The sequence below is a fragment of the Hylobates moloch genome, unplaced genomic scaffold, assembly GCF_009828535.3.
Source record: "Hylobates moloch isolate HMO894 unplaced genomic scaffold, HMol_V3 SCAFFOLD_17, whole genome shotgun sequence".
NCBI classification, from domain to species: domain Eukaryota; kingdom Metazoa; phylum Chordata; class Mammalia; order Primates; family Hylobatidae; genus Hylobates; species Hylobates moloch.
In genome coordinates this window covers 17,729,529-18,256,459 of record NW_026652292.1, presented here as the reverse complement: position 1 = coordinate 18,256,459, position 526,931 = coordinate 17,729,529, and the positions used below count along the sequence as shown (strand labels likewise).

General features: G+C 35.2%; 1 protein-coding gene across 4 annotated transcripts; it reads left to right on the top strand.

Moving 5' to 3' along the window:
- The first annotated feature begins 54,903 nt into the window (after nucleotides 1-54,903).
- Nucleotides 54,904-411,274, top strand: CDH18 (cadherin 18). 4 transcript variants are annotated; one of them, XM_032136147.2, is made up of 11 exons: nucleotides 54,904-55,192; nucleotides 141,018-141,312; nucleotides 167,217-167,336; nucleotides 274,129-274,296; nucleotides 295,468-295,655; nucleotides 314,840-315,093; nucleotides 337,729-337,865; nucleotides 359,314-359,435; nucleotides 376,992-377,109; nucleotides 396,946-397,197; nucleotides 404,569-411,274. In XM_032136147.2, the coding sequence occupies exons 1-11, from the start codon at nucleotides 54,965-54,967 to the stop codon at nucleotides 405,057-405,059; spliced, it is 2,373 nt and encodes a 790-aa protein (XP_031992038.1). In that variant the 5' UTR covers nucleotides 54,904-54,964; the 3' UTR covers nucleotides 405,060-411,274. The 4 variants fall into 4 exon arrangements, with proteins under 4 accessions (XP_031992038.1, XP_031992044.1, XP_031992043.1 ...); XM_032136153.2 differs by having other exon boundaries at nucleotides 397,055-397,197; nucleotides 404,569-404,670; XM_032136152.2 differs by having other exon boundaries at nucleotides 397,052-397,197; nucleotides 404,569-404,670.
- Nucleotides 411,275-526,931: the final 115,657 nt, after the last annotated feature.

Here is a 526,931-nt window from a genome sequence, read left to right as displayed (position 1 = left end):
GCCTCCCGGGTTCACGCCATTCTCCTGCCTCAGCCTCTCTGAGTAGCTGGGACTACAGGCGCCCACCACCACGCCCGGCTAATTTTTTTTGTATTTTTAGTAGAGACGGGGTTTCACCGTGGTCTCGATCTCCTGACCTCGTGATCCGCCCGCCTCGGCCTCCCAAAGTGCTGGGATTACAAGCGTGAGCCACCGCGCCCGGCCGCCAACACCTATTTTTTTAAATAATTATCATAATAGATGTGAGACAATATGTTTTTTTTTTTTTTTTTTTGAAATAGAGTCTCGCTCTGTCACCCAGGCTGGAGTGCAGTGGCACAGTCTCGGCTCACTGCAACCTCCACCTCATGGGTTCAAGTCATTCTCCTGCCTCAGCCTCCTGAGTAGCTGGGACTACAGGCACCTGCCACTATGCCTGGCTAATTTTTCTATTTTTAGTAGAGACGGGGTTTCTCCATGTTGGTCAGCCTGGTCTCGAACTCCTGACCTCAGGTGATCCACCTGCCTTGGCCTCCCAAAGTGCTGGGATTACAGGCGAGAGCCACCGTGCCTGGCCTGAGACGATATCTTATTTTGGTTTTGATTTGCATTTTGCTGATTATTAGCAATGCTGAGCAAATTTTCTTACACCTTTCAGACACATATGTGTGTCTTTTTTGAAGAAATTACCATTCTAGTATTTTGCTCACTTTTTAATTGGGTTATTTGGTTATTTGCTCTTGAGTTGTAGGAGTTCCTAATATATTTTGTAATGAGCCTTTTAACAGATATATGATTTTCAAATATTTCTCCTGTTTCATAAGCAGTCTTTTAATTTTGTTGATTGTGTCCTTTGCTGTGCCAAAGCTTTTAAGTTTAGTGTATCCCCAGTTGTACACAATTTTATTTTTTTTGCTTATATTTTTGGTGTCATATCCAAGAAATCACTGCCAGGCCCAATGTCATGAAACGTTTCCCCTGTGATTTCTTGTAAAAATTTAATTTGTAACCTGCTGTTTCACTTAGTAATGATTTCTTCTTATTTTCCACATAATTAAGAATTCATATACTGAATGATTTTTACTCACTCCATATTATTCCTTTACATGGACATACCCTTTTTTTAAAAAAACTAACCCTTTATTAGTAATCCCTTCTGCTAAATTTTCAATAAGTAGAGCTGGATGAATCCTTCTAAATGTATTCATGAAGAACATCCTTGATTAATTTTATAAAAGGCACTCTGAAATTTGGAAAATATTGCCTGTATATCACTATTAACCAATTAGAAGACATGATAAATTAAAAAGTTTTTTTTTAACTATAGGAACAATGATTGAACTACATGTAAAATAGGAAAATCATGTGACTACCAATTTTGTATGACCTACATTAAATAAATACTGAAAAGCTGTTCTTAAAGGAGTAAATATTACATAATGTAAAGATATGGCATACTCTTGGATATTAAAATACTATTGAGAAATAAATAACAGAGAAAATAATACAGAGATAAATAAAATAATATAGAGAAAAATAACTCCCAAGTCTATAAATGCATTGCAATCTCTTTAGTATGGTTTCTGGAACTAAAGAACATTCAGAATAGGTACAGAAAGAAACACATTTTTAAAAATTGAAGCATCACATGCATATAGAAAAGCATACATATCATAAGTATGGCTCAATGACTTTTCATGGAGTAAACTCACCCATGTTCCTTTCATCCAGATAAAGAAACAGAATTGCATCAAAATACAAAACTATCCTTTGCTAATTACTGCTCACCCCCTACAAGGTTCCTGACTTCTACTTTCATAGATTAATTTACCAGATTTTGAATTTCAAATAAATAGTCTTGTTCACTATGGACTCTCTTTTTTTCTTTCATTTAGCACCATTCATAATGGTGCATACAGTTGTAATTATTTCATTATTATTGCTGTATAATATTGATATGTATGAATACAGGGGTATTTATTCAAATGATGAACATTTGGCTTTTTTTCAGTTTAGTATTATTGTAAAAATTGTTGCTGTAGGTATACGTGTATGTGCCTTTGGAAAAATATATGTACTTATTTCTGTTGGCTTCATCAGTAGAATTATTGAATCATAGGGTATATGTATATTCAGTTTTATTAGATATTGCAGAGTAGTTTTTCATATTGCATACACCAACTTAAATGTGTGGGCAATGTAAGAAAATTATAGTTTGTCCACAACCTGACTAATATGTAGTATTATGTGACTTTTAAATTTCACCTGTTCTGCTGAGTATATAGTAGTATCACCTTGTGGTCTTCATTCACATATCCTTGATAATTAATCAATTTCATCATTGTTTTATATGTTTAGCAACAATTTGGGATATCACTCTAGTGAAGATATTTGGTTTAAACTTTTTGCCCATTTCTTTTTTCATTGTGACTTTTTAATTGTTTTGCAGAAACTCTTTATATGAGCAATTTGTCATATAAATTGTATGGCAAATATATTATTTCACCCTTAGATTGTTTTTTCATTCTATTAATGGGTGTTTCTTTTAAGGAATTATATTTCTTAGTTTAATATATTTTACCTTAACATATTTCCTTATGATTAATATGCTTTTCTGCATTGCTTTTAAGATATCTTTGCCAACACTAAAGTCATGAAGACATTCTACTGTTTGTTTCTAACAGTGAAACAGCTCTATCATCTTTTAAATTAAATTTTAATTTTGAGATAAGTATAGATTAACATGCAAATCTAAGGTAACACAGAGAAATCCCAAGTACCATTTAACCCATTTTATCTAATTTCCTAACCTTCTATCTTGTAAAGTTATAGTGCAATATGAAAACCAGAAAACTGGTAGTAATATAGTCCACCAGTCTAACTCAGATGTCCTTAATTTTACATGTACTCATTTACGTATGTATTTATTTGTGTTTCTATGCAATTTTATCACATATATAGTAAGTTAGTAACAGATTTCCATGAATTCAGTGGCTTAAAACGCTAGAAACTGATTTTCACTGTTCTGGATGCCAGAAGTCCAAAGTCAGTATCACTAAGCCAAATTCAAGGTGTTTGCAAGGCTGTGCTCGCTTTGGAGGCTCTAGGGAAGAATCTGTTCTTTGGCCTTCCAGCTCCTGGTGGCTGGTGTCATTGCACGCCAATCTCTACCTCTGAGATCACACAGCCTCATCTTTATGTGCGTACCTAGCCCCTTGCCTCTCTCTTAGAAGGATGTTTATGATGATATTTAGGTCTCACCCAAGTAATCTAGGATAAGCTTTTTATTTTATTTATTTATTTATTTATTTATTTATTTATTTGAGATGGAGTTTTACTCTTGTCGCCCATGCTAGAGTGCAATGGTGTGTTCTCGGCTCGTTGCAACCTCAGCTTCTTGGGTTCAAGCGATTCTCCTGCAGAGTAGCTGGGATTACAGGCTCCCACCACCATGCCCTGCTAATTTTTTTGTACTTTTAGTACACAGGGGGTTTCACCATGTTGGCCAGGCTGGTCTCAAACTCCTGACATCAGGTGATCTGCCCGCCTCGACCTCCCAAAGTGCTGGGATTACAGGTGTGAACCACTGCATCTGGCCAAGCTCTTTATTTTAAAATTTTTAATTTAACCACATCTTCAAGGACCTTTTTTTTTTTTTTTCCCAAATAATGCAACACAGGTTACAGGGATTGAAGCATGGATGTTTTCTGGGGACCTTTTTTTGGTCTTCCATGTTTAGATTTGTGTAGCTACCATCACAGTCAAAATACAGAACAGCCCCTTTTACCATGTCTACCTCAGTCTCAACTGCTTTTCACCAGTCCCCTAACCCCTGGAAATTACTTACCTGTTTTCCAACTCTGTATCTTTGTCATTTCAATCATGCTATATAAGTAAAGTCATCTAATATGTAACCATTGGGGTTTGGCTTATTTCATTTAGCATAATTCTCTGGAGATTCATCCTAGTGTTGTGTTTATAAATAGTCTATTTTCTTATTGCTGAGCCATTTTGTTGTGGTATGGCTGTATGGTTTATTTAGTGATTCACCTGTGGAAGGACATTTCAGTTATTTTCAGATCCAGGTTATAACAAATAACTCTGCTATCAACATTTGTGTAGAGGTCTCTGTGTGAACATAAGTTTTCATTTCTCTGGGATCAATGCCCAGGAGTGAAATTGCTGGGTCATTTGGAACTGCTGGGAGGTTTAGAACTTGATCATTTTTAACTCTCAGGCCCTTTGCTCTTTTAAGACTCACAGTCTTACAGCTAAGACAAATTCAAGTAAGCCCAATGCTTTCATCAGAAAAACTACTCCTTTATAAAAATTATGACCTTAAACAAGATCAAGCTCAGCATTTGTGGCTTCTTCTTATACTCCCTGGCAACACAGACTTTTGTTGAAAGCCTTACCAGTTTGCAAGACATTCCATGAAAAATCTACCTATGTCAGCTCAAGTTTCTTCTCAGGGAGAATCTCAGTTCTGTTCTCTGATTGACACTATAATAATAACTTCAGCTGGATTTTTCCCATAAATTCAGCCAACATGCCTCTATCCCAGCAGTGAACATAATCCAGATTTAGGCCAAAATATCTACTACATAGAGCAGTGTTCAAGTGAGCATTTAGATCCAAGGTTCCATTAAAACGGAAATATTAAATAGGCAACCTAAAACCTAGACATTTGCAATGAGAACAAAGACACAGGAGCAAATCTTCAGCAAAGACGGAATTATCTGTGTACATCAGAGAGAAAAATTCACCTTCAGGAAGTCTCAGGACTTAAAGACTAACCTCATCATTCTTCTTGAGACCCTAAGAAATTCTTCAGGCAAGTGTGACATAGAGATAAATTACTCTTTGATGGTCACTAATATTGAACAAGTCTGAGAAAAGATAGAAATGTTCAGAGGTCAAATGTTACTGACTTTCTAGCCCCAAATGCTTGTACAAACAGCTACGAAGATAAATGGGAACTCATTTGTAAAATGCTGTATGACAACCAAAACAAATGCAATTTTATTCAGCTCACAATGCACATATGGTTTCTTAATTTTCTATAATAATAGAAAACATCTTCACAAAAATATAAAGAATAAGTTGCTATTACAGGAAGTTCAGTATATGTTTATTTTAATAATTTAAATAATCCAATTTATAAACTTAGAAATCTTTTTTTTTAGGTAGCCAGACATCTACTTAATCCTAGTGACTTACTATCTTGTCATTTTCTTAATATGTCATTTGTTTACTATGTCCATTTCTCATATTAAATATGTATTAGAATACTCAGTAGACATGTGAAATGTATCTATTTAACTGGTTAAAGTATCCTGAATTTTGTAGAAAAATCTGTATTCATATGAACGTATCACTTCTATTAACAATGGCATTCAAATATTCAAGTGGTTATTAACATTTTTATATGTTTACATTGAAATACTGTAGTCTTTCACCTATAAGAGGAAGTTTAAAAACTAAAATAGATCCAATTTTAAAATATCAGTGGATTTTTTCTAGTGATTCTTGATTCTTTAATGTGTTTGAGGGTTATTAGAAATTATGGAGCCCTTGCGTCTCTCTAAAAAAGAAATAAATATAAAATCTCTTACTTTTCAATCAGTACACTCAGTCTATTTTAAGATAAATAATTTTTAAAATGCAAGAAAAGCAAAAAGATAGCGGGTATGCAAGGTACTAATGATAGGTTTGACAATGCAAATTACTTCTGTAAAATCATAGAATGTGCTTGTTTATTTTCCCACCTCTGATCTTTAATATAGGAGTTTTTCAATATGAGATAATGAGTTAAAAATAACAGAAGGCTAAATATATGTTTTCACTGCAAATCAATTTCCACCAAATTTTAGCAACAATAGCTTCCTAAAGGAGAATTTAGGTGAGCAAAAATAACAAACAAGTACTGAAAAGTCACATTAACTTCCATAAATCTTCCTTAAATAGTCTCTACCACTCAGTACAAATAAGCAAGACTGAAGTTCCCCTACGGTTGTGCCCTCCCTCGTATTCTCCCTGAATCTGTTGTAATATGAGGCTCAAACAATCTTGTAGGAGAGAGAGAGAAAGAGAGAGAAAATGAATGTATGTACATGTGTGCAAATAACCTCTGCTTACAAACTAGGAATGCTTTTTAAAGTCATTATCAAGCTGTGTCGGTCTATGTGGTCCTAAACATACAATTTGTTCCTTTCTTTTTAAAGTCCCTCTGTGTGATTCAGCAATTTCTTCTGTCTAGAAATAATGTGGATATATGCAAATGCTGTTTGGGGAAAACTTTTCTCACTATGGTACTAATTCTAGTGTACTTATTAAAACAATTTTTATCAATATTAACATACACAAATATATTTTATATTGTATCAGTTTCTTTTTGCTGCATAGCTTAGTACAATCAGGCTGCTATAGCAAAATGCCCTGAATTAGCTAGCTTACAAACAATAGTAATTTACAGTTTTGGAAGCTGGGGTATCCGTAACTCACCTCCTGGTACCTTCTCCTGTGTCCTCAGAGGCAGAAGGGCAGAGGGAGCTGTTTGGGAGGCCTCTTGTATAAAAGCACTAATGCCTTCACTCTCATGACCTAATCACCTCCCAAATTTCCCATCTCTCACTGCTATCACATTGGGAATTAGGTTTTAACATATTACTTTTGGGGAGACAAAAGCATTTAGGCCATGACACTGCATAACAAATTACTGCAAAACTTGACAGCTTAAATAACAACCAATGTTTAATATGTTGCATCACTTTTGTGGGTCAAGAAATTAGAAGTCACATAGCTGGGTGGTTTTGGTTCAGGGTCTCCTATGAGGTCACTTTCAGGAAGTGTTGGCAGGGAAGTCATTTTCTGAAATCTTGACTGGGCCTAGAAAATGAGCTCGCCCATATGTTCTGGGAGTTGGTACCTTTCTATCTGGTCCTCTGCTTGAATGTCCGTGTGATTTGATAGCTGGCTTTCCACAGAGTGAACAATCCAAGAGAACACAAGGTGAAGACTTTTTGGAAGTCACACTCTATGATTTCTACAATATTCTTCTTGGTCACAGGTTGACCCTACTCTATGTCAAAGAGGACTATACAGGTACATCAATACCAGGAGGAAATGCACATGAGGGTTACAAATCGTTGGAGACTGTCTCTTAGCTAAATAAGTCATTCCAGTGTTAAGAATTTTAGACAATATAATTGATGATTATAAGGGTAATAACATTACAAAGTGGATGCCCTATGCAAATTCTTGTTTCCAACCCTTTCTCAATATGAAAAAGTAAAATTGAATTTCCTTATTTATTATTTTAACATATCAAAAAGTAATGAGTATCATATATCACAGCATTATTTTTCCTCCCAAAGGTAAGCTAACATTAGCTAGAGCACTTTAAAGATATACTTGTCCTTTACTAACCAAGCAAGTAGAATTTTAGCTCTGTGGATACTTTAGCTACGTCAGACAGTGTCTTCTAACTTTTATTTTCAATAGTGTTAAACCTTAATTATTTCTATTGTTTCCTATTGCATTGAATTTTCAAATTAAATCTAGTTTTTATTTTGCATTTTTATCATCCCTGACACCTACCAGATTGCACATTTACTACTCATCCTCATTTCCCATAAAGTGCTAGGACTAAGAGAACAGAAAAGTAAGCTTGAAACACAGCCAAATAAAAAGTCAGCAAGACAATGCCCTTAAAGACATCTCATCTGTGGCAACTCTTCATTCGATCTTTGTTTCTCGAAGTGTCCTTCTCTCCTGCTTTGCTCCTAGGAAACGCTTTTAAACATGAAATGTGTAATTACATTCCATTCTCTTAGTAAATGTGTGAGTCAGTTAGAAAGCAAATGTATATAATAGGAAGATGGGATCTGCCCAGGCTGGAGGTTTGTATCATTTCCAAAGCTGATGTTTCTATTCCGAAAACGGAGTAGCTCAGCCTGGGGAGAAATTCAAAGGTTACATGGATCTCACCCCAATCTGAGGCTAGAATCTTCTCCTAAATATAATCCAGTTAATGTTGTTTGAGGCACTTATAACAGGGAATTCATTATCTCCTGAGGGAGATAATGTGGGAATCTTGACCAATTTGGGGCTGTTATAAGTTGTTTTGTGAGTTATTACTTAAACTGAGTAAAAGAATTATAAATTATCTTTTACGTGATTATCTTTCATTTTGTGCATAACATAATCGCTGAAGCAACACTAATTCAAGTTGAAGGGTTCTAGTTTCCACAAAATATTTTTTGTAAGGATTCAGGGTTATGCTCTTAGCCATGAATCTTTGATTCAGGAAAGGTTTCTACTCACACGTTAGCCCTATCCCCATTCCTCTGCCATCCAGACAAGAATTCTGAAATAAATAAAATTATACCGATATTAGAAAGTGAAACTATAAAATCAGCACATTTTATTTTGGAGATGCACTGTCACTTTAACGAGATAGGAAGATTCTTAGATCCACAGATAAAGGCATATTGAAGACTATATCATTTAGAACAGGGATAGGTAAAATGGAATGACACAGAGAGCAGACCAGGCCAAAGGATGCCAGTGCCAAGGGTAGAAATTCACAAGGAAGAAAGAATTACAGAATGAATTTTGGATATTATAATCTTACTAAGGATGTTATCCACTGTTGTGGAAATAGATAGTTCACCCATTAATAGTAAAGTTTTCTATTATGTAACTAAATCTTCTTTTTCTGATTCCACATTCACTCAGAAACTGGTTTTAAATTGGTTTTCTACACAGATCTATCTATAAGAAGTGACCATTGTGGTTATTCTGGAAAAAGTATTGCAACCTATACAACATTTAAAATACATTGATGTTCAGTCTGGCCGACATGGTGAAACCCTGTCTCTAATAAAAATACAAAAATTAGCCAGGCATAGTGGTGGGCGCCTGTAATCCCAACTACTCGGGAAGCTAAGGGAGGAGAATCACTTGAACCCAGGATGTGGAGGTTGCAGTGAGCCAAGAATGTGCCACTGCACTCCTGCCTGGGCAACAGAGAGAGACTTCATCTCGAAGTTCATACCCCAGAAGTTCAATATACATTGGTGTTCTGGGCTAATGCTGTTCTGAGTTTGATTAATGTGAAACGTCTGCATTTTCTGTGCAGTGTCAAAATTGTGTTGTTTCTCAGCAAGCTGAGTATCTTTGAATGGAGCTTAGCCATTGGACATTTATGTATTCAACGAGACCATTGTAGCAGGCAGAATTATACTCCCCCAAAGATTTCCACATCCGAATCCTCAGAACCTCTAAATGCACTACATGGAAAAAAAGTACCTTACAGACGTGATTAAGGGTCTTGAGATGGGAGATTCTCCTGGTTTATCTGGGTGGGCCAGAAGTAATCACAAGTGTTGGTAAAACAGAGAGAGGAGATGTGACAGTCCAAGAAGGTGGAGTGATGTGCTCTGATATGGCAGAAGGGGCCACAAGCTGAGAAATGCAGGCAGCATCCAGAAGCTTGTAACAGCACAGGAAACAGGTGACCCCCAGAACCTCCAGGAGCATGAATCTGCCAAGACTATTTAGCCTGTTAGACTCATTTTGGACTTCTGAACTCCAGTGAACTCCAGAACTGTAAACAAATTAATTTGTTTTGTGGTAAGCTACCAAGTTTGTGGTAATTTGATTATACTAGAGATTGGAAACAAATACAGTAATTCATCTTCAGAAGATTCTTAGATGGTAACCATTTGGCCTTTTCCTGTTAATAGCCTCATCTTGCATTGCAGGATTTTTCTCATGTGTACATATTTATATGATATCACATGTAATTCTCTTCTGGAGACAACAGTATTTTGGACACAATCTGATATCTCTCATTTATTGTTATTAGATAATGCATTTTATGAGTCCATTTTGAAATCATGACTTTTTTTGGCTGTGACCATATATGTCTTTAGGCCTTTTAAAAATTAATATAAATTGCTAGATCTCATTTTTCTAATCAGAGATCCTTTGATTTTAAAAGTCAAGTACTATAAAAACCTTCCCCTAAGGAAAACCCTAGGGCTGGTGGCATCAGATGTAAATTCTTTACAATATTTTAATTTAAAATAACAGCGTTTTAAGATAGATTCTTCTGCAGAATAGGACAATAATGGTTTATGGGATCAACTGATGATATTGTAACAAAAGAAAAACAAAAGCCAGAGTCTTCCCTAAATATAAATTCAAAAATCATAAAAATATTAACACAAAAACACAAGAGCTATAAAAAATAGCTAGGCTGAACTTATTTCTGAAACACATGGTCATTTAAGTTTGAAACTCAATAAATTTCAAAAATTTTATAGGACATAGGAGAAAAATTACACATTTCTCTCAAGAGGTACAGAAAAAAATTGGCTAACATTTAATGTCAATTTATTATAAAATTATTAGCAAACTAGGTATACAAATGGCCTTCCATATCCATGAGTAGTACATTCTTGGATTCAACTACCTATAGATAGAAAATACTCAAAAAAACCTGATGGTTGGCTTGGTACAGAAAATGTACAGACTGTTTTGCTGTCATTATTCCCTAAAAAATACAGTAGAACAACCATTTACATAGTATTTATATTTATTAGGTTATAAGCAATTTAATGATGATTTGAAGTATACGGGAGGATATTCATATATTATGTGCAAATACTATGTCATTTTATATCACTGAGCATGCACAGATTATGGTACCCCTGGTGGGTCCTGGAATGAATCCCTCACAGATACCAAGGGAAGCTGTAAAACAGCATTTCCTTTTCCAGGTAAAAATGTATTGAAAGCAAACTTATTTATTGGCAAAAATAACTAAAACATTCTTCTAGAAATCAAGAACAAGTAAAAAAAAAAGTCTGTTACCAGGACTTCTATTTAAAATTGTACAGGAGGCCTCTGCTAATGCAAAGAAAATGAAATATGAGTGTAACATCTAACGAAGAAGAAATTTTTAAACGTGATATTTAAAGGAGGATGACTATGTACATAATCAATTCCACAGATTCTACAGATTAATAATTGAAATTAGTAAATAATTTTAGCAGATTTTCTGTTAGAAAGCCACAATGCAAACACTAATTTTATTTCTATAGACCAGCCCCAAATTAGAAATGTAAAATTTAAAATACCACATATATATAAATTTATATACATTTATAAATTTAACACACCATATATATGTGTGTGTGTATCAGGAAACATTAAATACTTAGAAATAAATCTAATGAAAGATATCTAAGACTTACACACATACAAAATTCCTAAAACCATTACTGAAAAAAACAAAGAAGACATAAACAAAAGGAAATATATACCATGTTAAGGATTTAAGTGTTCTGAAGATGTGAATTCTTTCAAAATAGTTCTGTAGCATCCATTTAAAAAAAAAATAAACTGTCAGTGTGTGTGCACATGTATGTTTTTGTGTGCAAGCTAATTGTAAGATGTATGTGAAAATGTAAATGGCCAAAGATAGCAAAAATAATCTTGAAGAAGAAAAGGTTAGAGGGCTAGCACTATTTTACATCAAAGCTAATTATAATGCAACATGGTAAAACAGTGTGATAGAAATCTCGGAAGAGACAAATAGAATAATGGAATAGAATGGAGAGATTAGAACCTACCTATATAAATACTGCCAGATAATTTGTGATATAGGTGGTGGCCACACCATGCAATTGTGTATGCATGGCCTTTTTAACATACGTTTCTGAATCAACTGAGTATTCGATTCACAAAAAAATTGAACCATGACCTTTGTCTCATACCATATACAAAAGTAAGACCCTGGGTGTGGTGGTTCACATCTGTAAATCTCAACCCTTTGGGTGGCTGAGGCAGGAGGCTTGCTTGAGTCCAGGAGTTCAAGACTAGTCTGGGGAGCAAGGTGAGACCCAGTCTTTACAAAAAAAAATTAAAAAAAAAAAAAGACATGGTGGTGTGCACCTGTAGTCACAGCTACATTGTGAGGCTGAGGCAAGAAGATCACTTGACCCCAGGGGGTTAAGGCTACAGAGAAATATGATCATGCCACTGCACTCCAGGCTGAAGACAGAGTTAGACACTGTCTCTAGAGGAAAAAAAAAAAAAAAAAGTCCCAGATGGACTGTAGAGCTAAAGGTGAATATTAAAAGAATACAACTTTTGGGGAAAAAGACACATGAGAATAACATCATGATTTTGTTTCTTAAATAGAACATAAATCACTATTAAAGAAAAGTTAATAAATCTATTTTAATAATCTATTCATCAAAACAGATCATGAGGAGAGGGATAAAGCACAGGAGATATATCATACACACACATATATATAAAATATTATATATATTAGGCAATGCGGTTATCTCAGAATATAACTCAGAGAAACCAATGAGATAAGGAGAAATAGCTACATTGGAAAGCTGTTTGGGAATAAACTGGTAGTGAGTGTGCACTGTTATGTTTTTGGTATAAGCTAATTACACGTTGTATGTGAAAATGTAAATGGCCAAGGATAGCAAAAAATAAAAAAATTCTTAGCCATTCTTCTCTTAGCTCTGTGTATGTATCACATAAATAATGCATATACATGTGGGCACCCAAAGCCAAGTATATGTGTATTTATGGTGACCTTATTTATTGTGGTCCCCAACTAAATCAACCCAACATGCATCAATAACAGTATGCATAAATAAATATTGGTAATTCGTCATATGCAATCATATATAGCAATGTAAAGATCAATCTACTGCTATGTTTTATGAAATGGATACATCCCACACACATAATGATGAATGAACAAATCCACACAAAAAGAATAGTATATCATATGACATAATTATTTCCAGTTAATTGACAGTAGAGGTAGGTTACCTTTGTTGAAAACCAGTGACCGAAGTGGACACGGGTAGACATCTGGATACTGGTGATGTAATTTTTGAGCTGGATGCGATTACACAGATGTTCTCACTTTATAAACATCACTGAAGTGTATATTTAAACAGGTGTGGCCACCCTGCTATATATGTGGTATATTTCTATGAAAGTTTATTGCAATAAAAGATACATTACTGGAGTAACACACATACTCAAAAGAGAAAGATTGATTGCGAGGAAACACAGCAAATCTCAGGAACATCCTAAGTCAGAAAATAAAGATTTAACTGGCTTGTGGAGACTCGGACTGGATGTCAGAAATTAGGGTTGCTTCTTCATATTTGGCAACTGAAATGATTGCCTCTTGTCTCTGTTTCTGTCCTCTCTGTGATTTTGATTCTTTTTGCCAGCTAGCTTTCTTTGCTTACTCATGCAATCTCTTCTACTGCATAGCTTTTAGCTTGCATGTGGCTTTGACTCACCATGTCACCAAAGCTAAATCAGGTACTGGGTGCGTTTTCATTTTAAGTACTGCAGTCATCTAATGTACTTCACCAAGCAGAGTCTAAATTCTAGATCCAAGAAAGATTATTGTCAGCTGGCTTTATTCAGGGTCCAATTCTGAGCCCAGTGTCAAGTAATAAAGATTGAGTGGTGTGATAATTAGAGATGCCTCAACCAAAGTATGTGAGTTAATCAGTTTTATTGTTGTTTTACTTTTTTGCTTTAAGAAGAAACATGTGGTTGTGAAAAATTCATTGAAATTCTTTGCTACCTCTGTGGTCATGGAAATAAAATGGCATGATACAGAAGTTCTCAAACTTTTTGATCTCACACACTCTCAAATTTATTGAGGACCATAAAGAGATTTTGTTTCTGTAGATTAGATCTATCAACACTCACCATATAAGAAACTAAAACTAAGAAATTATAAACACATTCCATTTAATTTTCTAAAATAACAATAACAACTCATTGCATATTAGCATGTCACCTGTTGTTATGAAAAATAGCTGTATATTAAAATAATAGTAAGAAGAGCTGCATTGTTTTACGTTTTTGCAAATAAAAATTAGCTGAGTGTCATGGTGCATGCCTGTAGTCCTAACTTGCTCAGGAGGCTGAAATGGGAGGATCACTTGAGCCCAGAAGCTCTAGGCTGCAGTGAGCTATGATTGCACCACTGTACTCCAGGCTGAGCAAACAGATCAAAGACCCTGTAGAACTCTGTTTTCTAAAGCCAGATCTCTTGCTCTTAACTACAGTTTGTTATCTTTGTTTGGCAATTTAAGAGGTAAACAACAAATGTTAATGCATTTTTTAACCGACATATTTTACACTAATATAAAACCTAACGAGTTATTCTTAGATGTACGAAATCACATTACAGATTTACTGTCCCTTTTTAGACATCATGCCAAATGCTGTATGCAAATCTGATTTGCTTGATAACAGCTAGTACTCTTGACAGCATTTAAAATAAACTGGATGTCATTATAACTTAACGGTCACACCAACCTTCCAAAGTACATGCTGTTTTAATATACATTGTACAAGTTAAGATGAAGGATTTAGAGATTAAGTCACTTGGCCTCAGCCAGAGAGATAGTCAAAGATAGAGCTAGATTTTGAACTTTGATATGTTGGCACCAGAGTTCATTCCCTTAACCACAAAGTTATCTAACTTTGAAATCATTTTTCACCTATACTATGGAAGGCAGTGGAAAAAGGAAGCAGGAGGTGGGATAAATGTATGTTCTTTAGTGATAAATTATTATTTTTTTGAACTGCTGTAACATCTCAAACTACCAATATCACTTTGCAAAAATGCATAATGTCCTGAAAGTGTGAAATATTAATTATAATCAATTAATTATAATGTCCCTAGTTTGCTTTTGTTCTGTTATTTGTAAATGCTATTATTTAATAACCTCGCTGTACTACATATCATACTAGTTCAGTGGAAAGAGAAAGAGAGATTGTTTAAAAAATTTTTTTAAAGATTGAAATTTCTTACTTAAAGTTGCTAGAAATAATCCTGTCCTTTCAAGCAACAATAAAATGATAACATAAAAGATGATTCACACCAATACTTTTTTTAAAACACAGAGTTGTTACAATTATTTAAAACGTTTATATTATTTTAAAACATAGAGTTGTTATAAGTATGTAAAACATTTATAGTATTTATTTCCCATATTTCTTTTAATGTATGTATCTGTTATAATTTAAATAATAATATTGTACAATATACTTATATACTATTTTGGATGATTTATGTATTTTTTATAATTTTAATATTTTGTATAGGAACTCTTTGCGGTAAGAAATGAAATGATAGATGTCAACTTAAAATAGAAATTAGCCTCAGGGGTAAAATAATGCTGTGTTAGGCAGTATTTAATAATTTTCCATATTTCTAATTTATTTCAGGACTGTTTAGTTCTCCTTTTATTGTTCTCATTCTGTTCCATTAAGAGGTCTTAAGTTTACCTCAGAGACTCAACTGCCAAAATCATCAAAGTTTTAGTGAAAACAATTTTGTTAACAGTCTTTTATAGCAAGAAATGAGCTGAAGCAGGCGACCTTGCTGCAAAATTTGTTTTCAGACTTTTTAGTAGAATATGGGGCTCTAACTGTAGCTATAATTTTAACTTCCCATTGACTGTCAGTTGAAAATATATAGAAAAAGATGTGCTATTCAAAGAAATCTCCATAAAAGGCTTAAAGATTATACATTTCAACATATCCAACTGACAACCCATGCTTTACTGCACATAAAAATAATCACACATTAAAAAGATTAAAAACACTTTATGGCCTGTAAAACACATATCAAATTGTATTCTTTAAGTCATGTTTCAGAAAGTAAAATGTAATTTAAACGAAGATGATATAATAGTTTAATATTATAGATTATATATTAGCATTATACTAAGAAAAAGTATTTTAATATTGAAAAGAGTAAGCACATTGCTTCAGTAAACTCTCATCTATCCTTGTATATTTACAAGTTGAGATTTAGTTCTGCATTTAAAAGTAAAAATACAAGTAGAATACACATTTTGCCTTAAAAACAGAATGTCAAACCCCTTTTTATTTCAGATCCAATTCACCTGGCATTTTCAAATTCTAGCTAATATTCAGAATATAATCTTTACATTTAAGACATGATACTGAACAAATAAAATGTAATATTTAAACTGTATAAACAAATATAAAAGAGAAACAATCACTTTGAAAATGTAATACTGGACAAAACAATTACGGTTCTTTTTCTAAATCTTTGGAAATGAAAGGGCAAAACTCATGCTTAGAAGTCAAATATATCACAAAGCCCTACCAAAATAAAAAAAAAATGTTGATGTAGTAAACCATCAATGGATAGTCATTGTGTGAAAACCTGTATGACCAAGAGTAGGTTTCAGTGTATAAACTGCTTGTGATTTCGTCAAAGTGACTTGAGTGTTTTACTCTAATGGTATCACAGAGTCTAACACAATTTGAACTCAATCTTCGTTTCAAAGAACTGTTTATATCATTTCTCAAGACCAATGATGCTAAGCATTAGCTTCCTAACATTAGATTCCAAACTGTCATAAGAATCATCTGAAAAGCTTATTTAAAATGTAGTTTTCAGCCAATGCCCACAGATTTTGTTTCTGTAAGTCAAGGTCAGTGGTCTCGAGGCAGCATTTGGGGCTGTCTGAAGCATGTGGCAAGCAGAGTATCTTGCACAGATTATTTCTTCTGTTTCAGGGTTAAACTACCTTGAAAAGCCCAAGCATACCTTTCCTTTAAAGGGCTAAATATATTTAATAGCATATATTATTCTTGTTATTAATTTGAAAGTCATCTAGTCATATAAATATAATAATTTTATAAAGTTAATAAAAATGCATCCAAAGATATCTTGATACCTGATAACTTACAGTTAAATTTCATATTTCTTTCTTGTTTCATTTATAAGTGAGGATGTAAATATAGTAATATCTATTCCATAATCATACATATGTATTTTTTCTGGCATTCTCTTAGGGCATTAATTCTAAGATGACAGTGATTACATATTAATGAAAAATTTTCTGAGACTTCTTTCTAAGGTTTGGTATATTCATTCACATCACAATTAGCACATATTGATGCCATGCCTTCACTGCAGTAATACTTCGGAGAGTTTGGATACAAAACTATTTTGAAACTAAACTAAAACAGTGAAATGAATCTTTGTCCTTAGTATTTTTAATATGTAATAATCCAAACTATTATTTTAATTTAGAAAATACTCAGAATATTTCCAATTTTTAAACAATGTGTATGAAATTCTTTATCTCTTAAGATTCATGTGACTTAATGATCCTAAGAAAATTAAACTTTCTGACATAACTTTAAAAATAAAACAGCCACAAGATAATGGGGCTTGTACGTTATGCTTGCATTTTATAATAAAAATGAATTTATTACTGAATGTACATCCACCTAAATGTTATATACAATGAATTACGAAAAATAATAAACTATTCCTATACTCAGAATATTTTCTATGTGAAGTAATGAGACAGAGTCAAAGAATCGCAAGGAAAGAATTGTAAATTGTGAACATTGCTTTTGAGTTGGCAATTTTCTTCCCAAAAATGAATAAAATAATACTGTAAGACATGTATTATGAGTTGCGCAGATGACTTTTGAACATAGAATACTAATGGAAGGAGATCAAACCTGGCAATAATTCACAAAGATAATATGTTGTTGAAAATTTTAATAGTCACATTTGTATATGACATCATCTAAGTTGAGATATTCAAAATACATTACCATTAGTAGAGGTACACCATGAAGTTCCATGTAAAAAAATACCAAAAAATTGTTCCCCTGTTGAACTACAGGATAGTTCAACATGGTTTTAATAGAATACAGAATGAACATGTATAAGATGTAATTAAGCCCATCAGGTAGGGAACCAGCAGAATAATAAAGGTAATTCAAAAGGCATTTGAGGCCAGGTGCGGTAGTTCATGCCTGTAACCCCAGCACTTTGGGAGGTCGAGGCAGGTGGATCACCTGAGGTCAAGAGTTCGAGACCAGTCTGGCCAACATGGTGAAACCCTGTTTCTACTCAAAGTATGAAAATTAGCTGGGCGTGGTGGTGCATGCCTGTAATCAGGTACTCGGGAGGCTGAGGCAGGAGAATCACTTGAACCCAGGAGGTGGAGGTTGCAGTGAGCCAGGATCATGCCATTGCACTCCAGCCTGGGTAACAAGAGTGAAACTCCATCTCAAAAAAAAAAAAAAAAAAAAAAGGCACTTGAAGACCTGGGTATTTATCAGCATTTGAATAATGAACATTAGACTGGAGTAAGTCTGTTTGGCCAGATACAAAACTGATGTTCTGCATGAAAATGAAACCACGACCTTTGATGTTATAGTTTCTACTAGGCTGAACCATTTGCATTTGTCTTGACAAAAAAAATCTATTTATTATGTAACTCAACAGAGTATTGACCTTTAATCAATAGTGGGTAGCACATAAGACAAAGAACTATTTGTCTAGATATTTACATAACTTTTGGACCCTCTATTAAAATAAGGCATTGAAAGGGCTTACTCTCTTCCCTTTTCCTCATTTCCAAATGTTAGTAATTTTTCTTTTTAATATTGTATCTGCCCTCTGCCTTCATACGTATCCCTTCATAATATGATTGTCTAGTTTATGGCACCATTTAATAAACTCTCTCACCTCTCCTTTTGCCAGAATAACACTTCCCTGGAGAGCAGGAAGTAATTAATGTGTGAATTCAAAGGGGCTCCCTGCAGGGCTATAGGCTTCACGCTAAGTAAGAGTAAATAGAAATTGTTTGCAGTGTCAACAATTCCAGCCAACAGAGTCAATAAGAATTTAGAGATAAGATTAACAATAGATAAGTGACTAAATGGGAAACATTCCTTTGGAGAGTTAATGGCATCTTTATTTGGAAAGTTTCTGAGATTTTTAGTGTTTCTCTATGAGCATACAAGTGTTTCAAACAGATTTTTCAAACTAATTTTAGATTTTGGATGTTGCATTAAAAATCCCTTCATGCTTTGAACAGACATAATTAAATGCTATTTAATGTGCCCTTCAAAATGAGATACTTGAATAATTTACTGTAGTTCATTCCACAATGCTGAAGTCCAGAGCAATGATTACACCAAATGGATCTCTTGACATTTTTCACAGCACTTCATTTTCAAAGTAGTTAGTCTTGTACACACGCGTATCAACCAAAAATATTGCAATTCAGAGGAGCTCTTCAACTGTCAGATAAATCTATCCTTCTTCAATGCTTAATTCACTTGAAAGCTAAATCCTATAGATTTGATGGTTATCTAAATGAGTGTAATTACTCTTCATTTTAGGGTTTCTAAAAATGCTTCTTCTTGTTTAAAATTACTCGATTTGCATTCACCTCTGTATATGTAAATGGTATTTGTTGTTTGGAAGCCGAATTTAAATAAAATTTAATTTAATATATTTAAGTTTCTAATATAGCTAGGCCTCTGCTTGTGGACTTTTTTTGGTAACTTTTGAATGACTTCATGTCTTATATCCATCTAAGGGAGTTTCAGTGTGTGGTTTGCGGGTCAGTTAGATAGTTGAAAAGATAAGAGATAGAAGTACATATAGGGGTTTACCTGAACGTGATGATTTGTTTGAGCATTTTCCCAAAATAGAAGCCTGGTTCATACTACACTCTGGGTACATATTATTTCTACAATGTCAAATGTATGTTTACATGGTATATATAATGCCCCTAAATAGAAATACATTAGTATTTGGCTTTGTTTACATAGTTTTCTATAATTTGCCTGGTAGGACAGAACAGGATTTCAAGCAAACAATTCATTAAGTCACCTTTAAAAGATATAAATAAGTATTTTCTTAACATGTATATAGACATGACATCAAATGAAACCCTGAGAGGAGGCCACGACAGAATAATTCAAGCATGTTAGGCCCAAACTAGGAGACTCCAACTATGTCTTTGAAAGAAACAACTAATCAAACAAATCAAATATATTTAATTAAATATCTATGATCTCTCTCTGATGCACACATATCTCATTTCCTATATAAGCCGTTCGTATTTTGTTATTTCTAAATACTTCAACTGAAACTCACCAAATGCTTGCTACAATCACAGTGTTGTTCCAATTATTTTAATGAATGCTTTATATCTACTGCTGTAGGCATGCTTATACCAGTCCGTGTTTTTAAGTTCTATTTAATTCACACCCAAGGAAATAATAAAGCAGATATTTCAATGAATTTATCCAGTATCATACAAGTAATAGATATCAGAACTTAGATTTAAACAGTGAACTAGAACATTTAGGTCTTTATTTTTCTCTTTTCATCATTTCCTTATAAATATGGGAATTTCTGTAAAGTCAGTATTTAATGTATTAATACGTACTCCCCCATACTAGAGTTAAGAAAAACAAGTAGTTATTTGGCAAACTTCTTTTTAAAGGCTTACAAATCTTGTTATTTACTTTAAGAATTGACACAACCTTTTGATCACTTAGGGCATTCTTACCACCCCATAAAAATCTCTCTTTGCAACATTACACTTGCTTTTTTAAAAAAATTGATTCTGCTTAGATTAAAGCACTAAGTGTAATGAGCCAGTTAAGATAACTTTAGCTGAAGAAAGCTTAGAAAGCTTAGATTAGAGTATCATTCATTGGACTTGAAAGAGGCTTTAAATTATGTAATTTATATTTTGTTTATAAAAATGAGAGTGTATAATGGTAGACATTTCAATGCATGAATAAATGAAAAATTCTTAGTAATAAGCTAGAGACATTTTTTAGCCTCTATTTGATCTCCTTGAATAGTATTTACTGTTTCAAAGTTTGAAACATTCGAAAACTAGTTCTAAAAATTAAGTCTTTAAAAATTGAAATTTTAATTTTTACTTTGTGCCACACAAAAAGATTTTTTTTATAAAATGACTTTCCGGTATGAGAGTACATTTATCATAGACTCATGTAATATAAGTTACTATTTTATTACATTTTTGTACTACTTACAAATTATGTAGTTGTAGTTAAGTTGCTTAATGTTTATGAGCCTCGATTTTTTTCATGGATAAGATGAGCCTCTGTGATACCTCTCTATTTGAATAATTGTAAGGCTTAAATGAGAGAATGAGAGAATGGATATAAACTGTCTAGTACTGTGCCTGCCACACTGTAGGAACTTTGTTTCTTTTAGGTAGATAAATTATCTCCTTTCCATCAGCCACAGAAATAACTCAGGAAGCAGACAACATTCATGGACTTTTCTTCTCTAGATGGAACCATTGTACCACGGCAGCATGAAAAGATCTATTGCCTAAGTTCCTAATAATTGTTTGTGTGCCGTATTTTTGTATTCTGACATTGTAACAAAGAATGATATAAATATGTTCTAGTAGTAACTCCAATTCGTATATTTTAGAATTATAGTTGAAGGTCTGCCATGTCATGTGTTTTAAGCGTGTAAGTTTTATAAAGTTAGCAATCTAATCACAATAGGATAACATCTGGCTGTCTCAAAAATATTGGCAATCATAGAAAATTAAAACAATTAAACTTATAAAGAATAAGTTGGAATTCCCCTCAAATTCCCATACTTAAAGGGAAAAGTATTTTGGAAAACTTTTTTTCTCCTTTTTATCCACCTAGGTTTTCAAAAATGGGAACATGTTGAACCCTTTGTTCTACAACTACCTTCTTACAACGAAGTTAGTATGCTGTGCTCTCCAAGTCAATAATGAAAGTGGTAATGAATCATCATAATAACATTATTAACAATAGCTAGTTTTACTGAGCACCTAATATATGTCAGATATTATATGAAATGCTTTCTTTACATGTATTATGATATATGAGATGCAAAATGATTTTATGAATAGCTATCATTTTGATTCCTAAACAACAACTCCCAGATCTTAAGTGAAGTAGGTAGCACAGCTTGTCCTCAAACATCTGTCTTTTAAGGCTGAAGAACATGCTTCTATTTTCCTACATTGGTGCCTTTGTATGACGCTGAAATTCTCTTTGCTGTAATCTCAGTTACATAATTCCATTTACTTGTTTTAGGCCCTACTTCCAAGCTGTAATGTTCCAAGAGGAAAGGACCAGTTCTATTTTTTCAATCTATGTTACTATAAACATAAATGTCTCACACATAGCCAGCTTTGAATAAGTCAATAAAAAAATTACATGACACCCTTTTAATAGCTACACTGAATTCTTTCATGTGCACATGCTGTGAAGTATGTAACTAGCTCCTTTTCATCTATACTTTTAGGTGCTTATAATCTCTACCTTTATGACTATCCTCGTATTTACATTCTTGTGCAATTGTTCACATTTTTCTTGTTAGGAAAAAAATCCCCAAATTAGAATTGCTCAATCAAAACATACCCCCATTTAAAATTCAAAGCATACTGTAAAGTACGGTTACTTAGGAAGATTTTTCCAGTATTGCCTTCACAATGTTGAATAAAAGTAACGATTTGCCCCACTTTTACCAACATTTAATATAGTGTTTTTTTTACAGTTTGAAAGTTTTTAGCCAAAATGAACTCTTACCAAAACTGTAGCACACTTGCTTCGTGGTACAGTAATACTGCTAAAAGGCAAATCTCCACGTCTCCATGGCTTAACATAGGTGATCTGAAGTCTGTTGCACATGGTGAGGGTCTTTGTTTTCATAGTCGTTGGGGGATTCACTCTTCTACTGTGTCTCAGCCTTCTTCAAAGGCCTCAATTTTTTCTGTGTGTTCATCCACCAGATGGGTAGAGCAAATGGAGGATTGATCACAAGGGAAGATTTTATGAGCCATGCCAAGAAGTGAGTTAATCATTTCCACACGGATTTCATTGGCCAGAATTGAGTTGTATAGCCACTTTTAACTTCAAGCAAGGTTAGGAAGTTAGCAAGCTCTGTGCCCAGGAAAACCAGAGCATTGGTTGAGCAAGTAATGAACCAATCCCTACCTGAGTTTTCCCTTCTGGTCACTAAATAACTGAATCTTCATGCTTTACATAACACCTACTCATGCCACCCCCAAAAAGACAAACATATATCCCATATGTAAAAGTTAAAGATTCTTGAATAATAGTCTTCTCCAAATGGTCAGGATCTAAAAGGCAATCCCACTCCAGCCCTACAGATATCCCAAATCAAGGGCAGAACTGAGACAGGGTAACCACAACAAAAATTCCCTCCTGGGAAAAGGAGAAATAAGAAACAAACAGATGTTTCCAGTTCATAACAATATTTAAATACTCCTGGGGATGAGACACTGATTTTTCCAGATAACAGGAACTCACTGGCCCATTATTGTTTATAAACCGTCTAGTTGTACCTTATAGTTGATATTTCTTGCACTTTTTTCTTCCATAACTACATCTGGAGTAGGCAGTGGAAAATAAGCTGTTCTTTGGGACTGACTACTAGAACCTTCCAACTGTATGTTCAAGCCTCAGGATCCAAAGGTTTATCTGAGACTCAAGTTATCGAAATGTTATCGTCCAGGATCATTATTTCTTTGTCAATAAGATTTCTTCACAAATGGGTAGGCTTTTGATTGATTTTTTTAAAAAATCAGTCCCATATGATAGTAAATGCTCCTGTGGGAGGGTTTTATGGACCACGCCTGAATGTAGTTTTTACTACTTTTAGCCATGTTCCTTTGGCAAGGACTCAGCGATTATAGCCAAACCTGGATGGCCAGGAGCAGACAATTTTGGTAAACATCAGCCTATTGTTGCCTTAATTATTGGGGAATAAAAAAAATCTCTATATTAGGGAATTACTTTGATTCATTTTAGTTGCCCTGTTGAAATTTGGATGTAGTCTGTATATAAAAAAAAAAAAGTTACAATTAAAAAAAATTACCAAGGAATAAAACTTAAAAATATAAAAAACTTGTATCTTCCAGAATTCTTTATTTTTCAATGACAATTAAGAAACTATAATTTGGCTACAATATTTTAAAAATAGAAAGAATTGAAATGTAATTATGAATAAAACACTGATAAAAATTAAGGAAAAAGTAAACAAATTCTTTCTAGATTCAACAATTTAAAAGATTCAATTCTATTTCGATTACTTGTGTTTAAAAATAGGCAAAATTATGATTTTATGTGTATGTATATGTATATATGTATATATATAAATTATTTCTGCTTTATGTATCAAAAATTATATCTTATGTTTTGAAGGTACAAAACATAAAAATGATAATGCATCATTTTAACTTGGGTTTCCAATGGCTTCAAATCTTTATAATCTATGTCTATATCTATCTATCCATCTATCTATAGACCTATCTATCTATCTATGTATACACATGGAAGAAATAGAAGAATATTTTCAAGTACAAAGCCTGGGATTCCCCAGTTACATAGGTAAAAGGCAAAAGTGAAAGCTAAGTTTAGTCACTTCTCTCTCAGTTGCTGACTTTTCTATTAGTTGGGGCCCATCAAATCCTATTAGTCAAATATTATTAGGTCAAAATATCAAACCCTTAATTACTTTAACACTTATGTAGTAAGCATCTCCCATATGTGAGACAAAGTGTGATTTAACAGAGATTCAAGAATAAAAAAGTCAGGCACCTACTATTAAGAGGATTATGGTTGGATGCAGTGTCTACCAAATGGTGTTTCCAAGATGGGAAGAATTATCACCTGTGAACTCATTAGACCAGCATCCTCTCAGACTCCACTAGCCGTCTGTTTTTAACAAGCCTTCTGGGTGATGCAATCTAAAGATTGACTATGGCTGGTCTAGTGCTGTCCTTTTTTTTTTTTTTTTTTTTTTGAAACAGAGTCTCGCTTTGTTGCTCAGGCTGGAGTGCAGTGGCACGATCTCGGCTCATGGCAAGCTCTGCCTCCCAGGTTCACGCCATTCTCCTGCCTCAGCCTCCCGAGTAGCTGGGTCTACAGGCGCCCGCCACCAGCCCGGCTAATTTTTTGTGTTTTTAGTAGAGACGGGGTTTCACCGTGTTAGCCAGGATGGTCTTGATTTCCTGACTTTGTGATCCACCCACCTCGGCCTCCCAAAGTGCTGGGATTACAGGCGTGAGCCACTGCTCCTGGCCTAGTGCTGTCCTTTAAGGGCACTTATGGTGTGTGACAGAATATGCTCCCCACTACCTCTTCTGCTCCATCCTAAGCATTTTTCTAAATTACAACCAGAAACTTAAAATGTGTAAAAACTGAGCTGCAGCACTTCATGTTCCATTTACTAGTGTTATGTCCTCTACACATTACAAAAATAAGTATTCCTATAAATGAGTTGCGGCAGAGAAGGTCTTGCGAGCATTCAGTAAGCAGACACATAAAAATAAAATGATATAGTAAAATTCAATTCAATTTACCTCTCTTTAAATAGGTTCTTTATTTTTCTAAAATGTATTAAAGACATTTTCTACTAATAAAGAACAAATCTAAATTCAAGGTCAAGACCGTAAGAAAGCAAGTCTATTATAAACTTTGATGTTAAATGTAGACTATAGGATTGAGAAGGAGATTTCACTGTTATCTTTGAACAAAGATTAAAAACAAAGTATGATTAGTTATGTTAGGATGGTTACTATAGAAACATATAAAAGGCTTTGTTACAGTTTCATGAAGTTGTTGTCGAAGATATTATTAAAGACCTTAGAAATCCTAAACTTAATAGCTTAAAGGAGTCAGGCAGATAACTTAAATGAGCAATTAGAATCAGATGTAATAAAATGAGGACTGCCTTATGTAGTCTGCGGTGAAGTGGAGAACAGGCCATTCTGAATTGATAATGCATTTCCCAGGTCAGAGAGGTCAATGCCAAACAGAATATAGATCACATTTCACCAGATCTTAACATTTCTCAAGAGAAGATAGAAACTTGGACATTTAGGTAAAATCTACACATGCTTTAATATTTTAAAATAATTTATATTCTATAACATTGTGTTGGAGAAATGACATACTTCTGAGTGAATACATGCCCTTGGGCACCTGCCAGTGTACAAATTACGTATTGCAACACGTTCTTTGTGGAAACTGAAGAGAAAATTGTTTCTGCTTTGTGTATCAAAAATGATTTTTTTGGCCGGGCATGGTGGCTCACTCCTGTAATCCCAGCACTTTGGGAGGCCAAGGTGGGCAGATTCCCTGAGCTCAGGAATTCACAACCAGCCTGGGCAACATGGTGAAACCCCATCTCTACTAAAATACAAAAAATTAGCCGGGCATGGCAGCATGTTCCTGTAGTCCCAGCTACTCGGGAGGGTGAGGCAGGAGAATTGCTTGAACCCGGGAGGCAGAGGTTGCAGTGAGCCAAGATCGTGCCACTGCACTCCAGCCTGGGCGACAAAGCAAGACTCTGTCTCGAAAGAAAAAAAAAGGTTTTTTTGATATTTTGAAGATACAAAACGTAAAGTTGATAATGCATCATTTTTAACTTAGGTTTCCAAAGGCTTCAAATCTTTAGCTTCCGTTTTTTATCAACTACTAGGGAATGTATACGTCATTAAGGGTTTCATTCTATGTGCCTTTTCATTTTCAACTTCTTACCTTTCCCATGCCTCTTCTCTTCCATCATGCGTTGTTTTTATATTATGTTTTATGGTGTGGTTAACACAACCAGAGTTTCCCTCACTGACTATGTTTTTCTTCAGATGATAGTGCCTTCATTCCCTTTGCTGTAGCCACCACTGATGAGTTGTTACTATTACAGGCCCATTTTAGATTTTCAATGAGATATGAGATCAGGACAAAGATGGTACTTTAAGCTGAGCCGTGCCTTCTCTTGTTCTTGAGCCATGCTTATTCAGGCTTTTTTTTTTTATTCTCACAAGATAATTACCTGAATTTCAAAGTCCTCTGCATCCATATACATGATCTTTTCCCCAAGTTTCCCATAAGGTACCATGGTACCTAGGTTGACAAAACTAGCCATGACATGTAACCAGAATAAACACTTCCCTGTGGCAACATAAAAGTTAGTACTTACTTTGAGTCCCAGACCAGATTCCCCTTCACTATTTATATACTTCTCTCTAGAACCTCTGTCCTTTGATAAGATTATCCTTCATTGCACTTATCCAATTATCTTAGATAGACTCTTAAATCTTTGGAACTCAGAAGATCAATACCATTGGGAAAGATTAAATACAAACATCGGGATTCTCATCTCCAGAGAGGTCCTCTAGGCCTGTATACTTGAGGGATTGGGCATATATTAATTTTCTATTTTGTGTAACAAATCACCATGGCTTTATGCTCCTGAAACATATTTATTATATCTCAGTTTTTATTCATTAAGAGTCAGGCTTAACTGACTTAACTGACTTAACTGAAGCTCTGCTCAGGATCTCACAAGGCTGCAATCAAGTTGCCAGCTGGGCTGTGTTCTCATCTGGAAGCTTGACTGGGGAAGAATCTCCTTTCAAGCTCATTTAGGTTATTGATAGAATTCTTTTTTTGTGGCTGCAGAACTCATGGCAGCTTGCATCTTCAAGGCCAGTAGGACGCTTGTCTGACCTCATGGAGGGCCCAATCCTTCTTTGAATGGCTTTTATATGATTAAGCCAGGCCAATGAATGAGAATCTCCCTTTTGATTGCCTCAGTCAACTGATTTGAAACCTCAATTAAATTTGTAAAATTTTAAACATTTACTATATAAATAAACCGTTTTCATCACTTATTGACTAGAAACCAGCTACAGGTTCTGCCCTTAGAGGAAGGAGAATATACAAGTATGTAGCTCACATACCCTAAGGTCACGTTAGGGTATTTCTTCCAAGGGAGCTTCTGATCTCTACCTGAATACATTTCAATACCTGTGATGACTAATCTCACTTGCCAATAGAATCTTAGCAGCAGGCTGTTTACCAAATGTAACATAGTTTTTTATCTTCATTTGAATAAGACTTTGAACACATTATGGTATAGGATTATAATTAAATGATGACATAATAGTGTAAACTCTAAGGAAATATCTATAAAACAAAGAGTTTCCACTAAGTGAAAGGATTTGGTTCACCAGTTTCCAGTGGGAGACAAGATTTCTCTAACACCAGATTGAAAAAGAAACTCACATGTCATTTTGTTGATATGCATAAAGTATAGTGTTATTAACATTAATCCTAACTAAAGTGTATTGATACTTACTGGACCTCTTAGTAAGATTCACACAAGCTTCGTGGCTATAATTGCTGTGTTCTTGCCAAAGGAACATGGCTGAAAGTGCAAAAACTACATTCAGGCCTGGTCTATAAAAACTTCCCACAGGATCTTGCATCCTCTCTTTTCCCATCTGTTGGCTGAATGCAGAAGTCATTCATGCCTCAGAGCAGGGGAGACATACAAGATGGAAGGAATCTGGTCTCTAATTGACAGTATGAAGCAGACTTATCCTTATCTCATTTTATTTTTTATAAAAACCCAAAATAGCTTTTCATATTAGGAAATATTAATAGGTTAGAAAACATGCACACATTTAGGAACATGCTATATCCTAAAAAAGTTTGGAATCAAAGTTTCTTTTCTCTGGAGTCTACATTCAAACACTATGTGCTACTTCATTTTGCTTTGCTTTGCTGTCATTGTGACAAAGAAATCAAAGGGGTCTTGAATAGAAGTTTATAGAAATAAAAAAAGATCTGATAAGCTTATGAATAGATAAAAATAGACTTTAGAATAGTGTATGAATTGAGCTACATAATTGTAAAACAAAGTAGAAACAGGCTCAGCTTTTTATTTGCTATTTTAATATTTGGTGAGTGCTGGTTCTATGACAGGTAGTGCCTTAAATTCTGAAGATACAAAAAGCATGCTATCATTCTCACTATTAGTGAATTAAAAAAAAAGCTTAGAAATTTGGATTTTGGAGGTACTTAATTCTGAGATACAACAACAGCTCTTCCACTCACAAATTTTAGAACTTTTGATGAGTTATATGACCTCTGCACATCCATGGAGAAAATATTAGTACTCATCTCATAGAAATATTATAAAGCTTAGATGAGATAATACAGGTTAAGTGTTTAGTGTCCTGCATCTGATATAGTGATCAAATGATGTCAGCTAAAGATGATGATAATAATAATAAATGGAAAATCTAAAATGTATGCTATGTTGTAGAAGCGCACAAAGAAAAGATGACTGAATTCACAGTGAAGGCCACAAACTGGTGGTCCACATGGGTAAATATCTGGCCCAAAGGTGTGTATTATTGAGCTAACATAATTTCTACATTTATGCAGAGTAACAATACACTGAACCCTTGGACCACGTAGCATGTAATCTCCACCATCTACATTCACACTGCTTGTTTTTCTATATTTGCCTAGACCTTTAAGCATTTTGAGTTATAACTCTTGAAATAGAAGTCATTAATGGTTTTTAATGGTGCCTAGACCTCTAGCACAAGAAAACATAAACTTATTCAAGGGAGGTGTGGCTCCAGTTGAAGAAATCTTATTCTCTGTAAGCATTTGGGGAAGTCTCAGCATCTTATAACACAAGGATACTCTATAGATAAGCAAGAGAATATCATACAGATATCAAAATTAGTCATAGCTAAACATCAAAGGTGACATTAAGTGCACTCATAAAAATATATAATGGTGAAAAAATTAATATAACCTTCTGATTTTGCAATATCTACAGACAACTATCTTTTCTCCCCAAACTGTATTAGGATAGCACAAAGTAGAAGAAGTTTAGAGCAACAAAATATATCCTCCCATGTGTAACTACTGACATGTATTTAGACAGTGAGAATCCACTGTCTTTTCTTGACAAGAATTGCATGACCTGTAACGGGCTAAAATGATGTTGACATTCCTCACAGTGTTACGTAACTGACTCAAAGTAAGGACATGGAATATAATGGTTGTCAAAAAGAGCTGTGAATCAACTAATCTCTCTTACTTATTTAAGATCTCACACATATTTGTCTAAAGCGTATTTTTGTACTACTAGTAATAATATGTTCATTTGGTTTATAAAATGGCAAAGCTACAGTCCTTTAAAATACTGGAGCTTAATGGTAGAACATTTTATATGATGTTTACAACTTGAATTTCCCACATGAAAAATTAGAAATAAATAACATTAAAAATTGTATAACTTTGAAATTGCAATGTTGATATGTTAGTTGTTCTAGTAAGACTTACAATAACTGTGAACTGGTATGAAAAGTAGGCAGAGATTTGCCTTACTAGAATTTTGGGAGTTGGTATAACAGAATTATCTAGAAATGTGAATTGAAACAGAACTACTCATTAGCTGTCCCAAATACTTTAGCCCCAATAATGTAAATACAGCATCGTCTAATAACAGATTGAGCAAAGCTACTAATGCCTTATATAAAGTAACTTTGTAGTTGAAAAAATGGATGATCTCATTTAATCCTCACAGTTTCTTCCAAGAACAAGAAGTCATAAAGTGACATTGGAAGTTTTTTTGAGGTATTTCTGTGTAGAATTATTATTATTCAAATCAGTACAAATAAGTATGTTACAAAAGAAGATTTTTATTTTCTTGATAGAGAAAATAAAAACGAACTCATTGTATATAATGCTTATACTTAAAATATGCCTATTATGTTCATTTTAGTGGATCGTTTTATCTGGTCAAATTATACGATGCTCAAAATTAGCCATTGGTTCTCAGGGTGGGTACAATGAAATTAACACCAAGTTGTCTTGAAAACTGCATACCAAATCTGTTTTGGGTAAATTATTACATGGTAGGGAAAAGTACCTGAGATACATTATATTATTTGAAACTCAGATTATTTTTTTGAAAACAGGCATGATGATTAATGTGTTTACCCCTTAAACATGGGATGATAATGCCGAGTTTTAATGCACGTGCTTAATTAATAAATTAATTAATGTCCTGCATATCTTCAGAAACTAAGAAGGCATTCTAGTGTGCATATGGCACAGTACAATAAATTAAACCAAAATTATTTTATTTTATTTAATTTTCTCCATACATTGCCTTCATAATGGCTCTGTCACGTCTAACTATTTTGCCCCTTAATGATGTTACAGTCATATTTCATAACTGTCCGTCTGCTTTCAGTTATACAATCTTTTATTTTAAAGTCCAATAGAAAATATCAAGCTCAAAAATGAAATGAAGTCTATTTTTCCTTAGCCCATACTTGCTCCTCTGGTTTCTTCTTCTCTTTTCTCTCTCACATTCCCCACACTTGTAGTGCAGACATGAGCTGGGACCCTCATTCCTTGGCTGAATGGGGAGTTGTATGGTCTTTTATGCTATTTTCTGAACTCCGTACACTCCAGGATTGAGCACTGGGGAGGAATGCGCATGAACATAGGGTTCATTTTATAGAAATGAGTTCCTTCTTATATTGAGGGATATCCCTAAGGTTTTTATGGTTCAGTCTCTTTCCATGTGAGGAATCTGAGGAGTTGGTGGTCTCAACTCATATGTCATGCATATTTTCCACAAAGGGGTAAGTTTCAGTCTGACGTCAAACCATAATTTGTTTTTAAATCAATGCACTATAGGTAAGTGATAAAGCCCTATAATAAAATACAATAAATTCAATTTTAAGCATATGTTTCATAGTGTATTCTAGTATGCATCTCTCTGAGGACCTGGAGAATGACAGATTTTTATAGTATATCTCTTGATAGTGATTTTCTGAGTTTAAGGTTATTAATTATAATGGCTTCTGTAGTTTGTTCCACTTGGATCAGTACCCACTCCATCTGAAATAAAGCTGAAGAGCTGGATCCCCACAGAGATAGGAGGTGGTGGTGAAATTGGGAGAGGGATGGAGGAAACTTTGCAGATAATCATTCATTGTTATATTTATTCCTCTAACACATACTAATATTATTCCATTTCACTTGAAATGTAGTAATTTATATATAGGTCTATTACTCCATTCACACCCTGGTGTAAAGAACTGCCTGAAACTGGGTAATTTATAAAAGAAAGAGGTTTAATTGACTCACAGTTCCACATTCTTTTTAGATGGAGTCTCGCTCTGTCGCCCAGGCTGGAGTGCAGTGGCGTGATCTCAGCTCACTGCAAGCTCCGCCTCCCGGGTTCACGCCATTCTCCTGCCTCAGGCTAATTTTTTGTATTTTTAGTAGAGACGGGGTTTCACCGTGGTCTCGATCTCCTGACCTCGTGATGCGCCCACCTCGGCCTCCCAACATTCTTACAGTCATGGCAGAGGGGGAAGCAAACACGTCCTTCTTCATATGATGGCAGGAAGGAGAAGTGCTGAGCAAAGCGGACAAGGCCCCTTATAAAACCATCAGATCTCGTGAGAACTCACTCACTATCACAAGAACAGAAGCATGGGGGTAACCACCTCCATGATTCAATTACCTCCCACAGGGTCCCTCCCACAACATGTGGGGATTATGGGAACTACAATTCAAGATGAGATTTGGGTGGGCAAACAGCCAAACCATGTCAATAGGTAACATAATTATAATAAAATGGAACACCAAAATGTGTATTTAGAAACACTGATTTTTTGCAATCAGTAAATTTGTGTTGGTTGTATCATTATATGTATATCTTATTATGCATTTAGATTCTGATATTCTAAAATAAGACCCTTTCCAATAAAATTGCATCAATCAAGCAATATACCATTCATAAAATCAGCAAGTAAGTCATCATTGAATAGCCTATATTCCAAGTTTTTGCTTTACATAAAAGCTTTGAGGTATGTAGCAAATGTCACTTATTCTGTGATGCTTATAAGATGTAAAAATATAGATGGATAAGTAGATATTGATATAAATATTAAATATTTCCCTTTTGCTTTATTGTGTGTTCTTTAGCTTCTATTTATTTTATATCTGTATATCTAATTCCATTTGATTCAATATAAACTTTATGTCAGTCATATTCCTGCCAGGGTCAGATTATGAAGGTAAGATTTAGTTCCTCCTAACGTCAAATAAGTGATAAGAAGTATCACTTATTTTTAATTGTCAAATAAGTGATAAGAAGTAAAATAAAATCTAATATTTTTCTGATATCAATTCAATAGTCTGTAGAGTTATTAAATGTCTATTATATTACAGAAATGTTTTCTTTGCAGGCGATGAGTGGGTGTTGGCTAAGAGTGCATTATTTATTCATTTATTTTTGAGACGGAGTCTTGCTCTGTCACCCAGGCTGGAGTGCAGTGGTGCGATCTCAGCTCACTGCAACCTCCACCTCCTGGGTTCAAGCAATTCTCTGCCTCATCCTCCTGAGTAGCTGGGATTACAGGTGCCCACCACCACGCCCAGTTAATTTTTGTATTTTTAGTAGAGACCGGGTTTCAGCATCTTGGCCAGTCTGGTCTTGATCTCCTGACCTTGTGATCCGCCTGCTTCGGCCTCCCAAAGTGCTGGGATTACAGGTGTGAGCCACCACGCCCAGCCAAGAGTGCATTTTTTTAATGCCCTAACTGCATGCTTGAATTGCCTATTGAGTGGAATGACTATATTGCCCAAATCCAGTTACTTTCAAGAATGGAAAGGGGGGATATTAATCATTGTGCCAGGATGGTAGAGACAAAATGAGACTGTTCTGGACGAACTGAGATGTGAGTGCTCTACTGAGAAATCTTGCCCCAGAATAGGGATTTCTTTTTCTGCATCTTTCCCTGGCACTTTAATTAAGCTGCCCTCCTTACTTTGTGCCAGATAGGTTCGCCACGCCTTCTTGCTTTCTTCATCTTGTCTTTGCACCTGCAGTGTTCTCTTCCTTCTTTATCTGACAAATCCCAGTTGCATGTAAAGTTGTAAAAACTTCTTCAGAATTCTTTCCTTGATGCTTCACTTTCTTGTGCCCCTGAGCAAAAGACTGCCTTTCTTCTGCATTGAGGCTGAATGGAAAAGTCACTAAAAGCCTGCTGAGTTTTCCTAGATGCTGGGTTCTGTAAGGACACATTTTCTTCTTGACGGGATAATAATTTGATTATACTGATTATGTGTTCTTCATGCACAATCCCCATTCCAGGCTGATTGCTCTCAGAGTTTTATTATAGAAACGCCTCAAGGCATACTTCATTTTGTAGCGAGAAAATGCTTTATGTGTTTTAAGAGACTTGGTTTCTGTTTTCAGGAGCGATATTGGTGACCTCTAATCCACAAGTTTATGCCTTAAACAATGAGCAGGGCTTTTTTTGTTGTTTTTCTTTCCCTACATATCCAGATTTGACAAAATTATTGCTGGCCGAGGATGGGAGGCGAATATAAGTGGAGGCATCATGTTAGACATTGGTGGGAATTTGAAAAATGCTCCTGATCCCTGGATCAGGTCTAGACAATACAGCTAAGGAATCAAATACATTTAATGGTCAAAAGCAGAGAGAACTTAATGTACTCCCTAGTTAGAACCTGGAGAAACAAGTTCTGTCCATGAAACATCACCACACCCTAGCAGCAAGAGAAAATAAATGGCAGTATTGCATAAACAACAAAGAGGGTTGGAGGGAACCGCCCTCTTCCCCAGTCTCCTGCAGCTCAAGAGAGCTGGTAGAGATTAACTGAATTTCCCAAACCCCTGAAAGGGGCAAAGAAGTAGCCCAGAGATGCTGATGAGCATTAAGCACCTGGGTGGTCCTGGGTGCTGGGACTGAATCGCCATGTGGGATTCTCAGTGGGAACGAGCAGGGATGGTTTTCTCTGTAGGGGAGAGATGACTTCCTGGGTACTGACACTCTTGGTACTCCTCCACCGCCCCCACCTGTCACATCTAGAAGAGTAAAATACTGAAATGACTATTTAAATTTGCCCGGATAGAATTTACCAGCATTTGAATTATTCAATATTGAAATAGAGATTGAGGTTTTTTTAAAGTAGCAAAACTATAATTTTTGTGCATCTTGTTGTAAAATGTACATCAAGCAGCTTTTCAAGTTGAAAGAGAAAGGAAGGATCAAGCACTCACAAAATCGAGGTACTTACAATTTGCCAGGTCCCATGCTTGGTATTTGACATCTATTATCTCATTTATTCTTCCAGATAACTCATTTATTTACAGTCTTATTCAGAGTTCCCACAGAAAGTGTGGCTTTATTTAAGGGCTTGCATGCAGTTGGTTTATTCTGGAAAGTGAAATCATCCTCAGGAACTTGGGAGGGCCCTGAGAAGAATGACCTAGGGCAGAAAGAAAGACAAGTAAAAAGGTATCTGTGCATCTGGTCATTGTGGGCAGCAGAGGTTTCACCCATTGAGGAGCTAGGAGATTGTGGAGGAAATTCTTCAGACTTGTCTGTCCAGGGACCCAAAGAAGGGAGTATTTTCCATCAGTTAATGTTTCCTCATTGGTCGTTGGTTATGCAGTCCCTTGCACATCCAAATTTGTGCATGTACTGAGCTGGTTCCCATAGGGTCACACGTAAGAGTGGCAAAAAAATCGTTAGCTAGAAAATGAGATATATGCTGGGCATTGAAAGAAAGATGCTGCTTGGGTTACATTTGAGCACAGCTGGTTGCCATACAGGAGCCAGAATAAAATTAGGCCTAGAGGATGTGAGGTGTGGCATAAAAGTCCCAAGATCCAGGCCAAGATTTGCACGTGTGTGACCAGGATGATCGCATGGGATTCTATGATCAGAAGGGTCCTGCAATTGAGGTTTAATGCTCTGTGCAAAGTCTTATGAATGTTGTCTTTGAGTTTGTGTTTTATAAGTGCAGTCAGACGGGATAATGGAGCCCGCACTGGGATTTGGATCATCTCCTCATACTGAGTCTCACTTCTCACAGCCTCCCCATGTTGTTCTTGCCTGGGTTGGTGGCTGCCCAGTCTCTTTCCTCTGGTGACCTGATTATTAGGCTTTATGCCTCCCTTCTGCATCCTGGGGCCACTGCCACCTGCTGCCAGGGGCAATAACCAGGTTGCATTGGTGGGTAGAGAAGGGAGGATCATGTTCTATTATTGCAGTTTCTCTTAGTGGGGGCTGAGCATGGGCACAAGAAAAGTTCAGGGTCAAGCCCAATTAACGGTGTCGTGGGGAGGAGGATGAGGCCATGACTGTCCTCTCCCCTGTGTCAGTGCCATGGGGAATTTGACAGGAGGCTTAATGAGATCCTCAGAATACTGACAATCTAGATACCAAGTACAGCTTAGTGTGGAAGAGATTGCCAGTATTTGGGATTCACTCACCTGTAGTGTGTTGGGTCAATAGGAAAGGGACACTGACTTCCCCACTGTATTAACCTTGTTTTCTAGTTTGCGTATCTGATATTTTGACATCACAGACATTGTTGACTAGAAAGGGACGGCCCCTCCCAGGGTAGCAGATTCTAGAGATAGCAAAATAGTCTCTGCCTTTTATACTTAAACTAACCAGTCCCCCAACCCACATGCTTTATCCCGCTCTCACACTGGGTAACACCAGTTTCTCTTTCCATACCTTAATTATCTCAGGGCCAGGCATAAGACCACCAGGGACAACCCCTATTCCCTGGAGCCCACTGAGCTTATTCAAATTAGTCAATCCTAAATCTGTTTTGCCTGCTTACCCTGTTCTCCCATTTTTTCCCCCATTAGAAAAACCACAGTGCAATCTTTCCTACAATTTTTCTTGCTTTCTCTCTGCCTGTGACCAACCAACCCTGGGGCTCTCTCATGTGACCCTGCCAGGGATGGCCTGGCATACCCCCCTTCTCCTGGCAACTATGCATAATAAACTGTCTTTTCAGGGTCAGGTGTCTCCTCATCTGTTGATCTCACCATACCTGATTTAAAAAATAAAATCCCACTGGCTGGAGCCAGTTTGTGTTTTTATTTTGGACTAGGACCTGCGGTTAGTAGCAAATTCTTCATTCAGGAAACATGAATATAGATAGGCTTAAGTCTCATGCTTAAAGTCACCTCTATTAAGTGACAGGACTCAGACTCTGTCTAACCCTGAGGTTTTGTTGTGCTTATACCATTTTGCCTGCAGTACTGAGGTATGTTTACCCAAGAAGAAGTTAAATAATGTAAGCTGTTCACCATTAGGTGAGAATCCTCCTATTTCATAAATGACCTTCAGTAAAATGTAACATTATGATTTTACCTCTGGTGGGATAGTATATTACCTTGTTTTGGTGGCTTTGAATCGTATGTTTGTATTAACAGATGACCGCTGCTCAACTTGGCATACATCACAGCTTTTGAGGGATTGAATGAACAGGAACAGTTGATACAGTTCCCCTATCTTATGGACACAAAGGTGTGTTTTTGAGATAATAAAATATAGTGCAAAAGAATTGTGAGATACCTGACAGAACACTTTCCTCAGTGCGACAAACATATATAAACATTTCAAACAAAGAAATTGATCATTAATTAGATTATTTTGAATGTTTCTGTAATGTATTTGTCTCATTTCAAATGTATAGTAATAATTTACTCTCAACTTATTAGATTAATACCAACATTTGAAATAGTGACTGCTGTCTCCCATGGGCATGTTCTTCATTGCTCTATTGGGCTACCCTGATATACATGTTTCTACTGATCTCACGGGCTTCTCTTCATTTTCCACCTATGTCTAATTCATTGATAATGTATTATCCAGCTTCAAAGATTCAAATATCATCTTCCTTCTGGTAATGCAACAATGTATCATTACAGCCAGAACTGTTTCTGAACCCTTAGTTCTAAATGTGATTTCTGCTTACTCATCATTTTCAATGCCTAGTCAAATAGCACAATTTTTGCATGTAGAATATTGAACTCTTCATGTTTCCTCCCACCCACTATAAAGAAAACCTTCACTTTCAGAAATTTTCCACAACTTAATAATTGGAAGCACAGTTTTTTCAGTTGTCCACCTCACAATTATTGGAGCCGTCTTTGAATCATCTCCTTTTTTCACTCCACATATTGGATTTACTAATAAGCTCTCTTAGTTTGGCCTTTAGAATATATATATGGAATCTTTCCCTTCTCACTATCTCAAGTCCAAGGTACCACTGTCTCTACTCTGTCAATTGTTTTCCACATTTCTGCCTTTGTCCCTCTTTATTCTCAACAAAAATCCAAAGACTTCCTGAGGAAAAGTAAATGATGTCACCTCCCTGCTTCAGATCCATTCCACACAAAACCAGAGCAAAGTTCACACGGGGATCCTTCTCTGTTTGCCCTTTCTTACCTCTGGACTTTGTCTCCTTACACAGCCCCCTCTGGTCTACCCAGCCCAGCCTCCTCCCGGCTCCTGGGTACACCACTTGGGGCCTTTGCCTATTCCTGTCCTCAGCCTGGTTCTCTGTCCCCAGATATACAAAAAAAACCCATCTGTACCTCTTACAGCACCTAAATTGATGCCAAAGGAAAAATTAAAGTCCAATAGTTAATTTATATAAATATTTTCTCGTCCAATGGGAGGCAGTTACTACTACTGAATTTGCAAGTTTGTACAGAAATGCATGAGGCGCTGAGACCTTCACTTTCTAAGAATCTAGATCCCCAATGGGAACACTTAATAACGTTCTGTAAGCTAGTATACTTTGTTTCTGTTAAAAATGATGAAATAGTGATTTTCTTTACTATTTTAGTTATCTCAACTCATGCATTCATGAGATATAGAATAAAATCTTAGTCCTACATTCAGATGGAATGAACTTTTGGTTTTCATCAAGATTTACTAGACAAACTTAGAGGTATTTAGAGAGAAAATTATGAGTGAAAAAGAGAAACAGGTAATTTAGGAAACAATTTCTTTTAAATTGTATGCTAAGTATAATAAAAGATGTTCAGAAGAATATTTTCAGTTATATGTATTTAGGTTCACTTTTTTTTCAGTATCTCTTTCCACAAGAATCATGTTTAATGGTAATTATCTTTATTAAGAAGCTAATTTATTTATAAATTACAGTGGGCTGTTTACGTAACTTAAGCTAATATGAAACTAATACTGAAAAATATTGGTCTAAGTCTTTGAAAATCCTTCAACTTAAAAATTCATGTGCAGAGCCTTGAAGCATAAATATACTATGTACCTTAAAGTATATTATATATTTGATGGACAAGTCAGACCAATATAAAAATGATATATTTTTTTAAAAAACTAAATGATATGAACTAAAATAAAACTATCCGCAAGTATATGGAAATTCCCAAAAAGTGCCATAATAGTAAAAAAAAAAAAAAAAGAAGAAGAAGAAGAAGGCAATGAGAAAGAATAAGGGACGACTATTTAGAAGTGATGGGTTTGAGATAAACTTGGAAGGATTTGGAGATGTAGAATGAAAATAAGATAAGGATAAAACATAAGCAAGTAAGTGATCATCAAAGTGATCACAGCTCATATTAGCAACACTGGATGCAATGGACAGAGCAGAGCAAAGGGTCTGGTTGAGGAATATTAAAAAATAAGGCTATTCACTGTCCAGTCATATTCTGAAGGTTCTCAATTCCAGGCAAAAATGAATTTAAATTGCCAATGGTTTGAATCACTTAAAATTATTCAGTGGATGATAATAAACAGATTGCTATAAAGTTCCAGTTAGGACTAAAATGTGAGAAATGCCTAATGGGATACATTTATTCTTAAGAATACTCTTAAACACACACACACACACACACACACACACACACACACACATACACACCCAAAGCAAACAAATAAATTAATAAGACAGAAAGAAACCTTAGGAGGTGATGGATATGTTTATGGTGTGACAAAGAGTCAAACACTGTAAAGTATCTGAAGAGGTTTATTCTGGACCAAATGTGAATGACCAGTGGCCCAAGATACAGTCTCAGGACATCCTGAGAACATGTGCCCAAGGTGGTTGGGCTACAGCATGGTTTTATACATTTTAGGGAAACGTGGACATTTATCAATACATTTAAGATGTATGTTGGTTTGGTCCAGAAAGGCAGGACAAGTGGAAATGGGGACTCCCAGGTCCCAAGCAGATTTAAAGATTTTGATTGGCAATTGGTTGAAAAAGTTATTATGTAAAGACCTGGAATCAACAGAAAGAAATGTCTGGGTTAAGATAATGAGTTGTGGAGACAGGTTTCACAGGCTTCAGAGCTCTTATCAGACCTAAAAAGTTGCTGGACCCAGTTATTCTCTCCTAGATCAGGAAAAAGACTTGGAAAGGGAAGGAGATTCTCTACAGAATTTAAATTTTCCCCACAAGAGACAGCTTTGCAGGGTTGTTTCAGAATATGTCATAGAAATACATTTGGGGGTGAAATACTTTGATTCCTTTCAGGGCCTGGTATTTGTCGTCTGATGCTATACTAGGGTCAGCTGGAATTTGGTGTTTTATTGCTACAAAAAGTCTATTTTGTCAGTCTTAAGATCTGTATTTTAATGTTAATGCTACCCAACTGTGCCTGAATTCCAAAGGGAGGAGAGTATGAGGCACATCCCACCCCCCCACTTCCCATCATGGCCTGAACTAGTTTTTCAGGTTAACTTTGGAATGCCCTTGGCCGAGGTGAGCATCCATCAGTCAGTTGTGGGGCTTAAAATTTTATTTGTGGTTTACAATGGCATTGATTTTGGTGATGGTTTTTTTGGGTATATACTTTTCTGTAAACTCATCAAATTGTATGCATTAAATACAAGCCACTTTTTATACATAATTAATATCTCAATAAAATAGTCTTTTTCATTTTTCATGCTCAGTTTAAATTTAGCTGTGCACCTTATATTTTATCAGGCAACCCTAGTTGTATGCTCATTGTGCTTTAATAGGTCTAATATATTGTATACTTTCTGAAGTAGCAATTAATAGAAAAAAGTAGTATCTAACAAATGAGTTTTTCTGCATTTTGTGACATTGCAATAATCTTTTGCTTTAATATTTGCACTGTTTGTCTTTAATAATTTCATTTTAGATCAAATAAATGACTTCTATTGCAAGAACATTTTACAGTTTGATAAGAATCATGGATTGATATAGTATAACTTAAAACAGGACCAATTAATTTTGAAATGTTCATCAAACTTTATCTTCACTTTCTCACAGCATAGACTTTACTAATTGTATAAATCTACTTATTTCTGATAACCAGAGATTCCTAATACAATACCCATGAGGAAAAACATTAAAACATAATTTCCGAGTTTGTTTATATGCTCCTGATCTGTAATGATATTGGTGCTATCTAGCCACCACTTGATTTATTATTTAATTTATCAAAAAGTCCCTAAAATAGTTTATGACAAACCTAAACATCTCTTTGCAGGTCTTTTTCCTGATCTGGGAGAGAATAACTGGGTCCAGCAACTTTTTAGGTCTGATAAGAGATCTGAAGCCTATGAAACCTGTCTCCACAACTCATTATCTTAACCCAGACATTTCTTTCTATTGATTCCAGGTCTTTACATAATAACTCTTTCAAACAATTGCCAATCAAAATCTTTAAATCTGCTTAGGACCTAGAAGCCCCCATTTCCAGTTGTCCTGCCTTTCTGGACCAAACCAATATATATCTTAAATGTACTGATAAATGTCCATGTTTCCCTAAAATGTACTTTGCTTTGAGTTAACATTATCATGTATCGGAAATGAATAAGCCAGGAGAATTATGCAGTGATAATGTGAACTTGCTGCAGATTTTGAATTCTCACAAACAAGGAAATCAAATGACTATTAATATTATACTAACCTAAATATCATACCACTTAATATTAGATAGATTTTTAGGTATTTGTCTATTTATGCTCTTTAAATAAATTGGTCAAGATTTTAAAAGTAATCTCCGACTTGAAAGTGGTTTTCTTTAACAGAGAAAATAACATTTTTCATGTAGAATTTTTATTTCCCTAATCGAACTGAGGTATAAAATATAGCATTGAGTCTGAATTTCTGAAGTTTGCTTAAGAGACACAGGAATTTGGAAATTGCCTTATTAACATATATTCTGTTGTTGATACTTAAGCTGGTCAGATATTCAATTTATATACTTATTTATCATAAAGAAAGTCATGATTCACAATGCAGTGTCATTTAAAAACCTGATCCTGAATGCTACTTCCCTAGTAGTCTGACTTATATTTTTTTGTTAACATTCTACCAAGCAGACATATATATGACTGTTTCTGAGTATGTCTGTGTCTCAACTACTGTACTATGTGTGTTAAAGGCATTATTTTTTTAATGATTATAACATCCAGTCTATGTCAACTATATATCATCATTTATACTGAAGAAGTTGAGATGCAAATAAGTCAGTTTACTAGCCTATGGTCACATCTCTCATAAGTGGTAAATTGGCCTCACACACACAAAATCACACTGTTTAAATTTTATGCTTTCCAGTTGTGACTAGTGACAGAAATACTTGCTTCAACTTTTTTTTTTTTTGGTATTCGTTTATTATTTTAGAGACAGGGTCTCTCTCTGATGCCCAGGCTGGAGTGCAATGGTGCAATCATGGCTCACTGCAGCCTCAAAGTTCTGGGCTCAAGTGATCCTCCTGCCTCAGCCTTGGTCCCAAGTGGCTGGATTGTAGGCATGCGCCACCACACCTCGCTAATTTTCTTTTCAAGTTTTTGTGGAGATGGGGTCTCACTGTGTTGCCCTGGCTGGTCTCAAAATCCTGGCCTCAAGTGATCCTTCTGCCTCAGCCTCCCAAAGTGTTGGGATTACAACCGTGAGCGACCTTGCCCAACCTGCCTCAAGTTTCTAATTTGGAACTATTTTACTACTTTTAGAAAGAAAAAAATAATTGAGTTGGTGAGTGTATTCATTTGCTAGGGCTGCCATAACAAATACCAAAGAGTGGGTGGCCGAAACAACAGAAATTTATTTTCTCACAGTGCTTGAAGCTGGAAGTCCAAGATCAAAGTCCCGACGAAGTTGTCTCCCGAAGTTTCTCTACTTAGCTTGCAGATTTTTTTTTTTGCTGCCTCTTTACATAGAAAAACAAATTCCTTCTTTTTATAACACTCGTCAGATTCAAGTAGGGCTCATGCTAGCAACCTCATTTTAACTTGATAACCCCTTTGAAGGCTTTATTTTTAAACCCATTCACATTCGGAGGTACTGGAGATTGAGACTTCAACATATAACAGTGATACTTTAAAAATCTTTTTATCCATTACCCCAAAATTGAAGTCAGAGTAATTCAAAGATATCTAATATTGGAAAGATGTGTAATCCATCACCATTAGAAATTAGAATTCAAATTTGTACTTGTGCCCAGTCTTTTATATTTTCTTGATGGAATATTGCTCATAATTTTTCATCAAAACAGTTAGGGTACACTGTCATCTTGGGTGTATAAAATTTTAGGGCAGTACTTTGTAAACATTAGTACCATAATCAACTGTAGAACTTGGAAAAACACAGACACCTAGCCCTATCTTCAGAGTTTTAGTAGGTCTTGAAGTGAGCCTGGGAATTTGCATTTCCAATCAGCTCTCGGCTGAAGCTGATGCTGCTTGCCAAAATGTAAGTAGCACAGTTCCAAAGCATGCACGCTGACTCAAGTTACTTTTTATTGCTCTTTCTTCTGAGAAATGTGATGATTTCACTTAACATGTTTATTGAAACAAAGTAGAAGCTCTAGATAATTATTAGGAAAAGTCTTTTGCTGTGAGCATTCCCTTGGCTTTAACTAAGCACATGGAATGTCTCTCAATAGAGAAAATAACTGCCTTTTCTGCCATTTTCTTCTAAATCTTTCCCTTTTTCTAAAAACCATCTTGAAAATATCTTAAATGAGTTATTTTGAAAAAGATAAAGTTTTTTCCCTTTGTTTCAAGTCTGACTTTCCAAATATAGTAACTTCTTAATCTACATAATAGTTGATAAGCTCTTATTTGTTGTAGTGGCATTAAATCAACATGCAATTTTATCTGTTGTAGCTAAAAAGGATAATAATTATTAAACCATTACTACTGGAAAACATATTGCATTTTGAGGATCAAGCACAGCTGGGAGCTTCTCACCACCTCAAGCACCAGCTGCTCCATTTTCTGTCATTTGTTCAGAATTATTTACACACATGGATGAGTGAGCAGAGGGATGGGGAGGTGCCAAACAGTCTTTTTATTTCAAATTTGTTGATTTTTTATAGATAATAAAAATGTATTACTTAAAACAAGGAAAAAAAATAAAAATAAAATGTACACGGAGAAAAGGCTCCTTCCTATCCAATGCACTCTCCCTGATTCTCATCCACCCCCAAATCGAAGATACTATAAATTTATCATATATTCTTTTGAAAATGGTTATGCATAAAGAAGGAGATATAAATGGCTATTTTATCTCATTTTAAAAATAGTAGCCCACTAGATGGGCCTTGCAGTCTTTCCCAGCTCTGAAAGTCTATGAATCATTGGTACCCAAAAGGTGATTCATTTTAAATCATCTTCTTATAAACACATAGGAAACAGAAGAGCAGAGGAACAAGATGAAACAGAGGTATGAAATAAAGTTCGGGGAACAATGCAGAGACTCAGTGAATGCTACGTTCAGTCCTGGGACACACCTAGTCAATATCGGTTATTACTTAGCCATAAAAAAGAATGAAATCTTGTCTTTGCAACAGCATGAGTGGGACTGGAGGACATTATGTTAGTCATAATAGCCAGGCATAGACAGACAAATATCTCATGTTCTCATTTATTTAGGGAATCAAAAAAAAAAAAAAAACTGAACTCATGGAGATAGGAAGTAGCATGATTTTTATCAGAGGCTGGAAATGATAGTCGGGAGAGGGGGATAAAGGGGGAATGGTTAATGGATACAAAAATACAGTTAGATAGAGTGAATATGATCTAGTATTAAGTGGCACATTAGGGTGCTAAAAAAATTAAAAAGCTAAAATAAATAAATAAAAATAGTAGCCCACTATACACTTTTATGAAACTTGTTATCTTTAAACAATGTCTTGGAGCTCATTACGTATTCATGAGGAGCTGCCTAGTATTCTATTAATAGACCCACCGTAATCCTTTTTACTAGTCATCTGTAAATGTTAACAGGTGAATTTTATGGTACCATAACATTTCCATTTTACATAGTGCTAACTATTACATAAATAGCTACATATGTCATTTTCCATGAATATGATTAAATATTATAAACATTGTTCTTCATGAGACATGAAAAGAACATGCTGACCACCTTTTATTCTTGTTTTCTACTGAAATTATATATTTTAGCAATCTGTAGATCAGATTCCTAGAAGTAGAATTTATTAGCCATCAAATATAAAGTTTGAAATTTTGATAGAAATAGATTTCCCTCAAAATGATTGGCCTGTTGTATATAACTATAAGCACCGGGTAAGGGTTCACATCTCCAGTCACAGTCTTGCCAAATCAGATATCAGACCTTTAGATTTTTTTATAATCTGTTGAATGAGAAATGGAATGCCAAAATTATCCTAACGTCCATGTCTTATGAGTAAGGTTGATGGTAGTCGTAATATGTTTAAAAGCCCTTCCACAATTATCCTAATGTCCATGTCTCATGAGTAAAGTTGATGGTATTTGTAATATGTTTAAAAGCCCTGCGTGTCTTCTCTGTGAGTTGTTGGGTGGACACTGCCAGATTTTGTAGGGTGGCATTATTAGGCGCTTTGCCTACTTTGCTTATCATATTTGTGCCACATAGACATTTTCCGTTTTTATGAAGTGGTTTTTAACAATCTTTTCTTTTATGATTTCATAGGCTAAAAAAGGAGTTCTCCCACGATCCACCCTCATATATTTATAGTTGTCCAGATCAGTTGGTTTACACAATGTAAGCATTTTCTGTCTTGTCAGAGAGAGATTGCTTTCAGTGAAGCTGCTGTGTTTGTGTTATTGTGGGTGCAATCTTGCCTCCTCTGGTGAATGATACTAGGTCCAGAAAGGTTTGCAGCCAAACTTGTATCTCCTCCACTCACCTAATTTCCAAGTGCACACAAGATTTCAGACCTGAGCATGCACTCTCACCTTTAGAAAGTGTATTTTTGCTGTGATTTACTCCTAATAACTTCAGTTGCTTCTGAAGTCTCTTTCAGTGGCTTCTTGCCCTCGTTTTGTTCCGTGTGGCACAATAAAAACTACTGTGGTTCATTTCTGTAGTTTTTGGAAGCCCTTCCATGTAACTTAGATTGTAAGAATAAGTCTCATTATGGACTCAGTGTTTGTGTTTTCCACAAATGTATATGCTGAAGGCTGAACCCCCAGGGTGGCTGTACTTGGAATGGGGCCTCTAAGCAAGTAATTATGGTTAAATGAAGTCATAAGATCAGTCTGCTCTAATAGAATTGGTGTCCTTAATAGAGATACAGCAGAGAGCTTCCTCTCTCTCTGCCTGAGAACATACATGGAGGAAAGGCCATGTGGGGCATAGGGAACAAGTGGCCATCTGCAAGCAAGGAAGAGAGACCTTATCAGAAATCAAGTCAGCCAGAACCTTGATATGGGACTTTCAGTCTCCAGAACAGTGAGAAAAAACATTTCTGTTATTTAAGCCACCTACTCTATTGTGTTTTGTTATGGCATCCCCAAAAGACTAATACACATGCCTCTCACAGTTTTACTGGGGGAGGCATTGCAAGTATTTTTTTTTATTCTTTATTTTTCACAATCTTGTTGTACTCATTGATTTTTAGTAAAATTCAATGGGATATGGAAGTAATGCTGATGTACACATCCAATTTCATATCAGATGTTTCTGGGATAATTCCATTTATAAGTGCAGTTTTCAATACTCCTGAAGGCCACTGGTTGCTCTGGATTATACAGGAAGAATACATGTGTTCTGTTTGGCCAAATGGATTCCTAGAAAACAGTGTTCGAATTCTCACTTGTAAAAATCAGTTATTGGAGAATGAGTAGGTAGAGTATGGTTTTTCATAAGTGTGAACAGGACAACTCAGTAAGTTTTTCAGTGAGAAAATAAAAAGGGAATATTTGCAAACTCCCTAATTTATCACCAAAACAGTGGCATCATGATATGTCATGGCTTATACTATCTAGATAATGAAAAGTAGATAATATTTGGTAAGAGTTTCAATAAAGCTATTCAGTGGATGTGAAACAGAAGGACTTTAGAAACCTCATGACTTTCTATTTGGATGTATGTGCACACATATACATCCTCATGGCCCAGACCTACAAGCAAATGCTTCACAAATGTCTGGGTGCCCTCCCCAAAAGTAAACAATGAGAATGGTTACTGTTTTACTGTTGATGCTAATAATAATATTATTTCTAAGTACACTTCAGAGGCTGATGCAGGCTAGGCTCTTGGAGATATCTCATATAACAATTTATTCATACTGAGCAGTTGTCATTATGCTCTTTTCTAACATGAGAACTCAAGAGTCTAGCAGAAGTTTGACTTGCTTAGGTAACACCAGTCAACTAATAATGAGTGGTGAATCAAAACTGAAATGGAAATCAGCTTGACCCCAAAGTCCTGGTTACTAACTGGGTAATCTACCACCTGGTCAATCCAGATAGTCTCTCCAGGAAGGACAAATTGTGTAATGAATAATTTTTCTATTTTGGTAATTTATGAAGTTGACATGATACAGGGGAGATATTGCAAATAATCCATTTTATTTCTATTTGACCTTTTCTGAGATGCATTTAATTATCCACGTACACAAAACAATGCTGTTAGAAACACATTCTATACATACATTTCCTTTGTTTCTTGTGTACATAGAAAACTCTATTTTATCAGCTAACGAACTAAAAGCCTGGCTTTCTCTGGAGTTTAAACATGCAGATTTTAAGTTAATCTTTTGAACCAAAAGAGATTATTGTCTACTTGACACTATATATGCTTTTCAAGGGGAATATATACACACACACACACACACACACACACACACATATATATTCCCCAGTAAGATATTGAATATTAAATTATTTTACATTCATACAATATGTGGTATGTGGTAGTAAAAAATAAGTTAAGTATACAAGAGACATAAAATACATTTATAACTGTAGCAAAAAACAATTAGATAATATTAATATGACTCAGTGTAAATAATGATCAATTTAGCTTTCTTCTTTCATTTATTCTGCTTGTTGATACAACTGTTAATTATTTTATTTATTTATCTCCAGGACTATATATGCATATTCATTTGGAAGGTAGAAGGGAAGAAGGGAGTTTTGGGTTTTTTAGGTTGTTTTTTTTTTTTGGCTTTTCTTTTTATATTCAATTTTATTGTTATTTATTTTTTATTTTATTACATAAACTAGTAAAACTTTTATAATAAGAGCAAGTAATAGAAACATAATAATAAATATTTTAAGAACAAAAATATAGACCTAGAGAATATACTTTTAATTCTCTGGAAAAGCGGATATAAAAACCTTCTAAATATTCCCAACAAAGTTATATCCGCTGAAAAGCCTTTATTTTTGTAGGACCACAGTGCAGCAGTTATATTAACAACATGGCAAATTCCCCATGTAAATGGATCTTCAAATTATCTAATAATACTCTCGAGGACATTATACTGTTTTGTTGTTTTTGTGAGTCTTATTATTATTACTTTTCACTAATATTCAACAAAGTTTTACCTTAATACCCAATAAAAGTTCATTGGAATATCCACCAAGACCTTTTTGCAACCAGGAGATATATTCAGTCTTTTGAATGACTATGTTATGCAAATATGTTGCCTTATTTTTTCCCTAATTGTTAAAAGCTATAAAGTAGCATGAACAGGATGATGTAAGAACTGGATATATGTACAGCACATTGCAAATAAAATCTCAATGAGTTCTCAGATAGGAAAAGTAAAAACCTGTTACTTTTCTAAGCCACCTCAGAAAATTAGATAGTTTATGTATGTCATTCTATTAATATCTCAAAATTTAGTAACACCTTAAAAAATTAGGGTTAATTTTCCTTTCATAGGTCTGGGAAACTGAAAGCAAAATAGATGACTAAGGTCCTCTACAATCTCCCTACTTTCTTTCTGTTTGCCACATATCAATTTATCAAAATACAATTGATCGGTCATATAAGAAACTTCACTATACGGAGGTTGTTCCTAGAGTTTATCCTAGTTTGCAAGGACAGAAGAATCCGACTCATTTAAACTGTAAGCTTCTTATCTCATTGAGGCTATTAGAAGACATTTGAATATGCATGACTTTGATTTTTCTAAGCTGGTGGAAAGATAATGATAATGTGGTAGAAATAAAAATCACGTCTACCCTAAACATTATTTGTAGTTGATTATAATCATGCATACATTTACTTTATAATTTTAAGATTGTATACTAGTTATAATAAAAGGTATTAAATTTCATGCCTCATTTTTATCTTTACATTTTATGAATGGGACAGAAAGTACCATGTAATAAAAATAAATATGAGTCAAATGCTGAAATGGTGTATCTACATAGCACAAATATTACATACATTTTAAGGGCTTATTATTAATCAGGAAGATTTATCAATCTTTTATCTTCTTTCACTTCATATAATTCTAGCTATGAGTTAAATACTGTTGTCATATTCATTCAGCACTCAGGGAACTGAAACTTTTTGATATTAACTTATGTCTCAAAGGCCATGACACAAGGTTACAAAAGCATCATGATTCAAAATCATGTCAATTTAAATCCTGTGTTAGAAAAAGATGCTAGACTAAAACAGAACTGTACTCAAATTTCATCTGAGACAAATGACTTCAATGCTATATCTTAGTATCTTCAACTCGAAAATGATCATAAAACAACTTTAATAAGATAATGATTTTAAGCATCTAGTGGAGTATATGGAATATAGAGTGCCTCTGTGTGTGTGTGTGCATGTGTGTGTGTATGTATATATATATATGTTTGAAATGCTAATTTGTATACTTCATTCGTACATAAATATTAACAGATTGGAATTCAAGATGAGATTTGGGTGAGGACACAGAGCCAGACCATATTTTTCCACTCCTGACCCCTCACAAATCTTGTCTTTTTCACATTTCAAAGCATGATTGTACCTTCCCTACAGTCCCTCAAAAATCTTAATTCTTCCCAGAATTAACTCAAAAGTCCAAGTCCAAAGTCTCATCTGAGACAACGCAAGTCACTTCCACCTAGGAGCCTATAAAATCAAAAGCAAGTTAGTTCTTTCATAGATACAATGGAGATAGAGTCATTGGATAAATGCTCCCTGAAATGGGAATAGTTTTGAATAAGAATCAATCTTAGAATTTTTCTCCAATGGGAGAAATTGGCCAAAACAAAGGGGCTACAGGCCCCATGCAGGTCTGAAATCTAGCGGGACAGTCATTAAATCTTAAAGCTCCAAAATAATCTCCTTTGACTCCATGTCTCACATGCAGGGCACGCTGATGCAAAGGGTGGGCTCCCATGGCCTAGGGCAGCTCCACCCCTGTGGCTTTTTAGGATACAATCACCTACTCTGGCTGCTTTCACAGCTGGCATTGAGTGTCTTCAGCTTTTTTGATGCACAGTGCAAACTGTTGGTGGATCTACCATTCTGGTTTCTGGAAGACAGTGGCTGTCATCTCACAGCTTCACTAGGCAGTGCCCCAGTGGGAATTCTATGTCGGGGGTCCAACCTCGCATTTCCCTTCTGCACTGCTCTAACAGAGTTTCTCCATGAGGGCTCCACCCCTGCAATAAACTGCTGCTAGCCATCCAGGTGTTTCTATACATCCTCTGAAATCTAGGTGGAGATTCCCAAACCTCAATTCTTCACTTCTGTGCACCTGCAAGCCCAACGCCATGTAGAAGCCACTTGGTGCTTCCAAGCACTCGATGGAAGGTTTGGTGCTTGCACCCTCTGAAGCAACAAGCTGAGCTGTACTGTTGTATCTTTTATCCATGGCTGGGACGCAGGGCACCAAGTCTCAAGACTGCACAAAGCAGCAAGGCACTGGGCCTGGCCCAGGAAACCATTTTTTCCCTCCTAGGACTCTGGGCCTTTGATGGGAGGGGCTTCCATGAAGGTCTCTGACATGCCCTGGAGACATTTTCCCCATTGTCTTGGTGAATTATATTTGGCTCCTTGTTACTTATGCAAATTTCTGCAGCTGGCTTGAATTTCTCTCCATAAAGTGAGTTTTTCTTTTCTATCACATTATCAGGCTGCAAATTTTCCAAAGTTTTATGATCTGCTTCTCTTTTAAACATAAGTTCCAAAGTCAGACCATCTCTCTCAAGTTCAGAGATCCACAGATCTCTAGTACACAGACCAAATGGCACCAGTCTCTTTGCTAAAACATAGCAAGAGTGATCTTTTCTCCAGTTCCCAAAAAATTCCTGATGTCTATCTGAGACCACCTCAGCCTGGACTTCATTGTCCACATCATTATCCATTATCAGTATTTGGGTCACAACCATTCAACAAGTGTCTAAGAAGTTCCAAACTTTCCCACATCTTCCTATTTTCTTCTGAGCCCTCCAAACTGTTCCTACTTCTTCCTGTTATCCAGTTCCAAAGTCACTTCCACATTTTTGAGTATCTTTATAGCAGCACCCCACTCTACTGGTAAAAATGTATTGTATTAGTTCATTTTCATGCTGCTATAAAGAAATACCCAAGACTGGGTAATTTATAAAGCAAAGAGGTTTAATTGACTCACAGTTCCACTTGGCTGGGGAGGCCTCAGGAAACTTACAATCAGGGCAAAAGGGGAAGCAAACATGTTCTTCTTCACAAGGCAACAGGAGAGAGAAGTGCAGAGTGAAGGGGGAAGAGCCCCTTATAAAACCATCAGATCTCGTGATAACTTACTCACTATCAAGAGAACAGCATGGGGGAACAGCCTCCATGATCCAATCACCTCCCATGAGGTCCCTTTCCCAAAATGGGGATTACAATTCAGATTACAATTCAAGATGAGAGTTAGGTGGGGACACAGAGCCAGACCATATCAGTGCCTAAGTGATTAGTGGTGAAAGTTAGGGCTCAATTTATCAGAATTCACATATTGGAATGGTCCATGAAAGCAGAAGGGTCTTTGAACACTGCTCAGTCATAAAATGGAAAATGTCTACCATATATTTCTATTGTATTGGTCTCAATCAGTGGTTTATTTTATTATTATTTGCATTTCAATTTTTTCTAATCTATGCAGAGATGAATTTCTTGCAGTAATGCAGAAAAATTTTATATTTGGACTTTTGTCCTCTTATTATGTAGCAAATAAAATTATCTCCATAAGTACTGTAGTGATGTTTACATTTGTTCTTTTATTCTATAGCACAGTATGTATCTCTTTTTATAATTGTCATAATAGAGATTCATAAACATATGAAACATGTAGATCAAAATGCATTTATATATTTTTGGAGTAACTCACAATCAGTACTGTAAAGAAAACACTCGTTTTACATATCTGTAATGCATTACAAAAGCCACTATCTTCACCTTGTACTCATAAATTATGCTTTGTTAAACAACTTAGCATGAAGGGCAATGATGTTAATTTTATTTGAAAATCACACCAAATGGTGTGAAAGTATTAAAATAACAACACCTTCTATGTCTTCAACAACTTGGCTTCTAAGAAGAAAAGCTAGATAAAGTTTCCTTTTTTTTTTGAAATTCATGATTTGAAAATAAGAATCTCTTGGGAAATAAAAAGTTTAACATAAATTTATTCAAATACTTTACTACAAATGTTGGAAAGAATATTAAATACAGTTATTCCAGTCACAAATTTTAATAAATGAGGGCAGTGAGACTGAAAAAAAGAGATGGTTCACATAAATTCATATAGTAAGTAAACTATCAAAAAATAAAACCTGTGATTTCTGACTGCCTTTCCAATGCTCTTGCCATTTTGGAGCTAGAATAGTATTGCTCTCTCATATTTTAGGAGAGTTTTGAAGTTGTTTTGATTTAAACCAGAGGGAAGGATACCTTTGCTTTCAGAAAACATTTGAAAACATAAATTTTATATTTGTCAAATGATAAAAATGAAATTCCAATTATTCTAATCCCACACAATTGTTGCACAATGGTGAAGTAAGCACTATTATTAACCCTCATTTAAGGAGAGAAATACTCAGAGAAAAATGCCCTGCTGTTGAGTCTCATGTGACTTTTTTCCTTTGTGACCAAATCTGTGTAGCATCTTTCCTCAACTGTGTAAGAGAATCATGCTGTAACCAATTATTTGTATTCAGTATTATAAATTAATTATACTGTCATGTCAATTTGTTATTTATTCAGATCTACATTTCAGCTTGTGCTGATTTGCAAGGATGAATTGCATGCAATGAGAAAGTGGTTTATAATATTTTTTACTAAATGAAATATCCATATTCTTGAATCAATGTAATCTTCCTAAACATATATTCAAGCATATATATATAATACTACAGCAAAACTTGATGCAAAATTTATATTCTTTAAATAAGCTTATAATTTCAGTCATTCTTTTTATTTTATTGTATTTTTTGAGATGGAGTTTCATTCTTGTTGCCCAGGCTGGAGTACGATGGCATGATCTCTGCTCACTGCTCACTGCAACGCCCACCTCCTGGGTTCAAGAGATTCTCCTGCCTCAGCATCTCGAATAGCTGAGATTACAGGCGTGCACCACCACGCCCACCTAGTTTTGTATTTTTAGTAGTCACAGGATTTCACCATGTTGGCCAGGCTGGCCTCAAACTCCTGACCTCAAGTGATCTGCCTGCCTCAACCTTCCCAAGTGCTTGGATTACAGTCGTGAGCTACCACACCCAGCCCAAATTTCAGTCATTCTTGTCTCTCCCGTATCCTGTCATTAGTTTTTCAGAAATATTTTTCATGTTTTACTTTGTTGCCCAATCATAGTATAACCTACACCCACGTCTTCAACGTGTTTTTTTTTTTTCTTCTCTTTTTTTTTGAGACAGAGTCCCACTCTGTCTCCCAGGCTGGAGTGCAGTGGCGTGATCTCAGATCTCGGCTCACTGCAAGCTCCACCTCCCAGGTTCATGCCATTCTCCTGCCTCAGCCTCCTGAGTAGCTGGGACTACAGGTGACCGCCACCACACCCAGCTAATTTTTTTTTTTTTGCATTTTTACTAGAGACTGGTTTCACTGTACTAGCCAGGATGGTCTTGATCTCCTGGCCCCGTGATCTGCCCACCTCGACCTCCCAAAGTGCTGGGATTACAGGCGTGAGCCACCCCACCTGGCCTTCAACTTTTTTTATTTTAAAAATCGAAACATTTTTCCTCTGTTTATTTACCGCTAATTTTTTTTCTTTCTTTAATCCTGTCTTTAGATAATTGCTAGAATTATGTGTACTAGAAATCAAGCCTAGTAATGTAATTCCCAAACTTGAAAATCTGCCTTGTCTGTGTGTGAAGTCCGTACCCCAGGTAGATATGCAGGACCTATCAAAATTTACACAATCTATAATTCAGCCAATTGACATTGTCACTCACACTCAACTCTGCCAATCTGTTCCCCAAACCTGGAGTAATTTTAAGTTGCATTCATTTTTTTTTAGCCACCTTTTTCTTTGATCTTTTATTTTCTTCCATTTTACTTATTGAGCACTTTAAATACCTATTTGATTGCTTTTATGGTCTGTGACAATTTTTCAGCCCTTGGGATATTTTGCCAAAATTTGATGAGTCTTATACAGTAGGTAATTAATGTGTAGTATATATAACAAATTTGTATTATGTCTAACAAATACAAGAATTATACATATATTTGTAATTGAAAATTAATGGTATAGACAGGAAGGTTTATGTAAAAATGCATGTAGACATATAGGTGTATAGGTTTGTGGATGTGTCCTAAAGATTTTGCATATGTTCTTTGCCTATCAGTATCACATTGCAAAATAGTATCATTTGTATTCAGAGCAAATAGTTAAAAAAAACATGTTTTGTAACACATATAATTTTCTCTTTCCATTAGGTTGAAAATGGTTGCTTGTGTTCAACTACTGTGAAGAGTTGGAATCAGACAACTACAGCTTTGATTTTCCAAGTGGTTCAGAATGTAAATATGATCTGACCTTTCCCTGATGGGCAGTTAAATCATGGACATGCTAAACAATTTACTTTGGACTGTCCTTCCTAAAGATGCTCTGGCTTCTCTCTTGAATGCTCACTAAGCATTTACAGCTGACAAGGAAAGGAAGGAAAACTGTGAACTGGAAAGTTATCTTACAATGAAAGTTACGAGCACATCTTGCATCTGTCCAGTCCTAGTGTGTCTCTGTTTTGTGCAGAGGTGTTATGGAACTGCTCACCACAGCTCCATCAAGGTGATGAGAAACCAAACCAAACACATTGAAGGTGAAACCGAAGTCCACCATCGTCCCAAAAGGGGATGGGTATGGAATCAGTTCTTTGTTTTAGAAGAACATATGGGACCAGATCCTCAGTATGTTGGAAAGGTAAGTTTTTGTTTATTTTGCTGTTTTTTCTATCCTAGAAACTGTGGGGTAAGATGAGCTGATGTTGGAGAAATATTTGAAGAGATAGACAAATGAAGAAAATTATGTTATAGAGTGAATTATGCTATAGAAACTACTACTTATACTAGAGAGCTCAAAATAATAATTGTAAAAAGAAAACATTATTCATCATATTATACCTCTCTAAACATTGGCCCGTACATACAAGACTGCATATTCATAACAAGCGTATTACTTTTTCTGTTCTGTCTTGTAAATTGGAAAGACTTAATGGAACACACAATTAAGTAAGTAATTTTTTCTTTATTACCTTGAAGGTATATTGAAATTCACATGTCACTTATTGGCACACTGATATTTACTGCTATTTTCATATATTGCTCCTGCACATGTGGCTAAAAAGAAGACACGAAAACATCACACATATTTTCTAATATCATAATTAAATATTAGAAAATATCTAATATTCTCTATTAATTTTTAGAGATATACTCTTAAGTTAGCGTTTAAAATCATATGAATATTTTTCCAACCCCAAAGTTAATTTTCATAAAAACATTGAAATCTTTTAATATAGATTAAGTGTGCACTGGATATATGGGCTTTGAAAAAATATCACCATAGAATGAAGTTAACAAAATGATCAGTAATTTCAGGTCAAGTTCCCTTTCTCTCAAAAATGCAGACAAGAAAATTTAATGGCTGATCAAACTGTTCAGGAAATTGTGTGGTCAGTAACATGGGAGAGTTTAAGCATGTGTCATCTAGGCTCTAGGATTGAGAACGAAGTGGGTATTGGAGAGGCCTTCTTCTGATTAATTACTGGTCTTTGGAAGTAGCCACACTTCAGTTTGCTCAGAACCTATGGGAGAAACAGCAAGCACAGCAGTAGAATATCCATGACTGCCGGCTCAGTGGCTTCTATCTCCCGATTGATGATTTATTCTCACTTTAGCACTGTTAGTACTAAAAAAAATAGTATTCCATCTAAGCTGTGGTGCTTCCCTAATGTGTAGGCAGTACTGGATCACAAGCCATCTGTTCCACCCCTTGTCCAACAGGGACTGGGTTACAGCTGCATTTTCTATACAAGGCAGGAGCTGTGGAGTCAGAATATAGAACATAAAAAAAGATCTAAAACAATTGTATCATATTCGAATATGCATATTAAAATGAGACAGAAGAACTGTCTTCATTGTATGCTTTTTTTCCCTACCAAGTATTTCATAAAATAAATTTTTTAAAATGTAATAACATCAAAGCATAATAGATTAGTAGAAATTTGTCTGGGTTATGAACCTCAAAATCCTTTTTTTAAAAAAAAAAATTTACGTTCTGGGATACATGTGCAGAACATGCAGGTTTGTTACATAGGTATACACGTGCCATGGTGGTTTGCTGCACCCATCAACCCGTCATCTACATTAGGTATTTCTCTTAATGCTATTCCTCCCCTAGCCCCTGACCCCAGACAGGCCCTGGTGTGTGTTTTTTCCCACTCTGTGTCCATGCGTTCTCATTGTTCAACCCCACTTATGAGTGAGAACATGTGGTGTTTGGTTTTCTGTTTCTGTGTTAGTTTGCTGCAAATGATGGTTTCCAGCTTCATCCATGTCCTTGCAAAGGACATGAACCCATCCTTTTTTATGGCTGCATAGTATTCCATGGTATAAATGGGTCACATTTTATTTATCCAGTTTATCATTGTGGGCATTTGGGATGGTTCCAAATCTTTGCTATTGTGAACAGTGCTACAATAAACATAGGTGTGCAAGTGTCTTTATAGTAGAATGATTTATAATCCTTTGGGTATATACCCAGTAATGGGATTGCTGGGTCAAATGGTATTTCTGGTTCTAGATCCTTGAGGAATCGCCTTACACCTTATACAAAAATTAACTCAAGATGGATTAAAGACTTAAACGTAAGACCTATAACCATAAAAACCCTGGAAGAAAACCTATGCAATAACATTCAGGATGTAGGCATGGGCAAAGACTTCATGACTAAAACACCAAAAGCAATGGCAATAAAAGCCAAAATTGACAAATGAAATCTAATTAAATTAACGAGCCTCTGCACAGCAAAAGAATCTATCATCAGAGTGAACAGGCAACCTACAGAATGGGAGAAAATGTTTGCCATCTATCCATCTGACAAAGGGTTAATATCCAGAATCTACAAAGAACTTAAACAAATTTGCCAGAAAAAAACAAACACTTCCTTCAAAAAGTAGGTAAAGGATATGAACAGACACTGCTCAAAAGAAGAAATTTATGCAGCCAACAAACACATGAAGAAAAGCACATCATCACTGGACATTAGAGAAATGCAAATAAAAAACACAGTGAAATACCATCTAACGCCAGGTAGAATGGTGGTCATTAAAAAGTTAGGAAACAACAGATGCTGGAGAGGATGTGGAGAAATAGGAACACTTTTCCACTGTTTTTGGGAGTGTAAATTAGTTCAGTCAAAATCCTTTTTCTATATCCTTTCCATCCTTGAAATTAGCACAAGAAAAGAATCATTAAAATTGCCCTTTTTGGAATAAACCAAGAGGAAAACTATTTTATTATTTAAAATATTTTACGATGGATATTTCTTAAAATTTTAATCTAACTAAGAAACAAAAAAAAAACTTTCTGGAAAAGGGAGGGAAATTCAGACAACTTGTTTTTCAGGCTCACCTAGTTTTAGTAAAAGATGAAGCCTCAACAGGAAGATCAGTTCTAAACAATCTTTCTGGAATCGAATGAACATATGGTGCCAATGAACATATGGTTGAGAGCTCCTCACGTATCAGGAGGTGATGGAGGTTTGTGATACTATTCAGGTTTGTGGAGGTTCTGTGAAACTGTTGTCTATTCTGTTGTCTGTAGTATGGATGGACAAATGCACAGGTACAAAAGGTCAAACATGAAAGTGTGTCCTCTTATTCTTCATCTGACCCAGGGACACCTCACTCATAGTCTTTCTACTTTATTCTAATTTGCCTTTATGGGCAATTCTAACTTAATTGTACAGATTTTTTTTCTCCTACACACCCCCTGTAACATAAATGCTTAACTAAAAATTAAAAACTAAAAACTGCAAAGCTCAGCAATTACTATATGCTTAAAATAATTCCCTTCTGTGCCATTATTTTAACTTGCTTAGAAAATTAATTTAACCTCACATTTATAAATACATTCATAGTGAACCAATTATTTTCATAGTACTCTTTTTTATTTCTTCTAAAAAAACAAAAACAAAGAAACAAAGAAACAAACAAAAACGGGATACATGTGCAGAACATGCAGGGTTGTGCCATGGTGGTTTGCTGCACCTATTGACCTGTCTTCTAAGTTCCCTCCCCTCACCCTCACCCCCAACAGGCCCTGGTGTGTGTTTTTTCCCTCTCTGTGTCCATGTGTTCTCAATGTTCAACTCCCACTTGCGAGTGAGAACATGTGGTGTTTGGTTTTCTGTTCCTGTGTTAGTTTGCTGAGGATGATGGCTTTCAGCTTCATCCATGTCCCTGCAAAGGACATGATCTCATTCCTTTTTATGGCTGCATACTCTTCCATGGTGTACATGTACCACATTTTCTTAATTTAGTCTATTATTGATAGGCATTTGGGTTGGTTCCATGTCTTTGCTATTGTAAATAGTGCTGCAATTAACATATATGTGCATGTGTCTTTATAGTAGAATGATTTATAGTCCTTTGGGTATATATCCAGTAATGAGATTGCTGGGTCAACTGGTATTTCTAATTGTAGATCCTTGAGGAATTCCCACACTGTTTTCCACAATGGTTGAACCAATTTATATTCCCATCAACGATGTAAACGTGTTCCTGTTTCTCTAAGGCCTTGCCAGCATCTACTGCAATCAAATTAGAACACAGAATTAAAAAACTCACTCAAAATCATGCAATTTCAATTTCATGCAACCTGCTCCTGAATGACTCCTGGGTAAGTAACGAAATTAAGGCAGAAATCAAGAAGTTATTTGAAACCAATGAGAACCATGAGACAACACACCAGAATCTCTGGGACACAGCTAAAGCAGTGTTAAGAGGGAAATTTATAGCACTAAATGCACATATCAGAAAGCTAGAAAGATCTCAAATCGACCCTCTAACATCACAATTTAAAGAACTAAAGAGGCAAGAACAAACTAATCCAGAAGCTAGCAGAAGACAAGAAATAACTAAGATCAAAGAAGAACTGAAGGAGATAGGGGCATAAAAACCCTCCAAAAAAAAAGCAATGAATCCAGGAGCTGTTTTTTTTTTGAAAAAATTAACAAAATAAATAGACTGTTAGATAGACTAATAAAGAAGAAGAGAGAGAAGAATCAAATGGATATAATAAAAAATGATAAAGGAGATATCACCACTGTCCCCGCAGAAATACAAACTACCATCAGAGAATACTATAAACACCTCCATGCTAGTAAACTAGAAAATCTAAAAGAAATGGATAAATTCCTGGATGTATACACCCTACTAAGACTAAGCCAGGAATAAGTTAAGTCCCTGAATAGACCAAAAACAAGCTCTGAAATTGAGTCAGTAACTAATAGCCTACAAATAATAATAAAAAAAAAAATCCCAAGACCAGATAGATTCACAGCTGAATTCTACCAGAAATATAAAAAGGAGCTGGTACCATTCCTTCTGAAACTATTCCAAGCAATTGAAAAGGAGGGACTCCTCCCTAACTCATTTTATGAAGCCAGCATCATCCTGATACCAAAACCAGGAAGAGACACAACAACAACAACAAAATCTTCAGGCCAATATTCCGATGGACATCAATGAGAAAATCCTCAGTAAAATGCTGACAAACTGAATCCAGCAGCACATCAAAAAACTTACTCACCCAGATCAAGTTAGCTTCATCTCTGGGATGCAAGGCTGGTTCAACATATGCAAATCAATAAATGTAATCCATCACATAAACAGAACCAAAGACAAACACCACATAATTATCTCAATAGATGGAGAAAAGGCCTTTGATAAAATTTAACATCCGTTCATGTTAAAAACTCTCAATAAACTAGGTATTGATGGAACATATATCAAAATAATAAGAGCTATTCATGACAAACCCACATCCAATATCATACAGAATGAGCAAAAGCTGGAAATATTTCCTTTGAAAACTAATACAAGACAATGATGACCTCTCTCACCACTCCTATTCAAAATAGTATTGGAAGTTCTGGCCAGGGCAATCACGCAAGAGAAAGAAATAAAGGGTATTCAAATAGGAAGAGTGGAATTGAAGTTGTCTCTGTTTGCAGATGACGTGATCTTACATTTAGAAAACCCCATCATCTAAGCCCAAAATTTCCTTAAGCTGGTAAGCAACTTCAGCAAACTCTCAGGATACAAAATCAATGTGCAAAAATCACAAGCATTCCTTTACACCAACAATAGGCAAGGAGAGAGCCATGAATGAACTCCCATTCACGATTGCTACAAAGGGAATAAAATACCTAGGAATACAGCTAACAAGGCATGTGAAGGACCTCCTCAAGGAGAACTACAAACCACTGCTCAAGAAAATAAGAGAGGACACAAACAAATGAAAAAACATTCCATCCTCATGGATAGGAAGAATCAATATCATGAAAATCGCCATATTGCGCAAAGTAATTTATAGATTCAATGCTATTCCCATCAAACTACCATTGACATTCTTCACAAAATTAGAAAAAAACTATTTTAAATTGCATATGGAATCAAAGAAGACCCTGTATAGCCAAGAGAATCCTAAGCAAAAAGAACAAAGCTAGAGGCATCACATTACCTGACTTCAAAGTATACTACAAGCCTACAGTAACCAAAACAGCAGGGTGCTGGTACCAAAATATATAGAGCAATGGAGCAGAACAGAGACCTCAGAAATAACACCACACATCTGCAACCATCTGATCTTCCACAAACCTGACAAAAACAAGCAATAGTGAAAAGATCTCCTATTCAGTAAATGATGCTGGGAAAACTGGCCAGACATATGCAGGAAACTGAAACCGGACCCCTTCCTTACACCTTATACAAACATTAACTCAAGATGGACTAAAGACTTAAATATAAAACCCTAAACCATAAAAACCTTAGAAGAAAACCTAAGCAATACCATACAGGACATAGGCATGTGTTAAGACTTCATGACAAAAACGCCAAAAGAAATTTCATAGCACTCTTGTATAAAAAATAGAATTATTGTGATTACTGTGAACATGAGAAGGGATAACTCCAAAAAGCTGAAAAGTATCTTTTCTATTCCTCCCTGTCACAGAAATGCCAGCAAACATTTTGTCAACAGACATAAAATAATACTCATAAAATGCAGTTCTGGTATTAAAAGAATGTTTTTTAATTGATGAATTAGGTAAGATTGTTCCAAATTATCTTTGAACTTGATTGAAATTTTTGTATCTATAGTTATATATTTTACATTATAAAATAATATTAAGTAGACTTGAAAAAATTTCTACCTTTATTTTAGATTCAAAGGGCACATGTGCATTTTTGTTACATGTGTATATTGTGTGATGCTGAGGTTTGGGGTGTGATCAAACCCATTACCCAGGTAGTAAGCACAGTAATCAATAGGGAGTTTTTCAACCCTTCCTCGCCTTTCTACTTCACCCCCTCTTGTAGTCCTCTGTCTAATGTTTGTATCTTTATATCCATGAATACCTTGTGTTCGGCTTCCACTTACAAGTCAGAATACATATTTGAATTTCTGTTTCTGTGTTAGCTCACTTGGGATAATGGCTTCCAGTTGTATCCACATTGCTGCAAAGGACATGATTTTGTTCTTTTTTATGGCTGTGTAGTATTTCATGATGCATATTTATCACATTTTCTTTATTTAATCCACCATTGAGGGACACCTAAGTTGTTGAATCCGTATCTTTGCTACTGTGAATAGTGCTGCAATGAACATACGGGTGTATTTGTCTTTTTGTTAGAACAATTTATTTTGGGGGAGGGGGTATATATCCATTAGTGGGTTGGATAGTTGGAACAGTAGTTCTATTTCTAGTTCTTTGAGAAATCTCTAACCTGCTTTCCATGGTGGATGAACTAATTTACATTCCCACCAAGAGTGTATGTGTTCCCTTTTCTCCACAGTCCTGCTAGCATCTATTATTTTTTAACTTTTTAATGATAGCCATTCTGACTAGTGTGAGATGGTATCTTATTGTGGTTTTGATTTGCATTTCTCTGATAATTAGTGGTGATAAATATTTTTAACATGCTTGTTGGCTATTTATATGTCTTCTTTTGAGAAGTGTCTGTTTATGTCCCATTTTTAATGGGATTGTTTTTGGTTTTTCTTTTATGTTCCTTACAGACTCTAGATATTATACTTTTGTGGGATGCAGTTTGCAAAAATTTTCTTCCATTCTATAGTTTGTCTCTTTACTCTGTTGATAGTTTCTTTTGTTTTGCAGAAGCTCTTTATTATGACCAGATGTTACTTGCCAATTTTTGTTTTGTTTTGTGATTGCTTTTCAGTACTTAGCCATAAATCATTTGCCAAGGCTTATGTCAAGAAAGACATGTCTATGGTTTTCTTCTAGGATTTGTGTAGTTTGAAGTCTTGCATTTAATTCTTTACTTCATCTTGAGGTAGTTTTCATATATGAGAAGAGATAGGGGTTCAATTTTCTTCTTGTGCATGTAGATTGCAAAGTATCCCAGCACCATTTATTAAATAGGGAATCCTTTCCCCATCGATTGTTTTTGTTGACTTTGTCAAAGATCAGGTGGTTATGAGTGTGTGGCTCTATTTTTGTGTTTTGCATTCTGTTCCATTAGCCTATGTTTCTGTTGTTGTACCATTACCATGCTGTTTTAGTTACTGTAGCTTTGTAGTATAGCATAGAATGAAGTTGAGTAATGTGATGCCTTGGGTGTTGCTCTTTTTGCTAAGAATTGCTTTGGCTATTTGGGCCTTTTTTGTTATTGTTGTTCCACATACATTGTCTAGTAGTTTTTTTCTAATTCTGTGAAAAATAACATTGGTGACTTTAAACAATTTATGTTAAATCTGTAGCTTGCTTGGGAGTAGTATGGCCACTTTAATGATAATAATTCTTTAAATCCATGAACATGAAATGTTTTCCCATTTATTTTGCATCATATCTGATTTCCTTCAGCAGTGTTTTGTAGTTACCCTTGTAGAGGTCATTCACTCATTCATTAGATGTTTCTCTGTGCTTTTCATTATTTTTATTGCAGCCATTGCAAATGGGATTATTTTGTTGTTTTGATTTTCAGCTTGAACATTATTGGTATCCAGAAATACTACTGCCTTTTGTACACTGATTGTGTATCTCAAAACTTAACTGAAGCCATTCATCAATGGTAGGCACTTTTTGGTATAATCTTTAGATTTTCTTGGTATACAATCATATGATTATTGAAGAGAGATGGTTTGACTTCTTTTCCTACTTGGATGCCTTTTATTTCTTTCTCTTGGCTGATTTTTCTGCTAGGAATTATAATACTATATTGAATAGCAGTGGTGAGAGTGGGTAGCCCTGTCTTGTTCCAGGTCAAAAGCTTACTGAACACCTTTTGTCTGTTCAGTAAGACATTGGCTATGGGTTTGTCATAGCCGACTCTTTATTATTTTGAGGTGTATTCCCTGAAGACTTAGTTTCATGAGTGTTTTTATCATGAGAGATTTTGGATTTTATCAAAAGCTTGTCTTGTGTCTATTGAAATAATCGTATCTCTTTTGCTTTGAATTCTATTCATGTACTGAATCATATTTATGGATTTGTGTATGTTGAACCAATCTTGCATCTTAGGAATAAAGCTTACTTGAGTGTGGTGAGTTAACTTTTTGATGTGGGGCTGGATGTAGTTTACTAGTATTTTGTAAAGGATTTTTGCATGTAGGTTCATCAGGGCTTTGGCCTGTAGTTTTTTTTTTTCATTATTTCTTTGCCGTATGTTCATATCTGGATAATGCTGGCATAGTAAAATGAGCTAGCAAGAAGTGTCTCCTCTTTGATCTTTTGGGATAATTTTTGTAAAATTGGTAGCTCAAAGCTCTTTATACATCTACTAGAATTTGGCTGTGAATCCATCTGGCCCACGACTGTTTTTGGTTGATCGGTTTTTAATTACTGACTCAATTTTGGGACTTATTATTGGTCTGTTTGGGATTAAAATTTCTTGGGAGGTTGTATTTCCAAGAATTTATCATTTTCCCATTGATTTTCTATTTTATTTCCATAAAGCTGTTCATAATAGTCTCTGAGGATCTTTAGCATTTCTGTGGGATCAGTTGTAATGTCACCTTTGCCATCTCTACTTGTGCTTCTTTGGATCATCTCTCCTTTTTTCTTTCTTAATCTAGCTAGTGATCTATCAATTTTGTTTATCCTTTCAAAGAAGTAACATTTGGATTTGTTGATTCTTTGTATAGATTTTGGTTCTTAATTTCATTCAGTCCTGCTCTGATTTTATTTTTTATTTTTAATTTTTATTTTAGGTTTGTTATATAGGTAAATTGTGTGTCACATGGCTTTAGTGTACAGATTATTTCATTACCCAGGTAATAAGCATAGTACCTGATAGGTACTTTTTCAATCCTCATCCTCCTTTCACCCTTCACTCTCACAAAGACTCCAGTATCTGTTGTTCCCTTCTTTGTGTTTATATGTACTCAAAGTTTAGCTACCACTTATAAATGAAAACATGCAGTATTTGGTTTTCTCTTCCTGCATTAGTTTGTGTCAGGTTATGACCTCCACCTCTATCCATGTTCCTTAAAAGGACGTGATCTCCTACATTTTCAAGGCTGTGTAGTATTCCATGGTGTATATATGCCACATTGTCTTTATCCAGGCTACTGTTAATGGGCATTTAGATTGATTTCATAACTTTGCTATTGTTAACGGTGCAGTGATAAACATATGCATATATGTGTGTTTATGGTAGGATGATTTATATTCCCTTGGGCATATACCCAATACTTGGATTGCTGGGTGAAATGGTACCTCTGCTTTAAGTTTTTAGAAAAATTGCCACACTGATTTCCACAATGACTAAACTTATTTACATTCCCATAAGCAGTGTATAAGTTCTCCCTTTACTTCATGACCTTGTCATCATTTTTTATTTCTTGACTTTAGTAATAGCTATTCTGACTGTAGTAAGATGGTATCAAATTGTGGTTTTAATTGGCATTTATCTAACGATTAGTGATGTTGTGTGTTTTTTCATATGCTTGTTGGCTGGGTGTATGTCTTCTTTTGAAAAATGTCTATGTCTTTTGCCCACTTTTTAATGGAGTTCTTTGATGTTTTTTCTTTCTAATTTGTTTAGTTTTCATATAGATTCTGGATATTAAACCTTTGTGTGATGCATAGTTTCAAAATATTTTCTCCCATTGCATAAGTTGTCTGTTAACTCTGTTGATAGTTTCTTTTGCTGTGCTGAAGCACTTTAGTTTAACTAGGTCCCATTTGTCATTTTTTGTTTAGTTGCAATTGCTTTTGGCAGCTTCATCATAAAATCTTTGCTGGGACCTATATCCAGAATGATATTCCTTAGGTCATCTTCCAGGGTTTTTATAGCTTTAGATTTTATATTCAAATCCTTAATTCATCTTAAGTTCATTGTTGTAAATGATGTAAGGAAGGAGTCTAACTTCAACCTTCTTCATATGGCTATACCATTATCCTAGCACTATTTATTGAATAGTCAGCCTTTTCCCCATTGCTTGTTTTTTGTCAACTTTGTCAAAGGTCAGATGGTGGTAGGTATGTGGCTTTATTTCTGGCCTCTCTATTCTGTTGCGTTGATCTTTTTGTCCATTTTTTTGTACTTGTACCATGTTGTTTTGGTTACTATAGCCTTGTAGTATAGTTTGAAGTTGAGTGACATGATGCCTGCATCAAGCTATTCAAGCTCTTTTTTGGTTTCATATGAATTTTCAGATAGTTTTTGCAAATTCTGTGAAGAATGAAATTGACAGTTTGATAGCAATAGCATTGAATCTGTAAACTGCTTTGGGCAGTATGGCCATTTTAACAATATTAAGTATTCCTATCCATGAGCATGGAATATTTTTCCATTTGTTTATGTCATCTCTGATTTCTTTGAATATTGTTTTGAAATTCTCATTGCCAATACCTTTCACCTCCCTGATTAGGTGTATTCCTATAAAATTTATTATTTTTGTGACTATTTTGAATGAAATTGCATTATTGTTTTGGCTCTTAGCTTAGACATTGTTCTTGTATATAAGTGCCACTGATTTTTGTACAATGATTTTTCATCCTGAGATTTTGCTTAAGTTTTTATCAGACGTAGGAGCTTGTAGGCAAAGACTATAGAGTTTTCTAGGTATAGGATTATATCGTTTGCAAAGAGAAATAGTTTGACGTCCTCTCTTTCTATTTGGATGGTTTTTATTTATTTCTCTTGCCCGAATGCTCTGGCTAGGACTTCCAGTACTATATTGAACAGCAGTGGTGTGAGTGGTCATCTTTGTTTTGGTCTGTTTCTGAAGGGGAATACTTCCAGCTTTTGCTCATTCAGTATGTTGATCACTATGGGTTTTTCATAGATGGCTCCTGTTATTTACTTATTAATTAATTATTTTTTTTTTGAGAGGGAGTCTTACTGTGTCACCTAGGCTAGAATGCAGTGGCATGATCTCTACTCACTGCAAATTCCATCTCCTGGGTTCAAGTGATTCTTCTGTCTCAGCCTGCTGAGTAGCTGGGATTACAGGCACATGCCACCACACCCAGCTAATTTTTGTATTTTTAGTAGAGACAGGGTTTCACCATGTTGGCCAGGCTGGTCTCGAACTCCTGACCTTAAGTGATCCTCCCGCCTTGGCCTCCCAAAGGACTGGGGTTACAGGCATGAGCCACAGCACCCAGCTGGCTCCTGTTATTTTGAAGTAAGTTCCTTCAGTGCCTAGTTTGTTGAGGTTTCTTTAACATGAAGGATGTTGTATTTTACCAGAAACCTCTTCTGCATCTATCGAGATGATCATTTGGTTTTGTATTTACTTCTGTTTCTGTGATGAATCACACTTATTGATTTGCAATGTTGAACCAATTTTGCATCCCAGCCATAAAGCCTACTTGATCATGGTGGAATAGCTTCTTGATGTGCTGCTGGATTTGGTTTGCTAGTATTTTTTGAATATAAAAAGTTTCTGAATATAAATTTATCAAGAATATTGGCCTGCAGTGTTGTTGTTGTTGTGTATCTGACAGATTTTTGTATCAGGATGATGCTGGCCTCATAGACTGAGTTAGGGAGAAGTCCATCCTCCTCAGTTTTTTTCAAATAGTTTCTATAGGAATGGTACGAACTCTTCCTTATACATCTTTTCAGTTGTGAGTCTGTGTGGTCATGGAGTTTTTCTGGTTGGTAAGACTCTTATTACTGATTCAATTTCAGATTCCATTATTATTGTATTCAGGGATTCAGTTTCTTTCTGGTTCAAATTTAGGAGGTTGTATATTTCCAGGAATTTATTCATTTCTTTTAGGTTGTCTAGTTTGTGTGCATGGAGGTGTTCATAGTAGTTTCTGAGGGTTTTTTGTATTTCTGTGGGGTCATTGGGAATGTACCCTTTGTAATTTCTAATTGTGTTTATATGGATCTTTTCTCTTTTTTACTTTATTAGTCTAGCTAGAAGTCTATCAATGTAATTTATTCTTCCAAAGAACCAACTTCTGGATATGCTGATGTTTTGTATGGTGTGTCACATATCAGCTTCCTTCAGTTCAGCTCTGTTTTGGGTTATTTCTTATCTTCTGCAAGCTTTGTAGTTGGTTTGCTCTTATTTCTGTGTCAGATTCTTAATTTGATATCTTTCTAACGTTTTGAAGTGGGCACTTAGTACTATAAACTTCTCTCTTAATACTGCTTTAGATGTATCCCAGATATTCTAGTATGGTGTATCTTTTTTCTCATGAACATCAAACAATTTCTTGATTCTGACTTAATTTCATTGTTTACTCAAAAGTCATTCAGGAATAGCCTGTTTACTTTCCACATCTTTGTATGATTTTGAGCAATTTTCTTAGTATTGATTTCTATTTTTATTGTGCAATGATCCAAGACTGTGTTTGGTATGATTTCAGCATTCTTGAATTTGCTTAGGGTTGTTTTATTTTTTATTGTGTGGGCGATTTTACAGTTTGTGTCATTTGTAGATGAGAAGAATTTACAATCTGTTTTTCAGGGGGGTGGAGAGTTCTGTAGATATTTGTTAAACTCATTTGGTCAAATGTCAAGTTTGGGTCCCAAGTATTTTAACCGTTTTTTTGGGTTTTTTTTTTGCCTTGATAACTTGTCTGATATTGTCAGTGTGGTGCTGAAGTCTCCTACTATTACTGTGGTATTATCTAATTCTCTTTGTAAATTTTTAAGAACTTTATGAACTTGGGACCTCCTGGGTTGGTGTATTTATATTTAAGATAGTTAAGTCTGCTTGTTGAACTGAACCCTTTCCAATCACCTAATGCTTTTTCTTTTTGCCTTTTTTGTTCATTGGTTTAAAGTCTGTTTTGTCTGAAATTAGAATAACAACCCTCACTTTTTTTTCTGTTTGCCATTTTCTTGGTAGATTTTTCTCCATCCCTTTACTTTCAGCCTATGGGTATCATTGCATGTGAGAAGGGTCACTTCTTGACTGCATGGAGTTGAGTCTGTTTCTTCATCCCACTTACCACTCTGTGCCTTTTAACTAGGGCATTCAGCCCATTTACATTCGAGGTTAATATCGATATGTGCAGGTTTCATCCTGTCATTTTGTTGTTAGCTGGTTATTATGCAGATTTGATTGTGTAGTTGCTTTATAGTGTCAGTGATCTACGCACTTAGTGTGGTTTTGTTCTGGCTGGTAATGGTATTTCCCTTCCATCCATGGCATTCCCATAAGGACCTCCTGTAAGGCAAGTCTGGTGGTAATAAATTCTCTAAGCATTTGCTTGTCTGAAAAGAGCCTTATTTCTCTTTTGCTTATGAAGCTTAGATTGGCTGGATATGAAATTCTTGGTTGTAATTTCTTTTCTTTAAGAATGCTAAATATAGTCACCCAGTCACTTCTGGCCTGTAGGATTTCTGCTGAAAGGTTCACTGTTAGCCTGATGAGTTTCCCTTTGTAGGTGACCTGCCTCTTCTTTCTGGTTGCCTTTAACATTTTTTCTTTCATTTCAAACTTGGAGAATCTGATGACTGTGTCTTAGGGAATGGTCATCTTTATAGTACCACACAGGGATTCTCTGCCTTTCTTGGATTTGAGTGTTGGGCTCCTTAGCAAGGTTGGGGAAGTTTCTGTGGATAATATCTTCAAATCTGTTTTCCAAGTTGCTTGATTTCTCTTCCCCTCTTTCAGCAAGCCACTGAGTCATAGATTTGGTCTCTTTACATAATCTCATATTTCTTGGAGGTTTTGTTCATTTTTCTTATATTGCTTTTTCTTTTTTTTCATGCCTGTTACTTCAGAGAACCAGTCTTTGAGCTCTGAGATTATTTCCTCAGCTTGGCCAATTTTGCTGTTAATACTTGGGATTGTATTATGAGATTCTTGGAGTTTTTCAGCTCTGTTAGTTCCATTTGGTTCTTTCTTAAAATGGCCATTTCATCTTTTATCTCCAGTATCATTTTATTATATTCCTTTGATTCCTTGGAGTGGGTTTCAACTTTCTCCTGAACATTGATGATCTTCATTCCTCCTATCCATGTTCTAAATTGCATTTCTGACATTTCAGCTATTTCCTCCTGGTTAAGAACTCTTGCCGAAAACTACCATGGTCATTTGAAGCAAGAAGACACTCTGGCTTTTTGAGTTGCTAGAGTTCTTGTGCTAGTTTTTTTCTCATCTGTGTTGGCTATTGTTCTTTCAATCTTTGAAGTTGCTGTTCTTTGGATAAATTTTGTTTGCTTTTATCTTCTTTGATGCCCTTGAGAGTTTGATTATTGTATAAGGTGGGTTCTATTGACAAACTCTGAATCTAGTTTGCCCCTGGGTCTTGAACGTACTCCTTCCAATTACTGTCTCTGTGTCCATCTTTCTTTTGTTAGGTGTTCTGGTCTATGCAGCTCTCGCAGACAGGGGCAACAGTTGGCAGACAGGCTGTATCCTTGCGGTGTCAGCCCTAATCTGCTGTCCAGTGCTTCCCAGGGGAACATGGGGTTGCATCTGCCTGCAGGGTTCAGGCAGAAGTGGGACTACTGGGCTGGAAGCTCTAGTGGGTGTAGCCCATCTAGCTTTGAGAGGCAGGAACGGGTAGAATTACCCATCCTGCTGTCTGTGTGTTTTTGAGGCAACAGGAGGCTGTGTCCCTTGGCAAATACAAGCAGAAAGAAGACCAGTGTGCTGAAAGCTGTAGCTGGCATTGCTTGCCTGGCTCCAAGAGGCAAGGGTGGGTTGAGTCACCCACCCTGCCATCTGGATGCTTCCTGGGACAACAGGAGCCTGTGCCCAGTTGCTGAGTTTACACAGAAGTGGGAATGCTGGACTGGAAACTCTAGCAAGCACTGTCTACCTGGCTACCAGTGGCAGGGGTGGGTGAGGTCACCTGCCCTGCTATCTGGGTGCTTCCTGGGACAACCAGAAGCTGTGCATTCTAGCTGAGTTCACAAAAAAGTAAAACCACTGGGTCAAAAGGTCTAGCAGGTGCTTCCCACCTGGTTACCAGTGCCAGGGATGGGTGTAATTATCTGCCTTGCTGTCCAGGTGCTTTCTGGGACAATAGAAGGTTGCACCCACTGTACCCACTGGTTGAATCCATATAGATGCAAGGACCACTGGGCCAGAAGCTCTAGCAAGTGTTGCCCACCCAGCTACCAGTTGCAGGGTTGGATGGGGTCACCCACTCTGTCATCTGGGTGTTTTCTAAGACAACAGAAGGTTGTGTCCTTTGGCTGAGTTCACACAGAAGTGGGACTGCTGGGCCTGAAGCTGGTGTGAAGCCCCATCCAGCTAGGAGGAGTGAAGCAATCTTACTACTCACAGGCACCAAAACTGTGGCCTCTACTGGGGATATGGTGCTGGTGCTCATCTGCTTTGGGACCCAAGGCTTGTAAAAGTTTCATTGAACTCCAAAGTTGCCACTTCAAAATTTCCGAGTGGCTCTCTGCCTGTCTAGAAAGCTGGTAGTGGGGAAGGCATGGGGAACTTGGGAGGATTCTCTCATTTCCAGTCTTATACAAGCTCCTGTGGAGAATACGAATCCCCTAGGAGCTCTTGATCACTCACCCTTTCCCATACTGGGGAGGTTCTCCTGTCTCCCTGGTGAGCCCAGACAGGCTGGTGTCTAGCTCTGCTCCTCTCTGCTCTCTGTGTCACTTTGCTGCCTTGATGGGTCCCAACGTGGTTTCTCAGATGAGCAGCTTGCAGGGTCAGTATTCACTAGCCTGTTTTGCTCCCCCTCTGTGAGAGGAGCACACATGAGCTTCTTCTAGTCTGCCATCTTCTATCCAATTATTGGACCGTGTATATTATTCCACTATGCCTTAGCATCTACATCAAATGTGAATTCAACACACTGCAGAAACTTTTGATGTTAGCTATTTCTTTAGTTCTGTTAGTTTTGAGAGTCTTTTATTTTTTATTTTTTGTATTTCTATTTCCTCTAGTTGTGATGTTGAGGTTATTAATTAATTTTGTTATTTACTCAAAAGTCATTCAGGCGCAAGTTGTTTAACTTTCATGTAATTGTGTGGTTTTGGGAGATCATCTGGTTTTGATTTCTATTTTCATTCCTCTGTGATCTGAGTGTATGTTTAACACACTGCTGATACTTTTGAATTGACTGAGACTTGCTTTATGACCAAGCATGTGGTTGATCTTAGAGTGTGTTCTGTGTGTAGACCAGAAGAATGTGTATTCTGTGGTTGTTGGGTGAAATATTTTGTAGGTGTCTATTATCTCTAATTGGCTCAGTGTCAAATTTATGTTCAGAATTTGTTAGTTTTCTGCCTCAGTGATCTGTCTAAAGTTGTCAGTGGGGTGATAAGTCCTCCACTATTTTATTGTGGCTAAGTCTTCTCTTAGGTCTAGAAGTACTTGTTTTATAAATCTCGATGCTCCAATATTGAGTGCACGTATATTTAGGTGAGTTATGTCTTCTTGTTGAATTGTGTTGTGGGAAGTCAGGGACCCCGAACAGAGGGACCGGCTGAAGCCATGACAGAAGAACGTGGATTGTGAAGATTTCATGGACATTTATTAGTTTCCCAAATTAATACTTTTATAATTTCTTATGCCTGTCTTTACTGCAATCTCTGAACATAAATTGTGAAGATTTCACAGACACTTATCACTTCCCCAATCAATACACTTGTGATTTCCTAGGCCTGTCTTTACTTTAATCTCTTAATCCCACCATTTTTGTAAGCTGAGGAGGATGTATGTCACCTCAGGACCCTGTGATGATTGCATTAACTGCACAAATTGTTTTGTAGAGCATGTGTGTTTGAACAATATGAAATCTGGGCACCTTGAAAAAAGAACAGGATAACAGCAATGTTCAGGGAACAAGAGAGATAACCTTAAACTCTGACCGCCAGTGAGCTGGGCAGAACAGAGCCATATTTCTCTTCTTTCAAAAGCAAATGGGAGAAATATCGCTGAATTCTTTTTCTCAGCAAGGAACATCCCTGAGAAAGAGAATGCGTCCCTAAGGGTAGGCCTCTAAAATGGCCCCCTTGGGTGCAGCTGTCTTTTATGGTCGAGCTGTAGGGATGAAATAAGCCCCAGTCTCCCATAGCGCTCCCAGGCTTATTAGGATGAGAAAATTCCCACTTAATAAATTTTTGGTCAGACCAGTTGTCTCCTCTCAAATCCTGTCTCCTGATAAAATGTTATCAATGACAATGCATGCCCAAAACTTCATTAGCAATTTTAATTTCACCCCAGTCCTGTGGTCCTGTGATCTCACCCTGCCTCCATTTGCCTTGTGCTATTCTATTACCTTGTGAAGCACATGATCTCTGTGACCCACACACTATTCATACACTCCCTCCCCTTTGAAAATCACTAATAAAAACTTGCTGGTTTTGCAGCTTGTGGGGCACCACGGAACCTACCGACATGTGATGTCTCCCCCGGACACCCAGTTTTAAATTTTTCTCTTTTGTACTCTGTTCCTTTATTTCTCAAACTGGCCGACACTTAGGGAAAATAGAAAAGAACCTACATGAAATATCGGGGGTGAATTTCACCTGATATCTGGCTGAATTTCCCCAGATAGAATTGAACGTTTTATGATTATGTAATGCCCCTTTTTGTCCTTTCTTATTGTTGTTGGTTTAATCTGCTTTGTCTGATTTAAGAATAACAACACCTCCTCTTGTTTCCATTTACATGACAGATTTTTCTCTATCCCTTTACTTTGATCCTGTGGGTGTCATTACATGTGAGCTGGATCTTTTGAAGCCAAAAGATGGATGGTCTTGGTTATTCATCCAAATTGCCACTCTGTGTCTTTTAAGTGAGAGTGTTTAGAGCATTTACATTCAAGATTAATTTTGATATTACATTCAAGGTGAAGTTTTGATCCTGTTGTGATGTTGTTAGCTGTTTATATCATAGTCTCAATTGTATAGTTGCTTTTAAGGGTCTGTCACTAAGTACTTAAGTGTGTCTTTGTGGAAGCAGGTATCATTATTTTGTGTTGATATTTAGAACTCTCTTCAGGATTTCTTGTAAGGCTGGTGTAGTGGTAGGAAATTCCCATAGCAGTTGCTTGTCGAGAAAAGATTTTTTTTCTTTACTTACGAAGCTTAGTTTGCTGGGATATGAAATTCTTGTTTGGAATTAATTTTCTTTAAGGATGCTTAAAATAGGGCCCTGATCTCTTCAGGCTTGTAAGGTTTCTGCTGAGAAGTCCACTGTTAGCCTGATAGGGTTCCCTTTCTAAGTGATTGACACTTTTCTCTAGCTTCCTTTAAGATTTTTTCTTTCACTTTGACCTTGGAAACCCTGATGACTATGTGCCTTGTGGGTAGTCATCTTGTGTAGTGTCTCACAGAGATTTTCTAGATTTTATTTTACATTTGCTTGTCTACCTCTCTAGCAAGATTGGGAAAATTTCTGTTAACTATATCCTCAAATATGTTTTCCAAGTTGCTTACTGTCTCTCCATCTCTCAGGAATTGTGGGTTTGTTCTTTTTACACAATCACATGTTTCTCAAAGTTATTGTTCATTTTAAAAATTCTTTTTCCTTTTTTTTTTTTTTTGTTGTTTTTTGTTTTTTGGTTAACTGGGTTGATTTGAAGCACCAGTCTCTGAGCTCTAAAATTCTTTTCTAAGCTTGGTCTCGTCTATTGTTGTGGCTTCAAACTGTGTTTTGAAATTCCCTGTAGTACCTTTTTCAATGCCAGAAGTTCAAGTATGTTTCTTTCTTAAAATGGCTATGTCATTGTTGTACTCTAGGATCATTGTACTGGCTTCTTTGGATTGGGTTTCAACTTTCTCTTGAATCTTGTTGAGCTTCCTTGCCATCCAAACTCTGAATTCTATGTCTGTCACTTCTGTCATCTCAATCTGCTTAGAATCCATTGCCGGGAAGCTAGTGTAATCTTCGTAGGTAAGAGAATACTCCAAAGATTAAATTAATGGAGTTTTTGTGCCAATGTCTTCTCATCTGAGACGAGTAATGTTTCTTTATTTTTTTGAAGTTTCTGTCATTGCGATGAAGCTTTTTGGTTTTATTTTTATTTTTTTTCCTGTTGTGTGTTTGATTGAGATGAATGTTATGTATTATGGATTGGTTGTGTTTCTTTGTGCTTTTAGAGTCCAAGGCTCTGTATGGGTTCCTTAGTTGTAGCTGGCTCCCTGCTTTGGGTTTCACAGGTGATCCAGGTAGAGAAATTTATTTTTATTTGGTGGTACAATTCAGGGTGAAATCCAGTGATGAGACCCTCACCAACTCCATTCCTGGGCCTTGGGAGGACCCCTTCCAAACACTGGTGCTAGGTCCCCATTTTTTTAGGCTCAAACAGGTCCCTGGCAGGCTGCAGGGGCTACTTGAGTCAAAGGTTAGTCCACCAGGGGACATGCCATTCCCTGGGGACCTTTTGGTCCTCTGAGTTTGGCAGAGTCAAAGTGGGTTGTGGGGTATGTCTGCAAGTGGTCTGTTTATGCGGTGGGCCCAGGGTGGAGGATCCCTAGACAAGGAAGTGGTGCCATTGGTGTGTAGCTGTTGTGGCACTTATGGCCCAGGATATTTTGCCCAACAGATGGCTGTGGGAACTGCCCAGCTCTCACTCCCCCGTTGGTTTCTCCCTCTGTTGTCTACTCCAGGAGCAGGTCTGAAAAGCTAGTTTTGTGCCAAACCTTCTGTGCCCAGATTTCTAGGTCATTCTACGTGTTCTGGGCTCTAGGGCTGCCTTAGGGAGAAATTGCAGCTGGCCAACCTGCTACACTCTTTCTTGTCTGGTTTTGTGGAGAGAGGAATGACCAGCTCCCATGCCAGCACACAAACCCATACATCAGACATTGGTTTCAATGTTCTGAGAGTGGGGGCTCATTGCCAACTTGAGCACAAGCCCCAGATCTTACCTCAATACTCCTGGGTGTTTTCCTCAAACCCTGGAGGGTTGGGACTAAGCCCAAAGCTTTGATAGCTTTGTCCTCTGGGACCCCTGACTCTACTGGGGAGGGGAAAACTGCTCTCAGGCCACTGGAAAAACACTCAACTGGGGCAATGGAGGCTGTGCTGTGTGCCTCCTCTTATGGGAGTGGCCAGGCAGGGGCCTCGGGAGGGGCCAGCTAAAAAGGGCTTTTGCAAATCAGATGCACCATGGTCCTGTGGGAAAGGCAGCCCTGTTCTCCCAACCTGGCCGTTCACAGGAGCCAGAGCCACTCAGAGCAGGATGGACAGCCTTGGGGTATGGACACCTATGGTTGTGTTTTGCAGCAGCTGCCACCCACACAAAACCTTTTGGGCTCTGTGCAAGCTTGAGCTCAGCCTCTGCCTCCTCTCTGGGAAGTTCCCCTTGCCAATTCAAATATCTATGGGGTTCATGGGATCTCTTATAGCTGGGATCCCAGAGGTCTACTATGGGAATGTGGTGCCTCACAGTTCCTTCACTCACCCCTTCCTTAGGACCTGATCAGGACTGGGAACCATTCTTGACACTTGGAGACTCCATATAGGCTTCCTAGCTTCGTCCCTATTCACCCTCGGTGTCTGCATCACTTCTCCATTGACTTTGAGTGTTTTCTCTCAAAAGATCTGTTCAGAATGTGATGGTTTACTCGATATTTTAGCTTTTCTTGTTGGAAGAGACATCTCCTGGCTGTGTCTAGTTGGCCATCTTATTCTACTTCACTAAATTTTTAATAAGAGTTCAAGCCCAAGTATTTTGATATGTACTAGCTTCTCTTATGTTTCTTATAATAATTTTTAAACATTTTCTCAATAACTAGATTTATTATGATATAATTAATTCTGTTGACATTAGTCAATATATATTATTTTTACTAATATATATACATGTGGCTAAGGCCATGATTTTAGAGCACTTTGTAATAATAAATTATAAATTCTATACAGAGGCATAAACACATATATGTATATATACATGTATTACTTATATAAATATATATGATAATCCATAAGTCACATTTTTTTTTCCAAAATGTAATTGCCATTAGAGTTCAAGTACCCAAACTAGCAGAGGAATATATCTCATAGATCTGATTACTTGTTAAAGCTCTTTTAAAATAATTGAAGGAATAGGATAAGAAAATAATAGTAGCAAATTTCGTAAAAAGTAACTGATTTTCTCCTGAAACGAATTATAGTCATGTGCCACATAATGACATTTCAGTCAACTATGGACAGCATATATGATGGACTATAGTGCATATTTTATTGTACTGTTTTTATGTTTAGATATGCATATACTTATTATTGTGTTACAATTATCTACAGTATTCAGTACAGTAACATGCTATACAGGTTTCTAGCCTAGGAGCAATAGGCTGCACCATATGGCCTGTGTGCCTGTGTGGCTATTGCATCTCGGTTTGTGTGAGTATACCCTATGAAGTTCACGAAAACACAGAATTGCTTAATGATGCACTTCTCAGAATGTATTTCCATCGTTAAATGAAGCACGACTGTATATAATAATTAGTCACTGTAATTTTAAAACAATTTGCTCGTTCCTTTTAAAAAATCATGTAAAAACTCACAGACTAGCTAGTCTATTTTTCATTTTTCAAAAGTTGAATAGTGCTGAATGAATCATGTTGTAAATAAGAGTATAATTTTACTTAAGGTATTACACACATCCTACAATTCGTGTCATACATCATAATGATCATTATAATAGACTTGTCTTCATGAGATAATAATAATTACTGAGTGAGGAGCTAAGCTTGAGTTACAACTCATCTATTTACTTCCTGTATTACAATTGATAAGTCTCTTTAATTCCTTGCATCTTTGTAAAATTGAAAAATACTGTTGACATTTTGATTACTAATTGAAATATATTATAAAGTTTGGTTTATGGTTTAGATCAGGGTTCAGTTAAGCTACATTCTGTGTGTCAAAGCTAGCCTATTGTCTGTTTTTGTATTGCCTACACACAATTCTGTTTCCTTTTTAAATTTTGGGAAAAAAATGGAAAGAAAATAATATTTTGTGATACCTGGAATTTATATAAAATTTATATTTTAGAGTCCATAAATAACATGTTATGGGGACATAGACACACAAATTTATTTATGTATTATCTATGGCTAATTTCATGCCATAACGGCAGAACTGAGTAGTTGCAACAGAGGGAGTAAGACTCACAAATTCAAAAATATTCAGTATTAACCATTCACAGGAAATGTTTTTGAGCTCCTGGGTAAGAAGTCTACCTCAAAAAATATACTCTAAATGTCTTGGAATCAGGTTCTGAAATTACTGTATCTTTATACACACAGTACCTGTCATGGTGCCTGCCTAGTAGAATGATCAAATGTCGTAATCCACCTGAAAGTTTGCCACAAACTATAAACTTTGATAGTCACATTAATGATTGCAATGATTATTTAAAATGATTAAACAAATTCTGTCTTATTAATCAGTATTTTTATTGATGAGTTTTTGGAAGTCTCTACCTCACTGCTTTCACTGATGTACTCACCCCTCTCTCATTATTAACTTAATGAGTATTTATTGTCTCGTTGCTTTTTGCTGTGACATGCAATAATGTAATGAATGTCCTTGTACACATATAATATAGCACACATACTGGTATATCTGTAGGAGAGATTTCTGTAAGTGGGATTCTGATTCAAAGATAAGTACATTTAATTTTGATAGCTAGCACTAGAACCTCCTCCACAGACATTGTAGTATCTCCCTTTGCCAATGATGTGTAAGAGTGTCTGCTTCTTTACAGAGATAACAACACATAGGGTTGTTTTTAAAACTTGGAATTTTGCAAATATGATAGGTGAAAAAAAGATATCCCCATGTACTTTATATTTCTTGTATTATGAGTAAAATTAGTGACCTTTTCTAATTTTGAGGAGATGCAATTATTAACTGGCTATTTATGGCCTTTATTTTACATTATTTTTCTAGTCGAACTTATCAACCCTATTAATTCTTTACATAATAGGTACAGTAGTTCTTTCTCAGTGATATAAGCTATCAATAATTTTTCACAGTTGCCATTTGTCTTTTAACTTTGTTCATGATGTTTTGTTTAATAAAATTATTATTTTAATATAGTAATTTTGCACTCTTTTGACTGAAATTATATTTTCTTTGATCTAGAACTTTCTAAGACATGAGGGTACTGGTCTTCAGAGTTAATAGCAGTTGAGAAAAATGAATTCCTTAGCCCTTTTTATCTTCGGTTTAACACGTGTATTAGAAATTTTCTTTATTAAATAAAAAAGAATGATGCAATAGTAAAATTGCTTATATTAGGGACCAGAAATTATAATTTAAAATACACCTGACTTCCTATTTTTAGTCATTAGCTATTGACTAGATTGGATTTATGTTTCATATTTACCAATGAAATATTCTAGAGGTGAAGGTTGTTATTGTGAAGAGTGTGGATTATTAATGTAATATGTTAGGAATATTTAAACATCTGTAATTGATATAATTTAACGAAGGAGACATTTAAAATCATGTCTGTTTTGCTAAAGCAAAGCTGCTGGCAATATGCTTCATAAATTTCAAGTACTAAGTCCTTGTGATTAGCTAGATGTTGTGCTCCTTAAATACATATTATTTTCATTTTAAAAACACCATAGATGATGTTTTTAACTGACTAAAAGTCTTTCTTAAGAAAATTAAGAAAGTCTATGTTTATTTCCAAGTATTTGTAAGTGGATCTTGTCCACATTGCACTATTTGATCATTAAAGAGGATAGGAATAAAAATTAAAAAGAATAGGTAAGAGAACAAATAGTGTGCCACATTGTTTAGGCTAAAATATTCTAATCTATTACCAATGTTGCCTTAGAATCTTGGCTATATTGACATTAAAAAGAGTTCATTAATAAAACTTAATAAAAACATTGTTTTCTGAATAAACAAAAGAATGACATTCTCTATTTTCACTGTATTTATGGTGTATCCGTTTATAACTGTTAGAATTTTCTCTAGATGTAAATCATATGATGAACATATTGCTTACATCTGTTAAGAACTTGGTTACTAAAATTGTCCCACTCACTCGTCTCTTTACCTGTGTCCTATCATGTGTGAATAAATAGGTTGGATTTCTTTAAGGGTAAGGAAAAAATTCCAGTGAAATAAAAAAACTGAGAAACTATCAAGTAATAGAAAGGCACAATGCTCAAAACAGTTAAGAGGCCTCTTCGTGTTCATAGGATTAGATACGGAGGTGTCAAAAAAATTGAGATATCCAATTATTTAATGAAAGTCAGTTTCCATTATAGAGGGCATGAAATTCCTCTCTCATCATCAGTATCACTGCCCTTATTCTATATTTTTCATTACTTAGAAGATAACCTTCACTTTTTAATATGAAGATATTTAATAGGTATTTTCAAATTAAAGAAATGAATTTTAGGTTAAAGAGAGAATAAATCATGTAAAAAGAAATAGAAAGTTTCAAGCTTTTTAGAAAAAAAAAAGATAGCTTTTATGTCATCATAAACTCTGAATTAAAAATTAAATGTACAACAAGAAAAGGTCCCAGTTGTCATCCAATATTGTCAAGATGATAACACATAAACATTTTTTCATAGCTTCCTTGAAATGGGAAAGCTTTTATATCAAAACATGACATCTGAATCTTATACAAATGACAACGTGATGATATGATGTCATGTAAAATTAATTATAGCACACAATCCTATGTCAATATATAACTTTTCCAGTAGTCATCATGAAAATTTAATGATTTAGATACAGTCCTCCAGCAAACTGGATGCAGAGAAAATGAATTTTATTTGATGTATATTATATTTAGTTTGTAGTAACTTAGGAGATTTTTTAATAAATCAGATTCAATTAAGGTTAATTAGGTTTTTAGAGGATGTGATATTTTATTTGAAAAATTTAGCAAATGTTTAATGAATGCATTTCCTAAGTCTACACTGACAAATTGTTAAAGTTCAACAATACACATTATGGGCACAGTGTATATATTTATTCACACTGTGAACTTTATATTATCGTACAAACATACTACTCTACCTGTTTGTGTGTGTGTGTGTGTGTGTGTGTGTGTGTGTGTGTATCAATTTTGCTGAACCAGAGGTGACTTTGATGCAAGAGGGCATTTGGCAATATTTGGAAACATTTTTTTTTTCCAGGCCTTAGTTGTCTATTAGTTATAATTGGCCTAGGAAAATGTTTTAATGCATTTTTATCAGAATAAAAAATGAAAATGAATATTATTCAACCTGCATTCTATTATTCTTTCTATCAGTTTTCTTTGTAAATCAAATTTATTTTTTAATTGATAAAAGGAACTACAAATGCAAAAGGGTACGGGGTTGGTGAAAGTTTTAACGCCTTCCTGGGATTTGGTTTTAAATGACTAAAAGTGTAGTGCTCCTGGTATTTAGTTTGTAGAGTCCAGGGATCCTGCTAAATATTCTATAACACATAGAACAACCAGCCACCAACAAATAATCATCCAGCCCAAAATTGCAATAGTGCCAAGGTTGAGAAATTATGTGTATATTGCATTTGTATGTATATGCAATTTGTGTGCATATGCAAGAGTGTATTTTTTAGGGCATAATTCATGCCTGGAAGGCCAAACCCAAACCAATAGTATTATCTATTGTTTCTGTGAGTGTGGGAGTAACATTCTTTAAGCAACAAGGGAAACATTTGATTTGCTCATATTATTGGGTATTTTTACAATGAAAGTTCATTTGTTATATTACTTTAATAATAAAATAATTTTTGAAACATAAATAAATAGTCTATTGAGAGTTGAATGTTAAAATCATGCTAGCAAGAGAGTCTCTTTCTTCTCCCATATTAAATTTATTTTTTTAAAAATCTGCACACACACAAAAAAATAATATTCTCCTATCCTCCTGATCCCTAAGGTTGTCACGTCTTCCAGATAATACACCTGGTTATACTACTAGAGGATGGTTTTGACTTATTTTGGCTTATTTTATTTGTTCTCAATAGACTTAACACACATGTAAATGAAAGCTTCCAAAGAAATCATAGATTTTTCCACATTTGATAATATGAAAATTATATTTTGGCACATTAGTGTTAATAATTATCATAACAATGTAGTTTTGAAATAGAATTAGATATTCAAAATATGTATATTCAGTATATTTTAATGGTTTATGGCACTCTCAATTCAAATGTGTTTAAATATCCTGGCTTTCCCTTTGTGGAATAGATGATAAAATTGTTTACTATGACTACAGGTGTCAATATTCTTGTAATTTTGTAATTTCCCTTTCTGAAGTTAAGTTCTGAAATAGTTCAGAATTAGAGGTTCAGTCAGTTTCTATATTTTATTATAGAAAGGATTACCTAGGTATGGGAGAATGTTAAGTGCCCAATAGTTGTCAATTACACATTTTAGGATTTATTTATTTATGTATTTATTTTATTTATTTATTTTGAGATGGAGTCTCGCTCTGTCAACCAGACTGGAGTGCAGTGGCGCGATCTCGGCTCACTGCAAGCTGCGCCTCCCGGCTTCACGCCATTCTCTTGCCTCAGCCTCCTGAGTAGCTGGGACTACAGGAGCCCGACACCACGCCCAGCTAATTTTTTTTTGTTTTGTTTTGTTTTGTTTTTTGAGACTGAGTCTTGCTCTGTCGCCCAGGCTGAAGTGCAGTGGCAGGATCTCCGCTCACTGCAAGCTGCGCCTTCCGGATTCCCGCCGTTCTCCTGCCTCAGCCTCCCGAGTAGCTGGGACTGCAGGCGCCTGCCGCCACGCCCGGCTAATTTTTTGTATATTTATTAGAGACGGGGTTTCACCGTGTTAGCCAAGATGGTCTCGATCTCCTGGCCTTGTGATCCGCCGGCCTCGGCCTCCCAAAGTGCTGGGATTACAGGCTTGAGCCACCGCGCCCGGCCTAGGATTTATCTTTTAAGGTAGGTACTAGTTTATCAATCAACGTCTTTTGTTTGAAAACAATTTATTAGCTAGCTTAATCAGAAATATAAAATAAAATGTAAAATAAGAAATGTATTTTATTGACAGTGTAAACATTCTTGCTTTGCGTCTTACTGGATTACCTCGATGAATGACAGTCGACCTGTGCCAAATGACTGAAGTCTGGATTTCAGAATTACTCGCTGGGAAAAGGCTGAATTACCATAATGGGTTTAGACCAGTGCTCGCCAACATAACTGTCTGCAGTTATGGTCATGTTGTACATCTGCACTATTACGATAGTCACTAGCTACATGTGACTACTGCACGTTTGAAATGTGGCTAGTGCAACTGAGAGGCTGAACGTTTAGATTTCATTACTTTAAATTTAAATACGTGTCTAAGGTATCAGTTACAATATCAGACAGTACTTGTTTAGACTAATTAGGAAGAAAATGTAGCCACATTTGCAAAATGGATCTAAAGCTATGAGTCTGTAAAGGTCACATAAACTCATATGCGTGTGGGACATTATGAATCTAATACCTAACTCTAGTATGTAAAAACGTTATGAGGACTGGGAGAGTTAAGCCAGACTCACTTCGTCTTGGTTTTCAGATAGCATGCATTGTTATTGTTCACTATATTTATAAATGTGCGAGTTTGTGAAGTATTTGCACCCAAAGGCATGGTTCAGTAGATCACCTTCTTGACTGTAACGGAATCCGGCTCTGAGTAATTTAAGCATAAAAGTGACTTTTTGGATGGATTTTGAATAGTTTTCACAATTGGCAGAAAGGCCAGTGAGGAAGGATGAAAATAAAACAGAATCCGAGGGAGGCTGAATAGCTGAAAGTGCAGCCACGCTGACACCTTAGGAACAATTGGGCCAGACCATTGCCCATGACACTTCTGTCACCAGACTTAAACTATTGTTGCTGCTACTACTTTGTTCTTGATAACACAACCGTAAATAATATTTTTCCCTTGGTCCTTGTGTCACTTGGTCAAATTTCAGAGCTCCAGACAAGAGCATTTTTTGGCCCAGCCTAAGTCATGAGGCAGTGATCTGGCAGCACTAAATAAGGAAGAGGCAAAATCTGCCCCTTGAAGGTTTCATACCAAAAGTTTCACAATAGAGTACTGATTTTTCAAAAGTAAGATGGGTGTACATGAAAGACACACATACACACACACACACACACGCGCGCACACACACACACACACAAACACATATGCCCAGCATATACCTAGTATAATACCTAAACTCTTTGGGAAATTTTAACACATTTGAATTTTACTTTGTTATTTTATCCATTATGCCATCAAGATATACTAAATATAATTCATTTTATTTTAAAGTAAGCAGCATCTCAGAAGAATTAGAGGTCACTACCTTTCTTTTTTAAACTTACTCCAGTGTCCACCAACCTGTTTTGAAAAAGAGATTTTATGTGTCAGGTTATATATATAAAACTAAAAGTAATGATTCATAAACTTGTTCTGGAACATCTTGTCTGCTCGGTAATTGCTTGTTCAGTTCATTAGCTACTTTGCATGCTTGAGTTCTTTCTATTGTTATATCAAAATTATGAGAAGTATTAAACACATTTATAGTATTTGAGGCAGCATAAACTCTTTTTAATTAAAATAACACCAAGCAGAAGGAAAAGGATATAAGGGAGTCATATATATTTCGCTGAGGATTACATTTCTCTTTTACATATGATTTATGTTATGAGTTTATGCTAATTTTTTTACTTTTTAATGTAGGATTGCCATTGTTATGCTTGTTCTTTGAACCCTCTTATTAGTGTTCCATTGAATTAAATTGATGAGGGTGATTTTTCAATTTTGTTACTATTTTAGTAAACATTTAGACAGAGAATGATAAAATAATATCTAATTACACATCAATTATTGGCATAAACAACATTAAGTAAGTAAATATTTGTATGGTGTTGGGGGGAACTGTCAATACGTAATGCAGCTGTGGGAGACCAAAAGCTCTTTCTGGAGAGCTGTTAATTTGCATATAAGTTGTTTTTTATTCTACACTTTGCAGCTGCAGTTTTCTTAGTGTCTGTAAAGAATGTTGAAAACAAAGAAATAAGAATATGCTAAATTTGGGCTGATATATTAAACACAAAGCTCTGAGCTGGTGTATATTCCCTTGGGAAAAATATGAATAAAGTATGTGTCTGTTGTTTTCAACCTTGTTTGGATGTTAGAATCACATCAGGAGATTTAAAAAAATTCTGATGCCCAAATCGTACATTCAGATCAATTAAGTAAGCCAATCTGAAAATAGGAATAGGATATCAGTATTTTCTAAAGCTACTGAAATTATACTGAATTAATATCTAACTTTGAGAACCACTGGTCTTTAGACTCATTTTATTAAACAGTATGATATATAAGAGTACTTTGAATAAAGTGACACAGACCTTTGACAGTGTTAGACTTTACTACATTGTTTCAATGACTAACACCTGTAAAATAGTGATTAACATAATGAAACATACATGTACTTAGTCTTTTTGCCTAGTTTTGAGTAATGCTGAGGAAGAAATTTCTAAATGAAAATATTCTTTTAAAAAAAGATACTGTTAAAGGAAACCAAGGTTTTTTTTCTCTACGCATGTCTTCGTGCCACCCTTATTATTGTATTATGTTAATTTCTATTTTTGTTGCTGTTGTTTTGAGACGGGGTGTCATTTTGTTGCCCAGGCTGGAGTGCAGTGGCACAATCTCAGCTCACTGCAACCTCCACCTCCCAGATTCAAGCAATTCTCCTGCCTCAGCCTCCTGAGTAGCTGGGACTGCATGTGCACGCTGCCACACCCGGCTAATTTTTTGTATTTTAGTAAAGACTGGTCTTCACCTTGTTGCCCAGGCTGGTCACGAACTCCTGAGCTCAGGCAATCTGCCCAGCTCGGCCTCCCAAAGTGCCGGGATTATGTTAATTTCTATTCTTATGAATGTAATACATGCCTGTCGTGGAAAAATAAAATAGTAAAGAAGTACTCTCCATTTTTTTTCCTACCATTTTCTACTCAGAGCTCTTCGTTACAGATAAAAACCAATCTATGATAGTTTAGTATTTTTGTTTTAACTGGAGTCTATTTCATCTTGATTTTCTGCTGTGGTATGTGAGAATCCAATGGTTTACACAAATCCTACCTCTTTTTCCCTTGTCCTTATAGTGTTTTATCTTTAATTTTATAGTTCTTCCTTTGATTGCCTTTTCAATATGTATAAAATACTGATACATTTATTCTTGTCCTCATTAACTAATAGGTTACAATGACTTTCCATGTTTTTGGATGAGGATACAGAAAACCCCTCTTTGGGTTTATAGGACATTGAGATAAATGAGGAGAATTTGAGTTCCCTTCATCGCTGACTCCTTCAGTTATCCGAGACATCTTAATTAATATTGTTATTAAAAAAATTACATACTTTTTTTTCCAAGAATAGGCACAATTGTTGGCAGAGGTTTAGGACTACCTACTAAATGTTCTGGTTGGAGACATTAAGTACTTTTTCTATAAATATTTTCCATTAACCTTTATCTTTTAGAGCTATCTCACCCCCACCTGCCATTATGCTTGGAATGTTTGACTCCTAAGCTTCTCAGGAAAAATGCAAAATGGGTCAAAGAGTTGCACAGCAGAAGCCTTTCAATAGTGTTTTTAAGGATATGGTTTCTTTTGTCCTTCTCTATCTTTATCAATCATTTATTACTTTATTTCTAATTTGTCTTTGAGGAACTTATTGAACTATCTATTGTGTTGAGAGCAAACCCTACAAACTTTACTTTGTGGAATGTTTAAATCTTTTAAATCCTTTTAATAATTTAATGGGACTTCAGAAAGAAGAAAAAATATAAAGCTTGTGCTCCATCTTCCATCTTGAACAGAAAAACTGGGGAAACACACATAAAGACGAATGTGCCTGTTTGTGTTATAATGCTTCTTGAAAAATGGTAGTTGGTTTGAAAAGTTTGCATGTGCTAAGCATTGGGGCTATCAAGCACATAAAAGATAATGCATGATACGAACCTCATTTTCAGTGTCAACTAATCACCAATTTTAGCTAACATATTAAACTTCATTGTTCTTCATTGTGTTAGATATTAGACAACAGGAAAAAAATAATCCTCTGGAATAGTAGTGCAGCAGCAAAGTTATCTTTTTAAGGATTTATTGAGGTATAATAGATATACAAAAATTACTCCTAATGTATACATTTAAATAATTTTGGACATATGCTTATACCCATGACATCACCACAATCAACAGCAATCAAGTTACTAAACACATTCATCACCCTCAAAATTTTCCTTATACGTGTGTGTGTGTGTGCATGTGTGTTGAGAATATTTAACATGGGAACATTCCTATTAACATGTTTTAAGGTGAACAATGCCATATTGTTAACTATAGATACTATGTTGTACAGTAGATCTCCAGAACATACTTATCTTACATAATGAAAACTTTATACCCATTGAACAAAACACTTCACACCCATTGAACAAAAACTTCACATTTCTCCCTTCCCCCAGCCCATAGCATCCACAATTCTATTGTATGCTTCTATGAGATTGATTATTTTAGGTATCCCATATAAGTGAAATAATGTAGTATTTGCTCTTCTGTGACTAGCTCATTTTGCTAAGCGTAGTGTCTTCTACGTTCATCCATATTGTTGCTAATGGTGACATCAGCATCATGAAGAGATACCTGCATGCCTATGTCCATTTTGGCATTATTTGTAATACCCAAAATATGGAAACACCCAAATGTCCATCAACAGATACATGGATAAAGAAAATGTAGTATTAATATATAATAATGTATTGTTTAGCCTTTAAAAAGGTATCTTAATTTATGTTAATATCAGTATAACTGTGTTTACATATGCCATATAATAATTAAATATTCCACACAATTTCCCTAATTTCCAAAGTTATGTTATATCAGGTATGCTTTATAATCTATTTATCTAAACATCCAATAATATATTTTAATCAATATTTGAATTAAATAATTAGTGGAATAAAAACACTAAGCTTTAAAACACTAAGATTTATCTTGTAGTTTTAGAATAAGTGGAAATTGATTTTCAACATCTAATATAATTTAAAATTAATTCTGTTAAAAGCATAGAGATAAATGGTAACTTTCTGAGATTTTTTTCTAAAACTTGCTTCATGATATGAAATATGAGGGAATAAAAGCATTTATTTTTGCTAGTAAGCAGAGCCTCATTTTATTCATACCCCCCACACCCCACTACCCAAGTCCAATTCAAAGATAAAAATGCTTATCAGGTATGAGTATTTCCGAAGGTCTGGAAATTCATCACAGATTATTTACATTGTTTCAATTGAGCATAATTTTTAAATGAAGATTTTTATTGAGATAATTGAAAATTCACATTTATTTGTAAAATATAATATGCAGACAACCTTTGCAAATTTTCCCAATACCCCTCATTGGTAATATTTTACAAAACTAGATTTTAAGAGTTTGATATTACAACCAGGATGTTATCCTTGATAAAATCCAACAACCTTATTCAGATTCCCCCATGTCTCCTTGTCCCATTTTATGTGTATATGTCGGTATTAAATTGTATAACAATGTTATCTACTGCCTAGGTCCGTGTATCCCCAACATTATAGTTATGATACTGAACAGTTGCAACACCACAAGGATCTTTCATTAGCATTTTATAACCATACCCACTTGCACCTTTGTCAAAAGTCAGCTGAAGATATTTGTGGAGTTCTATTTTGGGTCATCAATTCTGTCCCATTAATCTATGTTTCTCCCTCCAGCACCACACGTCTTGTTCACTGTAGCTGTATCACCAGCATTAATATCAAAGAGTAATTCTTATGATTTTCTTCCTCATCAAGAGTGTTTTAATTAATTGAAGGCCTATGTCTTTCCAAAGAATTTTTACAATAGACTTGCCTATGTTTATAAAAAAAATTCAAGCTGGGATTTTGAAAGGCATTGCATTCAACCTATAGATTTAGGAAGAATTGACATTTTACTCTTTTGTGTCTCCCAGTTAATAAATATAATATCTTAATTTATTTGGTTTGTTCCTGATTTCTTTCATTAGTATTTTGTAATTTTCAGCATTCACTACATAAAACATTATTTATATGTTTTATTACATGTGTCAGTAGTTCTTTGTAGTGATTGTAAATGCAATTGTTTTAATTTCAGTTTCTGAATATTCATTGTTAGTATTGATTGTGTTTGATGATATTCTGTCCTACCAACTTGTTGAACTCACTTAGTTGTACGAGGTTTAGGTTATTTCTTTGTTTTGTTTGTTTGTTTATAGATTCACTGGGATTTGCTATACAGAAAATAACATTATCTAAAAATAGAAATAATTTTATTCTGACTTTATGATCTTTAAGTATTTTATTTTCTTTTTCTGCCTTATAGTTGCACTGGCTAGAAGTTACTTTGTTGGATAAGAGTTACTAGAGCAGACATGTTTTTCCTTGCTCCAAATTGTATTTTGTCTGATATTAATTCAATCATTCCACTTTTATAAAAAATAATATTTACATGGTGTAGTATTTTCCATTATTTTACTTTCAAAATCTACCTGTGTCATTGAATTTGAAGTAATTTTTTTAAAGGCAGCATACACTTGACAGTAATTTGTGTGTTCAGTGTGCCTTCTCTAATTATTTTATTTAAATCATTTATATTTAAGATAATTAGTGATATGTTAATGCGGAGTGCTATTTTATTATATATCTTACATTTGTTTTCTCTGTTTCTCATTTCTTTGTTTCTTTTTTATGCTATTCTTTGTGTTATGTGAACATTATTAAAGATTCTGTCCTAATTAATTTATTCTGTTTTTGAGTGTACTTCTTTGCATATTTCTCACTGTGGTTGCTTTAGGGGTTACCACATACATAGGTGACTTTTAACCATCTATACATATCAACATTTTACTATTTTGAAGGAAGTATGAAAGCTTCATTTCCATTTTGGTTCTGTGACTTTCTTCACTTACAGCCTTGGATATCATACAGTGTTTTAATTTTTGTTTCAATATTTAAATATGATAGATAAAACTCATGAAGTAAAGAACAGCCTATTGCATTTTTTCACTTTTCTGCTCTTCCCCTTGTTGCTTCAGTTTCAGTATTCTTTTCTGTGTCATTTCCTTTCTATTTGAAGAACTCCCTTTAGCCAACCAATAAGGTATGTCTGCTATCAACAGATCCTTTTAGTTTGCCTTTATCTGAGAATAGTTTTATTTTCCTTCATTCTTGAAGAGCATTTCTGCCAGATGCAGAATTTGTAGCTGACAGTTCTACTCTTTCAAAACTTGCAAAATATTGCACCAGGTTTTTTAAGTCTCCATGGTTTTACATGCGAAATCTACTGTCATTTGAATTGCCTTTCCTTTCAGGTAATGCATCATTTTACTCTGGCTGCTTTCAAAACATGTTCTTTGATATTTTTAGTTTTCAAAAGATTAATTATGTTAAATCTTGTTGTGTATTTGTTTGAATTTAACCTGTTTGGAATTCTCTCAGCTTCTTGGATCTGTAGGTTTTGATTTTCACCAAATCTGGGAAAAAGTTTTCAGTCATTATATCTTTAAAATTCTTCTAACATCAATCAATTTTCCATTTTATCCCAGAATTTAGTAATAGAAATATTGGAACTTTTTTATTGTCCCGTGTGTCCCTGAGACAGTTTCTCTCTCTGTTTTGCAGACTGGGTGAACTTTATTGTTCTGTTCTCAAGTTAACTGATTCTATTCTGTCATTTCCACTCTATTACTCAACCTATCCAGCAATGTTTTCATTCCTGTTATTTTGTTTTCTTGTTCTATAATTTCTACTTAGTTATTTTTAAAATAACTTTTATTTTTTGCTGAGATTATGTATATTTCACTTAGTTCAAAATAAGTTCTTAATGTATTAATGAAGCATTTTTACAGAAGCTGCTTTTAAACCCTTGTCAGATATTTCCAGTAATTGATTCGTTTTGGTGTTGGCATCTATTGATTATTTTTTTTCATTTAAGTTACAATTTTCTTGGTTCTTGGTATAGTAGATGATTTTCTTTTTAGTTCTCAGACATTTTTCTTATTATAATAGAAGATTCAGAGTCTTGTTTAAATTAGTCTTGTTAAAGCCTATTTTAAGTCACTCACCAAGTTTAGGTTTAGCATGTGGGGCTTGGCCTAATTCTTGTGGACTGCGATTTAAATGGCAAGATATTTTCAGTGCCTATGTGGTGTTATTTCAGTCTTACTAAGTTTATCTGGAGCCACTGGTGCTGCATGATGGCACAAAATGGGTTTCCCTTAGGCCGTTCTGTGGATGTCGCTTGGTGGAGCCATCATGTGGAGCAATTCCATTACTGCTGAACTTCAGTTTTCCTGCTGTACTTGGACAGGGTTTTCCTGGTGTCCTTGGACAGTTCTTGGACAGGGATGGGGAATCATGACACCATGGAGTCAAACATGCTCCTGGACCAGGTTAACTGTTGTCAACTCTTTCCAGCCAACCTGCCTCAGTAGTTCTTAGTGATAAAGGAAGTCTCATAATTTATGAAGAAGCAGAATGCTTCTACTGACTGTTTTTTCTTGGTGGGGCTCCCAAGCAATGTCCCTTGTCAAAGTTGTCATGTTTGCCTGATGTTTTCAGAGACACTTCTGTTTGAAATGGGTAAGCTCATTTCTCTGCAAGAAACTGAGCTGCCTTTTGCTATCAGGTTGTGGGACAGGAAGCACTAGGCCTGGGTAGCCTTTTTCTGTTGGTTCTGACTTATTTCTCCAGATCTAAGGCTGCAAACAAGCTTGCCTTCTTTTTCAGAAATCACTTTTCAGAAATCACCTTTCAGAAATCACTTACATTTGTCCCTTGTGTGACTTCCAGGGTTTATAATTGTACTAGTCAGGAAGGAATAGGGAAAAATGAGTGTATATCATTTTATCTGAACTAGAAGTCTAGAACATATTTCACACATTGAGTTATCATATTTAACAGTGTGAAGGTCTTATTTATCAAATTATATCACTGAAGGGGATTTATACCTGTATACTTCATGCATGGCTTTAAAAAAATAAATGGTACTCACATATGCTATTAAATATATTATAGGTCAGTTATAGTTTATATTAGGGTTCTACAGAAAAACAGAACCTATAGAATATTAGGGGAGAAGAAGAAAGAGAGGGAGAGAAAAAAAGAGACTGATTTATGGGAATTGGTTTACATTGTTAATGGAGGCCAGGAAATCCCATTATCTTCTGTCTCAACATTGGAACCAGGACAGCTTGCAATGTCATTCAATACAAGTCAGAAGTCCTGAGAATCAGGAGTGCCAATTTTGGAGAGCAAGACTGATGGATGTCCCAGCTATGACATAAAGAACTCACCCTTTCTCCATCTTTTTCTTCTATTTGGTCTCTCAATTGATTGTATGGATCCCACCCATGTTGAATTAAATCCTAATCCCAAATACTGATATAAATACTAATATCTTCTGGAAATACTCTCACAGACACATTCAGAAATAACATTTTACCACCTCTCTGGACATCCCTTAGCCCAGTCAGGATGATACATAAAATTAGTCACCACATAGTTAGTTATATTTCATGATGCAATGCTTTTGTAGCACTATTTCAAATAAAACAGAATTCACTAGATTATGGTTGAATCATGATAATTTAACTTGAAATTTTAGAGAGGATATTAATTATTTAATTCATAAATAATCAAATATTTTTCAAGAGGGTATTTCAACTTGAGCCACTTTTTTATTTGTAGCATCTTGGAACTTAAGATATGGAAAATTATATTACCAAACTTATCATTTTTATACAGGTGATTCCTTCACACATGTACAGAAGTTTATCTAATCCTTCTCTTCAAATTGTATAGCTATAGAGATTAATACCCTCCCAGAATATATTGAAGCTGGAGTCAGGTTATCTACCCTGCTTCCACAATCCCTTATTCTCAGGCCCTCTCTTACCTTTCAGGAATACAGTACGAGGACCCTGGTTTTTATTTGTTTTATTCTCTATCTTTCCAAAGGCTAAGCTGTACATATATTATATCTGTTTTCTTGTCTTTCTAAGTTTCATTCATTAAACTCTTCATTTTCTTGTTTCTAATAGCAACAAAATCCACAATGAATTTTACAGTGTAAAAGGCAACTAGAAAGATTGTATTCTAAAATTTGTGTGAGTAAGCCGTGATACGTTTGACTCCTGGCATCCCTGGACTATATCTGATTTCCCATAATAAAATACAATGTACATTTAATAATGAACCTTACGATCACCTTAGCTCTGGGGCAACAAATATTTGCTTCTGATGCAGTTCCAGGAATATTGATAAAAAAGACTTAAAACGCCTCTTAATAGATTACAGATTGTTCCATACAACTGCTTTAATGGTTATACTACTTATTTTGAAATTAGAAAAATGTGAATTAGTGGTGACTACATTAGTTTAGCTCTAGGCTTAAGGTGGGTAATAAGTGAAATATTTTTACCAAAAAAATAACAGCCATGAATCACTATCTGAACTTAGACTCCTTTATCCAAGTTATGTACTTTGTCTTTAGAAGAAAACAGCAAAATATTGGTAGTAGGGTAGGTGAAGATTTATAGAATCATAGGGTTTTCTGTCATAGTAGATGGAGGAGGAGGAGTATTAGCTCTAGAAGAACAGGTATTATCATTCATTGATTACCCAGGATCAGACTCTAATGTCATCAAATTATTTCACTGTCCCAAATGCCAAGCTATAAAGGCTATGACAACAATGGTAATACATTTGGAAAAATCATGCTTGCTATCTAACATAATCACAAATGCCTCTATGCCTAGTTGTCTAAATAACTTGTCCTTCTTTTAAAGTAGAAGTAAAGTTCTACCATAGCTGGTTTATCTTTATGGAGGAGTATAAAAAATGTTGGTCTGCACTAATGTACGGTTTTTTTGTATATTATTTGTAACTCTATATTCTGATACTTTTTTCATGCTTTTTGCAGTTGTTTAACAAATAAAGTTGTTATCATTCATTAATGGGTCAGATTGCTTTGGTGCAATGACAATACTTCTAAAAGCCCTGTAACATAAAATTACCTTTATTTCTAATTGAGTTAGGATTCTCCAGGGAAATTGAACCAAGGTATATATGGATCAACAGATAGATAGATAGAAAGATGGATAGGTAGGTAAGAGGAGATTTACTGTGGGAATTTGCTCACCTGATTATGGAGACTGAGCAATCCTACCATGTACTGTCTGCAGACTGGAGAACCAAGAAAGCAGGTGGTGTCATCTGAACCTAGTCTGAAGGCCTGGCAACTAAGCTAGCCAATAAGGTAACTCCTAGTCCAAGGCCAAAGACTTGAGAGCCAGGAAAGCTACTGGTGTAAGTCATGAAGCCTGAACGCTCAACATCCAGGAACTCCGATGTCTGAGGGCAGGAGAAGATGAATGCCCCAGCTCTAGAAGAGAGAGAACAAGTTCACCCTTTCTTTGCTTTCATTGGTCTATCTGGACCCTCAAAAGATGGGATAGGGCCTGTCCACACTGGGGAGGGAGGATCTTTTTTACTCTACTGATTCAAAGAAACATTCTCATAGACACATCTAGAAATAATGTTTTATCAGCTCTGTGGGCCTTCCTTAGACTAGTCAAGTTGACATGTAAAATTAGCCATTTATCAATCAATTGAAACTCAGAAACCTAACATATTGCTGCTTACCTATCATCATATGTGGTAAAAAGAAATACATTTTAAATTTGGTAACATTCTTCTAAAAAGTAGTCTGTTGTGGAACACTGTGTAATAAAGCAAAAATGGAATAAGAGCTGTGGAAAGGTGGAAAAATCTTACTGAATTTTTCAGAGTATTAACTTACTTCAGCTAGTGTAAATGAATAAGTAAATCCATTTCTTTTCCTCCTATTTCTGTCACATTTCTTGTGAGAATCTGATTCACATTCAGAGTTTGAAATGGAAAATAAAAATAGAGCGCTGTTTGGCTTCTGCTGTGTCAGATAATTACTTTCCAAATTCTGTAACTGAAAGCCATTTGGGACTGGAACTGTGTTTTTGTTCCTGTGAAACAGAAATTCTGTCATGTGCAGCTACAGGATTTGACTGATATTGCTAGAAGTTACCTTTCCACTCAGCGAGCATGAGTGACTAGTTCATCCAGTTACAAGTGATGAGAAAGCTGCTAAAGGAAAGATATTTCCAGAAAGTTAACATATCCTTACATAATACAATTATATATGTAATACATTTCTCATTTTGAATATACGTACAGCATATGACTTTATCAAGAGAAATCTTTTTTCTTTCTACCCCTACTAAATATGTGCTGAACAGATGTGTGTGTGTGTGTGTGTGTGTGTGTGTGTGTGTGTGTGTGTTTAAAAGTCGAATTGCAAGAATATCATTAGTTTTCCTAGGAGCCCACACATCTATGTTCTGTGAGTACCTGTTCAGTGTCATGTCTCTGGAATTTTACACATATTAATATTTACTACCACATGCACTGCCACTCTCATTTTCAAATGAGGAAACCAACTCTTTAGATGTGCTCTGTCTGCTGCTGATTGAAAGATTTATATTTCTAATCTCAAACTCTTTTATGAGGCTTCTGATTCCTGTAGTTTAGATAGACAGTATACATACTTGGAGGCTTTGCTGCAATCTCAAAATTAACCTGAACAAAACTGGACTCTAAGTTTTGGACTCTAAGTCACCCTCCCAGTAACTCATATCTGGTTTCCCCACAGCCTCTTCTTTTCAGTAATTATCCCTCCATCCACCTGGTGTTCAAGTAACACACCTGAGAATCGTTCTTAACACCTCCTTCACGCTCACCTCTCCCTAAACCCACTGTGTTAGTGAGTCTTGTCAGCTCCTCATCTGAAATGTATCTCAAGTCTGTCTGGTTCTTTTCTTTTCAACCTTCTCCACTCTAATTTATTTGCCATCGTTTTTCACCTGACACACTGCAATAGGCTCTTAATCGGTATCCTCCTTTCCCCTATGCACCATAGAAACTCTTCCTTATCTGGCATCCAGATTGATCCTTTATAAACAGATACCTGGTCATGTCATTCTAGCACTTAAAATCCTTCAGAGGCTTCCAAGTGCATCTAGATTAACTCCAAATCCTCAACACAGATGAAGCAACATGAACCACTACTCCTTTTAGCTTTTAGAGCTCTACTTGCTCTTTATCTCTTCTCATAGACACTCCTATTGTTACTTTATAGAATTTACCAAATTCATAATTTAATTATCTATGTGTCAGCAGCTGGATTCATCACTAGATTCTAAATTGCTTAAATGCACATACAATATACCTTTCGTTCATCATTATGCCACTGTATAGACAGCAAATAGCCAAGCACTTGCACCTAGTATATAATCTAAAAATCATTAAATATATAGAGGAAGGAAGGAATGAAACAGAATTTCAAAATTTATACATGCAGTAATAAAAAAATCAGAATTGAAAGTGCATCCTTGTCTCCATTGTTTGTGATGTCATCCCTTATAGTATATTGACTAGGAAAGGTTAAGAAGATTAGATTTTTGAAAACTAGAAAGGTTTAGACAGAAGCATAAACAAGTCTCTTGATAGCATTGGTGTTATGAGCATATAATCAGCTCATGAAAGAGCTTGAAATAGTCAAAACCAAATATAGTGCAATGAGCCCTGTGATGGGGACATTTATGGTATATTTATATATGTATTACACACACAAATGAATAATAATAATGGCAATTATGTTTACTTGTGATATATAAAATTGTATATGTTATTTACATACACATATTATATATAAATGTATACAATATATACACCTGTATTATATACTGTATATTCATTTGTTATTCATATATATAATTATTACTATTGCTTATTGTTTTTACTCACATTGCTAATTTATAACTCTAGATAGAGCTTTGAAACAAGTACTACTATTGGCAAAGATCAATTCTAAGACAATAACTTCAGCAATTCAAAGAGTGGGAAAAGGCCAGTGAGCTTGTGCTTTTTCTGTAATTTTTACATATATTTATTTGCAATAGAAGTTCATATTGTCTTCTCTTCTTGCCTATTTGTCAATTTTATATTCTTAATAATTGATGTATTTTTTGTTGTCATCAAAGGGATATTGCAAGCAATTTTTGTTGTGTTTTGTCTATAAGATGTAGCCAAGTTCTATTGACTTATTTTTCTGTTTCCTTGACTTTTGGTTTCTACTTGATTAATGGCTGTGGAACATGGAAGAACTGAAATTATAAATTTCAGTTATTATTTCAGTTATAAATTATTAAGTCACTTCTAGTCTAACATTTGCTGAGTAATTATCATATGCAAGGCATTATTCTAATTCCTTCATATGCATTAATTCATATCTATCTCATTGAAACACTTTGAGGGATGTAGTACTATTATTTTTACTTTACAGATAAAATAACTGAAACCGAGTAAGGTTAAGTAACTTGCCTAAGGCCGTACAACTTACAAAGAAAGCAGTCAGCTTTTGCAGACATGGTGTGGCTTCATAGCCCTAGGAGATTAATATTTTGTAAAGGCAATAAAGAACAATCATCTTTCAACTTTACAACACTCCAGACTGTTCCCTTAGATGCTTGAACTCCAGTGAGAATACAGAAAGGTGGAGAAGATGGCATGCATGCTTCATGTACAGGCGGCTCTTCCCTCAAAAACAAGCTCTTCGCCCTTGAATGCAAATTTACTGACACCCCGAAAACAATCCCCTATCGCTAACTAATGAGGCAGCAACTACTAAAACCAGAGTTAGGGAAAATAGAAGAGAAAGGCCATGGTGAACGCTGGGATATGAATATATGTAAAAAATCAATTCCTAAGGGTTCAAACCTCCTTTAACAACAAGTCACCATTTCAAATTGTTACTATAATGTATTGGTATTTAATGCCATTCATGTGAAGGAGGGCATAATCCTTCATTAACACCATTGAATGTTTTGGATATTTTCATTTTACAAAACTATGTGTCTTCTATAACTTGAATACTGGACATCAATCTTGTCAATGATAGAACACTAATATATAATCTTGTAAGAAGCCCACCTTATGAAAGCCAACAGGACATGTGAGATGGATCTCATAGGCAGACATGCTAAGGGCAAGTTTGAGTGGATATACATTATGGCAAATTAACAGCATCCATTTCATAGTCAAGTGAAATGTGGAACTAGCCAAGAATATATTCTTAGATTAAAATGTTGTAAGAACCTCACATTCCACCAACTACATGTATTTTTTAATTCCTTTCTCATTAAACACTTGAAGTCTCTTTGTTTGTTTCAAGTTGTCTCCATTATTACCATCTTGAAAAGTCAGTTTATGTGTGTTTAATGTAGAAAAATTCCAACATTTACTGTAATTGCTTAATTACCAGTTCTCAGCACCTTAATAATAACAGGACATTTGAGGATTTGAAAATAACAACAATGTTTAATTTTTCAGCTGCTTATTCACACCCTGTTATAAGCAAAATGGCAAACACATGCAACAGGTTTTCCCATTGGCATTAGTTAATTTTAGGCAGAGATTTTTATAGATCCAACAGAGTAAGAAAGAAAGAGAAAGAAAAGGGGGAGATTACTTTCCACAATCTGGTAAGTATTAATAGGTGCTTTATCCAATAAAAATAAATATTACTTATCTAATATACTTCTGAAGGAGTTAATTATTCTTTCTTCAGTGGTTTTATGAGTATATATAGACATGTATACTTATATATACATGTAAACATATATATATATGTAACTGTAAATTACTGCTATTAATTGGACACTTGGTGGTGGCATCTTACATCCATTATTTTTTTAAATTCTATCTTGGATTTTCATCTGATTTTGCTTTTGTACTTGGTTTCTCTCTCTCTCTCTCTTCTTGCTTGATTTGTTTACTTTGTTTAGTTGTTTGTTTATTTATGTCTCATGATTAACTTTTATCTTTTCTGTTTGTTATGTGGTCTTAGATCCAATCTTGGGTCACAATAGCTTAGTCTTCTTATATGCACATGTATCTTCCTATGGAAACACATGCATATAGTTTCAGATAACTATAAAAATAATGCTGTTTTATATTAAAAGATTAAAAGACTTGCTCATTCATTAAACAATTTTTTTTTTTTGAGACAGTCTCACTCTGTTGCCCAGGCTGGATTGCAGTGGTGTGGTCTAGGTTCACTGCAACCTCTGCCTCCCAGGTTCAAGCGATTCTCCTGCCTCAGCCTCCCTAGTAGCTGGGACTACAGGCACGTGCCACCACACCTGGCTAATTTTTGTATTTTTAGTAGAGACGGTTTCACTATATTGACCATGCTGGTCTCAAACTCCTGACCTTGTGATCCACCTACCTCGGCTCTGCCAGGCACTGTCCTAATTTGATATATACAAAAATAAAATGACACTGAGTTCACGCCAAGGCAAAGATATCTCAGAGTTGTGGCATAGTTGTGAAGAGACAGCTAGCTCTCCACAAAGATTCTTCTTCCTTTCTATAGAGGTACCTTCACAGCGGGCATTTCCCAGTCCTACTTCTAGTTGTATCAGTTTCTCTCAAATGACCCATCTGTAGGGGATCTTGTCCTCTCCCATTTCTTTCTTTGGCTTGTGAAATTTAGTTTCCAGCTAAGGGTCTGGAGATCCCAGAGGTTAGCAAAGCTGCCAACATGGAGGTAGTTGGAACAGAATCCATTACTGTACAACCCCGGCACCCCTACCCCAACACCCCCCCAGCCATGTCTAGCACACAGACACTCGACTTTGTGCAAGTTGGAAGAACTGAAGAATGGCTTTCTGGTGGTAGCCCACTAAGATTCTAGGGTTTTCTCTAGGTGCACATTAATACTGTGTCCAATGTAAAATCTGTGGTTAAGTGTCATGTCAATGAAGAGTGTGGTGAGGACATGGAAGAATTAGAGTTCAAATATATATTATCAGAAACATTGAAGAATGATACTTTAGAGCTAGTGAAAGCCTATTCTATGATATTATTTTTATCTTTTAGGTCTAGTACTCTGTATATTCAAGGAAGCTGATTGAAGATATAGGTCAATATTTGTAGAGCTGATTTATCCATATTGGAATAGCAGCCTTAAAGTTCATTAACAAATTAGAAAATATTTTCACTTCAGTAGTTTAGCCTAAAAATGGAGGTGAAGCAATTACTTTATTTCTCTAGAACCAAATACAAAATAAACTAACATATCAAATAGCAAGTTTGGGGTGTACTGCTTTTAGAAGTAAAAAAATTGAATATTCATTATTGTTGAGTTATTGGACTTTACTGAAATACAAAACCAGAAATTGAGAGGCATTATTGCTGAGTTTCTGGACTTAAATATAAAATTATTCATTATTGCTGAATATAAATGTGAGAACTATGTTAGTGATGGCATGCTACAATATAAAGATTTCTATTCATGCTATTCATTTTTATATCATGAGTAATATATGTATTCATTGTAGGAATGTTTTTAAAATTCAGAAATAAAATGAAATAATAATTTGTAAATCACCTTTTGTACCATTTCAGAAATATGTCTCATTACTGCACTCCTACTGCTACTTCAAAGTTCAATAGTTGGCCTAATTTTATTTTTACCATCACTTCCCTTGTCTCTCTTTAATCAGTCATTCAACTTAATAAACATTTACTGAACATGTAAATTAAATTAGTTTTAGTCTTTCAAGATTTTAACAATAACTACCATTTATTCAGCGTCTACTACAGCCTAAGATAAGTGTTTTTATATATTATATACATTTTATTTTATATGTCAACTCATTTAATCTTCATGCAACCTCTACGATCTACCTATTTTATTCTGCATTTTACAGATGCATATATATGTGTGTATATATAGATATAGATATATCTATATATAGGTATATATAGATATATCTATATCTATATATATTTTTTTGAGACAGAGTTTTGATCTTGTTGCTCAGGCTGGAGTGCAATGGCATGATCTCAGCTTACTGCAACCTCTGCCTCGTGAGTTCAAGCTATTCTCCTGCCTTAGCCTCCCGAGTAGCTGGAATTACAGGCATGCACCACCATGCCCAGCTAATTTATTGTATTTTTAGTAGAGATGGGGTTTCTCCATATTGGTTAGGCTGATCTCGAACTCCCAACCTCGGGTGATCCACCCGCCTCGGCCTCCCAAAGTGCTGGGATTACAGGCGTGAGCCACCGCGCCTGGCCTACAGGTGCATATATTGAGTGGCTACTATGTGCTGGGCAGTGTACTAATTGTGTAATTAGCTTTATATCCCTCAACCTGAAAAATATTATGTGATGGCTCAGTCCTGAAAGCTAGAGACATGTATTCATTTAACAAATATTTATTATTTCGTATTCTGTGACAGATACCATTCTTTTGTAGACTAAAAACTCAAACTCTGTAAAATATTTAAAGAGGTTTACGTTCAGCCAATATGAGTGACTATGTACCCCAGGAATAGTCTCAAGAAGTCCTGAGAATGTGTGCCTGAGGTGGTTGGGTTACAGTTTGGTTTTATATATTACAGAGAGGAAGAAAAAAGGCATGACATCTCCAAGCTCCAGGACTAGGGGACAGAAGCTTACAGGTCATTGGTGGATTCTAAGATTTTCTCATTGATGGTTGAATGAGTTAAGATTTATGTAAAGACTTGAAGTCAGTAGAAAAAAATTGCTTGAGGTAAGATAAGGTGGGTTGTGGAAGCCAAGGTTCTTCTTATGTAGATGAAGCCTCCAGGTAGCAGGCTTCAGAGAGAATAGATGGTAAATGTGTCTTTTTAGATTTTAAATGGTGTCAGACTCCTAGTTAGTCTCTCCTAGATCCAAGAAAGGCCTGCTGTATTAATGAAGATTCTCCACAGATGCAAATTTCCCCCATAAAGGATGGCTTTGCAAGGTCATTTAAAAATATATCAAAGAAATATATTTTGGGATAAAATATCTGTATTTCCTTCAGTGTCTTCTATCTATCATGTGATGTCATACCAGAGTCAGGTTGGAATTTGGTATCATATTGCCATAAAGAGTCTCTCTTGTCAGTCTTATGATCTCTGTTTTCATGTTAATATGGGTCAGTTGTGCCTGAACTCCCAAAAAAAGGGGATATAAAGAGATGTGTCTGATTTCCTTTTCCTTTGTGGCCTGGAATTTAGTTTTTTAGGTTACTCTGGGGTCCTGTTGATCAAGAAGGGATCCATTCAGTTGGCTGGGGGGCTTGGGATTTCATTTTTAGTTTATACTTTCTATAGCAGTACAGAAAATACAGGATATCTTTAGGAAACTTATATTCCAGTAGGAAACAGATAAGAAACAAATAAAAAGCAGCATATAGTATAACAAAAAATGATAACATATGTGGAAAATATTAAGCAAGGGAGAGGGATATGGGCTTCTGGAACCAGAGATGCTATTTTTAATATGATGTTCAGAGAAGAATCCGCTAATACATGATCTTTACACAGAGATTTGAAGGGAAGGAGCCAAGCACATATTTGCCATGAAGGCAATGCAGGCATATGAAATAGAAAGTTAAAAAGCCCAGAGGCTGGACTCTGATTAGAGAAATGTGAATTGAGACAAAATTAGGTTAGAGAGGCTGTGCAGAATCAGCTAATCTAAGTCTGCATTGAAAGTTATTGAAAGAAGCTACACCTGCCCCGCTTGGACTCTTAAATTTGCTGAGATCTTTCATTTTTGAGCGCATTAATTTCACAGTTTAACATCTACCTTTGTATACCTTTATACAGTGTATAGCTTAAATCTGTAACAGCTGAAGAAACGGATTGGTATTCTGACGAAGGGAAAGGTACTACAGGGGAGCAGTAAAGTGAAAGAGTTAAAAACTGAAGAAAATAAGTCACATTTATTAAATGGGTGGTGGCCATGGTGGTTGGGGAGATGTGTGTGAAACTACAACCTCTCTGAAGTCCTTGACGTTCTTTTTCATATTTACCACTGAATTATAGGATACATTGTGAATATTTGCAAGCTCTAAAAAATGAAGTAAGATTACTTTGCTAGGTTTTAAATGTGGAATTTTGCAGTATTTAGTAAAGTTATAGATTCTCATGTTCTATAATGTACTTGTAAGAAAAAAATCACACGTGCACAAGAATGAATGCATAAAAAATTTCAAGCATTGTTTTATAGCCAAAAAATTGAAACAATCAAAGAAAAGGAGATGGAATTTTAAAAAAGTGGCATGCCTGTGTAATAGAATGTTACATAATAGTCTTGTTATAGCAAAGATGATATCCAAGAGTCTAATTTTCATGTCTCAACATGACCAGTATCGGAAAAATAGTGTTAACTAAAAATTTCAAGTTGTAGAAAGAGTTACTTTGCCAGATCATGGTAAGAGGATTTCTTGTTTTCTAGAACATAAGAATCTAACTTTTCTAGATGTTTCCAAGTTATCATCTGTTCTACAAGTTTTGAACATACTCATAAACTGTTTGAATGTTTCCCTCTTCTTATTTTTGTGTATATTTTTATTCATTTAACTATATTGTAATCTTTAAAAAACATAGGCTATACATTTCTAAAAACACAATTTTGCTCAAAAAGTTGTCCAGTTTTTTGCACATGGCATATAACTAAAATGTATTAAATGAATTATGGAATGAAGAAATGGATTTACTTTTTTGTACAAAATTTTAAAATAAAATGTTTTTATTCATCTATAAAATGAAGAAAATAATATCTACCTATGGGATTTTTGTATGTAAAGGGCAGAGGAATGTATCAGGTACAGCGTAGGCATTCAGTAAATAATACAGGGCATTTTAATGTTGGTAATATAATTTAAAATGTGTAGTAGCCACTACTACTCATGAAGAGTTTGTATGAGTCCCACGTTCCTACAGTAAATGTTTTCTTGTCTTATAGAATATAAATGAGAATTAATAGTCAGTACTCAATATCAGACATTGTATTAATGTTGCAGGATAATCATAACACATGGCGATGAGACTCCACCTCATAGCAAGCCCCAACGAAAGACACAAATTGTTCCTTAAAAAATGTAGGGAGGGAAGAAGGTAGAAACTACAAACCACATATGTCCCCATGTGGTGACAGAGCTTTCCTTGAGAGAAGGAATGTTTGGCTTTATCATCCAGGAATTTCTCGTTGAAATAAGTTTAGAATATAAGAGCAATCACTAGTGTGCTCAGGTGACTATGAGATGCAGTTATTTAAAATCCTGTCAGGCATATTTTTTATCACTTTTGATGCTTTGAAAGCAGAAAAATCTAATATATTAAAATGGAAATACATGACTTTTATAAATGTTAATTGATGTCCTTCATTATTTTATTCTGTTTGATCCATTCTTTCCACATCCACAGCTCTCTGCAGAACCCATTTCAGAGAGGTTAAGAGACTTCTTATCTAATTGTACCTTATTAATATTTGGTGGAACTGGGATGTGAAAAGAAGCCTATCACAATCTCAAGTTCATGTTCTTTCCACTGCTGTATCCTGCCTCGTGTTACATAATAATGCAGCAGATTAATTTCTAATTGTGACACATGGACCAGCAAAAAGGCTTTATCAGGATTTGTTCATGTTAATTAGGCAGAAACAAAGTTAATGCAGCTTAGAGCAGCAAAGAACTTTCATTCAAATACATTTTACATCTGTGAAACAGATGTCATATTTCAAAGTCTCAGACTACACAAAGTATTAAACTTCTCCCACGGGTGGAGAGACATTTGGTGAAATCAAATACTTTATATCCACAAATATTGATATATGATTGCTTTGTGTAGGCCACACAAAATAAAAATCTAGTCCTCATTAGCTTTTCTGATATACTGAGTAATGTCTTAAGTTGTAGAAAGATTTAGAATGTCTTCTCCATGCAGAGTTTTTATCAAAACAAGAAGAAACATTTACATCATGAGCAGTAGAATTTGGCCAAGTATACCTAAGAATTAGGGAGTATTGCTATCTTCTCATTTTACAGTGCAGGAGACAAATCAGAGAGTCTAAGCAACTCATTCCAAATCACAGCATAAATGAATCTAAGTGCGCTCATGTAAATGCAGAAATTCTGCCACCAAAATTAGGCTCCCAATCACCGTCGTGCTGCCCTGCCTCCATTGTAGACTAATTTTTCCTTAAGTATACGTCTTTTCATTACATACATTTGAATTTGCTTTTCTCCACATCACAATCCACCAAGCCACACTACACCACACAGGAAAATCCCTTTTGCCTTACTCATCTCTGTGGAAAAGTGTGATATGGCTTGGCTCTGTGTCCCCATGCAAATCTCACTGTGAATTGTAATCTCCATAATCCCCACGTGTCAAGGGCAGAACCAGGTGGAGGTAATTGAATCATGGGGCTGTTTTCTCCCACACTCGCCTCATGATAATGAGTGGGTCTCAGGAGATCTGATGGTTTTCTAAGTGTCTGGCATTTCCCCTGCTTGCACTCATTCTCTCTCCTGCCACCCTGTGAAGAGGTGCCTTCCATCATGATTGTAAGTTTCCTGAGGCCTCCCCAGACATGTGGAACTGTGAGTCAATTAAACATCTTTCCTTTATAAATCACCCAGTCTCTGGCAGTACTGTATAAAAGTGTGAAAACAAATTAATACAGGTGTGTTTGCTTTTTTTTTCTTTTTGTGTCCATATGTCCCTATTATATCTCATGTTAGTCTAACACTTAAATTGAAAATAGATTTTTTGGCCAGAACATATATTTTTCTTTCCAGAAAATAAATGATTATAAAGCCAAAGAGGAAACTGATTTACTGGATAGTAGAAATATGATATCCGTATATGTTAATTAAGGATGCCTTTGACACAGCAGAAATTATCCAAAAATTACGGATGTCAAAAACTTAATGTTTTCTCTCACTTTTCAGTCAAGACAAGGGACTGCCACCAATCCTCCCTTCTCCGTTATTATCGTGTTTTCCATTTTCACCTGAATTTCTCTCTGGACTCAGACTATTGTGAGTGTTTAATTTGTATGCTAGAAACTCTAATGTTGAGAAAGAAAAAAAAATATGAAAATACCAAATCATTTAATAATCATTCTTTACTCAGTAATAAAACCTATTAAAGTGGTTTCAGTAAAATATAGTTTTATATAATTAAAAAAACCCCACAAGATTAGTTAGAACTTATTCCTCAATAATTTTGACTCTTACATAGTGCCTGGTTTTGGGAAAATTTCAATACTGCTTACACCTGCTCTTTGTTATTTTCTCTTTTGTTATGATTATAATTAATCCTTAAAGGAGTACACTTTTAGGTCATACACATATTTCCATTTTCTAATGTCTTTTGTAGGGCTAGTGGTACATATTTTTTTTGTACTTACATGTAAATTTTAAATGAGTGTTTTTTTTCTCTGTGATTTTATTTCACACAGGAATTGAGGAAATTAAAAATGTCAATACTCTTATAATTGCATTCATCTTTGATGATTGCAAATAATTTACTATTTTTTTCTTTGCAATAACAATATTCACTTTATGTATGCTAATGAATGATACATCATTTACTTTTGAACTATGGGCCTATATTTAGCCATAATTAATATTGTGAAAAATATTAGTGAACAAAATTTTAATTGTAGTTTTAAATTGGTTATAGAAACAAATCTAGCCTTACTCATATTAGATTCATTGGAATAACACATTTATTTGTGAGTTTTTCTTTGCTTCTACAGGCATTTTAAATATTTGACTTGCTGTATTTAATTTCATATTATTCTATAGGAAACCACTTCAGCAGGCCTTATTTGATCACTTGTGGCATTATTCTTTGCTAAGAAGTATAAACTCCTTTCTTAGTGTTATAACAGTTTCCATTACCAAACCTTTGTCCAAAGCCAATAGAAAATCTGACTTGAAAGTAAGGAGGCATTATTAAAAATCTGAAAATTGTGGCCATATACAAAAGTTAAAGAAGGGAAAAAGTTATCATAAAACTAGAGGAAAATATAAATACATTTTGTCTCTAGTAAATTTGCAGCTGGTAATGGAAAATCATTTTGCTCTCAGGGAAGATTTTGAAGCAGACATGAAAAAAGAATCAACATGAACCAGGCTGTGATGTTCTGCTGTTTGGGAGATTAGATAACCAAGGGGGAAAAAGAAGTATCTAGAAGCAGTGTAAAGGATTTCCAAAATATTTTTTTCTTGTCCTTTTTTGTTCCTAATTTAGACTAAACAGATATATTTAAATATTTTGTGAACAATAATGTAGAAGAAAGTGACAGTAGGATACAATTTATTGATAAAATCAAAACATAAAATTAACATGTGAAAGTAAGTGAGATGCTGATTTACAAAGAATGGAAAAATGGTGTCAGGAAAAATACTAGCATAATAAGGACTCTTTACTGTCTCTTATTGACAAGGAAATACATAGACAATTAGATTTATACAGTTAGGTTCAAGATCTAATACAGCAGGTAAGTTTGTATCCGTAACCGTGTTTAGTTAAATGATGAATACTTTCTGTATTTGTGAAGGTGGAGGTGGTGTATAAAGACATGAATGACTTCAGTTGAAGTTATGCACTCTTCTGTGGATGGAGCTCACTATATGGAATAAACAGATACTGCCCTATTCTAAGAAGGTTATAATGAAGGGTACATTAAGCTAAGAAGGTTACATAAGGAATAACAATAACAGGCCCTTCCTACATACTTGCCAAGAATGCCTGAATTCTTAGCATGATATATAATTTTAAAATTCACATTGTTATATGGAAGCATGCATTAACTGATATATTATTCACATAAAATGGACTAAACTTGTTAGTCTGTGTCTTATTTTGAGGCCAAATGAACATGGGTTCAAATATGAGCCACTTGTTACGGGCTAATGACCCTGATGAGAGACTGCTAGTTGTACCCAAAGTCTCATTGCCAACTGTTGAACATTTTAGTAATAACGTCTTCTACACACTTGTCTGTAAAGAAGCCCTATGCAACCTTCTATGTAGCTGTGTATAACCATGACCAAATTTTACCCACTGGGATGTTGGTGTAAGTAAGATGTGCAACTTTGGTACAGGACATTAAGAAAAAAAACTGTGGCAAATTCTGAATTCCTTCCACTTTGTCTGTGTTTCTTTTTCTCCCTCTTGGCTGGAACAGAGCAAAATCAGGAAAGAAAGTCTTACATCCAAACATGGAAGCCATGAATTGAGGATGGCAGATCTGCCTTGGTAACAATAGATTGCTTACCACTGCTCTCTAATGACAGAAAGAATTCAGCTTCGATTGTATTTTATTGTCTATTTGTTACAATAATTTATTCTCCACTTAAAACAATAAACTAACTCAATTTTCTTCATGTCTCCACTATTAGGTTTCTTCATTAGAAAAAATAAAAGATAAAACCAATTTACAGTGTTGCAATAGTTAATCTGGGACATTATTCAACTTATCTTCAGTGATTATTCTATAAAATTAATATATAGATGTATGCGTTGTAGAATCCTCAATGTGAGTCTCTCTCTGCTATTAATTTGTTATCCTACCTCGATCAGATTATTGATCTTTCCATAGTCTCAGTTTTCCCTCTATTAAATGGCATAGTATCTACCTCATGTATTAATATAAAAATTGTTAAAGTATTCTCACATATATTATTAAACTTATTTTATATAATGAAAATTGTATTTTATTCCTAGCCAGGTGGATGAAATCTTGTGTGTGTGCAGAGACATAATTTGTGAAAGAGAGTTTTGAATATCCTTCCTGGCCAGTAAACGAAGCCAGCCTCAGATCCAGTGCAAGGAGGAGGTATCTGAGCATAATACGTGTAGAAAAAGGAAACAGGAGCTGCAGAGCTAGGCTAAATTTCCTCACATTCTCCTGTCCAGGGATGAGATATCAGCATGAGGACATGGGCTCCTATTGGCTATCCAGTTCATGAAGGAACAGGGAAAGGCTTACATTTTTTTTTATTATGGTTTTGTGGTGTCCACTGTATTTTTTGGATCTCCATCCAAAATTATTCATTAGTTTGACTTTGCACAATAACAAGAGTCCATACCACATGGTGACAGTTTCCTGAGTCTTGTTTTAAGGCTGGTAAAGAGGAAAACCAGAGATTATTTATGTAGTATGTCTATCTTTCTAATTTTATTTGTTACTAGGATACAGAGATAAAATCATTTTTCATCTTGATCATGTATTCCATCATCTGGCTAAGGTCATTTATAAGTTCTTATAGTATTTTTGTAGATTGAATACAATTTTTACATAGGCACTAGTATTTGTGAATTCAGGTATTTCTGTTTCTTCTTGTCTGATAAAGACATTGTTAATTCATCTTTTGTTTTAATTTCTTGGCTAAAACTTCCATCAAAATATGAAATACAAGAGGTGAAAGCAGATATCTTTGTTGTGTTTCAGATATTGGTCGGGGGGGAGGTGGGAAGTTCAGTCTCCCATATTTAATCATGTAGGTTCAGTGTAGTTTTTTCATAGATGCTCTTTTTCAGGTTAATTATGTTCTGTTTGGTTTCTACTTTGTAGTTTTTGTAACAAATGGAGTTGGGTTTGGCAAAGGTGTTTTGTGTCTATTGAGATTTTTGTGGGGGAAAGTTTAAACTATAAATTGATTTCTTAATAAATACAGGGCTATTCAGGTTATCTTTTTCTTCTTGATTAAAATTTAGTAATTTGGGTCTTTCAAGGAATTTGTTTGATTCATCTGATTTGTTGAATTTATTAGCATAAAGCTATTCATATTATTCTCTTATTGCCTTTTTACTACTTGTAGAAATTTAATGATCTTCTCTTTCTCCCATTCCTAATAGTCATAATTTCTGTTCTTTGTTTCTCCTGATCTGTCTGGCAAAAGTTCTATTCATTTTAGTAATTTTAATTATTTTCTCAAATAATCTTCATAAAAGCATCCAGCCATTTTGAAAAATTTCAGATATAAAACTAGCTTACTTTGAAAATCTCAGAGAAACTTAAGATCAATCTCCATGACAACTTAAGGCTGTAAGATATTTATTTGGCAATTCTTTACCTACTTCTTTGATCAAGGATGAACGGAACTTTCATCTCAAGGCTAGTTTGTTCTAATTCATCTGCAAGAATGCCAACAATTTAGGCCCTAATTCTCTTTCAAACATAGTGCCTGATTCTTCACAAGCACAGTGTGGCCGGCCAACCTGCGTGAATCTTTCTTCTGTTGGTTGTCTCGGGTTATTTAGACAGTTTGCTGTACTGGCATAACAATCCATCTGAGCTCTATGTATAACTGCTAACCTACTCAAACTGGATTGCCTTCCATCTGTTATCTTGTGTCATTGTTAACATGCACTGAGGAACAAGAGAGACAAACAAAATTCAGGAATACACATAAACTTGTCTTTGCTTTGTATTTTCATTTTCTTTTTTCTTTTATTTTTGAGACAGAGTTTCACTCTTGTTGCCCAGGCTGGAGTGGAATGACGGGATCTCGGCTCACTGCAACCTCTGCCTCCCGGGTTCAAGCAATTCTCGTGCCTCAGGCTTCTGCATAGCTGGGATTACAGGCATGTGCCATCACGCCTGGCTAATTTTTGTATTTTTAGTAGAGATGGGGTTTTACCATGTTGGACAGGCTGGTCTTGAACTCCTGACCTCAATTGATCCACCCACCTCAGCCTCCCAAAGTGCTGAGATTACAGGTGTTAGCCATATATTTGCATTTTCTTTCTCAACACTTGTATAAAAACATATGAGACTCAAGCATTATGTTGTGTAATATTTCATTGTAAAACACTTGTTTTTGTTACTGGACATAATGATGAGTGATTTATTGGCATTTCATTTTATCCCTATTACTACTTTGACTATTAGTTCTTATTATTTCTACTTTTCAAATGAGAAAACCAAAACTTATAGAACATTTACATTGTTCAGTGTTACAAAGATATCACACTCCAAAGCTCCCACTTATATAGTCTTATTTCACTATGGTGCCACTCAACTAAAAAAAAATGTATATAACAGTCATTTGAATAAAAGAAGTCTGTGGGCTTACTTTTGTTAATAAAATCCAATGGTTTTATGTCTACTAATTTTCTAAGACAACCCACTGACAATGTATGACACTGTCATTACCCCCTTTTTCCTCTCATTTTAATTTGATCATAGTACTATCATTGCTCCCTGTATGAATTTATTTTCTCCTCTTTTACTGCCTCCCTACATTCATCCCTCTTTCTTTCCATCCCCTTCCTCCTTCTTTCTTCAATATTGAGTGCCTTTAAATACATAATTTGCATAAAGAATTAAACAGACCATTACCAATGCTTTGCATCTCTTCCTGTATTCCCACTCTTGCCAATTGTCCTCCTTGAATAAAGAATGTGTCTCTTAAAATCTGAAATATAATGTTGTAGTGGCTGCCCAAAGTAAGAAACCTTTTCAGTAGGTAGAAAAGAAAACCTGCATTTGTCCTTTGATCCTAACAATTATGACCATAATGTTTGTTTACTCTAATTTTCTTTATTGTGTCAAATTTACTGTTTAATCCATTCACTAAAATTTTGATCTCCTTAATGTTTATTATTCCCAGATAGTATTTTTTTCAAATTTCTGCTCATTCTTGATGGTTTCCTATTGTTTGAGCATCTTGTTAATTGCATCCATTATTTCTCTGATAATTTTCTGTACAGTATAATTCTCTTTAGTTTTATTGTACATCTGCATTTTTGGTGATCAAAATCAGTGGTTTCTCAACTTCGTTTCCCCTTATCATAATAATTGCCATCCTCCCATCCAGATATTCCTGCCCATGCTCCAAAATTTGTGAACCCTAGCTTATGAGTTCTCAACTTCATTCTCCCTTATCATGGCCTTCCTTTTCATGTGTTTCTAATCTGTTTTATTGTGAAGACAGCCTTAATTTTCATATGTAGTATTCCTGTGGGCCTTATTTATCTTATATCGCTGATGTACATCTGCCTCAGCTACTGATATAGTTTGAATATTTGTCTCCGTCTAAATATCATGTTGAATTGTAATCCTCAGTGATGGAAGTGGTGCGGGTAGGTGGTGTTTGGATCACAGGGCAGATCCCTCATGGCTTAGTGCCGTCTTACTGATAGTGAGTTCTCCTGAGATCTGGTCATTTAAAAGTGTGGGGCATCTCCCCCCTACTCTCTTTCTCTTGCTCCTGCTTTTACTATGTGAGGTGTCTGCTCCTGCCTCACCTTCCGCAACAACTGTAAGCCTCTTGAGGCATCCGCAGAAGCAGATTCCGCATCCACAGAAACAGATTCCGCATCCACAGAAGCAGATTCCGCATCCACAGAAGCAGATTCCTCTATGCTTCCTGTACAGCCTGTGGAACTGGGAGCCAATTAAATATCTTTTGCTATAAATTACCCCATCTCAGGCATTTCTTTATAGCAATGCAAGAATGGCCTAAGACAGCTGGTAAAGGACATGTTCCTGTATCTGGACTACCTTCACTCAACTCTTTCTCCAATGTTGGTAGCGAGCTAGTAGTGTAAACATTCCAAGCATCCTCACCTTCACCGTGGCTTGTCATGGAAAACCACCTGCTTTTCCAATCTGGTACATTGCCTCCACTGGCTATTTGCTTTTCCCATTCACTGCTGCCCCTGCTGGAACTTCCAGCTTCTTCACCTTTGGCTCTGGGTTCCTCTCTTGGTCAATTTGGGCTCTTATAACAAAGTACCATAGACTGGGTGGTTTATCAACAACAAAAAATATTTCTCATAGTTCTGGAGGTTGAAAGTCCAACATCAGGGTATTGCATGGTCCATTGGGTTCTGTCGTAGGTCCCTTTCTGAATTGTAGACTGCCAACTTACACTTGTATACTCTCCCATGGCAGTCTGTCTTTTTTTTTTTTTTTTTTTTTTTGAGACAGAGTCTTGCTCTGTCGCCCAGGCTGTAGTGCAACAGCGCAATCTTGGCTCCTGCAACTCCATCTCAATTCTCCTGTCTCAGCCTACCTAGTAGCTGGGACTACAGGTACACACCACCACGCACGGCTAATTTTTGTATTTTTAGTGGAGATGGGGTTTCACCATATTGGTCAGGCTGGTCTCGAATTCCTGACCTCAGGTGATCCACCCACCTAGGCCTCCCAAAGTGCTGAGATTACAGGTGTGAGCCACTGCGCCCAGACTGGGGTCCCTTTCATAAGCGTGCTTATCCCATTCTTGAGGGCTCCATTTCTACCTAATATCAGTATTTCCCCTTAATATGATTTTTTGTTTGTTTGTTTGTTTTAGACAAGGTTTCACTTTTTTGCCCAGGCTGGAGTGCAGTGGCGCGGTTACACTCACTTCAGCCTCCACCTCTAGGGCTCAAGTTATCCTCCTGCCTCTGCCTTCTGAATAGCTGGGACTACAGGCATGAGCCACCATGCCCAGCCCCCCTTAATATAATTTTTAAGGGGACACAAATATTCAGTCCATAATAGTTGTCACCCTGCCACCCAGGTATTTCTGCCCAGGCTCCAAAATTTGTGAGCCCTAGCTTCTGAGCTCTAAAATGTAGGTGTTTATTTATGTTAGCTTTTTCATCACCTCTTCAGTGCACCAAACCCATGTTATTTTGGAGTACACCTCAAAGACCAGTAATATGTCCAAAAGTGATTAATACCCTGGATGTAGCTATATAGAGAAATAGTAATCCCTCAGAATTCTCCAGAAGGTGCTTCTTTGTTTCTCCCATTCTTTCCTTTTCATAGGTGTGTGTGTGCATGTTTATCTTCTCTTTTCATAAATGTTTATGATTCCGAGTTTTTAAATGTGTTCTTGGTGTTCCCACCTGTTTTTTTTTTAACTTTAACTACAATGTATGAATCCTTTTAGGTTTTATAGTTCATATCTTTTATTTTCTGATGTCTCATTTATCTGTCAACTGCACACATCCACTGAATTTACAGGTAGCTCAAAACTCAGTTTTCCCCAACTATCATTATATTTATATCATTTTCTATTTTTAAACTCTCACCTACGTTTTAGTGTCTCCTATATTACTTTTAACCTATAAAAGATATCACCTCCTCAGTCTCTCAGATGGTAAACAAATTGCCATTCTTGATACTTCCTTGCCTCAACTACTTCCTTATGTTCTAAAATCAATGTTTCTAATTTCTTAAATAAAATGTCTATTTATTGTCTCTTTAATGTGCTCCTGAATGGGATTCACTTTTCTTCAGAGTCTCCTCTGAACCGTGAGGTTTTCTCCACGCTTGCCCCTTGTAAGTCAAATTACAATTTGTTCTACCTTTCTAAAATTCAATTTTGCTTCTGCTATTTCGCTCTCTTTTCATCTCTCTTTTTAGATTAAAATAATTGCATGGATATATCTTTTTTAAATAAAAACTTTAAACTACAAAGCATGCCATTCAAGGCACTGAGCTCTACTTACCTTTTCAGACTTCTGATCTGATCTTGTTCTGAATGATATTCCATTTGTCTTTGGATTTCCACGTATTTTTATATGGTATAGTCCTAAATAGTATTTGCATTTAGTTGGTTCTTAGTAACTGTTCACTATATAGCTGCTAAAATATGAAACAGAGATAAGAATCCCTTTATTTATCCTATGATTATGTATGTAGGTAATATCCATATAAAATTATATCAGAAACATTATGAATATGAATATCAGAAGATAAATATAAGACACTTATAAATATCACACAATAATTCACCAGCTCTTAATTATTGATGTTTACTTAAGAAGGGACATATACATCATGTTTAATCTTAATTTTGGTCATTTAATATATAACCAATGCAGAAGATGCAAAAATGTATTTGCAGTTTTGTACATTTAGACTTTTCAGTAATTATGTCTGTGCATACACAATAATGTTATTTGGCTAAATTATAAGAGCCCGGGCTCTGACGTTAGCAGGGTTCAAATCTGCATTCTATTACTTAGCAGCTTTGTAATCTTGGACAAATTTACTGACAACAATAAGATTCAGTTTCTTAATTTAAAAATACGAGTATAATAATACTTCAAAGTGGTACTAAAACTATGTTAATGTTTTAGCAGGATATCTGACACAGTTAAAACAACATAATGTTATCATCTGACAGTTCTGGACGTCACAATTTCTAAAATCAAGGTGTGGACAGGGCTGAGTTTCTTTTGGAGACTCTTAAGGGAGATTCTATTTCTTTTCAGCTTTTGGAAGCCTGAATTCCTTGCCTTGTAACTCATTCTTCAAGCTTTATGGCAAGTAGTACAGCATCTTCAACTCTCACTCTCTCTCCCTCTCTGTCTCTCTCTCACTGACACCTGCTTATGCCTTCACAGGTTTCTTCTGACTCTCCTGCCTCCCCTTTTCTCTTATAACAACTCTTGGGATTTTATTGGGCATATCTGGATAATCCAGATTAACTCTCCTTAAATTATTCACATCAGCAAAGCCTATTCTCCATGCAAAATAACATATTGACAAGTTCTGTAGATTAAGACATAGACATTTTTGAGGAGACAGTAATATTGTAAATGCAAAATAAGTATTTTGGGGGACGGGTAGGAAAAAGAGTGACAATCAGGCTCTGAAGTTTGGGATATTAATTATTTTGTAAGGACAAGAGAGTAAAAAGTGTTCGATCATCTTCGAGAAAAATTCTGTCAGTGGTTCCCAAAAACATATAGAATGGAAAATAATTTGCACATTTCTCTATCAGTAAGCTATAAAAATATCATAATCCTTTTTTGAATGTAAATTTCTTCATCTCGATTTTATAGAGGTACATTTTGCGTTAATAAGTATATAATGTGGAGACATTTGAAAACTTTATAAACTGTCCCAAATGAAGTAAAGAATATATTGCAGTTAATTGGTACACTCCTGCCCCGACAACTGCCTATTTGATTTCTCTAACTACAGCTTAGTTTTGTTTGGCCTATAAATGTATACAAATGGAACCAAAGTCGATGTGCTTTTTTGAGTTCAGCTTACTTAATTCAGCATACTATTTTGAGATACATCCTAACGCCTCACTAGTGAATTTATTATTTCTCCAATACTCAGTGGCTTAAAACAACAAACATCCCTTATCTCACAGTTTCTGTGAGTCAGGAATTCAGTCATGGCTTAGCTGAGTGCCTCTGTTTCAGGAACTCTCACGGCTGTGATCAAGGTGTTAGCTGGGGTTGCAATCATTTCAAGACAAAATTTTGTGGAAAATCTCCTTCCAAGATGCCCCTAAGTCTCTGGACAGGCCTCAGGTTCATGTTGGCTGTGGGCTGGAGTCATCAGTTTTCTTGCCACGTGAGCCTCTCCTTAGGGCTTCTCATGCATGGCAGCTTTCTGCCCTGAGTGAGGGCTCCAAGATAGAGAGCAACAAAGAGTGATAGATGATAAGAGGGAGTAAGCATGACAGAAGCCAATATCATTTTATAACCTATATTTCAAAGTGACATCCATCACTTTTATCTTATTACAAGGCGTCACTATGTCCCACCCAAACTCAAAAAGACGACATTACACAAGGGTGTAAATGACAGGAGACAGTACACATTAGAGGTAATTCCAATAGCTGCCTACCAGAGCCTGCCCTCTGACACCTCAGTGATTCATGTTTCTCTCACAAAATACACTTCTCTTCACCCATGTACCCCAAAAGTATCATCCCATTATAGTGTTATCTCAAAGTCCAGAATCTCGTCATCTATTTCAAGCCCAGGTGTTGATGTGTCCATTTTTAATTGGACTAATTGCCTTTTTGTTGAGTTGTGCTATTTATAAATTCTAGATATTTAAGCACATGTCCTTGTGTATAGTTTCTCTTCATCTGTAGTTCTGTGAAGCTACAAAGAAATGTTATTTGCCCCCCACAATACAAAATGCAATGCTGGGACAAGCATAGAAAAATGAATACAGCTATTCCTTTTCAAAAACAGCAAAATGGCAGACACAAAAGACTACATAGCAATTCTGAAATTCAGCCAGAGAAATATTAGAAGTTCACTGGTTAGGGCTCAAGGCCTAGGAATAATTTTCATGACTACACTCTATGGACTTTTTTTTCTGCAGTCTGTCTTGGTCTTCCTTTTCTTTCTTTCTTTTTTTGTTTTTTTGGCATGGAAAGTTTGGATGGATTTGCAACTGAATAGTTTTCTTAGCTGGCATACTACCATTAGAATTCTGGGGATAGAATAATCTCTTTGTTTCTGTTAAATTATATTGTCACATTAAATTAAATTTTAAATTACATTAGAAAACTATGTTAAAATTCAAGTTATAGTTACATGTGTGGGGATACATTTTTGGACTCTCTAATCTGTCCCTTTAATCTGCATGTCTATATTTTATACTAATGTAATTTTCTTGTGAGACCTGAAATCAAGTACTGTTAATCTGCTGATTATTTTTTTTCAAACTATTTGACAATTATAGGTCATTTCCATTTTCATGTGTCTTTTAGAATTAGCTTGTTAATTTCTTTAAAAAGTCCATTGTTATATTAATTGGAATTTCACATACTTTATGAGTGAATTTCAGGGAAAATATATGTGTAATATATTGAGCAATTGACAAATGCTTATCAAAATGGCTACACCACTTTACAACCTATCTGCAATGTATAATGTTTTAGTTTTTCCTTACCCTTGCCAATACTTATGTCTTTTTTTTTTATTATTTAGGTTTTAGGGTACATGTGCACAATGTGCAGATTTCTTACATATGTATCCATGTGCCACGTTGTTTTGCTGCACCCATTAACTCGTCATTTAGCATTAGGTATATCTCTTAATGCTGTTCCTCCCCCCTCCCCCCACCCCACAACAGTCCCCGGAGTGTGATGTTCCCCTTCCTGTGTCCATGAGTTCTCATTGTTCAATTCCCACCTATGAGTGAGAACATGCGGTGTTTGGTTTTTTGTCCTTGTGATAGTTTACTGAGAATGATGTTTTCCAGTTTCATCCATGTCCCTACAAAGGACATGAACTCATCATTTTTTATGGCTGCATAGTATTCCATGGTGTATATGTGCCACATTTTCTTAATCCAGTCTATTGTTGTTGGACATTTGGGTTGGTTCCAAGTCTTTGCTATTGTGAATAGTGCCACAATAAACATACGTGTGCATGTGTCTTTACCATCTCACACCAGTTAGAATGGCCATCATTAAAAAGTCAGGAAACAACAGGTGCTGGAGAAGATGTGGAGAAATAGGAACACTTTTACACTGTTGGTGGGACTGTAAACTAGTTCAACCATTGTGGAAGTCAGTGTGGCGATTCCTCAGGGATCTAGAACTACAAATACCATTTGACCCAGCCATCCCATTACTGGGTATATACCCAAAGGACTATAAATCATGCTGCTATAATACTTATGTCTTTTAAAAATTTTAGCTCTCCTAATGACTGTGAAGTGGCAACCCATTGTGGTTTTCATTTACATTTCTGTAATGACTAATGGTGTTGTTTATCTTTATTTATAGTTTACATCTCTTCTTTTGAGAAGTGTGTACTCAAATTCTGCATTCCTTTTTAATTAGGCTATTTGCCTTATTGTTGAGTTGTGCTATTTATAAATTCTAGATACCAGATCCTTATCAGATATAATAATTTGTACATATTGTCTCCCACTCTGTGAGTCGTACTTTCACTTTTTTGGTAGCACATTTTGAAGCACAACAGTTTTAATGTATATAATTTATCTATATTTTTATTTGCCCGTGCTTTTGACATCATAGTTACAAAGCATTGCTTATTCTAATGTTGTAAAGATTTACATTTGTGTTTCATTTTAAGAGTTTTATTATTTTATCTATTACATTTAGGCTTTTGATTTACTTCCAGTTAACTTTTGCTTATAAGGTGTTGGAATACAACTTTTCAGCCTATAGAACTGTCTTTAGTATTTCTTGGAGGGCAGATCTACTAGCAAAAAATTTCTCAGTTTTTGTTTATCTAGGAACATTGTAATTTCTCCATCATTTTTAACAGCTAGTTTGCTAGATATTGAACTTTAGTTGATAGTATTTTTCTTTCAGCATGTTGAATATATAATCCAGCTCTCTCCTAGCTGCTGTGGTTTTTTATTAGAATCAGCTGTTGATCTTATTGACAATGTCTTGCAGGTAACAAGATTCTTTTCTCTTGCTACTTTCAGGATTCTGGCTTTGTTTTGTCTTCTAGGTGTTTGATAGCAATGAGTATCCATATGAATCCCTTTTAGTTGATGCTACTTGAGGTTCCTTGAGCTACTGGAATGTAGATTTATGGTTTATATCAAATAGAGAAAGTTTTGCAGCTTTATATCTTCAAGTGTTCTTTCTGTCTCCTTTTCTCTCTCCTCTGTTTCTGTGACTCCCATTATCCGTATGTTCTTAGGCTTGGTGGTGTCTTATATGCTGTTTATTTTTTTGTCTTTCTTTTTCCTTTCTGTTTATTAGACTGAATAATCTCAATTGATATCTTGTCAATGGTGCTGTTTCTTTCTTCTGCCTTCTTTTAAATCTGTTGTGCCCTTCTAGTAAGTTTTCAATTTCCATTACTATACTTTTCTTTTTCAGATATGTTAGTTGTGTCTTATAATGTTTATTCTGTTATTGATTTTTTCTATTTCATGAGATATTGTCTTTATACTTCCATTATAAATATTCTAATGTGGCAAATCTGGAAATCAGGTTGTCCCCTCTCTATGGTGTTTGTTGTTGCTACCATTTGTTGTTATTGTTGTTGTTTGTTTAATGAGTTTTCTGCAATAGTTTTGTAAAATCTTTATTTCTGGTTGTGTTTGCTTGTGGAAGTCTCAGCTTGCCTTAATTATCAGTGAGCTAATGATTTGAAAGAGATTTTTAAATGTCTGGAACCAATATATTTACTAATATTTACTGTGGGGCAGTGTTGTATATGTTGAGGTATACCTTCAACACTCGGCTGGGAAGTTTACAACTCCACCTTTGCTATACATTTCTGCTTGCAAAGACCCCAAGTTTAACTAGAAGTTAGATCTGTGTTCTTTGTATGTCATTCTAAACTTTAATTACTTCTCCAGATATTTGCAAAATCTACAAATGCATGTGACTTCTAGATTTTCTGAAATATGTCAGAGCTTTTGAAAGTTCCTTATAAACCTCTAATTCCCTAGCTTTTCCTTTTAAGCTTTTTAGCTATTCTATTGTTTGTTTTGTTATTCACCATTTCAGGTAGCTTTGCTATTCAAGAATTTCCTCTGATTGTTTTTGAAAAACCTCTTTGGTAAAAGCTATTTGCATTAGGTAAATTCTGAGTCAGATCAAATAACAACAAACTCGAGAGTGGGGTCTTCCAAGGAACCATCACAGAGTTCACATAATTAGAATTTTAGGGGCATGTAGCTTGAAGGAACTCCAGCTCAATTCTGCTTCCTCCGGTGGCTACCAGGCTGCTGATTTTGACCTTGCTTTGGGGATCTTGGTTTTCAAGGCTGCAGTGGAGGTGGAGGGATGGGAATAGAGCAAATTAACATACCTCAGAGCTCATTGTTGAAGATGTGAAGATTCAGACATTTTTCTTTCTTATATACATTTCTTTCTTATATACATTTTTCTTCTATACATCCCTGGAATGCTGCAAGATTTTGGTCAATTTCCCAAGTTTGGAAAAAGTTGCTTATTACAATTTTCGGCAGTATTTTCATTGCTTTAATGGAAGAAATAATTTGGAGGTTGTTTTTCCACCATTTTTACTGAAGTCTCCATACAACTGTATATAATATGATGATTTATAAGGCTTGGTAGATGTCTACAATATTGTTTTTATTTTAATTTTGTCCCCTCTGTTTTTGTTTTCTAATGTTTCTTTCTGCTTTATCTTGGTTTATTCAAATACTTTCATTATTCTGTTTTAATTTCTCTATGACTTTCTCAGTTATGCATCACTTCATTAATTTTAGTGTTTATTCAAATGCTAATAATATCCATTAATAAAATAATATATTGAAGTATATTTGGAGTAAACATTGTACCACTTCTCATCTGATGCTTTATATTTGCTAGGCTATTTCCTTTGCTTATTTCCTTCCTGGCATTTTCTACTAATTTTTACTTTACCCTTCAAGCCTCCTTATTCACAAATACTCTGCTTTTATGACAATATAATTACAAGTTACCTATCCCTTCCATTTTTTCTATTTTTGTCATACCTATTATATGTGACCTTATAAAACCCAGTTTATAATGTTATTATTTTTGCTTTTAATAGTAGGTTGTCTGTTTAAATTGAGATTTACAAAAAAACCACATTTTTGATATTGACCTCTTGACTGACCACTTTAGAATTCCACTGAGCCAAGTTTTCTCCTGGTGTTATTTTAATATTTTTACGCATTTTTGTGATTTTTAAATTTTTGTTTACTTATTTGATATGCTTATTGAAATTAATAATAACAATTTCAATTATATTTCATTTTTTAATATTTATTAAAAATCAGATGTGCATGGTTACTGGAGTTATGAAAATGAATGAAATTTGGCTGCTCCCCTCAATGAGAGTAAAGTTGGAAAGATGAAACCTTTAAAAGGAAAGATAGTATAATACGGAAGTATTGAATGACAAGGCATTCTTTGGCATCAGAATGGAGTGGCAGCTTATTATTACGATGAGAAGTTCAGAAGCAACTTCACAGAGGATGGAAAACCACCAAACTCCGGGCAGATAAATAGAAACTATCTAGTTTGAAGGGGATTAGATGTGGATGGGTTGGCACTTTTGAAGCCAGATTATACAGTTTAGTTTGCTGAAATTCAGAGTGCATGAAGAGCCAAATGATTCTGTGAGAAACCTAGACAGGCATCAGATCAAGATGTCTCCCTTCTGAGACTGTGGGGAAGCTCTCAAATATTTTATGCAGAAAAGGATCAAACTCCAATTTCAGAAATAACACATTGACAAGCAGTGTGAATGGACTGGATGGAGAGATGAACAGGAACAGAGATAATGACACCACTTACAGGATAACTACGACAATCTAAGTAAGAAAGTATGATGTATGAATGAACCCAGTGGTAACTGTGATGGAGAGAAGGGGTGGATTTGGGAGACTTCTGAGAAGAAAGAGTCACAAAAACTTTGAAAGCTTATAGTGAGGAGAAATGATGAAAGAAAAATCGATATTAACCATAAAATTTCAATCTTGGGTTACTGAGAGAAGAGTAAGAAAGCGCCAGCTTCTTACTCTGATACACACAAGAGAAGATACAGAATGAGTTCAGACTCGTAAATGAATACCTTGGACTTTAGGAATGAAAAAGCTCTGGGCTGGGCACGATGGCTGACGCCTGTGATCCCAGCACTTTTGGAGACTGGGGCAGGCAGATCACCTGAGGTCAGGAGTTTGAGACCAGCCTGACCAACATGGTGAAACCCTGTCTCTACTAAATATACAAAAATAGCCGGGTGTGGTGGTGGGCGCCTGTAATCCCAGCTACTCGGGAGACTGAGGCAGGAGAATTGCTTTAACCTGGGTGGCTGAGGTTGCAGTGAGCCGAGTTCATGTCATTGGACTCCAGCCTGGGTGGCAGAGCGAGACTCTGTCTCAAACAAACAAACAAACAAACACAACAAAAAAAAGTCTGAATAAAATTTCCATTTTTAATGAACTTAACTATGAAAAGAATTTGTGCACAGCAGCAGACTTTGCAGGATTTTTATTTCAACATGGAGAGTTATATGGGCTCAACCCTGGGTTGAGTAATCCCACTCTCTAGCACAGGAAAAGTTTAAAAAGACACTCTTAACTGTTTTCCTTAGTTTGCCTCAACCCACAGCTTCCCCCCATTCCTTGACTTCCCAGAGTAAGGACTCAATAGGTCAGAGTTTTGCAGTTTGGTTTTTTTGTGTATTGAATTAGCTTCATTGTGTTTTTAAATTTCTCCCTCTTTATAAAATTATGTTATTCAATAACCAGAAGATGTTCAGTGACATTAGATCAGTTTCTGTCAAATAATATGGTTTAGTTCACAAGGTGGATAATTAAGAGAAAAAATGTGATGAGAAATCCCCAAACAAATAATTTTTGAATAACTTTTAGCTTTTTTATTTTGAAAAAAAAAAAAAAAAAGAAACAAGACTATAGATTGAGATTGTCTTTTGTTCTGGGAAAATTTTCCCTCAAAAGAAAGTGAGTTTCCCTTAATGCCTCTATTGGAATATCAACTATTCTGTGGATCTCACTCTTTCTTGCTCACGGAGCTAAAAACTTCTTGAGGACAATGGCCCCTGTTTGATTCAACTTAGCACATCACTTGATACATAGCGGGGATGCAGTTAATTCTTTCTTCCGTTCAGTTACATTGAATTGGATTTTAGCTGAGAATACACATGAGAACATACTGATACAGGCCAGAACTATGGCTGAATAAAGGTATAGAAATGACAGGGCTTAGGTGGGAGACGTGAGAGATGGTCAGGGATACAAATCCAAAAAAAAATTTAAGAAAGACTTCAGTAAGCCATGTAGTCATTTGAGAAAATATTAACTGGAAATACCTAGAAAACTTGATGAAATGGCCTAGTAATTATAGCTAAATTAAGGACAGAATTTAGCAAGAATGACCACAAGGAAAGTCAAATTCTTATGCAGTGCAGAATGAGAATCAAGCAAAGCTTCAAGACTGCATAGAAATGAGATTTTACCTTATTTTTCTGTTGACTCTTAATATACTGAAAAAGTGGTAAAACATTCTGACTTTTTCACATAACTGGCTCAAATAAAACCCATAACCTTTTAAAAGATAATAACTATATATATATATACACACACATATATAGTTATAAAGATATATATACATATGTGTATGTGTATGTGTATATATATATATATATGAAGAAATAGAATCCTACTTAATTAAAACTATGAAAGATGCATAAAGGGAACTAAGTCATTGCAGCATAGTTTTCTTCTCTACCTTCCTTCAAGTGACTCATACCTTGGTTATATTCTTCTCTAACTTTATATGTGTTTATATTAATAAATGTGAATACCGCATATATGGAGTTTATATGCCTCCCGTTATTTATAACTTTTAGCAAAATACAACCTTACGTTGTACATTATATCATATTTTGACACAATGTGATTTTCTCGATTACCAACAAATTATAGGTAGTTCTTCAGAGCTAACACATTTATACTATTACTTTAATAATCCTTGATATTTCCTTAAGTATTTACCCTCCAGCCACATCTTTACATTCTTTTTTGTCTCTCAAATAATCAACAATGATTATTCCTATATAACTCTCCTTGCATATATGTACTGTATTTTTTTTTTTTTTTTTGAGACAGAGTCTCGCTCTGTTGCCCAGGCTGGAGTGCAGAGTACAGTGGCACGATCTTGGCTCACTGCAACCTCCACCTCCTGGGTTCAAGTGATTTCTCCTGTCTCAGCCTCCCAAGTAGCTGGGATTACAGACATCTGCCACTACACTCAGCTAATTTTTTTTTTTTTTTTTTTTTGTATTTTTAGTAGAGATGAGGTTTCATCATGTTGGTCAGGCTGGTCTCAAACTCTTGACCTCAGGTGATCCACCCGCCTCGGCGTCCCGAAGTGTTGGGATTACAGGTGTGAGCCACTGCACCCGGCCTCATGTGCTATATTTTTACTTCATTCCAGGACACTAATATGCTTTTGTTTTCCGTCTATTTCCTGGTTGCACTTTCTCAATATTTTTGTGGTCTCCCTGGCTTTTTAACTTTGAGGCATTACAGGCTTCTAAACTAAATTCTTCTCTTCTCACCTATTCTTATTTTAGTGTTCAGTTCATCCAGTTTCATTGCTCTAAATGCCAACTTTGTGTCGATGTTCCCTAAGTTCATAAGGCCAATAAAATGTCTCTTGTGAACTTCAGGCTGCATATACAAATGACTTCTCTATATATCTGCTGAGACCTTCAACAAAAAATATCACACTTAGCATGCCTCAAATTGAGTTCTTGATCACTTTTAAACTTCCTATACCTGGATTCTTCCACATTTCAGTTGATTGCAACTTCAATTATGCAGTAACTATGGCCAAACACCAAACATTTGTGCTTGACTTCTCATTTGTCTTATACCTCATATCTACTCTTTGAGAAGCCTTTGTTTGTGCTACTTTCAAAATATATTTCTGATTGGATAATTTCTTATTCCTTTCAAAAATACCACCCTGGTCCATGCTCCCATCAACAATCTTCTATTCACTGCTGTAGAATTATCTCATTTCTTATACATTAAGTTCTAGGGTACATATGCACAACGTGCAGGTTTGTCACATATGTATACATGTGCTGTGTTGGTTTGCTGCACCCATTAACTCATCATTTACATTAGGTATTTCTCCTAATGCTATCCCTCCCCTATCCCCCGACCCCATGACAGTCCCTGGTATGTGATATTCCCTGCCTTGTGTCCAAGTGTTCTCATTGTTCAGTTCTCACCTATGAATGAGAACATGCGGTGTTTGGTTTTCTGTCCTTGTGATAGTTTGCTGAGAATGATGGTTTCCAGCTTCATCCATGTCCCTACAAAGGATATGAACTCATCCTTTTTTATGGCTGCATAGTATACCATGGTGTATATGTGTCACATTTTCTTAATCCAGTCTATTACTGATGGACATTTGGGTTGGTTCCAAGTCTTTGCTATTGTGAATAGTGCTGCAACAAACATGCGTGTGCGTGTGTCTTTATAGTAGTTTGATTTATAATCCTTTGGGTATATACCCAGTAATGGGATCACTGGGTCATGTGGTATTTCTAGTTCTAGATCCTTGAGGAATCGCCACACTGTCTTCCACAGTGGTTGAACTAGTTTACACTCCCACCAACAGTGTAAAAGCATTCCTATTCCTCCACATCCTCTCCAACACCTGTTATTTCCTGACTTTTTAATGAACACCATTCTAACTGGTGTGAGTGGTATCCACTGGTGTGGTTTTGATTTGCATTTCTCTGATGGCCAGTGATGATGAGCATTTTTTCATGTGTCTGCTGGCTTCATAAATGTCTTCTTTTGAAGTGTCTGTTCATATACTTTGCCCACTTTTTGATGGGGTTGTTTGATTTTTTTCTTGTAAATTTGTTTAAGTTCTTTGTGGATTCTGGATATTAGCCCTTTGTCAGATGGGTAGATAGCAAAAATTTTCTCCCATTCTGTAGGTTGCCTGTTCACTCTGATGGTAGTTTCTTTTGCTGTGCAGAAGCTCTTTAGTTTAATTAGATCTCATTTGTCTATTTTGGCTTTTGTTGCCATTGCTTTTGGTGTTTTAGACATGAAGTCCTTGCTCATCCCTATGTCCTGAATGGTATTGCCTAAGGTTTCTTCTAGAGTTTTTATGGTTTTAGGTATAACATTTAAGTCTTTAATCCATCTTGAGGTGAGGAAGAGATCCAGTTTCAGCTTTCTACATATGGCTAGCCAGTTTTCCCAGCACCATTTATTAAATAGGGAATCCTTTCCCCATTTCTTGTTTTTGTCAGGTTTGTCAAAGATCAGATGGTTGTAGATGTGTGGTGTTATTTCTGAGGGCTCTGTTCTATTCCATTGGTCTATATCTCTGTTTTGGTACCAGTACCGTGCTGTTTTGGTTACTGTAACCTTGTAGTGTAGTTTGAAGTCAGGTGGTATGATGCCTCCAGCTTTGTTCTTTTTGCTTAGGATTGTCTTGGCAATATGCACTCATTTTTGGTTCCACATGAACTTTAAAGTAGTTTTTTCCAATTCTGTGAAGAAAGTCATTGGTAGCTTGAAGGGGATGGCATTGAATCTATAAATTACCTTGGGCAGTATGGCCATTTTCACGACATTGATTCTTCCTATCCATGACCATGGGATGTTCTTCCATTTGTTTGTATCCTCTTTTATTTTGTTGAGCAGTGTTTTTTGGGTTTCTGCAGTTAGATGCCTAATATGATTAGACCCAAAAATGCTAAGGACTCTAATTCTAATAGTATGGAGAACAGTGATAGCCCTTTGCAGAAACTGTTTAGAGAGTTACGCAAAATAAATGCATTTGAAACACCTGATTTACTGCTCATAAGAGGCAAGAAGTTTAGTGACTCTATACATAATACCTTTGACCATATATGGAGATCCAAGGAACATAATGAAGCTGGTTGTTTGCTCCTAAGTTCAGTGCACAAAGTGATGAAAGAAAATTATGAACTGAGAGATTCTATCTCCTGGCTTCAGAAGCAGATACTGAGCCTCAAATTTGCTAAGATTGCCCTGAGTGAGATTCTTATCTCCTGTAGAGAAACAGCTGAAATTGCGGAAAAACAGGCATAAGCTCTTATCATGTGAGTGGCTGACCTGCAATGAAAGATGCATGCACGACCTCGCCAGGTGTCTACTGTTAAATTGAGGGCATTGATTGGAAAAGAAGGGGACCCTGAAACTTGGAATGGGGACATGTGAGAGGACCCCAGTAAACCTGGGGATGCTGAGTTTGTAAACTCTGGTGAATATTTTTTGGCCAGAATGAAGAGCTTACCCATCCCCAGTAGTGGTGACATCCACTCCCCAACCCATGCTGCTGTCAGCCTTTCTACCTTTGGCTGAGAACATAAACTCTGTGCTGCGTGAGGCAACAGTGATGGCCTCCCCTGAGGTAGTTGACAAGCAAGATAATGTTGATCATCCTCAGGAGCCACCCCCATCATCTCTGCTTCTAAACCTATAACTAAAGTCCCGGCAGGCTGCTAGAGGTGAGGTTGAGAGTGTGACCCATGAGGAGATGCACTACACTTGAAAAGAACTGTTTGAGTTCTCTAATTTATATAAACAGAAATCTGTAGGACAGGCATGGGGATGGATATTAAGGGTATGGGATAATGGTGGAAGGAACGCAGAGTCGGATCAGGCTGAATTTATTGATCTGGGCTCACTAAGTAGGAACTCTGCTTTTAATGTTCAACTCTGGGCATTATGAAAGTTTCTAATGGTTTATTTGCATTGTTAGCCAAAATGTGGATTAAAAGATGGGCCACTGTGAGCAAGCTGGAAATGCCTGATCTCTCCTGGTTTAATGTAGAGGAAGAGATACAAAGGGCTAGGGAAATCGGGATCGTGGAGTGGATTAGACCTTTAGACCTACTCATCCCAGCTGGGAGAGTCCAGAAGATGTACCCTTGACCAAAGCCTTGTGAAATAGATTTATGAGGGCAGCACCTGCATCTTTAAAGAGCCCTGCAATTGCTTTTCTCTGTATGTCAGATCTAATGGTGGGAACCACAGTTATTCAACTACAAAATTTAAATACAATGGGAATAATTTGATCCCAAGGTGGCAGGAGCCAAGTAGCAGCACTCATCTGTCAAAGGCAAGGTGGGTGTAGCTACCATAATGGACAGCAGAGGCAAAGTGGCAATCAGAATAGTGTGACTCGTGTAGAGCTCTGGTATTAGCTAATTAATCACTGTGTCCCTAGAAGTGAAATTGATAGGAAACCTACTGCATTCCTATTTAATTTATACAAGCAGAAAACTTCTAGGTTAAATGGACAAAAGACTAATTTGAATTATAAAGATAGAATCATGGCCCCTCAATTAATTTCCAGACTTGAGCAAGTTTACAGACCCAGAACCCCTGGAGTGAAGGAGAGGCGAGGTCCCCTGGAAGAATGGTACGCCTAACGTAGGTTCCCCACTACATTTCCGACAATTTATGCAGTGAATCTTTTTCCCCTCCTTCCCCAAGGAGGCCTCCAGCCTTTTATCAGGTTAACCGTGCATTGGGGAAAGGGTAATGATCAGACATTTCAGGGACTACTGGACACTGGCTCTGAGCTGATGTTGATTCCAAGGGACACAAGACATCATTGTGGTCCTCCAGTTAAAGTAGGGGATTATGGAGGTCAGGTAATTAATGGAGTTTTAGCTCTGGTCTGACTTACAGTGGGCCCAGTGGGTCCCTGGACTCGGCCTGTGGTAATTTCCCCAGTGCCAGAATGCATAATTGGCATAGACATACTTAGCAGCTGGCAGAACCCCCACATTGCCTCCCTGACTGGTAGGTTGAGGGATATTATGGTGGGAAAGGCCAAATGAACCCTTTAGAGCTACCTCTACCTATAAAAGTAGTAAATCGAAAACAATATTGCATCCCTGGAGGGATTGCAGAGATTAGTGCCACCATCAAGGAGTTGAAAGATGCAAGGGTGGTGATTCCCACCACATCCCCATTCAACTCTTCCATTTGGCCGTGCAGAAAACAGGTGGATCTTGGAGAATGAGAGTGGATTATTATAAGCTTAACCAAGTAGTGACTGCAATTGCAGCTGCGGTACCAGATGTGATTTCATTGCTTGAGCAAATTAACACATTTCCTGGTACCCAGTATGCAACCATTGACTTGGCAAATGCCTTTTACTCCATTCCTGTCCATAAAGCACACCCGAAGCAATTTGCCTTCAGCTGGCAAGGCCAGCAATATACCTCTGTTGTCCTACCCGAGGGGTATATCAACTCTCAGATTTTGTGTCATAATCTTATTCAGAGAGACTTTGATCGCTTTTTGCTTCTGCAAGATATCACACTGGTCCATTACATTGGTGACATTGTGCTGATCGGATCCAGTGAGCAAGAAATAGCAAACACAGTGGACTTATTGGTGAGACATTTGCGTGCCAGAGAATGGGGAATAAATCCAACTACAATTCAAGGACCTTCTACTTCAGTAAAATTTCTAGGGGTCCGGTGGTGTGGGGCCTGTCAAGATATCCCTTCTAAGGTGAAGGATAAGTTGCTGCATTTGGCGCCTCCTACAACGAAGAAAGAGACACAATGCTTAGTGGGGCTATTTGGGTTTTGGAGGCAACACATTCCTCATTTAGGTGTGTTACTCTGGCCCATTTATTGGGTGACCCGAAAGGCTTCCAATTATGAGTGGGATCCAGAACAGGAGAAGGCTCTGCAACAGATCCAGGCTTCTGTGAAAGCTGCTCTGCCACGTAAGCCATATGACCCAGTAGATCCAACGGTGCTTGAGGTGTCAGTGGCAGACAGGGATGTTGTTTGGAGCCTTTTGCAGGCCACCATAGGTGAATCACAGTGGAGGCCTCTATGATTTTGGAGCAATGCCCTGCCATCTTCTGCATATAATTACTCTCCTTTTGAGAGATAGCTCTTGGCCTGTTACTGGGCTTTGGTGGAAACTGAACATTTGACTATATGTCATCAAGTCACCATGTGACCTGAACTGCATATCATTAACTGGCTGCTTTCTGACCCATCTAGCCATAAAGTGGGGCATACACAGCAGCATTCTATCATCAAATAGAAGTGATTATATATATGATCAGACTTAAACCGGTCCTGAAGGCACAAGTAAGTTACATGAGAAAGTGGCTCAAATACCCATGGTCTCCACTCCTGCCACCCTGCCTTCTCTTCCCCAGTCTGCACTGAAGGCCTCATGGGAGGTTCCCTATGATCAGTTGACAGAGGAAAAGAGGACTCGAGCCTGGTTCACAGATGGTTCTGCACGATATTCAGGCACCACCCAAAAGTGGACAGCTGCAGCACTACAGCCCCTTTTAAGGACATCCCTGAAAGACAACGGTGAAGGGAAATCTTCCCAGTGGGCAGAACTTCAAACAGTGCACGTGGTTGTGCACTTTGCATGGAAGGAGTAATGGCCAGATGTGTGATTATCTACTGATTCCTGGGCTGTAGCCTATGGTTTGTCTGGATGGTCAGTGACTTGGAAGAAGCATGATCGGAAAATTGGTGACAAAGAAATTTGGGGAAGAGTTATGTGGGTGGACCTCTCTGAGTGGTCAAAATCTGAAGACATTTGTATTCCATGAGAGTGCTCACCAATGGGTGACCTCAGTAGAGGAGGATTTTAATAATCAAGTGGATAGGATGACCTGATCTGTAGACATCACTCAGCCTCTTTCCCCAACCTCCCCTGACATAGCCCAATGGACCCATGAACAAAGTGGCCATGGTGGCAGGGATGGAGGTTGTGCATGGGCTCAGCAACAATGGACTTCCACTTACCAAGGCCGACCTGGCTACGGCTACTGCTGAGTGCCCAATTTGCCAGCAGCAGAGACCAACACTGAGCCCTCAATATGGCACCATTCCTCAGGGATGTCAGCCAGCTACCTGGTGACAGGTTGATTATATGGGACCTCTTCCATCATTGAAATGGCAGAGGTTTGTCCTCACTGGAATAGACACTTACTCTGCATATGGGTTTGCCTATCCTGCACGTAATGCTTCTGCCAAAACTACCATCCATGGACTCATGGAATGCATCATCCACCATTGTGGTATTCCACACAGCATTGCCTCTAACTAAGGCACTCACTTTGCAACAAAAGATTGTGGTAGTGGGCTTATCCTCATGGAATTAACTGGTCTTACCATGTTTCCCATCATCCTGAAGCAGCTGGATTGACAGAACAGTGGAATGGCCTTTTGAAGTCACAATTACAACACCAACTAGGTAACAATACTTTGCAGGGCTGAGGCAGTTATCCAGAAGTCTGTGTATGCTCTGAATCAGCGTCCAATATAGTGTACTGTTTCTCCCATAGCTAGGATTCATGGGTCCAAGAATCAAGGGGTGGAAATGGAATTGGCACCACTCACCATCACCCCTAGTGATCCACTAGCAAAATATTTGCTTGCTGTTACTGTGATAATACGTTCTGCTGACCAGAGGCCTTAGTTCCAGAGGGAGGAACACTGCCACCAGGAGACACAGCAACAATTCTATTGAACTAGAAGTTAAGACTGCCACTTTGGGCTTCTCCTACCTTTAAGCCAACAAGCTAAGAAGAGAGTTACAATGTTGGCTGGGGTGATGGACCCAGACTATAAAGATGAAATCAGTCCACTACTCCACAACAGAGGTGAAGAACAGCATGCATGGAATACAGGAGATCCATTTGGGCGTCTCTTAGTCTTATCATTCCCTGTGATTAAGGTTAATGGAAACTACAACAGCCCAATCCAGGCAGGACTACAAATGGTCCAGACCCCTCAGGAGTGAAGGTTTGGGTCACTCCACCAGGAAAATATCACGACCTGCTGAGGTGCTTGCTGAAGGCAAAGAAATATAGAATAAGTAGTAGAAGAAGGTAGTCATCAATACCAGCTATGACCACGTTGACCAGCTGCAGCAATGGGGACTGTAATTGTCATGAGTATTTCCTCCTTCTTTTGCTAAAAATGTTTGTACATGTATACACTTGTATGAAGAAAATATCTTTATTTTATTTCCTTTTCCTTTATCATATGACATAAGATTTATTGACTTCATATCAGCATTTAAGTATTGTTAACTTTGTGTAATATTGTTCGGGTTGGGGGTTGGTGTGTTTCCGGTTGTACAAAGGACAGTTGTAATATGTTAGGTGTAATTATGGCCTTATTATTGCCTTCATCTGAAGATTATGCATGATCTCAGGAGATGTGTATGGGTTCAACTTGACAAAGGGTGTACTTGTGATGGTTAATACTGAGTGTCAACTTGATTGGATTAAAGGATACAAAGTATTGACCCTGGGTGTGTCTTTGAGGGTGTTGCCAAAAGGGATTAACATTTGAATCAGTGGGCTGGGGAAGGCAGATCCACCCTTAATCTGGTGGACACCATCTAATCAGCTGCCAGCAAATATAAAGCAGGCAGAAAAACATGAAAAGGGGAGACTGGCCTAGTCTCCCAGCCAACATCTTTCTCCCGTGCTGAATGTTTCCTGCCTTCAAACATGGGACTCCAAGTTCTTCAGTTTTGGGACTTGGACTGGCTCTCCTTGCTCCTCAGCTTGCAGACAGCCTATTGTGTGATGTTGTGATCATGTGAGTTAATACTTAATAAACTCCCCTTTATATTTATATAGGATATATATATATATATACCCTATTAGTCCTGTCCCTCTAGAGAACACTGACTAATATAGTAGCCTTGAATGAGCTTTTGTATTTCTCTGGTGTCAGTTGTAATATCTTCCATTTCATTTCTTACCAAGGTTATTTGGATTTTCTCTTTTCTTTTCTTGGTTAATCTTGCTAATGAGCTATCAATTTTATTTATTTCTTCAATGAACCAACTTTTTATTTCTTTTTTTTTTGTATTTTTTTTTGTTTGTTTTTATTTCATTTAGTTCTGCTATGATCTTGGTTATTTCCTTTCTTCTGCTGGGTTTGGGTTTGGTTTGTTCTTGTTCCTCTAGTTCCTTAAGGCGTGACCTTAGATTGTCAGTTTGTGCTCTTTCAGTCTTTTTTATGTAGGCATTTAGGGCTATGAAATTTCCTCTTAGCACCACCTTTGCTGATCCCAGAGATTTTGATAGGTTGTGTCATTATCGTTGTTTGGTTTGAAGAATTTTTCAATTTCCATCCTTTTGTTTTTGACCCAGGGCTCATTCAGGAGCAGGTTATTTAGTTTCCATGTATTTGCATGGGTTCAAAGGTTCCTTTTGAAGTTGATTTCCAGTTATATTCCACTGTGGTCTGAGAGAGTGCTTGATATAATTTTAATTTTCTTAAATTTATTGAGGCTCATTTTGTAGCCTATCATATGGTCTCTCTTGGAGAAAGCTCCATGTGCGATTGAATAGAATGTGTGTATTGCAGCTGTTGGATGGAATGTTCTGTATTTATCTGTTAAGTCCATTTGTTCCAAGGTGTAGTTTAATTCCAGTTTCCTTGTTGACTTTCTGTCTTGATGACCTGTCTAGTGCTGTCAGTGGGGTATTGAAATTCCCCACTATTCTTGTGTTACTGTCTGTCTCATTTCGTAGGTCTAGTAGTAATTGTTTCATAAATTTGGGAGCTCCAGTGTTAGGTACATATATGTTTAAGATTGTGATATTTTCCTGTTGGACAAGGCCTTTTACCATTATAAAATGTCCCTCTTTGCCTTTTTTAACTGCTGTTGCTTTAAAGTTTGTCTTTTTCTGATATAAGAATAGCTACTCCTGCTTCCTTTTGGTGTCCATTTGCATGAAATGTCTTTTTTTCACTCCTTTACTTAAAGTTTATGTGAGTCTTTATGTGTTAGGTGAGTCTCTTGAAGGCAGCAGATACTTGGTTGGTGAATTCTTATCCATTCTGCAGTTCTGTATCTTTTAAGTGAAGCATTTAGGCAATTTACATTCAATGTTAATGTTGAGATGTGAGGTACCATTCCATTCATAATGTTGTCTGTGTATCTTGGTTTTTTGTTTTTTTTGTTTGTTTGTTTTGTTTATGGTTTTTAAATTGTATTTTGTTTATAGGTCCTGTGAGATTTATGCTTTAGAAAGGTTCTGTTTTGATGCATTTCAAGGATTTGTTTCAAGATTTAGAGCTCCTTTTAGCAGTTCTTGTAGTGTGGCTTGGTAGTCACAAATTCTCTCAGCATTTGTTTTTCTGAAAAAAACTGTATCTTTCCTTCATATACAATGCTTAGTTTCACTGGATACAGAATTCTTGGCTGATAATTGTTTTGTTTGAGGAAGCTGAAGATACGGCCCCAATTCCTTCTAGCTTGTACAGTTTCTGCTGAGAAATCTGCTGTTAATCTGATAGGTTTTCCTTTGTAGGATACCTGGTGCTTTTGTCTCACAGCTGTTAAGATTCTTTCCTTTGTCTTAACTTTAGATGACCTATGCATTTTCATAACACATAACAATGTGCCTAGGTGATGATCTTTTGGTGATTAATTTCCCAGGTGTTCTTTGTGCTTCTTGTATTTGGATGTTTAGGTCTGTAGCAAGGCCAGGGAATATTTCCTCAATTTTTTTCCCCAGATATGGTTTCAAAACTTTTAGATTTCTCTTCTTCCTCAAGAACACTGATTATTCTTAGGTTTGGTCATTTAACATAATCCCAGACTACTCTGAGGCTTTGTTCATATTTTCTTATTCTTTTTTCTGTCTTTGTTGGATTGGGTTAATTTGAAGAACTTGTCTGAATTTCTTTCTTCTGCTTGTTGAACTTTATTGCTAAGGCTTTCCAGAGAATTTTGCATTTCTATCTGTGTCCAGTGTTTCCTGAAGTTTTTATTGTTTTTGTTTATGCTATTTCATTGACTATTTCTCCCTTCACTTCTTGTATCTGTTTTATTATTATTATTATTTATTTCCTTCCATTGGGCTTACCTTTATTTGGGGCCTTCCTGATTAGATTAATAACTAACCTCCTGAATTCCTTTTCAGGCAAATCAGGGATTTCTTCTTGGTTTGCATTCATTGCTGGTGAGCTAGTAGGATTTTTGGGGGTGTTAAAGAGCCCTGTTTTGTCATATTACCAGAGTTGGTTTTCTGGTTCCTTCTCTTTTGGGTAGGTTATGTCAGAGGGAAGGTCTAGGGCTGAAGGCTGTGGTTAGATTCTTTTTTCCCATTGGGTATTTCCTTCACACAGTGTCCTCCCCCTTTTCCTATGGATGTGGCTTCCTGAGAGCCGAGGTGTAGTGATTATTGCCTCTCTTCTGGGTCTAGCCACCCAAAAAGTCTACCAGGCTCTGGGCTAATACTGGGTGTTGTCCGCACAGAGTCCTGTGATGTGAACCGTCTGTGGATCTCTCAGCCATGAATACCAGCATCTGTTATGGAGAGGCAGCAGGGAGGTGAAATGGACCCTGTGAGTGTTCTTAACTTTGGTGGTTTAATGCTCTTTTTTGTGTGCTGGTTGTCCTCCTGCCAGGAGGTGGTGCTTTCCAGAGAGCATCAGCTGCGTTAGTATGGAGAGGAACCCGTGGCGGGTGGGGCCCTAGAACTCCCAAAAGTATATGCCCTTTGTCTTCAGTTACCAGGATGGGTAGGGAAGTACCATTGGGTGGGGGCAGGGCTAGGCGTGTCTGAACTTAGACTTTTCTTGGGCGGGTCTTGCTGCCGCTGCTTTGGGGGATGAGTGCAAGACTTCCAGGTCAGTGGAGTTATGTACCTAGGAGGATTATGGCTGCCTCTGCTGAGTTGTGCAGGTTGCCAAGGAAGTGGGGGAGAGCCGGGAGTCACAGGCTTCTCCCAGCTCCCACACAATCCAAAGGGCTGGTCTCACTCCTACCATGGCCCCATCATAGCACCGAGTCTGTTTCCAGGCACCAAGTCTGTTTCCATGGGCAAGCAGGGCTGAGAACTTACCTATGGCTAACGCGCTTCCCAGTTGCAAAAGAAAGTATGGCTTTAGCGCTTCCACTGTCTGTGGAGTCTACACGCAGGATTTGCATCCTCCCCCGAGTCCAAGCAGGAATGGACACTGCTTCCTCTACCCCTGCATTTTGCTTGGCTTTCTAAATTCACACAGCTCCAGGTAAGATTAGAATATTCTCCCATAAACTAGACCTTCAGTTTCCCCAGTGGGGGTGTGTATTCAGGGGCAACGGATCTCCCTTTCCCTCTTTCACAGCCTGGGCACTTACAGTATTTGGAGCATCTTGAGGGCCCTGCAGGAGCAATCTGCTTCCTTCAGAGGGTCTGCGGGTACTCTCAGGGTTCCTGATATTCCTGCAGTCATTCTGGGGCAAAATTAACGATGTGAACCTCCACATCCTGCTCTGTACGTCTGAGTTATAGCTGCAATCCAGTCTTGACATGACGGATTAAATTTTTTAAAATAAAACTTTAACTGTTTAACATAACTTTTTACACATTTGTTGGTGTGTAATTAAAAATTATGGTTCATACATGTCCCTTTTTCACAGAGACTAATATATTATCAGTTAGCAAGAGACTGTTACTGCTTAATGTGTTTTATTCCACATCAGTTACTTATTAAGAGTTCAATTGACTTTTGTTTCATTTGCTTATACTTTAAGAATATAATACATTCTGGAATGAAGGATACATAATACTTCTCAATCACATGCATTCCCTATGTTTTCACATTTCTTTCACATTGTGTCACATATTTTTATGCAAGTTTTGGAGATAATGATCAATCATAGTGGAATTACTATATTGCTGCCTTTATTTTTGGCTTTCACTGAAATATTATAAATATGTTTTCTACTTATAAACAAGTATATAAATTATGTAGCCCAAAATATTACAGTTTTAAGTCAATGACCTATCTTTTTAACATAGCTTAAAGTCCTAATTAAACTCAACTTTGTAAATGAATGCCTCCACCACCATCTTCTTAACCTTTTAAAGTTATTCTTCCCCAAGGAATAGAATATTATTTTATTGAGGAACTTTGCATTAGAGTGAAAGCTATAAATTTCCAAGTCCTGATCCTAATGTAGTCCAGGGTGAATAAATAGTTTTCTAGAGTGAACTAATGTAAGTCACATTGGCTTTCTAAGTGCCATAGGTTACTACTTAATGCTAAGAAAGTGACAATTTATTAAAATAATGCTAGAGATTACTAGCATTTTGCTTCACTAGGGTGACTGCATTTTCTTTTTCTTTTTTTCACCCCTCATTCCTTTGCTGTTCTCTAAAGAGCAGTTAATTTAGCCTACTTTATTATGTGATGAGATACCCAAATACTATCTCTTCTTGCTTTAGGACAATATAATGTCTGTCTTTCAGCATGAAAATGCAGCCTACTTTGCAAAATCTCATGGCTCTAAAAGTATATATAAGGTGTTACATTCAGACCCTGCTACAATGCCCTTGGTATTACTAAACTGATTAAAAAAAAAAAGCGGGGGGGGACTCCACTGTATATGACTAAAATCAAATTTATCTTCCAAATATTTTTACTTATTTCACTGTAAAAAAAAAAAATCATGGACGTCTCTCTTAAGTAGTATAGTGGCTAGCTAAGCTTGTAACCTACATTTAACTGGTTACTGAGTCACTACCATGTCTATATATGCAGTATTTCTAATTTCCAAGCTGTTTTCCAACCTCTTTCATTTGATGTCTCATTGGTGACCCCACTCAGAGATGACATATTTCTATCATCATAATATCCCTGATTATCTCTATTCAAGAGCTTTTTCTCCATTTCTCAAGTTTTCTATGTCTGCAACTACCCTTATTATTCACCTATGTCATTCATTCATCATTTTTTGGCTTACAAAAATTAATAAAATACTTCTCTAGAGTCTTAAAACCCTTTTATTAAAAAATTCAAGACAAAATACTCAAGGTTTCTCTCAGGCTCCATTCCTGTTGCAAAGTATATATTGCAAACAGAGCTGAGATTTGAGAATAGATGTGGTGGAGGAGAGGGAATCTTGAGAGTAAGCCACTTTGCTATTTCATAGTGGTTATCATCATAATCATATAAACTATTAGTCAATCTACTAAATAACTACTACAATGGTTTCCCATTAGTGTTACATGGGAATCTGATTATTTCAAGATTTAACCAAGCTGGCCAAGAAACTAAAATTTCATTAATAAAATGATCATCTACATTATTTAAAAACTCATGCTAAATATTCTTAGAAAGCAATGTAATCTAAATACATTTTCATGATAATTTTGTGTAAGTTTCATAATATTTGGTGTAAGGTTATCCAAAAATATAAATATTACTGAATTATAATTCACTAATCTTACTACAATCTAGGTTCAAATTAGTCATATCTTCAGAAGCATTTATGCTGTTTATTAGGTATTATTAAAACTGCTTATTAATTATAAAAAGTGTATATGAATTATAATAATGTTATACATGTGGAGTCAGATTCAAGTGTTAAAACTGATAGCCCTAAAATTACTGAAATTTTTATTTTTATATCTGAATTACTAGAATCTATACAGAGTTTATAGTATATATATATTTAATAGATGCTAATAGATGTGGTAGGTTAAGAACTTTACTATTTCTCTTATATACTTAAGCCTATTCTTCTTTAAATATACTTAAGTGTCTGTAATACGAACCTAACTGTACACTTAGTATAATTTTATATTGCTACATTTTGTTAGTAATAAAAAAACTAAGTGATATCAAATTAATTTCACTAAACATGTGTTTTTCATGTATATATATATATATATATATACACACACACATATACATATCCTGAAGACAAATGCCAATTTTCATCATTGTTAAACTTTTAGAAATTGTTAAAAGACATTGCACATTCTGCAAAAATGTTTTATATAGTTATTAGTACAATATATAGATTTACAATTTATATATAATATAACAACATAATAATTACCAAACTATCTCATCTTTTGTTAGTTTAATGACAAGTATTCTAGAAAGGGTTTTAGAAACATTTGGTAAATGAATTTGTTGATTTACTTTGCTACGTTTTGGTCATGGATTGATGCAAAGTTGGCGAATATGAAATAGGTTGCTCTATTGATACTTTGTGGGTGTCTGCTTCATGAAAGATGAATCTTTTCTTCTAGATACTAAAATGATATGCTAAGAGACATAAATAAATAAACACATTTTCATACAAGCATACAATTGTATCACCCAATTCATTCTGCATTCTTCCTTTAGTATCCAATTTACTAATGAAGTGTGAATCTTTGAAAGCTGTGTATTTTTCTCATTTTTATAAAAGATCTAAATAAGCATTTTTAAGTGGTTTCATCTGTTGAAACTTACTCTGTGATTCCTGTCAAAATTTTGTCCTGGTAATTTTTTACATGTTTTCAAGAAAGAAGTGAAATTATTCCCATACTATCATTTATGTTTCAGTTGCCCTAATTTTCCCAGAAAAAGTCTTTTTCTCATATTCAGTGTCTTTTTCTGTATTTTGTCTTTTCCAAATGTCTTCTGAGAGTTCAGAGACTTTAAAACCTCAAAAATGTTCATGTTACTATGGCAAGAAAACTGAAATGCTATGTGAACAAGGTTGTGTTTTTTCAATGTTTCTACGTGTCAGAAATGAGAAAAAGGTAAGTCATTGAGGTTATGTGCCCAGAAAGGTTTAATATAAAGGATAACTGTTCAGACCTCTTGGGAGAAACAATCCTTAAAAATATATTTGTGAACTGAGAAAATACTGCCGTTATTTCTAGCTAGAAATATAGCACTGGCACTCTTGAAACTATTTAAGTGAATTTTGGTGTTATAGCAGAATCTTTAGCAAAAACTATATGCAGTTTAAATGACAACAAAGTATATTATCTCAATATTTTAGGTATTTTTCTTATTGAAGACCTCTTTTCTAATTTATTGTTACTTTTCTAATATCTATTCAAATAGTATTTGATAATTTTAATTTTACTAAGTGTAGATTTGTTACTGTATTTCAATTAATTAAAATGAGAGCCTATTTATCAACTAAATATATTACTACTATTTAAATTTTGAGTTAAAGTTTTATAATCCCTAACTAAAAAAATACTCTATCCCTAAAAAAGTACTTTTTTTTTTTTTTGAGATGGAGTCTCGCTCTGTCTCCCAGGCTGGAGTGCAGTGACGCAATCTCAGCTCATTGCAAGCTCCGCCTCCTGTGTTCACACCATTTTCCTGTCTCAGCCTCCCTGGTAGCTGGGACTACAGGCACCCACCACCATGCCCGGCTAATTTTTTTTTTGTATTTTTTTAGTAGAGACGGAGTTTCACCGAGTTAGCCAGGACGGTCTTGATCTCCTGACCTTGTGATCTGCCTGCCTCGGCCTCCCAAAGTGCTGGGATTACAGGCATGAACCACCACGCCTGGACAAAAATACTCTATTTTTTAATATTCTACATCAAAGCCCTTTATATTACAGGTGATTTCATTTTTTTTCAAATTATTAAACACATGACTGTGACTATTACTTAAATATGTGCCTCTTTTGTGAAAATTTTAATAATTAATTTGAACCTCAATTTGTCCTACCTTATATTTTTTTCTAGTCATAAAGTTGAAATAGAATGTCAAATAATTAAAACAAAATATATTATTTTCACAAGTATGGAAGGCAACAATAATCTACTGGAAATTGATTTTCCCAACTTTATGGCAGTTAGTGGAATGTGGATTTAGTAAAATTAAAAGGGCTATTTTTGTTTCAATAAATATTATTTATTGGTTTTTTCTTAGATCAATAACTATATCGCTTAGACAAATCATGATAGCAATATCCATATGATTAATCAAGTGAAAAAAAAACTGCAGAAAAGTAAATGATAGTAGTAACACACAGGGCACTGTAAAGGGAAGAAAAGTCATAGCCAAAGTAATTATAGATATGGAGTTTTCAGAGAACATAATGTGAGGTTGGAATATAAATATATGCTAAATTATTCCATGTGTATTTCACAGCTGCACTCCAATTCTGACAAAGGTGATGGATCTGTCAAGTACATCCTTACTGGAGAGGGTGCCGGGACTATATTTATCATTGACGATACCACGGGTGATATCCACTCAACAAAAAGCCTAGACAGAGAGCAGAAGACCCACTATGTGCTTCATGCTCAAGCTATTGATAGACGTACAAACAAACCTCTTGAACCTGAATCCGAGTTCATCATCAAAGTGCAAGACATCAATGACAACGCTCCAAAATTCACAGATGGACCATACATTGTTACTGTGCCTGAAATGTCAGACATGGGTAAGAAAAATCATTTTTGTGATTATGCAGTTAACATATTTCAAAAACCAAAAAGTCATCTTTAGAACACCAATTTTTACTTGTATATATATCTGGAGGGGATCTAAATACGAAGTTTCAAAATATTTTAGTATTTTTTGTGGCATAAAGTGTTAAAGACTATTGGGTCTAGCAATTATAATATTCATTGAAATTGATTTCTAATCATGTAAGTGTAGGTAATAGTTGGATCTCAAGGGGAAAGAAACATTTATAAATTTGAAAACACGTGGAATACTTGCTTAATTGATATGGCTCTTCTATCACGTGAATTCTACATATATATTGTTAAGAGTATACCAGCACATTCAATTTGATTATTTGCACAGAAGAAAGATTCTAGAATGTCTGAAATTTTTGTCTCCAGGTCCTTTAAGCTTTCAGTGTATGACCAAATTATAATACCATTAATAGATGTTGCTACATTAATCAATAAAACTTTTCAGATATTCCTAAGCATTTATATACCTTATTTATTTAAAAATATATGACAGCCCTGTTAAGTATTTTGAATATCATTTTTAAGATGTGCAAACTGGCATAAAGTATTTAAGTCACTTTTGCAAATTCACATATTTAGAAAATAGCCAAGGAGGCATTATTCCAGGTTTAGCTGAATGCAAAGCCTACACTGCAGCCAATAGAACCATGATCCAGGGCCTGAGCCACCCTAATGATCTGGGGCTTCTTCACCACTCACTGGTTTCTGTGGTGTAGCTATTTGAATTTATTTTTGTTTATTTTTCATTTCATGGGATGATTTTTAAAAAGTAGTTTAAAAATGGTTCTTCTATGATAATACTTTTCGACTATCTTTATGAGACTCTAAGCTTTGTAACACATTTATTGAGTAAAGATTTAATATATTTAATTTTACTGCATATGTATGAGTATTGTTTTAGATTGAGGTTCTTATAGTCATTTAGTCACTAATCAAATCAGTCTGTGAATTTGAAATATATGTATGCGTGTGTATATATATATGTGTGTGTGTGTGTATATATATATATGTATATATATATTTTAAAAATGGAAGATAGTAGCATCTTTTCTCTCAACTCCAGATTCCAGCTCATGTTAGTCTTCTTGAGCTAGGCAGGTAGCTCCTGCAGCCGCTGTAGGAGCAGGTAAGGAAAAGAATGAGGTCTTCTTCCTTAGCTGAAGTCTCAGAGGAGAAAGCAGGTGCCAAACTTGTTCCCTCTGGACCACAGCAGAACCCAGGAACCAGCCTGCAGGAGCCTAAGAGAGGCCCAGAATACTCTCGGGCTTATTGATCTCCAAGGAGAGTCGAGGGGGAATTAAAGGCTTCAGCATTTTTTAACCCTGGTGGGTGAGAGTTTGCATGGGAACTCAAGGACAGAATTCTCTCTGTCACATCAAGGAACTGATACCCACAAACCTAATCTCCTCTGCCTTAGGAAGGCAAAGAGCTCTATGGTGCTTCCACCTGTGAGAGTGCTCCTGGTGAGCTATTTCCAAGACAAGTAAGATCCCCAAGGAGCACAAAGGAAACTGTCATAACCACAGGGGGTAAAGCACTAGGGAGAAAAACAGGCAGAGCAGGCATTACCCAGAAAGACAGTATAGTAAACAGTAGCCAATATGAGCATTGGAGGGCTTTTACGGACTCCACAAACAGATTTCTGTAACTCAGAGGCTTTTGCTTTAAACAAATAAGTAAATAACAACGACAAAGAAAATCAATATATGGATTGAAGGCATGAATGGTAACTGATTAGACTTGAATTATTGTCCTGGTACCTAAAATCATAACTGACTGGAAGAAGTAGCTAATAGCCACAGAAACAAACATAAAATTGTGAATATTGTGGGAAAAAGAAAGGAGATTTAGAGAACATATTCATTAGACCTATCATGTGAATAACATGTGTCATTAGAGAAAAATAAAGAGCAAATGGAGGAAAGGAGCAATCATAATTTTTCTTGAAGTGAATAATATACTGACTTTACAAGTTTAGTAGACTTTCCAAGTTCCAGGAAGAGTAAATAGAATAAGAATCAAACATAGGAAAATCCTGGTAAAGTTTTAAAGCCTAATAAAAAAGAGAAAATTTTAAAAACATTCAGATTTTTTAAAATTAGGTATGAATAAAAATGAATATGTTACCCTCACATTTATTACATGAAATAGAGGAATCTGATAGAGAGTTGAGTCCCATTTACAGCCTACAGAGAAAACACTGAAGCCCCAAATCTATTGTTCAGACAAATGTGACCCATCAGCTAGGGCAAAATAAATATTTGGAGAAGGATCTGGAAGGTCTATTATTCTCCTACCTAATTTAGAAAAACATTTGAGAAAACAGTTGAAATTAAAAATAGTTGAAATAAATCAGAACAGAGATCTAAAAGTCAAGGAAAATGGCAGACAGGAAAAATGTTATTAGCAGTGAACTCTAGAATAGATGTGTGTGTGTGTGTGTGTGTGTGTGTGTGTGTTTGTGTGTGTACACTGAGTTAATACGAATGGATATTTTTGAAATATTGTAAAAGGATGCCACATAATCTATGTGAGAATCTTAAGGCATAAAGTAATTTTTGCAGAAAAGGCTGTGAGTTGAGGACTTGGGAACAAGTCAAAGTCCTCATCTGGGGTTTGGGAAGACAGTTGGGAATGGTGAAAAGTTAATATTCTTAAGTTCTCTTACTGAGATGAGTATGGTTGAGGGACAAAACTTTAATATCTGAAAGTAGTAGAGAAAAAGGACAAGACAGAGTAAGTTTCGACTCTTTGTACTACTGTGGTTTCAGGCAAGATTCTATTGAAAGAGTTATTTTATGGGAAACCTTAAGCTGAATATTGGAAATTATATTTTATCAGTAAGTTTGTGTGTGTGTGTATACACACTCATTACTGTAGGAAAACAAATACATAACATACATGGTAATAACATATAATAGATATTGTAACATGAATGCATAGAGGATGATATGAAAGTGGAGGGAGAAACTCACTTTATATTGTGTTCGTAAGAATGGGTGATATTTTCATTAACTGATTTTTTTTTTTTTTTTTTGAGACAGGTCTTGCTCTGCCGCCCAGGCTGGAGTGCAGTGGCATGATCTCGGCTCACTTCAACCTCTGCCTCCCAGGCTCAAGCAATTCTCATGCTTCAGCCTCCCAAATAGCTGAGATTACAGGCGTGTGCCTCCAGGCGCAGCTAAAGTTTGTAATTTTAGTACAGACGGGGTCTTGCCATGTTGGCCAGGCTGCTCTTGAACTCTTGGTCTCAAATGATCCGCCTTTCTGGGTCTCCCAAAGTGCTGGAATTAGAAGCGTGAGCCACTGCGTCTGGGCAACTCTGATTTTAGAAACAAAAAGTTGATGATATTATAGGCAAAGATCTGCAGGCAATGGCAGGGGGAACAAATCTGTCCTGCCCTCTGTTTTTGTGCTTTTACTGAAACACAGCTACACTCCTTTACTTGAAGATTGTCTGTGGTAGTTTTGGCACGGCAATGGCACAGCTGGGTGTTTGGGATGAAGGTCATATCGCTGGCCCACAATGCCCAAAATATTTACAGTGTTTTCTTTTATTAAAAAAAAGAGTTTGCCAGTCTTCATTGTAAGCTATTATAGGGAGATCAGAGGCAAGGAACAATTAGAGGATGGTGTCATAGTTTTGATAGACAAGTATCTGCTGATCTATGGCAGTTAGTGTTCTGCCAGCCCTACTGGACTATATACATATAGACAGAAATATAGCGTTTGTTGCAAATATATGGGATCATACTTCTTCCCTTTGCGTAGATACTGTTAGTTATTTAATGACTATCCAGGCTTCCCTTCTGTGATACTAAGATAGCCTAGTTTTGTTAGAGAATACAGATGTGTTGCAGAATATGCATGTACATGCACAGAAAATATCTAAAGGAAATAGACACACACACATTGTTGAAGGTTTGCTTCTAAACACTAGGTTGTGTCTTTATTTGGTATGAAGGGAATAAGTGGTTCTAAATATGTAATAAAAATCATTTTTATGACACTAACACTTAAAAATATACTGGTTTCTGACACTAACTGAAGACTAATAATAATGTAAGCAGGTGACAACAAAATTTTTTATCGACATATGGTGCCTAATAAAATTACTTTTTTATCATATACTCATTAATTCAGTTTTGAATCATTAAAACAATCTCTCTCCTTATATTTATTCAATTCTTTCTTGAGTGAGAGAGAGAGTAAATGCACTTTATGTGCTGAGAGCTGTGATAGTGGCTAGTAATACAATGGTTAATAAAACAAGACCACTATCTTTGAGCAAACTGCAGACTTACAAATAGAAAATTTCAATATGGTGTCTGATAAGCACCAAAATAGGGGAACCGTAGACTTGGACAGGGGGCCCCGCTTGTGGATGAGAGAAGATGTCCTCAGTGAATCTTAAATAATGCATGGTGATTTATCAGTTAGAAAAGGTAAAATCAATGGACATTTGACATACAGGATAAAATGATTAAAAAAAATAGTCCAACTTGGGATATGTGTCTGTGTGTCTATGTGTGTGTGTGTGTGTGTACCCATGTGTGTGCATTTGTGTGTTTTGGGGAAATAAACAGGAAGATCATGTAAATAATAGATTTTCTGTATAGCTTTGCAAATATGTTACAAGAATACAGAAAAGGCACCACCAGAGACTTCCTTGGTGTGCAAGATTTTATCAGATTATTGTTTCTTGCATCTCTCGCTAAATAATGATAATGGAGCCACTCCAAGTAATTGCAGTGCGCTATATTGCCAGTGAGAAAAGCATAATGTGGTTGTATATTTCTTGTTGGTGGGCAATAATCTGCCGACAAAGTCTGAGACACTTTGGATAGCTCAGTACAGAAAGATGAAAAAATAAATTGGTTTCTGAAGCATGTTTTAATGTAAGATTTGTATGTATCTTTTTGATCTACACAATGTAATTTCACCAATTATCTAGGGAATTATATTCTTCTAGAAACGAGTTTTTCAATCTTTCCACTATTGACATTTTGGACTGGATAATTCTTTGTTGTGAGGGTCTTCCCTGTGCCGTGTAGGATGTTTAGTAGCAGTCATGGCCTGTACCTAATAAATGCGGTAGTGTTCCTCCCACAACCACAAAGTGATGATGTCTTCAGAAATTGCCAAGTGTCCTCTGGGTGACAAAAATGCTCTCAGTTAAGAACTACTGCCCTAGGGAACCTGCAATAGAAAGAATTAAAAATGTCAAAGTAGAAACACAAATTGAATAATATATTTGTTAAATTTATAATCCTGTCCAGAGAGACTTTCATAGTGCCAGAATGCTCATGCCATGAACTTTAAAACAAAAATATGTTCTATCTGGCTAGGTAAGAAATTGCAGTGTTTAAATATTAATTGTCATCTTGAAGTGCACAATAGTATGAAAACACTGAGGAAAGTCATGAAATAAAATGAAGTTATTTGCACCCATAGAAGGAAGAGTAATGGCGTGGCTACTTGGGAGCCATGATGGCTCTCATTAAAAAAAAATTGTGTATTGTATAGCCTGCATTTAGAAGAACCCTTGAATTATGTTTGGTTCCTAGTAAGGTACTGGCTGTCGTGTGTGTGTGTGTGTGTGTGTGTGTGTGTGACATGTATATATACACATATGTATGTACGTATATATACATGTGTGTATATATATATGTATACGTATATGTACATATACATATATACATATATAGTATACGTATGTATACATATTACTTCTTTAATTTACGTATGTATACATATATGTATATGTATATATACGTATATGTATATGTATATATACATATATGTATATGTATATATATGTGTATATATATGTATATGTATATATATATATGTGTATATATATATGACATATATACATATATACATAGATGGCATTTACATATAGATTTACATATACATGTATATTTACATGTATACATATAGATAAGTATATATACACATACACTATATATATTTATCTAAATAATTAATTTCAACAGTAAACATATGTGAACAGAATGGCATTATTATTGAGGGCAAATGTAACCTGGATTAATCCGTAATAGATGTACAATGCAAATTTGAGATTTTAAATTTTCCTTTTTTTGTGATTTGCAGTACATTATCATGTCAGTCTTGATCTTTACAACCTTCTATCAATTATTTTATGGAATTACTTCTTTAATTTCTTTCTCTATAGTTACATTACATGTCTAATTTATATAGTCTTCAGAACTGACAGTTAAAATATGAGATAATGAGTTAATGTGTTTATCACAATACAAAGGTGAAAATGACCATGAGATTAAATGATACTTGGTTTTTGAGTCAGCCATCAAGTGAATGTTTTTAGAAATTAAGATGAATAAAATTGTACTTGTTTTTTTTTTTTTTTTTGAGACGGAGTCTTGCTCTGTCGCCCAGGCTGGAGTGCAGTGGCGCGATCTCGGCTCACTGCAAGCTCCGCCTCCCGGGTTCACGCCATTCTCCTGCCTCAGCCTCTCCGAGTAGCTGGGACTACAGGCGCCCGCCACCACGCCCGGCTAATTTTTTGTATTTTTAGTAGAGACGGGGTTTCACCGTGGTCTCGATCTCCTGACCTCGTGATCCGCCCGCCTCGGCCTCCCAAAGTGCTGAGATTACAAGCGTGAGCCACCGTGCCCGGCCAAGATGAATAAAATTGTATTTGTAAATGGTATTACACTTTTCAGGTGAAAAGCACATCATAACTGACTAAGAAATTTAGCAATAATACAAAGACATAAAATTAGCAATAAAAAGCTGATAAAGGTGTTTGTCTTAATTGTGTGTACCATATCTCTTTTATTTAAAACAAGAATAATTTTATCTCTTCTCTTTTTGTGGATACATTCTCAAATTTCTGCAATTATAGTCTTGCTTTCACCTAGAATCAGGAGTTTCCATAATTGTATTAATTGAAATTTGTTTCTATTGCAGTCATTTTTTAAAAATGTTTTACATCTAGAAGTTGTTTCAAAAAAAATCATATAACAGATCACAATGTAATTTGGCAGAACACAAATTTTACTACTTTCTTTTTCAAATAAATATTTCTGTATGAAAATGTACTAATTTTTAACTCTTCTGTGTATTAGTAAAGTATATCTATCATTAAATACCATTTAAAAGCATTTAACAGGTAGTAACAGGTTATAGAAATAGTAATTATTAATATATGAGAGAGAATAAAATATTATATTTTAACAGAATTATAAGGATACATTTAATAAACTTTAGGTTCAATACAACAAACTTACTTTTGCAGCTACAAAAAGGAGATTGTTTAACTGCAAAGTTCCTTTTTCTTGGAAATGTACTGAAACATCTCTAATCTTTTTCATGTCTTTTTTTTTTCACCTCCAATCTCTAAGGCCCCAGGCCGTTCCATTTGCAGCTGTGTTTCTTGCTGCAGAGCAACAAGAAGAGACACCAGCTGTGCTGACTTTATTGTGCTTCTTGTTGGAGTGCTGATTTAGTTCTGCCCAAATATCTTGGGATGTTCACCCTGGACATCTGCCAAGATTCTAGTAGCCATTTAAAAATCATTACCCTGGGGCATAATGTTCAGAATGGGATCATTTCAATAAAGTACAGCCAGCAACTCTAATTCTACATGGAACATTGCAGTATTCATGAAGAGACACATTGGACAACTGACAAATCAGAAAGTAGACAAAATTTTGCAAGTTTCATAATTTTCTTCTTTATTTGCATAACTATTCTTCTGTGTAAGTTAGCTTGTGTTTTGTACAAATCAACCCGCCCACAATTTAGTGGCCACAGACAATATGATTTTATTTGCTCATGATTCGGTGGACCAGCCTGCTCTTCCGCTAGGGTCATACATTGCGCTGTAGTCATCTAGGAGCTCGAGCAGTGCAGGTGCCTCCCTCACCTGCAGTGGTGGATGCTGGTTATTAGCTGGTTTTTCTGGGGTCTCAGTTGGGTGGCTTCTCTCTGATCCATGGTATCTTATCCTCCAGTTAGGGACCTGCTTCGTGTGCATTCTTAGGGTGGTAGTTCAAGAGGTAAGAGCAAAAATATTAAGGGTTTTAGAGAGGAGGCTCAGAAGTTCTGTTTTTCCACTTTTGCTGCATTCTATTATTGTATCCCCTCACTTGAAGCAAGATATTCTGTAAATATTTATTGAACAAGTACGTGACAACCCTTTCCACCTACAATTACGTCTAGAGGAAAGATTTTGTAGAAATATTGGCTCTTAATTTTTGGAACATAATTGTTCCAATATCTGTTTCATTGCGTAAAGATTCTTTTTATTTTTTTATATATAACTTTAACTTGGTTGTTATAAATTTAAAAAAGGCCCAATAAACCAACGGAGTTTTTAACTTTATTCAATGATTGATGTGATTTACTAGGTTGCATTTTACTCAAGTGATTCTTGTCTTTCCATTTACTTTTTTAAAACTTAATATTTTAAGTTCAATGGTATAGGTACAGGATGTGCATATACCTATGTGACACATAGGTAAACATGTGTCATGGGGTTTGTTGTATAGATTATTTCATCATCCAGGTATTAAACCTAGTAACCATTAGTTATTTTTCCTGATCCTCTCCCTCTTCCCGCCCTCTGCCCATTGGTAGGCCCCAGAGTACGTGGTTACCCTCTTACCACTTACTTTTTATGAATGTAGGCCAGACTTGGAATTCCCTAATAAAACTGGTCAATTCGCAAGAGAAAATACTTGTCTAGAAGATACATATTTTTCTGCATAAGTTGGACCACATTCATACAGATTTAATTGGTACATCATGTTTTAAAAAATATGATAGCCAAAGAATGACTTTCGTATGTATAGGCCTCAATGTAGAAAACTGAAACACGAAACAAACCAGTCAGAGATTCTTGGCAGTTTAAAGAAGCAGGTTATGTGTAGGTAATTCTAAAAAATATAATAAGGGAAATTATTACAGTGATCAATGGATCATTGAGGTTTATAATTTGGCTTTGGAATGTAGCACTTCTCTAAAGTAGAGAATGTCTTTTTTAAAGAAAATAAACAACAAAATATTTACTACAATTGATCTTAGAGCAACCTTGGCTTATTATTTTAGCACCTCCCACCTTTAATTATAAATTACTTTGAAATCACCTGATATTATAGTGGTCTGTAGGTCCCTTAAAAATAGATTTTAAAAATCCCAGTAGCATGTGCACCTAACAAAGTGTCTAAAACTAAATAGGTAATAAATAAAATTATAGAATGAGTAAATCCAAATTATATACATTTTCACAGAGACTGAGAGCTATTCTTAAATGTGACATTTTTCCTATATTTATCATTTCCATTTGTGAATCGATTTTCTCATTAGAATCATTCTTATTAATCACATAAATTGACTGGAATGTCACATATATAGATCCTAATAATAACAATTTATGTTGTTTCTTTCTTACTGAGGAAATAGAATAAAGCAAAAAATCTCAAAATTGACACTTGTCATCATGCAGGTATCACTAAAAATATTAGTCACTCGATGTTGTTGTCCCTGTCTTTTAATCAAAGCATATAAATTAAAATTGTTTGTATCATTTTATAAGTAGAAAAAGATTTTAAGCAAACGCTGAAATTACTGTATTAGGACATATACTGAAATTTTATTTTATTTAAACAGTCAGGATATGTGATAATCCCCCTCACTTTTAATTGAACCTGATTTCTAATTCTGTTGGGATAATTTTTTTTTGGGAGGGGGGCATAATTTTGGATAGTTTTGTCCATTTCCTAGGAGTCAGGTGTTCAGTGAATGTTCAGTGATCAGGCACAGAGAGAAAGCTCAATGTCAGGGATATGGAGTAGGCCCAGTGATTAGATATAGAGTGAAGGCACCAAGTAATCTGAAAAAAAACACACACATACAAAATGACCAGGTTTAGGGTCAAGGCATAGTGACCAGGCATAGAGTGAAAATGGCACAGCAGTCAGATATAAACATTGCAATCAGGTATAGCTGGAAGGTGCAATGGTCAAATATAGACAGAAGACAAAATGATCAGGTTTAGAGAGAAAGTACAGCATCAGATATAGTGAGAAGATACAGCTATTGGGTATAGAATGAATGCACAGTGATTGGGTGTAGAGAAAATTCACCATGATCAGATAGACAGTGAATGCACAATGGTCAGTTATAGAGGGGAGACACAGCAATTGGATATAGAAAAAAAACACCGTGAAGGTAGAAGGTGAGGGCACATCACGTAGAGAGAAGGCCCAGTGTGGAAGAGAACTGGCAGTGCCATCACGGGTCTCTACTGCTTTCTACCAGACTTCTGTGTTCCCACTGGTTTTCAGTGATCAGTCCTTGATCATCATGATTTCATTCTCTCTGTCGTAATTGCACATCTTCAAATCCTCTGAGTTTCTCTCAGCCAATTTCACTTCCTATTTTAGTATATAGAGAAATTTTCTTGTACTCATACTCTGGCAAGGAGAAAACTTTGAAATCCAGTTTAGATATTATTGTCCGGTACAAGCTAAATGGCCAATTTAAATCTTCTGCTGCTGTGCCACACAGAAACACCATGGAATATTGTGGAAGTTGCGACCTTTCATAAAGGGGGTGCTACTCTATAAGTTTATCACAACAGTCCATGTAGATACCAAGAAACAAGCACCCCACACATAGAAGCAAATGTGATGGCTTTTGTTATATGCAACTCTTTGGGGTAATTTATTATGTAGTAGAGAAAACAAACACACACACAAAAACTAGAAAAATCTAAATATGCAACAATAAGCAATGTGGAATGTAAGATAGCTACAGAAATTATATTAAACATCTATTTTAATTATATAAGAATATATATTATAAAAGAAGATATCAAAGTATTTGTTCTTTATCTTTTGAGATCAATAATTGACTAGAATATTACTCTGTAGTGATTCTTCTTTGTCATGTCTCCCCAACATGTGAAGCTGTCTATAATTTTTTTATTTTTTTGACACAATATCTCACTCTGTCCCCCAGGCTAGCTAGAGTGCAGTGGCACGATGAGGGTTCACTGCAGCCTTAAATCTCCCAGGCTCAAGTGATCCTCCCGTCTCAGCCTCCAACCTAAAGGCCTGTACTACCATGCCTGGCTAATTGTTGTATTTTTATTAGAGACAGGGTTTTACAATGTTGCCCACACTGAACAAAATTTTAATTGTTAACGTTCAAGTGTTCTTTATTAGTGGATTTTGAATTCTTGTGTTGTATCTTAATATAAATTTTCTGGTCCATTATTTCAAGAACTTTATTCAGAGATATCAACTTAAATTGTTCACTTAATTTTCATAGTTGTCATAAATACTCAAATCGTAAATGTCTCTTCTGATTATTTCTAAAATTCTTTTAATTCTTTCCTCCAATTAAATTACCTGAATTTTCAAAAAAATAATCTTTTACATAATTCTCATGTAGATATCCATGACAAATTATTGGGTCGGGTAAAAATGCATAGTGTTTTGTTTAGTGTATGTATATATGCATAAAACTATATTATAGGCCTCTGAATGAGCAGTGATAGAGTTATAGAAAGGTATGCAAGACACTGTTAAGGTTGCTTTCCTTAAGAATAGCACTGGACTTGTATTTATTTTTCTTACCAGGTATAGGTGTGACTTCTCTAACTTAAAATATCCAATATTGGCTGGGCGCGGTGGCTCACGCTTGTAATCCCAGCACTTTGGGAGGCCGAGTCAGGAGGATCACGAGGTCAGGAGATCGAGACCATCCTGGCTAACATGGTGAAACCCCATCTCTACTAAAAATACAAAAAAATTAGCTGGGTGTGGTGGTGGGCACCTGTGGTCCCAGCTACTTGGGAGGCTGAGGCAGGAGAATAGCATGAACTCAGGAGGCAGAGCTTGCAGTGAGCAGAGATCACACCACTGCACTCCAGCCTGGGCAACAGAGAGAGACTCTGTCTCAAAAAAAAAAAAAAAAAAATCCATTATCATCAATACATATAACAAAAAGAGATTGAATGGGAGTGGTTCCCTATTGTCTTTTCAGCAAAGAGATATAAGAGCAGCACTTATGTTGCGACTGCTTTATAACTAAAAATACACTTGGAATCAGATTCCATGTGATTAAAGCAACCACTGAGACCAATTGACAGCGACATAAAGAACTTAGTGATTCCAAGCGACATGTCATGAACTCTGTTCCACCATGTTTAATTTTCTGTTTTAAATATACATTTATATAATGTAGTGAGCCAATAATATTCTACCGTCTATACTTTTATTTACCTGGTTAGATGCTTTGCAAACACTCACCTGTGTTATGGAGGGTAGTGACTCAGCAGCATTTGCCTCCAAGGGAGGACACCTTGCAACAAAGCCACACCAGCCCAACCACATTTCAGAGTATGTGAGTGAGAAATCAAGTTTTATTGCTTAAAGACTCTAAAATTTATGGTTTGTTTGTTATTGCAATGTAACTTACTCTTAGATATGTCTTTCTGATATATCACCCCTTGACATGTCAGAGACCATATACAAAAAGAAACCATAAATATTTCAAAAAGAAACCATAATAATAAGATAGGGTACCAACAGTGGATAAGAGATTCCAAAAATTCCTAGAGCACTGAAGACATTGAAATTGGGTTACTGGGCAGGGGGTGGGCAGCACGGGGAGACAGATCAAATGTATAGCCCTAAATATTAAAGGAGAACATTATCTTGTCCAAGAAAGTCCTTGTAAATACAAGACACGGAAAAGAAACCGGGGAAGTCACCTGGACAACTTATTAAATTGAAGCTTTCAAAACAAGGAAGAGTTTTTTTTTTTCAAATCTCTTCTGTGCAATCCAAGAAAAAATATTTTTATTCTACCATAAGGCCTTCGGTGAATTTTTCTGAGGATGGCTCAAAAAAGGAATATTGTGACACAAGAATTAAGCAGAAATTAACTTCCAGTAACCAAAATGTCCACATCACAGGGGAACAAAAGTAAAATAAAATAAAACAGTTCTTCTCAATAGACAAATATCACAAGTCCTCTCTCCTGATGCAGTTACTCCTGCTTTGGAAACAGAAGAGTACTCAACTACTTTGGAAAGAATATCAATGCATTCCAGCCACACTTACTAAAAGGTAGCATTCCGATTGAAAGGGGAAAACATCAACTCAGTTTTTAAATGATAATGTGCTATTTCTCTTTCAATCAACCAGCTGGGTTTTTTTTTCTTTCTTTTTTTTTTTTTGGAAATAAGGCAACATAAAAGACATGGATTAAAATGAACAAACAATAATGATTCACTGCAGAGAACACTGTGAAATTTCGTTGCATTCATTAAACAAGAACAGCATGAAGTTGACGCAGGACTTTTCTCTCCCCCTTTGCCAGACTTGCAGCAGGGAACACCCCACCTACTCAGCCCACTGTGCTTAGCTCCTGGCAGGAGGGAGCATGTAAGTGAGCAAGTGTGGGGTCTGGCCAACTGCTTTTAGCATCAACATGCGAGCAAGCTCTGTGTGAGGCTGCAGTCAGATCAGATGTGTTACCCTGAGGGGAATTTGATGATGCCCAGGCAGTGGTGCCTGGAACCCCCAAGCCCCAGAGGGGATGTTACAGTGTGCTAATTAGCTGTCCGCTGTCCAGTGGAAAGAGGCGTGTTAGCAGCTCAGTCAGCCTTTTGCCCTGCTCTGGCCCATGACTCCAGGACTGGCATGGCTCTTGGACTGGCTTGGACCCACCGGTGGTTCTGTCATGCGAGGCAGCTTCCCTCCATCGGCAAGGTCAGAGGGCCAGTGTTATAGACTTTCTGGGCACCCTCATTCGGTGGGTCTTGAGCTCTTGTCCCACATCCAAGAAGAATGAGGTCACACTTATAGTTGAAGGGTAATGAAGGCAGAGAATTTTATTGAGTGACCAAACAGCTCTCAGTGGAGAGAGGATGGGAGAGTTGGCTTGTCTCTCCTGAAGTCAGGTCATCTCTCTGTGTGGCTGAGTCTGCAGTTTTTATAGGCATAAGATAAAGAAGTGTGTACTGATCCATTCATGAGTTTGGAAAAAAGGTTAAAACAAAGGCACCAGTCAAAGGTGGGAACAGTGTAAAAACAATTAGGAAAGGGTAGGTATATGTAAAATAGGTGAAGAGTGAAGCTCAATCAAAGGAAAGCACTGCAAAGAGGAAGAGAGGTTCTCAATCTGGTCTGTGAATTTGACTTGTAGCTTGGTCTTCAGGCTTTAAACTGTCTTTGGCTTGAAGATGAGGTTTCATGGGATACCTGCCCCTGGTATGTCTAGGATTTGTCTGCCGCCTGCCTCTATCATTTCCTCTGAAGAGGTGCATCAAACTGCTGTTAGAATAGGGATCATGACTGATATTAGCTACTCCCTGCTGACAGGGGATGCTGTTTTGGGAAAACGGAACTCAGATTTCCCTCAGAGCCCTATCTGAGGGTTCCTGTTAAAAGGGAGCTATCATCCGAGGCCCCGGGTGTGTGACCATTTAAAGTTTGACAGCCTGTGGGTGAGAAGAAACAAATTTTACAAGATTAAGTATGCCTGGATCAAATATTGACTCCTCACACAAAAAGGAGTTAAAAGGAAAGAATCTAGTGCTGAAGATAACAGATATAAGAGATGAAATATACTAATCATTCTGAAAACAATATTATGCCCCAAGCTGTTTCACCCTGGTGAAAGAAATTAAATCTTAGATGGGAGCAATTAAACTTTACAAGAGAGATAACTGTTTAAGGAAGTAGATATTCTCATGGGTGTTCAGGATTAAGGAATCCTTCATAAAGATACCTTATGGGCTTAATTGCTATAAAGGCTAAACAAGAAATGCTTGATTTTGATGATATAGCTGTGTCACAATTTATTTTATTTATTTATTTATTTTTGAGACAGGGTCTCACTCTGTCACCTAGACTGGAGTGCAGTGGCATGATCATAGCCTACTGCAACCTTGAACTCCTTGGGCTCAAGACCTGCCTGCCTCAGCCCTCTGATTAACTGGGACTACAGGTGTATGCCACCACATCTGTATAATTTTTTATTTCAAAAACTTTTTTTTTTTTTGTAGAAACTAGATATCTCTATGTTGCCCAGGCTGGTCTTGAATACCTGGGTTCAAACTCCTGAGCTCAACTTGGCCTCCCACAGTTCTGTGATTATAGGTATGAGCCTATAATTTTTTTAAATTATAGGAAGGCACTAGGCCTTTCTCATAGTTTTAAAAAACGCATTAATTTTTTTTTTAATTTTTTGAGATAAGGTCTCACTCTGTTACCCAGGCTGGAGTGCAGTAGCACGATCGGGGCTCTCTGCAGCCTTGTCCTCTGATGGTCAATTGATTATCCTACCTCAGCCTCCTGAGTAGCTAGAACTGCAGGTGTGCACTACCAGGTCTGGCTAATTTTTGTGTGTTTTTTAGAAACAGGGTTTTGCCATGTTGCCCAGGCTGGTCTTAAACTACTGATCTTAAGCAATCCACCAGCCTCAGCCTCCCAGAGTGCTGCGATTGCAAGTGTGAGCCACCATGCAGGCTCATGCATTAATTCTTGATGGTGACACCATTGCTTTCAACTTCATTAAGTAAAATGGAAGCTTATCTCAAAGAAACCATTTCTAAAACATATCACACATTAGAGAGATAATTGATAGAATAGTTTGACATTTATTTGAGTTCTTAAACATTCTCTCTCTGTATATATGTATTTGTCAGGTTCTAATATGCTGAGTAATTCAAGTTTTTGAATGCAAAGGCATCCAGATTCTCATTTTAAAATGAGAATCTGCAACAGATTGAGTATCCCTAATTCCAGAATCTGAAATTCAAAATGCTCCAAAGTCCAAAACTGTCTGAATGCTCACATGATGCTGAAGATGACATTTGTGACATTTGTTGTTGTTGTTGTTGTTGTAGTTGTTGAGACGGAGTCTCGCTCTGTCACCCAGGCTGGAGTGCAGTGGGGCTATCTCGGCTCACTGCAAGCTCCGCCTCCCAGGTTCACGCCATTCTCCTGCCTCAGCCTCTCGAGTAGCTCGGACTACAGGCGCCCGCCGCCAGGCCTGACTGATTTTTTTTGTATTTTTAGTAGAGACGGGGTTTCAACATGTTAGCCAGGATGGTCTCGATCTTCTGACCTCGTGATCCACCCGTCTCAGCCTCCCAAAGTGCTAGGATTACAGGCGTGAGCCACTGCTCCTGGCCGAAGGTGACATTTTTTAACACTGAAGAAAAGTGCCTATATGATGAAAATATGTGATGGGTTCATTGTAGGACTAGAGTAGTGTGCATTTGTAACAGAACAAACAATCTTGTCCATCTATAAAATCAAAGATGTAGACCATTGCTAATAAGGCAAGTGACTCTAGAGAAAAAATTTTAAATAGCCATCCAGCAGAAAGCCTCCTCCTCTCCAGAGGAACCACTTCCTGGTCCCTCAATTTCTTCTGATGTTTATTCTCTCCTAAAAATTACAGTAGACAGTAGCATTTTAGTTTATTGCTTAATGGCTAATATATGTATTCTGGTGATGCTGTTCTTCTACTTAGCTACTACAAATGCATTACTTTTTCACTGCATTAATTGCATACTTTTTTTTTTTTTTTTTTTTTTACCATTTAGTACTTCTCTGTGAAAATGATTGTTTATCAGTAGCAATATAAATTCAGAGTCAGAAATAGTGGCGATGCCAAACAACCACAGATTGTCCACATAGGTGGCTGAGATAGTGCTTTCTGATGGTTTAATGTACACAAATATTGTTTCATTCACAAAATTATTAAAAACATAACTTACTTTCAGTCCATAGAAATAAGATGCATATGAAATTTAAATGAATTTCATATTTAAACTTGGGTCCCATCCCCAAAGTATCTCATTAGGTATATGCAAATATTTGAAACTGAAAAGAATCTGAAATCTGAAATGTTGGTCCCAAGCATAAGAGATACTCAACTTGTACTCACTATATTAGCATCAAATATAGAACCTAACCTTTATGTTTGGTAGTGTGTAGTCATTGCTTTCAAAATGGATAAAGCAGCATTGGGGAGAAATCTGTTAACACCTTCTGTGTCAATCAAAGTTCTAGCAGAAAAACAAATCAACTGGCAGTTAGACAAATAGAGAAAATTGAGAACAAGTTACTAAAATGGAGGGACTGAGAAGTCAAATAATACCCTATGAAACAATCACTGCAACAGTATGGCTCCCTTAAGGCTGAGAGGAGTAGTATTACCCAAGCCCAGAACCTCGATCTTATAGAATGGACCATGGTAAGGGGCAGCTGAAAGGGAGCTGGAACCACTGAAATACTGCAATCTTAGCCAGAGACATCATCCAAAGCAGAAAGAAGGTGAGAGGGAGAGAGAGAGACAGAAAGGCAGAGACAGAGAGATTGACTTATTCTTGTTTTTCAGTTTCCATCTATAACTTCCCCTTATTCTGTTGGTAAGGAAAGCGAATCAATGTCAATGACAGGTATTAAGTTTCTGCAAGCAGAGCAGAGCAGGACAGGGTAGGAAATCAATTTGAGATAATATGCAAATATACTTGTAAGATATGTAAGACTAGTGGGCATACGATCAGTCCAGTCAATTTTCACTAGAGCCATTTACTCTGTACAACTATGAAGAGAATTATGAGCAATCTACAAGGCTGCAGAGGAGCACAACAGTGTTGTTGTTAGTACCTGGATATTACTCCCTTCTAAGTATTCTGCCACATATTCTTTTTTGACAAAATGGACTTACCACCTCCGCCTTTCACTATGGGAAATGTGATAGAAAGCTCCTTCTGCCCAAGTAGATGCATCTGGACTGTCCTTAGACATCATCAAGGACCACAAAAAACAAAAAGGCAGAACATATTGTAACTATTAAACAAGATTCAGCAGATCTTGACTGGGTCAAGTAATAGCGTATATGAGAAAGACTGCTACATATCAAAATAGATAGGGCTGGACTTGAATTCTGCCTTCTCCAGTTGTCAACTATACAACTCTTTTGAACTTCAGCTTCTCTGTGGGTAAAACAGTATTAAATGTCATTTTCTCAATAGATTAATGTTAGTTATTTTATTAAATTCAATGGCTTATAACAGAGGGCTTCCACACCATTGGCACTTAATACATATTATTTCCGATTATTATTTTTCCATTTATGGAACAGAATATAAATTGTACATGTGAATGTGAAATTTCACATTAGTTAGTGCCATAAATAAGATCTTATTGAAAGTGCACAGAAATGAACAATTTCTGTGGTTTTATAGTTAGTACACAAAATAGTGAATTTTGTTTTGGTACTCAGCCCAGATGTTTCATATGTGTACTTGCAGAAATATTTTTTCTTTTCAATTCAATGACTTGAGTTAATGCTCAAAAATTAAATTACACAATGACTAGAATACAGTGTTATTGGTCTGTTGGTGAAATTACAGTTCTCCTGTATAGAATGAAATTTAAGTTGTATCTTGACGACTATTGCTTTTTCACATTTCCTGGGAAATTCTTCTGAGAATTAAGCCCTAAGAGATTCCTTCAGAGAGGTACTCTGAGCCTTCGTAAATCTCCAGCTTATTTTTACTCAAAGTTCTTATTCAACATTGAATCTCTTGAGATTTTAACAGAGCTGTTAACCCTGACAAGTCATGCATAACAATTTGTAGTCTCAGAGAGTATTTGCTTGGTATAAAAATGCCTTATTAAATATTTCAAATTCGTCTTTAGAAACTTCCAGGAAGTCTACTCTTTCTGCTTCTCATTGATATGCATCTATGCAAAATACGTGCTATTTATAAAGCAGTAGTACCAAAAAACAAATGAAAAGAATGAGAATGACACAGGACAATCCCTAAAGAAAATAAGACTTAAGTTTCATTATAGAAAAGATATCTTGAAAGCATTCTCATGTACTTAAATCTTTCTCAGATTTGTATAAAACATCAGCTGAGAGAAACTATCCTCAGCATGGGAACAGCTAACTGTGTTCCATAGGAAATATTTAACATGAAAATATTGTATACTAAAAACCAATGAAACTTGAAGTACAATATTTTTGTGATTACAGTTTTTAAGGGAAACAGTTTCAAAATTTAAGAATGCTTCTAAAGCACTTTCGAAAGATTTTCCTTTAATTGGGAAACCAATTATCTAGGGAGAGGAACTGTTGATTTAATATCTATTCATCAAATCCATATAATAATTCCCAGAGAAAATTAGATTCCTATTTTAATATTATGGTGGAATAATGGAATTTTAGTCATTATATATTTCCATTTTGAAGTCTAGCACTGTAGAGGGTAATAATTTTTTTTTCTTTTCTACTATGCAGAAAATTTGAGCACACAGTGTAAATAAAGGAATTGCTCAGACATAGAGATATAAATACTGATAATCTGTTTCACTTGAACTTTTAACGAGTGATAAAATTCTTTATTAAAGTGCCCAATATGATGCATTAACTAACTTTAAAAATGTCAGCAGGCAGATCATTAGTACTTTAAAAAAAAAAAAAGGAGTGCTTGATGTTCAAAAATAGCAGATATTCATCTTTATTTACTGTAATCTACTTGTAACAATAACTTTTTATTTTATCTCTCTAATGATGTATCTGGCTTCAAATATAATACACAATTACACACATTTTTTTCTTGACTTGTAACTTCATAGTTTTGTCCAGATTAAAAAGCAACTATAAATTATGAGAATAAATGTCAATTTTTCCCACTGAAACTCTAACACACCGTATTTGCTACAGTTGCCCTACAAAAGTGCCACAGACTGGGTGGCTGACACAACAGAAATGTATTATCTTACAGTCTGGAAGCTAGAAGTCGGAGAACAAGGTGTCACCAGTTTGTTCTCTCTGAATAGAGAAGGGACCTGTTTCACAGCTCTCCCATAGCGTCTAGTGGTTCGCTGACCGTCTTTGGTGTTTTTGGCTTGTAGCCACATCACCCTGATATTTACATTCATCTTCACATGATGTTATCTCTGTGTATATGTACCTTTTTCCACGTTTTTCATTTTTCTAAGGATGCCAGTCAATGTAGATTAGAGGCCCACACTACTCCGGCGTGATCTTCTCTTAACTAATTTCATTTAAAAAGCACTACTTCTAAAGAAGGTCACATTCTGAGGTTCTGGGGATTAGGACTTCAACATATCAATTTTGGAGGATATGACTTAACCCACAACATATACCTTGATTAGTTTACTTATTCATGTACTTTTTGTTTATTGGTTAATTGATTGTCTTAGTTTATTTGGGCTCACATAACAGAAAGCCATAGTCTAGGTGGCTTAAGCAACATTTGTTTGTCACAGTTCTGAAGGATGGGAGGTCCAAAATAAAGGTGCAAGAAGATTCCATGATGATGGCACCCTTCCTGGTTCACAGAGGGCCACCTTCTTGCTGTGTCATCATATGGCAGAAGGAATGAGGAAGCTCTTTGTGGCCTTTTTAATAAAGTTACTAATCTCTTAATAAAGAGGGATCTGCTCTCACACGGTAATTGCAAAAACCCTACCCTCAAATACCATCACATTAGAAGTTAGGATTTCAACATATGAATTTGAGGGGCACATGAACATTTAGCCTATAGTATTAATAAAAGCACGCACTTTTTTCTAATATAAAGAATTACTGAAAATACCAAGTCTTATAATTTTTCCATCTAGATTTCAAATAAACAAGAATTTAAGATACGAATATATTTTTCTTTCAGCCTTAAGCTTTCTTTCCAGTCCTACCTAGTAAAAGATCCTTGAACAATAGGGCAAGAGATTTCTTTTCCATCCCTGCTATTTATGTCCACTCCTGTTCTGTTCTCTGATGGGTTGGCATTTAGTTGGGCTCTGCTATTCATGTGTGTGTGTGTGCTCCCTTCAACCAGCAATCTGTGTACTCAAAGTGGTACCCTGATGCCTTCAGGCACCACCGAAGTACAGTACACATAGTACACGAGGCGATTTGTTGCTCTTTGCTTCACACACAAAGAGAATTGTGTGAGACTTCCTGTACAGAAATGTATGTAGCTGTTAATGACCATTCTTTTGGATCAGGGCAGAGTTACTATATATATTTTTTTGTCTGCTCTACTAACTTTCCTTTGTTACTTTAAACAATCACTTAGTCAATATCACCATGCTACCCTTCTTCCTTTTTCATCTCCTTTTCTTGTTTTTCCTTATTTAACTCATCACTGCCTTCGTGTATCTCAACTCTCACTTAACAAGGCTGGACTTTTATAGACACCCCAAGCTAAACAGAGCAACTCTCCTTCTTTCATGTGGCAATTTAGCCTATTACAGCAAATGAGGAATGATCTTGCACTGTTTGTACTTCTGAGCTTTTTCCATGAAATGGTTGCCCAGGGACTGCTATTTAGACATTAAAAACTATTTAGGCTTAAATTGCTATTTCAGGGCCAGAGCTAATTTCAAAACCTGAGGAGTTTATAAGCCTGGCTTTTTAATGGTCGTTATTCTACTGTTTTCTGTAGTTTTCCCTCTCCCGAGTCCCAGTAATCTCTATGTGCCTAGAACTGTTAACACTCCTCTTATCAGATCAAAGAAAGATTTTTGTTGTTGTTGTTGTTGTTGAGACGCAGTTTCATTGTTGTTGCCCAAGTCGGAGTGCAATGGTGTGATCTCGGCTCACCGCAATCTCTGCCTCCTGGGTTCAAGTGATTCTCCTGCCTCAGCCTCCCAAGTAGCTGGGATTACAGGCAGGCACCACCACGCCCAGCTAATTTTGTATTTTTAGTAGACATGAGATTTCTCCGTGTTGGTCAGGCTGGTCTCAAATCACCGACCTCAGGTGATCCGCCTGCCTCGTCCTCCCAAATTGCTGGGATTACAGGCATGAGCCACTGTGTCTGGCCTTCAAAGAAAGCTTTAATTGAAGTAATTTTATATCATTTAAACCATATTTTAAGCTTGCTGCACATTTAAAGTCTAATCTGGGTACCTAACAACAGACTTTGTTTTATTTTATTTTTTTCAGTGAGGTACCAGTGAAAATATCTTCAAAACCAACTTTTAGTTGTAGATGCCTACCTAGTGGTATTCTCTGAATAAGTTGGAGGGTTGAATATTGGTTATGGATCAAGTGTTATGCCATCACACAAAAAGTCCCTAATATGGGCCGGGCGTGGTGGCTCACACCTGTAACCCCAGCACTTTGGGAGGCCCAGGTGGGCGTATCACGAGGTCAGGAGATCGAGACCATCCTGGACAACATGGTGAAACCTTGTCTCTACTAAAAATACAAAAAAAATAGCTGGGCGTGGTGGCAGGCGCCTGTAGTCCCAGCTACTCAGGAGGCTGAGGCAGGAGAATGGAGTGAACCCAGGAGGCGGAGCTTGCAGTGAGTGGAGATCGGGCCGCTGCACTCCAGCCTTGGTGACAGAAGGAGACTCCATCTCAAAAAAAAAAAAAAAAAAAAGTCCTTAATATGCTATGTTAATAAATAATTATACTTTATAGTGGAAGAGATAGTCTATATGTGACCAGCTCAGGACAGTTTGTGGTGGGAATTGATTTAATCAAGCCAGAAAGGTTAGTGGTATATTGAGAAAACTCACAGGACACACAAACCCAAACTACTTCTCTAAGAATGGAGTAGCACAGAGGCAAGAACACATCTTTGTCTTTAATACTTGTAATTTTGAGACCATTGTAGATTCGCATGTAACGGTAACATTTTGCAAATCTTTTTTTTTTCACAATGGTAACATCATGCAAACCTATAAAGCAATATCATAACCAGGTTATTGAAATGGTACGATCTACTGATTGTCAGTAGGTTTCCCTAGATTTACTTGTATAAATTTGTGTGTGTGTGTATGTCTGTGTGTACGAGTGTGCTCAGTTCTACAGAATTTTATCAGCTGTGCCTATTTATGCATCAATTACTATAATCAAAATATTGAACAGCTCCAATATATAAGGATCCCTTATGCTTCCCTGCTATACCAAACTTCCTTGCTCTATTCTGTCTGCCTAAATCTCCAGAAAATAATAACTTGTTATTCATTTCTAAATTTTTTTCATTTCAAAAATGCTATATAAATGGAATCATAGTATACAACCTTTTGGGATTTACTTAATTTTCATTTAGTTGATTCCCTGAAGATTCATACAAGTTGTTGCATGTACCCATAGTCTATTCATTTTTATTGTTGAGTAGTATTTCATAGTATGAATGTACCAGTTCGTTTAACAAGTCCCTCACTGAAGGACATCAGGATGGTTTCGAGTGTGGGGCTATCATGAACAATGCCACTATGAATATTTGTAAGCAGGTTTTTCTGTGAACATCAGTTTTTATTTATTTGTTAAAATGCTACGGCTGGGCACAGTGGCTCACACCTGTAATCCCAGCACTTTGGGAGGCTGAGGTGGGCGAATCACCTGAGGTCAGGAGTTCACAGCCTGGCCAACATGGTGAAACCCCATCTCTACTACAAATAGAAAAAAATTAGCTGGGTGTGGTGGTGGGCACCTGTAATCCCAGCTATGCAGGAGGCTGAGACAGGAGAATCGCTTGAACCCAGGAGGTGGAGGTTACAATGAGCCGAGATTGTGCCATTATATTCTAGCCAGGGCAACATGAGCAAAACTCTGTCTCAAAAAATAATAAGAATAAAATAAAAATAAAAAATAAAATGCCCTATTCAATTTATTAGGTAAATATGTGTTTAGTTTTATAAGAAATTGCCAAACAATCACATTTCTATCCACAGTGTATGAGTGACCCAGTTTCTCAGCATTCTAAACAGCACTTACTGTCACCATACTATTTTATTGGTCTATACTCTGAAATCTCTTTTAGACATAACACAGCTTTCATCCTATGAGGATGCATAATTGCAAGTCATATTTCTTCTTAGAGCCTCATTGTTAAAATACTATTTAGGGGCCAGAATCCTTAATATATTATACATATTTATGATATGCTAATAAGGATTGTTAGGTGAACTTGGCATATTAATTCTATTTTCTAGGATTCCTTGAAGACACAGAACAAGCTTTCCCTAAAGTTGTGTCTGAAGTTCAACATAGAAGTACAAATTTTCTTTCTTTTTTTTTTTTTTTTTTTTTGAGATGAAGTTTTGCTCTTGTTGCCCAGGCTGGAGTGCAATGGCATAATCTCGGCTCACGGCAGCCTCCACCTCCTGGGTTCAAGCAATTCTCCTGCCTCAGCCTCCCAAGTAGCTGGGATTACAGGCATGTGCTGCCATGCCCAGCTAATTTTTGTATTTTTAGTAGAGACAGGGTTTCACCATGTTTGCCAGGCTGGTCTCGAACTCCTGACCTCAGGTGATCCCCCAGCCTCAGCCTCCCAAAGTGCTGGGATTACAGGCATGAGCCAGCACGCCCAGGCCTAGAAGTACAAATTTTCTAGTTGAACAGACATTAGGTCCTGAATCATTGACATAATTACTAAAATAAAAAACTATTAATTGTCAGTGCTTCCATATTCAAATACCAAAATGAATACAAAATTCCATAGAAGATCAATTGATTGTAAAAATATTTTTGCTTGATAGATAACCCAAATTAGTAGGAAGAATTTTTCTAGTGATGTGGAATAAAATATCAAGTATGCACCATTAGATGATTCATCAGGTACATTTTATGAATAGATGTGAATTCTTAGATGAGCATTGTTACCCACTAATTCTGCAATGAAGTTGTATATCCCTTAATATATGGTTGCCATGTTATACTTAGATTAAGTTTTCATTTAGAAACAATTGAAATATATAGGTGTATCTAATTATGCAATTTGTGTTTTAAAAAGTAAGCATAAAGACACGAGCATACTAGATTCAATAATTTTATTACCCTAAAATACGGTATTTTAAATGTTATAAATGAATTTACAATTCATTTTCGTTTTTAAAAATCCAGTGCAATGTTGGCATTGTGTACAAGACACTAAAGGAATGAGATTTGAACTTAGTAGACCAGTTGGCTGCGCGCAATGGTTCACGCCTTTAATTCCAGCACTTTGGGAGGCTGAGGGGGGTGGATCACCACAGATCAGGAGTTCAAGACCAACCTGGCCAACATGGCGAAACCCTGTCTCTACTAAAAATACAAAAATTATGTGGGCACTGTGGAGGGTGCCTGTAGTCCTAGCTACTCAGGAAGCTGAGGCAGGAGAATCGCTTGAATCTGGGAGGCAGAGGTTGCAGTGAGCCGAGATCGCGCCACTGCACTCCAGGCTGAATGACAGAGCAAGACTCCATCTCATCTCTCAAAAACAAACAAAAAAAACACACAAAAAAAGGAGACCAGTTATGTGACTCATTAATTATGCAGGTAATAAATAAAAAGAATGTGTATGACAGAAAATGACTTGCATGGAGTGTGGTGATGTCATTAATAATTTAATATCAACTCACCCACCTTCCCAACTTAATCACAAATCATTCCACCTCCAGTTTTCAGAACAGTCATGAAACATGCTATATACAGCTTTATCATATCACTGATTTAACTGCACAATTAGTAGCAATTTGATACATGAGTGCAAGCCAACCAAACCTTGGTTATATTTTATTGCTTTTTTAATGAAAATCAAAAGAGACCATCATTCACAATGTTACCAGCACATGAAGAGCCATGTTAAAAGGTTTGAGACCAATATTATATTTTAGACTCTCTTTCATTACAGTTGATGGCAGGGAAAGAAAGCAAGTAATATGTTTTATACATAAATTTAATTAAATTTACTAGGACACAACCAGTACTGATCTCCATAGCTATTTCGGCATACCCATTTTCTGTGTTCAAATTAATCATATGCTAAATGCAATCACACACTAAAATTTGTTTTCCTGAATGCACAGGTACCTCTGTTCTACAGGTGACAGCTACTGATGCAGATGACCCTACCTATGGAAACAGCGCTCGGGTGGTTTACAGCATTCTTCAGGGACAACCCTACTTCTCCGTCGATCCTAAAACAGGTTAGTGCATTTACACGTAACTCGCATGCAAGCATTTGCTACAGTAAATTGCAAAGCAATGGTTTTTGTTTCCATATGCTCTTTTCCATCAGATAATGTGATTTTAACACGTTTTAAACATATCTTCACTTTTTCTAAAACAGTGTAATGAAATAATTGAAAATAAATTAATGTACATATATTATGCTTTCCCTATTATGTTGATTATCCGTTATTTATACCCATGCAAGAAAACGTTACTTATCCTTCAGTATTTCTGTAATACTTATATAAATAATCTCTGTTTAAAACAAATATGGCATATTACAGACGTTGAATGAGATTTTCAAATATATTATTTGCTCCGCTTATATATTAGTTTTAATTCTTTGCTGAAGAGGGTAAATAGTTCTTTGAAATTTTCCTACATTGATTTTGCTTGTCACATAAATTGTTAAGTATATATACACACATATATATAAAATTGTATTGTATTGGGGAATTTCTATTGCTTGCATTGGCAATTTTTTCTAATGAGTAAATTATTCAGCCCTCAAATATTGTGTTACCAAAAAAAAAATAAAATAATGCCAAAGACATAAATATTTTTTCAGGAAAAAAATATAAATTCTGCTCTCCTGTTATTTTTTGCTGGCCAAAACATATTATATAAATCGTATCATATGGCGTTATATCACATCAATTATATCCTGTCATGTCAGGCCAAAATGGTAATGAAGGCTGCTTAATAATGTATTACAGGATTTGCTACAGCAACATAATCCAAAAACCATAAAAGAATCACATGTCACCATTGACAATCAATTCGTTGCTAAAAATTTGGTCAAGTAAAACTTATTTTTAATTTAGACAAGTGTTCAGTGACAAATCTCGAGTTTTTCTAAAATTTTAAGGATGTACATATTTATGAGATGGATGAAGTAGAGAGTTCTAGGATGTTCCAGCAGCACCCTACATCCTTCCTGACCACGAGATGCACTCTGAATCAGTTCAACATCTGGCATCTCGCAGTAAATGGCATAGCCACATAACTAATGCAAAAAGGAGTTATTTTTAAATCATAAATATCTCTTTATACTTCTATAACTATATAGTATATAACCATTTTTCAGGGAACCTTGTTCCATAAGTCTACAGATTATAGATTTGTTCACCAATGGGTTATGTGAAGCACATCCAAATAAAAAGATGGTATAGATAAGCACTTTCTCTCTAGCTAATACCACTAGATTGTTTGCCAAGAGTTTTGTCATTATCATGTTTACAAGAGGGTTTGATTGGGTCACTTGCCTTCTTTCTTTTCCTGGAGTGCTCCAAGATGGAAATACACTGGCATGAATGGATCTCAGACATACTTGCTTAACTAACTTCTTTCTTTCTTTCTTTCTTTCTTTCTTTCTTTCTTTCTTTCTTTCTCTCTCTCTTTCTTTCTTTCTTTCGCCTTAAAAAGAAAGCAACATAGAACATATATAGATATAGAAATGAAGAATATACACATGAATATATATAAATATCCTTATACACATTATAATTATAGAATAGATTGTAATATGTAGTTAAAGTGAAAAATAGAAATTGGGATATAATAAAATAAATAACATAATGCAACTTAAAATGAGTATGAGACCTGCAGGTTCTGTTAGTTCCAAGGTAGCACTTAATATTTAGGAAAACATGCTTATTAATCTACTAATCTAAGTTGTGGCACAAAAATGTACGTATTTATGATTCCACATTATTATTCCATTAGAAGAGCTTAGAATTAGTTGAAAAGCTTGTCGTTCTTTGATGGTGATATTTCACATTTTGTTCTATTTTCCCAATAATAATATTTGCTTCAAATATAAAATAAATATAAATTCCTACCTTGAAATACACATCTCCCTAGAGGAAAGTAACAGGAATACTGTTTCAACTGCCTTGTTTAGGATTATACTAACACACATGCATGCACATGTCACAAAGGCATACATGCATAAAGACACATGCACACGAATATATGACATTAGTCCATTAACGATGCCATACAAAGCCAAACATTTATTTATAAATAATGTTAGAGTTACCTGTGATATAAACATCCTGTATAATTTTTTTTAAAAAATTATTTTACACTTTTTATGCATACAGTTGGTTAACAAACATCAATTTTGTGTGTTCATGTGTCTGAATGTGAATGTTTGCATATGTTGTGTGAATAAATACAGGTATGTGTATGCACTTGGATGGATAAATCAGGTCACTGAGACCAATTCTCTAATAGTGTTGGACTGGCGTAGTTTGTGACTTGTGGGAAGCAAATATATCAGTAACACAATATATAAATACAATGTGCATTCATTTATGTGCATATATTATAGTTTAATTGAGTACTTCATTAAACAACAAAAATAAGTTTATCTTAAGTGTAAATAGGCTGCTATTCAAATGCTACTCTACAAAATTTTCTTTGCTCTTGCATTTCTTTGTTACTTTCTTCAGAGCTTTAATATATTGAATAAAGTGCATGCCTCCACTTTGATATGTGTTAATATCAGTATTATACTGGCTGTTGCATCATGGGAACCTATGGATATCTGTCCTACTAGGTCATTAAGGAACAAAAGTGTTTTTAAAGATCTTTTAAATATGCAAGTATCTTAGAGAGTTAGACAGTTATCAGTAGAAATGCTAAGTGGGATATAAAATAAGATGTTCATTAGTCTTCACAAACAACAAATTTGGCAATTTGTGCTTAAAAACCCAATTACGATGCTATTAAACATCCTCAGAACTAATGAATTTAGTTGAAATTGTGCAGAAAAGTGACTGGAGTAAAATACAAACATACTGAAAATCAAAGAATCAGTTACGTTGGATGGCATGTTATATAAGAAGCATGGAAATAGTAGTCAGTTATACTGGTGTGTATTAATAGTATCACTTAATTCCATTCCCCTAATTAATATGACTTCATCTCAGCGTGTTTCCAGTTACTTTCACTGAAGACCAATCACAATAAAACATAACTTTTGACCCCTCAAAACGTGGACTTGTGAGTGCATATGACTAAAATCAGTGTTTGGATTGCCTTGTTTCCATGAAAGACACATTTTATTAACCATTGTGATCTTCCAGAGACCTTGGCTTCCTATTTTGTCAACCATCTCTGTGTAGCTGTATCCAGAAAATGAATTGTGTGGCTGTTGAGTTACTATGTGTTACAGAATTAAATTAATAATATCTGAATTTTTTTTACACCAAAATCTTATTTATCAGTACGGTGAAACATCTTGTGAAAAAATGTATTGTTTTTAACGACTTTTGTTAAGGTAATTACTGTATTATTTGTGTTCAATGTATACCAACAAAGGACAAATGTGCATTAAAAACTGATGGTTTAACATTAACTGCCATTTAAAAGGTGCAGGGGACTATGATGGTAAAATATAAAATACATATGCTATTTCTGGCTAGATTCATAGGGAGAAAACATTTTTTATGGTTACTAAAGAAAACATTTTACTATCTAAGGAAACAGCTAAACCTAAGCAATGCGTTTTGAGGAAGGCCACTGAGTGAAAAAGTCTTTCTGAGTTATCAGAAAATGAAATTCAAGAGAAATCTGGGATGATGGTTGTTTATTAGCACAACTCAAATCTCAGTCTTCAGTTAATATACTGTAAACTGAGTTAAAAATAAATCAATATTTCAAGATGTCTATGCCTCTTCAGACACCATCAAATTTTTGTCAGGTGGTGACTACAAAAGCTGAATGATCAAATTCCTATACAAAGGAACTAGTTCCCGTAACATAGGTTGGAGACAGAACCAGAAATCTACCAGGTATCATTCCAGGGCCTTAGAAACAAGACTGGAAACATTTCATTTCATTACAGAATGGAAGACCAGTGTGTAGTTTTTAACTGGACATGAAAATCTCTTAATGCTCATTACTTTCGTGGCCATTTGATGATTCTCTGATTGCTGTTTCATAGTTAACAACTTATGAACTACTTAATATTATTTTTGTTAGTGCATATAATTTAAGTCATGCCTGTGTCTGTTTCATACATGTATACTGAATCTTCCTGATGACCATTTCAGGAAGCCTGAAAATCCAAATTAAAACCTGATGTCAGGAAAAATAGTGGAGTATACTGTTTTACAATCCTAGCCTCCCTTACAATTGTTTGTAGTAGTCAATATCAGCTCTTTTGACCATAATTAACATGAAGTGTATAAATCATTGACAGTCAGTAATGGAGTTCATACATTTGTATAAATGATTCTCATAGTGGGTTTTTTTCACATGCCCGGTAAATACTAGTAAGCCATTTTTTATTTTCATATTTGCGTGTTTATGTTTTAAACTCATGTATCATTTTTCATACAGTCTTTACATATCTTAATGTAAGAATATTTATTTATAAAATACAGCAGCTGAAAACATTTACATTGATACATTCTACATTTAATTGTCAGATACATAAAAATAGTAAGATCAGACAGGCTATCTTTATTTATATACAAAGAGCATACCACATATTCTTTTATCAACACTCCTAATGTATTTCAGTATTTTAATTTTTTGTGTTACATGATATTAAAAAGGAGTAGACATTGAATTTCAAGTATTTTGTCAGTCAGATTCTTTTGCATTAATAACATCTATCTCACAGGGACAGAACACTTAGCATCAAGTAAAATTCCCTACACCTAATAATGACTATCAGTTTCAAAGACACAGTCAGATTATTATTTATTTTGACATGGCATTATTATAAATATAATGAAGAAACTGCTTACTTGACCTTTCTACCAAAGATTAATATACTATTTGGAGTCACATTATAGTTTAATGTAATATAAATATAGCATAAATTTTAAATATTTTTTCAGAAATAGTAAGGTTTATTGCAAAAGAAGTTGGGGATGCTTTGTGTTCAAATCCTAGAATACTACTTAGTTGCTTAATAAATTAATCAAATTACTTAAGTTTTTTGGTTCTGTTTCCATGTGTATAAACTTAGAATGGTAATAATGCCTAAATCCCATGGGAAAATGAGAGCAATGCTCTTAGCCCAGTCCTTGGAAAAATATAGGACTCAAGTTATCTTGTCTCCTTCTTTAAGATTGACAAGAGGCCAGGAGCAGTGGCTCATGCCTGTAATCCTAACACTTTGGGAGACCAAGGTGGACGGATCATGTCAGGTCAGGAGTTCAAGACTAGCCTGGCCAACATGGTGAAATCCTGTCTTTACTGAAAAATACAAAAATTAGTCAGGCGTAGTAGTGCATGCCTGTAATCGCCACTACTCAGGAGGCTGAGCCAGAGAGAATCACTTGAACCCAGGAGGCAGAGGTTGCAGTGAGCCAAGATTGCGCAACTCCAGCCTAGGCGGCAGAGTGAGAGACTCCATCTCAAAAAAAAAAAAAAAAGATTGACAAGAATTTCCAAAATTACTATATTTTGAATGATTATGAGAATTTGAAATAGTCTTATCTGAAGTAGTAAAAAATGATTATTTTGTTTGAAAGAATTTTTTAGTTGAAAGTTATATAAATTTTAAAAAGATAAGATACGTTGTGAACTTATATGCGATTAAATTCTTTCCAAACATTTTCTAGAAATCTTTTACAAACACGGTAAATAAGAGAAATATACCATTAGAAAATTGTGAATGATAATCTATAATGAGATAAAAGTTAGACAATAAAATAACCAACCTTTTATCTTTGGAATTGACAGTCTTGACTCAGAATAGTGTCTCTAGATGAGGTAAACTGCCATGCTCTGTCTGAAACAACAGTCACGAATGCGGGGCTCTTGACAGACAATAACTGTGATTCTTCAAGATGACCTTTTCTCAACATTTTGTAACAGAATTCAATCAGCTATAAAAATGAACTCAGTTGAAGACCTCAATGAATTTCATAGGATGTAATCGAAAACAAGGTTTTTCAACATTATTTCTTCAGTCTGCATAAAGTAATTAAATTCATTAACATTTTTTGGTTCTCTATTACCTCCTCAAATTTATTTCGTTTCATTTTTGCTCAGTGAGGAAAAATATTAAGTCTAGGAATGATTTCTCTATATGCTTAAAAAAACTATATAAAGCATCTTTAGAAGTCCTATAGATTTTAAATTTCATTTTATATAATTTCATATGAAAATATATTTGACAATAGTTTTCACTTTCCAAAGTCAATATTTTATATCTTTTAAAAGCTAAGACGATAAAATACTTAAATTGTGGCTTACAATATCTGCAGAAGATAAAGAAGATTTCACAATAGAATATGCTTTGTCAATTTATCTTTTTATAGCCCATTCCTATTGATAATAATAATAACAATAATAATTGCTTGCACAAACAATTTTGCAGTATATCCTCACTTATTCATAGATTCTTGGAAACTGTAATCTTTAAGCAAAATAAAGTATAATGACAGTATATATTGTTTCCGTCAATGTTACAAGGAAATGAAGTAATGGAAATGACATAATTTGAGGACCTGCTGTATGTCCCTTCTCTTGCAATCACCATTTTAAAGAACCTATCAAGAACATTGAGAACTTATTGTAGAAACATTTAAAAATAATTATTTTATAGCTGACTAACAGACAAAAATGGTTAGGTAGTCATCATCAAAGCTAGGTAATTTGTTCCTCTTGGAAAAAAAATAAATAGGTTCCATTTACTGAAAAAAAAAAAAATCTCACTTTGTCTACTTTAGGGAAGAATTCCAAGTAGTTCCTGAACTGCAACAGATTATGTGAGGATAACAACACAGAAAAAAAAGTCAACTTTAGATAGCATTTAAGAAATAAAGAGTTATTAAATTCTAGTAGACATTAGTGGTTGTCTGTTCAATATCAATTTCTCATTTTGCCTGTCATTATCATAACTCTGATTTTACTCAGGGTGGCAATATATGCAGTTAAAAATCTAGATTTTTCCAACTTCCTTGTATCTGTCGACACTGCTCTGGCCAGTGAGGCCACTGAGGTATTTTAGGAAAATTTTGAAATCTTTATAAAGGTGCCAATGTTCCCTCAATTGGCTTTCTCATCTTCTGGATTTAAACATGTATTTGTGATCATGTGACAACAAGCACACAAAGAGAAAGTTACATGGAGATTGCTGAAGAAAAGGATCTCAATGAGGTCACTCTGATTATGTTATTTTTATATTCAGATGCATACCCTGCACTAACTGATACCTGGGACCTTTGTGAAATGCGCTTTGCAGACATATGAACCACCTTCATAGTACAGTGCACTCCCCAGGCAGGTGTTGAGCTGGCTTCCTGAGAATACTTTCATTACTTTCAACCTGAAATCTATGAACCAGAGAGAGCACACTGCTTTCTCTCCATGAGTAACCACTTTACAGTTTCGGTGCAATATCAAACTGCAAAAGGACATTTTTCACACTGATTTAAATGAAATTTAAAAGGTATATTAGGTTTGCTATTTGGGGGAATCAAAATGAAACTAAATGCATTTTTCTCTGATACTCCACTGAGAATGCATATTTATTAAATAATTTTATTGCCAAAACAAAGTACCAAAGTACTTTACAGACACTATAGATATCAGATAACTCTCCTACTCCGTGGCAATATCAGATAACTCTCCTACTCCATGGCAAGATCATAGTGTCTTTTGACATCAACAGAATAATTTCTATCAAATTTAATTCCTCTGCATATAGTTCTAACAAAATGCAATTATAGATCAGTGTTCTATGCTAGTCAAACTATTCGTTGTAGCCCTAGATGAAACCATTAAGATGGAATTAGGTTGAACTGTACACTTAAGTAAATTTTATGGTATGTAAATTAAACTTACATAAAGCTGTTAAGCAAACAGAGTAAGGAAACGAATTGAATGTACTTCTTCAAAAATATCAACTGTTTGTCAAAAAATTGACCAGCTGCTACCAGGAGAGTAACAAAATCATCTAATTCGCTATAAAATGGTAGTTATACCTTTACATTTCAAAAAGATAAGAATCAATGTTGGTCAATTGTAGCATGTCTTATACTATTTCTTCCTAATAAAAGATAAATTTACCTAATCTTCTTTTTTTTATGACCTCGCTCTATGCCTCCTGAATCTCAATAGTAACTATTGAGAAAAAAAAATACTCAGAATTATTGTTTAGCCAATAGCCTGGCAAATATATTAGCTATTAATACTAGTTAATTTATTGTCAAATATTAAATCAATAGATAATAGGAACCATTGTGATTGTGTTGTCTAGTCTTTAAACCTGATTAAACATAATTCATGTTATATAATTACCAAGCAATTTGATTTTTCTTTCATTACTTTAAATTTATTTTGAGGTCATTTATCCTACTGCCACAGGATTAAATATACTGCAATCCCATTGATTTCCCTAGATTATTCCCTAATCCAGTATCTTAGATATGTACAATGAAATCTATAAAGCACTAGAATATTATTAATGTTCCATAATTTTTACCACTATATATACACACATATATATAGAAAATACACATATATAATTTTCCTATTATATATACATATATGTAGAATACATACATATATATAAATATATGTGTGTGTGTGTATATATATATATATAAATTTTAAGCTCATACTTACTTCTATATTTCAACCAAGCACTGCTTCTATGTTATTTTTTCACTTAGTCTATTACTCTTCCTGGCATGCCCTTCCCAGGCAAATTTACACTTCAATGGTTGATTCCCTGGACTCTTAGAACTAATCTCTGATCTTTGAGTAACATTTTTACATTCCTCCTAAAACATAGCAGTAGCCCTTTTTTTCATATGGCATTTCTTCTCTACTCTGAGAGCTCTATAAGGGCTTGAATACCATAGATGTTACTGTTGCTTTCCACACCAGGCCTCCCTGAGTGCTTTACACACAGTAGCAAGTTTTTAATTATCTGTATTTTCTTTTATTTCTATAAATTTGAAGGATACAAGTACAGTTTTGTTACATGGATATATAGTGGTGAAGTTTGGGCTTTTGGTATAATAAGCACCCAGAAAATGTACTTTGTACCCAATAAGTAATTTCCCATTCTTCATTCCCGCCCACCCTTCAGAGCCTCCAATATTTATTATTCCCCACTCTATGTCCATGTGTACACATTATTTAGCTTTCACTTATAAGAGAAAACATGTAGGATTTGACTTTGCATTATTTTACTTAAGATAATGGCCTCCAGTTCCATCTATGTTCCTGCAAAAGACATGATTTCATTCTTTTCCATGGCTGAGTAATATTCCACAGTGTATATATAGCACATTTTGTTTATCCAGTCATCCACTGGTGGATACTTACTGTATATTTCCTATTGTGAATAGTTCTAAACAAACATATGGGTATAGATATGCTTTTGATACAATGATTTCATTTTCTTTGGGTAGTAGTAGTAGTGGGTTTGCTGGATCAAATGGTAGTTCTATTTTGAGTTTTTTGAGAATTCTCCATGCTGTTTCTCAGAGATTGTACTAATTTACATTCCTATCAACAGTGTATAAACATTCCCTTTTCTCTGCAGTGTTTCCAACATTTGCTATTTTTTTTTTTTTTTTTTTTTTTTTTTTTACTTTATACTAACAGCCATTCTGATTTGTGTAAGCTGTTATTCCACTGTGGTTTTAATTTACCTTTCTCTGATGAATAGTCATGTTGAGCATTTTTTTCAAATGCTTGATAGCCATTTGTGTCTCCTTTTGAGAAATGTCTGTTATGTCTTTTGCCCACTTTGAAATAGGGTTCTTTGTTTTTCGTTGTTGTTGTTGTAGTTTATGAGTTGTACGCATTCGTTGTAGATTCTGGATATTAGTCTCTTGTCAGATGCATAGTTTGCAAGTATTTTCTCCCATTCTGAAAGTTGTTTGCTTGGTTGATTTGTTGCATTTGCTGTACAGAAGCTTTTTAGTTTAATATAGTCTTACTTGTCTATTTTTGTTTTTGTTGTATTTCCTTTTGAGGTTTTAATCATGAATTATTTGCCTAGGCCAATGTTTAGATGAGTTTGTCCCAGGTTTTCTTCTAGTATTTTTATAGATTCAGATAATAACTCTTAATGCACCTTGAGTTAAGTTTTATATATAATGAGAAACAGGTGTCCAGTTTCATTCTTCTGGATATGACAATCCAATTTTCCCAGAACCATTCGTTGAATAGGGTGTTCTTTCCCCAGAGTATGTTTTTGTTGGTTTTGTCAAAGATCAGTTGGCCTTAGGTATGTGGCTTCATTTCTGAGTTCTGTATTACATTTCATTGACCTATGTGTCTATTTTTATGTTAGTACCATGCTGTTTGGTTATGATAGCCTTGTATGAAGAACTAAACAGAAGGCATCATATTATTTGACTTCAAATTATATCTCATTATCTTTATTGAAGGCCTACATTATCTAACTTTAACTACAAAACTAAGTTTATAAAAGTTTTGTAGAAGAAATGACTTGTGACTTATTATTTTTAAATAAATATTAGTAATATTTGTATTTTACATAACATTTGTCACGTCTCTGATCTTCTGTAAACAGTTTTTATTTTGCTACTTCTATCAATTTTGTAATATTCTAGTTTAGGATTTTTCCAAATGATTGCCAAAACAGTAGTATTTCAGAGCTCTTAGAAAATTAAATATTTTTGGAAACATGATAAATAACATAATTCTTGATTTAGAAGTTTACAAAGTAAATTATTTCTGAGAAACGAAAACAACATGATTTACATGTGCATAACTAAAAAATAAATCTCTGGAATGCAAGCTCACTGAGACCTTGCATTACTCATTTTTGTATCTTCCATAATGGTTAGTGTATTGTGTGACACATGGAAGACAATATTTGTTTATATAGAAATAAAATCTGACTTTGGGAAGGCAGTTATTCAAAATAATACCATTTCTAATATTAATGCTCATGGTTTTTTAATTGTCTTATTTTATTTCTCAAAAATATTCCCGTCTTCCATATATTAAATTTAGAAAGGCTGAATGTCTGAATAAGAGAAGAATCATTAACTTATGAGTGTTTTGTTTTTGTTTTTTGAGATAGAGTCTTATTCTGTCACCCAGGCTGGAGTGCTGTGGCATGACCTTGACTCACTTCAACTTCTGCCTCTTGGGTTCAAACAATTCTTCTGCCTCAGCCTCCCATGTAGCTGGGATTACAGGTGCCTGCCACCACGCCTGGCTAATTTTTGTATTTTTTAGTAGAGACAGGGTTTCACCATGTTGGCCAGGCCGGTCTTGAACTCCTGACCTCAGGCAATCCACCCCCCTTGGCCTCCCAAAGTGCCGGAATTACAGGCATGAGCCACTGAGCCCAGCCAAACTTATGGTTTTAAGAAGATTTATGTTTTTTCTATTATTGTTAAAATCTCAATTTCATTTTCTTTTTGCTTTGGTCTTATGTGCCTAACTCTCCCAACATTTTGGGATATGCCTTTTCTTTCTTTTCTTTCTATTGTTTTATTTACTTTTCTTTTTTCTTTTCTTTTCTCTTTTCTTTCTTTCTTTTTCTTTTCTTTTTCTTTCTTTCCTTCTTTCTCTCCTTTTTTCTCTCTCTTTCCAACTTTCTGTCTTCCTTCCTTCTTTCCTTCTTTACCTTCTTTTTTTGTTGTTGTTTTTTGACAGAGTTTCACTCTTGTTGCCCAGGCTGGAATACAATGGCAAAATCTCGGCTCACTGCAGCCTCCGCCTCCCAGGTTCAAGTGATTCTCCAGCCTCAGCCTCCTGAGTAGCTGGGATTACAGGCGTCTGCCACCAAACACAGCTAATTTTTGTATTTTTAGTAGAGACAGGGTTTCACTATGTTGATCAGGTTGGCCTCGAACTCTTGACCTCAGGTGATCCACACACATTGGCCTCCCAGTGTGCTGGGATTACAGGCATGAGCCACCACACTAGGCCAAGCCTTTTCTTTAAAATATAAATAAATGTCTCAAGTTCCCATCCTATGCAGTATCAGAAGAAAGTCCCCCAAACCCCTTCTGCCACATATTTCTGAGGTAAGTGCCAGGTGAGTGGTAAGTGCCAGTTGAGGGGTAAGTGCCAGGTGAGGTATCAGAGCCACTGCCATGGCAAGTGATTGGCTCATGGGTAATAAGAGGAATTTACCAACAGTACATGTTTGAAAGGAAAGTTATTTATTTATTTATGTATTTATTTTGATACGGAGTCTAGTTCTGTTGCCTGGGCTGGAGTGCAGTGGCACCATCTCATCTCACTGATGCTGAGACCAGCTCGGTCATGAAGACCCTAACCCAGCAGCGCTAGAGGAATTAAAGACATACACACACTAAAATATACAGTGCGGAGTGGGAATCAGGGGGCTGACAGCCTTCAGAGCTGAGAGCCGTGAACAGAGTTTTACCCACATATTTATTGACAGCAAGCCAGTGATAAGCATTGTTTCTATAGATTATAGATTAACTAAAATGGGAAGCAAAGGGATGGGCTCTGGCTAGTTATCTGCAGCAGGAACATGTCCTTAAGACACAGATCGCTCATGCTATTGTTTGTGGTTCAGGAACGCCTTAAGTGGTTTTCCGCCCTGAGTGAGCCAGGTGTTCCTTGTCCTCGTTCTGGTAAACCAACAACCTTCAGCATGGGCATCATAGCCATCATGAGCATGTCACAGTGCTGCAGAGATTTTGTTTATGGCCAGTTTTGGGGCCTGTTTATGGCCAGATTTGGAGGCCTGTTCCCAACATGTCCCCCCTTTTTTTTGCAAGATGATAAAAGCAAAGGCTTTATCTCCATGAGCTACTTCTCACAGGAATCGCGATCCGCATCTGCAGACTATATAAAGACAAAAAACACAAATTAAAAGCACAATCATCATTGAAATCACAGAGCCTCCAAGTGTTTTTATCCATTTCAATGGGTTAATAGCTACTAATCCATCTGCAGCTCCTTCAAGCACTCCAGTTCCTGACAGTAAGGTCAGGTATGCCTGGGTTGCTTTAAATATTTGTTCTTTTAATTTTGCAATATCCAAAGGCAAGTTTGTAGAGTGTCCTAGATACTTTTTCATTCTTTCCCAAATTTTGATCTTACTAAGAGCCATTAATAGTTTCCACAAATCCTTATGTTTAGCTCCTAGAGTGGGCCATATCATTTGAGGTTGAGGTGCCACTATACCGCCATGTTTCCAGATAATAGGAACTCTTGCCGTACTTCTTACCATTTCTACCATCTGACTGTTTTATTCAGACCAGCTGAACAGAGTGTGGCCATGGCATGCAGATGGAGAGGTGCAATTTAAACTAAACATCCCCTTAGGGGACCATTTGGTAATGATTCCATGGGAATCACTGTGCAGCACCTCTGCCTGTTCTGCAATGCAATCTTCCCAAACAAGCACATTTATTTTTTCTGACCAGGTCCAATCCTGTTTACAAATAGGTTTGTGAGGTGGTATGCCTCAATTATAGAAGCAGATTTATTATGGTAAATACTAAGACCAGAAAGCAAGTGTAACTGTGTCATAGAGTGATTACATCCAGGCATTATTGCCAGCCAAGATTGGTAGTGAAGGGGTAGGCAACTAGTGGCCTTTCCCAAACAGATAGGCAGATGTTCAAATCCTGAAGAAATATTCATAATAGTTCCTTCCTCATGTGGGTGAGATGGGCCTCTATCATCTGTAGCACCGAACATCCAAGAGCTATCGTTAGTGTATACCTCCACTGGGGGGTCCAGCCAAGTTACAGGCTGTAGAAGTGGTGGAAAAGGTAAATACACCCAATAAGTATAATTGTTCTCCATGTCAGCCATTGTTAAAGGAATACTCATGGCAATGGTGATCACCACTATCATAGCTATCATTAAGTTATTCATTGTGACTGGTTGTCCTGCTTTCCTCAGGTTTTCTTCCACCATCTGTGACAGCTTCTTGATCTGTCCCTAGGTAGGTGGCTGCATTCAATGGGTGTTGCTCGTGACAGTTGGCATCCTCCTCAGCATCAACTTGGACAACACTGCCACTGGTGGGTCTTTGGGATCCTCTCAAAACCTCTTCCTGGGTATCTGGCTCATAGTAAGGCTTTAGATGTCTTGATGGTGCGCAAATTGGCTGTTGATTCAGTCCTGGAGAAACACAGGCATAGCCTCTACCCTAAGTTATTATTTTACCTATTTCCCAACTTTTTGTTATCGGATCTCTCCACCAAACCAGTTGTTCTGCTTCTGTCTTTACAGCTGGTTTCTGTAGACGCTTTTTAGCTGCTGACAGCATCTGGCCTTTAGGCAGGCTAAAAAAATTGAAAGTCAATAATGCTAGATTCAATTGTATATATGGTGTCCCACAGTCCCTATTTCCCCCCTTTTGCTTTTGCAACTGCTGTTTCAGGGAGAGATTCATTCTTTCCACTATGGCTTGTCCTTGAGAATTATATGGGATACCAGTAATGTGTTTAATATTCCATACAGAGAAAAATGTAGCTAGAGTTTGGCTAGTATAGCCTGGGGCATTGTCTGTTTTAATAGAAGCTGGAATGCCCATCACTGCAAAACACTGCAAAGGGTGACATTTAACACAGGCAGAAGACTCTCCTGATTGGCATGTAGCCCAGACAAAGTGAGAAAAGGTGTCCACACATACATGTACATAAGCTAGTCTCCCAAATGAGGGAACATGTGTGATGTCCATTTGCCAAAGAGAATTAGGTTCCAATCCTCAAGGATTAACTCCTCCTGGAAAAGATGAGGAATGCACCATTTGGCAAGTTGGGCAATGCTGGATAATAGCTTTAGCTTTTTTCCAGGTAATTCTGTATCTGCGTTTGAGACCAGAGGCATAAACATGGGTTAAATTGTGAAAGTGTCTGGCATTAGATATTGCAGTAGCAACCAGGCAATCAGCCATTTGATTCCCTGCAGTCAAAGGTCCTGGAAGAGGTGTATGAGCCCTAATATGAGTAATGTAAAAAGGGTGCATTCTACTCCTCACTGCTGTTTGCAATTGGGTAAACAAAGTTATCAGTTGCTCATCTGTATGAAATTGTGACTGAGCATTTTCAGTTAATTGTGTGGAATGAACCACATATGAAGAATCAGAAATCACATTAATAGATGTATCAAAAGCAGTCAATACCTCAATTACAGCTACAAGCTCCACTTTTGGAGCTGAAGTATAGGGCATCTGGAAAACTTTACATTTTGAGCCAGAATAAGAAGCTTTACCATTACTAGACCCATCTGTGAAGATTGGTATAAATTTAGTTATTTTAGGGAGAATCCAATTAGTTAATTTCAAAAATTGAAACAGTTTCATTTTAGGAAAATGGTTATCGAGAATACCCATAAAGTCAGCTAAATGGGTTTGCCAAGTAAGACTACTTATAAAAGCTTGCTGTATTTGTGCCTTCATGTATTTGTGCCTTCGTGAGAGGGACAATAATTTTTCCAGGATCATATCCATGTAATTTAACAATCCGAGTTCTCCCATTTCCTATCATAGTAGTGATTTGATCCAAATAAAGAGTCAAAGTCCATGAATTAGTATGTGGAAGAAAAAGCCAAAAAGCAGGATCAAGAGATCCTGCTCTTGAACAATAACACCAGTAGGTGAATGCCGAGTTGAAAAAATTAGCAAATCTAGAGTCTTCTCTGGATCTGTTCTATTTATTTGAGTCTTATGCATTTGCTTCTCAATTAGCTGTAACACTCTGCCTCAGCATCCTTTGTTAATTGCTGAGGGCTACTGAGACTAGGATCTCTTCTAAGGATAGAAAATGGATTACTCATGGCATAGGTAGGAATGCCTAGGGCAGATCATATCCAATTAATATGCCCTAGTAATTTTTGAAAGTCATTTAATGTTTTCAGTTGATCCCTACATATGGTTACTTTCTGTGGCACAATTGTAGTGTTATTTGCTAAGGTCCCCAAGTAGGAGTAAGGAGTAGTAGTCTGAATTTTGTCCAGAGCTATAATTAAACCGGTGTGAGAAATCAAATTTTGCAAGTAATCATAACGTTGGAGTAATATTTCTCAAGTGGAAGCAGCACAAAGTATATCATCCACATAATGAATAAGGTAACACTGTGAAAATTTTTTACAAATAGGTTCAACAGCTTGCCCCACATAAGTCTGGCAAATTGTTGGACTGTTTAACATGACTTGTGGCAACACTTTCCAGTGAAAACGCTTATCAGGCTGCAGGTTGTTTAGCAATTGTAAATGCAAACCATTCACAGTCCTGCTCAGCTAAGGGAATAGTAAAGAAACAGTCTTTTAAATCTATGTCTATTAAAGGCCAATTTTTTGGACTTATAGCAGGAGAAGGCAATCCTGGCTGGAATGCCCCTATAGATTGTATAACTGAATTAATGGCTCTAAGATCTGTCAACATTCTCCATTTACCTGATTTTTTCTTATTAACAAAGACTGGAGAATTCAAGGGGGAAAATGTTGGTGCTGTGTGTCCTTTTTCTAATTGTTCAGTAACTAAGTCCTCTAAAGCCTCCTGTTTCTCTTTACTTAGCGACCACTGTTCTATCCAAATTGGCTTATCTGTTAACCATTTTAAGGTATAGGTTCTGGAGGCTTAACAATGGCTGCCATCAAAAATAATATCCTAAACTTTGGCGGGAACTTTGTCTTTCTGCTTGATGCAATTCCTTCAAAACTTGCAATTTTTTTCCTAGTCCCATACCAGGGACATACCCCGTTTCATGTATCGTATGTTGACCTCGAGGTCTGTATAATTGCTCTGGAATTAGAGCTTGTGTTCCCCATTGTTGTAATAAATCTTTTCCCCATAAATTGATAGCTACAAAAGTTATAACTGGTTGAATAGTCCCAGGTTGTCCATCGGGCCATTCACAAAGCAAAATATAACTACTTTGATATACTTCAGGAGCTTTACAAACTCCAACTATGTTAAACTGAGCAGGTTAAATTGGCCATGTGGATGGCCAGTGCTGTAGAGAAATGATTGAAATGTCTGCTCCTGTATCTACCAAACCTTTACATTTCTTTCCCTGAATAGTTATTTCACAGGTAGGACATTTATCAGTAATTTGATTCACCCAATAAGCTGCTCTGCCTTGTTTATTTGTGCTTCCAGATTCTCCTGTTCATTTAATTTCACTTTTCTGATTTCCTGATACGATTTCCTGATACGACACGATCAGGAGCTGTGCTATACACTCTCCTGGCTCTGCTTTCCAGGGAACAGAAGTAGATATAATAATTTGAATTTCCCCATTGTAATCTGAATCAATGACTCCTGTATGTACTTGCACTCTTTTTAAACTTAAACTAGATCTACCTAGAAGTAATCCTATAGCCCCTGCTGGCATCATCTGACTGGAGACAGCAGCATTCTTTAACAGTCCCATTACAAAAGGAGAACCTAGTCCATATTGATTAATAGCTTGTTTAAATCCTTTAAGTATTTTAAAAGGAAAAGGCTCAAATGTAGCTATAATATTTCCCTGTTGATTGGTGTGGGGCTGGGGGGGGTGGTGTATCCTAATAGGGAACTACCAAGCCTCCATATCACCCTCTCTTCTAGCCTGCTGAATTCCTGGCTGAATAGAACTGAGAGCAGTTGCTTGAGGCACTGCTTGAACAGCCACTGGGGCAACTACTTTTTGCCCTGTGTCCTCCACAAAAGAAAGATCTGGAGGGTCAGACCACTCTTTTTCTTCAAAATAATGAGGGGGTGCAGAAGGGTAGGGACAAACCTCTCGCTCCTTTGCCACTTTAGCTTTAGCTGGCAAATAAACCTGCTCTGTCACCTCTTCTGTTACTTCGTTATACTCTCCTTCCTCCTCATCATCAGTGTGAAAAGTTTCCAAGGTGGAATGAACCAGAGCCCACACTTGCCCATTGTTACCCTGATGCTTCCAAGCTCCCCTTCTTACTCACCGCGGGGATTGCTTAAGAGTACTTGGGTGTCCTCCAGCTTAGTTCCACCTTCTCCAACCATTGCTCTGGCAACCCTTTGACCCAGGTTCGAGCCCCACGTATAGGCACCACTTGCTGAGACCAGCTCAGTCGTGGAGACCCTAACCCAGCAGCGCTAGAGGAATTAAAGACACACACACACACAGAGAAATATGGAGTGTGAAGTAGGAATCAGGGGCTGACAGCCTTCAGAGCTGAGAGCCATGAACAGAGTTTTACACACATATTTATTGACAGCAAGTCAGTGATAAGCATGGTTTCTATAAATTGTAGATTAACTAAAACAGGAAACAAAGGGGTGGGTTCTGGCTAGTTATCTGCAGCAGGAAGATGTCCTTAAGGCATAGAGCACTCATGCTATTGTTTGTGGTTCAGGATTGCCTTAAGTGGTTTTCTGCCCTGCGTGGGCCAGGTGTTCCTTGCTCTCATTCTGGTAAACCAACAACCTTCAGTGTGGGTGCCATAGCAATCATGAGCATGTCACAGTGCTGCAGATATTTTGTTTATGGCCAGTTTTGGGGCCTGCTTATGGCCAGATTTGGGAGCCTGTTCCCAACACACTGAAACTCCACCTCCCGGGTTCAAGTGATTCTCATGAGTCAGCCTCCTGAGTACCTGGGATTACAGGTGCGTGCCACTACAGACCCGTCTAATTTTTGTATTTTTAGTAGAGACGGGGTTTTACCATGTTGGCCAGGCTGGTCTTGAACTCCTGACCTCAGCTGATCCACCTGTCTCGGACTCCCAAAGTGCTGGGATTACAGGTGTGAGCAACCGTGCCTGGCTGAAAGGGATGTTTTGTTAGTTAGAAAGAATGCTGCAGCGGGGTGTGGTGCCTCATACCTGTAATCCTAGCACTTTGGGAGGCCAAGGTGGGCTGATTGCCTGAGCTCAGGCATTCAAGACCAGCCTGGGCAACACGGTGAAACCACCTCTCTACTAAAATACACAAAATTAGCCAGGTGTGGTGGCATGCACCTGTAGTCCCAGCTACTCAGGAGGCTGAGGCAGGAGAATCGCTTCAACCCGGGAGGCGGGGGTTGCAGTGAGCTAAGATTGCACAATTGCACTCCAGCCTGGGGGACAGAGGGAGACTCCATCTCAAAAAAAAAAAAAAAAAAGAGAAAAAAAGAAAGAACGCTGCAGAAGAGTGTAGCGGGGAGCTTCGGCAACACAAGACTGAGGGCACCGTGGTGGATTTTTCCTTAGGGGTATTTGTAGGCCTTAAAGCTGGAGCTTAAGGGTAATTTGGAACATATTAGCCACTTAGGTCATGATAAATGATTATATTTGTAGACATTTTGGTGCCTTGATGTGAGCAAGACTTGCACAATACGTTTCAACATGCATGCATTCCGTAGATGTATAGAAATTTTAGTTACTTATACTTTTCTGGGAAAGAAGCCTGGTACCAGATGCTGGTTTTAGATAATAGGGAAGTCTCATTATTTCTAAATTCCTCAGATAAAGAATTTTGTCTCTGTCTGGTCTGCTTGATGGCCACCAGGTGATCTTTGCTCTCCTCAGAAAGGAAAGCTGAGAAGAAACTTGTCCTCTGCTTGCCCAGTCATAAATCAATTTTATCTCTACGGGGTACTATCTTCTCTTTATTCTTGCTGGACAATAGAGCCAATATGCCTTCATTGCCCCCAAACACTGTTAACACAGGACTTCGGGGGGAACCAGACTTTTTCTAAATGTTGAGGGAATATGGGAGATAATTGTGATCTATGAATGAAGGGGTCAACTTGAAACAAATTAAATACCTCCAAATTCCTCATAACTCTGTGTCACAGGAGACTAAAGCTCCTGTTTTTATTTCATAAGTGTCTCATCTCCCTCACTCTTTGGGCCATATTTTTTTGTTTGTTTCTATCTTTTCAGTGTCTTCCAAAATGTTCACAGAAACTCAAATATTACTGTGCAGAGAAATATGAATCTTCTTTGCCTTACTCTTGTTCACTGACACAAAGAGGACATTTTATCCTTTATCAAGAGATATATACAGCAGGGTTTTTTTCTTCATCCAAGAGAAGTTGTCCTTCCTTCACAGAGCTATCTGATTAAACCTCAGTCATTTTTTAAAACACATAAATTTCCCACTTTGCTAACTAGAGATTTTCCCAAATATACAAGATTTAAAATTTGATATTTTAGCCATTTTTTATATTTTTCTGTATCTGTATCCCCAGTTAATATTTTTTATCATTTACAATAATTTTACTGACCACAATTACTATTTGTCTTTTTGGGATTTCTTGATCCATGCTTATTTTTTTACTCACTTTTTTTTCTTTTTTTCCTCACTTTGTTTCTACACTTTGTTACTTAAATTTTTTGCTCTTTTATAACAAAATTTCTATTTCCTATTTTTTTTCTCTGAATCTGATGGTAACTAAAGAGTTACACAAGTATGGATTTTAAAGAAACTGTGATGGAAACAAGGCCCATCGACTCTTCCTGGGAGATAAATGAGAGCCCTTTCTACTGGGAATGTTTAGATACAAATACATGCACAAGCCTGGGAGTCCACTGAAATTGACTGGCAGTCTGAATTTGCTATCAGCATACCTGTGCTTGCAAAAGACCCACAGGAGACTGTCATTCTTAGTTTGTGAAGCAGTCATCCAAAGCAAGAGCAAATGCACACATTAAAAGAGAGTGCTTTCTGCTCCCAATCCTTCTCTGTATAGAAACTGTGCATGAAAACCCCAGAAATTAAAGGAAAAGGTAATAACCATTTAAATAAGTTAAACAAAAATGAAATCTCTCTGTCTACCTCCCCAAACACTGTTTGTATACACAAAGAGAGACACAGGCATATATACACACAATCATGTGCTACACAACTGTGTTTCAGTCGACAATGCACCATAATACAATGGTGGTCGCATAAGATTGTAACATTCTGATTTTACTCTAAGTTTTTTATTTGTAGAAATGTCTAGATACAATATTTTAGTTGTTTAGATATGTGCCGTTGAACACATTAATGTCGTTTGCTTCATGCAAATACAGCACAGATACTCTTATTAAACAAATGAAGTTTGGTTAGGAACCCTGGTTTGTAGGATAAGCTGTACAGAATTGTATTCACTCAAAAGCAAATTAATTTTTATGGAGTATAAGATGATTGCTACTTTACAAAAATATAATTGGATCTTACTCTTTCGAAAGAAGAAAGACAAAAGAGGGCATAAGTATTTCTAGAAAAAAGTTGTAATAATACATAAATATCTCAAATGAATTGAATGTATACTAAAGTTTGTATACATTTAAGGGGTACAAGCACACTTTTGTTACATAGGTATATTTCCTAGCAGTGAAGTCTTGGTTTTCAGTGTAACTGTCACCCTAGTAGCGTACACTGTACCCAGTAAGTAATATCTTATCACTCACCTCCATTTTCCAGTTTGGGCTGCTATTAATGATATCATAGACTGGGTGGCTTAAACAGCAAACATTTCTCACAGTTCTGAAGTCTGGGAAGTCCAAGATTATTGCCCTATCGTGATGAGGAATCTCCTTCTGATTTATAGATGTACTTTCTTGCTATGTCCTCACATGGCAGAAAGGGAGATGAAGAGATAGAGAGAAACACACAACACACACACACACACACACACACACGAAGAAAGAGAGACATCATCTCTCTCATGTGTCTTCATCTTCTTATAAGAGAACTGATCCCATTCGCGAGGGCTTACCCTTATGAACTAATTACCTCTCAAAGACCCCGCCTACAAATACTAACAAATTTGGGATTAGGGATTTAACTTATAAAATTTTGGGGGAAACATTCAGTCCATAACAGGTATAAAGTTATATCTTAGAATATGAACTGTGTTGTATAGTCAAAGGAACACTAAAGTTGGATTCTGCACACTCCTTGGATCCTGACTACATATTTTTTGAAATATAGTTTGGAAACTCTAGCCTTTCATAGATCAATTGCAGGTTATTTGGGAACATTGAATAAGACAATATGGATGAGCATATATAACCTAATGCAAAATATGAGTGTAATAAGAGATTAATGATGTGCATATAATCAGTGAGTGTGCCTGTGCTTGTGTGTGTATTGAATAGATACTGAATTAACCTATTACATAAAAATTCTGATTACTTAAGTATTTTAGAATTAGAAATGTACACAAGGATCATGATGGAATATAACTCATATAATATTTCAGGACAGAAGAAATGCTGATTAGGGTTAAGCTAGTGCTCTATTCTGTTACTGTAAAGGAGGGGGCCTCAATTATATTTGGGAACCTGTAGGGAAGAGAAACAGACTGCCACAAACATCCTAAGAAATACTTATGCAAGAAATTATCATTATGTCTTATGCTGAGGGCCTGCAGTTGCTACTCAAACTTTGAATCAAACCTGAGATGGTGATCATTCCTGAAGTTTAAATGGTATAATCACCTATCCCAATCTCTCCAAGACATGGAAATATTGAATGTCTCTTTCTTTCTCTCTCTCCTCCACATCTTTTCTCTCCCTTTCCAAAGGTGTCATTTATGTATACATATTATTTTTATTTCACACACAGATACCTAAACCATTCCATTTTTAAGAGTAGAAATTATGCCTATTTATAATTTTTATTGGATTGATTCCTATTTCACAACAGTCTATCTACTTATATCATAATTTTTAACTTATTGTGATTTTAAAATTTTATTTTATAATTAAAACACATAGCTGTTTTAGAGATCATTATCAAATGTTTGGAGATTTCTTTTTTATTGAGCCAAATTAACTTTTGATATAGTCAAGATCTGTATATAATATTGAGACCCACCTCTCTCCTGACGCTTGGATTCCAAGGCCTAGTTTTATAGATTTTATAATTCTATGTATTTATTAAATTGTAACATACGGTCCATAAAACAATAGGAAGCCTTTGATCTCAATGTGCAAGCTCATAAAATAATAATGCTTTCATAAAAATAGATGAAAGAAATCATTTATTAAAAAAACTTCCATATCTTAAAATCACAGGAGAACATTAATCCTTTCACTAAGATCATCTTATTATCAAGAATGTGACCTATTCTTGTATACAGACTACACTTTCTGATTGCCATATGATAAAGATCTTTGTAAAATGATTTAATGGAACCTGAATTTGCTAAGATAGGTGCATATAAAGTTATAGATATAATTTATCTGAGGTTGAGAAGCTGCAGCATTTACAGTATTTAGAAGTAGCCTCACTTGCCAGTGACGGAGAAAGATTCCATGTGAATTTCAATAAAGTATACCTGAATAAGAGACCTGGAGCAGGAAGACTAGAAACTGCCTTCCTAGACAGAGCCCATGTTCATCTGAAGAGGATAGAGGTGGATCCTTGGGCAGGCACTATGAACACTTAGAGGAATTAACTCTATTTGCTCTTTCTGAAATTCATGGGATACACCTAAGGCTGTCATTGGCCACTCTTAATGACATAGGTGTCATTAAGATGAAAGGCTTTCAATTTTTCTTCTTGTGACCCTAACAAAGTGTTTTTTTATTCACTTATGCCAGAAATATTAAACTTTCCTTCTCATATTTTCTTCCTTTATGGAAAGTCTAGAGCCTTTTGTCAGGAGTATTCAATCATGCCACTTTGTTAAACTTTTTTTCTGATGATTTTTTATATGATTGTGAGAAAGTATAGTCAGAGTTTATATGTAAACTTTGCATAAAATAATCTACATTTTGCAGTTTTACTAGTACTCTGAGTTTTAAAATGAAATTCTTTAAATCATACATTATGGATTCAAATATAAACCACTTACAATAACCAATATGCCTACAGTCAAAATGAATATATTTTCAATACACAATTTAAATATTGCATCAGTTTTATGTAGTTCTATTTATATGAGCTATATTAAACATGCAACTGAGATTGACGTATAGCTAATTATTCTCATTCCAAATAGCCCATATGACTTAATTTTGTTTCATATTTGAAAAGTCAGAGAATCACCTGCAGCAACTGCAAAATATTGGGATATATGTGGGAGATAGGTCATATTTTTAGAACATGGAACAAGATATTTTCCACTTCTCTAGATATTTTCTGTTTTTCTTAATACAAGCATTAAATTATTTATTTCAGGTGGAGCTTCTGCTATTTTTATAGCTCGTGTAGAAGCAAACTCACTCATATGATTTATTTCAACTGTTTCATTCATTGAGCTAGTATTTGTTGTTTGCGTCTTACGTGCAAGACTTTCTGTTAAGTATTGTTTGGTTAATGGAATAAAACAAATGATTATATTGCAGACAACAATATCTCCCCTTCTTAGAACATTAAACAAAACTTCCAAACTAGCACTCACAGTTATTCAAATGAACTATGCCCATCATATTTCTCCAGTAGAATAGGAAAAATGTGTTTGAGCTTATCATAAGCCACATTTATAAATGGAAAATGCATTCAGTCCTATGGAGAACAATTGGGTGGTTCCCATACTCTCATCATAGATGATAAATCATATTCAAAACAGGATTCAACTGAAAAATATTTTTGGCCGGGTGCGGTGGCTCACGCTTGTAATCCCAGCACTTTGGGAGGCCAAGGTGGGAGGATCACGAGGTCAGGAGATCAAGACCATCCTGGCTAACGTGGTGAAACCCCGTCTCTACTAAAAATACAAAAACATCAGCCAGGCTAACTTTTTTTTTTTTTTTTAAGATGGAGTCTCACTCTGTCACTCAAGCTGGAGTGCAGTGGATCAATCTCAGCTCGCTGCAAGCTCTGCCTTGTGGGGCCACGCCATTCTCCTGTCTCAGCCTCCCAAGTAGCTGGGACTACAGGCTTGTGCCACCACACCCGGCTAATTTTTGTATTTTTAGTAGAGAAGGGGTTTCACCATGTTGGCCAGGCTGGTCTTGAACTCCTGATAGAGATCGAGCCACTGCACTCCAGCCTGGGCGACAGAGCAAGACTCCATCTTAAAATATATATATACACACACACACGCACGCACGCGTGCACACACACACACACACATATATGTTATTTTGGTGCGGACTGCATATAAACGTTCAGCCTTCTTTTCCACTAAACCTTATGTTGGTTACATAATATGCCCATATTCTCTATAGCATATCTTTGCCAATAAAGTATACCTACACAGTTCTTTCTAGGTTTATCATGAATATATTTTCACCATCAAGTCAAGATAAAAGTTTTAAAGTTTTTAAAAAAATTACCTGGAGGATTTTTTTAGATGAAAACTTTGGAGAGATGAAAAAACCCTATGCTTAGGCTGATAGTTTTATTAAAAACTAATTAAATTCATTAATTATTACCAGCAAAATAGATCATCTTATTTGATAATAGAGCAGTGCAATCAACCTTATTTTGATTTTTAGGTTTGAGGCTGCATTCCAGTTTTGTTTTGTTCACTGAAGATGAACTTGCTCCTGAAGTTAATCACTCTCCTTACACACATAAAGCAATTTAACTTCTGGTTGCTGTAGCAGTCAAAGGTTGCCATACATAGTGCTTGCAATAAATTCTGGTTGGATCCTTAGAGTTGAAGTTATAGGAAGTGTCAGCTCACACAGCACTAACCCATTCCTGATTGCAGCCCCCCAGGATGCTGATTGCAATGTAGAAAAATTTGTAAAGGACAAGGGCTGTGTGTCATTGTCAGCGAAATTTGGAACAATAATTGTGATTTTATGACTATTTGTTATTACTGATTGTATGTCAAGCGAAAAAAAAAACCTCTAATGCATTTTTAGGCTCTTAATGCCTTCTAAATTTTACATAAAGTAGACTAGCTATTTTCTGCTGCATAAGCAGATCACTAATCATTCATTTGGTCCCTTTCTGGCTAGCAAGTTGATACTTAATATTCAAGAGCCCTGCATCCTTAGATTTAACACTGCAGTGACATTTAAAAAATTATCCTTTGTAGCAAAGAAACAACATAACCACAATTTATGCCGTTAATGTGTACTTGTTCAAAAAACAAATCACCAGTTTGGAGACAGAAGGTCAATGCAGAAAAAAATATGAGTGTATCCTTCCAGCAAATTACTGCATTATTTTCTATGCACACACACAGAAACCTGGAATGATAATTATATTTCCCATCCCCACTTTCACACATACAGGCATGCACTTGGTGCACACAGTCCTGCACCAGAAAAGAGAACTCGTGTGATCCCACAGGCAATCAAGTGGGATAGAGGGCAAAGCTGTGAGTTCAGTCCACACTAATTATGGACCCTCCCTCTGTTTCAGGGACTATCCTAGATGCTGCTGTACACTGTTCCCCAGCTATGGAAAGGTCTGCTTTCATCTTAACATTTTCTAGAAATCCTTACTGAAATGGAACCTAAGCCATCTAACCTTATTTTTTTGAGTCAGAGTCTCACTCTGTTGCCCAGGCGCACAATCTCAGCTATGATCTACCATGCACAGTTGTCCTTGTTGTTCATTTATTCAACAAATCATCACTAACATTCAATAAACAATTAATTTTTATCTTTTACGAAGTGCTGGAAACTCTAGGAGACAATAGGAGCAAAAAAATAAACACACACAGAGACACACACACACAGAGTTTAATTCTGAATTAACTTGAGAATCTGTGTATTGGACAATATAGTAATAAGATTTTAAAACTAGTGAATATATACATGAACTCAAAAATATTAAACATCTGTTATTATTGACTGAACTTTATAGTTAGCCTTAATTAAAGCTTTGTAAGTGTGATTTAAGATATGTCCAAATTGCTTTTCTTATTGTCTTGGTAGAGGGAGTCTCTGAAACAGAGGGAGGCTCCATAATTTCACAATATGTGAGCCTATGAAGGCAATCCTATTAGTTACCATTTTATCATTAATACTCTTTTTAAAACATTCAGGTCCCTAAATAGGAATTTTGAACCCTATAGATTGGCTCTTTTATCTATTTTTCAGTAACCAAAACAGAGCTCAAAACAGAGTTTAAAATAGTAGAGAGTTGTGGAGAAACAAGCAGTTTGAGAAAGCCTAAAAAATTAGATTTGCCTTTATATGTATATAAAAAAAATAAATATACCACACACTATTGAGGAAATTAGATCTGTTGATGTTTTGGGAAAGAATTTTTATTTGTGGAGGCTGAGTTTGTGTTTGTGAGTCTGTTTTTTGTGTATATACGTGCACACACATAATTATGGGTATCAAATATACAAAAGAGGTAAGTAGATGATAATGGTCTCACTGAGATGAATTAAATATAATGTGAGATGGAACTTGACCCAGATTTTATCTTCAAGTTCCTTTAATATTATCTAGAGGCCTCCTGTCATAATTTTTTTTTTTTTTGAGACAGAATCTCACTTTGTCACCCAGGCTGGAATACAGTGGCCTGATCTTGGCTCACTGCAACCTCTGCCTCTCAGGTTCAAGCGATTCTCTTGCCTTAGCCTCCTGAGTAGCTGGGATTACAGGCACACACCACTATGCCCGGCTAATTTTTGTATCTTTAGTAGAGACAGAGTTCCACCATGTTGGCCAGGCTGGTCTCAAACTCTTGACCAGAAGTGATCCACCTGCCTTGGCCTCCCAAAGTGTTGGGATTACAAGGCATGAGCCACCACGCTCGGCCTTCTTCTCATGATTTTTAAAGCATTTACAATGCCTTAGTTGGTAGACAAATTTTGAGTACAATTTGGAAAAAGATTAAAATAAGATGCCAAAGTCAGGCACCAAGAATTTTCTAGAATGGATATGAAGTGTGGAGCAGGTTACTAATCACATAGAAATAATGAAATGTTTCCCAATTAGAAAAGTCCAAGAAAGATGCACTTCAGTTGTTTTAGATGGTTGTAATAATTGAATTTTTTAAACTCTTCAAAAAATTAAGTTGATTTAATTCCTTCACATAATTTCTAATATTATTGTTTTAAATGTAAAATTATGGACTATACTTTATTAATTCTACAAGTGAAGATCGAGGAGTAGTAAGACCATAACTAACGAAGCCTCTGATAACTATCATTGAACTCTCTACAATTACAAGATCAGCTTTTTTTAGATCCCACATATAAGTGAGCACATGCAATATGTGTATTTCTGTGCCTGGCTTATTTTGTGTAACATAATAACCTCCAGTTTCATCCATGTGGTTGCAAAAAAAAAAAAGGATTTTATTATTTTATGGCAAAATAGTATTCCATTGTGTATATAAGCCTTATTTTCTTTATACATTAATCCATTGATAGCCACTTAGGTTGATTCCATAGCTTTGCTATTGTGAAGTTATTTGCTGCAATAAATATAGAGGTGTAGTTATACCTTTGATATACTGATTTCCTTTCTTTTGGAAATGTATACCTAGTAGTGAGATTACTGAATAATATAGTAGTTTTATTTTTAGTTTTTTTTCTGGGAAATTTCCATGTTGTTGTACATAATGAATCTACTCATTTACACCCCAACTAAGAGTATATAAGAGTTCCCTATTCTCTGCATCCTCAACAAAATCTATAATTTTTTTTCCATTTTAATAATAGCCATTCTAACTAGGGTATGATGTAATCTGATGATCATTTTGATTTGTATTTCCCTGATGATTAGTGATAACTAGCATTATTCTTATACCTGTTGGCCATTGCATATCGTTTTATTAGAAATGTATATTTTTCTCCTTTTTCACTTTTTAATTAGATCTTTTTTTTCCGCTGAATTATTTTAGTTTCTTACATATTATGACTATTAGTCATTTGTTAGATAAATAATTTGCAAATATTTTATCCTATTAAACAGGTTGTCTCTTTATTCTGTTGATTATTTCTTCTGCTGAGCAGAGCATTTTAGTTTAATATAGTCACATTTGTCTATTTTTTATTTTGTTGCATGTGCTGTTGAGGTCTTAGCCATAAACTTTTGGCCTAGGCCAATGTCCTAAAATGTTTCACCTATGTTTCATTATAGTAGTTTTATAGTTTTGGGTCCTAAGTGTAAGTCTTTAGTACATTTTGAGTTGATATTTGTACATGGTGAGAGAAAGCGGTCTAGTTTCATTCTTCTGCATATGGATATTAAGTTTCCTAGCACCATTTATTGAAGACAGTCTCCTTTCCCTCAATCAGTGTTCTTGGTACCTTTCTTAAAAATCATATGGCTGTAAATAAGTGGTTTTATTTCTGGGTTCTCTATTCTGTTCCATTGGTCTACGTGCCTGTTTTTATACCCATACCTTGTTATTTTGGTTACTGTTAGCCTTGTAATATATTCTGAAGTCAGGTAATATAATGCCTCCAGCTTTGTTCTTTTGGCTCAAGATTGCTTTAGGCCTCTTATGTGGTTCTATATGAATATGAGGATAGATATTTTTTCTATTTCTGTAACAAATGGCAATGGTATTTTGATAGGAATTGCATTCAATCAAGATTGATTTTAGTAATATGGTCATTTCAACAATATAGATTTTTTTCTTTCCAAGAGCCTGGGATATCTTTTAATTTGTGTGTCTACTATAATGTATTTTATTAGTGTTTTGTGGTTTTTATTTTAGAAGTCCTTCACCTCTTTGGTTGAATTTATTCCTAGATATTTTTATAGCTATTGTGAATGAGACTAGTTTTTTAATTTCTTTTTTTAGCTAGCTCATTATTAGTGTTTAGAAACTACTGTTTCTTTGTATGTTGAGTTTGTATCATGCAAATTAATTTTTTTAATCTGGCCTAAGTGTTTCTTAGAAGAATCTTCAAGTGTTTCTAAATATAAGATTACCTTATCAGCAAAGAAGGACACTGTGGCTTCCTCCTTTCCAATTTGTCTGTCTTTTATTTCTTCCTATTTTCTGATTTCTATGGCTAGGACATTTAGTACTATGTTGAATAGGAGTTGTGAAAGTGGGCATCTTGTCTTTTTCCAGTTCTTAGAAGAAAGGCTTTCAGTTTTCTCCATTCAGTATAATGTTAGCTGTGGGTTTGTCATATATGACCTATAAATGTGTTTTTTTCTATGCCTGTAGGAATGTTAGGAATGTTAATTTTGTCAAATTCCTCTTATGTGCCTCTCTGTTTTTGTCCTTCTTTCTGTTGTTGTGATGTATCATATTTATTGATTTGCATATGTTAAACAATCTGTGCTTGCATCCTTGGCATGCCTTCCACTTTATCATGGTATATTGTCTTTCTAATGCACTGTTAGATTCAGTTTGTTAATATTTTATTGAAGATTTTTGCATTTATGTTCATTAGTCCTGTAGCTTTTGTTGTTATTGTGTCATTTTCTAGTTTTGATATCAGAATAATGCTGGCCTCATATAATGTGTTAGGGAGCATTCTCTACTCTTCAATTTTTGAGAATAATTTGAGGAATTTTGGTGGTGTTTTATACATGTGGTAGAAGTCAGCAGTGAAACCTTTAGGTCCTGGGATTTTCTCTCTTTTGAGACTTTTTTATTACTTATTCAATCTTGTTAATTGTTCTTGGCCTGTTCAGGTTTTCTATTTCTTCTTGAATTAATCTTGGTAGGTTGTATGTGTCCAGAAATTTATCTATTTTCTCTAGTTTTTCTAGTTTTGTTGGCATATATTGATCATGTTGTCTCTGATTTTTTTTGTATTTCCGTGGTATCGGTTGTAATGTATCCTTTTATGTTTCTGAATTTATTAATTTGTGTGTTTTCTGTTGTTGTTTAGCTAGTGGTTTACTGACTTTATCTTTTTAAAAGACAACATTTTCATTTGGTTGACTTTGTGTTATTTTGTCTCTATTACATTTCATTCTTCTCTGGTCTTTATTATTTCTATCCTTATATTAAGTTTGGGGGTTTTTTTGTTCTTGATTTTCTAGTTTCTTGAAGTGGATTATTAGATTGTTTATTTAAAATCTTTCTATTTTTTGATATAAGTATTTATTGATATAAACTTTCCTCTCAGCACTACTTTTGCTGTATCCAATAGGTTTTGGTGTGTTGTTTTTTCATTTTCATTTGTTTCAAACTAGGTTTAAAATTATTTTTCTTAATTTTCTCATTGACCTACTGGTCATTCAGGACCAAGTTGATTGATTTCCATGCATTTGTATAATTTCCAAAGTTCCTCTTGTTACCAGCTAGTAGTTTTATTACACTGTGGTATATATATATATATATATACACACACACACATACACACACATAATATATATATACACACACACACAAATATATATATTTGATCCCTTCATAATTTTATAATGACCTTCTTTTTCTCTTTTTATTGTGTTTGACTTATAGCCTGTTTTTATCTAAGTATAACTACTCCTGATCACTTTGGGTTTCCATTTGTATGGAAAATCTTTATCCATTCTTTTACTTTCAGTCTATATGCGTCTTTACAGATGAAGTGAGTTTCTTGTAGGCAGCATATCATATATCACTTAAAAAACTATTCAGTCTAAATATTTTAAGTAAAAAGTTCATTTATATTCAAGTTTATTATTGATATTTGAGGACTCATTCATGTAAGTTTGTTAAGTATTTTATGTTCGTTTGCATACCCTTTGTTTCATTCTTTCTTATTGTGTATCATTTTGGTTTGGTGGATTTTTTGTAGTGGTGACATTGGAGTTCTTTCTCTTCCTCATTTGTATGTTTAAAACTCTATCACTGAGTTTTATACTTTCATGTGTTTCACAATGATAGATATAAGACTTTTGTTTTCAGGTGTAGGACACCCTTAAACATTTCTTGTAGGGATGATCTAATAGTTATAAATTCCTTCATTTTTTGCTTGTCTGGGAAAGACTATTTCTTCTTCATTCGTATGGCAAAACTTTGCTGTGTATAGTAATCTCGATTGCCAATTTTTTTTTATTTTCTTTTATCCCCTTGAATATATCATCCTATTCTCTCCTGGCCTGTAAGATTTATTCTGAGAAATCCACGGTCAATCTGCTGAGAGTTCTCTTATATATAACAAGACATGCTGCTCTTTGTTTTTAGAATTTTCTATTTGTATTTGCATTTGACATTTTGACTATAATGTACCATGAAAAAGACCTTTTGAATGTATCCATTTAAGAATCTCTAAGTTTACTACTTCTGGATATCTAAATCTTGCTAGACTTAGGAGGTTTTCAGCTATTATTTTGTTATATAAGTTTTCTATGCCCTTTGTATCTCTGCCTTTGGAACACCCCAAATTTAAATATTTTATTGCTTTATGATGTTCTATATATGACATAGATTTTGTGTATTCTTTTAAATACTTTTAATCTGACTGGGTTATTTCAAAAACTGTCTTTAAATTATAAAATTCTTTATTCTACTTAATCTAGTCTATTGTTGAAGCTCTTAAATGTATTTTTTGTTTCATTTATTAAATTCTTAATTTCTGGGATTTCTATTTGATTCTTTTTTATGATATCTATCGCTTTGGTGAATTTCTCACGTAGGTCATGAATAAGTTTTCAGTTTATTTGTATTATTTTGTCTGTGTCTTTTTGTTTTCATGGAACTTCTTTAATATCATTATTTTGAATTCTTTTTTTCTGGCATTTTATACTTTTTTATTGAAATCTGTTGCTGAAAAACCACTGAGATCCTTTGGATGAAACATATGTCCTTGCTTTTTTATTTTTCTTGAGTTCTTATATTGATATTTGTGCATATGGTGTAACAGTCACTTCTTCCATTTTTTGGGATTTACTTTCTTAGAGGAAGACTTTTTAATAAAGATGTATTTATGCTGTTGGTTGAGCAGGGCACTTTAAATTTGATTATGGGTGCATTAAGTAGTATAGTCTTCATGTGGCTTCTTCAGCTGTAAAGAACAGCAATGATGTCTGTGATTTCCCCAGTAGCTTAGGTTTAATTATAAGGCTATAGTGAGGTTTTGCTGGGGAAGAGGATTCTAGATGGGTCAGTCCCTCAGCCCCAGTGATTCCAATGATAGGATAAGCATGACTGTCACTAGGCTCCCAGGCAGTGTATGTAGTCAGTAGTGTTAGCCAGTCCAAGTGGGCCAGTTCTTGATCCTCTAGGCCACTTCCTTCTTTGTGCCTGTGACAGTGGTGGGCTGGTTGGGTAGGTGGATCTTTGGTTTTTGGGTAGTGTGCATGGCATGAGTGATGGCAGTAATGGTGATGGGAAAACCCTTGGGCTCCTAAGCAGCATGATCTGGTGTTAATGGTGGCTGCTGTAAGCTGGGTAGGGCCATCCCCTCAGGCCCTCAGAAAGAATGTTCAGGTTCCAGCAGTGGTGGATGGGGTAGGGTGATTCCCAGGCCCTTGGGCAGTATGTTTTGGTACTGGACAGGTGGTGCCAAACTGGGTGGGATTGTCCTCAGGCCTCTTGGTACTGTTCATGGGTGTCAGCTATGGCATGCAGGGTTGGGTAGATCCCAGGCCCACCAGCAGCAGTGGTGTGGACAGATAGAGCCTGTTATCAGGGAATGTGTGAATGTGCTGTGACCTTGCTTCTGGAGGACTGGGTCTTCTTTCTGTGTCAGAAGCCACAAGTAGTCAGCTCTCAGGCTGTGGGGAGTGCACACTTCATGCTCTGGAGATGGCAGCAGTGGCTGCAGCAGTGGCACCAACAGGGATGTCCAGTCCCCAAGGCATGTGGAACTGCACTGTGGCCCTGCTACTGCTGGTAGAGGTGGGCTTGCTTTCAGTGGCAGCAGTCTCAGGCAGGAGGGTTTCAGGCTCTGGGGAGCATGTGCTATGGCTCCCTTGTCCTATGACAAAACCAAGTTTGCTGCATGGCCCATTCCCCAAGATACAAGACCCTGTGTATACTAGAGGGCTGGGGACCCTACCATTCCAGTGGGTGTAACTGATGTCATGCCACTCTACACCTCCCTGTGAATGTAAGACAAGTGTGCAAGGGGAGGAATGTCAGTGAACTCTAGTGACATGGAGATGCAGGGGCTATTTGGCCTCAGAACAGGATGCATTCTGATGGAGGCTGGTCTTTCAAAATGGCTCTGGGATGCAACTTCTTATCTCTTAGAGGGTGTGTGGGACCAAGTGAAGCATCACTCTGTCCCGGAGCAATGCCATCACATTCTCTTTAGGCAGCTCCCCAAGCCAGTCTCAGAGCCTGCAGGCATCAAGGACCTCTCCACGTCTGGAACTGCAGGAGTTCATGGTGGGAATTTGGACTGTTGTGCATCTCTCACATACACTTTCTACACACTGGGGAGCCTTTCCAGGCTCCCAGCTGATCACAGCCAAATTAGTTGCTTTGCTTCCCTCTCTTTCCATGTCTCAGGTGCTTCCTGTCACTTCTTTGCTGAATTCCAGTGTTACTTCTTAGATACTCTACTTAAAGTGATCATCTACTTGTTATTTTGGTTTTTCTTTGTGGAGGAGGTTAGTGCCAGATGTCTTAGTCAGCCATTTTGAAACCATTCCCATGTTGTAATCTTATTAAATTCCAACACAGTTTCCTTCACAAATTCTCAATACTAGCATATAATAGTTTTTGATTTTTTTTTGGTTGGGAAGATATTTTGTTATATTTCTAGTTGCAATTACAAGTCCCATGTTTTACTGTGACATTGTGAAAAGTAGTGATTTAATGAACTTGAAGTACAATGAGTTCAGCTGTAAATCTTGTTCTGAAAACACAGTGTGTTCCACAGTTGCAGAACACAAAACACATTTGCCACAAAATTCTACATTTGTTTACACACAATTTCATCCATAAGAAACACTAGGTGAACAGAGACAACTGCATCCCACTGAATACACAAAATGTATGTATTTGTATGTGCGCACACACAAATAGGCATTTTAAACATCTACGCTGGCTATCTCATTGCATGTGTAATGAGCCACCAACATCCACATCTGGTGTTCCAACTTTCCATCAAATTTTGAACAACTTTCCTTCCATTACTTAACAATTCACAAGCTGTAACTCTTCCAAAACCTACTATCACGTAAAAACTTCAGGTTTTTGCAAGGTAAGGTACCATATTTATTGTAATATTGATGAATTTTTAAATCATTTAACATGTGGAAACTCTTTTTACTAAGTTCTTAAAGTTTGTCTTATTTATCATAGTACAAAGTTTTTTAGTGTCATGCCCTTGACTCTATTTTTCCCATAAGTCCTATGATTTTTACTTTGAAATTTTTTATTGCATGCTGGTTTTTAAGAATTTGTATATATTTTGCATTATATCAGAACTAACAGTAATAATATCAAATAGATATTAGTATGAATTAATTAATTTATTCATATTACAAGTATCCTGTCAGTTGCCTACCCACACTTCTAGGAATTTATTAGATACAGCATACAATATTTTATGCTCACCATACCACTTTCTTCTTTCTGGCAAATGTACAATTTCCCATTCTCCTTTGCAGTCAGTTTGGGGCTATAATTAAAATGGAGTGTGGAAGAAAGTCTGTATATTATTTCCGAGACTGGAACTTAAAAATATCATGTGTGATCCTCCAGCCACCTCTCCTGCTTCCATCGGTTGATTTGTCAGTGTCCATTCTGAGACTCTCTCTCTTCAAAAAGATGGAACTTAACATCAAACATTGTTTACACAGGTAATGTAATAGCACCAAAGCCAAATGGGACAACGACGTAAGAGAGAGCTGGAGTAACCAAGGCAGAAGGAGCTCATGAGTCAGGGAACTGGAAACTGGATCCAACCAGGGAATGCTGCCTGGATGCATCTATATCTGTGGAGGAAATGTGGCCCTCCTGAGGATGCCACCCAAAGCACAAAGAGATGGGGAAAAAATCCTGGCAACTAATATTTTCCCACACATCAGTCTTCTGACAGTACCTCCCAGGGGGGAAAGTGTGGGAGATAGTCAGAAAGGAAGTTGCTCCTAATAACGCACCAAGGCAGAGAAGGGCTGGAAATGAAAACAGCAGGAATAATAACCTGTACAGAGTGACTTTGGAACCGACGTGTCCCAGATTGTGTAGTCATAAAATAAAGACAATTATGGTCCCTGGAGGGAAGATGTCTAGTAGAGTCACCTGACCAGCACTGGACTGTGCTACAAATATATTTAAAAGCATTTATCATGCTAAGTCACTGAGGTTTCTGATTGTTTGGCTAAAGCTGTTGTAATTCATAGAGATATTTCATTTTCCCTACTTGACATTTGTATTTGTATCCTAGCATAAATGTCTGCTTCCGAGAGGGCCTTGATTTCTCTTTGGTTCCACAGAAGTAGGTTAAAGTGCAAGATTCAGTTATGGAGCACATGATCTTAATGAAGCCCATCAGTTGTTTCAGGTCAGGGCATGTCATGTAATCCGTTCAATCAGAATCTTCAGTTTATCCTTACAATATTCCTTCCTTTTGAACATGAATGAAAAAATAAGTGACTGGAAAATTTTGACAGCCACATTACAACCTGAGAAGTCTACAAACAAGCTGTAATAAGAACTGGAAAGATAAAAGATACTTGATGACATATTTTTGAGCTTTATAATAAAATAGGATCTACCTCTCGAAACTTCAATTGTGGGAAATCAATATTCTTTATTCTTTAAGGCAATATTCTTTCTTTCTGCCTCTCTCTTTCATTCACTTTTTATTTCTCAGAGTAAAAATATATCCAATTCCAAATTATAGGGTTTTCATTTTAAAAATTAACATTGTTTTTAAGCATGTAGGTTTTTTGAAGAAAATCTAAAAAATGTAGAAGACTCTAAAAATTAAATTAAAAAATCTCTATCTGAAAAAAAGCTATGGTTTACATATTACTATTCTGTATTTTATTATTTCTGTACATATATTTTAATATATATTATACATATAAATTTAGTTATATTGCTAAGTTGAACTTATTTTATTATATCAAAAATAATATTTTATTAGTGACATTTTCTTTTTCCCTCAATTCTTTCTCTTTTAATTGGCATGTTGGTGTATATGTTAATACCTAATATTAAATATTAAATACAATTTTAATTCATATATATTTGGTAGAAAAATGTATAAATTAAATGCTGAGATTTTTAAATAAGATCATATATTGATAGGATTTTGAAAATGATTAATGGATATTTGTGTGAAATGCAGCTTATATCCTTGCCTAAATTCTCCCATGGTTAAAGTAAAAATAGTAGACATTTGTCTATAATTTTTTGCTAAAAATAAGAGAGATTTTTCAACTGGATGGGAAAATGTCATGAAAAACAAACAATTAGAAACTATAGAAAGGAAAATCAAATGAACTGGGGGCACGGAGAAGTTGATATAAAAGGAATTGATGACAAAGATATAAAACAACTCAGAGGATTAGAGCAACTCAATAATCTTTCCTCACTCATTCATTATGTGCCAGTTCCTAGTTCTCTAGAGAGTCTAGTTGACCTACAGGCATTCAAGTTTCCTGGGGATGCAGGCACTGCCTAAGAAACCTGCATAGTGGTTTGGGAAATAGTGAAACAGGGGACACAGTGTGAACAATATATAGAGAGTGGAATTATCTCAGAGGAAGATTAGAGAATGTGCCTAAGTAAAATTGTAATGAGTGTGTATTGGAAAGCTCTTACAGATGACATTTCAGATGCAAAGTTGAGGGTCATCAAAGATGAAGCCAGATGAATTCAAAGTTTCCAAACATATCAAATAATTTTAATAACTACCGCCCATTCTGCTTTTACTATATGCCAATTATCAGATTACTCTTAAATAAACCTGAAATCAGAGATTTTAAATGATCCCTTTAAAATTACAAAACAAGTAAGGTTGAAAAGTGGAATTTTAAAACAACCTGACATCTTAAAGTCCATTAGCCAGAGTCAAACACTACCCGCTTTTATTTAATCCCCATCCTAGCAAGACCACAATCACAAACATATAATAAGGAGGAGAAAAAGTTAAACTGTTTTCAGGATTAAACCTGCATGGGTATCTATGAAGCTGCAGAAGAGGCCATATGGATGACAATAGTAATCAACTGTCTAAAAAACACAGCATACAATAGAAAAATCGTGTATGGCAAAAACTATTAAAATACTACAGTATGGTTTTTGATTACATAAAATACGAAACAGAATTGCTAAGAAACCATGAGAAATTCCTTTAAGCAACAATATTAGATTAGGCTTTGTTCCCTATTTACACAGAGGTCTATTGATCACCTGCACAACACAAATTTCAGAAAATTTAAAGTCTAGATAGATAGATAGATAGATAGATAGATAGATAGATAGATAGATAGATAGATGGAGTTATATGTTGAACTTTGAACTTTTTATATATTGAATATGTATATATATATTCTGTAAAAATGGAGATAATATGTGCATATTGTTCAAATCTATAAAAAGGAAAGAACTTTCAAAGCAGTAAAGTATTGGAAGATATGATGAATACTACATGTATAAAAGATAATTAACTCCCATAGTAGTAAAAGCCACTTCAAAGCAACAGTGATGGATTTCTTCACCTATATAATTACGATCCTTTCACTTATCAATTTAGTTAGCTGATACTGCTAAAGACGGCCAGATGAAACTAACACTTCATGTCCTGCATATATAAAGGAATTTGATAGTATCAATCAATGCCTTCCTTTTTGGGCAAATATTATCCCATCAGTTATTTTAACAGAGAAAAAGTAAGATAGGGAGTCTGTCAAAGACATTTTAGAGAATTGAAAAGACCAACAACAACCAAAAAACACTGGGTAACTCACAAAGAGTAAAAGCAGAGACCAGTTATACTCTCTGCCCTCTGCTTCCTGGAGCTGGGAAACAACAAAAATTGACTGGAGTTAATAGAACATAAAAGCTTAGAAGAGAGAGGACTCAGCCCACTCTGTGACTCAGCAATGGGAAAAGGACGGGGTACCATTCAGCTGAAGGTGGTGTCTTAGAAGCAAAAAAGAAGGACCTCATGGAGGGTGACTTTGACCTCTAAGGACCAGTGCTACCTTACAGGGGCTGATGTCTTTGAGGAGTACGATGAGCTGGTTCTGAGAGTGCCGAAGGACAAAAACAGAAACGGAAAGGGAAATAGGAGGAAAGTAGTGCAGTCAAGATGATAAATGATGCTGATGAGAATAAGAAACAAGAAGGAGCGAAGACTTCTCCCTCCTCCAGTGTTCCTTTCCCCCTCTAGTGTGCCTGTTGGCAGAATCGAGGAGGGAGCAGCTGTCAAAGAAGAAACATGGTTTACAAAGTCTAAGTCTTAGCTTCAGGAATCAAAGTATAAATAAAGGCTTAAATAAAGAGAGATTAGGAGTTGAGAAATAATAGCTTCCAAATGGTCATATGTATCAAGTGTCCTAAGTTCTTTTACACCTCTTCTAGGTGTACACCTCTTACACCTCTTCTAGGACTCAATCTTAAAGAACTACTTAGAAACTTAAAGAAAATTTATGACCAGAGATACTTTCTACAGTATTGAGTATAAGAGCAAAGACTTAAAAAACAGCCTAAATCTTTAAACAAGGGGAAGTAGCAAAATAATTTATCACACGTTTATATAATAGAATACTGCATGATCATTAGAAATGATGACCACAGAGATTTTTTTTATGATATGACAAATAATTGAGGTAAAGGTGAATATTCTATAACAGATTAGGGTAAATATTTATATGATGCAGCACAGCAAGTGAAAAAAATAGCAGATTAAATAAGAGACGATTATCTCCCTCTCTCAGGTAACAGCCCAGCTAGATTGGGTTTGTAGGGCTACTCAACATCAAGGGGTCATTTTGGTTCTCACATTTGTTTACCTTATTACTCAGTTATTTATTAAGGTATTTTCCTGGTTGGCATTTCAGCTATTGACAAGGTAAAAGATGTCATAATGTTGGAAAAGCAGCTAATCTTTGGGTTGCTTTTGAGACACTGCCACAATATAAGACAGTAGTTTTTAGTTATTAAAATAAATAATAAATAAAGAGGACTGCATTTGTAATAAAACTATTCAACTAAAAGGACTTTATTTTTATTTTTACTTTTGTTTTAGGCTCAAGGGTAAATGTGCAGGTTTTTTATATGGGTAAATTGCATGTCATGAGGGCTTGGTGTACAGATTATTTCATCATTTAGGCAATCAGCGTAGTACCCGATAGGTAGTTTTTTGATCCTCTGTCTACTCCCACCTTGTGCTCTTAAGTCATGTGTTCATGTGTACTCAATGTTAAGCTTCCACTTACAAGTGAGAAAATGTAGTATTTGGTTTTCTGTTCATTCATTAGTTTGCTTAGGATAATGGCCTCTAGTTCTGTCCATGTTGCTGCAAAGAACATGATCTTGTTCTTTTTATGGTGGCATAGTGTTCCATGGTGTATATATGCCATATTTTCTTTTTTTAGTCTGCCATTGATGGGCATTTAGGTTGATTCCATGTCGTCGCTATTATAAATAGTGCTATGACGAACATATGCATGAATGTGTCTTTATGGTAGAATAATTTATATTCCTTTGGGTATGTACCAAATAATGGGATTGTTTGGCTGAATGGTAATTCCTTATTAAGTTCTTTGAAAAATCACCAAATTGCTTTCCACAATGGCCAAACTAATTTACATTCCCAGCAGCAGTGTGTGTAAGCATTCCCTTTTCTCTGCAACCTCATCAGCATATTTTTATACTTTGTAATTTTTTTATTCTGTCTGGTGTGAGATGGTGCCTCATTATGGTTTTGATTTGCATTTCTCTAATGATTAGTGATTTTGAGTATTTTTTTCATATGCTTGTTGGCCACATGTATGTACTCTTTCAAAAAGTATCTGTTCACATCCTTTGCCCTCTTTTTAATAGGGTTTGTGTGTTTTTTGCTTCTTAAGTTCTTTATAGATTCTGGCTATTATACATTTATTAGATGCATAGTTTGCAAATATTTATCCCATTCTATAAGTTGTATGTTTACTCTGTTTATTCTGTTTTGCTGTGCAGACGTTCTTTAGTTTAATTAGTCCCACTTGCCAATTTTTGTTTTCGTTGCAATTGATTTTGGCATATTAATCCTGAAATCTTTGCCAGATCCTGTGTCAAAAATGGTATTCTCCGAGTTATCTTCCAGGGTTTTTAAAGTTTTAGGTTTTACATGTAAGCATTTAATTCATCTTGAGTTTTTTTTTTTTTATATGGTGTAAGGAAGTAATCCAGTTTCAATCTTCTGCATATGGTTAGGCAGTTATCACAGCACCATTTATTGTATAGAGAATCCTTTCCACATGGCGTATTTTTGTCAAATTTGTCAAAGATCAGATGGTGGTACATGTGCAGCTCTCTATTCTTTTCCATTGGTCTATGTATCTGTTTTTGTAACATTACCATGCAGTTTTGGTTACTCTATCCCTTTAGTATAGCGTGAAGTTGGATAATGGAATATCTCTGGCTTTGTTCTTTTTAATTAGGATTGCTTTGGTTATTTGGGCTTTTTGGCTCCATATGAATTTTAAAATAGTTTTCTCTAATTCTGTGAAAAATGACATTGGTATTTGGTAAAAATAGTATTGAATCTGTAAATGGCTTTGAGCAGTATGGCCATTTTAACAATATCGATTATTCCTATCCATGATTATGGAATGTTTTTCCATTTGTTTGTGTCATCTCTGATTTCTTTCAGCAGTATTTTATATTTCTTTCTGTAGAGATCTTCTGCCTTTCTAGTTAGCTGTATTCTTAGATATTTTATTCTACTTGTGGCTGCTGGAAATGGGATTGCATTATTCATTTGGCTCTCAGCTTCAACAACTGATATATAGAAATGCTACTGATTTTTGTACATTGAAACTTTACAGAAGTCATATATCAGTTCTAGGAGCCTTTTGGTGGAGTCTTTAGGGATTTTTAGGTATAGAATCACATCATCTGCAAAGAGAGATAATTGGACTTCCTCTAGTCTCATTTGGATGCCTTTTATTTCTTTCTCTTTCCTGTGCACTGGTTAGGACTTCCAGTACTATATTGAATAGGAGTCACAAGAGCAGGCATGCTTGTCTTGTTCTGGTTTTCAAGGGGGATGCTTTTAGCTTTTGCCTATTCCATATGATGTTGGCTGTGGCTTTTTTCATAGATGGCTCCTATTATTTTGAAGTATGTTCCTTTAATGCCTAGTTTGTTGAGAATTTTCAACATGAAGGGGTGTTGAATTGTATTGAAAGACTTTTCAGCATCTATTGAGATGATCATGTGGTTTTTTGCTTTTAGTTCTGTTTATGCGATGAATCACATTTATTGATTTGTATTGATATGTTGAACCATACTTGCATTCTAGAGGTAAAGCCTGCTTGATTATGGCAGATTAGCTTTTTGAAGTGCTGCTGAATTTGGTTTGTTAGTATTTTGTTGAGTATTTTTACATTTATGTTCATCAAGGATATTGGTCTGATGTTTTCTTTTTCCACTGTGTCTCTGTCTGGTTTTGATATCAGGATTATGCAAGCCTCATGAAATTAATTAGGGAAGAGTCCCTCCTCCTGAATTTTTTGGAATACTTTCAGTAGGAATGGTAACAACTCTTTATACATTTGGTAGAAACTGTCTGTGAATCCATCTGGTCCTGGACACTTTCTGATTGGTAGGCTTTTTATTACTGAATCAATTTCAGAACTCATAATTCATCTGGTCAGGGATTTAATTTCTTCCTGGTCGAGTCTTGGGAGGTTGTAGGTTTCCAGGAATTTATCAATTTTTTTCTAGGTTTTACAGGTTGTGTGCATGGAGTGTTCATAGCTGTCTCGGAAGGTATTTGATATTTCTGTGAGTTTGGTGATTTTTTTTTTTTTTGTCTTCTGCCAGCTCTGTGGTTGGTTTGATCTTTTATCTCAGGTTTCTCTAAGTGTGACAGTAGATTGTTAATTTGAGATCTTTCTAGCTCTTTGATGTAGGCATTAAGAGCTATAATCTTCCCTCTTAACACTGCTTTACCTGTGTCCCAGTGATTTGAGTATGTTGTATCTTCTCATCAGTTTCAAATAGTTTCTGGATTACCATCTTAATTGTATTGTTTACCTAAATGTCCTTTAGGTAGATGTAAGTTGATTAATTTCCAGGTAATTGTATGGTTTTAAGTGATTTTCCTAGTATTTATTTATACTTTTATTGCACTGTTGTCTGAGAGTGTGTTTGCTGTGATTTCAGTGTTTTATTTTTTTATTTGCTGAGGATTGTTTTATGTCTGATTGTGTGATCAATATAGAGTATGTGCTATCTGCAGATGAGAAGAATGTATATTCTGTGGTTTTGGGGTGGAGCATTCTATTGATGTCTGTTAGTCACATTTGGTCAATTGTCATGTTTAGGTCTCAAATATCTTTGTTAATTTTCTGCCTCGATGATCTGTCTATTACTGTCAATGATGTGTTGAAGTCTCCCACTATTATTGTGTTCTATTCTAAGTCTTTTTGTAGGTCTCTAAGAACTTTCTTTATGAATCTTGGTTCTCCTGTGTTTTATATATATAACATATATATTTAATTTGATTTACACACACTAAGAAAAGTTAGGTCTGCTTGTCAAATTGAACCCTTTACCATGGTGTAATGCCCTTCTTGTCTTTTGATCATTGTTGCTTTACAGTACGTTTTGTCTGAAATTAGTTATCAATTATCTTTGTTAGTTTTTAGGTCTCAAATATGAGTAATTAGGTCTCAAATATTTTTCCTAACACCTGCCTTCTGTTTCTCATTTGCTTGGTAGATTTTTCTATCTCCTTTTTTTTTCAGTTTATGGTTGTCATTGCATGTGACATTGGTCTCTTGAAGACAGGATACACTTTGGACTTGCTTCTTCATTCAACTTGCCACTCTGTTCCTTTTAATTGGGGCATTTACCCTGTTTATCTTCAACATTAATACTGGCATGTGTGGGTTTGATACTGCCATTGTGTTGTTAGCTGGTTGTTATACAGACTTGATTGTTTGGTTGCTTTATAGTGTCAATGGACTATGTACTTAAATGTGTTTTTGTGGTGACCATTAATAGTCTTTTTTTAAATTTCTGTATTTAGTACTCCTTTAAGGATCTTCTTTAAGGCAGTTCTGGTGGTAATGAACTCTGCTGGCATTTGCTTCTTTGAAATGGATCTTATTTCTTCCTAGCTTATGAGGCTTAGTTTGGCTGGATATGAAATTCTTGGGTGGAATTTCTTTTCTTTAAGAATACTGAAAATACATCCCCAATCGCTTCTGGCTTGTATGGTTTCTGCTGAAAGTTCTACTGTTAGCCTGATGCGGTCCCCTTTGTAGATGACCTTAGTGTTCCCACTAGCTGCATTTAACATTTTTTCTTTCATTTTGGCCTTGGAGAATCTGATGACTCTGTCTTGGGAATGTTACCAGTGGCAAATATTTAAATTACCAGCGGCAAATCCATGCATGTCTGCAGCAACCTCAATTCTTGCCTAGTCAGGTTTTTTAATTTGACTGAGGGGCATAAGGGAGAAAAAGAGACCAAGGCAAGTTTCAGAGCAGGAGTGGAAGTTTATTTTAAAAGGCTTTAGAACAAGAAAGAAAGGAAAGTATGCTTGGAAGAGACTCAGTGAACGGCTTAAATAACAAGTGTGGTGTTTAACCTGGATCCTAGGACTCTATAGGCTGGCCCCTTTGTTGTGATTTTTCCCTTAGGATGGGCTGCCTGCATCCATGGTGTGCTTTTTGCCCTTGGGAAGTGAGCATGCACAGTGTGTTTAAGAAGTTGTATGTATGTTCATCTGAGATGCTCCTCACTTTTCCGGTGGATTGCTGACAGAAGGTCATACCCTGCCATTTTGTCTCTTAATGTGCATGCCTGGGCTCGCTAGCCTATTACCTGAGATTTTATTGGAAGCCCTTTTTGCTACTCCCTGGCACCTGAATTCAATTAACACTTTAACATTAACAGCTGTGGATCATCAGGAAATGGCCTCTCCCTGGTGCTGGTTGCCACTGTATGACTTTTTAGAGAGGCAATGTGATAATTGCCAAACCATTGCTGACATTCCTAGGTTTGGGGAAGAGTACTTTCCTGCGCTGCTCCTGTCTGTCTAACTACCCATAACAGAACAGTCATCTTATATAGTATCTCACAGGGATTCTCTGCATTTGTTCAATTTGAATGATTACCTCTTTAGTGAAGTTAGGGTAATTTTTATGAATAATATTCTCAAAAAAGTTTTAAAGTTGCTTGCTTTCTCTGCTCTTTCAGGGATGCCAATTAGTCATAGATTTGGTGGGTTTATGTAATCCCATATTTCTCATAGGTTTTATCTTTATTTTTTTTCTTTATTTTTTGTCTGACTGTGTTATTTCAGAGACCAGTCTTCAAGCACTGAGATTCTTTCCTCAGCCTGGTCCATGTTGCTTTTAGTACTTGTGATTGTGTTATGAAATTATTGAAGTGAGTTTTTCATTTCTATCAGATCACTGCTTTTGTTTCCTTTTTTTTTAATGACTGTTGTGGGAAGTCAGGGACCCCAAACGGAGGGACAGGCTGAAGCCATGGCAGAAGAACATAAATTGTGAAGATTTCATGGACATTTATTAGTTCCCCAAATTAATATTTTTATAATTTCTTATGCCTGTCTTTACTGCAATTATTGAACATAAATTGTGAAGATTTCATGGACACTTATCACCTCCCCAATCAATATTCTTGTGATTTCCTATGCCTGTCTTTAATCTCTTAATCCTGTCATCTTCGTAAGCTGAGGATGAATGTCGCCTCAGGACCCTGTGATGATTGCGTTAACTACACAAATTGTTTAAACAATATGAAATCTGGGCACCTTGAGAAAAGAACAGGATAACAGTGATGTTCAGGGAACAAGGGAGATAACCTTAAAGTCTGGCTGCCTGTGGGCCAGGTGGAACAGAGCCATATTTCTCTTCTTTCAAAAGCAAATAGGAGAAATATTGCTGAATTCTTTTTCTCAGCAAGGAACATCCCCAAGAAAGAGAATGCATTCCTAAGAGAGGCCTCTGAAATGGCCACTTTGGGAACGTCTGTCTTTTACAGTTGTAGATAAGGGAGGGATGAAATAAGCCCCGGTCTCCCGTAGCACTCCCAGGCTTATGAGGATGAGGAAATTCCCACATAATAAATTTTGGTCAGACCGGTTGTCTGCTCTCAAACCCTGTCTCCTGATAAAATGTTATCAATGACAATGTGTGCCCGAAACTTCATTAGCAATTTTAATTTCGCCCTGGTCCTGTGATCTCGCCATGCCTCCATTTGCCTTGTGATATTTTATTACCTTGTGAAGCATGTGATCTCTGTGACCCACACCCTATTCATACACTCCCTCCCCTTTTGAAAATCACTAATAAAAACTTGCTGGTTTTATGGCTCAGGGGCATCACGGAACCTGCCGACATGTGATGTCTCCCCTGGACACCCAGCTTTAAAATTTCTCTCTTTTGTACTCTTTCCCTTTATTTTGCAGACCGGCCGACACTTAGGGAAAATAGAAAAGTACCCACGTGAAATATCGGAGGCTGAATTTCCCCTGATAAATGACTATTTCTTCTTTTATCTCTTGTATTGTTTTATTGCCATCCTTCAATTTTCTGGATTGGATTTTTACTTTCTCTTGAATGTCAGTGGTCTAGATTTGTATAACAGATAAATCAGTGTGTTAAAAAGCTAACAATCCTTCCAAATTTAAGTTTTTGCTACCAACAGATTATAAAATATTATTTGGAAGCTTTCTAGACTTTTCAAATCCACAATAAAGTTTTATTTATATGCATATGTCTATACTGAATTATCAAATATTTAACTAAATTTAATGCATATTAATAGTTGACACGTCTTATGCCCTTTTTATGCCCTGTTGTATGTATAAAGTCTGTGATGTCAATGGACTACTTACCATTAGATTTATTGTATTTAAGAGTCAATAGACTAGTGATGCATATAGTTAATGTTAAGACAAGCAGGTACAAATAATAACCTCCATCTGAGGCAAAAATTGTTAGAAAAAATTCCTAAACATTATTTTAAAAAAGAAAGAAAGTGAGACAAAATATTTTACTGCAGAAGCTAAGCATTTAGATAAATTGTGGAGAAATGCCAATAGGTTTTCTCTTTTTCTTTGTTATTTCCCTTTTTAAATTTCTTTGGTTTTGCAATAAATTTTTGCAAATTTTTTATTGAATCCTTAAGTGACAAAAAGTTTTAATACAGGTCTTTCATTTTGCAACGTCAACTTCTAATTTACTGAACTCTCATTTGCATATTCTAATGAAAAACTTTTCTTGTTTTTTATCCATTAAGTTTGGTCCTTATTCCTCACTAAATTCACTAACACATCAATGTAGAAGGTTATCATTGTTTTTTCTATTGCTACCTGGGACAAAAAAGAAATGAAGGTAGTAATCTAGAAAAATTATCTTTTTTCTCTCAATTTTCTATTCAGTTTGTGAGGGTTGTGTTAAATTTGATTTGCGCAGGTGACTTGTTTCTTTAAAGATGTGATTTAAAAAATAAAGATGTGGTTTGTATAATAGTTGTGAAGTAAGACTGCTTGGACCCTCGTCTGAATTCACACTTTCAGACTAGGTCAACTTAGCCTGAAACTTACTAACCTGTCAATGAGTCAGTTTTCCCTGTAAAAAGGAGACAATAATAGTAGCTCTTTCACCACTTTATTATGAGAATTAAATTTGTTTATAATTGTAAAGAGTATGTTGCAGGGTACATTATCAATACATTTTAAGCATTCTGATTACAAAAATATGATATGCTTTTGAAATTCAAAGAATGAAAATATAAAATACAGAAAGCTGGGTGAAGTTACTTGATTTAATTAAAAGAATATTCTAGTAAAACATTTTATAGAGATATTTGGATTTAATGTCCAAAGAAACAACCATTAATATATCTGGTGATTTATAATTCTTTCCAAATTTATGCTTTATGTTAGTTTAAAGATTTTATTTTTTTATTTTTGAAGGTTTACCTTAGTTTAGGCCTAAGTTAAGAAAGCTTAAAATCAGATAAACTCTGGATATAGTCCAGAACTATAACATTTCCAAACTATCATTATCAAGACTTATTAATAAAATATAACTTTATTTGCTAAAATAAATAGCTTACAAACATGTAAATTATCTGTTTTAAATGGTTATTGTGATTTTAAATATTTTATAAACCTATAAACTCTTAATCCTTAGTCAATAGTTTGGTTTCTGATGATATTTAACCTGACAATTCCTAGTAATTCCTGGCAGGCTAATAAGTTCCTCAACAACAAAAACAGAATAAAGCATGGTGCAAAGACAGCTCTCCCTGGATTAGCTCTCATTTCCTCAATGTCTCAAATCAGAAAAAAAGTAATTCACTAATGTCACAAACCATTGTTTTATCTTAAATGAAATAAATATTTTCTTTCCTTGATTGAATGCAGGTGAGCGTCACCTAAAGACATTTCTGATTTAATTATAAATGAATATGTGTCTTAAGGAAAGGTCATTTCTGAAAATAACCGGATTGAAAGGTCTTTATTATTGTCTGTGATGATAGGATTTAAGTTTCAAAATCTGACACTTAAAATATTCCTGACCAAGAGATGGAAAACAAACACTACCATCAAATATTACTATTGACAACATTTCTATCCCGATAAAATTATATTTTTATTTTTTAAAGCAGTTATTGACAGAATATTTCTTACAGCTTCTCCTCTCCCTGACAGATAATACCTATACTATTATTATTACATTGTTCTTTTTCACTGACATCACTATTCCTAGGGAGCTGATTTTTTCATAAACTCTTGTAAATTTTTTTTAAAAAGCTGTTAGGATATTAATACCATAGATCAGTAGAGAAAATTTTACTAAGTTGCTTGGTCCTTCCTTAACATTTGTGAGGATTAGAATATCTACAGGAATTACATAGATAAAAAGGTGTGTGAACAAATCAGTTTATTTCAGAGAAAATGAGTTATAATTTATTCTTAAACTTTTTAGTCACGAAGTCATCATCAGGATAAGATTTATGAAGTAATCCAATTCCACTAATAAAACTGTTATTGTTAATTTACTAAGTCCTTTTCTAAGTGCTTTAAGTCAGTTCTCACAGAAGTTCTGTAAATGTTAGCAGATTATAATCTGTATTTTATTGATGAGTAAACTGGAACATAAAAAAGTGAGAACACTTGCTGGACCTCACTCAGCTAATCAGTAGTGGCTGTGCAGCAAACTCTGCCTTTGGCCTCTTATAACTAGAGGATGTTGATATTCTCACAAAGAAATCAGCCCAAATATTGTTTGTTCTGTATCAGGATGCAGCTGTGGAATTGGATTCTGCAGTGGCTTTGTGAACACAGCTCCAATCACTGAGATTTTGCGACTATTTAATGCTTCATAATCTTTTCAAAAACAACATATTGTTTAGCTTTTGGGGATGGAGGGCAGCTCAGTGTACACCATGAAATAATAATGTATCATCTGTATGTGCATTGACTGTAAATACCTAGGAATTGTTCCTACATGCCAGTATTTCTTGTTCCATCACTGGTGGTGACTATCTCGTGATACGAAGAAATCAGGTGCATTGTGCATAAAGGGCATCTCAAGTAATGCTTTTGGCCTGCCTTATGAATTGGGCTAGATGAATAGCCATTTCTAGATCTTTGCATTTAATTTTCAAAATTAGGTTTCTCCATTGTACACATGGCTTTTCTGCCTTTACTCTCTTTCCTAGATTGTATTTGTTTTCTTTTTCATGATCCAGTTTATCCATCATATCCAGCCAAGGTAAATCTAGATATTGAGTTACTTAGAATTAAATTGATTAGGTTTTAAAAATCCTATTTGACAAATTCCCATGTCAAAATGATGTAACCTAATACTAAGAATACAAGATTCAGCAATTCTCATCAGGTGAATTTTATCCTTATTTGGAACTCTAAACAGAGCCACAGAGGAGTCAGATATGAAAAACACAATTAACTTAATATCAAATGTAGATAATTAGAATTCTAGTAAAATATTAGCAAATGAAAAAGCATCTTTTAACTAATTAAACAAGTTGACTATCAATGGTACATTTATGTGAAATATATGGAAAACTACTTTTACCCATTACAATGTATTGTGTTATTTTTCTTAATTACCTTCTACTTTAACTGGAAGAGCAAATTCTATTTAAATAATCTTAGATTGGATGAAACAAAAGCACAGAAGGTGGTGACCTGAGAGCACATAAATTCTCATCAGTTTTCTCCTTAATTGACTGCTCAGTCCCTGTCCCTGAACTTTACCCTCTTCTCAGTTTGATAAATTATTTGAATAACATAATTTCTTAAATGAATTTTTATTTCCTGCCTATAAACCTCTAATAAATTTCAGTGGTGTCTAAGTGCTTACTACTTATCTCTACATACATATATACAAATACTGAAACTCATGACATGCACTAAACTGAACTAATAACTAGATACTCATCATCTCCTATTTTTAAAATTTTCTTTTTCATCACTTATACATTTGGTTTAGCCACAAAATAAACTAGACATTCTTCTAGACTTTTCCTTTTATTTCACTTCCTTATATTTAGTCTAGCATCATCAAAAATGGTGTAATCTCTGCAATGCATTTTGAGTCTGTCAACTCTTCTTTATTCTCATTAATAATACATTAATGGTCATTTGTCATTTTGCTCCAGAAGTGCTGCAATGTTCCCCAATTGATCTCGTTGTTCAGCTTGGTCTCCTGAATTCATCTTACTTGGTGAGCAGAGGTCCTGGGATAGACTTCAAAAGTCACCTTCATTTCTTATTTTTCACAATTAATTAAGAAACATCATTCATTTCAAGACTATTTTCAATTACTAAAATAAAAACTCATTCACACATCTTTTAAACCACACTGAGCTCTTTTGACTTTCACTTATTTTATTCAAAATGAAGAGAAGCTGATACATCTTTTTTATTATTTTATATGATACTGACTTGATAATTCTCTGCAGCCATGCTTGATAGACAGTAATCTCTTCTTAATTAAATGCATAGCATTTACATTTTAAATTCCTATAACAGGTCTTTTGATGATAGTGCCCTAGAACTGAGAAACTTTTAAAATAAGTGGATGTTTATTATCATCTTATTTGTTTTTTCAATGTTAATAAGAGTCATAGAAACTAATAGAATATAAATGAGGACTTTATGCCATTTTAGAAGTTTGAGTGAAAATAATATAAAAATATACGTTCAAATAAATACTTTCACAAGAGCATTCAAATACCAGACACAGACTCACAGAGAATAGCTTAATATTGTGTCATTCAAAATGAATAGTTAAAATAAAATGTAATTGCATAGAATGCTGTTTAATTTGTAACTGCCCAAGCAATTATTTCAGATTTGTCCCATCTCAAATATGTGAATTTTTATTTTACAGTGAAAAAGGCTTTGCCATTATCCCACATAAATATGTATACCAACTATGGTTTTTTGAGAAAATTAAAGAGTTTTTTATAGTTTTTTTTATTAGTTCTATTATTACTGGTTAAACTAAATATCTGAAAATATGTTTAAACTTATTTTTTATTGGGCAGGCCACATGGCTAGAGAGTAAGAAATACAACTAAAATATCACTCTAGCATAGAAAATAAATGGTGAACGGCATTTGTTTGATGCCATTTGGTATATCAGATGATACCTGGTAATACTTCATTGGTATATCAGAAGGTTAGAAAATCATCAAACTGGATCTTAATATATTGGTAAAATATTTCACATTATGAAGATATGAAAATATATAAAATTTTGTAAAACAGAATATTTGAGTAGAAAGATACCTAAACCTGTTGATAGTATAAACATTTGTATAATTTTATCTGTTTAAACTGGCAAATAATATATATATATAATCAGTTATAATATTTATGTAGCCTGTTTAACTACTTTGAATGTTACTCCTGTGGTTTTGTAGCTCATGATTAGCAAATCAGTTTATGTGTGTGTATGTGTGTATATATATATATACATATATACCTATATACATATATAAAACATATATATTCATTGTGATTATAAGTCTCATGAAATTAATTAGATTTTAAATTGCTTAAATATGTTTTTATAGTTTTAAGGAGCAAACAATACATAATCTATTTTAATAATTAACTGATTAAGTATTATATTTATTTACTACCACATAAAGGTTAATATTGACTATAAAGTATGCCATCACTAATTTGTTCAACTCCAATTTTACATAGTAAAGTATATTTTGATCAGTTTTGTACAGATAAAATATCATGTAATATTTGAGTCAACATAAAGATTACATCATAGTATTTATTTTTGTCATTTATAAATTTAGTTTTGGTGAATGAAATAATTTTCTTAGCTGAAATTTTAATTGCTAATTTATAAATAACATATTTAATAACAAACATGTTAATATGTTTGGCAAGCATAATAAATTAAGAAATTGTAATTGAATTAAAAACTTTATTGAGATTATTTCAACACTTAAAAAACACTGAATATGTTTAAGTGCCAAATTCTCACCATAATTTAAAGCTTAATGATTTATTTGATGCTGAATTAATTTTTCCTTTGATACATTTGTCCTCTTTATATATATTTTCTCCATTCTCCAATAGAAACTTAGACAAGGTCACAAATAACTTTTTTATTAATTATAATATAGTAGCTTGTATGAGTTATTAATCTCAATTCTATTTCCCAGTTTATGCACCCATTTCTTGAATCTCTTCCCTGACCCTTACTGTTACTTCTGTGACACTGAAATATCCTAGTTCTCTTTGGATGAAGAACACTTTGGCAAAAATCAGTTGTCTTTTGGGAGGTTAGTTGAGTGAAATTGGTATTTGAAGGATAGACATAGTGCTGTTTCTGTCACTTATAAAACAACTATCTTAAAATTATTACCTATACCACAAATTCAACCTGTCCAGATTCAATGGCCATAATTTCCTCAGGAAATCCTTTTTTAGTCACGTGTTCTTCATTGGCTGGTGGTGTAATATTTTATCTATTCCCCCAGAGCTGACATCAGGAGATGTTTTATCATTTTCATCATTTTATCTTTTACAATGGATCATCAAAATTTACGTTATTTGCCAGGTGTGGTGGCATATGCCTGTAATCTCAAAACTTTGGAAGGCCAAGGCAGGAGGATTGCTTGAGCCCAGGGCTTCAAGACCAGCCTGGGATACCTGATGAGACCCTGTCTCTACGAGAAAATAATAATAATAAAAAAAATCATCCAGGCGTGGGGACATGACTATGGTTTCAGCCAGTCAGGAGGCTGAGGAAGGAGGGTCACTTGAACCCCAGAGGCTGAGGCTGTAGGGAGCTATGTTCATACCACTGCACTCCAGCCTGGGTGACAGAGCAAGACCCTGTGTCAAAAAAAATGCGTTTTATTTTCTGTAAAATACTGATGAATAATACTTGTGTCTTGTTCTAGTCCTGCTAAATGTCATTATTACGTTCTACTTAACTTTTCTCACTAGGCAAAGATCTACTTGAATACAGTCTTTTTCTCTTCCTGCATAACAATACAATGAAAAATATTAAATCAGTGCTTTCTGTGTCACGTATTCTGTGTTACAATATCTTATTGCTCAGTATTAAAAATCAAAAGGTCTGTGTTATTAAGAAATTAAATTTAAATGTTCTTAAACTTTCACCACAATATTAACTATTCTTCCCATTATAACAACACGCTTCCCTCATAGGTCAACTTCCTCACGCTTCTCTTATCCAATTACCCCTTTCCATGAGAAATGATTTTCATTTCCAGAGGAATATCCTTTTTTATGTTAATACCCTGATCCATTCTCTCTATCCATCTATAACTTAGATACATATTTAATAACCTTCAACATTTTTAAGATCAAAGAAATTTACTCTTTTTAATTAAAACTTATAATCTCTTAATTGATAGCAAGGAATCTATTCTCAGATCTATTCATATATGCTAATACTGTCTAACCAACATGAATGAAATTTACTGATAAGAAGCAGCATTTCTTTAACTACCAGTTGTCTTTCAGTTTTCCACATACAAAAAATAACACTGAGCATGGAGTATCTATGTAGATATAGATAGATAATTTTAATATTACAACATTTTAGACAATAAAGTACAAATGCATCTGGTAATTTTGCAACTTATTCCCAATTATTTTTTTACTTATACAGAAAATAATTTCTCCTCCAGAAAATAAACAGGAATCTAACATTAGGTCAAATGAGTCTAATAAATCTTTCATTTAGTTTTGACATCGTTTATATATTTTTATAATATATTATTTCATACTTCATAATGTTAAATATATAGTAATCATCGTAATGAAATAATGTAATATAATTTTTTTCTAAACATCTCCAACAGATATTCCTCTAAGGTTTTTTAAAATTATTTTTATAATTATGTTGACAATCATTGTACTGGAAAAATTCTACCAATTATTACTTATTATAATTGCTGTCTATGTGTGGAAGTTATCTTGCTTATATTCCTCATAATTGATTTCCTCAAGCCATGTATTATTTCAAATATATTTATGAAGTCCACAACTCTGTGTCAGTCCTTATTCTACATGTGGATATACAGAGATACAAATAAAACTGTCATGGTCCTTGACCTGCAGGAAAATTAAAGAGATTCTTTATGCCTTAGTTTGAAGAGCTCTAAAATGGAGATCATAATACCAACCTCGTAAGTGTATTTTGAGTAACAACTGATTTAATGCAATGAGGGGCATAGAATTTTATCTCATGCATAGAATACATTGAATAAATGTTAGCTTATTCCAATGCAACCTGAACTGGCACCAGGATTTTTGATGGCCAAATTATAGGGGAGACTCATTTGAATTTATATTTAACTAAATATTCTTAATGTCTTTGCATATATATTTGGGTTGTTAATACAATTTATGTAGTTGATTTATTTATACAAGGTTTTCGTATTTCACAATATTTTTTGTCCTTACAGTCAGGCTTTTGTTTGTTTGTTTGTTTTTTACTGAGATTGAATTTTGATTTAGTGGACACAGACTTTCTCTCAATTTTGCTTAATATACATATTTGATCAGCTTTCTATCTATGTCAGTATATGAATCATATGAATCACAAATGCAATAATCATAAATTACAGGGGTGATGAGTTTATAGAGCGCTTCTAAATTTTGCTAGAAATTTATCTTGAGTTTCACATTAATTTTCCCATAGGATGATTTGATCATGGAGTATTAATTAAGGATATGTTGAGTGTCCATGAATATTATTTTCTCTGGAACAAATTTCTCTGATTGTTGAAAGGGCTACTATAAGTGAATGTCAAATAGAAATTTAAACTCATTGTCACTACATTTTTGAAGATTTCATGTTATATTATAATTAGATTAACATGATTAATAATTTAGTGTTACTGAATCCAATTTAGTTCACATGGATTAATGCATTTTATAGACATTTTTGCACAGTATTATTTTAATAACCTACTCCACTGTTATATAAACCCATGTCATCTTCTTATAAAATATTTTTTCTATTTAAACTGTCTTTTTTCTTCTTAACAATTTCCTAAACTACATGTGTAAGTTATGGTACTGGAATAACTAAATTGAAAAAAAAAAAAAAGTCTTTTAAGTGTATCTTATGCAAGGATAAAGATAATCTTTCCCTCAAAGAAATAATTCCATCCTATAACATAGGATATCATTTTTAAAAATATTGCATGTGAAATATTAATGTTTATTTAAATGCAAAATATGTACACTAGTCAAATAAATTGAGAATTAGAGTTAGGCAACGTTAAACAGATTTCCTCTGTGCAGGATTTTCAGTGCCTGTAACAGTAATACAAAATGAAATCATCCAGCAGCAGATGTGGTAGTTTCCATTTTCCTTACTGAACCCAGGAATCACGGAAAAACGTTCTCATTTTCATTCCTTCAGAGATTATCTCTCAGGATTTGGTTTCTCTAAATTTCACTTGGAAAATTCTGGCTTAGAAGAGTATTAACTTAAAATTGCCTTCAGGTCTTCTCTAGCAAGCGAAAAATATAGATGTATGTATGCAGACACTCAAACTCAAATCACTCTCAATGAATTTGCATCTATTTAAGAAGATTTGGGCCGGGCGCAGTGGCTCACGCCTGTAATCCCAGCACTTTGGGAGGCCGAGGTAGGCGGATCACGAGGTCAGGAGATAGAGACTATCCTGGTTAACAAGGTGAAACCCGTCTCTACTAAAAATACAAAAAATTAGCCGGGCGTGGTAGCGGGTGCCTGTAGTCCCAGCTACTCAGCAGGCTGAGGCAGGAGAATGGCATGAACCCGGGAGGCAGAGCTTGCAGTGAGCTGAGATCGTGCCACTGCACTCCAGCCTGGGCGACAGAGAGAAACTGTGTCTCAAATTAAAAAAAAAAAAAAAAAAAAAAAGATTTGATCATTATTACAAAACTTGAAAACAGAAGGAATAAACAGGTTCATATAAATGTACAAATAGCAGTTAGCATCAGTATAGGTTTTATATATTGGAAATTATTGCAAAAATACATGATAAAACTTTAAAAATAGAATTTTGCAGGGGGATAGAACATTTTTTTTCTCATTAAAGCATTTTCCTGTGATAAAGTTCCGTCGTTATTTGGAAGGTTCCACAAATGTCCATTAGCAATGTGAAGGGAAACATTTTTGAAAGCACTAATTTTATTATCTTTAATGCATAGTTGCATTATTGTAATATGTAAATATTTGGGGGAAAAAGACATTGTTAAATGAGTACTTTTGTGTAATTTCCAGTTTCTCAGAGTTTAATGTGACCTTTTCTCATCTGTTACAACAAAACAGGAGCTTTAAGCGGGCATATTTATTCTCCTAAACTTTTCTAACCAATTTATTCAGTCACCTTTGTTCACTTTGTATTGTTTCTTAAATTATAACAGCTTAGCTTAAATTATAAGCTAGGCCTACCTACTTATTATTCGCACGTACATAGTATTTTATTTGTTATGGAAATGAAAAAATTGGTACAGAGTGCTATAATTTTAAATTCAGTCATACATTGTTTTAGTCTGCACATTTTTGCCTTAATTTCACACACTGTACAAGTCACGAGTAAAAGAAAAGCTCATAATTACTGCACAGATACAGAAAAATAGGCCAGATGTAGTGCTGAACATATGTGGTTTGTGGCTCATCAGATTGTTATTAATTGCATAGTAAAGACAGACTAGTTAGAAGAAAAGACATTTTAATTATTTTATCAAATAGGACAAGACATCCAAAGCTACTGGAACTAAAATGCAGAGATAATATAAACTGTACAATTATGTACTTTTCAGGTGATAAACTACATATCTATGGTATTGAAGCATAAAGTCACAGCAAGAATTTTTGTATGGTTATATTTACCTTTTTTATGCACAGTGAGAAAAACACTCTGAGAGACTAGATGACCCAATTTTTCTTCTTTTTTATGCCCTCAAAATATTTTGTGCATTTCATCAGCACCCCTATTCATATGAAGTACATGTTGGCCTAAAATAAATGCCAGAATATCAAGATAAATTCTAAAGATGCAATATCAGCATCTCGAAAATGGGATGCAAGTGCCTGTGTTTTCACAAGTAAAATGGCCAATTTTTAAAAGAATATATATCTTTGTTAGGGATTTAAAACCTTTGTACATATATGCTGTGTTTAAAAAAAAAAGCCATCCTTAAAAAATGTAAAAAAAAAAAATCAGTTAAAAAGGTAAGCCACATGGTGGCTATGTTTTAGTAGAACCATGTGTTGTCATTAGTTCACCCTATGGGCATGGTCCTGTTAACACAGTTGAATTTCAGTTTGAGCTGAGACATGCTTGTTATAAATTATTTTGTTCTCCTGAGGTGAAGTAAATGAAAAAGGCTGACTTATTGTATCTTCCCCTCTGAGTTATGGCTTCTGACAAACCTGCAGTCTAGCCCCAGCACTTCTAAATGGGTGACCAAACATTATGTGATTCCCCAAATTTAAGGATAGACAGTGGAGGGTAAATTCATTGCTCACTGTTCTATCTGAGCTTGAGTGTATATGGGTCAGGCTCTTAGAAAGGTTTCATTTTTCCCTGTAGAGTTTTTCTCATCTCCAAAATATGGCATTAACTTTGATAAGATCTTTGTCCTCAAAACCTTGTTCCACTTTTTAAAAGAGAAAGAACAGGTCATTCTGGATATTACACTGTATTTATTTTATTTTATAATATGAGAGTTTCACAAAATAACTAGTAGTATTAGAATTTGCTTTGAAATCTTACTTTACTAATTATCTTTGTTTGCATATACTCTCTCCCTAGTTTTGTTAAAAGGCAATATGTGAAAAAGAGAAGAAAGTTAAATATTATTTTATTTTAAAAGAAAAGTATTCTGTTCTATCAAGCATCATTTATATATTTAACATATTGTATTTCTTTTGATTTATGGGCACACAAAGATTATCACCAGTACATTACTATCACTAGTATTAGATAGATAAATACTATCACTAGTATTTATTTTTTACAAAAGTGCCTTAAGAAATAAAATTTGTCCAAAAACTCCAATCTTATTATAAACTTAAAATAATTGGTTCTTATATGTTTTGGGATGTTTATTTGGAAACTCAAAAGTAAAGGAGAATTAAAGGGATCAGAAAATAAGTGCTAATAAAATTAATTAGCTATGTAAATGTAATAGTAACTTTTTTTTTTCAAAGCCTACTGGATAATGGTGTAATCGATATGCTTGTCACAATATCTACTGCTTTATTTTTGTCTTTTGTTTTTTTCTTTCTTTGATTGGTTGGTTGGTTTTTGTCTTCCCACTGAAAATGAGTTTTTTATTCTCAATTTTCTCTTTTTTCTTTCACCATTATTGTATTAGTATTAGTTTTCTATTGTTGCTTAACAAATTACCACACACTTTCAGGCTTGAAACAATCCCATCTCTTACCTCACGTTGCTGAAGGCCAGAAGTCCAGGTGGCTACACTGAGGCCTCTGCTTAGCCTCTCACACAGCTGAAATCAAAGTGCTAGCTATGTATTATACAACACACACACACACACATACACTTACACTGATGCATGTGCCTCAGTGATTTTAAAAATAAATAAACCAAAACACAGAAACTTCTACAGACTCTGCCTTCTTGGTTTAACTAAACTTGATAATTTTCCCAACGATTCTTTAAGCACTTAACTTCGTATTTGAGGAAGTCAGAAAAAAAAAAAAATTGAAGACAAATAAGCTTATAGTACAGCCCAAAATGTATATGCAATTTATTACACATTTAAGCACAAGCAAGTAAAATAAACTGTAAATAATATACATTGGCTTTGAGAATTTTCACTTCTTATGACAGAATTGATGGCATCCTTCAGTAGGCATGATTGAGTATGAGTTAATCTCTCCTTAGGGAAATATAAAATTACTGATTCTGGTAATTCTTTAGCAGGGTCACGTGTGTTGCCTCTTCGGCGTCTTTATTATTCACTCTCAGTGTTTCACTGTAAAAAATGAGAAAAGTTCATAATGAGGCAAAAAATTGTTTTAGTTACATTTTAAAACAACTTATAGAAACTGAAACAGTTGAATATACACATATTCTTGTGAAGAGAATGACATAAATGCTTAGAAATTTGAAAACTGGTGTTTATTTTTATTCATGTTGACAGGGTAAAGGGTAAAATTGAAACATTTTAGCTTGTGATTTTGTTATAAGATTCTCAAATTCTTTTAACATCACTTCAACAGCATCAACAGCTTGATAATTTATAAATTTGCTAAAGAACTAGTATCATATTTGCCATAGTGCATTTGTGCTGCTATAACAAAATACCTGAGACCAGGTAATTTATTTTAAAAAAATTATTTTATCACCATTTTGGAGGCTAGGAGGTCCAAGATCAAGATGGCAGCAGGTGAAGCATATGGTGAGCACTCAAGTACTTTGCTTCCAAGATGGTGCCTTGTTGCTGCATCCTCACATGGCAGAAGGCAGAAGGGCCAATGAGGGAAAAGCTGTGTGAAGACACGTTTATGAGGGCACTAATCCCGCTCATGAGGGTGGAGCTCTCATCACTAATCATCTCCTAATGGCCCCACCTCTTAATACTATTGTATTAGAGATTAAATTTCAATGTAAATTTTGGAGGGATGCAAACTTTCAAACCATAATAATTTGGCACTCTCATATTTAATACTTTCAACAGTGTTTAAAAATTTAGAATTGGTACTGCAGATACAGACACATCTCATACTGATCAAACTCTCGAGTGTTTTAGATTTTTCTTATTTACTATTTATTTAATATGAGATCCACATATAGTAATTTAACTATTTTGATAGTATTTGCTTTGATAATCATTTGACATTAATCCAAAGCCATGCCATAAATGTTTAGAATCATTTTAATTGAACGTAATTTAACAAGGCATTGAGAAAGGCACTTGTGTTTTCATTTTTTCCACAATTACTTCTCTTGATGGTGGTGGCAGTTATTATTTAATTATAGAATGTAGAAGGACAATTGATTTGACTTATAAATATAAAGGACTTTCTAAAATACAGAGGTTGATATATTTTATAAATATTTTAGAAGTTTAAAAGTATCATTGTTCAATTCCCACCTATGAGTGAGAACATGCAGTGTTTGGGTTTTTGTCCTTGCAACGGTTTGCTGAAAATGATGGTTTCCAGGTTCATCCATGTCCCTACAAAGGACATGAACTCATCATTTTTTATGGCTGCATAGTATTCCATGGTGTATTTTCTTAATCCAGTCTATCATTGTTGGACATTTGGGTTGGTTCCAAGTCTTTGCTATTGTGAATAAATGAGAACACATGGACACAGGAAGGGGAACATCACACACCGGGGCCTGTTGTGGGGTGGGCGGAGTGGGGAGGGATAGCCTTAGGAGATATACCTAATGTTAAATGACGCATTAATGGTTGCAGCACACCAACAAGGCGCATGTATATATATGTAACACACCTGCAAGTTGTGCACATGTACCCTAAAATTTAAAGTATAATAAAAAGAAAAAAAAAGAAGTTTAAAAGTATCAAATAAGTGTGCTAGATAAAATCAGTTTACTCCTGCTTGGTACTTTTTATTATAAGCAGTTATAAAATTAAAAGTATTAACAACAACTACCATGGGTGCCTCAGATGTCTCAAACAGTTTCACACACGCTTTGAATACTTTATGTAAAGAAGTACTCTGAAGTTTTGGAAATAGAATACTGTTATTCTCCTTTTAGAGTTTGGGAAACTAGATCTTTTTGGAAAACTTGTCTAGAGGCACACAGATTGCAATTCCAATGCAGTTTTTTAGCCTGCTTTGCTCAAGAGTCAATGTTGCAGTAAGTCATCATTTTAACAAACCATGAGTTTTAATTAAAAATAATTTTTATGTGTTGACATAAGATAGACATGCTATAATTCTTTGAAGGAAAGATCATTGTCTTTTTAGCTCTTATGTTGCATATAAAAAGGATAATATCTATATAAAAATGCAAATATAGCTGCTAAATTTTAAAAATATACAAGAAAATTGAATAAAGCAATAATAAAGAAATAACTTTGATATATGAGATTAATCATATATTAATTTAGAAATCTTTGTAATATTAGCATCAATTTTGAATATAAGAATTGTTTTAGTGATCAGAAAGATTAAATTCTAGATACAAAGCATCATCAATTTCCTCCAGTGTAATTTATCCTGGGGTGGCGCTCTTATGCCAGGACTAAGAGTTGTCCATTGAAGGAGGCCCTCACGTTCAAAATCTTAGCTGCTGGCACACAGTTCCTAAAGGCAAACCGCAGACCTTCTGTTAAGAATGAAGAGAACCAAACTCCTGCAGGGGAAATTACTATTCCTCACCTAGTCCAAGAAACATGTGCTTCTTAGAGTGACGGGAATAAGTTATGGATTTTCAGGTTGTTTTAGAGCCTCGTTCTTGTAAAGAGAAGATGTTTCATAGAAATTAATGATATTTAGCTTTCAATTGGAAAATACATTTAAATCTAATTCAGAAAAACTAAAAGTGTGTATATTTAGATCAAGTGTTTTCAATTTTACAATTTAAAAAAATGAAACCTTTAAATTACTTCAGAGACCATGGATTATTAGTAACAGCAACTGTATAAACCTATTTATTAAAAACAAATTGATAAATATTTCTATAAATTTCAAACTGTATTTCAAATAATATCTAAAACACTTCTTTTCTAAGGATGTATGAATTCCTTATAATGGTTTTATATTAAGACATTCGAAGACGTTGGTTCTACCGAATTTGGATTGTGTGATTTATTTTTTGAAGTTTTATTGGAGAGTTAATGTTACTGAAAAACTTACATATTTTTTATCTTCACATAATACAGATTAATTGATTTTAAAACTTTGAATGTTAAATGATTATTTATAATCACAAGTTTTTATTCTTCCTTGTTCTATCACGTTCCCTCCCAAGTGAAAAGCTTATATGTATACACATAAACTTTGAACAAATTTGGTAGCAAACTGTAATTGATGACACAGGAGAATATGTTTAATTAACTAGATTCTGATTAGATTTTATAAATGTTACAAGAAATGATTAGCACTGTCCTAACCTTGACTTTTAATATGTTACATATCCTATAAGACCTAAGACTAATACTATTTTCACCAAACCTCACAATATAGTTAATTGCCTGCTTCTTCGTTCCCATACCATGTTGTTTATATTTCAGTTTTATCCCAACTTGCTAGTAGGTAGTTGTATAAATAAATGGTTTTCTCCCACCAACACACACACAAACACACACAGAAAGAGAAAGACAGAGAGAGACAGAGAGAGAGAGTAAATTGGCATTTCAATCTAGACATATAATGTTCTACTTGGAATTTAACCTAGCACTGGGCACCCTTTAGTACTTCACAAACATACATTTCAATTGTTACTCTATGTATAAACATCAAAATTGAGGTCAGAAACCTGTATAAATATTTGTCAACAGAAACCTAGTGGTTTCTACAATATGTCATCAGTTTCTATTTTTCTTTGTTTGCTTGTTTGCACCAAAAGTGCAACTTTTGGTCACTCCCACCTGACATTTTATATGTTTATAGACCTTTAACAAGTTCTAATTCTGGTTCAGCTGGAATAATTTTCTTAAACTCATCTACATTTCTAAGCTGTACAAACGAAATAAGAAAATGTATTTCTAAACTGACACTTTCTTTAGAGTCAGACTCAATAATACTTGATTAAATGCCAGCATAATCCACCTATGTTAGTTTTAATTTTAATATGACATCTCTACTACAAAAATTACAAAATTACATTTTAAGAAAAAAAGATTTAAAAAAGTTAAATGTTGATTCTGAATGTTTTCAATTTGATTAAAGAAAAAACACGAATTATTATCACTAGACTTTAGAAGATATGGTAAAATCAAATTGAATATGATATCTTGGCAGTCATTCCAGTTAAAATACTGAAAAGAATTGCCTTATAATTATTTTTTAGTGTGTTCAGAAATAAGTTACTCAGAAGTAAATTTCCTGCCTACTTGCATGGAAGGTAACTCTAAGGGAAATTGCATTCAAGTTGGTTATGCCTGAGTATATTTCACAGCCAGAATTTCAATTACTAAGGACCTTACATTAGTGCGGCAGGAGAAATCTGTCAGTAAAAAAAAAAAAAAAAAAAAGTGAGTAGACTAAAAGTATCTCTTCTCTCGTGCTTCCTCTATGTATGAGCAGAATCAATTTGCTTTCATCTTAATCCCAAATAGAAGAAGCAATTGACTTTGGGGAAATCCTGTAAAATTTATTGCTGACAGCCTGTTAGAGAGTGCTTTCTAAGGATGACAGAACACATGAATTGATTTTGCTTCCAGAGACACCGGGATAACTGATTCTCTCAATCACAGAGTGTAGCTCTGGGGTTTGTTGTCACTTTTCCCTGCAGTTTGAAAGGCTTATATCAAATATTCAGGAGGAAAACTTAAGAGGAGACATCCAATGTGGCACTTAATTAGTGTGACATATCAAAATGCCATTGCCTGTATGTAGATGATATGCAGAGTTAGTTTACTAAATATGAGAGAAAGAAAACATTGACAAATATGACAATAGGATTTAAATATTTCCAAATATATTAATAAACAAAACAATACATTTATTCCACAAATATTAAATAAAATCAATCTTAAGAAAGGTAGTTTAGATAGAAACTCTGTTCCTTATTTTAAATATATATATATTACTGATATATTAGTGAATATATATATATTCACTAATGCAACAACTCTAACAATTCTAATGTCTATAATGCACAAATGCATATAATTATTAAGTGCAAAGTTTGATATTAAAAGATGATTTCAAATGCAATTCTTCTTGGGTAGATAATATTTACATCTTATCATCATGGAATGTGTGTATATAGATACATGTACATTTACATAGACATATATGCAGGATGTGGTATGCATATCCATATACATGTATCAATATATATTGAAATCTAGACACATATGATACAGACAAGAGGAAGGGAAATACTGGGTAAAAGAGGGCAGTTCCCTGGCAAAGGCCCCACCCTCAAGCCTAGAAAACTGCAGCCCTAAGTGGGAACTGGCATTCCAGCTTTTGTGCCTAAATGTTGCCTTTGGGCTTGCCACACCCCCCTATCCTGCACCCATATAAACTCCAAACTCCAGGCTCCATGAGCAGATGCATGGATGAACAGATGAGCACAGAAGCAGAAGAGCAGCATGGCAGAGGAGTGTCTGAATGTTGAGAGTAATTCAGCAGGGGATGGTTGGAGGGAAGAACCGCTGTGAGATGGTCAAACTCCAGGGGAAGATGATCTTCCTAGCCCATCTCCTTTCCAGCTCCCATTTATCCTGCTGAGAGCCACCTCCCTCTGGGAATAAAATCCCCGGCCTTTACCATCCTTCAGTTTGTCTGTGTGATCTGCTTCTTCCTGGACACCAGACAAGAACCTGCGTACCAAGAGGGCACTGAGCTGGTTATCACTTAAGCCATCAGTGAGCAGCAAAGCTAAAAGAGCACAGTAGCATACCCACTGGAGCTTCAGGAGTCATAGGCACCACCCTTTGACACTACCGTGGGGCCGGAGCCCAAAAGCACTTTCCCCAGCTCTTAAACCCGCCTGTCTGCATGCTCCCTCTCCTGTAAGGGGTTTGAATGCACAGCGGCCGAACAGATGAGCCACACGTCTGTGACATGTCCTGCAAAGGGAGTCAAGGACCTCTTTCAGTTCATATATACATTTATACATGCATGCATGCATATAATCAGATTTCATATATTGACATATAACTTACATATTGTAGTTTCAAATATACTGGTATAGACAGGATTTTCACTTTTTAGTTATGTAATACAAAACAAGGAAAAGAGTATTATAGAAGTGCTATCACCTCTTCTTGCTCTTATCATCATAATTCCATCAAACATGCAATAATTAAACCCAACACCAAAATGCACCCATTCTATTTTTAAAATTCTCTGTCACAGGGCTGTACGTGAGTCCCATCCTTCTCCCTCAAAGCTTCTGCAGAGGCTTCTAAAGAAAGGCTGAGGACTAAACAAAATAATAGTGCCTTGTTGTACTTCCCTGTAATGAGAAGGATGAGATTTATACACATTATGGACAAAATAAATGACTCAACTCCAATTAGGGAAACATTAACCAGTCACACTCCAGCCTCTTCTATGAGAGATTATGCTTGAAAATGTGATCGAGAGGGCCTTACTGGTGAGAAGTGGCAGCATACTGCCCATCACTCACTCACTTCCTCTAGTCCCTTCTCAGGCAAAGGCATGGAATTCTCCCGTTTACCTTGAGCCAAGTGCAGGCCACCACGACAAGAATGTACCTTGCTCACTGGAGCTTAAGGATCCTAGGAGTTGATAGGAGAGGCTACACAGCACAGGCTATGGTGGAAGAGACAGAAAGCCCAGCCTTGACTTGCAACAAGATGTATGTGTTCTACCACCAGCAAAATGAGATGGCCTGGGGGGATCTTTCTCTAGGGGACTGCCTGGAAGTTTAAAAGAACCTTCAGTGAGAGAAGTGCCAGGTTTCTTTGATGTAAAAGATGATCAAGAAGTTCTAAGTAAGGTGCCAACGATGGGCTGGACATTGTCTAGGTGAAGGTGAATGCAGTCACAGGTCACTAGTGGGGAATGTCAGAATCCACAAAAATGGTACCTGAGAAAGATTCAGCAAGGATGCATCAACCACAGAGAGGATACCAACCCGTGATTACAGTGAACTCGGCCATGTTTGAGTGTGCAGCTTTCAGCAAATCCTCCTCTTCTTCTAGGTCTGATTCTGGATGGGTCTGAAATAGCTGCTAACTAGGGATTAGAGAGAGAGAAAAAAAGACTCAAGCTCAGGGTCTGCTATTCTAGACTGGATTGTTGCTATGCAATGACTACCCTGGTTCAGAATGTTTAATCCCTAAGCAAGGAAGAAGTATTATTAGGTTGGCGTAAATGTAATGGCGGTTTTTGCCATTTAAAAGTAAAGGCAAAAACCGCCATTACTTTTGCAACAACCTAATATATTGGTATCTAAAAAATTAAGAGATGTCTGAGGTTTTATTCAGAACCTGAAAAAAAAGTGTATTTTCCCACAAAGCATATGCAAATAAATCAAGGGGTTAATAGTAGTCCAGTTTCTGGTTAGAAGCCAAGTCAAGGTCATTCAGTAAACCAGCTAAACCTGCAAAGATTTTTTTACCCGCCAATATGAAGCCATTTCAATATCTAACAGCAGTCCTTGTAAATGAATGCATCATTTTTCTAAATTTAAAGAAAACATTTATTTATAATCTTAATTATAGGCATAATTTGCCCCCCATTTGCCGTTTCTGATGCCTCTCTTAGCATCATGCCTAGTTTTGTTTCTTGTGGTCTTGGGGTTCTGCAATCTATACTCCACAATTCCTCCAGACTGGTGTTTTGAGAATTCAGAGTTCAATTGTTTCATTTTTTCTTTATAAATACCAATCTTCACCTCCTCACCACCCACCCCCAACACTTTCAGAATATAGGCCAACTATTTTGCAGCATTTTGTGATTAGTCTTCCTACCTACTTTTCAGGATGATGTATCCTCATTCTTCTTTTTTTAAAAAAACCTCTTTTGCTCTAATATTCCTCATAAATATGATGTCTGCACATATCAATAGAATATAGAAGTTCTACTAGCTGACTACTTCCCCATGATTTTTTGGCCAGCAAATGTCTGTTTTTCCTTTGAAAATGAGAAGGTAACCTCTGATTTCTCCTAGTGACTTCCTTAGCTTTTTAAAACCATCATGCTGAGGTAAATCCTCCTATTTTGCTATGTTATCCTCTTGCTAATTTCTCTTATAGCACTAGGTCTGTCATAGCAACAGTAAAAATAAATAAATAAATAAATAAATAAATTAGACACACTTAATAACATAAAAATTCCAAGTAAAATATGACTTCTAAATAATATCATATTTTAATCATTTAGTTTCAACATGTGAATATAATAATTATATTCAAAAGATGAAAAAATTAAGTAATAACATTAATGATAAAGTGTAACTATCAAATAAAAGGCTATTCTATTTAACTGTATAGAAATTACACAAAATGTTAGTAGTAACATGAATAGCATTAATAGCTATGAATTGTTAATCATTTACTTAAGCCTGGATACATTTTATATCCTTGCAAAGAAACTTACAAGTGTTAATTTGTATATGTGGTATCTTCTTCTTTTATTTTCTAAATGAGGAAACTGCTATTCTGAGAGGTCAAGTAAATTCACAGAGCTAATAAAAAGTAAGACTGAGAGTGAACCCTATTTCTGATTAAGTTTTTGCAGTTAAATTCTAGTTTTCAAAAAAATGATTATTTAGACTGATAATTATTGTTTTTACTATACCTGCTTATCATAGACATTTATCCCTTCAGATGAAAACAGAAATGCAGGTTAATACTTTTAGCTTAGTTTCTGAGTGTTTTCAAGGGCCTTTTCATGGTGAATTAGGGAAGCAGGGAAAATTTTATCTTATAGTTTCAATGAGATTCCCAAATAATTTCCAGTTTGGGATGTCTTTTAGATGAAATACTGTCTCTGATTAAACTTTTATCTGTCTCCCTTAACGTCTTCTTTGACAGAATTTGAGTTGTCATGCTTTTGATACTAATAGGGTATGCTGACCTGTAACCAGTTATTGGCTGATCTTGAAGATCTGGAAGGCCAGGTTCATGTTATGAGATCTTTAATAAAGTTTCAGAACTACGTATTCAACTACCTATGAAGAAATGTCTTTGACAAGCAATTCTGTTGAACACATTTTTTTAAATCCAGAGATTTTTTCTAGCAATTTTATGTCTACAGTATTTTCTGAAATTTTTAAATTTGTTTTATTTATTCTTCCCAGACACATTTAGGAGGCACATACTAAAGAGATCATGTAAAACAGTGGTTACATAAAGAGTGATTTCCTAAAAAACTTGAACCTATGAATCCATAATAACTTGTTTGAAAAATACACACACATAGGCTTTGATTGTAGACTGAGGCTAATTTACTAAACTATTATTAGGTATGCTAGAAAAATATATTAAAGCAAAGCAGTTGACATATGCTTTTATGTATTTTTAGCTTACTAAATATACTGTTTTTTGTCTACTTTTAGCATAAGCATATTGACAGTAATAATTATTATAAGTGACTGTTGTGGTTATTTATATTTCTAATATTAGTGCTTTATCTGTCTATTGTATCTGTATTTTATTTTACAGAGATAGGAAATTTTAAGCCCACTGTTTTGGGAAAGAGGGATTTCTTCCAAAGTGTACTATATAAAAAGCAACCTTAATTAAACATTATATGATGCTTTTTCTCCCACTATCAAGAGGCAGCTTTTGTGTTCCTTCATTTTTCACATTGCTTCACATCATACATATTGCATATGTGTGTACAGTAAGTATTGAAAATCATATTAGTATATTGTTACATATGGCAATGGAGTTAATAGCAAAAATTCCAACTGCAAAAAGTACAATTTTTTTTTAATTTGAGCCATAAGTCAGTACCAGTTGTCAATCATTCAAGCATGTGTGTCTTTGGCATATAGCTTGACGAGATGAGAAAACAGTATTGACTCACAGTCATCCACCATTACTCAGTATGTCCACAAGAAAGCGTAAAAGTTCTAAAATTCCTTGACCCATTCTGTAGAAAAAAAGTTAAGCGAAATAACAAATACATACATACAAGAACCCTGGAAGTTTTAGGAAAAAAAAAAAGGTAGCCATTTAATGTTGGACTTTATTATATAATATATAATGTAATAAAATACCATTTTTTCAAAAGCCTATATTTTTTATGATAAGACCTTTATGATGAGAATTTTAGAAGAACTGTGGGCATTGAAACCCAATATTTTACCTCAATATATTGACCATTTTAATCCTTTTTAAAGTGTCTATTGCAGTTATTAGCAGCTGTGAAGGTAAAACCACTTGTTTTGATGCCTTTTACCTCAGCAAGAATTCAAACACATAAATCAATTGGTTAAAAGCTGTAAGTAAGAATAGGAAATATTTACATATCAGTAAATATTTTTGGATATTTCTTAAATAGATGCAAGGGTAGAAAAGGTCTTCCAAATATTTAACCCACATGAAGCCAAATATTGAGATCTCAGAATGATAGAGACTGGACTGAAGCTGAACACGTATCTTTAACTTGGATGTATTTTGCTTCTTATGTTTAAAGGGGAGTATGTAAGATGACATCTCATGTTAGCCTAGTTCCTTCACTTAAGGGACAAACAAATACTATTGAGTTTATTGGCATTCAAAAACTATTTCTGTTCTACGATTGCAAATATATTAGAGAGCACAGACATTTCTATATGGCTATCTCAAGATTTGTGAGAAGCTGGTTTAATATTAATCTTTATTATTGTATGGATTTTTAAAATGGTTAGGTCTGAACAATTGATTTATAGATTCCTCTACTATGTCTATTTCTTTCCTCCTTACCTGAAATATCTTAAGAAAATTGTGAGTTACAGAAATTATCAGGGATGGATGAGAAATAGCTTCTGCCATAAAACTATCCTTCCTGGGAGAGGAAGTGAAATATGGAACCTATCAAGAATATACAACCAGAGCCACAAAATAAAGCAAATAGCTTCATTACATTTAAATAAATATATAAATGTCATTTTTGTCTAACTCTACATGAAAAAAAATCTGTCCATATACAAAATTTAATGTACTGTGTGAAGAGTTATGAGTGAGAAGGAGGATATTTGGGGTCATAAAAATAAAAGTATTATAATATTGGTTCTAAGCTAAACTTTTTTGATTCATTGTTAAAATGACTGAATGGAAATCGACACCTGATTATAAATAATTCAGCATCAAAGACAAAGAGATTTCATGAACAAAAAAGCCGTGAACATCAATAGAATAGCTAAGAGGTAAAAGACAAAAAAAAAGATAGAATTAATTAGGCAGACCCTGATATTTGTTTCAAAAGTTGAATTGGAAAACAAACAATAAAACAAAACATAAAAATTGATCACTGGTATATAACTACTTAGGAGACATTCTAGATCATCTAATCTGACTGCTTCCCTTTATTATTATTATTTATTTATTTATTAAGACCAAATTGTGCTCTGTTGCCCAGGCTGTAGTGCAGTGGCATGATCTCAGCTCACTGTAGCCTCTGCCTTTTGGCCTCCTGTGATTCTCCTGCCTCAGCCTCTCAAGTAGCTGGGATTAAAGCTGGGCACCACCACACCAGGCAAATTTTTGTATTTTCAGTAGAGATGGGGTTTCACCATGTTGGCCAGGCTGGTCTCGAACTACTGACCTAAAGTGATCCATCTGCCTCAGCCTCCCAATGTTCTGGGATTACAGGTCTGAGCCACTGCACCCAGCCTGCTTCTCTTTTTAACTGAAACATTAACTGAAAGTCCAAGGCTGAAATATGCTTCAATATGGTTGTAGAATCTAAGACTTTACCTCAATGGTAAGTTTGACAGTTCTGCCTTCAATTATCTTGAAAACAAATCACATTTTTATTTTTTTTCTGCCTACATAGCTGTGTTTTCAAGTATTTTTGGATTTCAAATATTTTTGATTACCAAGGCAGACCTAAACTATCTAATATAGATTGTTTCTCTGCTGATTTTCTCAATTTTTTTCCTACTGACAAATGAAAGTAGGGTTTTCAAAATAATTGATGGACACCTCCTCTATTCCACCTTCAGTCTCCTCTGGAGTGTATGCATAATGAATAAAAGAGAATACAAATGCAGGGTGAGTATGAAGTAATCAATTTGCTGCGTGACGGAGCTGATCTAGGTTTTCAGACACAATGACCCTCTGATTCTACTGGATGTGGTTCCTGTGTAATCTACACAGGGAGCAGAGACTACATTACTGCTTTCAAATTGCCTCTATGTGCTTGTGGCTAGCCTCCAGAGTCCACTACAATAGGCATCTTTTTTTTTTTTTTTTTGATGGAGTCTCGCTCTGTCACCCAGGCTGGAGTGCAATGGCGTGATCTTGGCTCACTGCATCCTCTACCTCCTGAGTTCAAGTGATTCTCCTGCCTCAGCCTCCTGAGTAGCTGGGACTACAGTTCTGTGCCACCATGCTCAGCTAAAATTTTTTGTATTTTTAGTAGAGACGGGGTTTCATCATATTGGCCAGGATAGTCTCAATCTCTTGACCTCGTGATCCGCCTGCCTCGGCCTCCCAAAGTGCTGGGATTGTAGGCGTGAGTCACTGCACCCGGCCTTACAATAGGCATCTTTAAATTACATTATTTTCTAATACCAGAAGGGATCCAAAATTTTGCATTTCTTGCCCTTATGTTAGGGATGTCTACTTTTATTTTTTTTAACCTTAAGTCAGTAAAGACCATAACTCCTGCATCTTTATCTTAGGAACTCATAGTTCTTTCCCGGACTGGTGAGTTTTAAATATGCAAAAATCTATGATTAACTTTGCAATTTAAAACAATGCAACAATGTGTTTCAGTGCTATTTCCTTCCATTATGGTTCTCCCTTCCAGTTAACAGCATTTTTAAATCTGAACGGTCATTATTTTTCAGTGAAAAAGTTTCCTCCTCCACCTTATCCTCATCCATCTTTTTCTCTTCTATCCCTTCTTCTATCTTTGACCATTGCATGTTGTATTTTATTTTTTAAAACTTTGTTGTCATTTATAAGATACTGAAATCCATCCCCTGTATTAGCATTGCTTTCTCATTTCCTGCTTTATTTACTATTCTCCAGAATAAAACTTCAGTATTTTTCCTACATCCTTTTTTCCATTTAGATTTTTCAGTGTTGATTCTGTTGTATCTTACTTGTAATTTTTTGTTAAATTAATTTAAGGCCAGGCGTGGTGGTTCACACCTATAATCTCAGCACTTTGGGAGGTCAAGGCAGGTGGATCACGACGAGGTCAGGAGTTTGAGACCAGCCTAGCCAATATGGTGAAACCCCGTCTCTGCTAAAAATACAAAAATTAGCTGGGCATGGTGGCGCTTGCCTGTAGTCCCAGCTACTCAGGAGGCTGAGGCAGGAGAATCTCTTGAACCCGGGAGGTGGAGGTTGCAGTGAGCCGAGATCACACCACTGCACTCCAGCCTGGGTGACAGACTGAGAGAGACTCCATCTCAAAAAACAAAAATAATAATAATAATTTAAGTTTATTGATGAATGTTGTGTTTTTTTAAAATATACTTTTTTCTCACATAGGCTGTGTGTTAATCTGCGTCCAAGTCTTACCCATCTCAGTAAGTGCTGTAATTGCTCAGGTCAAAAAATAAAAATAAACCAACAAGCCATTCTTGACATTTTTATTTCTCTCCTCACTTTACAGCCAATTCACCAATAAACCTTCTCAACTTTCCCTTCAACATATTATACATCCTCAATCCAATTACTTTATTTTCACCTCATTTCCACTGTCTTAGGTAGAGACATGATGGCCTCACATTGAAGATCTCCATGTCATCATTTGTCATTTTCTTCTATTTATTCTTTTCTTGCTTCCATATATTGTATTCTTCACAAAACAACAACAGAAGGATTTTTGTAAAATGTTCACAATCACAATAATGTTAATAGTTGATATTATTTCTATTCATCTACTTCTTCCTTTTTATAAGGTAAATGTATCTGTATACCTGTTACTTTAAGATTTTCAGGAGAAAGTTCACTTTCTCACCTCATCGATAGGGTTGGCATTATGGCTTCTAGGGTAATGAGATGTTAATGGCAGTCGCATGAGTCACTTCCCAGCAAATTTTATCCATCTTTCTTGTGTTTCCTTTCTGCCTTAGGACGTGCTTATTCAGCACTGATTCCAGAATGAAATGACACGGAAAGTGAAATTGCAGCTGACCAAAGCTCAAAAATGTATGATTTAAGCAAGAAATAAATCACTACTCTTTACAAAACAGCTTAGTCTATACAGGATAAGACCTCTTCTACCTCCACTACCACGAACCACCCAATGCTTCCTGCAGAATGGAAGTCAATAGCCAGAGCCTGCAGGCCATCCGTTATTTAGCCCTCTCTACCTCTCTGCTCTCCTGTTACTTTTTCTCCCATCCATTCCGCTCCAGCCACATTTGCTCCTAAGGTTCTTGGACTCCACCAGCTCCCTCTAGCTTTGCAGTTTGCTTTGACTTTCACTACTGCCTGGAAGGCTTTCTTTACATAAGCATATGGCTCATTCCTTCCCCTCATTCTCTGATAAATACTACCTTTTATTAAATGTCTTTTCCTGTAACTGCACATAATATTCAAACTGAATCAACTACGTATCTCCTACTCCATTTTATTTGTCTTCATAAAACCCATTAGTTACAGCTTTGAAAGCAACAGCAGTATTAGATAACATTTATTGAGTAGTTACCACATGCAACCACTGTTCTAAGCATTTTTGATGTATCACCTCATTTCATCTTCCCCCTAATACTGTGAAGGCATTACTATTCTCTTATTTTACAGAGCAGAAAGGTGAAAGACAAGGAGAGAAAGGAACTTAATCACAATCACATAGGATTAAGTGAAAGTCACTGGAAAAAATTGGGCATTCTCTTTTCAGGGAATGCACCTTTAGCCAGTATGGTTGGCCAGCATGAGCTTGTCTCGGATGTGCTGATGCCTTCTCCTTGGGGCTACACATTATCCATCTGAAATCTATTGGGATTCTTTGCCCACATCAGAAGTTGCAACCTGGTTTGATGTAACCTGGCATTACCGTTTCAGAGGTTCAGCAGTCTGAGAGAGGTACAGATGCTTCAGGGGTCATACCAAGCCCCAGCACAGAAAACAAACATCCTGTTCAATTTTTTTTAGGATCAATATATGGAGAATATGCATTTAAGTAACTAGTCTGTCACAACTTCCTTAGTATAATTATATCAAAACTTCTTCCTAGCTACTACCCGCATTGTCAGAAAGAGCTCCACTGTACAAGGGGAAGGAACAACTGTTCCCAGAATTATCTACGTTCCGTTCACTGTTTCTTTGCTAGCTCTAGGCTTTCAGATGTGGGTGCTTCAGAATGACTTAGATACACACCACAAGAAACAGGTTTTGAACACATTGCTTTTACATCTTAATCCCCTACTCATTTGTTTTTCTGTTTGTTTGTTTGTTTTTGGTGAAATCAAACCATGGGATCTATATGCTTCTCGTGACACAGACCACAGTATTAGGAAGTAATTCACACTTTAGTCCTAGGAACTTTTCCATTATTTGTTTTTCTAGCTTCCTTAAAGATAAATTACTAGCTTCCTTAAAGATAAATTACTGGAAGCTTATGCTGGTTGGATAACTTCTACTCAGCTACAATGCTGTGTAGATTTTCTCTTATTACAACATTCATTTGGTCAATTCAGTTAGGTTCTAAGTGAGTGGTTTGCTTAATTTGTCCTCTTTTCCAAAAGCCACAGCTAGAAGTCTCTTGCTCAAAATTAAATTTAGATCCAAATAGGGAATATAACTAGTTAATTGTTCCTCATCAGTGAAGTGAGAAGGAGAGGCACTATGTATATTTGCCCTCAACTTTATTAAGGAGGTATACTGAAAAATTAAAAACTGGATATATTTAAGGTATAAACTTGATAATTTGATGTATGTATACATTGTGAAATATTTATCACAATCAAACTAACTTATTCATCATGTGAAAGTTACCTTTTGTTTTTGTGTTTGTGTGTGTTGATAACACTAAAGATCTATCATCTTATCAAATTTTGAGTATACAACATTTCAGCTATAGTCACATTGTTGCACATTAGATCTCCAGAACTAATTTATTTTACATAACTAAGACTGTGTAGCCCTTGACCAACATCCTCCCATATCACTCCCAACCTGCCTGTGAACAGCCACTAGTAACCATCATTCTACTCCAAATGTGTGAGCTTGACATTTTTAGATTCCACATGTATGTGGGATTATGCAGTACTTGTCTTTCTGCATCTGGCTTATTTCGCCTAGCATAATGTCCTCCAAGTACATCCACGTTATTGGAAGTGGCAGGTTTCCTTCTTTTAAAGGGTGAATAACACTTCATTGCATAAATAAACCATGTTTTCTTCATTGATCTATCAATAGACATTTAGATGATTTCTTTATCTTAGCGATTGTGAATTACGCTACAATGAACATGGGACTATGGTTATCTCCTCAAAATATTGATTTCATTTCCATTGGATTTATCCAGAACTGAAACTGCTGGATCATATGGCAATTCTATTTTTACATGTCTGATAAACCTTCATATTGTTTTTCATAATTTCTGTGCCAATTTACATTCCCACCAATAGTGTACAAGGGTTTCGCGTTCTCCATCACCTCGCCAATAATTGTCATCTATTTTGTGACAGTGACTGGCCATTCTAAGAGGGCTAAAGTAGTATCTCTTTGTGGTTTTGATTTTCATTTTTCTGATGATTAATGAAATTAAGTACCTTTTTATTAATCTAGTAGCAATTTCTCTTCTTTTGAGAAATGTCTGTGCAAATCTTTACTTGTTTTTAAATCAGCTAATTATATATTTGTTTATATCTTTGTTTTTTTTGCTATTAATTTAGGTGTGAGTTCTCTATATATTTGGATATTAACCCTTTATCAGATATATAGTTTGCAAATATTTTCTCACATTCCCTAGGTTGTCATTTCATTCTCTTTATTGTTTTATTTGCAGCAAATTTTTAATTTGATGGAACTATTTTTACTTATTTTGCTTTTGTTGCCTGTGTCTTTGGGGTAATTATCCAAAAAAATTATTGCCTGGACAAATAGCAAGAAGCCTTCCCCCTATCTTTTTTTTCTAGTACTGTTATAGTTTCAGGTCTCAGCTTTAAATCTTTAATCCATTTTGGGTAGATGTTTGTAAATAGTGAGAATAAGGGTCCATTTAAATTATTCTGCATGGAATGTCCAGTTTTCCCAGCACTATTTTTCAAAGAGATTATAATTTCCCTGTATTTTCTTTGCATCCTTTTTAAAGATCAGATAGCCATAGATTACTGAATTTCTTTATTAGCTCTCTATTCAGTTCCATTGGTTTGTATATCTGTTTTTGTTTAAGTATTACGCTGTTTTGATTACTGTAGCTTTGAAATATATTTTGAAATCAGAGAGCATGTTAGTTCCACCTTTGTTCTTCTTACTCAAGATTGGTTTGGATATTAGGGTATTGGCAGTTTCACATGAATTTTAAGAATTTTTTTTTCTATTTCTGTAAAGAAAGTCATTGGGATTTTGATGGGAATTACACTGAATTTGTAGACCACTTTGGGTTGCATGGACATTGTAGCAGTGTTGATTCTTCTAATCCATGCGTATATGCTGTCTTTCCATTTATCTATCTATTTAGTTTCCTTCATCAATGTTTTTAACTTTCAGTGTACAAATATTTTGCCTCTTCAAGTTTATTCCAAAGTATTTTATTCCTTTTGTTGTTTTTGTGAATATTGTCTCTTCCATTTCTTTTTCAAATAATTCATTGTTTTTGTATAGCAACACAATTTATTCTGATGTGCTGATTTGGGATCCTGCAAGTTTACTAAATTTATTAGTTCCAACAGGTTTTTTTTTTGTTGTTGTTGTTGTTTAGTACCTCTACATATATGCAGATGACCTGAAAATAAAGGTAGTTTCTGCAAATAAAGCTAATTTTTCTTTCCAATTTGGGTATCTTTTATTTTTTTTTCTTGTTTAATTGTACTGGCTAGGAGTTCGAGTACTAACTTGAAAAGAAACAATGAGATTGGTATCCTAGCTCTGCACTGAATCTTAGAAAGATTTCAATTTTTTCCATAAATTATGATTTTAGCTGTGGGCTTTTCGTATATGACCATAATTGTGTTGAGATAACTTCTTTCTGTACCTATTTTGTTGAGAAAATTTTAGTGATTAATAAATCCTAAATTTTGTCAAATCCATTTTCTACATCTATTGAGTTGATCGTTTAGTTCTTTTTCATTTTGTTAATTTGTTGTATTACATATGTTAAACCTTTCTTGCAAACCAATTGATAAATCTCACATGGTCATGGTGTATGACCCTTTTAATGTGCTGTTAAATTACTTTTTATAGCATTTTATTAAAGATGTTTGCATCTATGTTATTTAAGAATATTGACCAATCATTTTCATTTCAAGCAGTGCCTTTGTGTGATTTTGGTATCAGGGTGATTCAGACCTTATGGAATGAGTTTAGAGGTGTTCCTATTTCTTCTGTTATTTTTGGACAAGTTTAAGAATGATTGATATTAATCCTTCTTTGAATGTTTGGTGGAATATAACCATGAAGATACCTGGTCCTGAGCTTTTGTTTGTTGGGCTTTTAAAAATTCAATTTCCTCATTTGTTATTGATCAATTCTGGCTTTTTTTTTTTTTTTTTGAAAAATTTAGATTCGGTAAGTTGTATATTTCTAGAAATTTTTTCATTTCTTCTGGATTATCCAGTTTGCTGGCCTATAATTGTGCACAATAACCATAAAAAGGATGCTTTTTGATCTCCTTCATTTCTGAGGCATCCATTGTAACGTCTCCTTTTTTATGACTGATTTTATTTATTTGAGTCATCTTTCTTTTTTTCTTATTCCAGCTAAGGTTTTGTCAATATTATCTTTCACAAACTAATTTAGTTCTGATGATTTGGTCTATTTTTTTCTCTCCAGCTGATTTAGTTATAATCCTTATATTTTTTTTATTCTGCTAACTTTAGGCTTAGTAGGTTTTGCTTTACTTTCTCTAGTTTCCTGAGGCTTAATGTTATACTGTTTATTTGAAATATTTCATCTTTTCTAATGTAGGCATTAACTGCTTTAAACTGTCTTCTTGAGACTGCTTTTGCTGTATCCCAAAAGTTTTGATACAGTGTGATTTTATCTTTGTTTGTCTGGAGATATTTTCTAAATTTCATTTTGACTTCATTTTAACCAAATAGTTGTTCAAAAGAATGCTGTTTAGTTTCTACATATTTCTGGTTATTTCTGTTTTCTTATTGTCTTGCTGTGTTCCTTTGCTATTTGATGATTTCTTGCAGTGGCTTACTTTGATTCTTTTCTCTTTATCTTTTTGTGAATTGATTATAGGTTTTATCTTTGTGATTAACTTGAGGCTTACATAAAATATCTTCTATTTTAAGTTGATAACAACTTAATTTCAATCGTATACCAAATCATTACACTTACTCCTCACCCACATAATAACCTTGTAATCAGAGTTGGATGCTTTCTATACTGTGTATCTATTAATAAATTTTTATATTTTAATGATTAGTTTTTAAAGGAAATTATGCTCCCCCATTACAGTGCTACATTAGTCTGCATATGACTGTATGTTTAGCCACACCGCTAAAATGTTTGTTTTCATATTATTTCATATGCTGTTTAGCATGTTTTAGTTACAACTTGAAGAACTACCTGAAGCATTTCTTATAAGACAGATCTAGTGGTGATAAACTACCTTAATTTCTGTTTGTCTCAAAGAGACTTTATTTCCATCCATTTAAGAGATAATTTCTCTGGGTATAGTGTTTTGAATGGTAGATTTTCTCTTTCAGTATTTTGCATATATTATGTCACTTTCTCCTGGCTTGGAAGATTTCTGTTAAGAACGACATTGATAGCCTTATGGTAATTCCCTTGTATGTGATGAATTGCTTTTCTCTTGCTGCTTTCAAAATTATACCTTTGTCCTTGGCATTGTAAAATTTGATTGCAATGCTGATGTGCAGCATTATAGAAAGATTGCAATAGGGTGTGGTATGTCAGCATGCCTGCTGCAATCGTGGCTGTAGCACGCAAGGGGCATGTGCCTTTGGAGCAAATGGCTGGAGCACAGGGCTATTCGTTGTGGCAGTGGCTCTGATGTTTATAGCACTTGTGTGCTCTCTGAAGAAGTGGCACCAGTTTTTTAGGTGCAGTTGCTCATGGAGAGACTGTGCCTCTGAGATCCCAGCATGCAAGTGGTTGTGGGAGGGACAAGGATGTGGTCGCTTTGTCCCATAGTGATGCAGCATCAGTTCCTCTTCTCAAAAGATGCAGGGGTACTTCCCTTTTTAGAATGTTTGGGACAGCTGTGGCCCTTGATGTCTTTAATAGCAAAGATTGCTTGGGTGTTCTGTAGAGCAGGCTGTTAGGGCATCCACCCAGTGGCTGCTACTAATAACCTCTACTCTTCCTCTTTGTTCTAGCCATCTTCACCCTTCCCTCCTATGTTAAATTTCCCAGCAATCAGGCCAGGCGCAGTGGCTGTAATCTGGCCTGTAATCCCAGCACTTTAGAGGCCGAGGCAAGCAGATCACGAGGTCAGAGATCGAGACCATCCTGGCTAACACGGTGAAACCCCGTCTCTACTAAAAATACAAAAAATTAGCCAGGCGTGGTGGTGGGCGCCTGTAGTCCCAGCTACTTGGGAAGCTGAGGCAGGAGAATGGTATGAACCCGGGAGGCAGAGCTTGCAGTGAGCCGAGATCGTGCCACTGCACTCCAGCCTGGGAGACAGAGCGAGACTCCATCTCAAAAACGAATAAAAAAAACAAAAAAAAGAAAAAAGAAAAAAAAACAGCAACAAAAAACTTCCCAGCAATCTGGGGGGGAGGGGGTGGGATGAAAGCAGGTCCTTTGAATATTGCCCAAAAAATCTGAAGAAACTAATTGTTGACTGCTCTCCTTGTTCTTGAAAAGGAGACTTGTGGACTGGGAAATCCCCCTTTGCATTGAGCTGTGTGATGGGATGATGCGGGCAAAATGGAACTCCTTATCCTATCCTTTTAATATAATTAGTCTTTTTTCTTTATTGTGTTGCTGCAGCTTTTTAACTGAACTCCTGAGCTATCCAGAAATAGTTTTCATTCATGGATGGCTGGATAATTGTTTTATGTGGAGCCAGGGGGAAGGCAGGAACCTCCTACTGTTCCACTTGCTGATACCACCTCATGCTCAGACAGGAACTGTTTTAACTTATGTAGCTCATTAAAAAAAAGAAAAAAAACTTAGTAAAGACTTAAACACATTAAAGAAACATTTGCCATTCATCTAACTACCACCTTGGCTTCAATATTTATGGAAGATAGGATGAGGTGGAATTTCTTCCCAGAAACCGTGGGAAAAGAGGAGAAAACTAACAAATAATCCATATTTATTGCATAACATGAGGAGTTGTGGTTCTATTAGACGGCATGCACTTATGGCAGGAAAGCCTTAAGAAAGTGCAGATTTTAAAATGTCTGTTTAAAATCCTCTGGTGAGGATTGAGGTCTGACTTTGATAGTTATAGTCTCAATGTCGTAATTCTAGAAATTTTAGAGAAACTATGGTACTTCTGACTATTAGGCTGTATGCAACATTAATGATCATCTTGTATTTTATTCAATTATTCTTTCATTTAACAAATGTTTACTGTCGACTTGTTATGTATTAATATGAATAAGCATTCATATAAGGTATTTGGGTTTTCTTAGCAAACAAAACAAACCAATATTCACAAACACCTGGCTTACATTCTAGCTGTCAGAAGTTGTGAAGAGAAGATGGGCAATAAATAATAGAAAGATAATACAAAAATAATTATAGAAAATGTTAGAAGGTGATGATAGAAAATACTTATGACACTTATCAAAGCATGGTACACAGATTTTATTCAGGATCATTATGATAGATGTAGAAACCATTTCACTGGGTTTTTGCAGCTTAGGAGTGAGATTAGGGTCAAGTCTGAATACCACAAAGAAAATTGGGAATTTATATCCAAGGAGTTGGGTGAGGAAAAGCAGGAGGTCACCGGATGGAAAATTACTAATAGGAGACATCAAGAGTAGGTGAAGTTTCTTGCTACAGGCAGGCCAGGATAAGCAGACATTGACTGGTGAGTGGTGAGTGACGAGGAACCCAGTGAGACAGTAAGGGTGATTAGGTATTGACTACAGAGGATTCAAGCGAAATTGACTTAGCAGTATTCTTGCTAAAACTGGGAAATGCAGAGACAAACATAAAGCTCAAAATCATTGGTTAGTTTAAAGGAGAGTTCAGGAGAGCTTAACCAGCTTTTGGCCAAGGATAGAATCTTTGTCAGGCGTAACTGCTGTGAAATAAAAGGTTCAATTAGAAGTAGAAATAGGAATCGGTAGTGTAGGGACCAGAACAAGGAAATGTGTGATATTAAATAGAGAGTCGAGTTGGCATGGCAGCCATGATATTAGAGTGTCCAATTCTAAACAATCCACCTGGTGAGGTGAATGCATATATTAATTACTTCAATTTAACCATTGCACAATATATGCATATTTCAAAATAACATACTCTGTGCAATAAATATATGCAATTATAATTTATAAATTAAAAATCAAGAAAGAAAGAAGAAGGAAGAAAGGAAGAAAGAAAGAAAGAGATTATGTGAACTGAATATTTACAAACAATTGAAAATAAAGTACAACATTTTAGCCACAAGATTATTTGAATAAAACTATGTCATGTATCTTTGGTTGGAAAAAACGTTTTGGTGCATGTTTTTTTTTAACCATTAAAACAGGATAACTATGTGGTGTAATATATATGTTAATTATTTAGAGGTAGCCATGCCACTTTGCATATATCCTTCAAAACATCGTACTGTACATACAATTTTATGTCAATTGAAAAAATAAAATAATAAAAAGAAGTGTAACTAATATGTATGAAATTCCAAAACTAGGTATACTTGCAAATTTAGTTTATAGTCCTTTTTCTGTAGCACTTATTGTCCTAACTTAATTAGACTATATAAACATCAGGGGAGGGCTTTTTAACTTAATAACTGAAAATCATTGATTGAGCCAAGTCTATTTCAGCAAATAGTGGTTTATGGGTAGTATTTCACAATTCATTGGCACTTTACTAAGATAAAATTTTTCTTTACTTTCAACAACATTTTCTTGACTGCCATAACCTATAATAAATATACATGTTGAAGAAAAATTAACAGGAATGTCTACTTCTTCTTCTGCCAAAACACACACAATGATGTTTACATGGCAGTGCAATTACTTTGGATAATATGATCCTGAACAACTATGTTAAACTTGTTAAACATATCATTGAACTCTCAAAATTATGTTTAGAAACAGTTTGTAACTAAAGAAAGTAAAATATATAAATGGATACCTAGTCAGATGAGTAGGTAGATAGATGATATGTAGGGAAATAACATATAGTCCACATTCTAAGAATTTATACTCTTTGTTTGTTTGTTTGTTTGTTTGTTTTGGTCAAAATACAGTGTGGTCACTTACCTCAATCACTTATTAATCATTTTTCACTACAAATTGCTACATGTTTCCAACCGTCCAATGCAACTACCAAAGATGACTTTGTCATCAAGGGTTTACAAAACAACCATCTCTCACTTCTGATCTGCCAGAATGGTTCTGGTAAAAATGGTAACAATTTTGGCATGATAATTAAACTATGAGAAGATGATTTTTAGAGTTTCCATATGTATTTTTGTATGTACATTTTGTTTAATGTAATTTAAGAACTACATATTAATCAAACATCAGTAAGCTTGTCTGATGTATCTATGTCAAAAAGGTTCCCAGTAGTAAGATATAAAGTACTCCTACAGGCAACTGTGATTAGATGGATTTTCTTTTTCTTTTTTTTTTGTATTTTTATTTTTTTTATTTTTTTATTTTTTAATTTTTTTTTAATTATTATTATACTTTAGGTTTTAGGGTACATGTGCACAATGTGCAGGTTTGTTACATATGTATCCATGTGCCATGTTGATTTCCTGCACCTATTAACTCGTCATTTAGCATTAGGTATATCTCCTAATGCTGTTCCTCCCCCCTCCCCCAACCCCACAACAGTCCCCGGAGTGTGATGTTCCCCTTCCTGTGTCCATGAGTTCTCATTGTTCAATTCCCACCTATGAGTGAGAACATGCGGTGTTTGGTTTTTTGTCCTTGCGATAGTTTACTGAGAATGATGTTTTCCAGTTTCATCCATGTCCCTACAAAGGACATGAACTCGTCATTTTTTATGGCTGCATAGTATTCCATGGTGTATATGTGCCACATTTTCTTAATCCAATCTATCGTTGTTGGACATTTGGGTTGGTTCCAAGTCTTTGCTATTGTGAATAGTGCCACAATAAACATACGTGTGCATCTGTCTTTATAGCAGCATGATTTATAGTCCTTTGGGTATATACCCAGTAATGGGATGGCTGGGTCAAATGGTATTTCTAGTTCTAGATCCCTGAGGAATCGCCACACTGACTTCCACAATGGTTGAACTAGTTTACAGTCCCACCAACAGTGTAAAAGTGTTCCTGTTTCTCCACATCCTCTCCAGCACCTGTTGTTTCCTGATTTTTTAATGATGGCCATTCTAACTGGTGTGAGATGGTATCTCACTGTGGTTTTGATTTGCATTTCTCTGATGGCCAGTGATGATGAGCATTTCTTCATGTGTTTTTTGGCTGCATAAATGTCTTCTTTTGAGAAGTGTCTGTTCATGTCCTTTGCCCACTTTTTGATGGGGTTGTTTGTTTTTTTCTTGTAAATTTGTTTGAGTTCATTGTAGATTCTGGATATTAGCCCTTTGTCAGATGATAGATGGATTTTCTAATCCATGTAAGGAACATGGTATACATATTCTTTCTATTGAAAAAGCAAAACTAGCATCAATAGACAGTGGAAAATCACTAAGTACTTATTAGCTATTCTAGATTAGATATTTGATTTTCTTTGTCTTTGTTCTCATGAGTAAATTAGTAATAATGTGTAAACATTGTGTTCTATCACCTCACAGGAGTACTTTGAATTGAAAATAAGGTTATGTTAGGAAATTTGGTAAGCTTTAAACCACTATAAAAATTATGAGCACCCGCCAAATACATAAATACATTTTTTTCTTTTTCTTTTCTTTCTTTTTTTTTTTTTTGTTTGTTTTGAGATGGAGTTTAGCTCTTACTGCCCAGGCTGGAGTGCAATGGCATGATCTCGGCTCATCGCAACCTCCACCTCCCAGGTTCAAGCGATTCTCCTGCCTCAGCCTCCCGAGTAGCTGGGATTACAGGCATGCGCCACCACGCTGGGCTAATTTTGTATTTTTAGTAGAGACAGGGTTTCTCCATTTTGGTCAAGGTGGTCTCGAACTCCCAACCTCAGGTGATCCACCCACCTCGGGCTCCCAAAGTGCTGGGATTACATGCATGAGCCACTGCGCCCAGCCTATCCAAATACATTCTTTGGGAGAATATTTCTTGCTAAGCTGATTATATTATTTAGTCATCTGGGCACACAATAACATAAAACAATAAGAAAAACGCTAACTTTTGCTTATGATGTTACTTGTGCTTCTCTAGGCAGTTTTCTTATGTGCTTTGCTTATACTGCACTATTTAATCTTTATAATAGCCTTACGACCAAATGAGAACTCATGACCCACATTTTTCTAAAGGAAGAAATTGAGTCATAGGGAAGTAATTTCCTTAAGGCCACACAGTTAATCCAGTGAGAAGAGGATTTGGACCCCATCAGTCTGTCTGCAGAGCCCATGTTTTTAATCATTAAATATTTTCAATACAACTTAGTTATTTGGTGGGGAAATAAAAAGAAAAGAAAGCATCATCTGACTTTAGTAAATAACAACATTGTTATTCATCAAAATACAATTATTTACAAGCATTTTCTTTCACACATTTAAAACAATTCTGCAAACATAGCTTAATGTAATATTAGATGAGACAAAAATAGGTTTTCAATTCAATTTCTACATGCCACCAGCTTATTTTGGGGAAATGGGATTTCTCTTGAATTTGATCACTAGCAAATTCCCATTAGTTGGATATTAGATGGCCAATGTTTCCAAAGTACAAGTAAGAAGTTACTAGAGTGATATCATTACACCCAGAATCTTCTCAACCATTTCTACCAGGGCCTACAAGGTTTGGCAGTGGCCAGGAATGGTGGCTATTACTTGTAATCCTAGCACTTTGGAAGACTGAGGGGGGTGGATCCCTTGAGCTCAGGAGTTCAAGACCAGCCTGGGCAACATGGTGAAACCCCATCTCTACTGAAAATACTAAAAAATTAGCTGGGTATGGTAGTGCGTACCTGTGGTTCCAGCTTTCCTGGAGGCTGAGGTGGGAGGATCGCTTGAGCCTGGGAGGCAGAGGTTGCAGTGAGCCAAGATCGCACCACTGTACTCCAGCCTGGGTGAGAGAGACCCTGTCTCAATTTAAAAAAAAATCAAAACAAATCAAAAACAAGTTTCTGTAGCCAGAAAAGTAATTTAAACATTAATTAGGAGAGACACTTCCCCTTCCCTCCCCACCCCACTATGCCTCATGGTCAAGATAATTTTATAAAGAAATGTTTGTAATAATTTCTTTTGAATTAATATGGTTATATAATATAAAAAAGTAACACCATGCCATCGGTGAGAATATCCATTTGGGAACTGTTTTCTGTACTTATTTGTATTCTGAGCACTTAACACTTGATAATGCAATCAACGTTCACTGAATTAATGACTTCATTAAATGAAGTAACTGAATTATTTTGGTGATTTCTAATTTGTTGGAATTTTGTTCTTTTAACATGCAAAATGCAATTGGGAGAAATAAGCTGTATTTAATATTTGTGGACATGTACAGATTATGCTGATATCTGTATCATTATTAAATTCTGTTCCGTAGCAAGAATGAAGTGTAAAAGTTGAAGACACTATGTAATAAATCCACTATAGAAGAAAGAAGCATCACAGAAATCAGTATATATAGGAATTTTCAAACATTTTCTTTGAATACAACAAAGGACTAAATAAGCACGCTGAAGGCCAGTTAATGCAGTGTGAGTGAGCACTGCATTGGCCACTACTCACACCACCACACTGTATTTTCTAATTAGTGACCTCCTCCAAGAGTCTGAAAATGATCTTTACAGCCAGCTGATGCAAAACAGCAGCCAGTTGGAGTATACAAACAAAAGCATGGGTGTGATGCTTCAGTGGAAGAGCAAGCACCTGTATAACACAGAGAGGGCACAAATAATATCAGTTTCTTCACCTGAACCACAGTACCCAAGTTAAAGAGGAAAGATAGAAAATGAGTAAGCTTTTAAGTGTTCTATAATCCCAGGTATTTATAACTAATCATATGGATCACAGGATAATTAAATGAAATAGTTGTAAAAAGCACTTTAACGTATTACCTGGTACGTGGAAGGTATTCATAATTATGTGTATACCTTAGAGATAAATGGGTGACACTCATGATAACAGATAATAAGGGTTTGATAATATAGTTAGGATTTTAGGAAAATATCCAAGAAAAAAAGAGATAGCCCTGTGTTTGGAAATAACAATGACATGAAAACTTCAGAATCATCAGCTGGAAGAAACCCGGAAAGAATTAAGGCAAAATAACTGTACATTTGGGTAAGGAAAGTGTGGAGTAGTCAACCTGTGAAAAATGTGGTTATAAATGCATCCAACTGGAATTGTAAACAAAAAAAGACACATTTCTAGAACTATTAATACAAATAATGATATTGCTAACGCTAAGGTGAACAAAACAAATAGCTCACCATTCTTAATTCACTGGCTAGGGGTGAGGAAGGAATGCAAATCAGAGAACGGTTCAGGAATTGTGAACTTTCAGACTTGTATGTCTGCTTTGGAGAAAATATGTCCATTTCTGAACAAAATTAAAAAACAGAAAGTACCCTTTATTTTTTTAAAGCAGATGATAATTATACTGGGCTTTTACCATGTGATACACACACTATTGGAAAATGTTTTCACAAACTGACTAATGTAATGTCACATTGATCATATAAATATGAATTATTAGGTGTTTTCATATAGAGTTGAGGAAAATTATGTAATGAAATGGTGGAACCAAGGTTTCGTTGTAGACAATTGGCTCTACTACTCTAAACACTCAACTATACTGTATGACAAAAATAAATCATTTATGAAATTATTCTACAAGAATAACCTAGAAAAAATGGCTAAAACATGGAATTAATAACCAAAAAAAGTGGAGTTGCCAAGTAAAAGAGACAGAAATCCTTCCAAATAATAAAGGGAAATAGAAATTTTTAAATAGTTCATTACACATATAAATGCCAATGATAGGATAACATGTGATACTACCTTTCAGTGATTTTAAATGCAGTTATTGGGTGATGGTTGATATCTTCTGTAGTTCAAAATTACATTATTATCTTGTCTTTAATTTTTATAAATTAATATTAGGATTTTTAACAGACTTTGTAAGTCTTTCAATATAGCTTTAAGTATTTGTGTGTGTGTGTGTGTGTGTGTGTGTGTGTGTGTGTCATATAGTAAACCTTCTTGACCAAGCCTGTAACTTGAAAATCGCTTCAGAGTTTGCCAACTGTTTGGTTAAGTGACCTTGCCAAAGATACCTCAATGGGAAGATTAAGAAATAAAAATATATTTCTTAAATGTAGGACTTAAGTAAATACATTGCTACAATTTAATACATGATCAAAGAAAAAATTGACAAATCGAGAATCAGCTTGATTCTCAAATGCCATAACAAGGGAGCAAAATGGAAAAGCATTATGTTTCACTTATATTGTGTCACTGCTTCCATTTTAACTGAGAATATGTAAAAATTCCCATTTGTTACATCTTCTCGATTATTCATGTGAGTGAAATATTTCAGGCCTATGATTGACTTGTACTCAAATGTGGTGATCTTTCTTTAGTTAATTCCCTTTAGAATTATCTCTGAAAGGGAAATAGCACAGAGGAAGTTGCCTAAACTCCTGCTTGGTGAGATCATGCAATAACTTTGATAAATGGTGCTTGAGTCAGTGAAAAGACATTTATAGGTTCTCTGGAACCCTAAGAGTGAAGAGCATTAAAATAAGCAGTGAAAGGTGCTAAATCAACAAAAGTGATATGATTTCTGGTTTTATTTTAAGAGAAAAACAGTCTCTAAATAACTAAATCAATGTCTCATTTAGCCCTTCTTCCTTAGCCATTTTTGCCATGTTAATTCCCTTCCTAGTTCAGGTCTTGCTCTATAATCCTGTTGGGTTATTCCCCTGTTCTCTAATAGAGCTCGCTCTTCAAATTTTAAATAACTCTATGCAAATTCCCAAATACATCTAGGGGACCCGTTCATTCTATTCAGTCTGCATTATGTTGCTTTCTTTAATGCAGCCTTTGTTTTACATACTTTATAGACTGCCTTAGGTGCCTACTTCTATTACTTCCTGCTAGATCCCCCAACTAAGAAATAAAATAGAAAAATATTGAATGACTAGTGAGTGGGTGAAGCAAGGCCTTGGCCTGAGAATTAGATAGTAGCCACTTCCAAACTCTAGTATCATGGACCACCTGACAAAATACAAGCCTTCTTAGCAGCAAAACGAAAACAACACATACATACGCACACACACACACACACACGCACACACACCAGTGGATCCCTACTAAACCCATTATTCCATTTGCAACTTCAGGAAACGTTGAAATATTAAGAATGCAAAGCTACCATAGCAAATGTTTTATATAAAATATTAGTTCACATAGGATATAGATTAACAAAGGAAGGGCCACATTGATAAGGAGTAGCCAAGGGGAATAAGGATGGATATCTTAAATCAGTAACTCAATAAAAAATTTAAAAAATCTACATCCTGGACAGGCGCAGTGGTTCACACCTGTAATCCCAGCACTTTGGGAGGCCGAGGCTGGTGAATCACCTGAGGTCAGGAGTTCGAGATCAGGCTAGCTAACATGGAGAAACCCTGTCTCTACTAAACATTCAAAATAAATTAGCCAGGCATGGTTATGGGCACCTGTAATCCCAGCTACTTGGGAGGCTGAGGCAGGAGAATTGCTTGAACCCGGGAGGTGGAGGTTGCAGTGAGCCGAGATCACACCATTGCACTCCAGCCTGTGCGATGGAGCGAGACTCAAAATAAAAATAAAATAATAAAATTTAAAAAATCTGTGTCCTCCCACTCTTTTAAAGTAATTTTCTTCTACAAATTTTTTTCTTCACTTTTGTGATATGTTGTCTATTTTTCTAATTATATGTAAATGATCCGTATATAGTGCGAAAAGTCTTTCAAATTTGGTTGAAAAAAATTTATATAATCAACCTCTTATTTTGCTATCTGATTAAATTTGAAGTATACCTTGATAACCTAAAGGAGTAATTCAGCTAATTTGTTCAACTAATAGACTTATTTATGTAAACAGACAAAGTAATAGACGCAGTCGAAATATCCAGTCTTTGATTGTTTTATATTCATTAAGATTAGATAGATTGACTTTTATCTCACTTGCCTCTTTAAAAAGATAGCTCTTGCAGCCTGATTGGTAATTTTTTAGTATACGATTCAAGGAATAAAGATTCAAGAGGGAGCAATATAGACCATTAACTGTAATAAGTGGCCCTTTCTTCATTATGTTGGGGAAGAATGAGTTCATTTTCCTCTTTTTGTTCATAGTTCTCATTATTATCTTGACTCACCAGCCCAGACCTTTCTGTAGAGTGTCAAGTGTTCAACTTTCCATCAGACTTTCACATAGATATCTCTCTTAAGCACATGAAAGTCAAAATACCCCAAATTAACACTCTCTTCACTGATCTTTACCTGATACATCTCATCTTGTAGAGGTCTCCCCACTGACCCAGATACTTAAGCCAAATACCTGAGTGTCATTAGAATCACTCCCTTTTCCTCACACTCTACTTCCAACCAGTCTTCTTATCCTTAAAAATTCACTTCACATAACATTTTCTTCATTTCATATCCACTGTTAAATTCAGGGCAGACTGCCATAGCTCTCATTATGATGTCTCTGACTCCATTCCTCACACTGCTCAGGCCATATCGTACTTTACTTAGCAACAGCATTTGTCGCAAGAGAACAATTTCTATCCCTTGAAATACTAGTTGGTTTCTAGAATGCCACACCCTCTTTGTTTTTTTGTGTGTGTTTGTTTTTTTTTCCTTTCTGAATGACCAGTGGGCATCTTTTGCTTTTACCTTTTCTCTCAATCTTATGTGTCAGAATCTAGTATTTGAGCCTCTTTCTATACATACTCATTTCTATGCTAATTTCATTAGGTTAAGGGCTTTAAGTAGTATCTTTATGCTGGTCATATTTATATTACTATTTTAGCTTGCTCCTCTAAAAACCAGTATATGTTATGCCAACTGAATATGTCTGCTTGAGTCTCTGAGATATAATCTCAGAGTAGATCCAGAATTGAACTCCTGATTTCCAACCACCTCCCCACAAACAGTTCTTCTCACAGTTTTCTGTATTCCAGGTCAAACACTTTGGATCATCCTTCATTCCTGTTTTCCTTTCACACCACACGACTATGACATCAGGAAACCCTACCGTCAACAGATATCCAGGATTTCACCACATCTCCTCACTTCTATTTTAACTAACTTTATTTCATTTATTCTACCATTGTCCCACACAATTTATTCCCAAAGCAACTTTCAAAACAATTATGTTAAAATATATAGAATCATATCACTTGTATTAGTCTGTTTTCACACTGCTGGTAAAGACATACCCAAGACTGTGTAATTTATAAAGAAAAAGAGACTTAATGGACTCACAGTTTCACGTGGCTGAGGAACCCCCACAATCATGGTGGCAGGCAAAAGGCATGTCTTAGCTGGCAACAGACAAGAGGGAATGAGAATCAAGCGAAAGAGGAAACCCCTTATAAAACTATCAGATCTCGTGAGACTTAGTCACTACATAAGAACAGTATGGGTGAAACCACCACCATGATTCAAGTATCTCCCACCAGCTCCCTCCCACAACATGTGGGAATTATGGGAGCTACAGTTCAAATGAGATTTGGGTGGGGACAGCGCCAAACCATATCGTCACTCCTTCACTCAAAACTTGCCAATGGCTTCCCATCTTACTTACAACCAAAGCTAACAGCATGATAGTGATGTGCCTGCTCTTAATTACCTGGCCCATCATCATCATTCTGATATCATCACCAGTTCTTTCTGTTACTTTTACCTTAGATATTCTGGTCCCATGAATGTACCTGAAATAGCCTCGAAAGCACCCACATTAGGGCATTTGTGCATATGATCCTTTTTTGCCTAGACCTCTCTATCACTTCTTTTAAGTAAGCCTGTTTATTGCTAGCAGTCAGTGGCATGCCAGTAAATATTTAACAACCAGAAATATGTATGCATGTATGTAAGTGTATGTTCATATAAATTTTACAGATACAAAAGATATGTAGCACACAATTTACAAGCAATTATAGAATATATATTACTGTCGACTGGAAATTCCACACAGTCAATTGATTCTTACAGAATATTTACATTGATTTTTGCTGAACTCTGGCATCCATAACCAATCAGTTGTTGCAATCTGTTGAATACTGACAATATTTTATTGCAAATAAAAGCTTGATTACTATCTGATTCAGCAAAGAAGTTGCTCAGTTCATTGACAAATAAGTTTAGTCTGGCTTAGGTATTGGCAAATATTTTTACTTACATAAATGTGTAGATAAATGATGTTTGTCTAAATTTCACTTGTTCATCAATATGAGCTGCTTTTTGCTAAGCTAAAAATCATTTTTATTATTTAGGATACTATTTCTTCAATGTTTCGTGTTCTTTGCAATGTAATGGTTACTTTGGGATTTAAACTGCATTAGTTGTTTTCTCCTTTACTTTCTCAAGTCTAGACAATCCCTAGATCAATACATCCACTGCCACTGATTTTCAGGTTACCAAGGTGACACTATTGAACATGGAGTTGGGAAAAGATGAACACATTGTTTTATAGTATTTACACCATACAGATAAAGTAGACATAAATAACATCAAAATTATAGATAATGGTAAAATATAGTAACACAATTTGAAAGTAGTGAGTTTTCAGTATTTATTACTTTTTAAAGTGAAAGGGAACTTTAAGTTTATATAATTTAATGTTTAACAATAGTTATATCTATGAGCCAGCTCTCAAAATTTTTGAAAGCATAATAATCAGCCCTTGTGACCCAGAACTAGCTAATTCCAGCATATCACTATTATAGTCCTAGTTAGAACCATAAGCCCAAACAAAATGTTTAATTTTCCTCAACAATTAACAACATCTAATCTGCTATATATGGTATTATTATGTATGATTTAATTATCTTTTTTTTTTTTCACTAATCTGTCCTTCCTAGAATGTCAGCATTACGAGGGCAGCAATTTTCTCCACCTAGGACAGTGCCTGGATTCAAGAGGGCACTCTATAGCTGCCAATTGAAGGAATGAAAAACTGTTTATAGCTCTCAGGATAAAGGAATCCAAGGCCACTCTTCATGATCTCACACTTGCTTAACCCCTATCCTTAGGCAACCCACACAAAAGTCTTTCTCCGTCTCCATGTTTTCTCTGGCATTGTGATCTTTCACACATCTGTTTTTCCTGTCTTGTGTGCTCTTCTTGAGTGACTTCAGGCCCTTTTTGGTCAAGTCAACACTTGTGATTTTGCGTTACTAATATCTTTAATATGGGCTCAAAGAACAAACTTACACAGTCAATATGTTTTTATTTTTTTCTTGGTGCTATTTGTTATTTTGCTTAGTGTTGTCACTTGAGTGGTGTCCTCTCCCCTATGAAAAAGTCGTATATTGAAGCCCTAGCCCCTAGTTACTCAGAATATGACCTTCTTTGGAGTTATGGTTTTTACAGAAATTATCAAGTTAAAGTGACATGCTGTGGTGTTACAGGGCTTTTCCTTAGTTCAGCTAAAGACAGAAGTCCTTGTCCCACAGCCTTGAAAGTTTAGGCTGGCAGATGCTTTTAAGGGTGAGTAACACAAGGCTTTATTGAGTGAAAAAGAAGAAAAGGGGGGAAAAGGGACTCTCTTCAAGGCCAGAGACACTGCTAGAGTGCTTTCTGCCTCGTTGTTTGAATCCCAAGTTCCACCCAGAAAAGGAGGGGCCAGGCTTCTCCTCCCTGCTGCAAATGGGGTGAACTTCTGTGGCTCTACCCCAGTGCACAGGCCAGTTGGTGTTTTGCCAGGGATGCCCTCCCGTCAGACTGTCTAAGTGGGCCATAATCCATTATGATTGGTGCCTTATGAAAAAAGGAAATTTGAACATAGAGATACACACAAAGGAAAGATGATTTGAACATATGGGGAAAAGTCCATGTGAGTAGGAAAACAGCCAACAATAAGCCAGGGAGAGAGGCTTGGGACCGAAGAAGAAACCAAGAAGAAACCAACCCTGCCAACACCTTGATTTCAGACTTCTAGATTCCAGAACAGTGCAACAATACTTTTTTGCTTTTTTTTTTTTTTTTTTGTGATCACTCAGTTTGTGGTATTTGAGGACAATTTGATTTGCAGATTGTTTTAGGCAATGAGGGCGCAGCAATGAAAACACAGAAAACAAACATCCTTGGCCTTGTGGAGCTTTTGTTCTAGTGGGGAAAAAAACCAAATAATTTGTCAAAAACAAGAATTAAATTTGCATGAAAATCAGTAAATTAATGTAATGGCAATACAAAACAAGGCAGTAGAATTGAGAAAGACAAGGAAATAATCTCTCAGAAGGATAGACATAATTGCCTGGGGCCAGTATTACTGAGGGTGGTATGAGGACAGCAATTACCTGTTGGATTTGGCAACATGAGAACCACAGAAGATAAGAGCATTAACAACAACTAATCTGCTGTATATGGTATTATTGGTATTATTATGTGTGATTTAATTATCTTTTTTTTCCCACTAATCTGCCCTTCCTAGAATGCTAGCGTTACAAGGGCAGCAATTTTCTCCACCTAGAACAGTGCCTGGATTCAATAGGGCACTCTATAGCTACCAATTGAAGGAATGAATAACTGTTTATAGCTCTCAGGATAAAGGAATCCAAGGCCACTCTTCATGATCTCACACTTGCTTAACCTCTATCCATAGTATTTTCAGTGTAGCATGCAACCTTAATCAACATTGGAAGGGTTTGTACTAGAGATTAAGGGGAACAAAGCAGGTTTGCTGTCTGGTAGACATAGAGATGCATGGTCCTGAGCTTCCTTTAAGGAAAAACTTGCTCCTCCAGCATGGGGAGTGCATTCAGCAGCACACTTCCAGCTGTCAGCTCCTTCAGAACTATATCAACCTTGCCTGTAGTGGCACCATTTCTAGGACAGCACTCATCCAGTGACAGAATGAAGGCGGGTGTATAAAGTTCTGGCTATTTTGGCCCAATTCTGGACTCTACTTAAAACTATATGCTAAAGGAACAAAGCATATACATACCTCTGAAATCTTAATAATTTTAGGAATCAGATACATGTGTTTGCTTCAGTGCTGCATATTTGCTACATGTGACATAAATAACATGTATACGATATGTAGGCATGCTTTAATATTCATATATTATGTATATATATATAGCATGCATAACATGACAGCCAACTTGCTGGAAAATGGCCATGTCTTTTTAGATTATTAGAGTATGACAGCCAGGGTGGTGGCTCACACCTGTAATCCCAGCACTTTGGGAGGCTGAGGCAGGCAGATCACCTGAGGTCAGGAGTTCAAGACCAGCCTGGCCAACATGGCCAAGCCCAGTCTCTACTAAAAATACAAAATTAGCTGGGCATGGTGGTGCACGCCTGTAATCCCAACTACTCAGGAGGCTGAGACAGGAGAATCACTTGCACCCAGGAGGCAGAGTTTGCAGTGAGCCAAGATGGCGCCACTGCACTCTAGCCAGGGGAACAAGAGTGAAACTCCATCTCAATAATAATAATAATAATAATAATAATAATAATAATAGAGTGTGACATAATGCATTATAAATTAAATCATGATATAAAAGAGAAATAAATCATTTTTTATAAATTAGGAAACCAGATGTCACAATAACTGAATTGGTAATGCAGGAGAAATCATCAATGTTCAGTTACTTATGGACCTATGTTGTCATTTATATAATTACTAATGGAACTAGATGGTCATTGATATATGTATATACTTGTATAGTAGTGTTTTAATATATTCAAAATTATATGACTCTAAATATAGTTGTCTCAACAACACGTATTCCAAATGTTTTTGTGACATTCATATTAAATACCCTTTCTCTAATAGTAACTGACTAAAAAAATTCCATATAAAGCATCTCATCTTTTGAACTCATTTAAACCATCGAAGCAAAAACCAAAAAAAAGCAGAATAAGAGAAAAATATGCCAATGAATAAGCATCATATGTCTATATGATAATATTTCTCATATGGGTTTGCGTTTTGAGCACACAAATTTTTTATAAGCCACATGAAGAAGCTATTTTGGGAAATCATACTTAACTAGATCTAGAAATGAAATATAACTTGTATATGATGTTTAAATGTTTTTAGTTATCTTTCTAATTTTCTTGATTAATAGTATCCCATAAATAGCATAGATAATCTCAATACTCTCCATAGAGTGTAAGTTTCCTGATGCTAAAAATCTTTATAACTATTCATCAATTACAGGAAGTCGTGTTCTATGTGTTGACTAAACAGCAATTATCTGGAGGTCAGGTTCATTTTCCTTTCATTTGCTTATCCTCTAAATACAACATTTACCTGAACTCATGAAATATGCTTACAATGGACCATAGCTGAAATATTACATTTGTGAGTTATGTTTGTTCCTCTATATGTCATGCACTCCATTTCTGGACAGAGACAGTGAGAGGAAGAGAGGCAGAAAGAGAGGAAGGCAAGAGGACATAGTAGGTACACAATATATAGTATGATTTAATGGTCTTAGGAATTGATCTAGAAAGCCAAACATCACTGGTTTTTCTTTGGGGTAAATGAGTGTGTGTGTGTGTGTGTGTGTGTGTGTGTGTGTGTGTGTGTGTGTTTTCCAAATGTCAATGCCGTTGTTCTGTGTAGCAAACTACTACCGAGAGGTTTCAAAACAAGAATTTTGGAAGTCAGGAAATTTAGCAGGGGTTGTCCAGGCAATTTCTTAATCCATATGACGTTGGTTTGGAATACTGGGTAAAGCATCCATCTGACATATCAGCTTGTGTGGAGGTTCAAGGATGGGTCCAGGGAGGTTCAAGGATGGGTGCAGTGAGATGCCTAGTGCTTTAATAGGAACAGCTAGGAGACTGGGCCCAGCTGGATGCCTCATTTTCTCCATGTGATTGCAGAGCCTCTCTACATTGTGTCATTAACAATCTAGCTAGATCACTTACAAGAAAGCTCACAGGCTAAAGAGATCTAGGCAGCAGCTTCTAAACCCCTCAAGAACAGAGCAAAAACTGCTAAGGTCACTTTCATTGTACTGCCTTGATTAAAGCAGTCACAGGCCAGCACAAATTTAAGGAGAAGGCAGATAGACCCAGATGACTGATGGGACTATTGTCAAAGAATTTATAGGAGGCTTCGTTAATCCCTCAAGCCATGATCATTTTCTCTAAATGGTAGCGATTGTAGCATTGATAGTTGGTTCTCTACAAAGAGAAGATCCTAGGGCTAATGGCCACTTGAAACAAGATGAATTTTTCCAATTCTCACTCTTTTTTCTGTTATGCAAAAGACTGTATCCTGAGCAGTTGGCATCAGAACTTTCAGTAACCCAAGTTTACTTATCATGTTTTTGCCATCTCTTGAAGAAAATTCCCTACAATGGGGACCTTTGATTCCAGTGCTATTAGAATCTAACCTGGCCAAGAGAGGCTGCCTCTGAAATCGCATTGCCAAGGTACAGACATCCTTTCAAAGTCTATTTGAGTGTCTGTTGGACAACAGTAGAGACATATTTGAAGCAGGATCCCATAGCTGTTTCTTTCTTATTTTTTCATCCAGAAACAACAAGTATTAAGACAAATGTGTAAATGATTTCATGAATGCATACATGCCAACAGAATTCTATATGCTCCATCAACTCTGGAAAGGGGAAGGAGGTGACTGAGAGCACAAAAAATAATGTCTCATTCAATGTATAGTTACTGGCTGCATTATTTATTTTATTTTATTTTTTAATTGTGGTAATAGCACTTAATGAGAACTACCTTTTAAACAACTTTTAAGTGTCCAATACAGTATCATTAACTGCAGGCACAATGTTGTACAGCCTTTAGAAGTTATTCATGTTGCACATCTAAATCTTTTTTTTTTTTGAGACGGAGTCTCGCTCTGTCGCCCAGGCTGGAGTGCAGTGGCACGATCTTGGCTCGGCTCACTGCAAGCTCTGCCTCCTGGGTTCACGCCATTCTCCTGCCTCAGCCTGTCTGAGTAGCTGGGACTACAGGCGCCTGCCACCATGCCTGGCTAATTTTTTTGTATTTTTAGTAGAGACGGGGTTTCACTGTGGTCTCGATCTCCTGACCTTGTGATCCGCCTGCCTCGGCCTCCCAAAGTGCTGGGTTGCACATCTAAATCTTTACACACATTAAACAGCAACAACTCATTTCCCTCTCACTCAGCCCCTGGAAAACCACCATTTATTCTATTCTTGACACTATGAGTCTGACATTTTCAAATTCCTTGTATAAGTAAGATCATGCAGTATTTGTTCTCTTACTGGCTTATTTTACGTTACATAATGTCTTCAAGGTTCATGCAGCAGTGAACATAGGAGTGCAGGTATCTCTATGAGATCCCAATTATAATTCTACTGGATATGGGCAACAGGTATATAAAAACATAATCAACGACACTAATCATCAGAAGAATATAAATCCAAACCACAAGGAGATATCCCCTCATACTAGCTAGGATGGCTATTATCACAAAACAAAAGACAGGTGTTGATGAGGTTGGAGAGCCATACTGTTGGTGGGAATGAAATGGCATAGGAATTCAACACAATATTAAGAAATAGAACTACCTTATGATCCAGAAACATCAATTTCTATATCCAAAAAAAAAAAAAAAAAACCTGGGTTTTTGTTTAGGCTAAACCCACAGGGCTGCTGACTATGTGCAATGAGTTTCATATCAACAAGGAGTGGCAAATTATACCTCTTCAAGCAGAAAAGTGATATTTTTCTGTGCTATCTCATGATATTTACTCACAGGCAAACCTATTGTGAAAGGCTACAGTTTAATTTTCTTTTTTGCCATATTTAGATGGTCTCTTACCCATGATAGTTCATCTTACCATTTTTCAGCTCTGTAATGGGTTTATTACGATGCAATCCCATCATAAGTCAAGGAGCATCTGTTATGCTATTAGTAAATTCTCTAATTTATTAGTAAATTCCATTTTGCTGAATGGAGTAGTTGTGCTGAAGGTTTGGCAATCTGGAGAAGAGTAGCCCTTTGCAGAATCCCTGGGCAGCCCTAGGATTTTATCAGTATGATTATTAAATATATCAGCAAGAAAGAGCTTTTGAAAACACAGATCACATTGAACACTAATAACAGAAATAAAATGCAAACAAAAATAAAAAAAGCATTCTAAGTTTGAAACATCTGTAGCGATGTATTAAAATAACTACATCTGCCTGATGTATATTTTCAAATTCTTAGAGATAGTGACCACTTTTATGATCATGTCCCCGCTCTCTCTCTTTCATTCTCCCTCTTCATTTCCTCCTTATTCTCCTCCTCTTTATTTCTCTTTTCTCTCTATCTCTCCCTCTCAAAATACACCAATTCTGTCCTATAAACTCTGCAAGTTACAAGGGCTAAATTCCTTGAGCTAATGCCACTGTGGCATTAAGATTTTAGTGTCAGGAAATCCCGGGTATGATTTCAAATTTTCCAAATTGGTAATCCTGTGATCTGAGAGGAGTTACTGACATTTCGAGCTTTTCTTTTCACATTCTAATAGAATGTGTGGAAATAAATACACGAGGTATATACCCTAAAGGAATTCCCTTAAGGACTTCTTAATTCACATTCTCTACACAAAACATGTGAATTATCCTTCCTTTTCTCCTCAGCAGAAATAAAATACTTCACCATCAATTTTCATGGTAGGAAGAGAAAAAACATGTAGAGAAGTATTGAATCTTCCTACTGAAGCATAAAAATGTCTACCTCTATGAATTTATGATTGCTAATTCCATGAGTCATAGCTTGCAGCTAAGTCTTGTGTTTTAAAAGAAATTTTAAGATGCCAGTGTCTCATATAATTTCGTATATATTTTTCTTTATAAGTAAAATAAAATCTGAGGTTTTAATCCATCACCCACTGGAAGCTTGGAGTCACAAATGTGCTAAATTTACCAGTATAGATAGAGACAGCCATGCCCTGGCTAAACCACAGCCATAACAATGACTGACAAATAGGGAAGTTTGGTCAATCTTGGCTTTCCACAAGGGCAACGGTAGAATTATTTAAACTTTCGGCCACTTGAGAAACAAAATATTGAATGTTTGTAAATATTAAAATGTACCTTTAAATTGAAGGTGTGTTTTAATCACTGAGTACCTAATCTCTGCCATTGTCTCACTAACACTTTCCACTGAAGCTAAATTTGTGCACTGTCCGATATTGCCATGCATATTCCAGACCCCAAGCATTGGTTCATGTCAAGTGAGTGTCCTTTCCATGAATACACTGCTTTCTCCATACAATTCACAGCCTACAAACATGGCCTTCCCCCATGGGTACTCTTCATTCATATGCTTCCATCACTATGGCCTCTGAAGTCTGTGTTTTGTGTTTAGTAAAATGTTTTCTGTGTTACTTTACAGATTTGCATATCTGTTTCCATATCATTGAACATTCTAATCATAGCATTTCAACTTCGTAAGTTGTATCTTACATGTGTTTATACTCCACATTTTAAACAGAGTAGAAACACATTCGGCACACATTGAATTGGCAATGATGAATGAAGAAAACGGATTTCTGGATTATGCTGCTGATGGATATGCATCAGTTAAATGTCTAATTATTTTTGTTTTCTATACAGAGAAGAATTTATGGAAGATGCATTATCTTCATAAAATCATTTGGGAAAATTCAGAATGTGTAATGTATATAGCATATAATATACTAAATATTAAAATACTTAAATATAAATTGTGTAGATAACATAAAGAATTTTATAGGTACCTAAATCACCACAATCAGGCAGTTGAAGAGAAGACTTATTACTGCCAAGATGTTTAGTGCCTTCATTTAGAAAATGGTTAATGAAACTTTTACATATATTTAAATCTCTTAGTACTCATATTAATTTGAATAAGCAGATCCTCCAGTGAAATATGAGAACCTTAAGGCCAGGTACCATATGTGGTTAAATAGGTAGATATTTCAGATTTGTACATTCACAAGAATCTCTGGGGCAACTTGTCACAAAACTTATGCCTGGGACCCACTGCCCTGGATTCTAATTCAGTAGGTTGAAGATGTGAGTAGATTTGCATGATAATGAGCACTTTACATGATTTAGTTATTAAGTGGTCCACATGTCCCATTAGAGAAACACTGGGAGTCCTACCCATTTTCTGTAAAATAATAGATATTAAATGAATAAATGAAAAACTGAACAAATTAAGTAAAGGAACCAAAAGTAGGCCAGGCGTGGTGGCTCATGCCTGTAATCCCAGCACTTTGGGAGGCCAAAGTGGGTGGATCATTTGAGGCCAGGTGTTCAAGACCAGCCGGGCCAACATGGTGAAACCCCAATTCTACTAAAAATACAAAAAATAGTGGGGCATGGTGGCGCATGCCTGTAGTCCCAGCTACTCAGGAAGCGGAGGCAGGGGAATCACTTGAACCCTAGAGGCAGAGGTTGCAGTGAGCAGGTATCGCACCTCTACACTCCAGCCTGGGTGACAGAGTGAGGCCCTGTCTCAAAAAAAAGAAAGAAAAATAAGCAAAAGTACACATGTGTAGTTTAGACATAGAAGGAACCTTACCATTTTCTCTCATAAATATGTGTGTCTACCTTGGAGGTTTTTGTAAGAATTTAAATATGTAGGCTTGTTTATTTATTCTAGCCTGTTAGGCATTTTTATTTTGCAGTCTTCTGTGGTATTATCTAATAAACAAAATGTGTACATTTTCATCTTGGATTCTTTTTAGTGGGTAAAAATGCAAGAAAACATTTTGGAGGATCTACTGCTATCTGAATATTATTAGTCAGGAGGCATAACCATATGGTAGGCTAGTGACTCAAGCTCAACAAGTAATGTTTATAATCACAGACGCATTTTCAATGTTATGAACTTGTGTACAGCAGAGAGTAATTCCCAGTTACAAGCCCCTACATATCAAGGTGATTGGGAAATAGTAGTCAGAGGTAATTTGCAGGCAATCGGGCACCTAACAATTGTTTACCAGGGAAGTAATAAGAAACAAAACAAAATGATACACGGGTAATCACATCTTGTTGATTCAACCCAGCATCACAAGAGAATAAGAGGCAACAATGCAAGTTAAAATTTTTGAAGTAAACATTGCCAGTGAAGCCTTTCCGACAAACATTTAGAATATGCTGTAGCTGTTTACCTAGGATGTATTGAAAAGAGAAGCGTTTTCTTTATTTTTAAACAAATGCACAATGCAGTAATTTATGGAAATTAATTTCGCTGCTCTGTATTTTTGGCTTTAAAAATGTACTAAATGAAAAGGCTACACAGTGTTCCCTTAGTAAGATTTTATCAAAGACTAGAGTAAATTATTTTGCAAATACTGGATACGTGGATACATGACAGAAATGGCCAACCAAACACATAAAACATACTTTCTTACTTGGACTATGTATATATAATTTATTCTATCTTTATCCATTGGCTTAGCTTTTACAATTGAGAAAAATGCACATCACTTTTTTATGTTATGTGCCTATGTGATCCCTATACACATACGTTTGTTTGCATGACATGATGAAGTTAAAATATGAAGAAATGCATGGAAACATAATGGCAGGACTTTGCCTTTTTAATTGTTGTCTATTCAGCATATGGTCTTGAACAACGTGCACCTAAATCAAATTGAATATTTGTGTCTGACCTCCCTAGAGTTCATAAGTTGAATTCCTAACCCCAAATATGACGGTATTTGGAGATGAGGCCTTTGGAATGTAGTTAGGCTTAGATTAGGTCATGAGGATGAGACCTTCATAATGAAAATAGTGGCTTAAAAAAATTAAAAAAAGGAAATTCCCCATCCTCCTCTCAGTGCTTGCAAAGAAGAAAGCCCATGTGAGGACATTACAAGACGGTGGCCATCTGCAAGCCAGGAAGAGACGCCTCACCAGGAATAAAATCATCTGGTACCTCCATCTTGAACTTTCTAGCTTCTGGAAGTGTGAGAAATAAATCTCTGTTTTTAAAACCACCCAGCCTATGGTATTTTGTTCTGGCAGCCTGAAGAGATTAATGCAATAGTCTATTGGAGATGTGTGTAAGCCAGTCCCACTTCAGATTACTAAATCAAAATTTCTGGGGACTGAATATGAGCAATTTGAGGAAACTTCAGGATAATTGTAAACACAAGTTTGAAAACCAATGGCAATATTCTAAAAATTAGAGTGACAAAATAATTGATCATCCAAACTGCCAAACTGTTTAAAATGAAAGGGAGTGTTGCAATAGTTAAGCTAGGATAAGGTAATCTGAAAATTTCCTGAGAAAACCATTATATATGATCATTTTGCCTGTATAGCTTCACATTTAACCAATTTTTCTTATTAAAACGATCATTCTGCTTGATGTTTTCACCATGTTCAAATGTAGCTTCCTGCATAAAATTTGGGTGGGGGGAATCAATGAAGTATCTGTGTGGTGAGGATGTAGGCGTGTGTTTACTCATAATATACATTTTATTCTGTTAAAAAAAAGACAGCTATTATGCTAAGCATTAAGAATGGAATGTAGGCTGTGAATTAATCTTCAATTTGATTAAAATAACTTTTATCACAATATTGGTAAGATAAATGTTTGCCATTTTCCCCTAACTTATTTCAACATTGTTCACAATTTCTGATAAATTCATTATACAATCCAGAAACCGCACTTGTGTTTACCCAAATGAGTTGAAAATTTGTGTTTATACAAAAAGCCATACTTAGATGTTTATGCAGTTTTCTTCCTAATCACTGAAACTTGGAAGCAGGTAGATGCCCTTCAGTAAGTGAGTAAATAAACAAATTGTGGTCCATGCAGAGATAATGGAATATTAGTCAGAGTTAAAAGGAAATGAGCTACCACACTTTGAAAAGACATGAAGAAACCTTAAATGCATATGACTAAGTAAAAGAAATCAATCTGAAAGGCTAACCGTATGATTCCAATTGCATGACATTTGAAATAGGCAAAACTATGCAGACAGTAAAAAGATTAGTGGTTGCCAGGAGTTGGGGGAGGGGAAAGATAAATGGTAGAGAAGAGACAATTTTTAGAGCAGTGAAACTATTCTTTTTGATACTATGAAGTAGTTTAATGTTGTCATAGCTGGCAAAACCCATAGAATATAAAACACCAAGTGTAAACCCTATTGTAAAATCTGGACTTTTGATAGTAAAGATGTGTCAATGTAGGCTCGTCAATAGTAGCAAATGTACCATTGTGGTATGGAATGCTGTTAGTGGGGAGGCTGTGCTCATGGAGGAAGTAAAGGGTATATGGGAATTCTTTGTTCTTTCTGCTCAATTTTACTGTGAAAGGACCTAAAACTGCTCTAAATATAGTCTATTTAAAAGGAGAAATAAGAAGTTACTGTCTATCAGTTGTACTTCAAGTGATCCCAGAAAATGCATCTGGGTTCCAGGTTAGAAAGTGATCATCTTTTACTGAAAACATGTTGCTATGGCAATTTGACTGTAACACTTTCTGATTATCTATATGTCTCCAGGAGGGGTCATAGCTAAGCACATGCAGCTGCACCATCCTCAAGAGAGTTGTGATTTTTTTTTTGTCGCCAGGTGAGTGTAGTGGACAATTTGGTCATGAACCTCCACCTACAATTCAAGCAATTCTTTCCTCAGCCTCCTGAGTAGTGGGATACAGGGATGCCACCATGCCCGGTAATTTTTTGTTTTTAGTAGAGCCAGGATGGTCTCAATCTCCTGACCTCGTGATCTGCCTGCCTAGGCCTCTCAAAGTGATGGAATTATAGGCCTGAGCCGCCGCGCCCAGCCGAGAGTTGTGATTTTAAGTTAATCCTGAGACAATCCTTTCAGAGAAGTGTGTCCATTTTGGATATGGTCTTTTCTATCCATGAGCAAATTTGGCTGGCAAATTTCTTCCCATTTCATCCAGGAAGTGGTTGTAGATATGTGTCATTCACTTCATAATACTTGGTTTTACCTTTACATATCTATTTTACAAAACTTACTAATGATTTTATTGTAAACCTTTATCTTTGATAATAATCTCATATTTCTCCCCACCAAAAACAAGTCCCATTTATAATTAATTCTCCTTAGGAAAGATAGCTTTACTTTTTTCAAGTGGTAGAAAATATAAATTTCTTTCATAAAACAATTTCATAAATTCTTTGCTTGTTCATTTCTGTATCAATTCAATTCCTACTAATGTAATTATCATATGATAAAATATTGTTTTTTTAATAAGGGTGCTTGAGGCTTTTTCATATGCATGAGTTAGATGAATCATTTATTATCATATTATTATTTCTTTTGATAAGAATAATTTTGATTTCTATTTAGCTTCAGGAAAATTTTTCTGAATTCCCTCAATTATATGTTCACAATATGTGAAAGTTACGGGATCTTCTTTCCTGATACCTGAGGCTCTCCTCTCAAAGTCATTATTACATAGCCAATCAATTCAGTAAAAAAAGAAAATAGTGATTTACTTTTTTATATTCAAAATAAGTGACAAAGCAAGTCATTGAATACTCCTTTCTTCTTTTAAAAGTCTATTTTAACACAAATATATAAATCCTTTCTTCTCATAAATTAAGATATTGTCTGTAAAAGTATTTGGTAAAGCCTGTAGGTAACAGTTATAACTGACAACTTCTTAAGAATTGTACTGTAACTAATCAAGTGCGAGTTTGATTGAAAGTCATTGGTGTATTTATTAAAGATGACATGCTTCAAATATTTTTAATGAAAGTATGTTTATGAAAAAATGACATGTTTGAAGGATCAAATATGTTTATATTTTATAATTATATGCATATATAGATGGACATATAAATACATATATACACATATATATACATATATTTATACACATGTTTATAATCTATCTCATGGACATTAGGACAATATTCTATGTTATGGCACAGTTAATATACCCTGAGTAAACTTTATCCTCCAGAATATGCATTTTTAGCTTTAAGATCTAAGACTCTATTAACAGAGCTATTTAATTTATGTATGTAGAGGTGGGTGTTTATGTATGCATAATCACAGATGGGTATTTAATATTTTTCATTTCTTTATTCAATCCAAGGGTTCATCATGCAAAAGTGTTAAACGTCCCTCTTTGCACTACTAAGATAAAAAATGTGGTTTTTTTACAGATGATTTATAGAATAAACCTTATCAATTTCTTTATTTTGCCTAAATACTTAGATCTAGTTCTCCTTAAAGTTGTTTTCTAACAAAAATAGTGAGTTTCTTAGTCTTTGATACTTGTTAATATGCCTCCTGCCTATAATCTCTGTTCAAGTGTCCAAACTCCTCAAATGTTTTCCGTCATTAAACATTGATAACTCTGCCAGGAAGCTATGTAAATTGTTCTATAAAGAGGAAAATTAGCCTCTGCTTAAATCAATATGACCACCTTAGTTGACACTTCTGAGGAGCTCAAATTGTAAAATGTTCAGCACACTAGCACTAGGAATAGGGTGGCAGGACTGCCCTTGAGGGACCATGTACTTTTTTTTTTTTTTTTTTTTTGAGTTGGAGTCTTGCTCTGTCGCCCAGGCTGGAGTGCAGTGGCATGATCTCCACTCACTGCAGCCTCCGTCTTCTGGGTTCAAGCGATTCTCCTGCCTAGCCTCCTGATACCTGGGATTACAGGCATGTGCCACCATGCCCAGCTAATTTTTTTTTTAATTTTTAGTAGAGACGGGGTTTCACCATATTGGTCAAGCTGGTCTCAAACTCCTGACCTTGTGATCCACCCACCTCGGCCTCCCAAAGTGCTGGGATTACAGGTGTGAGCCACCGCATCTGGCTGAGGGACCATCTACTTTAAGGAATGCAGAGAGATAGGCATCTTAATTTACTTAATCGGATGTTTGGGGCATGGGATAATAAGTAAATTTTTCAAAGAGACAGTATTCATGCACTGGTAAGGTATTGTTTTTCTCAGACACCTGGCTTTATCCCAAAAAGATGCTATTTTAACAGACATTTCTTAAAATATGTGTGTGTATGTTTGTTGATACTTGCTTATTATATAGCTCATACTGTTTATTAAACCATATCTATTACAGGAGTTATTAGAACAGCCTTACATAACATGGACAGAGAAGCCAGAGAACATTACTCCGTGGTCATTCAAGCCAAAGACATGGCTGGGCAAGTTGGAGGGCTTTCAGGATCTACAACAGTCAACATCACCTTAACCGATGTCAATGACAACCCACCACGCTTTCCTCAAAGTACGTATTTGTTTTCCATGATTTGAATTTATCACTATCTTTTTATGTAAAGTAAAATGAAATACTTCAACAATGTTATGTTACTGTTTTCTTAAGTGGAATTGTTCTGGTTTTGTGCTATATGATCACCCTTCTTCATGTAAGACTCATGAAATCACTCCAGCTATTGTCTTCTGAACCTAGGAAATAATTGGGAACGTGTTCAGAGTCAGAGTTTCATTTGGCATCAAGTTAAATATTAAAAATGATGTGATGGTACTGAAAAATGGCATCTTGCCTTTGGCAAAGCATCTGTGTATTCTTAAAGTATTCATGGAGTTGTTGAAAAGGTATTTTGATGTGAACATTCTTCTTATGCAACATTATTCTATACATTCTGTGACTGATATTTTTTTTTAAATTCTTCATGTTATGAAGAAATGCTCTATATAGATGCATGCATGTAAGCACACACACACACACACACACACACACACACGCACACATCATCCAAAAGCAAGTTGAAGTTAATATGATAAGATGAGGTCGCAGAGTAAAATATAAGACTTGAAAACAGAAAGCATACTTCAGTAGGCAATTTTGGGGGAGAGGAGAGATATGAATCCTGTGGGTTTGGAGGGAGATGGTGCTTATGACATGTTCTGAATGTAAAGGATATAATTATAATATATTTCAGTTTTTAAAAATGGAAGATACTATAGATGACATTTTATACAACAGTCACTAATAATCACAGATATCCTACAGAGGAGTTGTCTCTTATGTTCATCTTACAAATGATGTTTAAAAACTGTCATAAATTAGATCCTTTGGTGTGTCATAAAGGCTCTTCTCAAGTCAGCGTGAAATGCCTTTCTCAGCTTTATCTCTTGTCTCTTAATAGCATTTGCAGTACAACTCAGGCCTAGACACCGTGGAATACTGCCTCCTCCTAAAATATAATAACACTTTGTACATCCTTACTTCAACTAAAATTTTTCCTTATTCACGGCCGTTTGTTAAAATCCCTGCTACAAGTTTCTCTGAAATTCCTGTTGCAGAATTAGAAGAGATTTGCAATTAATTCCTGTTGCAGAATTACTCATTCTTTTTTCCCTCTTGCACAGCACTTTTGCATGCTTGTTCGTGTTATACTAATTTTCCCTCTTTCACAGCACTTTTGCATGCTTGTTCATGTTCTACTAATTTCTGCAGGTACATAGATCCCCTTCCACTTATGAGATCCTCTAGGAAGATGCTAAATTGTTTTTGCAAACTTAGGTGTTCAGCCCAGTGAGTGCCCAGCATTTGATAAATGATTCTTAGTGAGTAAATTAGTTGAATTTAAATACTCTGTCATACCATCATTATTAAATGATTATTATTAAATACATGCAAATCATAGTCATAGTTAAATAAAAATCATTTTAAAATGTTGATGCCAGAGATAAGATATTACCTGGTGCATTCATGTGGCGTTTGCTCTATGAAGAAAGTATATATCATAGGTAAGTCCATATTTTATTGAGCCATAAAATATAATTAAATTTTAAAACATTTTACAGATTAGGATGAACTTTTGTATCAATGTTATCACTTAGTTCAACAATATGCATATACATGAGGTAAATGTTATTATTTCACAGATTGGTACAATTGAAGTTGAAGATTAAAAAAAGATAATAAGCAATAATGCAGATTCAACAGAATATACACTTTATTATAATTTAGGATACCAACTTGCCTATCTTGTTTTCAGATAGATTCTACCACCACTATTTTTAAGATGTACATTCATATTATAGCCTTAATAGACAGAAAACTCAGGTTGTACATCATAGGATTCAGTAAACGCTAGTCTGTAGTAAATATAGCATCTCCCACTCTCTCTTTTTCTCCAATTCTTCCTAAAATAATTATTAAAATTACAGGTTTATTAAGATTGACTTTATAGATTTACAGAAAATTTAAAATTTTAATTGTGATGGATATAAGGAATATTATTCCTATAGATGAATATAAATACATAATAAAGAGGTATTTGTTCCTAATTTTATTATTTTGATCAATAATAGTGTCATTGTTGAAGCATCAGTGTACAATGAAAATAATCACTTTACCTGACAAACAGAATAATTGTATACTCTCTGAGTTAACTCATTGTGTCTAATGAATTCTTTCTTCAGTCAGTAACGTTCTGGCAGAATGATTGACAGATGTAAATCCTGCTGCATTTCAAGGTGTTCTTAGAGTTTTGAAAAGGAGGCACTACACATTCAGAAGCTTACACTTGGAGTTTCTTAAAAGATACTTTATTTTGCACTCCATTTGAACAAAACAATGCTGCTTTTGCAACAGTTTGCTGTCACCATGACAAAAGTAGCTTGTAATAAAGTGTTCTTTAATTTATCCATAAATCGCAGCTTATTAAACAGCTATGTACCTAGTGGGGAAGTATTGTAAACTGCTTGGAGAAAAGAAATGATGTAAGGACTTGTATTCACAAAATACCATGACATGCGCAAGTCTATACACAACTCAAATTCTATAAAGTTCATATCCTGTCATCAAATGGATCCAGTAGTTGAATTGTCTCTCTTAATGTGAGGTTTTTACAGTTGCCCTTTCTACTTCTTTCTCTCATCACCTGTCTGAGACAGTTATACTTCTTACAATTGACACTTGAATAAACATCCCTAACTACAAATTTTGCAAAAATATTCTCTCAAAGTGTTTTTTCCTCCATGCTTCATCTACCATGCTTGAAAAAGTGAGTAGGCTAGTTATAATGCATGGTAATTAGTTATCAGTTTATCTTGAAGTAAATAGGCTTTGAGTAAGTGTTTGAGAGGTAGTAAATTAGAGCTAATAATTTGCAATGTCTCTACTCTAGAGAGTTACAAACGCAGTAGCTTAGGATACAAGTCAGATAAATGTCTTGGAGGAAACAGGCTGCTTGTCAGTATCAGGAATGTGAAAAAGGAGCATAGAGACTGGATAATGCATGCCCAACTACAAGGGTAGCTACTATTTAATTCAAATTGATGCCTACCTCTGGGCTACATGGTGTTGGAAAAGGAGCCACTGAAACAAAACAAAACAAAACAAAAAGACTCATAGTGAAAGAAAACAAATCAGCCCATCTATGGCTTGAAATTCTACTCAAAGTACACAAATGATGTGCACTTCTCCTTCTAGAGAAAATCATCTATCTAAAGATATAAAATTCCCTAGTGTTAGTTCTTTCATTAAAGGTAATCTATTTTATTCTGCCATTTCCTATTCTGGTTTTTAAAAACTGTATTCTGGATTATGGTTGTTGCATAACTTATTCTTGGATAGATAAAAGTCACTGACATTATTTTGCACAAACCATATGCATATAAAATTCAATACCTTACATGAAAGTTTACAAAACAAACCTTCTATGTCCTAAATGGAAGGAATTATATTGTTGTATAGAGGATTGCTGTTGTAAGGTAAATCATCTAGTAACAGAAAGAAGCATAACGCAGGCCAAATAATCACAATGCATCAACCTTTAGGGCTTGATCCTCCATTAATACATTGCACCAACTGCAGCCACAATAAGCTTAAGTTTTCGGAAATTTGCTATCATTATGTTAGGTTAATCTAACATAACTTTCTCCAGAACTTAAATGATAGCAAATTGCCAAGAATGTAAACTCACTTGTGACTGCAGTTGGTTTAATGCCGTGTAATATTGGAGGATCAAGCTCTAAAAATTCAATAGATGGCAGTATTTCCCATAAAGTTAGTAAACATCACAATTGTTTAACTGGTTTGGGTAATTTCTAATGTTAATGAGAAAGAAAATATTGCTGAAGATATTGGCATTGATGTGATTTTTTTAAGGGGGAGAGCTGTTTTTATTTTCATTGTTATGAGTACAAATATGAATTTATATAATATTTTCATCATTAAAATTTTGTTTGAAACAAATTAAAAGAAAAAAAAAGCTTCTCCCTTGACCCATCAAAATATGCAGGATTTTTTTTTAATTATCAAAGAATTGAGGTCTTTCTAGTGTCTTTTGAAAATGATATCTAGGTCATTTTATTATGGTTGCAGGCGTATATTTTGAAACATTTTGAGCATTTCTTTAAAATGCCAGTATATATTTGATTTTGCTAACTGTTCCTAATCACTTTAAAATAAGATAAATTCTGCAGCTGCATGTTTAGTATTCTACATATGTAAATTTCATTCAAGTTTATTCCTTGTACCATTCCAATTTTCTATATCCTTATAGAATTTTTGCTTGTCTGTTACTGAGAGAGATGTTAAAGTCTTCCAAGATGATACTGGATGTTTCCATTTCTCTTTTTCTTCCTCTGTTTAATTTTTCTTAGATGCAGTTTGAAACCATGCTATTGGATGCACACAGATCGAAGGCTTTGATATCTTTCTCTTGGTTAAAATTGTTTTATTGTGAAATATATCTCTGTAGTTCTAATAATGCTGCATACCTTAAAGTCTAATTTGTCTCCTATAGCTATTCCAGAGGTTTCTTTTTTTTTCTTCATTTCTTTTTGGTTATGGTTTGTGTGGTATAATGTTTTCTATAATTTTACTTTCAAACTTTATTGTTCTTAATTTTTTATTCTTAATTTATAAATGTTTCTTGTGACCACTTAGCTAATATTTTTGTTGTTTATTTTAAAATGACATTATAATTTCTCTAGCTTTTGTTGATTTACTACACTTATAATTACCTTAATTACTGATATAGTTTCATTTAGGGATATCATTTGCTATTTGTCTAATCTTTTCTTCTCTTTTTTTCTCCTCTCTCACATTCTTTGAATTATTAATTTCATTCATTTTGTCCTCCATTCACTTTTTAAAAATTTTACATTTTTATACTTTTTTCTATTTAAGAAAATACTGTAGATATTATTATTTATTTCACTCTACCTTAAATTATTTCATTGCTTGAAAATAGAACAACTTTAAAACTGTTTATTGTCATTAACCCTTTGTTGCTTTTTTTTCTATTTTTGTCATCTTATACATTCAGTCCTATATGAAATTGTGATTATTGCTATTGTGTTAAATAGCAAATAATCATTTTTTAAGTCAATAATAATTTACCCCTCCTGGTACTATTTATTTCTCCTTGAATTTCTGTGTTTCCTTCTAGAATTATTGTTTTCTAAAGGGAATTATAAATTTCCTAAAAATCTTACATTTTCGCATTTTTAGTGATAGAGAACTGCCAATGAATTTTTTCAGCTTTTCTATATAAATTTACAATTTTGCCTTTATTTGTAGAGGGTATTTCCAATCAGAGTATAATTTTAGTTTGAAGGATTTTCTCCGTTTCAATAATTATTAATATAATTTGCTGTTTACCATTTTTTTCATTGAAAAATCAACTGTAGAATTGCTTTACAATAGTTTATTGTAGTTTAATGGACCTTTCTTCTATTAAGATATTCTTTGTTGTATTTTGTTTTCAAAAATTTAACCTACAATGCACCTAGGTATTTACTTTTTAAAAATCTGACTTACGGTTGTAAAGATGTTTTTAAGCTATCTTTTGTTAGTTTTGAGATACACTTGGTCAGAATTTTTTCAAGTATTTCTTCGACCTCATTTTCTCACTTCTTTTCTATTAGTTCTACAAAATATGTCAGCTAGGTCTTTCAATTATATAACATTCATCTATTACTTTCTTTGCTATATAATAATTATTATTCTACAGTCTTCTACAGTCTTCTTTCACCTGCATATTTTATATTAACCTATGTTCTAGTACACCAATCCTTTCTTCTGCTGTTTGTTCAGCAATTAAACCCATCTATTACCTCTATTAAGTACACACTTCAGCATTGACATTTTTGTTCTAAAATTTTTATTGGGTTTAGTAGATACAGATTATTGGTATCTGTTGAAATTCCCCACCCTTTTCTTTATTTAAACATATTGACCATACTTATTTCAAAACTTTTTGTAGAATTCTAATATCATAATCATGCCTGGGTCTTTTTAAAATATTTTCCTTCTTAGTTTTAGCCAATGCTCATTTTTAATCATGCCTTTGAATTACTGATTGAACATTACATAAAGGAGTTGCAGAGGTTCATGATTATGCAATCTTTCAAAGAGGGGCGAGTTATTTCTTGCAGACATATAGAGTGTGGATTACTTAAATCAGTTGGATTCTGTTAGCACTAGCTTACTTTATTTCTCTCCTTACTTCCGGGAAGTAGCTCTTACTCCTGAAATCCGGATCTTTCTTCACTTACTCTCCACTGGTCTCAAGTGCTTACCAATTTCTGACTCCCCGGTACCTCATGGCTGCTGAAATCTCTGCCTAGCGCCTTTGCCTTCCAAATGCACTTTCTCTTGGTTTCTCAGAGCCTCCACACGTGTCAAAGTAGTGGGTGTGTCTACAATTACCACGAGAAAAATTGCATTTGTTTTTTTCCTCACTTGTCTGAGGTTTCTTCTTCTCTGTGCTTTTGTCCTCAATTTCTCAGCCCCTGTGCCAGCTCTGAACTCCAACCTGTCTCCAAAGGCTACGCAATTTTTGCTTGGACTGTTTCACCCAGCACTACATGTTTTTAAATGCCCTCAGTATATGTGCATATAAAATTTGTTTTGTTATGGTTTCTTTCTCTCAAGAATCATACTTCATCCTGAGTTCCCTACATTAATTGCTGTTCAATGCCTTAAAACAGTCATTTTCTGTATACTGTGCAACTTTCATAGTTGTTTTATATGACAGAGTTAGATATACCCCTCCATCATATCCAGATTTGAAAGATCATTCCACTTAAGTTTAAACAGAAAGGTTATGGAAGATAATTAGATGTATTCTATATCAATTTGTATTCTATGTGGCTAAATTGAAAGGATGAACTCTAAAATAAAGATGAAATTATTAAATTAACTTTAAATGAGTAATATTATTATTTTATTTTCATTTAGCCTTCATAAAAACACAATATTTTTATCTTACATCATGATATTTAGTTTATAAAGACTATTGAAATTAATTTATTATATACTTATTATATTAAATAAGACACATACACCTGTAGATCATATTCTTTCTGACAAAGTAACAGCTATAAATAAATAATAGTATTACATTCTTCTGATTTTAGAGTTGAATATTTTGAAATTTTATGGAGTTCTCTGTTTAGAAACGTACTAGTCATGACATTTCAATTGTATTATTATTTGTTTTTAATCTATGTGGTTGTGTACTATAATAAAGTTACAGAATAATTCCTTTTCCTTTACGTAATATTTTGTTTAGGTAGGTATGTTTATGGTAGTAAGCATATATTTCTTGGAAATGATTTGATTCTTATAGTTAGGCATTACAAGTCAATTTGTACACCTTCAAGGAATGCTTAAAAAGTGGACTGAGTTTCAATTAAAATTTCTAATAGTCTTTCTTCAAGCATTTATGTGTTATTTATGATTAAGAGTGAGAGAAAACAAAGAAAGTGTTCCACTATAATACTTGGAAGAAAAAAAAACCTTCTATAGAATAATCAGCTTTCCTATAGTGCATGTTGACACATAGAAACAGAATGTATTGGGTTAAACAATTTTAAAGATATTTCTGAGAAGAGTAAAGATTCTGACAGAGGAAAATTGCCCTTTTTATTTATGGCATTCAAATGGCAGTAGTACTTAAATTTACTTTATTTATGTTTTAAAAAGCATTGCACGTAGAGCCAACCACAGTGCTTAATAATCAATATTCAATATAAGTCTCTTAAACGCAGGAAAATCTCAGAATACTTTGTGTGTGTGTGTGTGTGTGTGTGTGTGTGTGTGTGTGTGTGTGTGTGTTTTAATTTGAAATTAGCATTCTCAGCATAAACTGTATTTGCATAAACATTTAAAGTGGAGATTATAAAAACTCTCTGATTAATTTTATCAGGAAAGACAGGCAAACTCCGTTAAGTCAGACATCATAGTTTCTAACCTCTCACGTGTCAGTCAGTTTTCCCTGAGCAGCATCTCACTTTCTCAAGTAAATACTATAAAATAGTGAATAGTTCTAACAAATGTAATGATTAAATTTATTACAGCTTTTGTAGGATAGGGCCTTGGGGTAATCATAGGGAATGACTTATTCAAGTAAATGACAAAATTACTGTAGTAAAGACACAAGGTCTTTTAAAAAGCAACTAGAATCAGTGCTGTCCTGGAGGAAAAGAAAGTATATTAAAAGGGACAAGCCTCAGTGAGACGAATGCCCTTTTATTATTCCCACCATGTCTTCCTTCCTTAAGTGTACGTTCCATAATCAGTAGTATTTTATGATGCAGTCTAAGACATTATGTGAGAGGATCACATATGGCATACAAAATTATGGTGCATCCAGATACAAAGCTATTCCACAGTGAAATCTGGATTCCTAAGCTGTGTAAAATTATGTCGTCTTAAAACCAGAATAAATTATTCTGGTACTACTTGAAGAAATTAAAAAGGAAAAAAAAACTTCTGATGAGTTAGAATATAATTTATAAATTATTCGCATATATTTGAAATACAAAAAAAAGATTTTATTGACATACTATAAACAATTTGGTGCCTAAAATTGAAAAATGCACATTGCCCTACCTCATGTCTCAGAAAATCTAAGCCTCACACACTGAAAATCCAAGCAAAACTAGCGTTTTGAAGATAATTATATATTTTGGTAGTAATATCACTTTTTGTGATTTTGGTCAGATTTTCATCATAAATTCCCAGCATTTGTTGTATCTCTTCTTCATTTCTCTTATTCTGAAGAACAGCTCAATTACTAGTTCTTCTCATTTTGATTTTATTTTTTGTAGTTAAAAAATGCCTACAATAATATTTAGCCTTTTAACAATTCTAATGTGTGCATTTAAATAACACTACGTATATTCATATTGTTGTGCAACCAACGGTACTATTGAACTACAGAATTCTTTTCGTCTTGCAAAAGTAAAACTTTGTACCCAGTGTTTAATGGGTACTTTGCCATTTTCCCTCTCCTGAGTCTCTGGTTATTCACCTTTCTATCTCTATGAATTTTACTGTTCTAGGTACTTTATATAAATGGAATCATGCAATATTTGTCTTTCTGTGCCTGGCTAACTTCAGTAAACATAATGCTTCAAGATTCATCCAGGCTGTAAGATGTATCAAATTTTAACTTCCTTTGTAATGATAATTAATATTTTATTTAATGTGTATACTGCATTTTATCAATTCCTCTGTTGCTGCATGTTTGGGGTGATTCTACCTTTTGGCTATCATGAGTAAGGTGGCTGTGAATATGGGTATAACACCCCACTTTCAATGCTTTTAAGTATATACCCAGAAGCGGAATTGCTAGATCATATGGTAATTTTATGTTTATTTATTTATTTTTTTGAGATGGAGTTTCACTCTTCTTCACCAGGCTGGAGTGCAGTGGTGCGATCTCGGCTCACTGCACCCTCCGCCCCCTGGATTCAAGGGATTCTTCTGCCTCAGCCTCCTGATTAGCTGGGATTACAGGTGCCCTCCACCATGCCCAGCTAATTTTTTGTATTTTTAGTAGAGATAGGGTTATATCATGTTGGCCAGGCTGATCTTGAACTCCTGACTGCAGGTGATCCACCTGCCTCGACCACCCAAAATGCTAGGATTACAGACATGAGCCACCACTCCCTGCCATGTTTAATTTTTTTAGAGGCCTCCATACTGTTCTCCACAATGGCTATACCATTTCACTGCTCCACTAACAGGGCACAAGAGTTCTAATTTCTCCACATCCTCACCCACACTAGTCATTGTCTTCTTTTTTGTTTTTAATTTTTATTTTTTATCTTCTTTGGAGAGATGTCTATTCCAGTTCTTTGCCCATTTAAAAGACTGGATTGTGTGTGTGTGTGTGTGTGTGTGTGTGTGTGTGTGTGTGTTTTGCAGTGTTAACTTATAATAGTCTGCATTTATTTATGTCTTTAATTTATTTCCACAATATTTTGTCATTGTCAGTGCACACATTGTTTTTTAGGTTTATCCCTAAATATTTTATCATTTTTATGGTATTAAAAATGGAATTGCTTTTTTTTTTTTACAATTATTCATTATCTTGTAACTTTGCTGAATTACTTTATTCGTTCTAAAAGTTTGTATGTGTTTGTATGTGGGGGTGTGTGTGTATTTGTGTAATCCCTATGGCTTTCTATGTATGAGATCATGTCATCTGAACAGAGATAATTGTATTACTTCCTTCCCAATTTGGATGCTTTTAATTTCTTTTTCTTGCCTTATTACTATGGCAATAGTATAATTTCAGTATTATGTTGAGCAGAAGTTCAAAAGTAGGCATCCTCTTTTGTTCCTGGTCTTACAGTAAATGCATTTAGTCTTTCACCATTTTAATGATATTAGTTGTGGGGTTTTAACATATGGCTTTTATTATGTTGAGGAAGTTTCTTTTATTTATAGTTCTATTTTATTTTTTTAATCATAAAATGGAATTGAATTTTGTCAATTGCTTTTTCTGTAGAATTGACATGACCTTGTGATTTTTTTTCTTTATTCTGTTAGTGGAAATGAAAATTAATTGATTTTCATATGTTGAACCAAACTTGTATTCCTGGAAAAAAAATCCCAATTGCTCATGGTGTGCATTCCTTTCATATTATGCTGAAATCAGTTTACTAGTGTTTTGTTAATAATTTTTGCATTCATATTCATAAGGAATATTCGTTTTTAATTTTCTGTTCTTTTAATGTCTTTGTCTATTTTTGGTTTCAGGAGAATGCTGGTCTTATAAAATAAATTAGGTAATTTTCTGTCTTTTTTTTACTTTTTGCAGGATTTTGAGAATTTGTGTTAATTCTTCTTTAAATGGTTAGTAGAATTAAAGCAGTACAGCCATCTGTTGCAGGGCTTTTCTTTCTTGGGAAGTTTTTGATTGCTTATTGACTCCTTATTAGTAGTATGTCTATTAAGAATGTTCATTTTTTCCTAATTTTGTCATGGTAAGTCATATTTATAAGAATATATTCATTATTTATAGATTATCCAGTTGGTTGGTATTTGTTTGCAGGACTTCCTTGTAAAATCCTTTCATTTCTGTAAAATCAGGGTAGTGTTTCTACTTTCTTTCTAATTGTAATTATTTGAGAGTCCTCTTTCTCTTTCTTAGCCAATCAATTTTGTTGATCTTTTCCTAGAGAGAACAGATCTTGGAACTGGCTTGTCACCTTCTGCAGACCAAGATCTCCTTGCCCTGGGAAGGGAATGGGGCAAGAGCAAGCTGAAACACCACAGATGCTTAGTGCTTGAATTTATCTTTTCCTTAGTTGAGGATATTCTTGCTTTCTGTACACATTTGAATGTTTCCAAGAGCTTTTATAAGTTTATTTCACCTTGTTTTTAGTCACTTTTTGATATTTCCATGAAGCTCTTGTTCCCTCATGGAAACATCAAAAAGCAACTTAAAACTAGCTGAGCTAAACTTAACAAAAACTCTGGGAAATATTCAAATGTGTACAGGCTTGGAGCTTTGTAATCTGCCATTTTTCTAATGTAAGTACCATCTTTTTTTTTTTTTGGCATTTAAATCATAAGTGCTACCAATACATTTAATTTTTCCAGATAGGAAAAGGATTCCACCTTAAAAATAATATAAGGCATTAAAATACTACATATCGTATAATGCATATTAGTATGGTAGATATTTCATTCAAGGAAAAAAATTTCTTCCCACGTACTTTCTATTTTTTTCATGAAAGTATTTAATAATTGCCAAGAATGAACAGACCTTCATAAAAACTATCTTTCTTTTTTTTCAAGAAAAAGGACAGAAAAATTAATTCAAGTGTATAAATTATTGATATTTTACTGTTAAAATAATTAGGTATCTAGTATGAAAAAATATTTAGAGGAGTGAGGAGAGACAACCTTTAGTGACCCTAAGCATTGACTTTAGTATTTTAGAGAACAGCTGGCTCAGTAGATATAAGTTAGCTTAAGAGATTAAAAGCTGGTGCCAGCTGAAAAACTCTAGAGGCTTATTTTTTCTAACAAAGGGGCCTTTACAGTTAAAGAGCTCCCCTGTTGCGTGGCTAAATAGGTGCTCCAGTGTTCACTGTCTCTCCCACCCTGAAAACATGGAGAACATTATGGGAATTGGATTCCTTTCTATTGAGGGTCTGTCGCCCAGGCTGGAGTGCAGTGGCGCCATCTCGGCTCACTGCAAGCTCTGCCTCCCAGGTTCACTCCATTCTCCTGCCTCAGCCTCCTGAGTAGCTGGGACTACAGGCGCCTGCAACCACGTCCGGCTAATTTTTTGTATTTTTAGTAGAGACGGGGTTTCACCGTATTAGCCAGGATGGTCTTGATCTCTTGACCTCGTGATCTGCCCACTTCGGCCTCCCAAATTGCTGGGATTACAGGCGTGAGCCACCATGCCCGGCCGGCTCTGTGTTTTTTTAGTCACTACTGCTACACAAATCAGATGAAATATCATCACAGACCTGATGACTATAAATAACTGGGGGTGTTCTTTTCTCACTTATGTATATGATGACCAAAGTATGCACTGTGAGTGTACTTGGCCAGCATAATAAATATGAATATTTGTATATTCATAAAAGCAGAGCTACATGTAAAGCAGCATAATATCTGTTTCACTTGGTACATACTTGAAAAATAAATTCTTGCATTTTGAAAATACGTGTTAAATGACTTGAATTTTTATAAAAAATATACATAATCCATTATATAACCGATATTGTTTACATCAATTTCTTCATTGTATCAACTAGATTCATGAGCCATGTCTTTTAGATTATCTAATCTTAAGACATCTATGAATATGTTGTGTCTATTATATAACACTGTGTGTACATATATTTATGTATGTAACTATATATACACACACATATGGAAATTATATCTGAAAGTTTAAAGTTATTATCTTTTATGGTAGAATACTAACTAAATATGCTTTCACTACAATCACAAAGCAATTAACATTATCAATTGAGTCATACGATTTTTTTAAAAGATTATTTTAGTGATAAAACAATAAATTGCCTTTTTTCTATTTTGTCTATTCCAATTTTTCATTAATAGTCACATATTAGTGCGTAGTTATAAGTAACCCCTTGTTATAAATACAAATTTGACATTTTATTTGCAAATTTTAGTAATTCTGTGAAGTTGGACAACCAGATTCTAAAAGTTACATTACCATTACTGTTTCTATGTGGCTTAAATAGCTAGAATTCACTACAGTTAACACATCTCTTCATTGTGGGATGTCCTTTGCTACAGCCAACTTGAGTAATTTTTAATACTAACCATAATTATCTAACAGTTGTAAGTTTCATGGACATAAACAATTTTAGGGAAATGAGGAGATAATTTAATTTTGATATCAAATTGATATTTTAAAAATATGACTATCATTTAGTTTTTTCATTTCTTGTTTTTTATTTGTTTTGTTTTCAACATAGTTTATATCAGCAAATGGGGAGTGTTATATGAAGTTTAACCTTCATATTTGGTTCATTCAGTTTCCTATGTCCTTCTTTTGTTGTAAACTTTAAACAATTTATTCTTTTTTCATTGGCCTACATTTTAAATTTTCCAAATAGTTTCAATTTACTTTTTTTAAAAAAGACGCAAGATTGTAGATGCCCAGCGTAAAGTTGGAGATGACCATCCTTTGAATATTTTAACAGAAACTCAGGATATAGTAGAAGTGACTATTCATTTGGGAGCCATAAGTTTATATGTTGATGCTGAAACCACAGGGACAAATGTACCTTTCTAGAGTGTGGATATAAGGAATAGAAATGAGGTACTAAGTTGCGGACAATACTCTCTTTTAAGAAAAAAGTGAAAGATAAGTCTGTAATGAAACTGAGATATTAGCAAAGTAGTGATACAACCAGGGAAGGTCTGTGTTCTGAAACTCTAGAGAGGGCCTTTTTTATAGCTGTAGCCTAAGTAAATTCTCCTGCATGTGGATAAGGAGATATGTAAAGTAAAATTCATTTGACTGTTTTTAAGTTAGAAAAATGTAGGATTAGATAACTTGTAGCACATTATTAAAATAAACACTACATTCTAATTAACGAACTAGAACTATATGCAACATCTTAGTTACATCTCAAATTATGATTTTGAATAAAAAACATAAAAAAGATGAATATAAACATAAAATCTAAATAACTATATTGTTTGAATATGTATTTGTGGAAATACATTACATTAATATTTTTAAGATATGTAAGGGGATGATCATGGTTCCGGGAAGATGAGCTGAGAATTTGATTATAGCAAATGGCTCACTTAGAAGCATCACCTATGCCTTCAATAATATGTTACTTTGTCAGATGAGAACTGAAGCAAATACACCAAAATATTAAGATTTGACAGCATACATGTGTGTTTCATGACATTTTTTATTTGTTTTTCTGTTACAAATATATCAAAGTATAAAATCATAGGAGGAGAAATAATCAGCAATAAAGGTGTAATAGAATCATGTTTTGTTTGTTTGTTTATTTTGGTTTTCAGTTTTCCTCAACATAACTCACAGTGCCCCAGGATGACAAGAACAATATCCATTTGAATTAGCAAATCACTGGCAACTACTGCAAAAGTGTGTATAGTTTATGCCTGTGTTGCAAAGCATGCCAATTGGCATATTAAAACAACTCATATTTACTATTTCACAATTGCCGTAGGTCAGGAATCTAGCTATGGTTTAGTTGAGTGCCTTTGGTTCATGCTTATGAGATTCCAGTGTAGAAGTCAGCAGGGGCTGAGGTCTTGCCCAAAGGCTTACCTCAGGGCAGGTGGAGCCGGTTTCTGCTTCCAGCTTACTCACATGGCTTTTGGCAGGCATCAGTCACTTGCTCTGTGGGCTGCAACAAAACATGACAGATAGCTTGCCCCAGAGAGTGATGCAAGAGGGAGTGAGAAAGTGTTCCCGTGATAGAAGCCACAGTCTTTTTGTAACCTAGTCTTGTAAGAGATGTCCAGTTACTTTTGCTGTACTCACTTCATCATAAGTAAGCCACTATATCTAGCCAACATTCAAGAGGAAATGATTACTCAAGGACATGATCAGCAGGATGCATGGATAAAATGGGGCCACCTTGCAGGCTGTCTACTAAAACTTGACTAATAATTTACAAATTCTAATTCTCAAGTCAATGGAGAGTGTACAAAATATTAATCTGAATGTACTCCATTTTGTTTAATGGGACATAGTGAATGGGGAATTTACTATTCTTGCAATTCTTAAAATGTGTCAAGAATTATCAGGTTTTTTTTCTATAAACATAATCTGCCTGTACCAGGAATCTGTTTCATATTTTAAGACCCAGCCTAAATGTTTTCTGGGCCGTGAGTCTTTTGTGACCCATTTGAACAGTTTTTTGCAATCTGCTTTGTAAAAACAACCTTCTTTATAATGCTATCATCATAGTAATTCTATAATGTATTTATTTATCTCTGTTAACTAAGACATCTTTGGTTTTCTTTTATATATATATTTTTATTATACTTTAAGTTGTGCAGTTTTTTACATATGTATACATGTGCCATTTGGTGTGTGACCCTTAATCATCTTTACATTAGGTATATCTCCTAATGTATCCTCCTCCTGTGTTCTCATTGTTCAATTCCCACCTTAGAGTGAGAACATGTGGTGTTTGCTTTTTTGTCCTTGCGATAGTTTGCTGAGAATGATGGTTTCCAGCTTCATCCATGTCCCTACAAAGGACATGAACTCATCAATTTTTATGGCTGCATAGTATTCCATGGTGTATATGTGCCACATTTTCTTAATCCAGTCTATCGTTGTTGGACATTTGGGTTGGTTCGAAGTCTTTGCTATTGTGAGTAGTGTCGCAATAAACATACGTGTGCATGCAGACATCTTTGGTTTTCTAGTGTTACCATCCCCGTATTAACTATTTGACAGGTTTTTGAAGGCTTATGTAATTGTGGGTAATTCTGGTTTAGTTGCACCTTGGAGACCACAACATCCAAAAAAATTGACTCCTTCTAGTCTCTGTCTCAAAATATTTTAGAGAATTTGTACCAATTTATTTTGTAATATTTGTAGACATTTTGTTGAACAAAACAGCGTCCCATTATAGATGTGACTTTTCAGAAACATCATGATATTTTCAAGGCCAGTGCAGATCACATGGCTTCTCTTTGATGCTGATTTTATGGCTTCAGATTTGGCCTTTCAACATCAATTTTGGAAACATGACCATTGACAAAAGCCTCTTCTTAGTATTTCATAGCTGTGCCACCAAAGAGAGATGAAAGTTATTTTCTAGTTCCAGTTCAACATTTTTGAGAAGTATACTCTTTTTGGAGATGTTTGAAACAGCTGCCTACCCTTCACCAATCGACTGTGAGAAGGAAGGAGGGATCCTATAAACGTTTGGGTCTCATGCTCTTCCCATGCCAATTCACAGAATCGAGGAAGATAGATCTTTTAGTAATGGTAGATCTTGTTAAAATCATATGGTTAAGGTCAAGGGATCGTTTGTTTAAAAGAAGAGGGTGCTTTACACAGGAAAATATATGTTGGTTGAACATACAGTTTATTTGGACATTTAGTTTAGTTAAACTAAAAGCTAATGTTTTCCTTACTTTGCTGTGAGTTTATGTCAGGTGTATTCTCCAATGCTTGTGAAAGAGAGCTGAGAAAAGTATCTGTTGAACATCGAGTAAACACAAACACATACATGAACATGTGTGTCAACCCTTAGTATCTATACATATGCATTTAACATTATACATTTTTGTCTTTAGAAGTTTATCAAAGTTTTTTTGTTTGTATTTTTTTTTTTTTTTTTGAGATAGAGTCTCACTCTGTCGCCCAGGCTGGAGTGCAGTGGCATAACCTCGGCTCACTGCAAACTCTGCCTCCGGGGTTCAAGCGATTCTCCTGCCTCAGTCTCCCAAGTAGCTGGGATTACAGGCGTATGCCACCACACCTGGCTAATTTTTGTATTTTTAGTAGAGATGGGGTTTCACCATGTTGGTCAGGCTAGTCTCGAACAGATCTGAAGCCACCATGCCCAGTTCAAATAAATATTTTAAACCACGAACACTGAATGTCTTTCAATTTATTTGTCTTTTTACATTTTTCATCCATGTTTTCTAGTTTACAGTGTATAAGTTCCTCACTTCCTTTTGTCTTTTTACATTTTTCATCCGTGTTTGATAGTTTTCAGTGAATGAGACTTTCACTTCCTTAGTTTATTTATATAGATTTTATTCATTTCAATGCTATTATAAATGGGATAATTTTTCTAATTTTTTCAAATAATTTTATTAGTGTGTATAAATGCAACTAATTTTTTATGTTGATTTTATGTCTGCAACTTTACTGAATTTGTTTATTAGTTATAACGATTTTTGTTTGTTGTGGAGCCTTTTTTTATATATGTAATATTATATTATCTACAAACAAGGACAATTTTACTTATTTCATTATGATTTAGTTCCCTTTTATTTTATTTACATGCCTAATTGCTCTGGCTATGTCTTCCAGTACTATTTTGAAAAGAAGTGGTAAGAGTGGGCATCCTTGCTTTGTTCCTGATCTTAATGGAAAAGCATTAAGCTTTTCTGTGGCACTCTCATAAAATGTCTATACTACATTTTAACTCTACAAGTACAGTAAAATCCCTATCAAAATCCAAATGACATTTTTTACAGAGACAGCAAAGAACAATTCTAAAATATATGCGGAAAGACAAAGGCCTGGAAGAACCAAAACAATGTTGAAAAAGAAGAACAAAGCTGGAGGCATCACACTTGCTGATTTCAAAATATTTTAAAATGCTGCAGTAATTAAAATAGTATGGTAATGGCATACAGACAGATATGTGGGCCAGTGGAACAGAGTAGAGCCTCTAAATAAATCCAGACATAGGTAGCAAAATCATCTTCAACAAGGTTGCTAAGAATACACAATGAGAAAAGGATAGTCTCTTTAAAAACAGGCCGGGCGAGGTGGCTCATTCCTGTAATCCCAGCACTTTGGAAGGCAGACACAGGCGGATCACGAGGTCAGGAGTTCAAGACCAGTCTGGCCAACATAGTGAAACCCTGTCTCTACTAAAAATACAAAAAATTAGCTGCGTGTGGTGGTGTGGGCCTGTAATCACAGCTACTCTGGAGGCTGAGGCAGAATAATCCTGTGAAGCCGGGAGGCAGAGCTTGCAGTGAGCCAAGATGCACTATTCCACTCCAGCCAGTGTGAGACTCCGTGTCAAAAAACAAAACCAAACCAAACAAACAAACATGCAGTGAAAACTCAATATCTATATACAGAAGAACGAAAATGGCTTCTTTTTGTACATCATACACAAACACCAATTCAAACTGGATTAACAAGTTAAACATAAAATCTGAAACTGCACAACTCTTAAAAGAAAAAAATAGGGGTAAAGCTTTATGACGTTAGTCTTGATAATGATTAATCTGATATGACCCGCAAATCCCAGGCAATAATAACAAAAATAGACAAATGGTTCTATATCAAGTTATAAATTTTTAACGCAACAAAGGAAACAATCTACAGAGTGAAAAGCAGCCTATGAAGTGGAGTAAAATATTTGCAAGCCATGTCTGCTAAAAGGCTTATTTCCAAAATAAAACTCCTACAACTCAATAATAAAAAGAAAGGAGAAGAAGGAGAAGAAGGAGGAGGAGGAGGAGAAGGAGGAGGAAGGAGGAAAAGGAGGAGAAGGAGGAGGAAGAAGGGGAGGGGGAGTGGGTGAAGGAGGAGAAGGAGGAGGAAGAAGGGGCGGGGAGTGGGTGAAGGAGAAGGGGAAGGGGAGACGGAGGTGGAAGAGAAAGGGAGGAGGAGAGGGAGAAGGAGAAGAAGAAGGAAGGAAAAAAAATCATCAATAACCTGATTTAAAAATGGGCCTAGGACCTGAATAGCTGTTTCTCTAAAGAACACATACAAATGGACAATAGGTACATATAAAGATGCTCAATGTCACCAGTCATCATGGAAATGCAAATCAAAACTATAGTATGATAACACCTCATACCTGTCAGGATGGCTATTTATGAAAAAAGCCAATGACAGAAAAGTATTGTTGAGGATGTGAAGACATGTGAACCCTTGCACACTGTTGGTAGAAATGTGAACTTGTGTAGCATCTACAGAATATAGTATAAAGATTCCTCAAAAATTAAAAGTAAAATTACTATATGACCTAATGACCACACTTCTGAGTATTTATTTAAAAAATCGAAATCAGGATTACAAATAAATATTAGCATTCCTATGTTTATTGCAGCACTATTCACAATAGCTAAGATGTGGAAACAATCTAAATGTCCATAGACAGAGAATGTAGAGAAAAACGTGGTTTATCATTCAATGGAATAGTATTTAGCCTTAAAAAAAGACGTCTTGCAATATGCAGCAACATGGATGAATACTGAGGAGAGTAGACTGAATGAAATCAACCAGTCACTTAAGGGCAAATATAGTACTGCATATTTCAATTAGATGAGGTATCTGAAATAGTAAAATTCATACAATCAGAGAATGGAGTGGTTGTTACCAGGGACTAGGGAAGGTGAATGAGGAGTTGCTAATCAACAAATATAAAATTTTCATTATGCAAAATGAGTCAGTCCTAAAGATCTGCTAAAAAACAGTGTCTAAGAATAGCAATGCTGTGTTGTGTAGAAATTTGTTTATAGGATGGATCTCATATTAAGTGTTCTTATCACAATAATAAAAAGTAGTATTTTCAACATTCACTAGATTAGACTTTTGTTTTCAGTATCATACCACTAATGACAAGTGATTGTCTCACTGAAATTATTTTTTAGGGATTGTGCATTCACTTATCTATATAGTCTAACTATATCCTTGTATAGCATTGAATCGCTATTAATTTAATCTTGATAGAAATTATTTTATCAAATTACATTTTAATTCAAGATTCCTGGGCTTCTGTTATTTATAATGTTTTGAATTTTCTATAATAAATTGCTCTAATAAGCTTTTTTAACTTGTCAATAAAACAATTATTAAAAACATGTTCATTATGCTTCTTAATATAAGCACTATAGAAGCGGTTCCATTCGACATTTAATATCAGGACAAACTTTGGAAAAATGATATTTGTACCTAGTAGACAATAAGAGTATAAAATTAACAGTGCTTTAAAATTGTTAGCATCTATCTAATCTGTCTGTCTATCTATCCATCTGTCTAATTAGCTACTTGTGTACATATACTCTTCTATTTGGATTGTATGAAATCTCGTTAATTCTTCTTCTAGTAATTACAATTTTATATTGATTAAAAATTGAATATTAACTTGTCTGTTGAATACTACCACAGGGGAGTTCTAAGAATAAATTGGTTTTAAACACTTAGAGGACAACAGTCACCACTGCTGTATATAAAATATCAATGTCTTCACCTAAAATATTAGGTGTCAGAATTAATGCTAATTCACAAATGCTGTGTAATTTTCTGTAGCCATTTACTTTCTCATACTTCAACTCTGTAATCGATTTTTAAAAATTTTAATAACTTTATGTTATTTAAAACTTTATTATGAAGCCACCTCAAATCCTTTTTAGAAGCTGATAGGGAATTTATGGTAAAGAAATATATAAATACATTCACTTTCTCCGACATGACTGTATATCTCACTATACTTGATAAAAATAATTATCTATATTCACAAATAGGGTATGGCATTTTATCTTGTTTTTCTGTTGAATTCCACATTTCCACACTTTTTGTTTCCACACTTTTATATTTGAACTTCATATGTTACAATGAGGGAAAGAATAAATTGGGATTACACTAATACTTGACTAATTCAGTTTGGGTTCAAAATCAGAATGAAAACTTGACCTCTCCTCTAATTGTCTGTAGCTTAAGGGTTTAGAGCTAATAAAATATTTCATATTCAAATATATAAATTCTTTTCATGCAAAGTATTTTACATACCGTTTAAAGTTTATATAAATCTAGTATTTATGAAATAGTCTACTTTTAAAATCTAAAAAAGTCCATTTGATGCCTTACCTAGTATAATGTTCATTTGAATATGTGCTCTAAATATTTATTGTCTTTTTCTTGTAAGATTATTTCATGAACATTGTATTTAAATACGTTTAATATGAAATGTCTTCCAGAACACTATCAGCTATATGTTCCTGAGTCAGCTCAAGTCGGTTCAGCTGTTGGGAAAATCAAGGCAAATGATGCGGACACTGGCTCAAATGCTGACATGACCTACTCCATCATAAATGGTGACGGCATGGGAATATTCTCAATCTCCACCGACAAAGAGACCAGAGAAGGGATCCTTTCTTTAAAGAAGGTAAAAAGAACATACTTTTTGTGATTCAGGCAACTCACTCATCTTTTCCTGAATGGAAATTTGGCAGAGGTATGAATAATCCATGCCGTCAGGCCATTAAAATGATACAATATTGTCACTTTGAGATATACTTACATTTTAATTACTGTTTGTCGACTGTTTAGATCTTTTCTTAAGAAAATATATTTTGCTAAGGTGGGAAGATCTGATGTAGACTACACTAACAATGTTGCTCTCCATCTTTCTTCGTTTTGTCTCTGCTCTAATCTTCCTGAAATGTCCCAATGATAATAGTCCAGAAATAAATAAAAGTAATTTCAATGAAGTGCAAAGAATCAAAGCATCATCATAATAAAGCTATGGTGATTCTGTTATAGCCAGAGAGGATGACCAAGGGGGCTGAGATATTTGCCATTTTAAAATGTACTCCAGGTGATTCTACAGTAGAACTATTTAGATAACAGGCTGAGATATTTTATTCTAATGTGCCTACTGTAGATGTTGACGTGAGCCTGTCTGTCTATCTATCTATCTATCTATCTATCTATCTATCTATCTATCTGTCTGTCTAGCTACTTGTATACATATACTTTTCTATTTGGATTGTATGAAATCTCATTAATTCTTCTTTAGTAATTTTAATTTTATATTGATTTAAAATCGAATATTAACTTGTCTGTTGAATACTACCATGGGGAAGTTCTAAGAATAACCTGATTTTAAACACCTAGAGAATAATAATCACCACTGGTATATATAAAATATCAATGTCTTCACCTAAAATATTTTCTCATTGTAATTTTTTTTTCTCAAATTGTCAAACCTAGGTCAAGGTGATAATGAAAAGAGACAATTTGCATATCTTTATTTAACAAATGTATTTATTTTGAGTTCCTTCAATGTGTCAGTTGCTATGTTCCACACAAGCTATGCAAAGAATAAAAAGGATAAGTCTGGAGCAAAGGCAGACTCAGCCCCTACCTGCACACAGCTTCTAATCTATGGACATGGACAGACATTAATCAAATATCACATACATTCCTAGATCAATAATATGTTTTCTATGAAGAAGAGTTATATAGTGCTACAGGGGAAAAATCTAGAATATTTAATCCTTTCTGGTATTCAGCAATAGTTAGAGAATTGAAAGAAGCCTAGGAGTGAGTTAGGTATAGACGGTAAGGATGACTATTTCAGGAAGACAGAAAATGTACCAAGTGCCTGAGGTGAGTGAAACATGGCACATTTAAGGTATCAAAATAATGTGACTGAATCCAGAGTAGAGGGAATGAGGAATGCAGTCAGTGGGTACAAGAGCACACAAGGCCTTGCTGAATTTTGCCAAATGGAAAGCCATTGAAGAGATGTAAGAAAGAAGTGACTAGGTCTAATTTGATGCCAAGATTTCTGATTGCTGAATTAAGCAACATGATGCCAAGGCTGTGTGTTAACTTATCACTGCATTCCCAAATCTGGCATTTTTTTTCTGACACAGAGTTGGCATTCAATAAATATTAGAGTAATTAATGGATGAGGATGTGGATACAAAGGTGAGAAGAAGATTGCCTGCTTTTCATTTTATGGGTGGCTTCTTTACTTAAAATAATTCAGGTAAACTGGATTAATTTTTTTCTAAAAGATTAATCTGACAACGAATTGTTTAAGAAACAAGCATGAAAACAAAGGAAATACAATCTTGGAGGAAGTCTTCAAATAATAGGAGAGAATGTTGGCATTGAATATTCCCAAGGGATGCTGTTCAGGAGGTAGCTAGTCATCAAAAAAGTGAACTGTTCTAGAAATTTAAAACAATTTTGGATTATAAACATTAATTGGATTTGGCTAAAGGAAGTACAGTTGATTGACTGGGTGATTATCATTAGCAGGTTGTATTTCATCAACTTTAGAGTAAGTGTCATGCGGCAACGAGGAGAATGTATATTCTGTTGTTTTGGGGTGGAGAGTTCTATAGGTAACTATCAGAATCTACTAAATAGATATCTTCTAGAGCCAGAGCTGAGTTCAGGTCCTAAATATCTTTATTACTTTTCTGTCTTGATGATCTGTCTCTTATTGTCAGTGAGGTTTTAAACTCTCCCGCTATTATTGTGTGGGAGTCTAAGTCTCTTTGAAGGTCTCTAAGAGATTGCTGTATGAAGCTGGGTACTCCTGTATTGAGTCCATATATATTTAGTGTAGTTACTTCTTGTTAAATTGAACCCTTTACCATTATGTAATTCTCTTTTATTGTCTTTTTCGATTTTTTTTGCTTTAAAGTCTGTTCTGTCAGAAACTAGGATTGCAACCCCAGCTTTTTCCTGTTTTCCATTTGCCTGGTAAATTTTTCTTCATCCCTTTATGAGCCTGTGAGTGTCTTTGCACATGAGATGGGTCTTTTGAAAACAGCATGCCAATGGGTCTTGGCTCTTTGTCCAGCTTGCCACTCTGTGTCTTTTCATTGGGGCATTTAGCCTATTTACATTTAAGGTTAGTATTGTTATGAGTGGATACAATCCAGTCATTATGACGCTAGCTGGTTATTTTGCACAGTTGTTTATATGGTTGCTTCATAGTGTCACTGGTCTGTGTATTTCAGTGTGTTTTTTAGGCCGATAACAAGTTTTTCTTTCCCTATTTAATACTTCCTTCAGAAGCTCTTGTAAGGCAGATATGGTGGTAATGAATTCCCTCAGCATTTATTTGTCTGGAAAGGATTTTATTTCTCCTTCACTTATAAAGCTTCTGGCCAGGGCAATCAGGCAAGAGAAAAAAAATAAAGAGTATTAGATAGGAAGAGAGGAAATCAAATTTTCTTTGTTTGCAGATGACATAACCCTATATCTAGGAAACTTCCTCATCTCAGCCCAAAAGCTACTTAAGCTGGTAAGCAACTTCAGCAGAGTCTCAGGATACAACATCAACATGCAAAAATCACTAGCATTCCTATACACCAACAATAGGCAAGCCTAAAATAAATCGTGAATGAACTCTCATTCACAATCGCCACAAAAAGAGTAACATACCTAGCAATATGGCTAACAAGGGAAGCAAAGGACCTATTCAAGAAGAACTACAAACCACTGCTCAAAGAATCAGAGATGACAGAAACAAATGAAAAAACATCCCATGCTCATGGATAGGAAGAATCAATATCATGAAAATGGCCATACTGCCCAAAGCAATCTATAGATTCAGTGCTATTTCCATGAAACTGTCATTAACATTCTTCACAGAATTAGAAAAAAATAATTTAAAATTTATATGAAACCAAAAAGCCTGAATAGCCAAGGCAATCCTAAGCAAAAAGAAAGCTGGAGGCATTATGCTATCTGACTTCAAACTATACTACAGTGCTACAGTAACCAAAACAACATGGTACTGGTACAAAAAAAAAAAAAAAAGACACACAGACCAATGGAAAACAATACAAAACCCAGACATAAGACTGCATACCTACCACTATCTGATCTTTGACAAACCTGACAAAAACAAGCAACGGAGAAAGGATTCCCTATTTAATAAATTGTGCTGGGACAATTGGCTAGCCATATGCAGAAAATCGAAACTGACCCCCCTCCTTATACTACATACAAAAATCAATTCGACATGCATTGAAGACTTAAATGTAAAACCCAAAACTATAAAAATCCTAGAAGAAAAACCTAGGTAATACCTTTCAGGACATAGGCACAGGCAAAGATACCATGACAAAGAGGCCTAAACAATTGCAACAAAAGCTAAAACTGACAAAGAAGATCTATTAGGTTGGTGCAAAAGTAATTGCAGGTTTTGGCATTTATTTTAATGGCAACATCACAATTACTTTTGCACCAACCTAATAATTAAACTAAATAGCTTCTGCACAGTAAAAGAAACTAGCAACAGGTTAAACAACAACCTACAGAATGGGAGAAGATTTTTGTAATCTATGCATCTGACAAAGCTCTAATATCCAGCATCTATAAGTATCTTAAATATATTTTCAAGAAAAAAAAACCTCATTAAAAAGTGGACAAAGGACATAAACAGACAGACACTTCCCAAAAGAAGACATTTATGCAGCCAACAAACATAGGAAAAAAAGCTCAAGATCACTGATCATTAGAGAAATGCAAATCTAAACCACAATGTGATACCATCTCACACCAGTCAGAATGGCTTTTATTAAAAAGTCAAATACAACAGATGCTAACGAGGTTGTGGAGAAAAAGGAATGCTTTTACACTGTTGGTAGAAGTGTAAATTAGTTCAACCATTCTGGAAGACAGTGTGGCAATTCCTCAAAGACCTAGAGGCAGAAATACCATTTGATCCAGCAATCCCTTTACTGGGTATATACCCAAAGGAATATAATTCATTCTATTATACGTCTATGTTTATTGCAGGACTATTCACAATAGTAAAGACATGGAATCAACCTAAATGTCCATCAATGATAGACTAGGTAAAGATAATGTGGTGCATATACACCATGCAATATTATGCAGCAATAAAAAGGAACTAGATTAGTGTCCTTTGTAGGGACATAGATAGAGCTGAAGGCCATTATTTAGGCAAACTAATGTGGGAACAGAAAACCAAATACAACGTGCTGTGACTTATAAGTGGGAGCTAAATAATGAGAATACACGGACGCATGGGGGGAACAACACACTGGGGTCTATAGGAGTAGGGGGTGGGAGAAGGGAGAGGGTCAGGAAGTATAGGCAAGGGATGCTGGGCTTAATACATAGGTGATGGGTTGATCTGTGTGGCAGACCACCATGGCACATGTTTACCTATGTAACAAACCTGCATATCCTGCACATGTGCCACTGAACTTAAAATAAAAGTTGGAAGTAAAAAAATAAGATAAAATGCCTTTAAGAAGAAAAAAATAGTAGCAGCAACTAATACTTGTTAGAGTATTTCCTCTGTATCAAGACAGACATTGCAATGTCTTTATTGAGTTAATATACCCATAATTGTCCTTTTAATTCTTACTGTGACATTTTGGAAAAGAGAGTGTTATTATCCCCACTTTATAGCTAAAGAAACTGAATCACAAAGCGATAAAAATAGTGCCCAAGTAGAAAGTTGACAGAAAACTGAACTGGGGTGTCTGTCTTCAGAGTCTGAACACTTACTCATGTTATATATTCAGATGGAAGACATGTGATTATTCTTTGCTACAATGGAGAGAGAAACTAATTGTGATGTGGTGGAGAGAGAATGGGAATCAAAAATATGGTAGGAAAAAATAGAAAAACACTGTCTTCTTGGAGAAGGTTAGTACCTATGTGGTGGAGAAAGATTATAAAGCAAATAAACCAAGAACATAATGAAATAAATGTTTTAATTTTAAGCTGGGAGACAAGAGTGTTTCTATGCATAGGGATAAAAAGCTCAATACAGACAAGACATCAAGGATACTGATGTAGTGTAGGGATACTGAAGAGAGGATAAGTAATTTAAAAGGATTCATTGTGGATAGAGATGAACCTCAAAAGAATCTGAATCACAAGTGCAAGGAGACAACCTAAGATAGTATGCCTCCATGTCCGAGGTTACCATAGGACAGAAGGTAGAAGCAAATGACTGTGGGTAAGTTTGCAATGATGTAGCGAGGATGTGTGTGGGTGCAGTGGTGGCATTCCTGTGTATTAAGTCCTATTGTCTTTATAAAATAGAAAACAACTTCATATTGGCAAAAAGTGAAAGTAGCAGTGGATGGTTTGATTACACACGTAATCTGAAGTATAACTATCAATTGTAGAATTAAGGACAATGCACATATCTTACCACCTTACATGGCTACAATTAATTAGAGGTCTGAAAAACAAAGGTAAAATTATATATGTTAATGTGTGTGCACATATTTAATTATTAATAGTTCATTCTATTTGGTGCATATACACACAATGCATATTTTCAAGATCAGAATTGTTTCAATTCTGTAAATGGTGATGATGTACTAAAAATATTCTTGACATTTAATAAGTTCAAATTGTCTTTCACTTTTTTCCTTGAATTTTTTTTTTGGAGATAGAGTCTTGCTCTTGTCACCCAGGCTGGAGTGCAGGGGTGCAATCTCGACTCACTGCCACCTCCGTCCCTGGTGCCCAAGTGATTTTTCCACTTCAGTCTCCCTGATAGCTAGGACCACAGGTGAGCACCTACGCCTGGCGATTTTTTCTTTTTTCTTTTTCTTTTTCTTTTATTTTTTTTTTGTATTTTTAGTAGAAATGGGGCCTCACCATGTTGACCAGGCTGGTCTCCAACTCCTGAGCCCAAACGATCTGCCAGCTTCCGCCTCCCAAACTGCTGGGATTACAGGTGTGAGCCACTGCACCTGGCCTCCCTTGAACATATTTTTTAATGTAGTCTAGATTTCCTCTGAGGTATGTACATGTTGCATTCATGTAATTTTTTGATACTTCTGATTAGGATTGTCAATCTCAGAGTTATTTAATTGCTGTATGTTTTAGGGCATAAATAATTACAATTTGAAAAACCTATATACCTCAGTGGATTTTAACCTTGAAGAGATACTCATTCAGATGGCAGAAAAAAGATAAAACAGTTCTTAAAACCTATTCCTTATTTAATCTCTAAGGCAGTTCACTTTAGCCAGCTAGGCAGAACAGCTAATCTCCTCACAGATAGAAATCAGCACTGCTCTATAAATCCGCCAGCAGGACCGTTTGCACGTTCCTGTCTGTATCATTCCTTCATCAGAAAATTGCCAAATTGAATTCACTGGTACATGGTGTGGTACATTGTAAATACACTTTGATAACTTTCATTCATTGTTTAATGAAGCCTGGCTGGGTGGAAAGGGGAAAAAAGGTAAGGATGAATGCAATTGGAGGTACTCTCTTTCCTCTGACATAAACCTCTTGTAGCTAGAGATGTGCTTCTCCTTAGCAGCCTTTCTCAAAGTCTCTTCTTATATGGCTCCTATTTGCACACTTTACTGAAGTGGATCCAAATATTATGTTTTCTTTAGGTTTCTGATTCTATTTGGCCTTCTGATTTTCAGCAAATACTGTTGTGTTGTCATTCCCTTCTAACTAATTCAACTGTAAATACAATGCAAATTAACTTAAGCCAAAAAATTTTAAACTTGTCCTTCAAGTCAACAAAGGGTGCTTGAAGATATAAGCTTACTGTAAAATGAAATATAAATCTTAATCTTGTCATTTAGGAGATCTATGACATTATCTCAACTCTTTGAAGCCTCAGTTTTCTTATTTAAGCAGTTTACAGGGTGATTATGGAAAACATGAAACGAGGTGAAAATTGTGCTCTAAGCTATGTCTGGCTAATAATTACTACTACCTCAGTAATGACTACCATCTAATACTACCTCAATACTTCTTTTTCCTTGCCTTCTTTTCTTCCTATTTTTGCACCAGTTTTTAATTATACTTCCAGACCAATCCATGTGATGATTTTGCTGCCATCTTTGTTTCATGTTGTTTGATTTAACTGGAAGCAAACTAAGAATGAAATACCGTGTGTATATTACAACACAGTGTACATACTATCTTCATGTTTCTTGGCAATCAACTTCCTCTTCCTGCTTCTTCAAGAGAAGAATTTTTTTAAGTTTACATTAAATATCGTATTTGTAGTACAACATTTTCAGGTATATTTCAGTCATAAATATAATTTGGATTATCTTTTTGGTTTCACTTATCAAAATATGCATTTCTATAACTTCTCAATGTAGAAAACCTATCAGTTTTATCTTCCTCTTAAAGTTGTTGCTTCTGATAGGATAAGATTTTTCAAAAATTAATTTACTGTGAATGTACTGATAATTTTCCTGAGTGTGTATCTATGTGTACTACAAGTGTATCCCTGCCTATAGGAGGCATAAAACACTTTCATAACCAAGTACTGTGTATTTTTAAGATTTCCATACCCCACCAGGGGTAAAAGATTTTTAAACCCTTTTATTTAACACATGATTTAAGATGGGTCATAAGAGTAAACACTAAAAGTTATAAATTTGTTTTTTAAAGTTTAAGTAAATTATAAGATAAAAACATGAAATATGTTCAGCTACAACCATACTAGGTTTATTCTACATACTATCTTTCTGGTCTTTTAGTGGATTGTGTTTATTGAGGATTACATTGTCATTCCTTTCACTTGCATTTAGTAACAGAATAAGGATCGAATGTTGTTTACTAACAGATTTTAACATTTTTAGACTTTGAACCACAAAGAGTAATAAATAAGTCATCCCAATCCATGGTGAATAATCACACACAGGCAAACACATGATCACACACTGTAAATAAGAACAGTAGATTTCTAATTCTAATGGACTGCTTACAAAATATGAACATTCCTTAGGGATTTCATTATCAAAAAAAACTCAACTAAGTTTCTGTTTTATATTCTTATAAGGTTCTAAAGTCTGAAAAGTTATTCTTTTCAGCCACAGCCGATAGAGAGAGGAATCCAAGCTTCAATTCAGTAATATCTATTACTCGATTTTGGATGACTTTGATACAGAAATGCTATTGGGTAAATTATTTTTCATGCTGTTCATCTATAGGCATAATGATGAGCCTGGAGTAATAAATCGTTTGAAACATCATTGAAAGTTAATTGATTGTTTTGACACATATATTCCTAAAATACAGTTTAGTGCAGTATTTGGAAACTAATGATCTGTTGAAACATCTTGATGAATTAAGCTATATATATGCATGGGCTGTTGGTAAGTTTGTATATGTGTGGATATATTTCATTATTTTATTTATGTCATAGATACACATACACATGCACACATATGCACAAAACACATAGATATACATATACACACATATATGAGCTTGTGTATTATTATATATAAATAATAATAAGCATACTTTCTATATAATATAATGTATACTTAAGCTATTTGAAATGAAAGATCTTTGCATTTATTTGTCCAGTGTTCAAATGACAGAAAGCAAACATATAATATTTATTTGTATCAATGTCCTTAGAATTATACACAATGAATAAGAATTGCTTTCTTCTGTATAGAGAAATATATGATGAGAAAGCTTATGCATATACTCCAGTTTCCACAGACTGTCCATCATCCAGGCCAGACCTCTGACAAGGGCCACAAAGCATATTGTAATACAAGAACCTAGCTGGAGAAACCCTGCTTAAATTCGTACAATTTTTCCTGTGTTTTGACAAAATACCATAATATGTTAAATACTTCTCCAGAAAACAAAAAATTAATAATGATATCAGTCACTATTGCTGGTCTAGACCATTTTATATAATGATTAAGATGACAATTTTATGTATGAAAATGTTGATAAGGACCCTGTCTACCCAATCTTGGAACTAAAATCTAGATTCTGGTGCAGCATAGGAATCAGACAAAGAAGAGGTCATCAAGAGTGTCTTCTCTTATTACTTAGGAGAATAGAATTTTAGAACCTCTTTAAACTCTAAGAATAATTGACTCATATGGCAACTTGGCTAAACAGTATTTTCAATATCCTTGTATTTATAATGGTTATATAGTTCCAGAGAAGAATATAATAGGGAGATTTAAGGAATAATAGAAGTGATTAATGAGAAACAATTAAAAAGTCCTGAATATGTAAATCTGGCAGGGAAATGATTGATGGAAAAACGATAACTAACTACAGTAATATGAAATGGATTAATATTAGAGGAGAAAGTACTACTTTACAAGTTAGAATGAGCAATGATATGTACAAGTAATTAGTAGGAGTTACAGGATGAAATTAGGAAACTAAAATTTAAAATGAAAATCAGTGTCAACTCATTGACAGTGAGCTGTTAAATTAGGATATAGAGCAGTAGCTAAAGAAAAGTAAGAGAAGCCCAGTTGCCTGGGGAAGTAAAAAATTGTGCCAGAATACACACTTCTAGCAAGGGCTGAGAAGATAAACAATTTTATCAATAGCATTTTAGTTTCTTAACTTATGGACCTGTGAATTAAAGAAATTACAAAGGTACTCAGAGTTCTAGTAGTTAGATTTAGTGAACTTATCAGTTCATTTTTAACTTAATAATAAATACTTGAAAAGATGATGATGCAGGTCTCATTTAATGGTGAAGATAGTATATTCCACAGAACATTTTGTTTATCTTTATCATCAAAATGAAACATTATATTACACTACTTATTTGCTATTTAGATTTCCACCAGGATAACATAGTGCTTAAGGACACAACTTACACTTACACACTTCCTCTGCCTGAGTTTAAATCCCAAGTATATCACTTACAGACTGTTGTCCATAAGGAATTTCTTAACTTTCCTATGCCTTCGTTTCCTCATTTGTAGATGGGAACAATTATATCTCACAGAGGTGTTGTGAAGGTTAAATAAATTAATATATGTTAATTGTTTAGGGCATAGGTCGGTGTTAAGTATTATATTTCAAAAATAATATTAAATTTTTTATCCATCAAATCTAAACCATGTAATAGCACCTTTCTGTACTCTGAAAACAGCTGTATTTGAGATGGAGAAAGAGCTATTAATCAAATTCCATGTGCTAGGAATTATTTTAGATACATGAACTATGAAATGAATTAGATAATATTCTTTATCTTAGGGAAAGCTGGGTAGACATGATATATTGTTATAATACAAGATGTCAGCCCATACCAACTGTAAATGATACAAGTTTGCGTTAATTGTTATGAGTTTAGAAATTAAAAAGAACCAACTTTTCAAAGATGGGAAGGGATAAGTGAAATATTTACATGGGAAATTATTTTTAAACATGTGTGGACTTTGGATACTCAAGAAAATAAATTCAGCCAAAGGTTTTATATCCACCCACATTGTCCTTCAAGCATGGAAATTACAGCCCAAAATCTTTGGACATTACAATATGCTGATTACCTTAGTTTGATTATTACACATTGTATACATATGTCAATAGTTTACATTTTATCCCATACCCCATAAATACGTATATTGTGTCATTAAAAATAAAATGAAACTAAAACAATATTCTGACTGCATGGAATAATCTACCTAAATATTAGTTAGCACCTTTAATTGGGATCAATGTAAAATTCTGTATTTAGAAACAATAAATAATTATATTTCTTGGGGGTGTGAAATGAAAGATATTTTCTTGGGAAGTAATGTATCTTACCAAGAAATACTTATGGGTACTAATGGGTAATGACAGGCAGGAACACTGACTGTGATTAACATCAGCATCAGGGTAGTTTATCAGAAAGTAAACATATGCCTTAAAAACTGTAGAAACAATACCTCTTTTCCTAAGAAAAAAAGATTGTAAGTTAAAAAAAAAATTTTATTAGTAATAACTAAGAAGGAAAAAATATAAGTCCAAGCTAATAAGTCAAATATTACATCTATAAGCATTACTAAGAGTACAAAAGTAAACAAAAATTAAAAGTTACAAATATTTAAGTGAAATGGGAGGAGATGGAAACAGTCTATTTTATTTTAATTGCTGTTTATTGTATGGTGATAACACAATATTATCTAAATTTATAAGAATGGAGGTAGTCACTAGAAAAAAAATAAACAAAAATAGAACTTCACACAAGGAAACCAGATGTATCTAAAACAAAAAAAAATAAGATTATAATAAAAATCCACATACATAAAAAGGGAAGTAAGAGATACGATTTCAGCGCCCACAATGATGGGATCCAAACTGAAATAATAAAAAGAAGGAACAGAAAACACTTTACGATCCTAAAGTGAGCCATTCACTGTGAGTATGAATCTCTCTGTTGCATGTTATTCACCAACATTCACAAAGAAGAAATCACAATATATACAAAGAGCTATGTCTATAAACAGAATGGTAGAGGGTTATAGCTCACAAATTTCAGTCCATGATAGATAAAGTACTTTAAAATGTGAATAATCAAATAATGTAATTAATAAGGAGGTTGATATATTTAATAAATCATTCTCTGCATTCTGATGCTATATCATTTAATTCAAGTGCCTATAGAATATTTAGTGACTACGTATTAGTCTTCAAGACTATCTCATTAAAGGACTCAAGGTTAAAATAGTACAAATAAAATGCTCCTTTCCAAATACAACTAAAAATTAGTGAAAAACATCAGAAAATAAATAATGACCTTGATCTGAAAATGTGTTAACTGCAACAACCACAACCTTCTACTTTAGGAATTCTCAAACCACAGAAAAAGAAAGGCACAACAAATTGCAGAATTTCTAGGAAAAAACTATAATAAGAAAGAACATAGATGGAAATTATGGGATACAAATTAAGTGCTTCTGAAAGTATACTTGTAATTCTAAACATATCAAAGACATAGACTAAAAAGAATAATATTAGATGAATTAAATATGTAACTAATAACGGAGAATAAAAGAAGAAAATGAATAAAGAATAGTAAACAAAAATATAGATTCAAACCTGATTTTTTGGAAGGAAAGTTTAAAAAAATAAACCTAAACTAATCTTATTAAGATACATGAAAGATAGAAAATAAGCAGCTTGAAAACATTATAACAATATTTTCTTAATTCTACACACACTAATATGAAGGATTTTGAGGGAAGGTTGCTAAAAGCAACTTCAAGGAAACAGAAAACACACATAAACTGATTTCTAAATAAGAAAATGAGAAGCTTGGGAATTTTCCCTAAATATATCAGACCCAATAATTCACTAAGGAATTCTATCAAACCTGAAAGAGCACATAACTGCAATTCTATTTGAAGCTTTCAACACACTGAAAAGAAAGAAAATTTCTACTATATTTCTATATAAAGCAGACAAATTTACATTCATTTCCTAGGAATGCTCTTACAAATGACCATCAACTGAGGAACTCGAGAAACCAGTGTGCTGTCTCACAGTCCTGGAGGCCTGAAGTCTGGAACCAGGAGTGGATGGGACTGCACTTCCTCTCTCCTTGGTAAACTCTAAGGACCTGTCCATTCCTCGCCTCTTCCAGCTTCTGAAGGCTCCAGTTGTTCCTCAGCTCATGGCCACATCGCTCCTTTCTCTGCCTCTGTGGTCGTATGACCTCATCACATTTTCTCTGCCAAATCTCCCTTGGCCACTCTTATAAGGACCCTTGTCATAAAATTTAACACCTACCTAAATAATGGAGGATTATCACCTCTTATAGTTTACTATATAAGTTAATTGCATGATCTGCCATATTCATATTTGTTGCAGGGTTGCCATTAGGCCACTATAGCCTGTCTCCACAAAAGCCATGTCCTTCCCATGTGTACAGTAGTATTTACCCCATCCCAACATCCCTAAAATATCAATTTATTACAAAATCAATTCTAAGTCCAAAACCTTATCTATTTATGATCAGGTCAACATTTCTAAACTCATCGTCTCAATCTAAATCTCATTATCTTAATCAGGTGTGGGTGAAACTCTAGATAGTTTGAATCCTAGGACAAAAATCTTCATCTGTGGACCTGTGAAATTAGAAAACAAATTATCCTTATCTAAAATACAATGGTAGGAGAGGCATAAGATAACAGTTATAGACACTGACATTCCAACAGGGGGAAAATGGAAGAAATAAAAAAGTCACAAGTTCCAAATACGTTTAAAACCCAGCAGGGAAAATTTCATTAGGTTTCTTTTTTTTATAAGTTTTATTTAATATTTAATTGACAAATAATTATATATATTTATGATGTACAATGTGATTGGTACATATCTGTTACATCAAATATTTTTCATTTACTTGTGATGAGAACATTTAAAATTCTCTCTTTGAGATATTTTGAAAGGTACAATGCATTATTATTAACTATAACCACTGTGCTGTATATGGAACACCAGAACTGATTCCTCCTACCTAACTGTAACATTGTACACATTAACCAATGTTTCCCCTTTTCCTACTCACCTCTCTATTCCTAGCCTCTGGTAACCACCATTCTACTTTCTGCTTAAATGAGTTGAACTTTTAGATTCCATATCTAACTAAGATCATGTGGTACTTGTCTGTCTGTGTCTGGCTTATTTCACTAAACACAATATTCTCTACGTTCACACATGTTGTTACAAATGACAGAGCTTTTTTCTAAATAACAGACTAAATAGTATTCCACTGTGTATCTACACCACAATTTTTAAAAATCCTTTGATTCGTTGATGAATACTTTTTTTTTTTCCGTATCTTGTCTAATGTGAGTAATGCTGCAATTAATATAAGGGTGCATCCATGTCTTTGGGATACTGATGTCAATTCCGTTGGCTATATACCCAGTCAGGAGATTGCTGGATCCTATGGGAATTCTACTTTTGGTTTTTTGAGGAACCTTCGTACTTTTTTCCAAAATGGCTGTACTAATTTACAACACCACAATACTGTGTTTCCTTGTCTCCACATCCTTGCCAATACTTGTTATCATTTGTGTTTTTGATGATAGCCACTGTAAAAGGCATGAGATGATATTTCACTGTGGTTTTAATTTGCACTTTTCTGATGTTTAGAGATACTGAGGAATTTTTCATATATATGTCGCTCAGTTGTATGTCATCTTTTGAGAAATGTCTATTAAGTGTTTTGCCCATTTTTAGAATAGAGTGATTTGTATTTTTTTTGTTGAGTAGTTTGAATTCCTTCATTATTTTGGATATTGGCCCTTATCTGATGTATGATTTTCAAATATTTTCTTCAAATCATGTATTATCTCTTCACTCTATTACTTGATTTCTTTGCTCTGAAGAAGCTCTTTAGTTTGATCATTCCCACTTGTCTATTTTTGCTTACTTTGCCTATTTTTTTGAGTTATAGAGAAGTAATCTCAGCCTAGAACAATGTCATGAAGGTTTCCCCTCAATGTCTTCTTCTAATAGATTTATTGTTTTAGGTCTTACGTTGTCTGTAATCCATTTTGAGTTGATTCTTGTACGGCTCAATACTTTGCTCTCTGAGTCTGTAGCTCTGCTTGCCACTGCCCCTACATTGTGCATAAAGTACCCAAAGTCTTCCATGTTTCCTCTGAAAGAAATCTTTATCATCTGTAACTGCAAAGTTATGATTTCTGGACATTAAACCTGGAGTTTCATCCTGCAAGTGGTTGAATTACAATATAAATTGAGTGTCCAATCATGTAGGGGTCTCTTTCTTCTGGGGCAGGCTAGGGCAGCCACAAAAACTGAAAAAAGTGAGGAATAGATTGTCTAGAGTTCCCAGAGAGAGTGTGGTTCTGCCACATTTCTGACTTAGTGACTTCGGAACTTCAAGGGAATTTCTGTTGTTACAACCCAACCTGTTTGTGGCAATTTGTTATGTCATCCCTACGAAACTAATATAGTAGGATTAACAGAAAATAATAAGCCAATACAAATATTAAGCAACATTAAGCAGCTTCATTTCTCAGCACCCACAGGACAATTCTAAGCACCATTCCAGTAAAACAAAACAAACTGCAAATGGGATGATTCCAGGAATGCTCAGATAGTTGAGGGATAGACAAATAATTATGCTAGACTGAACCATGTGTAATTATCTTTTGTATATGTCATCATACATTTTTGATATCAACAATTTCATATGAGTAAAAGCTAACTTTTAAAAAATTTAAAGGACAGGAGTTGCGAATACATACCCATGTTATACTTGCTGGTAGTTTCTCTCTTCCCTACCAAGTGAGTTTGATACGAACCACCATCATCACCATGGTGAATGTTGCAATTCATATGCATGCATGCATTGTGCATCCTAATTAGCATTGTCAAATAAAGTACAGGACATCTAATTACATTCTAATTTTAAATAAATAACCAATTAATTTTTCTACAACTATGTTTCTTGTGATAATTGACAATTAATATACTAAAAACCCTACAGTTTATCCTAAATTTAAATTTAATTGGGCATCCAGTAGTTTAAATGATTGAATGTGGCAACACTGAAAATAGCACTCATTAAATATGAGCATCAATGATATGCTTTGTTTTTTGTTTTGTTTTGTTTCGTTTTGTTTTTTGTCTCACTCTGTCACCCAGGCTGGAGTGCAGTGGCATGATCTCAGCTCACCGCAACCTCCGCCTCCTGGGTTCAAGCGATTCTCCTGCCTCAGCCTCCCGAGTAGCTGGGACTACTGGCATGCACCACCACGCCCGGCTAATTTTTGTATTTTTAGTAAAGACGGGGTGTTACCGTGTTAGCCAGGATGGTCTCGACCTCCTGACCGTGATCCGCCCACCTCGGCCTCCCAAAGTGCTGGGATTACAAGCATGAGGCACCGTGCCTCACCTGGGATTTTTTTTTTTAACTAACAAAGCGTAGAAGACAACTTTAATAATTTATGCAACTATTTAAAAGGTGTGGAAGATGGGTACTTGAGTAGTTTTCCCAGAGTTGCAGTAATAGAAAAATAATCATTATAATACTAATACTATAAATACCATTTTTGATGGATAAAACCAAAGAATTAAATAATTTCTATTGTATATATAAGTCTGAAATATCCAGGCACAAATAAATGAGTATAATTTTCTCCCAGTTTCCCTGTACCGGCAATTCAGCCTCACCAGCTTTTCTTCATAAATGAGGTTGTTAAAATATTTCCAGTTGTGTTAATTCAACTGATTCTAAATTCCTGTCCCCACCTAAAATAATGTACTCATTTTTTCATGGCTCCACATGTTTCCGTCCATCCATCTGTCAGTTCTGGCAAAGAAGTCCCTCAAAATGATTACCCCCACCCTGGAGTAGTAAAATATATATTAGATGATCGTCAACATGAAACCATATGTCTGCAGAAACAGCCTGCACCGTAGCAGTAGGTAGGTTAGTATTGAGGCAAATGACATCTAACTTGCCAGGGGACCTGCTAAGAAATGGAACAAGAGATGTGTGTCATCTTGGATGCAGAGCTTGATAATAATATCAGATAGGACTGGAGGTAGCCCAAATCCCTCCACAAATGTCATTGAAAAGTCTAAAAGATGTAAAAGCCAAAAATAATAAATAAGTGGAGGTGATTGTTTTAAAATCCAGTGTTATCGTGAGAAAGAAATGTTAAGCTTTCCTAGAAAAGTATGTAACTCTGATTTTTAATTCTAAGGTCTTAAATACCCATACTCAGTGAGAAGAACCTTAGACATCATAATGCCTACCACATGCAGCAGGCTAACTCCAAAAATTATAGACATTGATCTAAAACTAACAGTAAACCTTCCAGGTATTCGTATTTCTGTGAGCAGGATGCACGATTCTGACTGTCCAGCTCTCATAAGCCAAGAGGGACCATTTTTGTCCACCCAATTGCTGATAGGCAGCAAGTATGTACCATTTCTAGGACGAGTTACTTAAATTTTGATAGAGCTTGTTGATAAATTAGTCATAGACAAATTCTCACTTATTAATGTAAAGGAGGAAGGAGTCAAGGCAAGAGAAAGTTTAATGTGTGGATCCAATTAAGAGTATGCAAATCCTCGGCTGGGTGCGGTGGCTCACGCTTGTAATTACAGCACTTTGGGAGGCCTAGGTGGGCGGATCACGAGGTCAGGAGATCGAGACCATCCTGGCTAACATGGTGAAACCCCATCTCTACTAAAAATACAAAAAATTAGCTGGCCATGGTGGCAGGCGCCTGTAGTTCCAGCTACTTGGGAGGCTGAGGCAGGAGAATGGCATGAACCTGGGAGACGGAGCTTGCAGTGAGCCGAGATCTTGCCACTGCACTCCAGCCTGGGCGGCAGAGAGAGACTCCATCTCAAAAAAAAAAAAAAAAAAAGAGTATGCAACTCCTCAAAGAAGATAGGTATTAGTTATTTTGGCAATTTATTTCTAGTGTGATAGGTCATAAACTTCAGAAGCAAATAACTCCTTAAAAAATACATAATCTGAAATTCATAATGTTTGTGTCATATATAAATGCATGTGTATTGTATATATGATCAACTTCTGAAAATTTGAATTTTTAAGATATAAAGATACATATTTTTTTGGAAACTGGTAAAATATTGTAGTGGCTTATCCTCATCAATGTCCCTGTGACCCTAGTTTTCTAGGTTCTTAATATATGGTTTGGAAATGAAATGATATTTTGCCTCTTGTGTAATCTCCAACCCCTGGAAAGGCCAATTTTCCAAGTCAATTCAGAAAAATTGGGGAACTTATTATAAGTATTATAGTACTGATCATTCTGTTTACAGGATCCTGATAAGGATCCTCTTTCTAGTTAGCTTTTGCTTGGTTGCTATGAACTGAAGGGATGTTTCTTCCCTCAAAATTCATATGTTGAATTCTAATCCCCAGTGTAATATGATGGTATTTGGAGGTGAGATCTTTGGGACATAATTAGGTAATTAGAGTGAAACCTTCATGAATGGGATTTGTGTCTTTATAAGAAGAGACAGAGGAGAGGGTTTCTCTGTTGTGTGAGGATACAGCAAGTAAGAGGCTGTCTGTAAACCAGAAAGAGGACGCCTACCAGCCTTCAGAAGTGTGAAAAATAAATGTTGTTTAAGCCACCCAGTATATGGTATTCTGTTATAGCAACCTGAATTGACTACGATATTGACCCTTAATGTAAAGGACAATGCCTCAATTTCTCCGCAGGGAATGACCATTCTGTTCCTGCCAAAAAAAGGACACTTTGAGATTGAAGCAGGCTTGTACAAAATCAGTGGCATAAATAGAAATGAAAATTCCCTATTCTGCTGTTTCTCACAGATCTTTAACAGGAAGGCCAGCGTCAGTGGATACTTCACCCAGTTTAAAATGGAAGACTGGTCTCTGAATCACCTTCACTCACCTCACCACGGGAGCTTTTAACTTTTAAAACTACATCCGTTCATCTTAGGTTCACACAGCCTTTTATATCCATCATGCTAAACACTTTCCAAATGTTTAGCTCTTATCTGAAAAAGCACTTCCTCTTGAAAACATTACCTAGTAGTCCTCACACATTCCTGAATCTGAGTTTGTATTCTTCCTGTTGATGTCTATAACACAGAATACATATTATTGCACTAAATACAAAATGCTGAGGTTCCATTTATGCCTTAGATGTTATTATTAAAATAATCTTCATAGTTTGTTTTAGAACAAAGCTAGAATGACTTATCTCTATCTCAATTATTTTATTCTAAAAAGGAAAAAATAATGCATATTTGAAAAGTAATGAAAGTCATAGTACTAATTTTTTTATGAAAGTCGTAATCTTATTTTTTTCCCCACAGCCACTGAACTATGAGAAAAAGAAGTCATATACCCTCAACATAGAAGGAGCAAATACACATCTTGATTTTCGCTTTTCTCACTTGGGTCCTTTTAAAGATGCTACTATGCTGAAGATCATTGTTGGGGATGTAGATGAACCACCACTATTTTCCATGCCTTCCTACGTCATGGAAGTCTACGAAAATGCCAAGATTGGGACCGTCGTTGGTACAGTTTTGGCGCAAGATCCTGACAGTACTAACAGCTTAGTAAGGTAAGGTATGGCATGCTTCAATCGTTTAGACATATAAAGAATTGTGTTGCCTCTCACATTAATTAAACATGAATAAAATTACACTTAAAATGTTTTATTTCTATGTTGTTTTCTATGAATATAATTAAATTATAATATTAATTGATTTTTAACTCTGTAGCTTAGCAGATGGATTTTTGTCACATTAAGAACATATTTTCCTATCTCCATGAACGTCTTATTGACCACACGTTAATTTTTCCATTTGACTTAATGGATGTGAGCGTAATTGATTGAGAAAATTGTTGTAGAGCTATTTAATCACAAACTAGAGAATCTGTTGCTCCCTTAATGATAGGAAGTATAGATATAGCACAAAACGTGATAATTTGGGGATAACACTCATCTCTAACTGACTCTGGTTCCTTTGGTCAGCCTAGCTGTGTGGCTTTCTCTTTATATGTGAAAGTGGAAAAAGAATGTCTATGTCTCAGAGCTATTGTGAGGCTGTATGACGCAATGTGCGGAAAGCACTCAGCAAAGCGGCCTGCACCTAGTAGTCACTCAATAAATGCTAACTTGTCAAAGACAGTATAGGGTGCAAAAAAACTCTGAATACAGGAAAATCAGTGTGGGAACTCTAACAATAGAGTTCTACTTACAAGCAGAATGATCTTCTACAGTCATTCAACCATGTGGAATCTCAAATTCCAAATATGTGAACAAAGAATAATAATGCTACATGAATATGTTGATACAATTCAGTTAGATTAAAATAAAGGACTTAACACATTGCCCAGCATATAGTTAGATTAAAATAAAGGACTTAACACATTGCCCAGCATATAATAAGTGCTCACTAAATAATATTTGTATTATTTTAGTACATCATGCTGGAGAGATAATTAAAGCTTTTTTGCATTATCAAAAGAGTTTTTTTGTGTGCCTCATTTATAACAAAATCAGAAAGGCTGTGTACATGTGTAAAACTTCTTAGATATCCTGTATTTATACACATGGAAATCCTGTCTCTAAAAGGTTAAAATCCTTAATAATCTTTCTAATTTTTACCAGGAAATCCTTGGTTTTCATTCACTTAACAAAAGCTAATATACTAAATAGTCTCCTCAGTGTCTATGGGATATTTGTAAAAGCTCTGAATTTTCTTTTCAATAAGCATGACTGTTTCAGTTAAAAATAATCCCCCTAGCACCCATGCATGTAGTGAAACAATTTTCTGTGCACAAATGTAGATATTCAACAATTCTACTCCATCTGCAAGTGCAGAAACTGTATCCTGTCACACTAACAGCAAGACCTAGATAATGCTTGAAGAAAGAGGATCGGTAAACTATGCAAAATAATATGCATCAACCAAGTTACAGAAATCAATCTCTAACTAAGGAATAGAAATCAGAGTTAACATGTTTCATTGCTCAACCAAAGGAAAGCCCATTTTGCTTCAACATTCCATAGAATGCCATGTTTTTAATTATACTTTTGACCCCAAACAGTAAGTATAATTTGTTCAGGTTTTAAAAAAAATGTAGCACCATAAAAGATCTGTACAAATGAGGCTTTCTTTACCAAAAGCACCCAATATCTTTTGGGACTAGAGATAGATCATGATATAAATTTGCTATGAAAATATTAAATAAACATTGACAATATTTTTTTAAATTAAAGTTGTTACTAATGATAATTTCTGTAATTCTGTATTTAAAAAATAGGAAGTACAACCATTTGTTTAATTTATTTTTTATTAATACAAAAAGTTGTACATGTGGCGGGATACATGTGATAATTTGACACATTCATATAATCAAATCAGGGTAGTTGTGAAATTCATCACCTTAAATATGTATCGTTTCTTTACACTGAGAACATTCAAATCGTTATCTTCTAGCCGTTTTAAAATGTACAATCCAGTGGGTACCAATATATACATTTAGATGGAAGAAGTAGAACCTAGTGTTTGATAGATCAGTAGGGTGACTATAGCAATCACTCTTAGACTATGTTTTAATCACTTGTAACGTGCAATATTATAGTAGTCCTCATGATAAAGAATTATACATGTGCACACACACACAGACACACACACACACACAGCATCTTGAACTCCAGGGAAGAAATAGACTTGGAAAAAAATATGCATTGTGTATAATGCATAATTCTCCACAGAAAGAGAATGAAATATCTGGGCCCTGTGGCCCAGCCAAGTTGACGTGTACAATTAACCATCACACTGTGTTTAGGGTAATAATAGTCTGAGGGAGGTGTGCATGCAGAATGTATTCCAAAACTTTCTGGAGGCAATGAGCTGAGGAAAATTGAATTGAGGCTCATAATCCAATTAGAAATTAGAGAAATGAAGAATGAAGGAAAGAATTGTAGTTTGTTGTACATGAGGAGCTTGGGTTACCTGTGGGAATAGCAAGTAGTGAGATTGAAGAGATAGATTAGATACAGATCATGAAGAGGCTTTCTGCAATGGTAAGGTCTTTGAAATTAATCCTGGCAGCAATGCCAATAGGGAGAGAAATGAGAGGAACTTTGATAATTATAACCAAAACAATGACAAGAAAATTTGCATTTCAAAATAAGCAATAACAATATTTAAAATCAAGTGAAAGGTAAAATATATGTAGTGAAATTTAGGCCAAGGGGGAGAAGTTGAGGTCAAGGACAAACATGTTTTAGCATTATTCTATATGTTCCAACATATATGAAAACACTCCTTCCCACATAGGAATGTGATTCCCACATGGGGGCAAAATCCACCCCCCTACAAGGGACAGTTGAAAATGTCTGGAGACATATCTAGTTATTACATCTTGGGATAGTGTCTTAGTCACTTTAGGCTGCTACAACAAATTACCTTCGACTGTGTGGTATAAACAAAAAACATTTATTTCTCACAGTTCTAGAGGCTGGGAAGTCCAAGATCAAAGGGCCAGCCTATCTGGTATCTGGTGAGTGTCTGCTTCCTGGTTTGCAGAAAGCCCTCTTCTCCCTATATTTTCACATAGTGAAGAGCAGAAAGAAAGAAAGCAAACTCTTCCATTTCTTTTTATGAGAGCACACATCACATAATGAATGTCCCACCAATTTTCTCCCTTAGTCAGTTTGGCTGCTAAGAAGAATTATCATAGTCTTGGTGGCTTATAAAAAACTGCAATTTATTTATCACGGTTCTTGAGTCTGAGAGTCTGAGATTAGGTTGCCAGAATTGTCGGGTTGTGGTAAGTGCCCTCTTCTGGATTGCAGACTACCAACGTCTCGTATTCTCACATCTTGGAAAAAGGTAGCTAGCTCCAAGCTCTTCTTTTAAGGGCAGTAATCCCATTCATGACAGTTCCATTTTCATGACCTCATAATCACCTCCAGAAGTTTGTACCTCCACATGCCATTACATTGTGGATCACGGTTTACTATATGAATTTGGGGGAGGGGGATAAAAGCATTCAGCTTGTAGCAGGTAGGGTGTTACTGGCATCTAGGGGTGGAAGTCATGGACGGTGCTAAACATTCTGAAACTCACAGGACAACTCCCACAGAAATTATCTGGCCCCAAGTCAATAGTGCTAATGTTGAGAAAACCTGACATAGGGTAAAACAAACTGACTGGCAAATTGGTAAAACTGGAGTACTAATTGTATTCACGGGAAGAAATTTTGAAAAGATATTTCAGAGATAGGTGTCTATATATACAAATCATATACATGAATAGTCATGTGAATGTTTCAATGTGTACTTTCAATCAATTAAAATATGTCACTAATTGTCTCAGTAATTGTCCTATATCATTGGGAGCACTTAAATGAAGACTCATATGAAACATGCACTCTCCTGGTTGTTGGGATGCAAAGATGATCGGTACGTAGTTTCCAAATGCTAAGAAGGGAAGCATAAATCTATTAGCATATGAAATATTCTTTCTGCTTTGTTTTGATTAGAGAACTAAAATGAATCCTGCTAAAGCTGCCTTAAAATAATTAGACTCCATAGCTGCTGTTTGGGGGCATAATTTACATAATATTTATTCTCGATTTTAATAAAAATGTGTCATTCACGTGGGCCTCTGGGTGCAAATAGTGAATAAAAAAACAGAAAACATTAACAAAAACAAAAGCAAGCCTATACTTCCACCTTTCTCAGGGACCAAATGTTTGTACTAATTAAGGAAAAGCACATTGAAAAGATGTACTTTGCAATGTGCCCTGAAATGCAATTAACTCCAAGTTTGTAGAATTGGTAATGAAAGGGAGTTTGAGCTTTGCAAGCATTTGTGAAAAGCTTCCTGACTTCGGTCTTTTGTATTTTACTATTGTACTTTTGTACTTCAGTCTTTGTATTTTACCATTGTCCTTTTATAAATTATTAGTAAGACTCTTCAGATTTCATAGAGAATATAATGTCTAGGTTTTGTCTCTTTCAACTCTAAATAAGATGTGTAATTTGCAGCAATATAAAGTATATATATAATGTAAAATAAATTATTGTTGAGTGTAATCACCATGCCAGGCTATCAAATACTCGCTGTTGTTCCTTCTATGTTTTTTACCCAGTAATCATCCCCAATTACCCGCCCCACCACCACTACCCTTCCTAGCCTCTGACAACCATTATTCTACCCCCTATCTCCTTGGGTTCAGTTGTTCTAATTTTTAGCTCCCACATATGAGTAAGAACATGTGAAGTTTGTCTTTCTGCGCCTGGCTTATTTCACTTAACATAATGTCCTGCAGTTCTATCTATGTTGCAAACGATAGAATCTTATTCTATTTTATGGCTGAATTACTGTATTGTGCATGTGTACCACATTTTCTTTATCCATTCATCTATTGATGGACACTTAGGTTGCTTTCAAATCTTGGCTGTTGTGATTAGTGCTGCAGTGAATATGGGAGTGCAGATATCTCTTCAGTGTACTGATTTCCTTTCTGATATGGTTTGGCTGTGTCCCCACCCAAATCTCATCTTGAATTGTAGCTCCCACAATTCCCACGTGTTGTGGTAGGGACGTGGTGGGAGATAATTGAATCATGGGGGCGGTTTCCCCCATAGTGTTCTCATGGTAGTGAATAAGTCTCACAAGATATGATGGTTTTATAAGGAAGGGGTTTCACCTTTCGCTTGGCTTTCATTCTCTCTTGTCTGCCTCCATGCAAGACGTGCCTTTTGCCTTCCACCATGATTGTGAGGCCTCCCCAACCACGTGGAACTGTGAATCCGTTAAACCACTTTTTCTTTATAAATTACCCAGTTTCAAGTATATCTTTATCAGCAGCATAAAAATGACTAATAGGTTTTCTTTTTCATATATACATAGCAGCAGGGTTGCTGGATCATAGGTAGCTCTATGTTTAGCTTTTAAGAAACTGTCACACTGTTCTCCATAGTGGTTGTACTAATTTACATTCCCACCAACAGGATATGAGGGTTCTATTTTCTCCACATCCTTTGCCATCAGTTGTTATTGCCTGTAATTTTGATATAAGCCATTTTAACTGGGGTGAGATAATTTCTCATTGTAGTTTTGATTGGCATTTCTCTGATGATCAGTGATGTTGAGCACCGTTTTATATGTCTGTTTGCTATTTGTATGTCTTCTTTTGAGAAATGTCTTTTCAGATATTTTGCCCATTTTTTACTCAGATTATTATATTTTTTTCTATAGATTTGTTTGAGCTCCTTATATATTCCAGTTATTAATCCCTGGTCAAATGGGTAATTTGAAAATATTTTCTTTCATTTTGTGGGTCGTCACTTTCCATTGTTGATTGTTTTCTTTGTGTGCAGAAGCTTTTTAACTTGATGTGATCCCATTTATCTATTTTTTATTTGGTTGACTGTGCTTGCAGCATATTACTCCAGAAATCTTTGTTCAGATGAATGTCCCGGAGAGTTTTCCCAAGGTACCCTCTTCAGAGTTTCACAGTGTGAGTTCATAGACTTAAGTTTTAATACATTTTGAATTGATTTTTGTATATAGCTAGAGATAGGATCTGATTTCAATTGTCTGTATATGGATATGCAGTTTTCCCAGCACCATTGAAGAGTCATTTATTGTAGTTATTGCAGACTGGGCTTATTTGTGCCTGTCATTCTTGGGGACTCTTCCAAGTACTCAAAAGGGATAATTGGGTGTTGTGATCTAAGTCTTTGGTCATTGCAGCTATATCTGCCTTAGGGGGTACCCCAAGCCCAGTACTGTTGTGACTCTGAGGACTTGTGGAGGTAGTGCTGTAGTGGTCTTGGGTAAAATCTAAGATAATTCCCTGGATTACTAGGCAAAGACTCTTGTTCTCTTCCCTTACATTCCCCTAAACAAATGGAGTTTCTCTGTCCATGTTGATCTGCCTGGAGCTCAGCAGAAGAGTGACATAAGCATCACTGTAGCCACCAATACCAAGACTGCACTGGGTCAGAACTGAAATGAGCATATCACTGGATCTCACCTGTAGGGACCAGCCCCACAGGGTCAGTGGGTCTCTCCCTGTGTGCGGCGATGAGAGAGTGCAGAAATAAAGACACAAGACAAAGAGATCAAAGAAAAGGCAGCTGGGCCCAGGGGACCACTGCCACCAATGCGCAGAGACCGGTAGTGGCCCTGAATGTCTGGCTTCGCTGTTATTTATTGTATACAAAGCAAAAGGGGCAGGGTAAAGAATGTGAGTCTTCTCCAATGATAGGTAAGGTCACGTGGGTCACGTGTCCACTGGACAGGGGGCCCTTCCCTGCCTGGCAGCCGAGGCAGAGAGAGAGAGGAGACAAAGAGAAAGACAGCGTACGCCATTATTTCTACATATCAGAGACTTTTAGTACTTTCAGTAATTTACTACTGCTATCTAGAAAGCAGAGCCAGGTGTACAGGATGGAACATGAAGGTGGACTAGGAGCGTGACCGCTGAAGCACAGCATCACAGGGAGACGGTTAGGCCTCCGGATAACTGCGGGAAAGCCTGACTGGTGTCAGGCCCTCCACAAGAGGTAGAGGAGCAGAGTCTTCTCTAAACTCCCCTGGGGAAAAAGGTGACTCCCTTTCCAGGTCTGCTAAGTAGCGGGTGTTGTTGCTTGACACCTTTTGCTACCGCTAGACCACGGTCCGCCTGGTAACGGGCATCTTCCCAGATGCTGGCGTCACCGCTAGACCAAGGAGCCCTCTGGTGGCCCTGTCCAGGCATAACAGAAGGCTCGCACTCCTGTCTTCTGGTCACACCTCATTATGTCCCCGCAGCTCCTATCTCTCTATGGCCTGGTTTTTCCTAGGTTATGATTATAGAGCAGGGATTATTATAATATTAGGATAAAGAGTAATTACTACCAACTAATGATTAATGATATTCATATATAATCATATCTAAGATCTATGTCTGGTATGACTATTCTTGTTTTATATTTTATTATACTGGAACAGCTCGTGTCCTCGGTCTCTTGCCTCGGCGCCTGGGTGGCTTGCCGCCCACACTCACCCAAGACTGCTGATTACTAATGCCTGGCGACTGCTGATATTCCCTTAAGGCCCAGGGCTCTTCAGTTAGCAAGTAGTGAATCCAGCCAGGGTTGTGTCCTTCCCTTCAAAGATGTTAGCTCTCATGTTCCACAGCCCAGGGCAGGTCTAGAAATGCTGTCCAGGAGCCACAGCCTGGATCTGAGAACTTTAGGAATCTACTTGGTGCTCTATTCTACTGCGGCTCAGCTGACACCCCAGCCACAAGATAAAGTTCTTCCCACTCTTCCCTCTTCTTTCCTCAAGCAGAAGGAGTTTCTCCCCCTGTGGCCTGTACTGACTGGATACCACCCATCTTCACTCAAGGCCCATGGGCTCTTCCGTCAGCTTGTGCTGAACACTGCCTTGACTGAATCTCTCCCTTCAGGGCAGTTAGCTCCACTCTAGCCCAGGGCAGGTTTAGAACTGCTCTCCTTTGAGCCAACGCCTGGAATCAGGGACCCCAGGAGCCTGCTTGATGCTCCACCCCTCTGTGGTCAAGCTGGTATCCAAGCTGCAAGATAAACTCCCCTTTATACTTCCCTTTCCCGTCCTTGAGCAGGAAGAGTCTCTCCCCATAGCCACTATATCTGGGAATACCCTGGGTTACACCTGAGTCTCATTCTCATCAAAAGCCCACGGTGAGTAATGTCTGGCTACAGTTGATGCTTACTCAAGGTCCAAAGGATCTTTAGTAAGGAGGTCATGAATTCCACCAGGACTGGGTTCTTCCCTTCAAGGAAGCAGGTTCCCTTCTGGCCCAGTTGTGTCTAGAAATGTTGTCTGAGAACTAGGGCCTTGGGATTCTGTCTGCTGCCCTATTCTACTGCGGCTGAACTTGTATCCAAGTTGCAAGATGAAGTCCTTTTTACTCCTTCCTCACTTCTACTCAAGTGGAAGGAAGGGATCTCTCCCAGAGCTGCAAGCTGCACTGCCTGGGGTTGAGGGAGGGGTGGCAGAAGCACTCCCTTGACCACTCTAGCTGGCTTCTCACTATGTCGCCTGCACTCCAGGTCCACTGGCTCCAAGCCCAGCACATCACCAAGGCTCACTCAGGAATTGCAGTCCTTCTGGCCCAGACTGCCTTTCAAGTTCATTTAGGACCCCAGAGTGCTTTAACTCACAGTGGTGGGGCTAGCCAGAACTCACGTTTCGACCACTGAGTTGGATTACTTCTCTCTAGCCTGTGCTGGTCTAAATTCTCACTCCATAGGTGCAGGCTGCGTTCTGTCCCTTTGGGCTTTCTGCTATAACAGGGAAGTACTGAGTTCCAATGCAAAGTCTCATAATCATTGTATTCTCCCTCCCCAAAGTGCACAGATTCTCTCTTTGTGCTCTGCTGCCACTACCAGGGAATGAGGGAGGGGTTGTGTAAGCCATTCAAGGCTGTCTTTCCTGTGCTCTTCAGCGCCCCATTCATTAATATAATGTTAATACCAAGTACTGTGATCAGTCACCTGATTTTTAGTCCTTATGAAGGTGTTTTGTGGAAAGTTCTTCAATTCGGTGTTCCTGCAGGGTTGACAATCTTTGTAGGGTTCTATACTGCTATCTTGCTCCACCTTCTTCTCCAATCATCACCTTTTTGAAAAAATAAAATTAGAGGCTGGCTATTTACCAGCAGTGAAGTCTTTCATTTAAACAGGGTACACCATTTGCTCACAAATTACAAATAGAATTCAGGAATTTCAAAGATTAGCTACTGAGAGATGAGCAATCCCATGTTGAAAACAAGAAGGTAGAGAGCTTTTGGGAATGTGGCTTTATGACACATGACTATTAAATAGTTACCATTCATTGTCTTCTGTCTGTTGGCCATGGACTTTGTATATCATTCCATAAACTGTTTTACAACTCTGAAACTGTCTGTATTATTGATTCCATTCTATAGATGAAGAAACTAAAGTTCAAAAAATTAACTAACTTGATTCTGTTTTCAGAGCGATAACATGACATTTTAATGCAAATCCAATTTTGCTTTACTCTGAAAACTTTCTTTTTGTAGCCCAATATGCTCCCTCTTGTATACTATAGCTAATAAAAAATAAAAACAAACTAAATGGCTACATTTACAAAAATCAAGTATCAAAAATTAGAAACAAATGTATGTTATAAATGCTCAGAGAGCCATTAATCAAATGCCGTTACCTGGGGCCTTCCCTTTTATGGGTTTACTCCACACATTGAAAAAGGGGATGCTGACTGGCAAGTCTTTTTTTAACTTTAGCATCTTAGTAATAAACTTGCTCTTAATTTTATAGTTTCTCCATATTGTAGTTAAAGATGTACATTACTTGATTTAGTGTAAAAAAAGTTGGAGTCCCTGAATCAACATTTCTTACATGATGAAAAGCTTTGGCAGCGGAACTTATATGAATGAGTATATGCCCCATCTTTCCTTCTTTTGCATCTTGATTTATAACCTGAATTTATCTATGCGTTTACTTCTTTTTGAGGATGTGAATGTTTTCTTTGAATAATAACTTTAAAGCAATAAATAAAGTATTTTGCATAACCGTTTCAAATGCTTATGATGACACTACCTATAAAATAAACTATAGCCCAAATGTATTGTGATCATATTGGAAACTTAGCCAGATTTAAAAACATTTTTGGAACATAAGGTATACTTTTAAAGAAATGGATGCAAAGTATTAAAAGTATTTTCTCAGCCTATTCAGAGATTTATTGTGACCTTGGTGAGGTGAATTTATTGGTAAATAATGGTACAGTGAATATACTGGAAGCATTCACTTCTTTTTGTTTTTTGTTTGCTTTCTTCTGTACTTTTGAAATTTTCACATAATTGATGATGAGTTCGGTTAGAAATGCCAAATTATTTTGGATGTTATAACAGCAAAAAAAGAGAGAGATTTTAAAATAATGATAAGGTCTTTTGGCAAAGTTCAAGAGGGAAAGTGAAAAGAAATTATTAAGCGTTCGAATGCAGGATTTAAACTTTTGAAAACAAAGATGAAAAATAACCAGTAAATATGTTTTAAAATATGTTTATGTTAAAGGTATCTAATATACAATAACTTTTTTTCATAGACCAAATTTAGTTATAAAAGTTTACCTTATTGATAATATAAAATTATTTCAATGTTCTCTCCATGGCAATCCTCAATGTATCATCAACAAAACTCAGCCATTGTGTTCTGATCCAAAGGAAACAGTCCATTATGGACATTTAATGCAAATCCATTAGAGACAGACAGAAAGCAAATTGTTGCTTAAAATCAGAAGTCTTTGTCTATAACCTGTGTTTTGAAATTGTATCACATTACATATTGCTGATATTAGAACACTGAAATTGATTAATGATTTTATTGTTCAATGCCATAAACACATGATGCTTGAGAACTCAAGTGGACATAAAGATGACTAAGGTAACTCTATTCTTTCATAGATGAACATATCTTTAGACTTCGAAGGCTGAATGGTCCAAAAGCATATAGCTAAAGGTATTATCTGATATAATATGATTTTTTTCCGTAGGGCAAACTTAATTATAACACATTTAGTCATACAACTACTTGTTTTCTGTTTTGGCCTATTTAAAAAAAAATTCGATAGGTTTTTGGGGAACAGGTGATGTTTGGTTACATGAATATATTATTTAGTGATGATTTTTAATATGTTGGTGCACCCATCCCCTGAGAAGTATACACTGAACCCAATGTGTAGTATTTACCCCTCACCCTCACACCCTTTCCCCCAAGTGCCCAAAGTCCATTATATCATTCTTGTGCCTTTGCATCCTCATAGCTTAGCTCCCACTTATGAGTGAGAAAATAGGATGTTTGATTTTCCATTCCTGAGTTATTGAACTTAGAATAATAGTTTCCAATTCTATCCAGGCTGCTGCAAATGCCATTATTTCATTCATTTTTATGGCTGACTAGTATTCCATAGTATAAGTATACCATATTTTCTTTATCCCTACGTTGATGGGTGGGCAATTGGGCTGGTTCCATATTTTTGCAATTATGAATTGTGCTGCTATAAACATACCTTCGCAGGTATCTTTTTTCTATAACGCCTTCTTTTCCTATGGGTAGATACCCAGGAGTGGGATTGCTGTTTCAAACGGTAGATGTACTTTTAGTTCTATAAGGAATCTCCACACTGTTTTCCATAGTGGTTGTACTAGTTTGCACTCCCACCAACAATGTAAAAGTGTTCCCTTTTCACCACATCCATGCCAACATCTATTATTTACTGATTTTTTGATTATGGCCATTCTTGCAGGAGTGAGGTGGTATCACATTGTGATTTTGATTTGCATTTCTTTGATAATTTGTGATGCTGCATTTTTTTTCATATGTTTATTGGCCATTTGGAATATCTTCTTTTGAGAATTGTCTATGCCTGTCCTTAGCCCACTTTTTGATGGGATTGTTTTTTTCTTTCTTGCTGATTTGTTTAAGCTCCTTGTAGATTCTGGAAATTAGTCCTTTATCAGATGTATAAATTGTGAAGATTTTCACCCACTTGGTGGGTTGTCTGTTTACTGATTCTCTCTTTTACTGTGCAGAATCTTTTTACTTTAATTAAGTTCCATCTATTTATCTTTGTTTTTATTGTGTTTGCTTTTTGATTCTTGGTCATGAAGTCTTTGTCTAAACCAATTTCTAGAAGGATTTTTCCAATGTTTTCTTCTAGAAATTTTATGGTTTCAGGTTTTAGATTTAAGTCTTTGATCCATCGTGAGGTGAGTTTTGTATAAAGGTAAGAAATGAAGATCCAGTTTCATTCTTCTACCTGTGGCTTGCCAGTTATCCCAGCACAATTTGTTGAATTGGGTATCTTTTTCCCGCTTTACATTTCTGTTTGCTTTGTCAAAGATCAGTTGGCTGTATTTGGCTTTATTTCTGGGTTCTCTATTTTGTTCCGTTGGTCTATGTGCCTATTTTTTATACCAGTACCATGCTGTTTTGGTGACTATGGCCTTGTAATTTGAAGTCTGGTAATGTGATGCCTCTGGAATTGTTCTTTTCGCTTAGTCTTGCTTTGGCTATGCAGGCTCTCTTTTGGTTCCATATGAATTTTAGGATTTTTTTTCTAGTTTTGTGAAGAATGATGGTGGTATTTTGTTAAGAATTGCATTGAATTTGTAGACTGCTTTTGGCAGTATGGCCAGTTTTACAATATTGATTGACTCCATCTGTGAGCATGAGATATGTTTCCATTTGTTTATGTTGTCTATGATGTATTTCAGCAGTGTTTTGTAGTTTTCCTTGTAGAGGTTTTTCTCCTTCTTGGTTAAATATATTCCTGAGTATTTGTTTTTTTTTTTGCAGCTATTATAAAGGGGTTGAGTTCCTGATTTGATTTTCAGCTTGGTCACTATTAGTGTATGGCAGAGCTACTGATTTGTGCACATTATTTTTGTATCCTGAAACTTTTCTTAATTCATTTACCAGTTCTAGGAGCTTTTTGCATGAGTCTTTAGGATTTTCTAGGTATAGGATCACATCATCACCAAACAGCAACAATCTGACTTCATCATTACCAATTGGATGTCCTTTATTTCTTTCTCTCGTTTGACTGCTCTGGCTAGGACTTCTAGTACTTGAAGAGAAGTGGTAAGAGTAAACATTCTTGTCTTGTTCCAGTTCTCAGGGGGAATGCTTTTAACTTTACCCTGTTGGCTGTGGGTTTGTCATAGATGGCTTTTATTACCTTAAGGTATGTCCCTTCTTTGGTGTTTTTGATGAGTGTTTTAATCATAAAGGGTTGCTGGATTTTGTCCAAATGCTTTTACTGCATCTATTGAGATAATCATGTAATTTTTGTTTTTAATTCTGTTTATGTGGTGTACCACATTTATTGACTTGTGGATGTTAAACCATACCTGCATCCCTGGTACGAAATCTACTCGATCATGGTGGATTATCTTTTTCATATGCTGTCGAATTCTGTTAGACAGTATTTTCTTGAAGATTTTTTCATATATGTTCATCAGGGTCTGTAACACAGCCAGAGAAAAGAAATAACAAAGATCTGAGCAGAACTAAATTAAATTGAAACAAAAAACACACAATACAATAGATAAATGAAACAAAAAGCTAGTTCTTTAAAAAGATAAATAAAAATGATAGAACATTAGTGAGATTAACCAAAAAGAGAAGCAAGAAGATCCAAACAAGCTCAAATAGAAATGCAACAGGAGATATTACGACTGATACCACAGACATACAAAAGAGAATTCTAGGCTACTGTGAACAACTTTGTTCATAGTAAACTAGAAAACCAAGAGGAGATAGATATATTCCTGGAAATATACAACCCTCCTAGATCATATTCATAAGGGTCTGATGCATATACGTTCATCCAGGTCTGTGTGTTGGTCTGTAATATCCTTTTTTTGTTATGTCCCCGTTTAGTTTTAGTATTAGAATGATACTGGCTTCATAGAATCACTTAGGGAGGATTCTCTCCTTCTCTGTCTTGTGGAATAGTGTCAATAGGATTGGTACCAATTTTTACTTGAATGTCTGATATAATTCAGCCATGAATCTGTCTGGTCCTGGACTTTTTTTTGTTGTTGGCAACTTTTTAATGACCATGTCAATCTCACTGCTTGTTATTGGTCTGTTCAGAGTTTATATATTTTTCCTTGCTTAATCTAGGAGGGTTGTATATTTCCAGGAATTTATCCATCTACTCTTGGTTTTCTATTTTATGCGCATAAAATTGTTCATAATAGCCTAGAATGCTCTTTTGTATGTCTGTGGTATCAGTTCTACTATCTCCTGTTTTATTTCTAATTGAGCTTTTTTGGATCTTCTTGCTTCTCTTTTTAGTTAATCTCACTAATGGTCTATCATTTTTATTTATCGTTTTAAAGAATTAGCTTTTTGTTTCATTTATCTATTGTATTTTATGTTTTCTGTTTCAATTTCATTTAGTTCTGCTCTGATTTTCTTATTTATTTTCTTCTGCTGTGTTTGGGTGTGGTTTGTTCTTGTTTCTCTACTTCCTTGACATGTTACCTTAGATTGTCTATTTGTACCCTTTCAGACTTTTTGATGTAGGCATTTAATGCTATGAACTTTCCATTTGTCACCACTTTTGCTGTATCCCAGAGGTTTTGATAGGTCATGTCACTATTGTCATTCAGTTCAAAAAATTTTTTAATTTCTATTTTGATTTCATTGTTGTCTCAGTGATCATTCAGAAGCAGGTTATTTAATTTCCATGTATTTGCATGGTTTTGAGGGTTCATTTTAGAGTTGATTTTCAATTTTATTCCAATGTGGTTTGAGAGAGTACTTGATATAATTTTGATTTTCTTAAATTTGTTGAGAACTGTATTGTGGCCTAACATATTGTCTATCTTGGAGAATGTCCCATGTGCTGATGAATAGAATGAATATTCTGCAGTTGTTGGGTAGAATGTTCTTTAAAGATCTGTTAAGTCCATTTGTTCTGGGATAGTTTAAGTCTATTGTTTCTTTGTTGACTTTCTGTCTTCGTGATCTGTCTAGTGTTGTCAGTGGAGTATTGAAGTTCCCCACTATTACTGTGTTGCTGTCTATCTCATTTCTTTGGTTTAGTAGTAACTGTTTTATATTTAATAAATTTGGGATCTGCAGTGTTAGGTGCATATATATTTAGAATTGTGATTTTTTTTTTCTGTTGGACTAGTTCTTTTATCATTACATAAATCCCTCTGTCTTTTTTTAACTGCTGTTGCTTTAAAGTTCATCTTGTCTGATATAAGAATAGCTACTCCTGCTTGCCTTTGGTGTCTATTTGCATGAAATATCTGTTTCCACTTCTTTGTTTTAAGTATATTAGTCCTGTGTCAGGTGAGTCTCTTGAAGACAGCAGATACTTGGTTGGTGAGTTTTTATTCATTCTGCCATTCTGTATCTTTTAAGTGCAGCATTTCGGCCACTTACGTTCAATGTTAGTATTGAGATGTAAGGTACTATTATATTCATTATACTATCTTTTGCCTGAATACTTTGGTTTATTTCATTGTGTTATTGTTTTAGAGGTCATTTGAAATTTATGCTTTAAGGAGATTCTATTTTGTTGTATTTTGAGAATTTGTTTCAATATTTAGATCTCCTTTTAGACTGAAGCTTCCCAAGAAAGAAAGGGAGAAAAATGTCTTCCTGAGAAGCCTTAAAACAAATGATAGCTGTTTTATATGAAGGCCTATCATTTAACCCTCAAGTATAAGTGATTTTCACATATCACTTCACTTAATCATCACAAGAAAATTATTATGTAAATGGTTCTCCATTTTGCTCATGGAGACAGCTCAGAGAGGCTAAATCTCTTAAGGTCACAATGCTAAGTGATACAGCTGTGATTAATAGGTTTGCTTGGTTTCAAACCTGGAGTGATTATCTTACTATGGCTTAATATAATTTTCACATATATGTTGGGTCTATTTTAGAAATAATTTTTCCTGGAATTGATCTTTACATTCTAAATAAACAAGGGTAAGAATCGGTAACTAAAATAAGTTAAAATAACACAGAGAGAAAGAATGTAGATGTTTTTCAGTGTCTTCAAAGAGGTTACTACCTCCGATATCCGAAAATTGGGAAATTTGTCCTTGGTAAGCAGCCTATCCCTCACCCTAATTTTTCTTGCTTCTTTATCTTTAAAAGTCTGTGCTCTTACAATCCAAACACTCTTGACATTTTTCCCAGTCTATGCATTCTCATCTTCAAAATTTTACAGAGATTATCTTTCTCTACCAAGTATCTGTACTCCTTTCATCTAGAAAGAGAATAATTATATTCCTACATTTGCTATACTAGGTCTTACAGTTTAGTCAATCCTCATCTCATACCTTAGAATATCTTATTTAAAAAAGAGAGCTTACTACTCAAGTCTAACACGGTGAATAAGGGCAGCCATATTTACTGGAATGCTGATGTGTGGGAGGGAGGAAATTGCTGTTTCTTTCCTATCTACTACATGAAGCTTTTTTTCTCTTTTTTTTCCTCTCTCTTTCTAGTGTAGCAGCCAATATGAGAAAGCAGTAGTCTGCAAAATGCTATCTCACCTCTGAAGGAATTCCAAACCAGATCTAAGATCTTTCTTTCTCTCTGTTTTTCTCTAATATATCATATGAAATCATCAAATTCCATACTCTCTGGATGATCTCTGGTGCACATATCTCTATTTAACTGTTATTCATCTTTCAGGACTGATCAAATACCGTGTCCTTCATGAAGTTTTTATGCCTTGGAATTTTACACTCTGATCTCTTCACTAAACTCTCTGGCATCCATCATTATAATCAGTTGCCTGTCCCTCCCTCCCTCTTTCTTTCTTTTTCTTTCTTTCTTTTTCTTTTCTTTTCTTTCTTTCTCTTCTTTCTTTTCTCTCTTTCTCTCCTTCTTTCTCTCTCCTTCCTTTCTTCCTTTCTCTCTTTCTTTCTTCTTTCTTTCTTTCTTTCCTTCTTTCCCTCCCTCCCTCCCTTCCTTCCTTCCTTCCTTCGTTCCTTCCTTCCTTCCTTCCTTCCTTCTTTCCTTCCTTCTCTCCCTCCCTCCGTTTTTCTTCCTTTCTTCTGTCTTTATTTTCTTCTTTTCCCAAAGTAAACCATTTGACATATTCTCTCTTTTTTAATATATATCTTTCATTCCTTTTCTGTACTCTTTCAAATGAGAGTATTTTTGAATGAATGGGCAAAGATTGTATTAGTTTGTGCTTGTGTTGCTATAAAAATACTTGAAGCTGGGTTATTTATAAAGAAAAGAGGTTTAATTGGCTCGTGGTTCTGCAGGGTATGCAGGAAGCATGGTGCCAGCATCTGCTTCTGGCCTCAGAGAACTTACAGTCATGGCAGAAGGTGAAGGGGAGCCAGCATGTCACACGGTGAGAGTGGGAGCAGGAGTGAGAAAGGGAGGTCCCAGGCTTTTAAGCAGTTAGATTTTGCATGAACTAACTGAGTGAGAATTCACTTAACACCAAGTGGATGGGGCCAAACCATTCACGAGGGATCCACCCCCATGATCCAGTCACCTCCTACCGGGCCTCACCTCCAACATTGGGAATTAGCTTTTAATAGGAGATTCAGAAGGGAAAAACATTCAAACGATATTATCCCCCCTTTAAAATTTTCTCCTTCTAAAAACAAGCTGTCGAGGCGCAGTGGTTCACGCCTATCCCAGCACTTTGGGAGGCCCAGGCGGGGGGATCACCTGACGTCCGGAGTTAGAGACCAGCCTGGCCAACACGGTGAAACCCCGTCTCCACCAAAACTACAAAAATTAGCCAGGCGTGGCGGCAAACGCCTGTAATCCAGCTACTCGGGAGGCTGAGGCAAGAGAATTGTTTGAACCCGGGAGACAGAGGTTGCAGTCAGCTGAGATTGCGCCATTGCACTCCAGCCTGGGCAACAAGAACGACACTTCATCAAAAAAAAAAAAAAAAAAAAGCTGATAAATATTACTCAGTAGACCTAGTTGTATTTTAATCTCTTGCACTATCTCCTTAATGTTGGACAAATTCTCTATTACTCTGTCCCTTCCTTTCTTCATTTGCAAATGGGAACTAGTAATAGTACCTACCTCATGCAGCTGTTTTGAGTGTTGAATGAACTAATATTTATAAAGCACTTAGAACCCCATCTAGTATACTGCAAGTGCTCCATAAATGTTGGATTTTCTTACCTCTTACTAGGTAGCTTTGTTAAATAACTCATATACGCATTTAAGTATTTCCTCTCTGCCTCACACATATGGCAATACTCAAAGGTTTATATTAATGGCCAACTTAGAATTTGAAGAAATTGTTTAAAATGTCTTATCTGGCTATAAATCTTCTAGCCTCAATTTATTCTGGTTCATTTTTGGTAGCTGTAACCTAGAATTTTTTTTTTTAAATTTAAAATCCCAATTCCACGGATTTTATGATTAGTCCTCTTTAAGGACCAATGTCACCTAGGCAAATGGTTACTTGATTTTGTATTTTCTAAATATTCCTGAAAATGTCAAATTAATTATTTGTAAAAAAATCTAAATATTGATATATACATTCATAAAGTATTAAGGTTTTTTTACTTAGGGCTTATGAAACAGATTTTATTATAAAAATTATTTGAAAAGTAATTTACTGAGAATATTCTCATCTCTTTTTAATAGTTTGATTAACAGTTTTATGGACCTATGTCACTTCTTAATTCTAAATAATTAGCATTGAATGATTCTACCTTTAATCTTCAAAAATAGTCTTGAATAGTTTCTCTTTTCTCACATTTCCACTTTACTTACTTCTGAGTTTTTATTTCCATGTCTGGGCAGAAAGCCAAAGGTGGTTAGGCAGAACTATTTAGTTCTACTTGAGTCAAAATTCAATTGCAACTTCATGAATAAGACTCTTTGGATCCAAGCATCGCCCACAATCTAGCCCTTAGGATGTTGATTTCCCTAGAGAGCTAGATAGCTTAGGAAACTCAGAAGCAAGTAACATGAGTCTAAAGATGCGTGCCTAGCATTATGCTCACCATTTTTCTAATATATAAACATAATTTAAAACTATATAAAATGTTTAACTCTAAAAATATTAAACCACTGATATTAGCACTTATGTTAGAAAGCCCAGTGTGAAGTGGCTAAAAAGGAGGAGATTGCTCTGGCAAAAAGACTACATATTTTCAGAAAACAAAACAAAACAAAACCTATTTTCTTCCAGACTGAGCGTTCTAAGGTGATCAGATTTCTAAAATGAGACATGCTCTGCCATATTTCATAGGGATCTACAGCAATATAATCTGAGCTTTTCTGATAGCTGCTGCAGGCAACTTTGAAGCTGAATAATAAGTTCCAAATTTGAATCCTCCAAATTACAGATACAGAAGCTGATTTTCTTACAGTAACCAAAAATGGACAATTTCTTAAAGACAGGTTAATATTAGATAATAAAATAGCCAGAAAGCCTACTGATAACATTTTAAAGGATGCTGTCCTTTCCACATGACAAGACATCTGTCATTTCCTAACCAGTTCAGCCCTTATCCTCAGCATTTTTCCTCTGGAAACGGGATATTATAAGACGGGTGTTTTTTGTTTTTTTTCTAGTATAGACTCAACTTGAATAAAGTATAATGGTTTTATGTAGTGTGGCTTTATGCTTTGGGAAGCCCAATGACATACAGATTTCCCACTATTCTGTAGCATCTGGTTTTTGTGTCTCAGAATAAGATTTACTTTAGAGTTGTACCTTTTCTTGTTTAAATTTCTTTTTTATGTTAAACTTTTTTCAATTAACATATACTTATTATTAGAAGATTTAGTGTACAATGGTTAGCTCCTTGTTTTGATCACACTGTTCCAAGTGATACAATCTGTCTCTTTTTATGTGTTTTTTACTGATAAGTTAGATTTCTTGGCATGCTCCTTGCTCTGTAGTTTCATTCTCCATGCTGCTATTAATGTCTTCTGCCATGTGTGCTCATGCCTATCCACAGGAGGTTAGAAGATTTCACACCTTAGCAATATGCTCTGCATACTCCTCTAACACCTTATGCCTATGAGAGGCATGGGGTTGGTTGTACTGCAATTCCACTTACACTCTGTTCTAGAAAGTATGATGAATTTTGTAATATTTACATAACCACACCTAGCTTATATTTCTACCCAGCTTTTCATCTTTTCCTCATACTAAAATGGAAGAAGCATCCCTGTTACTTTCAATGGGAAATTTCTGCATCTGTTTCCTGGAATCCAATTCTTTTCACCTTCTCATGAGTTTTACCATTTTTGGTAGTCCCCTTTTTCAAAAGCATAATTTCTTTCAGCAAAGATAATGCTTCTTATTTCCCATATAAAAGAAAATAATTTGTTGAACCCACTTTTCTGATGACATAAAATGCTTTTGTTTCTGCTGTTCATTCAGGAAAAGATATCAACAATTGTCTTGACTCCTGGTTTTTGTATCTTCACATTCAATATACTCTTGAAGCCACTGTAATAAATCACCAATCCTTTGATATTTTTTCTGATGTTATTCTTGACAAGTCAACTATTAATAATACTGTCCATCTTGCCAAATCCGATTAACCCTCACTAACCTCAATCAGTCTCCTAACGGAATTCACCCAAGTTGTTAGCTCCTTCCTTCCTGGTAAGCCATTTCTTGGCTGCATGCCACTCCCCTTCCCAGTTTTGCCTCTCTCCTTTGGCTGTCACCATCTCTGAACAGATACTGGCCTGCTCTGTACTCAATAGGTTGTGTACTTTAGTGCTCAATCTTTTATTTCTTTTCTCTTACAATTCTATTCCAGTTGAGATTATACCATTCCCATTATCTTACCTTTATGGTGCTATATCATCTCAAAGTTATATTTCCTGTTTAGAAAGGACAATTGAATTCCATACCCATATTTGACTTTTGCTTTTTATTCCACATGGGTATCTAATGGGCATTTAAGGCATAATCATTCATTTTTCCCAAACTGCCTTTCCCTAGCTCTTTTTATCAGTAAAGGGGCCTATCAATTAAATAGTAGGTCAAACACACATGTGCAAATGGAGTCACCCGTGATTTAATTGGCTTTACTAATGCCACTGCAACAAAAAGTCTATAAATTGCATTTCATATATAACAGTAGGTTGTACACTTTTTTCCATTATCTTCTATCTTTCCATCTTTGTCCAAGTTGACAATTTTTTTTAATAAATTGTTTTCAACTTTCTACAATCTATGATAAAAAGTAGCCACTGTTGTTTTTCAGAACATTAATACATCTGTTTTTATTTTCTTGAATTCGAAATTCTTCCCATTGCTTTCACAAAAGAGTAAAAAACTCTACCTTGTCCTACCTTGTCCTAACTCTTGGACATTCATGTCATTCAGTCTCCATAGCCACATTGACATTGATTTGTTTTCTAACCAATTCAAACTGTTTCTTTAATTTGGATCTTTGCATCTTGGTTTTCTCTGATTCATATATTCTTCCCTAGCACTTTTCACATAATTAGTCAGTCCATTTCATCTTTCAGGTCTAGATAAAATATTACTTAAGCTTAGATTTAAGAAGAGAAAAAAGCATTAGAGGCTTTAGGAGAGAAGAGAATATTTCTCTCCTTAAATAGTTGAAGAAATAGTCTGAAGCTTTTCTAGAACATATGATAATTGTTTGATAGTATATATTCAGAGACATGTTAATCGGCTATTGCTAAATAACACATAACTCCAAAACTCAGGGGTCTTAAAAAAAGCTATATCTAACTACACTGTATGTGTCGGTGGGTTAGCTGAGGGCTAGCTGAATTAAGCTAGCTTTTGATGCCAGCTCTGTTTATCTCTGGGGCACTCAATCATACATCTGCACATTTACTAGGTTGATCTACGCTAGGTTGGGAACCTTAACTGGGACAACTTTGCACCGTGTGTTTCCCTTCCTCCTGCTAGGACAAGTTAATTAGCCCAAACATGCTTTTCTTGTGGCAGTGACATAGCATACAAGGAAACATACAAAGTCTCATGAAACCTAGGCCCAGAAAGAAGACAGACACCATCACTTTCAGCTCAGTTGGTTACAAAAGTAAGCTGAAATCTATCCCAGTATAAGAGAATCCTACAAAATTACATGAATTGAAGAGGGAAAATAATTTGTGGGCTATAATTCAACCTATCTTTATTTATTTTTTTATCTCATTCTTTGACTAAACAAGGGTTTAGTTGAACTGATGGAGGTACAATGTTAATAAATGTAAATGTTTTGTTTTTCATTTTATATTTATCTTTAAACCTTAGCAACAATGAAATTTCAAGATAAATTCATCTCTGACTTCAAGGATTCTAATTTTTATATTGGATAATAGCAACAAGAAGTCTTATTATAGGTTTAATTTTTTTTCATTAAATGTATTATAGGCTTCCAAGCAGTGAGTTCTTTTGGTCTCTCCATTATTAATCACCGTTTGTACTATCTACTTTTATTCATGGAATTTGGTAAGACCTTACAAAATTATTCTTTGAATTAGTAATTGAACTTAGAATTAAAGACTGACAGATAAGAATAATTGATATAAGTTCTATAAAAATATAAAGTTGCCAAGTAATCAAATATAGAATTTAAAAATATATTTGAATATTTTAATGTATTTAGATATAATACTTCCCTTGGTTCAGTTGTATTCTTAATTATAACATCAAGTAAAAACTTCTCTTTTTTTCTCTAGATACTTCATCAACTACAATGTTGAAGATGACAGATTTTTCAACATCGATGCCAATACTGGAACCATTAAGACTACAAAGGTTCTTGACAGAGAAGAAACTCCATGGTACAACATCACAGTCACTGCTTCAGAAATTGGTAAACTACTTTATGTATCATAGTAAAAGATGTCACTTGTACAAGAAGACATACTGAAATTTCCTAAAGAGCAGGGCTCTCATAATCTTTATTTTTGATATCAGGATCTAGGAGAGTAAGTGGAGTGTATTAGATATAATTTCTCATTATCAGATAGCATGAATAAGTCTTATGCCTTCCTCCTTACTGTAATTCTGGCATGGTGATAGAAAAGTGGCATCACAGAACACTTATGCCTCATCCTTGAGTCAAGGGCATTTGGTTCTCCTTCTAATTGGGAGACTTGCTTTTTCATTTGCTTTTGCCTTACTTACACTATAAGTCATTGACAGAACTTACAGTAGAAGAATAATTCTTGGAATTTCAACAGCCAGGTCTAGGCTCTCTTCAAGTAAAGTACATGATCTACAGCTGAGGATGACTCTTGTTCTACCTTCACCCAGAATATTCCATTGTGATAAACACCTAGGCTCAGGAAACAACATACAAAAATACATATCCGTAATACTTCTGGAATCATAAAGGTAGATATGACTATGTTAAATGAAAATAGAATATAACTCTAAGAAAATGAATCCATCTTCATAACAATAAAGTTTTAACATATTTGTAAGCAGACCAAAAGTGCCAATTATCCTCACTTTAAAAGTGTAAGAAGAGGTTATACATACGTTTAGGAAATGTTTTGATGTGTTCATGAAAAAACCATGAATATATTAGAGATTAAGAATACTTCACATTTGAAAATAGTGCCATGTAAAGTAAAATCACGTTCTGTTTTTCTTTCAGAGGGTCTAAAACATTAAAAATTTTAACAGCTTCATTGATATAAAATTCACACAGCATAAAAGGAACCCTTTTAAAGTGTATAATTCAATGGTTTCTAGAATATTCACAGAGTTGTACATTCATTACCACAACCAATTTCAAAACATTTTTATTACTACAAAAAAAAAATTCTGCGTTACTTAGTCATAATCCCCCACACTCTTTCACTTTAATTCAGGAAGCCATTAATCGACTTCCTGTCTCTATAAATTTGCCTGCTATTGCTTTATTATATAAAAGAATCATATAATAGGTAGTCCTTTGTGACAGGTTTGTATCATTGAGCATGATGTGTTAAATGTTTATGCATATTACAGTATGTGTCATGGGTACTTCATTTTTTTATTGCCAGAATTATTCTATTGTATTGATATACCACATATTTATCCATTCTTTACTTGACAAACATTCATCTGGTTTCCATTTTTTTCCTACTATGAATAATATTGCTATAGGCATTGGTGTAAAAGTAGTTGTGGAAATGTTTCCATTTCTCTTGAGTATTTGCCTAGGAGTGAAATTGCTGGTAACTCATATGGTAACTCTATGTGTAGCCACTTGATGCACTAGCAAATTGTTTTCCAATGTGGATGCACTGTTTTACATTTCCGACAGCAACAGGGTTTCCAATTTCTTCATATTTCCACCAACATTTGTTACTATATGTCTTTTTATTATAGCCATTCTAGTGGGTATGAGGTGGTATTGCACTGTAGTTTATGCATGCTTCTATTGCCCTTAGTTATGTAGCAGTCATGAGGCTACTTCAGTGTTTTTGATTCTACTTGGCTTTTGGTGTCTGCAAGATTAGCTCAAGTGGCTTCCATTTGGATTAGTTTTTCAACATGGTATCTCTGTAAAAGTAACTTTTCACTAATTACTTTTAAAGGGGTTCTCTAAAGAATCCATGAGTGAGTTCAATTGTAATCATTTCTGGTTATTTTCATCTTCAAAATAGCCAGACATTAGCAATTGTGAATCCTTAGTAACGTAAGAACAAATTAAATGGTGGTTAAATAATAAGGACTCATTAAAAATTAGTTAAGAAATAAAGGGATGAATGGAAAAATATATCCAAGAAAAAAATTATGAGGGTTAATATGGTTTGGTTGTCCTCACCCATATCTCATCTTGAATTGTAGCTCGCATAATTCCCACGTGTCGTCGGAGGGACCCAGTGGGAGGTAACTGAATCATGGGGCGGGTCTTTCCCATGCTGTTCTCATGATAGTGAATAAGTCTCAGGAGATCTGATGGTTTTATAAAGGGGAGTTCCCCTGCACAGGCTCTCTCTTGCCTGCCACCATGTAGTATGTGACTTTGCTTCTCCTTTGCCTTCTTTCATGATTGTGAGGCCTTCCCAGCCATGTGAAACTAAGTCCATTAAACCTTTTTCCTTTATAAATCACCCAGTCTCAGGTATGTCTTTATCAGCAGTGTCAGAACAGATTAATACAGTAAATTGATACCAGTAGAGTGGGGTAGTGCTGTAAAGATACTTGAAAATGTGGAAGTGACTTTGGAATCGGGTAACAGTCAGAGGTTGAAACATGGAGGGCTCAGAAGAAGATAAAAAAATGTGGGAAAGTTTGGAACATCCTAGAGACTTGGAGTGCTCGGAAGACAGGAAGATGTGGGAAAGTTTTGAACCTCCTAGAAACTTGTTGAATGGCTTTGACCAAAATGCTTATATTGATATAAACAGTAAAGTCCAGGCTGATGTGATCTCAGATGGAGATGAGGAACTTTTTGGGAACTGGAGCAAAGGTGACTCTTATTGTACCTTAGCAGAGACTAGCAGCTTTTTGCCCCTGCCCTAGAGAACTTTGAACTGCAGAGAGATGATTTGGGGTATCTGATGGAAGAAATCTCTAAGTGACAAAGAGTTCAAGAGGAAGCAGAGCATAAAAGTTTGGAAAATTTACAGCTTGATGATGACATAGAAAAAGAAAAACCCATTAACTGGGAAGAAATTCTAGCCTGCTGCAGAAATTTGCATAAGTAACAAGGAGCCAAATGTTAAACACCAAGACAATGGGGAAAATGCCTCCAGGGCATGTCAGAGACCTTCACAGCTGACCCTCCCATCACAGACCCAGAGACCTAGGAGGGAAAAATTGTTGTGTGGGCTGGGCCCAGGGCCCCCTGCTGTGTGCAGCCTAGGTACTTGGTGCCCTGCATCCCAGTCGCACCAGCTGTGGCAAAAAAGAGCCAAGGTATAGCTTGGGCAGTGGCTTCCTAGGGTGCAAGCCCTAAGCCTTGGCAACTTCCACATGATGTTGAGCCTGAGGGTAGATAGAAGTCAAGAATTGAGGTTTGGGAACCTCCTCCTAGATTTCAGAGAATGTATGGAAACCCCTGGACACCCAGACAGAAGTTTGCTCCTGGGGTGCGTCCTCATGGAGGACCTGTAAGGCAGTACAGAAGGGAAATGTGGGGTGCAAGCCCCCACACAGAGTTTCCACTGGGGCGCTGCCTAGTGGAGCTGTGAGAAGAGGGCCAACGTCCTCCAGACCCCAGAATGGTAGATCCACTGACAGGTTGCACTGCGCACCTTAAAAAGCCACAGACACTCAATGCCAGCCCTGAAAGCAACTGGGAGGGGTCTTGTACCCTGCCAAGCCACGGGGTGGACCAGCCTCAAGCATGACCTGGATGTGAGACATGGAGTCAAAGGAGATCATTTTGGAACTTTAAGATTTGACTGCCCTGCTGGACTTCAGACTTGCATGGGGCCTGTAGCCTCTTCGTTTTGGCCAATTTTTCCCATTTGGAATGGCCATATTAACTTACTTAATTCCTGGACCCCTACTGTGTCTAGCAAGTAACTAATTTGCTTTTGATTTTCCAGGCTCATAAGCAGAAGGGACTTGCCTTGTCTCAGATGAGACTTTGGACTGTGAACTTTTGAGTTAATGCTGAAATGAGTTAAGGCTTTGGAGGACTGTTGGGAAGACATAATTGGTTTTGAAATGTGATGACATGAGTTGTGGGAGGGGCCAGGAGTGGAATAATATGGTTTGGCTCTGTCACCACACAAATCTCATCTTGAATTGTAGCTCCCATAATTTCCACATGTTGTGGGAGGGAGCTGGTGGGAGGTAATTGAATCATGGAGCTTTTCCAGGCTGTTCTCCTCATAGTGAATAAGTCTCATGAAATCTGATAGTTTTATAAAGGGGAGCTCTGCACAGGCTTTCTCTTGTCTGCTGCCACCTAAGATGTGACTTTGCTTCTCCTTTGCCTTCTGCCATGACTGTGAGGCCTCCACAGCCTCAGATATGTCTTTATGAGCAGTGTGAGAACAGACTAATACAAAGGCGTTGACCTAATTCTTCAGAAAAGAGAATCAACTCCGGAAGCATTTCAATCAGAAGCCATGCTTTAGATTAATTTTTATTCACTACCTCACTCCAAATAATATTTGAATTAAGTAGAATGTAATTTATGAATATATGAGTTCATGTATTCATGAAAATTATGTTATAAGCAATCATCACCAAAATAAATGCCTGTTTTTACTAAGTAACATCCTAATTATATATTTACTTGATAAAATATAGATATATTTGTATTATGTGCAATACTTTATATGGGGTTTGAGTTAATCTATATCTACTAAGTAAAGCAGTACAGTAAATTGTAATTTTCTGAGTTTTTACGTGGTACTAAAACAACCTTGGAGAACACCTTAATGAGCATTACTAAAATATAATTTAATTCTAATCGTAAACAGGTGTATAGAAAGAAAGAGCACTAGTAAAGATTTTATAGCCATGTTGGGAGACTGTATTTAGAAATCAAATGCATGCACCGATTGCTAGGCTTAATTGCCTGTTAATGTCATTGGGAACATTGCCATGTACAACTGTTTGTCAACCTTAACCTCAACATCAGCCACGCTACCCAAGTATTTTCTTTTCTTTTTTTTTTTTTTTTTTTTTTTTTTTTTTTTGAGACGGAGTCTCGCTCTGTCGCCCAGGCTGGAGTGCAGTGGCGCAATCTTGGCTCACTTCAAGCTCCGCCGCCCAGGTTCACGCCATTCTCTTGCCTCAGCCTCTCCGAGTAGCTGGGACTACAGGCGCCCGCCACCACGCCCAGCTAATTTTTTGTATTTTTTTTAGTAGAGATGGGGTTTCACCATGGTCTCGATCTCCTGACCTCGTGATCCGCCCGCCTCGGCCTCCCAAAGTGCTGGGGTTACAAGCGTGAACCACCGCGCCCGGCTACCCAAGTATTTTCTGATATATTCTGTTTTGGAAGGGTAGCTGATACTTTTTCAAATTGTATTTTTAAAAATTTTCTTAATGTACAGTTTCTGAAGAGCCAGTTGTTTTGTGAAGTGACATTTAGTAGTGAATGTTTGTAAGTACTTTTTTAAGGCTACCTAGGGATTTATGCCAGCAAGAGAAAGGTGCCTCCTCTGGGCAGGTGAGGCATTGCAGTAGAATTTAGGAATGAATGAGGGCAAGGTAGAAACAGTGCTCCTTCCTTGTTGTGAGTAGGCTTTGTTTCAGGGTCATACAAGCTATCAATATAAATATTCCAGTTCCTAAATCTGTGCTTATTCTAATATGGCCCTCTAGGGAAGCTGATGTTTGGTGAGCCCAATCATTGATCAGGTTATTTTAGCTCACTAATGTTTATTTTGTTACTTATTTTTGAAATTTATATTGTGAAGTAAATTAACTTTTACAAATGTAAGATGACATTATGAGTATGATAAATTCAAGATACTGTCTATGGTCAGGGACCTAGAAAGTGTTGTATTCTCATCATATATCACAGTTTTGGGAAAAAGTACTTTCTAAGTAAAGACCTACAGAACATTTCTGCGGTGGGTAACAACATCTTCCCTCTATGCAATCTATAATACAGCTATTTGGTAATTCGAATTAGTTTTCTGTTGTTGTGTAACAGATAATAATATGATTTCTGTAGGTCAGAAGTCAAGGTGGGCTCAACTTGGTTCTCTACTTAAGGCCTCAAAAGGCTGAGATCATGTGCCAGCTGGGATGAGCTCTTCTCCAATGGCTATGAGATTCTTACTGGATAATAAACTTTCCTTCAAATTTATGTGCTATCACTCAATTTTCCCTTTATGCATCCCTGGTATAATGCATATTATGCATATTTTCATTCCAACTCTTCGTTAGGAACTACAAATAAGGCATCAGTGACTGCCTAATAACCAAAACCTAGCTGTACTTTTTACCTTTTATCTTTCCCTCATTTCTTTGTGGCATTTGACTATGTTCATCATTCTTTTACTTCTTAAAATTTTCTATATTTTAGCTACCATTCCAGTATGTTGGTATTGGGTACTTTATAATCTTTATCCTGAAGTATCTTTCAATTAACTCATGCAGAATATATTAATAAATGATACTTGCTAGTCAGTGTGGTATTTTAGACACTAGGGATATTGAGAATATTATTTTGCCTTTGAGGCATTTGAGTGTTATTCATAAGACAAGGTAAGTAGATAATTGCATTATGGAAAATTACTGCAGAAAGAGGACTTTTTAGGGATAAGAGAGATTTTTTAGGGGCTACGAAACTGGTAGTGTAATCACTCTACGAGGATCAGCGAAGGTTTCATAGAGAGGATAATGCATGGATTCAGTCTTGAGGTGAGGGATGAGTAAAGGTTGCCCTGCATATTCTCTTCTGATTCCAAATGTGTCTGAATTTGTGTATTAGGATTCTCCTGAGAAACAGAGCGATAGGGAGGATGCGCGGGTGTGTGTGTGTAATGTGTACATGCACATACACACACTTATATATGTGCATATATTGAGATATGGAAATAGATTGATAAATAGAGAAAGAGAGAAAGAGAGAGGGGGAACAGATAGATTTATTATAAAAAATTGGCTCACATGAATAATATGGAAGCTGTCACATCCCAAATCTGTAGATTCTGTATCCCATTTTGAGTCTGAAGGCAGGCAGACTGCTATAGAACCAGAAAAAGCTCAATCAAAGCTGTGAAGCAGAATTCTCTGTCATTGGGGGGTAATTACTTTGGTTCTAGTCAGGCCTTCAACTGATTGAATGAGGCCCACTAACAATATGAAAGACAGTCTGCTTTACTCAGTCTCCTGATGCAAATGCTAATCTCATCCAAAAACACCTAGAATAATGTGTAACTATACATATCTGAGCACTCCATGGCTCAGCCAATTGACACATAAAATTAACCCTCACAGTACCATATACTGTATCATTCGCACCGTTATCTGAGTTATCTTTCATAATATCTGGATCTCAAACCTGACTACACATTATATTTTTGAATCACCTCGAGTGCCATACCCACTGCTCATCTGAGATGCTGAGATTCATTTTTTCCTGGAGAGGGTCTTCAGCATTTTACATTCCAAACCAGTAGCTCTCAAAGTGTGTTCCATGGGAACTAATAAAGCAGATGCTCAGGCCTCGTCCCAGATCTAGTGAATCAGACACTCTGTGGTTGAGGGCCAGCAACCCTAGTTCTACCAGGCCTTCCATGTGTTTCTCATTCATGCTAAAGTTGAAGGACCATTGCCCTATATGAATCTAATGTAAAGTTAAGGTTAAGAAACATTGTTCCTAGCCACAATTTGATTTAAATCATAGCTCCATTTAGTTCCAATCCTATGACAAACACATGCACATAGATACATACACATTTCCTGATTGTCTAAGAAATAAACTCCACGTGTATCGATTTCCTTAACAAGACTCAGCCCTCTCTGTTTTCAGCTTAATCCTCTGAAAAATGTGTGTTATGCTTTTAGTCATACTCCCCAAACAGGCCAGGTTTTTTCAATAATTTCATAATCCTTTCATCTTTCAGTGATCTGTTTTCATTTTACTCTGCTTTCCAAAGTTATTTACTGGTAAGAACTGTTTCAAATGTCACAACTGTAAAAGTTTATCAACAGCTTAGACAAATGTATAGTTTCTTTTCTTCCACAGTTAAATGTTGTGCATGCATTAAGTATAACACTTATCACATTTCATTGCAGTATTTTTTCACCTCTATGGGCTTGTAACCATGTCAAGTTTAGAAATCTGGTCTAACTTACCTTTGTTCATCATAGTATTGTCAAATACTTAATGAATGTCTTGGTGTATAGAACGTGGTTAGTAAATTTTGTTAAATACATAAATATATTTTGCTCCTAATTTCTCCACCCATCATACCAGCTCAACAACTTCATGATTCACTACACAATTTATTCTTCATTTAATGCACATATCCTATTTAACCTTGTTCTGTGCACTAAATGTAAAAATTTCTTTGACCTGATCAATTCACCAAAAGGAAACTCTAATCATTCATTGCTTGTATAATAGATAAATTTCCAAAAGAGCCAAAGTTTGGGAGATGATACTTTATTGAAACTTTCAATGTGTCTGAAAGCTTCTGCTATTTCCGGAATTTACAAATGAAACAACAAAAATTGCATATTGTATGCATTGCTTCGGCTCTCTTTTTCACTTTTTCTTTATAAAGATTATATACATAAGAGGCCACAAACCAATGTTTGTGTTTTCTTTATTCATTGAGTCTTTTTAGTTATTTTTTTGTCAACTCTCATGCAAACATATCCAAAGACTAGAATCCACAAATTTCAAATGTAATCCAACTGTTAATGTCAGATCATAGAAATGAAATTTAGTGTTTGTGAGTGTATTCCTTGTTGCCCTTTAATATGAAATTATTTTGGGTTAGCAGCTGCATCTTACAATATAAAAACCCATTACCTCGGAGTGAGTATTTTTAAGTCCCTGTAGCTTATAAACATTATTTTGTTATTATCAATATGCTTATTTTGATGTATGCAATTTGTCTTCCATGAATGTGTTTTTATTACCAGTTTCCCTTAGCACACAAAGAGATCCTAATTGGCACTTTTTCTTAGCTTGCGAAGGGAATAGCACAGAAAGAAATCAGTATTGCCTTAACCAATGATCAAAAGTAATCAAACAAAATGCTTTTCAGAAATGTGTATACATATATGTATCAATCCGTTGCCATATAACAGATTACTTCATAATGTAGCAACAGAAAGCATCAATAAACAATAGTGTGTTACCCAGTTTCTTTGAGTCAGTAATAAGGGAACAGCTTACATGGGTGATTCAGTTTCAGAGGAATTCAAGAGGTTGTCACCCAGATTTTGATTAGGGCTGTAATTATTTCAAAATGTGACTGGGCCCCGGGGAGATGCTTCCAACATGTCTCACTTACATAGCTAGCAAGTTGGTGCTGGTTTTTGGCAAAGAACTCAGTTTTTCACATCATGGACTCCTTCATAGGACTGCTGAGTGTCTTGATTGCCATGGCAGCTGGCCAACTCAAGAGTGAGTTATCCAAGAATAAGTGACCTGAAGGTAACCGTCTTCTTTATGACCTAGCCTCAGAAATTACACATTGTTACTTCTGCAATATTGTATTTAATATTATTAAATATGGAAAACCTTGTTAAATATGGAAAGCCATTATACGAGGATATGAATACCAGGCTGGTATAATCGGTGTCATCTTGGAGGTGGCTGCCAGAATTTGTTCGAATGTTTTCACTTATATGTAAAAAAGCACACAAGTAAAAATAATTGAATTTGTTCTCAAATTTAAAAGAGATTTATTGGCTCATGTATCTATAAAGTTCATCGGCAAATTAAGCTATGAGTTTGCTTTGATCAGGTCTCTGTCTCCAATTCTCCCTGATTTTTCATTTTCTGAATTTTTTAACGTCACCTTTTTCCTTCGTGTTGCTATATTATAGTAACAAGTAACAAATTGTGTGTTAACTTGTAACATGGTAATAAGATGAGTGACGCTAAAGTTGGGTTCATGCATTCTTATTCACAACCTGGGGAGATAAATTGTCATTTTACATAGCCATTAAAAATGTTGCTGCTTTCAATTTTTTTTTTTATGTATTAGTCTCCTTTCACTGCCTTAAAAAATGTATTTAATACATGAAATTTGTCCATAAGTGGATGAATTATTGTGGCAAAATGAAAGGCATGTGGACACTGACTCAGGACCATCAGGCCTATGTTTTTCTTATTACTCGTGGTTAACTCCTTTCATACCTTTTAGGTTCTACACAATAAGGAGCAATTTGATGAGACAATCACAGTATCTACCACATTTTCTTAATGTGCCAATACATTTGATGATTTATTAATTGCAATATCCCAGTGTTAGTATCATATTGTAAGACAATTAGAACAAGTTTCTTTATTCAAAAGAAACTTTAAATCACTCAAATAATTTTCTACAGCATTGCTAGATATTTATTTTATAGGTGTCCTTTCATTAAATTTCTAATACCTCTTCCAATTTCCTTACATGTATTGTATCAGATAACATTGCTTCTCCAAAAACTTACAAAATAAGAACAATCAGAAAGGGTTTTCCATATTCCTGTGCCAACCCATCTATCACCCTAGCTAGTGGATGTTGATATCTATAAATATGGCTTTCTTCAGGTTCGTGAAATGCACTGTCCATGCCAAGTCTCTGGCCACTCCTTCACAGGACCTTATACTGTTCTTATTTGTTTGCTGTGAGACAATGCTCTTTCCATTTTACCCTGTTTCCTGAATTCTTACTTTTTCACTGTCTAAAGCATGCTCTTGTCCTCAAAAACATTCTTTATTTTCTATCTGAAAATAAAATTAATTCATGCAAAGCAAACAAAACCTGGAAACATCTCTTGATCTAATATTCTCCTCCAAATACATCTCTGTTATCTCATTCTTTTGACTGAAAAACTCCTTGAAATAATTTACTCTGTTCACAGTTTGTACTCTCTTTTCTTCCATGCTGTTTTAAATCCATTCTAACAAGACTCTTGACTTCGCTACTTCAGCACAATCATTCTCAACCTCCATATCGCAGAATCCAAAGCCTAATCCTCATTCCTCTACTCAACAAAGCATCAACATTTGATACGATTAGCAGCTCTTTCAAGAAAAAGATTCTTTCTTTGGCTTATGGACATATATCCTTTTGATTAACTCCATCCTTCATTGGCTCTTCTTTCTGCATGCTGTTTAGTTCCTCTTCGCTTCCCTATGTATTGAATTGTGAGACACCAAGTTTTTTTTTTTTTTTATACTTTAGGTTTCAGGGTACATGTGCACAATGTGCAGGTTTGTTACATATGTATCCATGTGCCATGTTGTTTTGCTGCACCCATTAACTCGTCATTTAGCATTAGGTATATCTCCTAATGCTCTCCCTCCCCCCTCCCCCCTCCCCCCACCCCACAACAGTCCCCGGAGTGCGATGTTCCCCTTCCTGTGTCCATGAGTTCTCATTGTTCAATTCCCACCTATGAGTGAGAACATGCAGTGTTTGGTTTTTTGTCCTTGCGATAGTTTACTGAGAATGATGTTTTCCAGTTTCATCCATGTCCCTACAAAGAACATGAACTCATCATTTTTTGAGACACCAAGTTTTATACTTCAAATGTATCTTGAGTTGTTGCCAAGGTGATTTCATTTAGTCTCATGGGTTTGATAGCTCTCAAATTTTAATCTGCAGCTGCAGTGTTATTTTTCCCCTGAATTCCATATTAACCACTTTAATATCTCCTCCTGGAGGTCTCAAACTCGACATGCTGCAAGTAAATCTCTGTAAAATCTGATTTCTCCCTCAATCTTCTTCAGATGCCTTATCTATCTTTGGAATGATGACTATAGTCCAGATTGCTTATATAAACCATGCAGTCATTTGTCTCTTCTCTCTCATATTCCACATCCAATCCATTGGAAACTTTTGTCAGCTATACCTTTAAAAACTATTTATAAGTCAACCATTTCTTATCATTTGTCTCACTTCCACCACACTTCGAACAACTTTCACCCCTTACCTGGGGTATTTTAAGAGTTTTCTTTGGGTCCTAACCTTAGCTTCCTTTGGGCTTTGGGTCTTAATCTTAGCCTTCTTGTTATTCACCCAGCTGTCATGATGTGCCTTTTAAATCATAAGTGGTACTACATACTACTAAGTCAAATCAAATACTCCCAAATAAACGAAAATATGACACATAATAAATGAACCAAGATACAAACCCAGGCACTCACACATATACAAATATCTTGTCGAAAGTTAAAGATAAGGAATGTCTTCTGTTTTTACCTTAGTTCTGGGTAGAGGAAATGAAAATATAAAAATGTTAATCATCAGAAATTATGTATAAGGTGCTTCTTAACTATTGCTTCAGATCATCTTGGTGTCAACAACCCAGTGACAAACATAAATGAGGAATATTTTCAATAATTTATAATATTTAGTATTTCAATAGAAGCAATACATTGATAAAGTTTATGTGGTTACTAAAAGTTCATTGGAAAGAAATTTGTTAGAATGATGCATTAGAAAAATATTATCAAAGGGAAGTCTAACATTTAAAAAAAATGACAAAAAAAATACACTGGCTACAAATTTAATGCCTCAGAATACATCACTCTTGTTAACAAGTCAGCTTTCATGGAGAGCAATTTACATAGTAAAATTACCATTTTAATGTGTAAAGTATAATGAATTTTGCAGAGGCATCTAGTCACTTTCCACAACCTTCGTCCACAAAAATTAAAGTTCAAGTGATTTCTCTTCTCTCATCTCCAAGTCCTGGTAACGACCTATAGTTTTGCCTTTTTCAAATGTAATGAGAATGACAAGTAGACACTGCGGACTCCTTTGAGTCATTCTTTTCAGGAAGCTTTTGCGTTAATGAGTCAAGCTTATGAGTCATTATTTTCAGGAAGCCACGCCTGGCTAATTTTTGCATTTTTTTAAATAGAGACGGGCTTTCACCATGTTGCCCAGACTGGTCTCGAACTCCTGACCTCAGCTGATCCACCCACGCCAGCCTCCCTAAGTGCTGGGATTACAGGTGTGAGCCACCGTGCCCAGCCCAATTTTGTTTGTGTGTGTGTGTGTGTGTGTGTGTGTGTGTGTGTACACACATTTTAACTTGTCTTGGGTAAATAGCCAGGTGTGGGATTGTTAAACAAAATACCATGTTCGAGTTTATGGAAACATGCCAAATTGCTTTCCAAACTGGCTATACAACTTTGCATTACCATCAGCAGTTGCTTCATGTCTTCTGCATATGTTGCCAGAGTATTTTTCTCTGTCATTCTAATAAGTATGTAGTGACATCTTATTGTGGTTTTTATTTGCATTTCACCACAGAGAAATGATGTTGAAAATATTTTCATGTGCCATCTGTATTTTCTTCTTTGGTGGATTTTCTGTTCAGGATTTTGCAAAATTTTATAAAGTTGTTTAGATTTTTATTGTCTGAATTTGAGATTTTAATATATGTAGATATATGAGTTAATCAGATGTTCTTTTTTTTAATATATTCACATATTTGTGTCTTATCTTTTCATTTTCTTAATAAACGCTGTATTACAATTTATTGGCTTTTTTTTATGTTTTTTCTTTTGTGTTTTTTCTAATAATTCTTTGCCAAACAAAAGATAACAAAAATTTCCTTTATTAGTTTTATATATTTAAACTTTGAGGTTTTATATTTATATCTATGGTTTCCTTTGGGCCATGTTTTATATATGATGAGTGGTAAGGGTCAAGTTTAATTTTCTTTAATATGAATTTACAATGGATCCACCATTTGTCTTAATGCTATCATTTTCTCAATTAATTGTTATGGCTAGTTTGTCCATAAACCCTTGAGCATTTGTGTATTTATCAATTTCTGGACTCTCATTGGTACCACTGACAATGTATATACTAATACTACAGTGCTATGATTACTATAGTTTTATAATGACACAAAATCAGATAGTGTGAGTTCTCCTACATTTTTCTTCTTTCTTTTTGAAATTGTTTGGGTTACTTTAGAACAGTTTTTGTTGCATATAACTTCTAGAATCAGTTTATCAAATTATTCAACAATATCAGATTTTTGATTGGCGTTACATTGAATCTAAGTTTCAATTTGGGAGCATGGACACCTCAATGAACAACATTGAGCATTTTATCCATGAGTAAACATAGTATGTTTTCAGTTATCTAGGTCTTTTAAACATTTCTCAAAGCAACATATGTAGAATTCAGCATACAAATATTTCACATATTTGTTTTCATGTTTATTCATGTTATATAAATTAGATGTTAAAATCTTCCTTTACTTTCATTCTTATAGAAATATATGTAAATACCAAACTTGTATCCTGTGGTACTGCTAAACTGTTTTAATAATTCTATTTTTTTGTATATTATGTGGTATTTTCTTCATAGATAATCATTCTGGCTCTGAAGGAAGATAAATTTGTTTTTTATTTTGCAATTTACATAACTTTTATTTCTTTTACTATTTACTCTAACTGTAACCCTAAAGGTAGTATTCAGGAGAAGTTCTGAGAGCGTATATCCTTACATTTCTGTTTATTTCTGATCCCTGGGATAAAGTGTTCAATATTCACTGATAAGAGTGATCATAGTTATAGTATTGTTCAGGTTGAGAAAGTCCCTTCTATTTGTAACTTGCTAAGTGTTCTTTATTTCTTGTTAAAAATGTCATATTTGTTAACTTTTATTATGTGTGTATTGAATGTGTGCGGTGAATTATATTCACTGATTTTTAAATGTTAAACAACCAGTCTTCTTTTCCTAGGATATCCCTCACTTGGTCATAATGAATGTATTATCAAAGCCTGAGATAGTCCTGGGGCTTAGCTTATGTAAGTCTCTTCTCCCAGAGAGCATTCTTCGCATTATCTATTTTCTATTTTATATATTTTATTCCATTTTACAATCCTTTGTGATGGCAAGCCAGTTTTAATCAGTTGCTCTTTCCTGACTAAGGTGGATTTTTTTTTAAGTTCTATTTCCAAACCAGTCAAACTTCTTATTGTAATTATGTAGTTTATTTAAATATTAAACAAAATAATGGGATATATGCACATAATAGATTCAGAATTTGTGTAACGTACTTTAAGTTGAAAGTTTCCCAAGACTTCATAAAAGTGATTTGCTAAAATTATATTCCAATTAAGGAGAACAGTTAGGCAATTATAAAATCTCAGGTAATTTTATAGAATTAGAAGTGTTGCCACACTCAGTGTTTTGAAAAAATCTTCAAGTTCTTCCGTCACTTAGAATCAATCAATTTTGGGCTTCAAAAATAACTTCATAGATAACTCAGTGTGTTACCTTTGCAAGAATGGTGGCATTAACCCCGAACAGCAACAAATCTGTTCTCAGAGTTACATCCATACTCCTACATTGAGAGATTGCAGTTTGATGAATAATTATGCATTTCAAAATTTTATACAAACATTTAAAATATATATATCATTATTTTTATTAATTATTTTACATAGTAGCTGTTTTGCTTTAATTAACGTTATTATTTTTGATGTCAATTTTATCTGATAAGGAAATTTTTATTATAATTAGATTGCACAGCCAGAAAAAGAAAGAATAAACTTATAATCCATTGTTAGCAAAGTTCTAAGCAGCATTAAAATATGATTGTAATTATAAGTGCAAAAGATAGCATAAAAGTTCATCACAAGGTAAATCCTGTATACTCTATAAAGATGAAAGATAGAAAAGTTCACAGGCATTATAGACAAATAGGCCAAGATAGAAAAAACATGTTAAAACTGAATTATTACAAAAAGGAGAAAATGAATGTTATAGTTGGTAGATTTTCTTATATAATTGAGTGGGCCAATTGTGACATTTTCACAAGAATAGAATACATATTTTTCATTTACTTTATAATCAATAAAATTTCTTACATTCTCTCAATGTAATTACTTTCAACTAGAGGTAAATTACTTTGACTTTGTAGTTCTGGTTAACGGAACGAAGTGTTCATTCCTAACAGCAAAGGCACAGCTTTAATTTTAAAGCTTCTAACTCATGTTACTCTCAGGTAATAATATTAATGATATATAAGGAATTGTTGGAGGATTTATAGGCAACTGGAACAAAACAATGTACTGAAAAGAGTCAAGATGCATTTTAAATAATCACTTCAATCTAGAATTTGTATGATAACTATGTAATAAATGAGAGCACTTACTGTAAACTGACAAAAGTTGAATAAATATATGGGATAAGTTTTGTGTGATGTGTTTCTAAATGCTTTGTAATTTTTGAAATATTTCTACACTTGTGTTATGCTCCTTCCTATGAAATAACAGACTTTAAACACAGAGTTGTTTTAATTTTCTATCACATAAAATTCACAGAATGCTTTATTTTAAAACTTTTTATGTGGATACAGTAAAGAGATATTTGAGGATTAATTTATTATATGTGATATACACCATTCATATAACTTATAGCAAATTATTTTGGATACAATATTTGATTTCTTTTTTTACTGATATTTAAATAATACTTAAAAAATAAAGAGAAAAAGAGGCATATTAGTGGCACTGGCATGTACCAGGCATTGTGAGAGTTTTACATATAAATTATTGTTTAAGTAGATTTAATAATGTTATAGTTTATAATATGTATTAATTGATTTAGCTCACTTTTTTTACCTAAAACTTAAATATGACTTTCATATACAAGATTTTACAATGGAAAAACTACTCTCATTTCAAATCAAACAAATACACTTAAGTGGAAAGTTTGTTTTCATTTGAACACCTGTTTGCAAAACTTATTGTTACACATTTATTAAAGAAAATAATGGAAACATATTTGTTAACAAACAAAACATTAACCAACCACGTTAAAATGTTCTAGCATCAGCCCACAGTAAGTATTCAAAAGAGTGAGAGTAATTTTAGTTATAAATTTTCCTATAAGGAAATATTTTCATAAAAATCTAAATCAGACAGACCAAAAATACAATTTATAAGCCACCTTTATTCTCATGGGCATTTATGAAACTTAGATAGCTATAAATGTGATCATTTAAGTTCATATTCCCTGTAAATTGTAATTATAGTAGTAGATAAGGCTTTTCATTTTGAGTGAATTTTCATAATGAAAGCAATAAAAGCATAGTTTTAGGAAAATAATCCACAATATTACACTAACCTATTTATATATTTGACAAATATTTTTAATACTAATTTTAGAATATGAATAATCAGATTACAAATCTACCAAATTCTCTAGTAGGCATATACTAATAGACATGATTTAGATTGTTTGGGTGGCACATATTTAAATAATAATGGCTTTGGGCTAAAAGTAAATTAAACATTTAAGTCACGATATTTAAGAAAAAAATTAGTATTTATTTTTTTCCATTCAATGTCAATAAGTGGGAAATCTGGAAGAATGGCATATTTTGTTGTTCTGTGTTCTCCAGAGCCCATCATAGTGTTACGCACATATCAGTCTTCCCAAAAGTAATCACGGGATAAAATGTATTGTTTCTCAAGTTATAAAAGATCTTCTACATATTGTAGCATACAGCTTCCACTTGCACTGGAATAGCACTTTCTCTGTATCATTATCTCTAGAGGGGGCACTCTGATGACATGAGTCCCTGTTGTACTAATGTTGCATAAAGCACAAGTGATTTTTATATAGCATGGTTGGTGCTGGAAAATAGCATGCATATATTTTAGCTTTGTTTCTATTTTAATACTCCGAAATTATTAAGATGTGCCTTCTGCTTTTTTCCAGGCTCAGTATTACAAAGTTGACGTAGTTACCGTTAATTGTTTCTCAAAAACACAACTTGGCAAGTTAAATAACTCTTATTATAGGCTTACAAATTAAATAATTAAGGCACATCGATAAATTGCAAATACTTTATTGAAGTTCTGCTCCTGACGAGTGCTGAGAATATGATTTATATTTAAGTTTGTATGATTTCAATATATTTTATTTACTCTGCTATCAAAAGAATATGAAAATTGTTTTCTAGACAAGAAGGATAAAAATAAAAATTATAATAACAATAATGGAAATAGTGTTTTAAGACCTTAGGGAATTATCCGATTTTAGCCTTAGCAAAATGCTTGTAAATCCCATGAATAGGTTTACATTTTATAGGTAGAGTGATTGACATTTAAAGGGCAAAATACTGACCCAAGGACACAAGAAATAATATATAGAGACCCATGGGTAGTTTTCAGTTCACAAATACGGAAATATCTCATATCATAAAATACCAGAACGCTACAAGAAGGCTGCGAGTGGCTATAAAGTGATAGTGAGTTTTCACCCCTAATTGTCTGAAATCACAGCCACATTTTTATACATCATCCTACTTTTAGTAACAGACAGCAGTTATTGAATTTGCACCAGAAATTCCTTTAAATTTACTCCAACATTTTGTTTTTCGTAATTCCTGTGGTTGCCCCTGACAGGGCAGGCAGTATCATGAGTCACATGCTCAGTAAGGTAAGATTAAATTCGGTTTCCTACAGGACACTGAATGATAGTAGATACACAGACAAAACTGATAGTAGCCTGATCCCAAATGCTATGCTTTTAATCATTGTTACAGAATAGTGATTGTACATTAGGGATGTGAAGTAATATTGGGTCATAATGGAAAGAGTCTATTTTGAAGTAGAAGGATTTAGTTTCCTGTGCCCAAGTGTGGAATGCATGAAAACACATTCCAGTCCCAGGGGAAAGCTGCAACAAGGCAGAGGTAGGACAGTGAGAGGTGATAGCTGACGTCATCTAGAGCATGAGAGTATACAAGTTATTCCTTATAAGTTAACTTTATAGACCTTTCTTTGTCTATATTCAATCCAGCATTTGGAGAAATCTTGTCAAACTTCTTAATTGTGTTAGTCTGGCTTATGTTAAATGTTAACTTATTTTGATTAACCTACTGTTTTTCGTACTAATGAGACTGAATTTTTTTCATGTTTATTTTTTATTTACATTATCCCTTCTATTAACTGTTGGCCATTAATATTTGCCTATTTTTATATTGTGTTGGCTTTTAAAATTGTTTCAATATGTTAAATTATATATTATAGATACAAGTCGTTTGTCAGTTATATGTGCCACAGATGTGTTCACCCAAATTGTAATTTTTTTCCTCTTCATGATATATTTGGAGAAACAGAGTCAGAAATCACGTTTTAGTGCAATCAAATTTATCAATTGCTTCCTTCGTGTTTTAGTGAATTTTGTGTTTTGAAATTGTGCATGTAACAAAAGTGTACATATTAATGCTAACCATTTTCCCAAAATATGTATAATTTTGCCTTATATACTTAAGTCTTTAATAATTTACAACATGTTTTTGTGTAAGTGTAACATAAGATCAATGTCATTATTCTTATTGTTACTACTACTATTATTATGTGAAAAACAACTTGTACTATTTATTGATTAACCCATACGTTCACCATTGATCTGTAATGCCATCATCACCATATATTACATTTGTATGTGTGATGGGTTTTTGGCTGGGTTCTGTTTTGTGTTTCTGTTCTGTTTGTCTATCCCTGTGACATAGTCATAGAGTGTTAAGTGTAAGAGGCCTTGATAAATGGTACAGCAACTCTCCTTTTTTTTTTTTTGAGAAAGAGTCTCGCTCTGTCACTCAGGCTGCAGTGCAGTGGCGTGAGCTCGGCTTGCTGCAGCCTCTGCCTCCCAGGTTCAAGCGATTCTCCTACCTCAGCCTCCCCAGTAGCTGGGACTACAGGCATGCACAACCACACCTGGCTAATTTTTGTATTTTTACCAGAGACAAGGTTTCGCCATGTTGGCCAGGCTGGTCTCAATCTCCTGACCTCAGATGTTCCTCCTACCTCAGCCTCCCAAAGTGCTGGGATTACAGGCGTGAGCCACCATGCCCGGCGTGCAACTCTGCTTTATTCCTCTTCTTCATACAAGTCTGAATTATCTTAGTGTTTATAAATATTAGAAGCAATTTTCAATTGCTGTGAACAACTTTTATTGGATTTGTATTAGATTACATTGAAAATACCATCAAGCTGGACAGTATGTCCTTATTTGTGATATTTTGTCTCTTTAACCACAGACATAATGTGGCTCTTAATATCTTTATATCTTTTTAAATGAAATTCAGTAAAGTATTCTGCATACGGGTCTTTCATATACTTTGTTAGATTTATTCATAGGTTCCTTTAATTCTTAGAGTTTCACCATTAAGAATGATGTATGATGCAATTTTTATTCTCATTTGTTGTTTTTTGATGGTTTTTAGAATATATGAATCTTGCATTTTATTTTTTGTATTTCTTAATATGTTCTAGAGTGATTATGTATATGCTTTATCATCCTTCAATTCACTAACTTGTGAATAACTTTTATTGTATCTTTATAAAAATTTACTTCTTTTCTCTACCTCTTCCGTCTTTTATTGTTGAGCTAAGCAAACATTCCTGGGACAAAATGGATCAAGAATGATCAACAACAACTCAGTGGAGTGTGTTTACTATTATTTAGTTTAGGTAGTTGACACTTAATATGTGTCCTGAGTGGCAGTGTCTAGTATTGGTTCCAAAGTTTCACAAGCAAAATAAATAAATAAATAAATATATAAAAATTTTGAAATATTTCCTCTTTCTTATATTTTCTAGGGGGAAAATGTGTAGACTGTAATTACCTGTTTCTTTAAGTAAAAAACCTGGGACAAATTTTTTCCTCTCTTTGCAAAAATTAACTTTTTACCAAAGAATTTATTTTCTCTAGTTACTTTAATACAGCGCTTCTTAGATTTTCTATTTATGTTAGAGCTACTTAAGATACTTTTTAACCCATCTATTTTCTTACTATCGTGAATAACTTCTCTATAAGTATTTATTCCCTTTTTCCCAATATTGTTGTATCTTTTTTACTAGTCTTATTATTAATGCATTAGTATGTTGTTACAATTTAAATTTGAATTGCTTCAGAGAATGACAGATAACATTAGCAAAGAGAAAGCCAGACAGAGAGATTTAATTTGTTCATTATGTATTCTGAATTTCTAGCTTGGACTTGTAAAATATACCAGACATTTACGTTTTTGTTACATCTCAGAATTAATAAACCCACTGAAAAAATAAAAAGACTTAGTTTAAGATGTTTTTGAAACGAATATATTTTGATATCTACCAGACTTACATGTAAATTGCATGTGTGAATCTCATGCTAAATTTTGATTTCAATTATTCTTTATTTTTCCCTGAGTGTGACTTAACATCACACACTACATATATTCTGCCATAAGAAAATGGTTCTTTGTGTAAAGAAATTTATTTTTTGTTTTGAGTTTAGTTAGATTTGAACGTTAAACTTTTTTAAAGATTATGTAATTATTTTTTTACCAACTGCTGTGTTTTTCTTAGATTAATGATGAAACCAATTGTTCATCCTGTAGACTCTGACAGCATACAATGAATTCTGACAACTTTCTCCCACTCAAGTTCCTGATAACATGTAATTTCTTTGATATGACAAAATATCATTTTGGCATTCATGTCATGCCATGGTGTTCATTTTTCATTTTCCTGTAAGTTAATGAGTTCTAGCAAATAGGGCCTTCATAAAGTTGTCGTATGCCAAAAGTCCTGCTACGGCATATGGAACCAGTGACAAGCTACAGTATTAAAGAGATTTGTTTTAAACCGAGCCTCTAAAGTGTGCATGGAAATACTAAATACATTCCTGTGTATTTTGCAGATAATCCTGATTTGCTGAGCCATGTCACAGTGGGTATTAGAGTTCTGGATGTCAATGACAATCCACCCGAACTTGCCAGGGAATATGATATTGTTGTATGTGAAAATTCTAAGCCTGGCCAGGTAAGTTAATTGTTTCCTTCCTCCTCATTTGAATGGAATAAATGCAAGCAGCTTTATTTTTATTATTCTTAGGTATAATCCCCCAAAGCCCACAGTGTAATTTTGTACTCAGTGGAAATAATTTCATAAAGTTTTAAGTACCAAATAATTTTTGGAGAATCATAGCAATTGAATTTTCTTTGGATCCGAAATGTAACTCAGAAAAATGAATTCATTCATGAATGCTGCACAAATTATACCAATAAAATGATACTGAATGCTTTATGTCTAACCCTACTTTAAGTGAGGAGGAAATAGCAAAGGTTTTTTTCTTAATGAGGTTGATGGACTTGATCATGTCAGAGGGACTAGCTCTGTCTATTTTGGGGGATCCGCAGGAGTGACACAGGAATGATGATTGGGTGATGCTGTTGCTAAACGATGATTCAATTTTAAAAACGCGAAGAGTATATATGTATTAATAGGGTGGTGAGAGTGAAGATGGATCTGGAACATGGGGCAAAAGGCTGGATGTCGTGTGCATCTAGTTAAAGAAGCATGGCAATTTGGAAGGCTGGTTGCCTGTAGCAAACAGAGCAAGTAGGAGACTGAAAGGGGTTGTGCATTTGTTTTTCTGCTGTATAAGAAATTACAGAAAATCTGCAACCTAAAACAAAATGTATTTATTATCTCACAGTTTCTATAGGTCAGAAATTTGTGCATGGCTTAGCTGGATCCTTGCAGGAGTCTCGCAAGACTATAATCAAGGTGTCTGCTAGGGCTGTTTTCTCACCCTAGGCTCACGGATCTCTTCCAAGTTCATAGGGCTGTTGGGAGCATTCAGTTTCTTTCTGATACAGACCCGAGAAAGTCAAGACTTTCCTTTACTCCTCAAGGCTGCCCATATCTCTGAGATACCACCAGCAGTTGCTTGCCATTTGGACCTCCCCAATATGTCCAGTTATTTCATCAAGCAAATAAGAGGAGCAAGCCTGCAGGCAAAACAGCCTCATATAATGTAATGTAATCAAGTGAGTCATGCATCAACACATTTGCCATATTCTGTTTTCAGAACCAAGACACAGGTCATACCCACACTGAAGGCGGAGAGATTACAGGAAGGCATACATTCTAGGAGCAGCACCTTAAAATCTATCTGCTATGCATGAATCCGGAAGTGGAAAGAGTATATGTCAAAGTATACCCTTTCTGAGTCAAAAGTACTCTATTATTGTCTTTAGTGAGCCCAAATAAGTATACCTTCCCAAATCATGCCAAGTCATTTTGAAACTTGTGCTGAAATTATACTCCTGAGAAGCATCCTTTTTTTGTATTTATGTATGAGGGACAGTCGTGGGGCTTGCTAAAGTAATCATTACTTATTTTTTTTTAGTACTGTCAGGGAAAAATATATGTATATCTCAATGGCTGGCTTTGTAACATAAAGCTTTTTTCATGTTCACTGTTGTTAAAATAAAAAACTCTAGACATAATACATTTAAAAGAGTTTATTTAAGCAAAAAATGAGAAACAAATTGGGCTACACTCACAATCAGAAGAAGTTTAAAGAGCTCCATCCAGCAGTGTGAGCAACAGGCTTTCAAAGGCTGAACACAGAAGCCAAGTAGAGAAATTACCTGACCAGCTACAGCTAGGTGTTTGCTTTATTTGGGCATTAGTGACCAGTTGGCTGTCTTGTAATTGCCTGAAACCCAGCTATTTGTTACTAAAATTATATTCCTAAATTAGGTTTCTTTTAGTTGGCATAATGTATTAGTCAGAGTTCTCTAGAGAGACAGAACTAATAGGATAGATGTGTATATGAAAGGGAGTTTATTAAGGAGTACTGACTCACACACCATCACAAGGTGAAGTTCCACAGTAGGCCGTGTGCAAGCTGAGGAGCAAGGAAGCCAGTCTGAGTTCCTAAACCTCAATATTAGGGAAGCCAACAGTGCAGCTTTCAGCCTGTGGTCAAAGGACCGAGATCCCCTGGTAAACCACTGGTGTAAGTCCAAGAATCCAAATCTGAAGAGCATGGAGTCTGATGCTCGAGGTCAGGAAGGATCTAGCACAGGAAAAAGATGAAAGCCGGAAGACTCAGCAAGTCTGCTCTTCCATCTTCTGCCTGTTTTATTCTAGCCTCTCTGGCAGCAGATTAGATGGTGCCCACCCAGATTGAGGGTGGGTCTGCCGCTCCCAGTCCACTGACTCAAATGTTAATCTCCTTTGGTAACACCCTCACAGACACACCAGGAACAATACTTTGCATCCTTCAGTCCAATCAAGTTGACACTCGATATTAACCATCAAACACATTTAGGTAGCTTTTTGTTACACAGAAACTAAAAATACAGTGATAGCCTCAGGCTGATATGGCCTCCTACTTAATTAATTTAACCTTTCCCCATGAGAAAATTAGAAATATGAATGAGGACAAAGTAAAGTTATATTTGAAAGCATTGTACAGTTTACATAATTTACTCACTGAAAATATTATTTTATATGCTTAAATATTTTTCTATGCACTGATTTCAAAACCAGTAAATACTTTTATAGTATAAATATATTATTAAATATTCAGCAAATTTTATTTCAATTCTATTAAAAGTGGATGCATATATCCTAACATAATGTTCTTGAAATACATTATAAAAGCACAGTTGATGAAAAAATGTTAAACATTCTAACGGAAAATTTAAATTTAAGAAAATACAGTATCTCAATTGGTAATAACAGCAGCTTAGATATAGGGCAAGAGAAAATAAGGGAACTGGAAAGTAGGTCAGAAGAAAAAAATCCATGTTGAAGCATAGAAAGAAAAAGAAAATATAAATAAGAGTATGAGAGACATATGGGACATGCAAGTGTAATATACAAGTTATTCAATTCTCAGAGGCATATGAGAGAGAGAATGGGACTGAAATAATATTTAAGATGATTATAGCTGAAAGTTATTCCAAATTGATGGAAATATCAAGATAAACACTCAAGAAACAAGAAACAAAACCACCAAGCATACTGCCTACAAAGGTAAATTTGCCTCAGTGCACTAAAGTAAAACATTAGCAAATTAAAAGCAGCAAGAGAAAAAAGATATGATACCACAATCAAAATCACAGGACCTAAGATGAAGCAAAGCATTCTTTGACTGGACCCCCAAAAGCATGATCCTTAAAAGGAAACAGTGATAAGTTGAATTTCCTCAAAATTTAAAAGTTTTGCTCTTTGAAAAAGTCTGTTACGATGATTAAAAAAGACAAACTACAGAGTTTCTACTTATAGTCCTATAGTTTCAAAACTCAACAATAGAAACAGAAGATAAAATCCAATTTGCAAATGGGCAAAATACAAGAACAGACATTTACTGACAAGGACATTGAAAGAGCCAACCAGCATATAAAAAGATATTCAGCATATTTTAAAAAAATTTATTTCTATTTACATTGGGTAAATAGAAATTAAAACTACAATGTGATATCTCTACATGCCTATCATAAGAGCTAAACTTTGTGGTAAATTGTGGAGAAATTAGGTCATTTCTACATCATTGGTGAAAGTGTAAAATGGCACTGCTACTGGGAAACATATTTTGACAGTTTCATAAAAAATTAAATATGCAACTACCATAAACTTCAGAACTGCATTTTTGGGCATTTCCTACAGAGATATGAAATTTTTTGTTTATACAACAAAATGTGCACAATTATTTATAGCAGTTTTATTTATCATAAGCCCAGACTGGAACCAACACAGACATCCTTCAATAGGTGAACGGTTAGGCAAACTGTGGTGAATTCATAGATAGAGACACAAAAAACCCTTCAAAAAAATCAATGAATCCAGGAGCTGGTTTTTTTGAAAAGATCAACAAAATTGATAGACCACTAGCAAGACTAATGAAGAAGAAAAGAGAGAAGAATCAAATAGACACAATAAAAAATGATAAAGGGGATATCACTACCGATCCCACAAAAATGCAAACTACCATCAGAGAATACTATAAACACCTCTTTGCAAATAAACTAGAAAATCTAGAATAAATGGATACAGTCCTGGACAATATACCCTCCCAAGACTAAACCAGGAAGATGTTGAATCCCTGAATAGACCAATAACAGGCTCTGAAATTGAGGGAATAATTAATAACCTACCAACCAAAAAAAGTCTAGGACCAGACCTATTCACAGCCAAATTCTACCAGAGGTACAAAGAGGAGCTGGTACCATTCCTTCTGAAACTAATCCAATCAACAGAAAAAGAAGGAATCCTCTCTAACTCATTGTATGAGGCCAACATCATCCTGATACCAAAGCCTGGCAGAGACACAACAAAAATAGAGAATTTTAGCCCAATATCCCTGATGAACATCAATGTGAAAATTCTCAATAAAATACTGGCACACCAAATCCAGCAGCATATCAAAAAGCTTATCCACCAAGATCAAGTTGGCTTCATCCCGGGGATGCAAGGCTGGTTCAACATACGCAAATCAATAAACGTAATCCATCACATAAACATAACCAAAGACAAAAACCACATGATTATCTCAATAGATGCAGAAAGGCCTTTGACAAAATTCAACAGCCCTTCATGCTAAAAACTCTCAATAAACTAGGTATTGATGGAATGTATCTCAAAATAATAAGAGCTTTGTATGACAAACCCACAGCCAATATCATACTGAATGGGCAAAAACTGGAAGCATTCCCTTTGAAAACTGGCACAAGACAGGGATGCCCTCTCTCACCACTCCTATTCAACATAGTGTTGGAAATTCTGGCCAGGGCAATCAGGCAAGAGAAAGAAATAGAGTATTTAATTAAGAAGAGAGGAAGTCAAATTGTCCCTGTTTGCAGATGACATGATTGTATATTTAGAAAACCCCATCGTCTCAGCCCAAAATCCTCTTAAGCTGTTAAGCAACTTCAGCCAAGTCTCAGGATACAAAATCAATGTGCAAAAATGACAAGCATTCCTATACACCAATAACAGACAAACAAAAGGCCAAATCATGAGTGAACTCCCATTCACAATTGCTACAAAGAGAGTAAAATACCTAGGAATCCAACTTAAAAGGAATGTGAAGAATCTCTTCAAGGAGAACTACAAACCACTGCTTAACGAAATAAAAGAGGATACAAACAAATAGAAGAACATGCCATGCTCATGGATAGGAAGAATCAATATCATGAAAATGGCCATACTGCCCAAGGTAATTTATAGATTCAATGCCATCCCCATCAAGCTACCAATGACTTTCTTCCCAGAATTGGAAAAAAAACCTAAATTTCATATGGAACCAGAAAAGAACCCAGATTGCCAAGACAATCCTAAGCAAAAAGAACAAAGCTGGAGGCATCACGCTACCTGACTTCAAACTATACTACAAGGCTACAGTAACCAAAACAGCATGGTACTGGTACCAAAACAGAGATATAGACCAATGGAACAGAACAGAGCCCTCAGAAATAACACCACACATCTACAACCATCTGATTTTTGACAAACTTGACAAAACAATAAATGGGGAAATGATTCCCTGTTTAATAAATGGTGCTGGGAAAACCAGCTAGCCATATGTAGAAAGCTGAAACTGGATCCCTTCTTTACACTTTATACAAATATTAATTCAAGATGGATTAAAGACTTAAATGTTAGACCTAAAACCATAAAAACCCTGGAAGAAAACCTAGGTGGTACCATTCAGGACATAGGCATGTGCAAGGACTTCATGACTAAAACACCAAAAGCAATGGCAACAAAAGCCAAAATAGACAAATGGGATCTAATTAAACTAAAAAGCTTCCCCATAGCAAAAGAAACTACAATCAGAGTGAACAGGCAACCTACAGAATGGGAGAAAAGTTTTACAATCTAACCATCTGACAAAGGGCTAATATCCAGAATCTACAAATAACTTAAACAAATTTACAAGAAAAAAATCAAACAACCCCATCAAAAAGTGGGCAAAGTATATGAACAAATACTTTTCAAAAGAAGACATTTATGCAGCCAACAGACACATGAAAAAATGCTCATCATCACTGGTCATCAGAGAAATGCAAATCAAAACCACAATGAGATACCATCTCACACCAGTTAGAATGGCGATTATTGAAAATTCAGGAAACAGCAGGTGCTGGAGAGGATATGGAGAAATAGGAACACTTATACACTGCTGATGGGAATGTAAACTAGTTCAACCATTGTGGAACACAGTGTGGCGATTCCTCAAGGATCTAGAACTAGGAATACCATTTGACCCAGTGGTCCTATTACTGGGTATATACCCAAAGGATTATAAATCATGCTACTATAAAGACACATGCACATGTATGTTCATTGCAGCACTATTCACAATAGCAAAGACTTGGAACGAACCCAAATGTCCATCAATGATAGACTGGATTAAGAAAATGTGGCACATATACACCAGGGAATACTATGCAGCCATAAAAGAGATGAGTTCTAGTCCTTTGTAGGGACATGGATAAAGCTGGAAGCCATCATTCTGGGCAAACTATTGCAAGGACAGAAAACCAAATACTGCATGTTCTCACTCATAGGTGGGAATTGGACAATGAGAACACTTGGACACAGGGTGGGGAACATCACACACTGGGGCCTGTCATGGGGTGGGAGGATGGGGGAGAGATAACATTAGGAGAAATATCTAATGTAAATGACGAATTAATGGATGCAGCAAACCAACATGGCACAGGTATACATATGTAACAAACCTGCACATTGTGCACATGTACCCTAGAACTTAAAGTATAAAAAAAAACATATTGTAAATAAAGGAATGCACTTCTAAGTAACCTAAGATTCCATGAAGAAAAACAAACTTAAATGAAAAAACTAGTTACATGAAATGATAATGTAAATAAGTCCATATAAAAATTTCTAGGAAACAGTTCAGCCATAACTAACGGGAAATTTATAATTTTAAATGCATATAATAAAGAAGACAAAATAATGCAAATTAAAAGCCTAAGCGTCATTCTTAAGAAGTTAGAAAAATAAATCAATTTAACCCAAATGAAATAGAATAACAATTTAGAGATGAATTTAATGAAATGGAAATGAACCAAAAGAAAACATTGAAAAGTTCACAGCTCAGTTATTTGAAAAGACAGATAAGTCCCTGGTAAACTGTTAAAAACAAAAGAGCGAGAAATAGAACAAATGAAGAATATTAGGAAAAAATCAAGAGGTGGTAACTATAGACCTTACAGATATCAGAAGCCAATTGTATAATACAATGTCATCTTTTACTAAAATTTGAAAGTTTAGACATAATGCATATATTTTTAGAAAAGTCAAGTTTGTCAAAGCTGACATAAGAATAGAAGCTGGGCTTGGTGGCTCATGCCTATAATCTCAGCTACTTGGGAGTCTTAAGTGGGAGGATCCCTTGAGCCCTGGAGGTCAAGTCTGCAATGAGCTGTGATCCTGCCACTGCACTCCAGCCTGGGTAACAAAGTGAGACCTTGTCTCAAAAAATAAATAAATAAATAAATAAATAAATAAATAAATAAATAAATAAATAAATAATAAATAAAGGACTGATTAAAGTTGTATTTATTAAAGTCATTAAATATACAAATAAAAACCTTTCCTTTCCACAAATAAATTCTCTTCTCATGGCTTTAATGGTGAATTCTACTAAAAATTTAAGAAAAATCATGAGAGTAATTGTAAAAGATATTCAAGAGTTCAGAAAAAGGGTGGCAGGATCATTTTTGTACACGTTTTATGATGTCAGCGTAACTTTAACATCAAATGGTATAAGTGGAATTATAGCTATTCTCTGCACGATCATAGATATAATAAATGTCATAAATAAAATATTTGTAAACCATATAAAGCAAAAAAGTATAGTATTTTAAAAAGAGACGATGAAAAATAAAAACCTACCTAATCAGGAGAATCCAAAGCATTTGTGAAAATTCAACACCCATTAATAATAGCAACAACCATGACAATGCTGCTATACACAGGTAGAATTTTTGAATGGCATTAACAAATTTGCTAAATATCAGGTCAATATAAACATGTTATTTAGAGTTCTCATACCACAAACAATTAGAAAATTAAGTTGAAACACTAGACCATTTGCCATTACATTAATAATAAGACACCTATGAATAAATGTTACCCTTGTTAGCACTCAACTACTGTCTCTCTAGAGGGCAACTCTTAAAACTTAGGTCCTTTGCCTCAGTGGGTCTTTATTTCCAAGATTTTTAGATTACTCAGAGATCTAAAAATTGGTAAATTAAAAATATCATTTGAAATATGATTTAAAGAACCAAGCATGGGCTTATGTTTGCATCAGACATTGTTTTCTGACTAATTATAATTTTAAAAATTCATTTAAATGAGCATGTAGATTGTATTTTTAAATTTCAAGATCATTTCAAAGCTTTAAGGTTAAAGTATATTCTCATAATGTGGCACAACAATGGTTGCTAGTCCCATGCTACCTGTGTAGTCTGCTGCAAATCTGGGCCAATAACACCCAGCCCTTGCTCTTGGCTCAGTTGATACTTACTTTCTCTGAAGCAATGGCCTGAGCTGTGTATTGGCCCCTTTGATCTATGGCTTGGATGCAGGGCACCAAGTCCTGCACAAAGCAGCAGGGTCCTGGGCTGGCCCACAAAAACAGTTTTTCCTCCTAGGCCTCTAGGTTGGCGATGGGAGGGGCTGCCGAGAACACCTCTGACGTGCCCCGTAGACATATTCTCCATTGTCTTGGTGATTAACATTTGGCTTCTTGATACTTATGCAACTTTCTGCAGCCAGCTTGAATTTCCCCTCACTAAATGGGTTTGTCTTTTTTATTTCATTGTCAGGCTTCAAATTTTCCAAACTTTTATTCTCTGCTTCCCTTTAAAACGTAAGTTCCAAATTCAAACCATCCCTTTGAAATGCATAAAACTGAATGATTTTAAGAGCACCCAGGTTATATCTTCAACACTTTGCTATTAAAAATTTCTTCCACTGGATACCCTAAATCATCTCTCTCAACTTCAAAGTTTCACAGATCCCTAGAACAGGGGCAAAATGCCACCAGTCTCTTTGCTAAAGCATAGCAAGAGTCACTTTTGTTCCGGTTTGCAACAGCTTCCTCAACTCCGTCCTCAGCCTGGACTTCATTTTAGATATCACTATCCACATTTTGGTCAAAGCCATTCAACGAATCTCTAGAAAGTTCCAAACCTTCCCACATCTTCCTGTCTTCTAAGCCCTCCAAACTGTTCCAACCTCTGCCTCTTACCCAGTTCCAAAGTCAATTTCACATTTTTTGGTATCTTTATATCAGTGTCCCACTCTCCGTGGTACCAATTTACTGTATTAGTCTGTTTTCGTACTGCTATAAAGAACTGCTTGAGACACGGTAATGTATAAAGGAAAGAGGTTTAATTGACTGACAGTTCAGCCTGGCGAGGGAGGCCTCAGAAAACTTACAATCATGGGGGAAAGCCAAGGGGAAGCAAGGCACGTTCTTCACAAGCCTGCATAAAAGAGAAGTGCTGAGAGATGGGGGATGAGCTGCTTATAAAACCATCAGATCGCCTGGGTGCATTGGCTCATGCCTGTAATCCCAGTACTTTTGGAGGCTAAGGCAGGCAGATCACCTGAGGTCAGGAGTTCAAGACCAGCCTGCCCAACATGGCGAAACCCCATCTCTTTAAAAATACAAAAAAATTAGCCAGGCATGGTGGCAGGTGCTTGTAATCCCAGGCTTGTAATCCCAGGAGGCTGAGGCAGGAGAATCGCTTGAACCCAGGAGGCGTAGGTTGTAGTGAGCTGAGATTGCACCACTGCACTCCAGCCTAGGCAACAAGAGCAAAACTCGGTCTCAAAAAATAAATAAATAAATAAAATAAAATAAAATAAAAAATCAGATCTCCTGAGAAGTCACTATCAGGAGAACAGCATAGGGGAAAGGCACCCTCATGATCCAATTACCTCCACCTGGTCTATCCCTTAACATGTGGGGATTATGGGGATGATAATTCAACATGATTTTAGTGGAGACACAAAACCTAACCATATCAAAAAGGTAATTACTACACTTAGCATTTGACATTACTACACTTCTAATATTTTGATTAAGTTTTGTAAGTTGATTATGTGGTTACTCCTTTTTGCGCTTTTAAACACTATACATTTAGCTACCATTGTTGCCTTTAACACTGAACAATTTTAGATGTGATTGTAAGATAATTGAACTTATTATGCTGTTGCTTGTGTATTTGTTTTCACCTCTTCCACCAAAATAACTTTAAGCTTTAATTGATGGGAGAAAAGATTGTAAGTGTAGCTTGTGGCACCCACATTTAGACAAATCATTACCAGTGTATGTGCTCTGCTTGTGAGATTAACCCATTACAGAGTGAAATGACCCGAATCTGTATTCTTTAGTTTCGTAGTGTTTGGCTTCTTTAACCATATATTGAAAACACTTTTGAAGAAATCCGATGCATTCTGATGCAGAGTTGGAATAAGAAACTCTATTTAAACAACAATTGGCAAAATCAGTTTTCTGAAGTGTATTTGTATTGCCAGGCTGTGTGACAGTTCCTCTTTCAATGACAATTGCTTTTCAAATTACGGATATTTCTATTATGAATGCTGCACATCTAAACGTATCAGCATGTAGCTATGGCAAAGAGATTGGCTTTTTATGAAAGTTTAAGCCCCATATAACAGCAGAGTTCAGGTAAATTGTGATACTAATGTAAACTGCAACAATATAGTTCTCTAAGTTAATATATTTTCCTGTTCTGAAAAAAAAAATCTTGTAGTATATTGCCTGAGAAAAATATCAAAAAGAAAGGCATGCATGCATGAAATGTGAAGACAGTTCCCAAAGTAGAATGAATTAAGAAAAATTTAGATATGCCTGAAGTGGAAACATTGAAAAAATAGTCTATTCTATTTTATGCATATTAAACTTCCTCTGTATTCTTTCTTTCATTAGAAATAAATGTACAAAAGTAACACATAAAAGAAATTTTATTGCATAACATTGTCTGCTTCCACCACATACAATTATTAACCATATAACTTTGCATGAAAAAATTAACTAGGTCAATAGAAATTCTTTACTGTCAAAAATCAAGCTCATTTAAATAAAAAAAGTTGATGTTATCAAATAAATGTATGCAGATACTATTAAAGATTATATTATGAAGCAGATGCATTGATTAAACAGGACACTATGTATTTTTTAAAAAATTCTTTTAGATTGAGAGGTTACATGGGCATTTTTTGACATGGGTATGTTGTATGCTGGTGGGGATTGAGCCTCTAGTGTATGCATTACTCAAATAGTGAACATTGTGCCCAACAGGTTATTTTTCAACCCTTGGCTGTTCCCACTCTCTGCCCTTTTGGAGTCCCTGTTGTCTATTATTTTCATCTTTATGTTCCTTTGTCCCCATTGTTTAGCTTCCATTTATAAGTGAGAACATGTGGTATTTGGTTTTCTATTTCTGAGTTAAGAACATTCTTGGCCAGGCACAGTGGCTCACACCTGTAATCCCAGTATTTTGTGAGGCCAAGGCAGGCAGATCACTTGAGGCCAGGGGTTCTAGACCAGCCTAGCCAACATGGCAAAAACCCATTTCTACCAAAAATACAAAAATTAGGCATGGTGGCTTCACCTGTAATCTCAACTACTCGGTGGCTAAGACACGAGAATCACTTGAACTCAGGAGGTGAAGGTTACAGTGAGCTGAGATTGAGAGATGGTGCCTGTGGCACTCCAGCCTGGGTTACAGAGTGAGTCTCTGCCACACACACACACACAAAAAAAAAAAAAAAAGAAAGAAAGAAAGAAAGAACGAACTTCCTTTTTAAAATGCTTAAGCCAAGCAAGTTCATTTGCCAAAACTAACATTATAGTATTAGATTAGACAAATTTTATATATTTGTGATACTGACTTTTCCCTAATAAAGTACTCTAGTATTAACAGACAAGTGAAAGTATATTTTTAAAAGTGGATACATTTATTTGTAGATATCAAAAATACTCCCCAGTAATTATTTATAAGTAGCAACTGTCTATTTTTTTCACCCTTTGCTTTTGTAATGTAGACTAAATTTGTAATATCATTTATTTGATATCTTTAAAAATAGATAACCATTCTATATACTAATTAGATCATGTATATATGATAAATAACATTTGGGTTCAATTAGAAGACACAGGAATCAAAAAAGATATTCTTAGGGATTTTACATTACTAAAGCAATTGGACAAAGAGATAGCAAGGTAACACAGTGGATATAAATCACAATTCTGACAAAGGGATAGAAAATATTGATGATGGAAACCTGGCAATTATCTAGATATCTGCCAGAAGTTTATAACTTCTAAAAACCATAAACATGTTAACTTCTCAGGTATATTTTCTAAAGAAAGTCTAAGGTAACAATGAATGCAAATTCTATTACATGATGAAAGAGACAAGGTGATTTGTAAAACAGAAAAATTGAATATGCCAATACGGAGCACAGACCAAGCAAATATTATAGCATTTTGGACAATGTCAGACTGACATTCTAGTTTTTGGAAAATTTTTTTTTCAGAAATACGATTAATAAAAATTGAAGCTTAGATACATTATCAACAATTCTATAAGAGTTCAAGATGATTGGGACATTGTTAAACAAAACATGATAATCAAATCCTCATTTTTTATGTAGATACTAGGAGTTTCTTTTTTTTTAAATTATACTTTAAATTCTAAGGTACATGTGCACAACATGCAGGTTAGTTACATATGTATACATGTGCGATGTTGGTGTGCTGCACCCATTAACTTGTCATTTAACATTAGGTATATCTCCTAATGCTGTCCCTCCCTGCTCCCCCCAACCCACAACAGGCCACGGTGTGTGATGTTCCCATTCCTGTGTCCATGTGTTCTCATTGTTCAATTCCCACCTATGAGTGAGAACATGCGGTGTTTGGTTTTTTGTCCTTGCAATAGTTTGCTGAGGATGATGGTTTCCAGCTTCATCCATGTCCCTACAAAGGACACGAACTCATCATTTTTTATGGCTGCATAGTATTTCATGGTGTATATGTGCCACATTTTCTTAATCCAGTCTATCATTGTTGGACATCTGGGTTGGTTCCACGTCTTTGCTATTGTGAATAGTACCACAATAAACATACGTGTGCATGTGTCTTTATAGCAGCATGTTTTATAATCCTTTGGGTATATACCCAGTAATGGGATGGCTGGGTCAAATGGTATTTCTAGTTCTAGATCCCTGAGGAATCGCCACACTGACTTCCACAATGGTTGAACTAGTTTACATTCCCATCAGCAGTGTAAAAGTGTTCCTATTCCTCCACATCCTCTCCAACACCTGTTGTTTCCTGAATTTTCAATAATCGCCATTCTAACTGGTGTGAGATGGTATCTCAATGTGGTTTTGATTTGCATTTCTCTGATGACCAGTGATGATGAGCATTTTTTCATGTGTCTGTTGGCTGCATAAATGTCTTCTTTTGAGAAGTGTCTGTTCATATCCTTTGCCCACTTTTTGATGAGGTTGTTTTTTTCTTGTAAATTTGTTTGAGTTCATTGTAGATTCTGGATATTAGCCCTTTGTCAGATGGTTAGATTGTAAAAATTTTCTCCCATTCTGTAGGTTGCCTTTTCACTCTGATAGTAGTTTCTTTTGCTGTGCAGAAGTTCTTTAGTTTAATTAGATCTCATTTGTCAATTTTGGCTTTTGGTGCCATTGCTTTTGGTGTTTTAGACATGAAGTCCTTGCCCATGCCTATGTCCTGAATGGTATTGCCTAAGTTTTCTTCTAGGGTTTTTATGGTTTTAGGTCTAACATTTAAGTCTTGAATCTATCTTGAATTAATTTTTGTATAATATGTAAGGAAGGGATTCAGTTTCAGCTTTCTACATATGGCTAGCCAGTTTTCCCAGCAGCATTTATTAAACAGGGATTCCTTTCCCCATTTCTTGTTTTTGTCAGGCTTGTCAAAGATCAGATAGTTGTAGATATGTGGCATTATTTCTGAGGGCTCTGTTCTGTTCTATTGGTCTATATATCTGTTTTGGTACCAGTACCATGCTGTTTTGGTTACTGTAGCCTTGTAGTATAGTTTGAAGTCAGGTAGCGTGTTGCCTCCAGCTTTGTTCTTTTTGCTTAGGATTGTCTTGGCAATGTGGTCTGTTTTTTGGTTCCATATGAAGTTTAAAGTAGTTTTTTCCAGTTCTGGGAAGAAAGTCATTGGTAGCTTGATGGGGATGGCATTGAATCTATAAATTACCTTGGGCAGTATGGCCATTTTCACAATATTGATTCTTCCTACCCATGAGCATGGAATGTTCTTCCATTTGTTTGTATCCTCTTTTATTTCATTGAGCAGTTATTTGTAGTTCTCCTTGAAGAGGTCTTTCACATCCCTTGTAAGTTGGATTCCTAGGTATTTTATTCTCTTTGAAGCAATTGTGAATGGGAGTTCACTCATGATTTGGCTCTCTGTTTGTCTGTTATTGGTGTATAAGAATACTTGTGATTTTTGCACATTGATTTGAAATGGATAAATTCCTTGGCACATACACCCTCCCAGGACTAAACCAGGAAGAAGTTGAATCTCTGAATAGACCAATAACAGGCTCTGGAATTGAGGGAATAATTAATAACTTACCAACCAAAAAAAGCCCAGGACCAGATGGATTCACAGCTGTTCTACCAGAAGTACAAAGAGGAGCTGCTACCATTCCTTCTGAAAATATTCCAATCAATAGAAAAAGAGAGAATCCTCCCTAACTCATTGTATGAGGCCAGCGTCATCCTGATACCAAAGCCCGGCAGAGACACAACAAAAAAAGAGAATTTTAGACCAATATCCCTGATGAACATCGATGCAAAAATCCTCAATAAAATACTGGCAAACCAAATCCAGCAGCACATTAAAAAGCTTATCCACCATGATCAAGTGGGCTTCAGCCCTGGGATGCAAGGCTGGTTCAACATATGCAAATCAATAAATGTAATCTAGCATATAAACAGAACCAATGACAAAAACCACATGATTATATCAATAGATGCAGAAAAGGCCTTTGACAAAATTCAACAACCCTTCATGCTAAAAACTCTCAGTAAATTAGGTATTGGTGGGACGTATCTCAAAATCATAAGAGCTATCTATGACAAACCCACAGCCAATGTCATACTGAATGGGCAAAAACTGGAAGCATTCCCTTTGAAAACTGGCACAAGACAGGGATGCCCTCTCTCACCACTCCTATTCAACATAGTGTTGGAAGTTCTGGCCAGGGCAATCAGGCAGGAGAAAGAAATAAAGGGTATTCAATTAGAAAAAGAGGAAGTCAAATTGTCCCTGTTTTCAGATGACATAACGGTATATCTAGAAAACCCCATCGTCTCAGCCCAAAATCTCCTTAAGCTGATAGGCAGCTTCAGCAAAGTCTCAGGATACAAAATCAATGTGCAAAAATCACAAGGAGTTTCTCTCTTAAGAAAACATGATTGTCAAATGTGAGCTTTCTGTTTAATTCGCATTTGAAGTTATCTGTAAAAAAGTGAAAAAGATGCCTTACAAACACAATACAGTAGGAATTATATCAGAGTTTAACAGGTATAATAAGCTCAGATTTGTAAAAAGATTAAGAAATAATTAAAATAATTTATATACTAACTGAAATGTATGGTAAAGAAAATAGTAATCCCACAGCAGTGATAACAGAAACCATAAACTGGCTCAGTTAACTCAAATGAAATGTTCTTCATTAATCTCCTCCAAAATTCGATTCTTCGATTCAAAAGTAAACTTGCAAATGTATCACTACGTTATGAGGTATGATGGAGAAAATAGGGTCACACACTGGAGAATCACTAAAATTCAAGAGCAAGGTGAGAGAACATTTGTTTTATAAAGAAGGGGAAAAAAAGAGGTAACATTATATATTTGTATGTGTTGGAGGAAGTGAGGGACTATGTGATACCTGCTTAAATATTTATTTAACCCTTAAAAGACTTAAAATATTGACATTTTATTTCAATTTTATATTAAGTAACTAATGTCTAGCCAATGTATGTATGTTCCTCAGATGAGGCAGCACTGGAACTGTCACAATACATCTGATTATCCATCAATGTATTCCCCTACTCTAAGTGAAAACAAGGGGAAAAACAATCTATCCGGAGACTAGTTGTACTTCAAATAAAAAAAAATAAGATTTTCAGCTTATAAATAAATATGGTGGGAAATCAAGAAGGATAGAGACTTATTTGGAGATGGAGGCAGGGGTAAGGAGCACATAGGATCTTGCTAAACATGTATCTTTCGAGCAGCGATGGAAAGGAGGTGAAAGAGTGAGCCCAGTAAACATAATGATGAAGTTGATCTCTTCTGTATCCTGAAGGACTTTCTTCACTGTCACTTCATGAAAACACATGCTTTTCTGGTGTTACTCTCACTCACCCCCACTTCTCAGCACTTTTATTTTCCTCCTCATCTTTCTGACAAACTAATGGGCTCAGAATATGGAGAGAAATTTAAGTTTTAACTCTGATATCCTTTGGTGAATTACGTCCCTTGTAAAATATTGAACTGGTTGAAATTAGGTATAATGTTCTAAGAAATGATGTTAGTTTCTAAAATGGACACAATGTATTTCAGAAGCAGGAAATACTGTTTTCACAGCTCTATCTTCTCTCTCTTTGTTTCTCGTTTTTCTAAGGAAAGAGTTCAATGAAGACACCTAAGCATTACGATAATAATTTTCAAAAGAGGAAAATATCTTTTTGTCTGTTTATTTTGATATTTACTTTTTAAGAGCAGACTGGCCATACTTACTGAAATGCATGTTCTTCTCTTAGGCCACCATAAATTCTAACTTACTCTGCTTTTTAGAGTACATTAAGTCCAGATTCTAAAGAATTGCTTTCTCCAGAGCACTAGAGAGGAGAAGTTATTCGTAAATCACTGAGGGTCTTGTTTTGCCTCTGCCATTATTTTAGAGATTTGGGGCACATCACCATCCTTCCAGGATTCAGGCTCCTCGTCTGTAACATACAGGGACTAGATCATGATCTTAAAGGCCTCTTGAAAAAAATAATAAAACCAAGACTCCATTGTTCTTGCATTTACTACTTAGACCAACATACAGTGATAAGCTGTTCTGAATCAACACTGAGATATTTATAGCTGTGCAAACAATACTTTATGTCTCCTCCAACAGGTGTTCATGTGAAAACATTGCATCTAATTGACACCACAGTACCAGGGCTGATTAAGAAAGAAAAAATCAATGTGTGTGCAATGCTAGAAAATAAAGTGTTATGAATGTTTAGAAATTATATACCATGTTTTTCCTAAAATCTAATGTAGGATACAGCAATTTAATTGATCGTTTTATGACCTGAATTTGAAAAAATAACTCAAGTTGGAAGAAAAGATCTTTTAAAAATATTTTTAAACAGAAATAATACAATGTAATTAAAATCAAGAGAACAAGCAAAATTAAATTTACGATTTAGTGTTTGTCTTTTCTTTAGGTTATTCACACCATCAGTGCCACTGATAAAGATGATTTTGCCAATGGACCAAGGTTTAACTTCTTTCTTGATGAACACCTGCCTGTAAATCCAAACTTCACTCTGAAGGACAATGAAGGTGAACATATATACACGTATTTGTTTATCTATGTGGTTTCTGCTTTGACCTTATATGTAATAGGCTTTATTCTTATATACTCACAAACATCTTGCAAATCAGCATTCAAAGTCAGTTTGATGCTACTGTGTGATGATCTGGGAATAGCTTGTATTTAAAATTGAGCCATATGTACAAATAACTTTCATTGAATTTATTCAGAAGCTTCTCTTTAAACAAGAAATGTACATGTAATATGCTCTTGGGCAAATTTTAAGAGAAATCTTAGCTGACAAACTTGTTTATGAGAGCTGCTGCCACTGCTTGGAGGTAGAAAATATTCAAATTAGGAAAAAATGAAAAATATATCCTAGAGACAGTTACTAAAGGAAATGCAATGCTTGCAATCATCTTGTATGAGCAAGGCTATCAAGATGTGCTTTACAAATTATATTTCCTCTTGTTATTATAAGCACTGTCCAAAATATGGGTAGAAAGATATGCACAAGTATGTAGCGTGTTTTGGAAATTTTTGAATCATTTTTATTTAGCCTTCTGTACTGTGTGGTTAAAAATAATCCCATAATTTAGTAACTATGGAAGTTTTTTCATTATTTAGATGTCCTCTTTGGTACATTTCTCAAGGTTCCATATAAGTCATTCCTCATACATTAGAGAAACATTAAGCCATACGGTATGTGCAATTTTCTGATTAGGATCAACTTTTTCTTTCTCCAAACTGTATATTTGATTATGTTTATCTGAATATGCTGCTATTTGGAATTTAACACTTGCCTCAGAATCACATGCAGAAAACAGTGGCACATACATTTTGAAGTAAACATTGAATTCCCTTTCTCTTCACTTCTGGGAGAAGATTTTCAAATGCAAGTCACTAAATGACAACCTGCCAAAAGCATTTTTCCCATTTTCCCTAAACATCTTTAAATATAACAAAGTATCAAAATGTGCACAAAACCATAAGATTTATATGAACATTTGAAGCTTAATTGTCTCTCATGTTTTAAGTGGCCCTATGTCAGCTCTGCTTATGGGAATCAATATTTGTGCATGTTTGTGTATGACAAATTGCATTTAACTGACTATTGTACATTTACTTACATTAGAACAGCCTGTCTTATAATTCAAATATACTTCGTATGATTAAATATGTGAAACTTGTGAAAAAATCATATTTTTCCATATTTCAAAGAATTTTAAAATTTGGCAGAGGTTATTTAACTTGCTTTCTTAGGAGACTGGAATCATATGTTGATCCGTGTACTTTTGTTTCAGTTTCATTTTTTCTATTCCAATAAAAAATTTATGTTTTAAAATAATTTAAATTTGATAATATTACAATGAAAATTTGACTTCGATTTAAAGATGTGTTCAATTCAAGCTGTTTAACCTACATAGGTATAATTCTGAATGTATTCAGAAAAACAGAATAATTTTGCTATTGTTGAATCCCACATTCTTTTTTTTTCTTTTTTGAGAGGGAGTTTCGCTCTTGTACCATGCCTGGCTAGTTTTTTTTTGTTGTTGTTGTTAGTAGAGACAGGGTTTCACCATGTTGGCCAGGCTGCTCTCAAACTCCTGACCTCAGGTGATCCACCTGCCGCGGCCTCCCAAAGTGCTGGGAATACAGGTGTGAGCCACCGCGCCTGGCCAAATCCCACATTCTTAATGAAAAGTTCTTCATAAAAGATAATTTTAGCTGGAATTGGTGAATTAAATTACAATTATATATATAATTATAATTATATATGTAATTATATATAATTGCAATTATATATGTAATTATATATGTTTTATATATAATTGTAATTATATATATCTGTTTTATATATATAGATATATAATTGTAATTATATATATCTGTATATATTGAGATGGAGTTTCACTCTTGTTGCCCAGGCTGAATTGTAATGGCGTGATCTCGGCTCACTGCAACCTCCAGCTCCAGAGTCCAAGCGATTCTCCTTCCCTCCCAAGCAGCTGGGATTACAGGTGCCCACCACCACAACTGGCCATCTTTTTGTATTTTTTAGTAGAGACAGGGTTTCATCATGTTGGCCAGGTTGGTCTTGAACTCCTGACCTCAGGTGATCCGCCCTCCTCAGCCTCCCAAAGTGCTGGGATTACAGGTGTGAGCCACCGTGCCTGGCCAATAATTACCTATTATATTTGAAATGTCTTAATTAAGTGATTTCACAACGTTACTAGTGTCAGAACTCACATATAGGTTTTCTCCTAAAAAGTATATACATGTTTTTGAAAGAGTTTGTGTCTACATTTTTTAACATTTAACTATGCAAATGAAGTTTACATCAGCTATAGCAGCTTGAGTATGAGAAGTCTGTGGATGGTTGTATAGTGGTAAAGATGTTTAAAATTTTTGTAAGAATATTTTTACAATTTTTGAGTATAGAAATTATAAATAACACAGAAATAATTTATCTTGGATAGAAAAAAGCAGCAATTCTTTTGGATGGAAACATTAACACGTAGCTGAAAACATATACTTGAGTTAACAGTCTTGGTTGTCCTCCATAAATTCAGCCCCTAAACCTCCTGAGCCTCAGTTCTTAAATCCATTTTCCATGATTACAATCACTGACTTAGTACCCTCGGGAGAATTAATAATACCATATGTAAATATATTAGAATCAAATGGTCTTGCCTCCACAGACAAAGCAATTATAGATAATACTGTATAAAGATGAAATTAAAAATAAAATAGCCCTACCAAACTGTATACATACATGCATATACACATGCTTATATACATATATTTATTCATGTACTCTGGAGATCAATTAAAATGAAAATACAGTGGAATAAGAGTCAGAAAATACATTGGAATAAGAGTCAGAAAATGCTGGACTGCAGGGTCTTGTGTGCTTGGGCTTTGTATTATGTAAGTTAAGTGACATTTACATACCCACAGAACATAAAAAAAAAACTGGAAGAAAATTTATCCTTCTCTGTGCCTATGTAAGTTAACTGACATTTACAAGCCCCCAGAATATAAACAAATAAATCCAGAAAAAAATTATTACTTTCTGTGCCTACTTCTCACATGACTTTCTGTGCCAACTTCTCACATGAAAGTCTGTATTGAGAGAAACAACAGAAATCAGACATAGCCCCCAAACCAGGACGAGCGATCAGGAAGCCATTGGTTTAGTGACATCTCCCAAATTGCTATATGGCAAAAAGCAAGGGCACAGAAACAGATTTTTCTGAAAAAGAGAGAGAGAGAAAGAGATGCATATTGTTGTTCATGATAAGCCTGAGAACCAAAAATTTAAAAGATAGTGAATGAATTGAGAAATAAATCAGAAAAATGAATTTACTCTGACTAATGAAAAATGCATAAATTATGACTAAAATGCTTCTGTAATTTCAAAATACGGAAATAAATTAATAACATATTTACAAAAAAATAAAAAATTGGTTAGACAAAATAAGGCAACAGTAAAAGAAAATAAATATGTATAAAAATAATTAGGAAATTCATATCAAAATAAAATTATAGTTTTGGCATATATAGAGAACTATATAGAACCACATAGAGATATGTAGAAATTTAATGATATCTATGTAGCTATACATATATGTTCAGAAATTTTAATTTTAATTTTAATTATATATATGCACACATATGTATATATAGCACATATATATAATTATAGCTATTGAACAACTAGAAACTACATAGAATTGTATAAATATTTAGTACAATTGAAATCTATAGTTGAGAAAGAATCTATAGTTAGGTAGAAAAGAAGTGGGATCAGATAGAAAGCAAAGACTGTAAGTGTAATGTCTATGTCTTAAAAAGAGATCTGAAACAAATGTGGCATAATAATAGGTTTCAAATCTAAGTGGTAATATTTTCTTTTAATTTCTACATGAGGGACAGAGTCCACTAAAACAAGTTTAGCATGTTTCCAGGCACAAAATTGGAGCTCACATATTCATTCAACCAGTGTGCATGTAAACACCATTCCTGTAGGTTCCTATGGCAAGTGATGATCTCATTACAGGTGTAGTCAGGACCTATTTCTTGTTCTCAAATGGAACTGAAATGGAACAAAGAATAAACATGCTGCCCAACCAGCATGTAAGAGATGTGTCTGTCCTGGAATGGGGAATTAGGATCAGTTCCTAAAGATGGAGATATCTAACCTGTCAACTGAATGATGAATGAAGCTTAACATGAAAAGAGGGAATGGCTATAATTTATAGGCAGGAAGTTAGGCAAGCCTAAAGGCCCTAAGGTATAGGGAAGAGTAGCAGAGTGAGCTTAAGGGACTGGCTAAAGTTCCAAATAGAGTCAACATAGGTATTGAAAGTGGAAATTAAAGGAGTTGGCTGGAGAGGAAATCTATAGCCAACTTGATTTCTTAGGCCATGAGAAGTCAATCTCCTTTGTTTCCTAAAAAAAAAAAAAAAAAAAAAAAAATCAATCATAATTTCAATGGAAGATATGGAAACTAACTTTTTAACAGGAGTGATGTAGTACAATTTCTAAAGGAGTATTTTGGTTGATATGTAGATAATGGATTGTGAGCAGGGAAGTACAGTGGTATCAATCATCTTTAATCATAACTATTGTAAAATACCTTAAGACTACGGAACAGTTTCCCTTTGTGAACAATAATACCAGGACTTCTTCAGATCTTTAATTCTTCTCCTCAGGATATTTATGCTAGGGCACAATTTCTCATGAAACTCTTGCATTTCTTCATATCTTGCGAGCAGAGGCATTAATTTTTTATTTTCTTCCAGACTATCTCTTCTGCAATGTTTGTATAACAATCAGCCTTGGAAGATACAGTGTCTTCCTTAGGTTCAAAAGACTTATTTATTTGATGTATAGTATTAATAAGGATAATGATACTCTCAGATACAGAGATTGGGCATGTTTCCTTACAATTTATTATCAAAGATCTAGGCCCCCTAAATTTAAGATTCCTTAGCTGAGGCACAAACCCACTGTGTGCTGCACACCACCTGGGGCCTCCACATCACTCCTCTTCACCTTAAGGTAGAAGGAAACAAATCTGAAGAAGAACTGATGCTCCTTGCTGTGATGTAAGTAAAAAATCCTTTGTCTTTGACTCAGAAGACTTGTGTTTTATTCCAGCATCTAGAACACTGTGTCAGGCTAACTGACTAGCATGTAAGTAGGTACGATCTCAGCTCACACCCTTCACATTTCTTGACACTTTATGGAAGTAACTCCTACCAGCAACTATTGTAAAAACACCTATGTTCTTATTATAACTTCTTAATGTATGCATTCTAAGTTCATACCAGAGAATACTTTAGCAGTGTTTATGCCTAGAATCACATAAGGTAGCTAATTTCCTCATACCAAGAAGATCTTCACCCATCTATACTCTGATGAAATTCTCTTATTTAATATCTAAATCTGCTTTGCTAAATAACTAAATGTAACACAATGTTTCATGTTTTTGTCAACTCTTTCCCATTCCCATGGGATCTTTCCTGACATATGTTCTAACCCTCTTGAATTTGGAATCTGATAATTCACCTGAACGTTGCAGAACAAATGTCTTCTTTAATGTTCCATCATGTTTATTTTTAAAGTTTCTTTATTTTGGACCTAGGTTTCATTACTGTGACATGTGCTGGGAATATATTGGTGGAAATACTAGCATGGATATAATGAACTGTTTAAGGAAGCAATAGTCCTATGAGAACAAATACATCCATTCAAAGAAAATGTGGTCTATACACATACAGCTTTGGTTGATATCCCTTTGATTGTTTTATAGACATGTAAATCACTAGTGAAATTCTTTATTTTTAACATTTTCTTTAGCATTTTATTCTTAATGATTTTACAATCATTGTCAGCCTTTTCTGATATCTAGAACAAATGCCAGTTTTTTGTTTGTTTGCCTTTTTTTTTTTTTTTTTTTTTTTCCTGGTGGGGGTAGGGGAAAGGGGAGACAGGACTGGAACACATGGTCTTATTTCTTGATATATATAGAATTTTTTGTTGAATGTCACGTGTTTTGTGCTGCTGTAGTGGAACACCTGAGACTGAGAATTTGTATAGAAGAAAAATTTATTTCTCACAGTTCTGGAGGCTGGGAAGTCTGAGATCATTCGCTGTCTGTAAGGGCCTGGTCTCTGCTTCCAAGATGACACCTTTGGACAGAAGGAACGCTTTTCTTTATGCGGCAGGACAGTGGAAGAGAAAAAAAATCTCACTCCTGAAAGCCTTTTTTTTTTTTTTTTTTGAGATGGGGTCTCACTCTGTTGCCCAGGCTGGAATGCAGTGGCGCAATCTCAGCTCACCAAAACCTCCGCTTCCCAGGTTCAAGCAATTGTCCTGCCTCAGCCTCCCAAGTATCTGGGACTACAGGCACTTTCCACCACACCTTGCTAATTTTTGTATTTTTAGTGGAGACAGGGTTTCACCATATTGGCCAGAGTGGTCTTGAACTCCTGACCTCAAGTGATCCACCTGACTTGGCCTCCCAAAATCCTGGAATTACAGGCGTGAGTCAATGCGTCCGGCCTGAAAGCCCTTTTTACTGTGGCATTAATTCCTTCATGGGACTGGAGCTCTCAAGACCTAAACACCACCCATTAGGCCCCACCTCCCAACATTATTGTGTCGGTGGCTGAGATTCCAACACATGAATTTTGGACGAGACAAAAACATTCAAGCTCTAGCACTAACAGAAGATCAAATGATAATATATTTCTCCAGAGAGTATTCACCATTTCTCTGGTAAGCAATTAGAGAGGATTGTATTCACTTTAATCCACTCGGAGTCTGAAGTGAGTCACAGCTGATTTGCGGTTTTGTTTAGTTTCAGTTTGTCTCTGATTTGTTTCTGTTTCTGGAGGATGACCCTCTAGGGCTCTAGACTGAGAGCCTCTTTGTGCACTCGCAGTGGCCCTTAGCTTTCATCACCGTTCAACACCAAGATACAACAAAAAAGCTTTTCTTTGTCTTCCAGGGCTTTTCAGCTTAGAGTTTTAGCATTCTGTTAAACTTCCAATTTAACTTTCAATCTAAATTTTGAATATAACAAATGTCTTTAGGGAAATCAGTCATGTCCCTCAATTTCCAATTTAATTGCAGATGCAGGAAACTTCCAAAAACTCCCCTAGTTTCTCTTTCCCCAGCTTAGAATCCCAGCCTCTTCTTAGTTCCTAATATGAGTAAATACCTATAGAAGAGAGGCTGTTTTGCAACCAACGGTTTGCATCTCCACAGTTTTTCCTTCTCTAGAATATTAACTCCTCTAGTTATCTCGCTTCAGCAGTTTTCTGATGCCCGTAAGTGGAGATATTCCTTTTTTTCTTTTTCTTTCTTTCTTTTTTTTTGAGGCAGTTTCACTCTTGTTGCCCAAGCTGGAGTGCAATGGCGCGATCTTGACTTTCGGCAACCTCAGCCTCCCGGGTTCAAGCGATTCTCAGCCTACTGAGTAGCTGGGATTACAGGCATGTGCCACCACGCCCGGCTAATTCTGTATTTTTAGTAGAGACAGGGTTTCTCCATGTTAATCAGGCTGGTCTCAATCTCCCGACCTCGGGTGATCTGCCCGTCTCAGCCTCCCAAAGTGCTGGGATTACAGGTGTGCCTGGCTGAGATTTTCTTGATATTTTAAGCTTCTCTCTTTGTTTTTAGTGGGAGAATTCGTTGATCAAAAACTGCATATTTTACCTAGACCTACATTTTATAAATGAAGAACCATTTGGGAAAAGTTTCATTAAGTAATTGGGACATAAACGGAGCTTCAGAGAAAGGATGCTATTCAATGATAGTCTAATTATCATGAAGATGATTGCTGCCTGGATATTTCCTTGAATGCTACAGATATTTGCTCTTTGAAATTTAATTAAAATTGGGTTAGAACCCCATCTCATGTACCGAGCAAATCCAAGTTTCTCTCCAAAATTTCTGAGGATTAGTCACCATTTCAACCAATATTCCCTGTTTCTCAGGCACTTGTTGCCTCTATTACTTTTAGAGGCCTGCTACATATCCTTCCCAAAGAATTCTTCCCAAAGAATTATGTTCTCACAGTACAAACTGTTTACGAAAGTTTGAGTGTACAGACTGCAGGGAAAGGAAAGGCCAGCTTAGTAGCCATCTGAAAAGGGATATCAGGTGACAGAAATTATAGCCTAAGAATAGATTTCCAACTCATTCTCTTTTCCAAATCTTCACTGGGATAACGTGGACAGCTAAATAAACTTGACCTATGGATGGATCCCAAAAGTCACCTCCAAGGCAGAGAGACTTTGAGATTTACAGGAAGATATTTAGATGCTGACTCAATTCTACCTACTATCCCTTACTATGTTGGAGGAATCTCTGGGAATCAGAGCTCAAAACACCTTTCTTAGAGAAAGATCAGAGGACGTGGCAGGGGTCAAGTTAGTTCAAGGACAGAGGCAGTTATTATGAATTTGGACATATTGAACATGATTATGTATCTAAGTGAGACTTTTTGAGCTAATATGAAAATACTGTCAATTAAAAAAGTCTTGTAAGATGATACAATTCAAATGGACACTATTAAAAACTGCTTCACACGCTTGTAATCCCAGCACTTTGGGAGGCCGAGGCGGGCGGATCACGAGGTCAGGAGATCGAGACCACGGTGAAACCCCGTCTCTACTAAAAATACAAAAAATTAGCCGGGCGTGGTGGCGGGCGCCTGTAGTCCCAGCTACTCGGAGAGGCTGAGGCAGGAGAATGGCGTGAACCCGGGAAGCGGAGCTTGCAGTGAGCTGAGATTGCGCCACTGCACTCCAGCCTGGGTGACAGAGCGAGACTCCGTCTCAAAAAAAAAAAAAAAAAAAAAAAAAAAACTGCTTCAGTGAGCAGAAAGTTCAAAAGGGGAAGCAAATAGAATGCTTCGGAATTAGACTCTAGAAACAGCTTGCTACTCTTTGAAACCTGGCTTCTCTACTAATTATAGGTGAAACTATGGCCACGTCCTTATGTTCACGGGATCTCTGTTTTCTCTTTTGTAAAATGGAGATATATAGGCAATTATTATTTTATCAGTGTACATAGAGATGAAACAATAAAGAATTTGAAAACACACATGCAATGTAATGAGGCATAATAGGCACACTGAAGATAACTGAAATATAAATAAGTGGATGGAAAAACAATAATGGAATAACTAAAGAAATTATCCTGAGTGAAGAAAAATATAGATTTAAGAGTGAAAATCTTCTAACTTGACAGATGATGAAATGATGTTACAAATTTCCACACAGTGAATTTAAATTGTAAAAGTAGTAGATAGTGTCAAAATACTCATTTGTAAAATTAGAAGTGAACAGCCAATTGATCTTCTTTTAGTGATATTTGAAAGAACTACAATAAAAGAATCCTTTTCTAAGATAACACTCATGTGACAATTAAGCAATGTATTTCAAAATACTGAATGTTACAGAAAACAACAACTATATTATTTATAATAAAATTCATTTGGCAAAAAGTTACAATAAGGGATTTTTCAATATTGACTATGTAAATGTTGGAGCTATTATTGCCAAATGAAAATAAGATGAAATAAGAATAAACATTTTTCAAAGGTGAAGTGTAAAATAAACTTTATCTAAACTAATGTGATTAAACATTTACCAGAAACAATGAAGTGTTGAGTACAATCACATATAAAAACAATGATAAATTGATAGAAAATATAGTATTTCTTATGAAATGTCTGTTAAATGCACTTTGCATATTGTCAATGTGAATATATTAAATTATTGGACCTAATTCAAAATGAAGACACTTTACACACACACGTGTGTGCACGCGCGCGCACACACACACACACACACACACACACCCTGATTCCCTCAGGCTGACATTTTAAGCTATCTGTCCAGCATGAACCACTCTAGCCTCACATCAAATTATTATTTATCATCACCCTTCCTTATGTTCCTTGGAAAGAATGCCTTTCCTCTTAAGAGAAATTCTGTAGACGGTTCTTAACATTGTTTTTCTTCTGCTAGTTAATTTTTCCAGTGTTATGTAGTGTCTGCTGGGTATACAGCAGTTATTTAAACTGTCCTCATTCAAGGAATTCAAAGACATAGGTCCTGCTTTCAAGGGGCTTGCTGTCTAGCTGGGAAAATGAGGATGATATGAAATGTAATTTGCAGTTGATGGAGATGAAATGTGAGCTACTTTAGAGAGATCACTACAAATTGTATTGTTAAAAGTGGTAGAACATGGTTTGACTTTAAGAATAGAGTTTGTTCCACCAGGGAGAGTGAATTAGAGATTACTTTTCAGTAAGTGGTGGATTAAAACAACATAGAGATGACAGAATGCAGCGTCAATTACTTGGTTGGAAAAATCTAGAGAGGGAAATGTAGCAAAGAAGAGACTCAATGGCATTTTAATTCACTCATGAGAACATACTAATGACTAAGCACTTTGCTTTATTCTGTACTCTAAGATACTCTGGCGTTCATTCTTTAGCTGCTTTAGTAACGAATCGTGATGGCTAGAAAAAATTGTGCCAGGAAATCTTCCATATTTATCTGGAAAGTTATTTCTCCCAATTTATTAAATATTAAACATTGATTCAGAGAATAATCAAGTGAAGGGTTTTTCTTTTATAATATATGTTATAAAATACATAATTTTGCTTAATATTGACCTTATTTTTATCGTTAATATTTTGGTAATAACTTTATTTAAAATTTAAGAACCAGAGTTCAAAGATAATTTTTAAGTTAGAGCATTTAAAATTGTATTTTCTAAAACAACAAAAAAGTATGAAATGTTTTCTGATTAAAATGTAGTTTTTTTCTTTCTTCTCTTTAAATTGTGATGTCAACTTTTAATTTTAACATCAAATAATTTCATTGTATAATTTTAACTGCTTAACTTCACATCTATAGCGAATAAACTATGGCCATATTATCGCTAAATTTATGAATATAGGCTTGAGCCAGACTTCCAGGAATACAATAACCATGTTCATTCATTTGTAATATGCAAGCGTAACCTAATCCCCCAATATGAAATCATCATTAGTCTACAAAGATAAATCCATTCTGTTTCAAGATCTTCATGCTATTTCTTGAGGGAATGTGCTTTATTTGATGTAAAGAGATTTGCCAACCTAATTCTTAGGCTTAATTCTAACTGTAAAGTACATTTGTAAATCTTACAGATTTTATTAGGGCAAACGATTATTAGTAATTGTGTGTGCATTTCTATCTCTATTTACAGGGTTCTAAATCACATTTCATTTGTCTTTTACATTTGAAAATGCTTATTATTTTTTGATGATTTGCTATCAGGAATATCTACTACTCACATTGGTTTTTATTATGTTCTCTTTTTTTGTATGTGTTTTCCATTCTCATAGATACTTGAATTCTTTAAAAATAAATGAGTCAACATAACACATTGTTTCTAAAACAAGAAAAAATGCACTGGAAATTAATTTTTTTAATGATACGAAACAAGATTTCTTGGAGTGTCATTATTACTTTGTTGGTGGCATTCTGAAGATTTAGTGTTTTCTTTGGCTTTATTACTTTTTATTATTTTTTGCAGCATTCGTTCTTACTTCTAAAAATGATCATAATGTTTATAAGTTGCTTTATACTTTTAACAAAACACTTAAAAGGAAACAGGAAAACTTTTTTTCTTGTGGCTATTTGGGGTTGTTGAAAGAAGATGTAACAAGTTACAATAAGGGATATTTTCAGCATTGACTATGTAACTGTTAGAAAGATGTCTTTTGGAGTCTTTTCAAATTTCACACTCCATTGGTAGGGAAATGCAGGTATGTAGTTTGATACACATTGGAAATCAAGGGAATTTTTAAATGTTTATCTTGTATTTCTTTGGCATTGCCAGATTTGTAGCAGTCAACATTCTCGTAGTTTATTTTTGTCCTTCAAACAAGAACTCACAGCTGGCGTTGTAATATGCTTAATTTCTCTACAGAGTATAACCATTTAAAATTTTGTTTTTATCCACAGGGTTTCAAGAGACCATTTAGCGATTCCTCACATTCCTAAACAAAATAACGCACGTATAATCCACCCTAAATTGCAAATCAAGCCTCATATATCCTCTAATGGATGTGGCTGCAACTGTTATCTAAGTCATTAGATATCTGAGTCATTAGTTATCTAAGGTCAGGGACGAGGTTGGAACACATGGATTTTATTCTACGGTGGCTCTTCTTTCCCCTATCAGTCAAATACTAACATTTATCCAGATGCACCTTGAGAGAATTACACCATCCTTTACCTGAATGCGGACACTCAAGCTTGACTAGTGAGAAATTAAAGAGCATGTATACAATCTTGACCCTAAAATGTAAAAGATTGTGGATTAACTGTAGTGATCCATTTTAGTGGCTCTTTTGCTTTAGGTAGAAAGATATGCTTTTGTTCTCTCTCTGGTTATTTCAAACTCTATTAATTGTTGTTTTATGTATATATGTAAAACATAGAAACATTGATTGTTGTTTTACCTATATATAAAATTATGTTTCCCCTTATGAATTTGCCAGCCCACACCACCTCTCGCCTTTTTACTCCTAGTCACGAATGAAAGAAAACTGACTCATATTCACTAAGCAAAAAAATAGAAGTAGAAAAACAAAACAAAAATATTGCTAATTTTGGCTGGCCATGGTGCCCCACACCTGTAATCCCAGCACTTTGGGAGGCTGAGGTGTGCGGATCACGAGGTCCAGAGATTGAGATCATCCTGGCCAACATGGTGAAACCCTGTCTCTACTAAAAATACAAAAATTAGCTGGGTGTGGTGGTGCACACCTGTAGTCCCAGTTACTTGGGAGGCTGAGGCAGGAGAATCACTTGAACCCGGGAGGCGAAGGTTGCAGTAAGCCAAGATCGCACCACTGCACTCCAGTACCCCAACCTGGTGGCAGAGCAAGACTCCATCTCAAAAAAAAAAAAGATTTATATGTATGTGATATATCATATATATATAAAAACTAATTTTATCATTGCATGTCACTTGCTTTCCTTTTGTGAAAATGTAGTTTCCATTCCTCTGCTTTAATTCTTTCCTTGCTAAGAACCACATGGTGCTACAAAAGTCACCTGCTCCACCAGGTACATTAATGCAGGTGAAGAAAAGCTATTTTAAAAATAGAATTATACATTCACTTGTTAAAACTCTCTAAGGATTTATGCTTACAATTTTTTTTTAGTGTTTATAAATCTAGTGACTCCAAACATAGTTTTTTCCGCTTTAACTCATTCATTCTCTACTAAAAAAATACTGTTTATTAAAGGTTTGTGATAAATAACGGGTAGAAGTTTTCTCTTGGAGTTCATACCCCTATTTTTATTTTTTAAAAAAAAACAGCTGTTCTTATCTCTACTTCTGCCGTTATTATATTATTGTTATATGTTTATGAATTATTTTACATTTTGGCTTGGACTTTATTTTAAAAGCTCCCTTTTTCTTCTTTATTTCCCTCCTTTCTAAATTAACACTTTGACAAATTTGTGTATTATTCATAAGCACATTTCCTGATATTCTTCAAGAATCACATAGTTGTTTCATGTGTATTTGTGCTTATTTTGTAAAGCCCGAAATACAGCCTTGAATATACAGATGTAATGGCTTTCTTTCTACCTAAAGAAAGATTGAACGATTTAAAATACGTTTTTTTAAAAAATCATGGTAATAGATGGCAGCTTCTTTGCAGAAAGAGATGTTTTCATGCTGAAAGTGGAAAAACAGCTCAGAAGAAAAAGGACAAAAGAAACTTAGAAGAGCTACTGTGTAGCATCTGATAAAAGAACGAATATTGGCCAGGCACAGTGGCTCACACCTGTAATCCCAGCACTCTGGGAGGCCAAGGGGGCGGATCACAAGGTCAGGAGTTTGAGACCAGACTGGCCAATATAGTGAAACCCTGTCTCTACTAAAAATACAAAACATTAGCCAGGTATGGTGGCGGGCGCCTGTAGTCCCAGCTACTTTGGAGGCTGAGGCAGGAGAATTGCTTGAACCGGGGAGGTGGAGGTTGCAGTGAGCCAAGATTGCACCACTGCACTCCAGCCTGGGTGACAGAGAGAGAGACTCAGTCTCAAAAAAAAAAAAAAAAAAAGAAAACAAAAAGAACAAAAAGAAAAGAAAAAAAAAAGAACAAACACTAGCAGATTAATTACTAATCTCCTCGGAGATTATAAAATAAGTACATTTATTTTAAATTTTTCTATATACTAGGTGAAATCAGTTAAGATGGTTATAATTTGTATCAGCATTATTTGTAAATCCAAAGCAGAAATATACAATGGACATTGTATTTATCCAGGATTTTAAGATTATCAAGTAGGAAGGAGTGTGGCAGATGGTCAAAGGGATGACATTCCAGGGTGCAAATCAGAACATAATGACATATTGGATCATGCATTTGTAGTTTGGCAGAAAGACAAGTAAGGCCACAAGGATGTTTGCAAACTTAGATGAGCAAGCAGAATCCAGAGTCCGAAAATGGAGATTAAGCCACTGTAATATTCAAAGAAAGGGAAGTCAGAGAATACGAAGAAATAAACCTTCGTTAGAGAGCATAAAGAGATCATGCTGCTGAAGTATTACAAGATATATTAGTTCATTTTGCTTTCAATTTCTTTCTACATGTCAATATAATAAAACTGTAACAGAAGACAAGTTCCTGCTGAGTGTCGTTCAAATCATTATTAATCAAGTACCGATTATGGAAAGGGTGCTTTGCGGGAATGCAAAACACCATCGTTTGATGAATGCGCTCTGATAATGGTTAAATTATGAATAGATTCTACTTCTGCTGCAAGACTGAAAAAAACTCAGAAACAATATGAAACCATGCCTATTGATTTGTCTGGTGGAAGTTGAGCTGTATTTCCTAGCTTTCTCTTCATACACATTAAAAATTTTTTTGGTCTAATTAGAGATCCCCATCTGAGGATTTCAAACGTTTCTGCTGTTAGATGGTTTTGGAAATATTACTTTAATGGTCTGGCAGGCTATGCTTGAAATAAAATATATCTTTGCCTGCATTATCAAAAAAGAAATTTGCTGATATAACTGAGAGTATATAGGTGTCTGATAATTTCAGTTTCAAAAAACGCATACTTTTTCATATTTTCCAAGCTATAAGGTAATTTTGCACTAAAAAACAGGATTTATTTTTGCCCCAAAACCTATTTTACAGACACGCCTTATTTTAAATTGAACTGTATTATAGTTTACTACAGTGGCACATAAAGTCTATCCTGCAAGGTCTTTCAAACTATTGAACAAAAAAATGAGACACATAATAGTAGCTCAAGAAAACTACATCTGATCTCCAGAAGCATGTGACTTGTATTCCACTAATGTATTCTGTGGCCTGTAGAAGTACAGAAGTTGAATGCATAACTACCTAACAATATATTTTACGACAAATATTTTTGTGAAATAGCCCCACAAAATTATTACCAATTATAAACATCTTTGGAATATTTATTGCTAGAAAGATGGAGAAATTATATTTATTATTATGATTGCTTTTCAAATAAATGAAATTTCAATTATTTCACAGTCATCACAGGGTATTATTAGAGTGTAGGCATAAGCCTGATATTATATATGTGTGTGACAACCTCCCTGCTTCCTCCTATTTGTGTCCATATTCTTTTTGAAACAGAAATGGGATCATATAACAAAATAAATAATGCATTGTCATCTATTTTTAAATATTACAATAGATGCAAAACTATTTCTGCATTAAACTAAGGGCATGGTTTATGGAAATACTAAAAACATATTGGTTATAATGAAAAAGATATTAAAAAGTTTTCCAAAATTTTCTGGACATTTTCAGGGGCCCTTTTGTCAACAAAATTCATATACGACATGTAAACATTCTGTTAATTCTTCATGTGAAATACTTTCCAAACTATTTTTTAATGTCCCAAAGTCTTCTAAACACATATTATTGGTTTAAAATTTCACTTTTAATGTAGTGAACCCAAAACTATGCCCAGTACTCCAGGGCAGCCGTCCTTTCAATAAAGAGAAGCAGAAATTTCTTATCTTTATTGAATGCTCTCAGATTGTTTAGCTTGTTTGACAGCTCTATAGACTTATGGCTATATTTCTATATTTATCTATCTAATCTCTCTATCATTTACCTACATATGTATTTACCTGTCTATCAATTATCTATCTATATTTTAAAATAAAGCTGCTATTCAAGATCTTCCCTATGTGATACTTTCCAAAGTCTACCCCCTAATACGCATCTTTATTTCATGTCTTGTTGTTAAATTTCTTTGTTCTAGCTATACAAAATCTCCTCGAATCTTAATCTAATACATTAGCTTTACTAGCTTGGCTTCCAAATGTTCTATAATCTGCTGTCTTCATCCAAGCTATAGAGAGTTAGAATTAAGAACCCAGCTATGGTGCACATTATTAGAGATTGACATTGGCAATTAGTTCTTCTCATCCACAGATGTTCTATCCTGCTATGTTTTCTCTTTATTCAGCCTATATTAATTTTTCTTATTCATTTGGATGCCATTTGAGACTTTCTATAATATTTATTTATTTATTTAGGGACAGAGTCTCGCTGTTGACAGCCTGGGCTGGCATGCAATGGCGTGATCTCGGCTCTCTGCAACCTCTGCCTCCCGGGTTCCAGCAATTCTCCAGCCTCAGCCTCCCGAGCAGCTGAGATTATAGGCGCCCACCACCATGCCTAGCTAATTTTTGTATATTTTAGTAGAGACGGGGTTTCACCATATTGGGCAGGCTGGTTTCGAACTCCTGGCCTCAGTTGATCCACCCGCCTTGGCCTCCCAAAGCGCTGGGGTTACAGGTGTGATCCACCGTGCCTGGCCCTCATTTATTTTTTAACCATTGTATATCGTGTTAGAGATTTGTTATTGGTCTTGTTGCCTAATTTTGCAGTTTCAGCAAGACGTATTTTATTTTGTCTAATATATATACATGTATATATACATACATGTATTTGTGTGTATGGTGTGTTGTGTTTCTGTGTATGTGTATATATGTATGTGTGTGTATATATGTATTTCTATATAATATATATATTTCTTCTTCCTTTCATGTTCTTCCTCAGTGTTCAAAATTTTATTTTTCAAGTTCAGTGAGCCTTCTGCCAAATACATTTTTTGCTGTTCCAGTGAGGTACAGAATATCCCTTGTCAAGAACTCATTATTCTGCTGTGCTAAGCCTTTCTAGGTGGGAAGCTCTTTGCCTCCTGAATCATCCTTTCTTTTCAAAAGTCAAAACTTTAACAGGAAAAAAAAGAATGAACATTTTTATGTCTTTATGTCTTAGAGATTTCTATTTCAGGATTTTAAAATGCACTAGAAACATATTCTGGCATTTGTTTTGTTTCTGATCGCATTTCCAATAGTTTTCCTGAAAATAGCATGCTTCAAGATTATTAATATGAGATGTATGCTAGGCCTGGGCCATGAAAGAGCCGCCATCTACACTGCATGTTCTGTCATTTCACATGTTATTATTCGTGTTTCCTGAGATTCAGGGACCAGTGTCTCACATCTCTCCTTCAGAGGAGCAGCTGTGAGATTGTCAGACATGTTTGTGCCCGTGAATACTTATTTCACGCATTTCCCATAGACTAAAGACTTCTGTTAATTATGATGCAACATCCTACAGCTGATAGATCTGCTTCCACAAAAGTCAGGTTTTCTGGGAGAGTAAACATGACTGATAAATTATTATATAATACACATGATGTCATTTCTTCACTTCTTCTTTCTCTATCCTATAACATGTTTAAAAATAGACAGCTGGCTGGGTGCGATGGCTCACGCCTGTAATCCCAGCACTTTGGGAGGCCGAGGCGGGCGGATCATAAGGTCAGGAGATCAAGACCATCCTGGCTAACATGGTGAAACCCTATCTCTACTAAAAATACAAAAAAATTAGCCAGGCGTGGTGGCAGGCGCCCGTAGTCCCAGCTACTCTGGAGGCTGAGGCAGGAGAATGGCGTGAACCCGGGAGGCCAAGCTTGCAGTGAGCCGAGATGGCGCCACTGCACTCCAGCCTGGGTGACAGAGCGAGATTCCATCTCAAAAAAAAAAAAAAAAGAATAGACAGCTGATGTAGTTTTTAAAAATTCCTCTTTCACTAGGTAAGAAAATTTTCTTCAATTTCTCATTAGATTATTTATTTCTGATTTTCAGTAACTCAATCATATATGTATGTATATGCATATTTTCTTGTGTTTTATTATGTATAGTACATTGAATATTTGAAAAATTAGCTTTTTTATTATGTTAATTTAGCAAGGTACATAAATAATATCATTTTAGGATATTGCACTGTGACTGTTATAAACATACCTGCATAAAATACAATTTCTATTTTCAGAATAAAAGACATTGATAAGAGAAAAAGAAGCCCTAATTGTAATTGTCAAATGATCCACTTACTTTTTAGTGCAAAATAATTAACTCGTAGATGTAGCTGCATGTTGAGTTCCCTGGAGTTGAGTTGACATTTGGAGTGCAGGTGTTAGTGGAGTACGCCATTGGGATCAACATCTGCAGATCACAGGAGAAGGAAGAACGACTGGGTTGAGTGACAAATGGAGCTGCCATTCACTCTTAATGTCTCTTAATGGCTGACCCCATGGAAAAGCTCTGGAGCTAAAGTTGTCCATCAGTATTGTCAGTGCAGGAAGGGGGACGGCCCAACGTTTGTAACCTTTCAGCAGTGAGTCGTTAGTTATATGCCGTTCCGGAAGTGTGACCTGGGGGCAGGTGGCAATCTATAGCTACAGCAACAGGTAATTTTATGAAGGGATCTGAACAGTACACCCAAATATGGACCATGTGGGCTTTCAGCTATGCTTTCAGGGATGAGGAATAACAGTACAATGAAACATATACTATATGCACTGAGGACATCAATACCATTTGGCAGTGAATTGGAGATCAGGCAATGTGACACTGTGGTGTTGAGCAGGGTTCTAGAATAGAGGTTTTATCCTTATCATTTACTAGCTTCGTGATTTTGGGCCACTAACACTCTGGGACTAGGGTTATTTACTTTTAAATTAGTGTTTGTAACAAAAATTATTTTCAGCTATGAATTAAAGAATTTAGCACCCTGTCCCTCATAAGGTTTTATAGATTGAACACAATATATCATGCAGGCATTTATTATAGTACATTGCATTTAATAAACACATTTTTACAAAGATGGTCAGCTATTTTATTCATCATTAACTTCCCCATGGTCAAACAGTACAGCTTCAAATCACAGCTAAGTCTAAAAAAGTTTGTTGCTTGACCTACTGTCTCCATAGAAATATTATCTAAACCAGTTGTTCTTATACCTGTTTTTTGCATCAACTTCACCTCAGTAGTTTGCTAAAAATACAGATTTGTGCTCCTATTACATATATTCAGAGCCTCTAGGTTTGGGGAAAGTCTCATTGGCTCACTTCAAAGTATAGGACCCTAAGTGTATGACTTCAGGCCATCTGCATCCCTTTAAATCTTGTAGCTATTAGGTCCATGTCCAAAATGTTCATTGCTTCCTCCTGCTTTGTCTTCCCACTATTTTCTTTCATCTTTAGTGCAGCTGTATTAATTTTTCTAAATAGGTTTCTCAACTGGAGAACCAATATTAGCTTCTCTTTAATAATTGCCCCTTCGTGTTCCCTTGTCCATTTCATAAACTGATACAAGAAAGATACACATCCCCGTTTTATCCATTAAAGAAAATGTGAATCTTGAATGGCGGCTTGACTAAGTATATTTTGTTTTGCTTATGTCTATCATAGATAACACAGCCAGCATTCTGACAAGGCGGAGGAGATTTAGTCGAACTGTTCAGGATGTGTATTATCTGCCCATTATGATCTCTGATGGTGGAATCCCCTCTCTCAGCAGCAGCAGCACCCTCACCATCAGGGTTTGTGCATGCGAGAGAGATGGGCGCGTGCGGACCTGCCATGCAGAAGCCTTCCTGTCCTCGGCTGGTTTGAGTACAGGAGCCTTAATCGCTATTCTTCTCTGTGTTCTCATTCTCCTGGGTAAGTCCTTCTAAACCCTCAGTTTGTATGGTGGCAATTCTGAATGAGAGGGAATCGTTTTGACAAATCTTAAGGATTAGGCATACATAATGTGGGTAAGGGAACAGCTGCTCCAATTTCCTATGAATTAATTTTCCCAATACTATCATTAATCTCAAAATAGTTAGATTCAAATGTGTTGAAAGAACTGAAATAACAGAAGAAGGATAAAATCGGAAAGAAATCGCTTTTGAAAGTGTATATTTTGGAAAGAATTAATATTAAAATATTCAGAATCCCATCTTGAAAGAGCTTTTGAAAATTTTTTGCAAGAACCAAAGTGGCATCATTCTAAATGAATCCGACCAGGGCCCCAGCGCACTTAGCTTCTGAAATCAGAGGAGGTCACCCATTCATTCAGGATGAGGGTGAGGGTCATATGGCCATAGGGTGAGTAAATGTAGAGATCAAATATACAACAAAAGGACTTTAGTTACAATACTGTGTTGTATTGGAAATTTGCAAAGATGGTTAACTTTAGGTACTTTCTCCCCTTCACATAAAAAAAGAGTGTAACTATGTGAGATGACATATTAATTTGCTTGACTACACTAAGCATTTCACTGTGTAATAATAGTGAAAACTATTATTGGGAAAACATCATCATGTTGCACAGCTTAAATATGTAAATGAATAAATCATAAAACAAAATGAATCTGAAAATCAAATAAAAATAGATATCTTGTAGAAACTTCTACTAGTTCACAATAATTAGTTAATCATTAATGTTAGCTAGTTGTTAACATACTAAATATTTTTTGGTCTTCTTAGAGGGATATTAAATTTTATTAAATTTAATTATATTCCCTTGAAAACAATAATTTTGTCTGGGCGTGGTGGCTCACACCTGTAATCCCAGCACTTTGGGAGTCCAAGCGGGGGCGGATCACAAAGTCAGGAGATCGAGACTATCCTGGCTAACACAGTGAAACCCCATCTCTACTGAAAACACAAAAAAATTAGCCAGAGATGGTGGCGGGTGCCTGTAGTCCCAGCTACTCCGGAGGCTGAGGCAGGAGAATGGCATGAACCTGGGAGGCGGAGCTGGCAGTGAGCCGAGATCATGCCACTGCACTCCAGCCTGGGCAACAAAGTGAGACTCTGTCTCCAAAAAAATAAATGAATAATAAAAGAAAAAAATTTTATTTGAAATTTTCATTACAGTTTATTTAAAAAATACTTTCTCTAATTTTACATCATCTGTTGTAATAATCTAAATTTTTTCACAGCTGCATGAGGAGCTTGTATAACTATAAACTCTTTAGAATGCTCTTTGAAACAAGATAGCAAATCTGTATTGCAATAACAAGAAAGATGTATGTAAGGAATCTTTCTGCTTCATAAAGTGGGGAGCTGTGTCCAAAGTCTTTTTTCTTTCTCTTAGCAGCCTGTTTTTTATTCCTTTTATGGTACTGACATACATAAAAAGAGAATTGACTGTTCTTCTGAGAAAGAGGCATTCTTGCAAAAATATGTTCCTTGTTTTGTTCCTGGGGTCGAAGACAAATAAGTTATATAGATGGAGTGGAGATTAAAGTGTAATGAGCCTGGAAAGGAGAAGGGATTTGTAGGAAAGGGTGAAAGCATCCAGAGACTTGTGGGACATGGCAAAGCTGGTGAGTTTTGTTTGAGGAGTGTAAAGAAAGGTTTAAAGCTAGAGAGTCCCATTATAAAATCTTCAATTTGCAAAAGATGACTGTGAATGAAATGGAGAATAGAACTCCTGGTGACAAGAGGGCGTGTAGCCAAACCAATTAGGAAAACTCTGCCCTTATCTCCCTTCGACATAGCACGTATCGGAGTAGCATACTTATAACATACCTGAGGAAAAGTGAATAATATCTAGGTACTTTCGATGGACTCAGAAAAATGATCTTTGATAATGTAGATACCTGCATGAGTTAGAATGGCATCAAATACAACTTCTTATATCTTGCTGAATGTAGATCCTGAACTACCCTGAGCTAGGGGACATTGGAAGTTCACTTCATTGAAGTTGCCCAGCAAGAGAATATACGTAGAGAGGCAATGGACTGGGATTGTGCAATGAGAAACTACAATGTGATCGCTAAATGAGAAGGATGAGATAGCAGAGGACAGTGAAGAAGTGAGAGTAGGAAGAAAGTATAATGTCACAAACATCAAGGGAAAAGAGGGTGTCAATGAGCATTATGCTGTGTAGTAAATCTTGTCAACAAAGTCAAAAGATGCCTACAAGTTCAATAAATTGAGCAGCAAAATGCTCAATTGCACTTAGCAACACGAAGGATGGAAGTTTGGTGCACCAGAGCAAGAACTATTTCACTGCATTCAAGTCATTTCTAGCTCGTCATGGTGGCACACACCTGTAGTTCAAGCTACGTAGGAGGCTGAGATGAGAGGATCCCTTGAGCCTGGGAGTTGGAGGCTGCAGTGAGCCATGATCACACCACTGCACTTCAACCTGGGTGACAGAGTGAGACTCTGTCTCAAACATAAGTAAATAAAAACAAATAAATATGTACAGTAAATGTATGGTGGAGAGGAAAGTCAGGAAAAGAGCCTTTAAAAACTTTATATGGACGGGCAGGGTGGCTCATGCCATAATCCCAGCACTTTGGGAGGCCGAGGTGGGCAGATCACGAGGTCAGGGGATCGAGACCATCCTGGCTGACACGGTGAAACCCCATCTCCACTAAAAACACAAAAAATTAGCCGGGCGTGGTGGTGGGCGCCTGTAGTCCCAGCTACTCGGGAGGCTGAGGCAGGAGAATGGCGTGAGCCCGGGAGGCAGAGCTTGCAGTGAGCTGAGACGGCGCCACTGCACTCCAGCCTGGACGACAGAGCGAGACTCCACCTCAAATAAATAAATAAATAAATAAATAAATAAAATAAACTTTATATATTTATTGGTCAGAACTGCTATTTTCTTTAGATATTAACATACTTCTTTTTTGTGTGTATTTGAAAAGAAAAAGAAAAAGAGCACAAACACTCCAGAAAGAGAAAACAAGGCTGCACAACAGCAATTACCCTGGATCTCTCTAGAGTCCTAACTGAAGTGATAGAGAATAGAATGCAGGGATTTTAATGAGAGTCCTTCCAGCGTTCTTACTCTTAAAAGTAGATCACTTAGGTGAAGCGTGTTATCTTCAAATTTTGAGCTCGTTTATCATCATAAAACTATTTTTGTTTACTAAGATAAATATAAAAAATGTAATTAATTTGTTAAATGTCTAGGTACATTTTGAGGTGCGTTATTGAAAGAATATTTTGTGTTTTCATGGAATGATACTTCATTTTAATTGGTTTTTATGAAAATGTTTTCTCATTTGGGTTAAGTAATAGAACATTTGTAAATTTTATGATATCCCTCAAGACTAATAAAGTTACTATATGATATGTTTACTTTTGCATTTTTATTAGTTGAAACTCAAATATGCTGTAAAAGCATATTTGAGCCGTGATCTGACTGGGACCTCTGCCAGCTCCGCTTTCAGTCCATACCTCACACACAAGCAGGTAACCTAGGTGAGGTCACCATAAGTGAGGCATGGATTGCTCCCTAATCTTAGATATAAATTTCCGGATAAATGGGGATCAAAGTGGATTTGGTGTGAACATGTGGTGGACAAAGAGAAGAAGATGGAATTGGTGAAAAGATGCTCTAAAAGCATATCTGAGTTTCAACTAACAAAGTTAGTGAAAATATTTATTATAACTATAATTATATATTATAATGCAATGTTTGCTTTTCATGGCATTGATTAGTTTTTGTTATTCAGAAAGTATCTAGCCAAGGGATACAGGATATAGCCATCTGTAATTTTAAAATAATGTTGAAGTTAATTTGTGAGATTATGATTTTCAGCATAAATATCGACAGAACCAAAGGTAACAAAACTTTATTTTTGAACTCGTAATTCTGAAATAACGTTCAACCATTGCAGCTAAACAAATTGTAAAATTAATATTTTAATATTAAAAAATTTTCCCTCTCAGCTTCTTGTTTGTGAAAATGACAGTGATTGTACAAATCCAGCTCTAGTTTTGCCAATAACTGTGTGATCTCAAGCCACACAATCATAATATATCTGAATTATTTTCTTAACTTTTGAGAAATAAGAAACTATATGCCATGATAATTAAAAAGCCAGGATTATCCCTGTATTTCATTAAGTGAATATGATACATATGCAAAGATTGAAAAATTGCACAAATATTGAAGGATGCAAATTACCTCCATACTTCTATGGCAGTATTGATTACATATTCCCTGTTGTGTCTGCACATAAATTCCCTTGACATCAACCACCAACCAGTTCAATATAAAAGAAAATAACTTGATTTATTGGTGAAGGTAAGAAATTGTATTATAATAAATTAGGCAGTCTGTATAAACAGGTCTTTTGATCTAGAACAGCCTCCTCATTTAATTATAAAGATGAACAGAGATATATATCGTGCATGATAAATCTAAACTTCTGAATACAGTGGAGTGAATTACCTGAGGATGTTGTTTGGAGCTTTGAATTAGAAAACTGTAAGGTGGATTTATGCTAAAATACACAGGGAGTTATTAAATGCATATTTCCTATGTTCAGCAAAAGCCTTTTTTACCCCAAAATAAAGGCGTATATTAAGTAATGTCTTTGAAGTATAGGCAACATATATGGGAAAATCTGTAATTCTGTGCATAATATTTGTAGATCAGGGCATGTGTAGCATCAGCATTTCATTTTCAGCTTTCTGTAACCACTTCATTTTAAACAGTAGTAATTCAATGTTTCCCATGTCTGCTGTAGTGACCCTCATTGAATTTTCTCATTACCTTCCCAATGCTAATATCTTTTCATTTCACACTTTTCTGGATGGTTCTATGACCTTCTCTACAGATGCTTTTTTTCTTGTCTTTTTGCTTCCTTCATAGTCTCCCATTTGCCTTTCCTCTGCAAAACTGGGTACCTCCCAGTGCACAGTGACCCTCCCTTTCTCTCATCCTTTCCATCTCTGGGTTTAAAATCTACTCCTCTTCCTCAAGTTTTCTCTAGTTTTATAACAGATAAAACTAGTCCATATCGATTAGAGGTATACATTAAAATGGTTAAGCTATAAAGAAGAACAAAGTAACAATAATGATAAAAGTAAAGATAAAAGTTACTTTGCAGAGGTAAGCAGTAAAAGGGCAGTGGCTGGGGGGAAAGTATGTTCTTTATCAGAGTTAGATAACCTGATGTTTGCTTCACAACCATTTGTTGAAGTTCACATATAATCAAGGTTGCCAGACACAATGCAGTATACCCAGATAAATGTGAATTTCAGATAAATAAGAAATATATCTATATCTATATATAGGTATATATGTGTATATGTAATATAAATAAGTCACATGGAATAATATAATAATATGCATGTGTGCTTAGCACAATATTTGCCTGTGTGTATGTATCTCAAATATTTTATGGGACACAATACCTTATGTGTATGTGTGTGTGTATGTGTGTGTGTGTGTGTGTGTGTATGTGTGTGTGTTGCAGATGGTCTCCAACCAACAATAGTTTGACTTAAGATTTTTTTGACTTAACAAGGATGTGAAAGCAATATGCATTCAGTAGAAACCATATTTTGAATTCTGATTCAAAATTATTTATAATACCTTTATTATAAAATATGTTTTGTGTTAGATAAGGTTGCCAAACTGTAGGCTAATGTGTTCTGAGCACATTTAAGGTAGGCTAGGCTAAGCTATAATGTTTACTAAATTATGTGTATCAAATGCATTTTTGATTTAAGATATTTTGAACTTCAAATGGGTTTATAGGAATGTAAGCTCACTGTATGTTGAGAACCGTGTGTGTGTGTGTGTGCATGTGTTTTGTTATTGATCTCAAATTCATGTTTAATTGAGAATCCTGCCATTTATTTTTGTTTGCTAAATATAACAACCTTAAATGTCAATTGAAGGTACCTCCCTGATTATTATGAAGTAAAGAATATTTAAGATATTAATGGGCTTCATTATTACTATCATAAAGCCTAGAATATCAGCTGAGCAGGAAAAGAGCAGTCTACAGAGCTGAGGTAAATAATACTCAGCCTAATAACACAGCCTGTAACAAATTTGATGTGAGGGAACTATTTATATTTAGTAACAGTTTAATTTCATCAAATAGAAACAGTTGAAAATATTGATAAATGGCCAAAACAAAGTTTCCAAGATACATTTCTATCACATCTTCTAATGTTTGCAGCATTATTGGAAATAAAGACTAATCCACCATATTTAGCAAGAGCTGTCCTAAGGCACATGTCCAATTGGACACTCAGTTTATTATTTCGTGTCTTTGAAATACTGAAGTGGAATATTATTATAGTAGAAATATCATTACCTGTGATGCGAGAAATCACACTATGTTACAGGCTTTTCCATTTGCAATCTGTGTGATCTTATCTTTTGATCTTGGTTATTCAGATACTCTTTCCTGAGTCTCAGATTCCTCATTCTCATTTATGCCTAGTGTTCCATTATTGGAACACTAAGCTTGTGAGAGTTATTTATATCCTACTGCTCAAGGTTATCGCCAAAGTCTGATTTTTCACACACAAAAAAATTGCAACCTCAGGCATAAATGGGTTAAAAATAGAGGAAAGCCACAGCTCTGCTGTGAGAATTAAATAAATAAGTTATATAAAGAACATTCATAAATAAAAAAATTCCTATGAAACAAGTTGTGTACAAATAATGAAACATTATTTTGCCCCTGAATGGGAAAATGCAATTATTAATGCATGATAATATAATTTTAAAGGATAATTGACAAAAGCAATCAACATTAAAATATTTCTGCTTTGATTTTCTACAAAGCGTCAAAATTTAAGGTGTTTAACGTTAAGGCTCCTTCTTCCAATATTCCAGAAACTTAAAACATCTTTAGTGTATCTACCTAGAAGGATTAAATATCTCTAGAGAGACCAGCTCACTACATTATTTTTTGAGTTAAAATTTCATATTATTTTTTCATCATGTGTTTATCTCACTTTAATCACTAAATGGTTTTACTGAAATATGAGCCAAGAAACCTACATCCTAGCAAACTGAGAGTATTGTGGTTTTTCTATAGAAGATCAGCAGTTCACAATGTCTCCTGGGGTAATCATCTTTTACATTATTTGAGGCATTACAGTACCTTACGGTGTTATTCAGAGAGCACAGAGAGGGTTCTGCTGCAATGCCAGCCTAACTCTGGAATGTGGTTAATGATGAATGGGAAAATGGGAAATTGCTAATGTAAAATCTCTAAGAATTTCCTGCCTGTTTTCTTAATTCTTCATCCTCTTTCCATTCTTCCTCAGCAATTGTGGTACTTTTTATCACCCTGAGGCGCAGCAAAAAAGAACCCTTGATCATTTCAGAGGAGGATGTACGGGAGAACGTGGTCACCTATGATGATGAAGGAGGTGGAGAGGAAGACACAGAGGCCTTTGACATCACAGCCTTGAGGCATCCTTCTGCTGCTGAGGAGCTCAAATACCGGAGAGATATCAGACCTGAAGTGAAGCTCACTCCCAGACACCAGACATTGTCCACACTGGAAAGTATAGATGTTCAGGAATTTATTAAGCAAAGACTGGCAGAAGCAGACCTAGACCCTAGCGTTCCCCCTTATGACTCTCTTCAGACTTATGCCTATGAGGGTCAGAGATCAGAAGCTGGGTCTATCAGCTCGCTGGATTCAGCAACGACGCAGTCAGACCAGGATTATCACTACCTTGGAGACTGGGGACCCGAGTTTAAAAAGTTAGCTGAACTCTATGGAGAAATAGAATCTGAAAGAACAACTTAGGGGGTCAGTTCTTGCAACCTTGTGGAATTTGCTTCCTGAGTAAGTGGAGATACAACCTCAGCAATGACAAGGAAGAAGTGTGGAAACAGTACTTGGAACTGAGCAAGCTGGACACAGCTCCTGTAGAAACAAGTGCCCTTTTCATGATCGAAACTGGGTTATTTAATTGGAAGAAAGTAAAAAAAAAAAAAGACGATACAAAGAAAAAGTTATTGTTCCTTGTGTATATTTTCAATTGCTCAATAAAGTCTGTGGTACTGTTTATGAAGAATACCTGAATTAAGCCAAACAATGATATTTGTTTCAATATTTTGCGATTTATTTTTTTCAAAAGCAAAACTGAACAAAAAGGCTCAAGATCACTGATGGCTATGACTTATAGGGCTGGTAACACTAATATAGGAAACTTGTGAAGGTAATCACGACCTCTTTTATCACTTTTCTGGGTGAACCCTTGAGAACCACACTCTGTTATTGTAACAGATCTCATTAGCCTTGTCTTGTGTTTATATTACATGAGGTATTTCCACTCTATCATGGACTTGTATGTACCATTTCCCTTTGCCCTCCCCAGTTCTTTTCTCCATACAAAACTGATGGAGCATGGGGATTTGCTGCCTGCACTATAATGTATGCAACTTCAGTGCACCGGTTGTGTGCTGTACTGAGCACGAGACTATTGTCTCTATCCCGTACACCCCCTTTTATTTTAATGGGATACTCCTATTTTTAAATGGACAGAAAGAATAGTTTAAGGTATATTATGAAAATCTGATATGTCAGGAAATAATTTAATTTTAAAAATAGCCACACACCTTATCTTCTACCAAATGTTGGGGAACTTTATTCTTCCTTTTTTTCCATTTGTATTATTATATTTAAATCAGCAATTTTTATCATTTCTGCATTTAAAATTAATTGTCAAACATTTTGCTGGCTAGTTTGTACTACAGTCTAATTCATTTATTTTCAACACGAGCAGTAATCAAAAATAAGTACCTCACACAATAACAATGTAGTCTGAAAGACTATCCGCCAATGAACATAAATGCCATAGAATCATAGGTGACTTACACTTATTACTTACACAGGTTCAGATTTTTTCCATCTCACTGATAATTAGTTTTTCCATCTCGCTGATAATTCGTTTGGTATTAACAGGAAAATGTGGACTAGGAACAAAAAAGGAGATTCACAGTTATTATCCTCAGATATGTTCCCCAAAGTCTCTGTGTTCAGGGTCCAAACCACAAAGTAGAGATGGCAATGACTTCCCTGCCCACCTCACAGGGTTGTTGTGAGGATTAAATGAGCATCTGTAAAATGCTTTGCCAACTGCAAAGTATTCAATTGCATAAAAGCTTGCAGACGCTTATCTAATTTTCTAGTTTCATTAGCTTATAAATATATATTTACATGCATCTGGCATAAAATATTATATCATGGGAGAAGTTCACGAAATCTTCAACAGTGATGCTATTTAAATATATAGTACACAATTCCAATTATTTTAATATTTTCATCAGCTAATTTCTGAGAATTTGGGTGGGGCTTTTTTTTTCAAATTGTTTTAGATAATGTTTTGTTGTTGTTGCTATTGGTCTTGAAGTAAGAATTCATTCCATAATGGTCCTATTTTCTAAAACTGACCACATCTATATATTTCAGAAATATTGGAATTCTTAAATACATGAACTAGGAATTAGTTGACACCATGGTTTGTCCTTTGCTCTTTAAATTTATCATTATCTAGTGTCCCCAAAAGTTATATGACATTTTCTGTTTCTACCCATGTGCAAAATTTTGGATTTTACCTCTGTTTGCAATTGCCCTGTGCTATCATACTATAATTTGAGGTATGGGAAGTAAGTAAGCTTAATTTGAATAATTCTCAATTTGTGTTTTAAGCCTGAGGAATAAAATGTAATTTAAGCTTTTTACAACATTTTAGTTTTCCAGATGCTGCTTTATCCTTTTTAATCTCATAATGGTGTGTGTTCCAGTGTGAGGCTAAATCTGAAGAGACACTGAGGGGTGTGGGGAGTAACCTCTGGATATACATGCTCTGATGATGCTACTTCTGGATTACATTCACCCTAAAAGGAGGGTAAAACGTGGGCAACTATTATGCGTCCAGGTGTTTGGACTTCTCTCTGCAAAGAGTATCAGGAATGTCAGGTTTTGAAATTCCATCAGGCTTTTGGATTTAAGCTTCAGATAAACTATCCACAGAAGAAAACTATGGAATCGCATATCACTAATATGTTTCAGCACATATTTAAAAAAATATTTACACAATAAATTTACAGACAGGGATTTGAAAAATAAAATGTGTGTATACATTTAACAGTTCATTTAACCTTTAAGGTCCCCTGCATGGATCTGAATACCAAAATATTTCTCTGAATTTGTAAAACTAAGCACTTCAGATCTATCTTCTTTTAATCACACATTAAAATAACTTCTAATGTGTGCTTCTAAGCTCCCTTGTATCAAATCTAAATAAGAATGCAAAATGGAGCATCTGTAGTCCAGTAGGTTAAAAAAATTAATGAAAGCGTTCCAAGTACTATTTTTATGTAAACTCTAAAACTAAGCAATTATATCATAAGTATGGGTTGCTTCTCATATTTTTTGTTTTGCTTCTTTGAGCCAAAAAGCAGTAACAGCATATAAATGCTGTGCAAATTGACCAGAGTCATTGAACACTCAATATCTTACTTTAAAATCTCTAGTTTTATCAGCATTAGAAAATAGTTCGCTTAGAGTGTAGTGAGCCAAGAGTGGGTACGTTGACTTTGAGTTTCGCTGGCCACAAATAATCAGATATGAAATCACAAGTCATTAATGTGTTCCAGCACATTTTGGAAGCCTTCATTTTACAGACATAAATAAAATATAGCTTTGAAATCAATTTACTTCCTTCAAATAAGATACTCTTCTACATACAGACCCTGTACAAAATCTTGGATGCTAAATTAAAAAAAAAAGTAATAGTATGATAGTATTTTTATCCAAGGTTTTTGTTAGCAGAATTTATTAATTGAAAATACTCCTGGTGCAAACATTGAGAAATTAATAACTTTTGCAGAAATTACTTAAATATCTATATAAGATATTCTTCCTATGACAAATCTGTACAAACACAGACATGAAGAAGAGATTGGAGAGGAAAAGATAAGGCTCCATACAGAGTTAGGCTGTGACTTTTCTACAACATGGTACAAGAAGGAAAATATTCTGAGAGGAATTTAATTCATTTAACCACATAGGTGGACACACTTTTATGCATGTATCCTCTTGAACAATATCTGGAGGGTAAAATGATATTCAAAACAGGGATTTAGATATTAATGCGATCCAAATATCTGATGTATATAGACTTGTAGAACCCAGCATATGGAACACTCAGCTAGAAGTTAACGATGACCTTTGGCCTTTATTTTGTATCCAACCTCAGTCCTATCTTTCGGGATGTCAATTGATTGCAGCTCAGATGTATTTACACTAAAAGTAGAGGAAATGATCAGAAATCTGGGTAGAAGGAGGGAAGTGTATTGAGTCCATCGATTTTGGCAATGCAACGAGCTTAATACAAAATTAATCATCATTTTCTTATAGAACTTTACTCGTAAGTCTGATTTGGTGCCTTCTTGTTAGTTTAGCTGAATATATATTTTGGATACAAAATATATCTGAACTCATATCAGAGTCATCAAGAAGTGCCAGTTAACCGAGCATGTTAATGGAACATGTTTGAATGCAAAATATTTGGTGTAAGTCTTTATCTATCTATTAGTGTGGGCAGTGGTTGATCAGCTGTCCAAAAATTGGGACTCTAGAGCTGAGTATTATGGAAAGAGGGAAAATTCCCATGTCTCAAGGTCAAATTGTACTTAGCCTTTATGTATGTTATGCCACTGACTTACTTGGCTTCCAGTTTCACAAATAGGTCAAATCTCAGAATAGTTCCTGGGAAATATATGACTCAAATTTGAATTCTCTCTCTCTCCCTGTCTCTCTCTCTCTCTCTCTCTCTTATCCCTTAGGATTAAAGCCAAATTAAATATTATCTGAAGAAAACAATACCACTGAAATTTTTATTTTCTATCTCATCTGCCGAAGTTAAATCTTTTTCCAATATAGGATTAGAAATCGCATAAACCTTACAGCCAAATGTAACTCACAACCATTTGGAGATAAGACCAGCACTGAGAACCCAATCACTTTTTCAGTTTCTAAATACATAAATTTAAAATGAAAATATTAAATGCAGTGCTTTTTACCGTGTTCCCACTCTTTTAAAGACATATATACTGCTCTGACTTGTACCAATGGAAGATGTAGTGATGCATTTTTTTTAATAAGAGTTCAGAAAAAATAACATATTTTTTGAAGCACTGATGAAAAATGGAAAAATGTTGTTAGTCAAGGGAGGAATGATTGCATTTATACATTTTGCTAAGTTCATAGAAATGAAAGATTTTTGCCTTTCAACACTTTAGAGACATGAAAAACTATTTTAGTAATAATTCTTTTCTCAAACTCTTAGGTGAAAGTGAATAGAGAAAATGGGCATTGAAGGGCTCTTGGAATTATGTCCTATGAGGAAGGCATGTAACATTTGTGGATTATAATGGGTTCATCAGATGGTTTAGTCTTATTGCTCACCAATACTAACTATAGAAATTTTAAAATGGGTCATAATTATTAGAGTAACCCTAATAATTGTATCAAGGCCACTTTTCTTATGTCAACAATCAAATTCTTATTCTAAATTATCTACTGGCAATTTCAAAGTGCCATCTGAAATGCCTTAGTTTCAAACAGAAATTAATACATCCTAACATTTATTAACTGAGCAAGGTGTTGCAAATATGCAATAGATGCAAGCTGCTGTTCCAGACATTCAGAAGAATGTTTAAAAAATTGTCCTGGCGACAGTTGTCATCATCAATGATATTAAAGCCTCATTTAAGAGTTACAACCTGCACGTAAAAAGCTGTGAACAATGCAGTATAAAGCAAAAAGTGGTAAAAAGTGTTCTAAAAGAGATAGATACAATGAAATGAAAGGTTAAGGAACATATTAAAACTGTGTGAGTAATATGCTACACTTGTATCCTGTAGGAACAAGGAGTCATGCAAGAGGCAGGGGAAACTGCAGGAGGAGGTAGAAGCTTAGGGGACCATTTAATCAGACATCCAAATGTAGATTATTTGATATGGATTAGAGGATTCATGCATGGAAATTAAGTGAGATGTTAAGAGAAGTTGGATTGAGATTTTAGATAGAATAAAACTCATTCTTTAGCCAATGTCATTGAGTTTATTTTATCACCAAACAGGAATATGACCGTGGCCTGATCTCCGTTTTAGAACACTGCAATTTTCATTAATATCTACCTGTCAGTGACAATATATTCAAGAGTCTAGAGTTATGTGTACGTACAGAGAAAATATTAGACTATTTTAATTATTTCTAAAAAATAATTACCTATTTTAGGACTATACCTAGAGAAGTTAAAAAACTTCTCTAAGTATAGGCATAGTTATTACACATTTCAGCTTAGATTGTTGGATTCATAGAATTTTATTAATTTGTTCATCTCAACAAAAATAAAATGAAGACAAGAGAGACAATTTTAAGAACATTTATTCACATAAATTTATTCTTAACTGGATAAATGTGTCTATTTTCTATAATCATTGTTTTAGATATAAACATATTTTTGAACTAAAAAAATTCATATACCAAAGACCAGATTGATGCCTTAGTATAACTACATCAGTTATTTTTAATAAATTATTTTAATGCACATTAACACAAATATCACATACTCTCATGTTTCATTATATAATTTACATTCAGACTTATTTTCAAAAAGCATCAATCATACAATATGACGATGCAGTGATTTATTAATATGACAGGTATACTTAGCCTGAAATCCCAACTTCTATATCTTCTGTTTCTCACTTTTTCTTGTTTCATTTTTTACATAGTTACTTTTTACAACCTTTGAGAGCTATGTTTGAACATTTTCTATATTTCATGTATTTTTCAGAACAAATTCAAGAAAATGTTTTTCAGAAATAGAAAGTAGTCATCATGTTGTTTTCAGAGTTTTTATTTTTCAACTCAGTTTCTTACCCTTTGTCACTAATCATGTTCTTCCTCACCAAAAAGTAATAAAAAATTTACATTCATAAAAATGCTCTGTGACAGTCACTTTCCTGTGAGCCTGGGGTTTTATTTAATGATGTGGTTTGGCTTTGTAGCTTTTGCAACAGTGCATATTTCTAATCTTCTGTAAATCATCCTGCTTTTAGTCTTCCAAAGATAGCTGGGGGGGAAGTTTTATTCATATGAAATTTATTAAATTTCGCATGAAAATTTAAAAACCAAAATGGCTTTGATAATCCATTTTGTAAGCCACTAAAATTATAACTGAAATTAAAATAGTCCTTTACTCTTTATAAAGCATTTTCAATGCCATGTTATAAAAGTTTTATTTATAACCGTGATTTTAAAAAATATGTATGAATTTACAGATGCCCATTTCTTTACGTAAAAGAAAACTTGCAAAGTTGTTTCTTCAGGAGTCCTAACACTGAATAAATTTCCCACGTTTCATCACCTAAGTGATGTTTTCTCTCTTCCATTGCACATAAATTTTACAACATTGAGCACACAATGATAAGTAAATGACTTATGATACGCCAATCAAATAACACAATTTAAAAAAAAACTGTAAGAGTGTATATTGAGTTCAGGAGCTCAAGACCTGCCTGGGAAAGAAAATGGGAAAAGATTTACAAATTAGCCAGGTGTGGTGGTGCACGCCTGTAATCCCAGCTACTTTGGTGGTGCACGCCTGTAATCCCAGCTACTTTGGTGGTGCACGCCTGTAATCCCAGCTACTTGGCAGGCTGAGGCAGAAGGATCGCTTAAGAATGGGATGCTGAGGCTGCAGTGAGTGGTGATCACACCACTGCACTCCAGCCTGGGCAACAGAGCAAGACCCTGTCTCAAAAAAGATAACCAAAACCAAAACAACAATAAAAAACTGTATCTTCTAGTTTTGATTAAGGCACAATGCAAAACCTTCTTCTAATTTTTACAGAGGTAAATTCTCCCCAGAATATTATTTCCAAGCTGTGGAAAGAAATCTCCCCTCACCTGTGCCTTCCCATCAACCTTCATCACTATCTTCTTTCCCTTGTCAAGTCTTAAGTTAGCATCCCCCTTGCCATTGGCTGTCTCAGTTTCAGATTGAGAGAATGAGTAAATACCGAAAAGTAGAATGTTTACTAGGACAATCAGTTTTGAAAAAAAACAGGTCATGATTCAGCTTCTTGATTCCAATCAGTGTCTTGAATTAAAATATGGAACAGGATAATATTAATAGAAATAATCTCTACTTAAATAGGGTTGTAGAGGAAACAAAGGTATGGGAGTCTGAGCTTCAGAACTTGTAGTCCGGAATCTGTAACTATAACTAATTTCATACCTTTAAATGTTAATTTAAACATTGTGTATACTTCCCTTCAATTTCAGATAGAAATAATATCTTTATATTGACCTCACAGGGTTGTTATGAATATCCGATATAATTGTGTGAAACACATAAAAAAGTAAAGTTTTTGGCAAATTTGATAATTAAGAATATCCGATATAATTGTGTGAAACACATAAAAAAGTAAAGTTTTTGGCAAATTTGATAACTATGTTATTATGGATTCTTTATTGCTCCCTTAATCTTTCCCAGCCTCAAAAAATTGTGACTTTGGTTATATTTAACAAGTAATCAATTTTCTGCAAAGTGTAAGCAAGGAAAACAAGCCATTCCAGGATTAGGTCATTTGATTCATCTTTTCACCATGCTAAAGACAAAGGAAAGTATAAATTTTACAATCATACTATATGTATTGAATTTCCTTCAGACTTAGTAAGACAAAATCTAAATATAAAATTAGACAAACTAGAATTGTGTTATAAATTACGCTCTTTACATTTCATCTCTTTTTTAGCATGTATACAAAAATCAGTTCCACTTGAGATAATTATTTAAAAGCAAATGAAAATTCATTCTTGCACTTTAAAAATGTATATATAATTTAGCTGGGCTAAGCAGCTCATGCCTGTAATCCCAGCACATTGGGAAGCTGAGTTGGTAGGATTTCTTTGAGCCCAGGAATATGAGACCAGACTGAGCAACACAGTAAGACCCTGTTTCTCTAGATTTTTTTTTTTTTAAAGTATCCGGGTGTGGTGGCGCACGCCTGTAGTCCCAGCTTCTCAGAAGGCTGAGGCAGGAGGGTGTCTTGAGCCCAGGAGGTCAACGCTGCAATGAGCCATGATTGCACCACTGTATGTCAGCCTGGGTGACAGAGCAAGACCCTGAGACCATGTCTCAAAAAAGAAAGAAAGAAAAATATAATTGAAATATTTACAGCAATAATATTTGGGGATATATTAAAACTCTAAATATTAAAGAGAAAGAGGACTCATTAGCACAGTCATGAAATATATTTTGCATGTTCAAGGAAACATACTTCTATATCATGTGAGTCTGTCCTTCAGTTTTAATCAAAGAAATACGTTCCTATTTTAAACAGCATTTGGACAAAATGAAAATGGTTTCACCTGCCAGTAAATAAAACTTCATATTCCACATATAGAAAAAGAAATAATTTGTTTTCATAGAACATAGCTTTGTTTTGTTGAAGTACGTTTGTCAGCACACAGTGACTTACAGTAGGTCTTATCAGAAATAAGATTATATTTTTTGAAGAAATTTCAGTCCCTCTCTGTCAAATGACAGCTTAACCTTGTTTACTGAAAAGGCAGAAATCTCAAGGTAAGTAAAATAACAGAATTCCACATCTTTGCCTTTAACCTTTCCAAATCTCACTTTGTTTCAATGAACAACTTTGACATCTACAAGTCTTCCTAGATCCCACTGAAGTCTGCTTCACTAGCTACATTTTTTTTTCTTTCAGTTACTTAAAGAATTGTTCTGTCAAATTTTTATTCAGCCTTTACCCCAAGAAGACCACTGAAGACGTTAAAAATAACTACTTAGAAAAAAATCAGAGTATTGGTGAAATTGCACCATTTTCTAAGAGTATCACTCCCTGGTGCACTTAATAACTTATTTTTACCAGTGGTTTCTTAAAGATGATCAACAGTCTAGCTAGGTTATACTTAATTTCTTGAAGAACAAGTTTAAAAATAGCAGAACTGAATGTTTATCCTCAACATAAAGGTTATGACAATTTTATTTACTATGAAACAGAGCATGATAGTAGGGAAGAGAAGTAAATAAAGAATTGTTTTATAAAATGCTGGACACCATGCTTGGAAGTTTAAGGCCGGGGGTAGAGAAAAAGAGGTTAGAAAATTTGAGGTTGAAGAGTTTTGTTTTATTTCGTTTTTTTGTTTGTTTGTTTTCAAATGGCATTGGGGAAACATTTCCTTCTGGTCAGTGACACTTTTAAGTAAGAACACATGCCTACCACTAAGCACAGAGACCAATGAAGGCCAGTTTGGCCAATCAAATGAGAAAAGGGGCATAAAAAGACCAAACAGTTGAAACACAGAAATAAATGCTTTATAGTGCCCAAATGATTGCAACAAAACAGTCAATTGAGACTAAATGACTAATAGCAGTCATTTTCTGTATAACCTTTAGAAAACAAATACTTGGTAATGGGAAAAGGGACTTAGTGTGGGTTTCTTCTTAGCGAAGTTTACAATCGTTAGTTTTTCAGATAGAAATCGGCAGAAGAAATAAAACTACCCAAATATAATATGGAGGAAAATTTTCAGGTATCAAAACCAAATTAGTATAGGAGGAATAAATCATCAGTCTGAGGACATACAGCTAGATCTGAAGTCCAGGTCATAGCTTCTGATAAAAAACATGTTAAGGCAAGCATAGAAACAGTAGCAAAGTTTACCAGTCCCATATGAGTATTAGCTGCATCCCATGTGAAGCTGCGAATATATATATATATATATGTTCGCATTCCTGAGAACATTAAGATTTTCCAGGAAAAGATAGTTGAAAAATTTCAACCGTGGGTCAAAAGTACCTTGAGGTATTTCGAAATATTTTAATCTAGAAAAATAGCAGTAGATAAACCCTATCACAATTAAAAAGTTACGAATAAAAATTACCTCTCAGGTATCCATAGGTTGTGGCTAGAATGGAGGAGAAAATAGAATCTGAAGGAGTGGCCAGGTTTTCTTCTAGATTCTGCGTCATACCTAGTCTGTCAGGATTTTCACATACGGGGTGATGTTTGAGTGTTTATACTTAGATGTTCATTATTAGTGATGGTATAATGACATGGTGTTATTATAGAGTCCCTGTAATCTCTCCAACGAGCTCTCAAACTTAAATTGGGATTATTGTTTATCAGATGCATGTATTATCATAAAGTAGATCAATCTACAAAGCATGGCTGCTGCTGGATTATTGTCAGTGCAGTCATTGAATTCCACAGAGAAAAGAAGAAACTGTCTTTAGAGGAAAAACAAATCAACAAACAAACAAACAGAAACTACTACCATTGATGAAAATCAGATTAAGTAGTTTAATTATTTAGTTATAAAATTCACTTAAATTTTATAACGAATTATGTATGCATGTATGAATTAAGAAAAATAAGAAAAATAAAATAATATATTTGAATTTCCCTTTGAGCATATTCTTAATTATATTAACTTCTATTCTCCCAGAGGTAGCCACTCTTTTGACTGTTGCTTTTGCTTACACTTCTGCAGTGTGTATTTTTGCACCTTATTTCAAGTGAATCATAGTTTAGGTATTCTTCTGTGATTTTCTTTTTCTTAGTCTTTTTTGAATTCTCAAATGCTTTGTCTCTAGTTGAAGCATTTGTTTCTGGATTTCATACAGTAGTATTAGTCAGTCATCTGTTGCTGTTGGAGAGTTCTCAGGAATCTCCCAGAAGAGTTGTTCATGTCAGTCTAAGACAATTATGCAAAAAAGGCACGCACGACAGCTTGAAATAGTGCACCCACCAGTAAAGGGAATCTAGGTGGGCCACAAACAGTATCTGGCTTGTGAGTTCTCCTCCTTCAGACTGTTAATTGCCACATTTTCTAATGTTTATAAAACATTGCATTCCTAAAAGGACTCAAATAATATACATTATTTTAATAGAAATTGATGAAATCAATCTGCTGATATGCTTTGCCTTATTGTTTGTATCTGTGTTCATGAGTGAAATATAATTTCTCACACAGTTTTTTCTAATTGTGGTGTCAAGGTTATTCTAGCATCAGAATAAAATTTAGGCACTTTTAGCATATTTTTATTCTCTGAGCTACTTTATAGATTAAAAAAATTGTTCTTTGAAAACTTCTTGGGGTTCATCTGAAATATTATCTGGGCTTACATTGTAGGAATGAGCTAAAGAAAACAAGAGTGAAATTACTAACTACAGTCACATGTTCAATGCTTAAAGGCACATTTAGTTTCTCTGATTCTTTTTTAATCAATTTCTGTAAAATTAAACTGTTCCAGGGTTTTTTTGTTTGTTTGTTTTTGAGACAGAGTCTCGCTCTGTCACCCAGGCTGGAGTGCAGTGGTGTGATCTCGGGTCACTGCAACCTCCACCTCCCCGGTTCAAGCCATTCTCCTGCCTCAGTCTCCTGAGTAGCTGGGACTACAGGCACACGCAGCCATGCCCAGCTAATTTTTGTATTTTTAGTAGAGACAGGGTTTCACCATGTTGGCCAGGATGGTCTCGATCTCTTAACCTCGTGATCTGCCTGCCTCGGCCTCCCAAAGTGCTGGGATTACAGGCGTGAGCCAGGGCGCCTGACCGATATTTTTTCTTTTAAAAATACTTAAACATTTTTAGTTACTAGATATTATTATTATGTTACTATTTTTTCAATATCTACTACCTCTGTAATTAGTTCTCCCTTTTTATCCTAAAATGTTTTAAGCCTCTTCTGTTTTCTTTTTCTCACACATGCAAGAAATTTGTCAATTTTATCACTTTTCAATCAATACATTACAATAGATATCAATCAATTTTGATATAACATCTTTTAAAAATTTTTCTGATTTCTTTTCTCAGCTTCACACACTTTCAACTTCTTACTGCTTTATTTTGATTCTTTAATTGATATTTATTAAATACTTAGTTTGAAACAACTAATATGTTCAGATTTTCTTAGTTTCTAATACTAATCAGGATACTAATTTCCCCTACCTCTTTTGTAACTGTTTTATTTATATTCATTAAGTCGTTAGTATCTCCTATAACTCACAGGAGCCTAAGTCTCAGTGTTTATCAGAATGGAAGTTTATTTCTTTTTTTTTTTTTTATTATACTTTAGGTTTTAGGGTACATGTGCACAATGTGCAGGTTTGTTACATATGTATCCATGTGCCATGTTGATTTCCTGCACCCATTAGCTCGTCATTTAGCATTAGGTATATCTCCTAATGCTGTCCCCGCCCCCCCCACCCCCACCCCACAACAGTACCCAGAATGTGATGTTCCCCTTCCTGTGTCCATGAGCTTGGGCTTGGTCTAAATAAGTCTTCCTGATTTGTAGTTGGATCTGCCCGAAGCAATGGTTCATGAATCCAGCTACCTTCCATTTTATATGTCTGATATCACCCAGGATCCTTTGCATCTATGGAGAAAATGTGGCCCACTGCTTCATCACTTCCACTCATATTCCATTTGGTGAGATCTTGGTATTTTGGTGAGATCAGGCTCACCTAGAGGCAAGAAAGAGTGTAAAATGTCACTGATTATGTAGCTTTTTACCAAAAATAAACTTTCTGGAAAAGAGAGCAGGAATATTTGACAGACAGGGCTTAATCTTTGCCACAATATGCACCAAAACTGTATATATGGTAATCATCATGATTCACTTTTAAACAACTTCATTTGCCATTAGGCTTTTCTCTTAAACGAAGAGATAATCAAAACTTTTAAAAAATTGCTAAACTTTCTTCATTTGTTAATTGTATTTGCCATGTGTTTTTAATTTTCTTGCATTGTGTGCAAATAATTTTGTCTGAATTATACCATTTTTAAACTTTTTTGGAAATTCATTCTGTGCAAAGTATGGGCTCTGTTTTAAAAAGACACTGAATTATCTAAAAGACATGTGCATTCTTCATCTCATGAGTAAATGTTTCCAAAAATATCAATTATTAATCACACTTTTGCTTAAAAAAATCAAGTAGTGACACAAGTGGCCACATATTCTCACTCCAATTATGTATTTTTTAATTTCTTTGTAATATTGTTCATTTTGCCACATACATTTTAATGTACTACATTTTTACACACAGTTTTAGAATCATAGCTTCAATTTGGATATTTGTGTATAGTAACATTTTCTGTTTCCAGTAGTGGTTTTTATTTTAAAGTAAAATTTGTTTCATATTACATAGCTTTTCTACTCTCCATTTAAGTGATATATTTTATGCTCTTCTGTGTTCACTTTTTTCCCTTATATGTTATGAGTAGATCTCGTAAATTATGTATACTTATAATTACACATTCACTTCCATGCACACAAATATACCACTTCACTTTTTTTTTTTTTTTTTTTGAGACAGAGTCTTGCTCTGTCACCCAGGCTGGAGTGCAGTGGCGCGATCTCGGCTCACTGCAAGCTCCGCCTCCCGGGTTCACGCCATTCTCCTGCCTCAGCCTCTCCGAGTAGCTGGGACTACAGGCGCCCGCCACCACGCCCGGCTAATTTTTTGTATTTTTAGTAGAGACGGGATTTCACTGTGGTCTCGATCTCCTGACCTCGTGATCCGCCCGCCTCGGCCTCCCAAAGTGCTGGGATTACAAGCGTGAGCCACCACGCCCGGCCCACTTCACTTTCTTTCATATTTTATCAAACAAAATAATCACAAAACTATACCAACCTGAAGCTAATTACTAAGTTCATTCATCTGCGAAAAAAAGAGAACAAGCAACATTGATCAACAGCATATCGTGATTTTTGTCATATTTGATTTCAGTTTTACAATCTTAATTTTTTAATTATTGTTAATGATAGTAATAACTTTTTAATTCCATCTTGTTTTGAATATTTCTTGCTATAATATTTTATATGACATATTTAGAAATCATAGCTTTAACTTTTAAAAAAATATATAATGACATTCTTGACCTGTAACATGTATGCTTTACTCAATGAAGTTGAAAAATGAGTAAAAATTATTATTTGTTGGCATAAATTTCAGAACATTTTATGAACATTACTATCCTAACAACTTACACTGTCCTGTACCCAATATTTACTTCTAGTTTGTTCTGTTGGTCATATTTAATCTTTGTCTAAGTTTGCACAATACTTACCTTATATTTATCACCATGTTGGCCATTTTCCTTACAAAAAATTCACTGAATCTTAAATATATTCCTGGGATCAATTTTCTAAAAGATACTTATTTTTGATAAGTTATCTTTGACTTGTGTTCAGTATGTCTTGATTTTGCTGTGATTTTAGAATCAAAGTTTTACCTTTTTTTTTCTAGCTAGGGCAATGTACTGACCTGAAATTGTTTATGTAATATTTCTCTGTGTTTTTGCTTCTATTGCTTCTGACTAGAAGTGTGTTCACACTCGGGTTGGCTTTTTTTTTTTTTTTTTTTTTTGTTTAGTAACTTGCTCTTCTCTGACTGTTTTAAACTTCTTTATTTTTGTTTTTGGTGTTCCTGAATTATAAATTTTGAATTTCGCATATCATGTATCTACCTGTAAACATGTTTGTATTTATAACTTTGGAGACCTGCCATCCTTCTTGAATATGATAATTTATTCTTTCATTTATATAAATGTATTCACCGTTATTTTTTCAAATATTGGCTTATTTGTATTTCTTATACCTTACCCTCTTGTATTTTAGATTTCACTTTCACTTCCCAGTGTCTTAACTACTCTTTAATATTGTTTTTATATTTTATTTATCTGTTCTGTATTCTGGATAATGTTTTCCAATTTATCCCTTAGTTCGTTAATGTCAACCTATGTGTGAGGGTAACCATTTTTGTTTACCCTCTCTGAAAGCCATCCTTTGAGTTCTCATTTGTATTACTATATTGTTTATTTTAAAAATTATTTTACAATATTCTCACAGTTGATTTGTCATTTTTATTTAAATAAACTATTTTTAAAACACTTTTTAGATTTATAGGAAAATTGTGGAAATATAACGGAGGGTTCTCATATATCTCACACTCTGGTTCTCCTGTTGCTGTAGACGGAATGTTGTATCCTCCACAAATTTATATGCTGAAGCCCTAAGCCCCAATGTGATGTATCTGGAGATGAAGCATTTGGGAGTTAATGCAGGTAGATCCCCCAGGATGACACTAGTGTCATTATAAAGGAGGAGAGAGACCATCTACCATCTTTCCCTCTCTCCCTTTCTACTCCCTCTCTCTCTTACTCTTTCTCCACCATGTAAGGATACATTAATGAAAAGTCAGCCATTTCCAAGCCAGAAAGAAGGCCCTCACTGAGTACTAGATTTTGGCATCTTAAACTTAGGCTTCTAGACTCTAAACGTGTAAGAAAATAAATTTATATTGTTTAAGCCACCTAGTCTATAGCATATTGTTATGCAACCCAAACAGACTAATACATCTATTTTTTATTTTTATTTTTATTTTTATTATACTTTTAGGGTACATGTGCACAACGTGCAGGTTTGTTACATATGTATACATGTGGCATGTTGGTGTGCTGCACCCATTAACTCATCATTTAACATTAGGTATATCTCCTAATGCTATCCCTCCCCTGTCCCCCTACCCCACAACAGGCCACGGTGTGTGATGTTCCCCTTCCTGTGTCCATGTGTTCTCATTGTTCAGCTCCCACCTATGAGTGAGAACATGTGGTGTTTGGTTTTTTTGTCCTGGCAATAGTTTGCTGAGAATGATGGTTTCCAGCTTTATCCATGTCCCTACGAAGGACATGAACTCATCCTTTTTTATGGCTGCATAGTATTCCATGGTGTATATGTGCCACGTTTTCTTAATCCAGTCTATCATTGTTGGACATTTGGCTTGGTTCCAAGTCTTTGCTATTGTGAATAGTGCCGCTATAAACATAACGTGCGCATGAGTCTTTATAGCAGCATGATTTATAATCCTTTGGGTGTATACCTATAGATTGAGAATTCCTTATCTGAAACACCTAGGACCAGAGATTTTTGGATACCAGAATTTTTTCCTTATTTTGGAATATTTCATATGCAGGATAAAATATCTTGGGGAGGGGACTCAATTCTAACATGAAATATATTTATGCTTCAGATATACCTTATACACACAGCCTGAAAGTATTTTACACAATATTTTAAATAATTTTGTTCATGACGCAAAGTGTGTATACATTGGACCATCAGAAAGCAAAGGTGTAACTATCTCAGTCACTCGTGTGGAAAACAGTTTATCTGTTTCATAAGGTCATACACGGTGGTCATTTCAACATGAAACTCTCCTGGAAGATGTTTTACGTGGCCACCATTTCCCTGTTTCTCCAACAGCTTGACTTTCTGTGCTATAAACATAAATGCTGACTCTTTCTGTTGTCACTGTTACCCATATCACTGTTACTCATGTAATCATATTACGTGGACATACATGACTTAACCACAATTGATACTGACCTTGAGTGCTTGGCTGAGGTAGCACTTAATAGGTTTTTCTGCTGCAAGTTTACTCTCTTTTATATCTTTCTGTACTATACTGTTAGGAAGGAAGCCCATATTGAAAAAGTAGGGAGTCATACTCTACATTCTTGAAGATAAAGGAGATACATAAATTATTTGGAATCCTTCTTTAAGAGAATTTGTCTTTTCTCTCCCATGTATTTATATATTCAATCATTTATATCAGCAAATTTTATGACATTTACTTTATAATTTGTATTATAATCTAACACTATTTATTTTGTTCCTCAAACTGTTCCACCTTCGATCATCAGTTCTCTCTCAATAGGCTTCTGTGTGCTTTTGGCCTTCCACCATTGACGTGTGTTTGTTTTTGTTGTGGAGAATTTTTAGTAAAAAAATTATTTGTGGTTCTACACAATGCTCCAGACCCATCTTGTATATATCCTATATCTGTAGTAGCATTGGCACTTTCTTCAAGGACTCTTTTATTGTAAAATAGTATCAGAAATCAAGATTTGGGTGATAGGTTTTTTGTTTTTTTTTTTGAGATAGGGTCTCATTCTTTCACCCAGGTTCAAAATCCACTCACTGCAACCTCCTCTTCCTTGTTCAAGCAATTCTCATGCCTCAGCCTTCTGAGTAGCTGGGACTACAGATGCACATGGCCGCACATGGCCACACATGGCTAATTTTTGTATTTTTAGTAGAGAAGGGGTTTCCCCATGATGGCCAGGCTGGTCTCGAACTCCCGACCTCAAGTGATCTGCTTGCCTCAGGCCTCAAAGTGCTGGGATTACAGGCATGAGACACCGTGCCTGGCCTCAAAGTATTCTCTTTCCTTTTGTAATGCTATTGCTGCACAGCCTTCAGGTGTCAGAGTAAAAAAAAAGTACATTCAAATAATAATGTACTTATATATACATATACATAAATATATGTATATGTAACCATCTCTATCAAGGCAAAATAAGTTAACATAAGTTAAGGGAATAAGTTAACACTGTTGTCTCAACTCTAATCCATGACCACATGGATCAGTCTATTCTCCTAGCTTACTTAGCTATAAACTCCCCTTCTGACAATGAGAAATCTGACTTCCATTATTGCCATTCATTTACTTAATTGATTAATTCCAGTATACATGAATTGCAATATCATGTTAACACCTATACCTGTAGGAAACAACATTATTATCCAGAGTACAATGCTTAGCAGTATCCTTTGCCTTTTGTCTTACAAAACTCAAATCTTTCTCAAGCCACTTGGGTCAGTCAGCAAATTTTATCCCCTTGAGCCTCAGTGAGATTGCTTCATACATTTATAGTTATGTTAGTTTATTTTATCTATTCAACATTCTATCCATGGATTCCTTGAACTACCTAAATGGTTTTTGTAATTAACATCTTATTAAGATTCACACTTTGTGCTGTAAAATTCTATAGGTTTTGACAAATATTTAGTATCATATACCTATCATTAGAGTGTTACACATTACAGCTTCACTGTGCTGAAAATACTGTTTCACCTAGTAAACACCTCTCCCTGGAACTCTGGTAACCAGTGATCTTTTTTCCCTATCTCTGGTTTTGCCTTTTCCAGAATGTCATATAATTGGAAAAATAAAATATTGAGGCTTTTCAGACTGGCTTCTTTTATCTAGTAATATATTTTCCATGAATTTTTTCATGGTTTGTAACAAATTTCTTTCTACAATCAAATATTTCACTGTATGGGCATAGCACAGTTTGTTCACCTATTGTAGAATATTTTGCTTGATTCCAGTACTTGAAGACTATGAATAAAAGCTGCCATAAACATTTACATTAAGGTTTTTGTGTGGACATAAGTTTTCAAATCAGCTGGGTAAATATCTAGGAGCATGATTACTACATTGCATTGGAAAATTATGTTTAGCTGTCAAACTGTCACTGTCTTCTAAAGTGGCTGTGTCGATTTACATTCCGACCAGCAATAAATGAGAGGTCCCTGAATCCTGATCCTGGACAGAATTGTGTATTTTATTTACTGATTGATTTTTGGCTGTCCTTATAGGTATCTAATGGTATCTTGTTGTTTCAATGTATATTTCCCTAATGACAATGATATTGAGTATCTTTTCATGTATTTTCTGCATGTCCTTTCATTTTCATCTTGTATATTCATTGGTAAAATATCTGTCCAAATTTTCTGCCCGTTTTTACAATTGGGATGTTGTTTTTTATTGTTGAGTTTTAGAAGATCTTTTCAATGTTTCAAATACAAATCTTTATCAGGTATATATTTTGTCTTTTATTTGGTTCACAATGCTGTCCACAGAGCAGAAGTTTTTAACGAAAACCAAGTCCAGATTATTAATATTTTCTTTCACGGACTGTGCTTTTGGTTTTTTATATAAAAATGCATTGCCAAATTCATAGTAACCTATATTTTCTCCTGTTATATTCTACATGTTTTATAGTTTTTCATTTTATCGTTAGGCCTATGATTTATTTTGAGTTAATTTAGTAATGGGTATAAATCTGTGTCAAGATTCATCTTCTTTTTGGTTTTTAATATAAAGTTTAGAATCAGTTTGTACTTATCTACCAAATGGTTTACTAGGATTGGGAGCAGGTTATGTTGAATTTCTAGATCAATTCGGCAAGAATTAAAATTTTTAAAAAAGATTGTTTCCCAAGTCATAAACACAGAATCTCTCTCCATTTATTGAGATCTTTGATTTCATTCATCAGTGTTTTGTATTATTCATATTTGCTATGGAACCAGTTATGGTCTGAATGCTTATGTTATCCAAAATTAACATGTTGAAACTTAATCACCAATGTGACGGTATTATTAGATGGGAATTAATTAGGACATGAGGGCAGAGTTATCACGAATGGGATTAGCCCCCTTATACAAGAAGCCCTGGAGAGCTGCCTTGCCACTTCCACCATGTTGGTACCCAATGAACAGGCATTATCTATGAACCATAAACCTGTCTCTCATTGGAAACTGAGTCCCGAGTCTGCTGGTGCTTTGATCTTGGGCTTCCAGCCTTCAGAACTGTAAGAGATATATTTTCGTTGTCATATTTTTATTATTGTAGTTTTATACTTATTATCCTATGATCTAGGGGTATGTTAAACTGTAAATATTTTTAATTTTTGATATTAAAAAACTGTATACAAATGGCATAATCAACATTCTTTTAAATAGTTTATGGATATGCAAGACAATGTATTATGTGTCCAAGAAATGCGGTGTCTTATATATCTAAAGTGGCTGGTTGTATAATATAAAAAGTACTTTTTTTCTTCTCATTAATGACCTTAAAGGGTAGTCTGTTCAATTCCAGTTTCTAATATTTTAGGTGAGAATTGTGAAACTAAATATTTCCTTATTTATGTTTTCATCACGTAATTATTATTTCTGGCAGCTTGTCCACTTTTCTTGAATTCAGGGTGCTTATTAAAAATGTCTAAAGACGCATGGCTTTTCACAATTTCACTTTCTCGAATTAAAGGGCTATTTCTCCATTTTGTGGGTATTGTCTTCTACTATTTCTTTAACTCTTTCTCACTTCCATCTGTTCTTTCTTATCACGACAATATTTTGACTAGCATTTAAGAGTTGTTGGAACTCTTATTCATTGATAGTTTCTGTTTCTTTGAATTTTTCTTTGAGGTGGTAGATACTGCTGTTTGGTATCATAGGTCACTAATTTGGAGATACTAATAGTAACAATCCGCCCTTTAAATTTATCTACTTGTGCTGTGGTTTTGGTTATTAATCTGTAGCTCTAGAAAGTATGTGATTCTGCTTACATTTCCTTATATTATCAAAATCATTTACATGCAGATATAGGCTCTTCAAAATACATTTCTTGGTTCAGGCATCATATTTAGCTCTTTCTTTATAGTGGTGCTATCTAATACAAATACAGTGTGAAATAAGATGTTAGATAATTTTACAAATGTAAGCATATACATTTATGGGAAGACAAGTAATTATTTTTTTAGTTTCCACATCAAAAATCAGTAAAGAGAAATAGATAAAAGTAATTTTATAATACATTTTATTTAGTGCAATATATCAACATAGTATTACTTCAATATGCAATCAATATAAAAATTCATAGGATATCAATTTTATTTTTGTTATAGTTTTAAAACTTGCTGTATGTTTTACACTTAAAGAATATTGCCCTTTTTTTACCAAATTTTCCTCAGTCCTTGGTTATCAAATATTCATCAGTTATAATGTGAAGACAGTTGGCTGCCTTAATATGGTATTTCACATTTTTCTTTGTGTTTAGTCCTGGTTCTTAGAAAAGACAAAGGATAAAATGCAAAAATTTTCCTTGCCCTCTACCAGTGTTACAATAAGGGAGACCTCAGCTGATCCATTTAGTTTCTTTCTCTTTGGCTTACTTGGTGCCAGAGATAACAGAGATCATGACAGGAAACCAATATATTGGCTCTCTTAGGGCCAAGCTATGAAAAGATACATATACACACACAAGCATATTGATCTCAAAAAAGACAAAGAAGGTATTATTCTGAATAAAAACCATAATTCTCAGACCTTTCTGTCTATATTACCTGGAATATGGATTCATCATTTTGCAATTGATGTTTGAATTCTACATACCTGTGACCTTCAACAACTAATTATAGCAATCAAAATTAACAGGCAGATAATTCTATATCATAATGCATAGAAAGATAACTTTTGGGGCATGAAGGCATAACATTGTATGCATGAAGGAAACATATAATCAACTGTCATTTTTTGGTTTGTTTTCTAAGCAGTTTTTTTTTTTTTTTTTTTTACAAAATGTGATTAACCTCTTAGCAATATTTTTATCCCATTTGGCTTTTACTATTAATTTTGAACACTGCTTTGATGGAAAGACAAGCTCTATTCCTTTCACTTCTTAATTGATGGATAAATTAATATTTTCTTCTTTGAATGCACAGCTTCAGACATTGTCTTCACATCGTAACATAGCAAAAAATAAAATAAATGATGCAATAATTTATCTGGTTATTTATTATGTATACTGTATCACAGTATTGCTCAATAAAATATTCACTGAGCATTGAAATTTCTATAACCCATGCTTCCCAATATAGCAGCCATGAGTCACATGTAACTACTGTACAAACCATAAACTGAATTTTCAGTATATTTAATTTTAACTGATAAAAATTTACATAGTCATGTTTGTGGCCAGTGGCTATTCTATCAAATAGAAGTTATAGATCAATATAGCTGTTAAAATATGTCTTTTATTTTATTCTGTATTTAGACATTAATATACTCTAAAAACGTGTCCTCTGGTCAGCTTTTAGGAAATAATTCTATTATTCATAGATCAAAAGGAAAAAGTTTTTTCTTTCCAACCTAAAATAGATTGAGCTTGACTATCATATTCTTCAAGTACTCTTACAGAGGCTCACTAAATAAATGAGCCAATTAACTCCTTAAGGGCAAACAATAGTAATTTTGTTTATTGGGAGAGCAGAACCAATGTGTCCTCATTTAGAGTATATACAGATTATGAATTGAAAGAAATCATTTAGTTTGAAACAAAGTAAATGTAGTTATGTTCTGTTTTGTTCATTTTCTCCAACAATCCCTGCCATGGGAACTTCAACATCACTTGGTTCCAAGTGGCTACAGATTTTTTTTAAGTTTACAAATTTATTGAGACATAACTGACACAAAATAAGGTTCACGTATTTAAAATGTTAATTTTTATAAGTTTTGATGTATGCATGTATTCTTAAAACTATTACTGCAATCAAAATGTCAAATTTTTTTACTAGAGTTTAGCCATAACTTTGGCAGAAAATGAACTGAAGTAGGAAGTTAGATATTTTACAATTTTTACAATTCTCTCAGTATAAGGTACTGAATATCTTCACTACTGACATAAAATAATGTCAGTAAATAATATATCCACAGTTATATTTAAAATCCAATGCTTGGAATAATTACAGAATCACTACAGCATATGGAAGAGTTAGAAAGTAATCTGCTGTCAACCAAAGCTAATTTCATTTAGATATCATCCCTTCTCTTCATCATGAGCTTAGGCTACACCAGCATTTGGAGAATAGAATTCAAGGCACTTAAATTATGACAGGTAAGAAACTTGGCTCCCTGGCAAAATAAGTGAAACTTACATGAGATGTCATTTTATGTGATTTCAAGGATTGACAATATTAATCCACAAGTGCTTGGAAGATACTCATTCTGAAGGAAAATGGGATACAATAAGAGTGGAAGTAAGCAATGAGAAATGTTATTCTATAGACTTCTGTGTAGAATCACATATAATTTGATTCCTTAAAAATTTTATTGAATAAGTGTATGTATATAACATGGTGTGTATATTTATATAAAAGTCTCTAATATATACATGTATATTAGAGATTGTGCTAACGATTCTGTATTTTATGTCTTTTCAGGACCCCAGTTACTTCTATCCCTTATTTTACAATACATTAGGTTATAACAAGTTATATAAAATGTCATATAATCATTATAGCAAAAATCATAACATTTTTCTAGCTCCTTACCACTTCCCAAATTATTTTTGATTAACAGCTATTGAGGTAGGCAAAAAATTGTGCTTGTTTGTTTTTAATTTTGCAAGAGGAAACTGAAAGTCAATAGTGAAACAAATGTACGCTTTTTAATGGTGCTTCAGCTGGAGAAAAACACTTTCATTTTTCTACCATGGACTGTGTTCTCTGCATCACTAACTTCAATTTAAATTTAACTTAGCTTCCAAATACAAATAGAAGCCATATGATATATATGGCCAAATGCCTAATGACGGACGCTATCTTGCCAAGTGATCAAACAATGACAACTAAGCAGCATGATGTGGTGAAAAGTGTATCAAACGGAAACCAGGAAACAAGACTGTCTAGGTATACTCTCTCCCTTTCATGGTTAGCTTTCATTACATAAGGTTTTGGAGAATAGAATTCAAGGAACTTAATAACAGCAGAATAAGTAACTTGCCTGAATACAAGCTGCACGCTATAACAAAAAAGATTGATTAATGCACGTGGCCCCTAACTTAGTACACACCTTAACAATTTCACATTTATTTTTTTCCTATTCCCTTCTCTGACTTCACTCAATTTTAGCTATTCTTATTTTAACATTGAATGATCTGTATCAAAGAGAATAGATATTCCTAAGAATGCATATCTAGAAGCTGTAGTTCTTTCATTAATATGCTCATTTCCAGATTTCCTTGTTTTAAATTTACCTAATAAGAGTCTTGAAAATTCAGGCTTTGCAATTGGTAGTCAGAGGCAGGTATTTTACACATGAGTCATACATGCTAAACTCGGTGAGTTTATTCTGAAACTTTGACTACATTTTGCCATAACTTTATGATTCTTCAATATTTATGATTTTTTACATGAAGACAAAATGATTAGTTTATTATTACCATTTGTGCAGTAGGATGTCAAGAATAAGTTTGAAAACTTGAATTTTTATAAGTAATAAATGAGACTTCCTAATGTTTCAAATTCGCCATCTTTAATGGATTGAAAGAACATTAAGAAATAAAATCATACGTGCTAGTGAAAGAATAATAAACAAGTTTTCTCAGAACTCCGTAATTCCAGAGTCTTTCAAAACCTTTGCATAATATAGTCATATAACCGCATTAGAAAAATGAAAAGTACAGTAAGAAGGAGGGTGTGACCAAACGTGAAGAAAGTTAACAATTTTGACAAATTCTTCTATGATAACATCAAACAAAAGATAAAAAGCAACACACATATTTTAGTAAAGAAGAAGAAAAGGAAACTGAACCACAATATTAACTCCTTTGCCATGATTGCATTAATGAAGCACTTACTGTTTCTCAGTTTGGGATTTGTTGCTGCTGTGAGGTTTTTTTCTATGGAAAGCAAACCCTAGTTTTTCACTCATATACCAAATTTGCAGGGTATTCAGGTAGGTGTTGGTCTGCTCTTGGGTCAATTATTGCATGCTATTCATTCACACACCGGGCTCACAACTGAATTTAAGTCTTGGTCCAGGAAAAATTTAATAACTCCAAACTGTGTCTTAGATATTATAGCTTTATTTCCAGGTGGACAACACTAATATATTTGAAAAAGTAAGTTTGTAAGTCTTATACCTAAACATAGTATGTTTTATACCTTTGATATCTTAACATTAATTTTATTTATTCTGTCACCTGATTAACTTAATATCTCTTAATCTTGGTAATGCTTGCAATGCTAAGAATGTAGTCACACAGCCCTAAAAACCTTGATCTTAGTTCTTCTCAGACATGGCAAGGTCGGCAATGGCTATCTGTGTCCTAAGAGAGCTACATTCTTTGAAGGTTTCAAATAGGGTAAAATGCATGTACTAAACAGAGTTGGTAGATATCTGTCTTTAGCTTCATAACTTAGTTGCTAATGGTTTGAGTTAGAACAGACATATAAACTAGTCTACAATCAGGAAAACCAAACCAGACATTGTTGAACTACTATTTCATTTAAACTTCATAATGACTGTAGAAATTAAGAATCAATGTTTTCCATAGGGATTTTGAGAGGTAAAATTAACTTCCCAAGGTCTCGCAACTTTTTGTTGGCAGAATTGAGTTCAAAACATGGATTTCTGAATTCATGGAAGCATATAACTACATGTGCTCAGCGTTTCTCTTAGAAAGCAAAATAATGGATGTTTACTCACTTGAAATCAAAATATAAACTATAAGTTAGTTCAAAACTCTTAATCCAGGTAATCTTTTTTTCAAAGAAGACAGTATAAATGTCTTATGAGTGTTTTTATTTTCTAGGGATTTTGGGATGGGGAGGGTGGCTGAGGATCGTATTAAATTACAAAACAGTGACCTACTGAAGACTACCTCTTTCAACATTAGTTGGAATTATCTGTGTCAATATATCATAGAATAGTCAATAAATTATGGAATAGAAATACATATTTCATCATATAATTTTTACAACGTACTGTTATTTATTTGACAGAAATTATTCACAGAATGTAGTGCTTTAAAAATACAGGTAATTATGTTCTGTAATGATAAACTTCTCAATTTCTGTGACAGACCTGCTAGTGGAAACTACCAAACACATTAATTGATTATTACCATCCTACCTTTAGAAGATGGATAACTTGAATATTCCTTTATCATTAAATTTAACTATAAGCTATGCATACACATATATATGCATATATGTGTATATATGTGTAATATGTATATATGTGTATATATACATATATGTGTGTGTATGTATATATATACATGCCTATTACTTGGTGTTTTCAGAAAGGCAGTTAAATATCGTGTACCATCATTATCAAAGAGGGTCCAGCAGAGGAAAAATAAATTCTAAAAATTTAACGCTATCCTAACAACCAAGTGTAAATGAGACTTCAAAATATCTTTGTAATATGCAGTTTGGAAGCAATTACACTTAATTCTCTCATACACAATTACTAGTCATCATTATGATGAAATTTTCTTTTTGAAGGTAGGAATATGTAGTTATGATTATAAGTTAAGTATAACTTTTAAAATGCAGATTAATGTGTACAAATACAAACCACACGTGCGTGTATGTGTGCACACATTTATATACATATATACATGAATTGACATGCATGAAGCTATGACTTTACGTAGAAAGAGACTATATAAAGACTATATATTAGGTGTGCAAAAATAATTAGGTGATGCAAAAGCAATGGCAAAAACTGAAATTACTTTTGCATTGCCTAATATACAGTTTGTCATAACTTTATGATTTTTCAATATTTATAATTTAAAAAAATAAAGACAAAAGAGATTAGCTTCTTATTGCCATTTGTGCAGTGCAATGTCTATATATATGTATATATATAGTCAATATATTATATATATATAGTCATAGGTTTATGTACGTCATTGTATCATGCCATTAGGGAAGAAAAACAATCAAAGCATTTATGAATTAATCTTTGATTATTTCTGGACAGAGTTTACTCACTGGAAAGGGATTTCCTAATAATTGGTTATTGCAAGTAAATGAAATTATTCATAAAAAGAATTGTTCTGATGAAGAGTATCCTTTACATATATTTTGCTTTTCTTGAGAAGACATCTGAGACTCCACCACTATGTAATATTTCCATGTAGCAATCTATGCTCATACCCTTTGAAGCTAAAAAAAAAAAACATAACATGCTTATGAGTTGACGTCATGATTTTCTGTTTCCACTTCTAATTTGAGCACTTTTGTCCATTGTTTTTTGTTCAAATTATGTCATGAGTCTTTCAATCAAAATTATTTGAGTGCTTTTTCAACTGCTACTAGATCCCCAGCCAGAGATTATTGCTATTATAAGGGGAGTAGAGATTTGATGAGTGGTAGACATAGCAGCCGTGCCTATATAAAAACATAATATCAGGCCAGGCGTGGTGGCTCATGCCTGTAATCCCAGCACTTTGGGAGGTCAAGGAGGGCAGATCATGAGGTCAGGAGTTTGAGAATAGCCTAACCAACATGGTGAAACCCTGTCTCTACTAAAAATTCAAAAATTAACTGGGCTTGGTGGTGGGCTCCTGTAGTCCCAGGCTTGGGAGGCTGAGGCAGGAGAATCACTTGAACCCGGGAGGCAGAGGATGTGGTGAGCCGAGATCGCGCCACTGCACCAAAACAAATACGTGTAGCCTCTGACTTTTGAACTTGAGTTCTTCTGCCTGATGCTAAACAACAACTGCTAGTTCATTACTGGAGAATAGTGAAGCAAATTGTTTCATTGAAAAGGGATTGATGACTTAGCCAAATGACAGTCATTTCCCGTAATGGTTCTATGATCATCAGAAATTTCGTTTGATAAATGGAAATGGCATTTCTCATCATGGATCATACTTGATATTTGAGGTCTTGACCACTTTCACAAGCAAAGCTGTCAACTCATATGAACAGTTCTGCTTTTGGCTGCACCTACATTTCTGTCTCAATGTGGATCTCTACTTAAGATTTGATATCTGAAAAAAAATTTAAGTCACTATTGACATGACTCATGTCTTAATTAGGACACATGAACCAAATAAATGCTACAGCTATACACTCTGATCATAAAAAATTTGTAGATAGTTTATAGCACTAAAAATGCTCACAAATATCTTACCTTCATTCACAGATCTTGCCCATAGTACAAACCATCCTGAAATGGACTGATCACTTTTAAAAAAAGAATAACAGAATAGGCAAGCCATTGGATTCTATGTAATTGACTCAAAGACTTCTCCCCCATATAGGACAACCCTCCCAAAACTAATCATGAGCTTAATATTTATGATACTCATGTGCATGTTCATATGAAGTTACCACATATAAAGGAAACCACCTAGAATGAAAATGTTGATGAAGCACTTATGAATATAGTGTCTCCTATTTAAAAGAGCTGTATAAGTAATCATTCAAACTGAACACTTTTCAGAGAAAATGGCAACACTATTACTAGTTGTGCGAAAATAGTAGGTGCAAACTAGGACTGTTTTTGGAAAATTGGAATTTAGGTCACCCTTACCATAGCTTACAGAATCCCTGTGGAAACACTTATGGAGAAAAAACCATCATAAGAGATTGAGATGTACTAGATGAAATGTTTCCACTAACAAGGGAACTACTGTGACTTTCTTTCAGACAAAGCCTAAGAAAGAATTGACAGACCCTTTGAAAGAAGCAGCAGGCTACAGCCTGCTCTGTGAGACAGGCAGAAAACTCTTAAGTTTCCAGAGAGTGAGATGGGATGAGCCTACCTCTAAGCACACATCCTCACCAAGGAATCTGAAAACCCAGAGCACGGGAGAAGGCCATAACAAACTACCCACAGCTGGGTTGAATTTAGGGGACATCTTGAAATATAAAAGTAGAAGCAGCAGCAGGAAGTGCCTTGTAGGCATTCCCAGCCTCCAGCCAGAGTCCAGGGAAACCATTCCTGACTATGTCTCACAACAGTCCTTGAGGAAGTCAGCCAAAAAGCTTAGGGAGGGGTTGCAGGGTGAAAGAAGCTCCCAGCTGAATTTTGTGATATAATTTTGAGTAGTGTATTAGCCCATTCTCACACTACTATAAAAAACTGCCTGAGATTGGGTAATTTATTAAAAAAAGAGGTTTCATTAACTCACATTTCCACATGGCTGGGAAAGCCTCAGGAAACTTACAATCATGGCAGAAGGGAAAGTGGAAGCAAGGACCCTCTTCACATGGCAGCAGGTAAGAGAAGTGAAAAGAAGAAACTTCCAAACACTTGTAAAACCATCAGAACTCATGAGAACTCACTCACTATCACAAGAACAGCATGGGGAAACCGCTCACATGATTCCATCACCTCTCTCCCTCAACACATGGGGATTACAGGTCCGTCCCTCAACCCAGGAAGATTACAGTTTGAGATGATATTTGGGTGGGGACACAGGACCAAACCCTAAATGGAGACAAACTCCCTTGAACAGAATTGAGGGCAAGTGGGAAGTGTCCTGCAAACATGAGTGAGCACAGGAGCTGGGTGCCCAGACTTGCTGGCAGACACACAGATCCCTGCTTGCTGTCCCTGTGGGGAAGTTTATGGCCTGGGGCAGGTCAGAACTCTGTGTGCATGCTGTGCCTGGATCTAATCCCTATCTCCGTAGACCACAGTGGAATAAAACTGGAAACCAACTCCAAAAGGAACCCTCAAAATTACACAAATATATGGAAATTAAACAATCTGTTCTTGAATGAATTTTGAGTTGATAATGATTTTAAAATGTAAATTTAAAAATTATTTGAAATGAAGAGTAATAAACGAATACTGACCAAGTTATCAAAAACATCTGGAAACAGCAAAAGTGGTGCTAAAAGGAAGTTCACAACATTAAATGCCTATGTCAAAAAGTCTGAAAGAGCACAAATGAAAAACTTAATGTCACACCTCAAGGACCTAGAGAAATAAGAACAAACTAAACCCAAACCAAGCAGAATAAAAGAAATAACAGAAATCAGAGCAAAACTGCATGAGATTGAAACAAAGTAAAAGATAAATGACACAAAAAGCTGGTTCTTTGAAATGATAAACAAAATTGATAGACTGTTAATGAGTTTAACTAAGAAAAGAAGAGAGAAGATCAAAATAAGCTCAATTAGAATGAAAATGGGAGACATTACAATTGATACTACAGAAATAAGAAAAATCATTCAAGGCCACTATGAACACCTTTATATGCACAAACTGGAAAATCTAGAGAAGATGGATAAATTCCCGGGAATGTACAACCCTATATTGAATCAGGAAGAAATAAATACCCAGAATAGACCAATAACAAGCAGCAAAATTAACTCAGCAATTTTAAAAATTGCCAACAAAACAAAGCCCAGGCAGGATCTGACAGATTTACAGATGAATTCTATCAGACATTGAAAGCAGAATTGGTACTAACCCTACTGAAACTATTCCAAACGATAGGAAAAGTGGGAATCCTCCCTAAATCATCCTAACAAGCCAGCATCACCCTAATACCCAAACTAGGAAAGACATAACAACAAGAACTAAAAAGAAACCAACAGACCAGTGTCTTTGATGAATATAGATGCATAAATCCTCAAAGAAATATTACCTAATTGAATCTGATTCCAACAGCATCTCAAAAAGATAATATACATCATAATCAAGTGGGTTTCATACCAGGGATGTAGGAATGGTTTACCGCATGAAAGTCAATAAATGAGATACATTAAGTAAACAAAATTAAAAACAAAAACTATATGACGCAGAAAAGTCATTTGTTAAAATCTGGCATTGGCTGGGCGCAGTGGCTCATGCCTGTAATCCGAGCACTTTGGGAGGCCGAGGTGGGTGGATCACGAAGTCAGGATATCGAGACCATCCTGGCTAACACGGTGAAACCCCGTCTCTACGAAAAATACAAAAAATTAGCTGGGAGTCGTGGCGGGCGCCTGTAGTCCCAGCTACTCGCAAGGCTGAGGCAGGAGAATGGCGTGAACCCGGGAGGCGGAGCTTGCAGTGAGCCGAGATCGCGCCACTGCACTCCAGCCTGGGCGACAGAGAGAGGCTCTGTCTCAAAAAAAAAAACAAAAAACAACAACAAAAAAAAAAACACAAAAAATCCAGCATTGCTTTATGATTAAAATCCATAACAAAATAGACATAGAATGGACTTACCTCAAAGTAATAAAAACCATGTATGACAAACCCACAGTCAACATCATACTGCATGGGGAAAAGTTGAAAACATTCTCCCTGACAACTGAAACAAGACAAAGATGCCCACATTCCCCACTTCTATTCAACATAGTGCTAGAAGCCCTGGCCAGAGAAGTCAGACAAGGGAAAGAAAAAAGGGGCATCCAAATTGACAGAGAAAGTCAAACTGTCACTGTTCACTGATGGTATGATTGTATACCTAGAAAACCATAAAGACTCATCTAAGAAGCTCCTAGGTCTGATAAACAAATTAAGTAAAGTCTCAGGATACAAAATCAATGTATACAAATTAGTAGTGCTGCTATACAACAACAATGACCATTTTGAGAATCAAATCAAGAACTCAATTTCTAAATATACTTCTTTAGAAATATACTTAGCCAAAGGTTGAAAGATCGCTATAAGGAAAACTACTAAACACTGTTCAAAGAAGTAATAGATGACACAAATGGAAACACATCCCATGTTCGTGAATGGAAAGTATCAATATTGTGAAAATGACCATACTGCCCAAAGCAATCTACCGATTCAGTGCAATTCCCATTAAAATATTATCATGATTCTTCACAGAACTAGAAAAAAAAATTATAAAATTCATGTGGAACCAAACAAGAGCTCACATAGCCAAAGTAATACTAATTGAAAAGAACACATCTGGAGGCATTACATTACCCAACTTCAAATTATACTACAAGGCTATAGTTAAAAACACAAGATGGTACTGGTATAAATATAGGCATGTTGACTAATGGGACAAAAGAGAGGACTCAAAAATAAAGCCAAATACTTATAGCTAACTGATCTTTGACAAAGCATACAAAAACATAAAGTGGGGAAAGGATACCCCCTTTAATAAACGCTGCTGGGAAAACTGGCAAGCCACATGTAGAAGAATGAAACTGGATCCTCATCCCTCTTCTTATCCAAAAATCAACTTGAGATTGATCAAAGACTTAAATCTAAGACCTGAAACCATAAAAATTCTAGAATAAGGCCAGGCGTGGTGGCTTACTCCTGCAACCCCAGCACTTTGGGAGGCCGAGGAGGGCGGATCATGAGGTCAAGAGATTGAGACCATCCTGGCCAACATGGAGAAACCCCGTCTCTACTAAAAATACAAAAATTAGCTGGGCATGGTAGTACATGCCTGTAGTCCCAGCTACTCGGGAGGCTGAGGCAGGAGAATCACTTGAACCCAGGAGGCGGAGGTTGCAGTGAGCCGAAATAGCGCCACTGCACTCCGGCCTGGTGACAAGGTGAGACTTAGTTTCAAAAAAAAAAAAGTTCTAGACTAAACATCAGAAAAGCTCTTCTAGAAATTGGCTTAGGCAGAGAATCCATGACTGAGATTCCACAAACAAATGCAGCAAAACCAAAAATAAATAAATGGGACCTCATTAAACTAAAAATCTTCTGCACAGCAAAAGAAATAATCAGCAGAATAAACAGACAACCCACAAAGTGAGAGAAAATATTTGCAAACTATGCATCTAACAAAGGACTAATATCCAGAATCTACAAGGAACTCCAACAAGTCAGCAAGAGAAAAACAAATAATCCTATCAAAAAGGGGGCAAAGGACGTGAATAGATAATTCTCAAAAGATGATATACAAATAGCCAACAAACATATAAAAGATGGCCAACATCACTAATTATCAGGGAAACGCAAATTTAAACCTCAGTGAGATACCACTTTACTCCTGCAAGAATTGCCATAATTAAAAAGTTGAAAAACAGTAGATGTCAGCATGGATGTGGTGAAAAAGGAACACTTTTACACTACTGACAGGAGTATAAACTAGTACAACCACTATGGAAAACAGTATGGAGATTCATTAAGAAACAAAAAGATCTACATTTCTTTTTTTTTTTTTTTTTTTTTTTTTTTTGAGACGGAGTCTTGCTCTGTCGCCCAGGCTGGAGTGCAGTGGCGCAATCTCAGCTCACTGCAAGCTCCGCCTCCCGGGTTCACGCCATTCTCCTGCCTCAGCCTCTCCCAGTAGCCGGGACTACAGGCGCCCGCCACCACGCCTGGCTAATTTTTTGTATTTTTAGTAGAGACGGGGTTTCACCGTGGTCTCGATCTCCTGACCTCGTGATCCGCCCGCCTCGGCCTCCCAAAGTGCTGGGATTACAAGCGTGAGCCACCGCGCCCGGCCTAAGAAGATCTACATTTCAATACAGCAGTTCCACTACTGGGCATCTACTCAAAGGAAAAGAAATCTTATATGCACAAGACACATGCACATACACGTTCATAGCAGCACAATTTGCAATTGCAAAGATATGGCAGAGCTTGCAGTGAGCCGAGATCATGCCACTGGGCGACAGAGTGAGACTCCGTCTCAAAAAAAAAAAAAAAAAAAAAGATACGGAAACAACCTAAATACTCATCCACCAATGAGCAGATAAAGAAAATGGCCGGGTGTGGTGACTCATGCCTGTAATCCCAACACTTTTGGAGGTCGAGGCAGGTGGATCACGAGGCCAGAAGATAGAGACCATCCTGGCCAAGATGATGAAACTTCACCTCTACTAAAATACAAAAAAATTAATCAGGAATGGTGGTGCATGTCTGTAGTCCCAGCTACTTGGGAGGCTGAAGCAGGAGAATCGCTGGAACCTGGGAGGCAGAGGTTGCAGTTAGCCGAGATCGTGCCACAGCACTCCAGTCTGGAGACAAAGCGAGACTCTGTCTCGAAAACAAACAAACAAACAAAAAAGAAAATGTGGTATATATACACCATGGAATACTACTCAGCCATAAAAAGGAACTAAATAATACCTTTTGCAGTGACTTGGGTGGAGCTCAAGGCCATTATTCTAAGCAAAGTAACTCAGGAGTGGTAAATCAAATGTGGTATGTTCTCATTTATAAGTGGGAGCTTAGCTATAAGGATGCAAAGGCATAAGAATGATGGACTTCAGGGACTGACGGGGGATGGTTGAGGGGCTGAGGGATAAAAGACTACATATTGGATACATGTACACTGATTAGGTGACGAGTACACTAATATCTCAGAAATCACCACTAAAGAACTTACCCTGGCTGGGAATGGTGGCTCACACATGTAATTCCAAGCACTCTGCAAGGCCAAGGAGGGCTGACCACTTGAGTTCAGGAGTTTGAGACGAGCCTAGCCATGGTGAAACCCATCTCTAAAAAAAAAAACCACACCAAAAAAATAAAAACTAAAAATTAGGTGTGGTGGCATGCACCTGAGGTCCTAGCTACTCAGGGGGCTGAGATGGGAAGATTGCTTGATCCTAGGAGGTGGAGGTTGCAATGAGCCAAGCTCATGTCAGCCTGGGTGACAGAGGAAGATCCTGTCTCAAAAAAAAGAGAAAAAGAAAAATACATATTTATGTAACTATATTAGTCCATTTTCACACTGCTTATAAAGAGATACCCAAGACGGGGTAATTTATAAAGCAAAAGAGATTTAATGGACTCACAGTTCCATGTGGCCATGGAGGCCTCAGAATCATGGTGGAAGGTGAAAGGCACGTCTTACATAATGGCAAACAAGAGAAAATGAGAGAGCTTGTGCAGGGAAACTCCCCCTTATAAAATCAAATCTCAAGGAAGACTTATTCACTATCACAAGAACAGTATGGGAAAGACCTGCCCCCATGATATGATTACCTCTCATTAGGTCCCTCCCATGACATGTGGAAATTGTGGAAGCTACAATTCAAGATGAGATTCGGGTGGTGACACAGCCAAACCATATTAGTAACCAAAAATGGCCTGTACCCCAAAAATTATTAAAATAAAAATAAAAATTAATAAAGAATTTTTAAAAAAATGGTTCACTGGTCAGGCTGCTGGATGTATTTTTAAGTTGCATGGGGCCTTAAGCCCCTCTATCTTGGCTTAGCAGCTACTAATGTGTCATGGAATAAGGAAAGGGACAACTCAGGAAGAAAGAGCAAGCCTTCCCATAACACTGTGGGCCTTACATCAAGAGAAAAATCAGGATCACAGCTGCCATAATCTATGTATTGATTTAAAAAAATAGATTCAACAAACAAATAAAATCTTTGACAAATATGCCTTCGGAGAGACAAAATTGTTTTTAAAATGTCTTATATAATTGAAAGTAGACAAAAATAATCTTAACTCACTCATTTTAAAATATCAAAAAGATAAAAAATTTATTCACAGTACTCTAAATTTATGTATAGTTTTAATAAACAGAATGTTAAAGTAAAATATATTTCCATTTCTAACAAAGATTTTTTAAGACATTCAAAGTTTGTATAAGTTTTAAAACATGTATGCATTGTGCTTATAAATATAAAAATATAAACTATTTAAATAAAGGTTATTTTATTCAGTATTTAAAACGCAAAATTTAAATTTTATTAAATGTTTAGATACTAGTGAATTTTTTTTACAATTTACAGTTCTATCTAGCTATCCATGTAAAGAATTTTATCCCACTTAATCTTTGCTATATCTAGATCTACGTCTGGAACCACAAATTAGAGAGAAAAGAAAAGAAAGTTGATAAATATTAAGCACTATTGGAACATACTCAATTATGAAATAACCAATGGCAAATAAGATATCTGAGAAGGATTTGAAAAGTTAATAATGCTGTCCTTCCTCCTACCTAAACCCTTCTGGCTCAAGTTATTTCTGCACTATGAAACAGTGTACATCTCTGACATCAGCACTGAGAGGAATAGATATTCAAATTTATCAAGAGCTCTTTCTGCACATCTTGGGCACACATAATGTTTCTATTTTATTATGACAATGTGTTGAACTACACTGAATTTTGAATGTTAAATCAGCTTCGCTTTTCTGGAATGCATGTAAATTGGCTGTGATGCACCTTTTTTATATATCATTGCGTTTGTTTTGCCAAGATTCAATTAAAATATAAATGTATATATTCCTGAGTGATGTTGACCTGTAATTTTCCTCTCTTGTAATGCCCTTGCCAGATTTTGATTTCAAAGCTATGCCAAATCCCAGAAAATGAATTAGCAAGTGTTACAGCATTTTCTATTCTCTGAAATAGTTGTGTCATATTGTTGTTCATTTTTCAAGACAATTTGGTCAAATTTACTCATATTTTATTTCTATTTCAGATAAATCTCTTTGGATGCCATTTCCCATATACATCTTTTGCATTTATGCTCAATTTTCAGGCAGAGGAACTGACTTTATTTTATTTCTAGCTTTCTTTTCAAGGGTATTTCTTTTTTTTATTTTTTTATTCTTTTTATTTTTTTGAGACAGTCTCGCTCTGTCTCCCAGGCTGGAGGGCAGTGGCTCGATCTTGGCTGACTGCAAGCTCTGCCTCCCGGGTTCATGCCATTCTCCTGCTTCAGCCTCCCGAGTAGCTGCGATTACAGGCGCCTGCCACCACGACCGGCTAATTTTTTTTTTTTTTTGTATTTTTAGTACAGACGGGGTTTCACGGTGTTAGCCAGGATGGTCTCGATCTCCTGACCTCGTGATCCGCCCGCCTCGGCCTCCCGAAGTGCTGGGATTACAGGCGTGAACCACCGTGCCCGGCCTTCAAGGGTATTTCTATAGCAGTCAGCCTATGAAGATGGAGATAATGCATGTCTGGAGTAGAAGGTATTTTGCTGTCCAGAGTAATAGAGACAATAACACACTCAAAGGCAAAGCGGGTTTGCTAACAGTTCCTTTATAACACTAAGGCTTTTCTAACTCAAGGTGCCTTGGTTGTGACACAAGTTCATCCTGTGTAGAGAACTTCCTCCGGGATCATTCTGTATTGCTCCCCGCAGGACATGGGGAAAAGTGAGCCCATGTGAATGAAGCTCATGCTTCTTGCTATGCCATGAAGAATAAAGTCCTGTGTCTCCAACCCCAGAATCTTCTTCCGGAATATATAAAACAGTGGTGGGCTAAATGGAGACCTTTCAAATAAGGTAAAATGTCACACACTTTACAGAAACTGGGTAAAATGCAGATTTCTCTAGAAGCAGAGAGAATATATGTTGGCATTTCCTTGATTTTCAGATACAACAAAGATTTAAACCTTGGATATTTAAAAACAGTAATTGTCAGACAAAAAGCCTTTTAACAACGGCAAAAAAATGAATCTTCCAAGTAAAAAGAGAGAAATGCTATTTTTTAAATATAACTGGATAGTAAATCACAATAACTGTGTTCTACTTCTCATTTTCTGCCTGTTGCCTGTGTTGGCTTCCTGGGATATAGTATTTTTAATTATAATAACCAAGTTATAACATCATTTTACAATTTACTTAAATAATTCAGTTAAATAACCTATCATAATAATTGTATACTTTATATTAGATTGTAATAAGCACTCATAAATTACATGTATCCCAATGTATAATTAAATGAGGTTTAAAAATTGAACATATTTATATACTTAGGACCCAGATCAATAAACAGACCCATCAACACTCTAGAATGCCTTTTGATTTCCTGTCCTGTCAATACTCCTTCTCAAGGGTAACCGTTTTCCTGACTTATATCAGCATAGATTAGTTTTTCCTAATGTGTATTTTTGAATCAAAGAAGGCATGTACTTGTTTATACACATTGTTAATTTTTGATTACTATTATGTTTGAAAGATTCATCATTGTTATTGTAGTTGCAGGTAACTCATACTCAGTACTATATATTCTCCTTTGTGAATATGCCACATTTTATTAGGTATAAATCCAGAGTAGAATCAATCGGCCCTCAGGCATACATACATACACACACACACACACACACACACACACACATTTTTTAGAAACCCAATCACACTGTTTGATTAAAAGGAGCTTTAGTTGTATTTCAGTTCGTGAGGCTTTAATAACCCTTTAAATTTACTTATTTCACTAGTTAGAATGCCCACACAATGGGAAAAAAGAGACAGAAGATCATTATTTCACTACTAAACTATTTATCTTCCATCTACAATTAAAGATTATCTTGTTTCACTATGGTACCTTCAAATTATGTGTGTGTGTTTGCATGTGTGTATATACATATACAACATATGTGTGTGTGTGTGTGTGTGTGTGCATGTGTGCATGTGTATTTGTAATTAATACAATTTTTTCTATTTCTTGCAGGAGGAGCGTTGGCCTGCCGTGACCTACTTTATCTAGCCAAATGTTGAAGTATCTCTGATAAGTTTTTAAATTGTAAGAGATTGCAAATATCATCTCTGATACACAGGTAAATATATGTAAAACACAAATCTGTATCTACCATAAGTGGCATTCACTGATGGACTAGTTGATCATCTTTATCATCTGATACTATTAAACCTAGTTTTCATCTTCAGTTGCAGAAATGTATAGTTCATCTGTTTCTATATGATAGCTCTTTTATTAAGGAATATTTTACAGATTAAAAATTCCACAATGAGGATAAGATGAAAATGAGATCCAATAGTTTTGTTGTTGTATAGGATAATCCATGCTGCTGTAAGAGATAACCTACAAGATGTATAATAAATAAAACATAAAAATAGTTTCAACTTTCACAGTCAAAATAAAATTGTACTATTTGACAGGGGTGACTACTTTCCTGGACACAGTTATTCAAGGACCAAGAATGACAGTGGCGCTGTCATCTTAAATTTATAATTATGATTTTTACCATAATTGTCCTGATTTCATTCAGCCAGAAGGAAAGAAGATTATAGAGACATGCTAAAGAATTTCTTGCACAGAGAAATGCAAAAGAACACAAATATGAACCCACCACTTGTGTTTAAATTTAATTTGGTAGAAATAATTCATATTATTATGTGTAATTGTAAAAAGCCTGAAAAATTGTATCTACTTATGTTCCCAGGAAGAATAGAGAAGCATGTTTTGTTGAGGAGATGTATTATAGAAAGGCATGTATAAAATTATGGAAAAATATAGCTGCATTTTCCCTAGAAGTTCTGGAAAACATTAAAAGGATAGCTGTCTTTTTTTTTTCCAGGAGATTGAAAGACAAATAAACTATTCAACTCTATTAACTGAACAAGGGCAGGATGACAAGATTTCAGTCAGATAAACCAGAAACTTTCCAGTTCAAATACGTGAAATAAAATGGATTGGCATGCAAATAAGTTTTAAATATAGTATTCTCAGTAGTCAAGGATTTGATATTCAGAGTTTTGGCTCTGTGGGCAAAGGTCAGCAGTAATAAGATTAAAGCATGAATTTGAGTAACTTTTTTCGGCAAGTTTTAGGTTTGGAAATCTAATGACTATGCTTTGATATTGTTTATAGTCCCCCAAATTTCAAATTAATTGATTGGGAAGATTGTACATATTTTAATATAATGTTGCATCATTAGACAATACACAAACATTTATACCTCAACTCATTTCTAGAATTTTACCTCCCTGTATTCAAGTAATCGTATCCTCTTTTGGATACAAAAATTTTCTCATTTAGATATCCATACAAATAAATGTAACGAACATTTATCAATTTGCCATTTTATGGCATATTTCCTATACACTGCCATAAGAGGAAATTAAGTTTATTCATATATGCTTAATAAACTAAAGATGTGGGGACCTGGAGTTTATTAAGTATTAAAAAATAAACTTGCCCAATTATCAAACCATATTTTTTGTTTATACAAGAGCTAAGAGCCTTTTCTAGCAAATTTATCAATCAATATACTTTATAGCAATATTCTATTAAATATATAATTTATAGAGATGCATTTTACCTAAAAACCAAATTTGGTGTCAATATGCAAATATATCTAAGAATACACATACACAGAGACACACAAATAATTATAATTTTGTATTTATGTATATGTAACTGGGCAGCTTTACTTCACGATGCATTTTAAAACTTGTTTTTTCCTTTCTCTTGGGTTTCAACATACAACCTTGAAGTAAACTGCAGAAGTGTTTTCCTTTAGCCTTAAAATAGACTCTGCCTCCCTCCCTTTCTCACCACATATACTGCCTTCACATTTATCTGACTGTATGCTATTGTCTAATTATGTACCTTCCTAGAAGTTCCAGGGGCTAATCATGAGACAGAAGGAACAAGCCTAGAGACTCAGGGGCAAAATTCCTGAGATGACTTCAATGTGGCTAGTCATCAACCTGGACATTGTTGAGATGAAGCTAGCCCGAGATCTAAGTCCATGGAGGACCCCAAGATAGCCACTAGAACAGGACACATGGTTAATTTGGATGAGAATCTGGCTACCTCCCCATTACTAGTTTTGGTAGTTAATAAAGTCACTTTCTTAGTTTTGGTTAATAAAGTCACTTTCTTTCTAATATATGCCACTCTTGTTAATTAGACTCTGCAAGTGGTGAGGGACTGAACCTGCATTCACTGCTATATACAAAAGACTGTTTATAGTAATTAAAAGTACTAGTTTCCCCAAAACAACAGTAAAAGCCATGATGCCTATAAAGAGTTATCTTCCATTGTTTACAAGTATTGTTTTTTAATGAGTCACGATGTAGTATATTAATATTCAGGAAATGTTTAAGTGTTTGTTATTGCCATTTTTTTTCTGTTTTTATCTTTCTAGCAACCAGCAAGTAGAGCGAGAACCCCAGGCGGTCTGATTTCTAATCCAACTGCATTTTCATTTTATAATTTTTTCCTTATTTTGTTTTCTGCTTGCATTTAGAGTATTTTATTGTTTTTTTTAAAAAAAATCATATATAATAGTCTTCATCATTATTGCAAATAAATATATACAGGTCATAATAGTCAGTGGACATTTACACCCTTTGTCACATATACACACACATATTCCACTCTATTGATATAATCACAGTGCTAGTGATCTCATTAGTGATTACTGGTGAGAAATATTTGCAGATGAATAGATGGAGCTTGATATATAGACACGGAGATATTATAGATATATAGATGTTCAACATGGAGCTTGATATATAGGTATAGTGCATATATAAGGGAGAAATATATACACACAAACATACAGTTGATCCTTGAACAACATAGGTTTGAACTGCCTGGGTCCACATATATGTGAATTTTCTGCTGCCTCTGCTGCTCCTGAGAAAGCCAGACCAACTCCTTCTCTTCCTCCTCCTCCTTAGTCCACTGGCCATGAAGACAATGAAGATGAAGACATTTATGATGATCACCTTCACTTAATGAATAGTATATATATATATAGTCTTCTATAGTCTATATAGTCTTTATATAGTCTTCTATAGACTCTACATATATATATATATATAGTCTTCCTCATGACTTTCTTAGTAACATTAGATTTTTGCTATCTTGCTTTATTGTACAATAATGTATATAATACTTATACACAATATATGTTAATTGATTGTTAAATGTTATTGGCAAGTCTTCTAGTCAACAGTAGGCTATTAGTAGTTAAGTTTTGGGAAAGTCAGAAGTTATAGTGGATTTTCAGCTTCACAGGAGACAATGTACCACCCCCTGTGTTGTTCAAAGGTCAACAGATACCTATATTTATACCTACCCGAGACAAAAATTCAAAAATGATAAGTATGCCTTTATATGATTACTTCCCCCCCCTCCACATACACATACATACATCAAAAAGTCTGTATATTCATGAAAAAACATGGATTCATCTGCTTTCAGCTGCTGGTTCTACTCCTAGAAGATCTGAGATATTTAGGTGACTAAACTCTGAGCTTTCAATTACTTAATCAATAGTCATAGTAGTCACTGGACATTTACACCCTTAGTCACACATACACACATGTATTCCACTCTATTAATATAATCACAGTGCTAGTGATATCACTAGTGATTACTGGTGAGAAATGTTTGCAGATGAATAGGTGAGCATGATATATATATATATATATATATATGGAGCTATTATAGATATATAGATATTCAATATGGAGCTTGATATATAGATATAGTGCATATCTATACCTTATCTTTTACATAGCTGTTTTTACTACAAGGAATATGCAGTGTGGTTCTGGCATCAAGTCCATATTCATGCTCCTAGGCAGAAGTCTTCCATTCCTAATATCACTTGAAGGATTTTATTCCAACCTCATTTTCAGTCCTAATTATCCAGTAAGTTATGCTCTACTCCTCCATGTGATCTACTGCTAGAGCAATTGACAATAAAATGGCCGTTTGCTTCTATCACTCTCTCTCTATTCATTAGGAAAAATCATAAGTCCCTGTAATTCCTTGGTTGATATTTCGCAGCTTTTTGTTGCTCATCACTTTTAAAAAATTTTCTACTCTAGAGATGATCAAACATGTCACAGTGAATTTACTGTCTATCCATTGTGAATGGCCTCACTAGCTCTTTCTAGGTTGTTTCTCACTCAGGTCTCACTCACTATCAGAGTTACCAAGGGGCTGTAAGAGTTTACAAAGGCTGCAAAGTCTTTTGACAACGGAAAAGCAAATTTAACCAAAGTACAACCTGATAAAAAGCCATCTCTGTGTATTCCTCACAAATCACCCCTTGGTTCCAGCAAGGAACCGAGGTTAACCATTTGTACCCATCACATGTAGGAAATGGCAGTTTCATAGTGAGAAAGAATCTCAAATTATGTATTCACTGACTGTAGCTACCTCAATTATAGTAAAGCCTACGGACAACTGGAGATCAATAATTACAAAGGGTTTGCATTTACAGATAGAGTTCCAATACTTGAAATAAATTGCCACAAGTGGATATACGCTAAATTATCCACAAAACTACCAGATGGCTAAAGATGTTTCAATTTTATTTTACAGAATATCAAGTATAAAACTCCAAATGGCACAGCCAAATTTAGAAGGAAAGAGAATGCATATTCAAGCCTTTAAAGAAATGCTCAGTCAGTTTTATAGTATTCTGAAATTGATCTTACTCAAACAGATGAACTGAATGTGAAAAAAGTCTAACCAAAATTATAAATAGTTCATATTAATAATATTGAATTCCAGACCAGTTTCTCCACCAAAAACATATTGAATCTAACTAAACTTTTCAATAGACGTATTTTGAATTCCATACATTCAGACTACAGAGTACATTTGCTCCAGAATTACTTCTATTCTATTGATCTAGTAAGAAAATAGGCAAGTCAGACATGGATCGTAGGAGCCTAATTTAAAAGCAAGAGATACAGCATGGTGTTGTCATTCCAAAATAACAAATCAGTTGGAATTTTTAGTTAGAAGGTGACAGTAATATTTCCAAGTGAATCAAATGGTAAATTTCTGACATATCCATTACCTGAACTCTTTCACTTAATACATCAATTTTTTTTTTTTTTTTTTTTTTTTTTTTTTTTTTTTTTTTTTTTGAGATGGAGTCTAGCTCTGTGGCCCAGACTGGAGTGCAGTGGCGCAATCTCCACTTACTGCAAGCTCTGCCCCCCGGGGTTCATGCCATTCTCCTGCCTCAGCCTCCCTAGTAGCTGGGACTACAGGTGCTCCCCACCACACCCAGCTAATTTTTTGTATTTTTAGTAGAGACGGGGTTTCACCGTGTTAGCCAGGATGGTCTTGATATCCTGACCTCGTGATCCACCCGTCTCGGCCTCCCAAAGTGCTGGGATTACAGGTGTGAGCCACCGCGCCAGGCCTCAAATTTTTGTGTATTAGAAATGATTGTGGCTGATCCATGGAGATTTACTTTTACTAGATGTTTTAGTTGAGGGCTGTTTTATTTCTCTTTGTGTAAAAGAGCTCTTCTACTAGCAGATCCACTGGCTAAATATCCAGTAGTAGTCATTCATTTTTGTAATTTGACATATCCCAGTGGATGTCCAGAAACTCAGGGGGAAACAATAATAAAGTTCAAGTTTCAAGACTTTGCCATGTTACAGCTAAGTTTCTGATCAAATGTATCTACTCTTCATCTTACTCCTTATCTCTTCCTCACTGCCACAATGCCCTAATAAGCAGATCTTTGTAACAATAAGCTCATCTTTTGTTTTGGCTCTACCCATTTATGAGTCTTTTCTAATGCCATGATCCCCGACTTGTTTCTCTTTTGAATTTGGTGCCCTTGGTTTTACTGATGCTGTTAACTGATCAATACATTAGTTTAACTGCTATTGGTTTAAACATAAAACCTTTGTTGTTGTTGTTGTTGTTGTTGTTGTTGTTGTTTGAGAGAGAGTCTCACTCTGCCACCCAGACTGGAGGGCAGGAGGGCAATGGCGCAATCTCGGCTCACTGCAGCCTCTGCCTCCCAGGTTCAAGCAATTCCCCTGCCTCAACCTCCCGAGTAGGTGAGACTACAGGCATATGCCACCATGCCTGGCTAATTTTTGTATGTTTAGTAGAGATGGGGTTTAACCATGTTGGCCAGGCTGATCTCGAACTACTGGCCTCAAATGGTCTGCCCCACTGGGCTGCCCAAAGTACTGGGATTACAGGCGTGAGCCACTGCACCCGGCGCAAAAAGTTGTTTTTAATTTCTCCTTCATTTCTAATAAGTAGTATTTTGTCTTAATAAATCTCAACAGTACAGGCAAAACTCACCATGTATGCTTTGATTCTGTTACTTTTCAGTCCTTCACAAAGCAGAAAAATATGTCAAATAATATGTTAGAGAATAGTTTTTTCTAGTTTAAAGCCACAGAGCCAGTTTAAAAGGCAGTGTTTTCTCTTAATATGCTTGTGGCAATGTTTTGCTTTTATCTGGAATTTAGGCGCCATGAAAAGATGTCAAGGTATTAGAATCATCTTATTAAAATGACTGCGTAGCATTCTTTGCCAAGCATTTATTTAGGATTTTAAAATGTATAAAGAGATCACTCATGGATTTTACTACGTGTATGCAGCTGGAATTTAGTTAAGTTCTTGAGTGTCTAACTTGAGAGAAAATTCTCCCATTAACCTTTAAAACAGGATTTTTCTGATACTATAAATATATTATCCACTATGACAGAACGTATTTTAAGGCAACATCTCCTTAAGGATATTGCTTACTTTCTTTTCCTATTCTAGGCATTGAAATCTTAAAAAAAGATAAATTACTGATTGCTTGGCATAGAATTTAGCATCTGGCTTCCAAAACATATTTAATAATTGCTCAATAAGTGCTTGTAGAATAGACGAATGGAGGTGCTTTTCAATGACAAGAAATAACTACTGCAACAATATCAGTAATTGTTGACATGTATACACAGACAAAACAGTAATTATATCACACATAAAAAACAGATTAACTATATATCATTTATATATAAAGTTGGTTTAATTTTAATGTCCAAGCCCTCAGTAGAGGGACTTAGCAAAATTAATTGCCCAAGTGATATATATTGATTATGTACCTGTGTTTTTTAATCCTATTTAGTCGTTTTGCACATGAATCAGGTTTTGTTGCATCCTCTGTGGTTTATTTTTTTAAGCACATATAATTTTAAATTTTTTAAAATTTTACTTTAAGTTCTCAGATACACGTGCAGAACGTGCAGGTTTGTTATATAGGTGTACACATGCCATGGTGGTTTGCTTCACCCATCAACCGGTCATCTACATTAGGTATTTCTCCTAATGCTATCCCTCCCCTAGCCTCTCACCCCCTGACAGGCCCCGGTGTGTGATGTTCCCCTCCCTGTGTCCATGTGTCCCATCTGTTCTCATAAGTTCCCACTTATGAGTGAGAATATGTTGTTTGGTTTTCTCTACTTGTGTTAGTTTGCTGAGAATGATGGTTTCCAGCCTCATCCATGTCCCTGCAAAGGACATGAACTAATCCTATTTTATGGCTGCATAGTATTCCATGGTGTATATGTGCCACATTTTCTTTATCCAGTCTATTATTAATGGGCATTTGGGTTGGTTCCAAGTCTTTGCTATTGTGAACAGTGCTGCAATAAACATACATGTGCATGTGTCTTTATAGTAGAATGATTTATAATCCTTTGGGTATATACCCAGTAATGGGATTGCTGGGTCAAATGATATTTCTGGTTCTAGATCCTTGAGGAATCGCCACACTGTCTTCCACAATGGCTGTGTTTTCGTCCAGTAGCAATCTCCATCAGCATGGCCACTTCTGTTTGATATTAGGGTTTTGATCTCAGTCCCTGAACATTTTAATCCCTATTTGTTTAAGTAACACATTTTATTAATGCTTTCTCTAGTACATACCATACTGACATTTAAGACAGTTATGTTGTGTAAAATTCATGACTCCTTTTTTCTGTGGGACAGAAAGCTACTACTTTTGTTGTGGCTGACCTTCTCTTCCTTCACTCTCTGTTTTTGTTCAGTATTCTCTCTGAGCTTTCTAGTCTTGTAGAATACTTAATTCCTTCTTTTGCAAGAAAAGATACATTTCCTGGATGAGTGTGATCCGACTAAAAACAAGACAGAACAAGACAAAACAAACAAACAAACAAAAAACAAAACAAAAACACAGAGATAAACTTACCTTCTGCTTAGATATCAGGCTTCACTTCCCCCAAGTCCCAATATATGGTTGAAGTAAAAAGGTCTGATGGTTTGATTCAATCCTAATCTAGGCATTCTATAATAAACTTTGTTATGGGTTAAATCTGTTTTACCCAAATTCATTTGTTAAGGTCCTCCCTCTCAGTATCTTAGAATGTGACCTTATTCTGAAATAGAGTCATTGCAGTCGTAGTTAGTCAAGTTAAAATGTCATTGAGGTGAGCACTAATCAATATAACTGGTATATCTTTACATAAAAAAGGGGGGGGGAGAATTTGGACACAGAGACAGTTACATATAGAGGGAAGATTATGTGAAGCACACAGGGAGAGTATCATAGGAGGATGACAGGAGATTGAAGTGATATTTCTATCAGTCAAGAAGCCAATCCAGCTAACACCTGGATCATGGACTCCTAGCCTCTACAACTGTAAGACAATATATTTTTGTTGTTTAAACCACCTAGTTTTTCATATTTTGTTACGGCAATCACAGAAAACCTATATAAACACAATTTCTATTTACCATGCTTTTTATAAATATGCTACCGTGAGAATGTAGGCTTTCAGAAATACCTGGAAATGATTGGTTTTTGTTGCAAAATAATTGCAGATTCAATGTTTTGTTTTAACTTTCTGCAGTCTTTCTGATTTGCTTCACAAGAGCAAACATTTTTGTGTTTTTATTCACTGATACAATCCAAGTGACCTGAACAGTGGGTTTGGCATATGGTTGGCAGTCAATAAATATTTTTTGCATGAATGATTGAATCCTCTTTTGAGAATTGAAGGGTCTAACCATTACTTCTCCCTGAGTAAACTGCTATTCAACCATATTGTGCAAGTGGGCCAAGGGAGTTCTTATCAGCAGATCCAAAAGATTTCTTCAGCAAATAATTATGGGTCAGCTCCATAAGGAAATACACTAAATTGAGCCTCTAAATTCGTATATTCAACAGAACACCAGAATCATTTTATGTTGGTGTTACATGAAACATTTGATGATCTTTGGACTCTGACATAAAAATGAATACAGAGAAATAAAAGCCACAAAGGAAGGCAAGCCTGGAAAATTTCTGAAAATACCTTTATATAATCATTTAGATGCCTGAAGACAGACTTTTTACACATCTGTCTCTCCAGAAGTTATAGAAATGGCTGGGTTTACACAGTCTGGAAAATCATCAAGAAGTACATGAAAAGCAACTGTTGTTATTTCATTCCAAAAGAAAAGAATGAATGCTCCCGACTTTGGCACAGTCATTAAGCAGAAAACAGAAGAGCAATCCACACATTTGGTTTCTAGAGTCACAGTTTTGTAATAGAATGGAGGCGATTTGAGCAGCTAGTGAATGCTAATAGCTCAACATTTTGACTGTGACTCTGTCTAACGTGGGAAGGTATCTAATGGAAATAAACCTATTCCAAGTTTTACCTGTTACTATCTAATTTTCTGATTTGTTGAGGGACTGTTCCTGATAACCTTGATTGATGATTTGTTTTTCTTTAGAGAAACTTCTACTTAAGGAGTCAAGGCAGAATTGATATAAAGCAATGCCTGTCCAGGAGGACAAAGATTTTTTTAAAAACATAAATGAATGCTGAAAATAATATTATATTGTCATTAACAGGGTTTGGCAGGTCATAATAGAAAATTAAAGTGGTTTAGGGTAGATTAACATGCATAAATCTCATCCGCTCAATTAAAGTATTATAGTCATGATGTTGTTAGCAATAGTTTTTATCTGGTTCTGAGTAAGAGTTCTTAATACTTCCAAAACTGTTCAGAAAAAGTAGTTTACTGACCATTAAAATCATCAAACTACATAGTTTATTTATTAACTTGAAAGGCATTGCGAATTTGTGGAGGACAGTAGAACCTGTACACATGTATTTTTCATGTAAAACACTATAAAAAATCCAAACATATCTAAAAAATCATTTTTCAGTAATGCAGACTCTAAACATGCAGAAAAGTAAAAATATATTTAAATGCTTTCAATTTACATGTAAAAATAAGAACAATAAATATATTATTATTATTATTATTACTATTTTGAGACAGAGTTTCACTCTTGTCACCCAGACTGGAGTGCAATGGCACAATCTCAGCTCACTTCAACCTCTGCCTCCTGGGTTCAAGCGATTCTTATGTCTCAGCCTGCCCAGTAGCTGGGATTACAGGCATGGGCCACCACGCCTGGCTGATTTTTGTATTTTTAGGAAAGACGAGGTTTCACCACATTGGCCAGGCTGGTCTCGAACTCCTGACCTCAGGTGATCCACCTACCTCGGCCTCCCAAAGTGCTGGGATTACAGGAGACAGCCATCGTGCCTGTCCTATATTGGCCTATATTGTCCAGGTGCAGTGGCTTACGCCTGTAATCCCAGCACTTTGGGAGGCTGAAGCAGGCGGATCACGAGGTCAGGAGATCGAGACCATCCTGGCTAACAAGGTGAAACCCTGTCCCTACTAAAAATAAAAAAATTAGCAGGGCATGATGGCAAGCACCTGTAGTCTCAGCTACTTGGGAGGCTGAGGCAGGGGAATGGCATGAACCCAGCAAGTGGAGCTTGCAGTGAGCCAGGATAGTGCCACTGCTCTCCAGCCTGGGTGACAGAGTGAGACTCCATCTCACAAAAAAAAAAAAAAAAAAAAAAAAAGATACTATTATAGACAAGCATATGATTTGGAATTAGGCAGAGGTGAGTTCAAATATTGGCTGTATTTACAAGTTATTCAGCTTGGTCATATTATTTTGCTTCTCTGAGCCACTTTTTTCTCTTATGAGAAATGAGAACAAATACAGTGTTCTCCACTTGTTTGCAGGGCAAATGTTTCAAGGTCTCCAGTAGATGCTTGAAACCACAGATAGTACCCAAACCTATATATACAGTACTATGTTTTATTTTCTATTCATATGTGCCTATGATAAAGGTTAATTTATAAATTAGGCACAGTAAGAGATTAACAATAATAATAAAAAACAGAACAATATAACAACATATTATAATAAGAGTTATGTGAATGTGCTCTTTTTCTCAAAATATCTAATTGTACTGCACTCACTTATTTTCAGACTGCAGTTAACCACAAAAATTAGCTGGACGTCTTAGCAGGTGCCTTTAATCGCAGCTACTCAGGAGGCTGAGGTGGGAGAGTCTCTGAACCTGGGAGGCGAAGGTCGTAGTGAGGCGAGATTGGGCCACTGCACTCCAGCCTGGGCAACAGAGTGGACTCCATCTCAAAAAAAAAATAGATGTGAAGTGGACAACTTTAATTTGAATATTTATATGTAGACAAAACCTTGGCTACCTCTGTTCTGTTCCTGGAATTTCTACTATGCTCTCAGTAATAAGATAAAGACAGAGAGAAAAGTAAACCATTCAATTTACAGCAGCACTTTGTGCATTCAAACTCCTTGCACAGTCACCTCATTCATGGAGGGATGGAATGGCATATTTTGTATACTTTTAAAAAGGTATGTTCCAAAATTAAGTACATTGCCTAAATTTGGGTTTTCTTAGTGTCCAATGACCAATGATCAGTATAGAATGAGACATTAAAAGGTTCTAAGAATTTCCCTGTAAACTCTGGAGATGATATGGTGATCTAGTTTTAGGCAGAGCTGGCCCATATTTGCATTTAGCAGAGGAATTCAGTAGCAGAATCAGTGACCACAGTATGGGAACACAGTCACTCCTCATTCCTACTGGTGTCACTTACAACAAGTTGCTGAAAAGAATCACTATACGTGAATTTCCTCTCAGGTCCAGAAGGAATAATGAAATCAAAGGAAATAATATATTAAAGGGTTTATCATAACCCTGCTATGCAATAAATATTCAATGAACACTAATAATAAGTAATGAGTAAGCTTTTAGCAATTAACAATTATTAAACTCTTACAATAAAATATTTTTATTTATATTAATCTACTCTAATCAGAAATTCTCAAGATGTATAGGATTTTTTTCTGTCCAGAATTCCAGAAATTTAGCATTATTTTACTTAAAAGCATATTTACTCATACCTGTGTAAATGGGGCATGATTTTTGAAATCTTTCTAAAGTGATGTCTACAGCCATAGCAAACATAACTATGCTGCTGTTAGTAGGACATAGGTAAAAATTATAAAAGAGTTAATATGTGAATTTATCATGGAAAAGTCTTCCAGAGTACAATCACATGATCTTCCAATAACAGGAAAATAAATAATTTTTAAATTATTGCCAGAAAATGCATTAACATGGTGAGATGAAGTCTCCCACTGTTAGGGTAGGTAGATAGGCCGACATGAACCAGGCAGGAGATGTCCTCCCAACCAGGAACATCAGGTGACTATCAGGTGATGGTTAGGTGGTTGTTAAACTGTCTCTCTAAAATAATAATTGGTTATAGCTGGTGGTACGTAAAGACAGTCTCCTAATAGAAGAAAAACACCTGAAGCTGGTGATCAGCAACTTTCTGGTAAGATCGCAGGAGTGAGGCGAGTGGACTCCAGCATGAGCACTAAGAGGTAAAATGGTGGAGTTTAACTGGTCAATGACATTCCTCTAGGGATACTCGGCTGGTAAGGGAAAAACACCGCAGATGAGCATGCACACAACTTCCATAACCACACTGTGCATATGGCCCCTCCCAAGTGCTGGCAGGCCACCGCCTGTGCAGATAGCCCACCCCAAGGGAAGAATAAGGGGAGAAGAAACACAACCCCAGCACATATCACTGTATAATACCCCCAAGTCAAAAACTAAATGGCATATTTGGAACACTCAAGTTGCCTGCTTGGCCTTCTTCCAAGTGTACCTAACTTCGTTTTGTTCCTGTTCTAAAACTTTTTGATAAACTGTCACTCCTGTTCAGAAACTTGCCTCAGTCTCTCATTCTGCCTTATGCCCTTGGACAAATTCTTTCCTTCGAGGAGGCAAGAATCAAGTTGCTGCAGACCCATATAGATTTGCTGCTGCTAACACCACTATAATACAAAGAAACCTGACGTAGAAATGTAGGGGCCGCTTTTGGCCCAATAATTTTCTATCTCTTCAAAGATATATAATATGTTGTTTGCTAAAATATTATATACAAAAGGTGTAAAGAGTGCCTGTCATTAGGTGGACACTAAAAATGACCAGCTATTGTCATTGTTACAATGCACTCAACAAATACATGTTTAAGGAATAAATAAATACATACATACATACATACATAATGGCTGGCTAGGTATTGTTGAAAAAATTTGTTTATTATATTTATGTTTTGGTGCTGTCCACTTGAGCAGAATAAGAATTAATTTATATTTTGTTTGTTATATCAAAGGGCTTTGGTGGAGGCATAATTAAACTGCATCACATTTACAATGTTTAATTTAACTCTAAGCTTGGTAACTATGGAAGAGGTGGTGGTATGACTATAATATTTGCATTTCATTTCTTGCCAAAATATTCTCAAATATGCTTGAAGTTTTATTGTATCTAAGGTGACTCTTCCATTCCAGGATTTTCCAACATCACTTGCAACTTGAGAGGGCTAGAGGACATTATTTTGATATGCTGGCCAGTGAATCCTAGGATGAAATGTTCTGTGGGGCATGTGAGAAAGCATAATTTCTGGTAAAAAGGGATAGGCTTGATTTCCAGTATCCCTTCCATTTTTCTCTCTTTCCCTTTCTTTTACCTTGAGTGTGATTACTAGTGTAAATCCAAATGTAACTGAAGTAGACCTCAACTGATTGAAGATTATTTTTCCAATGTTGAAGAGGTGCCTAGGAAAAAGAAACACAGGTTACAGCAGGATCTGTGCACTGTGTTTTTCCAAAGAGGGTTTTGGAAATTTCAATATTTAAAGGGAAAAGAACAAGCTAGAAGAGGAAAGCAAAAGCGAAAACATAAATAAATAAGTATAAATAAAGAGGGCAGAGGGTAGGTACTGAGGCAAGTTTTTACGTTTTTCTGAGGCTTTGATTAGCACCCAGTGAATCTACATTTTACATATGGAAAGAAAGGGGTGAGGGGAGTAGATTATTATGCACTAGTCTCATTGACAGTAGATCTACATTTTACTTAAGATAAACTAAGCATGCAAAATTATAGCTATCTGTTTGGGAACAAAAAGAAGGTAGTTTTCTGCATGACACAATTCCCAAGCTTAACTTTGTCTTTGGCACAGTGAGTTTAGGATCTTAAGATTTTATTCTTCATTCACATTAGTCATTAACAAGCATCTAGAGAATATGAGGCAAAGATTTTACCAGAATCATAAGGTGAACTGGTGAACATTTTCCTCTTTTATGTATACTGAAATAATTTCATAAGATTAGGATTATTTTTATTTGATTATTTTATAAAATTGACTATTTGAAATTTTTGGTGTCTACTAATGAAACTGATGATTCAATGTTGTCAAGAAAATAAGGAAATTAGGTTTATATTTTTATTGAAAAGGTGTGGCAATTTATACATTCCTGGAAATTACTCACTTATCAATTTTAAGTTTACTATTAGAGGTATTTCTATTTAATATCTATTCATCATTCAGTTCTCTTTTCAATACTTATTCTTAAATTTGTCTTGAGGTTTACAAATGTTACTAATCCTTTCAAAGAACCAAATTTGGTTTATTTTTGAAAGAGGAGAAAAGAAAAATCCCAGTCATGCAGGCAGTTAGGGTGGGTCCTCAGTGGAATCTTTTCAAACAAAAGAACAGCCTCCAAGCACAGATAAGGGAACTTGCACAGTGCTTGCCTAAGACATGCCCATAGCTGCACAGATAAGAAAGTCTACATAGGTGACTTTTCCAGACATGCCTGCAACGGAAAGTCCATCCCCTGACAATGCTCAGTAAGGGGAACAAAGCAACATGGAGTAACTCATGCTAAGGGCCTGCATGCACATTGGGTGGACAGGGTGGAGGTACCAGAAGTTTGTGCCTTATGCAAATGAGATGCCCAACCCTCTATGGTCTCCTGTAAAAGTCTTTGCATTCAACTTCAAAAACAGCAGCCCATTTGGGCCCCCTCTCTGCTGTGGAGAGCTTTCTTCTTTTGCTTATAAAACTTTCACTTCGAGCTTACACTTTGTGTTCATGCTCCTTACTTCTCTTGGTCATGGGACAAAGAACTCCAAGTAATACCTCATAATGAGAGACTGCTACATTGTGGTACATTGGCGAGACTGTAATATTTTTCCTTCTCATCTTCTTTCTCCTTTTTTTTTCTTCTCCTCCTCTTCTCCTCCTTCAGCTTTTTCTCCATAATTTTCTATTTAAATAATGTATGCACTAATGTGTTGTCTTTACTTTTTCTGTAAGTTAATTTGTTGCCTTTTCTCTAACTTCTGAATATGAACCCTTAATATTTTAACTTAAATTTTATATTTAAAGTTAAAAATTATTTTCATACATTACATTATTTGTATCACACTAGTTTCAAGATGCAGTATTGTATATTCATTGCCATGTGATTCAAATGTATTAAATATTATATTTATCTACCTGTTTATTATTTAGAATAATTTCTTTTCTTTATGTTTAATAATATCTTTCACTGACTAAATACCAGGTATTCATGGAAATGTCATGTTTGTGATAATAGTGCCACATAATTCTGAAATATTCTGTACATTGTCTAAGGTCTTGTAAATTTTTATGGTGGTGTATATTAGACAATTTATGTATATTACATAAAAGTATAGAATTATACAAAAACAAAAGCAAAATCAAAACATCTGGGTGATATTTGGGGTGTTGAGTGTGACAAGATACCATTAATTAACTGTATTCTTCTGGCTATGTTATTACATTTTTGAATCTCATAGTTTTCTTAGCAGAAACTAAGATAATATTCCTCAGGATTTTACAGAAGTTTAAATTAGCTAATTTACATAAAATTACTTTTCCAGCTATAAAATATTATGCAACTTTTAATATAAGAATATGACAAGTTTCAGAATGATGAAAAGCTTGAGGTCTTAGTAATTACAGGAATTTTGTGATGGACATTTAACTGCTGATATCAGAGTGAAAAATGGAAAGTTATCACCCTAGTCCTGCCTGTCATATAGTGTGACTCAGAAAGTGCAGACTGAAACATGAGTGAAATGTTACATAGCAAGGATCTTCATAAGAGGGAGTTATCAATACTGTAAACAGTCTAAGGTTTTACATTATTTGCAAGATGACAATTAGCTTCCCACAGTTTCATAGAGGCTAGCAAAAAACATGGCACCAGGACCAGAAGAAAAGTTAGTTATTACTCACTGAAAGCAGCATAAACTTCATGTTCATATTACTTTCCTTTGTCCCTGCCTCTAATTTCTTTGGAGGCAATGAGGGGCACCCCAGTTGCTATACATATGGTGGGATTGGGTCACAGCTGGGGAATACTAAATTTAGGAAAACATGAATTATATAGGGGTAAGAGCAATCTTGCCCAAAGTTTCTCTGGAGAAAGGGAATATCTTTATTATCCTGATCATGAAACAAAATTATGGTTTTTGTCCAAGAAGGATGTACTATGTTTATGTTCCAAGGCTATTTACTATACAAACAATTTTTAGATAGTCTGAGAAAAAAGCTGCCAATGGCTTTTCACAAGATATTTGGAAGTGCAAGACACACAACAAGAATTGTCCCTCAGCAAGAGTATTCAGGACACATATGCACATCAATAATAATAATAATTTTTATTGTAAATCTTATGTGTGCTTTTCCTTGGAAGTATAAAAAATTAATAATGGCTATGTAAGAAATATTCTGAGAATTAAGTTTTGATATTTATTTCTGTTTACTAATAAGTATGAGAATCTCATATATGAATTAAATTACTGGAAAGTTAAGAAATAATCACGATTTATGAAAAAGTTTGACATTTATTTGTAATTTCTAAATGAAATGAGATTCACCATTACTCATGTGCTACTTTTTTATCTTGAAATAAGATTCCATCATCTATGACATTTCACCTCTCAGAGATGGAATAAAAACAATCTAAGTGAATGTCTTCTACTTGTAAAATCTAATAGTAAGTACCAATTAGTATAAAGGACACATTTCTAAAAAAAGTTGATGGCTTAATAAGAGCATTTTGGACCTTCTTAGTACATAGACAATTAATCTATATTAAGATATAAATCACTGACAAAAGCATATCACCAGTCAGTATAATGTGTATTACTAATTGCTCATTTCAATAAATGTTCCAAGTGTAGGAATTTCCTTGATATTTTCCTCAAGCAAGGCAAGTGAGGGAAATCTACGTAGTCTCTTTTAGATTTCCCTTTTGTAGAATTTCATTTACACCTGTTTTATATAGTAATCTCACTAATTCTCAAGCTAGCTTGCCTCTTTTATTTGCTGTTAGAACCTCATAATTTTTCTTTCAAGACTATTATCTGGTGCTTATTTATTCTTACTCTCCCTGATCACTAGTTCAGTTACCACATGAAGGAAGAGATACATTCAAAGTTTCCTGAAGTAAGAAGCTCTGAGATACTTCCAGGGTGTAGACCAGGGTAGGACTCTAAGCTTGACTTTGCATGGTTTTAGGGTCTTAAACTGAAACTAAATTAGGTTTGACAGTAAAGTTCAAACTTGAATGACTGTAGACTTAAATAATTTTGAAAAGTGACCTTTTTCAATTAACAGTTCTAAAATGCCCCATGGCATTTATGTCACCCAAGATTTTAATCTAGAATTTGAAACATCGATTGCTGAAAGCTTTGAGAAATGTATCAATGTTAAAATCTGAATTCAGGTTTACATAATGTCACATCAATTTTGGCATGAATTTATAACAATGTTATTTAGTAGGTATATATATTAAATTAAAAACAAACCGTCCATGTTCAAGAACAACCTACGTTATTTCCATAGTGATTCATGTAAAATAGACCTAGAATATTAAATGGACAAGAAAGATTTCAGCAAACAATGTGTTGGGAAACACACCTCATCTAATTGAAACTTATGTATCATTATTAAACGCATAATGTGCTGATAATCTTTGATACATCTCCAGTGGTCACCAACCCTGAAAAATAATATTGCCCTCAATTGTTCGCATTCCAGTTCTTCTTGGAATGAAGAAAATATATACAAACAAATGTTATCTTAAAGTATTTGAAGCCAGCAGTAAGGAAAAAAGACAAGATTTAGTGTAAATTGCCCTCTGGAGAAAAGTTATGGGGAAGCAATTTCCAGCTAAAAATTATGAAAACTACTGTAACTAAACATGAAAGATGAAATGGATCACTTACTTAGAAGTTACCATCCCCAGTTACTCAAAATATGCTGAATTATTACTTGCCAACATCAAAAATGACTGCTCCTTTCCAGAAACAAATTGTGGAAATTCCTTTTCAACACTGATATTGTGTAATTCTGTGGCTGATATGTAGAGTTTTTATTTCCTTCTTGCTATATATTTTTTAAATTTTCACAGGAAGGATATAAAGGAATATTTTTTCGAAACAAACCTGAAAATAATGGTAATTGGTAAGAAGAGGATATAAACATAAAAATATGGCTTGGAGAGTGATTTTAAAATTAATTCACTTTTTGCACTTGGGTTGGTATTCCTGAATGACACTAAGATGGCATTAAAATAGTCAAATTTCAATTGGTTTATTGTAAAAAAGTTATCAAGAGAAAATTACACTTGTGGAATATAAATGTTTTAATGAGTTTTACATTGTGATGGGTAAGTTTAGTATTAGTGATCTTTTAAAAAGTCTGAATTTGTAAAGATAAGCAAAAAGAATATCAAGACATATCCTTGGAAAATGATATTTCCATACCTGCATGGCAGCATAAATTCTTCACTTCCTTACAGAGGTTGACTTCCTGCTAGTCTCTGTAATCACTGCTTTTCTTCATGGATAGCTTCTGGTGCTGTTATATAAAGATGTTAGACCGTTGTCCATGCTCTCCATGGATGCCACTTGCTGTTTACCATGAGGTAGGGAGCGAAGACTGAGGAAAATAGCAAGAAGCAAAATCGGCATAGTGTTCCCTCTATAGCACCTGACTGACAGATCAAAAACATCTTTGTTTTAATTGATGGTTGCATTAGTTATTTATTACCGCATAACAAATTATGCCACAATCTAGCAGCTGAAGACAATGAATATTTATTATGTCAGTTTCTGAGGGTCAGGAGTACAAATATTTAACTAGCTCCCTCTGTTTCAAGATATCTTATTTTAGTTAGGCTGTTTGAAGGATATTGTGTTAGGGCCATTCTTGCAGTGCTATACATACCTGAGACTGGGTAATTTATAAATAAAATAGGTTTAATTGGTTCAGGGTTCTGCAGGCTGTATAGAACGCATGGTGCTGGGTATCTGTGGAGCTTCTGGTGAGGCCTCAGGAAGCTTAGAGTTATGGCAGAAGGTCCTGGCATATCACAAGGTGAGAATGGGAGCAAGAGTGAGAGAGAAATAGAAAGAGAGAGGTCTCAGACTTTTAAACAACCATATCGCACATGATCTGACTGAGCAAGAACTCACTTATCACCAAGGGGATGGTGCTAAGCCCTTCATGTGAAGTCTGCCTTTATGATTCAATCACCTCCCACCAGTCTCCACCTCCAACACTGGGGACTGCAAACGTTAAATCTATGTCACATATGTAGACACAACTAAAACCTCAACTGGAAAAGGATTACCTGCTTCCAACCTCACCCTCATGATTGTTGGCCAGCTTCAATGTCTTGTCCACATGTGCATCAGCATGGGACTATTTCATGACATGGCAGCTAGATTCCATGTTGCCCCACTCCACAACCTGACAACTGTCTTTGATCAGGGCAGGCAATCCAATAGAGGAAAAGAGAGAAATCATGTTTAAAAAAACACATATTTTTGTATTACTGAATCTCAGCACTGACATGGCATCACTGCTATTCTATTCTATTGGTTAGAAGCAAATAAGTAAGTCCAGCCCACACTCAGTGTTACAGGGAGTAGACAAGGCTGAGAGTATCAGGAGGCGGGGATTATTGGCATCTGTCCTAGAGCCTGCTCACCACAGTAGCTTCTGCTTTTTAAACTCTGGATTACTATTCAAAGTAGTCAGGGTCTGCATACATAAGTACACACCTTTCCATGTAATCTATGTTTCATTAGCAACAGGAATTCAGCTTTTATAATTTCTTCCTCCAGGAGACCATGGCCTCACCCCATTGCTGGTGTTCTTCTAAATTCATGTGTTCAAACATATCCTATTAAGAATGCCCTGTATTGTCATCCTCTGACATCAGGTGATAGGAAATCAAAATAGACATTTATACACAAAGATTTATTTTTAATACTAAGAAAATATACTCCATTAAGGTGACTATTTTTTAGACCTCTATCTCTACAAGTTTTCTATTCTCACACAACTGAAATTTGCTTATGTCCAACTGAAATTATCAGGTCCATTCGCTTTACAGATAAATAAGGGATTTAAAATGCAATGGGGAACAGCTCTCCACATTCTCAGTTTTGCAGCTGATCTCTCTTAATTTGATCCTAATTCTAAAAACCTAAGTGGTGCTTTGCACTTCTTTGTGCCCTACTTCCCATATATGCTGCCTTGGCTTGATACATGTTTTAGATTTCAAATTTTTTCTAGCAGATTTGTTACCTGCTGCTAATTGGTCAATGATTATGTTCCTTCACCTGGCTACTTGAGTTCCTATATTTTGCTTTAATGACTGACATATTTTATTTCTTCTACACACACCTTAACAAGTAGACTATTGCCAGATGTTGAACAATATTGCTAATTTGTAGTAAATCTTATCATAGTTTGCATAGCTTTAACACTTTTAATATTTAGTAACTAAAATAACATTGAGAATTTGAGATTATCATTCTATAACTGAGTAAATTAAACGAGAATGTTACATGATTTGTCTGTATTGCATGGCTATTCAGTGTCAGGACCAATACTTAAAACCAGATTTTGTTTACTGCATTTCTTGAGGTCAATATAAGATTATCATAAGGAATGTTATAGAACTCTTCTGTAAGTAAAGGATGGTTTATAAGTTTGTTTTTTCTTAATAAACTAGGAAAAACTGGGAGGTAACATATTTCAGAGATAATTTGGTTGAAATAAGGTGTCCACAATTATATACCCTGTTTTACTATTGGTAAGCCTACATGTTAACTTTCTGTACTGCCAAATGTGATGAACATGGTCTTTGGGTATTTTGCTGATGTTTGGAATGGTGAAACCCTGTGTTTGTAGCACTGTGTCTTGTCACTCTGTGCTAGGAATCTGAGCATGATGTCCATTAATGATAGTGCTAGGGAGAATAAAAGCTGAGGCCTCCTGATACTCTCAGCCTTGTCTACTCCCTGTAACACTGAGTGTGGGCTGGACTTACTTATTTGCTTCTAACCAATAGAATAGAATAGCAGTGATGCCATGTCAGTGCTGAGATTCAGTAATACAAAAATATGTGTTTTTTTAAACATGATTTCTCTCTTTTCCTCTATTGGATTGCCTGCCCTGATCAAAGACAGTTGTCAGGTTGTGGAGTGGGGCAACATGGAATCTAGCTGCCATGTCATGAAATAGTCCCATGCTGATGCACATGTGGACAAGACATTGAAGCTGGCCAACAATCATGAGGGTGAGGTTGGAATAAAAGGCAGGAGTCTCAGGATGAACATTAAGGAACATTAAGGAAATGCACTAACATGGTGAGCAGCAGACAATTTAAATTGCACAAATCGACTTAATAAAATGGGTACTGGAATATGGTATTTAAACAGTGAATGAATCTTTTTAAATGCACACACACTTTTTAAATGGAGAACTTCTTTGTATGTGAGAGATGATTCAGATTTATTTTCCTTAGAGAAGAAAAAGCTCTGCACCTCCATTGTCACGTAATGCTTTCATCCCTCAAGCTTCTTATACATAAAATAACATTGCCAACATTTCAAATCACTAATTTTATATCTTTGATTGTATTCCATTAAAGGAATTATGGCTGTGAAACATTGCAGAGGGAGATAAAATAGATTCATTTATTACCTAATATTTTTCTTCTTTTTCTTTTTTTCTCTGTGTTACTATTTTCAATAATAAAATGTTAGACCTAGACAGTTTCTTAAACAATAACAACCAAAAAAACTCAGTTTAACTCAAGTTGTTCCTATAAAAGTATGATAAGAAAATATGCTTTTGATGATCCACTCTGCCAGGAGCCCTACATATATTTTTCTATTTTATTTTATTTTCACAGTAACTTTGCCAAGTAGATATTATTTTACAAGCTAGAAAAGTAAAGATAAAAATGCTTGAATAATTTGTTTACAGAAAAGTAATTATTAGTAGGGCTGCAAGTTCAATATCTTTCCTTAATGCTTCCTTATGTTTTATGGAATAATACCAAAAAGATAATACAAATGTTAGTGGTGAAAGCCTTAGGCGGGTATCCATGGTTTCAGTTTTGTGGGAGATATGTTGTTTGCTTTATTTCTAGTGGTATTCATTTTTCAATTATGTATTTATCTATGAGGAGTGCCAGGAGAAATAACATGAATTCTAACAAATTAAGAAATCCCCGACATTGGAAACATTTTAGTTTAAAATGGAAACTAATGCCATTCACTACCTTAAAAACCACTTACATTGCCTCATAAAGCTGGCTATAGCTAATGAGATAATAAAAATTAGTAGAGAATAAAATAGGCACATTGTATTTGAATGACACTTTGAATTCTCACTTTTTTAAAAAAAATTGACAAGAGATGTTCTATTCTCTCTGGCTTGGCTTCAAATGATTCTTTCTTTTCTTCTATGTACCCATTTCCTCTACTCTTCCTTAGTACCTCTCATCAACATATCAAGCTCCAGTAATATCAAAGTTGAAAGCTTTCATCATCGCTTGGAGATGGATTCTGCTCTTCTGTGTTCCCTTTCCATCCTGTCTACACATGTATTTCCCACCTATCACTTCACCAGTAAAATAGTTATCTTCTCATTTACCCCCACTTTCCCCACAATTTTTTTCCTATCAGCATGCAGCCTTGCCTACTTTTCTGTTTTACGGAAATGCTTCTATCTTGGTTTTAGGCTAATCGACTTTTGTTTTATATCCTATGTTCTCTATTTCCCTATAAATTACCCTCCTCATTGTCTTAAATTCCATCACGATCCTGGCTGTACTCTAGTATCAAAATTGCAACAGAAAAAAAATTTACTGATTACATTGCATCTCATTCAGTCACCCCTGTCTCTCTTCTCTCCGTTAACGTCAAGTTAGAAGGGTGGCATGTACTCACTACATATTCATTCCCCCAGATCACTCCAACCTGACCAACAACTGCCTCCACCACTGCACTGAGGCAATCCTAACTTAGGCCACCAATAACTTCCTCACTGATAAATCTTAATGCTGACTTTTATTTCTTATGTTCATTTTTAAAGTGTCCACCACATTTGCCATGATTCTCTCTTTACTATTCTCTCCTGTTGTTTTTCTGTGATTTCTTACCACTTGTATTTTTCTTTTTCCTTGTACTTTGGTATTCTTTCCCAGTATTCCTGTTTTTCTGAATTGTAATCGCCCTTTCTGTCCCTCTAATGCAATACGGTGTACATCCGGATTATGATTTTAGCGTACTTCTTTTCTTCTTGGATTCAAGTATTCTCATTATAAAATCTAATCTGATGACTTTAAATGCATAAATTAATTGTGTACTCATAATTTAGATATATATATCTATATCTCTGCAGTTTAGAGCTGTCTTACTTTGACTGCTTCATGAATATCTTATTTGTAAATTTTACCACTGTTATGACCAGAATAGACATATTTCCCTATGGTGAAGCCAATTTTCCCTTTGTTTTTTGGTGAGTGATATTACCATCTAAGGCGATGTGCTTAAAGAGAACACTGAGTGTCCTTCCTCTGTGGGTCCTCGAAGCCCTACAGCTTTCCTCCAGTAATTCCCAACACCTTAATTTCTCCCTTTTGTCCCAAGATCTGCATTTTTCCTCAGTTCATGACATCATTTCACTGTGTCATGTTCAACTAATTCCTAAATGAACTCTCTCATTCCCCCTATCCCTTTCATTTGCAAACTTTTCAAATAATTGTACTAAGCTGAACATAATTAATTCATTATACATTATTTTTGACCTCCCAGAATGGCATTGAAAATATATATTAATATAAATGGGGTTTATAACTTAAACTTTTTAGATCACCATTTCTCCTGTAAAGTTAATGAACCATACTATGCTTTCACTATTTTCCCCATCATTTGGTAGGTCTTGATTTTTGTAATGAATCCTTAAACAATACCTAGCATTTGACTAATTTTATAACAATTGGTTGCACTTAAAGGGATACTTTTTATATCCAGTACAAATTGCAAATGTTTAGCCTAAAACTAAAGGTGGCATTCTACTACTAAACATGGATGCATCTCATTCTCCTTGAAGGATTGCATGTCTTCTATTATTATTTATATACTTTGTATTATCTGATATTGAATAGGAGATACAGTTATGCCTCAGTATCTGCTCGGGATTGGTTCCAGGACTCACAGTTATACCAAAATCTGCAGATTCCCAAGTTCCTTATATAAAGTGGTGTAGTATTTGCATATAACCTATGCTAATCCTTCTATGTACTTTAAATCCTCTCTAGATTACTTATAATACCTAATGGAATCTAAATGTTATTTAAATAGTTATTATACTGTATTTTAAAATTTGCAATACATTGTATTGCATTCAATTGTATTGTTTTATTTTATTGTTTATTTTATTTATTTATTTTTTTGAGACGGAGTCTGGCTCTGTTGCCCAGGCTGCGGTGCAGTGGCGCGATCTCGGCTCGCTGCAAGCTCCACCTCCCGGGTTCACGCCATTCTCCTGCCTCAGCCTCCCGAGTAGCTGGGACTACAGGTGCCCGCTACCATGCCCAGCTAATTTTTTGTATTTTTATTAGAGACAGGGTTTCACCATGTTAGCCAGGATAATCTCGATCTCCTGATCTCGTGATCCGCCTGCCTCGGCCTCCCAAAGGGCTGGGATTACAGGCATGAGCCACTGCACCCGGCCTGGTTTTTTTTTTTTTCAAACACTTTTTATCTTTTTATCCGATTGAATGCCCAGATGGAGAACCCATGGACGCAGAGCGCCTACTGTAATTCTCTTCTGCTGCAGTTGATAGTGGTCTAGTATCTAATGGGAATGTAATTTTGAGCTCAAACATTCTAAGAGATTCATAGCACCTCTCCTGGAAATAAGTAGCACTGTTCACTGGGTGCTAAGAGAACAATGTTCTTTGTTTATCCTTTGAGTTCTGTGATAAGGTAATGTGCTAAGGGTTAATTGGAATATGGACAAGCATTCAATATAGATAATTAGTAAGAAAATCTCTCTGATGAGAGTATGTTTGATGCAAAGTTCTTGAGTTGCTTTTGAGGGAAATATTATTCTTATATGGTCCATTGTAAAGATGAGAAAACTGTCCAAGGATACAAAAAGTAGTTTTGGGTATCACAGGTTCTTCATAGCCCATTTTAATTTTATAATTAATTTGTCAATGACTACAAAAAGACACAAAAATGTCTTCTGGAATTTTTGTATGGAATTGAGTTGAATCTACAGATTAACTAAGGGAGAACTGACACCATAGCCATACTGAGTCCCCTCAATATATCTCTACATTCTATTTAGCTCACTAATTTTTTTTACCAATGTTTTGTAATTTTTAGTACAAAGTAGTCGTTTTCCATATTTTGCAGGAATTTACTCAAGCATTTCCAATTTTTCTTTTGCTTTTATAAATTGTTTTTTATTTAGATTTGATTACATCCTTCTAAAATTTCTATATAAATTTTGTGTTTTCGTCTGACAACTTTGCCACATTAATTCATTACATCTAGCCATCTTAAGAGATGCCACTGGATTTCCTATAACAATGGTTATGTTGTGTGGAAATAAAGACAGTTTTGCTACTTCATATACATTGTGTGGGGCCTCTTATTTGTTTTTTTGACTATTGTACTGGCTACAGTCTCCAGTATGATGTTAATTGTAAGTGTAAAGAGAGATGAGAGACACACGTCTTATTCTTAAATATGTGAAAAGCCTTCACTTTTTCACTAGTAAGTATAATATTAGCTATGGATTTTTATTCTATATAGATGCCTTTTGTCAGGCTGAGGAGGTTTCTTTCTAGTTTTAGTTCACTGAGAGTTTTTTTTTGTTTATCCTGAATGAATGTTAGATTGTGTTAAATGAATCTTCTACAGCTAAAGAAGTAATCATGTGAGCTTTTGATAATTTTTTTAAAATAGTGAATGACATTGATTAATTTTCAGGTGTTATATCAACCTCATATTCCTGTGATAAACTGCACTTGATCATGATTCTTTATATATTAATGGATTTGATTAAATTTTCAAGATAATTTTTTACCTTTGGTTTCATGAGGAATAACGATGTAAGTATTGAATACATTTGCGTTTGGAAATAATGCTAAAACAAACAAGTATCCTTGAGTGACAGAATAGAATAGCCCCTGGATGCAATGACTCCTAAGAAATGATGCAACTAGTAAAATCATGAGGGGGAATAGAAAATAAACATGTGTTGCTTGGGTCTGTTAATAGCTAGAAATCAAAGAACATTGCTGCATGCTGAAAAATCAAATATTATAATATCAACATATTAAACACTGTAAGGGAAGTTCTATGATAAATAATTTAATTGGAAGAAACATTTGCTCCTTTCTCCTATCAGGAAATAAATATAAAGAGCTTAATCCTAATAGACAAAGGTATTATATAAGGCATAATTATACAGTTTACTACTGGGCAACAAAGCACAAAGTGAAAGTTAAAAAATAACATACAAGTATAAAAAGAGCTAAGATCAAACATATTGCCATATAAATAAATATAAATGTATTGAATACACTGTCAGTACATTTCTGCTGCTATAACAAAATACCACAGATTGGATAATTTATAAATAATAATAATTTATTTCTGACAATTTTGGAGGCTGATGAGTGTCAGGTGAAACTCATTACTCATAGGTATCCTCGTGGTAGGAGGTGGAAGGGCAAAAGAGAGCTAGCTAGCAGGGAGTAGTGGCTCACGCCTGTAATCTCAGCACTTTGGGAGGTCGAGGCAGGTGGATCATCTGAGGTCTGGAGTTTGAGAACAGCTGACCAAAATGGTGAAACCCCATGTCTCTTGAGAATACAAAAAATTAGCTGGGCATGGTGGCGTATGTCTATAATCCCAGCTACTTGGGAAGCTGAGGTAGGAGAATCCCTTGAACCCGGGAGATGGAGGTTGCAGCAGTGAGCCGAGATCGCGTCACTGCACTCCAGCCTGGGCAAAAAGAAAAAAAAAAAAAAAAAAAAAAGCCAGCTAGTTTCCTCCATCCCTGCTAGAAGGTGGTTAACCCCATTTATGAGAGCGCTGCCCTCATGATCTAATCACCCCCCAAAGGCATCCCTTCTTAGTAGTATCAAATTGTGGTTTCAGTTCCAACACATGAATTTTGGGGCACATATTCAGACCAGAGCACCTACAAAATTTAGGTTCAGATTTGAATAAGACAAATCTCAAATCTTTGTCCTATATAAAAGTGGGCCTAAGACAAACTAACTTATAAAATTTGAAAATGAAAGTATGAGCAATTATATATTAAATAGGAACAACATTATATCGGAAAACTGCAGATAAAAAAAAGGAGCAGTAGCAATTTTCCTATAAAGGTGGATGTAAAACATAAAGCTTAAGATAAAGAAGACTTATAACATTGATATTGTGCAGCATATTCAAACAATGAACCACTAAATTTGCTTCTAAGACAGAATAAGGAAGATCTCTATGCGACGTTTTTGAAATAGCTCCCAGATACAATTTTAAGGGAAAAACACGCTGGGGAACTGTATGCCTAGCAGGCTATCTTTTCTCAATTTCAGTAAATTCACTATCATATTCTTACTCGGAGATGAATATAAAACTATTTTATAAATCTTAAATTTAGATTCATAATTGATTATTTAAATGTATAATTATAATATGTTATTTTATTGTATTTTATTATTTTCATTATTTTTTGAGACGGAGTCTCACTCTGTCACCCAGGCTGGACTGCAGTGGTGCAATCTTGGCTCACTGCAACTTCTGCCTCCTGAGTTCTAGCGATTTTCCTGCCTCAGCCTCCCGTGTAGCTGGGACTATAGGCACGTGGCACCATGCCTGGCTAATTTTTTTTGTATGTTTAGAAGCGATGGGGTTTTGCCATGTTGGCCAGGCTGGTCTTGAATTCCTGACATCAGGTGATCTGCCCACCTCGGCCTCCCAAAGTATAATATTTTATTTTTTAAGAATATACTTTTAAAAATAAATATTTAGTTCAGATTAAAGCATGACTTGAAATCATTAAGTACATAAAGCATAACATGTACACACAAGTACATAAATATGTCACAGTTTAAATTGAGCTTCAGTATATGAGAGTGAGAATGTTTTTCTTTCAGATAAATACAATGCTGTGATTTGATACTTTAAAAAAGAACTATAACTTTGCTTTGAAATTCCAGTTATGTTGTTACGAAATAAATATTCTTTTGTATTTAGTGCTTTGTACTGTCATGGCAACAGTTCTCACTCAGTGATTCCAGGCTGAAAGTTTAGTACATAAAGGATATTAAGTACATATTTAGCACATAAAGCCTGTCTTCTACATGATTAACTTCTATTTTTACTTTTCTTATTTTCTTATCTTTTATTTTAGATTCAGGGAGTACATGTGCAGGTTTGTTACCCGGGTATATTGCATGATGCTGAGGTTTGGGGTATAACTGATCTCATCAGCTAGCTACTGAGCAGAGTACCCAATAGACATTATCAGCCTTTAGCTCATTACAAAATTATATGTGCTGAATAATTATGTCTTCTTGAATTAAAGAAAATGTTTACTTTAGGCCAGGTGCAGTGGCTTATGCCTGTAATCCTAGCACTTTGGCAGTCAGACGCAGGTGGATCACAAGGTCAGTAGTTCCAGGTCAGCCTGGCCAAGATGGTGAAACCTTGTCTCTACTTACAAAAATTAGCCGGGCATGGTGACAGGCACCTGTAATTCCGGCTACTCAAGAGGCTGCAGCATAGAATTGCTTGAACCCAGGAGACTGAGGTTGCAGTGAGCCAAGATTGCGCCACTGCACTCCAGCCTGGAAGACAGAGCGAGACTCCATCTAAAAAAATAAAAATAAAAAGAAAATGTTTGCTTTCAAATATATTAAAAATAACTCTAAAGCAAAGAAAGATTTAGTATCTTTATATTTTTGGATGTTTGGCAATACATGTATTTCTTCAAGTAATTATTCAATGTACTACACTACTTACGTGACCATTTAATTGTTAAATGTTTATTATTTATGCTACTATAGCCAGAAGTAGAAAATATTAATAGGTTAATGTGTATGTTTAGAAAACGGAGGTCAAAATGCCTACAAAATCCAGAAATAGTCCCATCTTTTAAATATTTGGCCTTCATCTTTTATTTGGTTTCTTTTGCATTCAGTGCTTGAATTATGTTGGGGTAAAAATTGATAGGATGGCCTTCCTCTAATTTCACTTTATTCAAAACATCTTAATGTGACTGAATAAAAAAGATTAAGTTATTTATAAAGTGATTCAGGAATATCAGGGATGAGTGTATTAAAAGGTGTGTAATTTACATCCAAATATTGAATAAATTAAATATAAAAATTTATATGTGGGTGGGTGTGTATATGTGTGAGCGTATCAGATGCACTTCTCCTGAGCACGTTATCCATATTTTACTCACCCTGCTTTCTTCTGAATTCTAGCTTGTCGAATTCAAACTAGATTCAACAATCTCCTACTCTTTCTCAAATTTTCCCCTCCATTTCTCCCTCCTCCTTTTCTTCCTCTTGCTCTAAGCACTAGCAGTAGGTTGGAATCAAATAATGACCAAGATGTTGATTGTCCTTGCCATTGTGACTCCATTTTATCAGGATTAAGTATAGGAATTGATCCATATCAATGCACTCATGAGTACGTGTGTCCCTGTATGTATGTATGTGTGCTCAGGCTTGTATGTCTGTGTATGAAGAGACAGAGAGCGAGTGGGGAAAAAGAGAGGAAGAGAGAGGGAAAGGAAGAAAGAGGGAAAGAGAGAGAGATTTGAGGATCAGAAATTATTTATTTTGATTTTCTTTTTGCATGATATAACACACGAAGTAAAAAGTAATTTTGCAAAAGCTTTATCTCCCATTAAAAACAAGTTATTTAAATAATGCTAAAATTTTCTTTTTCTTATAGGAAGTGAATAGGTTCAAAGCACTTATAAAGATATAGTATTACTGATTTCAATAAAGAAATGTTTCTCCTTTAATATTGGAGGACATTAAAAACATGAAAATATGCTCAAGTTCAATGTATATTTGGCAATATAAACTGTATATGCTTTAAAGAAGTTCCATGAAATACGATGTAATTGAAATAGAAAAATGTGCATATGAAATATGACATTTTCTATGACTGAGTGAAAAAAATGAGTAATTACGTGATTACAAGTTAAAATACTTTTATTAAAGCAGAATTATAGCCTAAATCCAAAATTTAAAAAGTAGTTTGGATTATTTAAGTTGTTATTCTGCTGTAATAAACAAGCTCAAGATTTCAGTATCTTAAAAAATATATGCATATACATTTTTTTCTCTGCTTACACATGTCCGATGAGATTGGCTTAGGTTGCTCTGTTCCACCCATTTCTTCCTACAGGACCAAGTCTCAGAGGGCATAACACTCCATGCACCCATGATTTCCTAGGCAGGAAAATGAAACCATGGAAACTCAATGGTGGCTCCTCAAGCTTCCATCTGGAAAACATAAGTTGGCCCTACATATCCATGAGTTGTGCATCATGGATTCAACTAACTGCAGATTGAAAATATTAGGCAAAAAAAATCACAATTAAACATAACAATACAACAATTAAAAATAACAAAAATGAAATATACAACATATTATTTACATAGCATTTACATTGTATTAGATATTTTACATCAGAGACTTGAGCATCCATAGACTGGTCTCCATAGCGATCTTGTAACCCATACCCCATAGAAACCAAGTGACAACTGGAGTGCTTCTGCTAACATTTCATTTGTTAGCGCAAATTTCATGGTCCCACTAAACTTCAAAAGTGAAGGGAAGTAAAATATAGCCATGAAAAATGGAAATCCTGAAGTATCATTGAAGAATACATATTACTATTAGAGTAATAATATCAATTCAAGCCTTGGAGTATCAAAAAGTCAATTCGTGGATGGGGCACATGCCAACAGTAGTTGGTATGAAAAATCAAGCTTAAGATAGCTCAACAATGTAAGACATGAGCTGACGAATGCTCATGTGTCCTGAATGCACGAGTACAGTATCATAATGAGAAGTCATATTCTCCTTTTCTCAGGGCCACCAGTGCCCTCTCCAAGCTCTATCAGCTGTGGGCCAGGAGTCTTAAGGTTGAATGATCTGTCCATTAGGGTTCTGAGTCCACTCACCATATCACACTTGGCTAGAAATTGATAACCTCAGACTCACAAGAGGGGGACATTCTTTATTTAGGCTTAGTCTTGACTTTTTTTTAAAATTTTTTATTTTTTTTGAGACAGAGCCTGTCCCTGTGGCCCAGGCTACAGTGCAGTGGTGCGATCTTGGCTCAGTTCAAGCTCTGCCTCCCAGGTTCACGCCATTCTCCTGCCTCAGCCTCCCGAGTAGCTGGGAGTACAGGCGTCCACCACCATGCCCAGCTAATTTTTTGTATTTTTAGTAGAGACAGGGTTTCACCATGTTAGCCAGGATGGTCTCGATCTCCTGACCTCATGATCTGCCCACCTTGGCCTCCCAAAGTGCTGGGATTACATAGTCTTGACATTTTAAAACCTGTATTTGTGCTGTCGGTATGCTGTAAATTTGTCTATGCAGGAGCCTCTGATGTGATTTTGTATTTGAATGCCAGTTATTAGCCTGGAAGGCAGATTCATGCCAGAATCCCAGCCTGGACTTACAGGCTTCTGATATCTCACAGCATTTGGTAAATCCCTTTCCTTAGGGCGTTGTCCCTGAACTCAAACCTTAGCAACAGGCATAGATATGACTTCAAATTGCATCCACCCCTAAAAATTGCTTTATAATTTTCAATATTCAATCATCAACTGTCCATAAGACATCTTATGCTGTTAAATATGATCTGTCCAGCTTGTGGAAGATAATGTTCATATTGTGTTTAAAGTTAACATTATTTTAATAAACTAATGTTGTTTTGGCTATCTTCCATGGGAGCCCATTCCTTCAGGCCTGTTTTTCCCTCCCAGCTCCCGACCTGTCTATTACTCCAGCTTATTACCTGTATTAGTTTCCTGTGGGTGCTGTAAATACATTGCTGGCTTGAAATAGCAGAAATTTATTCTCTCCCTGTTATGCAGTATCACTGAGAAGAAAGGAAGGTGTTGGAGAGTTTGGGCAGGCTCTCCAGAGCAAGAGGATAGAATCCACTTCTTTGTTTTTTCCAACATCTGGAGCTACTTTCTTTGTGCTCCTTGGCCTCTTTCTGTAACTTCAAAGCCAGTATATACAGTCTTCTTGGGCTGCCATAACAAAATAATAGAGGTTGGGTGGCTTAAACAATGGAAATTTATTGTCTCACTATTCTGAAGTCCAAATATAAAGATCAAGATGTTAGCAGGTGTGATTTCATTTGAGGCCTCTGTCCTTGACCTCTACGTAATTAGTTGCCCTCTCATTTTATTCTCACTTGGCTGTTCCTCGGGGCATGCACCTGTCAAACCTCTCCCTCCTTATGCCCTAACCTCTCTTATAAAGATGCCACACATATTAAATTAGGGCTCACTTTAACAAACCCATTATAACCTAATTAATCTTTAAAGCTTCAGTCTCCAAATACGGTCACTTTCTGAGGTTCTTGGAGTTAGGACTTCAACAAATAAATTTGACAGAGTGAGGCAGAATCTGGTTCATCGTTCTGTGGCATAGCATCTTCTCTCCCTCACTCTGCTTCTTTCTATTTCTGTCACATGGCTTCTTTCTATGCTTCAGTCAAATATCAATTTACCTCCTTTCTATAACAGTGCTTGAGATTTTAGTTAAGGCACTCCTGTATAATCCAGGAGAATCTCCCTGATCTTCAAATCCTCAAGTTAATATAATAGCATTTGCAAAGTTATTTTTTTTGCCATATAAGGTAACATTAACAGTTTGGAGGGAGTGGGCTGTGAATATCTTTTAAAGAGTTATTATTCAGCTTCTCGCACACCTATCCTCCACTATCCCAGACGTGAGGTTGTCTTGAGGACCATGCATAGTTTAAAGACTCATTGAACATCCAAATCTGAACATCGTATTTTTAATAAAACATAAAATGCATAAAGGTGAAGATATAGATGGTATTTCTGAGGATCAATATTGCACTCTTAAACATGTTGCATGAGACACAGATAAACACATTTAGTCCTTGTAAGGAATTCTTAGATAAAAAAGTGAAAACTTGAAATATACTGCAATACGGTAATATTCAACTAAGGGAACAAATGAATGTCACATGTATTTAAAGAGATGAGTTAGGACAAATGGAAAAATTTAAAAAGGAGGAAGATATCTTAACATTAGATATCTTTCAATGCTCTCTAATATTAGAAATGTATGCTTCTTGAAATCATACCTCCTGACAATTATATTATCTTAAAGGAAAACCTGGTGCTTAAAGGTCAAAGATAATATAAAAGGTTTTACTGATATGGGAGAATGGTCTGCCCTAATGATTGATAAGATTCATTCCAATTCTAATAGTCTATAAATATTGTCATCCCATATAATTCCTTTAGTCAGGATATATATATATATATATATATATATATATATATATACATACACATACATACATACATACATATATATATACAAAAAAGCAAACAACACATACTTACACACATATACACAAGTATACACAAACAACATATATATAGAAGCAGCTTTTATTACATTAAAATAATCCAATCAGTTTTCCCTTTGATCATCCAAAGTATGCATTAATCTAACACAATGAGAAACAGAAGATATTACCTACTTTGTTTTCATTCTTAATTATCTAATAAGTGTTTGTTTACTGTACTTTACTTGAATTATAGAAGGGATATAGAAAGTTTCCTGGATAATATCCTAAAGCAATACCTCTGTGCTGCAAAAATAGTTAAAATATTTGACCACCAAATTATGTTATTTCTCTAATACAAATACTCAGAGAAGTTTGACTAGGGTAACTCCTGGTTAACATTTGAATATAAACTCTTTAATAGGCCCTCCTCCAGTTTCATTTTTATTGAAATGACTATAAGCATGTAGGAAATAAAGTAATATCAGCATTGCAAATCAGACAAAGAATGGTATACTCTTACACATCAGAAATGTGTTAGTGAAGGCCAAAATTAGAAAGAACAGGTTTTACTATTAGTGAAGGCGAAGATCTTTCTGTGAATTAAAAGAAATACACATGTAGGAGAAACTCACAAACTTCTCCAACTTCAAAGTCTCAACGTTTGGATACAAAGGGTTGCCAGAAATGATGGGGAGCAGGATCACAATTTCGGGAAAACCACTGGACAGATACAGCAGCCTATTGCTGTGTTCAGTCTGAGTTTACCACTGACGTGGAAGATGAACTTGGTCATGTTGGAGGTTTCCAATGAAAGCAGCCATGAGATTTGAAAAAGGGTCCCTCCACGAACATATGATTCCAACAAGTCTACAAACAATTCCTCCTTCAGGGCGTTTACTCTTTGAGGATCCTCAGGCTCCAGCTCTAGCTCCCTCTCTCTCTACCTACAGTATGGATCCAACACTCTGATCTGGCCATGTAGCTCTCCAATATTAAAATAATTTAAAACTTCTCTATACAATTTTGTTTATATGTTCCTGGATTCTACTTGTGTAGGTTTAATACCTTCAACAAGATATGAATTACCTTTCAAGCCCCAGGGCAGAATTGATATATGGACTTCTACAACTGTGTTCATTGTATTGAAAAATGTTAAGACGCAAAGGAGTGCTACAATGAAATCCTTCCATCCTCTCTGAAGACAGTTTATAGTTCCTCTTATAATATCCCTAAGATCTTTGAATGCCCCTCTCTGGAAGAGAATACAATTAGTTACCCTTTATTATATTGGGATTGAAATCCAGACGCCAAGAGATACAGACCAAGCAAGTGGATTTCACAAACCTACTATTCTCTTTCAGCAGCTGTTCTTAACAATCTCCAGACATTTTCTGCACTCCTTCAGTGTTTTGTCTAAGGGAGAAAAGGGATTTTTGTTTGTCTTTTATTTTTCGTTTGTTTTTAATTTTTTGAAAGTTCTTGAGACTGAGAGCTAACACTTAGCAATGATCAAGGTGATACTGGAAAAAAAAGCTAATAGAAAATTAATTTTCAAATCCGCAACTGAGTCCCTTGAGAGAATATGGGGTGACCGTTCCCACAATTTGAGAAAATTTTTGGCCATGTTATTGTACGGTGGCATCAGTTTGAAATTCATGAAGATAATCATTTACAATTTACAATGTAATATACAATTATATTACACCTTTGAAAATACATAGATATGTATTTTTGCAACCCACGAGTATGAAAAAGAGCAAAAAAAAAGATGCTCCTTGCAAAATGAAATAATACAAAACTTAAAAAACAAAGAACTTTAGATAATATCCTTCAGTCCCTCAGAAGGGATATGGAGAGGAACAGTGTGCTGGGCATACCTTGTTCAAAAACAATCATTGTTGAGGCAAAGCGAAATTGACAATAAAATAGTAGAAACTCATTTAACTACAGGGAGCATATTAAATTTACACCCACATGCCAAGTAAGATTGCTTAGTAAACTCATCCACTAATCACGTATCAGTTACAGTGATATGTTAATATCATAAATTGTCAATAATTAGTAGAATGGCCTCTTGACATTAGAACTAGAAAGGGACTTCAGTAGAGTCCTGAGAGTTGGTACTTAAGACTTAAATTCTTATTTTTGCAACTCATTGCTCTAACCATTTTAACTGTTAGCGATGCTAGGCAGAAAGGAGACCCCTGAAAGTAGAAGATCAGCAGATCATTGACAGTAGTCATGATTTACCAGTCTCATTTGTTCTTGTGAAAAGGAGAAATCAGCATGTAGTGTCATTACAGATCTCAGGCCCTATGGATTTCCCATACCAATTAACTTAGGGTTAGAAAGATGATGTTTTATCCATGAACAATTAGGACAACTGTGAACAAAGAATGCTAAGTTCAACAAATATATTAACTACGAGGTTTATTCACAGATGTTGTCCCATTCATTGCATATCTGTTCAACCACATCCAGTTACTGTAAGAGTACACCACACACAGCCATTCACAAAAAATACACAGGAGGCTGCTAGACTCACAAGTTGCGATTCCGTCACTCATGTTGCATTTATTCCTTTATATGGAGAATATAATTTCTTTGATTAATTTAAAAATGGAGATACAAATTAGAGTTGAGTATTCTCCCTTTCTGTCGACTCTACGTTTACCACATTGTACATTTTTTTATGTATTTTGTTATCTGCATAACCATAACTCTATGGTTGCTTTCACTTTTACTCCGCAATGTAAAGATACTGCTATTATTTTGATTATCTCCAGGTGGAGTAAAGAGACAGAAAATAATATTTCTTGAAGAGGAGTTTTCACATTTCTCCCTATCACCTTTACTAATATACATGGTAAAATGTCTGGATCCTTATGTCAAATACACTGTTAATTGTTTGCTTTGTCACACGAGAAATTTGCAAAGTTTTTCCCTGGAAAAGTGCAGTGGGAGAAATCACCCCCAGTCTCTAATTTCAGTTCTGACCCCTTTCAATCTCTGTTCCCTTCCCTCCGCCATGGTTTCTCGTTACGTTTCTTCTACACTCAGTGTTCCTGTGACTTTTTCCTCTCCCTCCCCCCCATAACAATTGCTCTAGGGAAATTAGATGAAAAAGGAGATAATTCATTTTCAGGGCAGACATTTGCAGAAGAGCTGCATGCCAAAGAACCTGGAGCCCAGGGGTGCAGGATGAAAGAACATATTTAAAGTTGAACACGATCTGAAGAGTTAAATTTTAAAAAGTGCTTGCCTCTTCCCAACTAAATGGAATAAAGTATGATTTTCTAAGCTGTGGGAAAATAATCTGAATAGAAACATTTAATTTTCATTTTTCCCTCCCTTAAGTCTTACTTTTTAAAAAGGTCACTGTGTCTTTATAACATACAATAGGCCGATTTTCAGTCTTTAAAATTAGTAGGTTTTTTTGCCATGTATATAATACTAGCTTAATCAGAATGACCCTACAATATGTTACATTAGGTTATTTTGGATCCACTAAAGAAAGTGGAGAATAATAACATATATGTTTGATTTAAATTAACCCCAAGTAGGTACAGCTTCCAAGTCAGATCTTCCTTGTTTACCTGCAGTTCTCTGTGAATATTTCAAATAAAATATTTCTAAAATAACTTCATCTGGACATCATCTCCCCATCTTTTTTCTTCTCTTTACCTTAAAGCTCATTCATAAGTCAGCATTATGTAATTTTATTTTCTTACTCTGTCAAAAGCTATTATGGGTATTTCACAAGTAATCAGTTTCTTATTAAGGCAGAACATTAGATCCACTCATTAAGATTGACAGAACCACTTTAAATAATGTGGAACACAGACTAAATTAAAACCTGCAGATGTCTAGCAAAGAAGAGAGGTGACAGAGGAAGACAAATTCATGTGCTCTCACCCAGTGCTTTCTCATTTGGATGTTAATATTAGACATCAAACATTCTGAGTGCTTTGAAATACAATAGTTGATAATATTCTTCCTACCTCAAATTGAGTACTGAATAGTTCTGTCCAATGATAACCTTAGATTTCTATACTTTTTGAGGTTTAGTATTACTCCATAAAGTTTATAAGCAGTTCTACTAATAGGCATATCGACACGGGATCATTTTATAAGATCTGCCACGTGAGGTGACAGAGAAGAGACGATGGGAAGCTGTGTCCTTCACAGCATTTATGTACCTATCAATATTCTGCAAGTGTCTCCTTGAAAGTTCATTCAGAGGGGGTGATTGTAACTTGTTTACAACAATCTTGCACACACCTTGATAAATAGAACTAGCAGATGAACCAAATGGGGAATCAAATCCTTCTAGAAAGTATTAAATTACAGTAAAGGACTTATTATAGTGCATCTAATCTCTATTTGAAAATTGTCATTTCTCTAAAGCATAGCCATAAAGCAAATTAACTCGAAATGATCCTCCAGATGAGAAGCTGTGTCTGTGTGTTTATGCCTAATAATGTCTTCAGCTCTGGCTGAAAACACCCACCTGAGCAAACTCATTTCCACCTCTGCCTCTTCATATAAGTTAATTATGTAAGTAGGGTAAAACCTTACAAACTGTTATGATGAGAATATTTACCTAAGTGAACATCACATCTTTTAAATTTCTACCATCTTCCAATTTCCTGTTGTTGATGTGCAAATGTAAATCCTGCTAATCATGTCTTTCAACTCATGCGATTTTTAAAATTTTATACAACTATTCCTTGATGCATTAGACAAAATTTGCAACTTTGTTTTCCATTTTAAAATCTTTGTTCTTTGTTTGGCAATGTAAAATTGATACATACATATTATAAAATTTACACAGTTCAGAATCCTACTGAGAAGAAAATCTAAAGCTCCTCTTTTCCTTCCAATTGAAGGTATCTCCTCTTACTGTGTTTTTTCTTTCGAGTCATGAAATTTTCCTGTGATTTTCTTTGCCAATATCCCCCTACTCCTTCTTTCTCTTGCTCTCTCATTTTTCTCTTTTACATTTTTCTCTCATAATGTGTCTTAGACATTTTTTAATTCATTATTTCAGATTCATTGTGAGTGTTCCCCTCCCCCCAGACTCTACACTTACACATTGTACTAATCAGGGTTCTCTACAGGACAGAAATAATAGAATTGATGTATATATGTAGAGGCGCTTATTAAGGAGTATTGACTCACATGATCACAAAGTGAAGTCCCACAGTAGGCCGTCTGCAAGATGAGAAGCAAGAAAGCCAGTCAGGGTCCCAAAAACCTCAAAAGTAGGGAAGCCAACAGTGCCACTGTTAGTCTGTGGCTGAAGGGCTGAGAGCCCCTGGAAAAAAACTGGTGTAGGTTCAAGAGTCCACAGCTGAAGAACTCGGAGCTCGATGTTTGAGGACAGGAAGCATCCAACGCGGGAGAAAGATGAAGGCCGGAAGACTCAGCCAGTCTGGTCCTTCCACGTTCCTCTGCCTGCTTTTATTCTAGCTGCACTGGCAGCTGATTAGATGGTGCCCGTCCAGATTGAGGGTGGGTCTGCCTCTCCTAGTCCACTGACACAAATGTTAATCTCCTTTGGCAACACCCTCACACACACACCCAGAAACAATACATTGCATTCTTCAGTCCAATCAAGTTGATACTCAGTGTTAACCATTATACATATACAACACACACACACACACACACACACACACACACACACACACACACACCACATTGCTATCTCATATTAGAGAATTATAGTTACCTTCATAAGAATCCTTAATATTTCTTCCTTGGGTTATACTTAGATATTTATTTTTTTTCAGTTGGTGTTTGTAGGAGAATATTTTCCCCCATATGTCCTCTAACTGTATTTGCTGATATATATAGAAACACATGCTTCTTATGCAATACTACTTGTTTCCTTTTATGTAATGTTAGTTACATTGAGTAACCCTAACAAATGGAAACTAGACTGAATACAGTAAGTACATTCATTTGCTATCAAATTCAAAGAAATGCTGCCAGTATTTCACCATGATAAGGACTGTTAGTCTGGAGCAATTATGTTTTTGAAGATTAAGGAAGAAGCTTATATTATTAGTCTGTTGATTTATTCACTTACTTGTTTATAGCTGTAGATTTGGGGATTAATTTCATATGCTTCAGCGTTAATTAAGAATATTTTGAAATTATTTTAGCTTTATGATAAACATATTCTAAATATCACTATATCCATCATAAGTCCTTTAGAAAGTTATATAAAATCTAACTATTATTCATATTATTCTATATAGAATTTTCATATATATTCTGAAGTTTTATTTTTATTAATCCTTTTTATCTTTCAAGTTTATAGTTATAATTTTTTTAAAAAAATTGGGATTAGACTAGTATATAAAAGATTTTGTACTGTTTTAGCTTCTAAACTATGATTTTGAGGTATAAGTGAAGTGTTCAGTAGAATATAATTTTGAGTTGTTACTTTTATAACTATTTAAGCCAATCTAAGGTTTGTTGACATAAGGCATATTAAATATACACATGCACACACACACACACTCACAAGGTATAGTAGATTTAAAATATATAACTTTTTATTTGTTGTGTTGCTTGATATACTTGTCATTATTTTTATAATTTCATTTTGCATTTACAAAACTTATTTTTTGTCTCTTTTCCTGACATTTATTAGGCTGGCACAATTTCTACTTTCCTACATTTCTTTTTTCTTTGTAAAATTAAACTTCCTATTTTTCTTCTCAACAATTGCAGTTACAATAACATATGTCTAGATGTGAATGTATCCTTTATCCGATGCAACATTAATCTCTGTATTAAAACCTAGAATAGTATTCACCACCATTTATGTCTTTGAGTACTCCCTCTTGCATTCTCTATATAAATAAGAATGCCTAGGACGAAAGCCAGAAACTTTTTATAATCTAACTTCAGAAGTGGCATCCCATACTTTCTGTGGTGCTATATTCTCCAAAAGTGACTCAAATATATACGTTCCACACTGCAGAAGTGGCTGCTGCACAAAGGCATGGATTCCAGGAAACAGGGATTATTGGGGGTCATTTAAGATACTGCCTATCATAATAATTATTTAACGATATGGTTTTTACTTCTGAAACTCATAACCCATCCACATTGTTTCATATATAATAAAATGTATTATTTTAACCTGTATCTGTTCAAAATTTTTAATGATGTTATTGTGACAAAAATATATTTTATTTCTAGTTTACAAGATTTTACAGGCAGCAAATAAACATTATAGCATGAATCGATTCTACCCATATATTTATCTGTTTTTAGCAGATCCTATCTTTCAAAGGCTGACAGCCACCAAGGTACACCCATATTACTGAAATTATTTGATTTTTAAAATATATTAGCATGTTTTTCACTGGTGGCATAATAATTCATTTAGATCTTAATTTCAGTTCTGTTGGCCAGCTCCTCAGTCACTCCCCTATTCTTAGGGGGGGAAAAACAACACACACACACAATACACACATACACACACAACAAAAAACAAAGCACAATGCTGACTCTTAGTTTTCAACAAAAGACCACAGGGTAAACCTTCTGAGAAAAGGGATTTAGTTCGGTTTAACCAGTGCTCAATTTCTAACACAAAGAATATACAAACAATATACAATTTAAAAATTTTAAATATTGAATCCAATTTAATATTTGATGAAATAAAAAACTGAAAATGAAATGGCAGATTCTCCTGAATGTGAGAGAAAACGATATGACCACAAATGGATCAATGCATTTTAGACCTTTACAGTGGTCCCTGAGGTTCTGAACAATGATCATATCAGCAGCAACATTGTTGTTTATTATATTGTAAATGTATGTTAGACCTGTAAGATCCTTATATAAAATTGGAACAGAAAGTAAATTGCCATAATGACTGAGATTAAAATTCCCACATGATTGTTGAGATATTGGCATAGTACTGATTTCAGGTTTGATTTATTTGTATGATTTCTTTTTCTTAAACCATTACTTTTTAACACTTTGAGTATCCAGTCTAAGCAACACATCTGTTACATACATGGAGGCTTATATAAAATTGCTAACATTTAAAATAGTTGCAGGCAAATTACCCAATTTAAAGTATCATTAAGTTTGATATATTTAAGGACACATGTCATAACCCTTATAGGCTTTTTTTGAGACAGACTCTCACTTTGTCACCTAGGCTGGAGTGCAGTGGCACAAGCAGGGCTCACTACATCCTTGGCCTTTCAGGCCCAAACAATCCTCCTGCCTCAGCCTCACAAGTAGCTGGAACTACAGACGTGCATCACCACACTCGACTACTTTTTGTACTTTTTTGTAGAGACAAAGTTTTGCCATAATACCCTGGCTGATCTCAAACTCCTGAGCTCAAGCCGCCTGCCAGCCTCAGCCTCCCAAAATAGTAGGATTACAGGCATGAGTCACCTCACCCAGCTTCTTATAGGCTTTTAATAAGAGCATCATTGTGATGCATGTCTAAAATACATTGTCTTTTTAAATATGTTCGAATCTACCTTTTGCTTATTCTTAATTGCAAATATAATAAATGCAAAGTCAAGGAGGATATCATAGTAAGATTCTCTTCATGTGTCTAAGTATTTTTGATTAAGAGGATGTTGGAAGACTGTAGGCAATTGCATTAGCTCCCCATTACTGCTGGAACAAATTACCACAAATGTAGTGGCCTAAAACAACACAAATTTGTTATCTTGTAGTTCTGTAGGTTAGAAATATCACTAGGCTAAAATGCAGCTGCTATGGTCTAAACATTTGTGTCCTCTCAAAATTCTTAAGTTGACCTCCTGACCCACAATGTAACGATATTAGGAGTTTGTGACTTTAAGAGGCGAGTAGGTCATGAGGTCAGAGCCTCCGTGAATGGGATTAGTGCCTTTATAAAAGAGGCCCTAAAGGGATAGATCCCTATAGCCCCTTTTATTATGCAAGGCACAGCCAGCAGATGGGTCCTTCCCAGAAATCAAATCTGCCTTGATCTAGGACTTTCCAGCTCCCAGAACTGAGTGAAATCATTTCAGTTATTTATAAGCCATCTGGTCTATGGTATTCTGTTACAGGTGTTCGAATGGACTGAGACACCAGGTACTGGCAGAGCTTTGTTGCTTTTTTAGAGGATTTACAGGAGAAGCCCTTTCTTCTAGAGTTTAGAGACTGCCTGCATTCCTAGATGGCTGTCTTCCTTCATCTTCAAAGTCAACCAAGGTGGCTAGGTTGCTTCTCACAGGGCATCATCGCTGTGACCTATGCTTCTGGCTTCATGTCTTTTCTGAATCTAACACTTCTGCCTCTCTTTGCCACTTATAAGAACTGTTGTGATTATATTAGACCCACCAGGATCATTCATGATAATCTCCTTATTTTAAGGTCAGCAGATTAGCAACCTTCATTTCCTTTTGCCCTGCAACCTAGTTTACCCACAGGTTCTGGGGATGGAGACCTGGGCATTTCAGCAGGGCCATTAATCTGCCTACCATGCTGGTTTTGAGATAACTTTAAGTTAGAAAGCACAAGTCAAACACTTTCGTTTTGTGAAGACAGGAATTTCTTAACGCTGTATGTATACTATTCGAAAACTACAGATTGTATAAAAATAGCGTGACTTCTTAAAAATGGGAAGTAGTCTTTTAAGGAACGCTCCTTAAGAAAAGATGGTACTGAGAAAATCTTACAAGGATGTAATTAAACTACTATAAAAAATTGAATTTTGAATGTGGATGCACATGTGTGCCCATGAAATGGGGAGGGGAGAGGCTGAATAAGGACGAGAGTGAAGGGTGATAAAGACAATGTATAATATGTATGATATTTGACAAAAACATTTTTTTCATAAAATCATTTCTGTATAAGATAATATTTGTTCTCTTAAAAATTTCTCTGAGATTTCTTTGGAAAAGATTTGTTTAGACATGGAATCATTTACGCCATTCGTTAATGGCCAATTTCCTTTTACTTAAAAGCCGCCGTTGCAATTTTCTAACCAAAGATAATGACTGTGCTGAAATTATATAGCTCCCTTCTTTATCCTTGCATTTTTATCTTTCCTGTCTGTGACACCATCACACTATTGAGCTATAACCAATAATTTTCCCTTCCAAGAGTGTTTTTTTTAAGAGTATCAACAGGAACTATTTTGATCCTCTCACTTTCCTGTTCAAGTTCATTTGCTGTAGTCCCTTTACATTCAGTTGTCTTACATGTTTTTGTTCGTAGAAGGTACTGTGTTGCACGTCCAACACTTTTACAGAGCCCATGTTTAAAACAACAAACATAGTACCCCTTTGCATTAATAATAACATTCTTTCCTACTGATAACCAGTGGTTGAAACCTCTTTTAAAAATTCATGATGCTGACCTTACTCAGAAGATAGTCCATCCATGTTTGTTCACAATACTCTGACTTTTGCCCCTTCACCATTTTTCCCTCAATTTCAGAAAAGATGGTGTATTATTCATAGTTTATTTTGAACTATAACTGCTGGCAATACTTCTCTGGACTTAACCTGACGAGACAATTTTAATCATCTCCTGCCCTTCGGGAAAACCTTCTAGTTTTCATGCTAAGGAAGCTGGATATGTTCTAAAATTCTTACATTATTAATAAACTTCCAGAGACACTATTAATCAAAGTTATTTTGGTTCTACCTCTTACCAGCCTATGAACTCATATTTACCATGTCATCCTCAATGCATTAAAATCGAGCATTTTCTACCACAAAACCTAGAGTTAATTCAAATAAGTTCTGATACGTTGTGTTGCCTTTTACGTTTTGCACAATACTTACCACATTTATGACTGTATTTTTATTAGCATCTTTCCTCTTCCTGAGACTGTGGGCCCACAAAAAACTGGATCTATTTTGTGGAACATCTTTCTCTGGACTTGAACTCAGTGCCTGGAATAAAGAAAAGCTCAAAACATTTTGAATATTGAAAAAGTGCAAGTTGATCCCTATTTCCTATTATATGTTTAACAAGGTTTTGAATAGATATTATGAGACTAGAGACTGATAACCCTTGTCATTATTTTTACATATTTTCTAAACTCTATAAACAAGTATTTTTATATATATGTATATATTTGCATATACATACACACACATATGGTGACTGCAATTATAAGCTCTAGTTCTATAAATGCAAATTAATTTTACGCCATGGGAAGGCAACAGAGCTTTGGAAATCACATCAATTTCTGCATCTGTGACACCTGAGTTAGACTCCTGCCCCTGCCCCTCTGGTTACATGTTGTTGAATATTGCACTTAATTTTTTACTGCCTCAATGTCAGTCTCTAATGCACAAGAGAATTGTATTTTAGGAAATGGTAACCAAGATAATATAGCTCATATATTGAGTGCCTGGTTTCAATAAAAATATTTATTCCAGTGCTTCTGACCATTTTTGCATATCTACTTGGTTAATATACAATTTTGTTGTTTGACCTACTGTTCCTATTTATGGATGTTATTATTCTATTATCTCTTTATATATCCTGCAATAAACTGGAGTCTTTATGAACATGTCTTAGACTTCCTTTTTTTTTTTTTTTTTTTTTTTTTTTTGAGACAGAGTCTCCCTCTGTCACCCAGGCTGGAGTGCAGTGGCAGATCTCGGCTCACTGCAACCTCTGTTTCCCAGGTTCAAGTGATTCTTGTTCCTCAGCCTCCTGATTAGCTGGGATTACAGGTGCACTGCACCAGGCTAATTTTTGTATTTTTAACAGAGACGGGGTTTCACCATGTTGACCAGGCTGGTCTCAAATTCCTGACTTCAAGTAATCTGTCCTCCTTAGCCTCCCAAAGTGCTGAGATTACAGGCATGAGCCACCATGTCCAGCTTAGATTTCATTTTTAATTAAATAATTTCTCTTATTTGTGTTTTTTGTCTATTTTTTTCTTTTATTCTGACAAATGACATTTGCAAGCTTTTTTCTGAGTGGGAAATGTATCTTCTCATTTACTTTTCCATCTGATGGTTGCCCCCAACAAACCCCTTTTTCAGCCAGATTTTTTTTGTTTGGTTTTGGTTTTGGGTTTTTTTTGTTTGTTTTTCTTTTTTTGAGACAGGCTCTCCTGATGTTGACCAGTCTAATCTTGAAATCCTAGGCTCAAGAGGTTCTCCTGCCTCAGCCTTCCAAGTAGCGAGGACTGCAGTTGCATGCCACCGATCCCTGTTGAACCATATTTTATATTGGGAGTTCTTGTCTACCATTCCAAAGTCATATAAAGACCCAGTTACTAGAACACTGTAATGCTTGCTCAGGTTTGCAGGGACAGCCCTCCAGCCACCTCAGGTAAGCGTGAAGCTGTGGAGTTAGCAGCTGCAGGCATGGTGGTAACCCTCCCTGTCTTGTTCAGCCTCCTCTCAACAGACAAAATCCCATCCAGAACCTGCCTGAATGTGGAAGTTCCTGTTCTGTCATTGCAGTACATCCTCTTACAGGATTTCCTTTACTCACTATAGTTTAGTTTCTGGACTCAGAGGCCAAAGGGCCATGTGAGCAGCCACTGCTCATCACCAGATGTTTTAATTCTGTTTAAACTCTGTGAAGGTGCTTAATTTTTAAATGTAATTTTACTACTTCTGCTGCTGTGTTTGTAGTGATGATGGTGATACTTGTAGTGGTAGAAGGACACAGCATAATAAAAGGAACAAAGATGTCACTTAATTAATATTGCCTATTAGGATCCTCCTTTTCCAACCAGGCATCTCACAGAAATGTTAATTTTACATGTGCACAAATTTAAAAGCAATGCATTTTTCCCTAAATTATGCACCTCCTGTTGCATTGGCACCCAGAATTACCATGCACCCACTTATAGAACCTGGAACCTTGATCTTGCCCTGAACTGCTGTCTTTCCTCCTGCAGCATAGCAAAACAGTGACCAAGTAGAGAAAACCCTAATTCTGAAACTTGTTCTATATCAAAATCTTTCTCAATTCTCTATTTCTTATACCTAACTCAGGTATAGGTTGATTGAATTCAGGTATGACTGTTGTCATTGTGAAAGTGATTTTTACAAGGGTAAATATACAAGCCACCTGTAGATATTTAAAAGTAAGTAGACAATGAGGAATCACTGAAATGTCTTAAGCAAGAAAATATTATCTAAAGCTTATACTGTTATGATACTATAAAAGACAGACTTGTTATTCTTGCCTCTATGTATGACCCCTCCACCTGCCTAGCAGCTTTGTCGGATCTACATGTTGTTTACACACATTAGCAAAGTAAGTTTGCACTGCATGTATGAGTCCTGATAGTGTCTCTTACCTGTTTTGAATGGAGTGGTCAATAAATCATAATAACTGCTTTTTCCTACTATTTACCATTATAAAGATGGTGAATATAATCATTCTTGTAGACATTAGATAGGATATATTTTATAAATGTTATGAGCTATAAGGAATGGGAGATGACTGAATTTTTTTAAGTTGTTTTGAGCTGAGTGCATCCTGGTAAGTGGTAGATAGATACCAGTTTTTAAGCTATATGCTGAAGATCTAGAAATATCAGTTTGGTTAACATTTTTAATATTTGCCACAATAAGCCTTTATTCAGGTTTGGAATATATGACTTCCGTAGATTTGATACTGATCTGTTTTTTCCTTCAGAAATGACACAATCCACAGGAATGCTCTTAAAAATATCTGTATGTGAATTTACAGCTGTATCTGTATATGTATGTCATATATATGTGTTTATGTCTGTCACTTTACTTGTAATTACTTTTGATATGAGCAAAAACAAATACATGAAGACTTATTAGAAATGCAGAAACTGAAGTAGAGAAGAGACTTTCTACAGAAAAACTTGAGAAAATGTGCTGTTGTTTCCTAAAACAGCAACAGAGAATGTTTTCAAGTTTGATGTTTTACAAGACACACTTGCACATACACACACAAAAAAGACTCTTTATCTGACTTGGTTTGAAGTTAACTAGGTTTAGATTTCCAATGGCTTAAGCAAATGTTCCTTTAGGAAATATGAGTATCAATGATTCCTCACATATTGCTTGTTATACAAACTACAAATATGCTTTGAAATTTGCATGCTGGCTTAAGCAACTCTCTAAAATGATCAATTATACTCTCAACTATTTCCCAAATAATATAATATCCCTGAGACTATATGCAATAAAGCTGTGTGAAATGAGTAAATATTAGAACACCGACATATATTTTAAAATTTCTACTTGAGAGTATACAGTACAGCATAAGTATAACAATAAATAATCAAATGCTGGTGATTACTATTAATATTTCTACTATTAGGGCTGCAGTGTGCAAGAAGGTAGAGTTGTTTGGTCTCTATCATTTATTTGTCCTTTACTCTATAATGCTCTGTAACTTATTCTTAGTTTTTATATGATACTAAAGTAAAATCAGGGTAAACCAATTGATTCTATAATGTTTTCTCCCAAAATAGATAATAAAATCATTAAATCTGTTGTGAAGGCTATAAGTGAAATTATATGTGTGTGTGTGGTATACATACTGACTTTTATATACGTATATTGATTCTGTGCATCTTATATACAGATACAGATATTTACTTGAGTTTTACCAGTTAATGTACGTATCTCCCCTCACATACACATATGATTTCTAAATGCTTTTTGTGTGTATGGATTCAAGAGGAGGAGGTTTTAGGTATGTGATACCTTTGTTCTGGGAAAACAGCTAAAATAGTCATTATGCTATGCAATTTCAATAGAAATACCTTCTTTAAAAATTGAGATAGATCAACCATGATGGATTCAGGGTACTGAATTCGTTTTGGGTGGTAATTTTTTAAAGTTTCTAAGGTAACATATGGCTACAACTTTTTAGGTTAGATTATTTTTAATTAAAATGCATTTTATTTCCAGCTAATGTGGAGTCTGCATCATGTCCCCTATCCCTGAAGGGGCTCAAATCCCTATAATTAGAGTAAATTATTTTCTTTAAGGTCTTTGTACAGAACTGCTTCAAGGGAGGATTACATAATTTGAAGAAACAGAACTGATGGTTATGCCATACCTATGCATATAACTCTGATCTTCTGTACTGAAAGAATCAGTATCTATGTGAAATAGCATCTTCTTTGTAGCATTATCCAAGTAGTTAATATGCATATGCAAGAGATGTAGTGATTAATGTTAGTTTATTTTTATCTGTCCACCTTAATCCACTCTTATTAATCCATGACGTCGGAGACCAGGTTTGGAAGTTTCAGCTTCTGCTCTGCAACTCCTCTGGATGTCCAGAGACCCACTTTGCCTTTGCAAGATGATGAAACGTCTTAAGTTATTGCAAAGGGGAGATTTTGACAGACGGTCAGATTTACAAAGTGACTTTTACTTGAAAGATTGATGGGACTCTTGCAAGCAACAATCAGATGCCTGTGTCAAGAAGAACCGGTTATCTGTGTGGGCAATGTGTGGTATTCATAGACGTGAAAATCTCCTACTATTAGGACATATCCCCAGATGGTGTGGTCCAGCTTGCAAATTCTAACTCTTCTCCTTTCAACGTTATCCTCCAGTGTCTACTATCTTACTTCTACCATCCTTTCTCTAGTGTCACCCACCATCTCCCTTTCCCATTCCTTAGGATGTCTCTCATTTAGCCTTAGTGTGGATGGAGAATACAAAGGATTAATCTTGCTCTTAATTTTTATTCTTTCCAGTTCTATGGCTAAGGTCTAATCTATGCCTGGAACTTCCTTTAACTTTATCTAGAAACAATTTTGTTAATTACTGACTCCTTCCCTTTAAATCCCAACAACTGGAATTTTTAATGATTCTAGAGGCTGTACTCATGACTCTCAATGTTGAAGACAGAATTATCTCTAAGAGATGAGAAAATTAAAAAATCCCAAACATTAATACTTCTTACTAATAGATTATATGTAATTTCTACATGGCTTTCTAAGTAAGCAGTCATACTCTATTTCAAATAAACTCTGCTTTCAAGAGTTTATTTCAAGGAAAATGTCTTATATAGGTTAAAATTTTAATTGTGAGATAGTTTTAAATGCTCTCTGGTGTATATATATAAAATTAATATTTATTAAGGAACTGTTAATTAATTGATTGATATTTATTAATTAATAAATGTTATTTATTAATTCAACGGAGGTATGTGTATAATTAATATTTATTAAGAAACTGTTGTATGTTAAGTTTTGTGAGGATAGTAATAAAAAGACAATAAAGAGGTCTCCTCCCATGGGGCTGACATTTTAGTGGAGAAGATTCAAAATTAAGTAAATCAGCATTATGGGTAACTTCAGAGAGAAATAAGTATGATAAAGACAATAAAAGTAGAATAATAAAAGAAACCTAGCCTAACTACACCTGTCACCTCCACCAACAAACTGTCGACCTTCAGAAGCAGCGCTGCTTGGTTAATCTTTAGATGAACACAAATGCACTGGTGAGTCCACCTAAGCCACCAACTGATTCCAGCTCTAACTGCCAACTCACAAATCATGGGTGAAATAAACATTATTTAAAGCAAAAGTTTTTGGATGGTTTGTTATCCAGCAAATCTAACTGTTCTATTTCCTGTTATGGGTTTGTGTCCACCCAAAAATTCATGTAACAAAGTCCTAATCCCTAGGATCTCAGAACATGACCTTATTCAAAAATTAAAAATAAAAAAAAATAGCCTTATAGCAGAAGTAATTAGTTAACTAAGGGGACGTCATCCTGGGGTATATTGGTCATAATAGCCCTTAACCCAATATGACTAATGTTCTTAAAAAACATGAAAATTTGGACACACACAGGAGAATCCCATGTGAAGATAAAGGCAGAGATCAAGATGATGCTTCTACATGCCAAGAAATACCAAGATTACTATCAAGCCACCAGCAGCTGGGGAGAGGCAGGGAACTAATTCTTCCTCAGCTCTCTGCAGGATGCAACCTTGCAAACACCTTGTTCATAGGTTTCCAGCCCCCAGAACTGCACGACAATACATTTCCTTTATTTTAGCCACCCAATTTGTGGTACTTTGTTATGGTAGCCGTAGCAAGCGGACACATATGCTAAACTCACTTTACCTTGAAGCCTTTTTCCTTACTATTTTATTTGTTGGGAGAATAATTTTCTCATTTTCTTTTTTTTTTTTTTTCTTTTTCTTTCTTCTTTTTTTTTTTTTTTTTTTTTTTGACAGAGTCTCGCTCTCTCTCCCAGGCTGGAGTGCAGTGGCGTGATCTCAGCTCACTGCAAGCTCCGCCTCCCGGGTTCATGCCATTCTCCTGTCTCAGCCTCCAGAGTAGCTGGGACTACAGGCGGGTGCCGCCACGCCGGCTAATTTTTTTGTATTTTTAGTAGAGACGGGGTTTCTCCGTGTTAGCCAGGATGGTCTCGATCTCCTGAACTCGTGATCCACCCGCCTCGGCCTCCCAAAGTGCTGGGATTACAGGCGTGAGCCACCGCGCCCGGCCTCTCATTTTCTCTTGAATTAAATTCTAGCTTAGTGTTTTTGTATCATAGATTCCATGACCACATAATCCAAATTATTCTTTCTCCAGTCAGACTGGAGGAAGAATAGGCTAGGTTTCTTTTATTATCCATCAGGAGAACAAAGAGATGTTCACATATCGTTAACAGTTTCCAAGAGCAATAAAAGAAAATGTTCAACGTACACATACTTTCTAAACCCGTTTGTTTCATGCTGGCTAATTTCTCATTAGTCCAAGGAAGTCACACCTAGTTGCAATGGCTAGAGAAATGGCTCCTCAGTCTTGAGAAGAGGATCTGTAGCTTTACATTGCAAGAGGCTGGGTGCAAGGACATGGATAATTTGTGGTCATTTTTACAGTTTACCACATTTATCTGAAGACCTTTGTACGAATATTTGAATTTTTAAATTGAATTATTTTTCATTGGCAATTTTAAAAGAAATTTTGTGTTTCATTATGTACATGAATAAAAGGGAAAGCATGAAAATGGTAACAAAAGCACAGAATTTATTTCCTCCAACTTTGCTTCTATAACCCTTTTTCCCATCTCCATGTAGATTATTTTCATGATCTGATTTCATGACTTCCCTCAATGCAATGAGCCTGATTTATAATATATGGGGTAACAACCATTTTCAAGGCCAAGAGAAAGCCAAAGGTTTAGGATTCTAATTCTCAGTATCATGACAGAATTACAGATGCAACCAATTATAGGGGCTATCAATCATGATAGCTCACATCTTGAGCAGCTGTTCAGATATTTATCATGATCCCTGTTTAACCTCAGTCCATTACCACAAACGAACCTACTTCTAAATTTGTCCCTTTTCTCCAAGGCTATTACTTAAAAGTTGGAGTTTTTAGATTTAATTGGCTCAGTTCTATATTTCAGGAAGATAATTCACGTTCTCTTTCCATATAATAAAACTTCTATGTTCTTGGTGTAATCCAGTGTCCATTTTGTCATATTTTGAAAAAACTAGTCTGATTTCCCTCAAGGCAACGTATCTACCCCGTTGACTAGCATGTTAATGCCTTCACATAGGATAAGAGGTGAACAGGCCAGGAGCGGTGGCTCATGCCTGTAATCCCAGCACTTTGGGAAAGCACAGCAGATGGATCACAAGGTCAAGAGATTGAGACCATCCTGGCCAACATGGCGAAAACCCATCTCTACTAAAAATACAAAAATTAGCTGGGCATAGTGGCACGCATCTGTAGTCCAAGTTACTCAAGAGACTGAAGCAGGACAATCTCTTGAACCCGGGAGGTGGAGGTTGCAGTGAGCCGAGATCACGCCACTGCACTCCAACCTGGTGACAGAGTGAGACTCCAACTCAAAAAAAAAAAAAAAAAAAAAAAGAAAAAAAAAGAGGTGAACAACTTAAATTAGCTCAATCTGACCATGGTTCTGAGACTTTTAATCTGGAAATACATGATCCATTGATGAAGCAAATAAAACAAGAATTCATTACTTGTGATGGAGGCTTGCTAATTGAGGTTGCTGAACATGTTTTTATGAATTGTCCCTGGAGCTGCCTAATGCTGTGTACTAAGCTTGGCTCTCCAGTCTTTCTCTGACTCTGTAAAATACCTAATATTTTTCCATCTTACTATTTTTCAAATAATTTTCCATTGCTTGCAACAAAATACTTTAACTCATATACTCTTATGAAGTAAATAATTAGAATAATCTTAGAGAAAATAAACACACATGGAAATTCTATTTTGTGACATTTGGGTCATATACATTTATATTTAAATCATTATTAGATATTTTGTCAAAACATAGTCATTTCATACAATGTACACATCATCTGGTTTTGTTTGTACTTTGGGTCAGATGAAAAACCTACTTATTTATCTTTTAATTTCAACTACAATGATTAGAAGCTTCTATAGGATATACAATATATTTTGGAACTCATTCTTTTTATTTCCTGAATTGTCACACAGTCCATATGATATAAGCTTTATACTGAATAATGAAATTGTGCTAAATGTTTGAACAATTAATGGGAGTGATTTGAAAATATACAGGCTAGAGGCAGAGTGAATGCCAACAAGTCTTATCATAAAGATATAGCAGAGAAATAATCTTGATTAAAAAGAAAAAAAAAAGACGACTATTTCACATATCATAAAATTGTCTCCAAGGCTTCAAATCTACTTTTTGTCATCCAACTAGCAGAGATCAGTTAGCCAATTACATATGTTAATATATAACAAAATTTCCCAGAATGTCTTCAAATGAATAATAGTGGTTAAAAAATCTCAACCCACAGATAATTTAAGAAAGTAATATAAGGAAAACCTTCCAATACATTTAAGTTTTGTTATATTATTTTTGTCTGCAATTAATTTTTCCTTTTTCCGAAATAACATATGTGTAGCAAATACCTGTTTTGTTAATAAAAGGCATACGTAGCCAGTACAGGTGGTGCCCTGCTCCCATCACTTTGGTCCTTAGCATTCATTGCGCTGACTTTCACATACTAGCATCTGCATTTCTTTAACTGCAGACTTCCATTGGTGTCAGAAATCTGCTTTAGCAATGCACACAGCAGGTCAGAAATGCTAGAAGATAATATTTTGGGGCCATACCTCAACCTAACACTGATAGGAAAGGCCCCTACCGTCCTCACTCATTGGCTGGGAAAACTCCAAGGTACATGTATTAAGTCATTCTCACACTGCTATAGAGAAATATGTGAGACTGGGTAATTTATGGAGAAAAGAGATTTAATTGGCTCATGGTTCTGCAGGCTGTACAGGAAGCATAGTGGCTTCTGCTTCTAAGGAGGCCCCAGGAAACTTACAATCATGATGGAAGGCGAAGAGGAAGCACGCATGTCTCACATGGCCAGAGCAGGAGGGACAGACAGAGAGAGGTGAGGTGCTACACACAGTTAAACAACCAGACCTCAGTGAGAACTCTATCATGAGAACAGCACCAAAGGGGGAAATACACCCTCATCATCCAATTACCTCCTACGAAGCCCCACCTCCAAATTAGGGATTACATTTCAACTTGAGATTCGGGTGGGGACACAGATCCAAACCATGTTGTATATATTTTAAATTGTCTGTTACTGTTTTGTGTGCAGGATTAAGCACCAGTAACTTCCTTGATGACACATTGCTATGGGCTTCCTCTACCTCACTTTTCATGTCAGCAATCCTCTACCTTTATTTGAGGTTTCCTGGGATGACCCCCAGAATACATTCATTTGAATCTTTGTCTGATGATCTGCTTGGGAGAACCCAACTAAGACCAAAGAGAAATAAATAATGTATAGGAAAATAAAGATAAAAGGCCTGGAGGCACTCCCAAATAAATGACCAGGTAGAAGAGCATTAGACTCCAAAGGGGACAAGCGTGATGCATAGACCAGTTATCAACCTAGGGCAGGATCACTTATTCCCATGAAAAACAAGAAAGCAACAAATGCGATCGTTCATTTTATCCAGACCTTTCTGTTCCTACTCCTTTTAGCATAGGAAGATATAATTCCATGAGAATGGAATTATTGTAAGTAGTAGAATTTGAGTAAATAATGAACAAATAAATATATAATGAGTGAATTAACATAAAAAATACTCCAAAGTATATTTTATAGCTGACAAGGAAGTATATTGGAAATACTGAACCCACATAAAGGAAAACTTATTGTCAATGATTTTTTCCCCAATAAGAATTTTATTTCTTAAAAAATGTTAAGATAAGAAATATTAAAGAGATTTAATATTGTAGCCTACATCATGGATATGTAAAGAGTAAAAATCGTGTTGCTATTAATACCTGACTCTAGAAATCATGTACACTATATATTTAGGAAGAAGTGAGAGATGTCAGAAGCTATATTTTAAAAGTGTAGCTTGGGAACTTGGACTAAAATTTCTGAATGTTGGCTATCTTTTCCATACAACTAAAAAAGAGTACTTTCCTTACAGCCAAGATAAAAAATAAACCTATTCTCAGACTTAGGATGGTAAATTTTTAGTTGATCTCAGAGCCACTTACCACATCATATGTAGGTTGAAATCATTTAGAATACATATGAACTTGGTATGAGTGCACAATTCAAGCAGCTCTAAATGACTAAAGCAGCTTTAAATAGGTTCAGTGTAAGAGTACATATTAAAGTTATTATGTCTAAAAAGTATACATCTCAAAAGTTTCAATAGTTCAAAGTTCCTCAATATTCATAAATCAATGTCAGGTGACAAATTACCAAATACATTAGTAATATATGTAATCCTAGCCAGTATTTTATACATTACTACAAACAAGAGTCCTCACTTTTCTCTTAAGGCTAAAAAATACGTTATTTAAATACCAAATTACCTTTTGTGTCATTATAAGCTACAGCATCACCTAACAGCACTACTGAAGAAGAGAAAATCATACAAAGTCATTTTCTCATTGCGTTTAGAAAACAATTGCTTCTCTTCACTCCAATATTTGTTTCCCATTTCCTTTATTTAGTAATAGAAAGAAAAAAATATGTTATTTTGGGTATCCCAACATTTAAATGAATATTATAATATTTTGATTCAACATATCCTGAGCTTTCCAAGAATGTGGATGACAGACATATTCATGTCTATATACAAAATCCGTCAAAGGATTACTGGATACTACAGTAAATCAGTCACTATTTATAGGACTGTAGGTGTCAGATCCCCTGGTACTGAAAAGGAAAGGAAAGGAAATTGTTACATGGCAGCAGAGAGTCATGGTGTGGAAACAAATTTGAACTTAGGATAAGCCTTAATCAGTTGTAAGCAACCTCGGGCACAGGCTGGCAATAAAGCCCTTGGCCCCATCTCCTCACTGGCTACCATTTGGCCAAACAATCAAATACATGATTTCCCGCACAATGCTCTCTAAATGTCTGGTGAAATAAAGATGGAAGAAATGAAGACATTTGCATCTCCCTTTAATTTATGAATAATGATTATTTCTGTTCACTTTCCAGCAGTACATAGTAATATGTCTGCTCCTTTCCTTTTTGTCTCTTATTATAATTCCCCTAGAGTTGGTTGAGAATCTGAAAGAATACTATATCCAGGATGTTTTCTGAAGTGGCAATTTTATTTTGGATGGCAGAGACTCTTACCTGATAGTCTTAGCAGCTGCACGACTGTCTGCTAAGCATGGTAGAATCAATAAAATTTGTCTCCTTAAACAAGAAGTCACAGTCTTCCTAAACTTAAAGTATCTGTCTATTTTGTTAGCAAGTATGTGAGTGAGAAGGGCATCATTCAAGATCCTAAGGTAATTACTCTGAATTATTTAGTGAAATAATATGAGGTGGATAAAAACTTCTGAGTACTTGGCACTGAATTATTAACTTAACTCCAGCAATCCATAGCCATAGAGTAGCCAGTTTAAAGTTAGCATACAGGAAGATTTTTCTTTGAAAGCTACAGTATAAAATAAGTAATGTTGGGAAGACTAGGCCAGTTCGTATGTGATTCAATGCACCTTAGCGCCTAGCCAAGGTGGTAAATTTGGGGTAAATTCCAGCAGAGTCATAGTTTAGTAAGCGCCTGTACTAGGACATACCAGGAAGAAGTATCCTTTGCAGTTTGTCCAAAGAGGCAATTCCTTTCTTCTCATAATAATACAGAGAGCACTTTTTTTCCAATCTGTAAGAAGGCATAAATAATAGGAACTACAGGTCTTTCCAGGAATTCGTGAAAAATGTAAGGGAATCTGAAAATAGGGCTAGAGAGAATTCCTACTCTAATGGTAAAGAAACGTGTGGATTTATAATGCCTGAAGACTGCAAAGCCGAGAAACTAAATTCTTAATTGTGAATGGGGCACTTATGCTATCTAATATCTCTAGCAGACAAAGATAAGCTCCTTTAAAAAAATTACATCAGTTCTTGAAATTAAAGATAAGAGAAACTATAATACAATAAAACGAAAACATTTTCTGTCCAAGTCTAAGCTCCTCATCTTAAGGCCAAGCAAAAGGAAATGAGTGCAATGAAGTGAGACTCTGAAGAAAAGTCAAGTTATTACTTCTTCCAAAGCTTCAGGTTATTTATAATCAAAAAGCCACATCTACTTGAAGATAAAAAAAAGTCAGTCAACCATGTATTCAATAAGAGAGAACAGAGCTATTCTATTTAAGACAGACTTAATAATATGGAAAACTATGAGGTCAAAACTTTTCTGATTTGTTTTTTATTGTTTTTATTATTATTTTGTTCTAATATAGTCCTTCTTGGTAACTGGTAGATGAGTTTACTTTATGCTTAGCTCTCCTACAATCGAGAGTTCATATTTATTGGTGAACTTATTTGATTCTTAACATAATCAAAACCAGATTAAAGGAATATAAAATATAAAATGTCTTAAGACATCATTAAACCCACATTTCTGCTTTCTAATTTTTACTTTCAGGACAGTAATTTGAAAGAAAAAATCTTTCCTAAGAATGAAAACGTATTTGGAAATCACTTCTCATTTAGATTACTTTTGAGACTCTAAAGAGAATCTAAAAGATATTTCAAAATCACGTATCATTTAGATTATTTTTAGTCATAACATTGGATATATTTTAATTTAGTTACATTGAGTTACTATTAACTCAGTGTATATTAATAATAAAATTGAATTAAGCCATTGTGCTAGATAAAAAGCAAATTTGTCTACATTTGAGAGATACTTCACAAAACATCTTGGTTTCCTAACTACATGATAACTTTACAAATTGATCAAGGAAAGATAAATGAATTATGTGCACTTTCCTTCCTTCCTTCCTTCCTTCCTTCCTTCCTTCCTTCCTTCCTTCCTTCCTTCCTTCCTTCCTTCCTTCTTTCTTTCTTTTATGGAGTCTCGCTCTTGTTGCCTAGGCTGGAGTGTAGTGGCACGATCTCGGCTCACTGCAACCTCTGACTCTGGGGTTCAAGCGATTCTTCTGCCTCAGCCTCCCGAGTAGCTGGGATTACAGGCATGTGTCACCATGCCCGGCTAATTTTTTTTGTATATTTAGTAAAGACGGGGTTTCAATATATTGGCCAGGCTGGTCTCAAACTCCTGACCTCGTGATCTGCCCACCTTGGTCTCCCAAACTGCTGGGATTACAGGCGTGAGCCACCGCGCCCAGCCTTGATAATGTACATTTTCCACCAGCCATTTTTGCTACTTATTCTTAACATTTGGATACATTTTATTGTTAATAGTGAGTCGTTCCTGAATTGAAAATTAGAATTGATTACATTCTTACCTTGATAATCGATCTTAATTAATAGCTAGAAGGAAATTAAATATTTCATAAAAGGAAGGTGAAAGAACATGGAAGATACTTGTAACTTTCCTCAAAATATAACTTTTCTAGTTAAATGAAAATTATATAAATCGTATAATGTGTTCCTGATTTTTATAAGGAACAACACACAACGTCAGTTAAAAATGAGTTGGAATTTAATCGCAATGGAGATACCGATATTTTCTATTTACCTCTGGAGGTGACACAAAGCTTTATACAGGGAAAAATGGCGATGTTAAGTCACCACCACCGACACCAATAACAACATAACTGAAATGAGAATTTTTGTGAAATGATTTTAGGTGTCAGAGGAACTTTTAATAAATCGGAAAATAAGGCATTGAGTGTAGAAACACTAATAATAATAAAAGACAGCATGGTATTACAAGCTGGGAGAGGCCAAGTACTTTGGATGTGTTTGGTGGAAAGACATTTATGCTAGCTGCTTTAATTAGGAATAGCTTCATGAAGAAATTGAGATATGATTTACATTTTAAAAATGGTTGGCAAAAAACAAAAACTAAAACAGAAAGAAAGAGTATCTGTCATTTTTTAGTATTGGGATTGGAGTGATTGAAATATGATACAGAATGATGCGAAGCGCCCCACCATACAGGCGTTGGTGCCTTACCTACTGTCCTTAAAAGTCAACAGAGAAAGCTACCTACAGTCATCTCTACCCAGCAGAGAGACCAGAGCTCTTAGCAAATGAAGAAAAGTCATGTCTGATTAATAGACTTCATTAAGACTAGTATCAAAAGGAGTTGCTTAAAACTGAATACAGAGAAGATGTAACACCCAAGAAAATATAGTAAAGAAAGTGAAAAAAATTAAATTAAATATAATTAATATCTGGGAAAAGGCCAAAATAAATCTATATAGATACATGAAATTAGATATTTGAGCATTTAATATAATTTTTAAAATAAAAAATTGAGCTGGGCATGATGCCACAAACCTGTAGTCCCAGCTACTTGGAGGCTTAGGTGGGAAGATCATTTGAGTCTAGAAGATTTAGAATAGCCTAGACAACATAGCAAGACCCTTTGTCTCAAAAATATAAAAGTTCAAAAATAAAAAGCTATTATAGATTATACTCATTAAAAAAGTAACATATGACTAAATAAATGTATCAGCTGACAAAAGGATAGGCAGGAATTTCACAGAAGGGGAAAAGTAACAATTCTTGAAGACAATTTTCTCTTTAGCAAAATTGAAGACACACAGCACACAGGAGCAAACTGTTAGAATATTCACAGCAATATTACTGATAAGAACTAGGCACTTTAACCAATAACACTGTCCTTTGTCATTTGAGTAGGTAAATAAATTGTAAATATTCATAAAATCCTAAGCATAATAACACATCATATGCTAAGTGGAAAACACTAGTTAACCAAGGAAATACTCAAACTTACCCATGTAAATTTTTACAACTTTTAAAATTAAATGCAAAGTTTAAGAATACATACATATTTGGTGACTGTAAAGAAAATGAAGCTCTGATTAGCAGAGAATACAAGATAGTACTTGTTTTTGAGGGTGGGTAAATGCAACCAGATAATAGGAAACAGGGAACTTCAAAATTATTAGTAATATTTCTTTACTTATTCTGAATTATGGATGTGATGAATTTGATAAACAAATTTGGTGCATTAAAATTGAGATAAACTTTTGATTGCATATTTAATGTACATCTAGAATTTTCTAAAGTAAATGAAAAGAATATGATAAATTGAAAAATATATTAGGTATATGAAGATGGATTCTAATAAGATACTCAAGCTAAATGAAAAATGAGTGAATAATTGTGTGGGAAATTTAGAATAAAATAAATCAAATGTCTAATGGTAAGAGTAACTTACTCGTGTTCCTAAATCTGAAAAATGCAAATTCATGAAAAAATAAAATATTTTATATCACCTATCAAAATGGCAAAAACGAAAAAAAAAATACTAAGCTCTTGCAGAGATAAGGAAAAAGGAGGAAGAAATATGATAAATTAAATAATTTTGGAAAGCCATTTATCGCCATTTAATTAAGTTATAAATACACCAAATGTTAAACTGAGTAATCTCATGCCTGGAAATCAGATTCAAAGAAATCAATCTACCAGGTTATAGTAAAAATGGGGAGCTACATACTGTGCTTATCTAGAATGCAGGTGGTAGAATCCAACACTTGTTATATATTTGGTCTTGGAAAATGCACTTATCCTCACAATATCTCATCCCTTTATCTGTTACGTAATTATAGCACTTTGTGAACAAATTTTAGTATTTCATTTTAACACTGTTGGGAGGAATATATATATTCCTAAATATATATATAAAATGATATTACACATATACACGATGTTGTTAATGTGGATCATAGAAATGGGGATTTTGATAATCAAAAACATAGATTTTGATGATTAAAAATAGCAGGTGTAATAGCATTTATAAATGTTACATAGTCAAACATGACATGTGTTTATGTACACATATGCATAAATGAGATGTACAAAAGGGTAGTTACCAAGAAAGATAAAAGTAAAAATAATACAAACTTAAAATAAATAGATAGGTTTTAAAAATTGAAAGATGGGGGATATGATCAAAGCAAAATAATAAATAGAGGCATGGTTTGTTGAATGATGTGCTTGTAAATTTTTAATTTTTAAAAACATGTACCCCATAAATATGTTTAATTATAATGTACCAATAAAAGGTTTCAATTTATTTTAGACTGCTGTTTTCTTTAGTTTATGTGATAGCTGACTACTATATAGCAATTCTTTTCCTGTGTTTCCTCTTTTAACGTCTCTGTCTAACCAACACAGCAAATCATTTAATTTCTCCTCACCTCACATTCTTCGGAAAGACTTCTCTCACTTTCTCGCCCAATGCTTTTTAAAATTTCTTTTCATGCCATCATTTTTTCGAAGAAAACCTTAAAACAATAACCATGAAATTGGCTAAAACAAAGAAAAAATTACGATTAACAAATAGTAATGGTCCGAAACTGTGCTAGAGCCAACTCGTAATGGCTTGTGAGAGACAATATTTAAATTTTCAGAAATTTTGCAAGCCAGTTGATGTCATAGTGGTAGCTTGAAATCAACAATAGTGAGTATATTTGTTTCCTAAGGCTGGTGTCACAAGTAACACAAATTGAGTGGTGTAAACAACAGAAATTGATGATCTTACAGTTCTGGAGGCTGAGATGATGGTGCTAGCACAGCAACTCTCCATCTGAAGCTTCTGGGAAAGGATTAGTTCTCTTCCTCATTCCTAGATTCCTGTAATTCCTTGTCTTGTGGCATCATAATTCCAAACACTACATGGTGTTTCTCTGTGTATGTATCCGTTTCTGTGTCAGAATTTTCTTTTTTTTTTTTTTAATAAGGACAGCATTCGTATTGAATTATGGCCCACTCGAATGACCTCATTTTAACTTGATGATTGCCCTAAACACACTGTCTACAAATAAGCTCACATTCTGAGGTGCTGGGGGAATGGGCTCCAGCATGTCTTTGAAAGGAAATACAATTTGACCCATAAAGGTGAGAATATTTACACTGTGGATATTGGCAAATACTACACATAATTGCTTTCTCTTCTACCAAAGCTGGTTACACAGAGTTAAACATGCTTTTATTAAGCATTGGTTTTCCTCCTGGGGCAAAAAACAATACGAGGAACAGAGAACAGATCGAGTATTAAGAATATAAAGCCACTGGTCTGGCCTTCACGTTATTTAGAAGCACATTCTGTGAGAGTAACTGAAGAGTCAAATATCTGTAGATTAAATAAGTGTCACACAATTCTTGTATACATAGTCACTTTGTATTCTGATTGTAAAACAATTATATTGGATTTTGATATATTATAAATTGGTCCTGAATTTCAACAATATACTTACCTGGTTTTTGTAAGTTTGTGTTGTTGTCGTTGTTGTTGTTCTAACTCTCTTGGCTTTTGACGCACAGCACTAGACAAGTTTATTAAGCTAGAGGATATATAATAAGGATGAAATAGAATAGAATACAATAGACAGAATAGAATCGAATAGAATGAATATAATATAAACCAACAAAACAATGAAGTATGACGATAATTGCTTATATTTCTATTACAACGCATTTTTTATGAACACAATTTTTGTGTTATTAGTTACAAAATACATCGTTGACATGTAAGAATCAACACAATCTCCTCAAATAATTTTTTACAGGTCAACACTTGAAAATATCTTATTTTCTTCAATTTCCTTCAATTTTTGCAGTAGTAAAAGATTAACACTATGCAGCCTTCTTGTTAACATGTTAACATTAATCATGATTTTTAAAAAAGGTTGTGTTTTCCACATTTCTTTTAGGATATACATATAAAATCGTTAAGCTGGAGGTATTCTTGACTTATCAGAATATTGCTCATATGCTACTTCAAAAATGCCTCCAACTAAGAAATGATTGACACAAATTTCATTGTTTGCTGAACAATGTGGAGGAAGACAAGAAATATAGTCTCCTGTGGAGAATAAAATGTAAGTATAAGTGCCAAAGTTTCATGTTGGTTGCCAAATAAAGCAATTCCCTAGTAATGTATTTTCTTCCTTATTTCATCTCTTCACACTCATATCGTATGGATAATAGTCTACTTTTTTCCTTTCATATAAAAAGATATTTAAATGAAACTCCTAGAAACAAGATAATATATAAAATGAATTTGCGAATTTATAAATAGGATGACTAACTTATTGCTTCAATAAATATGGAATAAACACCTTCTATTTGAACACCCTGAGCTAGTTCCGTATACACCAAAATAAGTGAGATTATCTTATTAATGAGAAACATACTGTCAATTTAGAAGGGTAAACAACAAATAATTACAATGTAACATAAAACAAAATAAGTACCATCAAGTAAAACATTCTATAATGTATGCTTATTAAATAAAACCAATAATTCAACAGGAAGCAAAGAAATTAAAAACCAGATGATAAGTCTCTTTATTAACTCAAAAATAAAGATTTATGGCTCTTATTATACCATAGTGGTGATCATGGTGGCATTTATTCTTCTGAAAAAACATTTTTGTCTTCTTAAAATTATTTCCCTTAGCTACCATGTTAATTCACACAGGCTTCTCACTATGGGTTTTAAAGAAAGTCAACACAAAACAAAAGATTGTAATAAAAGAGCTCTTTTTCTTCTATGATTTGTTTTCAAATGCATGAAATAGACTGAGAAAAGATGCTTTATAATCAGAATATCCGTATGAAGAAACTAGGAACCTGTATGGAGGGAAGGAGACCTCTGGGAAATAGCTAGGTGCTCATTCTTGCTCTCACCTTTACTCTGCACCTCTTAGAGTTACGAGATTTGTGACATTTATCTACTGAAATTACAATTTCTTCCCACACTCCCACTTAATTATCTGCTCTTCACTCAGCCTCCGTGTTATTCATGGTTCACACTTCTTTCTAACTAGAGCCGGCCACATATCTATAATGGCTACTCTGGCCTTTCTACTTATGAAGACTAGTTCTCTCCATCTCTCACTTCCAGAAAATACCCCCTTTATATTGGAGGGCAAATTCTAGAAAAGAGAAAATCAGATTTATTCTGCCTTCAACCAACCTTCACATTTTCTAGTATTGCAATGTGCTTCTGGCAGAAACAGATTTCATTAAAATGGAATGTGAGCCTAGGAAATAATAGATACTTCCCCAATACAATACTTCAGGGTAATCTTATTTATTTTAGAAATATAAGAAAGTATGTTATTAGCATGTACTTGAACAAATAAAAAAGAAGTTCCAAAGTATAACTGGAAAACTTAAAAAGAGACATATTAGAAAGAATACATTCTTGTAACTACAGAGCCATGAAATCAATACCAGTTGGACATACATTTGGAATTGACCAAAAGATTCTTCGGAGGACATATGTTCCTTACACTAGCTTAATTAGCTAAAAGAATATAAAGAAGGCAAAACAACCCAGAGGAAACAGTTGTGTTTGGAGGTCCCACCTTTGTCAAGCACAGCCTCTGCAGCCCTCCACCCTACTGGTCCCCTTATTTTCCCCAAAGAGGTGAATCTGAAGCAGTTACAGACCACTTCAGCTCAGGGAAGCCCCCTCTCCATCTACTAACTTTCTTTATATGCCACGCTCATCAGGGAGCCCCTGTAGGCACATGAGCCAAGACCATACTACCAGTGCAGTGGCAACTCCTTGATCAGGAGTACTCCAGGGAACAATTCTAAAAAGCAGAGAAAAACTCATGGTGGTCATTCCACTTTTCATTCATCTCACTCTATTCTTCACATCAGTTCTAGAAGCATGAAAATTCAGGGACATCCCACACATCCCTGAGTCTGGGGAGAAAACTTTAGACCAACTATTAGCACAGGTTTAAAAACCAGTTGTAGCCACTAACTCCAGGATTTCTGTAATGATACATGGATGAACTTCGTGAATTGCTGGCGAACCCACTGAGACTACCTGATCAAAGGTGTGTGAGTATTTTGACTTGTCTGGGGAAAGAAGAAAACCTTTCATTAGTTTTTCCAAAGGGATTTATTAAGAAAATGAAAAAACAAAACCAGCAGAATTCTGCATTTAATACTGAAGGAACTGACACAAAGGTTTATAAGAGGCAGTCTCAAAGGAGCCAAAGAGCAAGCTCAAAAGTCCAAAACGCTTATCCACCTTGCTTTCCGGGAGAAACACAAGCCCAGATAGAAATTAAGCAAACACTTCTCATTTCACACCTAACTAGTACAGTGGCTCCAAATCTCTCTGGAATTAACACTGGCATGCAAGATAGTAATGTCATTTAATTGTAATTCAGAAGCAATTGCCTATGGTGTTGATTTTTGAAATTTCTATATATCTCCCTTTTTCCTACAAAGGGAATGTCTGACAGTAAGTTAATTTCTTAGCCACAAAAGGCCCATTAATATTTACTTCTTCTATGCTCATATTGAAGCATGATTTAATAATGATGTTTGTGTCTTCAGAATTCTCTAGCCCCCTGTCAAAAAGACCACATCTATCATGTTGATTTGTCTCTAACAACCAGAGGTTAATGAATAGAGGTACCAAAGGTGATACAACTTCTAGTGTCTTGTGTTGCAACTATTTTCATTGAGGGCAATTTAGCAACACAGATTTTGTTGATTTAAATTGCCTGTAAATACATAACTCATTATTCCTCAACTGACTGAACTCATTTGGGAAAATTTACAAAGATAAAGCCTGGAAAATGATTGATTACCCTTTTTCATGGAGAAGACTTGTTGATGTTTTTAATGAACAAAAGTTATGCATATTTTATAGAGCATGTTTGTGATTTAAAAAAATCTTTTTGATTTTTTTGAATGGCACTAATATATTTTTAATAAAAAACCTAAATTATTAATAGGTATTGAAACCTTGAAAACTAATATATGCATCTAAAGTTCATAACACCTCTATGTAAATAGACATATTGAAAGTCTAACTTGTGACATTTTACATCATTGCATCAATTTTATTCAAGTAGGTTTGGATATGAGTGCTTTAGCAAAGTACAATTCATTGAACATTTTTTCTAAAAGTTTTCCTATTTAATTTGTTCAAAGTTTAGAGATATACTTTTTCTAAATTTACAAATGACAAATTAGGAAACATTCACATGAATGCATACAGGATGTGAGGAAGACTCTTTAGGGTGTAATTTTGTCATTTTGTTACTCATTGTATTATCTGCTTATTTCTATTATTCTTAGATGCTATACCCATTTCCTAAATTATGATACACAAAATATATTACAATAGCATGCTTTATCATATTTAATCTAAACAAAAAAGAATATTAATTTTTAATATTTTATGTGCAAATCACTGTGCCATATAATATTCAGCTTAAGAAGGAACTGGAAACACGGGCTGTATCTAAATTTATCAGACTCAGTTTTATAGTGATGCATTTATTTGAGATTTGGGAATCTTTCTGATGATCAAAAGTTTTACATGCATTGTTATTAAATTTTTAAGGTACAATCTCAGTTCATCATGATTGACTGAGTTATGGTATGACAATAAAGCAATTTCTAAATTTAAAACATTAAAGTTTACAGAGTATACATGAGGCATACCCATACCATGTCAGCTGAGGACTCACCTTGCTGAAATTACTGAACAAACAAGGCTGATGGGGCTGCAAGTAGCCACAGGCTTCCATGATCACAGGTGGGAGTAAGAGGACACACTGATGCACAAGGTGCCTCCGTAAGGCTTCTTCCCAGAAGTGGGATATTTTACTATTGTACATATTTCATTGATAGAAACAAAACATGCGATCCACTAGGATGGGATGAGCAAACTTTCCTTATCAAGGAACATGTAGTAGTTTATTTTTTTCATGGAAGTACAGTCTATCCCAGGTAAATTACTAGAGAAAATCATCAAATTCTTTCTACTTGATTAAAATGGTAAGTTTCTTTCCCCATTATTAAGAAAAGATTATTGTAATGATTCCCATGCATATTTATCCATAGTGAATAATGCAAAGAGAGCTGCAAAGTGAACTTATGAAATGATCACTGGATTTCATATGTAATTTCCTAGTTTGGGTCATAGCTATAATACATATAAACCCATGATTTTGGAAAACCTGGGTTATATTCTGTAATTTTTGGGTTCTTATATCTAAAATGTGATTACCTGTATTTATCATATAGAGTTGTTCCGAAGACCACATAAATTGATGCGTACAAAGCCAGAAACTCTAAAGACATATAAATTAGGCATGGTGGTATATTTTACTATTCAGATACATATATATATACACACACACACACACACACACGCATATACACACACATTCACATATACATATATGTATATACATATATACATACATTCACATATACATATATACATATATGTGTATATATATATACAAGTGTGTTTGCATATATATATATATATACCTCCAGTTTATCTTGAGAAAATTGAGAATATTTAACTGAATCCTACCAGAAAAAGAAAAATGTGTGTTTCCAATCCTAGCTGAAATATATAAAAGAAAAAAATTTGATATGCTATATGGACATGATGTGGTTCATAAATGATTGCTTGATGTCATATAAGAGCAAAACCAGTCATCATTCTACCAGCTTTTTTCTCTACAGGGGCTAAAATCCTAGTGAAAGAAGTATTCCAAATTTCATAATGGAATGATTGGAAGCTGTGAAGAGTCAGAATGGCATTGAGTGATAAAGAACAAAGGAACAACTAAAGCAATGAAGAAAATACTTCAGGGACTAGATGAAATATGTCTTCGTGTCACTTGGTAATCACTTCAGTGAGATGCACCACTTTCATACCGTGGAAATTCTAGGAATGACAACTAGAAAGAAAATGAATCCTGTAGAAACAGTTGCAGGTATACAGTATAAGAGAGATTCCCCAGCTTTATTTTCAGAGTAAAAGCAATAAGTAATGTTTTAAAAACTGTTCAAAAGTTATGTGGGTGCAGGAATGCTAATAATGTTAGCAGTGTGAGGAATAGCCACTGCCATTAAAGGTCTTAAACTCTAAATGTGGAAATAAAGTTTAAACACATTCAAATTTAAATGAAATGTAAGACTCACATTGAAGAGTTGTTCTAATACACTGCTAACTTCTACCTGAGTTGTGTATATGCATATGTATTCATATATAGAGATATTGCCATGAAAGGGAAGATTTTTTCAATTATGTATTACATTAACAAATATTTTTGCATATCTGCTATGTACAAGTATATGTGTAGATTTTAGGATCACAGTGAGAAGGAGAGCAGACTATGTCTTCATTGAGCATTGAAGCTAATGGGTGATAAAGTTAAAATAAGAAATACACAAATGTATAAAGTAATTATAAATCTGAGTAAGAACTATGCCTAAAATAAACAGACAAACCAAAAGATACAACGTAATGTGAGAACCCCCCAAAAAAATCACAAATGGGGTAATGTATAAGAAAGGTGTTTTGTTTTTGTTTGTGGTTTTTTTTTTTTTTTTTTTGCAATTACAGTGGATACAATCACAGACACTCATCTCCCACTCATGACTCTGCAAATTGGCAGTGGCTCTATTTGGCTCTGCTTATTATGTTTTACATCCTAGATTTCAGGCTGAAGAAGCAGCTCCCAGCTAGTACACGGTGTTCTGATTGCAGAAGACAAGAAAAAAAGGCTGAACAAATGCACAGAGGTGCATTGAAAAGTTTAGATATGAAATACATATAACCCCTCGGAAAAAGACAGATACATAGTGAAGGTCAACAGGAGAAGATGATGACAATTGGAGAAAATTGTACAATATACCACTCTGCTCTATTAGTCCTAAATATCCATGTATCTCCCATATGAAAATGCAATCTTCTTCTCTGCAGGAATTAACCCAAAAAATGTCTCATTTAATCATGATATGAGGCTCAAAGACCAGAGATTTTTAATATGCCTCAGTTCCAGATGCAGCTCTTCCTGCTCCAGCTGGCTAACAGATAATAATACAAGTTACATAACTCTCCTCAAACACAGCATTCAATAATACAGAATAGCCAAAATGAGCATATTCAGAAAAGAGAAGAAGCACACCTTGGTTATTGGTCCATAACAATTCTGAAATCCCTCTGGGATAATACAGTAAGTCTCTCCTATTTGTGGCTGGGGAATGTTTCCCTATTAAGCTCATTGCACTCCCAGGAAGCACATACTCTGTTCATTTTTCTCTATGGCTCTTGTTTCTGCCTCTGGGAGACAAGTTTTTCCATTCATCTCCTTGGTAACATCTGAATTTGAGAGACTATGCTATTTCTGGTAGCTAAGCAAACTTTTTAGGTGAAATTCTTATAGTTAGAAATGAATGAAAATAAAGTGATATGTTTTTCTGAAACGGTCACAGATATTCTTAGTCTGATGGCAGTGTGAAATATACAATAATGCCAAAATGTTAACTTTTTAAAAAATTAATAAATTTTTGGAAATTTATTATTTATTATATTTTTTTATTCCATGCAGCCCCATGTACCAGTCGTCATACCTATTTGAGCATTATTTTTGTAGTTCTCCCTGAAGAGGTCCTTCACTTCCATTGTTAGTCATACATATGATTCTTTTTGAGAATCTTGTCACACGCTTTTTCTGTTTTTCTCTCAACTTGGTAAAAAGTATGTTGAGTCTATCAGGTTTCAGTGGAAGTATGGCAATGCTCTAACTTCTGTTTCATTTTGTGTAACTGAAATATTTACTGGGGACCACATTAAGGTAATTTTGTTTCTTAGAAAAGGGGGTACTAGCCAGCCTTTTGAATTTCTGTTTTTCCTGAGTCTAAGTTTCATTCTAAATCTTAATAGGCATTTGTAAACAGTAGCACTTAATTACTAATAATTTTAATTAGTCATCATAGGTATGACTAACACGGAAGTGAAGGACCTCTTCAAGGAGAACTACAAAACACTGCTCAAAGAAATGAGAGATGACACCAGCAAATAGAAAAACATTCCATGGTCATAGATAGGAAAAATCAATATTGTGAAAATGGCCACACTGCCCAAAGCTATTTATAGATTCAAAGCTATTTTCATTAAACTATCATTGACATTCTTCACAGAATTAGAAAAAAAACTATTTAAAAATTCATAAAAAAAGAACCCATTTAGCCAAGACAATTCTAAGCAAAAAGAACAAAGCTGGAGGCATCACGCTACCTGATTTCAAACTATACTAAAAGGCTACAGCAACCAAAACAGCATGGTACTGGTACAAAAACAGACACACAGACAAATGGAACAGAATAAATAACCCAGAAATAAGGCCACACATGTACAACGATCTGATCTTCTACAAACCTGACAAAAACAAGCAAGGGGAAACGGGGAAATAATTTTCTATTTAATAAACAGTGCTGGGACAACTGGCCAGCCAATATGCAGACAATTGAAACTGGACCCCATCCTTACACCACATACAAAAATCAACTCAATATGAATTAAAGACTTAAATGTAAAACTCAAAACTATAAAAACCCTAGAAGAAAATCTAGGCAATACCATTCAGGACATAGGCACAGGAAAAGATTTCATGAGGAAAACACACAAGCAATTGCAACAAAAGCAAAAATTGACAAATGAGACCTAATTAAACAAGGATCTTCTGCACAGCAAAAGAAACTATCATCAGCTTGAACAGACAGCCTACACAATGAAGAAATTTTTTGCAATCTATCCGTCGACAAAGGTCTAATATCCAGCATCTACAAGGAATTTAAACAAATTTACAAGACCCAAATAAATAGCCTCACTAAAAAGTGGGCAAAGGACATGAATAGACTCTTCTCAAAAAAAAAGACATACATGTGGCTAACATAAAAAAAGCTCAACATCACTTATTATTAGAGAAATGCAAATCAAAAACCACAATGAGATACCATCTCATACCACTCAGAATGGCTAGTACTAAAAAGCCAAAAAAGCAACAGTTGCTGTCGAGGTTGTGGAGAAAAAGGAAGATGTTTACACTGTTGGGGAGAGTGTAAATTAGTTCAATCATTAAGAAAGACAATGTGCCAATTCCCCAAAGACCTGGAGGCAGAAATGCCATTTGACCAAGCAATCCCATTATTGGATATATACCTCAAGGAATACAAATTATTCTATTATAAAGATACATGCACACGTATGGTTCATTGCAGCACTATTCACAATAGCAAAGACAAGGAATCGACCTAAATGCCCCATCAATAATAGACTGGATAAATAAAATATAGTCCATATACAGCATGGTGAAACCACCTTTGCAAAATTAAAACTGAGACAGCAAAAGAGATCTAACTTAACCAACTCCATCTTGCTTCTTACCTGCAAGCTGTCTTTGTTCATTCCTGGGTGGAGGCTGAACCAACTTTGGAAGAAACTCAGTTTACAGTTTATAGTTTAAAACAAACACAATAATGGCTCTTTCCCAAAGCAGACCTCCTTCTTTCCTGGGGACTAGATTGCCTTTGTAGGACCAACATTATCCATGAGATTAGAAATTATGGTTTAGGAGTCATGCAGCTGGAGACTACAAGATTCTGATCCTCCCTTAACTGATCCTGAGATCAATGTTTGAGATATTTTGCGAACTCTGCACTTGACAGATCAGTTGGCACCACCCACATGGATAAACTGGCTCATCTAATCTTGAGACCCCCACCCAGGAATTGACCTATTGCAAGAAGACAGCTTCAACTCCCAGTGATTTCATCTCTGACCTGACCAATCAGCACACCTGGCTCACTGGCTTCCCCTACCCACTAAGCTGTCTTTAAAAATTCTGTTCCTTGAATGCTTAGGGAGACTGATTTGAGTAATAACAAAACTATAACAAAACTCTGGTCTCTGGTATAGCCAGCTCTGTGTGAATTACTCCTTCTGTATTGCAATTCCCCTGTCCTGAGAGATCAGCTCTGTCTAAGCAGAATGCAGAATGAACCCATGGGGCAGTTACAATGGAATACTATGCAGCCATAAAAAGGAAAAAAGTCATGTCTTTTGCAGGGACATGAATGGAGCTGGAAGCTATTGTCATCAGCAAACTAACATAGAAACAGAAAACTAAACACCACATGTTCTCACTTATAAGTGGGAGCTGGACAGTGAAAACACATGGACATTTTGGGGGGGAACAGCACACATTGGGGTCTGTCCATGGCAGGGTGGATGGGAAGAGAAGGAGCATCTGGAAGAATAGCCAATGGATGCTGGGCTTAATTCCTAGGTGATACGATGATCTATACAGCAAGCCACCATGGTACACGTTTACTTATGCGTTTACCTATGTAACAAACCTGCACATCTTGCACATGTATCCCTGAACTTAAAATAAAAGTTAGAAATAAAAAAAAACAATAAATACAAGTATTTACAAACAATGTATGAGAATCAATTATTTTTCCAATCACAAAATTTCCAGAATTTCTTGTACTTATCTCTACTTTTCTTTTAATTCTTTCCTGCAATTAGGCCAATTACTATTTGAGCTCATATTTTTACAGCACTTCGTTACATAAAGTAAAGAGAGGTTTGTTAGTAGGTTCAAAAATACAGTTAAATAAAAGGAATAAGTTCTAGTGTTTAATAGCTCAGCAGGGTCTCCAGTTAGCAATCATTTATCATACTTTAAAATAGCTAAAAGAGAAGATTTGGAATGCCCCCAACACAAAGAAATGATAAATGCTTGAGGTGGTGGATAGTCCTATGACCCTAATTTGACCATTACACATTATATCTATGTTATAAATTATCACATGTATCCCATAAATATGTACAACTATTATGCATCAATTAAAAAATGAATCAATCAACACTCACTACCAGCATTCCACCAGCATTCAACACTCACTACCAGCATTGATATTACAGGCAAATTGTATTCCTGGTAGAAATTTATGTTTAGTCAGGTTTCAATACAGAAACAACACACACATGTGTTAGCTTACAGGAATGAAAATTCGTTTCTCATTCAGCTGTTGCCGGTGACTCTGCTAGGTTCTGGTTATGTGTGGCTCCACTAGGCTTTACTAGACTCTAAGAAGTTGACCCAAATCATCCAAGCTCATTTAAAGCGCCCTCTCAGAAGGGATGGCATGAAGTCTGTTCCAGTTTCATCGCATGCGACAATCAAATGGTAAACACATATGATGAATGTAGAGATATAATCTGCCTATAGGAAGGTACAATGGAATAAATGTCATACCAAATCCATGACCTAAAAATTATTCATGTATACTTAAAATTTGTTCAGGATAAATCATCAAAACGAATTCTATGTAAGTGTATTCATAGTTAGTGCAAGGTATTAAAAATAAAGTATTAGCATTTTAAAATAGAAAGCTCAATTAAATTAAATGAGTGCAAAGAAAGATAAACTTGCATTTTTTGAAATAATAAAAATTCTGTCACTTTGTTTTTCAAATGTTTTGACCTAACAAACAGTAAAGTATATTATTAACACTGTGATGTAAACTATACACACATGTATATGAATGTATGTATGAATATACATATACATGTAATTCAAACAAAAAAATTACAAAATAATACTTATTTCTACTATATTTGATGTATTCTATTTTATTTTACTCTCTTTCATATTATGCTTTATTTTATTATTTAATAATTTTGGATGAGCGCCATCAAATTGCAATGCTCACCAATGGGTAAAAATCAGCAGTCTAAAACTCTTAGATTTTGATTATAAATTTATAACACACACTGCCACCCCTAACCAATACTCTCATGTATGAGACAAATGTTTTCCTATTCAATTTTATATTTTAGTAAAAATGGGCTGAAAAATTACGTGTTTTTCTGTGCATTCTAGATGACTCTCATACTTAAAATCATTGAAGACCATCTAATAAACAAAATATTATGCTTTTAGGTCTTTAAATTATGTGAAAAATTAAATATTTCATGTATTAGTCCAAGTAAAATCAGAAAAATAAATACATTTTAAAGCAATTAATGTAAATTAGCTTATTTATATTTTATAAATTAATAGTGACTTGCAGAAAAAGTTTAACTTATTTTTAATGTCAGCCTGTCAGCATTACAGATGCTGACTTAGGTGCTGCATTGGCACTTATTAGTTAATTTTTAAAATCTGTACCCAAATTTTGAAAAGTCTTTTTAAAATCATATATTCTTATGCATTTATAGTCCTTATAGTTTATATAACCTTTAAAGATATAAATTAAAAATGATTAATTTTGTAAAAACAAATTGGTTAAATATATCATAAGAAGAAAATAATTATATTAATTATCTAAAACAAAAAGTAAATGATATTAAACATTTAAAGAATTAACTTTTCTTTTTAATATTTTGACTTGGCAAATTAATAGCATATCTTTACCAATCATTACTGCTACATATGAATCCTGGTTTTATTAAGCAAGAGCATAGTATTCCAACTCTGCTCCTAAAGAAATAATTTAAATGGTAATAAAGTCTTTCATTTGTCTGAATAAGAAGCCAATTAGTTCTCTTAGAAAATAAATGAAATTTTATTTTGAAAGCATACTGCAGTTAAAAAATCAAGAGGGTAAATAATATAGTTTATTATCTCAGCGGTAGTGTTTATGAAGGGGCATACTAAAGATACATCAAATGGTTACATACAAGGATATAAATTTGTATCCTTACAAATGTGTTAGATACAAATTATCAGATACCAAGGAAGAATTGTATCTGAGAATTTCTCTCTCACTACTGGACACTCCTGAATCCCTATGTTCTGACATCTGAGCACAAGTATTATCAGCTTCTATAATAAGAGTGTTTATGCTTGAGTCTCATTGCCAAATTTATCAATTCATGCCTTCTGCATCTTTTCCAGAGTGAAGATGTCAAAAGGTTCAACAATGATTCTAGGTATCCAAATTGCCCTAACATCATAGTATTTTGCAAATTTATTCAATATAGAAAAAATAAAACTAAATCAAATTTAGTGGGAGAATCTATTTTTAGGAATAATAATATTCAAAAATACTCAGTTATATCTAATCAAGATAAACAGCTCTCCATATGACAGTACTTTCAAGAAGTTAAATAATACAGAGATAGCCGGTATATAATTCAGTGCATACAAGAGACAGGATTAATGCTTCTAGAGAACATATGACATGATGAGATGTAATTCTGGCAAATGTTATTGTATTAATTCCAAGTGCTAGAACAAAGTATCATAAACTAGGTGCTTTGAGCAACAAACATTTATTTCTCACAATTCTCATGGCCAAGAGTCTGTGATGAGGACGTCAGTTTGGTCAGGTTCTGCGGGGGGCCAACTTCCAGGTTGCAGACAGCCAACTTTTTGTATCTTTACATGGTGGACAGAAAAAGCAAGCTAGCTCTCTGTTTTCTCATATGGATACTAATCTCATTCATGAAGGCTTTAGCCTCATGATCTAATTACCTCCCAAAGACCCCACCTTCAAATATCATCACTTTTGTGAATAGATGTCAACATTAAATTTGGGGAGAAAGACACAAATATTCAATTTGTAAAAAACTATCTTGGTAAGTAATTTTGAATTTTCTCTTCAAATGCTAGCCCCTGAAAATATTTAGTATATGTGAACAAAGAAAATTTGTAGAGAATTAAGTTCAAATATACCTGACAAATCTTGAATTCAACACATTAAAATTATTATGCTTTTTTTCAGTATATCGATTCCTTTGATATTAAAGCCCATTATTAATCTCGGAGAGTGAAACACGTTTCTTTGGATTAATTTGTTCATGTTACACATTAAACACACACACATACATACGCAATCATATTTTAGTTGTTAAGAATTGGATGCAAATGAATGTTTCCATCAAGATCCACTGGAAAGATGAGTAAGTACAAATAAAGCTGTTTGAAGGAATTGGCAAATAATCAAGGCAAATAATCAAGGCAAGACTTGATAAATATAAAACACAGAAAGCATGCTAATATCCTACAGATGCATTTTCTCTCATGGAATTTGCCAACTTTGGACAGAGTAGAGGATCAAGAACTCAAGCCAAGGTGCAGTGCTGAGAAGAAGAGACAGCAAAAAGAGTTGTGCGCTTTGGACTGAAGAGACGACACCTAGTATTTGACATGGGAGGCCATGGGATGGTCAAGTTCCCAATAAAAAGAGACACGGAAAAGTGAGTATGAGTGTTTGTCTTTTTTCTTTGTTTATTATTATTATTATTATTATTATCATTATTATTATTATTATTATTTAACTGGGCGGAAATCTAGACCAGCAACTAGGGAAAAAAGCCTCTAAAATCTGAATGTTGTCTGGTGAATTTCACAATCCTGAAGAGACAAAATTGACATTTATGATTCATAAAGTGGTTAGGCACTAATAAACAATGCAAGAGCTCAGTTGGGTTCCATGAACACTAGAAGCAGTGAAATAAAGAGTTAGGTAAATCTTTGTGAATACTATAAACCCAGCCATGAGCTGACTCAATCTCTAATTGAAATAAGACATTTACCACAATTCTCTGCTGAACAGAAGAGAGAGTGAAGGTTCTCTGACAGAATTAACAGCATCGAGCACCTACAATATATAAGACACAATGGCAGGATTTAAGTAAAAGTTACCAGACATGACAAGAAATTGGTTATACAACCCCTCTCTTATAGGAGCACATGGTATCAAGAGGAAGACAAGTGAATAAACAAGAAATATCAGTGAATGATTATATATCTTGCCCCACAAACAGAATACATAAAGTTGACATGTAAAGAAAAACATCTTGGTGGAGATTAATTCTAAGTTTATAAATAGGGCCTTGCCGTATCAGGAAACCTGTAAGAGAATCCTAGGTAAAATTCAGGATTCAAAGAAAACATGAAGCTCGGTATGGCCATGAAAGTGAAAGCTGGAGATGGAGGTGGCCTCAGAGGAGAGTCTGGAGAGGTAGGATAGGTGGAGACATCTATGTAAAACAGGCTGAGGAGGTTTAATTTTATCTGGCTGTCGTGTAGGTGGGCGTAGGAAGAAGTTAACAATGCTGAAGGAAGAAATGCTCGTACAGTCTTGCAGCAATTTTAATAGGAGATGGAATGGTCTGAATACTTGTGTCCCCCTGTGCACCCCACCACCCCAAATTCATATGGTGGAATCCTAACCTAAGGTACTGGTATTAGGAAGTGGAGCCTTTGTGAGGTTATTAGGTCATGCAAGCAGAGTCCTCAAGAATGATATTTGGTGGCCTCATAAAAGAGACTCTAGAGAGACCCTCACTTTTCTGCCACGTAAGGTTAGAGTGAGAGGACAGCATCTGTGAACCAGGAAGTGGGGCCCTCACCAGCCACCAAATCTGCTGGGATCTTCAGTTGAACTTCTCAGCCTCTAGAACTGTGAGAAATAATTTTCTGTTGTTTAGATGCTACCCAGTTTACATTATTTTATTATAGCAGCCTGAATAGACTGAAACAAGAGACTATGGTAGTTTTCATTAAGGTAGTGGTGACGTTACTTGAGATCAACAAGGAGTTGAAAAAGGCCAGGCTTGATCAATGACTCAATGTAGGAGTTGAGATGGGAGATTCCTATATGACCTCTAAGTTTCTTAAACAGTGTTCATTTTATTATACTTTATTACTTACATACATTTCACATCTATTATTTCATATGTATAAAATATTACCTCCTGAAATCTTTAACCCATTTCCCATTTATAAAAAAATGCAGCTCACTGCCAGTGCTCATTTACTTTTACATAAACGTGCTCTTTGAGGCTGAAGCAAATCTGAGTGATTATCAGTGTGAAAATAAAATATAAAAACTGTTCTTGGAGTTATTTCTAAACAGAACGTTAATCCTAATGCAATAGAAATGTATAAGATGTTACATTAGGATTAGAGACAAGAGTATTGTTGGGGCAAATGGGAAATGGGTTAAGAAAAAAAAATTCATAATCAATTCATGCAGATATATTTTTTCTCAACTTAAAGGAAATATTTAGGTGGATGCTACATAGCCCCAAGCAAAATAAAGCTCCAGAAAAGTACACCATCCTTTCTCCTTGAGTGTGGTTCATTTCTTCCCCTTCACCTTTTGGTGGCTGTCTCATTTCTCTGTGCATAAACAGAATCCTGAACCCAATTTGAACACACAAAGATTATTAGTCTTTCGATCTTATAAGGGTGTTAATGGGAAGTAATAAAATGATGGAAGGAGTGGGTGGGAGGAGATAATTTAACTGAATAGACTTTGACATCAGTACCACAGCTTAAAAAATTAAATACATGAAAGTTTGTTTGGGGTCTAAATAGATAAAGTAAATCATGAGGGTAGTAAAGTAATTAAAGACAGAAAAATAGATAAATAGGGATAATTGTATGGGGAGGAAGTTAAATATTAAATGGTTATATTTATTGTATCAACATAAGAAGCGTAATAGTAAACTTTACACATTGAGTGGATTTACATATTATAAAATCACAATTCAAAGCCAATGAAGAATTTTTGTAAAATTAAGAAAAATAAGTTTTGTGGCTACTATGTCTTCCATGATTCTAACTTCCTGATATTCGCACCTTGGTATTTATATCATGGTATAATCCATCATGATTGAGTATGGACAGGTACTGTGACTTTTGTTGAAAAATAATATATCTGCAAGTTAAAATGACATATGTCATTATGCATTTATGATGACGTAACATAAGATTGTAACACTTGTATAATGATGAACAGATCAACATGGTTGGTGATTGTGAGGAAGCAAGCCACTGTCCTGGAAAACCTCAAATGGCAACAAACTCAGGTTACCTCTAGGAGCTAAGACCAGCCTCCATCTGACAGCCAGCAAAGAACAAAATCTCCCAGCACTATTATTAAAAGAAACTGAGTGCTACCAGCAATGATGTGAGTGAGGAAACAGATCCTTCCACGGTTAAGCTCCAGTTGAGAACCCAGCCCGGGCCAACATTTTTATAGCCCTCTTTTCCTCCTTATTGTTTTTATTTATATAAATTTAAGGGGTACAAATGCCATGTTGTTACATGGATATATTGAGTAGTGCTGAAATCTGGGCTGAATAGTGTACATTTTACCCATTAAGTAATTTCTCAGCCCTCACCTGCCTCCCGCCCTTTCAAGCCTCCAGTGTCTATCATTCCACATTCTATGTCTATGCATACACATTATTTAGGTTCCACTTACAGGAGAGAACATGTGGTATTTGACTTTCTGAGTTATGTCACTTAACATAATGGTCCTCTGGTTCCACCTACATTGCTGAAAAATACATGATTTTATTCTTTTTTATGGCTGAGTAGTATCATCCCATTATATATATGAATATATATATATGAATATATATATATCTTTATTCAATCATCCATTGATGGATATATTTGCTGTTGTGAATAGTGCTGTGATAAACATATGAGTACAGATATCTTTGTGACATACTGATTTGGTTTCCTTTGAGCAAATTCTCAAAAGTAGTATGGCTGGATCAAATGGTAGTTCTATTTTTAGTTCTTTGAGAACTATTTAGTAAAGTTTTAGTATACAAAATCAATGTACAAAAATTAGTAGCTTTTTTGCACATTAATAGTGATCAATCTGAGAACTAAATCAAAAAGTAAATCTAATTTACAATAGCTACAAAAAATACCTATGCCTATATTTAACCAAGTAGGTAAAAGCTTTCTACAAGTAAAAACTTTAAAACACAGATGAAAGAAATTGTAGATGACATAATAAATGGAAAAATATCTCATGTTCATAGATCAGAAGAATCAATATAATTAAAATTGTCATACTGCCCAAAGCAATCTAAAAATCCTATGCAATTCCTATCAGTGTCGTTTTGCACAGAATTAGAAAAAAAAATCCTCAAATTGATACAGAACCAAAAAGAAAAGTTTGCATAGATAAAACGATCCCAAGCAAACATACAAAGTTGGAGGCATCACAGTACCGGACTTCCAAGTATACCACAAGGCTACAGTAACCAAAAAAACACAAAGTATTGGTATAAAAACAGACACAAAGACGAGTGGAACAGAATAGAGAATCTAGAAATAAGACCACATAATCACAACCATCTGAAATCTCCATACTGATTTGAGATTTCTCAAATAACATTTTTTGTTGTAGACTTCCAAGATCCTAACTAGAGACCAAAGCTTGACCAGACTCAAGAACCAGGAAAAGTGTGAGATAATAAATGTATTCGTTAAGATACTAAGTTTGTGGCAATATTGATACATAGTAATAGAAAACAAATGCAAGTTTTCAGAAATTTCACAGATATATTTTTCCAAAATAAGTAATTGAGTTATTATTTTTCTTAAATTATTTAAAGACATGTGTTCATATTGTACCATTAAAGTTGAAAATAGAAGTAATTAACCAGATTGGACTATTAATTCCTGTTCAGTATTGTGTGAACGGTTCTATTGCATTCCTTTTCTCTTGAAGTTTAATTTTTTTGACATGAAATGAGAAAAAAAGTGATTTTTTTCCAAGTTCATCTGGCATTTTATTGAGGATCTTCTTCCTTTTTTGGAAAGAAGCATAAGTTAACCAAAATAATGTTATTTTAGTTTCCAAGTTTTCAGGTAGAAAATGAGATAAACATCTATTTTTTCCCAAGAATTCTCTTGATATTGAGCATAGAATTGCAGAATAAATACTCCTAAATTCCACCAAGGTAAAATAAAATATTGGTGTTTGATTCCAGTGATAAACATCTTTTTCTTCTCTTCCCAACTTTGGAACTAATGAAGAAATAAGACAAGACGGTCCAAGGAAAACAAAATACCATTTTTCAATGTTGATAAAACTAGTAGAAGAAGATATCTCTAGATCTTCAGACAGTGTTTTCTTAAAGCCCATCAAATTATAGGAGCAACAATGCTATTCTGCATGGAATAGAAAAGAAGATTGTCTCCAAAAATGGACCAGAGGAACTGAAACTCCTAGGTTCCTGTCCTGTCAAATTTCTATCTTGTGTGTAAATCACTTTGTGCTTCATATAGTATGAAAATTATACATAAACTAAATTACCTGTACTATTATGAATTTTAAAAACAATTGAGATATTACTGAAAATTCAATGCACTCTGAAAAATTTTAGCAAAGCTAAATATTATGTGGCATTAGATTTTCCCTTTAAAATAAAATGTATTTGAAGATTATTATTTGAAGAAATTAAAAACCAGAAATAGAAGAAACTGGTAAATGAAAACACTAATATAGACCTTATATATAAGGCAATGGATTGACATTCCAGGTTTAATTTTGTGTTGATGGTTTTATCTTCACATTAAGTCAGTCTAATTTTCTTGGCTGAGGAGATAGCCAAAGACAACCGAGCCACAAAGTTGCTAATTTTATTGTCCTAATCATCGCTTTCAATTTAAATTAAATCAAATGACTGGAATAGAAATTTGAAATGGAATCTAACCATGGGTACTGCTATTTCTAATCCTATAAAGGGAAAGAGTGGGACTTAGTTTCTGTTAATATAGCCACCAAAAAAAACCCTTAAACTTCCTTTTAGATGTATTACTGCACAGAGAACATTCAAATGCTAACTTAAAGCTTGTCTATTGCATACCATTAATTAGAACTTAATGTGCAAGTTCATTAAGAAAAGGCAACCTCTAGATTGACTTTGTTTTTTTTAATTGCAGTAGCTATAATATAAAATATATTATCCTGCATTTTTAATTACAACATATCTTTATGTAGTTTGAATTAAAAAAATGATCAGGAATGCATGTAGCTTTTTTAATTGTCAAGACTTGTTATGCAAATCTGTTATGTCACATATTCTTAAAGACAGGTTCATATTTTACATCTCATTAAATTAAAAATAGAAAGGCACAAAACTATCAACCAAGAATAATGATTATTATTCTCTAGTTTCATCTGGATAATAGATATTTATTGTTTACTTTCTGTTTTAAATTACAATGTGCTGACTTGAATATTACAATAGGCTTCATTTAATTTGGTTATGTGCTACCAGATGTAACAATAGATACATGTTTTAATACCTACTCTGACAAGTCCTCTTATGATGAAACTGTTATTCCTAGATCAGTACAGGTAGGCCAGATTCTGATTTAGAGGTCTTAAAGAGACAAAAAAGACAAATTAAAAAAAAAAATCACCCTTACTAGAATTCAGCCAAAAACCATCCTGTAGTATTCTAACAGCATATAAACAGGCAATATCAACCCAATATAATTGTATAAAAGTGGGGTAATTATATCAAGAAAGCATGCTCTTCTGTTTTATTGATTCCTATCAAATTTATTAATGGAATTTATACTTTAATTAAAGGGTGATCATTGTCAGTCACTTTGTTTCCCAGTTTTGGGAACTACAATTCAGGTGAGATTTGGGTGAGGACACAGCCAAACCATACCAGCCTATTTTAAATTAATATACTTCATTCCATGTTTCAGATAGAGATTTTTTAAAATCCATATGTGATAGAATAAAAAATTATTCCAGTTTATTATAATAAAAACTTACAATGAGTTCTGATGAATATATAATATGTATATGTTTTAATGCCTTATGCATTAAACATTAAGATGTTGCTCTCAATAATCTGTATTTGCTTACTCTTTGCTTGATTGTTCAAGCCTATATGTGAAAATACCTTCATGAACATCGGAAAAGACTACGAACTGTGTAGGTTTATTATAGTCTTGCTTCATTAATCTATTCGAAAAAATAGACCCGAACAAAATTATGCTCCATGCAACATTGATCATCTGCAGTAGTTGCCCTCTTTCTGTTTTAAATTTTCTATTTTCATTTGTAGTTTATCTTAACTAGGCATGCACAAGCTTTATTTTATCCTCAATGACCTTCTCTATAAGGACTTTGCTACCTCCTCTGCATACCTGTATTATGTTCATTTCTGCAAAGTTTCATCCTTTGCTAAATATGATTTTTTTTTTTTTTTTGAGATGGAGTCTCACTCTGTCACCCAGGCTGGAGAGCAGTGGCATGATTTCGGCTCACTGCAACCTCTGCCTCTTGGGTTCAAGCAATTCTTCTGCCTCAGCCTCTCGGGTAGCTGAGACTACAGGTGCACACCACCATATCTGGCTAATGCTTGTATTTTTAGTAGAGAAGGGATTTCACCTTGTTGGCCAGGTTGGTCTCAAACTCCTGACCTCGTGATCCGCCCACCTTGGCCTCCCAAAGTGCTGGGATTACAGGCATGAACCACTGCACCCAGCCTAATAATGATTTGTAT

Coding starts and splice junctions, on each gene's coding strand:
- CDH18 (XM_032136147.2), top strand. CDS start 54,965: ATGAAAGTTACGAGCACATCTTGCATCTGTCCAGTCCTAGTGTGTCTC. Junction 141,313..167,216: donor GCCTGAAATGTCAGACATGG/GTAAGAAAAATC, acceptor CTGAATGCACAG/GTACCTCTGTTCTACAGGTG. Junction 397,198..404,568: donor CTGTGTTCTCATTCTCCTGG/GTAAGTCCTTCT, acceptor ATTCTTCCTCAG/CAATTGTGGTACTTTTTATC.